A 444845-nucleotide genomic window follows, 5' to 3' on the forward strand; every position below is an offset into this window, starting at 1 on the left:
TACATGCAGGGAAGCCAGTTTTTGAGGGGGAATGGTCTATCTTCTTGCAAAATGTTGAGGTGGTTTAGGATTCAAGGGGTTGAGGGTGGTGCGGAGAAATCAGAAAGGGGTGGGTTAGGTTGGGGTGATAGCAGTGTTTCCTTCCTGTCTCTTAATCGTGGGTGTTGCTGGTACAATGTGATCAGCGATGGCATAAGAAAATCGTTCTTCAGGGCTATTGGAATATAGTATCAATGCGATAGTTCACGCCAATATGTATATTATAGGGTGTTCAACCACATCCAGGGTGGGGTCGGGGGTATGCAAAATGTTTTAATGTTGGGCACTTGTCAGTACTGGTTATGGATCATTTTGTCTTTATATGTTGAAAAATCAATAAAATAAAGTGCAGGTAAAATGTTGTCTCCGTGACAAAAAAACTTTCCTTTAAGTATGTTCGTTTACTGCCCAGTACAGAAAATGATTGACATCTGTAACAGTGATTCCTTCTAACCAACACAAACAATCCAAGTCTTGAAAGATTCTATTAGGCTAGCATAAATATTATGCTAGGATCCCATTATAATGAATATACTTCAAAAATGCAGACTTTACAGATTATATATTTTTTAAAATTGGATCAGATTACAGCTATCTAAAATGGGATGGGATGGGATGGGATGAATTCTGACCGGTGGCTAAGCAGTGTGGAATGCCTGTGCATGCCTCTTTGGCTTCTGGAACAGCATATATGGCATTCCACAGGGTCTTACAAAACAGAATGCACGAGCCATGTAGGAAATCCGATTGTTCCTGCATTACCACTAATCGGAACGGCCAAGGTGGGTGAACTTTCCATGCAACCAGCGCAAAGGTACATTCTGTGTTCTTCAATTAGCTGGAACATTTGGGCCATTCCGATAGAAACCAATGCACTGGGATTCCATCCAATGCTTGCTAGGTGACAGACGAGCCTTGCTGGTGCCATGTTCTGCCCCACAAGGTGGCATGGTAGGGGAACAGAATGTTCCTAATTCTGCATTTCTGGTGTGTATTGCAGAACGGGGGGCATTCTGATCTGCCTGCTCAAGTGACGAAGGCTACGTGATTGTGAAAGGATAAGCGTTACACTAATTTAACATAATATTTGTGAATCGCCCAAAAAGGGCATCAAGCTTGTCTATTGCTATTTTAAAACTATTTCGAAACCATCCAGAAATACAAAGCCCCTTTTAAGACCGCACAAACAGATTTCTGAGTTTATCAAGAGCACCCAACAAACAGGCATGTATAGAACTATAATCTGAGATCACAGCCCAGGAGGCAGGGCTGTAACCAGTGTTATCGGCCCACACCAGAGTTGTGAACCAGGGGCACATAACTAGTTTAAGGGATGAGAACGCCATTACAGCGTTCCCTCACATGGCTGTAATGGCATTTTAATGTACAAAAATCGCAGAAACAGGTTAAAGACAAAAGAAAACAGTTGCAGCAGGTGCTGGGTACCTTGAATCTGGCTAGGGGAGACAGAGAATTGATGCAGAATAGTGGGGGGAAACAGCAAGCATCGCAATAGTAGTTAAGGTCATCTTCTGACCCATTTCTTTAAAAGGATTTGGCACTAGCACTCCGGCAGGAGATAATGCCAGCCAATAGATGCCCCAAACACCGATTTAAAGGACTCGAGTGAAGTGGGATTAAAACCCTGAAATCATCCAAGTCGTGTGGGGGCTCCTGGGGGTACCAAGGTTGGATGCTTGTTCAGCACTGTGGAAGACTCACAGGCTCACCACAACAGACTAGTCATGGCGGTGGGAAGAATGCAAATAGTCGGACATGGTGGACAATTAGGGTGGCAAGGAAGTAAGGCAGATGATGGGTGGCAGAAAAGGGATATGCAAGTTGTTTGTACTTCTACATAACTTATAATATTACAAATTAGTTTTAGTAGGTTATCCAAAGGGGATTGCCCAGTTTCTGGTAAAAGGGTTACCAGACTCAACTTGGTAGCTAAGAGTGAGCTTTACCACAAGGTAAAGCCAACAGATGAACCAATCAGGTAAGACATTCGCAAAGCTGAAAGTTGATGGCTTGGAGTTTTTTTTTAATTAATCACAACCCATGGTATTGATCTGGACAACCGTACAGCAAATAGTGTTTCAGCTAGCCATGCCATTACAGAAGGGGAATGACCACATGCAATTCAAACTTAATGCCACCCCAAAAGACCTAGTACAGCCCACACTCCTAGGTCACACCCCTTCTGCACGAGACCACAAGGAACCACAAATCTTCCAGCATCAGTGGGCATCGTCAGTGAAGTGTGGCATGGTAGGTTGGGACGCACGACCACGGACACCAGTCCCAAGTTCCACTTGGGGTGATATTAGCAAAACTGAAGAGTGATGGCTGTGGCAGTACCCCGCTGAATTACATATGGCTGGTCCCAACCTGCTTTGTGCAGAAGGGCAAACTAAAAATGGTGGTGTGAAAGGGCACCGCCAGTGGTCAAGGATAATTCTATACCTTAAACCCATTACATTTTTGGTTATAGGTTGTCTCCCAATCAGAAAAGAGGAAGCAGTAGACGAGGGGACTAACACAACGTTTTTCATTTCCTGAGTTAAATAATGAAATAATGCATGTACATTTTTAAAAGTCTCCTTGAAAGTAGTAGATCTGAGAGATACCGAAGCAGTTTTTCGGTTCCCTACACATCCCTGCTCAGCATGCATGTGCAGAACCTCTTTTTCTTGAGCAATACTGCAAAGTGCAATTGACTTTTTATTTTTAAAAGTGTTTTTCTCTCACTTAGCTGCTAATCGCTCCCACCACAGATGTCCAGAGACAAACTATCTAGGCATGTTCACTGAAGCTCACTTATCTCCCAAATGGCTTAATAAGTCAGTGTTAGCATATGTGAGCCTTGGCCTGTAAATACCATTCTAACACTTTCATCTAGCAGGCTGAAAAAAGGCTAGGGCAATTACTGAGCATATATCCAGAATTATCAACATACTCACTCTGCAACAAATGCTTTCCTTAAAACAAATTCCCATAGACCCGACTATCTGATTGGACAGCCAGTAAGTTCTACCTGAAATGGTAAATAGCTTCGTAATCTCCAGTTTGCTGCTCAAAATGTGAAAATCCATCAGGAAAAACGCGAGTAAAGCTAAGGTGCCTGGACTATTTATTACTATGCAATCGTCGAAGGTCTTAACGAAGTAAACCAATGCGATTCAAGATTTCTAAATCCTGTGACTGTTGGCTAGAAGGATAACTCGGGGGCAACGCGTTTGTCTTGGAAGAAAGACAACGCAGCACAACACAGGCTCGACTCCGATCCCGCGCTTAGAAAACACTTAAGCAATAATTATAGAGGGTGAAGGGTGCGATAAATTATCACCGAGGGATGAAATAAAAGACAGCATTTTAAGAAGAGAAAAATGGATCAGCTTTATAAGAGACATCTTTCTCTCCAGGGACATAGTGCCCTCTATTGCCACGTTACCATTTCGGTTCTCTCTCTCAGAATAAGACCCCACTTTTTTGTACAGTGTTCTGCTGCTTTGTACCTGGATATTTAAATTCCAAAAATACATACGTGTCCCTCCACTTCTGTGGTCTCCAGGTCCTTCGCACTCCTCCGACTACCTTTTTCTTTATTGCTCCATTCCCTTCTAGCTATGTTTGCACTACATAAATCGGTATCTAGTCATAGCATCGAATACCAAAGCATTGAATGCCTTACCATCTAAAAAAAGCATCGAGAAAAAAAAACATCTAATGCAGTTTTTTTTAAGGTAAAGGGTTCATTTTAATTGTATTGGGTTTTTAAAGGTTAAAAAGGGGGGTTTGGGGGGCCCCCACCCCCCATTAGAAAAAAAAGAAAAAAATCCATTGAATGATTTTTTTTTTACGCTTTTTTTTTTAGATGGTAAGACATTCAATGCTTTGGCATTCAATGCTATGACTATAAACCCACAAATCCCATATACATATATATTTTTCTAACATATATATGTAAATGTACAATTCCCAATTGCAACATGTATATATATAAATATATAAACTATAAACATAGGAACGTCATGTTAATTCTCAAAACACTGACCCAGTTGCATCCAGTATTGAACACCTGAAAACTTTAAAACGTGTTAGGTCTGCTCTAGAAAGGATACACAAGTACCAGCGCACGGCAAAGGCGATTGTGTGCTTGTGTCAATGATGTAAGATGTACAAACACACCAGATTTCTATTAAAACAAATAGAATGATCGATCCTTAGAAATAAATTAAGACATGATGAAGGAGCTAAACCATTTTATTCTTTCATTTCATGTTAAGACTGCACATATAAATATACTACAAAAAGGATTAAAATTGCCACACTGACTCTTTGGTGTGAGGACAACAGTGCCAATATTTGCACCATAGGTGCTAATCTCATGACTTCCTCTGAAAAGGCCAGCAGCATCACAAATGGCAGTACCTGCCAAAGTGCAAAGGCGGCGGTGGGCAACATGTAATGTGTCAGAAAAGCATTGCGCAACTCCAAGTCCACAATCTAGACTACTGCTTGCAGCAAGGTTGCAGCAGAGAAACTGTTTGGTCAACTTGAGCCTTGAATGAAGGCGAGTCCTCAGATTTTTAGGAAAAAACTAATTGTACAGACTTTTCTCTAATGCAGTTTGTTGTAGAAATCACCGATATTAAATATGAACCACCTGAATAATCAAAACGAGACTCACATAAGGAGTTATTGGTCTTGTGCGTATATGTTCCACACACCAAAATCCAATTGTGAGCACATCAGCATGTCTAGATTAAAGGACTGGAGATGCTATTAATGACTAGATACAAGTGTCAATTTGCAATTAAATGTTGGCAAGACAATGAGACATAGTTTATGACTAAACCACAAATTCTCCTTGCTAATCTATAGCTGGAATTAGCAACAACCAGGAGAGGCCCCTGAACGAAAAAGGAATTTGTGATCCACCTGTAATGGTAAAACCCCTGTACCAAACCCCATTTGTGCCCAAGGTTGCATGCATTTCATATGCGTTTGTTGTGCAAATCAGGAGACTTAAAATGAATTGTGTTGACGGCGGGGATGTCCATTTTCATTGTCCTTAAACAAGACCTGGGTTAAAACATTGCCAAGGCAAAGATACTACTGCTATTACAATGCGTGTCAACGTATGAAGCAGTGAAGGGACCAGACTGCCTCTTCCTTGCCTCGTCTCAGTCATATTCTTCCGGGAATGTAGCCCCACACACAGTCTCCCGTTAGCCTCAAGATTGACATTACGACTATTCTTATTCTATTCCCCCTTTACTTCCCAATCTTTAAGAAAAGTAGAGAGCTAAACATGAAAGAGGGATATGTGGCTCTAAAAACGTGCTTGTGTTGTGGACCAACTTGGATGGTACCAACATCCACATAACAGGATTGTTTTCCAGCACATTATTATGGCATTGTGTGAGCCATGTAAAATGTAGAGGGGTGTGGGGTGAGGTATTAAATATACGTTGATTCAAATTCAAGCTGTACCAACAAGCCATTCAGTAACTACATTTTGGCAACAAAACACATTTCCAGTACATGAACCTGCCAAAAATTGCACAAATTGGCCAATCTGACATGCTAGGCTATCGAGAACCTCGTCAAACATAACAAAAACAGAAGATTTCATTTTGGACTTCGCAGCACACTGTGACTGAAACATACACCATCTAAGGAACCAGAACTCAATCAAGGTTAGTTCCAGAATTTCATTTTAATCCAAGACATGACTTCTAAACACAATAAATACATTACAAAACATACATAATCGTACTGCACCAAGGACCGACAAACTGAATTATTTAAAAAGTGGAATAAAAACAATTCTCCATGGTTAATGTACCTGGCCAGTTCCCTTCATACTTGAGTGTTAAGAAAGGGGAAAAGATAATGACAAAAAACAGGTTCCAATCGCCTTCCATTCACTGCCTCATCGAATGCACATCTGTGCATTTTGAACCAAGCGTGGAAAATAACTTCTTGCATGTCCTGTCTACTGATCTTGGGGTTGTTGGATCTCTCTGTTAAGTTAGATACGGATGCAAGTAATATGGCAAGATATTTGTATACCTAAATATTTAAATTAAATATGCTGGCCCTTTCTAACAGAATATTCTGTAAGGCATCCCATAGAACAGGACAAGCCAATAATGCTGTAATGTCTGGCAGAAGAGTGCTCGAAAGACGGTCCCTTAATGAGATTTGCGATGAAAAGAAAAGTCTAATGGAAACTAGGACACTGGAATAATGTTCATGAAAGTTCAGCTCCAGTCGAACAGACATTTTATTCCTAATTATTGCTCTTCCAGATTTAGATAAAAAGCTAATGATGGATTTGAGGAAAATGTAGTACAACTGTACACTCCAAGGCCAAAGAGTGGAATAAATGCCAGAGTCACTGAAACAGCCAACAAGCAACATGCTGCAGTCTGGTGCAATCAAAGGCTTTTCTGCAGGCGCCTAAGGCAGATACCATCTCATAGGTTGCACCTCATCACCAGGTGTTTCAAATAATGATCTCCTTACTAAACCTTTGGCAGCCTAATCATTACATCCACCATCAAAACTTGGACACGGATTCATGATTTCAATCTTCTCTAAGGCACATGGCTCTATGAGCAGCTGTTCCACTTTCTATGTATCCACAGGCATTGGAAGAGGCAAGATGCTCATGCGAGAAAAGAAATTGCCCCAAGAATAAACACTGCAAGATCACAGTTGTGGGGGTTCGCTATATTGCAAGCCATGTAACAAGCCACATGGTAATTGGTGGAAATTAATCACAGAATGGCCTATCGGTCTGGAGTAACACAATCAGTCTGGAGTGGTTATGATTCATTATGAAAGACTCACATACCCAAACTTCCTATTAAACATGGTGAAGAAAGTTCTTGTAAAGGGATAAAGCTAAACCTCGGAGTACAGAGGCTGCCACATAAACCCACTGCTGATTTATTTCCAGAAATATTGGGCACTTTTATTCTGCCTCTGTCGCTACACATTCAAAAGTTGGTTATTTACAAATCATCAGATGTCCTAATAACACAACAAAATCAATCAGAGGGCAAACATCCACATCAATTACAAAAAGTAACCTACAAATTTAGGAAACTAGATCTGAATTGGTAAGCCACAAACTTTGAGAAAAAAAACTCAACTGGGGACTAGTCAAGTCAGAAAGAAGTTCAGTACGGACGATGCAGATGGAATTCTGAAATTGTGTTTATGTTATGTGTACAGGACATTATGTGTAGCAGTTTAGCAGCATGTGGAATCCTGCTGGAGTAGTTCTCTGAAGCAACTTTGTTTTGACGTAGAGTTACTAAATACCACAATGCTGTTGCTGTGGTGTGTGACATGATAGACCACCACAAGAGTCAACAAAATCGTGTTTACGCTAACAGGGGATTCAATGATGGCAGAGTATTCCTTTAACAAGCAACATTCCTATGCTACCAAGCAACAACTGGCAGCTTCGGAACACCATTCATCGTAGTGCTACTGGAACATGGGCAGAGAAATGGAAACAAGTAAATAGAAAAGTAAAGGCATCAATACGTTAATAGCAGCTGCTAAGCAGTCATTCCATGATGTTAGGTAAGGTTAAAATCTGAAACTTAAACTTAAGAATGCGTATTGCAGTTCTAACTTGTCCATGTGGCTTTTCATCAGCAGTTATTTTTTCGTATTGTGCTACTGGTCACTCATTGGCCAGCCTCACCAAACCCAGACACCAATTGTGTTACCCTGCAAACCTTTCAAATCAGAAAATGCAAAGAAACCAAAAAAATCAGTAAACCCGAATTTTAAAGAACGGTCCCTTTTTCAATCTAAAAACATGATCACCCGACATACTACAAAGATCATGAAACTGTTCAACTTATTTGGGATGCAGTGTTTGGAGTTGGACAATGCCTATTCTTCGCAACGTTGGGAGACAAGACTCTGACAATGATGGTGAGAAATGGTCCAATTTTCCACGTTCCATTCTATGTTTTCACCAGTGTCAAGTCCTCTTGGAGCAGACCACCTACAACATTTATATTTGACACATCATCTAAATCAATGCGCATGACCCCCAAGGACTAGCATGGAGCAAAATTATTTGAGAGGTATTTTACCATTTCATGCTTACATAGCAGGGATCATTACTGTCTCCCCACCTCCTTTCCCTCATCGCCAAACAAGAGTACTTGGGTGCACGTCTGTCAGAATGAGGAGAGCCTGTTAAGAGTTCATAGCACAGCCTGAATACCGCAAAAAGTGTGCAGCAGGACAACTCTTGCTTACACTAAAAGAGGATTAGATCACCCTGTTTTGTGTGCATATATATATCTATATAATATATATAGATATACATACAAAGGTATATTAATATGCTTAAGGAAAAGGAAGAGGACATCACAGAAAGGAACCACATGTTCCTTGCACTCACCTGCCTCCACACACACACACACACACACACACACACACACACACACAGTGAGAAACAAACGACCAGTTAGGGGGTGGTGAATGAAGAAGACGACATGCTGTTGGTACTTGTAGCTGTGGCTGCCGTTACTGTGAAGCCTGTCGGAGGTGCTATCGAGCTGTGGCTGGGCTGAAGATCCTTGGGAATACCACTGTGAGAGCCAAGTTGGTGACCAAAGGCAGCACTGAACTGAGGAAGCTGCAGTTTGGGAGAAGTGGATGCAATCACATCCGAGGAAGAAGGACCCAGGCCACTAAAACTGGTCTGTGGTAACCCCGGGAGAACACTAGAGCTATTGGGGGTCATTGTCGAGAAGGCAGGATGGATAGCCTCGGAATGCGAGGTGGTAGGCGAGGTGGTAGGTGGTGTGGAGAGAAGATGTCCATCTGAACTGAGGATGTTACTAAAAGGAGACGTGTCACCAAGGTTGACCGGAAGGTTTCCCCAGTGAGTCCTGGAGTTGACAACTCCACTAAGTGAAACCTCAAGCTGGGTGCCAAGCAAGTGCTGTGCCATCATGGGCTCCTCTGTAGAGAAAGAAGTTGCCAAGTTATCACCAGTAAATGAGCTGGGATGTGGGGATCGGATATGGTCACTGTAGGGGGAGGGCACACGTTCACTGTCATAATGGCTTCCATGGGGAGAGGAGTGTGAGTGGTCACCACCAAAGTGCTGTCGGGAGGAAATAAGGTCTCCCACCTTGCTGAGTAACTGAGCAGGGAGAGACCTCTGGGAGGAATGACTGCCATCATTAAGTCCATGAAACGATCCTGGAAACGTTCTTTCCCCATGGCCACTCGGGTTTATTAGAGTGACAGAAGTAAGGCTGACATTGGCTGGAGCAGAGAACTGGCCATGAATAGGTCTGGCTAGGGGAGTGGATGAAGTGGACAAGCTTGCAGAGCGGAGCAAGGTCTCATCGAGGTCCAAGCTAGAGAAATTATCGTGCACAATCCGCCCATTTAGGAGTTCCCCAAGGTCTGTGTGGATATCTCGACTCAAGGTATGTAATCCTGAAGGTGCGATTCCTGTAGAAAAGACACTGATGCCTCGGTCAGACAGATCCCCTACTGTTACTCCATCTGAGTGGGAGAGCACTCCAATTGTACTCAGGCACTCCAGAGATGTCACAGCCTGTAAAGCCCGTTCCAGCTCCTCAGCTTCTTCTGTTGTAGGGAGCAGATCACCATTCTTACCTGAAAAAGGAAACCCCGCCAATAACAGACTAATTAATAACCAATGCATAAAATTCAAGAATCCTCTCATAAAACTGTCGAACATCTAAATATCATAATAAGACAATTATATTCAAATGTCATCAAAATTGGCTATGTTCAGATATTTTACTTTTTTCAAATAAATAAACAGAAGTCAGAACCAATGAGGCAATTTGCAGGGCTTTAATAACCCGAGGAACGATGAAAGACAGCAAGTAAAGCCATATCAGGTTAAGAATAGGGTAATGTATTTGTTAAATAGTTTGATAATGAACATGGAAATTACATTGATAAAAAAGTGATTGTTTTTATTTATTGTTATATAGTTGTACAAACCTTTAACATCAGCAACAATCCACAATAGATTTAAAACGCATAAAATCAATCAATATAATTAGAATTAATTAGTAATTCATCAAATTATTTACAAAAATTCCCAAGAGTAAAAAAGGAAAAAACATATCACCTCATATTCATAATAACTACATAAAAACATTAGTATCCCTAAGCAGTTGTAATAATATAAGTACCCAACTACCGCCAATACAATAAATGTTGCACGTCCCACTTAGCAATTATGCCAAAATATTACCCGATCACCCAGAGTCAGTACATTCTGAAACCTCTTAAAAAGGGTAAATCTCTTTCCTGCTAAAGCATTGCACACAGTCAATACATGCTTTAGAGTCTCCAGTTTATCCTGATCATTGCAAAATCTTAAATTGGCAGAGGCCAATGATAGCATACTATAGCTCAACAATATTTACTTTGTGTGAGCTGGATTCCATTAAAATCTTTAAAAAAAGGCACCTTGTCTATCTGGATCAACGGAAATATATGTAGCCAAAAAACTGGCTTGCTTGTGCTCCAGAGATAAGTGGATCACAGAATCATACCCAGGCATAACTTCGAGTGTGGCTATCCAGTCCAATTCAAACAAACATTTACATTTTCACAGGATTATCTATTAGTTCTTGACTAGATAAACCAGTATTCTTGAGCAGGTTGTTGGGGAGAATTCTCATTTGAGTGCTTAATTCCTCCCACCTTAGCGACCCCGAGCTCTTTTGCTGGATTTTAGGGCTTTTTGATTTTAACCCTGGAGTGAGTGAGCCATTTTTCTCACTCGCTCATGTGTTTTGACCCGATTTGGATTTTGTGTTTTCACTGTTTTTGGAGTCTGACAAACTCCATAGGCATCTACTTTTTTCAGTGCAGTGTCACAGAGAAATCCTTTACATTTCTCTGAAGGTTTAAATACATTTTCTTGTGTGAACTACTGTTCTCAAGAATAGTAAAATGAAAATTAACTTGACTTACCTTTTCTCTTTGTAGGTCCAGCAGACACGATCTTATGTGGAGTGCTGGGGGGGTTACTTAGTAGCCCCTTTTCCTACCTACTCCTGTAAAACATTTTATGTTACTCTCACCACTTTAAATGGCTGGTGGCAGTGGTTTTATTTTCCTACCATTGTGCTTTTCTACTGCAGGCTGAATCTTCAGCTGCAGTATAGCACCCATGGGTGACCATTTTGTCAAAATGGCCCTGGTCTCCTCCCCCTTCCCCCCTTTACAGTTTGTGAGGTCTTTCTTGGGTTTTACTCTTCGCGCCAAGCCCTTTGTTTTGAGTTTGCTGAGCTTCTGTGCTGAAACTTGCCTCTGGCTCCATTGTGTCTGGAAGGGCAGGAAGTGAGGGAGGTTCCCAAACTCCCCTGTCCTTTGTCTTTAGGAATGCCTGAATGTACCCAGTCCTGCTTGGCTGGCTGGCTGTCATTTCAGGACAGCCACCCTGCTGTTTGAGTGACTGCTAGGCTGTGCATGAATGGGAGAAACCTGCTTAGAAGGCGAGGGTTTTGGGAATGAAGACAAGAGTCAACCACTGGGAAGAACAACCCGACGGAGAAACCGTAAACGAAGCTTGCTGCATCCTCCTGGACCTTTGAATTGCCCGGTAAAGCCCTGCTGCTGTGCTGAAACTCCTTTTTTCGAACTGACAAGAGAAGCGCCGGGAGAGACAACTACTTCCCTTGGGTTAGTGGGACCAACTAACCCTGAGAACAACTCCACTTGACCACCTTCCCTGAATGGCTGTACTTCTTTGCTGCTGGAACCGAGTGCCAGGGGTCAAGAAATGTGTAGTCGAGTGCAACGTCTGCAAACCGGCCAGAAGCTCCAGGAGTCCCCCCACAAAACCCTCCAGAAGCAGGACGACCAGAGCTCGAGTCCCCTCACCAGAGTGCAGGACTCAAGGAGTGAAGAAGCCCAACTGGTGTCCAAGATCTGCGCTGGTGGTATTTACCGAGCGCTGACACCGTGAAGTGCTGCTGATCTGAAAAGAGCCCACAGCTGCTGCCGACCTCTGAATTACTGCCGCACAAGTCCTCCAGACGTCCTTTCTCTTGTCCCCACGGCTGAGGCCCAGGAACCCAGGATCTGCATCACTGCAACCAGACAGAAGCCAGCTGGACCACTCTTCTTCTAACCAAAAGGTACTGTTCTGACTTGGGGTACTTATCTCAGTGTCTTTAGCTTTGCTCTTCTCAGTTGAGGCTGCAGTAGCTGTGTTGCTAGAGTTGATTTCAGCTCTACCCTTCACAAGTGTAACAGTTTGTGACCCTACAAGACTTTGCTATCTAAGAAGTGCCTCAGCTCCATAGACTGTGCTCCAATTGACTTTGGCTGTCCTGGCTCCCTGCAGGCGCTTCTAGTCCATTTGATATTTACTGTCCATAAGAGGTGATAACTTGGTTTTTAACTATTATTGCTGGGAAAGGGTTTTGTCTAGACTTCATTGGAAGATGTAAGTGCTCACGTGCTCCAAGAACCTGTTTAAACTTTTTCCTTCCTGTAACCTTCCCTTTCTACCGATCTCAGAATCTGCAAAGTGTACTAGTGATACATAAATGCCAATACTGTACTAGTTAGTGAAGTCACCTCAGGGTGTAGGAGGTGTGTAAAGAAACATCTCTAAATTGTATCTAATAGCTTTGTGGTAATTCTGGAAAAATATGTTATAGTATATTTGATTGTTACATGCATTGCCCTGTTTAGAGAATGCTTATTTAATATTTTTTTTAAACTACACACCTTGAGTGTTAGTGTTACTTGGCTACTTGTATTTGTGGATTTCACTGCTACAGCTCTTCAGCTTATATTTACCCCCTCTTGAGATAAGCCTGGCTGCTCAGTCACACTACCAACATGTGTAGTACAGGCACATTTTGGAAAATTCTCATACAAATCTATCATCAATACTATCCAATATTCTTTTTAAATCACAAAACAAAGATTCACTCAAAGGATTTAAAATCTTTCTATAAAAAGACAGAGGTTTCCAAGCTCATCTTTTATCAGACAAGTATGGAACTCAGAAGTCTCAAGGCTCTCCTCCAAATCAAACCCTCCCAGTAAATTAAAACATCTAAAACCCATAGTGTCTGAACTTCTGTTCTATAGAAAATCTTCGAATCAATATTTGCTTGATAAAACTTTCAAACCAGAATGATATTGAATTTACCATACTTTGTATCCAGATAGGTCAACTGACTAGAAAAGGAAATTGCGCAACTTTTTCATCCACTCTTTAACTTGTTAATGTATATTGTTATGAAATAATTGGAAAACTAAGGTAGTTAAAACCATCTACCTTTTCTAACATGTCATTGCCAATCCACCATTGAAAAAACAATGTTTTTTTCCTCTTGGTACAATGCATTATTTTAGTTTTTACCAAACACATGTTTAGAGAATGGGAAAAGCCATAAATGGCAAAGGCATCAATTAAATACTACAGAGCGTTCAATCAAACATTTTAAAACCATCTGAATATGCCAACCATATGGTTTTTAAATAAGAGATTTTGGCTGATACAAATGAAACCAGATCCAGGTGGTCAACCTATGTCTGACCAATATGAATTAATAAGACAGAGTGATAAGATGCGACCCTGTCTAACTCTATTAAACATTACGAGAAAGGGCCTCATTGTACAACCCTGTGCCCCTAGTGTAGGTTTTCAGGTGTGTGGCCCACATGGCAGGGTAGGGGCTGGTGGCAGCTCCATGCTGAATTTGACAGGTACTCAGGTTCTCCTCTATTTTGGGGTGCCCAGGCCCTGCCAGAGGAATCAATGGATTCCTGATAGAAGGCAAGATGGCCCCTGTGGCCCCTTGGTTTCTATTGCGTGTTACCTTGTTTCCCAAAGTCCTGGGAAGTCCTGGGAAGTCCTGGGAAGCCCTGACTCTGTCCCTTCCCCTGACTGGGTGTTGGGTGGAAGAACCATATATGGCATTGTGGGGGGAAGTCGAGGCCAGGCATTCCATGTTATGGGTGTCTGGTTTCTGCATGTGTGTGACACAATGAATAGGAGAGCCCTGCCTGAAACGGACATGAATGCAGTGCGGTGTGCTGAAAGGCTGGATGCTTGCCCGAATCCACATTCCTTGTTAAGGGTGTCTGGTTGGAAGTGAATGGCCTGAATGCACCGTAAACCTGATTGGCTGCCTGCCTGCATGAATGCCCTTCTGTCTGATTGGCTGACTGAGCTTCGTTCACAGAGTGAATGAGAGACAGATGTGTATATCTGGGGACCTCTCACTTCACAATTTGTTCAGAAGCTGAAGTTGAAACTGCTTATCCATGAAGCGCAGCTGGAAGAACAACAATTGCTGCTGCTTTCCTTCAACAAAATCTAAAAGCTGTTGAGATTGTCGAGGACTGATCAAAGAGGACCTGGCTAGGAGACCTCTCCCTGAGCCAAAGGGGAAACATTGTGCAGAATCTAATCTTCCATCGAGGCACCCTGGAAGTCAGTCCCAGAAGGCGGTCGACTGGCTACGGGGTCCGCCGAGAAAATCTTGAAACAAAGCCCCAAGGCCGTCAAAGTCCATCAGTGTCGAGGATTTCAAAGTCTATTGCCAGTAGGAGGATTTCCGTAACCGCTGGAAGCCCATGAAGTCGTGTTGCCCAGAAGTGGGGACAGCTTGACGCTGTGCTGCTCGAACGACCGGAGCTGCACCGCTCCACCCTCCCAAGAACATTAAACAAAGGGCTCCCTTGCCATCACTGTCGACCGCGTTGTCCCGCCGAAGAAATCGAGGTTGTCAATGCCCGAGGAAAGTCTGCCAGTGGGTTTCCCGCCACCCGAAGTCCACAAAGACGCTGACAAGTGAAGCTCCGAAATCCAGCCGTGGTTGAGGCCCGTTCGTCGACGCCGACACCTGACGCCCGCTGCCAGACTACATTCTTCACTGAATCTTCTTTGCATCGAGGTGCACTGCATGCCTCATCGTCGCAGGAAATCGATGACGAGCACCGCCTAGGTCGAAGCTGCAGTCTTGAAGCAAGTGTTCACATTTCTTTGAGGAATCTCACCGCCCTGTGGCTCTTGCTTTAAAGGGAGTCCACTCTCGAGGGATCCCATCGACAAACTGTCAAAGAAACTTTTCTAACTCTGGTATATTGGGGTAGTTGAACATTTTTACCAAGAAACAAGACTATTTCAACATGAATGGACTGGGCCTGTTAATACTCTTTATAACAGGTTGGCTAGGTGGGGGGGGATCCTCACACAGAACTGCATCTAGGTACCTGGGGCCAGCATTCTGGCACTGTTTAACCCAACTCATCTTCCTTCCTATGGCTCTATGCTGATACACCTTGCTGTATGAATTGTATGTCATAACTGTTAGCTATACTCCTTTTAAAATGCATCAACTGCTAAGTGTGGTACCACAGACATTTGGGGTCATTACGAGTTTGGAGGTAGCCATGGTGCTATTAGCGCCATGGCTGCCTCCAAACTCGTGTCCGGGTTCCTTGAATGGGGACTTACCGGGTCATTCCAACCTTGGAGGACCCGGTAAGTCCCCATTCAAAATACTCATCCCCATTCCCATTCGAGCCCCCATAGGGCTCAATGGGAATGGAGAGGGAGCTAATAACACTCCCTGGTCCCTTAGCGGCTCCCGCTAAGGACCGCTGGTTTTACCAGCCGGCCTTAGTGGGACCCGCTAAGGGACCGCGTAATGCGGTGGTAAGGGGTTAACGACACCAGCATCCTTACCGGCGCCGTTAACCCCTTACCGCAGCCTCATAATGAGGCCCATTGTATATATCTGCCATATTAGAATTGCCAGAGTATAAAGTGTGTTATTAATTGATGTATATATCTTGAACCTTATTTATATAAAGTACTGTGTTAGCACAAAACAGTGTGTGGACATTCCTTTGTGGGGGGTCTTGGGGACTACACTGTACTTAAGAACCAGCCCGAATCACCTCCTGATAGTTTAAGCCTTGGTTGCTCGTCCATTCTACCATATAGAGAATCTTGGCTGGGGTGCTCTGAGCTTCTACTCTGCCATATAGAGGGCAGGAGTACACGTAACTCCCCCCCCTCCAATCTTTACATGGACAGGCAAGGGAGGTTCACCTGGGTAGGGTCTCCTCGGGAGTGGGGGAGAAGCACCTGATGGTGAGACCGGGTATCCCCATTTTCCACAACCCATCTAACCCCTATCATCCCTGCTTATTTCATGGGAAACTACAGCTCCCATAATTCCTCCCCACTTCTCATCTTTCTCGGCTCATTTGTGTTGTCAACGTGGAGTGGTGCCAGGAAGATTACCTCTACTGACTTGCAATAGTTCTGTCCCTTTAATGAGGCCAGGCAGAGTCAGGCATGTAATCCCAACTATGCACACCTGCCACTTTTTAACACCCATCAAGATAAAAAGTGGCGTGTACGGGAACACTGAGCGAGACTCGGTACGAGAAGAAGCAGCACTTTTGGGGTTGATGCGAACCAGACTATGGAAGATGGGAAGGCCAATGGGCTGATCGGCAGTTGCGAAGAACGAGAGAGAACCAGGCGAGAATTCCACACTTTTGGGAAGCTGTAAGCATTCCAAGACTGAAGCCAAGCGAGCGGAAAGGAGAAACCGTCAAGATGCTTCAAAGTGGCCCGCTCACCTCCCGGGTGAAAGGCGAAGTTGGGGAGGAGCAGAGGAGGCATTGGTAACGGCCTTGACTGCTGCATGAAAAGCGATGAAGAAAGAAGCCCAATTAACACGACAGGTGAGTTATCGAAGGCAACAAAAGCCTGGTTTGTGCTAAAAAGCAAAAACAACTGTAACCAAAAAAGTTAAAGGTTGCGTGTGTGCCGATAAAACGTGTAGTGGAAATGACAATTGCTGAATAGGGAAGAAAGCATACAAAGTAAAAGAGTGGTCCTGCAAGGCGGAATCGCACATTCAAAAGTCTCTGTGAAATGTTTGGTTCCCGTTTAATACACTTCAACTCAGAAGACAAGTAAGTAACCGCAATCCCGAACGAAAATTAGAGAAGTGAAAAGCAAAGTATGTAAACTCTGAATATGCCAAGAGGGCAAAGTATATGAACTTTGAAAGATGACTTATGAACTTTCAAAGATGCCAAGAGGGCAAAGTAAAGAGAATAAGGAACTACAAGTACCAAGAAGCATTGGTGTTGCGAGAGGAGGAAGAATGTTGAATTGTTTAAATAGAGGTCGAAGTGGTCATGCAGGTCATTGTAAAATCCTTGCAGTTTCTAAAGTCTGACAGTAAAAGATATAAAGACAAAACGTGGAGAAAGAAGACAACAGGCTCGAACCTAACAGAAGGAAGCCTGTGCTGAACTGTGGCAGAGTGAAAGTTGAAGTGGGGAAGGAAACCCCCACAAAGAGAATGACAGGCTGGAGTCTGGCAGACAGAAGCCTGTGCTGAATGGTGGCAAAGTAGGAATCAAGACCAGACCTGTGTATTTATGACAAGGCGGAAAAAGCCTAAGGAACTGATTGAACTGCCAAAAGCTTGAAGCACAAGCCTAAAATGTTGAAATGTGCCAGTAAGCCCAAGTGTAGAAGACTGATCGAACTGTGCCATCCACCTATCTTTTTAAAGAAACTCTCGAGAACCTGTGCTGCTGAACGTGGGGCAGGGAGTTGTTACCAAAGCTATTCTGACATTTCTTTTGAAACACTATATTTCCATTTAATTTTCAATTTGTATTCCTCAACACATTTGTCATTGCATCTGTTGTGTCTGTGTCCACTACTGATACCATGCCTTCCTTACAAGACCAACATGGGAGTACGAAGAACTCCTTGCTGAGAGTCCTTTCTCTAGACTGCTGCTGCAACATCCTCTCCAGAGTCCCCCCTTTCGTCACCATGACCAAGGAATAGGAGACTGGGTCCACCGCTGTTGCACCGTGAAAGAATCCAGCTGGATCTTCTTCATCACTCCTCAGGTACTGTGCGGCTCAGGGTAGCACTTACCTCAATCTATTTTGTCGCTCTTGGGTTACTAGAGTGCTGATTACAGTGTTTGGGTGTTCACCCATATCGTTCACCCAGGCAGAATGCTTGTGCACCTATGGGGAGCCCTTTCCAAGGTACCTGATAACTTTCTGACCAACAACTTTACCCTGTCTGCTTCTGTGTCTGACTTGCATGCCCTTCAAACTGACTCTGAAGAACTTGCAACTAGTTAGGGATGGACTTCTAAAGCACTGTGGCTATTGAAAAGTATTATAAGCCTATACCAGTATTGAACTGCTGTTGCTGGTGCTGGATAACCCTTTTTTATTCCAATAGAACATTTTCTGAGTGGCTATAAGGGATTTTACTTACCTTTGAACTGTGTCCATGGACTGTATATTTCATTACTATTGGTTTCCTCACCTGAAGTATGTTGAGGTTTTCTATTGTGTTGATTAGTTTAAATAGTACTTACTTAACTGAATATAACTTTGCATTGTGTATATAAAATACATGTCTATTTTACTATAACTACAAGTTTGTGAGCGTTTCTTTGGGCCAATTTTTTTACTAAGTTCATTGTACTCACCTGTACTGCCGGTTAGGACAGTTTTTCTGAAGTCTTACCAAGACTTCATAAAAACCATATTGGAGGCAGTACATAAACTCCACTCTTAGTAGAAGGCTGTACCGCCTGAGAATGTAGGTAGCATGGACAAAGCAGCCAGGCTTACCTTAGGAGGGAGAGAGGGCTGTAGCTTGGTACAAAGAAATTGCAGCATAAATGTGGCCCAAAGAAACACTGAAACACTATGTATTGTAAAAAGGGTTTATTTAAATACCAGTAGACTAGGGTCATTCTTGGGTAAGTATGTACTAAAACATCATAGAAACACAATCTTAAAAACCAACTCAATACCTATGGTATGCAAATCAAGGTATAACCTTATTCAGAGGAGCAAGGAGCAATTCAAGGTGAATCAAACCTAAGGTTATACATTCAAGATAGTAATATAATTTCTTGGGGAAGAAGACCAGGTTAGATATACATTTAGAATACAATCAGTATTTCAAGGGTAGCAGACCCTGTCAGTCATGCAGTGGCACTCAGTTATAGAAATCACATAATAAATCAACCCAGGTACAAGTATACACCTTACAACATTACTTTTTAGAACTCCATTTAGAGCTAGTAAAACAACTTTCTGGAGTGGCCTCAAGCTATTCCATGGTAAGTATGAACACTCAATTACTATTTTAGAATGCACTAGGCAAAGCAGGGAAAACAAACCCAATTGAACTTTAAGACACAATGGGCCTCATTACGAGTCCGGCGGTAACCGAGGTGGTAAAACCGCCTGGTTACCGCCGGACTCGCATTACCATTCCGCCTCCATGACTCCCGGAAATACCAGGGCATTATGACCCTGGTGTCCCGGGAATTCTGGAGGCGGAATTCGGTAAGTCCCCATTCCCATTGAGTCCCATGGGACTCAATGGGAATGGGGAAGTGGAAACACCGGCACCATCCCGTGATGGTGCTGGCGTTCCCACGTCCGCCTGCAGGCGGGAGGTGTTCAACCCGCCAGGTCAGACCTTGCAGGAAGATCACCTCCCGCCTGCAGGACTCGGGATCGGGCGGTCCAGAATTAACAGTGGCGGCAGGTTTACCGCCACTGTTAATTCCGGACCGCCCGACCTGTAATGAGGCCCAATGTGTTTCAAGGTAGGTAATTGACCCATTGGTAGACAACTATCCGCTATCCAATCGCTAGTTATACCCTGTATACTTTTAAGAAGAGTATAATACAGTTTGTACGATAAGTAAGAACTTTATGAAACTATTTTAGAATATCACCAAAGCAATTCAGGGAAGCACAACCCAGGGTTACAAGTGTAGATGAGCAGCAGCTAATCAAGGTAAGACTTTTCAAAGGAGCCTCCAGCTACTTAAAGGTGGGTATAAACCCTAAAACGGTGTGTTTAAGATCTGTATTAAGCAGACCAGGGGAAGCAAATACCAATGTTACACTTTAAGAATGACACAATGTTATTCAAGGCAGGTATACCCTATTGGTAAGCTTTTACACTCATTTACCAACACATTACTTTTTAGAAGGGGGAAAACACCATTCAGAGTTAGTAAATCAACTTGTTCAATTTTTAGAGGGACAGAATGCAACTCAAAGGTAAGCATAAACCAAATGACACTTTGTAACTTCTTTCACAGAGATAAAGTTACCACACTAACTTCTTTGGCAAGCAAGTACTTAGCACCATGGCTACCCCCTACCGCCGTCGGGAGTCCGGGTTCCCGGAATAGGGACTTACCGGTCTATTCAGACCCTTGCGGGACCGGTAAGTCCCCATTCCGGGAACCATTCCCCATTCCAGCCCCCATGGGGCTCAATGGGAATGAGGAAGTAGCAAATAACGGTACCGCTATTAGCAATACCGTTATTTGCTCTGAAGTCCCTCAGCGGGTCCTGTCCTTAACGTGTGGTCAGACCACACATTAAGGACGGGACCCGCTGAGGGACCTCGTAGTAATGCGGTAAGAGATTACCTGCACCAGTGCCCTTACCGGTGCCGGTAATCCCTTACCGCATTCCGTGTAATGAGGCCCAGAATCATGTTCTTATCCAGTCCTTCCCTAGTCTATTGCAGGAGTTCTCTCAGAGGCAGAAGAGGGACCATAGTGGTCTACGTGCCAGCTGTAGGCAGGTTCAGATGGGGTTCAGTTGCGGGAAAGTCAAAGTTCCATAGGAGATCTTCTTAAACAAGTAAATATTTGCTTTCAAAGTTAGTTAAAGTGTTTGGTGACTTCGCAGAAGGCTCCCTATATGTGTTACAGCATTAGGCCTGGGCAAGTGGTATTGGCAAACTCTCAACCACACTCAGGATGCACACCAGACTTAAGGTAAGTATTACCCAAGCCCACACGGTACCTTAGGAGAAAAGAAGAGCTTTGCCTTCAGGATGCAGCAGCACAGGACCTGGTCCCTGGTTTATTGGTCTGCAGACAAAATAACTGGATACTGTATGAGATCTTGCAGCAGCAGTCATCAGAGGAGGCTGCAGCAAAGGTTTCTTCACAGATTCACGCGGGTCTGTGGATTTGGTACCTTTTTACAGCAGACAGATGAATAACGAATATCATTGGTCAGATTCTCTTAACTATCTCGGTCCTGCACTCTGCTGAGGGGACTTCAGGGATTTAAAATCATGTCTCTGGAGCTCCAGCAGGAGTCCACCAAAGTTTCAGAGGGATTCGGACTTCAGAAGACCATGCACTGCACTCAGGCAGGAGGTCCTAGGGTATTGGCGATTTGCAGCCCAGCAAGGTCGCAGCACATCATGGAATGGCTCAAAATGCAGGTCTTCTTGAGACTAGTGGATCTCACCAGCAGTAGGATCCGCCGCATTCGGGACCCCCATGTCGATTGGAAGGAAGGGTTACATCAGGCTCCGCTTACACAGTAGGCTCTCTGGTCACTGGAAATCGCTACCAGCTCCAGTGGTCGACTTTTCAGCAGCTTCCAGGTTTGAAGAATGGATCAGGAACTCCAGCACAACGTCTGCAATCTCTCCCTGCAGTTTACAGAAAGAGGCAGTCTGGCTGGCCAATCAGGACAGCAAGCCACCAACTAGGAGATGGTTGCTTTCAGACAAGTTGAAAGTCAAAGGGCTGCAGAGTTTGGGCCTGCTCTCTCACTTCCTGTCTTCTCATACACTCTGGAGCCTGGGCCTGGAATCCAAAGGATTCCCGCCGAAGACAAAAAATCCACTGAGGTCGTTCCCACCCAGAATGGCAGCAGAAGATCTCAAACAACAAGCAAATGAGAAATGGCGAAAAAAGAAGGAGCCCACTGTTAGGCAAGACGGTATGCAGTACCATGTGGGAGACTGCACTAGCCTTGTCCTCTTGGCAATAGGTAACCCAACCTTTGGTACAAGTCTGTACTACACAAGTTGGTAGAGTGACTGAGCAGCCAGGCTTATCTCAAGAGGGGTCCATGTGAGCTGTAGGGTTGCAACATAGAGTTTCACAGTGACAAGTATCCAAATAACACTTACACTCAAGGTTTCGTGATTAAACAATTATTTATTAATTTAACAGTCAGTTTTAGAATAAGCCTTCTTTAGAAGGCAGCAAATATGAAACACTTAAATATACTTCAAAATACACACTCTCAGTTTCAATACATCAGTAGATACCCTTTTGGAATGGCACACAGACACTTCCTACACCCTGGTGTGGCTTCAATAACTAGGACACTGGACATTGATTTATTACTGGTACATTTGGTGCAATACGGAGTTTGGTGTCAAAAAGTAAAAGGTTAGGGAAGGAAACAATGTTTAACAAGGTTCTCAAACAGGTAAGCACTTTTGAACCTCTCCCCCCCACCCCCCATGCGATGTAGATGAACCCTTTCCCAGCTATACAAGTGAAGAATGTATGACTTTTGGAGGGACAGATCAAAACACAAAGTCAGAGGTTAGAGAGTATTCAGGGAGCCAGGCCAGCTATTTTCCATTGAGCAAAGTTAGGGGAGCGGAGGCACTTCTTGGGGGTAAGGAAAAAGTCTTGCACAATGTTAGAGTTTTGTAGAAAAAGAAATCACTCTTGGGCCACAAGCTGGGTGGCTTGTGATGTGCAAAGCTGAAAGCAACTCTGCAACAGGCAGCCAATGCAAGACTTAACTGACAGCTAGCAAGCTACGCAACAAGCGGTAAGTACCCCTTAGTTGACAGTACCTTAGTTCTGAAGAAATTGGTTCCAGCTGGCTTCTGTTCCTGTTGTAGTCTGGCAGATCCTGTTGTTCCTGGGTCTCAGTCGTGGGGACAAGAGGGAGGATGTCTGGGGACTCCTGCAATACGATTGGAAGGTCGGCAGCAGCAATGGGCAGAGTTCAGATCAGCGGCACTTTGCATTTTCAGCTTCTCCCGAACAGCACCACTGCGTTTCTTGGACACCTTGTGAACTTTCCTTGCTTCTGGTGTCCAGCACTCTGTTGAGGTGGCTCCGGCTTGGTCAGCCCTGCTTGGAGGCAGTCCAGAGGATCTTCCTGGAGCTCGGCTCCAGCTTAAAAACAATGCACTTGATTCTGGTGTTCCTGTCCCCTGGCACTCAGTTCCTGCATCAGCAATGGAAGTACAGCCAGCAGAGAGAGAATTTCCAGTCAAGTTTGTCTTGGGGGTCGATTGGTCCCACCAACCGAAGGGGAGAAGTCGTCCTTTGCAGGGTTTCTCTAGTAAAGGCGAATTCAGAGCTTCAGCACTGCAGCAGGGCTTCACCGTGCAAACCAATGGTCGACTCTGCCTTCCTTCCAAAAGACCTCGCCTTTTATGCAAGTGTCTCCCATTTATTTGCAGCCTAGCTGTCACTCACAGAGCAAGGTGGCTGTCCTCCAAGGACAGCTAGCCAATCACCTTTGGGTGCATTCTTGTAACCAAGGAGACTAAGCACAGGGAGTTTCGGAACCTCCCTCGCTTCCTGCCCCGCCTAACACGCTGGAGCCAGAGGCGGGCTTCGCCAGTGAACCCAGCCAAAGACAAAACGAGCAAAGGGACCGCGCAGAGTAAATCTCAAGAAGGATCTTAACACTAAGAAATGGCAAAAAAAGAAGACCCAGGCCATTTTGACAAAATGGGCACCCATGGGTGTTATACTGCAGCTGCAATTGCAGCCCGCGGTAAAAACACACAATGGTAGGAAAAAGTAAACCACTGCCACCAGCCAATAATTGTAGCAAGGGTAACATAAAAATGTTACATGAGAAGATAGACAAAGGGGATACTAAGTAACCCCTCCAGCACCCTAATGTAAGATAGTGTATGCTGGATCTATATAAGAGTAAAATGTAAGTAAAGTCAATTTCACTTTACTACTCTTGGAAACAGTAGTTTCTCTGTGATAGTGTACTGAGAGTGTGTGTCATAATGTAAAAAGATGATGGAGAGAGAGAGAACAAGAGAGAGATGGAGAGAGAGATAGAGATAGAGATGGAGAGAGAGATAGAGAGAGATGGAGAGAGAGAGAGATGGAGAGAGAGAGATAGAGATGGAGAGAGAGAGAGATGGAGAGAGAGAGAGATGGAGAGAGAGAGATGGAGAGAGAGAGATAGATGGAGAGAGAGAGAAAGAAAGAGAGAGAGAAAGAAAGAGAGAGAGAAAGAAAGAGAGAGAAAGAAAGAGAGAGAAAGAAAGAGAGAAAGAAAGAGAGAGAGAGAGAGAGAAAGAGAGAGAGAGAGAGAGAGAGAGAGAGAGAGAGAGAGAGAGAGAGAGAGAGAGAGAGAGAGAGAGAGAGAGAGAGAGAGAGAGAGAGAGAGAGAGATTTGATTGGCTAGTTGGAATTTCGGCTCTTACCTGCTTTTTCAATAAGAGGAGGACCTCTGCCCAGTTCCAGAAAGTATCCTGTCCAGCTGCAAGACATGTAAGGAGACCGTGGACCCATTGGAAGGAGGCCTGGCCACCAACTTCTGCTGCTGTCCAGGAAGAGTAGAGTGCTTACCCGAGCCCCTGTGTCCCCTTTAAAAGTTTGGTAACTTTTGAAACATGTTCTAACAATTTGGCTTTGCCATTCCTTGCTCGTGCAAGCATTCTGAAAGCGGGGGACACTTATTAGCTAGGTTAACTTGTCCTCTACCCTTTGGAACTCTTCATTTGACCCAAGAAGCCCTCCACTAACATTTGTCATCTCACAAAACTGTGTGGGACTTTGATGAACTTTTTGGCACAAGTCCCATACATCTCAGGGGTGGACTTTTAAAGTTAGTGTTGTATCTCTGTGGACCTGTAATGCTGTATACTAATACTTGCCTTCCTTTGCAAGGGTTTGTCATTTATTTTGCCCTACTCCAGTGATTGTATATATGCATCTTGTATTTAGTCTTGTGTTGTATGGCCATAAATAAATGTTTTCATAACGGTCAGTCCAAGTGTGTTCCTTGACTTTTCACTGTGTGCATTCATCGAGAACCCCTTACCACGCTCACCCCTCCTGAGACTTAGCCTTGACCAATCGCTTTGCTATCTTGAACTAGTATGGCTACAGCTCCCAGAGTTGTACCAGCCACTAAAGTAGGTTGGCCTTATATACATCTGTCCACCAGTCCAGAGTATAGAAATTCAGTCCTAAAAGCAGGTTTGTAACCATTGGCACTATAATCTTCCATGTAGCCGGCTTCAGTCTGATAGAACATATAGTTAACTGGTCACACAGAGAGAAACAGGGTTCTCTCCAACTAATTGTGATACACATTTGTTGTGGCAGAGACACAGTAACAGAGATATACAACTTTTTCTCACCAGACTAAAGCTGTTCTAGTAAGAGTCAACAAGCAGACTGACCCTTATGTGTTCAACGAGCACTCCCACCAATCTATCGTATTTAGCTAACACTCTTATCAGGGCTCTCCTGCATCACCCTGTGCAGTACTACCACACAACTGCCAACTAGCTGAACCCTTATTTTAAAAGGGTAGTATAATACCTTCAAAGAAGTCAAAGTCTTGTAGGTCATCAGGGATCCGCGGCAGCACATCAGAGAAGTCCTCATGGTTCAATTCCAGGTCATGTGGAATGTCAGCAATGTCATCATGCAGTTCATCTGTACTCAGCTCTGGTGTAGATGGGCTCCTGTAGATAGAAAGCAATGCTGGTTCTTAGATTATTTCTCTCTAGGAGATCAATGAAGTGCACCTAGCTAGCCAGAAAGGATAATACCAATAACATAATATGGGGCTTTGGTTACTTTTCCCCCCTTTTTCATTCAAATGACCTTTACTTTGTAAAACAATACAAAATAAATCACAATATTTCAAGACTCAAACAGAACAAGAAAATTAATTGTACAATTGTACCTTATTTTAGATTAATCACCTGTGAGACTTCCCTGCAGTTGGAGTGTCGGTATGGCCCAAGGTTTAGTTTTATAAAGTCCCTTTGGGTGGACATTAAAAAAACTGTCCTAACACTATCAACCAACTCAAACCATACACACAATAAAGTGATTCAATTCTTAGACAATGATAAAGTTCATATTCAATAAATTGGCAAGTTTGATTGAAATCATTCTAAACATGATCAAATTATATAAACCTACGATTATCCTTAGTTAAAATATAGCCTTTCCATTTATCTTAATAAACCCAGTGCTTAGAGGTATACGGGATTGAAGGACACACTTTATTTATCTTAGCAAAGCAGTCCATTAAAACAATGGTCTCCCTTATATTCCGAATGAAAGCCCATTTCTTGACCTAAGCAGGGATACCAGAAGGGTGCCCAGAAAAAGGTTAAAACTGCAGTTTAATACAAAGTAAAGTGGGGAACACTTGCAACTGGATCATGCCCAACCAGAAAACACACAGTTCACTTGATGTTTTTCCTCTTACAAGAATATGCCAAAAGCTGATAAAGGTACCATCACATCATGGACCCTGATCAACAGACAAGATCACGCCCGCTTATGGATCAAAGAAGGAACAAGTTACTTACCTGTAACTGTTGTTCTCCAGCATGGGTCTGGCATGGATTCACATGCTCATGAATATTCCCCGTCGTCAGGCTGGGAATCCTCGGTAAAGAAAAAACCAGTATCAGTTTCGTTTCTGATCTGTCTTTCGTAGTAGTAACCAATCACTGGTCTCTGCGTCATACTGATCACAGCCAATTACTGCCCTCTACCTAAGCACCGCCTCTGGCAGCCATCTTCAGATTTGGAAGCACATGAAGTGGCAGTATGACCAAGTGAAGAGCCGCAGAGGGGTAGGCGGGAGGGTTCGCATGTGAATCCATGCCAGACCGATGCTGGAGAACAACAGTTACAGGTAAGTAACTTGTTCCTTCTCCAGCATGGGGTCTGGCATGGATTCACATGCTCATGAATAAAGAATACATAGCAGTACACACATGCACAACCACGGGAGGTGGCAAAGGCTCAACATTAAGCATTACATCAAACTCAACATTAAGCATCTTACCTCCTCACCAGGCTCACCTCTGGCGAACAGGTTGCGCAGCACTGCTTGGCCGACCCTGGACTCCTCCCTGGAATCCCGATCGACGCAGTAGAATTTCGTGAAGGTGTGCGTCGACCTCCACGTAGCAGCCCTGCATATGTCCAGCAGGGGCACACCAGAAAGGAACGCCGTGGTAGCTGCGATCGCTCTGGTGGAATGGGCTCTCGGACGGCCAGGCAGCGGTCGGTTTGCCAACCGATGACAGTACATGATACAGCCGGAGAGCCATCTGGAAATGGAAGCCTTCGAAAGAGCCTTCCCCTGATTGACAGGTCCAAAGTTCACAAAGAGTTGTGAAGTCTTCCGAAAACACTTTGTGCGGTCCACGTAGAACTTCAGCGCTCTAGCCACATCCAGCGAGTGCAAAGTCCTCTCAGCCGGCGACGAAGGCGACGGGAAGAACACAGGCAACACCAAGGGTTCGTTGAGATGGAAGTCCGACGGTACCTTGGGCATGAAGGAGGGGTGCGTCCTGAGCACTACCCTCGTGTCGTGAAAAGTCAAGTACGGGGCCTTGCAGGAAAGGGCCTGGATCTCTCCCACCCGTCGTGCGGAGGTGATGGCCACAAGAAACGCTGTTTTCCACGACAGAAACTTCAACGGGGCCGAGTGCAGAGGCTCGAACGGAGGTCCCATGAGCTTAGTCAGCACCACGTTGAGCTCCCACGCCGGGGCCGGAGCCTTCACCGGCGGGAACGATCTGAACAGTCCCTTCATAAACTCTTTCACCAGACGATGAGACCACAAGGACGTCCGCCCCGTGGTTCTGGTGTATCGGGAGATCGCAGCAAGATGAATCTTGATGGACGCGTGTGCCAGTCCAGCTTTGGCCAGCGTCAGCAGGTACGGCAGTACCTGGGGAGCCGTAATCCGTAGAGGGTTAATCTTCTGTGCGTGGCACCAGACAGAGAACCTCTTCCATTTGTGTCCGTAGCATTTAAGAGTCGAGGACGCCCTGGCCTTTGCAAGAACCTCTCTGCAGTCGGCCGGTATGTCGTATCCTCCAAACTCTAGCGCTGCAGGAGCCAGGCCTGCAAGTTCAGCGATCTCGGATCGTGGTGGAGGATGGCGCCTCCTTCCCTGGAGAGTAGATCCGCGTCCACCGGCAGCTTGATTGGCGGAGACGTTGACAAGTCCAGAAGGTCCGGGAACCATATCTGCCTCGGCCACGCAGGTGCGACGAGGATCATCCTGCACCATGACCGCTTGAGCTGGTTGACGAGCCGGATTAGAAGTGGCAAAGGAGGGAACTCGTAAAGGAACAGGCCCTCCCAGGGGAACGAGAAAGCATCGCCCATGCTCCTCGCCTGGGGAAACCTGCTGGCGAACCTCCGGCACTTGGAGTTCGTCGCCGTCGCGAACAGGTCGATCTGGGGTGTGCCCCACCGTCGGAAGAGGCGATCCACTAGATCCTGCCGTAGTTCCCACTCATGGCACAAGCGCAGCTCCCTGCTGAGTGAGTCGGCGATGGTGTTTTTTATCCCTGCCAGATGAAACGGCACCAGAAACATCCTTTGGGCGACGGCCCAATGCCACAGGTCCTGCGCTTCCTTGGACAGTGCTGGGGACCTGGTTCGCCCTGTTTCCTGATGTAAAACATGGTGGTGGTGTTGTCGGTGAAGATCCTCACCACGTTGCCCTTGAGGGACGGAAGGAAGGACCTGAGGGCCCAGAACACTGCACGGAGCTCCAGGACGTTGATATGGAGGGACTTCTCCGTCGGGAGCCAGAGGCCTCTCGCGTGCAGATTTTCGGTGTGCGCTCTCCACCCTTCCAGGGAGGCAGCCGTGGTCACTGTCTCCTGGTGGTCTGGGGTCCGGAAGTCCATGCCCGCCGTCAGATGTGCGCGGGTGCCCCACCACCGGACCGCTCGGCGGAAACTCTCGTCAAGTGTGATCCTCTCCTCGAAGCCGCCCGTCGTTTGGATCCAGCGCGCGTCCAGGAACTCCTGCAACGGGCGCATCCGGAGCCTGCACATGGGAATGAGGTAGATGCAAGAAGACATCATTCCGAGAAGGGACTTGATGGACCTCACCTTGGCTGCGTCGGAAACCAACATCCGCTGTACCTTGCCCAGGATGGACCTGGTCCTTTCCTCCGACGGGGAGGCCAGAAGGGACACTGTGTCGAGCTTCGCTCCCAGAAACAGTGCGTTTTGCGCGGGTACCAGGTGGGACTTGGCGTAGTTCACGGAGAATCCCAGGTCCGTGAGAAGTTGGACGGTCCTTGCCCTGTGCTCCACAGCAAGCTCCCTCGTCTTGGCTCGGATGAGCCAGTCGTCCAGGTAGGGGTAGACGTGGATCCCCTCGCGGCGCAGCTGCGCCGCCACCGGTGCAAGGCACTTGGTAAATACCCTGGGTGCCGACCGTAGTCCGAAGGGGAGGGCCTTGAACTGGTAGTGACGCCCTTGGACCACAAACCTGAGGAATTTTCGGTGCCCCTTTAGGATGGGAATATGGAAGTAGGCATCCTCCAAATCCAACGACGACAGGAAGTCTCCTTCCTCCAGCTGACTCAGGACGTGCTGGAGGGTGACCATCCGGAACTTCTGCGCCTTGATGAACTTGTTCAGACGTCGCAGGTCTAGGATGGGGCGCCATCCTCCTGTCTTCTTCTTCACGAGGAAGTATCTCGAGTAAACTCCGGAGCCCCGAAGCCTCTTTGGGACGAGTTCGATGGTGCCCTTCCTGAGCAACGCCTTTACCTCCAGGAGAAGCTGAGGGACGTGAAGCTCTTTCCTGGCCACGGGGGGGGACGCGTGGGCTCCTTCTTTGAAACTCGAGCGCGTGGCCCCGGGCTAAGGCGTCCAGCACCCAACGGTCGGTGGAGATGGACTCCCACACGCTGACGAAGCTCGCCAGCCGGCCTCCCACCGGGGTGCTTCGGTGGGGGCCCGACCCCACGGCCAGTTCAATCCTGTTTCGACGAGGCTTTGCCGCCTTGACCTCCTTGGCGACGACGGCGGGGTCCGCCAGACTTGCCTCGTCCTCTGTAGGCCTCCTGAGACGACGAGCAGGCCGCTTGACGGTAGGTAGAGAAACTGACGCCGGAACCTTTGGAGGCGCCCTTGCCTCCGCTGCTCCGAAAGGGCGTCCGTCGTTGCTGTAGAACCCCAAGGGCCTGGGCCGTCTCAGTGTCCGCTTTAATGGCCTGAAGGGAATCGTCCACTGTTTTCCCAAACAGGTTGTTCCCATCGAACGGCATGTCCAGGACTCTGGTCTGTACGTCTTGACGGAAGTCCGTAGCCTTGAGCCATCCACGCCACCTAAGGCACACGCCGTTGCCCAACTGGCGAAACCCAGTGTCGGCGATGTCCGTCGCAATAGTGATGGCGTGGTCCGACGCCACCTCACCTTCCTGTAAGATCTCCAGGGCATCCGCCCTCTTGTCGTCCGGTAGGAAGTCCAGCAGGGGAGCCAGTTTGTACCATAGCTCCCTGTCGTAGCGGGCCACGATAGCCAAGGCGTTGGCCGCTTTAATCGTCGTCGCTGCAGACGAGATGACCCTGCATCCCATAGCGTCCAATTTCTTTCCCTCACCGTCCGGTGGAGAAGTCGATGTGGAGGCCGCACCCCCCCGCTTTCTTCCTGGCCGCCGCGGAGACGACGGAGTCCGGGGTAGGCTGCGCCCGGAGGCACAGGGGGGCCGCGTCCGGGACCCGGTACTTCTTCTCGTACCGGTCTCTTCTAGCTGGCGTCGGGGAAGGGTTCTTGAGGAGGGCGAGGCCCTCATCCCAGATGTCGTCCAGTAGAGGCACTGCGAGGACCGTCTTCCTCTTGGCCTCGCGCCGTTGATAAAGGAATCCTTCCTTTTTCTTCTCGTCAGGGCAGAGTTGGAAAAGCTCGGATGCCCTGGCGATCATGGAGTGGAACGATCCAATCTCGTCGGGCGGAGAAGCCCTGGTGGGAGGTGACGACGGGAGATCCTCGTCGTATATCTCGTCGTCCGTACCCGTCGCTGCCGTGTCAGTCCCCGTATCATCCCCTCGGGTGGACGGGGAGGAGGGCTGGACGGGTCGCGACGGCTGAAAAGGAGGTGGAGGGTGAATCCTTCTTTTCTTGGGCGGGGGAACACCAGAAGGTGCCGGTTCAGGATCCCCCGACGATTGCTCCGTCGGCAACGGTAGTCTCGTCCTTATCTCTGAGCATAAGGACTGTATAGCCAACAAAATGGCCACCGAGTTGTCTTGCGGCGCTGGCAGAGGGGAATCCGACGGGCGATCAGGGGCCCCGTCGGCACCCTCGACGCTGTCGTCCTCACCTGCGAAGGGATCCATCCCGACGGGCCGGTCTTCATCCACGCCAAGGCCGTGGCTTAAGACCTCGATCAGCTCTTCCTCTGAAGCCGAATCTACGAAGACGCCCTGCCCCCCCTTTTTCTTCCCCGCCGGGGATTTCACGGGGGTCCTATCGATGGGCACAAAAGAGGACTCCCTCCGAGGTGGCAGGGAGACTCTGAGCCCCGAGGTCGCCACCACTGGTGTAGCCTCCACAGGCTGAGCCAGGGCCGCCGCGACAGTATCGATAGAGGGCTTGGCCGGATGGATTAAGGCCTTCACCACCTCAGGTGCGCTCACCGCCTTATCCTTGAGGGGGGGGGGACACTGCCTCGCTCCCCCTCCGATGGGGCCTTCGAGCTCGACCGGGGCCTCTCCAGGATCTTCGCCGGGTGCTCGCTCTTCCTCTTACCCGACCCAGAGCGTTGGCTCGTGGCTGAAGGTGCCGGGGAGGGTGCGCCCTGCCTGGCGCCCGTAGAGCCCAACCGTTCGGCGCTCCCGGTGCCAGCGGAGTCGCGGTGCTTGGCCTTGTGTTGGACCCCCGTCGCCGGGGCGTCCTCAAAGGTCTTAGAAGACCGCTCGGATTTCTTCCTCTTCTTCTTGCCTGACGGGCTCTTACCTTCCAGCCAGTTGGCGAGGCGTTGGTGGCGGTCCTTCATGGTCTGCTCCGACATATTGCCGCAAAACGCACAGTCCTTCTCCACGTGCGTCTTGTCCTCATGTCCTCCTTAAAGACGTTCTGCAGCTGGCATCCAGGGCAGACCCTGAACAGCTTTCCGGGCGTCGAGCTTCCCTTCTCCTGGGCCATGTCCGGGCCTGAGAAGCTTCTGGAGTCCTCCAAAACGTAGCTCGACGAAATCTTCACCCTTGAGGGGCGCAGACGAATCCGACACGGGTCCCCGTTGATCGGATGGAGAGTCGGTGGAGCTTGAGGCTCTTTTGACCGGAAAAAACGAAGTTTTGAGAAAAAAAACGTGAAAAATTAGCACTAACGCTCGAGAGCAATAGCACGAGGATCCCAACACATGAACGTGCGGTAAAAATCTGAAGATGGCTGCCAGAGGCGGTGCTTAGGTAGAGGGCAGTCATTGGCTGTGGTCAGTATGACGCAGAGACCAGTGATTGGTTACTACTACGAAAGACAGATCAGAAACGAAACTGATACTGGTTTTTTCTTTACCGAGGATTCACAGCCTGACGACGGGGGATATTCATGAGCATGTGAATCCATGCCAGACACCATGCTGGAGAAGCCATATTCTCGCTCTTTATTGATCATTGCACATAATCAACCAAAAGGAAGATAAAAGTAGGAATCAGACTAAACTTCAACCTAACTCTTTTTCCTCGATTCATCTTAGCTGAACCCTTTCTTCCTTCCACCCTACTCTCTTTGGGTCAAAGCAAAAACATACATGTCAGGACAACATCCGGTCAACAGTTGGACAAGTTCAATGGTCTCCTTTCACAATTTACATGATTTTGTGATGTCCCTCCTCCAACCAAGAGCAAAAGAGCAGCTGGGACTTCTTGGAATAGCTATTGCATACTGGGTTTTCCGGTCACATTTTTTTACGGGGAACTTTAAGCAGACTTTAACACCTCCCTTTGTTAGGGTACAGATTTCTACGCTCTGTCCCTTCTTCCTACTCATCTTCTAGTCTTGGTCCTTCTCAACAGAAACAAACACTTGTTTCCCTACTTACCATGGGTTCAGCTCCTTCTGATCAGGGTCTAACCCTTATCCTCTGACCTGGGTGATACATGCCCTCTTGTTCCTTCTGGTTCTCGATAGCTATCACTTCTCTAGTGCTGGATGCTTCCTCCTGCTACCAACCCCTGGCGGTTTCCCCCCTGCCACCTGACACTTCTCTCCTATCACTGCCCGATTTCGGCTTCCTCCATCCACCTGGTCTCTCCCTCCAACCATCTTCTGAGGTGTCTTCTACCCCTCTTCCCCCCAGTCTCCTCTGCTTCTTTCTCTATCGCCTTCTTATTTCTCCCACTTTGTTAGGCAAGATTGTATGCAGTAGCCTTTGGGTGCACTACAACAACCCTGACCTCCTGGCAACAGGAACCCAGCCTTTGGTATAAGTCTGTACTACACAGGTTGGTAGCGTGTTGAGCAGCCAGGCTTATCAAGAGGGGTCAATGTGAGCAGTAGGGGAGTTGCATTGAGATTCACATTGACAAGTATTCAAATAAACTCTTACACACAAGGTTTCTTGATTAACCAATTATTAATTTATTTAACAATCAGTTTGAGTAAGCCTTCTTCAGAAGGGGCAATATAATAGCGACACACAAATACACTCCAAAATACACACTCTTAGTTTCTCTAAATCAGTAAGTGCCCATTTGGGATGGCACACAGACACTCCCTACACCCACAGGTGACTTAAATAGCTAGGACACTGGACATTAATATATCACTGTTGCATTTAGAGCAATACTTACGAGTTTGTCAAAGAGAAAGGTTATTAGAATAAAACAAGAGATCTCACAAATATTCTGAAGCAGGCAAGTACGTTTGGTAACCCCCAATGCAAAGTAAGTTAACCCCTTCCTGCAAGGAAGGCAAAACACTGTCAGAGGGAGGAATAGTCATTCAGGGAGCAAGGCTAAAGTCAATTGGGCAAAAGTCTAGGTGAGCGGAAGCAATTCTTGCAGGTAAGTAAAAGTCTTGCAATGTTTTAGAAGTCTTTGTAGAAAAGAAGAAATCAAAGCAGGGCAACAAGCTGATTAGGCTTGTGAGGTAAAGAAGCTGACAGAAACTCTACAGAAGCAACCAAGACAAGTCTCCAAGGCGGAAAAGTGAGGTTACCCAACAAGAGGTAAGTTCTCATAGACTTTACAGTACCTTTGGTTATAAGAAAAACGGTTCCAGCTGGCTTCTGTTCCTGTGCAGCTCTGCATATCCTGTGTTCCTGGAACTCAGTCGTGGGGACTAGAGGGAGGACATCTAGAGGACTCCTGCACTGCAACGGGACGTTTAGTGACAGAAAAGGACCAACTTCTATTCACTTGCACTTTGCAGTTTCAGCTCCTCGCGTCTCAGCAAATAGCACCGCTGCGGACTCTTGGCTGTTGAGATGGGCTTTCCTTGCATCTGGGGTCCAACACTCTGTTGAGGTGGCTCATGCTCGGTCAGTCCTGCTTCCTGGGAGTCCGGAGGATCATCCTGGAGCAATGCATACAAACTGGTGTTCCTCTCCCTGGATCTACGGTTTCCAGCAGCAACTGCACCAACTTCTAGAGGATGTCCAGGTGGCTTACTTTGGAGTTGATTGGTCCCACACACTAAAGGGGAGAAGTAGTCTTTGCAGGGCTTCTCTAGTCGAGGCTTATTCGGAGCTTCAGCACAGCAGCAGGGCTTCACCGTCCAGGAGTTACAGCAGGCGTCTCTTCCAAGTTCTTCTTCAGATTCCTTCGTCCAGTGGTCGACTCTGCTCTCCAAGTCAAAAAGCCTCCCCTTTTATGCAGGTTTCTCCCATACATTCCAGCCTAGTTGTCAGTCACCCAGCAGGGTGGCTGTCCTTGCACGACAGCCAGCCGGCCAATCACTTAAGAGTGCATTTCTGTCTCCTAGGAGACAAAGCACAGGGAGTTTCGGGCACCTCCCTCGCTTCCTGCCCCAGCCAGATACCCTGGAGCCAGAGGCGGGCTTCACTTGTGAATCCCGCCAAAGGCAAAACGAACAAAGGGACCAAACCTGGTTTGGCACACAGTAAATCTCAAGAAGGAACTTTCTACAAAGAAATAGCAAAAAAAAAAGAAGACCGGTGCCATTTTGACAAAAATGGCACCCTTGGGTGCTTTAGTGAAGCTGCGAACACAGCCCGCGGTAAATGCACACCATGGTAGTTAAAAGTAAACCACTGCCACCAGCCATTCATCGAGGAAAGGGTAACATGAAATTGTTAGATGAGAAACTAGATAAAGGGGATACTAAGTAACCCCTCCAGCACCCTAATGTAAGATAGTGTGGGATGGGTCTAGAAAGTTACAAATGTAAGTAAAGTCAATTTCACTTTACTGCTCTTGGAAACAGTAGTTTATCCAAAAGAAGGTATTTAAACCTTTGGGAAATCTAAAAGACTTCCCTGTGCCACTGCACTGAAGGTGCTGTGTGACACAATGTAAAAGATTATGCCTATGGAGTTTGTCAGATTCCACAACCAAAAGAAACAGAGTTAAAAAGCACATTAAAATACATGAGAGAGTGGAAAAAGGGGTCTCACTCTCTCCAGTCCTAAAATCCAGCAAAGTTGCTGGGCGCCTCCAAGGAAGAGAGAAATTAGCACATTTCTGAGAATTCTCCCTAACCCTCGTCCACCCCAGACTAAGGGACAGGAGGATTTAATCCCCCCCCCCTTGGATGAATCTCCTTACTCCAGCGGGTCATACTTTCTGGAGAGACCATCAGCATTTTGGGGATTACACCCTGACCTATGTTCTATGGTAAAATCAAACCCCTGTAGGCTGGTTGGCCATTTTAACAATTTAGGATGTCCCCCCTTCATCTACATTAACCATCTCAAAGGTTGGTTGTCTATTAGAATCACAAAAGTAGATCCATACAAGTATGGTCTAAACTTCTTCAAATACCACACAATGGCAAACATTCAGGTTCTATAGTTGCCCACCTTGTTTATGGGTCCTTCAGTTTTCTACTGATGAAGCAGATTGGGTGTTCTGTGCCTTTCTCATCCAGCTGACTCAGAACTGCACCTATACCTGTATTGGAAGCATCAGTTTGTACAATAAAGGATTGGTTGTAGTCAGGAGCTCTCAAGACTGGAGCTTGACAAATGACTTTCTTAATTCCTGCCTTAGTGCACTCCTCATTCCACCGGACCTTCTTGGGGAATTTGGGTGAAGAGATCACATTCAAGGGAGAAGATAGTCCCATAGTTCTTAATGAAGTTCCTATAGTAACCTATGAGACATACAAAGGCTCTCACTTGGGTTTGAGTAGTAGGGGTGGCCCAGTCTTGTACAGATTGTACCTTGCTAGGCAATGGTTTTATCTCACCTCTGCCTACCTCATGTCCAAGGTAGACTGTTAGGCAGAATTGCATGCAGTACCCTCTGGGACCACCACATACATGTAGGACTACAGGTTTAAGCAAAAACCAACCTTTGGTATATGTCTGTACTAGACAGTTTGTGGTAGTGAGCTGAGCAGACAGGCTTATCTCAAGAGGGAATGTGAGCAGTACAAGGAGGTTACACAGAGGTCTTACAATCACAGTGGTTCAAGTAGACACTTACACAAGGTTTCTGGGTAAAACACTTATTAACGTATTACACAATCATTTAGGAAACATTCACTAGAAGGAGGCAACTTATTATACACAAATATACTTCAATACCAAACCAATAGGTTTCTGAGTAAATTACGCTCCCCTGAAATAGGAGCAAAATGGCCTTTCAGTTACTTTAAATGGGAGTAAAAAGGCACAAGTTAATAAAATAGGACTGCGGGTTAGGGTGGGTTTCGTTTCTATAGATACTATTGTTTTTGATGTGTCTGTGAATTTGTATATAATTTTGTAAATATGTTATTGCTTTTTAAAAATGATGTCTTCTTTCTCTACATTGAAAATAAAGTTTCAAAAAAATATATATATGTAAAATAGACCACAAATACTTTCTTAGGCAGTGCAAATTGTTTCAGTTTACTAGTGGACTCCATTCAGTTCAATAGGCCTAGGCCAAAGTCAATGGAGTAGTGTCTTGGATAGGAAAGGGCATTTCTTGTAGTAAACGGTAAAGTCTTTACTAATGTTCTCAGAAGCAGTTTGTATGAAAAAGAATCATGTTGGGTCACAAGCTGATTAGGCCTGCAAGTTGGGAAAGTTTCACAAACTTGCGAGAGGTAAGTTCTCTCAATCTGGTTGGCACAGTACCTTAGTATGAAGAAAAAGATGCAGCTGAAGATGTTGGTTCCTGGCAGTTCCTGCAGATCTCACTGTTCCTGAGCCTCAGTTGTGGGGAGAAGAGTGAGGACGTCGGGGCACTGCACGGGGACGGGTCAAACAAGCTGGCAAGATGGAAGATCTTTGGTTCGAGTAGCTGTCATCAAGCACACAAGCTGGTGTCCTTCCCCTGGTTAATCCTAACCAGCTGCGAGAATGGTATCCAGGTGGCTTACGAGTTGATTGCTCCCACCAACTCAAAGGAAGAACTTAAAGGGGCTTCTCTGTCGAGATTAACTTGGCAATTCGGACCTGCAGCAGGGCTTCACTGGGCAAACCAACGGTCCAGGAGTTGCAGCAGCCGTCCTCTTCCAGCTCATCTTCGGTTCCTTCGTTCCAGTGGTCGACTGCTTTCCAGTGCAAGAGACTCGCCTTTTAAACAGTTTTCTCCCTTTCATTCCAGCCTAGCTGCCACTCACCCAGCAGGGTGGCTGTCCTTGCCGGACAGGTCAGCCAGCCAATCACACCAGAGTGCATTTGGGTATCCTAGGAGACTAAGCACAGGGAGTTTCAGGCACCTCCCGGACTTCCTGCCCTCCCAGACACTCGGACGGCAGAGCTGGTCTTCAGTCCTGAAGCCCGCCAAATGCATACGAACAAAGGGACCAAACCTGGTTTGGCACGTAGAGACAAACACTAGAAGGACCTTCCCAAAAAGAAACATTGAAAAAAGAAGACCGGGACCGGTTTAAACAAAGGGGCTTAAGGTGCCATCTTGAAAAACATGGCTGCTGCGATTTTTAGTTACCGTTTTTTCGCGGTCCGGAAAAAATCAAGGTAGTTCATTGTAAAACCACTGCCACTAGCCATTTCGATAGGAAAGGGTAGCATTTGACTGCTACATGAGTTTCTAGACATAGGGGGTAATAGGTAACCCCTGCAGCACTCTATAGGAAGATGGTGTATGCTGGGTCTAGGAATTTAAAAAGACTAGTAAAGTCAATTTAACTTTACATTCTCTGGGGAACAGTAGTTTATCCCAGAGAAGGTATTTAAACCTTTGGGAGGTCTAAAAAGACATCCCTGTGTCACTGCACTGAGGGTGCTGTGTAACAAACATGAAAGATGATGCCTGTGGAGTGATCTAAAACTCCATACTCAAAGAACACAAGAGTAGAACACACATCAAAATAAATGAAATGGTGGGAAAAAAGGCTCACACTCTTTCCAGGAAAGAAAATCAAGTCCTCAAAATCCTGCAAAGTTGCTGGGGGTCTCTAAGGTGAAGGCAATCAGCACATTTATGAGAATTCTCCATAACAGTGTGTAGTGGTCCCAAAGGGTACTGCATACAAACTCTGCCTAACACGTGAACAAGGAGGAGTTATATGCTTGGCAGGGTAGTACACCAAGCAGATACAATGCTAGATTGCGAGTCTGGGACCTGCTCCCATATGAGAGGCAAAAGCCTAACATAACGAATAGTAAGAGGGTCTGGGACCCTGTGAAAGAAAGGCAGTCAACGAGGGAACATTTGCTTGGCAGGAGAGTAAATCGAGCTGTACAGAATACTGCAAGTCTGGGACCTGCACCCACATGAGAGGTTAAGAATAAGAGGGTCAAGAACCCTGAAACTGAAAAGTACCAATTAAAATGAATCCTATGCTTGGTAGAGAAGTGTGTCAAGTTGGTGAGATAAAGTATTGTGAAACTGAAAAGTATATCCTTGTGAATTGACCAGTGACATTTACCTAACAGGATACGGGGCTCAAAGGTGCAAAAGGAAGGACATCAGAATACGTAGAAGTCTAGGGGAAAGTAGCACAGGCCAAGCCTGGAAATCCTGTATTTTTTAACATTGTTTATTTCATCACTTTTTACACAAGAGACTGGGAACTTTTCTGTTGGTTGGAAATAATATGAACATTTTACTTTGCAAATAGATCATCCTTGCAGTCATTTTCTTTTTTTTTGGAAAACCTTATTTATATTTTTAAATAAAATATGTCACAGAATCAACAATAGGTAACAATTCTCAAAGTCCAACCATCAATATTAAACATTTACAGAATTATCAATGAGTTAAATGAGCAATTCCTAAAAGATTATAAATGTCTAATGAGTACATTAACAAAAATATCAATACCCTACTGCTGTCAACCCTCTGTTCACAACTAGCAAATTTGTATAAGAACTAAAATCAATAAAATAAAGAGTTAAAATAACAATGAAAGAAGAAATAAAAGAGGAAAAATAAAAGGAAAAGGAGAAAAAATACACAAGACAAACCAAATACCCACACAAAACAAAAACACACACCCAGCATGTCTTATATTCATTTTACCCTGCATGAACATGCAAATATTAAACTTCATTCACCAAACTCGTTTCTATGAACCATACAAATCATTAAACGGCGACCAGATATCCAAATAAACCTCTTCCTGATTTCTTCTGTAATACATATATTTTTCAGAATCTGATAACAACTGCATATCATTAACCCAATCTTCCACCTGCAACTTTTTCCTAGTTTTCCACAATCTTAAGATTTGTTTCACTGCCACTATTAAAGCCTTATTAATCCAACATCTATACCTTTTAGCAGTCACACATCTTCCTCGATCTGTTAGAAGAATTGTAGACAAGGATGTTCTTGGAAAGCTTATAGACAATACTGTATCCAACCTATCAAACACATCTCCCCAAAAACTCAATCTCGAACAATTCCACAGCAAGTGAATTATAGTCCCTCTCTCCTTCCCACACCCCCAACATACCTCATTATCTAGGAGACCAAATCTATGCATATGCACAGGTGTCCAATACAGATCGCCTCGAATTTTCTGGTGTACGAGTCGCAAGTTTAAATCCAACTTGCTCCTATATGACCCACCTGTAGTATTTTCCCCCATTCATCTTCCGAAATCGTGCACTGTAACTCATTTTCCCACTTGTCCTTCAATCTATCCCATGACTTAATAGCAGTATCCTCTGCAGGCGTTAAATTGATACAAGTAGATACTCGCATGGAGATGATTTGAGCACTTTACATAAGGTTGGTTCAGTTTCCAGTGAACCCGACAACATTGTCATCCTTTGATGGAGAAGTATCTTAACCTCTTTATACTTAACTAGCTCCCTCTTTTCCAAACCAAACTTCCTCTGCAATTCCAAAAAGGAAACTACCCGCCCATCTTGTATAATGTCCTCTATCCTTAAAATTCCTTTAGCAATCCAGCTACTCCAATATAGAGTTTTGTTTTCCAGTTGAAGACCAGGATTTCCCCAAATTGAAGCCTTGGCATGTAAATAAATATTCTGGTCATCATCAGTCAACCATGAAATTAGAGTCATACATGTTGCTTTTATAGTTAGCAATCTAACTAGTTTTAAGGGGATTATTTCCATTGAGTAAATATTGTCCAGTTCTAATGGGCAAAATACCTTCCTCTCAATTGTAAGCAAAATTGGCTCATAACTAAAAATAAATCCGCTGTGGTACTTAACAAGATCTGGGAAGCCAAATCAATCCACCTTCCTGTATTTTACATAACATAATATAACCAGAAATTTGTGCTTTCTCCTTCTCACCAAATAGGAGCTTCTGAAAGGTATTATCAATCCTTTTTAATAGTTTCTTAGTGAAAGGCAAGGGAGGTTATTGGATTAAATATAACACTTTTGGCAATAAAGTCATTTTAATGGTGTTAACCTTAGCCCATATTCCCAGATTCAAGCTCTCCCATTTTCTGATATATCTAATTAGATCACTAATCAAAATGTCTACATTTAACCCAACAATTCCCTTCAAGTCCCTGGTGAGGTATAAGCCTAAATACTTAACTTTCAATTCCGAGCATTTACAGTTCACATCCTCCAAATCACCTCTCCTACATCTCTCTGAAAGTCGGAAAACCTAAGACTTTTCCCAATTTACCTTGTGACCGGAAAGTTTACCCACTCTTTCAAATGCTCTCTTCAGAGCACTACACCCCTCCCTTGAATTCGATAATACAAACATCATGTCATCAGCATATGACAATACTTTGATTTCTGTGTCCCCAAATGTAAGTCCCTTAATACCATTTTCCCTACGTATATACGCAATAAAGGCTTCTAATGCTAAGTTAAATAAAAACTGTGACAGCGGGCATCCCTGCCTTGTACCCTTCTCTAATTTAAATGAAGCAGATGCCTCATTGTTCACCCAAACTCTAGCTGTCGCATCATTATATAAACATCTTATAACTTGCAAAAACTGTAACCCAAATCATAACTTTTGCATTGTGAACTCCAAAAATGCCCAATTCACTCTGTCGAAAGCTTTCTCCCCGTCAATAAACACAAGCACCGTTTCCTGAATCACATCCTTTGGTAGTCCCAATGGTATTGGTAGAAATTACCCAAAAAAACAATTCGACCTATACAACAGGTCGGAAATGCATGACACCAAAGGTTCGAACACCAAAAGTTTGAAACTGGTGGCATGCATTTATTAGAAAAAAAAACACTGCAGCGGTGTCCCCCGGAGCACCCCGCTCACCATGCAATACAGTATGGTGAGTGGGTGTTGCGTGGAACACCCCTGAGGCACACCCGAAAAAAAACCAAAAAAACAAACAGGGGTTGTCTCCTGCAACACCCTGCTCCCTATACTAGAAAGTATAATGAGCAGGGATTGCAGCTGCCTGCTGCAAAAAAAAAAAGTGCCCAGCGACGCCCGTTCCCCAAAGTGAAAGGGAACTGGTGCAAGGTAAGTGGGGTGTGCGTGGGGGTGGAGGTGTGTTGGGGTGTTGGGGGGGTCTGTTGTGGGTGTGGGTTTTGTAGTGTTTTTAATAATATGTTTGCATGGGAAATGTACGAACATTTTGTGTTTGAGCATTTCTCATGCAAACTTTTCCGTCGCAGTAAAAGAAGCCGCGGTCGGATCACACAGATCCGCATCATGTCAACAAAACACCTGATATCGTCATCACAGGTCCCTCAAATTTAGCAAGGGTTCTGTCTCCAAATTGCATTGTATGATATTCAGACTGCATTGAAAGGCCTCTCTCCCACTATACAGGTCCCTCAAATCTAGTTGGGTTTTCGTGTCCAGATTGCATTGTATGATATTCAGATTGCATCGATAGGTCTCTCTCCCACTATACAGGTCTCTCCAGTTTTCCAGGGATTCTGTCCCCAAAATGCATTGTATGATGTTTAGATTGCATTGATAGACCTCTCTCCAAATATACAGGTCCTCAAATCTAGTTGGGTTTTCGTGTCCAGATTGCATTGTATGATATTCAAATTGCATTGATAGGCCTCTCCCCCAACATACAGGTCTCAAACTTAGTAGGGGTCCCTCCTCCAAACGGCATTTTATGATATTTAGATTGCATTGATAGGCCTCTCTCCCACTATACAGGTCTCTCAAATTGAGCAGGGGTTCTGTCCAAATTGCACTGTATGATATCGAGATTGCATTGATAGGCCTCTCTCCCATTATACAGGTCCCTCAAATTTAGCAGGGGTTCTGTCTCCAAATTGCATTGTAGGATACTTAGATTGCATTGATAGGCCTCTCTCCCAATATACAGGTATCTCCAGTTTACCTGGGGTTATGACCCCAAACTGCATTGTATGAGATTAGATTGCATTGATAGGCCTCTCTCCAAATATACAGGTCTCTCAAATCTAGTTGGGTTTGTGTCCAGATTACATTGTATGATATTTAGATTGCATGGATAGGCCTGTCCCCTCCAATCTGGCAGGGCTCTAAGTCCACATTGCATTAAGTGATAGCTAGTATGCTTCAATAGGCCTCTCTCCCACTATAGAGGTGTCTCACATTTAGCAGGGGTTCTATCTCCAAACTGCACTGTATGATATTTAGAATGCATAGCAAGTGCCACACTTGGAATCATGAAGATTAGCCTGCGCCACATCTAGATGGGTCTGTGGATGCTGGCATGTGTCACATATAGGTGGAATTGTTGAGATTAGCAAGTGCCACACTTAGAATCGTGAACATTACTACATGCATTGTATGAAGCTTAGATTGCATGGTTAAGCCTTTCAAATTTAGCAGGGGTTCTGTCTCCAAATTGCATTGTATGATGTTTAGATTGCACTGATAGGCCTCTCTCCGACTATACAGGTTGCTCAAATTTAGCAGGGGCTAAGTCTCCAAATTGCATTGTATGATGTTTAGATTGCACTGATGGGCCCGCAAATTTAGTCAGGATTCGGTCTCCAAATTGTACTGTATAATGTTTAGATTGCATGGTTAGGCCTCTCACATTTAGCAGGGGTTCTGTCCCCAAATTGCATTGTATGATGTTTAGATTGCACCGATAGGCCCCTCCCACTATATACAGGTCTCTCAAACCTAGCAGGGGTTCTGTCTCCAAACCGCGTTGTAGGATGTTTAGATTGCATGGTTAGGCCTCTCCCACAGTACAGATCTCTCAAATCTAGCAGGGGTTCTGTCTCTAAACTGCATTTTGTGATGTTTAGATTGCACTGATGGGACACTCTCCCACTATACAGGTCTCTCAAATAATCTAACTACGCTTAGTTCAATACTCTATCAATCCCGGAAACCCACCACAACCTAACTCAATTAAGGCCCATTCCAGCAGACCGTTAACACCCTAATCCCCCCCGACAGTGCACCCTTAGGAAACACCCACCGACAGAAATGCAACACTGAGCCAGAGAACACTGCAGCATATCCAGAGAAGGAAAAACCGAGGTCACTGTGACTGCACAACACAGTATAGAGGACCAACTACCCTACAACGCCTGCACTTTAAACTGGAAAATGGCATGACCCAGAAAAGGAAGCTGAGAAAGAGAACAAGATTGTGCAACAAGAGACGCGAACACACAACACCGACAGAACCCACAAGAAGCAGCCCCATTGGAAGGAAACACGCCTAACACAGCCATAAGCGGAACAAAATCTACAAGAGAAAAATCCTTATACCTCACACCTTACCTCGCAACAACCACGGTACACCGACACCCCAACACGGAAACCTCGAAACATGCAAAGAATTTCCCGAAACACGCGGGAAAAAGATGGCAGCACTCAACTAGAGAGTGGGAGGGCTCTGACCCCATTACCCCTTACATCACAAGAACAGAGGGGCAACATCGATTTCCACTACATCCCGCACAATACGGCAAATCACCGACAACCAGCAATGCTACCTCCCACCCAACAATCGGACTCCATGAAGAAACAACCGCTGATCTTCATCCGAGCAGCATCACAGCAGAAACACCAAGACTAGTCAGCCCGGTTATCAACTTATTGGACCGCTTCAATGAAGAAGCAGCCGTCACCGTTCTTCATCCTACCAACATAAATGCGGAAACACCACAAACAGACAAGTACAAACTTGAACAACAAATAACCTCAAAACAAATCACACCCAGAGAATCCACTGTAACCTAATAAACGCAAGGTCAATGTCCAAACACTCAACTGAAATATACGACCTCCTGTCAGGAGGCAGCATAGACATCCTATTTGCAACCGAAACATGGCTAGACGACAACTACAAGATCACCCTCAACAACTGCCTGCCTGAAGACTTCAAATGCATCCAAGCAAACAGGAACTCCAAAAGAGGGGGAGGGGCGAGGGTCTAGCGATCATCCACAAGGAACAACTGGCCATCAAAATTGAAGATTCACTAAACATCGATAAATGTGAATCCTTAATACTACGACTTTCAGTAAAGTCCAAAACTAACCTGAAATTCATACCGATATACAGACCACCAACCTACGATGCGACTTTCATAGACGCCTTCACGGAAGCAATCTCCATCCTAGCCATCAAGTACACTCATCTGATCATCCTCAGAGATTTCAATATCTGGTTCGACAAAGAAACTACAACCACACAAAAATCCCTAACTGCCCAACTAGCAGCCATGAACCTACAGCAACTGGTCAAAGGAGCAACCCACTCAGCAGGGCACACACTTGACGCAATCTTCGCCAACAAGGATCTCATCACCACGGCACCCCCAATTCAAATTCTCTGGAGCGACCACCTCATCATTCCATTCATAATCACAACGGCCACTCCAACAAAAAAGCAACAAGAAAAACTACCCATCATGATGAAAAGAAATTGGAGAACCATAAAAAACTCCAACCTAACCAAGCTCCTAGAACTCAGCAAACCACAAGCATCAACCATGGAAGAAGCAGACCTAGACAAAAGTTGCCCTACTTCATACCTGGATCACAACAACCCTAAACGACATCGCCAAAGAAAAGCCCTTCAGCCCATCACATAGGAAAACAACAGCAAAATGGTTCACCCCACTATTCAATGCCATGAAAAGAAAAAAACGAAAACTAGAATCTGAATGGAGGCCCAACAACACCACCGTAAACAAATTGAAATTCCTACAACAGATCCGCTCATATAAAAAGGAAATACAAAAGGCGAAGAGGAAACATTACGACAACCGAATCTTCAGAGCACCAAACGCTCAAAAAGAACTATTCGAAATCATAAACGAAATAAAAAACCCACCGGGCTGCAACAACACACCAACTCCATTGATTAAACTTTGCGAAGACCTCGGAGACCACTTCAAAAACAAAATAACCTCCATCCAACACACCATACAAAACAGACCAAGCGATCACAGCTCAAACCCCACAGACACAGACGAGGAACACGCAAACAAGCTACGAAACCTCCCAGAAATATCAGTTGAGGCTTTCTTCAAACTGGTAAACCAAAGCAACAAATCAGGCTCACCTGAAGACCCTTGCCCCCTGGACATATACAAAACAATTCTCAAACGAGGAACCCCCATGGAATACCATAAGAACCTCTTCAACCTCTCAATCTCAACAGGTATAGTACCAAATCAGCTTACATCAAGCCGCTACTCAAAGACAACAGGAAACGTAGAGGATTTATCCAACTACAGACCCATCTCCAACATACCCTACATAGCCAAACTGCTAGAAAGGTACGTCTACCAAATAACCCAAGAATTCTTAGAAGAGCATTGCCTACTAGACCAGGCACAAGTTGGTTTCAGACCTATGAGAGGAACAGAATCAGCTCTCCTCTCAATATGGGACGACCTAAAAACAAACGCAAACTCGGACAACAGTACCGCCCTGATTTTCCTTGATCTGTCTGCAGCTTTCGACACTGTCAACCACGCCATCCTCATAAAGAGACTTGAAGGACTAGGGATAACAGACACTGCCCTACTATGGATCAAATCCTTCCTAACAGAACAGAACAGAACAGAAACAGTATGGATGAAACCTTTTAAATCCCAACCTAGACACTCCACGTGTGGAGTACCACAAGGATCATGCTTCTCCCGGCTTCTATTCAACATCTACATGTACCTATTAATCAAACTCATCAAAAAACACGGCCTCACATGCTACAACTACGCCGACGATACTCAAATAATCTTCAACATACAAGACACCCGAGAAGAAAACACCACACTAGAGAAATGCCTTTGTGACATTCAACTGGATGAACCTCAACCATCTCAAAATCAACTCAGGCAAAACAGAGATAATGATTGTTTCAACAAAGGGAGGAGACATCAACTACATCCCCTGGCCAAGAGAGCTCGGCACCACACCAGAACCATCAACTGTAAAAAACCTAGAGGTCCTGATGGATAACAACCTCACTCTAGAGCCACAAGCAAACTAATCAAGAAATGTTTCTCTCTGCTGCGAGCAGCAAAAAGGACCCTACCGTTCCTTTCTTTGCCAACAAAACACTTACCATTATCGCTCTGATCATGTCCAGAGTAGACTATGCCAATAGCCTATACCTGGGCATGCCCGAACGACTTCTAAAAAAAAACTGCAAAGCATACAAAATGTAGCAGCCAGACTCCTCCTCACGCTACCCAGAAGAGAACACATCACACCCGCGCTAAAAATACTTCAGTGGCTACCACTAAAACAGCAAATAAAGTTCAAGTCCATGTGCATCAAGCACAGAGCAATACACAAACAAGGCGCAGAATTCCTAAACGACAAACTACGCCTACATCAACCGACTAGAACACTAAGATCAAGCACCGACATACGCCTGGAACCAAAACCCTACAACAGAAAAAAAACTCGGAGGATCCTCTTTCTCTCACCAGGCACCCAAAACCTGGCATGACCTACCTAAGAATATACAGAACACAACAAAACCACCTAAAAATCATGGCTCTTCACAGCGTAACCACAACAGAGAGGCACTAGAATGCCCAGACATTAAAACAACAATGAAAATAACTCCAACCTCGGCCACCCTCAAATTGGACAAACACTCAACCCAAAGAACCAACCACTCGACAGAGCATAAGATATCAAGGAAAATAGCCACTAAAGGAAGGCTCCAGAGACTGATCACATACTTAGACCCAGACAAAAGCCCTCAAGTCACTCAACCACTTCTACATACCGGACAAACCATATCCAGACCGGCAGACACACTTAGATAGAATTGTGAATATTAGCCTGCGTCGCATCTAGATAGGACTGTGAATGTTAGCATGCCCTCACTTGGGTGAAACCTGAATGTCAGCATGCCCACACTTAGATAGAGTTGTGAATATTGGCCTGCGTTGCGTCTGGATGGGACTTTGAGTGTTAGCATGGCCGTAACTATGCGAAACCTGAAGACTAGCATATGCCACACTTAGAATTGTGAACATTAGCCTGCGTCGCATCTAGATAGGATTGATTGAAGGATAACATGCCCGCGCCTAGATGAAACTTGAATATCAGCATGTGCCACACTTAGAATTGTGAACACCAGCCTGCGTAGCACCCGGATAAAATTGTGAATGTTAGCAGGCCCACATCTAGACAGATTTCTAAACATTAGCCTGCGCCGCATCTTGATGGTATTGTGAATGTTGGCATGCCCACAACTGGATGGAATTCTAAACATTGGCTGTGCCGCATCTAGATAGGATTGTGAAGTGCCAGACTTAGACAAAACTGTGAATGTCAGCATGCTAAAGGTCAGGTAACTTACTAACCAATATAAGCTCAAACTCTGCATACTTATCTCACTAAAAAAAAACTCACACAACCATCTCTCGCACAACAAGCCGCACGCACTTCACAATACTGCAACAACACAAACCAGAGCAACAGCACACGCGGACTGACACCGATCCAATTTCCGCACCAAAGCTCAGCACCTGGGGTATACAGAGTTGAAGCTGCCAACAGAACACCACTCCTCTCACTATCCTACTCCCTCTTCACCTTACTAACCCATCCCACCTTATCGTTTACAGATCCGCCTGGGGACCAATTCCGTTGGTGACGGTGCGCGGTACAAATACCTTTAACATTTAACATTCAACATTCCCGAATCTATGCCTCATAAATCCTAATTGTGCTTTGTGAATTAGGCCCTTCCAATACATTTATCCAGCCTATTAGCCAACACTTTAGAGAATATTTTAATATCCACGTTGAGTAAAGAGATGGGTCTATAATTACCACAGTTATTTTAAGTTATTAGTGCTAGAGACAGAGATTGGCTTTTGACACACGACAGAAATGGACCTTTTGGTCCCGACAATTTAACTAGTTTTCTTTGAGGCAAGGAAACCTTGCTTACTTCTGCAGTCTTACAATATATACAATTAGGGACATGGTACTGCTTTGGTCTGGTGCTCCCAGAGGAAGCTCCAGGCAGAAAAACCTACCTCTGCCATTGCTAACCAGAGACACTTTTTGTATTACAGAGCAGCTGAATGATACCAGGTTAATTCTAGATTAGTGGTCTGCAACCGATAGCTCGCCAGATGTTTTGGATGAAAACTCCCACCATCAGCTCTCGCCATGGTAATCAATGGTGAGGGATCATGGAAGTCTTAAACATCTGGAGACACGCAGTTGCAGACACCTAATGAGAGCTCTAGCAAAGAGCTTAAGCTCCAGCCTCGAAGACCAATAATGGATAAAGACAACCTTTGTTGTAACCTATTCTTTGAACAATTATGCAGTAAGTAAAACGCTAAAATGTGTGCAAATGCAGTCTTGGACAAAATATAAATGACCATGGGCTGGCACTATGCAAATGGGTGGTATACACCATTTAATTGCAGGCAGAGATACAAGCAGGCTATTTGTGCTACCCATTAATACATGGTCGCATTGTCATTGCAGCATGCCCTATACAAATGCAACCATTTTACGCTACCTTGGATCCCCATATTCATTATGAGATATGACGAAACTTGCAGAGCCAGAGGCAAAACTGCTGAGTTTTACACCACCATTAGCTGGCCTAACATCTTGCGTTTTATTTTTTAAATAGGAACTCACAGGTCCTGTGGCTTGCAGGGTGGGAAAATAGGCCACTGACTACTTGGTTGAAAGTTAGACAAATTCTCTACATTAAAAACCTTTCAATAAGAAGTCAATCGGTATGACAAAAGTTAGAGAGACATTTTTCAACACCATGTGCAGCTTTGGCAACAGGTAAAACTATTTTACATCAAAGTTTATACATTGCACACATCAACAATTAGCAGCAGCTTGTCCAATAACAGAACCAAACAGTAACACACAGAAGGGTATGATGGCTTTGGTGGGTACTTCAATGTTGCTATGAACACTAGCAAGGGCTATGGCAAGTATTGGTCCAATTGCCATTTTTGGTCCATGCAGGAATTTTTTTTTTTTTCTCTGAAACAAGACCAGCCATGGAGCCTTGCTCTGAATGCCTGGTAAATTTAACATTTAGTAGATGGATTGCACTAACCTTATGCGCGATAGGGCCACAGGCAGTGAGACACTGGATGGCATGCAGAGGTTACCCTGGGGCAGTGCTGGCGGGATAGGTTTCTGCGGACGGCAGGGCATTCTCCTCTTCTTCTTCTTATGTTTTTTTGTAAGTGCAGCAGGTTTTGTTTTCTTTCTGGGCTTCCGCTGTTTCTGGTGCTGCACTCTGCGGGAGCTGTCCCCCCTCAGAAAATTATCCTAGCAGAGAAAACAAAGACACTTGGAGCGAGGATTCTGATGGATGGGGTCAATGGCTTAGCACAATCTAGAATCAAATTATTGATTAACAATGAGTCATCCACAAAAGAAGATCTTGGAGAGACAGAACAAAATCCTGAACAGGCTACCTGCTATGCTTTGATATGGGATACATTACTCACCGTAATCATATTTCTGGTGCTTGCGTCTGCTTAGATTCACACGCTCTGCATAGTCTGACATCTAGTGGAAGTCGCAGAGTATTGCAAGATTTGTTTTCGAAACTTGATAACAGACGTCAACAGGGCAGGATTAGTAATACTATCCCCTAGTGTGACATGTACTGTACTCATGGTCCTTCACGCATCGAGGTCCCTCAGATTGTTTCTGACATGAGGTTGCATCAAGTATAGCGCGAGTACAGATAAGGTAAGCAGAAATAGAAAAACCTAGAAAACATTATGCGCCTTCTACTCCAGTAGGGGAGAAAGGGTGGGCGTATTTGAATCTAAGCAGATACAAGCACCAGCAATACAATTACAGTGAGTAATGTATCCCTTCTAAAGCTTGTGGATCTGCTTAGATCACATGCTCTGCATAGATTAGGGAGCAGTCTCTGGAAAAGGAAGTGGGAAGTTAGAAGGTACAGCGGCAAAGAGATGTTTAGAACCGCTTGTCCCAAGAGCGAATCTGCTTTAGAATGTGTGTCAATGCAGTAATGTTGTGTGAACGTACGGAAGGAACTCCATCTAGCAGCCTTGCAGATGGCATCTAGAGGGACGTTTGCAATGAAAGCTAAGGTAGCCCCTGTACCTCTGGTAGAGTGTGCCCTTGAGTAAAAAGGTAGAACCTTTTTGGATAAGGAATAGCAGAGTTGGACGCATTTGACTATCCATCTGGAGATGGCGCCCTTTCATATGTGATCGCCTTCTCTACCAGGCGCTATGGAAACAAAGAGTTGGTCTGTTTTCCTTAGGGGTTTTGTTTTGTTCACATAGTACAACACAGCCCTCCGTAGGTCAAGAGTATGGAGGCTTCTTTCTGTTTGATGGATTTTGAAAGAAGGTGGGAAGTGCTCCGCCCTCTGCAACTCATCCAGAACAAGACTGCAAAACTTGTCCTTGGGCTCAAGCCCAGGGATTGTATCTCTCCAGGACTGAAATCTCTGCACTGGCTCCCTGTGGCAGCAAGGATTAAGTTCAAAACCCTCTGCATTGTCCACAAGGCCTTCTGGGGCCTAGGGCCGCAATACATCAACTCTCTCTTCCTAAATATCTTCCTTCTCGAGCTCTTCGCTCATCTGCTTCCAACTCCCTCAGGGTCAGTCGCTTCTCCAAGCAACTAGTTGGTGGTAGATCTCTTTCTTCGGCTGGGGCCTCCCTCTGGCACGGCCTCCCTGCAACTTGAAGAGAACCATCTCTTGTTCAGGAAGCACCTCAAAATCTCTCTCTTCGCTTCAGCTTTTTCTCCTCCTCTCCCCTGCTGACTTCCTGGTTGAAACCTAACCTGCACTGGTTACCTGGCCACCCTCTAATCTCAGGCCCAGGTCCCCTCCCCAGCCAGTCGCACACCTGCACTGTCTTCCTGGCAACTTGAGGACTGTTTCTGTATCCCTTCAGTCCCACTTCCAGCACTTGATACATGTTGTCTGCACTTACCCTTTGCCACCTGCTGGCCGCACTTCTACTACTATTATGTATTTGTTATCCCATGTACTGCACTGTCCCTTCCACCCATTCCCCCCACACTCTCCCCCCTCCCTTTCCCATGCACGATCTGAATGAGACCTGGCCTAGTAGGATGATCGTTGTCTGTCTTCCTCCGTTCCCCCTACCTTGCCTCGTCGCGCCTTGAAACACTTGTGTATAGGCGCGTTATAAATGCCATATCATATCAATGGACTGGTTTATATGGAACTTTTAAATGAACTTAGGTGAAAACCTAGGATGTGTTCGGAGGACAAACTTGTTGTTGTGTATGATGAAAAGGGGGTCTTGTACAGATAAAGCCTGTAGCTCGCCGACTCATTTTATGGAGGTGATAGCTACCAGGAATGCAGTTTAATAGGTAAGATGCTTTAGGCTGGCCTTGTCCATAGGCTTGAAGGGTGGGTCCATGAGCTTGATTTGATAAGTTATTTATAAAGCGCGTAATACCCCGAGGACGAGGACCCGTCCTGTATTGCTCCATGTCGTCTTGCTTCCAAGGCGAGCAAGTTGCCGCTGAGCTATCCTCCCGAGACAACATCATCCTTGGAGAGCACAACATTGAGATCCCAACCAGGGTGAGGGTTGGAAATTGGGGGGTGGGGGTATAGCCTCTTTACCCCTTCCATGAATGCCTTGATGACAGGGACTTTCCACCAGGACACCTTGTTCTGTGAAGTGGTGTAAGCCAATAGGGCCGCCAGATGTACCTTTAAGGAATTGAATACCAGGCCGGAGTCTAGTAAGTTAAGCATGTAGTATAGAATGTTAGCTGGAGAACGGTTCACTGGGTTTAGTGACTGATGTGCACCAGATCACAAATCTTTTCCACTTATTAAAATAACAGTGCCTGGTTTTGGGTTTTCATGCCTCTTTGAGGATATCCATACACCTACGTGGAAGGTTTAAGTGGCCAAACTAGGACTTCAGGAGGCAAGCTGCCAAGTTAATCGATTGTGGGTGGAGGGATGCCCCCTTGTGTTGTGTCAACATGTTGTACAGGCACAGGAGCTTGATAGGGTTGCACATTGCCAGTTTGAGCGATGTGGAAACCAAGGCCGTCTCGCCCACATTGGAGCAAGCTGGATGAAGGTTACTTTTTTCCTGGTGCATCTTGTGCACTATTCAGCTCAGGAGTGGTGTCGGGGGGGAAAAGCGTAAGCACATTTCTGTGACCAGTTCATCCACACAGCACTCCCCTTGGATCCTGGCTGGTGAATCCTGGACGCAAAGTCTGGGCATTGTGCGTTTAGCTTTACGGCAAACAAGTCTAGTGGGGGGTAATCCCATAGTGAGAATATTTTGTCTAGGATATCTGTTGTGTTGCCACTCATGTTCTTCTGGTAGAGGGTGTCTGCCAGAGAACATGTTGAGATGTTAGGAACATGTTCCGCTTGAGTGCCCACTTCCATATTTATTGTGATAGCTTGGAAAGACTGGGAGTGTGCGTCTCCCTGCTTGTTCAGATAGAACATGACCGTGGTGCCGTCTGTGGGGACCTATCCCGTTTGACCCTTGAGATGTCGTTGAAAGGCTTGAAGAGCCTTGGGGACTGCCAAGAGTTCCAGGAAGTTGATATGTCTCTGGGCAATAGCGTGTGTCCACTTTCCGTGGGCTGTGTGGTGGAGGAAGTGTGCCCCCCCCCCCAATCCGGTAAGTGAGCTGTCTGTAGTAAGGATCGCTTGTGCTGGTGGAGCGTGAAAAGCTTTTCCTTTTAACAGGTTGTCCTTGGACCATCAGCAAAGAGCCTGAACCAGGGTTAGCTGAACAACCACTAGATCATCCCACTGTCTTCTTGCTTGAGGCCACTGTTTCGCGAACCATTCTTGCCATTGAACGCATGCACAGGCACGCATGAGGAACTATATGAATGCAAGAGGCCATCATCCCGAGCAAACGCATTGCTTTGCGTACAGTTATCTGCCGAGAGACCTTGTTTTGAGGTACCTGCAACAGAATATTTTGTACTCTCTCGTTTGAGGGGAATGCAATCTCCTCCTTTGTGTTTAGAATAGCCCCTAGAAATGGTTTCATTTGTCTGGGGTCTAGTTTGAATGTAGTACCCTCTGGGAACACTACAAACAACTATGACTACAGGTATAGGCAACCCAACCTTTGGTATAAGCTTGTACTACACAGTTATGGTAGCGTGTTGAGCAGCCAGGCTTATCTCAAGAGGGGAAATGTGAGCAGTAGTGGAGTTACAAAGATTCACAGTTACATGTATTCAAATAAAATCTTACACTCAAGGTTTCTTACATAAACAATTAATGTATACACCCACAGGTGACTTCAGTAACAAGGATGCTGGGGACATGAATACCTTACTGGTGGCATTCAGAACACACTTAAAAAGTTGTTAAAAGGCAAAGGTTATTAGAACACAAGAATTACAAATATTCATAAGCAGGACAAATACTTTCAGATCGCACTTAGAAGAGTCATTCAATTCAAACAGCCTAAGCCAAAGTCAATGGGCAAAAATCTTTGTATAGGATGCATCACTTCAGGTAAGCAAATGGAAAAGTCTTTGCACAAGTTCTTAGGAGTATTTGATAAAAAGAAGAATCAAATGTAGGGCCACAGGCTGATTAGACTTGTGAGTTGTAGAAGTTACAAGCACTTCCACAGTAAGAGGTCAGTTCTCTTAGACTTGTTTTACAGTTCCTTGGTAAACAACAAGCCCTCAACCAAATAGCTCCCCTCAAACTAAGAAAACGCAAACCTACTGCCCATATGAATAAATGGTTCTCAGCTGAACTAAAAGCTCTGCGCAATATTAAGAGAGCTGCAGAAACTAACTGGAGAGAAGCCCCTTCTCTCTCATCTAAAGATAAATTCTCCTCTGCAGCAATTACTTATAAAACCGCCATGAATAATGCTAAAAAAGAGATTTTCAACCTGAGAATACACAACGCCAAATCAGGCACAAAAGAGTTATTCTCCATTCTAAGAGAATTAGAATCCCCAACGCCACCTGCAGATGACTGCATCAAGGATAAAGCATGGTGCAATAATATCCAACTTGCACTATCAAATAAAATAGCCCTCTTACAAGCCAAACTACAGTCCAAACAAGCTAGCCTCATCTCCAAAGACGACTCTAGTAGCAAAAAGAGCTCTTCTATTCCTGACTGCCCCTCCTTCCACTTCTCCCCAGTCACAGTGGACGAAGTTGTAAACATAATTGCCAGTCTTAAACCTTCAAATTGCCAAGGTGACCTGTGCCCTGCCTCAGTCATTAAAGACGAAGCCAAAGATCTAGCCCCCTTCATCACCTCGTGATCAATTCCTCGTTCAAAAACTCTTCTGTACCAAACAACCTTAAAGAAGCATGGGTCCTTCCCCTCCTTAAAAAACCCAATTTAGACCCCAATATACCCACTAATTACAGACCCATCACAACTGTCCCCTCCTCCTTAAAATTCTAGACAGAGTGGCATATCTCCAAATACAACAACATTAGGAAGACAATCTCCTAGGCCTGCGACAATCGTCTTTAGACCCAGGCACGGGACAGACATTGCCCTCCTGGATCTAAAAATCCAAATGGAGGAAACCAAAGGCAAGGGCAATCTGGCCATCTTGCTCCTGTTGGATCTATCCGCAGCCTTTGACTTAGTTGACCACCAAATTCTCACTCATCTCCTCTTTGGCTGCTGCATTCTCACAGAATGCCACCAATTGGATTCAGTCCTTCCTGTCCGATAGGTCGACGAGGATCTTCACTCCTACACCAACATATTCACCAATCTCCTCTTTGACCGACTTCATTATCTGGGTGTCACATATACCAATTACGCTGATGACACACAGATCCTCATCACACACACTGGGTGCTATGAGAGAGATGCTGCAAAGCTTACTGAAATCTACCTTAAATTCAAGCATGGATGGCCACACATAGCCTCTGCTTGAACAACGACAAGACAGAACTACTCATCGTAGGTTGGCAAGCCCGCCTCAACAAAAATGGACACTAGGTATCAATCTTTTACGATGGACGGCAATAATATAAAAGTCTCAAAAGAAGTTAAAACACTGGGCGTGTATCTCGACTCTACACTATCGCTCAAAAAACAAATAAATGCAACTATCGCATCTACAGCTTATACGAACAAGCTTATTAATGCATGTAGACCATTTCTTTGGGTTGTAGGTGACTTGTTCGAAATACAAAGGATCGAATGCCTTTTTTTCGACACCAAAAGTGCCGGAAAAAAAAGTTTCTAATGCTTTTTTTTAATGCGGGAGTTCCCCCTCCCCCCCCAAAACCCCACCCCCCGTTTTCTTTTATAAAAAAAAAAACTTTATCCATACTAAACTAAAACATATATAAATAAATAAAAAAGCATTTGAAAAAAAAAATTCCGGTCCTTTTGGTTTAGAAAAAAAGGGCATTCGATCCTTTTTTTTTTTTCGAAACTATGACTGGACACCATTTCTCTCCACCACTAGTTGCCTCACATTGTCTAGAGCTCTGAAATTATCGAGGTTAGATTATTGCAATACTCTCTTCCTAGGCTCTACCAACATCAGAATAATGCACTTAGATGTGCCCTTAACCTCCCTCGCAAGGCCCACATTTCCACCATCAGCAAGGAAGTCCACTGGCTCCCCATCCGAGACAGAATTAAATTAAGATTGCTTGTCACCACCCACAATTGTCTCTCACTGACTGCCCCCAGATACTTAGACACATTTTCTAGACACAGCACCTCTAGACCTACCAGAACACCTTACATGCACCTACTGAACATTCCCAAATTCATTCGGACAACAGCAGGGGTATCTAGCTTCCCAGTGCTAGCAGAGAAGTGCTGGAACACACTGCCCATAACAATCAGATCTGAGGAATCATTCTGGTCATTCAGAGCCATGGTGAAAACTTGGCTCACTACTCAGTAAGAATAAGATAAGATACTGGCATGCTAATCTATACTAAAACCTGTATTTCCATTGTAACCTATCATCCTGTACCTGACATGGACCATACTGTAACCCGGTCCATATGATACCTATTATACTGAACTTTTATGTATCTTTTATGTGCAACCTTTCTGTAACCCATGTCTTGCTTCAAACACAATGCGCCCGGCTACCTGAGGGTTCGGCCGCGCTTTATAAATAAATAAACTAAAACTAACTAAACTAAAGCAGAAAAGAGGCAGCTGAAGACTTCTGTTCCTGCACAGCTCTGCAGATCTCAGTGTTCCTGGGCCTCAGTCATGGGGACAAGACGGAGGACGTCAGGGGACTCCTGCACTGCACTGACACGGTCAACATTGGTAACCGGCAAACCTTACTTTCAGTGGCTGTTTTGCTTTTCAGCTTCTTGCGATACAGCAAATAGCAATAAGCGTGGTTCCTGACTGTCAAGGTGGACTTTCCTCAATTCAGAGGTCCCACACTCGACTGAGGGGGGTCAGGCTTGGTCAGTCCTGCTTCGAGGGAGTCCAAAGGATCTTCCAAAAGCTTTAGGCCAGCTTACAAGCAATGCACACAATCTGGTGTCCCTCTCCCTGGCTCTACGGTTTCATGCAGCAACTCTGAGGAAATTCAACCAGCTCCGAGATGGGTGTCTAAGTGGCTTACTTGGGAGTTGATTGGTCCCACTAAATCAAAGAGAGAAGTCGTCCTTGCAGGGCTTCTCTGTCGATGCGAACTTGGCAAGTAGTCACTGCAGCAGGGCATCACCGGGCAAACCAACGGGCCAGGAGTTGCAGCAGGTGTCCTGTTAGGCAAAGTTTGCATGCAGTACCCTCTGGGACCACTACACACAACTAGGACTGCAGGTGTAATACCAAAGGTTGGTTTTGCTAATTCTGTACCACACAGTTTTTGGTAGCGAGCTGAGCCCCCAGGCCTATCTCAAGAGGGAATGTGAAGTTGTAAGGTTGTTACACAGAGGTCCACAATCACAAGTATTCAGATAGACACTTATACTTAAGGTTTCTTGGTAAAACACTTAATTTATTACACAGTCAGTTAGAAAGCATTCACAAAAAGGAGGCAATCAATATCACACTAAAATACTACAGTACCTCACACCATCAGGTTCTGAGGCATTTAAAATACTTTGAAGGAGGAGCAAAATGGCATTCAGAGCATTTGAAGTAGGAGCAAAAAGGCAGAAGTTAATAAAACGAATAGTAGTGTTACTTTTAAGCAGTGCAAATAGTTTGAGTTCAACAGAGGAGTTGATTCAATGTAATAGGTAGGCCAAAGTCAATGAGCTAGAGTCTTGTACAGGTAAAAACTTTTTTTCTGGTAGTTAAACGGAAAAGTCTTTGCCACGGTTCTCAGAAGTAGTTCATAGAAGAAAGTCATATGTCGGGTCACAAGCTGACTAGACCTGCAAGTTGCCAAAGTTTCACGCACTTTCGCAGTGAGAGATAAGTTCTCTCGGTCGGGTTTTCATAGTACCTTAGATTGAAGAAAAAGATGCAGCTGAAGACTTCTGTTCCTGGCATTCCTGCAGATCTCGCTGTTCCTGAGCCTCAGTAGTGGGGACAAGAGGGAGGACGTCAGGGGACTTCTGCACTGCACGGGGACTGGTCACAAAGCTGGCAAACTGGCAAATCTTCGATTCAGGTAGCTGTAGTCGAGCACACAAACTGGTGTCCTTCCCTCCCTGGTTATTCGGTTTCCTGCAGCACTCTGAGGAAAATACAACTAGCTGCGAGAATGGTGTCCAGGTGGCTTACGAGTTGATTGGTCCCACCAACTCAAAGGGAGAAGTCATCCTTGAAGGGCTTCGTCAAGATGAACTTGGCGATTCGGACCTGCAGCAGGGCTTCAGCAGGTAAACTAACAGTCCAGTAGTTGCAGCAGCCGTCCTCCTCCAGCTCGTCTTCGGTTCCTTCGTTCCAGTGGTCGACTCTGCCTTTCAAGCCAAGAGACTCGCCTTTTAAATAGTTTTCTCCCATTAATTCCATCCTACCTACCACTCGCCCAGCAGGGTGGTTGTCCTTGCTGGACAGTCAGCCAGCCAATCACGCCCGAGTTCATTTGGGTCTCCTAGGAGACTAAGCACAGGGAGTTTCGGCACCTCCCTCACTTCCTGCCCACCCCAGACACTCAGGCGCAAGAGGCAGTCTTCAGTCCTGAAGCCCGCCATTAGGTGTAGGAACAAAGGGACCAAACCTGGTTTGGCGTGCAAACTCTAGAAGGACCTTTCCAAAAAGAAACAACGAAAAAAGAAAAACATGGCTCCCGCGATTTAACGCTACCGGTGTTTGCGGTGAGGAAAAATCATGGTAGTTCTTTGAAAAACCACTGCCACCAGCTATTTCGATAGGAAAGGGTAGCATTTGACTGCTACATGAGTTTCTACACACAGGGCATACTACGTAACCCCTCCAGCACTCTAGCGGAAGATAGCGTGTGCTGTGTCTAGGAATTTAAAAAGACTAGTAAAGTCAATTTAACTTTACTTTCTCTGGGAAACAGTAGTTTATCCCAGAGAAGGTGTTTAAACATTGGGAGAGCCTAAAAGGCTTCCCTGTGTCACTGCACGGAGTGTGCTGTGTGACACACATGAAAAGATGTCTATGGAGTTGTCTAAAACACCATAATCAAAGAACACTAGAGTAAAAAGCACATCAAAATATATGAGGGAGTGGGGAAACAAGGATCACACTCTCTCCAGGTAAAAAAAATCAAGTCCTCAAAATGCAGCAAAGTTGCTGGGGGTCTCTAAGGTGAAGGGAATTAGCACATTTATGAGAATTCTCCCCAACACTCGTCCCCTGAGACTAAGGGACAGGAGGATTTAATCCACCCCTGGATGAATCTCCTTACTCCAGTCGTCATACATTCTGGAGAGACCATCAGCATTTTGGTGATTACACCCCGACTTGTGTTCAATGGTAAAATCAAACCCCTGTAGGCTGATTGACCATCTTAACTATTTAGGATTTTCCCCATTCATCTACATTAACCATCTCAAGGGTTGGTGGTCTGTCTGAATCACAAAAGTAGATCCATAAAAATATGGTCTAAACTTCTTCAGAGACCACACAATGGCAAAACCCTCCCGTTCTATGGTTGCCCACCTTGTCTCAGGTTCCTTCAGCTTCCTACTGATGAAGCAGATGGGGTGTTCCCTAACTTTTTCATCCCGCTGAGTCAAAACTGCAACCACACTTGTATTGGACGCATGTTTGCACAATTAAGGTTTGGCTGTTGTCAGGAGCTCTTAAGACTAGAGCTTGTCAAAGGGCTTTAAGTCCTTGGTGCACTCCTCATTCCACCTGACCTTCTTGGGGAATTTGGGTGAGGAGACCGCATTCAAGGGAGAAGCTATGGACCCATAGTTCTCTGAGGTTCCTATAATAACCAGTGAGACCTAAGAAGGCTCTCACTTGGGTTTGGGTAGTAGGGGTGGCCTATTCATGTACAGCTTGTACTTTGCTAGGCAATGGCCTTATTTTAACTCCTCCTACCTCATGTCCAAGGTAGACCACTTTGCTTTGACCAATTTGACCCATACTTGTCTTTATGGTCAGATGGGCCTGCTCAAGAGCCTGCAAAACATATCCTAAGTGGTCAACACGTTCTTTCCAAGTAGGGCTGAACACGGCAATGTCATCCATCCTTGGAACGTAGCAGGTGTATTATTTAATCCAAAAGGCATAACCTTAAACTGGTAGAGGCCTGCTGGGGTCGTAAATGCAGTTTTCTCCTTGACATGGTCCGTCAGGGCTATTTGCCAATAGCCAAACGTTAGGTGAAATGTACTGAGGTACTTGGCTGAACCAAGTTTGTCTACCAGCTCATCTGTCCTAGGTAAAGGGTGGGCATTAGTCTTTGTGACTGCATTTAGAGCTCTATAGTTCACACATAATCTCAACTCCTTGGATTACCCCGAGATCAAGCATCTTGTTGACCTAATCCTTTATGTGGTTTCTTACATGGTCTAACATCCTGTAACCTCTGCTTTTAACAGGTAAACAGTCACCAGTGAGACTATCATGCTGGCCTCAAGGGGTCAAGCCCGGTGACAGTGAAAACAGAGGGGCAAACTGAATAGATGATCCTCCTCCTCCTCCTCCTCCTCCTCTTCCTCTTCCTCTTCTTCTCGTCTTGAGACATAGGCTTTTAGACAGTTGGTGTGAAAGACCCTGTGGGCCTCCTTAAGATTGCCTAAGCCCACCAAATAATTGACCTCTCCAAGTTTTCCCACAACCTTGAAGGGTCCGATCCATTTGTCCTGTAAGGCCCTCTGCCTTGTAGGTACCATAACTAGAACTTGCTGGTCTTGAGTAAACTCAACCATGTTGGCCTTCTGGTCGGGCCAATACCAGAGCCTGACCTGCTTTCAAGTTATCAGATGCTTCTGTCATCATGTGCGTCATTCTCCTCCGGAGACCTAGCACATAGTCAGTGACTCACTAGCTTGGGGAAGGAGCACTCCTCAACCCCTCCTTAATTAGGACCAAGGGGCCTCTAACTGGATGACCATAAAGTAGCTCAAAGGGACTAAATCCAACTCCCTCCTGAGGGACTTCTCTATAAGCAAATAGAAGGTTGCCCTTTCTTCTAAGGGGTTCCTCTAAAGCACCCATCATGCTCTTCATAGTCCCGTTAAACCGCTCTACCAACCCATTCTTCTGGGGATGGTAGGCAATTGAGAACGTGTAAGTCACTCCAGTTTTTCCACATGGCCTGCATGTAATTGGACATAAAGTTTGATCCCCTGTCAGAGATGACTACATTAGGAAAACCTACCCAGGTAAAGATACCAAGTAGGGCCTTAGCAACAGCCTGAGCTGTACAGTCCTCATAGGTATAGCTTATGGGTACCTAGTGGCATGGTCTACTACAAACAATATACATTGATTGCCTGAAGAGGTTGGAGGGTCTAAGGGACCAACACTGTTGATTCCTACCCTCTCAAAAGGGACTCCCACCACTGGAAGAGGCACCAGAGGTGCCAAAGTCTTGGCTCCACTCTTGCCAGATGTCTGACAAGTGTGACGGCTCCTACAGAATTTATCTAAATCATACCCCAACTTAGGCCAGTAGAAATAAAGAGAAAGCCTTTCCTTGGTCTTCTTGAAACCTAAGTGACCAGCCAAAGAAATCTCATGGGCTAACTGTAGGAATTGTTGTCTTATCACTGGAGGCACTACAAGTCTTCTGTAGTCCCCTAGGATAGACTCAGTTGGTTCACTGTAGAAGAGGCCATCTTCCCAGTACAACCTGTGCTTCCCTGGCTCTTGCCCGTCCAGCTGGGAAGCTGCCTGTGGCGAAGTCCTTCAAGAGTTGGACACTCTCTTTGACCTCTGCTGACGTCTGCCCTACAGGGGCACCTTCTGGCAGTAAAGACTGCAGCTCAGGATGGTCTTTAGGGTCCAGATCTCCAACAGGGGAAAGGTCTTCTTCCAGCTCTGAATCTTCAGCAGCTTTTCAACCTTTCCTGGTTGTTCCTCACACTCAGCCTCAGCTGGTGGAGCAGTCACAGGTGTGAATTTGGACAGTCCTCTCGGGGATGTCTTTGTTGGAAGTACAGGAGTGCTATCTGGCTTTTTCTTTGAGACCTTGGGTTTCCCCTTTTTCTCCTTCTTCTTAGAAATAGCAGTTAGTAGTTCCTGTGGGCTGAGTGTTCTAGTTTCCTCTGTAACATCCTCTGGAGAGTCAGTTAAGGTACTCTCTCTGGCCTTCCTTGTCTGCTCTTGTTTCCTCTTACTGGGAGGCCTAGGGGTGCTGGATACAACTCCAAGAGTTTTTAAGTCATTCCCCAACAGGACTCTCCCAGACACCTCACTCTGCACACTAACCGGTGTCTTGACAGTCATGTTGTTGCACTGGACGAGAGCTGGTAATCTTGGAAGCATTTTTCCAGCAAGTTTAGTGAGGCCTTTGGGTGCTTTAGCAACATCCCAGGTTTGAAAAAAGATTCATCGACCACTGTAATGCCGGCCCCAGTGTCTCTAATGGCAAGGGTCTCCTGGCCATTTACAAGTACACCGTCCTTGAAATATTCTTTTGTATTATCTGGAATTTAATTATAGACATCTAAATTCTGCTGTTCCCACAGTCCCAGGGACACTAAAGAAACACTGGCAGAGACTCCAATGGGGTCTTCAGCCAGTAGTTTAAAGTTTCCACTTGCCATATGTATTTCTCCCTCTGGGGAAGAGGCTAAGGAGGCAGTGTGGACACCTGAAGGTTTACCCTTGCATCTGGGATCCCCTTTCACATGGGTCAGTAGACCCACAAGCATAACATTTTCCAAATGTTTTGAAAAATGGGGGTTTCTGCTGACCTCCCTGTGGTTTGGCACCAGAGGTTTCACTAGCCTGATTCGGTTTCCCTTGTGGCTTACCCTTTTTCTGTTTGGGGCCCTTTTTTGGATTGGAGGGATTAGAATTCTCTTTGCCATCTTTCTTTTGCTGCTTCCCATCATTCTTCCGAGTTGCCCCAGACTCCTCGTCAGTAGCCCTGTTGGCAACCCACAAGTCAGAAGCCTTTGCTAACTTCTTTGGATCAATTTCCTTAGCGTCTGCCAAGTGATGTCTCAGCCAAGGAAAGCAGACATCAAAAATAGATACTAACAAAAATAGATTTCTCATTCCTTCAAAAGTGTTAACTCTAACCCTTTACACAACCATGTAAGTTCTTCAAACATTCACACACCAAGGTAGCCCAAGTGGTACCATCATGCTTTTTGAGGGTCCTACGGTACTGGGAAGGAGTGTTCTCAAATCTAGCTATCAAAGCTAGCTTCACATTTTCATACTCCAATCTTTCAGGATCCCCCACCTCCATTACAGCATCAGTTGCAACCTGGGGGAGCCTAGACAAAAGCCAAGGAATCAGCAGATTCCCTGTGAAACCCTGAATCCCATAGTTATACTCAAAAGCAGCCAACCAGGGGGCGTGGCCAACTGCGCGATGCGGTAGACGTGCGCCTCTGGAGCTCCCGCAGCCGCAGCCTAACATCCTGTTACAAACGACTACTTAAAACCATCTGGTGACCCCCAAAATATGATCGCCGGTGCGTGATACCCCAGGGCACGTCTGGGGCGAATTCCAGCCTGAAACGCGCCGGGGCTGCAGAGGTAGGAGCCCGGGAAGGAGACGTCGGAGAGGCCCGACGACGAACCAAGATGGCCGCCGGAGAACTGGGTGCGCTTTGAGCGGGGACCGGGCCTTCCACGCACTCTGAGGTGGTTCCAAGTCAGAGTCGGGGACGGAGCTCCGGAGGGCCGACAGGGGTTGGGAGTTACGGTGTGTCCCCGTGGGACCCCAACTGGAGGAATCGGTTGACCGAACCGCTCTGCCCGGACGAGGAGAGACGGGCACCGCCACTTGGTTGCCGTGTCGAAGACCCGCATACACGGACATGGGGAAGAACAAAGCTAGACGGCCCACCATGCAAAACAGAATCGAACAGTATACAATCCCTCCAACGCAGTCCCCCGACTCCGAACCGCTGCCGTCGGTAGAGGAGGACTCGGCACCTGGACACTCCCTGAGGGACGTTATGGCGGCCATAGCAGACTCCCGCACATCGATGGAGCAGAAGATGGACAGAATCAGCCTGTACGTGTCCCTCCTCCGACACGACCTGCAGAAATTGTCAGCACGAACGGGCGAGGCGGAGCAGCGTATTTCCAACACGGAGGATGGACTGCATGCAGTGCAAGAGCAGCTTCAAGGGGTCACCGCCAAACTCAAAACTCTGGAGGCCAGAGTCGAAGAAGGAGAGGGCAGATCCAGGCACAACAACATTCGGATCGTAGGTATTTCCGTGAAAGCCGAAGGCCCCTGCATGGAGCGCTTTCTGGAACAGTGGCTGATGGACCTGTTCGACCAGCAATCCTTCTCTAAATTCTTTTCTATAGAGAGGGCCCACCGAATGCCCACGGGTAGGCCAGTGCCCGGTGCTCCCCCTGCGAACGTTGATAGCAAGGCTACTGAACTATCGGGATCGAGACCCGCTGCTGCACCTTGCACGAACCAAAGGCTCGGTCACCTTTAACGGATCCAAGATAGCCTTTTTTTCCCGGATTACACGCGGGAGGTCCAGAAAGCACGACAATCCTTTGATAAACTTAAAAGGCAGTTGCAAACGATGGGAGTCAAATACGGCCTCCTCTTCCCGGCGCAGCTGAAAATCTATCACAAGGGCACAACGGTCCACTTCAGCGACCCAAAGGAGGCCTGGCGCTGGGCAGAGCAGCATATCGAGGGAGACTGGTCGGCACCTCGAGCCAACAGAGACAGAAATCCCAGGCCACCGGCACGACACCCACCGGAGCCAGATCGACCACCCTCACCGAAACCAACCGGCGGAAGCCTGGGACTGATTCTGACGGGCCCCCCTGGGGGGGGGGGGGACAGGGGAGGGTGGAAAATCGACCCTACACGCGGGTCTGGGACCAAACTGATACCGGACTAGGCCGAGTGGTGCCACGAACAGTTGTAAGTCATTTATGTTGTTAATATTATGGCTAGCGGTGGCGTATCTCCATCGCACCTGAGATACTCCAACCTCACCATGAAATCCAACCTCACCATGAAGTCCCACATCAGTGCGCTCGCCTCCTCAACATCCTACACCGTCAAACTCATTATCCTAAGCAGGCCCCTCCTTACTACAGGCAACTGCCTCACCCTCGCTAGAGCCCTCATTCTAACTAAAATAGATTACTGCAACATCCTATTACTAGGTACCACAAAAAACAACCTTACCAAACTCCAACTCCTACAAAACAAAGCCCTCATAGCAGCACTGGGCATTAAAAGAAGAGAACATATCACACAATACAGAAGAGATGCACACTGGCTCCCAGTACACGCAAGAATTCTCCACAAAACACTCACCACTACCCACAAATGCCCATTTGATGCCGCCCCCAGCTATCTTAATGGCTGCATCACACGCAAAACCTCACCCAGATTACTCAGATCCAGTGCCAACACCCAGCTCCTCATCCCTCGCTGCACTTCCTCAAGAGCAGGCAACACTAGCTTCCACATTGCAGCCCTCCCGCATCTGGAATTCACGCCCCCCCCCCTACCTGTCCAACAAAGTTTCCTTACCCAAGTTCAAAAAGCTACTCAAAACTTGGCTATTTAACAAATTACAATAACTTACCAGTTCCTCTGCGGACTGGGTCACCCTCTCAGCAACCTAGACAACTCACTGCAAAGAACAATGACACCCAAGCCATACATACCACGCTGCCTACTAAATACTTGCAATTTTGAAAGTAGATTGTGGCCATCATATGTATGTAAATCTGGAAACATTTTGTATGTAACCATTTCTTGTTAACAAAGATATATGCAATTTACGCCGTGACACCCAAGGGTTTGGGCGTGTAACCAAATGTAATAAATAAAATAAAAATAAATAAGACTACCGGGGCCCCCCCTAACTTCTTTAGTATTAATTTAAACGGGCGTTCGCAAGGTTGACGCTCCACTCCTTTTGAGAGTCAACGATGTTGTGGCTACAGGTACTTCGTGTTGGGGTGGAGTATGGGGAGGGGGTGGGAAGGGAAAGTTATAGGGAGTTTTTTGTTACCCTGGGAGCAACGCGTTACCACAAACTCCAGGGTTTGTTGAGGTTCATGGGAAGACGAGGCCACAGATGGTCCAGACAGTACAATACCATTGATCCTGGGCAGACACCGCAATACACCACCACTGACGGGGACACCCTCCTCGTGAATCACCCGCCCAATCTCTTATCCCGATTATCGGATGGCATCCATACAACACCAGTCGAGCCCGACTGAACGCTCCAAATCTTTGAAGGTACTCACCTAGAACGTAAATGGGATGGGCTCTGCGATCAAAAGGCATCCGATTAAGCAAGTACTTAGCAGACACTCTCCCGACGTGGCCCTGCTATCCGAAACGCACCTTGCGGGATCAAACTGTGCCCATTTCCAACGCACGGATTACAGGGCGGCCTTCCATACGGGTTACACAATGGGATCCAGGGGCACCCTCATTCTTGTACACAACCGCATTCCTTTTGCTGTTCAGAGCCTGGAACAAGACCCTAGGGGCCGCTATGTGCTGATTCTGGGAACGCTTTGGGAGGAGAGGGTCACTTTCGCTTCAGTATACTCCCCACCTGGGTTGGGACAAGAGCTTCTGGAAGACTTGACGGCCCTCATTGGAAAATACCAGCCGGATAGGCTGTTTCTGGGGGGAGATTTTAATGATATCATGTGCAACACCACTGACCGTACTCACCTTAGACACCGCAACCCAGGTACCCCTACGAAACTGTGTAACTTTGCTTCTGCTTTGGGTTTGGGTGATGTATGGCGAGAGAGTTACACCCGGACACCAGGGGGTACTCCTTTCACTCTGGAGCCTACGACTCCCTCTCCAGGATCGACTATCTCTTTGTCCCACACACAGATCTTTACAGGGCACGAGCGGCCGACTTCCTTCCCCGGGGCATTTCAGACCACTCACCCCTACTTGTGGATTTTCGCACACAGGGTCCCCCCCCCCCTCCCTAGAACTTGGAGATTGAACAATTACTATCTGGGCTCCCCCGAGCTAGTTGAACACCTTTCGGAAGTCTCCACCGAATACTTCGAGCTTAATGGTAACGGAGAACAGGACCCAGTGGTAGTATGGGAGGCCTATAAGACAGTCTTGCCGGGCGCCATAATCTCCTGGGTGGGAAATAGGAGGCGGGTGAGACTCCAAGACATAACAGCGGAGGGCAAACTGGCCGACGCGAGAGCGAACCCATTCTTGACCCATTCCCACAGACCCAGCTCTCCCTTAAACGAGCCACTGAGCAGCTCCGAAACCCTTTATTGGATAATGCTAAACAAGCCCATTGGGACTCTCGAGCCATAATCTATGAACATGGGGACAAAGCCCGCAGAATGCTAGCTTGGCTGGAGAAAAGGGATGAGGGACAACGGTGTGTTCGTGAGATTGTCACCTTAAGGGGTGAAAGGTGCACATCGGATGTCGAGAGAGCCGAGGCCTTCGCCCAATTCTATGAAACACTCTACTGGGCCCCGACCCTGCAGCTGGACCCAACTCTCCTTAGTGACATACCACTCCCAACTCTCTCAGTACAGCAAAGGGCAGGCCTTGACTCTGCCCTCTCGGAGACCAAGGTGGACAAAGCACTAGCGCAATTGCAAACCGGGAAGACACCGGGCCGGAATGGGTTCCCAACTTGGCGGAAGCTGGGTGGGGGGGGGGACAATATTACATCTTCCCTCCATAAAATGTTTTTGAATGCCCGGGAACAGGGCACCCTCCCGCAAGACCTCTGTAAGGCCACCCTTGTGGTCACCCCTAAACTTGATAAGCCCCAGGACCAGTGCACCTCCTATAGGCCAATCTCGCTAATCAATGGCGAGGCTAAGATCCTTGCCAAACTCCTAGCCAACAGGTTGCAACCGGTGGCTGAGGCCCCAATACACCCGGATCAATGTGGCTTCATGCCATGACAAATCGACACGTATGAACCTGCGTCGACTCCACCTGGCGTTAGAGAGAGCTCCCACCATCAACGACCCGCTCGCTCTCCTAGCAATTGATTTTGAGAAGGCCTTTGATTCGGTCCGATGGGATGGCCTCTGGGTGATAATGGAACGCATGGGCTTCGGGGAGGGATTCCTGGGATGGGTGAAACTGCTGTATACAAATGTCCGGGCGGAGGTCAGGGTGAATGGGTGGACCTCTCGCTCTTTCCGACTGGGCAGGGGTACAAGACAGGGGTGCCCCGTTTCCCCCTTCTCTTCGCTCTCCCGATAGAGCCGTTGGCCATATTGCTTTGCCAGAGCACATCCTGGATAGGGTTCAAGTGGCCAGAGGGACACGAAGACCGGATATCCCTATACGCGGACGACCTCCTGATTTACCTGGGAGATCCTGTCCGGACCTGCCCCGTGGTGACGCGGATGCTTGTTCAATACGGGGACTTTAGCGGTCTAAGGATCAATAGCAAGAAATCGGTCTTCTTCCCGGTGAAAGGTAGGGGTCAGCCTGATCCACCTGACTGTCCATACCACATAGAGCAAACTGGCTTTCGATATCTTGGGATCTGGATAACAACAGATCTTACCAGTTACACCATGCACAATCTCAAACCGATCATTGATCGATTCTCCAATGATGCACAACACTGGAAGCTTCTCCCCCAGACCCTCATGGGTAGAGCTGCCCTTTTTAAAATGTTAGCCCTCCCGCGATTCCTTTACGTCCTTCAAAACGCCCCGCTGCAGATCTCGGGGGCGGAATTCGGCCGGGTGGAGAGCCTCAGGGAGCTCCTATGGGGCGGAGGACAAGCACGTATAGCTCTGACTACACTCCAGAGGTCGATCTGGGAGGGTGGAATTGGAGTGCCCCGCCTTCAAACCTATTACTGGGCCTCCCAATTGGTGGTGGTTAATGACCTTCTACATGGAGACCGGGAATTACCCTATATAAAAGCCGAGGTAGGAGCTATGCACGACACCAACCCATTGCAACTACTGTACCAAACTCCCCCCCCCCCCCCCAGATCTTCCCCACTAACAATGAAGGCACAGATCATTACCACCTGGAGGAGCGTCCATAAGTTTGTGGGGTGGGGGAACAGACTATCAGCGGCGCAACCCCTGTGGCGTAACGCCAACCTGAAAGAAATTGCAAAGCTCAAGCCCTGGATGTGCTGGGTGAGGGCTGGGATCCAGAGGGTGGGGGACGTCTTGAAAGATGGGAATCTTGCCCCGTTCGCGGACCTACAATGCAGGTTCCAGCTCCCAGACAATGAGAGAAACCATCATATGCAAATGTTCCATGACCTGAGAGTCCATATATTACCACAGAGGACAATATCCCGGAATGTTCACCTCTAGAATGCAACATTTTCCCCGAATATATTCCCTCCAAATGCATATCCATTCTTTACAACGCCATCAGTTCCTTCGCAACCCCTGGGTTGACCAGTCTAAAGGCCAAGTGGGAAATGGATGTAGGGGAGATCGACCCTGAGGAATGGATCTGGGTACTAATGCACCCACGAGAAGCCGCCATTTCCTCGAGACTTAGACTGGTGCAACTGAAAATACTGCATAGAGTGCATTATCCCAGAACTGCTATATTTGGGTGGGGGAAAGCAACGAACCCGAACTGCCTCAGGTGCGGGAGTGAGAAGGGGACCTTCTTTCACATCCTCTTGTCCTGTCACCGGATCTGTACTTTCTGGGAAGCCTGCTGTCGGGAACTGTCTCGGATACTCTCCAAAACTATAGACATGGACCCGAAGGAACTAATCCTGGGAGTACCGGGGGAGCACGAACTGAACAAATGGGAAGAATTGCTACTTCATACGGCAGCAGCCCTAATCAAGCGCAACATTGCACAGATGTGGGGAGACCCGGACTCTCCGACACTGGAGCAATGGGCATTGGACATGGACACATGTGCTATGATTGAAAGGAGGATCTATACCGCAAGAGGCTGTCCCAATAAGGCCTCCAAAATATGGGCGGCATGGGAGGAGGGAGGGTCTTGAGGTATACGGACTCTGGGGAAATCACCCTGAACTTATAAGGTGAATCGTGACCGTACTCCGTGAAGATGGCGATGCAAGACAGTTATTATTGTAAGGTGGGCTCAAGAGCTTGTTAAGGTGCAGAGGGGCTCACATCCTGAGACTCCTCCAACTCTTCATGCTCACCAATAACAGAGTTAGACTCTGAATCATTATCTTCATCAACATTTCCCACATTTGCTGAATGAGTAGGTGTTGTAACCGACCTAATTCTCAGACTTTGAAATTCCAAAAAACTTTCTATCAATTCATTTTTCTTTCCTTTAACATGGAGGTTCCTGACCTTACACATTTCCTTCAGTTGATCTACTGTTAAAATGATCAGGGCCTCCTGTATGTAGACATCCATATCAGACATGATAAAATTGCTTTTCTAGTGGTGCTTAGCTTTGTGAAGGTTACTATCTGAACAAAAGTAAAGCAGAACTCTCAATAGAACAACTATACCATTTATCCTCACCGCCTGCCACCAGCATTAGGCAAAGTTTGCATGCAGTATCCTTTGGGACCACGACACACAACCAGGACTACAGGTGTAAGCAAAACCAGCCTTTGGTATAAGTCTGTACCACACAGTTTATGGTAGCGAGCTGAGCAGCCAGGCTCATCTCAAGAGGGAATGTGAGCTTGTATGGGTGGTATACAGATGTCCTCAATCACAAATATTCAGATAGAAACTTATACTCAAGGTTTCTTGGTAAAACAATTTTTAATTTATTACACAGTCAGTTAGAAAACATTCACTAAAAGGAGGCAATCAAGATCACACTAAAATATACTACAGTACTTCGCACCATCAGGTTCTGATGCATTTAAACTACTTTGAATGAGGAGCAAAATGGCATTCAGAGCATTTGAAGTAGGAGCAAAAAGGCAGAAGTTAATAAAACGAATAGTAGTGTTACTATTTAACAGTGCAAAAAGTTTAAGTTCACCAGAGGAGTTTGATTCAATGCAATAGGTAGGCCAAAGTCAATGGGCTAGAGTCTTGTATAGGTAAAAACGGTTCTGGTAGTTAAACGGAAATGTCACGGTTCTCATAAGTAGTTCATAGAAGAAAGATTCATATGTCGGGTCATAAACTGACTAGGCCTTCAAGTTGCCAAAGTTTCACGCACTTTCGCAGTGAGTGGTAAATTCTCTCGGTCGGGTTTTCACAGTACCTTAGATGGAAGAAAAAGATGCAGCTGAAGACTTCTTATCCTGGCAGTTCCTGCAGATACCGCTGTTCCTGAGCCTCAGTCGTGGGGACAAGAGCGAAGACATCGGGGGACTCCTGCATTGCACGAGGACTGGTCACAAAAATGGCAAACTGGCAAATCTTCGATTCCGGTAGCTGTAGTCGAGCACACAAACTGGTGTCCTTCACCCCGTTTATTCGGTTTCCTGCAGCACTCTAGTGAAAATACAACAAGCTCCGAGAATGGTGTCCAGGTGGCTTAAGAGTTGATTGGTCCGACCAACGCAAAGGGAGAAGTCGTCCTTGAAGGGTTTCTCTGTCGAGATGAACTTGGCGTTTCGCACCTGCAGCAGGGCTTCAACAGGCAAACCAACGGTCCAGTAGTTGCAGCAGCCGTTCCAGCTCATCTTCAGTTCTTTCGTTCCACTTGTCGACTCTGCCTTCCAAGCCAAGAGACTCTCCTTTTAAAGTTTTTACCCATTCATTCGAGCCTAGCTGCCACTCTCCCAGCAGGGTGGCTGTCCTTGTCAGACAGTCATCCAGCCAATCACGCCAGAGTGCATTCGGGTCTCCTAGGAGACTAAGCACAGGGAGTTTTGGGCACCTCCCCCACATCCTGCCCACCCCAGACACTCGGGCGCCAGAGGCGGTCTTCAGTCCTGAAGCCCGCAAAAGGCTTAGGAACAAAGGGACCAAACCTGGTTTGGCGCACAGAGACAAACTCTAGAAGGACCTTTCCAAAAAGAAATGGCTATAAAAGAAGACCGGGACCCGTTTAAACAAAGGAGGCTCAGATGCCATCTTGAAAAACATGGCTCCCGCGATTTAACACTACCGGTGTTCGCCGTCGGGAAAAATCATGGGAGTTTCTTGTAAAACCACTGCCACCAGCTATTTCGATAGGAAAGGCTAGCATTTAACTGATACATGAGTTTCTAGACACAGGGGATACTAGGTAACCCCTCCAGCACTCTATAGAAAGAACCCAAGACGAGCTGGAAGAGGACGGCTGCTGCAACTACTGGACCGTTGGTTTGCCCGGTGGAGCCCTGCTGTAGGTCCGAATCGTCAAGTTCATCTCAACAGAGAAGCCGCTTCAAGGACGACTTCTTCCTATGATTTGGTGGGACCAAGCAACTCGTAAGCCACCTGGATACCATTCTCTGCGCTGGTAAGGATTAACCAGAGAGAAGGCCACCAGCTTGTGTGCTTGAAGAACAGCAACTGGAATCGAAGATTTTCCTATTTGCCAGCTTTGTGATTCGTCCCCGTGCAGTGCTGGAGTACCCCCCCACCCCCCGACGTCATCCCATTGTCGCCACGACTGAGGCTCAGGAACAGTGAGATCTGCAGGAACTGCCAGGGACAGAAATCTTCAGCTGCATCTCTTTCTTCAATGTAAGGTACTGTGAAAACCCGACCGAGAGAACTTACCTCTCACCACAAAGGTTTGTGGAACTTTGGCAACTTGCAGGCTTAGTCAGCTTGTGACCCGACATACGAACCTTTCTTCCGCGAACTACTTCTAAGAACCGCGGCAAAGACTTTTCCATTTTAAATACCAGAACCGTTTTTACCTATACAAGACACCAACCCATTGACTTTGGCCTACCTATTGCATTGAATCGACTCCCCTGGTGAACTCAAACTATTAACACTGTTTTAAAGTAACTGTAATATTTGTTTTATTTACTTATGCCTTTTTGCTCCTACTTCTATGCTATTTTGCTCCGACTTCAAGGGAGCTCAACTGCTTAGTAATCAGTATTGTAGTGTAATTTATGTGCGATATTGGTTGCCTCATTTAGTGAATGCTTTATAAATGATTGTGTAATAAATTAAGAAGTGTTTTACCAAAATACCTTGAGTACAAGTGTCTATCTGAATACTTGTCATTGTAGACCTTTGTGTAACACCCTTACAAGCTCACATTCCCTCTTGAGATAAGCCTGGCTGCTCAGCTCGTTACCAAAAACTGTGTGGTACAGACGTATACCAAAGGTTGGTTTTGCTTACACCTGTAGTCCTAGTTGTGTGTTGTGGTCCCAGAGGGCACTGCATACAAACTTTGCCTAACACAGATGAAGGTGTATGGTATAGGATATGCACACTACTTGTACAGCCTTCAAAATGAATTGAGATGGCCTGAAGACTTGCAGATCCTCATTTTAAGTCGTACTACAGGACCCAAAATCAGGCACGAAGACTTTATGCAAACACTGAGATAACTCATACATTCCTGCAGTGGTCACGTAGCAGAGCAGGATCAAACAAAGGCCAGGCACAAATTTGCCTTAATACTTCAATAGGGTATCTTATAAAGGCAATGCAAGTCAAATCACCTAGAGCCAGGAATGTGCATAAAAAACACACTGTATCAGGAGAGTCATTCCCTGGGATGCAGTCAGTTCTCAGAGTAACCTAAAATGTAGTGTCTCTCTGAGAGGTCCAAAATTATTAAAAGTAAAAAATCTTCAGTTCTTGTTCAACGCGGGTCCCCATCTCTCCCGACGGTTAATGCAAAATAACACATGTGGTGAATAGGTGTAGGTTGATCCAAACAAAACGAAGAACTTTGCCTTTTCCCCAGAGAACAAAGCCTGGCCTACTCTGCCTACCTACAACGTGGGGAGTTAGGAAGAACTTAAGGGAACACTTGCTCATCACCTGGCTTGCTGTGTATCGAACCTGGAACTGGGCCTCTCTGGAGAAAGGTTGATCTTCCAAAGCCCTGACAGGAGGACATTTGAAAAGTCTCCCTAAAATTAAGAAACATCGCCTGGCTCTGTGCTCAGTTTATATTATCTTCCGGCCACCAAACAGTTGGTACAACCTTACAACCTACCATTCATTCCGGAGAAGTACCAAAACATACCAAAAAACATATGACTGCCACTCCTGGGACCAACTAAAGTCAACTCCCACCAGGCATTAGGCATCCAGATCATAATACAAATGCAGAACGGCTGTTAGAGGGGTGCATGCTGCAAACCACAGTAATAACCATCTAACTCATTAAAATCCATGATGCCTTCTGCCTGAATGTCGATTAGTGCGATGTATAATATTCAGTCCTGCCATCTGAAGTAGTCTGATCCTTGGTCGATATAATATTTGGTTTTGTGTTATTTTGCCTTTTCTCTTGCTCCGTGATAGCTTTTCATTTGGTCATCTTTCCCTTCCAGGCTCTGCACCAATTGGCTCTCTCAGGAGTGAGCCTTCCAATAGCAGTCGCAGATCGAAATCCTCTATCCGGAGGAAGCAGTGGACAGAAGCCCAAATGTCATACTTTGCCACTAGGTTCCTGCTTGAAAGGTAAACCGAGTCATAAAAGCAGACTACACCCAACTACTTATTTGGTTAACAGAGGAGCGTGCACAAAAACTACATAGGACATCTTTCATCAATCAACAACTGATGTTCTATACCAGGGCAACAATATTACTTCCCAAGGAGGCAATGCAACATTCTGCAACTGGCTTTGTCTTCTGACTAAAAGTGCCTACACTAGAGGGGAGCAACAGAGGAGAACTGGATAGTTTCCATGCAATTATACTTAAACAAGAAAAAAAGACATGCTTGCTTACCATTTTCTTGGCATGTTCTTCACACAGAGGTGTCTGATGCGTGATGTCAAAAACTGGCACAGAACACTGCTGCCCATCTGCAAATTTGGCCGTGCAACTGGAAAACAGCTGTTGGGAGCGGTTGGAAAGGATATCTGTGCATTGATGAAGTTAAGAACAATTTCAAAAGGAACTGGCAGCTTTTTGTAGTCCGCCAAAAGGAAATAAAGACAGATGCCACACCTTGTAAAAACAGACACCTATTCTATGGGATCACCAGTTCAGATCTCAAGATTTAGTGCAAGTTTACATGTATAAGTAATTTGTTGGTTTAAATATATCACAGATGTTACTTAACCAAGTAATAGTCTTTCTGTGGCTTTAATGTGTTTTGACATACATGATTTATGTAGGCTGCCATCTAGTTGATGATGCAGAGTATTACAAGTTGTTTACTTCTAAAGTAAAAGGGTATCGACATGAGTGGTGCTGCCCCACTATCTCTAGTTTACATATGCATCCAGGGTGGTCTACACGTCGATGTCCACAGTTTGTTTCTTTTTTGGAAATACACTCATAAGGGGTAGCTACTGAAAATAGTAAGTAGCTGTAGCTCCCAATTGAGAATGAAGAGTGGGCGCAAGGACTATAAAACAGATACAAGCCACAAACAACTATTACTGGGTAGGTAACGTATGCCTTCGGAGGCTTGTGAATCTGTTTGAACTCCTACGTTTTTTATAGTCTAGCAAGCAATACCTGACAAAGATGGTGGGTGATCTGAAGGAACAGTGGCAAATAATGTCTTTAAACAGCTTAACCAACTTGTGAAAGTTGCCTTGTTTATGCATCTACACAATAGTGTTTAGTAAACATGTAATGAACTCCATGTTGCCGGTCAGCAAATGACATCTAGAGGAACGTTTGTAATGAATGCCAATGTTGCTCGGTTACCTATTATGAGTTACCTTGAAGAGTGAAGAGTAAAGGTTTGTACACCAGTTTATAACATTCTTGAATGTACACACAATTCAGCATTCAATGGTGGACTTGGTAACTGAATTCCCCACCTGTCCTGTAATGAAAGACACAAAGAACGGACTGCTCAAACACAGACTTTGTTGTGTTAAAGTTGAACATGATGGATCTGCACACATCAAGTGTATGCAATGCCCATGCTCTCCTCATGCAAGAGCTTTGGAAAAAAGTTGGGGGTTCAATGGATTATTGGCATGTGAAATGAAAATAAACTTTGTTGATAAGCAAGGATGTGTTTTAAACACCACCTAAGTTTTATGTATAGCCACAAATAGATAGCCTGGCATTCACTTACTCTTTTGGTTGCCATTAAAATCCATTCGGAAAGCCACTTTATATGTAAGCAATTTAAGATATAATTTGTGAGTAGGCTCAAAAAGCGGGCGCATAAATCAGTAGAACAATGTATTTAGATCCTCATCCTAGTGCTGGGTGTACAAGCACAATATAAGAAACTGATTCCATACATTTAAACCCTCCCATGAAAGCCTGAAGGGGAAACGTCCACCAAAATACTTTGTGCTGTGATATGGGGTATGTAGCCAATGCTAATAAATGATCCTTGGGGAGTAAAAGACAAACTCCAAGACCAACAAGTAGAGCACCTGTATTTGTTGCAAATAATGACATGTCTGGTGCACCCTATTTGGTGAAGACCTTTTTGAGTGTACATAGGTTTAGTTCCAACTCATGCTTGTGGAACACTAATCCACAAAGAATATCTGGTAGGCAGTTCTGTATCCTTGGCATATGCTCTGTGAACACCCCTTGCTGATTGCACCAGTTCCAGTTCCAGACCAGACCAGTGCCAGATCTCCGAGAAATCTGTGACGAGTTTAGAGAGTGGCGACACTACAGCCATATTCTCCATTACCAAGCAGGGTGGGACATAGTCTTAAGAAGCACACAATTGAGTTTTATTCGTGTGTTGAAGCTGTAAAGCACTTGTATTGCTGCTAATTGATCAGCTAAACTGGTTTGAAATCTTGTTTGCTGTGGAGTCCACTTGCACTGGACAGTTGAGATGGACAGTGAGCTACCCACCATAACATGGACACATCTGGTGTAACAGATACCTGCGCAAGGAGATTCACACATGTGGGGCCTCTTAATCTGTTAGCGTCCAACAATGCAGAGTTTGAATGATCCTTTTGTGATATAACCACTAGAGCTTCCCAGCCACCTTTGCTTGTGACCATTGAGTTGCGAGCCATTCTTGCAGTGGGCACATTTTATGGAGAAGCCCAACTAGTGCAATCGGGTAATAGTTGTTTCAGTGTTGAGTAGACACTTGTGCTGCCCCTATTAAGAACCAGTCGTCCAAGTGCAGGTACACTTGAATCCCATGTTTGCAAAGATGTGTGCAACACAGCTGCAACCTTTGTGAATTGACAGAGCCAATGCTATCACAAATGGAAGCCCTTGGAACTGAAAATGGGTGCTGCACGCTATAAAACTTGCGGCGCTAGCTATGGAAAAATGAAATATGAAAGGATGTTATTTTTATGGTCTAAGATAGCCAGTTTGTGACCCTGTTTTAGCAGAGGCATGAGCTCTTGAAGAGTGTTCAAGCAAATTATTTGTGTTTTGATTAACTTGGTTGTTGGCCATAGATCTCTACTGGCCTCATGATGAGATGCTTGTTGGGACTAGGAAGCATACTGTATTCCTCTTAAGAGGTGGTGCTTCTTCAATGGCCTCCTTTTGAAACAGACTTAGTACTCCTTTGTTGAGGAGCACAGCATTTTTTTGAGTGTGCAATTGTGGGTGGTATGTTGCGTGGTCTTGAGATGCGTTCCGTGCAGTAACCATGCGAACTGTCTCTAAAAACCACCTGCCTGTTTGAATTCCCTCGGAATTCGTTTACCTGCCTGTTATCAGTGTAATATGGGACAGAATAAGAATCAAGAGGTAATTGTTTAGGAGCACTTTTGCTGAGTCTTGCAGGTCTTTATATTAGTTCCGCTGGAAATGCCCTTGTGGGCATTGTGCCTCATGTAATCTGGACTGTTTCTTTTTGTTGCTTTGCTTCCATAGACATCATGGGACATCCTACTTTTTGCTATTGTGTTGAACCTTTCCTGACTTTTTGAGGTAAGTGAAGCCTTTTTGCTATACTTAATTTGCAAAGTTTATCTGTTTTGGGGGCACCGATCAGTCCCTATGGATATCCGAGCAGGAGAGCTTTGTTCTCCATACCAAAATCCTCCATTTACCTGCACACATCTTCTGTGAAGTGCGGTAGAAACACTGTTTCTCTGTAACTTTGTTTTTGGTAACTTTGTGGTTACTTGCATGATGTGTCCAGGATGAGCTGGCGGCAGCAGATGACAATAAATTACTAACCGTAAAAGCATTTCTGATGGTTGTATCTGCTTAGATTCACATGCTGTGCATAGTCCGACATCCAGTGGTCCCTGCGGAGTATTGCATTTTGTTTTTCGTAGTCGAAAAAGGGGACGTCGACAAGGCGCGTCTGTAACACTATCCCTATAGTGACATGCAGTGTACCCACAATCCCTCACACGTCGAGGTCCCTCCGTTTGTATTTTTTCTGCCCTGAGGGAGCCTACTAGATGCGACAGTACAGAAAAGAGATATAGAAGAAAGTCTATGTTCCTACCATCCGAGCGGGGAGGAAGGGTGGGCGCATGTGAATCTAAGCAGATACAACCATCAGAAATGCTTTTACGGTAAGTAATGCATCGTCTTCTGAGGTTTGTTAATCTGCTTAGAATCACATGCTGTGCATAGACTAGTGAGCAGTACCCGGAGTTGGAGGTGGGCTGTTAGAAGGAACAGTAGAGAAAAGATGTCTTAATACTGCTTGTCCCACCTGGGAATCAGATCTAGAGTGGGCATCTAGAGAGTAGTGTTTTGTAAAGGTGTGAACAGAACTCCAGGTTGCCGCTTCGCAAATGGACTCATGTGGGACATTTGCAATGAAAGCTATGGAAGCCCCTGTGCCTCGAGTGGAGTGTGCTCTTGGCTTGAAGGGCAGTTCTCTCTTAGCAAGAGAGAAACAGAGGATGATGCATTGTACAATCCATCTAGAAATAGATTTTGAAACTGCATCTCCTTCTCTTCCTGCTGCCACCGAGACAAAGAACTGGTTAGTCTTTCTCAATGGTCTAGTTCTTTCCATATAAAACATAACCGCTCTGCGAACATCCGGTGTATGCAGGCTTCTTTCCCCTACGTTAGAAGGGTTCTGGAAGAACGTTGGCAGTTATATAGACTGGTTGACGTGGAATTTGGAGATAAATTTAGGTGCAAACCTAGGATGTGTACGCAACACCACCTTATCTTTGTGAACTGTTACAAAGGGATCTAGTATAGAGAGCGCTTGTAGTTCACTTACTCTCCTAATGGAGGTGATCACTATTAGGAAAGCGGTTTTAAGAGTGAGGTCTTTAAGAGTTGCTTTGTGCATGGGTTCAAATGGTGACCCCATGAGTTTAGTTAGTACCAAATTTAGGTCCCATCCGGGAGCATGGTTAGCTATGGGAGGGTGGATCCTCTTCACCCCTTCCATGAAGGCTTTAATAACTGGGACTTTCCACCATGACACTAAGTTGAGAAGTGGTATATGTGGAAACTGCGGCTAAATGGACTTTAATAGAGTTAAACACCAAACCTGAGTCTAGAAGGTGAGTTAGTAAAGAATAATTTGTGTTGGAGAGCAGTCAACTGGGTTGATGCCCTTCCCTCTACACGAGATGACAAATCTTTTCCATTTGCTAGAATAGCAGTGGCGAGTGTTCGGCTTTCTAGCCTCCCTGAGAATGTCCATGCATCTCTGCAGGAGCTTAAGTGGCCAAATTCTATGACCTCAGGAGCCAGGCTGCTAAGTTCATGTTCTGAGGGCATGGATGCAGAGTCCTGCCCTTGTCTTGTGACAGCATGTTGTATGGGCAGGGAAGTTTTACTGGAGGGGATAGGGACATCTCCATCAGATGCGCGAACCATGGCTGTCGGGCCCACGTAGGGGCCACCAGTATCATGGTAACTTGTTCTTGGTGCAACTTGGGTTCTATCTTGTTGAGAAGGGGAGTCGGGGGGGGGGGGGAAGCGTAAACAAATTTCCCTGACCATGGTATCGATAGACCGTTCCCCTTGGATTGGTTCTGGGGGTACCTGGAGGCGTAATCTTGGCATTGGGAGTTCTCCAGAGTTGCGAACAGATCTATTTCTGGGAATCCCCATTGTGTAAAGACGAAGACAATGTCTTCGTGTAACCGCCATTCGTACTCCAATAGCAAAGGGAAGTCTCTGCTGAGTTTGTCTGCTAGCAGATTGAGTTCCCCTGGTACATGTGACAATAATAACAGGTTGTGTCTGAGAACCCACTTCCAGATGTTCTGGGCTAGCTTGGGACAGTCCTGGAGAGTGAGTTCCCCCCTGCTTGTTGATGTAGTACATGGCTGTGGTGCTGTCCGTGAGGACCATTACTGCCTTCCCTTGCAGGTGAGCCTGGAAGACTTTCAACGCTTTGAACACAGCTAGTTGCTTCAGTAGGTTTATGTGCTTGGATGCTACGCTCGGAGTCCTGTGAGGGATGCGTCTGTGGTTAGAGTGGCTTCCACTGCGGGGGTGGCGAATGGTTTCCCTATTAACAGGTTTTCCTTCGACCACCACCGTAGCGAGAGAACCAAGGCCTGCGAGACCACCACTAGATCGTCCCATTGTCCGCTGGCCTGACACCACTGGCTGTTGAGCCACTCTTACATTGGGCGCATACGCAGGCACGCGTGAGGTACCAAATAAATACATGACGCCATCATTCCCAGTAAGCGCATTGCTTTGCATATAGATATTGGAGATTGATTATTTATATAGCGCCTATACACAATGTGTTTCAAAGCACGTCAAGGAGGGAGGGAACAAAGGAAAAATACAGTAGCATTCAATAAAAGTCCTTGAAACAATACAGAATGTGAAAAATAACTATCGTAATAGGCCTGACAACATTTCTGATAGTGCAAGTGCACAGACAAATAAGGCAAGAGGGAAAGGAAAAGGAAGGAGAACAAAACAAGCAGTAACATTACTATGCCTGACGGCAATTGATGTAGTGCAGGAGGTGAACAAGAGGAGGGGTGGGAGGGGGGGTGCGGGGGGATAAGAGAGGGGAGAAAGGGAATAACAGACACGCTATGATGCAAATTTGTCAGCGACAAATTAATAGAGCAGGGGAGGGGGAGGAAGGAGAAGACAAGGAGGGGAGGAGGGGAGACAGACAAGCTGATATCAAAGTCAGGGGAACAATGATAAGTGTAAGTGCTAAGTGGGGGGGGAGTAAAAGAGGAGCGAGAAAGATAGTGGGCTGAGGTGTAAGAAGGTGGTGAAAAGAAAAAAAGATGGGTAAGGAGTAGAAAGGAGGTTGGGGGGATTAGGGGGCACACAGACACTCACGGGGGGTTAAGGGGGCACACGACACTCACGGGGGGTTAAGGGGGCACACAACACTCACGGGGGGTTAAGGGGGCACACGACACTCACGGCGGGTTAAGGGGGCACACAGACACTCACGGGGGGGGTTTAGGAGGCACACAGACACTCACGGGGGGTTTACCGTTACCTCTCGACCGGGCAGATATTGAGGAATTTGAATCAGTATGTTTTGGACCCTCTCGTTGGAGGGGAAGACAAGGCCGTCTTTTGTTCGAATTAGAGCCCCTAGGAATTGTTTGATCTGGCTGGGGTCTAAGCTGGACTTCTTCTCGTTGATGGAGAAGCCCAGTTGAAACAAAAGGTCTACAGTCTCTTGGGTATTTGAGAAGCATGTTTCGTAAGAATCCCCTGTTATGAGCCAATCGTCGAGGTAAGGGTATACTGGAATGGACCACCTGCGCAGGTGGGCCGCTGCCACTGCCAGTAGCTTCGTGAATACTCTCGGCGCTGATGCTATGCCAAAGGGTAGCACTCTGAACTGGTAGTGCTTGCCTTCTATCGTGAACCTGAGGTATTTTCTGTGCGCTGGCAGCATTAAAATATGAAAGTATGCATCTTTCATGTCCAATGTTGCCATGTAATCCCCTTGAGACAACTGGGGGATTACTTCCTGTAAAGTCACCATACAAAATTTTTGAGGTTTGACAAATGTGTTCGCTGGGCGCAGATCTAATACAGGGCGCATGGTTAAGTCCTTTTTGGGTACAAGGAAGTACACTGAATAAATACCTTCCGTTACCTTGGATAGAGGCACGACCTCTATAGCTCCTTTTTTTAGTAGTTGGTCCACTTCTTTTAGAAGGATGGCGAGGTGTTCTGGTGACATGCATCGTCCCCTTGGGGGTCTGTACGTAGGGGATTTGTTGAATTCTATACAATAGCCGCGGGTTAGTACCCAGCGGTCTGATATACCCTCCCATGCGGGAAGAAATGATGTTAACCGGCCCCCGACCGGCGAAGCATGGGAGGGGACCCGAATCTTTGAGTCATTTGGTGTTGGTGGCTTCCGAACCTCTAGGAGTGGAACCCCGGCCTCTACCCTTGCCACGACGTTGTTCTCTCTGGTTATGTTGTCCACTGGTGCCTTGGTTAGGGGGCCAGTTACCTGCAGTGTATTGCTGCTGCGGTTGCTGCTGCTGGCGTTGGTTGTTGCCATAACCACGTTTATTGTGAGGCCTTGAAATTTGATCTAGTGTCTTAATAGTATCAAACTCTTTCTTTGCGGTCTCTAAAGCCTCATCTACAGCTTTCACGAAGAGGTTTGCATCTTCTATAGGTTTATTAATAAGAGATGCTTGCGTTTCAGGTTTAAAGCCTGAATTTCGTAGCCATACATGGCGTTTTAGTAGGATCCCTTGGACTAGGGAGCGCCCAGCCGTTTCCGCCGCATCCAGGGTATTTTTGATGATGCTTTGGTTGACTAGGGTCCCTTCAGTCACCGTAGCTAGTAGACGAGTACATAGGGGTTCCGGTACCTCTTCAAATATCCTTACATAGTTTGCACCATTGTGCATCCGCGTAACTTGCCAGCAAAGAGTTGTTATTGGCAATTCTTGCGGAAAAGGCAGCTGAAGCTGTAATTCTCTTTCCCAGGGCATATCATTTTTTACCCTCCTTATCTGGAGGTGCCTCGCTAGTTGACAGCGGGAACCCAGCGCTCTTCCTAGTGTTAGTTACCACTAAGGAATCTGGTACAGAGTGACCCCTAATGTATAGAGGGTCCGATGGGGAAGGGCTGAATAATTTCTCTATCCTAGGGTTGACCCCTCTGCTGATCAGCGCAGGAGTGGATAAAGAAGGAGTAATCCGTCTTTTTACTGAGGCGAGCAGGGGAATGGTCTGGCTAACAGGGGGTTTCTCCTTAATGATCTTTTCCAAAAAAAAAAAACGATGTCAGGAGAAATCTTCCCGGTTTCGATCTCGAAATGTGCCGCTGCCTTGCGTAGAAGTGCATTAAAGGTGGGCTGATCGTCTATGGGCGAGGTATTCCTAACAGGCGAGTCCTTTGGAGGGGACAGGTTTATGGCTCCAGGGTCTGAGGACACTGATGGGGACTGCCAGGGCTGTGAAGCGCCTTCCTCAGGGTCTCCTTCGAAGCCCCATCCCCCCTATCGGGGTGGTCTTCAAAATAATCTTCTTGAAGGTTTTCTTCCCCCTCATTGCCCAGGAATTCATCCTCCTCCTGAAAGTGGGGGTCCTCTTCAGTCAGGTCATATAAATCTAGCACTTCTTGGGGTGGATCAAACAGCCTGGGATTCTTGGCCCTGGGATCTTCATGAGGTCCCTCTCTTGATCTCTTGGTTGTTGGAAGGTTTTGAGTTTCTATAAACCTCTCCATCCTGTTCATACAGAACTGGAGTCTCTCTAGAGTTTCCTGAGGTACTCGTGAGCGGCCAGGGGGAGGAAAGGGAGGGCCTTCCGTTAAACGCTTCGACCTGTCCCATAACGTCGAAGAGAGGTTCTCATTGCCTTCAGAAAAGCCTTCCGGTAGGCTAGGAGTCCCTCTCGACGAAGCGGGAGGTTCCTGTCTCCCTTCTGGTCTTTTCGGCATCTCCCGGGGCCTATGAGCGGTAACCGACGTGTCTTTCGACGTCAGTCTTTGGTTATCGGAGGAAATAATCCTTGCCAGGCTTTCGACAACTACGCTGTCTGTCGAGGGTAACTCTGTCGTCCCCGAGACAGGCGTCGCTTGCTCTTCGCCAGTGGGTGCTCTCTTTCGGTGCGCGTCGTCTGGCATTTTAGTGGTAGCGCCCTTATCTCGGGGTAGCCCGGTCGCAGGTCGCGTCTGCGGTTGCGAGGGGGGCTTCAGACTCTTACGGTCTGAGGAGGCCGCCGGTAGGACCTGCGTCTCCGCTGGCGCTGAGGCCCTCTTCGTCTTTGTCGAGGAAGAGCCATGGGATGTGTGTTTGTGGGAGTGTTTTTTGTGTGCGTCCTTGTCGCCGGGGTGTTCATCCCCATAAGCAGGGCGTGAGCCGAGCTTGTCGGGGCCGGGGACGGACGACAAGGAGTGTGAACGCTCCTTAGAGAGGTGTACGACTTTCGAAACGGACGTCGTGTTGTCACATTCCTCGTCACTTTCTGCGACGGCTGATTCGGACCTAGACATGGCGCAGGCCGCCCAACTTTTGACCCTACGGTCTTTTAAAGTCTTTGGCTTACGTAGCTGACAGGCCGCACAGCCTTCCTCTTTGTGGTCAAGGGGCAAGCAACGGTTACACCGTTTATGCTTGTCCTTCCAGGTAAATTTGCCTTTGCAACGCGGGCAAAACCTAAAGGGTGTCGTCTCCATAGCTGAAGGACAGATAGCATGTGACAACGACCCCGAAAGAAAGGGAGGGGAAAAGGAAAGGCATTCGAAGAGAAAACACAACAATGTCCCACGACCCCACTCTCCCTACTGTATTTGGCCGTCGAGGCCAGGCCACGTGTTCGGCGAACGCCGAGCAACCTCCTCCATCGAATACACCGCCGTCGGAGATCTTGATCAGCGGTGAACGGTATTGTCTGTACGACATTGAAGGAGGGAAGTTAATATTATAAGTTATGGGCGACCGGAGGTCGAATAAGGTTGGTTCGCAATGTCTATCGAGGAGCTCCGCGTTTAGGCGACCAATATCTGGTTGGAAAAAAAACAATCTGAGGGACCTCGACGCGTGAGGGATTGTGGGTACACTGCACGTCACTATAGGGATAGTGTTACAGACACGCCTTGTCGACGTCCCCTTTGTCGACTACGAAAAACAAAATGCAATACTCCGCAGGGACCACTGGATGTCGGACTATGCACAGCATGTGAATCTAAGCAGATACAACCATCAGAAATGCTTTTACGGTTAGTAATTTATTGTCATCTGCTGCCGCCAGCTCATCCTGGACACATCATGCAAGTAACCACAAAGTTACCAAAAACAAAGTTACAGAGAAACAGTGTTTCTACCGCACTTCACAGAAGATGTGTGCAGGTAAATGGAGGATTTTGGTATGGAGAACAAAGCTCTCCTGCTCGGATATCCATAGGGACTGATCGGTGCCCCCAAAACAGATAAACTTTGCAAATTAAGTATAGCAAAAAGGCTTCACTTACCTCAAAAAGTCAGGAAAGGTTCAACACAATAGCAAAAAGTAGGATGTCCCATGATGTGATTCTAAGCAGATTAACAAACATCAAACTTTTTTACAGTGGTTCTTTTTCAAGTCTGTTGCACTTTTGTATTTTTCTGCATAATGCAATTTAGAGTACCATGTGAGTCAACCCCAAGAGCAGCAGCAGACTTAAAATCCACAAACAATGAGTGTGGAGCAGATGGGATGGTGGAGCGCTTGTTGGGAGGAGAAGGGCGTTTGGGGTTGGGGGGACAGGGGGTGTGTGTGTGTGAGGGGGTGGAGGTGTGGGCGTGTGAACAAGCACCTTGAATATCTTTCAGCGGACACACTACCTTTGAGGTCCGTTTCTGCAGGGCTGCACCATTATTTATTTGGTATGCCAAGAGGTGGCATCTTTTGCCATTTGTGTTTTAAGGTTGCAGAAGTAAGGCTCAGACACAATAGTGGCATATTTTTTGATAGAGTTTTATAAATTAAGAAATGGTTGGAGAAAAGCCTCTCTATCCCTAAAGCTTAGAAGGGTTTCCCTGCCATTAAAGGAAGCTAGTGAAATTGTCAGGAAGCCCAAAACTAAAAAGCCTGTCACTGCTGTGTCTCAATACCTACCTCTGTCCCTAACACTAATAATCTAAAGCAACTGTGCAAGGATGATCTCTTCTCAAAGTAAAAAGTGATTTTTTTGAGTTTAACCAACAGAAAAGTTCCCAGTCTCCCTTGTAGTCAAATGTGATGCAAAATGATGTTCCAAAATGCAAGATTCCCATGCTACGGTTGTGCTCCCTTCACCTAGACTGCTTATCTTACGTCACTGGGTAACTCACAAGGAACTGTTTCTTGACTTCACAGTTCTTTATCCTACCAAGCGTAGGATCCCAATGCTAGGGTTGTGTTCCTTTCCCCTAGTCTTCTGATCGTATTCCCATCCCTTTAAGGCTTCTGTGCCCCTTTTATCCCTTTTGGTAAAGTGTAACTGGGAAATTCACACGGGAATGAGTCTTGTTTTCATGATTCTTTATGCTACCAACATGGCACAGTCTGCTAGGTTATGTTATGTGATTTGGCATTTATATAGCGCTCTATATATCACTGGTATGACCTCAAAGCGCTGGTAGGTTGAACGCCCTTGGGAACCGTAGTTCTGGTCAGCAGAGAGATAGTGTTGTCGGGTGCATGGGTGCAGCTGATGTAATTGCCGGATGGTAGCTGCATCCTAGTGTTAGGTGTGGTGCTGAAGATATCAGTTGGATGTGTGCAGTCTGGTGGCTGGACACCCAGACTTGGCTCTGGCTGCGTTAGGCCTGAAAGGACGCATATGTGAGCAACTAGGACGGAATGTGTTCCATCAAGAGTAGGATTCCACTTATTCCCAATCTCTCATATGGGTGCGGGTCCCAGCAAAATAGCTTTGCTGACTCTTCTGTCAAGCCAGTGTATTCTCATGGATGGTCTCCCTTTTCCTTCCAGTGTCCCAGACCCTCTTACTCTTCCTTCTATCACTGCCATGGTTCTTGACCCTCTTACTCTCAGACCTCTCATATGGATGATTCTGGCCCCAGAATCGCTTGGTTCACTCTCCTGCCAAGCATAAAACTCTTCCTGATGTGTTTCTTTCACCATCACTGTCCCAGACCCTCTTATTCTCGACCCCTTATTTGGGTGCGGGTCCCAGACTGTTGCATTGAATCCACTTGGTTTACTCTCCTACCAAGTATACAAGTCTTCCTGGTTTGTTTCGTTTGCAATCAAGGTCCCAGATGCCAGACTCTTCTTCCAGCTTCTGGGTTCACCCCGTTGCTTCTCCGGACCTCTAGCGTGGGTCTGGGTAACCTGGATGCCTATTGGTTTCTTTCTCTTAGGTACTAGTGGTTCCTAGGCAGCTCCGTCCCTTCTCAATACTCCAGTAGCGTTTGTGTATCCGGTGGGGTCTGCAGCGACTTTGCAGTCTTCCGACTCTTCCTGGCTGTGCATTCTATCTCACACGTGCTTTGCCGGGGACCGAAGCACTCACAGGATCCTCTTCAGAGGATCGCTCTCTGTCGTCTGCATCCCAGCTGGGTTTCTTTCAAACTCCCTCTTGGGGTTGCTATACTGCTTTAGGCCAATCACTTGCATTGAGAAGCTGGACCGCTCACTCTCCTTCTCCAGAGCGATCCCTGGACTCCCGGTCATCATCATCTTCACGGTACCAGTTTCAAAACTACATGCATGAAACTTTGTACTTTCTGGTCTTTCAGTCTTGTAGGTTAGGTTGACTGATTTGACAACAAAACACATTGGCTCCATCTAGAGAGGGGGGGATTTAGGGTTGGAGAAGGGGTTGAGTATTGGAGCAGGGTCATAATGCGTTCTCGGATGATGGTCTTCCCCTACCTGGCACCAAAGCTTTGGAACACACTGCCCACTAACCTCAGTGCAGAAGCATCCCTCCTCTCTTTCAGGAAACAACTCAAAACTGCTCTCTTCAACTAACATGCGCACCTGCCCACCCTCTTGCTCTCTATTTACATGTACCTTAACCATAACCATTGCCCAATGTAACCAAGGGCACAACTGTATGTAACTAAGTCTAAGAAACACTGTAACCAGCGCCACGATGCCTTCGGTCTGATGTGCGCTTAACAAATGGGAATAAATAAATAATAAATGGTCGTCCCCAATCCTATAGAGGGATGGCTTCCACATGTGATCTACCCTTGGCGCACCACCCCCAGGGGGACTAATGTATTATGGGAGCACCCGCCTGGCTCCATGGGAAAGGTCACCCCCTAGGGGTGAAGGGACGAGTGTTTGGTAAGATGTTCATAGCAATGATAAATCTTTCTGACCTGTGGCAACCCCAGAAAAGGTTGCTTTCCTGCTGGATTATTTTTCCCTATACCTCAGTGAGTGGGAACCTTGTTCCACACTCACAGAATCTTTTACACTTTTTATGGTTGTCATTTCTGAGACTCTCCATAGAGTCTTTTTAATGTTATCCTCTGGAAACTTTTAGTGTAAACTTTTTTATTATTGCAGGGTTGCCCTTAGGGCTCCCCTTTTAACTTTCTCTGGCTAACCTTGTGAGAACTACAGTTCCCATGGATCTTTGGATCTTTTTTACATTTTGTTAGGTAAAACAGCACACCACACCTTATGTGGAGTGCTGGAGAGATACAATGTTATCCCCCTTCTCCTTTTAACTGTAACATTTCTATGAAAGGGACATGCTTACCTTTAATGGCTGGTGGCAGTGAACTTTTTTACTAATTTGATGCACCTTTACCACGGGCTGTTTCTACAGCTCCGGTAAAGGCACCCATGGGTGAACATTTTACCAAAATTGCTGCAGTCTTCTTTATCCGCCATTTCAGTGTTCCTTGGCCTTTCTAGTTCCTTCCCCTGACCTCCAGTGAGGGAAAATCCTTTGTGTCCATTTTATCTTCGGCGGGAGACCTCAGTCAAGCCCGCCCAGGCTCCAGTGTGTCTGAAGGCAGGAAGCGAGGGAGGAGTCGAAAACTCTGCAGCCCTTTCTGTCTTGCAGCCTGACTGCGAGAATCCAGTTCAAACTGGGAGGTTGGCTGTCATGAAATGACTGCCAGCAACCCCAAGTTTGAATGTTGCATGGCAGTTTGATTGGCTGGGTTCCTGAAGAAAAAAGTCAGATCCTGGAAGCTGAAGAGGTAGTCGACAACTGGAACCAAATCCAAAGAGGAAGATGAAAAAAACGAAGCTGAGATGATTTCTAGTGACCGGAGAGCCTCCTGTGTAACCGGAGCCTGTCGTTACCCTTACTTCCATTCGACCTGTAGACTCCGAAAACGACACCGCCGACCCAGAGCCTGGAGAGATGCACTAGACTCAAGATGGCCTGCATGTTGAGCCATCCCATGTCATGCTGCAACATTGCAGGGCTGCAATACCCTTGGACCTCGAGCCATTGTGCGGTGCGCGGTCTTCCAAATTCTGAATCTTGCAGAAACTTTGTGGGCATCCTGCTAGAATTCCAGAGACATGAATAAAGTCCGAAAAGTCACCTCACCACAGTGCTGGACTTTGCAAATAACGAGAATCCGACCAGCGATATTCAGTCTTCTTCTGGCTGATGAAAAGGGGGCCAAAATCCACAGAGCCGCATCTAGCCACGAAGAAACTCTTGCATGGAACCTTTCCCATTGATCCCTACTGCAGAAGCCCTTCCAGTCTCCCGTCTTCAATTTTCATGACAAGAAATTCAGTGACTGGATTTTTGGCTGCAGATCATGAAGTCTTCTTGCTGGAACTCTTCTTCCGTGCTAACGTACTCTTTTTGCTGGGGTATTTACTTAGCCTTTGATTTCTGTAAAGCTTTGGGGTGTTCTTGTGATTTGGAGTCCTCTCATCCAGAGCACACAGGCCCCTGCTGGAATCCTCCTGGGGTGTCTTCTCTGAAGTCCATAGACCCTAACTAACTTTAAAGTTAACTATTTACTTGTTTAACAGTCTTCCACATTAACTCTGACTTTTGCCTGCAACAGAAGCCTATCTCGTCCTGCCTACAGCTGGCTCCTAGACCACTCGGGTCCCTCTTCTGCCCCAGAGTGAACTCCTGCAATAGAATAGGGAAGGACTGGATAAGTAAAGGCTTCTGTCTGAAAAGTATAACGCGTGTTTAAAAGTGTACTTACTTGCAAAATGAGTTAGTTGGTAACTGTAGCTATTAGAGTGAACAGTTACAAAAGTTATCACCTTGAAAGTGTTCCGCCATTTGTAAAATATCACTAGGGTGATATTACTTACCTTGGAAAGGTTCTGCCATTCTGAAAAGTATATGTAAAGTCTTACTTTCCTTAGAAACTGTCTCGCCATTCTCACAGAAAGTAGATGCAAGCGTACATTACTCACCTGCCATTTAGTTGTGTCTCTTTCCCAATCGTAATGCTGTTGGTTCCACTTTACTATTCCTGTTAGGATAAATGTAGGCGTGTCCCCAATTGGGTCTTGCTTCCCCTGACTCTGTTAGCCTTTCCAGAATAAGTGTGCCTAAGGTTATACTTACATTTAAGTTGCTGATAGCCCCTTTAAAAAGTATGTTATGTGGGTTTTACTTACCTTGGGTTAGCTGTGTGCCCTCCTAAAATAATCTTATTGTTTACCTCCGTCTGTGTCCCACTGACCTGAAAATTAATTGTAATTGTAGATTACGCCAAAACGGTCTTACTCACTTAGTATAACTGTGTGTTATCCTGAACAGTAGTTCTAGGTTTTTATTGTTCCTTGAATGAGCGTTCCACTATTCAGAAAAATATATTTGCAAGTTGTTTTACTATGTGCTTTCTTTGCGGAGGGTCCCTGCATAACTGACAGGGTCTACTACCCTTGTATTACAACTAATGGTTTCTACTCCCCAAGAATAGAGTTGGCATACACTGAATAAGGTTTTATGCTTTGGTCTGTGTACCTTCAAGCATAGTGGTGTGTTTTTAGAAATGTGCTTATGACTCGATGACCAGTACTTACCCCAAGACTTAACTTGGCCTACTTGTATTTAAAATAAAACTTTAATTTGTTTATAATACTTCTGGTTGTGTTTCTATGGAATCCTTGGTGTACTCTAGGTTCAGTGGACTTACCTACAGCCCTCTATTCCTCCTAAGATTAACCAGGCTGCTCTGTCTACGCTACCATGAACTAAGGTGGTACAGCATTATACTAGGAGTGGAGTCTTGTACTGCCTCAGTTGAATGGTTTTACTAAGCCCTTAGTTGGACTTCAGAAAAACTTTCCTCCAATTCGTCAGTGTGTAGTAAGCTATATGGTCTATGCTCTGCCCTGTTTTAAGTGCTGCACTCAGTTAGGTTTGGTATGCAACACTATGTTAAGCTACGCCATGTCATGTTTTAAAGCTGCAGAAACATGATGTGTAAGGTTTTGTTCTGTTGGGATCAATGTTTTCACAAACGTAAATGCAAGTTAACGAGAATCTACCAGACTGTTGCCGTTTTTTATACTTGCATTTGTATGTACTTATTCATGCTTTTTGGGGTTGGGGAGGGAGAATATAATGTGGGTTTCATGATATACTAGTTGGTTAGGTCACGTATATTAGGTTGAAGCTTCATTAGAATATTTTGCTTTCAATCTCTAACGTTCAAGTGCCTTGAAGCAGCCATAAGGCAGCAGGTAGCACCTGCCTAAAAACAAAAAGTAGGAACAGAGGTTATCCCGGGAAATCTAATCTGTTAACTGGACGCTACAGCCCTGTTTTGACCTAACTTTCGCATGATGCACTCTTAACAGGACACAGTAACTGCATCTCAGGTTAAGGCATCTAGTCAAAGGCTGGATCATGTAAATTTTAATCCCATAAGCGCTCAGTGGAAGTGGATTCCTGCCTCACACACCACTATGATAACCATTCCATAAAGGTGCTAGTAGGACTCAGAAACCTCCAGGAAGCCCAGACCGGGTTGTCTGCTACCAGAGAAGCTGTGGTTGAAATCCCACCCTCGGTTAAATGTGCCCATAGTTCCTTCCAGCTTTCTGTTAAGGAGAATTCTCTTATAAGGCTAATTTCCCAAACCTAGCGAGTCTCCCAGCAGCTTTGCTGGATTTTTGATTTTTTTTTTCTCCTGCTAAGAGTGAGACTCTTTTCCTCCCACTCTTAGGCCTGATTTGAGGTATGTCTTTGACTTTGTATGTGCTTATGGGCCATGTGGTAGCCTTTTTACTCCATAGGGCATCATCTGTTTTCCCTATGTGTATTGCACAGCACCCTCAGTGCAGTAACACAGGGGTGTCATGGTGACCCCCAAACAGACTCCCTACCCTGAGACTGACTACTGTCTCCCAGGGCATGTAAAGTCACCATTGGCTTTACTAGTCCAAAATTGTGAACAGAACCAGTACAAACCATCATATTGTGGAAGTACTGGGCAGGGGTAATTCGATTGCCCCTGGGTCTGTTTTCAAGGGGGCACTGTCCAGTCCCCCCCTTGTTGAGTTTCTGGCTGGTGGCAGTGGTTACCACGCAAAATATTCCTTCTGAATATTCTCTATGGGATTTTCCCATTGATTTTAAACGCACCACTTTTTGGTGCAATGTTAAAGATACCGCCAGTTTATTTATTTAATATTATTTCCCCGGTTGGGTCTTTTTGCCAGAACTCAGTTCCAAAATGGTGTTTGTGTCCGTCTCTGTAACTAAGCAAGGTCGAGCCCAAGTCGCACTCTACTCTGATTGGCCCAGTGGTGAGCCGCCCGGCTCACCACATAGCATGGGTGATTGACATCTAGGCTGATGAATGGGGGGTTTTCTGCTTAAAAGCAGGGCCTTTGGGACTGGAACTTCAGAAGTCGCCACAGGACCTAAGAATCTGACGAGGGAAGAAGCTGAGCCATCTACTACGACAACACCACCGGTGAAGCCCTGCTGCAAGAAACTCGCCACTTTCCCAACGACAAGGAGAGATCTTCTGCTGAAAGAATTTCCCCTTTGAGCTGGTAGGACCAACCAGTTCGCCCTTTTTGCTTCCAAAGACGTCTCTTGGTCGAATCGCCTGTGCCAAGCACCCCGGCGGCCGGATAGCCAAGCTTCACCACTTTGACCGCAAATAAAAGGACCACACTTTTAATCGGGAACTCTGAGACTGGTTTCATCCCTGTGCAGTGCAACGACTCCAAGTTTCCTCCTCGACGAGATCCTCTCATCCCATGGTCGGAAGAATCATCTGCAACCACTGCAAGGAACAACTGCCCCCGCTGGAGCTTCCTCTCCATTTAAGGTGCTGTGTCCTGCCTGGCCTCCCTTTCTACAGATTGCTAAAGGTGACCCTTAAATCCTTGGCTTCTATACTGGGTTGGCTCCAGGCCTCTAACTATATCTTTTGAATCACCCCAACCTCTTTTGAACATTCAACCAAGACTTTTTGTGCACTTTAAACCATGTGATCCTGTGCACATTTTGCTTTGCTCCATTTAAAGTGGGCCTGGCATATGAACTTTGGCTCTACAGTATAACCTGCCTTTTCTCCCCTGCTCTGAACTCTTAAAAAGTGTTGGGAACTGTTTTAATCTATGATCTGCATTTTCTCTCCCTTTTTAATTCTACTATTGGAGTGCCATCTTGGTTAAGTGTTCATTTCTGTCTTAACTAATAGTAGTGCTTTAACCCTGACTTGTCTGATAGTTATCAAGGGAGGTGTGTATACTTTACCTGACTGTGTTTTTAACTTACTTTTCATTGAGAGTGCTAGTGTATTGCTTAAAGTGTGTTTTAAATAAATAACTCTATACTTTTTATACCAAGCTCTGGTCAGTGTTTGTTTGCTCTACTGTGTTTTGGCCCTATTGGCTATACTCTATATACTGCCTTACTCTTCTTGAGAGAAGTCTGACTGCTCAGCCACAGCTACCAGGTAAATCTGGGTGGTGCAGACTGCTACCAATTGGGTTTACTGCTTACTCCTGTAGTCTTAATCATTTTGCAGTGGTCCCTAAGGGAACTGCACAGGATTCTGCCTAACACTTTCCCATTCATAAAACCTGGCTGTTTGTGGAGTAAGTCATAATAATAATTATATCTATTTCTTATATAGCGCTACACATCCATGGGTCTCAGAGCGCTAAAATAACAATATCCCACAGAGTGGTACTCAAATTATTGACCTCGGAAGGATGAAAGGCTGAGTTAACCTTGCCAGGATTCGAACCTGCCACAGCAGGCTGCGCGCAGATATCAGGGGCAAGCATTCAACTCGCTGTGCTATCTGACCGGCCCTACAGAATGGCTAAGTAGAAGGGCTTTGCCCGCTGTGTTTTCTTAGGCATTGTTTCAACATGCCTCGGCTCACCATGATACTATGGAAGGCTCACAAGCCTGTCCACTACTGAGCCAAAGGCAGTCTTTGTGTCCTTAAGCACTTTGGCCAGAAGCACAAGCATAGGGTAGCAACACAAATCCTTGTGGTAACCATGGCATAAATGAGGAAACCAAATAAAAAACTGTTTTGCTCACTTTTCAGGGAGCTTTTGCTAAATTGGCAAATTCAAATTTGTGACCTACAATCCTTTCCATATGTTGTTGGGGGCCTAGCGAAGTAAAGAAAAGGGCTTTGCTGTCTGTTTTCTAGGGCTTGGTTTCAACACTGGAAGGCTAAAATATCTGACCATTAATTAGCCGAAGACAGGCTTTGGGTCCTTAAGCACTTTGTACAGAAGCCCAAGCCTAGGGCCTGGTTAAGTATACATTCCATGTGGTATATGAGTCATAATCAGGATGCTGGTGGTGGGTAAGGTCATTGGCAGGGGAAACTTGGTTATGAGGGCAATTCTTTTTCTCCTCTTGCTGCTGAGGTTGATAAAGTAATCAGGTAGAATAGAAAGTAAACGTGCGCTGCCCTACAAGAATAGTTATTATTATTATTATTATTATTATTATTATTATTATTAGGGTATTTATTGCGTTCAGGCCTAGCTTCGGTAAGCAATGGTGCATTTTATTATTATAAGGGGAATAGCACTGTGAGGGAAGCAGAGAAAGAAGGGAGCATACAAGGCCGAGTGGGGGAGGAATTTGGGAGCAAGGGATCTACAATCAACCAGGGGAGGAAACAGTGAGGAGCAGATCACCCTGTCTCAGGTAGGGTGGGGAGTGAAGGATGTGTGGACCTAGTTATTAGGGAGGAGCCATTCCCTGAAGAGGAGGGCCTTGAGCTACTTCCTGAACTGTAGATGCAAGGGGAAAGAGTCTGATGCTGACGGGAGGAAGTTCCCGAGTCTTGGGATATAACCACAGAAGGCCCGTCTTCTAGTTCTTTCCTTCCTGCACTGTCGGATTTTAAGTCTGCACATGTCCTTAACTTCTGGTGGATCGTAGGCCTCCAGAGACGGCGATAAATGGTATTGTCATTTGGACACAGAGTAAGCATTAATGAGAAAACAACTCGCTAGTGGTTGCTTTCTGTCTGATCTGGAGGATGGTGCTGTTAGGTATCAAGTGTATGTTGGCAGTCAATCCTGCAAGAGGCTATAAAGAAGATTGCAATTGCCTTTGTAGCTTGATTAGCTGGACCTCGAGTTATTTTGATTAAGCTACAGTGAATTATACCTAGCCTAATATTACTGGACACAAGTCCATAATGCCTCCTCTCCCACTCTTACCACTTACCCCATGTTTTGCACATCCAACTCTTGGTGCTGACATGGTCAGCTGGCCTGGCAAACCCAGTGCTCTCCCTAAATACTCCACACTACTAGCACTTCTCAAGTCCATCACGGAACCACTACTAACTAGATCAATTACCATGGTTCATCGGCTCTAGATATTACCATCACAATAAAAGTCTGCTCTAAACCCAGATGTACTCTTCTCAGTCCTACACTTGTGCTTACCAAGAATTTACCACATTTGAGAAATATGCATCCTTACTTCGACAACCATATCCCCTCTGTAAGGAACTCATGGTGGCAACAGTAAAGACAGACAAGTGATCACAATTCAAGGGTGTTTATTAAACTGTATAGGTAGGTTGGAAAAATGCCTAAACTAAACCTTAATCTAAGATGGGAGCAAGGTTCGACCATCAAACAATAATAAGGCAGTCCTAGTGGCATCTTGACAAATAAAAAGGGCCTATACAAAGAAAAACCTATTGCCAATCCTTACGCTAAATACAAAAGAAGTGTGGGATAATGTTCATAAGAAACAAGGAAGTGTTCACAAATAATAAGTGAGGATGTGGTAGTCTGGTCTCCCTTCCTCGCGTTTTAAGCACGGGATAAGGTAGGATTCTGGAGCACAGCACACTCTCGAGCCTTCCCAGCTCGAGCCAACAGTTCCGCTCTTAGCAATCAGGGCCTCTCTGGTTAAGTCTCTTTTGTAAAAAAAAAAAAAAAAAAGTATTTTGCCTCCGAGGATCTTTTAGGTTTCAAAATAATAAACAAAAATTCCTTTCGGTACATACGTTGGATGATGCCTTTTTGTATGCACGGTGGTGTTGACTTTCACCCCTGGATGCCCTCTTCCTGACTCACTCAGATCAATAAAAAGTTCTTAATGGTAGCAGGATCTTCAGTAGTGAAGTTTTCTTTCTTCCGAAGGCCCGACAGGTTCAGGAGTACAAAACAAAAGTTCAACAAAATGTCTTTTCTGGTTGCACTTTCGGTGATGGTTCCTCACCCTTGGGTCCCCTCCTCCAGGCTCAGACCCCTCTCCAATATCAGCCTCTCTCTGTTAGGTTCACTCTGAAATATACTCCAAAGACTTTCTCTGTTGCACCGTTCTTTGTTGCATTCACGCGTCGGAGGGTGTTGGCTTTCTCACCCTTTGATGCCCCTCTTAGGGCTCAGATCCTACTAGACTGTTCAGCTCTTGCCAACTTTGTCATCAGTTTTACTAGGCAGGATTCACGTCCCTTAGTTTCACAATCTATCGGTCAAAGACTTTTGACTTTAAAGAGGATTTTACTGGACCCCTGTATGACCATTTTGACCTCTTTTCTCGCCTTACCCAAGGCCTTCTGGTAGTGGTAGTTTCCACAATCGGGTAATCCGGTAATCACCCAGTTTTTCCGGAGTGAGCACCCACGTGGTGCCGGACTCCTCCTTTGCTGGGTTTCCCCCTTTTTAGTATCAATAGTTCTTTATGCTTACACAGTACAATCAGCCGTTTGCTACTTTCCGTTCAACACAGTTCGGTTTCTTATCAGCTCTCCTCTCGACTCACTGACTGCAAGGAACTGCTCTGCTTTTCTTCTCCTTGGAGGCAATGTTGGTAGCACAGAAACAAGCATCTGTCCCCATCTTAGCTATCAGCGGAGGAGCGTCCCGTATACCGTTTGCATCTGCAACATACACTGACTATTGTTGGCGGTCTTATGATTCCTTCTGCTGAGTTTTAACAGGCATTTGTCGGAAAAGGGCAAGGTCACTTCTCTCCTTGTCACCCTTTCGGTTTGCGCCGTCTTTCTCCTCCTCTTGAACTGCTGTGCTGAGTTAGCACTCTCGATGTATCCCTGTGGGGAAAGGAAAGGGTCGTCCGGTGTGTGTGATTCTGCTCAACTGCCTGACCCTTGTGTTGGGACAAGTCAGGTAATTGGTTCGAGTGTTAGTCCGTCCTCCTTCGGCATATGCAAAAGTGTTCGCGTCGAAAAAGGGGGGGTTGTCACGGAAAATTATACTCTTTGTCCTAGGGATGTTAGTAAAGTGAAAACAGTGAGATTGGTGGGGTTTGCTAACCAAATGGAAATGACCGGGATTATCAGGGTGGACACCAGAAACAAGAGGATTTTCAAAGATGGGTCCGAGAAGTTTACTTAGAGAAAGGGAGGTAGATGTCATATAGCCTACAAGGCCTCATGGGTCTCAGCCTCTTCTCCCTCTTCCGCAGTATAATACAGCGCCTCACCTGGGGCCTTTCTCCAAGCACAACACCCGGATTCCCCCATCCAAATGATCGTTTCTCTTCCGTTCGCCCCTGCAGTTTGGACCGAGAGCATCAGCCCTTCCCAGGCCACCTGAATAAAGGATTCTCTGGTCTGGCTTGGGAGAATACCCTCAGGTTTCTCACACCACCCACTCATACCAATTGTTTTTCCTCTCCGATTTTGATCATTTTATTGCCCAATTTCACTTTCCTATCACATCCTCACCAAACCTCCCCTTCCTTTCCACAGATGAATGTCTGGTGACACCCTTGCAGTGTCACAATATTACTGTAAAACCACTATGGTAGTGATGGGCGCAGTATAAATATTGAATGACATAATATACAAACTCAACAGGATGAGTATATTCCAAACAAACCCCCGGGCACGGCGAACACTTCTGTCCAGCTAATTCTCATCAGCGCTACACCCAATTGAATACAGTTGAGTCACACAACAAATGTTGTCCAACACATAGCTCCTCCACCTATTCCTTCTCAGGCCTTCCTGAGCATCTTATCTATCCTCTGCCCTCATCCCAACAATCTACCGAACTTTGCTCCTCCCTACTACTACTGCACATCCTATAATATCATATCATACCCCTCCTTCGCCTCTCTGACAGGCAAAGCCCTTCGACGCCACAACACATGGCAGTAGACGCTATACAAAAAGCAAGATAACAAAACTTAACATGAACTCTAAAATGGCTGTGCCATTAGATTTTCGCCTGGCCTTTGGCCATCTTGTAGTTTGACCTTCGTCCTGCCCTGGAGTGGCAGGATTTTCCATAAATGATAAGCCCATTCCTGGGCAAAGCTCCAGCTTTCGTGGGCAAATGGACACTCTGTGTGGCCGGATGTGGGAGCTGGACCTGTCTGGACCCAGTCCACAGTCGTGCCAGAGTGCATCTGTTGCTGGGTATATGCAGTAGCCAGAGGCTGTTCAGGCTAGACAGCCCCTGCCAAGTTTGAATTGTGCATATCCTTGCCATTGGTGGCTCGGGGCAACTCCAGCTAAGATTCTGGATACTGGATAAAAGGGGGACTTCTGCAACCATTCTTCAGATCATCGTTGGAGCCAAACCCCTAGGAAGGAGACCAGCCCGCTGAAAATTCGTAACTCGTCGTTGGACGCTTGCCAGCAGCACTTTCTTCACTTGCTCAAACCATGTTTCACTCCTGATCTCAAGAAGCCCTTCATCAGTGCTTCTCCCCCTGTACCGTGGGAACAACCAGATCCAACCTCTGCTTGAAGATCCAGCCGTTGGAAGCACTTGGAAGAGTCCTAGAATTCTCCTATGGGCTAGGCAGAGTTCCTCCTGGACTACTTCACTGCACTGGTCGCTGTTCGGAGTAAAACTTTGGGACTTGCAGATCCTCATCTTATGGAACATGAAGCATTTCCCTGAAGTTGCATCTTTCCACCAGGAGGAGGGGCTGTGCAGTACCACTTTCTTTGTTTCCGCCCAGGGGCACCTTCTGCCATTTTTCTTCCACTGGCTATCGCTGTTCGCCACCTGCATCACATCCTGTGAGTTCTCCGAGGTCAGCGCCAGATTGGTGGTCCAGTAGTCAATGTGTCCTGGGTGTCCAGCTGTCCAGTTTCCAGAAATGTTCCACTGAAGCACAGAACCACATACCAGCCGGACCCACAAACGTGACGCCTGAAGTGACCTCTGCACCCGAGTCCCCTGTTCTTCCTCCAACTGAACCAAGGCACAAATACAGCAGGCGTTGCTAATTCAGGTACTCCTATGCTGGTCCCCGAGTGAATCGGAGTACAGGTAGGGGGTGAATAAAGATATCCTTTATGCCACCCGAATCTCCATAGGGTTGAATGAGTGTCAAGTCCTGACCCTACCTCTCCATTGTCTGGCCTTGAACTATGGTGTTCTAGTCCGATACCCTCCCCATGGTCTCCCCCAAGGTGGTTGAATTGGCAGAGGGTTGTTTAAGAACTTTACTCCTGTTCTTATTGTGCTTTGGAACATTTACAAACTACTTGTTGGCTCGAGCCAACACTTGTTCAACTTCCAAAAGAGACTCCTAACCTACTGAAAAGACTTGTAATGGGGCGTGTGACATTCGGGGCACTGGGCCCCTTCTTTTCTAGCTAGGGAACAACATTTTAAGGACAGTATATTATTTCTAAAGTCTTGTATTAGGTTTTCTAACTCTTATTTTCAGCTCATCAGTTCTCAAATTGTATATTACTTATCTGGTTTTATTTCTTTATTCACTTGCTTTACTACACTTACAGTATTCTGAAAACTATTTCAAACTATATTTTAAAAGTGAAGCGTTAGGGCTCTTAGCAGAGCACACCATGGTGTATGTGTATGTAATAGTACTAAAAGTTTTCGCGTGTTACTTAGCTCTGGTTGTTTCCTTGAGAAGAGTTTGTCTAAGGCCTAAATAAACGACTGTACTTTTATACATTCTGCTAACTTCTATTTGTGTTTGCTTAACTGAACTCTTCACCAGTCTCATGGCCAAGTCTAAGACTTGCTGTTCAGTCACACTACCCAGATAGAATTTGGCTAGAAGTTAGTGTTTGTCCATCTTCCATCAGAATAAGGTGGCTTGTCCACAGGGCTGATTCTGAAAATCCATTTTAACATGAGTTGAATGCCCTGGTCACCAGGGGAATAACCACGGTGGGTCTGGCCTCGGTAGATTCGATGAGGTGTAGTGGATCTGTGTTTGGAGTATGGACTACAAAACAGGTGGCCTAAGATTTTGGAGCCTTCTTTCCTGAACAACCTTTCCTCTATAAGAGGTTTACTGAGCAGGGTTATCTGCGTTTCCAGTTTAAATCAAGTGCAACACAACCAGGAGTGTCTCTGAATTAGTGCTGTGCTACTAATCTACCAAGCCGCATTCTCTGCAGCATGGGTACAGCTTTTAATAAAGCCATCAGTTGTCAAATGATCCTCTCTGATGATTCACTACACTTGGTGTTGGGTGGCTCTCTCGCCCTACCTTGCTAATTCCCCCATCTGCCGTTGCAACTGGCCCCTTTATGAGTCATACAGAGCACCGGTCTATCCCAGCACTGGCCCCCTCTGCCACCCAAACCAGCACTGGCCTTCCAGAGCCCCTTCCCTGATCCCTCCCATATCTGGTGCACCTCCCGTCCTCGCATACCCACCCCCCCCCCCAGCATACCATGGCACCTGCCCTCTGGGCTCCCCCCCAGCACTTGCCTAGCACCACGGCCCTTTCTTCCCCTCACCTGACCATCACTTCCCACCCTCTGCCCCCCCCTCCCCCCGCCCACTAGTCCCCTCCACCCCCACGGCATTTCTTGTTACTGCCCTTGCATGATCCGAATGTTACTCGGCCTAGTAGGAAGGTTACTGTTTAACCCTCCTGGTCTTGTGGCGCCTGGAAAAACCTTTTTTGCTGTATAGTGTGCCTTATAAATAATGACTAAATAAATGGCTTTGGACATAGCTTTAATTGGCACTTTAAACTCGTCCCACTGTGCCCGGTCATAACATTCCAGAAGCCTCGGAAATATGCAATTTTTTGGGGATCAAATTTATTGGAAATGTTCAATTTTTTGTTGAGTACTGTTGTTGGAGCCATCTTGCGACCCATGTGGTAGAGCATTTTGCGCTCAGGATGAGCTTCAGGATGTTGAAGCTGGTGTACCACCATGTTTTCTCGCTGTGTTAACCACCAAAGAATCTGGGGTGGATTGTGCCTTAATATAATTGTGATTTTCATGGCAGGCTCTGCATTTCTCGTCTATACGTTCACAGAACGGATGGTGCTTTATCGACCTAAATAACGGAATACAATGTCATATAGGCTGAGGTTCCGCCAAGGTATCTCTCAAAGTCGTTTTCTCCCTCTTGAGCCTCAGTCACATTCCCAAACCTGGAATCATCCCTTCAGTGGCTGCAGAGTGTTAGTCGGAGCGAACGTGGACTAACATTCTATATGTTTGGAAGCTGAGAACTGTATCGCTTCCTTCCTGTTGGTTTCGAAGCGGTCTTAATCGTTACCGTTTGGGTCAGGTGGTCTTGGCACCATTTTTAAGAGGGGGGGGGTGGGGTGTGTGTGTGTGTGTGTGTGTGTGTGTGTGTGTGTGTGTGTGTGTGTGTGTGTGTGTGTGTGTGTGTGTGTGTGTGTGTGTGTGTGTGTGTGTGTGTGTGTGTGTGTGTGTGTGTGTGTGTGTGTGTGTGTGTGTGTGTGTGTGTGTGTGTGTGTGTGTGTGTGTGTGTGTGTGTGTGTGTGTGTGTGTGTGTGTGTGTGTGTGTGTGTGTGTGTGTGTGTGTGTGTGTGTGTGTGTGTGTGTCATACTTACAGCTTCTTTGGCACAATTTTCCCTGGGGCCTCTGTGCGATTCCTTAGAAGGGCTCTGCTCCTGTTTTGACTTGTGTGTGGTGTGGTTGATCAGTGCCATTATTTCATGAGGCCTTGGCACAAACAGCGCTATCTTTAGGTATCAATCTCGAGGACCCAGTGCCATGTTTGTGGGCCAACCCTTCCATGCTGCAAGCTTCGGCCTCTGCTGTAGGCTCCGAGGGCTTGCCATGCTCTGCACGCTTGTACAGGGGTTTCATGTGTTTGCAGGGAGAAGTTTCATGGTCTCCAGTGCACGTTGTTTGGATCCTACAGAGCTAAGGACCGAATTTGAGGGAGCCGTAGATGGGCCCCTCCTGCAGTAGTTCTTTGGGGTCCATGAAGTTCCCCCTCAAACAAAGCTGTCGATACAGACTACCTCCTCACTACCAAGAACCGTGGTTGGTCTGAGGTGTGTGCCTCCGTAGCTTATGACGCCCACCGTTTTTCATTCTGTGCCTCGAGTGTTTAGGTATAAACGTCTGGCACGTTCATCTTTGGCGTGGTTCCTGAGCAAGCATTTATTAGACTATCCATCTATGTCCCGTGCTGAGAACTTTGTATTTTCATCAGTGCAACATTTAAAAAGGAGTGTTTCTCCATGTCTGCAAGAGAGCACGGGAAGGTCGGGGATATAGTAAGACCATGGGACTGCTTTAAAAGTCGGCTTTGATCGGAGCCAGTAGTTTTGGTGTCGTGTTCGAATCTAGGCACAGTTTATCGAAGTACTCAGACATTTGCTTCAAATCGGGAGCCTTCACCAGTCACTCTCGTGATCTCACAAGTGGCAGGAAAAAAAAAAAAACAAAAAAAAAACCTGAAGACATCGATGTGCGGAGCATCGTTACAAACGTTGGGTAAGGATAGGATAGTGGGAGAGACTGCCCAATGTCGACTTCCTTTAAGTTTTTAAATAAACAACTTGTAATACTCTGCATCAACCACTAGATGGCAGCCTTTGCAGAGAATGCATGTCTATAAACATTCTAAAACCTCAGAAAAAAGGAATATATTCATACATACATATAAATATATATAAAAAAACTTTATTGAATCCCTCCCTTCCTGTGTGTGTTAAATCTATTTCTTGCTGTCTCATCCTCTTATTTTCTTTCATGCAGCAAACTGGGGTCTGAATAACCCCGACAGGTTCACAGTACGCCACTCCAAAGACAAGCCTAGTTGCTCTGCAACTTCTATGGTGGTGATGTGGAAAAACATAGCAAATAGAGAACCACACCGAGCATGAAAAGATGTGTCAAGTCAACCATTACACAGTAATATTTACAAATGCATAAACAAACATTTCCAAATTATTTACTATCTCGTCTAAAAAAAATCAAGAATATTTAAAATACTTGCGTTAGCTTACTTACATATAAGAGAGGGGAGAAATGCAACAACGGCTTGGGTATCCTCAATGTTAAAAAATAGATGCTTAGAAGTCTTTCTTGTTCCAATACTTTGTTCAGTACCTACTGGCATTAAGTACTTTGCACAAAGCACGTGAGGTTTCAAACTTAAAAACCACTTGATCAGCAATTTCGAATGCATCATTAATAAAAATGCATCCCAGACTTTCTCCTGGAAGTCAATTCGAGATCCCAGTTAACAATTTTACTAATTGTTAGGTAGAATTTCCATTCTGTGTGTAATTCTCCCCACTTGTGAGTCGTCCAGCACTTTTTGCTGGACTCTTGGATTTTTTTAAACAATTCTCCCGAGTGAGTGGGAACCTTTTTCCCCCACTCAGTCTTTTATTCTACCATTGGAATCCTTTTTCAACCCTTTTTGGAGTCATGCTTTCCTCCAACTTTTAAGGCATCTGCAATGTATTATTGCAGCACACAGCACTTTCTGTGAAGTGTTGCTGGGAGCTCTTTGAGCTGCACTTTTGTATTTTCCTTGGGATAACAAACGTTACCAAGGACATGGGGACACTTTCTATCCTTCTTCACTTTCATATTGCGGAATCAGAACACCCCACCTTATCTGAAGTGCTGAGGGCACACAATGCATCTTTTTCCACTTCTCCTTTAACTTTCTAGTTGCAGTGACAAGTTCATCTAAGTGGATGGTGCCAGTGGATGATTTCTACTGACTTTTTGGGAACTTTACAAGCAGGCTGCTATCGCAGCTGCGTTAAGGGACGCATGGTCACCATTGACCTAAAATGGTGGATGTACTTTTTTTTCTTTGCCATCTCTTGATGACTTGTCCTTTCTTGAGCCTTCTTCTACCTACTTGGGTGGAGGAGGTACTGCTAGGTCTTTTGTCTTTGGCTGGCTTCCTTGGAAAGCCTGCCAAGGCTCTCTGCGTACTTGAAAGGACAGGAAGTGGGGGAGGTGACCAAAACACCCCTGGTCTTTGTCCTGCAGTGTGTCTGCCTGGATCCAGTTCTAACTGGACAAGCCAGCCCCCCTGATTTGCACGAAGGCTTGAATGTTGATTGGTGAATCCCAACGGTTTTCCTGCATATAAGGCGAGGGTCCTGGAGCAGAAAGGGAGAATAGACCAATGTAACAAAGAATCAGAAGAATAGTAAGGACGCACGGAGCCACCGCCAGCAACCGCCAGAGAATGAGTAACCGCTGCTGGTGCAACCTCCTTTCCTGGTCGACAGGGAAGATCCAGACCGGACGACTTCCTCCCTTGGACTGGTGGGCCTAAGCAGTCTCAAGACAAACTGCATTTCGACCCGTTCCTCGAAGAGCTGTGACCGTAATGGCCTGAAATCTCTCAATACCCTGGGACCTGGACCATTTTGCTGTGCATCGTCTCCTGAAGCACAGTTTCGGCTGAAACCTTGTGGGCATCCTTCTGGGCCTACAGTGACACTTTTCCGCTCCGAGACGTCTCCTCTTCCAAGTCGGCGACTGAGAAACGGAGGGAAGTCTGCAGTGTGACAACCGTCGCTGCTCCGAAGCCTGCGCCGAGCCGCAACAAGCCAGCATCGTGAAGATCATCTGCTGGGCGTTTCATACGAAGAAACTGACCGTCTGGTCATGCCAAAATTTCTTTCTTCAGCCTCCAGGCCAAGGATCCGAACAGGAGCTGCTGTTGCCTCACCTTGGGGACCCGCCAGTGACATTGTTTCTTCATCTGAAAAGGTACTGTCCCCACTCTTAAGTGCTCACCTGGGTGCTTGCCGTTTAGATCTGTACTCCTCCTTAGCTTCTTGAGACACTTGGACAACCCAATAGTGTTCTCCCAGGCCTAAGCACATCGGTCCTTTGAGCAACAATCCTCCAGGGGGTCTAACCGACGTCCCTGAACTCTCTTTATAAGAAACATCTTACCAACCTGTAACATTGAAGAATACGGCTAAACGTTTAACTAGGACTGTGTCTGCCTTCCTTTGTTCTTCTGCCCACTGGTCCTGGTCACCCAGTGTCCGAACTGACAGACTCATCCCCAGATAGGACTGGACTTTTTAAAGAGTAGGCTGCCTAGAAGTCACTTATCTGTATATCATCTAGGGTCTACCAGTGAATCGAGTAATGCTCAGCAAATATTGTACTGTATCCATATGAATAAGATTACTTACCTGAAATTCTAGTATTGTGTTGGTCTGCCTTAGTGTTTATAATAAATAACTATATTGTTATAAAACTACATGTGTAAGTGTATTCTTGACTATAAGTGTGCTCTGAAGTTTTTGTACTTCCATACAGCCCTTCCCCCTCCTAGACTAAGCCTGGCTGCTCGACCATAGCTACCAAACCTTTTGGGTAGTTCAGGCCAAACCTAACAGTTGGAGTCCTGTACACCCAAGAGTGAGTTTTGTAAAGTTATTCCACATGTGGACTTTAGTAAATATCCCTAAAACCAATCCAGTCTGACTTTAATAAAATATCTGCATAATCCATGATTGGATAAATTATTGAAATGTGCCCGATAACCTGGAACTGAAGATGTTACAATAAGTAGTCAAATTTGGAGCCACAATGGCCCTTCAATATTATCTGGTGTTCAACTAGCCTTGGACAACCGAAGACAGCAAGCCATTAAGCACTTGAGTTAAGCCTACCCAGCACCACTGTTTTTCATAAAAGATTATGGTAGACATGGTCTAATCCAAATGCTGTTTTTCTGAATTCTGAAAGGAAAGTAATAGCGAGAGGTACACATTTGTCTTGCCCATTGGGATAAAGAGGATACGTTGGAAGCAGTGCCTGGTGAATGGAATAGACTTGCTGGTGCAGCTTTCACCCCTCAATATTCCACTGCACAGCACCGGTTCAGCACCTCTCAGCTCAGGCTGGTTGGGCCTAAAACACAAAATTTGAAGATTATTCTAGAGAAGATAAAATAACCAACACCCTTTCACCTCATCAAACGCAAGATACGGCCTATTCCAAACCCATTGGCCTTCTTTGTTGTCGTCATCTCTGGACAAGTCCACTGTGAAACTAGTTTCATTGGCCAACAAAGTCATGCCAGATTGATGAATGAATTATTTAAAAAGACAGATTTCACAACACTGAGTGCAAATCGGCAAGGCACACAAAACACAAAGAAGACTGCCACAGTCTGTCAGAGATACTAAAACGATTATTTCATGAATTTGTATTTAAACACCTCCCTGGGCACTCAACTGCTACAGCAGAATTCAATTTTTGCAATTCATTGACCCACTTTGTGGGATCCGTAACGTTTTGCTTTATTTCAGCTGGCTTCCCATTTTATTTTTACTTTACTTTTATTGTATTTATCATTTGTATAGCGCCTATTGTGATTGTTTATTTGTAAAGCGCTTATACACAAGTGAAGTGCTTCAAAGTGCTTCAAGGCAGGATGGGAATACAGGAAACAGTCATTCCTAGGCCTTGAAGATTCCGAATGATCGAACAACAATAACTAGCATACTAGGCCAGAGGCATTTCTACGAGTTTAAGTGCATGACAGACAGTGGATAGAAAAGGGGGGCTAGGGGTGGAGGGAAAGGGACATACAGAACAATAAACTACGTAACGTTTTGCTTTATTTCAGCTGGCTTCCCATTTTATTTTTGTTTTTATTGTATTTATCATTTGTATAGCGCCTATTGTGATTGTTTATTTGTAAAGCGCTTATACACAAGTGAAGTGCTTCAAAGTGCTTCAAGGCAGGATGGGAATACGGGAAACAGTCATTCCTAGGCCTTGAAGATTCCGAATGATCGAACAACAATAACTAGCATACTAGGCCAGAGGCATTTCTACGAGTTTAAGTGCATGACAGACAGTGGATAGAGAAGGGGGGCTAGGGGTGGAGGGAAAGGGACATACAGAACAATAAACTACCTTACTAGGCCTGGCAACATTTCAGATTGATTGGTAGTTGGTCATCTAATGCGCCTATGCATGAGTATTTCAGGTACAACCAAGTTGGGGGAGAATATGACAGAAAACCTACTAGGCCTAGTACATTCTGTTAGGACAGTTTTTCTGAAGTCCAACTTAGGGAATAGCAAAACCATTCAACTGAGGTAGTACAAGACTCCACTCTTAGTACAAGGCTGTACCACCTGAGTTATGGTAGCATAGTCAGAGCAGCCAGGCTTATATTAGGAGGGAGAGAGGGCTGTAGAATCAGTACAAATGAAATTGTAATACAAATGGTCCAAAGAAACACTGAAACACTATGTATTGTAAAAATAAAGGATTTATTTAAATACTACAGGTAGGCCCAGATAAATCTTGGGGTAAATAAGTAACAATACACATCATATGCAACCACAATTATAAAAACACAACACTATGCTTGAAGGTTCACAGACCAAAGAATAAACCTTATTTGGAACACCCAGCAATAGTTCTAGGGAAGTCAAAACCTTTTCATACACATTCAGAATAGGTCACACCAATTCTTGGGGAGTTAAAACCGATGGTTACTTTCAGATTACATTCAATAATGCAAGGGCAGTAGACCCTACCAGTTGTACTGTAACGCTCAGCAACAAATCACATAATCAGTTAACTGGACAGTATACATTTTGTGAATAGTGGAACACTTATTCTAGGTACAGTAAAAACCTCTAACTACTTTTGGATTAGCACACAGTTATAGTAGGTGAGAAAAACCTAAGGACGTAATATTCCATTACAGGTGCTTTTGAGATCAGTGAAACACAAACTGAGATAAGCAGTAACTCTTGTAACGTATTTGTAAATGGCACAAAGCTAACTCAAATTAAGTAAAACCCATGTACTTTTGCAATCTCCCAATGAAGTCCAGGTTAAATATTTCCCAGCAATATGAGTTAAACTTATGTACCACCTGTGAGGGACAGTTAGAACCAAAGACTCTTTTTGTGTCGGTCTACAACAGCACAGGGAAAGCAAAACCCAAAGTTACACATGAATGACTCAAAGTTATTCTAGGTAGGTGAGACTTATGCAGACTTATGCTGGGCAGGCTAACAGCAAGTCAAGGGAAGCACGACCCAGTTGGAGAACACTCACACATTTATCCCAACAGGAATAATCAGGTGAAACATTACTTTAGGAAGAGGCACAACCAAATCACAAGTGTATAACTTTACATCTACTTTCTATTAGAATGGCAAAACGGTTTCTAAGGAAAGAAAGAGGTTAACCATACTTTTGAGAATAGTGCATCACACATCCAAGGTAAGTAACATTTGCAACAGTTCACCCTTAGAATTACAGTTACCAACCAACTCTTTTACAAGTAAGTAACTTTTAAACACATATTCTCTTTTCTAGGCAAAAGGCCCAATCCCTAAATAGTGTTTCCCTTATTCTTGGAGCACGAGTGTTCTCAGTGGCAGAACAGGGGTCACTAGGATCTAGTGTCCAACAGACAGTGTCAGGATAGGTTCTTAAGTAGCAAAAGTCAGAGTTCCTCAGGAAGACTGGGCAAACAGGTGAGTATTTTACTTAAAAGTTAGAAGAGGGTCCAGGGGCTTCACAGAAGACACCCTAGCAGGATTCTAGCAGTGGGACTGGGTGCACTGGATGAGAGGCCTCCCCATCACAGACAACACCCCAAAACTACACAGGAATCCCAAGAGGCTTAAGGTAAGTACATACCAAAGCCAACACAGTACCTCAGCATTGAAGAAGATTTAGCAGCAGGAGGAATTCAGGATCTGCAGCCAAAAAACCCGGTCAGTGGATTCCTTGTTGTGGTGACTGAAAGAAAGACCTCAGAAGGAACTTTGCAGCAGGGATCAACTGAGAAGGCTCTAGGCAAGGCTTTCCTCGCGGCTGAATGCGGCTCTGTGGATTTGGTGCTATTTACAGGAGCACAGAAGACAGAATATTGCGGTTGAATTCTCGTTGTTACAAAGGTCCAGCACGCTGGTGAGGGGACTTTTCGGACTCGATTAGTATCTCTGGAGATACAACAGGATGCCCATGAAGTTTCAGCAAGATTCAGAATTCGAAGACGGTGCACCGCACAACGGCTCGAGGTCCCAGGGTATTGGGGTATGGCAGCCCCGCAAGGTTGCAGCAACGCATGATGGCTCAAAATGCAGGTCTTCTTGAGTCTAGTGGGTCTCACCAGGCTCTGGTTGGGGATCATCGTTTTCTGAGTCCCCCAGGCGATTGGAAGGAAGGGCTACAGCAGGCCCTGGTTACACAGCAGGCTCTCCGATTGCTGGAAATCGTCTCGGCTGCTTTTCCTTCATCATCCTCTTCGGTTTCGGTTCCAGTGGTCGACTTGTCTTCAGCTTCAAGGTTCGCAGTATTTATCAGGAACTACAGCACAACTTCTGCATTCTCACCCTGCATTTTACAAGAAGGGGCAGTCTGGTTTCCCAATCAGGACAGCCAGCCCCCCCCCCCATTTGGGATTTGTCCCCATTCAAGCAAGGAGGAAGACAAAGGGCTGTGGATTTTTGGACTCCTCCCTCGCTTCCTGCCTTCACAGACAGACTGGAGCCTGGGAGGCGAGTCCAGGGGACTAATTTCCCACCCTGGACATCAGGGGAAGGATCAAGAAAGGACAAGAAACACTAAAATGGCGAAAAAGGAAGGCAGGGGCCATTTTGGTAAAATTAGCACCCTTGGGTGCCTTTACTGCAGTTGTGAACACAGCCTGCGGTAAAGGTGCACCAAATTAATACGAGGGATCACTGCCACCAGCCATTGAAGGTAAGCTTGTCCCTGTAACACAATTGTCATAATTTTAGTGTGAACGGGATACATTGTACCTCCACAGCACTCCACATAAGGTGGGGTGTGCTGGTGTCACCAAATAAAATGTAAAAGGGATCCAAAGATCCTTTCTACCCTTGGGAAGGAACAAGTTACTTACCTGTAATTGTTGTTCGCCAGCATGGATCTGGCACGGATTCACATGCTCATGAATATTCCCCGTCGTCATGCTGGGAATCCTCGGTAAAAGATAAAATCAGTTTCATTTCTGAACGGTCTTTCTCCTAACAACCAATCACTGAGTTCTGGGTCATACTGCCCCCAGCCAATGACTGCCCTCTACCTAAGCCCCTCCTCAGGCAGCCATCTTCAGATTTGGTAGCAACTAAAGTGGCAGTAGGACCAAGAGAAGAGCAGCAGAGGGGTAGGCGGTAGGGTTCGCATGTGAACCCATGCCAGACCCATGCTGGAGAGCAACAGTTACAGGCAAGTAACTGGTTCCTTCTCCAGCATGGGGTCTGGCATGGATTCACATACAAGAATACATAGCAGTACACACATGCACAACCATGGGGGGTGGCAAAGCTCAACATAAGCTTCTCTTACCTCTTCACCAGACTCACCTTCAAGTGAACAGGTTGCGGAGCAGTGCTTGGCCGACTCTGGACCACTCCCCTGAATCCCTGTCGAAGCAGTAGAACTTTGTGAAGGTATGCGTCGACCTCCACGTAGCAGCCCTGCAGATGGCCAGCAGAGGCACACCAGACAGGAACGCTGTTGTAGCAGCGATCACCCTGGTAGAATGGGCTCTCGGACGACCAGGCAGCGGTCGTTTTGCCAATCAGTGACAGTGGGTGATACAGCCGGAGTGCCACCTGGAAATGGAAGCCCTGGAGAGGGCCTTGCCATGGTTCACAGGACCAAAGTTCACAAAGTTCCGGAAACTCTGCAGGCCACATAAAACTTCTGCGCTCTAGCCACATCCAGCGAGTGTAAAGTCCTTTCAGCCGGTGACAAAGGCGGTGGAAAAAACACAGGCAACACCAAGGGCTCATTTAGATGAAAGTCCGACGGCACCTTGGGCATGAAGGAGGGGTGCGTCCGCAGCACCACCCTCGCCTGGTGAAAATTCAAGTAAAGTGCTTTACAGGAGAGGGCCTGGATCTCACCCACTCGTTGTGCAGAGGTGATGGCCATGAGAAAAGCTGTTTTTCACAACAGAAACTTGAAAGGAACAGAATGCATAGGCTCGAACAGGGGTCAGCCTATTAAGTAACACATTGAGCTCCCACACCAGGGCCGGAGCCTTCACCAGTGGGAAAGAGCGTAATACTCCCTTGATGAATTACTTGACCAACCGGTACAACCACAAGGAGGGTCGTCCTGAGAGATCTGATGTAGTGGGAGATAGCTACCAGATGAACCTTGATGGAGGCGTGAGCCAGCCTCGATTTGGCCAACGACAGCAAATATGGAAGTATCTGAGGAGCCGTGACCTTCAGAGGGTCGATCTTCTAGGACGGCACCAAATAGCAAATCTCTTCCACTTGAGTCCGTAGCATTACAAAGTAGACGATGCTCTAGCCTTGGCAAGAACTTCCTTGCACTCTACAGGGAGATCATAGCCACCGAATTCTAGCGCTGCAGGAGCCAGGCCTTCAGGTTCAGAGACCCTGTATTGTGGTGAACAATGGCGCCTCCTTCCCTGGCGAGACGATCCGCAACCACTGGCAGCTTGACTGGTGGGGACGCTGACATGCTGAGAAGGTCCGGGTACCAGATCTGCCTCACCCATGCCGGTGTGATGAGGATCCAACTTCTCCCCCTCGCTGCCCGGAGGGGTGGACGCTGCCGAAGACAAAGAGCCTGAACTTCTTGGTCGCTGCAGAAACCGAGTCTGGCGACGGCTGGGCTCGCAAGCAGTTAGGCGCAAAATCAGGCATCCGGTACTTCTTCTCTAAACGGTCCCTCTTAGCTATGGCCATAGAAGGGTTCTTCATGAGCGCCAGTTCTTCATCCAAAATGTCATCCAAGAGTGGGACTGAAAGGATGGTCTTCCTCTTCGCCTCACGGAGCAGGTATAAGAAGCCTTCCTTCTTCTCCTGTGGCGCAAGCTGAAAGAGCTCTGAAGATCATCGCGTGGAAGGAGCCTATCTCGTCCGGCGGAGGGGATCTGGGTGTAGGCGACAGGAGGTCCCCAATCCCAACGTCGTCATCCGTGCCCGTCGTCATCGCTGTGTCTGATTCGGTCTCACCTGCCAGGCATGGCGGAGAAGGAGGCGACAGGTGGCAAGGAGGCAGCGGGTGCCTCTTCCTCTTCTTGGATGGCGGTTCCCCTGTCAGCGGGGCGGACGGTACCCGCGCCACTGGGAGAGCAGGCGGTGACGTTGCCGGCATCCTCTTCTGTATCTCAGATACAAGTGTATGAAGGGTGGAGAGAATGTCCATTGAAAGATCTCTAGGTGGCAGTTGTGGCATCAAGACTGGCAGCTGGGGCGTAGGAGCAGCGTCAGGGCCCTCGTTGTCCTGAAGCCCTCGTCTCCTTCCTCAACGGTATCCCCGTCATCGTCCTCATCGGCGCCCTCGCCCTAGGGAGCGACTCAGACGTTTCTCTCGTCGCCACCCTCCTCCTGGATGGTCTGGAGGTAGACGAGTTCCGCCTCCTGAGCAGAGGAGATATCCCGTGCCCTGGAGGACTTCAGCACCTCCCCCCCCACCCCTTTCTTCATGTCCAGAGGGGACAGTCTCGGGGGAGATTAACATAATCTTCTTCTCTGGGGTCTTCTCAATGGGCTGGTATGAAGTCTCTCTCCTGTCGGGGAGGGAGGCACTTGCCTTCGGAAGGGCACCCTGCGGGTCCGCCCCTACAGTCTTTCGAAAGGGGCACTACCACCACCTTGATGGAAGAAGCCGCCTTCGTCTGGTGCACCTGGGCTTTCACGGTCAGGCCAGTCCCCTTGTCCTGCTTGGCCTTCGTGGTCATTCCAGGCACCTTGTCCTGCTTGGCCTCCTCCTTAGGGGCCGACTCAGAGGTATGGTCCCCTTTGGCCTTCTCCGTCGAGGGAAGGCCGGACGCCGTATATGGTTTTGTCTTCTCCTTAGTCGTCTCCGGGGCCACCTTCAGCTTGCCTGGGTGATCGGACTTCCTCTTGGACGAAGATTCGGAGCATTGACTGGAGACCGATTTAGCTGGCAATGTCGAACGTGCCCTGGCCGCTGAGGAGCCAACCACAATAGCGCTCCAGACAGTAGCGGACTTGCAGTGCTTAGCCTTTTGTTGGACCCCCATGGGAGGGGCACCCTCAAAGGATTTAGAAGCCCGCTCAGCTTTCCCGGATCCGGCAGAGGCATGCTCCTTGGAACCACCCGGTGCAGAGGCCTTGGCTCACGCCGATCCTTCAACATGCGTTTTGAGAGTTCACGGCAAAATGCACACTCTTCCCCCTTATGCGTTGGATACAGGCAGTACAGGCACTGGGAAGGTTTGTCGTCCATGTAAACATTCTGCACACCGCAGTCGGAGCAAAGCTTGAAAAGGGAAGGGGAATCCTTCTCGTCCAACATGATCCACGTGGTGCAGGCCTTGAAGAATCTACTGGAAGCTTCTCTGAAGAAACTCAACGAAAATCTCCCTTGAGGGGCGCTGAAGAAATCTGAAAACAGGTCCCCGTTAATCGGAAGGATGATCAATGGAGCTTGAGGCTCGATTGAACGAAAAAGAGAGTTAACTCTTCCAAAAAGAGAAAAACGCAGCAAAAAAGCTCAAGAGCTAAGCACAAGGACTCCCAACATTTGAACGTGTGGTAAACATCTGAAGATGGCTTCCTGAGGAGGGGCTTCGGTAGAGGGCATTCATTGGCTGGGGGCAGTATGACCCAGAGCTCAGTGATTGCTTGTTATCAGAAATGAAACCTGAAACTGTTTTTTTCTTTTACGGAGGGTTCCCAGCCTGACTACGGGGAATCCATGCCAGACCCCATGCTGGAGAACTGTAGTTCTCTCAAGGTTAGACAGAGAAAGTTAAAAGGATAGCCCCTAGGGCAGAGGTCTTCAAACTGTGGGGCACAGCCAGAGCCCAGCATGAAATGTGTAAAAAAAATTAAAAATTAAAAATAAAAATGTATATATTTTTTTTTAGTTTGCAGGATATGGGCATGGGCAGGGGCGGCTCATATGGTCAGACTGGACCATAAAACAGCTCAGGCACCAATGAAAAAGTGTCCAGCAGTTGAAAATGGATATTCATTCCTTTAGGCACAGACTGTTTGAATAGTACCCAAGGGGGTGTTTTTTGTTAAAATGTAAGCAAATTGTGATATTAAAGAATATTTATTCAGCAACAATGGTCATAATTACTAGCTGCATAGTGAAGTAACTCATGAAACTGGCCCACATTGGCCAAAAAGAGTGACCCATTTTGACTGGCCTACACTAGAATTTTGCGTTTTTGGTATGGGCGTTGCCCTAATACCCTATAGGCCAGTCAGAGCCTGGCAGCTCATCCATAATGGGCTTGTCAACCCAGTGGCCCACTCACCCATTATGGAGGAGCCGAGGAGCCAGCCCAGTGAAACACAGAGTACTCCCTCGGCTGCTTTTTCCAGCTGAGGGAGTGCTCCTGGGTTGGCTGAACTGTCAAAGGGAAACAATGTTTCCCTTTGACAGCACAGTACCCCAGCCACACACGCTCACTGAGCTATGCAAGCCTGGGGCATTTTGCTTTGCCAGCCTTACATAGCTCATTGGAAATGCTGGCTGGGGCACTGCATGTCTGTATGTGTGAGGGGGAGCTCCTGCACCTCCTCGCACATACAGACAGAGCAACCTGGAGTGGGGCATTTCAGCACCCACGCGCAGGTCCCTGCAGAAAGTATGTTTATGCTCATTTATTTTATTTAAATAGTGTATGGATGCATGTATGCTTGTGTTATGAGTGGGTGTATGGTGATGGGTGCTTGTATGAATGATAGTGATTGCTGTGTGAAGGTGTGTATGTTTGTTTTGGTCCGTTGAGCTGATTTTCTTTATCATAGATGTCCAGTCAAAAATACCATGCTTTCCCCCTTCGCCCCCCAGCGCCAATTGTAAACTGTTTGACTTTTTACCAATTTTATTTTAAACGTATGCTTAAAAAAAAGCAACATTTGAACCCATTATTTAAAAAAAAAAAAAATATTCACGGTGGAAAACCCCCCCGAACCTCATTTGATTGGTTCAGGCCCCCTCGCTACGCTCAGTCGCTATGGCATTTTTGTGGGAAATATTAATTCCCCTCCACTTAAAAAATTCACCAGCTCCCGCTGGCACTCGGACTGTGTTGGGAACAGGGTGGGGGGGGGCCCAGGGTCTGTGATGGGTTGGAGAGAGCCCAGGGACTGGGTAGGAATGGGATGAGGGAGCCCAGAGACTGTGATGGGAGCAGGTGGGGGAGCCCAGGGACTATACTGGGAGTAGGGTGCGGTGACGGCGCAAAATAGTTCATAGCCGATTGTACATACTATACATTTGGCATTTTTTGGGGGAGCCCGGCCTGCCAAAATTTTGCTCAGGGGGGGGCCCAGGCCAAACAAGTTTGAAGACCACTGCCCTAGGGCAACCCAGCAACAACATGCACTTATTGCCAAAAAGTTGTTAAAGAGGATAACTTTCAAAAGACACTATGGAGAGTCTAAAAAACTGACACCCATAAAAAGAGTAAAAGATTCAGCGAGTGTGGAAAAAGGTTCCCACTCAGAGGTATAAAAGCAAAATGTTCTGGGGTTGACCCAGGTCAGGAAGATTTACCATTTCTATGAAAATCTTACCGAACACACTCAAGGTTCAAGGTTGTGCAAGTGCGCAGACAAGAAGTGCAGGTGGGTGGGGACAAGTGCGCCGAGTCCAGCAGGAGCCTGGGTTAAGTGCAGAGTGGTTGCCCCACTCATGGAAAGTATTCCTAGTGCAAAGCAGAGTGCAGAGGCACGTAGGCAAGTGCAGGACTGGCAGGGAAGCCTGGGACCTGTGAGGTTCTGGAGGTGCACCAGGCAATCAGACAGAAAACTGACCAAGTTAGGGAAGAGAAGGAAGGAGGGAAGCAGAGGGAAGAGAAAGCAGGCTAGCAGGAGAGAGGGAGAGAAGGAGAGAGGAAGAAATGAGAAACGTCTTGAGGGGTTTCCAGAACTTCCGGCTCAAGACAGAGAGAGGAAGGGAGGCCGTTCCATAGAGAGGCACCTGCAAAGAATAAGGATCTACCACCCAATCTGTGTTTGGGAAAACAGCCATTCCAATTGGTATGGTCTCAAAACGCTGTAGATGAAGATATGGTCTCAAATTGCTGTAGATGAATGCCCTCGGTGGACCCGTATGGGACCATCGTCTGAGGAGTTTAGAATGTTTGTGTGCATTTGGCCGATATGAAGGTGGATATGGGTGGACATGTCCCTATTAGCTACACATATCGAACTGGAATGTGGATGGGTGCTGAGTAGTTGTCCGGAGAGTATGGCAGTACAGGAGACTCATGTGTCCAGCTAGATCACATTTCATAGAGTATAGCTGCATTCTAACGGCAGGGGTGTTGTGTGATGTGTTTTAACATGGTGTATGATCGTAGATGAGTGCGGTTGGGCGGCCTTGCCTCAGATGACTTCCATAAGCATGGTGCTGCGTTGACAGCGTATCACAGTTCGATAAGATTTAATAAACCATGGGGGACCCCAATAAAATGTAAATTACGACACAAGATGTTTCTATCAAATCAAATGTTTTCATCAAACTGAAAAAGTCACAAATATTCTCCCTCCCTTAACCTTACCGTATTTCTCCATGATGGTAATCCGAATGAAGGAGTGTTCCACTGTACCACTTGGGAGGGCTTCAAGATATTACTTTGAGCCCACTCCTCCAGTCTGAGCAATAAACATTTGAAGAATATCTTACTGGTAATGTCCAATAAGGAAATTGGGGGCTGGTGGTCCAAGGACTCGTTGTCCAAGGAGATGACATATGTCTGTCTCGACGATTGCATCAAACAATTTGGTCTCATTTGAAAACGCTGCCCTCTCTAAAAGCGCCCATTGTTTCTCAATAAATTCTTTTTTTGGGTGTCTTTTAATAATTCTTATATGCTCTTTTGAAAGCATAAATCTGGCCAGCCATGTAAACACCACTCATTAAATCATGGTTCAATTTCTTTTTCAAGACTGAACATTCTGCATTGAACCATGTGACATCCCTTTCTATAACCTAGACCTCCTGAAATTGGTGGTGTGATGAATCCCTCAGTCTTATCACTTCTCCCCCACAGGGGGAGCCTTGCCAAGGGCTCAGGGGGGGGGTGAGGCTGCTACCCAATAGTCCCCCTGTGGTGGTACACAGCGGGAGGATCCATGGGAGGGGACCCCCTCTGTGAGAGGGATGAAGACTATCAAGGGAGAATGCGGTATGACAATTACCCCTCTACCCCCAGAACCAGATCCATACACACTGGTAAAGCCACAAGATTAACATCCTGTGTACCCCTTCTTTCTGCTCATAGTTACTTTATGCAGTGTAGTCCTGTTTAGGAGTATGAGGAAAGACCTACTGTGACGAGGAAGAGTAAGGCAAAATATGGCTTTGTAAACACGGACACGAGGAGGAATGAAGAGCCCTTGGTGGAACCAAAGCAAGCATGCCAGCTCTCACATGAATCGGCCAAGGATAAAAAGAGAGGAAAGACTTTTATAGACGTATGATCACCCCTGGAGGACCGGCACACTAGAGGGAGCTGCCGTGCAGAGAACGGAACGAATCGGGAGAAGCAGGTATCCAGTGGCGAGTGTTGGGAAGGAGGGGCGATCATCCCAGACCCTCAAGCGGTTTCAGATGAGGCAGAGGTTTGGAAGTGTGCAGTAGGGGTTTGGGGAGGTTATGGGGTGAAGGTGTGTCGGCAGGTGCTATAGTGCGGGAGGGAGGTGCATGCTTCGGCTTTAGAGTACACTGGGAATCAAACGCCATCCTAGATAGTAGCAGTCATATTGAAATCTAGACCTAGCTTTGAACTGCATCCAGGGCCACAGGCCCGAGCCCCACGCATGACAATAAGCGTATGCATTCGGGAATAGGTTGCACCTTGGGCACCAGTGACAAAGGGCAGAGTTGCAGAGATTCATAGACCCTTCATTGTCTCAGGTTGCCAGCATTCGCATCCCAGAAGGACTGCACCCTGTAAGGCCACAAGGGGTTTGAGAGCTATCTGCGAAAAGTGAACTTGTATGTTCAAAACTGTGCCTCCCAGGTTAGTGAACCAGGCCTAATTGAGAAGCATTATAAACCTGAGAAAGGGGTCCATTCCCAAATGTTAAAAGAATTACATTGGCAAAAGAGTGCCTGGCAAGATAATTAACTGGTGAAAGATATAATCAATCAGAGGAAGGGGTGGGTGGATATGGAGCATTGTTGTTAGGAGACCTTTGAATGATGAATTCCCAGAGAAAAAGACTGGCCTGCCTAGGGCACCCATGCAGGACAACAAGGTGGGGTCTCTCTCTACTTGTGGGATAGGATTAGGGAGTAGATTTCTGAGTTGTTACTCCTTAAGGAACTCACTGATTGAATGTTGGTTTATCTTTGCAGCATCATCAGGCATTCTTAGCCCGGAAAATGCAATGATTTTCTCACTGTCAGGATGACTCTAATGCGGCTTGGATTCAAGCCCCTAGCTCACCGCCCCAATCTAAGCAACCTCGCTATTAGTACTAGGTATCCTGTGCACACCTAGAGTAGTTGTAAAGCCAAGGCAGACTTCTCCAGTGGAGTTGTAGGTTGACAAGCTCGAGGTTCAAGTAAAGGAATGTGTTGGAAGATCATGTATAGTTAACAGTGTATTGCTCTTAGAGTCCCGAACGAGATGAAGGGACAGTATTATGGTTCCCAGAGATTAAAGGTCCAAAGCAGCTGTTGGTTCTTGCCAGGATCTGCTTTCCTTCAACCACAACTGTTTGTTACTTCTAAGGCAAAATAAAGATTGAAGTAGCCGATTGGTTGCGTGGGACACTGGCCCTAAAGCTAGAGATATTCCAATGTTAAGCACAAGCCAATGTTAGTTTATTGGAATCTCACTATCGACACGTTTTGGCTCTATAAGTCTGGTGCTTTCAGTTTTCCTCTTCTCTGGTGATGTCCAGTTATTGGGGGGTAACTGCACTGGGTTCTTGAAATCCAATGGTGGCTCCAGCTATGCCAATGCAGCAGAGGTTGGAGGGCCACCAAGTAAGTTAAGAAAAGGAAGAAAATGATCTGCTGCTGGAAAACATTGGGGCAGGCCCGGTCCAAAGGAACAATGATTCTGATGGCAGCATAGTGGTCCACTATGGTCCACAGACAGCAGCAGATAAGTATTTGACAGTTTCCAAAGTACCCATGTTTTTTGTAAAACCAAATGTCTCAGTTCTGCTCCTTAATCATAGTAAACCCAGACATGTTTAGTCTGTCCAGTTTACAGTGATTTGCTTTCTCTGTGTCCTCATCTCATTTTCTGCCTGAGGTCAGACCTAGCATGTTCTCAGAGGCCAGGTAGGTAGTCAGCAGAGGAGACAACTGTTGGTCCTGTCAAGGAAACTAGGAATGGATGTAGGGTTCTTGTCGGGTTCTAGATTCTCTGGTGTCTACAGGCACCAGCAGAACTTCATTATGAAGTTTATTTGGGAGGACCGAAAATCCACCCTTCCACAGAGTCCTTGAGTCAATGCCTGCTCTTTGTGTTTCAAGGACTCATCCCACTAGTGAACAAATAATAGTGAAAACAAATAGTGAAAACAAATAACAGTGAAAACAAATAACAGCGAAAACCCTCGCTCTTTATGGCTCTTTAGCGAATTAAGGAAGAAAATAAATCTGCACTCTCAAGGGTGTATCCAATCTAACACTGTGGTTGCTACCCTATCACTGTAGCCAGCCACATTGTTCCCAGTGTTTGGATAGGCATGTGTATTCCCAGTCAAAGTCTCCAGATACACTTTCAAACTAGTCTCATAGGAACAGCAACACGGCTAAGGAAATTCCCTTAGAAGGATATATTTGTGTTATCCATTTTGGCCACAGAGGTCTGGTTTCCCTGCCGACCTGACAATATTCTGGTCATGTGAGGAATGTCCCCTGCATGTTGCCATTGATATCACATTCACCCACAAGTGGACAAGCAGACCTGGGAGCAGTACACTGTATTGGGGATTTAAAATTGTGCTCTGTAGAACCACTCCTAAAGTCCTGCCTGTACCCCATCTGTTGACAACATGACAGAGCATTCAAAAAGGCAGACATATAAGAATAGAGTATTAACATGCCAAAAGTGTACTTGGTGTAACCTGTCCCTTGGATACTTAGGGGTTCCAAGAGACAGATTAGTCACATGTGCATCCCCAAGGAGGTCCTTCTCACTTTAGGGCTCATCATGAAGAATTTGCATAGCCATTCGGGGGAAAAGGTAAAACGCACACTGGACTCTTGTTAGAATCACAGTTTAGGACTTTAAGCAACACACTAGCCATCTGGACAACCATTATAAATGCCATGTATTATTACATGCTATTGTTACAACTATTTTCTAATCATATCCAAATGCCTGGTGATATTCGCAAATTCCAAATTGTGTGTAATTTACATGAGGTGAGACATCTTCTAAAGTCTCCATCGTCTGTAGCAAACTCCATACCTGGTCGATGCACTGCTCTCCCCCCGGAGTTCTTGCATCAGCTGCCCTGCACAGTCTGGGTCCTTGTTGGCAGCCTGAACCAATGCTTTCCGTAGAGTATTCCGGCACTTCTTGGGACCAAATTCTGCCCTCTCGAGGCGGCAGAGATGCTTGTATTTCTGCTGGAAGTAAGTACAAAGTTGGGCCACCCTGGAACTCCTACTGCAGGAAGAGTCATTTTGTGGTCTGCAAGAAATGACACAGTTTGTATGTAAATATAAAACACAGGAACAGTTAAACAACCAGCTAGATTGTTTATAGAATCTGAACAGCAATTAAATGGTGAGAGGCAGATCTTTATACACAATAAACTACCACAAAGTGGTCAAAACCATGCTGTGCATAGACACACCCAATGTAACCCACTGATGCCACTCAATGGAGGATGAAACCAGCCTGTGGTTGCTTGTGGCCTCGTGCAAAAGGGATGCGATTTATGGTCTGCCTTTTTGGGGTGTGGCCCAGTCTGATTTGCATATGGCCTTCTCCCTTCTGCAAAGGCATGACATGCAAAACAAAAGAGGTGATGGCTGGATGGTTTAGAATTAATCTTAACCTCTGGCATTGCTCTAGGCAACCCCCCAGACCATCGTTCTCCGCCTGCCAAGTCATTACAAAAGGGAAAAGACCACATGCAAATCAGGATTGGTCCCACCCCAAAAGGGGCAGTCCAGCCCACAAGCATCCCCAAACATGTTTCGCCCTTGTTGGGCCTCATCAGTGAGGAGTAGCTTGGGTCTCTATGGCAGGCATAAAGAAAATAGTTTTAAGAGAGTATACAGGATCAATGCCCAAGGTTAAGATTCATTCAAATCGGTCCATCCATCACTCTTCAGTTTCAAGGGAAAGATGCAATAAATGGAATAGGGATTTAGCAGATAAATGCCTATTCTGTGATGAAAGATAGAGAATATTGTTCAAGTTATGCTTATCTGCCCTCTATGCTAGGATTTGCAGACAGGATACCTGAAATCCCTGTTATTAGAAAGATCAAAAAGAAACACTGCACAAGCCATTGCATTATGCTGTGCATCAAATGACACCTTGGCAGTGCATTTGGTGGCAAATTATAATTTTAGGGCATGGAGGAGGTGAATGGACAAAATAAACAGCATTTAGGATGTTACCCAACAGTGGCGTTACTAGAAATCAGTATTAGAGGGGGCAAACGAGGGGGCAAAAATAAAACATTGTAGAGGAGCAGGTGGACACCTTCTCCCTAATCTCCACCCCCATAGTACCGTCCTATTGGAATGACAGAAGAGCCACAACTGGGAACCCATGCATGAATCCTTACAATATTCCTGTACCACATTGAGTATATAAGAGACGATATACACTCAGGCAACCATTTAGACTGTACACACAAGATGACATAATGGAGGAGCGTTACCAAGAAGGATGGCCATTGCCGAGCTGTCGAAATTCAGCCATGAACAAAACGGATGAACGTTAAAACAAAGTCTGACGACAACAAAAGAATGTTATAAAGAAGATAAGAACCCTTTGCTGAAATGATATGAAAATGTAACTGAAGAACTAAGAGAAAAATGTATTCAACAATACAGTAATCCCAAACACAAAGAAGAATGATTCGACTCACTGTTCAATAACTGTAAATACACTGAAACACAAGGTAAAAAGAACATTGCTTATATGGGGTATATATTCAACATTTAGGATGACCATTAGAACAAGATGGACGATGGCTCGCGTCAATCAACCCAGCTACCTCAAAATACGAGCCTGTGATTTTAAAGTGAAAAGATGATGAAGAAATAGTTTTTCCCTTGCAAAATAGAGGAGTACATTGGCCTACCACCAAGGATGCTATTTCGAGAGATGAAGGGAAAGTACGAAGGGTGTCCAATGAGCAGACCATGTGTGACATATTTCTCAACATTAGGAGGAACAAGAACATATACAGATGACAAGTGTTAGATAATTAAAAGAGTAGAACGTTTATATGGGATAGAGTTAGCAAGTCTCTTAAAGCCAAGAGGAGCAACCGCACCCAGTATCATTGAATCAAATAGATACACTGTTGACATGAACAAATTTGTGATCTTATAACACGTGACGAAGAGCTCGCAAACAAGGGCTTTTCATTAGAATTGAAGCTAAGATAATGGTGTGCCTACACTCCCTTGAATGTTCAGAGACTGGCAAGGTCAATCTTCAAAACAGAGGACACTGGCATGAGGCCTACCGATGAGAGAGGGTGGACTAATTGGGAAAACAAGGGGAGAGCAGACGTATCGCCAAGCACCTCGTTTTCGGGTCTATGTACATGCTGCTAGTGAGCAGAATGTCCAAGGTTGGATTTGGTTGCCAACCAATTAGAAAAGCCTGCCATACACTTTTACATACAATATTCCAAGTATTATTCTGCTGTCATATTCATTCGGTGTGCAACGTAGATAAAAGTAGCTCAGGGCGTGTCATACAGACAACGGGCAGCCATTAATATAAAGATGCAACTCGTGCAAGCAAACCCATAGCTTTGAGGAGGACCCATAGTGGTGCAATAATACGATGAGGAAATGAAGGGAAAATAGAGGGGGGGGGATAAGTGGGTGGATGGATAGTTGGGTAAGTTAGTGGGTACATGAACAAGTGTGGAAGTGTGAGCGCTCTGAAGGCATCATGAAGTAAGACACAAACATATTCAGCTTTCTAATCGCAAGTTTTATTTTTACTTCAAAGTGGGTTGGAGTAAGGCCCAACTTGCCGCATACGAAGGTGGGATTTACCTACTTAAAGAATACTAAGGATAGTCTATGTCAGTATGTCCAAATCAAGACTCGGTGTCCAAAACCTGTACTTGCCCTCACAACTAACTTCATCCACTGCTCTTGGCTTGACATCAGCTTTCCCTTACCCAAATTCAGAACAGTATATGCAGGAAGCCCAGCCAGGACAGCTGTCCCGTGTGACAGACCAATAACAGACTTGATTGTAATACTGGTTTTGTTATAAGTAACCAAAAGAGGGAAGCTTTTTGATTACACAAATGTTCGTTTACATTGGTAGAGTTCATCATGGATAAAAAAGGCAATGACGACGGGAAAAGAAAACAAGCTAAAGGAGGAGCTGAGAAAAAGCGTGACAAGAAAAAATTAGAAAAAGAGGCAGGTCAATATCAAAAAGTGACGTATTTATGTCCACAAAATGTGTCCGTCCAACAGATGCTTCAACTTTTGAAGTTGTCCAAGAAGTACAAGATGAGGAAGTAGAGCGTCATAATGTGGATGAAGTGGCTGAAGCGGAGTCATCTGAAAATGTTGAGGGAAAAACAGTGGTTTGTCAGGCCATCATCAGAAACTCTACTTACCTTTTTAAAATTCCATTCAGGTCAACCAGAAGACCTACCAATTAATTTCAATACAAAAAATGATATCTTGAACAATTGAACTGAATGTCTCTTCTCTTGTTATCTGAAAGTATTTGCCCTGCTTAAGAATATTTGTAATTTCTTGTGTTCTAATAACGTTTGCCTTTTACAAACTATTGAGAGTATTCTGTACGCCACCAGTAAGGTATTAATGTCCCCAGCACCCTTGTCACTGAAGTCACCTGTGGGTGTAGGTTGTGTCTGTGGGCCATCCCAAAAGGGCCTTGTCTGATCCAGAAACTCAGAGTGTACAGTATTGAAGTATATTTGTGGGTTACTATTCTATTGCTCCCTTCTAAAGAAGGCTTTATAACGAACTGATCAATTATTAATTGTTTATGCAAGAAACCTTGAGTGTAAGAGTTTCTTTGAATACCTGTAACTGTGAATCTTTGTGCAACTTCACTACAGCTCACATTTCCCCTCTTAAGATAAGCCTGGCTGCTCAACACTACCAAAACTGTGTGGTACAAGCTTATACCAAAGGTAGGGTTGCCTATACCTGTAGTCATAGTTGTTTGTAGTGTTCCCAGAGGGTACTGCATTCAAACTCTGCCTAACAGCTGCCCCGACCTATCTGGGATATGAACTTGTAAATTTTGTATCTCGAGAGGGAGGGATAAAACATCTAACCAGCAAAACTGGTCTGCTACTCGCAAAAATGAGGCTGTTCTACACACACCTATGTGCATCCGCACGGACTCCCCTGATTAGGTCTTACCGAATGTAAGTGGGGCCGACGATTTTGTACAGGCTGGACATCAAACTAAATGACTTAGGGAAGCAGTTAAATAACATCCAAGGTAAACTCTGGAAAGAGACATTGAGGCTGGCAAACTCAGTACCCAACGCCGTAATATGGCACGAGTTTGGGTTTGTCTCACTTGCCACTAGGGCAACATGGAGGAAACTTACGAGTTAAGGAAAATTGCTAAACTCTCCTCTAGATTCCTTGTACCAAAAATGGGGTGAAGTGAAAACTCACACTTCTGGAACTTCAATTATACTAAGGTTGGAGATGAGAGAGCTTTTAAGTGAAATTGGCTCTTCAAAAGACGAGTTGATAATTAAATCAAGCTAAAGTAAAGAAAAAGCTATTTCGATATGACTGGGGAAAACATCAGAAGAAATAGCAAAGTATAGCTCGTATAGGGAATACTTAAAATTGGTGTACAAAAGGGAACAGATTTCAAAATACCTTCCCATGCCCTAGGAGATTACTATAGCTTTGATTACGATTAATGTTAATGTTAAAGGACATTTGTACCATGCACTATCACCACCGGAGTGGTCCCTTGGCGCTCCGGTGGCTCTGAAAAAGGAGGAGAGGTTGAGTTAGTAGGAGGCAGGCAGGAAAAGTGCAAGAGAGCAGTGATGTGCTGTTGGCGGCCTCAGCCCGGTGGGTCCGTTGGCTCGGCGTGGGGTGTTTGCGGCCGGTAGTCGTCGTGTACTATTGTGCAAGACTATGTGTGTTTTTGTTTTGTTGTTGCAATGTAGTGAAGTTTGTGCGGTTTGTTGTGCTGTAGGTTTGGTTTGGAGTTTGAGAGGTGTATGCAGAAAGGGAAGTTGTTAGTAGGGTTGGTTAATTTTCGTCTCCATCTTGAATTGAAGCGCTCGGCTTGCGTAGTCTCCCCTGTTGCGGCTATGTCCTGATATGGGTCTGACTGGCATACAGGTTCCTTACTCCTCTAGCTCCCGCCTCTAACATGCTCTCTCATATCTCCCCTTATCCTCCTAATGACATCCTCTCAGGTAGTGGGATGATTGCCAATATCTCTAAAATTCCAAACCAATGAGGTACCTGGTGGTATTAGATTGAGGGGCGGCCAAAGTGTTGGTGGGATTGTCTGGATAAGTTGACTCAGTCTCCGTGCGTGCCGCCTGTGTTCCTGTCTATCTGGTGTCACCCGTCCATTTGCCGTGGGCTTTACTCTCCCGGGTCAGGGATGTCCGTGTCTTTCCAGTTTTAGTTATCCTTTTTTCCAGTTTCGGTTTCCAGGTTTAGTCTGTGGTGTTGTAGAGCCAGGTTTTTAGTGAGTTCCTGAATTTTAGGTGATCTTCAGTGTTTTATTTCCTTTGGGATGTCGTTCCAGGTTTTTGCGACTAAGTGGCGACTAAGTGGCGGAAGGAGGTGCCTCCAAGTTTTTTCTTAAGGTATGGTTTGAGTTCCAGGCGGATTTCGTTGCTTGATCGGAGGGGTCTCGTTGGTTTGTATACTGTTATTTTCTTTTGTAGGAATTCCGCTCCTCGTCCGCCGATTGCCCTGTGCGTTATGCACATTGTTTTGAAGGTGATGTGATGTTTTACTGGGAGCCAGTGTGGATAGTTTGAGGAGTAGTCTTGCTGCTGCATTTTGGATCCGTTGCAGTTTCTTCAGGCGGTATTCTGGTATTCCGAGGTAGAGGCTGTTTGCATAGTCTATTTTAGACATGATTAGGGCGACGATAATGAGTGTTTTGTGCGCGAAGGAGAGGAAAGGTAGAATTCTTCTTGTCGCCCGCAGGAGGAAAAAGCCTTTCTTCACTGTTGCATTTATTTGTGGCTCCAGGGTTAGGTTGTTGTCCATTAGGACTCCCAGATTTTTTTACTAGCTTCGACGGTGTTGGTGCGTTTCCCCATTTCCATAGGCCATGTGATGGTGGTTTCGTTCTCTTGGTCTTTGGATACGATCACGATTTCTGTCTTCCCTGGGTTGATTTTCAGGTTGTTGGCATCCATCCAGTCGAAGACTTCTTTTAGACAGTCTGTTAGGGTTGAATGGTCGGCATCGGTGCCTTTGATTTTGTAGATGATCCGAGTGTCATCTGCATAGTTGTAACATGTATTGTTGTATTTTTTGAAGATTCTGTTGACCGGAGTCTGGTAGATGTTGAAATATAGCGGAGAAAGTGAGGATCCTTGTGGTACTCCACAGTCGTTGACTCGTGGAGTGGATTTGAAAGGTTTTATCCATACGGTTTCTTTTCTGTCTGCTAGGAATGATTTGGTCCAGCGTAGTGCTGTGTCTGTTATGCCTATGTTTTCTAGTCATTTGGTCAGGGTATCGTGGCTAACTGTGTCAAAGGCTGCGGAGAGGTCGAGCAGAATAAGGGCTGAAGTAGTGTTTGAGTCTGCGTTAGTTTTGAGGTCATCCCAGATGGATAGTAGTGCCGTTTCCATTCCTCTCGCTGGTCTGAAACCAATTTGAGCTTGGTCCAGCAGGTGGCGTTTTTCTACGTGTTCTTGGGTTAGTTTATATACGTAGGTTTCTAGAAGTTTCGCTGGGTAGGGGATGTTAGAGATCTGCCTGTAGTTGGAGGTCATCTACGTCACCTCTTGTGTTTTTTAAGAGTAGCTTGATGTATGCTGATTTGAAGATCTTCGGTACAGTCCCTGTTGATAGTGATAGATTTAGAAGGTCTCTGTAGTGTTCTGCTGGCGTTCCTTGCGCGACAATTGATTTGTAGATGTCTGGGGGACATGGGTCCATGGGTGATCCCACTTTCTTGCTTCGTTTAACCAGCATTGCGAATGCCTCTGCTGATATTTCAGGGAAGCTTCGGAGTTTGTGTTTTGGTTAACCAAATGCCTACCCTTGAGAGAGTGGGAAATTGGAAAGGGGACACAGAAAATAGAAGCTGTAGGGTATGTGGCATCACTGAGCTCAAGGAAACCACAACACACCTGGTTATTGGTTGTGATGCAGTAAGGGAAGAAAGGCTAAGATACCTAGATACAACCCATGGGTGTGAGGCCCTGTGGGTTAGATTGATGGGTGACGAGCACAGAGTCTCATACTAGCACTGTGCGATTTCCTGTATAAAATCCTGGGGAAGTTAAGAAAGGTAACATTGGAAGAAAAAAATTCTCTAAGTGGTTTAGCTTGTAATGGTGTAAAGTGAGCAGCATGCTCTCCTTTTTGGTTTTCATTCTGGTGTACCTTCTCTGCTTTCATACTTTTTCATTTTTAGTACGTATATATAAGTGTATAACAAATGTTTGAAAGTAGTTACAAATGTTTTCTCTTAAAACTGTATTTAAACTTTTTAACATTTTATGTTTTGTGCGAACACTTGTGAAAGGATCCTTTCAGTATTATACTTTTTTGTATGAAAAAGTTGGGATTCAAAACACAAATAAAAGTAAAAATAAAAAAGTAAAAATAAAAAAAAACTAACAAATACCACATAACTGAAGTAAGGTAAAAAGGCTCTTAATGGCAGGGACACTTGAGGGGAAGTCCCTCTAGCCAGCAAAAAGAAGGCAATGTTCCAAAAAAACATAAGGGAAAATAGCAAAACGTTGAAGGCCCACAAAAGTGATCCTAGATTCACCAAAAATTGGATTTCTGATTAACAACAAGGTATCCTATATATGTGTCTGGGTCTCCCACAATGCATTAGCCTATATCTTCCATTTTTGCAAGCCGTCATGCTGCAATGCGTAAATATATATTAAAAAAAAATGGCATGACCGATTCTTACTCTCTCCTCTGTCGGAGGGTGTCACGAATTGACAAGGCCACACAATAAGGTGATGCAAGTTCAGATCCATCCGACTCCTCTCCACTGTCTTCAGACCAGTCCACTCCTAAGGGAGGAAGGGAATGCGCAGGGAGATATAAACATTTACCAAGCACATGTTTATTTACATAACAAAGCATTGATTTCGAAGGCATTTCAAAATGTTATCTCAAAAGGGTTGCACAACGGATCTTTAATAAGGTCAAGTGGTCTCATGCTAGTGTACAGATGAAACGGTATTCAGGCAGCAGCAAATGCCTAACCTTGGACATACAATAGCTTTCACAAATGTATTAAATTTGACAAAATTTAAACATTTGGTTTAGGACAAACCATGGAATGAGATTTAGGAAGATCTAAAGGTGTACTGTGCAATTCACTATAGTATGGTGTTGTGGAAACAATCCCATAACATCTGTCCAGTGTTGAATGTATTCAATAGGCAATGGGAAAACTATTTCTGCATCAGGATTTATTGACAGCTCCAGGACATGAATATTATGGAGAGGCATTGCTGTTTGTGAAGTGCAGCACCAGTTACCTGTCCACGTCAAATGAAGCATCTTAAAACACCATTTAGACCACTGTACACTTTAACAGCAGGATACACCTGCTGTTCAGGGCCCAAAGTATCCCTTTGACAGCAATTATCAGCTTAATAATAAAGTAGTTTGAGGTACAAATTGTGTTATGGAATGCTCCATATGACCAAGGGAATATTCACATAAGGGCGATCTACAAAAGATGCTGGAAAAAGATAAGTGTAGCGCAGATTCAAATTGACAGAGGATATGGTTTCTGGAGGCTTAAACTCAAGAAGTGAGAAGTCTTGGGAGGTGTGACCAGTGCTCCAGATACGATTTTGAAGAGGATCACTCCCGATTTTTTAAAGTTGGGGGTACAATGATTTTTGGGGGAGAAAAAATGTAAGTTCATTAACCAATGGGAGTATTTTATAAACGAGGACAAATATTTTAACTGGAAAATGGAAATGTTTTTCTAATAATTATTTCATTGCACTCATTCATGAACATTAACTGACGTCTTCAGAGCACGCAGTAATAATAGCAGTTTCTTCCTGTGGTACTACATGCAGTACTGGTCCAAACCTATTCATGTAGCGGATTGGGTGAAAGCAGCGGCACAAGTTCCTGCGTGTCTATTTTTTGTTGCAAGTATTTTTACTCCCTATTCTTATTTTTAGGGAGTATTTGGCTATTTTTAGGGAGTAAAAGTGCCCGATACACCCCTTATCGGTAGGGCTCGGTGTGACGACTTCAAAATCACTATTGTGCCATTGCAAAGGGAAGAAGACATTTTAGCAAGCCGCAGCGTTGAGCTGTAGAGGATCAAGTGCAAAAGGCCACTTTGTTGGTGCCTTTTGCTCCCGTCTTGTCGCAATGAATATCAGGGTGGTATAGCTAGTGCAGGCTGTTGATTGCCTTTGGTGGTTCCTGCTGCTGCTTCCAGGGCCGCAGCTCTTAAACCTGTACATTTGGGCACACAATGTCCTTTTTTGTGGGCAATGGCCCAGCGAGGTGCTGCTGCAGAATACCGCACTGAGTGTCAGCTGGGCTTGGTGGGGTGAATGCTGGCTGCCACATCTACGGTGGTCAGAACTGCAGGTTTCTTTCAGCTATGTCCCTGCACTGAAAAAGAGAGGAAACTCTCTGGACTGGATCCAATGTTTGCAGCTATTGTGCCCCAATCATTGGCTGTTAGTGCTACTGCACACCAATGGGAGGCGTTTTTTCGTCATGTACAGGGATCTTGACGAACCAGCATTAACCTTTCACAATAGCTGCTACAGACTAGGTCTCCTGCCATGGCTCCCAAAGCCCCATGACTATTGACACCACACTGGCTTTTCCATCAGCTAAGCAGTGACTCACCACTGCATTTCTTTACCAACCAGAGAAGTGAGGTTCACTGAGGAATTCTCAATATTTTGGCAAGAACATGGACAGTTTATTGGTTCACCATTTCATTTCCGTTTTCTGACCCATGAGTTAAGAATGCATCCTTTCCCCAATACAACTGTGCAGTTAAATGATTCTCAATATATCTTCATGAACACTACTGATTCATATACATTTTTAAGCATTTTGCAGTAAAGGGCTAAAGAGGTACTAACCTATGAATATAAAAGTGCTGCATTAATAGCATGTTAATGACAGCACCACAACCACAGTGCTCTACAGAGGAAAGTGGACTAGTGAATAAAAGAACCACAATCTAATGCATCCCAACCCAAATGTAAGCATTCCATGGGAGACACTGCGAGTCCCTCTACACACAACCAACTGCTCCTTCTTCAAACCTGACAATAGTAAACCAAACTTTGCCTGCTCTTAACCATTGCCCTCCTTAACTTATGCTTTCCTTCTCCATATTCTCAGCCATTATCTAACTGAATCTGTTTCCACCACTTCCCTCAGTCTTAGAGTATCGAGCCTGTGGCCCTAAGTAGTTCCTGTGCAGACGCCCAGTGCTAAAACATTGTGCTATTTTTGTGTAGAGCTGCAATGGGTGCACAATACTAAAACTGTTTGCCTAACGCAGATATTAAATTTGAAAGATCTAAATAAAAATGGTATTGTTAATATAATTTCAGAATCAGCCTTGTTGTAGGAGGCCACCTGGTTTATAGTGAACAGTGAAAATACAATTGCATCTAGCCAAATTCTATCAAGGTAGTTCACTGAGCTGTAAGCTTAGACCTCAGGAATAGTGGGGGTGGTGAAGTGGTATAATGACATGCATAGAGAGCACACCAATTAAACACAATTGGAGGGAAGAGTACAACAATGCACTATTTGTGAGGCCTGAATATACCCTATGCAATACAACCAACCAGGAAGTATTATTACCACACTAATACACTGCAAGGGCATATTGGAGTAAGACACAGACAACAGATTCAAAGTTCAAAGCAAACACTTTTATAAACTTAAACGTCAGGATGAAAAAAAGCCCATCTTGCTCTATACTAAGGTGGTATTTCCCTACCAAACCAAAACTAAGCAAAATCAAAGGCCACAAGTTAAACTTAGGAATCTATCTGTGTCCAAAACCTATACTTGCCCTCACAACTAATCTTATACAACGTGTAGGGATGTCAGCAACCAATAGTGTTCAGCATAAAGTTCAGAGCTCTGCTCTGAGCTTTCCTTCAGCTTCCTTCCCCAAGTGTAAAGTAGTTCTATCAAATGTTTCAGGATTGCCTTGAGTGCCAAAATAATCTAGGATTAACCAGTACTCTGGGTTCCCTTCTCCCAAGTTCTAAAACACAGTTCAAAGACACAAAATATCCTGAGACTCCAACCTCAAGTCAATAAGTAGTTCCAACCTCGGTTCCCTTCCCCAAGATGTATTCTCAATGTGGTGTTAATATAGTTTCCCAATGTTCTACGCCACACTTCCACCCTCTGCATATGGCTAGTCTTTGCGTAACAAAATGGCTTGGTTCAAAATGGAAGTTCGTTTTATTTCACTTTTTAAAGTTCATTTCCAAAGTTGCATTCACTTATACATTTGGTTCGCTGACGTTTTCAAAGTTTTATTCACTGTAATGTTCCTTATGTATTGGTTTCTTGGATTCAACATTTGTTTTGCAGATTCAATGTATATAAACAATACCATGTAATGCTTGTCTAAGATGCCTGGCTTGAAAGACTAAAACAAAAACAAATCTAGATGTTCACACTATGCAGCCTTCTTGTTTTGTGCCTTAAGATTGCCCTGCTTGTAAATCAAATCTAGATGTTTTTACCTCTATGCAGCCATGCTCGCTCTGCTCCAAGACTACCCTTCACGTGAGTGAGACCTCCCTTCTAAGCTTGCTATATTCTTGTTTGCCACCCACTCAGCTCTCATTGTAAGACAGCCTTACTAATGTTGACCCTCACTCCTTGAGGTTAGGCCCGGCCACTCTGTACACTCCTATTGCAGCCATCTGCAACATGGGAGGCGGTCTTACTAGTTTGCGTAATCATACCCATTTGTCCCATATGCTGCCTAATGTAACCCCCATAACATGAGGCGAGGCTTTGCCAATTTGCGTAATCTTACAAATTTGACGCATATGCTGCCTGATGTAGCCCCCGTAGCAGGAGGTGAGGCTTTGCCAGTTTGCGTAATTTCACCTATTTGACCCATATGCTGCCTGATGTAGCCCCCATATCATGAAGCGAGGCTTTTCGAGCCTGTATACACACACAACTTTTTTCATGTCTGTAACCGTATGCGTTTTCATGCACTAATGTACCACTTTTTGTAACTAGTGCCTAGACACCTCTGGGCTTTGTGCACTGAAATAAACGCAAAAATAAATAAATAAATAAATACTGGGCACACCCAATTTGCATCATTGTAAAAGCCTGGTACTACTCGACTTGACATTGAAGTAGGTGTCTGTAATACAGTACAGATAGTCCTTACCACAGATTAAGCATTGTTTCACCATCAAGTTGCATTTTGAGCAATGGCATTTGGAGCGCAGTAGTAGTGTGCCTTCATGGTATTCTGGAAATATAGAGGTTTATGACCTTGCTTCTGCATTAATCTCCCTGAACATAACAAAAGTAAGAAAGACGAAAATCATGTGCTCCACCTCCACCACCTGAGGCTAGTGAAGTCACTTTGGGCTTACACGCATAAAATAAAATAAAAATATCCCCTATGCTCCCGCCACACAGTTTACATAAAACACATGCTATGCCTTCATTGCATGAACATATTTCTGGCAAGACCACCCCACTTCAGAGTGGTTACTTTGACCATGGGGTAAAGGATGCTTCCACCTACCTAAATGAGGAAACAAATCAGTGTCCAACTGCTGCGCTCGAGTACAAAGTTTCACCAATCTTTGCAGTCTACTCATGCAGTAAGAGTGTGATGTGGAGGCTGTGGCTTTGAGGATGACCCGGTCAGTCCTGGGAGAGTCTGGGATGGGGGCTCGAGCAGGCGAGAGGGCAGGCAGGGGTCTTTTGTTAGGTATCTGTCTAGTTTGTGCTATTGCATTTGAGATGGGTGTTGATGCTAGCACCTGTGCATTGATGTTCTGAGAAGGAGGGGACTTGCAAACTGAGCCCGGTGGTACCGTGGTAGCCTTCTGCGGACTTGTTAATTGTGGTTGGTGGGAGAGCTGATCCAGAGAAAGATGCTGCAGGGACTGCTGCTGCAAAGGTGTGGGTGGGGGGCTAAAGTGCTCTTGACAAACTTTTAAAATCTCTGTGTCTCTCTGACGCTGCCGGTTCTGGGCCAGTTTGCTTTGCAGTTTCTTCCTCACTGATGCAACCTTCAACGCATTCTCTTCTTCATTAAAGTTAAAGGAATCTTCCAAGTCGGCTTCCAGATAGTGAAGAGGCAGCCTCGCTCCCGGAGGCGACAGGGAAAGTCCATCAAGTCCATTCGGCATCTTCAAAGGCAGCGCAGGCACCGTCAGGCTAAACGCCAACGCGTCCAACTGATGCCGGACCTTCGCTTCCTCCACAACATCATTCTTTTTCTTCCTCTCCTTCTTGGGTATGAAGCCAAGTACCTGAAGGTGACTGTTGCAGTACCTATAAAAAAAATAAACCAATACAAAAATAAATGAAAGATATTTCACATTTGCAAAGCTAGAAATATTATTGCAGCAAAAGAACTCTAGACAAAGGGTTCTCAAACAGTTCAGTGAGCATCTTTGTTTTAGCAATCCAGAGTTGACATTTTTGATACAACTCCATCTTCTTTTAAAATTAAACTTCATTAGGTCTTGATATTGTTCCCACTGGGAAAAAAAAAACATAACGGCCTTCTGCCGACCAAACTGCGTGCAAAATCTACAGGTTTGTGAAATCATGTTCTGGACAAAGTATTTAAAACTTTGGATTATTTGCTCAATTACACAAACTCAAAATGTCCACCTTCATCTGGAGTATCAATCAAACTTAGAATAGTGCAAATCAACTAAATATGACAAGTAACGCTGTAAAAAAGCCTGTCTACCTCTATGGTGAAGTGTTAGATCCAGTATTTGAAATGTTGGATAGCTTTCCCTTTGACAGTTCAGCAGTACCCCAGCGCGCATGCACGATGAGCCATGCATTGCCAGCTGCATTTTGCTTCCCAAGCCTTGCCTGGCTCATTGGGGATGGTGGGTGGGGTACTGCAGGGCTAAATATACGGGGAGGCGCAAGGTCCGAGCAGCATGATGGAGGTGCTCAACTCCACTTCGCATATGCAGGAACCAGGAGGTACGCTCGGCTTCCTGGTTGCTGTTGTATGAAGAGCAGGAGACAGAGGGCCTTCATTGTGGCATACAGCATGAGCAAGTCGACTGGAGTATATGTTAGAAACGTATGTGTATGTGTGTGCGTGTATGTGTGTGAATGAGAGAGTATGTTGTTTGGGTGCACATGCACGTGCAAGGGTACGACTGCTGTTTGGGAGTATGCATAAATGTGAGAGTGAATGAAGAATGGCTGTTCATTGGTGCGTTTGTGAGAGTAAAGGAAGAATTAATGCTGTATGAATGCTGATGCAGTTGTGCTGGGCCAGGGAGCAGGCCTCTGATTGGGGGATGTGATTGAGGGGGGACGGAAGCTTTTTACTGTGGCATGGCATTTTGTACTGGGCATCTAGGGTGAAGGAAGGCAGCATGAGGAGTGTCACTGTGTGGTACTGGTCCATATTGGTGGGGAAAGTCTGAAAATATTTATTTGCTGTGCCATGGCATTTTATTTACTTGGCACCAGGGGTTAAGCAAACATGAGGAGTAGTATTACGTGGCTAGACTGGCCTACATTTGTGCAGCCGTCTGAATCTATTTTCTTACTGTGGCATGGCATTGATTACAAACATCAAGGGAAAAACAAATATACATGTTATAACCTAGCTAGAGTTGCCTACATTGGTGCAGCCAACCTGCACACTGTTCCATTGCATTTTGTATGGTATAGCCAAGAGGAGTACCTTGCACCTTCCCACGGCCCAATGAAACCGACAACTTGCTATCAAGCAGTTTAAAACACAAGGGCTTATCCGTGAATGGGATATTAGGACACAGGTACATCAACCTAGGAAGTACCACCACTGTGCAATTTTCCATTTCATCCTTTAGAAATAGGGGTAGCTTCTTGCAAAATTCAAGATTTTCTCTAGAGCCATTATTGCTGTACCCACATTATACTGAAAGGTGTCCGCCGTTGTGTGGTCGACCTGTATGCCTAGGTAGGTTAAGGAGTCTGTTTCCCATTGTATGTCCACCTCCGGTAGGTCCCTACATGGCTGACCCTTAAGGGTCCCCAATGGGAAGATTACTGACTTTTCTTTATTGATCATATAGCCTGATAGGGTTCCGAATCGTTCTAAATGAGCTTTACCCTGGCATGGTACAATAGAATGCCGCTTTTTCACAAGGTACGCATTTCCTCAAAATCCTGCAGTAGTTGTTGCACGGTTTCGTGTAATCTGGGAAAAATCAAGACTGAACCATTGTCTACTCGTATCGGGCCAGGTCGTCTGGCCATTTGTAGGAGTGAGCGATGGTCCCAGTGATTGAATATCCTGGCCACCAGCAGTATGGGTCGGCCACCCGTTGGGGGTTAACGTGCAGAGACTATGGGCCTGTTCCACTGCAAACCACTGTGAAAGTCCTCTCGAGCCCAGTTTGTCTTGCAAACATGATTCCAAAAATAACTGAACCTACTCTCCCTCTGGGAGGCAAATCGTGTGCAGGTTATTTCTCCTTGAACGTCCTTCTGCATCTTCCACCCGTGCTTCTAAAGTTTTGGTTTTTTGTAGTAGTGTTGCTACTTGGTTTTTTTTAGCACTTGTACCCGACCTTCCACGTAGGTGACCCTGCTATCAATCACTTTGTTTCCGTGCTGTTTTGTGCATGTCTGCACGAATAAGGCTCTTCCCCGATCGTGCCTATTTTCAGTTCCAGGGCCGATCTGGAATTTTGCACCACCATCAGAACTTCCCTGATTTTATTCTCCAGACTTAAAGTGGGGTCCGTTTTTGACACAGGTGATTCAGAGTTCGTCAGAGGTTGAGAGCAGCTCTTAGATGTTGTGAATTTATAAATTCTTGGTTGCCGTCCCTTACCCCACCCCCATCGTGGTGGGCAACCTCTTGCGTAAACGGGGCTATCAGGGGAGATGGGGCAGGTGATTGTTATTCTGGGTCTCCTTGTGTAGTTGTCCGTTTGTCGCTCCTCCTAAGAGATAACAGTCCAGAGAGCCGCTTATCCAGAGAGCCATGGCGCTGTGCTTTTAGGTGCTTGACGAGGTGTCTTGTTCACCCTGCTTCGTGTTGTTCCCTCTTGCAGTTCGGCACTGGTAACTCTTGGCTGCTTCAGGGATGATGTGGTCAGGACACGTTCCTCAGGACCACCCCGCCATGCAGCCTGGGGCTGCTGTCTGACGGGAATAAATGGCAGTCCTGCCAATGTCATATTACGTGCTCTGTGTGCATCAAAGAAATGAGCATGGTGGAGCTATCGGGTGTCGAGCTGGTGTACGACGCCTTCCTGATCTTACCATCGGGGTGCTGTACCAGGGGGGCTCTGGGTTATCTTGAGGCCTACCGTCTCTTTCCATTCATTATGTTGTGCTCTATGCGTGGGCCCACCTGCAGTCTGTTAAGTGCCCCTTGTGTGGTCTCAGGAACCAATGACGTGAACTTGCGTGTGATGCGCGCCCCTCATACTCCTAAATGCTTCTTTTCTTGCAACCGCTCTCAGACTACACGATGGGCTGGTTCCCAAATCTCTGTGCTGTCCCTGCCGAACGCACTCCCTGGGCCAATACACCTGTCTGGATGCTGGGGGCCTACTTTTGGCAGCTGTTGCATAGTGTCTAGGTCATAGGTGGGTGCCCCCACTCCTGGGATCTTACTTTCCTGTTGTCTTGTGATAGGCGATCCTCAGCAGTCTGGAGACCGGGGATCCTCTCCCTCGCTGCAGCAGTGTGGCTTCTATCGGGCACCTGGGTGAGCGGTGGCCATCTTGCGAGTGCCGCCCTGCAACACCCGTCCAGGAGCCATCCCAGTTGGGGGATTAATGCATTCCCCGGTGGTTTCAGTTACCGTGTTCAGCGCCTGAGATATTCCAATCCCCATTTCAGCACTTGTGTCGGTGGTGGGGATCCAGCGGCAGGATCAGTTTGGGCAGCAACACTAGCTCCGGAGGATCATGTCCTCATCCGATGCCTTCTTGCCACGCTCCCCTCCCGATGCACTCTTGATTTTTGGTTCACTGATTCTCATCATTGTGATGAGGGAGTTTACTCCCGATCCTCTCTTGATTCTCTGGGTATCACTACTGTGACAATGGAGATTACTCCCGAGGCTTTCTTAAATCCTGAGGCGCCCCAAACCTCTACCGGGTCTCACGCAGTTCTCATTACCTGCAACTTGTCGGCACGGCAATGCCGGCTCTTCTTGGGATGCTGCGCTTACTCGTGTTGCCTCTGCACCTTCAGATTCCTTCACTCTGCTCCCCGCTTTGCCCTTGCAGCTCCTCAGAGGCTCAGAGCTGACGGTCTCGGCGTTGTTGTTGGACTGAGCGGTCCACCTCCCAGAGGTCACGCCACCACCTCCACCTGCCCAGCACTGAAGTGAGTCGACTCCCTGTCGACTCATGGGATTCTTCTGCTGCTTCCACTCTTCCCTGTCTCCTCGTCCATGGAACAGTTTCTCTTCACAGCCGACAGGTTCCCTGGTTCCAACTTCCTGTACTTGGCTGGCTTCATGCCAGCTGCTGTCCCCATTTATCAGTCCTTTCTGGCTCTTTATTTCCTGTGGCTGGATCCTCCCCAGTGTAAGGTCAAAGTCCTTCTTGACTATTAATGAACTCATCTCTGTGCCTCCTTGAGGCCACCTCTTTTCAGTACCATGACAAGGCCACATGTCATTAATTTGCAGGTGTCTTTGGCTCTTCTTCGTCTGTGTTATATTACTTTGTGTATCAAAGACTGAAAAGACATTACCATAACAGACAGTAGTATTATCAGGGATTTCCGACAGGGAATTTTTCATAGGAAAAAGGGTTTAGGGAGTTCCTTCACAAAACGGTAGTACTTATCCCCAGTAGGGGAGTCTCTCCCTGTGAGGTCCCGCTTTCCGTCACCCCTATAGGGACTATTGGGTAGTGCGGTTTCACCTTCCTAGCCTCACAGGGAAGGGCTTCGCCCTTGGGGAGAAGGGACGAGAACCCGTGAATCGTCACAGGGTCTCTGGAAGTAACAAAGAAGAAGGGCTTTGCCATCTGTGTTATCTTGGTCATGGTTTCTACATGCGTTGGGCTCACCATAACACTGCAGAGGTCTCAAAGTCTGACCAATGCTGAGCCATTTGTAGCACTTGCAGAGTCACAATCCTGGCATTGGGACTAAAAGCCTTACATATTCCACTTCCCAAAGGTCCAACTCCACAAAGCCTGTTTTAACTCAGCCACCAACAGCTTATGTTTCAGGAATCTACTAGACGCAGCCTTACTAACAGATATTGCAGACTTCTCAGTTCAAATAAAATAGGTCTTCATCACCTGCAGGCAATAGCTCCACTGCTCCACCTCACATAACTGACCCACAATTCTCAATAGTAATGCTCTCAATGGGAAGCCATGCATTCTTGAAGCCTCTGGCACAACCTCTCTTCCGTACTACTCTTATGCTTTGTGCTTCCCGCATTCAATTTTACACAGCCAGCTCTTGGCTCTGTCACTTTTGGCAGTTGGCTTGCCAACCCCAGGTTAATTCCCTGGGGACTGTCAGGGGTACTGAAAAACCTTAACCGTCAATGAAGCCTCCACACTTAAAGGGCACACCTAAGCACATCTCTGGAACATCACATAACCATTATAGTCCTGTAACTCCTTCCCAGTTCTTAAAACTGTCAGGACTGAAAAATACTTTTTAATCACGAGATGCTTGATTTTCAATCAGAAGTCCATCCAATCCACTGCCAAGGACTACACATGTACCCCCAAGTCTACAATCAAATACCTTTAAATACCGTTAGCCCTGTTTTTCCCTTCCCTCTTTTCTCTTTTCCTCCTCAGACCTTGTTACCCCGAGCAAGTGCCCTATATGCCATATTCCAGTCAAGTTCCCTCCTGTAAGAGCACAATAGTGTTAATATGCATAGTTTAAAATCTTCTTGAAAGAACTAACATTTCCACAAAGAGAATTGTTGTGCAGTGATGTGAACAAGTGTGCCTCATCACAAATTACAGAGCCCTCATTTATTTTCAGGCCACGTGCAAACTCGAAACAAGTGAGGATGTGTCCACAAGGTATCACGTAACATTATCCCCACCAACGACATCACCATATAAAAAGTCGTCTGGAAATGGCATAGGTCATATTATTGATGGGGTTAATATTAGGTTTAAATAGGAGCGGGGGTTGTAGGGTTGTCCCCCGCAGATTCCATGTCTTGATATCACTGTAGAACACCAGCGCCATTCTTGTATGGCGATATTTTTGCGGGGATATTAACACATGGAACCGTCCACAAAATGTGGAGTTGAAAAGAGTCCATGACTGGAAAAACAGTAGCTGAGATGAGGAAGGAGATCAGTGGAAGATTTAGAAGCTGCCAATTTATAGATGTGGCCCAAATATCTACTTACTACTTTTAGTACCATGCATATCCCCAAAACTGTAGTACGCTTTGCTAAACAAATTCCCTTTAACCCTTATTTGCCATAGCGTATTTTCTAGATATTTGTTCTGCAAAGAAACATGAATATAATAAAAGCTAGGCCAACATCGAGACACTTTGGGATGCATGCTAAAGCTTTCTCAGACTGAAGATTACAGGCAATGGGAACGGCAAAGCTAAAGCTCAGACATTTGAGGTGTAAATACTATTGCACTATTAAAGCTACACTACTACCACTTAAAGACACTGGTGGGGTGCAGTGCAGTTTATAGACACTGGAGGGCCTGACTGGAGACCACCAGTTTATAGAACTTTTTGGCATGGAACAAAAAATGCAAAATTAGCTTTTTTCAAAATGTGCTCCTAAATTTAAAAAGAAATAAGGCAAACAAAGGTGCTTTTGCCATTTGTTTCCTCATTTTAACTAGTCTGAACGACAAAAGAGGTTGGATGCTCACAGCATCTGAGTCCTTAAGAGGCATACAACATTAAAATGAAGAAACACCTCCTTTGGAGTTTGTATTAAATTCTGAGAGAATTATAAGAACGTCATCACTTGAATGCAGTAGGTTTAGTAACTATCACTACATTATTTAATTGAATATATATGCCACAAAACTTACAGATGAACTGAAATGTTTAATTTTTCTTGGGGCAAAATTCTAAAAATCAACCATATCCTACGGGTGGCGCTATTTGTCCAATTCTATAATGCTACTGTATCCTGCAGTGAAACCGCTTGCAAACATTGGTGTGCGCAAATGTAACATTTTGAGGATGGTGGACTACAACGATGCAGCTTCCAGACCTTGGTGGGCTTCAGTGGTAAATTTGACAGCACTGTTAAGGTAAAATACCAAAGATTATAGGGACAGGCACACCAAATCATATTCTAATATACTACAGAGCATTACAGCTTTACGGAAATGTTAATGACTTCCTAAAAACAAACAACACATAATTCCTAATTACACAGCAACGAAAACAATTACAAAACAGCTTTCAAACATTTCAATTTTGTAAGAATAATGATTACCAGAAACCGAATCATTAAAATGCTAAATCGATTTCCCCATCCCGCTCACTTCCAATTTCCTCTAATGAGGCCAAGCTATCCAAATAAAAAAGAACAACTGAAAACGAAGTGAAGTGTAACTTCCCATTTAAAGTCCGGGCTGTGCATTCGGCACCCTGCTATTGAGAATTTGTTTGTGAAATTAAAAGTGTTTCACCGATTATATTACTTATATTCGGTCCAATAGCTAATATGAGTTTGTTGAAGTCTTATTAGAGAAGTTAGATAGTCCCTGTTCGAATTTGCCAATTCCCTCCACCTTAGAGACCCCCAGCAACTTTGCTGGATTTTGAGGACTTGATTTTTTTTAACCTGGAGAGTGAGACCCTTTTTCCCCACTCTCTCATGTATTTTAAAGTGAAGCACTTTGTCAGATTCCATAACCAAAAGAAACATAAACTCCATAGGCATCATCTTTTACATTGTGTCACACAGCACCATTGGACTCAATGGGAATGGGGAGGATGGATGCACCGGCACCATTCATGAATGGTGCCGGTGCATCCGTCAAGGTCTGCGAGCGGGTGGCGTTCAGCCCGCCAGGTCAGACCTGGCAGAGCTGAAAGGCACCCGCTCGCAGAACTCGTAGTTTGCTGGTCCGGAAACAACGGTACCGGCAAGCTTACTGGTAACGTCATTGCTGGACTGGCAAACTTGTAATGAGGCACTCAATTAAAAAAATCTGAATGGGACATTTGATCGAATTTTGGCCGAACAAAAACAGCCGAAAAATGCAATCAAATGACCCACTCGGTGGCAATATGGTGAACAAGGGAAGCAGGGCTTGCTTGGCTGCCCCCCGCAGCCGTTCGCATAAAATAAAAAAAGAAAAAAGGACCATGCGACGCCTGTTCCCAATCACATAAGTGATTGGGGTGACTGGGAACTGGCGTTGCAGGGACACTGCGAGTCGGCGGCACACAGCAGAGTGTGCCGTCGGACGGGTAAGTAAGGGGGTGAGTGGGATAGGGATTCCGAAAAGACCACAGGAAAAAAAATATATGTTATTTACGAACAAATAACATTCGGTCCTTTCTTCCTCAGTCATTTCGCATATGGGAAATTCACCCACATTCTGCACCAGCTAGTCCAACCACTTTAATAATGGAGTCTTGCATATGGACGGTCCAGGAGTGGACGAGATCCCTTGCCTTAAAAGTTCAGACAAAGCCTTGCCTGTTTTGCCATATTCCAATTCCCCCATGACTATCAGTTTTGGGGATCCTTAAACAATGCAAGGAGATTTAGAAACCAGTTTTCTACTATTCCAACAGATCTGGGTTGGCACCTCTATGCACAACACTTCCTTAAAGGGCTACCGTGACTTCATTGGCACTATATAGCAGGGGTGGGGTAAACGTACACAAGAGATCGGTCCCTGCATTCATTACCGAATAGTTGAATAGCCCAAGCCTCCTGCTTTAACAAGGAAGTACTTCACCCCTTGGTTGGTCCAATAGCCTGTGGCCGAAAATCAAATGAAAGGGATGCTTTGATTTACAATATGCCCCAAGGGGCATCAAAGGACACAACTTTAAAAATAAAAAAATAAAAAAAATCACAATATCACAGGAAAAGAGGAGCAGGCCACCCCCCAGATCCTTCCATTATAGGGGCATTAATCTTCACCCTCAACAGCAAGCCACCTGCATCATTTGCAAAGATATCGAAGAGGGAATGGGTCAAAGCACAACCCTGCCTTACATATACACATATTGGAAAAGTCCCATTTCAGACACTATTGTCACTGTACTCAAAATGGATATGCATGTGGTAGGCACCTGGGACTGCAAGACAAAATCATTGAAAAGCTAAGTGTGAGGGGCTAAGCATTACCAGAATAAAAGGCCTTTTGTGCTGCATTTACTTTATAACTGCTCTAGTTTGTGAACATTGGGATGTGGTCAGAGAGGATCAGGGCACAAGAAGGATACAAAGTAGCAAAACTGTCCACAAAGGACCCTCTGCACTCACCTGCGGTTCTCGGACGTAGGGATGGGATTGGTGCAACGCTGGCTGTTGTATTTCGCCACATATTCACATTGCTTGAAAGGAGCAGTCTTGTCTTCCAGAACGTGGCGAATGCAGAAGGCAAAGCCATTGAGACGTCGCTGTTTGCACAGCTTGGGGCTGTAGGAGCACAGGGGCTTGTTGTCAACTTCAGAGAAGTGTATGTGTTTGCCTTCAAACATCACGTGATGCGGGTCCTTATGAACATTAGCTGTAGGGGAGCAAGATACAGCCACTGTTACACAAATACACATCATGTCATGTACACAAATACACATCATGTCATGTCATGTACGAAAACAAATTCAAAATTGGTGCTTCTGTGGTACCTGGTTTTAATTGTTCAGTACCATGTCAATGTGAAGAGATGGTCACCCAAGGACGCAGATTTTCTTGAAACACAAAGCTAAGCTGGAGAACAGGCTGAGGAAAAAGAACAATTCTGTTATCCATTGTTGCATAGAGCTTAGTTGTAAGTGAACTACAGCCAATACATTTTGGGTAGATATGAAGCAGAAACCAAAAGCCCACTATCTTTCAAAAGAGTCCTTAAAAGAACAGGGCTGGTGACAAATATACGTAACTTTATATCAAACATTTCCCTACTGTTAACAGAAGTGACAAGTACAATGTTACACTGCAAAAGAAAATCAAAGTAAACCATTATTTTAGATATGAAGGCAATAAAACTGCTCTTGGGAATAGGACATGGTCGTCGTAATTTTCCTAACACCGCCCAGAGGTTCAGGGTCTGATATGGTAATCCTACATTGAACTGATTTTGCAAAATCTGCCAGAATAATTTCCTACATGTATAAATTGGAATATGGAGAAAAACAACCTCCCTTTGTCAACTCCACTGTTTGATCAGCATTTCCATTCAGAAAAAAGGGTGGGACTAGGTGTTTGACTTTGTTCCATTTTTTAACCCCTACTTTCATTCAGCTCCAATGTGTTCTGTTCATGGTTTCAGTTTTAGATTCCAAAGCGGTGCTGTGTTGCTCCCTCCTAGTGGCTATTCCGGAATATTTCCTTTGTTATTCAAAATGTATAATCTACACATGAACATGTACGTAAAGGTCTACGATATATCAACGTATCCCATAATGCTTTTACCTTGTGGACGAATTACCCATTTAAAACAATAAATCTATAGAAATGAACACCAGTATTAAACAGTTACATTTACACTCCAATACTACATCCAATCTAGGAGTAGGATAGGCTGAGTGTATGTGAATCCAAAACAGGCTGCAAGAATACTGTTAAAAGGTAAGTTTTATCTTCTTTTGCAGTGTGAATCTGGTTTAGATTCACATGCTGTGTATATATTACCAAGCAGTATTTGCACTCCTTGGGGAGGTGGAAGAAAAACTGGGAGAGAGTTTTATACGTTTAAACTTCTAGTTCCACCCATGAGATAAGCAATTGATGGTGCCAGTTGCTTTAGTTGAAAGTGCATTATGCTTGTGTTTGAGCTTTTGATTAGCTACTTTGTAGAACTTCTGTACACAGATCACCATAATCTCACCGACACTGCCTTGCTGAAAGGATTCCCTTGAAGTTGTGTGCTGAACGCCACATGAACCCAACTAGTTTATCTAAAATCCTTTGTTTAATGTAGGTTATACAGACCAAAATCTTAAGTGTGCAAAGTTATCTGATACATTACTCACCGTAATCGTATTTCTGATGCTTGCATCTGCTTAGATTCACATGCTATGCACAAGCCGAAATCTAGGGGAAGCTGCAGAGTATTACAGTTGTTGTTTTCGAAACTCGAAAAGGGACACAGACAGGGCGTGCCAGTAATACTATCCCTATTGTAACATCCACTGTACCCATGGTCCTTCACCCATCGAGGTCCCTCAGATTGTTTTGTTTCTCCCATGAGGTAGCATGAAGTGTAGCGTGAGTACAGGTTTGCTAAAGCAGATATGATCAGATAAAGCTCTTATAAACATATATGCACCTTCTGTCCAAGGGAAGGAAGGGTGGGCGCATGTGAATCTAAGTAGATACAAGAATCAGAAATATGATTACAGTGAGTAATGTATCCCTTCTGAGGCTTGTGGAATCTGCTTAGATCACATGCTATGCATTGATTAGCGAGCAGTGTTAGGAGAAGCCGGTGGGTTGCGAGACGGTACAGCGGCAAATAGAGGTTATAGAACCGCTTGTCCCACCTGTGTATCTGCTTTAGAATGAGTGTTAATGCAGTAGTGCCGAGTGAAAGTGTGTACTGAGCTCCATGTAGCTGGTGTCCAGGGGGACATTTGCGATAAAAGCCAAAGTAGCTCCTGTCCCCCTTGTGGGTTGGGCTCTTGGTGTGAAAGACAGTGTTTTACTCGATAATGAGTAACAGAGCTGTTTGCATCGGGAGATGGCATTCTTGGAAATGTGGTCTCCTTCTCTGCCTGGTGCTACGGAGACAAACAGTTGGTCTGTTTTCCTAAGTGGTCTGGTCTTATTTACATAGTAAAGGACCACCCTCCTTACACCTAGTGTATGGAGTTTTTTCTCAGCTGAGCTGGTTGGATTCTGGAAGAAGGCCAGTAGCTCAATGGATTGGTTGACGTGAAATTTGGAAATTAATTTAGGTGAAAACCTGGGGTGTGTACGTAAAACCAATTCATCCTTGTGTATGACAAAGAAAGGGTCCTGCACGGACAATGCTTGCAGTTTACCAACTCTTCTTATGGAAGTAATAGCCACTAAGAAGGCAGTTTTATATGTCAGATGTTTAAGACTTGACTTATGCATAGGCTCAAAGGGAGGTCCCATGAGCTTTGTGAGTATTGCATGGAGATCTCAGCCTGGCAGTCGGTTTGAAATTGGAGGGTGGAGTCTCTTTACTCCCTCCATAAATGCCTTAATGACTAGAACTTTCCACCGTGATGATTTACGCTGAGAAGTGGTGTAAGCTGATAAAGCCGCCAGGTGGACCTTTATAGAATTGAATACTAATTCAGAGTCCACCAAGTGGAGCATATAGTTAAGAATGTGGGATGGAATATATTCTATGGGGTTTATTCTTTTAGACTGGCACCAAATTACGAATCTCCTCTACTTGTCGAAATAACAGTGTCTGGTTTAGGTGCCTCCTTGAGGATAGCCATACACCTTTGTGGTAGATTTAGAGGTCCAAACTCAATGATCTCAGGAGCCATGCTGCCAAGTTCATTGAGTGAGGTTGAGGGTGTACCGTTATCCCCCTGTGTTGGGTCAGTAAGTTGGTCTGGCACAGGAGTTTGATGGGATCGCACATCATCAGTTTGCGCAGATGTGAGTACCACAATTGTCTTGCCTACATAGGAGCAACTAGAATTAGCGTCATTTGTTCTCTGTGAATCTTGTTCACCACTCTGTTCATTAGAGGGGTTGGGGGAAAGCGTAAGCAAATTTCCCTGACCAGCTCATCCATAGGGCGTTCCCCCTTGAAGTCTTGTTGGGGAAACCTGAACGCGAAGTCTGGGCATTGCTTGTTTTCTTTTGTAGCAAACAAGTCTAGCGTGGAGTAACCCCACTGTGAGAAGATGTGGGCTACGACATTTCATGTTCCTCTGGTAGGGGATCTCTGCTTAGCGAATCTGCCAGGGTATTGAGTTCCCATGGAACGAGTTGGGAAGATAGGAACATCCCCCGTCTGAGTGCCCATTTCCATATTTTCTGTGCTGGCTTTCACAGATTTGGAGAATGTGTGCCCCCCTGCTTCCTGATGTAGAACATTGCAGTGGTGCAATGTTCTACATTAGGATCTGTACCGACTGATTTGTCAGCTCTGCTTCGAATTATTGAAGCGCTTTGAATACTGCCAGAAGTTCCAGCAGGTTGATGTGGTTCTGTGCCGTGATGCGAGTCCACAGACCATGTGCTGTGAGATGAAGGTGATGTGCCCCCCACCGGAGAGTGACACGTCTGTTGTAACTATCGCTTGCACCGCCAGATTGTGGAAGGGTTTTCCCCTTCAACAGATTCTCCTTTGTCAACCAGCGAAGGTCTTGTTCTAGTGTTGGCGAAACGACCACTAGATTGTCCCACCGACCGCTTGCCTGAGACCATTGTTTCGCCAACCACTCCTGCATGGGGTGCATTCTCAAACATGCATGCGGGACCAGGTAAATGCAAGATGCCACCATGCTGAGCAAACGCATTGCTTTGCGTACGCTTATCTGGTGACCTGCCCGATACGGAGGTATTTACAGTAGCATGCTTTGGACCCTTTCCTTTTAAGGAAAGACTAACCCCCATCTTCTGTGTTTATGACAGCTCCTAGGAACTGTTTGGTTGTGCTTGGTACAAGGCTTGATTTTTTTCTCGTTTATTGAGAAGCCCAATTGGAAGAGGTGGTTTATGACTGAGTGTTTTGCCTGCACATTTGGGGAGACTCCCCTATGATCAGCCAGTCGTCCAGGTGGGGTACACTGGGATAGCCTCCCTGCACAGGTGTGCTGTCACCACCACCACCAGTACATTGGAGAACACCCTTGGAGCGGATGCTACGAGCAAGGGTAGTACTTTGAATTGGTAGTGCTGGTTTGCTAACTTGAAACGCAAGAATCTTCTGTGTGCTGGAAACATTGTAATATGAAAATGGACATCTTTCATATCTAATGTTGCCATGTAGTCCCCCCGTTTTAGCATTCGGAATACTTCTTGAAGCATTGTCATGCAGAATCTTTGAGGCTTGACATAGGTGTTGGCAGGGCGTAGGTCTAATATCGGGCACATTTTTATATCTTTCTTTGGCACAAGGAAGTAGGTTGAATAGATACCCTTGTTTACCTGGTTCGCTGGGACGATCTCGATGGCGTCCTTGAGCAGCAGCGTAGTGACCTCCTTTAGAACGATTCGTTGTTCTTCCTTCGTGGTTGGTTTTTGGCAAGGGGGTGGTTTGGGGGGGCGTCGCTGAAGTAGTTCCACGCAATAACCACCCACTACGGTTGATAGCACCCCCTTGTCCGAGGCGAGCCCCTCCCATGCTTGGGTGAAGTGTGTTATTCACCCTCCTACTGGAGAGGCATGGGAGGGGACCTGAGGCGGGTGGGTGTTGCTCCACCTCTGGAAGTGGAGGACCTCGCCCGGCCTCGAGATCTGCACTGGCCACTTTGGAAACTTTACGAAGCCTGTCCCTGATCGTTTCCCCAGGATGAGCCCTGGCTTTGGCCATAACTGGAACCCCTTTGCGAGTTTTGTCCTCTAAAGCGATAAAAATTGCTTCTGCCTCTTTGGCCTGGTGGCTTATTATTTAGCTGGCCTAGTGATTTTAAAGTGTCATACTAGTCTTTAGCCGATTTTAAAGCATCCTCAACGGCTTTCCCAAACAGGACGTTAGGTTCTATAGGCATGTTTAGGAGAGTTACCTGCGTCTCCAGTTTGAATCCTGACTGGCGAAGCCATGTATGGCGTTTCAATAATCGTCCCCTCAGCGATGATTCTGTCCGCGTTATCTGCAACATCAAAGTTGTTTTTGAGGAAGTAATTTGATAACCCTTTTCCCTCCGCTACTGCGAGGGATAGTTGTGATTGGAGGGGTTCAGGTGCTGATGCCATTAGAGTTGCAACCTCATCCCACTTATGGCAGTTGTAACGAGCCAATAATTTAGTATTTTTGCAATCCTTGTTTGAAAGGCCGCCGAGGCGGCCACCTTTCTCCCTAGAGTGAAAAGCGTTTTGCTTTCCTTATCTCGGGGTGCTTCAGAAGACGCAAGCATTGTTCCTCCCCTCTTTCGTGTAGCTGTCACTACTTACGAGTCTGGTTTAAGTTGACCGCTTATATAAAGGGGATCTGTAGGAGCAGGGCGGAATACAATTCAATATGTGTGTTCACAGTCTGCGTTTGGCTTGGCATCTCTAGTAATGGCTATATTCTCCTTTGTATAGATTGAAGGAGGGGTATAAACTGATCAACTAATAGGTCCTCCACAAAATCTTTATCCAATTCTGTCTCTTGGGTCTGGATTTGAAAATGCTCTGCTGCTTTTATGAGCATATCATTAAACTGGGGTTGATTGTCCACAGGTGAATCTTCCACCGGTGCATCAAGATGATCTGGAGAGGCCATGACGTAAACAACGTCCTCATTATCCTCATCGTAATAGTGATCTTCCCTCCTTGGGTATTCTGCTGTTCGGTGTCTGAATTGGTTTCATACTGTTCAGATTGGACTGCGTCTAGCTGAGGGCTGAGTAAGAGGGTGTCTGGGTGTTGCCTCTTTGCTGGGGGTTGAGAGGTGGATGCAGCATTAGTGACCGGCGTATTCTATAGCCAGTGTATTGCCTGTGGATTCTTTTCAAAGAAATTTGCCATGAAAGTCATTCTGCGCATTACCCTATCAATGTCCTCACAGGACCATGGGGGGGGGGGAGCTAGGTATAGTAATAGTAGTTGGTACATGGGGCAGGGCCAGCGTGCATGCCGTAAAGACGTGCATCTGCGAAGCTCCTGTCCGCGATCCTTTAGCTGACTGCAACAGGCAACTACGGCCAAGAAATTTCATACAAAAATATATGCCTGGAAAGAGAAACATCTCCCCGCTGCAGCGATCCGACCTCCGAACAAAATCGGAGTCGGCATCACCCTGAACGAGGTGAGCAAAGGGACGCCCCTGAGGAACCAAGATGGCGGCGACCGTTGCGATCCCGAGTGCCGCCGAGTGAAGTGGCGAGGCTGCAGTGGGACCCGTGGAAACAGTCCTCTCCTTCCCGACGAGCTAACTCCCAGCCCCTGGGCTCCACCTCGGCCCCCCCCTCCCGAGGACTGGAGGAGACACTGCGGAACTGTGCAGCGCCGCGACTTGCAGACCGCGGACCGCCAACCGCTTGGAGTACGCAGCAGGAGCCAGAGGCGAGGGCCTCCTCTCGCTGCCCGACAACACAGGCGCTGGGCCCCACTGGCGACCGAACGCGAGGAGGAGGGAACCGACTCTCCCCAGAAGCACGGGGAGCACGGGGAGCGGCCCCGGGGCCAGACCTCAACGGACCGAACCGCAGGGACAGGCATGCGACACGGGAATGATCGACAACGCCGATAACAGTGAGTGGCTGCCTTGCACCCCCCCGCCCCCCATGCTGCTATGGAAATATAAAGAGGGCGCCAGCCCAACCGTCAGGGCCTGTGGGCAGGGGGACCAGGACTAGCTGCCTTGCCCAGCATAAGACATCCCTGAATACGGCTCACAAATACCCCCAATACATGCACGCCTGACAGGCGATTACACTGAACTGCTTGAACCCGGGTGGTACCACTTCACCGTGATCACACGGGAGCACGACTCCCCTCCCCCCCCCCCAACAACATCGATGGCTGAACCTAACTAGACGCGGCAATAACGCGCGAAGGGGGGGGGGCCTCAGCTCCGTTTCTTCACCGAAACTTGGTACTTAGATAGGCACCCAACGAATAGAAGAGGCTGGCACGGCGGCCCAGAGGGAAAGGATGTCTCCGCCCAGAGCCAAACCGAAATCCATGACAATGGACACCTACACAACGGTCAGGCCTAAACAATTGCCACTGTCAGAACCCATACCCACTGATGAACCATCACATACGGCAGCAGTAACTGGTGATACGCAAGTCCTTCAAGCCATTGCAGCGCTCCGCGCCTCCATTGAAGGCAAGATTGACGAAATGAAAGTGGATATGCAGCTCATGCGGCAAGACGCACGCAATCTGGCCGAAAGAGTCAACGCCAACGAAGCCACTCTACAGGTCTGTGGTGTTTTCAACATTGATCTGAAGAAGCGAGTCCTAGACCTGGAACAGAAAGTGGCAAGACTGGAAACAAGATCCGAAGACGCAGAAGGCCGAGCATGGCGCAATAACATCAGGATCCTAGGTGTTCCCGAAGATATGGAAGGCCCGGATCCCACAGAATCTATAGAGGCAATGCTGCAACAAGAAATTGGTGCAGGAAAACTCTTGCAAGGGTTCTCAGTAGAAAGCGCCCATAGATCCCTTCAAAAGCGCCCTCCACCGGGCTCACACCCACGCCCGATTATTGCAAAAATTTTAAACTTTCGAGACAGACAATATTGCGCTATTCCAGAGAAGGAGGAGAAATTAAAAGACAAGACTCGTCAATTGTCATATATCCAGATTACACCCCCGCAGTACAGCGTGCCAGGAACTCATTCATACCAGTAAAAGCGAGACTCCCTAAACTTAATCTAAAAGACATGCTGCTCTACCCCTCTCGCCTCAAAGTCCTCTATAAAGGGAAAGCACTCTTCTTGGAGACCCCAGCCGCAGCGAACATGTGGCTTGAGCACAATAACTTAACGGACGACGGAGAGGAACCACCAAGGACCAACAACGGATAAAGCAGGAAGCCACAACCATCAACACCGGTCGTCAACTCCACACAGAGGTACAACTCAGCCAACCCAGACCGTAATAGGACGATAGCAATATCGGGCAGAAGCACGAGGCACCACACCCGACCACGCCAATGGTCGCCCCCCAAAAGAGATGTGTGAGTCAAATGCTTGCACACAGCCCGCACCAGAAGGCCTGGAGAGGCCTAGAAGGCTCGGAGCCCCTGTGCGTTGCAAGTTCAACGCAACTGCTGGGGGCAGTTCACAGTTAAATGGTTTAGTTAATTCATTGGAATGACAGTTGAAAAAGTTGGTAAGTCTCCATACCACATTATGCCAGCTGCAGAGAGGGAATCGGGAGAGGGGAATACACTCCAGGAACCCGGGCGCATAGACAAAGCTCCTTACCAAAAACACCCCGACCACGGGAGCCCACCTGGAAAACTGCGACCACCACAACACCCCCCATGACATGGCGATGAAAATAAAAATCATGACATGAAACGTAAGGGGCCTCTGCACTTACCTTCGAAGGAACAGAATTAAGTCCTATCTACACAGAAAGGGGATAATGATAGCGTTCTTAGAGGAAACACACTGCACTGCAGAATCCACCACCAAACTCCAGGAACACTGGGGTGGGCAAGGGTACGGAATTGCCTACTCCAACTACGCTAGAGGGGTCTATAGATGGATCCATCCCCAACTCCCATTTCAATTAAAGAAAGCAGTAAAAGACCCAGAGGGCAGGTTTGTGATACTGCTCGGATGCATAGAACAGCAAGAAGTTTGCATAGTGAACTCTTACCTCCTCAATAGTAATGTCCCAGCCCACCTCGATTCAATGTACGCTAGAGTCACACCACACAGAGATGGCCTTTTTATTTGGGGAGGGGACTTTAACTGCACCCACAACCCAGAACTAGATAGATCCCTACCCTTGCCTAGGGCCCCATCAATGGCTACGACCTCAGTAAACGCAGTGACGGATAGACTAGATCTGGCCGACATATGGAGGGAGTTACACCCACAGACACGCACCTACTCTTACTATTCGTCCCCTCATGGCCTCCATACGAGACTAGATTATGTCTTTGTAGGAAAGGAACACCTACCCAGATGGAGGAGGCACAGTACCTGGGTAGGACGATTTCTGACCACTCTCCATTGGTGATAGAGTGGAACCATGCTGGCCCACGACCACCCATTCCCATGTGGCGAATGCCAGTGGAAGCCCTGAAGGACCAAGTTTTTAAAGATGAACTCCAGGACTACATAGACAAATATATAGAGCTAAATACAGGGAGTGTAGAAGACGCAAGCACCATATGGGAAGCCCTAAAAGTAGTAATACAAGGTGAAATTATAGCAAAGGCTGGAGGTGTGAGAAAAAAGTTGAGAGACGAACTAACACAAAGAGAAAGGGAGATAGAGAGGCTTGATAACAGTCCCTTAAGCCCACAGCAACGGGAAGACAAGCTTAAAGTCCTTAGAGTCGAATGCACGAAGGCCTGGGATAGACTGGCCAAGTTTGATTATACTACCAGAACGAACAGAGCACACACGGAAGCTGACAGGCCTGGTAGGCTGCTGGCTTGGCTCTGCAGGAAAGTACACCTCAGGCACACAATTCCTTCTCTACAGGACAAGGACGGCAACGTACACCAAGCCCAACATAACATAAATGACACCTTTAAAAATTATTATGCGCACCTGTACTCACACAAAGCTGAAATCCCCCTAGACCAGATAATGGACACCCTAGACGAAATAGGACTACCCAGGCTCTCCCCTACACAAGCCGAAGCCTTAGATGCTGAAATCACTGCGGAAGACATAACTGAGGCAATTAAATCACAGGCTACATGCAAGGCCCCGGGCACTGACGGGTTACCCTCAGAATTTTATAAGTCATACGACTCTTCTCTGGTCCCACTGTTACACAAAGTCTTCCTAGAAACATACGAGCGAGGTATCCTACCTGACAGCATGAGGGAAACCCTTGTGATCCGAGTCCTCAAGCCAAACAAACCGGCTGAACACTGCGAATCATATCGACCCCTAGCCATGCTTAATTTTGACGTCAAATTATTAACTACAATCCTAGCTAAAAGACTTTCTAGACTCATAGGCGATATTATTCACACAGACCAATGCGGATTTATACCAGGACGCAACACAACCATGAATTTACGCAGACTACAACACATAGTTGAACAAACAGACACGAATCCCGAACCCTACGCCTTACTGTCGCTGGATGCCATCAAGGCATTTGATTCTATATTTTGGGAATGGTTGCTAACGGTCCTAAAGGAATTTGGTTTTGGTCCGGGGTTTGCTCGATGGGTCAAAATATTATACACCAGACCAAGGGCTCGGGTGAAAACTGGGAGACATGTGTCAGAAATATGGGACATATGTAGTGGCACAAGACAGGGATGCCAGCTGTCTCCCATGCTATATATTCTCGCATTAGAACCCATTGCAATTTATTTCAGGAAACAGTTCTTCAATGCAGGGATAAGACTTGGCGGGACGGACCACATCATTTCGCTCTATGCGGACGATGTCCTGTTGTACGTCCGAGACCCGCACCTTAACATTCCAACCATGTTGGAGGTCCTCGACAACTTCTCCAAGGTCTCGGGCATACAATTCAGCAGAGCCAAGTCCTGACTGTTCCCACTGGCAGGACAGAGGCAGAGACAGGGAGGAGCTCCCTGCACTAGGTATACAATGGCAGACCACGGCATTCCGTTACCTCGGAATCCAAATAATACACACCCCAGAGCTTATGCATGAGCACAACACGATGGCGGCGATACCTGCCCTATGCAAATCAATGAGCTTCTGGGCAAAACTTCCCCCATCAGTGATGGGCAGGGCCTCTGTAGTTAAAATGTGATTATCCTCCCCCCGGTTCCTATACAAATTCCAGAACGTACAATACTACATCAAAACTACGTTCTTTCGCCTGCTTGATTCAATTGTTCGTGGCTTTCTTTGGGGGCAGGCCAGACACAAAATAGCACACTCTACCCTGGTACTAACATACGCACAAGGCGATATCCAACTCCCGAACCTTGAAAAATACTATGTAGCTGCTCAACTCAGCTTTGTGTCCAAATGGTTGGCAGACGACACCACGTCAGAGACACCCCTACTACAATCCATGATTTCCCCTATACATCTGAGAGAACTCATATGGGCACCACAACACCTACTGAGTGACATACCCTTCATTGCCACTCTGTGGAGGCAAATATAGAAAAGGGTGAAGGCCATAACCCAGTTGAAATACCCGTACTCTTCGGAAATCCCACTGTTCCAAGACATGTGTAAATCAGGTGTGGACCTACTTCACCTTAGACACTGGGAGAGGACAGGTGTCTATACTTGGGGGAACCTGTACGACAAAGGCTCCTTCAGGGTGTTTGAGTCGTTACAAAAAGGAGGACATACATGCTGGCCAATTCCTCTGGTACCGCAGGATACGGGAAACGGCTAAGAAAAAATGGGACGTTTGGCCAGAGGAACCAGAGTCAGACCCTCTTATAACGCTGTTATATAATCTGGGAGAGGGACAGAGAGCGGTCTCTCAGATATACAGCCACCTCAGCGACACACCCAACCCAAAAAAATCAGACAATGAAAAAGAGATGGGAGACAGATCTGGGACGGGAACTGTCAGAAGGGGAATGGAACAGAGCGCTAGCATACCCCAAAGCTGTGTCCAGAAACCACAGATTCCGATTTATACAACTGAACATGCTACATCGAACATATCTGACCCCCTGCAGGCTAGCAAAAATTATCAAACAAAAAGGTAGCTCACTGCCCATGGTGCAAAGCAGACGGGGCAGACCTACTTCACATGTTCTGGGAATGCAACATATCGCAATCCTTATGGATGAAAATAAAACAGACCTTTGAAAAGCGGGCTCCCCCAACTACAAGTGGTCCCCCGAGGAGTGCCTCCTAGGAACACACCCCAGGCCAGCCAAACTCAAACACTGGGTGAAACTTAAGGACTTGACCTGTATACTGGCTAAAAGACAAATTGCCATGGTCTGGAAAAAACCCACAGGCCCGAATTAATAAGGCATGGCGCAATGAACTAGAAAGGTGGATTAACGAGGAAACAAGAGCATGGAAGGACAGCGTCATCAGGTCAACCGACGAATCGAGCTCTACCTTGGAGGCATGGAAGGAAATAACCATTAGCATGCTTTCCTCCTCAGATGATAAATCCCCATGAATGAAAAAGGACCCGACCACACCGCGCTGCAGGAACACAACACCCATTGCAGAGACAGACGCAGGTCGCGCCGAGCCCCTGAAACTTTGGAACCCCCCCCTTTCCCCTGCTCCCAATACCCCACCATAATGTTTGCCAAGACTTTTGAGCAAAGAAGTTGAAACTAGGAGACAGTTAAATGTTGTTAAGTTACCCTAATAAAAATAAAATGTTACTGTTTATTAAGCAAGCATTGCTATTCCTGCTATTAAAAGCAGGCCAATGTGTTTTACTGTAAGATAACAAATAATTTGAAAATAAATAGTAGTTGGTACATAGATGGCAGTCTGTGGTATTTCTCGAGTCGGTTGCTTGTGTTTCAAAGCACCTGCTAAGGTACCCCCTCCCTTGGGAATCAATACCCTTTTCCATGTGAGGTGCACTACCCTTTTCGCGTGGGAATGGTAAGTTTCAGAGGATTGATGGCTTTTAGAGGAATGTTTTTTCGACATTCTCCCTTTGATGAGCATCTCTAGGACAGGTTTTTGGACCAGTTGAGCCATTTCCGATGAACTGGACGATTTCGACATTGGAGTATGATGTTGAATCTCCGCGGAAAGGAGGCCCGAAGCTGCGTCCTCTGACGCTCGGCTGTCAGCCATTATATTGGGCATTGCATCTGCGTCATGTGACTTGTGGGCCCAGAGGACAGGGAGTTTGTGGACCTCCCCCTTGGAGCCATGTCTGGCCGTGTCGAAGATGGCGTCGTCGACTTTCGACCATGGGGTATGTGCTTGGTGTGAGTTGCACTATGGGTGCTACTGCCGCCGGGTGTCGTCCCCATAACAGCGCCGCCGGCCTGTCTATTGGGGTCGGGAGGTAGCACATGAGAATCGATCGGTTCCCTGTCGCCTTTGCCGTCCGAAAAGACGCTGATGCACCCTCCATATCCAAGGTGGCCTCGGGCCTGCATGGCGTGGTGGGCCCAACATTTGGTCTTTAGGTCCTTCAGTGTTTTCGGTTTAAAGAGCTAACAAGCTCGACAATGGCCCTCGTTGTGGTCCCGTGCAAGGCAAAGATTGCACACCAGTTGCTCGTCTTTCCAGGGGAACCTTTTATTGCAACTTGGGCAGAATTTAAATGGTGCGTTTTCCATAATTTAAAGGAACGGCAGCAAGGCGAAAATAGAGTGGGTAACTGGTAATATGCATTCTCTTAGAGCCCCAAGAAATGTCCACCCCCCACTCTCCTTACTGTTAGGGCCGAGGCCTGGTGCAGCCTTACAAGGCCGAAGGGGTACGTAGAATCAGACGTTCGTCCTTTGCACCACCAAAGAGGTGGTGGAAAGTCAGTGATTAAAGAGGATAGTAAGAGTAACTATCGCTAATTATTTTTCAATCAATGGCGTTAGCCGATATAGGAACTCCACGATTAAGCATCCGTCGATGATGGCGGAAAAAACTATCTGTGGGACCTTGATGCATGAAGGACCATGGATACAGTGTACGTCACACTAGGGATAGTATTACTGGCACGCTCGCTCAACGTCCCTTTTTGAGTTTCGAAAACAACAACTGTAATACTCTGCAGCTTCCACTAGATGTCGGCCTAAGCATAGCATGTGATCTAAGCAGAATCCACAAGCCTCAGAAATAAAATATATAATACATTACTCACCGTAATCATATTTCTGATGCTTGTATCTGCTTAGATTCACATGCTGTGTATAGGCCGACATCTAGTGGAAGCTGCGAAGTATTACAGTTTGCTTTTCGAAACTCAAAAATGGGCGTCGACTTAGGGCGCGCCAGTAATACTATCCCTAGTGTGACGTCCACTGTACCCATGATCCCTCATGCGTGTAGGACCCTCAGATTGTATTTTTTCTGACATGAGGTAGCATGAGGAGTAGCGCGAGTATAGATTATCCAAGCAGATATAAAGATAAGACTACAAGCATCCATGCGCCTTCTCTCAGAGAGGAGGAAGGGCGGGCGCATATGAATCTAAGCAGATACGTTGTGTAATGTATCCCTTCTGAGGCTTGTGGAATCTGCTTCGATCACATGCTGTGCATAGATTAGCACGCAGTGCTAGAAGGAGGAGGAGGTGGGATGTGAGAAGGGTCATGAGCAAATAAATGTCTTAGAACCGCTTGTCCCACTTGAGTATCTGCTTGGAACGAGTGTCAATGCAGTAGTGCTGAGTAAAGGTGTGAATAGAGCTCCATGTAGCTGCTTTGCAAATGGTGTCAAGTGGTACATTTGCAATGAAAGCCAGAGTGGCCCCCGTGCCTCTTGGAGAGTGGGCCCTTGGCGTAAAAGGCAGAGTTTTATCTGAAAGGGAGTAACACAGTTGGATACATCTGACTCTCCATTTGGAGATGGCACCTTTAGAGACGCGATCTCCTTCTCTGCCTGTGGCTACGGAGACGAACAGTTGATCTGTCTTTCTTAGCAGTCTGGTTTTGTCTACATAGTAGAGGACCGCTCTTCGCACTTCTAGTGTGTGTAGTTTCACCTCAGCAGAGCTTTTGGGTTCTTGGAAGGCCGGAAGCTCAATGGACTGGTTAACATGGAATTTTGAAATGAACTTAAGTGAAAACCTAGGGTGAGTTCGTAGAAGCAGTTTATCCTTACGAACAGTAAAGAAAGGATCCTGCACTGACAGAGCCTGAATCTCACTGACCTTCCTTATGGATGTAATGGCTACTAAGAAGGCAGTCTTATAAGTCAGGTGTTTGAGACTAGCTTTATGCATGGGTTCGAAGGGGGACCCCATGAGTTTAGCAAGCACCACATTAAGGTCCCATCCTGGTGGTGGGTTGGAAATTGGAGGGTGGAGGGTGGAGTCTCTTTACCCCTTCCATAAAGGCTTTAACCACTGGTACTTTTCACCACAACATTTTGTTATGGGAGGTGGTGTAGGCTGACAGCGCCGCCAGGTGTACCTTGAGTGAATTAAATACCAACCCTGCGTCCAGCAGGTGGAGCATGTAGGCGACATTATTGGAAGGGGTGCAATCAACTGGGTTATTGGTTTATTCTGGCACCAAGTAACGAATCTCTTCCATTTATCAAAGTAACAGTGTCTTGTGTTTGGTTTCCTTGATTCTTTTAGGATATCCATGCATCTCTGTAGTAGATTGAGATGGCCAAACTATGACTTCAGGAGCCATGCTGCCAAGCTCATCGAGCTGTGTTGAGGATGCACTGTCCTTCGTGCTGGGATAGTAGGTTGTGCCAGCACGGGAGTCTGATGGGTTCGCACACTGCCAGTTGCGTAGGTGCGGGAACCACGGTTGTCTTGCCCACATGGGAGCAACTAGGATGAGCGTCGTCGATTCCCTGTGCATCTTGTTGACCACCTTCCTCAACAGGGGGGTTGGTGGAAAAGGGTAGGCAAACATCCCTGACCAGTTCATCCATAGAGCGTTCCCCATGGAGCCTGGCTGGGGGAACCTGGATGCGAATCCTGGGCATTTTCTGTTTTCGCTTGTGGCGAATAGGTCTATGGTGGGGAAACCCCACTGTGAGAAGAGATCTCCTACGACTTCTTTGTGTAGACACCATTTGTGTTCTTCCGGGAGGGGATCTCTGCTTAAAGCGTCTGCTAGTGAATTGAGACCCCCTGGAACATGTTGGGATGACAGGTAAATGTTCCGTCTGACTGCCCATGTCCAAATTCTCTGGGCAAGTCTGGACAGATTTGGCGAACGAGTGCCCCCTTGTTTGTTTATGTAAAACATCACCGTCGCGCTGTCTGTTAAGATCTCCACTGACAGGTTCAACATGTGGGGTTCGAACGTTCGAAGCGCTCTGAAGACCGCCAGAAGTTCTAGCAGATTGATGTGATTCTTGGCCACTGTGTGAGACCAGAGACCCCGAGCTGTGTGGTGGTGGAGGAGGTGTGCTCCCCACCCCAACAGGGACGCGTCTGTAGCGACTACCGTCTGCATCTCTGGATCGTAAAAGGGTTTCCCCTTTTACAGGTTCTCTCTTGTCCACCTGCGAAGACTTTGTACCAGTGTTGGGGAAATGACCACTAGATCGTCCCACTGACCACTTGCCTGAGACCACTGTTTCGCCAACCATTCCTGCATGGGTCGCAGGCGCGCGTAAAGAACCAGTTAAATACATGACACCATCATGCCTAGCAAACACATCGCTTTGCGCACCCTTATCGGGCGACCGGGCTAATATTGAGGAATTTGCAGTAGTAGATTCCGAATTCTTTTCTCTGACGGAAAGGCCAACCCCTCTCGAGTGTTTAGGACAGCTCCTAGGAACTGTTGGAGGTGCTTGGCACCAGGCTTGATTTTTTCTTGGTGATTGAGAAACCCAATTCGAAGAGGAAGTTGATTGTTCTTTGGATGTTGGATCTGCAAATTACTGGGGTTTCCCCCGTGATGAGCCAGTCGTCCAGGTAAGGGTACACTGGGATTGCCTCCCTGCGTAGGTGCACCGCCACCACCGCCAGTACCTTGGTGAATACTCTTGGAGCCGGGGCTATACCGAAGGGCAGCACCTTGAACTGGTAATGCTGACCGTCCACCTTGAAGCTCAAGAATCGTCTGAGCGCTGGGAACATGGAAATATGAAAATAGGCATCTTTCATGTCCAATGTTGCCATGTAATCTCCTCTTTTTAAGAGGGGGATTACCTCTTGGAGTGTAGTCATGCGAAATTTTTGGGGCTTGACATACTTGTTTGCAGGGCGTCAGTCTAATACTGGGCGCATTGTTAGATCTTTTTTTGGCACAAGGAAGTAAGTTGAATAAATACCCTGGTTTACCTGGTTGCCCGGGACGAGTTCTATTGCATTCTTTGCAAGAAGATTGACTATTTCCTCGAGGAGGATCTTTTGGTGGTCCAGGGAGTGTATTTTTTGTCTCGGAGGGTGGTTGCGGGGACGCTTTAACAGTTCGATGCAGTATCCCACGGACAGTGTGGGCAGCACCCATCTGTCCGAGGTGATCCCTTCCCATGCCTGGGTGAAGGTGGAAATGCGCCCCCCTACTGGGGATGCATGGGAAGGGACCCTGATAGGAGCCTCACTGTTTGCTGGGAGGCATACCGCCTCTACCTGGGCTGACTCTCCCTCTACCACAGCCCCTCTCATTACCTCTGGCGTAACCTTGGGTAGTTTGTTGGTTGCCACCCAACGATGTACTTTGGCCCTGTGAGTAATTAGAACCCCTCTGGGAATTTTGGCCATGTGGGCGACGAAAATTATTATTCCCTCTTTGGTTCGTGGGTTTGTTAGTTCATTGTCCCAGGGACCGTAGGCTATCGTATTCTTCTTTGGCAGTTTTGAGTGCCTCCTCTACTGCTTTCCCAAACAAGACATTTGGTTCCACCGGCATGTCCATAAGGAGTAGCCTGGGTCTCAGGTTTGAACCCTGTCTCAGTCAAGCGTGTCTCTTGATGACAGTGTCCTCTGCAATGAGCCAGCCTGCATTGTCTGCTGCGTCAAAAGTCGCTTTCAGAATGCACCCGGACACCGATCTACCCTCCGACGCAATCTGGGCTAACTGGCCCTTTAGTGGTTCTGGTGCAGAGACAATGAGGGCAGCTACCTGCTCCCACTGGTGACAATTATAACTTGCCAGCAGAGTGGTGGTATTCGCAATTCTTGCCTGGTAAGCGGAAGTGGAAACCACTTTCCTTCCTAGACCATACCTTTTCTTGCTCTCCTCGTCTGGGGGAGCTTCAGATGATGCTAGAGGTGTCCCCGCTCTTTTCCTTAAGATGACCTCTTATGTAAAGTGGGTCGGAAGGGGCAGCCCTAAATAATATTTCAATTCTGGGGTTGACTGCCCGGGTGAGATTAGGGGTGAGGAGGGAGGGGTCAATTCTGTGTTGGATAGACTTCAGAATTGGTATGGCTTGTGCAACGGACTTCTTGTCCCCCATGATCTCTTCTGCAAAGTCCCTTTCTTCTTGAGCGTCTATGTGAAAGTGCTCTGCTGCTCTAGCTAAGACCTCATTCGGAAGTGGCTGATTATCCACAGGTGAGTCATTGACAGATTGATCTTTGGGAATAGGTGAGTCTAGACTATAGGCCTCTGCCTCATCTTCTTCCTCCTCCTCATCCTGGTCCTCGTCGTCGTAGTCTCTGTAATAAATCGGCCCCTGCTTGGTCGTCCAGTGCGTGTATGTCTGGATCTTCAGCATGCTGATGGTAAGGTTGCACAGAGAGTGGGTCTGAAATCAGACCTTGAGCTGGAGTCTCATTCCGAGGTCTTTTACTAGGAGGCCAAGGGTCTTTGGATCCTGAAGGAGTAGAGGTGACAGGGGTATTCTGATAACTCAGAAAATAGTCTGGGTTTTTCTCATAGAAATTAGCCATAAATTACATTCTTCAGAACTCCATTCCCTGGAACTGGGAATGAGGACCTCCTGCTGAGGCTCCTCTTCTATTCCCATATCCTGTGTAGTGGGAGGGACAATCTTGGGCCTAGTGACAGGGTCAGGGGTCTTAGTTTTGTACTTATCTGAGGATTTATGCTCGTCTTCCTGGGCCTGGGATACAGAAGTTTTTTCTAATGACTTCTTCTGCTGTTTTCCCCCCTCCCCCTGAGTAGAGGCATGTTTCCGTGATTTTTTGGCCTTCTCTGAACCTTTCGACGCCTGGGGCCGAGATTTAGGGGTGGTCTGGCTAGGTTCTGTAGCCTTAGAGTGTGTGCGTCAAGACTCGGAGGCAGACGTGGAAAGGGCTGCCGGAGTCGACTTTAAGCATGCTGCTTGGGGGTAGAGGTCGGATTCGTCTTCTGACGAGCCTACGTCCGTAACATTGGGGAGTGAGGCACCCTTGGCAATCGTGGACGGTTGCCTTGTGTCGTGTGGCGACCTCGAACGCGTGTCGAGTCCTGGCTGGGTTTAGTGTGCTTAGAGTAGTGTGGGTAGCGCTCGTGTCGCCGGGTGTAGTCCCCATAACTGCAGTGCCGGACGGTCCTCCGAGGCCGGGGACTTGCGATTGGGTGTCTTTTGACGCCCCTGTGCCCTTGCCGTCAGAAACGTTGGCGTTGCTGCCATCACTGAAGGAACCCACCGCCTCCATGGCCTCGAGCTGCCTGGCGTAATGGGCCCAACGTTTAGTGGAGCGGTCCTTTAGTGTATTAGCTTTAAAGAGTTTACACGCTCTGCAATTAGCTTCGGGGTGATCCCTAGGAAGACAGAGATTACAAGTGATATGCTTATCTACCCAAGGAAACTTACGGTTGCACTTGGGGCAGAATTTAAATGGAGTACTCTCCATATGTTACTTTATGGCAGCGGGCGAGTATATGTAGGAAATAAACGAGTGTGAGTGTGTGTGTGTGTCCACCCCCCACTCTCCCTACTTGCAGGGCCGAGGCCAGAGGCCTTCCGAGGCCCAAATCCGTCGTGCAGTCTCGATGGCTGTTCGTTCTTCGGACCGGCGTCGAACTTCGGATCTTGAGGTGGGACTTAAAGAACAGGGAATTTTAGATGAATTATGACAAAATGGCTGAAAGCCAGGGAACTCCGCAACTATGCTTCCGACCAGTATGACAGAAAAAAAACTATCTGAGGGTCCTACATGCGTATATATATATATATATATATATATATATATATATATATATATATATATATACACACATACACATGCACACACACACATTACTACAGTTTTCCATTTACATTTTGATATTTAGACAGCTGTGTATATTCTCAAACAAGAAGAGGAACCTATATTTGCACTTTATTTTGATCAACATCTTACTATTTAAGGTGTTTGTGACATCTCACATGTAGTTGGTGGCTTACAAATAAGCATTTAGCCCACATACACAATAAATTGTATCATTTAACCCAAAAATGTCACGATATTACTTTTGATCCATATCGGCCAGCCCTATGTGGCACTACTGACATCTGCAGAAAATGTGAGTAGAATATAACATTCTGCTCCAGCAATGAGAATCAGTGTTTTGGTTGAGGTCATCATCTTGTAACTTACTCCTTGTATCAGTGGTGTAAGTGAAAAAGCTTAAGCATAAAAACTCTAGCAACTGAGTGGCAGAACTGCCCTTTTATTTCCGTATATTGCAAACAGATCTATGTCTGGTATACCCGACTATTAGGAATAAGGTCTTTAAGGCATCAGTGTTTGTTTCCGATTCACGTGTCTTTCAGCATTTAATTCACCTCTTCTGCAATGTCGTTTTGCAATATAGTTCACTATACAATCAAATGCTACATTATCCAGCCAACCATTATGGTCATGGAGTGCTCAACAATTCATATACTGCACATCTTGTTTGAGGACATCAACACTTCATCACATGAGCTATGGTGAAATATGTGCATCATAGTGAAGTGACAATATGGGCATAATTTGAAAAGAAAATTCAAAGGGAAAATAAAATGAAGTCATTTTAGAAAAATTCTCCAAAAATCCCTCCCACAAGTGACGCACTGTCAGGGAGTAGAACATCGTTCAGAGATTTCTTGTTTTACCTCACAGCTATACTAGAACTTGGTTACAAACCTCTGCCAAAGGCTTGCGCTCTAATAGCAAATTAATGACGATAATGTTCCTTCCATCAGGGGAATTAAGTGACCACATCCAACTAGTTTCCTTGAGCCAAATCTGCTATATATGGTGGAATGAATAGTAAATCTCTTAATCTGGCAGGAATCTGAAAAATCCTTCACAAGCCTAATAATCCCATTTCGGCCCTGGCTAGGAGGAGTGCATCATCATCAGACAAGAGAAGGAGTACCCTTTCCAGTTGGGGGGGGGGGGAGAGATTGTTTGCCCCGATCTAATGCAGCATTTCATCATCATCATCATCATCGATAAGAAGTTTGAAGAGGTCAACATACAAGCCTGTCCGACCACTTTAACAATTGGGAGGTTCGCACTACACTTTAACCCGCGGGCCATACCACTTTCTGGTTTGAAAGCCCTTATATGTAGACCCTTCAGTAAAACTACTATTCTTTGGTCTACCCCTACTTTGTATAACGAGTTGTAAAGTCACAGCTTGAAGTTAATGCTTTAATGCCATTTTATTTCAGTATCACAACAGCTGAAACTTTTCAGGCTAATTGCCCCAAAACAGCAGACAGACCCCAAAACAACAGACACATCCTCACCTTTCAGTGCTTAATGCTACAAAGTATTTGTTTCTGTATGGTGTATTCTCACTGCTGAGGCATGTAGTGGTTTAGTTAATGTCACTGAAAGGTCTGCTCGCTTAAGATTGACAGAGAGCCCCAAGAACTGGAGTCTGACCTAGTGTGTCAATACTTTTCAACTAGTTCCTAGGCATCGTTAAAGTTACCCAAATAAAACGTTGCTGAGGCTTTTCTTACTTCCATGGCATAATCGGTTCAATGCTTTTCCATGAAAGCTGGAATGGGTTTAGGCTTTGCATCTAAAAATAGCTGCATGCTTTGTGTTGCTATACTCCTGCAAAGTCAGCGCTCGTCTATCCATGGGAACCAGCGACTTGCACCCCTGGTAAAATCCAATAAGCCCAGATTCTAAGAAAGGAAATTATATTCATTTTCATTTGATACGCTTGGTGTTGGGTCTCGAAAAAGAATCTAAATGGTGCTCTGTCATTCAATGCTGGACTCGACTCCTGGCTGAAGTCGGTCAGTGCTGGGTCCAAAAAATCACTTCCTGGTTCTTACAAAGTCATCCACAAAATTCATTTTCTACAATTACCATCAGTGATCGAACCAATCTGAAGATTTCACCTGCACACAACAGCAATGTGGGGTCAGCCTAGGCAACATAGGAGCAGGGTTACTCATGTGCTCCAACCCCCTCAGAAGTTTGGACTACAATTCCCATGATTCTTCAGCATGGACTATGCGGACGAGGCATCAGGGGAGTTTAAGCCACACAAAATCTGGATTGCCAGATAATGAACAACGTGCAATCCGTTTGCTGATAAACCAATTACAACATTACAACTTCTATATTTCAATTTTGACATATTCTGGTCAACCCACTAGATGGCAATATATGCACATCATGCGAACCAAGCAGAATTGTACTGAACAATTCAAGAAACGCAGATAGTCGCAGCAAGCAGGGTTTTACTTGATCAGTCCTAGGTAAACACTGAACATAGCCTTTACTCAATTATCTTACTATCACAAGCACACCCTCTTGAATGCCATCTCAAATTGCTTTACCAGACCGGAGGAAAAGGAACCAGATCCAATGAAAAATTACATCCTAGCTGGCAAATGACCATGCATAGCTAGGAAAAAATGAACTTGGAGACTTTCCTCCCCGTGTCCTTAAAGGCATCTTCCCAAGTTTAGAGGTAGTGGTTCGGGGATATTTAGACTGCATCAAATAGGTTTGCTACTCTGGATATTATCAGTAAAATTCCAACCGGAGAGTCCTTCGCAGAGAGATAACTAGCTTGCCAGTTTGTCTACACAGAACTATTCTTTGAGAAGGAGGTGCAATGAGTGGGCACAGTGTTGTTAGAAGGAAGAAACAATCTACATGAAACCGACGGCTGAAGCCTGCTTGGAGCCTGGGGTGACCTTGTGGATGCAATTTAATCCAAGAACACCACATATTTAGGGGTTTTGATCATGCAAACAAAACAGCTTGGATTTAGAGGTCTCTCTCGGGAACATATCAGCAATGCAGCTGCAGGTTAAAATAATGAAACATTTGTGGAAGGCTATTGCCATCCCTTCCGCCTGCCCCCTCCCCACATTTGCCATCTAAGAGGTGCTATGGGCTCTGGAGGAATTCAGGAAAGGGCTGAAGCGTAGTCTAAATACTGGTACACAAGTGCTCCATCTTTTAAGAAGGTGCCCTGGGCAATACAACAAATCACTCCCATATCTCCCAATTGGATTCTGCCAGCAAGATCTTCGGAAAGGTCTTGCTAATGATACACAGTGCGTTAGGCTGCAGCAGTGGACAAAAGACAAGATCAAGTTGTACAGCTCTTTTATTGAGCTCTTACTTTCTCTGGGGATAGGGTTAGATAAACGCATACCTTTATTATGGATAATGATAAAAACAGAAAGCCATACTCAAAACTACGCAAGTCGAGATAACTTGTTGGAGCTCAGGTTAGGATCCCCCCTGTAACAAATCCCTAAGCTTATCAAGGAACTGCCTTTTCTTGGGGCGCCCTATTCTGATCCAATGGAATCAGAAAGGTGGCCAGCGGACAATACAACTTCCTCTTAACAAATGTTTTGCCTGTCGGCTATCATATTCTAAAACGGAAAGTGCTCTAATGTTTCCCCAAACAATCCAAAACCTTTTCTTAGGAAGTCCATCCGTATTATACGGATTTAAATCAAACTGAGTTCTTTAACACAGTTCTAGCATTGGATTCTCACAGTCTGGTCTTCCCCCTTGGACCGCTCGGTGTTCCCACTTCAGACCCATCATTCCAATCTCTCTCTTTCAGGCTTCTTCCAGTCCTTTTGTTTCCTGAAGTTTCGTGGGCTCTCATAAAAGGCCGTTTCAGTTTTTCAGGTCGCTTCTGGAACGTGGGCACAAAAAAAAAAACAAAACACAGAGCATTATCCAGGCAGTGATCGTTAAGTGGGGTCGCCGGTATTTTTTCCCGACCATAGGTTTTGGTTTTGTAGAATCCTTCCTGGACCGTGAATTTCTGCCTGCAATACAGGTTTTCCTATGGCCCTCAGGATTTGCAAGTCTCAGCTTGGTCTACAGGGTTTATAGGTCTCTAACTAGACCTTAGGTTTACAGTTGTTCTTAAAGGTCTCTTCCCAGTTAGTATGTTTCAAAGTTATCACACTTGTCGCTCCATTGACCTCTAGCGTCAGGCTTTCCTGTACGTCTATTCGCAGAGCTTGGCTTCCAGGCTTTCACACAGGTTTCTTTCCAGACCTTAGGCTTCCAAAGGTTTCCACAAAGGTCTCGTCCCAGACATCAAGCTTGCAAGCATGAAGCTTTCAAACAGGCATCATCTCAGACCTCCAGTTCAAACCTTTCAAACAAGAGGTTTGAATGTTTTCACAAAAGTCCCCATTTCCCGGAATCCAGTCCCTCCCCTGCCCCCCCCCCACTCTTGGAGTTGTTGGTGTAATGTTCATGTAGTGGCCCTCCAATTCCGGATTTTCACTCCCTTCTTGCATCTTGGGTAATCCCATACCAGGCTGATGGGCAGCACTTTATGCACTGCCACACTCTCTTCAGACACTGCTAAGGAGACTTCTAACTGGTCCGCACTTCAGCCTCCTCTTTCGGCACACCCTTGTCCCAATGCTTCCAAGTGGCACTCAAGGCTCATCTGGGAAGATGTCCGCGGATCCAGTGAGCCTGCAGTTAATCCCTGGTTTCCCCTCTGCTCTGGCTGTATAACGGATTACAACCACAAGGTCTCGGTTTGGAGGGTATAAAAGGAACAAGTTACTTACCTGTAACTGTTGTTCTCCAGCATGGGTCTGGCATGGATTCACATGCTCATGAATATTCCCCGTCGTCAGGCTGGGAATCCTCGGTAAAGAAAAAACCAGTATCAGTTTCGTTTCTGATCTCTTTCGTAGTAATAACCAATCACTGGTCTCTGCGTCATACTGACCACAGCCAATGACTGCCCTCTACCTAAGCACCGCCTCTGGCAGCCATATTCAGATTTGGAAGCACGTGAAGTGGAAGTATGACCAAGTGAAGAGCCGCAGAGGGGTAGGCGGGAGGGTTCGCATGTGAATCCATGCCAGACCCATGCTGGAGAACAACAGTTACAGGTAAGTAACTTGTTCCTTCTCCAGCATGCGGTCTGGCATGGATTCACATGCTCATGAATAAAGAATACATAGCAGTACACACATGCACAACCACGGGAGGTGGCAAAGGCTCAACATTAAGCATTGCATCAAACTCAACATTAAGCATCTTACCTCCCCACCAGGCTCACCTCAGGCGAACAGGTTGCGCAGCACTGCTTGGCCGACCCTGGACTCCTCCCTGGAATCCCGATCGACGCAGTAGAACTTCGTGAAGGTGTGCGTCGACCTGCACGTAGCAGCCCTGCATATGTCCAGCAGGGGCACACCAGAAAGGAACGCCGTGGTAGCTGCGATCGCTCTGGTGGAATGGGCTCTCGGACGGCCAGGCAGCGGTCGGTTTGCCAACCGATGACAGTACATGATACAGCCGGAGAGCCATCTGGAAATGGAAGCCTTCGAGAGAGCCTTCCCCTGATTGACAGGTCCAAAGTTCACAAAGAGTTGTGACGTCTTCCGAAAACACTTTGTGCGGTCCACGTAGAACTTCAGCGCTCTAGCCACATCCAGCGAGTGCAAAGTTCTCTCAGCCGGCGACGAAGGCGACGGGAAGAATACAGGCAACACCAAGGGTTCGTTGAGGTGGAAGTCCGACGGTACCTTGGGCATGAAGGAGGGGTGCGTCCTGAGCACTACCCTCGTGTCGTGAAAAGTCAAGTACGGGGCCTTGCAGGAAAGGGCCTGTATCTCTCCCACCCGTCGTGCGGAGGTGATGGCCACAAGAAACGCTGTTTTCCACGGCAGAAACTTCAACGGGGCCGAGTGCAGAGGCTCGAACGGAGGTCCCATGAGCTTGGTCAGCACCACGTTGAGCTCCCACGCCGGGGCCGGAGCCTTCACCGGCGGGAACGATCTGAACAGTCCCTTCATGAACTCTTTCACCAGACGATGAGACCACAAGGACGTCCGCCCCGTGGTTCTGGTGTATCGGGAGATCGCAGCAAGATGAATCTTGATGGACGCGTGTGCCAGTCCAGCTTTGGCCAGCGTCGGCAGGTACGGCAGTACTTGTGGAGCCGTAATCCGTAGAGGGTTAATCTTCTGTGCGTGGCACCAGACAGAGGACCTCTTCCATTTGTGTCCGTAGCATTTAAGAGTCGAGGACGCCCTGGCCTTTGCAAGAACCTCTCTGCAGTCGGCCGGTATGTCGTATCCTCCAAACTCTAGCGCTGCAGGAGCCAGGCCTGCAAGTTCAGCGATTTCAGGTCGTGGTGGAGGATGGCGCCTCCTTCCCTGGAGAGCAGACCCGCGTCCACCGGCAGCTTGATTGGCGGGGACGCTGACAAGTCCAGAAGGTCCGGGAACCATATCTGCCTCGGCCACGCAGGTGCGACGAGGATCATCCTGCACCGTGACCTCTTGAGCTGGTTGACGAGCCGGATTAGCAGTGGCAAAGGAGGGAACGCGTAGAGGAACAGGCCCTCCCAGGGGAACGAGAAAGCATCGCCCATGCTCCTCGCCTGGGGAAACCTGCTGGCGAACCTCCGGCACTTGGAGTTCGTCGCCATCGCGAACAGGTCGATCTGGGGTGTGCCCCACCGTCGGAAGAGGCGATCCACTAGATCCTGTCGTAGTTCCCACTCGTGGCACGAGCGCAGCTCCCTGCTGAGTGAGTCGGCGATGGTGTTTTTTATCCCTGCCAGATGAAACGGCACCAGAAACATCCCTTGGGCGACTGCCCAATGCCACAGGTCCTGCGCCTCCTTGGACAGTGCTGGGGACCTGGTTCCGCCCTGTTTCCTGATGTAAAACATGGTGGTGGTGTTGTCGGTGAAGATCCTCACCACCTTGCCCTTGAGGGACAGAAGGAAGGACCTGAGGGCCCAAAACACTGCACGGAGCTCCAGGACGTTGATATGTAAGGATTTCTCCGTCGGGAGCCAAAGGCCTCTTGCGTGCAGATTTTCGGTGTGCGCTCCCCACCCTTCCAGGGAGGCATCCGTGGTCACTGTCTCCTGGTGGGCTGGGGTCTGGAAGTCCATGCCCGCCGTCAGATGCGCGCGGGTGCCCCACCACCGGATCGCTCGTCGGAAACTCTCGTCGAGTGTGATCCTTTCCTCGAAGCTGCCCGTCATTTGGATCCAGCGCGCGTCCAGGAACTCCTGCAATGGGCGCATCCGGAGCCTGCACATGGGAATGAGGTAGATGCAGGAAGACATCATTCCGAGGAGGGACTTGATGGACCTCACCTTGGCCGCGTCGGCCACCAACATCCGCTGCACCTTGCCCAGGATGGTCCTGGTCCTCTCCTCCGACGGGGAGGCCAGAAGGGACACTGTGTTGAGCCTCGCTCCCAGAAACAGAGCGTCTTGCGCGGGTACCAGGTGGGATTTGGCGTAGTTCACGGAGAATCCCAGGTCCGTGAGAAGTTGGACGGTCCTTGCCGTGTGAACCACGGCGAGCTCCCTTGTCTTGGCTCGGATGAGCCAGTCGTCCAGGTAGGGGTAGACGTGGATCCCTTCGCGGCGCAGCTGCGCCGCCACCGGTGCGAGGCACTTGGTGAACACCCTGGGTGCCGACCGTAGTCCGAAGGGGAGGGCTTTGAACTGGTAATGACGCCCTTGGACCACAAACCTGAGGAATTTTCGGTGCCCCTTCAGGATGGGAATATGGAAGTAGGCATCCTCCAAATCCAACGACGACAGGAAGTCTCCTTCCTCCAGCTGACCCAGGACGTGCTGGAGGGTGACCATCCGGAACTTTTGCGCCTTGATGAACTTGTTCAGACGTCGCAGGTCCAGGATGGGGCGTCATCCCCCCGTCTTCTTCTTCACGAGGAAGTATCTCGAGTAAACTCCGGAGCCCCGAAGCCTCTTTGGGACCAGTTCGATGGCGCCCTTCCTGAGCATCGCCTTTACCTCCAGGAGAAGTTGAGGGACGTGAAGTTCTTTCCTGGCCACGGGGGGGACGAGCGGACACTTTCTTTGAAACTCGAGCGCATGGCCCCGGGCCAAGGCGTCCAGCACCCAACGGTCGGTGGAGATGGACTCCCACACGCTGACGAAGCTCGCCAGCCGGCCTCCCACAGGGGTGCTTCGGTGGGGGCCCGACCCCACGGCCGGTTCAATCCTGCTTCGACGAGGCTTTGCCGCCTTGTCCTTGGCGACGACGGCGGGGTCCGCCAGACTTGCCTCATCCTCTGTAGGCCTCCTGAGACGACGAGCGGGCCGCTTGACGGTAGGAGGAGAAACCGCCGCCGGAACCTTTGGAGGCGCCCTTGCCTCCGCTGCTCCGAAAGGGCGTCCGTCGTTGTTGCAGAACTCCAAGGGCCCGGGCCGTCTCGGTGTCCGCTTTAATGGCCTGAAGGGAATCGGCCACTGTTTTCCCAAACAGGTTGTTCCCATCGAAGGGCATGTCCAGGACTCTGGTCTGAACGTCTTGACGGAAGTCCGTAGCCTTGAGCCATCCACGCCGCCTAAGGCAAACGCCGTTGCCCAACTGGCGGAACCCAGTGTCGGCGATGTCCGTCGCAACGGTAATGGCGTGGTCCGAAGCCACCTCACCTTCCTGCAGGATCTCCAGGGCCTCTGCCCTCTTGTCGTCCGGCAAGAAGTCCAGCAGGGGAGCCAGTTTGTACCAGAGCTCCCTGTCGTATCGGGCCACGATAGCCAAGGCGTTGGCAGCTTTAATCGTCGTCGCTGCAGACGAGATGACTCTGCGTCCCATAGCGTCCAATTTCTTTCCCTCGCCATCCGGTGGGGAAGTCGATGTGGAGGCCGCACCCCCCCCCCGCTTTTTTCCTGGCCGCCGCGGAGACGACAGAGTCCGGGGTAGGCTGCGCACGGAGGCACAGGGGGGCCGTGTCCGGGACCCGGTACTTTTTCTCGTACCGGTCTCTTCTAGCTGGCGTCGTGGAAGGGTTCTTGAGGAGGGTGAGGCCCTCATCCCAAATGTCGTCCAATAGAGGCACTGCGAGGACCGTCTTCCTCTTGGCCTCGCGCCGCTGATAAAGGAAACCTTCCTTCTTCTTCTCCTCAGGGCAGAGTTGGAAAAGCTCGGAAGCCCTGGCGATCATGGAGTGGAACGATCCAATCTCGTCGGGCGGAGAAGCCCTGGTGGGAGGCAACGACGGTACATCCTCGTCGTATACCTCGTCGTCCGTACCCGTCACTGCCGTGTCAGTCCCTGTATCATCCCCTCGGGTGGACGGGGAGGAGGGCTGGAAGGGGCGCGACGGCTGAAAAGGAGGAGGAGGGTGGATCCTTCTTTTCTTGGTAGGGGGAACCCCAGAAGGTCCCGGTTCTGGGTCCCCCGACGGGAGAGGTTCCGTCGGCAACGGTAGTCTCGTCCTCATCTCTGAGCATAAGGACTGTATAGCCAACAAAATGGCCGCCGAGCTGTCTCGCGGCGCTGGCAGTCGGTACCCTCGACGTCACCTGCGTCGGGATCCATCCCGACGGGCCGGTCTTCTTCCACGCCGAGGCTGTGGCTTAAGACTTCGACCAGCTCCTCCTCCGAGGTTGAGGCCGAATCTACGACGACGCCCTGCCCCCCCCTTTTTCTTCCCCACGGGGGATTTCACGGGGGTCCTATCGATGGGCACAAAAGAGGACTCCCTCTGAGGTGGCAGGGAGACTGAGCCCCGAAGTCGCCACCGCTGGCGTAGCCTCCACAGGCTGAGCCAGGGCCGCAGCGACAGACTCGATAGAGGGCTTGGCCGGATGGATTAAGGCCTTCACCACCTTAGGTGCGCTCACCACCTTATCCTTGAGGGGGGGGGGACAGTGCCTCGCTCCCCCTCCGCCTTCGAGCTTGACCGGGGCCTCTCTAGGAGCCTCACCGGGTGCTCGGCCTTCCTCTTACCCGACCCAGAGCGTTGGCTCGTGGTTGATGGTGCCGGGGAGGGTGCGCCCAGCCTGGCGCCCGTAGAGCCCGACCGTTCGGCGCTCCCGGTGCCAGCGGACTCGCGGTGCTTGGCCTTATGTTGGACCCCCGTCGCCGGGGCGTCCTCAAAGGTCTTAGAAGACCGCTCGGATTTCTTCCTCTTCTTCTCGCCAGACAGGCTCTTCCCTTCCAGCCAGTTGGCAAGACGTTGATGGCGGTCCTTCATGGTCCGCTCCGACATGTTGCCGCAAAACGCACAGTCCTTCTCCACGTGCGTCTTGTCCTCATGTAGGCAGTAAAGACAAAAAGAGTGTTCGTCCTCCTTGAAGACGTTCTGCAGCTGGCATCCAGGGCAGACCCTGAACAGCTTTCCGGGCGTCGAGCTTCCCTTCTCCTGGGCCATGACCGGGCCTGAGAAACTTCTGGAGTCCTCCAAAAGCTTAGCTCGACGAAATCTTCACCCTTGAGGGGCGCAGACGAATCCGACACGGGTCCCCGTTGATCGGATGGAGAGTCGGTGGAGCTTGAGGCTCTTTTGACTGAAAAAATGAAGTTTTTGAGAAAAAACGTGAAAAAAATAGCACTAACGCTCGAGAGCAATAGCACGAGGATCCCAACACATGAACGTGCAGTAAAAATCTGAAGATGGCTGCCAGAGGCGGTGCTTAGGTAGAGGGCAGTCATTGGCTGTGGTCAGTATGACGCAGAGACCAGTGATTGGTTATTACTACGAAAGACAGATCAGAAACGAAACTGATACTGGTTTTTTCTTTACCGAGGATTCCCAGCCTGACGACGGGGAATATTCAGGAGCATGTGAATCCATGCCAGACCCCATGCTGGAGAATAGTAATTTGTTCTTCCTTTTTTTCCTCCTTTTGAACTATATGATATGTAGGGGTTTACCCAAATCTTGGTTTCAAGCGTTCGACAGGTGACAAACGTATTCTGGGGCTTTCAGTTTATCCAGCCCTCTTCTTCTCTGGAGGACTGGGGTCTACCGAATCTCGTGGAATATAGCAGGAAAATCGGATAGCAGCCGGACCAACCCTATCCCTAGCGTTCCTCTACCCTGCACATGCTGGATGCGGGATAGGGAGTTCTGGGAACTCACAACATTCCTTTTCCCTTTCTTTATGGCTCCCCTTGGGTCATCCATAGGAAACTTGCTAAGGTAATCTAGGTTGTCCTGCTGTTTCACTTTCCAATGTTGGACGGTTAAAGCGTAGGGCTGAAGAGCCAGGAACCATTGCATGATGCACAGATCCAAATCCTTCTGGTGGGCTAATCAGACTAGTGGGGTGTGGTCTGTTAGTTTAAATCGGTATCCATCCAAATTGTATTTTGGAAAGTCAATTGCCCACTTTATTGCTAGGGCCTCCAACCCAATTGTTGTATATTTAAGTCAATTTCACATTGCTTAAAATGGGGATTGGGCCTGCTTTACATTCAGCGATTAATGGAGAACTTTCGCTCCCCTTCCCCTTATCTAGGGGTAACAGGCAGGGGTGTACCCTTTCTCTTCAATCTGGCTTCGGACCCTTTAGCTTACATTAGGCAAGAGCTGGGTATTCATGTTCTACGGATAGGAGAGAAAGAAATGTACTTCTATCCTAGGTGGATGACATCACTGCGATACTGGCCAATCGAATGAGGGCGTGTATTATTGAAAAGCATGTTTGAGGAAGTGGGACATAAAATCAACTGGCAGAAATCAGTAGTTTTACCACTTAAAACGTCTTTCACATGTGATGGCCTGGCTTCATGGAATTGTCAGTGGGCGGATATGAGTGTAAAGTACTTGAGGGTCCATCTAGTTTGTGATTTGAAGAAGATTGTCGAATTTAATGTGAATAATTGCTAGAGGTAACTCCAGTGGGATGTAAATAAATGGGATAGATTGACTTTGAATATTTGGGCAAGAGTGAATGCCATCAAGATAGTTCTTCTGCCTAAAGTTCTTAGTACCATTCAATCTCTTCCACTTAATTTCCCGAAGAAATTGCTTAGACGTACTGACATGGTCTTCCAGAAGTTTCTATGGGATGAGCGGAAGAGACCAAGAATACCACAATAGATTATGTTATGCAGTGTACAGGAAGGCAGCTTTGGTTACCCCATTCTTGAGAATTGTCAAGGAAATCTGCTTTTTATTTTGCAGAAAGGGAAGCATCTGAGCCACTATGGATGTCAACTGAGAGAGATAGGCTTTCATCGTATTGTTTGAATGGTCTATATTGCACAGGGAAGATGCCCAAATTAGCTACCAAGCAACCATCTATGGAGGCTACCAGGACTGCAAGTACATAATGGATAACTGGTAATGGCCAAAATCTATGGATACACTATGGGGCTTCAATGTGGCATAACCCTGGTTTGCAAAATGGGAATACGATTTTGTATTGGCGCAGTTGGATGGCAAGGGGGATTTTGAAGGTTGTGATGTTTGGCAGAATGGTAAAATGGTATCCTTTGCTTCTCTAAGGCACAACTTCAGCCCAGGCAATAGGATATTTAGGGGATATTCTGATTCGGAGGCTCTATTATCAGAAAGACAGGGCATGCTGAATGCTCCAATAAGAACTAAACAAGTGGTATGTGATTTGAGACTCCACCACGTATGGTTTCAACCTTTCTTAAAATATCTTTGGAAGATCTGTATGCAGGTTCATGTGGATAAATTGAGGGAGGCATGGATAAAGGAGCTGGGAAGGGATATTTCTGCAAAGGAATGGGAGGGAATATTGAGGGTGGGTGTAAGGTCAACGATGGATTTGAATTTGCGCTACACAAATTAGAGAATTCTGGGTCGTTTGTACTGGACTCTGGTTCGGATGCATGGGTTAGTTATGCAAGATGGGGAGACATGTTGGGGTTGTGGTCAGGGGAGAGGCACTCTGTTGCACATGTTGTGGGACTGCCCAAGGGTTATCGGAAGGAAGTATTGGACAGGTTAGACACAGTTCTAGGTGAAACGTTCCTGAGATCGCCATCCTCATTGGTTTTACTCTCGACACTGTGAGAAACCTGAAGATGTCTCACTGATTGGTCCCTGGAGATCTGTCATCCAGGTGGTCAGGACACGCCCATCGCTATTGGATCCAGTTTCTGGGGGTGAACCAGTGAGAGAGGATCACCTGAGTGGGGGGTCCTCGGGAGTGGAAGTGACACACCAAAGGGTGAGACGTGGTATCCCCCTTCTTTCGACACCTTTTCCCCAACCTACGCAGAATCATCTACCCCCCTTTTTCCGACACAAACCCTTTTACCTACGTCGAAGGACGCCGGACTAACACTCTAACCAATTACCTGACATGTCCCAACACAAGGGTCATGCAAAGCCAGGCAATTGACCAGAATCACACAAGACGGCTCTTTCCCTTCCCCACAGCGATAAAAGGTGGAGCACGAGAGCACAATATGAGCAAGGAAGACCGCACGTCGAGAGAGCCAAGTCAGCACAGCAGTTCAAGAGGAGGAGAAAGACGGCACAAACCGAAAGGGTGACAAGGAGAGAAGCGACCTTGCCCTTTCCAACCAAGGCCTGTGAAACCTCTGCGGAAGGAAGCGTAAGACTGCAAACCGTAGCCAGCGTATGTTGCAGCAGGTGTCAACGGTACATGGGTTGCTCCTCCGCTTATAACCAAGCTGTGGAGAACCGTTTGTCTCTGTGGTACCAACTTTCACTCCAAGGAGAAGAAAAGCTGAGCAGTCCATCACAGCCGGTGAGGGTCGATAAACTGAACTGTGTTGAACGAAAAGTAGCAACAATTGAGCCGTGAAAGCATAAATAACTGTTCATACTAAAAAGTGGGAAAACCAGCAACAGAGGAGTCCGGCACCACGTGGGTGCTCACTCAGGAAACCCTGGACAATTACCCAACTGTGGGAACTACCATTACCAAAAGGTCTTGGGAAAGGCGGGAACAGTGGTTGGTCATACCGGGGTGCACTAAAATCCTCTGTACAGTCAAATGTTTTTGACCGACAGATAATTGTGAAACTAAGGGATGTGAATCCTGCCTCGTAAAACAGTTTGCAAGAGTGATCCCGAAGGAGGGATGCCAATAAACAAGGGGCGAAGTCTAAAGTCCCCATTTACAGCATGTTGACAAGAGTGAACCCGGCCAAGGGATGTCCACAGTAAACGGTTTAAAAAGACACTATGATTCATGAAACACAGACCAAATTGCATTGAAAGTCATAGTGAACCCGAAGGAGGGAGGTGAACAGTCGAGTAGGATCTGAGGCCGGAATATGGGTATACTAAGGTGAGATGCCAACACCCACCGACCCGTAAATGCAACAAAAGAACAGTGCAACAGAGAATATATGCCAGAGTGAACCCGGCAGAGGGAGGCTGATATTCAAGAGGGGTCTGAGCCTGGACAGGGGAGACCCGTGGTCCGAGCCCAAAAGAATTAGACCAATCGTGAACTTTTGTTTTGTACTCTGAGCTTTCAGGCCCTCAGAAGCAAGAACTACCGATGGTCTCAATACCTTTAAGAGCTTTTTATGGATCTGAGCCCAGAAGAAGGGATCAAGGGGCAAACGCTCAACCCCCATTGTGCATACAAAAATGCATCATCCAACGTATGTACCGAAAGCAACCTTTGTTTATTTTGAAACAATCAAATCCTCTGAGGCAAAAGACTCTTTGTACAAAAGAGTTAACTACCGAAGACCCCGATTGCTGAGAGCAGAACTGTTGGCTCATGCTGGGAAAGATCGAGCATGTGCTGTGCTCCAGGATCCTACATTATCCTGTGCTTAACACGTGGGGAAGGGAGACCCCTGACTTATTGTTTGATGGTCGCAGCTTGCTCCCATCTTAGATTTAGTTTAGGTGTTTTTCCAACCTACCTATACAGTTTAATAAACACCCTTGAACTGTGGTCACTTGTGTCTGTCTTTACCGTTGCCACCACAAGTTCCTTACAACACAGGGGAGATGTAATGTGGGCCATAGCTTTGGTTAATGGATGAATAAAGCACGAATGGTGGCAACTAAGCACATCTTGAGAGAGTGTGGAAAACAAGGGTGAAAAACAATGGTAGAGAGTCGGCTGTCAGATTTACAGATCTTAGCCAGCTAAGAGAAGTGCATGATGCAGAAACAGGATCGAGAGGTATCTTATTTGGAAAGGTGGGGACCATTTAATGAACTATATGGCTCTGTGCGGGCTTTTGAACGATTTGTGGTAAGGGTACGAATGTGCGTTTGGATGAGTTACTAGTGTGGAGAGGTGTGTTGTGCGTGTCAAGGAAAAATAGATGCAAGAAGTTTCAGTTATGAACAGTAATTATTGTCAAAATTGTTGCTAGGTTAGTTTGTGCATTTCTAAACATATGTAACCCTGTGTTTGTAAATGGATTGTTTTTACTGGAAAATACAAATAAAGAGTTTAAAAAAGAATTTAAAAAAGGAACACAGCATGCACCCTTTGTTGCCGACAAAGGAATCCTCACCTACATGGGTGCCATCGAAATGGGGGCATGGCCCCATTTTAAGGACCGTCAGGGCAGGAGCTGAGGCATAGCGCAGCACTGCAGAGAACAAGAGGGTAGCGTCTTGGGCCGGGGAGGGTAAGTGCACAGACCAGGGCAGATAGGGGATGTAGAGGTGGCAAACAATGGACGAAGGAAGGAGGGCTGCAGGCTTGGATCATGAGATTCAGCCACATTCTGAACAATCCGATTGGCTGCGCAGGCCAACCCAGGAGGGAATAAGAATTTAAAACACAGGTAGCCATTCAAACCTCCTCTGAAAGTATTAAAATGGTGGGTGGTCTTACAAAATACTGATGAATCTAGCAATGTCAACACTGTCTCCCTGGGAACGTCTCTGCCCCCATGTGGCCAGGGCAGGATAGCCGCTACACGATCCCAACCCTGGGGGTGGCTGTCCGAGGCAGGACCATGTGGGGGGGAGACAACACTCAGTGTAGTAAAGTGGGCTCGCTAGATGGTACGCGGTACTGGGACGAGGAAGAATAGGAGTATCCTGAATGAAGATCACTTTCCCAGTACTGTGACTAGGAAGATCCCCAATGACCTACAAGGGAGTTAGAAGTTCAGTACTAGGACAAAGGCGAAGAATGGAGAAATGAGGATTACCAAGAAAAACATACAGCGGTCTAGTCTTTCCCAAAACCCTATTGGACATAGCCAGTATTAAAGCAAGGAAAGACTCAGGAAGTGAGAGAGGCTCTCCCTGGATAACCCGGCTGCAGGATTCGTGTGGCAGAAGATAATGAACTGTGGACTGCAGTTTGGGCCAAAGGAAAGGGGAATTTCTGCACCCAAACTACTTAAAGGAAGCTGAGAAGTGCTGAAACAGCCAAGGGGACCAGTCTGCCCCTCCAGAAAGAAGGGGAACCCCTGGGCATCAAGAGGGTACCACAGCCCAAAGGTGACTGAAAACCTCCTCACTGAGGGGGAAATCATGGAGAGTTTCCCGTGCAAGTTAACGCTGGCTGGGGAAGCTGGTGAACAGTTGTTGGAAGGAGAAGGCGGTCTCTCTCGGTTGGAAACAGGAGACAGGCTGCAGGAGCTGCCATGGGGTTGTTTACAAGAGAAGAGAAGCTGCGGGAACACTAGCAGCCAACCCAGGGCTCCTGTGCGTGCGCAGCTGTTAAGCGACACAGCGTACCTGAGGGAAGTCTGATGCAGAGAAGAGAAGCCCAGCACAGACTGCAGCAGGCAGAGAAACAGAAGAGCGAGAGCAGCGAGAGGAAAAGAGATGCTGATCACTGGTTACCGGTTTGCCGCAGATGGGAGAAAATATGCCAAAAAGAACTGGTGAGTCCCCAAAAGAGAAACAGGGACACTGGGGCATATAATAAACTGTAAAGCAAACACAGTACCGTGAAGTAACAGCTGCATGTGTATAAACATTAAGCAAACCAAAAAAGTATTGGAAAGTGTTAAAGTTAGTGAGCATTTTATTCAAAGAGAATTCCAAAGATAAATTGAAGACTTACCAATCTGCAAGTGTATGCGATACACACATGACAAAAGGTCCTGGCAGGATACTATGGATAGTATACCAGGCAGATCCAGAAGACATCACAGTTGGAAGTGTGTGCAAGGCCCACACAAGAACAACCCTAGCAGAATGGTAAATCAAGCAAAGTAAAGTTGGGCAGTGTGCCTATAAGAAAGTCCTGGCGGAAGAGTATACAAGGCAGTTGCAAGAAAGTCTTGGCAAGAGAATATATGAGGCAATTAAAAGTGTGGATAAGAAAGCCCTGGTATGGGACCATACCAGGCAAGGACAAAGTGAAGAGTGCATAAGAAATAGATCGCTACAAAAGGCTCCTGAGAAGGATATATCAGGACAAGCCAAAGGCTGTGTAAAATCAGAGACAAGGAGAGTGAAAACGTGGCAGGGGAGTACAGCAGGTACCCTAGCAAGATCAAAGAAAAATAACCAAGTTCTTTAAATATCAGATGTGTTGTGAAGGAAGAGAAACTCAAGGAACGGATAGGGAAGAGAAATCCAGGGGAAGGGAACCACCCCATGGAATAAGGAACTCTATCCTTCTGGAACTTTTGTGAAGGAGTTGTAAATTTATCACTCAAGCCCAAAGACATTTCCCTTGTCACCTTAAAAGTTTATTTTTCTAGAGTGTGAGGGTCAGACATTAACAGACCCTTAGATTTGGTTTTAGGTAGGGAAACCCCTCTAGTGCAGGGACAGAGAGGCATTTCCCCAAATCCTTTTATTTTAATAAAAGTCTTTGACCAAAACCATGTATCCCTTGTGTCAGAGTCTTATTCCCGATCACAATATGTAGGAGGAATATTTAAGCTCCTCCTGGAAGTTCAACAATCAGGTTTTTTGGTCTAGCAGATTCACAGTATCCCCTAGAAGTCACAAGATATGAAATCCTCACCCCATCTGACGATGTTCTGGCAGTTCTGGTACTCCTGGGCGCATTAGTCACATTAGATGCAAGACCAGGAGAGCAAACCACATATTAGAAAAAGAGGAAAACATATGAGGAAAGCTCAAGATCAGATAAGATCGATCAGCCACATTCAGCATCAAACAAGAAGGTTTTTAGGTGCTTCTTAAAGAGGACCGTAGTGTCACTGTTGGCTAAATTCTTGGGGAGGGCATTCCCCAGCGAAGGTGCCCAGAAGTGTTCTTAAGGGTGGGACATGGTTATGTTAGACGAATGGAGCCATTGGAGCACAGGCATTGTTCAGCGGTTTTCTTCACAATCCTGGTAATCAAGAAAGAGGGAGCTTTGTTGTGAAGACACTGTGACTAAGCCCTTATGCTGTAGTCTGTGTTTGATGTGCAACCAATATAAGCTCCTTCTGGCTTCCGGTATGTGTGCCTTAGTTTGAGACCGTAGACAGCACGTACAGCCCCATTCTGAATTATTTGCAATTTTTTTATGTTTGTCTGAGAATTGCCTATTAAAAGGCTATTGCAATAATCTAATTTACAATTGATGATAGCAGCTGCTATCATAGCAAGGTTTATTTTAGACAGAAAAGGGTGGATGTGCCAAAGAAGTTGTGTATAGTAGCAACAGGATGATTTAAGATAACTGACCTGCCGATTGAAAGTTAATTGGGGGTCAAAGAAAACACCCAAAGTCTTTCTGAGATAGAGATAGAGTGTTGGGCAATAATAAATTTGTCGTAACTAGCATCAAGATTTTTCTCATTTTGTGATGTGTACAGAATAAGAAGCTCGGTTTTTGCACTGTTAAGAGCTAATGAGTTCAAGGCCATCCACTTTTGAATCTCAGTAAAAATGTGATTAATGTACTTATATACACACCAGGGAGTTTGAAGACAATTGTGTGTCGTCGGCATAATTAGCCAAATAAACGCCCATTTTTAGCTAAGAGAACAAATGGAAGTCTTGAGTAAACATTAAATAACAGAGAAAGACAAGACCCCTGGGGGACACCAAAGGTGATAGAAGAAGTGTTGGATTTGGCGTTCTCTTTAGTAACATTCATAATTCTAGGAACCAAGAATGAACTGAACCACACTGTAGCTGAGTGGGAGCATTTGCCTACCGTAGATAGTCTATTCACCAAAGGTTGGTGATCAACAAGCTCAAAAGTATCAGATAGATCTAATAATAGAAGTAGTGCTGTATTACCCCATCAATAAGGACAGCAATCTGTGATTTCAGGTCGAGTAAGGTCGACTCGGTCCCATAATTCGGCTAAAAGCCGGATTGCTGGGCAGCTAAGATCTTGTGTTTTTCTCCAAATGCCTGATACTGCATATAAGCTATTTTATCCAGTATTTTTAACATGAAAGGGAAAGGTCCAGGTTGTCTTTTTTAATAAGTGTGTGACCCATGCCTCTTTGATATATCCCGGTACATTAAACTCTTGGCAAGAACGATTTATAAATCTGGTTGCCCAAGGAGCCAAGGTGGAGACATACTCTTTGACGAGCGAAGAAGAAGAATATCACCTTTGCACCAGGTGGGTTTGAGATTAAGAACCACATTGGTAACCTCCTCTATTGAGACGGTTTAAAAAGAGAAAAGTGAGGAATCAGGGACAGATGTGTCAACCCTATTACTGGAAGAGGCAGCAGGTAGTGAGTTTACTTGAGCACTTATGTTCTCCTGATGTTTGAGTCTTTTCGACAAAACTGTCACGGATGCTTTGACACCAGGTCTCATCTGCAGGTGCAAGGGAGGTGGTGGGGCATCCTTTAAGTTCATTAATAATGGAAATAGCTCCTTTGGCCGTGATTTGGCTTCTAAGATATAGAGGTGTTAGGCAAGATTGTATGCAGTACCCTTTGGGCGCACTACAATAACTTGACCTCCTCGAACGCAGCTCACAGTAAAAACACACAATGGTAGTAAAAAGTAAACCACTGCCACCAATAGGGACCCAACCTTTGGTGTAAGTCTGAACTACACAGGTTGGTAGTGTGGTCGAGCAGCAGGCTTATCTCAAGAGGGGTCAATGTGAGCAGTAATGTTGTGACACAGAGTTTCACAATACAGTTATCCAAATAAATCACTTATACTCAAGGTTTCTTGATAAAACAATTATTAATTTATTTCAGTCAGTTATATAAGCCTTCTTCAGAAAGGGAGCAAACACATGTAACACTTAAATATACTTCAAAACACACTCTTAGTTTCTCTAAATAAGATGACACCCATTAGGGATGGCACACAGACACTTCCTACACCTTCATAGCTAGGACACTGTGGACATTGATTTGTCACTGGTACATTTAGAGCAATACTGAGTTAGGTGAAAAAGATAGAATAGATGAATAAAACAAAAGGTTAACAAATAACTCAAACAGGCAAGTACTTTTAAACACCTTCCAAAGCACAAAGTCCGAGGTAAAGAGGAGTCTCTCAGGGAGCCAGGACAGGCAATGTTAATTGTACAATGTCAAGGGGAGCTGGAGATCTTCTTTTGCAGGTAGGTAAAAAGTCTTGCAATGTTTGTAGAAAGGTTTGTTGAAAATAGAACACTTGAAGGGCCACAAGCTGAGAGGCTTTGAGGGGCAAAGCTTTAGCAACTCTGCAAGGTAAACAAGCAGGTCTCAACTGAGAGCAAGTAAGGCTACACAACAAGAGGCAAGTTCTTAGACTTTACAGTACCTCTGGTTAGAATAAATGGTTCCAGCGGGCATCTGTTCTTGTACAGCTCTGCAGATCCTGTTGTTCCTGAGCCTCAGTCATGGGTACAAGAGGGAGGACGTCTGGGGAATCCTGCTCTGCCATGGGACAGTCAGCGGCAGCAATGGGCAAACTTCAATTCAGCGGTTGTTCTGTGTTTCAGCTCCTCGCGTCTGACAGCAAATAGCAACACTGCGGTTCTCGGATTCCACTTGAGACTTTCCTTGCTTCTGTGGTCCAGCACTCTGTTGAGGTGGCTCAGGCTTGGGCAGTCCTGCAACAGGGAAGTCCGGAGGATCTTGCTAGCGTTCGGGTTTGACTTAAAAGCAACGCACACAATCTGGTGTTTCTCTCCCTGGCTCTTCGGTTCCAGCAACAACTGCAGTGGAAATACAACTAGCTTCGAGAGGATGTCCAGACGGGCTTACTTTGCAGTTGATTGGTTCCACCAACTCAAAGGGAGAAGTCGTCCTAGCAGGACTTGTCTAGTCGAGGTGAATTCGGAGCTTCAGCACAGCAGCAGGGCTTCACCGGACAAACCAACGGTCCAGGAGTTGCAGCAGGCGTCTCTTCCAAGTTCTTCTTTAGATTCCTTCGTCCTGTGGTCGACTTTGCCTTCCAAGTCAAAAAAGCCTTGCCCTTTATGCAAGTTTCTCCCATTCATTCCAGCCTAGCTGTCAATCACACAGCAGGGTGGCGGCCCTTGCCGGACAGCCAGCCGGCCAATACCTTTGGGTGCATTCCTGTAACCAAGGGTATTAAGCACAGGGAGTTTCGGGCACATCCCTCACTTCCTGCCCCTGCAAGACGTACTGTAGCCAGAGGCGGGCTTCACTCGTGAATCCAGCCAAAGACAAAACGCACAAACAGACCAAACTTGGTTTGGCGCGCAAAGTAAATCTCAAGAAGGACTTTTCCAACAGAAAATGGCCAAAAAAAAAAAAAAAAGACCACCAGGGCCATTTTGACAAAATGGGCACCCATGGGTGCCTTACTGTGGCTGTGAACGCAGCCCGCGGTAAAGACACACAATGGTAGTAAAAAGTAAACCACTTCCACCAGCCATTAATTATAGAAAGGGCAACATAACAATGTTACATGAGAAACTAAACAAAGGGGATACTAAGTAACCCCTCCAGCACCCTATTGTAAGTTAGCGTGTGCTAGGTCTAGAAAGTTACACATTGTAAGTAAAGTCAATTTCACTTCACTGCTCAGTAGTTTCACCAAGAGAAGGTAGCTAAACCTTTGGGAAATCTAAGAGACTTCCATGTGCCAATGCACTGAAAGTGCTGTGTGACACCATGTAAAGATGATGCCTATGGAGTTTATCAGACTCCAAAGTCAAAAAGAACACAAATTAAATCACATTAATGATAAAAAGTCCTAAAGTCCAGCAAAAGAGCTGGGGGTCTCTAAGGTAGAAGGGAATTAGCACATTTCCGAGAATTCTCCCTACCAAGAGGTTTACATGAGTTTCTTTAGCTGTAAAAATAAGGAGTTTTAAAATTCTTGGCTGCAAGTCTATAAGCCCCAAGAGTTACTTCCGTCAGAGATTTTCACCAGGCACGTTCTACCTTGCGCTTCTGTGCTCTGGCTTCGATAACTTCAGGTGTGAAAGAGGCATTGAGATTGTTGCACTTTTTTGTATAAGAGAGTTTTAAAGGAGCAAGTGTCTCGAAAGCTTGATCTATAGCTGATCTAATACCAGAGGTAAAATCTTCAAGTGGAATATTTTCTTCAAGCGAAGGTAACAAAAGGAAGAACTGTAGCATGAAAGGCTTCATGGCTAATCTTCTGAAGATTGCGGGATTGGCGCGGTATAGAAGATTGGTAGAGTAAACAATTGTAGTCTGGGGAACAATCATGAAAGAAATCGGAGAATGGTCTGCCCAGATGCACTTCTCAATCTTTGTGTGTGCAATCATAAGATTTTTTGACAAGACCCAGTCCAGGATGTAACCCCTCCGTATGGGTAGGAGCCTTGACATGTTGCATAAGGAACAAGTTACAGAGGGGTAGGCGGGAGGGTTCGCATGTGAATCCATGCCAGACCCATGCTGGAGAACAATAGTTACAGGTAAGTAACTTGTTCCTTCTCCAGCATGGGGTCTGGCATGGATTCACATGCTCATGAATAAAATAATACATAGCAGTACACACATGCACAACCACGGGAGGTGGCAAAGGCTCAACATTAAGCATTACATCAAACTCAACATTAAGCAATTCTTACCTCCTCACCAGGCTCACCTTAGGCGAACAGGTTGCGCAGCACTGCTTGGCCGACCCTGGACTCCTCCCTGGAATCCCAATCGACGCAGTAGAATTTCGTGAAGGTGTGCGTCGACCTCCACGTAGCAGCCCTGCAGATGTCCAGCAAGGGCACACCAGATAGGAACGCCCTGGTAGCTGCGATCGCTCTGGTGGAATGGGCTCTCGGACAGCCAGGCAGCGGTCGGTTTGCCAACCGATGACAGTACATGATATAGCCGGAGAGCCATCTGGAAATGGAAGCCTTCGAGAGAGCCTTCCCCTGATTGACAGGTCCAAAGTTCACAAAAAGTTGTGACGTCTTCCGAAAACTCTTCGGGCGGTCCACGTAGAACTTCAGCGCTCTAGCCACATCCAGCGAGTGCAAAGTCCTTTCAGCCGGCGACAAAGGCGACAGGAAGAAAACAGATAACACCAAGGGTTTGTTGAGGTGGAAGTCCGACGGCACCTTGGGCATGAAGGAGGGCTGCGTCCTGAGCACTACCCTCGTGTCGTGAAAAGTCAAGCACGGGGGCCTGCAGGAAAGGGCCTGGATCTCTCCCACCCCTCGTGCGGAGGTGATGGCCACAAGAAATGCTGTTTTCCACGACAAGAACTTCAACGGAGCTGAGTGCAGAGGCTCGAACGGAGGTCCCATGACCTTGGTCAGCACCACGTTGAGCTCCCACGCCGGGGCCGGAGCCTTCACCGGCGGGAACGATCTCAACAGTCCCTTCATGAATTCTTTCACCAGACGATGAGACCACAATGACGTCCGTCCCGTGGTTCTGGTGTATCTTGAGATCTCAGCAAGATGAATCTTGATGGAAGCGTGCGCCAGTCCAGCCTTGGCCAGCGTCAGCAGGTACGGCAGTACTTGAGGAGCCGTAATCCGTAGAGGGTTAATCTTCTGTGCGTGGCACCAGACAGAGAACCTCTTCCATTTGTGTCCGTAGCATTTAAGAGTTGAGGACGCCCTGGCCTTTGCAAGAACCTCTCTGCAGTCGGCCGGTATGTCGTAACCTCCAAACTCTAACGCTGCAGGAGCCAGGCCTGCAAATTCAGCGACTTCGGGTCGTGATGGAGGATTGCGCCTCCTTCCCTGGAGAGAAGATCCACGTCCACTGGCAGCTTGATTGACGGGGACGCTGACAAGTCCAGAAGGTCCGGGAACCATATCTGCCTCGGCCACGCAGGTGCGACGAGGATCATCCTGCACCGTGACCTCTTGAGCTGGTTGATGAGCCGGATCAGCAGCGGCAATGGAGGGAACGCATATAGGAACAGGCCCTCCCAGGGGAACGAGAAAGCATCGCCCATGCTCCTCGGCTGGGGAAACCTGCTGGCAAACCTCAGGCACTTGGAGTTTGTCGCGAACAGATCGATCTGGGGTGTGCCCCACCGTCAGAAGAGGTGGTTCACTAGATCCTGTCGTAGTTCCCACTCATGGCACGAGCGCAGCTCCCTGCTGAGCGAGTCGGCGATGATGTTTTTTATCCCTGCCAGATGAAACGGCACCAGAAACATCCCTTGGGCGACGGGCAATGCCACAGATGCTGAGCCTCCTTGGACAGGGCTGGGGATCTGGTACCGCCCTGCTTCCTGATGTAGAACATGGTGGTGGTGTTGTCGGTGAAGCTCCTCACCACCTTGCCCTTGAGGGACGGAAGAAAGGACCCGAGGACCCAACACACTGCACGGAGTTCCAGGACATTGATATGGAGGGACTTCTCCGTCGGCAGCCAAAGGCCCCTCGTCTGTAGATTTTCGGTGTGCGCTCCCCACCCTTCCAGGGAGGCATCCGTGGTCACTGTCTTCTGGTGGCCCGGGGTCTGGAAGTCCATGCCCGCCGTCAGATGCGCGCGGGTGCCCCACCACCGGATCGCTCGTCGGAAACTGTCGTCGAGTGTGATCCTGTCCTCGAAGCTGCCCATCGTCTGGATCCAGCGAGCGTCCAGGAACTCCTGTAACAGGCGCATCCGAAGCCTGCACAGGCGGATGAGATAAATGCAAGACGACATCATTCCGAGGAGGGACTTGATGGACCTCACCCTGGCCGCGTCCGCAACCAGCATCCGCTGCACCTTGCCCAAGATGGCCCTCGTCCTTTCCTCCGACGGAGTGGCCAGAAGTGCCACTGTGTCGAGCTTCGCTCCCAGAAACAGTGCGTCTTGAGCGGGTACCAGGTGGGACTTGGCGTAGTTTATGGAGAATCCCAGGTCCGTGAGAGTTGGACGGTCCTCGCCGCGTGTTCCGCGGCGAGCTCCTTTGTCTTTGCTCGGATGAGCCAGTCGTCCACGTAGGGGTAGACGTGGATCTCCTCCAGGCGCAGCCGCGCCGCCACCGGTGTGAGGCACTTGGTGAACACCCTGGGTGCTGACCTCAATCCGAAGGGAAGGGCTCTGAACTGGTAGTGACGCCCTTGGACCACGAATCTGAGAAACTTTCGGTGTCCCTTTAGGATGGGGATATGGAAGTAGGCATCCTCCAAATCCAAAGACGACAGGAAATCGTCCTCCTCCAGTTGACCCAGGACGTGCTGGAGGTTGACCATCCGGAACTTCTGTGCCTTGATGAATTTGTTCAGTCGTCGTAGGTCCAGGATGGGACGCCATCCTCCCGTCTTCTTCTTCACGAGGAAGTATCTTGAGTAAACTCCGGAGCCCCGAAACCTCTCTGGGACGAGCTCGATGGTGCCTTTCTTGAGCATCACCTTTACCTCCAAGAGAAGTTGAGGGATGTGATGTTCCTTCCTGGCCACGGGGGTGGGGGGATGCGCGGGCACTTCTTTAGAAACTCGAGCACGTGACCCTGGGCCAGGGCGTCCAGCACCCAACGGTCGGTGGAGATGGACTCCCACACGCTGACCAAGTTCGCCAGCCGGCCTCCCACCGGGGTGCTTCGGTGGGGGCCCAACCCCACGGCCAGTTCAGTCCTGCTTCGACGAGGCTTTGCCGCCTTGTCCTCCTTGGCGACGATGGCGGGGTCCGCCCGACTTGCCTCGTCCCCTGTAGGCTTCCTGTGGCGACGAACGGGCCGCTTGACGATAGCATACGTACCCTGCTCCGAAAGGGCGGCCGTCGTTGCTGGAGAACACCAAGAGCCTGGGCCGTCTCCGTGTCCGTCTTGATGGCTTGTAGGGAATCGTCCACTGTTTTCCCAAACAGGTTGCTCCCGTCGAACGGCATGTCCAAGACTCTGGTCTGCACGTCCTGACTGAAGTCAGTTGCCTTGAGCCATCCACGCCGTCTAAGGCACACGCCGTTGCCCAACTGGCGAAATCCAGTGTCAGCGATGTCCGTCGCTATCGTAAAGGCGTGGTCCGACGCCACTTCTCCTTCCTGCAAGATCTCTAGGGCCTCCGCCCTCTTGTCTTATGGTAAGAAGTCCAACAGGGGGGCGATTTTGTACCACAACTCCCTGTCGTAGCGGGCTACGATAGCCAAGGCGTTGGCAGCCTTAATCGTAGCTGCCGATGAGATGACTCTGCGTCCCATCGTGTCCAATTTCTTTCCCTCGCCGTCCGGCGGGGAGGTTGACGTAGAGGCCGAGGCTCCCCCGCTTTATTCCTGGCCGCCGCGGAGACGACCGAGTCCGGGGGTCGGCTGTGCCCGAAGGCACAAGGGGGCCGCGTCCGGGACCCGGTACTTCTTCTCGTACCGATCCCTTCTCGCACGCGTTGTGGATGGGTTCTTGAGGAGGGCGAGACCCTCATCCCAGATATCATCCAGTAGAGGTACAGCGAGGACCGTCTTCCTCTTGGTCTCGCGCCGTTGATAAAGGAAACCTTCCTTCTTCTCTTCCGGGCAGAGCTGGAAAAGCTCAGATGCCCTGGCGATCATGGCATGAAACGATCCAATCTCGTCGGGCAGGGAAGCCCGGGGAGGAGGTGACAACGGGAGATCCTCGTCGTAAACCTCGTCGTCTGTGCCCGTCGCGGCCGCGTCAGTCCCCGTATCATCCCCACGGGTCGTGGACAGGGAGGAGGGCTGAGCAGGGCGCAATGGTTGAAAATTAGGAGGAGGGCTCCCAGAAGGGCCTGGCTCCGGGTCCCCCGTCGGGAGAGGTTCCTCCGTGGTGGTAACGGCAATCTCGTCCTTATCTCCGAACATAAGGACTGTATAGCCAACAAAATGGCCGCCGAGTTGCCTTGTGGCACTGGTTGAGAGGAATCCGACGGGCGGTCAGGAGCCCCGTCGGCACCCTCGACATTCTCGTCGTCTCCTACGTCAGGGTCCCTCCCGACAGGCTGGTCTTCTTCCAAGCCAACGCAGTGGCTTAAGACTTCGATCAGCTCCTCCTCAGGAGGTTGAGGCCGAATCCACGATGACCTCCTGCCCCCTCTTTTTCTTCTCTGTCGGAGGTTTCACGGGGGGCCTGTTGATAGGCATGAAAGAGGACTCGCTCTGCGGTGGCAGGGAGACCCTGGGCCCCGAGGTCACCACCACTGGTGTAGCCTCCACAGGCTGAGCCAGGGCTGCCGCGACTGTCTCGATAGAGGCCTTGGCGGGGTGGATTAATGCTTTCACCACCTTAGGTGCGCTCACCGCCTTCTCCTTGGGGGGAGGGTCACCGCCTCGCTCCCCCTCCGATGGGGCCTTCGAGCTCGTCCGGGGTCTCTCCAGGAGTTTCGCCGGGTGCTCGGCCTTCCTCTTACCCGAGCCAGAGCGTTGGCTCGTGGTTGATGGCGCCGGGGAGGATGCGCCCTGCCTGGCGCCCGTAGAGACCGACCGTTCGGCGCTACCTGTGCCAGCGGACTCGCAGTGCTTGGCCTTCTGTTGGACCCCCGTCGCCGGGGCACCCTCAAAGGTCTTAGAAGACCACTCAGACTTCTTCTTCTAGCCTGACGGGCTCTTCCCTTCCAGCCTGTTGGCGAGACGCAGATGGCGGTCCTTCATGGTCCGCTCCGACATTTTGCCGCAAAACGCACAGTCCTTCTCCACGTGCGTCTTGTCCTCATGCAGGCAGTAGAGGCAAAGGGAGTGTTCGTCCTCCTTAAAGACATTCTGAAGCTGGCATCCAGGGCAGACCCTGAACAGCTTTCCGGGCATCGAGCTTCCTTTCTCCTGGGCCATGATCGAGATGGGCCTGAGAAGCTTCTGGAGTCCTCCAAAAGCGTGGCTCGACGAAATCTTCACCCTTGAGGGGCGTAGAAGAATCAGACACGGGTCCCCGTTGATCGGATAAAGAAACGGTGGAGCTTGAGGCTCTTTTGACTGAAAAAGAGAAAATGTTCCTAAGAAAAAGCTCGAAAAAAGCACTAAAGCTCGAGAGCAATAGCACGAGGATCCCAACACTTGAACGTGCGGTAAAAATCTGAAGATGGCTGCCAGAGGCGGGGCTTAGGGAGATGGCAGTCATTGGCTGTAGTCAGTATGACGCAGAGATCAGTGATTGGTTACTACTACGAAAGACAGATCAGAAACGAAACTGATACTGATTTTTCTTTACCGAGGATTCCCAGCCTGACGACGGGGAATATTCATGAGCATGTGAATCCATGCCAGTCCCCATGCTGGAGAAAGTCAGAAATAAGAAGAGCCTCAGTAAGTGAGGTAGCCTTGTGCTCCATGGCGTCGTTTGCCCAAAGATTAAAATCACCCAAGATGATGGCAGGGGAGTGTAGCTTACAAAAATTTCCCAGGAACGCTAATAGTTGTTCCTCAAACAAAGATGTTGAAGTGGGTGGCCTATATAACAGTAAAATGTTAAGGGTTGAAATAGAATCAAGACTAAGTTTTAAAAATAGCGCCTCGCAGTGATCCAAATTGGGTGTGTTGGAAACATGTAATTTGAGAGTGGATTTAAAAAAATGTATTTTTCACCCATTGCAGCTTTTCACTATTAATGTGGCTCGCCACTACTGATCAGTAGATGTTCTGTTGCTATATCTACTGCACTCTATGGTAGACACTAGTAGAGGTAAGCCTTATAATAAATTATTTTAGAATATATCATTACATATTATGCTCCATCTCGGGAGACTATGAATTTCTCTATCTTTTCCCATTAGTGAGGTGTGATACCCATTCATTTGGGACATACAAGTGTGATCAAATATCCAAAGGGGCACATTTTATGACAATCCACAATTAAGTGCCCAGTAAATAGTCACATATATTACCTTAGTATGTTCCCCTGTTCTTACAGTGTGACAGCAACATTCAGAGGTGATACGACCAATTTAGAATGTCCCATTAAGATTGTGTCACTCCGAATAGGAACACAATTGAAAGAGAGCATTGGATGAATCTCTCCTTAATCCAGGTGAATAAATACTCATGACAAGGGGAGATTATAAAAGAATTTGTACTTTGATATAATTTGGTTGATACCCATTAGATTACTTTTCTTCTAAATACGTTTCATTACCTTGTAGAACAGAAAGATTGAAATTTCTGAAAAATGATGGGAAATGTAATTTTGCTCCTGATGAATGGTAATCCTGAAACACGTTGAGATTCAACATACTAGTGTTATTAAAATAATTGTTTCTTCGTAAAAATTATCTTTGAATCGCTATTTTAAATATACTGATCAAACATTCTAATCACCTTTGTGTATATGATTTCTGAATGTATTTCAGTAGAGAGGTGTGCAGACGACGGAAGGGTCCTTATGTTTAAATCAAGCCCACAGTACACTCAGGCATAGGAGAAGATTCAAGGATGCCCGCATAAATTACCTCCTTAGCCATGGCCTAGGGAACTTCAATAAGTAAGGTTGCAGGCTACCTATTAGATATGTATGCTCCACACATTCCTGTGTAGACCAGTAGCACTTAAAAAAGTTATTTGCTGTGACAGAAAATCCCACTCCCTAGCTTAAGTAATAGGTGATTTATTCGGTTGGTTTAGTTCCAATGTCCAATCTATTCCCCAATTAATTTCTTCTAGGAATGCAAGGCAAAGGTCTCTAACTCTAACAGGTTGATGCTGTGCTCGCCAGCTTCTTTACCAAATAGAGCATATATATCGCGACAGAGGTTAGTTTAATAATCTTAAACCAAAGCGCCACTCTTTTTATGTTTAACATGGTGTACAGTGATGTTAAACCCATCTCCAATCGTAGTACACAAACAGGCACGCAGTTTAGCACTTCTAAGATCCGCCTCAGTATGATTCCTTCGAGAGGGCTTAACCACGTTTCCCTAATGGCGGTATGGGTTTCAAGCCTGTATAAGATAGCAGGGACAATGCTTTGCTTGTAAATTAAAACAAGGACCTTGATACTACAGCCACTATGTGCTCTGGTGAATTTCTTAATGGCCTCTACCTTCCTCTGAGCATTCGGATCAATGCTAGTCATAAGATCCGTTTCAGATTGTCCGTTTGAGAATCCCCAAACAAGAATAAGGTGAGGCTAATTCTGTTATAATCATCCACCTCCAGCTCTCTCTATGTACTCACCTCTTTGCTCCAGAGTACATTATACGTTTTTTCAAGTGATCGTTCCCACATTTAGGTGGGCAGTTCTGGGTCATATGCAGAAATGCAGAGCCACCACCAGATTGGCTGTGTAAAGGTTAAAAAGCAGGGGTGCTAAAATACACCCCTGCTTTAATCCCTTCTTGATTGTTATCAGGTCAGTGAATTCACTCGCCCCATCCAAGCGAACCCAAACTGCAGTGTCTGTATGGAGGTCATAGCAGGTTAACAGGCCCTTGTCAATGCCCCAGCTCATAGGTTTCAGACATAATTTTGCCCTATTAACACAGTCAAATGCACGACTATAAGCCGCTGAATAGCAGGGGGCCCCAGTCCCTGCTTTGCCCGATTCACCAATGTCCTCACAACTAGTATGTTACGTGAAGTCGAACAATGCCTACGAAGCCCGTTTGCGCAACATTTAACATTTCCTTATTCAACACCTAGTGATTGAACGCCCCTTGTAATATTGTGGCGAATACCTTGCTCGATGCATCAAGCAAGGCAAGAAGCCTATAATTTGCTGGATTTCCTCTATCACCAAACTTAATACAGGAATCAGTAATTATGTTAGATTAGAGCCCAGGCTTGGGGATCTTCTTTCATATTTAAATTGGCTAGGCCGTTGGGCCCGGGGCTCCTGTATTTTTAAGGTCAACAATTAGATCTTCTATATCCCCTACACCACAATCAGATAGCCAACTGATCCTCATGGTTTCTATATTGCACCTGTGTATGTGAATAATTTGTTTGGGGAACATAGTCTATTCATTTATCTGCTGATATTAGGTTTATCAGGCAGTTGTCTGGTTTAAAACAACTGTCATTAGCCAACCCCCAGAATTTTCCTGAATCCTTAGAGGCCAGAGTCCTTAGCATAAGTTGCCACTTTTTATTCCTGGGTGATATCCAATGATTATTTAGCCAGTGTTTATAATTTTTCTTTAGTTGTTTAACCCGCCACCCCTATTTACCACTCAGATCCCCCCCGCACCTCTGAGTCTACGCTTCCTACGCACAATTAAATTATCGTAGAAGAGCAGTTGTGGCTCCCTTTCGGGGCGTTGTCCTGCTCCAGGCGCTGTACTCATGTGGAGTTTTCAGATCCATTATTATGCCAATGCACAGGTGCCCGTTTAGGCTCTGGTTCATGGTCCTGATCTTATGCCACATCCAACACACACGGTATCCCTGGACATTCACTCAAACTGTACCCACCATATGTACGCCAGCTGTGTCTATTCTAGTATTGACCTATATGTCTAACAAAGCATGCAATCAAACATCGCACCACCTTCAAAACAATGTGCATAACACACAGGGCAATCAGCAGACAGGGAGCAGAATTTCAACAAAGGAAAGTAACAATCTACAAACCAACAAGACCTCTCAGATCAAGCAATGAAATCCGCCTGGAACAAAAACCATACCTTAAGAAAAAACTAGGGGGCTCCGCCCACCTGGCTGCAAAAGCCTGGAACACCATCCCTAAAGATATAAAACACTGAAGACCACTTACAATTCAGGAAACTACTAATAACTTGGCTCTTCAACACCGCAGACACAAACTGAAAAACTAAGACAATCTAATAGGAAACACAATGAATTTAGGATGACACTGGCTACACCCAGAACCGACCAAGGGAAACCCCCACAATAACGAGAGACCACGCTAGATCGAATAGGACACAAGCAACGCCCCATGAGGACAGAAATAGAAACCTTGGCCAATTCCACCTACTAGATTGGGATGGAGTCATAAATAATTGCTTATCCCGCATACAGACAGGCCTGACAGAGATGGGCAGGGCCAAACCTAAACGCAGTCTACGAATGTGGGTGGGCCTCTTGTGGGGAAGGGACTGTGGGGTGTTGGCCGGTCCCAGAACTGGATGAAGATGTGGAGATGCTTGCGCACCCCACCAGGAGAAACGTATGCAAGTTTAGCGGTCTCCGAAACAGCTATGCCAATTAACCAACCCACTAACAATTTTCACCCCTCTGCATACAGCTCTCAAACACACACAACCAAAAGCCTATAAGCACAGCAATCCGCACAAACTTCACTACACTGCAACAACAAAACAAACCACACAGACTCACACAACAGTACATGACAGTTGCCGACCAGGAAACGCCCCAAACCCAGCCAACGATTTTAACCGGGCTGAGGCTGCCAACAGCACATCACTGCTCTCTTGCAACTCACCCCCTCCTCACCTTCTTTTTCAGAGGAGCCGCCAGAGCGCCAGGGGACCACTCCAGTGGTGATAGTGCACAGTACAAATATCCTTTAACATTAACATGGTTGCTGTGCTCCATATTCTGTATGGACATATGGTCCGCACTTCTCAAACTGCCCATCTCTATGAATATGTAGTCCAGTGTCGCCTCAAACAGTACTCCAGATAAGATTTTCAAGTGGGAGTATTTTACTTTTATAAGGGGGAAAAATGGAAGTCTACTTCCCAATTGGAGTATTTTATAAACAAATAAAAATGTTTTAACTGGAAAACGGAATTTGTTTTGCAATAATTGATTTGCTCATAGTAATTCATACACATTAAAAGATCCACGTTTACTTCTTCTAATCAATCAGGCAGCAATAGTAGTTTCTTCCTGTAGTACTATGTCCAAACATATCCATGGAGCAGTGTGAGTGAAAGCAGGGGCAAGGTCCTAAGAGTCTGTTACTTATTTTAGTTGTGAGTATTTTTACTCCCTTTTTTTTATTTTTGGGGAATATTTACCTTTTTCTTTATTTTTTTGTTTGGGAGAAAAAGTGTCCTATACACCCCTTATCTGTAGGGCTGGCCTCGTATACCCAGCTATGCCATGTGGGCTAACGAGATGTTGCGCCCTGTGCCCGACCATTCAACAGAACCATGTCCTATCCTGACATAAATCTCAGTAAAGCCGCTCCCATACGATATCCCTTCCAGATGACACTGCCCAATCCCCTCTAAGCTATGTTTAAAGAATTAATTGTTGTACGGTTTACAGCAGTGTACAATAAAATCACCACCCATCACAGTCCCCATTTTTGGATTTCCATGATTGTTCAGCACCAGAATTTAGGGCAATCGTGTCCAAAATGCTTATCACAATTCATCAGAGGCAATTGTAGAAGCATTTACTGAACTGCTTAATTATATATCAGAATGTTTTTTTTTTCTTTCAAATATGTGCCATATTGCACCTAAATCAAGGGATGGCTCAACCAAAAGTGCACTTTGGCAAGAAAACATTGGTTATCTACTCTAAAAGAAAAGAAAAAAAACATCTTCATCCAAACTGGCGATAACGGCGGCACATGCTCAATACAAAAATTCTATCCCAACTAGAAAAAAGGATTTAGCTAAGGAAGCCTGGATTTAGCTTCCGGCCGTCTACACAAAGTGCTGCCGAAGGTTTTGGGACATCGCCAATAGGAGTTCCTTTTGCATGCAAAAGAACAATGGTGCTTTTGCCTCGGTTGGGTATTCACTACACATTAAAGAAGTCTGCATTTGTTGATCACTTAACATCACTAGGAACGAGCCACTCACTGCCCCGACAGAATCCAACACTAACAACTTGGTATTTTCAGCGGAGGACATTTTTTGCGGCTAAACAAGTTTCTGATTGTTGCCCGATTCCATCATATCTTTATAAAAATCTGCCAGAACTATGGGCTCCGATACCGCTTTTGATAGATAGCAGGTCCAAGTTATGGGATAAATTAAGCCAACTTAATTGCCCTAAAGACCTAGTATCGGTTTAGAGAATATACATAAGTGCACAAAGGTTTGTGTTAGAAGTGGCAGAGCGGGACACTGTACTCATTCCTTCCCAATTGGTACTGGGGTAAGACAGGAGTGCAAAATTGGCTTGCATGCTTTTCTCCCTTTATATCCATGACTTTGAGGGTTTTAAACCAATTGGGAACTAATGTCCCTAAAATTGGAAGCAAGATATTTCCCGATCTTGTCTATGCTGATGACGGCACTGTTCCAATTGCACGCCTTTTCCTGACTCTTCAGAAATATTTTGATGTATAAACTAATTTTAAGAGGAAACTTGATTTGGAGGTCAATGCCTCTAAATTAGCTGTTCTGGTGTGTCGCAGACCAGGGAAATGAATCAAAATCCCGTCGATTAGGTGTAAAACTTCTAGTATACCAGTGGTTGAGGAATTCTGTCTACTTGGGTATCTGTTTCAATAAAACATTATCAGGTGTTAGCCATCTTAGGAAACTAACCCTTAAAATGAAATGGGCCATTGGCAGGACCTTTCATTTTTCTAAAATGTTCAGGTCTCACAACCCTTGAATAAGATGTTAGAAGTATTCAAAACAAAAAAGGACTCTCGTTGTGAACTATGGGGTTTCTCTTTGGGGTTTTCAGAACGTAACCTCACAGCAGTCTACTAAAAATTTTTTACAACATTTGAGCACTCCCAGACTTTGCATCCAACTACGCAGTGTATTAAGATCTTGGGATCCATTTTTATTGGGGAGGACCACGAGAGCCAAGGTTGCTGAGGACCAGAACCCTCACAGATCAAGTACAAAAAACACAGGGAGGGGAGACGAGACCGGCACAGGGATAACCCAGAGGCCGTGGTTGGGAGGAAGTGCATAGCCATCTTCTTCGTCCAAGTGGAACCTGTGGTCAAGAGTAAAACTCAGACACAGTGGCATTTTAAATGTTGGTTATAAACGTTTGTCAACATAATAAGAGGGGTTGGGAAAATCTGGTCTATCCCCAACTCTAAAACTAAGAAACGTCTCTGTCAGGATGTTAAACAAAAAAGACTCTCAGTCCTCTATCCAAAACCCAGACTGAACTAAATAAAAGGTGAAAATAGGGATTTCTCTGAGCTATAGACTTATAGCTTACTCTTAAAGTTCCAAACAAAGTTCTACGGTGCAGAAATAAAAAGAATAATGTTCCACCAGGAAAAAGGTGGTTTCCCTTCCCCTAGATTTCTTCTAGTGGCTTTAAATATTGCTTCATCGCCGTTCCAGTTATCCAAGGGGAAGGCTCTTCCCTTGAATATTCTCCAAAACAAACAGAACTACAATTATCCTTAAAGGGATCTGGTTTTCCCTTTTCCATTTGATGACTGTTCCACGATTCCAAACAATGGTTCTAACCCCTGAGCTTTCCCTAGTCCTTCTCCTCTACCTGGTATACTCTCCTGACACGGTATTGTGCCTTCTTCTTAGAAAAAGGTATGGATCTTCCATTTGATTACGGACTGTTGCACACTTCCAAGGTGGGGGGTTACTAACCCCTTTGTCTCCTCTCCTTTCAACACTGGTTTACTCTCCTCCCGGATGTCACAACTTTCTTATTTGGGTGCAAGTCCCAGACTCACTGTTTGCTTGGTTCATTATCCTGCCAAGGCTTCTTCGCTTTCTTTCCACTCTCTTTTATATCCAAGAAACAACACTTCTCCAGTATTGGGTCACTTCACATCAATTGCACTGTCTTTACTCAGATTTTCAACAATTTAACGATTCTGTATTATTTCTACTGCCTTCACTTAAGCTTTCCCCAATTTTCACATCTGTATCAATTGTATTGCATTCACTTTGGCTTACCGCAATATTTGTGTCATTTATATTGCCTTCACTTATTCCTTTCACAATGTCTATCTTTATCGATTATACTGCCTTCTTTGTTGGGCTCTCTTGCGTTGGGTGCCGTATGCAGTATTTGCCATGTAGCGCCCCAGTAACCCACGTACTCTCCCTGGGTTTACCAGTGTTTCTTGGGGTCTCTGGCATGCGTCACATTTCTCTGTCCTCTTCACTTCCAGCCCGCTTGGGCTCCCTCTGTGTTTGGCAGCTCCAGCTGCCCGTGACAGGGAAGCAGCGAACTTCTCCCAGCTTGACTTTGCTGCATGCTGTAACCTGTCGGCCTCTGTGCCGGGTTCTGCATGCTGCTCGCCTCACCAAACGGCGTCAGAACAAGTCGTATGCAGTTGCAGGCACCATCTCACTCTCGCTGCTTGCTCAACTGTGGCCATTTTAAATGTCTTTGTCTTACTTAGTTTCCAACTACTAGAACACAGCGTTGGTTTGCAGCGTTTGGTCATCCATATTACTCCATCCCTCTTCCTAGTCTCAGTACTAGAAAAAAGGAGTAGGGCAGAGGTGCATACTGTTGGCTAGAAAAGCCTGGGAATTCCGTATCTTCATTACATTACAGAATGCAGCCCGCATTCTGAGCACCCGAGTGTTGGTGCTGGGCCCTTATTGGCTGGACTCGCACTCTAAACAGCCAATGTGCTTGCCAGCAGGCTTGGCCAGCCCTCCTCCAAAGGCCCGATCCCAAGAGCCCCGTCTACTCCCTGTCCACTACCGGCCCGCGACAGGGCGAGACGCCACACATCTATGATGTAAGCATGATTCTACCTGACTAATTTGACTTTTGTATCTGTGTGATGCTGCCGCCCTGCAACATGGGGTAGGCTCCACATATTTGCTCACTCCATCTCTCCTCTGCACTTTAGATATGATGTATTACTACTGCATGTTTCTCAATGTTGTAGTTACATAATGTGCTTCCCCTCTGTAACCCTTAGCACTGAAACAAATTTCTTAAGTACAAGCGCCTAGATACTAGTAACAACTACCAACTAGGGTTTTGGACGCTATAGAAATAAACAAAATAAATAAAATAAACAATAAGCCATACAGGAGTGTGGTATCAAGTCCTTGGGTGGTAATAGGAGTTACCACTGAGGGCTGTTAAGTCTAGTATTCTCTTGCCTCCATGGAGTTAGTCTTCCCTTATGTGGTCCTCCCGCAGCCGTCGGGTAGCTTATGGCCACGTCCGAGAAGCTTCCTTACAGAAAATCAGTGACGATGGTGCTAGATTCATCACAGACCAGAGAGAGACAAGTTGAGAACGTAGGGGGTGAATGAGTGCCCCGAAGAGACTAACAGAGGCCTGGCAGGGTAGTGTACCGGGCCTAGTTAAAAGAGATTAAAGAGCTGAAAGAGGGGTCAATGACCCAAACATTAAGAGAGAACACTTGCGAACTGAGGGGCTGGAAGAGAACCCTGCAGAGACTGAAAGAGAAGCTTGGCAGGTTAGTGAACCGGCCTAAATGAGAGACATTACAGAGTTGAACAAGGGGGTCTGGGACCATGTAAGGAAGGCATGGTATCAAACAGTGAAGCAGACACAAGTAATCACAGTACAATGGGTTTATTGAACTTCAAATGGGTTGGTTGAACGCCTATCTAAACCTAAATCTAAGGATGGGAGCAAGCTACGACCATCAAATAATAATAATAAAGGCAGTCCTAGTGGAGTCTGTAGAAATAAAAGGGCCTATACTAATAAACCTATTTCCAATCCTTACTTCAAAATACAAATGGTGTGGGATAACAATTTATGCAAAAGAAAAGAAAAGTGCTCAGGAAAGACTGTCAGGACAGTTGAGAAGTTGGCCCCCCCTGTCCCCACGTTTTCAGCACGGGGCAAGGTGGAACGTGCAGGCTTTGCACACACTCTGGCTTCTTAGCCACAAAGTAACAGTTGAACACAAAGGCATCAGGGCCTTCCGCCAAAGTCTCTCTCGCAATGACAGTCTCTTATTGCAAAGGGCCACAAACAAAACACAGAAGTTCCTTTCCTTTGTCAGGGTTTTGACATTCACAACTTCACAACTGGTCTCCTTTGGGCTTGGACCACGGATCCCCCTCGTCCAGGCTCAGACGCCTTTTCCACAAGGTTTAAAACTTGGTCTCCGTCGTCTGTGCTCAACTCCTATGGATACCAGAATCGAAGACTTTCAAATGTGCGATGGGTTTTGCGTAAACCGTCGCAGGACCACTTCGATTCACTTCACACAATCACACTTCACATCAATCTTCTACTTTCGTTCCTCTCATCAGGGTACCGTACAGAGACCTTCGATTGAGCACATTCACGGTGCTGGGCCACTCTGTCAACGGTATTATATCTTCCCTTAAGATCAAACATTCAACAGCAGTTCAGCTTTACTCACGCCTTTCATCACACGCGTTTAACAGTGTTCATTTCAGCGCTCGTTATACAATGTTGCTGCTTGCAACCTTGATCTCAACACATATCGGGCTTGCATCGGTCTCCCCAACTCACCGGCTGTTATGATCTCTTTGGCGCGCCTTTGTTCTTGGACCCAAGGACAATACCACAGCGTCTCACCACCCAGGTTCCTGCTCCCACTGCCCGAAGACCCCTCACCCAGGTGATCCTCCCACACTGGTCCACCCCCAGGGTCTGTATGCAAAGGTGATGGCCATGCCCTGGCCGCCTCAGAGAGAGATCCGCGGGGACTAGCGGGTGAGACACCTGTTGGTTTCTCACAACCCACAGAACGAAACAAGAAGTCCTGGGGAAGAGAACCTTTGGCATAAATTATGAGAAGACATGGGGTACAAACCTTTGGCACAAGTTGCTTGAAGTCCGAGGGAAGAGACCCTTTGGCACAAGCCACGGAAAGCCCAAGGGGGGAATGAAAGAGCCTTTTGGCACACATCAGGCAAAGACCAGAGGACGGCAGTCATATCCTTTGGCAGAAGATGAAAATGTGATAAAGAGACTATTGATAAAAGAGAACTTGAGGAAGGGAGGCGCCTTCCCAATATTGTTTTGGAACTTTGAACTGCCTAAAGCATCCTGAAGAAGGATGTTATGCTGTTCTAAGCAGGGTGTAGTTTAGTTGTATATTTTCTGTTGACGTATAAAGGATGGAAATAGGTTTAGGACATAGGGCAGCGGACTTTATACATTTGACGGACATCATCATTAGTTTTGGTTGAGGCTGGAAAATCCCTCTTAGTCATATGGCATAGGGACAGGTACGGTTCTTCCTTATTTTCAGTTCAATAAAAATCTATACCAAAACGCATGGCACCTTTGTGTCCTGAATCTACTTCTGCACCCTTACAAGTTTGATATTTGTTGTACGTAATATTTTGTATCATTTGTTATATTCTTAACGGTGTGAAAAAATTATAGCTAAAGCACGCCAAATAAACAAATTAAAAAAAGAATTGTGATCGTCTGACAAAAGATAATTAATAATATCCCTGTTGGTGTTTAAAATCTGTTGTATTAAAAGACCATCAGTAGCTGACCAGCTTATCCAAACCCATAGACTGTCCAATTCTGCGTGGGCTATATGTGGTATTATATTCAAGTTTCCTGGGGTTTGTTGCCACCTGATTTTAAGCACAATAAAGTGGTGGTCACTGCAAGGAGCTTCTAGGACAAAAATAAATACTGCAACTTGGACCACAAATTTATTGAAATACAAAAGTAATTAATTGTGGAAAAGCCCTCGTGGCCCTTAAATGTGTATGTACCCGGGATGTCATTAGGGGAGCACCTATTAATTGATTGCAAACACCATCCTACAAGCCAAGTCTAAAACATCAAGCCTGTGGATGTCATATGGGAATCAGTCATATCAGCTTCCGACAAGCCTATTAAAAGATAGGAGGACACCATTACCATGTTTTTAATTTAGGTCACAATACAATAATACTTAAATTCATCTTGGAGAAACAGATTGTCCAAAATGTGTTTAGGAATTAGCAATGACGAACAACCCTTATGTTTTTGGGGGCTGTTGTAAAAGTTAATTAGCAAAAGTAAATAGTCCCCTTGAGCATACAGCTCAATTGCTTGTACGCAATTATGATCAGAACATTCCTCAATCCTATTGAGTGAATAGAAGATGTTACAAAAATGTAAGGCCCTCACGGGATCTATCTCTGTGCATTTTAGTGGCATTGATTTGATACGCACAGCAACCATAGAAAGGATTCTTGTAGAACAAGAATATCAAAACCCGGAGGTACTCGGAAGTGCCTCTTTGCCGGTGATTCTGCTCCCTACTGCTGTGGATCCCGGACTCCTGAAATATTCAAGGAAAACGGACGAGCATTCCTGAAGTGTATTTCGTGTTTGGCAACCAAGCAACGCCCACCTGGAAGGCAAGGCTACAAAATAGCCTCTTGTGCGCACCACGGAAGTACCCGGAAGTGCCTCTTTGCTGGTGATTCTGCTCCCTACTGCTGTCCTTCTGCTGTGGATCCTGGACTTGTGAATTATTCAAGGAACATGGACGGTATAATGGACTTGACCACAGTACTTGATTAAGTTATTCCTCTAGTGGAAGTCCGGTATTGATTGCATTTATCTTTACCTTATTTAGAGCATTACTGAAGTGTATTTCGTGTTTGTCAACCAAGCCACGCCCACCTGGGAGGCAAGGCTACAAAATAGCCTCTCGCCCGCACCACGGGAAGTACCCGAAGTGCCTCTTTGCCTCTTCGACTCGTTGGCAAGGCGTCAAGGTCTTCCGGGTAACTTCAGTTCAGCCAAGTGGTGGAATCTCAGCCCAAAATGATTGTCCAAACCTTCAAAACTGTCATGCCTTCTAGACTCGCTGCCTTGTCACTGCGCGAGAGCCCCGCTTGCCTTTCACGGGCCTCGAATCATGAATATTCCACGCCGGTTGGAGGGAAGGGCAACAGGCATAGGCTGCCGAATGCGGACATGTTTTGCAAGGGCACCCTGTCAGCTCATAGAGCCAAAAAAGCATTGGAGGAGGCTCCTGCACACAGCGTATTAGTGGTTGAGAGCGGCAAGCACTCCGCTCCCAATCCTACTTCTGTTTCCCCACAATGTTTGTTACTGGTGTCCATCACGATGGACAGTTCTGTGCCGATGCGGTCTGCGGAATTACACCCAAATAATCTGTTTATAACAGACACAGCCATCTTAAATAGTTTGGCAACCGCAGCAAAAAAGTCAGTGTATGTCCTATGTCCTAGTCAGCCTGTAAGCGATGTTGCCATCATCGATTTGGATCCTAACGACTCTATTTTCAGACAAGTGTTTATCTGATAATCTGTCATGTTCGCCGGTCATGTTCTCCGAGGTTTCACATAATATTACTAAGTCTGTTACTGTTTCTTTGAATTCGCAGTCATACAGCCCTCGTACCCACACACACAGTACCAACACGTCCTTACATGCTCGCAATATTGATGTACAGGTTGATGTCACATTATAGGCGATGAACTTGGCTCTTCAAGCTCTGGGTAATTTATATCATCTACTTGACCGTAGGTTGCTGGCTCAGGAGGAAACATTAAATAAAATCCTGTCTTTGCAAATAGAGGGGGTTAATGAGGAAAGACAACCCCTCATGCCGTTTGTGCAACCCACCCCCCCCCCAAAAGCCATTGTGACCGCCGTAGCTTGTCAAACAAATTTGGGTTGTGCTCTGCAGTCACCTCCTTATCCCCTTCGTGTAAGTGAAAATGATGCAATGGTGGGAGCCCTCCCTTGCATTAATTCAATCATTTATGATTGATCAGCTGAGTCCCCCGCCCCATCATCATCTACAGATCAGACTCCGAGCCCCCATCGTGCTCTGCCAGACACACTGTTGAATAGGGCCAAAGGAATCGATACAATTTTTGCCCCATCCAAGAAGGCTGCGCATAAGCTTACGGAGGGTCTGTTGACTTCTAAAAATCAACAAATCAGTATGATTGGTGGAAATAATAATGAACCAAAACTCATCAGCCAGCACCTAAGCATGTGGGGAAGGTGGTGGCAAAACAGTTCTTCAAAGCTATTTCCATGCCTAATAAAAGTAATGCCGTAGCCTCTCAAGCCATTAGGAAAATATATTTGCTTCAGAACCAAGCAAAGTAAAAAAATGGTCTTACAGAGTTTTGCCCAGCACAGGCCTGAACATATCCCCCCCTTAGATGACCTAGTGATGGAATCTGTCTCTTTGAACGGCATTCAGGCATGTCATAAAAAGGCAACTGTTCCAGACAAGGGTCTAGGAGGGGAGCCCTTGCTTGATGAGATGAGGCACAGAGCTGAAATTCGGAAGGCGGTCGAAGCATACATGGCTGGTCATGTACCGCCCCATTTAGAAATATGTGCAAATCCAGCTGCTCTGACCTCAGATCTAAGTCATACGACGGACGTCTCCATGTAGACAAGGAGTCAGTCATCTTCACCTCTCCCTCAGATGCAACTTCTGCACAAAAACTGACCCCTGGTATTCAGGTTAATCACGTTGGTAGTAAGGAAGGTGCTGTTGCTGCTTCTTCGCTTTCACCTGATGTGCAATCTGCCTCGCGTCCCAAGCTAAAGCCCCTTAATTCTAATATTGATTCATCACAGCTCTCTGGAGCCATCCGATCTTTAATTGAAAATGCTCTGGGGAATCTAAAGCCCGCAGGCTCACAGAAGGAAATGACAGCCAAGATTGAAGGCTCTAAAAAACAACTCAGGTGAAAGGGGAAAATTTGATTGCAAGTAAACGACCCGCTTCGCGCTCTTTAATTTTGAAATTTAGACCTTCTGCTTGTACTCCATTTGATCAGAACCGCAGGGCGGTGATGGCAATATTCTCTGACATTCAGATGCTAGAGGACATTGTTTCCTGATTTAACATTGGTAGAATTCATTGATAAGCGTAATCTAAATGCTGTAGGATTATGGATGCAATAGAGGGTGGTTAAAAATTTGATCTGGCAAGCAAAGGGTTCATTACATAATTTGGGTTTTATATTAAGCACTGAAGATAGAGGAACTGTTGCTCACCCTGGTTTGATGGTTCAAGCTCTAACCTCAAATACCCAAACGCAAGATATCAGAGATGTGAAGAAGTCTTGCCCATTGGTTAAACCAGGTTCTTGTGAGTGTACTTCAAAGCAGAATTAACTAGTCTCTTTTATTTCCCAGCACACAATCTCCCTCATGAGTTGGAACTCAAGAGGATTCAAACACCTCTTAAACAATGATCAAAACAACTTGAGTTCATTTGACATAGTCCTTTTGCAAGAGACTTGGTTAACACTCCCCCTTTCTGGGATGGCCATGAGGTCCACTTGAATCCTGCTTCGAAAGCTGTAATGTGCAGACCTACTTCGGGCCTTCTAATTGCCGTAAAACTTGGGTCGGGGTTGTCTTCTAGGTTTTGGGCAGCTCCGAACAAGTTCATGTTGTTGGTTAAAGTAAGGTTCCTGAGGGTTACCTATGCAATTCTTAACATATATTGGAACACAGCTGGCATCACTGATGAGTGTTTTTTCAGGGATTTCAATAGTTTACTAGATATGGTATTTGAAGATCAGAGCATCACGTATTTCATCTTGGCCGGCAACTTGAACCTAAACTGTTTTGAGAAAAGGGATAAGCGATTCAGTGAGAGGCTTAAATCGCTGGAATTGTTTAGTGAAACATAGAAATGTATATGTTTTGAATGGTGCCTTCTTGTCTGATATACCACCTGCCCCGACCTGCCACAAAGGCAACACGTCCTCAATAATTGATTATGTGTATGTAAATATAGCATTGTGGTCAGTAATGCAAACATTCCATGTCAATGCCAACGATGTGAGTGATCACAACATACTATGTGCCGAATGGTGAGTTCAAGGGGAAAACAATCCCGCGCAGAGTCCATTTGTGCAGGATTGCTTGGTGGTAAATTCTGGTGGAAACCGGCTTTGATGGACAGAGGACGCCTTGATTCATTTCAATCAGCTAATAACTCAATCGAATGGGACAGATGACCAACACAGTGACAACTTGGGGTTGATCTATAGTGATACAATTCTGGGATTTAGTCAGCATAAGACATCTGCTGGCAATTACAAGAGTCATCTGCATACATTTGATAAATTAGTACACACAAGAAAAACACTATATCGCACAGAGCTAAGAAGGCTTTCAAGGCTTCCTCCTCCCCTCAGAGCGGTTCTCACTCGAAAAATGTGCACGGATCATAAAAATTGGATGAAAGGACACAGGTCAATGCTCTATCAGAGAGATGGAGCCAACATGCTGAAGATATTGGCGGAGGAAAACATTTGTAAAATGTGGAATCAAGCACTTAGTGTGCATCAAATAGACCTACAAATTTCCACAGTTGATACATCAGGGGGTCTCATATTTTGAACATCTGTATTCGCCTCCTTTGGGTTGTAGGATTTTAAATCTGCTATTGTTACCAGCTGAGTTCCACCTTAACTTGGATCGAAGTGCAATCATGCAATTAATTAAATCAGCTAGCAATTTGCGAGCAGTAGGCCCGGATGGCATTTCGAATCATGTTATGAAAGTACATTAAGATGAATGTTATTAATGTTATGAAAGTACATTGGATTAAGGCGCTATATAAATAACACATCATTGTCATCATTATCATTACATCCAGAGATTTGGGCGTCCATATTGTATAACATATTCTCTGCCATAAACCGGGGCCAGAAATTGCCGAAAACATGGACTCAATCAATCACGGTCCCAATTTATAAAAAGAGTGACCGTCAATCACCTGCAAGTTATCGGCCAATTTCTTTATTAGATGCCCCGGGTAAGATTTTCTGCAGAATAATTCTGAGTGAACTCAACGCATGGGCTGATAAAAAAACATCTGAAAGATCCTCTCCAATCGGCTTTTGTAAAAGGACTGGGCACAATACCAAACATACTAGCTCTTACCATGATACAATCGCAGCAAGCAGCTTGTGGTCAATCATATCTGGGCTTTATTGATGTCAAAGCTATTTTGATAATAGATAGGACGCTATCTATTATCCCTGATAATGTTACTCCACACAGATACATCAATGCGTGTGAGAACCAACTTTAATGGCAAATGGTCTCCAAAAATTGCGACCCAAAGAGGATTGAAGCAAGGCTGTGCCTTAGCCTTCTTTTTTAAAAAAATGTTTATATTGGACATAGGAAAGTCGATAATAAATTGTCTTGGTGATCCCCCGCGATTAGGTGTCCAAAAAATCCCATATTTATTATATGCGGATGACTTGATTTTGTTATCCCAAACTCCCAAGGGTCTTCAAAACATGATCAATTAGGCTCTTATGCATTGGACAACAATTTAGTCATCAACACCCAAAAAACGCAAATTGTGGTCTGCAATAACAGTAATATGTCGAGAAAATAAAAACATAAATGGCAATTACAACAGTGTGAACTTTCAAGTGTGTATACAAGTACTTGAGTATAAAAATCCAGCACAAGAAAATGGCGAAGCAGCTTACTTGTGAGATCAAAAACAAACTACAATCCCTAACATCTCAATCAAAGATACTCTAAGCAAAGTTTGGAAAGTTCTTTAAAGCACACTGTGGCCTTTTACAAAATGAAAGTTACACCAATCATTTTGTATGGCGTTGAAGCCATGCTCTCTCAAGATCGCATGTTTTGTGACATTGAGTCCAAATATTGGAAAACAATTTTTCAATTGCCTCGTAGTACTCCAATAGCGCTTCTGCGAGATGAATTAGGTTTATTGTCCCTGTATTCACAAGTGGCATGGAAGCAGTGCCCTCTTCTTCATAAAATACTGGATGGGTTAGAAAAACCGACCATCTTGAAAATCATAGCGCACAACTTAATTACGTCTTAATTAACCTTCCCGATCAGGTGGCGAAATCATGTCTTGAATGCTGCAGCAGATGCTGCTGTGACAATAGACCTTCTCATATCGAAACCTGATCGAGCAAAGGTCAAAATCTTTCAACATGAGTGGGCAGGTAATTTGGAAAAGTGTTCTAAACATAGGGACTTTAACATACGCTTGTTTGGTATTAAAAAATATGGAGTTATGGTTGACCATAACACAAAATACCCGTCACAGAATTTCCGGAGAAAATTCTTGAGGTTCCGATGGAGCACTAGGGACATATTGTGTAGAAGGAAGCAGATCACTTCAAATCAGAACTATTGTCGTTATTGTTTGAATATCAATCAAAGTGAAACATTGCAACATCTTATAATTGAGTGTTCGGCTCTAAGTGATGTAAGAAGAAAATGCTTTGGGAGGAAATTGGTTGTGCAGGATTATTTGGACAAAGAGCAACTATGGCATCTCCTATTCTCAAATCCGAGAGTAGTGATACAAATAGCAATAGTACAATATCTTGATATGGTGTTACCAGCTATATAAAATCAGAAAGATTGGGAAATGGTCAACTCATGTTAAAAGGGATATATATGATTTAAGAGTAACTAGATTGAAATGGAATGTAAATAACATGATGGCACCAATGAATTATTTGATGGTTTGTAATGTAGAATTTTATCCCTTTTATGCCCTAATGGAAAATTAATTTTACTATATGTAGAAATTAATCAATGGAATGATAGAAAATCTACAATATTTGCCAAGACGTTTTTTCATTTGGCAAAGAAATAATTCCATTCTTCCCTCTATGCCCGACTACACAAAGGTTATATTAAAAGGTGAGAGCCAATTCTGAAACCCACATATATAACTTCTTTAATTAAGGAGGAGGAGGGCGGGCGACAGAATTACCTTTTCATCCTGCTTAGATCACACAGAACCCAATGCAATCGAAAATACTCAGCTGCATTCTTTCCTCCATCCAGCACAGATTTGTATAACAATTTGAGAGCAGCCTTACCTTCAGCCCAGCACTGATGCAACAAAGATTTGACTGCAATCTCTGCCAATCCGTGCACCCCAATGCACCATCCTGGTTCGAGTCCAAAAGACGATGGGCTTGCAATGGTCCCTGATGCTTGGCTCCTCGGTCCCTTTATGGTGGTGCTTTGAACGTGCACCGTCTGGGCTGGATCAGTGTACTCTCTGTACTGTATTTTGTGCTTTTTGGTTTGTCATATTGCCAAGTGCACAGGGTGAAGAGCGGGGGGGGGGGGGTTCAGTCAGTACCAGCACAGAGCAGATGACAGGTGCACAGGTGGACATCAGCAGTGAGACACGGAAGGCAAAAGTACCCAAGTACACCACTGATGTATATAACAATGGGCTAATCCTGGTTCAAGCAAAGACAAAAGCTCTTATTAGCTTTGAGGATTCTATACATTATCTTCACAAGGTTAACTACAACCTGCTACCACGCATAGAAACTGAATGTATCAACATATTGCCTATTCTTGGAACAGTATGCAGCTCACAGGCAAATCAAAATAAAACTCACACACACTATACGATCCCTAGCAGATCAACCAACACTTCTCCAACCAATAGCAAATCACTAGACAGAAGATTAAGACCATAAATGAAGATTCAACACACCCACTCTCTCCTTTGTGTTAGCCTTTACAAATAAAAACTCAAACTCTGATCTCATGCTGCAGCCATATGCCTTCTAGAACCAGACCTGCGCCCCACTAGAAGACCCATAAAAGGATAAACTGCCAGAGAAAGGCACTCTTTCTAACACTAATGTAATGATGCTAAATCAGCAGTCCTCAACACTAAATATGACAGAAAAGCTGGTACTCAGACAATCGCATAACATCATTATTTGCCTTAGAGACAACAGAGTCTAACATTTTCTACAAAAGGCAAAACAACAGGAGGCTGTAGTCGCTCTTATCTTCCTAGAACGATTTGAATGTAAAACCATTGACAGCTAGATCTATCTATCCTTTGAACATCTACTAACTAAATGATTCAAAAGTGGCAATTCCATTATCACCATTCTTGTGGTATACATACCTTCTGTTTATTCAACTAGACTACCATATGAATGGAGGTCTACAATTGTCAAATAAGAAAACAGAGTGATCATAATGGGCGACCAAAACATTTTATTTGATTACCCAACCAACATGTGAGACCAGTCCTTTCTTTTTTGTAACCTTTAAAAGTGTTTGCATTCATTTTTTTGTGTGCATTTGGTTAAACATTGAAAACCATCAGCAAATAATATGCACACATTAATTATAAAATGAGAAAGAAAACACAGCTTGGCTAAATACAAAAGATACAGAAGTAGATTCAGCCGGATTATGAATTGATTAAAATCAGTCCAAGAAAATGTGTGCAGTAGCAAAGTAAATACACTATAAAATCATACAATTCATATCAACTCAATGCTAATGCACGAAGAGACTCCTTGCAAATACAGAACGCTGAAGCCGCTGCTACAATTGAGTTGGCATAATAAATACTATTCCAAAATTGGTTAGATTCAATTAATTCAATGTGGGATGAATAGTGAGAATATCCCTTCAAGTGTGCGCTCATTAGCTTCGGGCAACTTGTGAGAACATGGCGAGATGTTTTGATGGTGGCGTTACATAATCAGCAAGTTCTATCCTCATACAAGGTCCCTGCCAAACTGCCAACGTGTTCCCTACTGGGTAGTATATTAAATCTCAAGTAAGCAATTCATCTTTTCAATTGGGTAATACAAGATTTAACCAGATATGAACAAGGTGCGTTAGGGCAAAAGCTTTGCACAGAATATGTTTGATAATTATTATTTTTTTAAGTGTAAACTGCACAGACTTGTGTCAACATCCGAACACTGGTTCTATTCTTTAAGAAGTTGATCGCATTGATAGAGTCAACTAACTCTACCATAGTTAATCCTATATTTACTAAATGATGTTTAGCAATTAAGCACAGACGACAATCGGGCTGTGACAGTGCAATATGCAGAACTAAGATGAATCTACAACGCAGGAGAAGCCCAATGGACCTCAGAGACTGTAGTCTAAACTCCAGCTTCAAGGCTTCTATCGGAAGTGAAGAGGGCACACCAATTATAGATCTCAAAATCTTTCCCTCCAAGACCTCTAGCCACTTCATACTAGACTCAGGTACGAGAGTGAGGCCATATAAAATACCAGCTATTATACTAGTTCAATAACTAGAAATTAAGCCTTCAGTATTGCCCCGTTAATACTGACAAATATTTTCATTACAAGCCATTTTTTAATAACCTTGGGCATAAGAAAAATCACATCCAGGGCATTAGGTGAAAGGCAACCCTAAGTATAGCTCTCTAAGACTTCTAGTGGTGTACTTTCAATTTTCAAGACAAAGGGGATTTTACAATTAGATTTAGAACCTGCCCAAACTACTTTTGAGTTTTACTGATGTTAATGCTTAGATTATTCTGCTTTACATATAATACCAAAGTATCAATTGAGCGCTGAAGCACAACCGGGGTGTGGTCCAATAGTACGGTATCATCTGTATAACATAACCAAGGGACTGGTTCACCCCCAATCATGGGGGGGAAATTATGTGCTGAACCAATCGACCACGCCATATCCAAGATGTACAAATTAAATAGCAGCGGAGTAAGAACGCATCCCTGCTTCAGACCACTATTAATAGGGATAACTTGGGTTAATTGGCCATCTTGATTAACACGTAATATGACAGAGGTGTCAGTGTATAAGGCCATGATGTAATATAACAAATGGGAATCGATGCCCCAAGAATATAGTTTTCCCCATAAGCGAGGTTGAGGGACTGAATCGAATTCTTAGTCCCCTTATAATGAGCTGAATATCAAGGATATCATTGGTCAATTCACCAATGAGCTCAGAAGACCAAATGGTAATGGAAAAAAGGGCACAAGAGGAGTCAAAATAAGGGCACTAATCGCTTTCGCCCACACACCTTCAGAAATAACATTGTCTTCCCGCTGAAGTCGGTCCGTCGTGAATTTACCAATTAATGACCAACATTGTTTATTATCATTACTACCTAGTAGCTTGAATACAAATATCCAATAAGCATTTAACGTTGATGATTTATGTGTTCTGAGCTAATTTTTATAGGTGGTAGAACGATTGCTCAACTTTCTTTCTTTTTCAATACTGGACAAGAAGGAGTTTTTTGCTGACCAATGCTTTAGCTCGGCAGTAGTCCTTTTTCTTGTTTTGTATTACTGCGTCATAGGAGCCTGCCTGGGCATGAATGTCCATATCCAATTTGGGGGAACAGACTTATTTCTCTAGCAGGTTCATTAATAAACAAAAATTCCAATTATACTTCTCCAGCCAAAGAGACAGACCGTCCATGGGAAGAAATAAAACTGTTCAATCTTCTGATGTTTTTCTCAGTCCATATAATATGACTGCCCCAAGTATTAATCGAGAGCTTACGTTCCAAGAAAGTCAGATTACTAGGGTGCTCCATGTTTTGTGCCCAAATGAGGTTGTCATGATCACGGATACCCGTATGTCTTATGACTAATGGACTACAGATAGACCATAACTTGTAGTCAATGAATACAAAGTCCATACAGGAGGATACAGATCCATTTGTCCAGGTTGTATGAGGGACAGGAAGGGAGGCATTTTTGTTATTCAAGCAAACTAAATCATGAGAATGAACAATCATACCACATATCGAACCACGTAGAGTGTGCCCACCCTATATCTCATTGCATATTGTGTTGAATTATAGAGTGGAAGAAATCAATGGAGGAGTATAGAGAGCGAGGGTGTTAAAATCCCCTGCTACAGTAACCTTACCCCCTAGGACAGTCTACCGCCCAAGCATATAATAGCCTATCAATTATACCAATGATAATTGTAAAGTTTCCGCAGCAGTCACAACATATACATTTACTATCAAGAGCTGATGACGCCTGCTTATAGGATCACAAATAACAGCAGGTAAGCCACACCAAGACTTCGGGTCTGATGACGGTGGGAGGGTATTAGTTCAAATTGAGTAGCTAACCCTCCCATTGGAGGTCCTCAAGGTCGGCATGTGGCCTCTCGGCACAACACTTGAAATCTGTCAATATTAAGTTGTTTGATGAGCCAAATTTCTTGTAAAAGAAAAACCTCACCGTTAATAATACTAGCATGACCTGTAGGATGCTCCAAAAAGGAACAATGCCCAAGTGTGTTCCAGCAAAGGCAGTTTATGTGGCCAGCTTGATTAGTATGTCAATTATTATTTGCCCTCAGTGTGTTAGTATGTCCGGAATCCACTGTACGACCCCCTCCGGATTGGAAGCAACCTCCCTAGTGTGTTGTAAAGAAGCACAAGGCTAGATCTTTCCATAGCTGTAGTTTGAGGGGGGCTAATTAAGTTAACCTTAGGAGTCGAAATGCTGCGATTGATAAAACTCCTGGTATTAACTGCATGCTTTCTGCAAAAAGTGAGTTCAAAACCTAACCTAAACAATTCTGTGATACAAGAGCACAATAAAGAAACAACAGGAGGAGAAATAAATTCAATCAAGGCCCAATTTGTAGGCCCATCAACAGTGGGAAACTCGATATGTATCATATCCTACACAGGCCTAACATAGCCAGAATCCAGTCTCTGAGACCAACCTCCAGACTGCACACATTCCACTGATCTCAATACCACCACACCTAATGCAAGGATTTACCATCAGACAATTGCATCAGCTGTGCACATAATGAATGTACCCAAGCACCCTATGATGCCCTACTCTTCGACTGACCTGGACTACGGACCCTGAGGGCGTTCAACCCACAAGTGCTTTGAGGTCATACCAATGATATATAGAGCGCTATATAAATGCCAAATAGCATGACATGTCTAAAGTGCTAATATTGACTAAGCGTGGAATATTTTTCCACAATTCTAATAAGAAGGTATGATTTAAAAAGGGGCTGTCTGAGCGTGGATTAAGCTCTGTCAATTTAACCCATTTACTCATAGGAAAGATCCCACTATAAGCCTTAATGGTGAACGTGCCCAAGTTAGTTGGCATGGAAGAAAGGTGCGATAGCATTATTAATAATTGTTGAGGAAGGGGACAGAGTAGTTTCAGGCATATGCAATCGCTCATTATATCAAATGGTTTGGTCATGTTATCAATATCTTGATTGTACGAAGAAGAATAGTTGTTGGGTACCCTCAAAGGTTCCACATCAATGTTAAATAGCAATGGAGGCCCTGAGGCAACATGTCCAGATAACTGTACGCCAGATTGGGTGACACCCGGAAGGAGCCATTTATCCAAAGGGCCCTGTAAAAGAACTTGCTGCACCGTACCATCACCTTGAACCCTAGTAATCGCGGTTTTCTTTACAGGTACGGGATTACATTCTTGTGGTCAAGTGGGCAGGAGAGAATCGGCCGTAGCTACAGCTAAGGACATACCAGTCTAGTCATCGGTAGTGCACGGCTTGTGCTAAAAGCACTTCCTTCTACAGGATTAGCGAGAGCGAAACCAGGAATCAGTAGCCTTCCTGGCTTCAATGTTAACAGTAGAGTCAGCTAAGATCCCTGGGGTCTCACTGAGAGAAGTTTGCAGAAAAGTAAATGGATCTTGATTTCGCACAAAACAAAGGGTTTGATGAAGCCTTGGTGGAAGCGTTGGTCATAGCATCCACCCCGATGATGCTAGCAGTGACAGCCAAAGGGGAATCAAGGTGTGTATCTGAATGACATCCAATTAGAACGTCGTCAACTTTGGCTAAGATGTACTCTAGCTAACATTGCTCTTGAGCTATTGCTGAGCATAATGTTAATAGTGCTTCTATCTTAGCTGACAAAGAAGTGATAGAAAAGGGAGACAGCCTCCGATAAACGAGAACTTCATCCTCACTGAGAGTCCGATGAGTCTGATGATGAAATCAGTGTTTGAAGGTCTGGGCTTGCAGAGAAATGCTTACCTGTGATGTTGTCAAGGCCATTGGTTGTATTCGGTTGCTAAACACTTGCGTACAGGCGAGTTATAAATGCCATATCTTATATCATAGCATTTGTACCACCCAGTAAGTTCCTCTATAGACCCAGACACATATTCAGAAGAGAAGTATAGTTGTCAATACTGAATTATCTCAGAAATGATTTTTCCATAACGGCTTCTTGACTGGGAGGAATTGGGGGTAAGTCAATCAATTTAGTGCTCTCACCAGACCCTATTTTGGTTAAAGAGAAAAAGTCAGAGATTTTAGGCTGTTTCTCAAAAACATCTAGTTTGTCTTTTTTTTTTGGTCGAGGAAGATCGGGTGCGTTACTGGCCGTAATGATCGGGCTCCGATTATACTTTCCAGCATGTTGGATAGACCTACACAGAGCGTATTTACGTTGTTTCAATGGTTTCATGTTTATGCAGGGAATAGAAGTGCATAAGGCTGAGCAAAGAAACAACTCACCCTGCACCGCAACACTGAAGGCAAAGGATAATTCCCAAGAGGACCACAGTGAAGGGGGGGCTACCGCACACAGGCCCTAGCAAGCAAGCTCTGCATGACGGATATGGCCTCCCCACCCTGCCCAACTGAACACACTTTGCCACAAATCGCAGTATGTTGTAGGTTTTAAAAGTAGTTCCTTAAAGGAGCAGGAGCCAATTCCCAGTGCGATACAACAGGGAGTCCAAAGCACGTCTTCTCACACCAAGAGTCAGTGACACACTGAACACACTTTGCTACACTTCGCATTAAAACTAAATACAATTAACAAATACAACCCTCGCCACCAATCTCAATATAACAGTTGTGTTCCAAAATCATCACAGAAACGTACATGTTCCAAAGTTTCCAACCCCCACAGGTTTTTAAATTGCTGGGAGCTTCGCTCCAGTTTATTGCCTAGGAGAGCCTGGTTGACTTGACACCAATTACTAGCAGAAACTACTTTTCCCGCCCCATGCTAACTGGTGCCATGCAAACATTCCGCCGATACATTAACTCTTTGTTTGTGGAAATGTGTATCAATAAGCATTAGGAAACAGCTAAAAGATATCTGAAACAGAATGGGTCATATAGAATGGGCAAAAAGGTATAGTTGGCATCTCACAGAGCAGTTAAATTGGCATTACACTGTATAACAGCCTCTGGTTTCCCAGAGATAGCTCCTGCTTACTAGGTGATGAAAGATACCCGGGGACGGCTTTTATCTCCTGCTAATCAAACCCGTATTTCAATCCCCGCTCCTTAACCCATTAAAGGATCAAAGGCACATGCCTGTTGTACATACATGTTTTTTGTAGAACCATACAACATAAAAGTGGTACGACCACATCTATAAATTGAGTCTTGGCATTTGCCTTCGAAGATTAGCCTAGAAAATCGACCAATAATCTCTTGGCTTGCGGAGGGACCCATTCTCTGCAATGGTCTTCTGGTGTGTTTATCACTTAATGCAGACAGCTGTGCCCTGGCACTTTTCCAAATATTTTTACTAAGAATGGGATAGTCTATATAGGACAGGCCGAGCCATTAACGAGTAAGGAGGGATTTTTTTTTATACAAGTGAAATTACTGTCACTTTAAGAGGGCTTGAGATCACACCTGTTCTGCTGGATGAGATGCATACAAAGGAGACGGCCAATGCCAAGGTTTTGATATGGTCTTTGATAAAGGTTGTAGGTAGAACTGGCACTAGGGCTTCAGGTTCTTAACGAGAGTACAGATGTTGGGTGGGTGATTTGAAAGCTGTGAAAACCGCAGAGTTATCCGCAGGAATGCACGGGGAACTGAGGAGTCTTCCTGATGATGCTTTCTGATGACGCGGTCCCGAAAACTCTGAATTTTAGCATTGAAAGCTGAGCCAACTTATATTGAAACTCCTGTGTGGGGTTTAAGATCAGTGGATATTTGTGATGGTGTTCTCAATTCTTTGAAGATGTTAGACTAACTCTGTTCTGGAGGTATGCTTTTGTTCTTTTTGATTATTGCACGATACCATGTGGACTGGATTTTCTAGGCAAGTTTATCTGCAGGAGTTTGAGTTGGCCTCCATCTGTGTTCTAGGTTTCGCATGGTTCTACTTTTAGTGTTAACCATGTTTATTTTTTTATGGATGGCTGGTGCTAGGCTATGTTCTGATTCAGTTAGATCTTGGTTAAGAGCATCTAGCAAGGCACAAGGATCGGGACCAGAATCTGAAATAGATGAGGACTTAAAGGTTTGTTGGAAGTCAAGTGCTGAAGTCTTCCTAAGGAGTCTGACTCAAGTACTGCAGATGGGCTCGATGTTGGGTCTTAGATGGGCAGTGCTACTTGTTCATGAACACTTGATGGCATGACAATTGAACCATAACATGGAATTCCATCTCAAGGATAGTAGCAGTCATGATAACATCAAGGGTATGCAGTGGAGTCTCTACGGTAGGGACAGGGGAGGCACCTGCCTCCCCTACACAATTTAGTGCTGCCACCCCACCCAACCCCCCCCTGTGCCTCCACCACTGGTGGACGATATGGGTCTGGGTTGCTGTGCTGGCTGCCTGCGTGTAGAAAGTCAACACAGAACAGAAGGGGAACGTGACGTCTCAGGACCAACATCATGAGAACGATCAATCAGCACTGTCCACCACGCTGGAAGTGGCTTGTTTGGGAGGGGCTGTTGCCATGGCCTAGAAGGTGTGGGGATTGGGAGGCAGGGGCCAGGTATGGGGCGTCTGCTCTGACTGTTGGGGGCAGGATGCCTGGCATAGGGCTTGTGCTCTGAGGGTTGGGGCAAGGATGCCAAGTATGGGACTTGTGCTCTGTGTGGTAGGGGGCAGAATGCCAGGTATGGAGCTTGTGCTCTGGGCAGCGAGGGGCAGGATGCCAAGTTTGGAGTTTGTGCTTTGGGTAGGCAGGATGTTAGCTATGGGGCTTGCGCTCATGGTAGTGGGGCCAGAATGCCACAAATAGAGCCTGTGCTTTGTGTGGTGGGGCAGGATGCCAGGTATAGGGCTTGTGCTCTGGATTTGGGGGGGGGGGCGGCAGGATGCCAGGTATGGGGCTTGCCAACTTAACAGTGGCAGAAGGGATGCCAGGTAAGGGGCCTGTGCTCTGGGTGATGGGGGCTGCTTCACATGTATAGGGCTTGTGCTTTAGGGTGTGGGGCAGGCATGAGGCCTGTGCTCTGGGTGGTAAGGGGCTGCTTCCCAGGTACAGGGCTGCTTCCCAGGTATAGGGCGTGTGTTTTAGGGTGTGGGGGCAGGATGCTGGGCATCTGACTTGCGCTCTGGGTGTTGGGTCATTTAGGTTTGGACTTCTGGGGCTCTAACCTACATATGGCGACTACCAACCATAAAATGGAATTATTGCGGCATTTGAAGCTGCACTTACATCAAAACATGTCATACTGGGGCAGGCTTAGGCAAGGCGGGCATGGCACTGCTGGAACTGGCATTGTGCCAACTGTGGTTAGGTACGGTTATTTGAAACTGACATGACTATGTTTAACTGGCAGCTGGCACATTGCGCTGAATATCGCTGTGCTTAAGAGAACCATGACGTAATATACATGATCCCAGGCAGGTTGGCACTTTTATTAGCAACTCCATGTAATTGAGAACACGTGTCACCCTGAACTGATAGCACCCTGGCCCACTTGAGAAACACTAAGGTATACTTTGAAGTAACCTGGCATTTTGTTGGTAACACCTTGCAACTAATTCAGTTCCTAGTTCTGTTATATTCTTGCACTATACAGACTTATGATGCATAGTTGGAATTGTACTTATAGTTGACACCCTGACATCAGAAGTATTAGAAAATTAAATTTTTCTTATAGAATTGCTTGTAAATGCTTATTTTTTTATCCAGCTTTCCCCAAACACTGTGCTGTTGGAATACATAAGGTTTAACTCTGCTGGGTCAATTTGTGCTACTTCGCCCACATCAACTTGGGAAAAGCATTCACATCGCCCATTTATAGGTGCCCCCCCCTACTTTTGCCTGTGGTCCCTTCTGTGCACCCTCTTAATTTGATTCCTGAAACACCAAAGAGGGTATGTCCATCTCTTGTGTGGCCCTCTCCTCTATACCTAGATACTCTCTAAATCCTTGAGGGGATTTATTTTAGGTTTTATTGTGCCCAACGAAAGCAAAAAGGGGTTTCATCTGCACCACTTACATACCTGTGAGGTGCGTTTTTGAGTGCCCATCCCCAGCAGGAGGTTTCTATACTATTATACCTTCACTGGCTCCCGGGTTGCATCACGGATTAAATTCAAATCCCTCTGTAGCACCCACAAGACTGTCTGGGGCCAGGGAGCCCCACAAGACTGTCTGGGGCTAGGGAGAACACTATCTGCAACTCTCTCTTACTAAATATTCACCCTCTAGACCCCTGCACTCCTCTGGCACCAACTCTTTGTGTATAAAGCGTTTTGCTAAACAGAGGGCAGGAGAATGATCGCTTTCCTCAGTTGGCTTCCTTCTTTGGAACAGCCTCCTCCTCCCTCTTCGCCTTGAGTATGACTTTCTAACATTCCGAAAACTCCTCAAGACTTTCCTCTTTACCTCCCACCCCACTCTCTCCTCTGCGTACCTCATAGTTGCTTGTTTGGTGTCCAGAGCCCTTATGCATCCTCTGGGCCCTGACCCACCCACACCTAATCGCCTCAGCTTCTGTCTATCCTCAGCACTTGCCCCGACACACCCTCCACTCTAGAGGCTCGCATTTACCACACATTGCACTTCACCTTTTTGCTCACCCATGGGCACGCCAGTACCTATACCATTTCCCCTCCCTTCTACACTTGCACATTCTGAACACTCACAAGGCATAGTAGGTTTGTCCCCCCCACCCACTGTATTTAATATTTATGTATGTTAAAGTTTGCCATCCCCTTGTCCCCTCCCCGTTGCCCTGTGGGCGCTTTGAAACAGAATGTACTTACTATAAGTGGCTAATAAGCGAACAATAAATAAATATTACTTGTAACAGTACAATAGAAAAGCAAGGAAGACGCTGTTTAGCGAGGGATGACAGTACTGAAAATTGCAATATATAATACAGGGGACTGCTTGCAGACAGTAGGACCACAAGGCATCACTACTTATCACTCAATTGGTAATGGCTTTGGGCGAAACTTTTGTACGAAGGTATTGGTTTTTGACTTGTGGTTAAGAATGCACAAGGCCCTTTTCAGGAAATGCCCACACAGGGTTCAGAATTGATGGAAGCTATTTATCTCCTACTTCTTGCCTAGGAGAGCATGGTTAGCTTGAAACTAGCAGCAACCAGGAGCTACTTTATGGCTCCTCAGTCCAACTTGTGCCTTACAAAACATACACATGTAATATTAACTTTGAGCATTTGAGAATATTAATAAAGAAGAATTGAGACACATTTAGTATGCATTTAAACAAATGGATTATAAATAATGGTCAAAAGGTTGTGGTTTGCCTCGCCTGTAGAAGTTAGATTTGTGGTGCACCCAGTACAAGCTTGTGGTTCCCCACTGGTAACTCCTGCATACTAGATGATGCCTGACATCCAGGAGATGGTATGGTAGATGTGGGGGGGGGGGCAAAGCTAACCCTCATGCCCCCCCACACCAATCTCAACATAAAGTCAGAGAAATGACAGATGTGCCTCACTTTTAGGCCCATCAGTGCAATCCTCGAAGTATTGCAGTTGTGAGAAGCGTTATTCTCTCAGGCAGCCGTTCAGACCATACCCAATCGATTTGGACAACATGGAAATTACATCGATCAAGCAAGTTGACTAGCTGCAAAACTAGAAACCAATGACATCCTCACTGACATGACGTAGCTACATTGTACATGTAGTACATATTCATCCATTAGTTGCAAGAACATACACTAGTTTATTGCATATAGGCACGAAGCACATGCTTATGACTCACGTAGGTAGAGGACAGATACACGTACATATCTTCATACTCCGATCTTTCGCCAAAGCTAAAACCACAAGATGCAAAGAGTTCATATATTTAGCTTGCACAACCTTGAGTGCTATTAACATAGAGAAGTCATAGGGAATGATAAGGATGCTATAGGTCTCTGAAACGAGTGGCAAAGGAGAGACAGGTTTCGATTACATGGAGAAGCTGACATGATTGCTGCAGCCAGAGGCGTGCAGAAATGAGGCACCCAGCTAAGGACAAGTGGAGATGGGAAAGTTCCAGTTACCAAGACAATGAGCCACCTGCAGAAAATCAGGCTAAAATCCTCATAATTACAAGCAGGACAGCTTAATTTCATGGGGGCTCATTACGGGTCCGGTAAAACCGACGGGTTGCCACCAGACCAGAAAAAGATTACTGGCGCCTGACTTCCCGGTGCCACCAGGCTATTCCGAGTAGGGTGGCCGGAAAGTCAGGTGCCGGTAATTTTGTAAGTCCCCATAGGACTCCATGGGAATGGGGACACGGGAACACCGGCACAGTTAACACTGGTGCATGTGCTTCCTTGAGAACTCTGCGAGCGGGTGCCGTCCCGCCCGGCAGGTCCGACACTACAGGCAGGACAGCAACCGCCCGCAGAGTTGTACTGCGCTGGTCTGGAAACAACGGTGCTGGTAAGCTGTTGTTGTTTGCCGGGACAGCTGTAATGAGGCCCATGGTCTACACACACGTGGCCCAGCCGAACAGAACAATGCCTATTCAACCATGGTAGATGAAGAGAACTGTTCCCATCGAACCAGAGGGGGGAAAAAGCTAAGGTGCTGCCCACAAACTGCTAATCAAATGCACTCTCCCAGGCTTAGGTGATCAGAGATGGACACATTAGGGAACACTTTGCACCTCCATGTTCATTCCTATTGCCTTGAAACGGTACACTCAATCTGGTAACCATCCAGTGTGCCAGGGATGAGAGGACACATTCTGCCCAATCCAGATTCACCTTTCACGTGGGGATATAATCTGTTGCAAAGGCCAATTGTCTCTCTGTGTCCCTACAACATTGTAGATTGATACTAGGTGGAGTCACTAGATATGGCTATCCAATAGTAGAACTAATCTGTATAACTCCCATATGTATCCAACCCAAACTGACCAATGTAAATGTGCTACAGGTTTCTGGGATAAAACCTGGATTTGTGACATCACAACGGGATAAAGCCGGGTGATACATGCCTAGAAGACGAGAGCTCTGGAGAATACTTGTTTTTCTGATATGATCCCTGTCACTTTGTTTGTTAATAAAAGACAGTAATTTTGCCCCATGGCTGAGTATTCCGTACTTGTGACGGGAATCTTTGATGGGACCAAGTGTTCTCTGCTGATAATTGTGGGAACTACTAGAGAGCCCCAGACATACCTATACAGTTTTGCTCTTGCTCAGTGAATCTTAATTTCGAAACCTGCCCACAGTACAAAGTGGTGGAATCTTCACAGAATGTTAGAATTATCCCTCCCATGTAACCCACGTTATTTAACAAAAGCATGACAACACTCAGCAGAAAATATGAATAACTACATTGGCATAAATGGTGCCGTCCACAGTATACCAAGTAGATAGGACACCACCTACTGAATGTAATTTTAGACATTACGTTTTGCATGGGAGGTTGGCAGAGACAGCAGTAGATATATTTACTCCATGTATTTTTCAGGGTTTTCATAACAGCTTTACATTTTGTCATGGATTCTTGGAAGGGATGGATTTTGTATATTTTACAACTTATAAATCATAGAATTTTGGACCATTCGAACCACCTTCGCCACATACTTCCGATGCGTTATTGTCGGCTTTTACTAACCTCCCTATACTGCATTATCAAGCAAGGCCTTATAAGTTGCCTGTCAGTGTTCAGTGGTAAACACAAAGAGACATCATCCTAGTGGACACAAGAGGCTGAAGCAGCAGCTAAGGCTGTCATTACACTGATATAAAGGATGCTGCCAGGTTCAGCGAGCATGGACTTCAGAGAAGAGTTGCCAAAGGTGAAGGCGAGGACAAAGAAAAGCACGAGACTTTTTTTATGTCAGGTACGGTCTGCATTCGACTATGAGCAAGTGGTGAGCCTTCAAACAGATTGAAAGCAAACTAGCTGCAATACCCTCTCCCAGTAAAACACTAAGGATAGTTCAGTTCAAAAGGTTTTGCTAACCTCATATACAGTGTTGTGTTAGGTATTATAGGATAATACCATTTTATGGAAAAATATGAATTTCTTTAAATTGCATTTGCAAGTCCTGACATTTATAAATAAATACACAGCAGTTTCCTCAATTCAATATATGAATGTGGGCGAATGATGCATGGAATTCCTCCGTTTCAAACAGAAATGAAACATAATACAACCGGGTGAATAGCTTTTAATAAATTGATCATTTAAGCTAACTTTTTACAAGTGATCGTCGGGAGGTCATTACCCTGGTCTAAAAGGATGACTTTAGAGACCATCCTGGGGTCACCCGATGATCATCGAACTACACTAGAAGTCATTCCCACATCATCAGATGTTATCAGGTTGTTAAAGTCATCAGCAAATATCTCAGAATGGTGGATGATGATTTGGGGATGAGCTGAGGATGACTTAATGAATATGCTAACATTATCCCCATTTTAGAAATGCTTTTAGGATGACCTACTGATCACTTCTGGAGATTGCACATTTGTCCTTGATGATTTGGGGAGGATTCTGGGATGACCTGCTGATTACTTCAAGAGCATTGCCATGAAACATGTTTGTTCTTGATGATTTGGGGATGACTTACTGATTACTTCAGAACATCAGAGTTTGTAGGATGATATGCGGACCACTACAAATAGTCATTCTGCTTTTGCTTAGTTGCACTTATGCTGAATGATCCCCCACTGTGGCAAGTGTAAAGCTTGAGACTATGTTGGGCCAAAGTAGAAGCCAGAGGCCTAAACATAGCATGCACCCCTAAGAATCCTTTGCCATCCCAGTCAAAAGCAGGCATCCATCACCCTCACAATCCACAATGTGGCATGGATAAAGCCTGAGACTATGTTGGGCCAAAGTGGAAGAAAGAGGCCTAAACATAGCATGCACCCCCTGGGTGAGAATCCTTTGCCATCCCAGTCAAAAGCAGGAACCCAGCACCCTCACAATCAATACATTTCCATGCTGACTTGGTAAGAATTGGTGTTGTCCCACTGTGTGAGACTACACAACACTTATCTGCTTGGTATAAGGTAAGCCCACCTTTTGGTATAGGTCTGAACTACACAGGTTGGCAGTGTGACTGAGCAGCCAGGCCTATCTCAAGAGGGATAACTGTGAGCTGTACAAATGAAATCTGTAAATACAAGTAGCCAAGTAACACTTACACTCAAGGTTTCAGTTATAAATAGATGGGGTGACTTCTATCACAAGGACAGTAATGGCATTTATATTTCACACTTGCAGATTCTGAGGTTGCGGAAAGGTTTAAGGAAGGAAAAAGGTTAAACAGGTTCTCAGTATATGTGAGGACAAATAAATCTTCCAATGAAATCTAGACAAGCCTTTCCCAGCAGTAACAGTCTAAAACACGTTACCACCTATGAGGGACAAACCATATCAGTCTGTGGGCTAGAAGAGTATGCAGGGACCCAGGAGAGCTAAAGTCAATTTGAAACAGTCTATGGAGCTGAGGCACTTCTTAGAATCAAATGTCTTGCACAGAGTTTGTTAGAAAATCACTGGTAAGGTCGCAATCTATGAAAACAGAGTTGAAATCAACTCTAAAAGTAAGCCACTGCAATTCCCAACTGTCAAAAGCAAGGCTACAAGACAGTGAGGTAAGTACCCTAAGTCTAAACAGTACCTCTGGTTTGAAGAAGAGTGGTCCAGCTGGCTTCTGTCCAGCTACAGCGTTGCAGACCCTGTATTCCTGAGCATTAGTCGTGGGGACAAGAGGGAGGACATCTGTAGGGCTCCTGCGGCGGTACTTCGGAGGTCGTTGGCGGCTTCGGGCTCTTTTCGGTTCAGCTGCACTTTGCAGGTTTCAGCACTTATTAAACAGCACTGCTGCGGATCTCTGGTACCGGTTGGGCTTCCTTCACTCCTTGGGTCTGGTGAGAGGACTCTAGCTCTGGTCGTCCTGCTTCTGGAGGGTCCTTAGGAGACTCCGGGAGCTTCTAGCCGGATTTCAGACGTTTCACTCGACTGCGGATTACTTTACCCCTGGCACTTGGTTCTTGCAGCAATGAAGAAGTAAAGCCAGACAGGGAAGATGGTACAGTGGAGTTCGTCTCTAGGTTAGTTGGTCCCACTAACCCAAGGGGAGAAGTCCATTCCAGAGCTTCTCTGTCTGAAAAGGGAGTTTCAGCACAGCAGCAGGGCTTCACCAGGCAATTCAAAGGTCCAGGAGGATGCAGCAAGCTTCGTTCACGGTTTCTTCGTCAGGTGTTTCTCCCAGTGGTCGACTCTGCCTCTAGTCCCAAAACCCTCGACTTTGAAGCAGGTTTCTCCCATTCATGCACAGCCTAAGCAATCACACATCAGGGTCGCTGTCCTGAAAGGACAGCCAGCCAGCCATTCAGGACTGGTTGCATTTAGGCATTCCTAGAGACAAAGGACAGGGGAGTTTCGGGACCCTCCCTCACATCCTGTCCTTCCAGACACAATGGAGCCAGAGGCGGGACTCAGGGCTGAAGTGCACAAACAGCAAGACAAACAAAGGGCTACAATCTGTTTGACGCACAAAGTAAAACCCAAGAAAGACCTCACAAACAGAAAATGGCAAAAAAAGAAGTCAGGGGCCGTTTTGATAAAATGGTCACCCCTGGGTCCTATACTGCAGCTGCGGGTTCAGCCTGCGGTAGAAAAACACAATGGTAGGAAAAATTAAACCACTGCCACTAGTCATTTAAAAGTAGGGAGGGCAACATACAAATGTTACATGAAAATGTAGGATAAGGGGCTACTAGGTAACCCCCCAGCACTCCACATAAAATGGTGTGTGCTGGACCCACAAAGAGAAAAGGTAAGTAAAGTCATTTTCACTCACTATTCTTGGGAACAGTAGTTCACACAAGAAAAGGTATTTTAAACCTTATGAGAAATCTAAAGGATTTCTCAGTGACACTGCACTGAAGTTGATGTGCGTCACCATACAAAAAGTAGATGCATATGGAGTTTGTCAGACTCCCAAAACAGTGAAAACACATAATCCAAAGGTCAAAACACATGGTGCAGTGGGAAAAGGGTCTCACTCACTCCAGGGTTAAAATTAAAAAGTCCTACAGTCCAGCAAAAGAGCTGGGGGTCTCTAAGGTTGAAGGGAATTAGCACAGAAATGAGAATTCTCCCTAAGATGACTGCACCAATATATGCCAGTATTCACATGCACTCCTTCACACAATATTCATGTTTGCTTTGCGCAAAATCCAATAATCAACAACCATAACGAAAAGTACCTCCAGGATAAAAAAAAAATCAAAGGAAAAGGATCCAAAAAAGAAAGAAGCAATAAACAAACGGAACCACAAAATCCCATCAACTACCCACAACCTACCAAATACAAGCAACAACAAACCACAAACAGCAAAGACTAAACCAAAAGACCATGAAAAACACCAATCGAAAGAGGACGCCCACTAAGGAACACAACCCACGCATCGTGCCTCACCACAAGAAAGACAAAGAAGCCAGAAAAGACAATAGAAATGATAGAAAATCCAAAACCACTCGCAAAGGCACGGACCAGGATGATCTCACAACCCCAAAAAACTCGACAAACATCTGAGATGGCCCAAGGAGACATACAAATAACAGAGCAAAGACAGACTACAATGCTCGCTATCTGTCCACATACGACAACGTGGTAAACAAAACACCACAGCAACAATGAACCGACAGCCAACAAGCTTCACGAATACAGACCCAACCAGAACACCAAACGGATGACAACTAATAAACCATCCCAACCCAGTCTCCACCATGGACAATACCCCAACCAGAACAAGGAAAAAATTGGAAACCATCACACTCACTCTACACCCCCTATATCACCAAGACTGGAAGAACAAAGGGGTAGCAACCCTATATCCCTATATACCCCCCGGAAACGAACCAACCTCGCCATAAACCTTATCGGTCTACTCGACAAAGAGACTGACCAACAAAGAACCACCCCACCCAAAAGACGCAACCGGGAAAAACCCACTTGGAATGGAAACCCAACCAACAACACACTGGTAAGAACAAGCAATACTAACAACAACACAAAAGGGAAATCCAGCAAACTACACTGCAGCCTCCTCAACATTAGATCCATGGCAAAACACTCAACAGAAACCAATGACCTAAGCGAAGGAGGCACAGACGTGCTCTTCCTTACAGAAACCTGGCTAACAGACAACTATAAAGCAATTGCGAACAAAGCAATATTCGACAATTATAAATTAATACATGCAAACAGAGAAAAGCGAAGAGGAGGCAGAATCGCAATTATACACAAAAAACACACCTGAGCATCTCGAAGCATCACAACCAACGCGGAAGACTATGAATCCCTCCTAATCAAGATGGAACTCAACGACAAATCCAACATAGTATTCCTACTGATCTACAGACCATCTTCTTACAATCCCAACTTTTCAAAAAAACTAGCAGACGAGGCCACCATGCTATCAACGAACCACGACAAACTAGGTGAAAGATCCCACCGATACAAACATAGATACAACAGAAGACACACTCAACAATTGGATCACCAAGGCCATTGACCAATTAGCACCAGCTAAAACATTCAAAGCAACACCACCAAAAAAACTGGCATCAAAATGCTGAACTGAAAAAACAACCGCAAAATGGAGAGAACAATACACCAGACAAGACTAAATAAAATACCAAAGACAACTCAAACTGTACAAAGCAACAGTCCTCAAAGCAAAAAAATAAAAAACACACACATTACTACGCCACAAGAATCGACAAACAATTAATAGAAACAACTCCATCAGCCCTACACAAACACTTTGTGAAAGTCACTTACACCAGAGTAGGGTCTGTGTATTAGCTGCACAGCAGTTACTGCCTTTTATCGGGCATTAGTCTGCACAGGTATTATTATATATGTAGTCACTTACATCAGAGCAGGCTGTGTGTAGTAGTTGCACAGCAGTTACTGCCTCTGTGGGCATTATCCTGCGCAGGTATAATTATATATGTAGTCATTTGCACCAGAGCAGGGTCTGTGTAGCAGCTGCACAGCAGTTACTGGCTATGCGGGCATTAGCCTGCGCAGGTATTATTATATATGTAGTCACTTACATCAGAGCAGGGTGTGTGTAGTAGCTGCACAGCAGTTACTGCCTCTGCAAGCATTATCCTGTGCAGGTATAATTATATATGTAGTCATTTACACCAGAGCAGGGTCTGTGTAGCAGCTGCACAGCAGTTACTGCGTCTGCGAGCCTTAACCTGTGCAGGTATTATATATGTAGTCACTTACACCAGAGCAGGGTCTGTGTAGCAGCTGCACAGCAGTTACTTCGTCTGCGAGCCTTAGCAGGTATTCTATATGTAGTCACTGACACCAGAGCAGTGTCTGTGCCGTAGCTGCACAGCAGTTACTACGTCTGCGAGCATTAGCCTGCACAGGTATTATTAAATATGAAGTCACTTACACCAGAGCACAGTCTGTGTAGTAGCTGCACAGCAGTTACTGCGTCTGCGAGCATTAACCTGCGCTGGTATTAGATATGTAGTCACTTACACCAGAGCACGGTCTGTGTAGCAACTGCACAGCAGTCACTGCGTTTGCGAGCATTAGCCTGTGCAGGTATTATTAGATATGTAGTCACTTAGACCAGAGCACGGCCTGTGTAGTAGCTGCACAGCAGTCACTGCCTCTGCGAGCATTAGCCTGTGCAGGTATTATATATATATATAGTAACTTACACCAGAGCACGGCCTGTGTAGTAGCTGCACAGCAGTTACTGGTCTGCAAGCATTAAATGGCACAGGCATTATATATATATATATATATATATATATATATATTTATATAGTGACTTACACCAGAGAAGAGTCTGTGTAGTAGCTGCACAGCAGTCTCTGCCTCTGCGAGCATTAGCTTGTGCAGGTATTATATATATATAGTAACTTACACCAGAGCACGGCCTGTGTAGTAGCTGCACAGCAGTTACTGGTCTGCAAGCATTATCTGGCACAGGTATTATATATATATATTTATATAGTCACTTACACCAGAGAAGAGTCTGTGTAGTAGCTGCACAGCAGTCACTACCTCTGTGAGCATTAGCCTGTGCAGGTACTATTAACAATATAACAACAAAGGGATAAGAACGTCTAAGTTGATGTATGCTAAAAGAAATGCATATAAAATTTACTACAAGAGCTGGAACGCATGCACTCACTTGATGATGGCTGGAAATGGGGACATGAGCGTTTCGTAAAGGGTGTCTGCCCCACAAAATCCAGCAGCACACTGCTCCTCTCCCTGCCTCTCACTCCGACACCTCCCAGCGTAGTTCCAATTCGAGAACGGACAATAGCAACACTCCGCCTCCACTTCACACGTGGGCTATTCTGCATCACGTGAGTTTCAACGTCCGCTTCATCACGTGGGTGTCTCTGCATCACGTGGGTTTCAACGTTCAACAACAAGTCATCATCATTTTTGCACGAGCTGGAACTGGAAGGCACGGCGTTACCAGAGCGATTCCTCCGTTGCAAAGCACAGATTGTTATTTGGTTTCTGGTAAGTCTTAAAATTATCTCATGTTGATTGTTAATATTGGGCAAGAACTATTTCTGTGTGTTGTGGTAGTTTATAATGTGTATCGGGTGAGAGTTAAAGTATAGGCGGATTCAGTTTTTTTTCCCGTTATTTCGGTGTATTTCTGGGATATGTAACGTGCATCTCCGACGTGGGGCAATATTGGGGAGGGGGTATTGTGTATTTATGGGGTAACTGTACAGTTATTTCTCCTGCAAGGGGGCAGGGGGTGATTTGGCATTGCCCAGGGAGGGGATTGTTCATTTTCCCCTTTGCAATGTGTGGAAGAGAAGACTAAACGGAGGCCTTGTATTGCTTTCATTATCAATCACACATGTAAAGTCCCTATGAGACCCGCTAGCATTGTGTGTATGTTTTAAAGTTTGCCGATACTTTCTGAAATGCCTTTACGGCTTAATGACGTGTATCTGTTACGTCGTCGTGACGTTTTCACGTGGGATGTCTACGTGCTTAGGAAGAGGATCGTGGAGACAGGAGAGCTCCACGCCGTGCACGGGCAGGTGTTTATTTTTTATTGTGCATTTATAATGCGCTTATTCATCTCGGAAAAGTGCCATATTTAATGATAATTATATTTTTATTTACATTCAGTGCATGCACAGGTGTTTCACAGCGCGGCAAGGTAAGGAAACGGGGAGAACAAAACACCGATGGGTTTCTTTTTCCTATTTTGATTTTAGTTGCACCAACAGTGGATCTGTGTGTGTCTTCTTGGCTGGTATCCTCGGCTCCACCCACACCCAAACAGAAGTGGTTTGGTAGCGACTAGTTCCCATCCGAGAAAAGGACCATAGCAACGGCCCGCCCACTCTTCATCACGTGGTCTGTGATGTCATCCCTGTGATTTCCGTCGGAGCAATGAAGCGGTTCCGGGGCACTTTCTTGCTGGGATGCAGCGGAATTCGGGAAGCGGGAAGGCTGCGGCTGCCGATGCAAGTGCACTGAATGCCTTTGGCTTGTAGTGGTCATTTTATTTTGAATACTGTGAACGTTTCTATGGGATCCTTGAGTGTAGGACTTCGTCTTGTTTGGGCAAGGCTCGGGCTGCAGGAGCAGCTGCAATCCGTGTGCACTTGGCTGGCTGCAAATACAATTAGCATTTTCTTCCGAGATACCTGAACGTTACTGCAAACCACCAGATTTCCATAGGGAAGAGGGAAATTACATGTTTTTTTTAAATCACGTTCAGCTATTCATCATGAAAGGTATGGAGGGCTAAGAAAAGGAACAGGGGGACAGTGGGTGGTGGTGTTTAACTGATCAAATGGGGACTAATGGAGTAATTTAATCTTTCATGAGGGTGTGTTTAGGATGGGTGGTTTTAGAGGGGTCGACCGGCTGAGCATCTGTTGCAAGGGGAAGGAAGGGGCATCTTGCTATGGAGGGAGGATGGGGCATTATGGTATTGGTCTAGATTAGAGGGAGGGATGGGGCATCTTGGTGGGGCCTGAATGGTTGGATAGGGCACGCTGGTGGGATGGGGCACATTGGTGTGGTTTTGGAGGAAGGGGGCACACTGGTGTGTGTCTGGAGTGAAGGATAGAAACATAGTGGTGTGGATCTGGGGGGAGGGCTAGGGACAGTGGTATGGGTTTGCAGGGAGGGATGGGGGACATGGGTGTGGGTCTGGAGGGTGGCATGGGTCATCTAGGTGTGGGTTGGGAGGGTGACATGGGGCATCTTGATGTGGCCCTAGAGGACGGGGTGGGGCACATTGGTATGGGTTCAGGGGGAGGGATGTGGCACATAGGTGTTTTTCCGGAGGGAGAGATGAGGCTCAGTAGGTCTGGAGGGTGGCATGGGACATCTAGGTGTGGGTTGGGAGGGTGGCATGGGGCATCTTGGTGTGGCTCTGGAGGCAGGGGGTGGGGGCACATTGGTATGGGTTTGATGGGAGGGATGGAGCACATTGGTGTGAGTCTAGGGGTAGGGATGGGGCACATGTGTTTGCCGGAGGGAGGGATGGGGCACAGTGGGTCTGGAGGGAGAGATAGGGACACAGTGGTGCAGGTCTGGAGCGAGGGATAGGGATACAGTGGTGCGTGTCTGCAGGGATGCATGGGGATACAGTGGTGTGGGTCTGGAGAGAGCAATAGGGAAACAGTGGTGTGGGTCTGGAGGGAGGGATGGGGACACAGTGGTGTAAGGAGGGATGGGGACACAGTGGTGTAAGGAGGGATGGGGACACAGTGGTGTAAGGAGGGATGAGGAGACAGTGGTGCGTGTCTGGAGGGAGGGATAGGGACGTAGTGGTGCAGGTCTGGAGGGAGGGATAAGGACATGGTGTGTATCTGGAGGGAGGGGATGGGGCATATGGGTGTGGGTCGTGAGGGATCAGGACATTGTTGCGGGTGTGACGGGCGGCATAGGACACATTGGTGTGGGTCTAGAGGGAGGGATGGGTGCTCATTGGTCAGGGGAGGGATGGGGCATCTTGCTGTGAGGAGGGAGGTTGAGGCATCATTGTATGGGTCTTGAAGGGATTGGTTATCTTGGAGTCTGGATCGGAAGGGGGCATTGTTGATCTGGAATGGCAGGACAGGGCATATGATGGGGCGTGTCGGAATGATGGAGCATTTGGGAATGAGTGAGGGCTGGAGCACTCTGTTGGGAAGGAAGGGGGGTATCTGGGTTTGAATAGAGGGATAGGGTATGTATGTCTAGATTGAAGGATGTTGGTTTATGGCAGAGCATGTGTATGTTGAAGGGATGGAGTATTCAGGCGTGGGTATAGAGAGAGGGTGGATGGTGCCATCTGAGTGTGAGTTTGGAGGTAGAGGGTGAAGCATATGGGTGTGGCTCTGAGAGGTGGAGCTTCTTGGTATAGGTATGGAGGGGCGGTTGTTGGTGTCTGTGGGTTCGTAGGGAGGGATGGTGGCATGTGGGTAAGGAGGGGGGTGGCATTTGAATCTTGAAAATGTGTTTGGAAGGAGAAATGGGGCATTTGAGTGTGAATTGGGACATGTAGGGCTGGGGTATCTGCTTGTGAGTGGGGGCATGAAGGAACATGAACAGCGGAGCAGCCGGAGGGAGAGCCGTGGCCCGACCTCGGTTGCATCTCAGGCGTGCACTCACACAGCCCAGGGCATCTCTCGCAGAGAGGTCCGGGGTGCGTGGGCAACCAGGCGCTGTCGAGCGGGGATTCCCTTCCACCATTGGGGGGACCGCAACCCAGCAGATGGATGAGGACACCTGGCAGGGTTGGGTTAAACTGCTGGGGATGTCCCCAACCATGCACCAGAAAGCCCTGTGTGGCCCCCTCTCGTCACCAATCAGGCCGCTGCGGGTGGGCATTGGTGCGCGCACCCTGGTCAGCAGCGAAGCCCCGAATGAGGGCAACCGGGAGCCAAGGGAAACCTGACTTCTCTCGAAGGGCGCTTCCCCATGCAGACAGGGGCCCAGCACGCCAGGCGCAAGCCCTGAGCCATGGCGCAGCAGGCTTACACAACGGGCATCGAAGTAAAAACCACAATGGTCTCGGTTGAGCTGGACAGGGCGCTGGGCTGTCTCACCACAGACTGCCTCTTGTGCACCTGGCCATGGTGTGTGGGGCTGTCTTTGGTGTCCAGCGACTACCAGCGCAGGATGGCCATGGAGCACATGCCTTGTGACCACGTGGGCTTCGGCCGCAGGTCGGGACAGTGCACACTGCTGCGCCAGAGGCACAGGGCTGGGGATTAACTCCCCCCCCCCCCTTCCCCCTTGTACAGGCCTGAGGCCAGCTGCCCTGAGCTTTGTGCTTCCCCCCGACTACGGCCTCGGATCAGATGTGGTGACCTGCTGAATTTATTACTAAGCGGAGGAAAAGAAACTAACCAGGATTCCCTCAGTAACGGCCAGTGAAAAGGGAAGAGCCCAGCGCCAAATCCCCGTTCAACGGCAGGTGTGGGAAATGTGGCGTACAGAAGATCGACTCCCCGGCATCGCTCAGGGACTCGAGTCCTTTTGATCGAGTCTCACCCCGCGGACGGTGTTAGGCCTGTAGTTGACTTTGGCACGCCGGGATCAGGTCTTTTTGGGGTCAGGTTGCTTGGGAATGCATCCCAAAGCCTGTGGTAAACTCCATCTAAGGCTAAACACGTGCATGAGATAGATGGTTAACAAGTACCGTAAGGGAAAGTTGATAAGAACTTTGAAGAGAGAGTTCGAGAGGTCGTGGAACCGTAGAGGTGTAAACTGGTGTGGTCTGTGCAGTCCACCCACATGATTCAACATGGCAGGCAGGTCGGTCACCTGGAACGGTGGATGCCATTGCAGGACTGTGGCCCGGGCAGACCCGGCCCCTGCGGAGCGCATTTCCTCTGTGGCGGTGCACCGCGATGGGCGGGGAAGGCCCCAGTGGGCAGGTGGCTCTCTGCTCCGGCAGAGAGTGTTACAGCCCACTGACGGCAGTTTTGCTGGGCTGAGGGAGATTGACCGCTGCTGTGCCCTTCTCCGGCAACCGTCCTGGCCCCTTTGGATGTTGCTGGTGCGGCGACGGGAGACGGGGCTCCCGATGCAACTGTGGCGGACTGTCCTCAGTGCGCCCCGACCACGTTGTGCCGCTGGATGGGGAGCCCCTCAAAGAGTGCCAGGGGTCTGAGGAGTCTTAACATGTGCACAAGTTGGAGGGCCGAATGAAACCCTGTAGTGCAAAGAAGGTGATGGCCAGCGCGTGTCGATAGCAGTGGGATCCTGTCTTGGTGGGCGCACCACTGACCCGTCTTGCCCGCTCTCGGGGAGATGGAGCATGAGCGTCTGTGATAGGACCCGAAAGCTGGTGATCTAGGCCTGGTGGAGGTCCCTAGCGGTCCTGATGTGTAAATCGGTCGTCTGACCTGGGAATAGAGGCAAAAGACTAATTGAACCATCTAGAAGCTGGTTCCCTCTGGAGTTCCCCTCAGGATAGCTGGCACACGGAAACCACAGTTTTATCTGGTAAAGGGAATGATTAGAGCTCTTGGGGGGGGGGGGGGGGGAGGGGGGAGAATGATTTCAACCTAATGTGTACGAAGTCCGTCTCGCTGGCGTTGAGCCAGGCATTGAATGCAAGTGCCCATTGGGCAACTTTGTTAAGCAGAACTGGCGCTGCACGATGAACCGAATGCAGAGTTAAGGCGCCCGATGCTGATGCTCATCAGACCCCAGTAAAGGTGGTGTTTGTTATATGGAAGTCAGAATCCGCTAAGGAGGGTTCTCTTTTCTTTGTGAAGGGCAGGGCACCCTGGAATGGGTTCGCCCTGAAGGGGGTGGGGGGAGGTTGAGCCTTGGAAAGCATAGTGGTTCCGGCGGCGTGCTGTGGGCACACTCTGGTCTTTGAAAATCCGGGGGAGATGGTGTAAATCTCGTGCTGGGCCGTACCCATATCCGCAGCAGATCTCCATGGTGAACAGCCTCTGGCATGTTGGAACAATGTAGGTAAGGGAATTTGGCAAGTCAGATCTGTAACTTTGGGATAAGGATTGGCTCAGAGGGCTGGGTAGCTGGGCAGGCCGTGCGCCGCGGCTGGAGGAGGCGTCTCATTCCCCTCTCCCCTCCGGGGCGGCGCCGACTCTGGTTGCGAGCCAGGCCCTGCCTGTGGATCGCCACAGCTGCAGTGGTCGCCTCTCTCCGTTCCCTCCCAGGGTTCGGGCCTGACGTTCTGCCTAGGCTGATGTCTAGCAGCTGACTTAGAAATGGTGTGGACTAGGAGAATCCGACTGTTTATTTAAAATGAAGCATTGAGAAGGCCTGAGGTGGGTGTTGACGCAATGTGATGTCTGCCCAGTGCTCTGAATGTCAAAGTGAAGAAATTTAATGAAGCGCAGGTAAAGGCAAGAGCAACTATGACTCTCTTAAGGTAGCCAAATGCCTTGTCATCTAATAAGTGACGGGCATGAATGGATGAACTAGATTCCCACTGTCCTTACCTAGGAACCACAGCCAAGGGTCAAGTCCAAGACTGGGTGCCTTTAGCAGATCCCTTTCCTCCATGTTGGGGTAAATGAACTCACAATTGATGGCCTTGAGTTCCAAAGTGTTTGTGGGTTAGTCCCGGAGGGAAAGGCTCTAATGTGGTGGGAGAAGCTCAAAGGGGGGGCCTGGCCAGAGCTCCTGTAGTGCTGCCCCCCTACTCCCCCGGCCTTGGGGGGCCTGTCTCACGTGTGGGTCGACAGCTCCAAGGCGGGCAAGAAACCTCGTATGTGGAGGGGGGAAAAGCTCCAGGGTGTTCTGGCCAGACATCGAGGATGACATTGGTGCTGGCCCATGCCCTTGGGGACCTGTCGATCCTTTGTGAGGCGGGGGGCCAAAGGCCCTTCTCATCCAGGTCCATTGGAATGCATTGCCCTACCAGATGGCCGCTCTCCTAGCCTGGCCATCTGGTCATTGGCAATAGAAATGACTGCAAGGACAAGATGGCCGGGCTGCTCTGGAAGTGTGGATGGAATTCAATTTTAAAATGGTCGCCAGTTGGGTCTATAAGCAGCCCGGATGCTTTTGCCGAGAGGTCCCACTCTGTGACTCTGGGTACACAAATTACAAGAAAGCTTAGTCACCTTCCTCCGGATTACTAATGGACTGGGTGAGGGGGACCTGTCTGTGCTCCTCTTCGTTCTCGCTGCCCGACCCGGGGTCTGTGGCGAAACTACCGCACCTCCAGCAGAGACTGTCCTGCTGGGGGCACTCTTCTGAGCACTCCATGGGATTGATTTTGTGCACTTGGTCCGTCTAGGGTTGGACTGCTTGGCCAGCCTCTGCTGTTTCAAGCAATTCGCTTCCACCTGCGTTTCTTCTTCTTCTTAATTATCGAAAGCGTGGGCGGACCCACGCAGGCGCTTCCCCATCCTATAGGATGATGTGCACCGTACCCACTAATTATTATTTGGCTCCATTTAAGCTCACAACTCCTCCCACCTCCCCGTCTGCCTCACAAAATCCAACATCACACTATTCCTTCTCCTGCCTCCCTCCCCATCACCTCCCAGTATAATCCTCTCATTCAGCTCAGCCACACCCAACGCAGTCAACCGAACCCTCATCAATTCTCTCTCCGTAACATGTCTTTCACACCTAATCAAAAAATGTCCCACCGTTTCAGGCACCCCACACACCATACAGTCCCTTGATTCACGCTTCCCTATTCGAAATAGACAGTCATTCAGCCCCACATGACCTATCCTCAACCGATTCAGCATCACCTCCTCCCCCCCTCCTCCATTCTGAACTCCCTGCATCCACCTTCACCGACACTTTCCCACGAACACCGAACATCCACCTGCCCTTCACCCCATTCACCCACCTCTCCTGCCACTCATCCAGGACCCGTCTCGCCATCACAGCCTTCACCTCATCCACACTCAAAGGCAACCTCACATCAATCGCTCCCCTCCTCATACCCTCACCCGCCGGATCCACCAACTCATTTCCCAAAATGCCACTGTGACTGGGAACCCACGCCAACTCCAGATCCATACCCTCACGCACACACCGATCAATCTTCAACCTAATGTCCAAAATCACATACTTCCTATCACCATCCCCTGCCACAATCGCCTGTAACCCCCTCAATGAATCTGATAACACCACCACTTTCTCATATCCCAACTCATACACCCTGTCAATCACCATAGCAATCGCCACCAACTCAGCCATACAAATAGACACATCATTCGTCAGTCGTCCTATTTTATACTCCCCAATGCTTTCTAGATAATACGCTATTCCCACTCTCCCAGATTTAGGATCCTTTGAACCATCCGTAAACACCTTGTATCCTTTCTTTCCTGCCACATACTCCTGACCCAAAGCTTTGATCTCACCCCGCATACCTCTCTTCTTTGATACCACATTCGCCAACTCCAAACACACCTTTGGAGATCTCATCATCCACCTCGGCCTTCTATCCAAATCCGTATCTACCACAATCATCAAATCACCCACACCCCACTGCACTCCCTTCTCCCACATGTGAAACCCAAAAGTGCCCCCCTTCCTCCTCCACCCATCCCTGTAATAGTCAAACCTCCAATTATACTTCAAACATTCACGCACCGGATGAGCCACACTCTTCGGACTACACTTCACCCACCATCTCATATTTAACGCATCCCTCCTCAACCCCAATGGCATCTCTCCCACAAGCACCTGAACCGCATTCACTGGGGAGGACCTCATCACACCCGAACACTCTCAATGCCCTCGCCTGTACTCTATCTAACCGCAACTTCTGACTCGACGTATAACCCACTGACACCTGACGCCCAAAATCCATCACACTCAAAATCAACCCTTTGTACAACATTCGTAAACACTTCTGTTGCGCACCCCATTCTTTCCCAGTCACCGCCCTCAACAAATTCATCCTACGTTTACACTTACCCACCACACCATCCACTTGCATATTCCAATTCAACTTTCTATCCAGAATCACCCCCAAGTACCGAAACTCTTCCACGCTCTTCTCCCTCACACCTTTCAAAACCAAATTCAACTCCTGCTGCACTCTTTTCCTTGAGAACACCATACTCACACTCTTATCCACAGACACCGAGAAACCCCATTTCCCACACCACTCCTCCATGCGTACAATCGCAGCTTGCAACCGTCTCTGTACCATCAACAAACACCGCCCTCTTACCCAAACCACACCATCATCCGCGAAGAAATCCACCTGACACCCAATTCCCGCCAAAGCTCGAATCAATCCATCCACCATCGCATTAAACAGCATCGCACTAATCGCACTCCTCTGTGGTGTCCCATTCTCCATCTTCCAAACTTCAGACAGTACCCCCTCACTCTCACCTGAAATGTCCTATCTGCCAAGAATGCCTTGATCCACGAAAACATTCTTCCCTTCACACCCATCTCCAACAGTCTCACTAACAACCCTCCCTTCCACACCATATCATACGCCTTCTCTAAATCCAAAAAGAACGCTCCTACCAACTCTCCATCACATAATGCCTCCTCCACCCCAGTCACTAATCTCACTAATGGATCAGCCACCGACCGATTACTCCTGAACCCACTCTGAAAGTCACTCAAACATCCATTCGACTCCAAATAAAACCCCAATCGCTCAACCACCATCCGTTCCATAACCTTACACAACAGTCAACACAATCGGTCTATATGACTTACACTCTGTAGGAACCTTGCCACCCTTCAAAATCGCCACTACAATCGCTCTTTTCCACATTTTCGGCAAAACTCCATTCTCCCAGATCTCATTGAACAACGCTAATACCTCCATCTTACATTCCTCAGGCAACTTCTCCAAAAATACATACATAATTCCATCCACCCCAGGGCTAGACCACTTCCCCTTCCGAATCGCTCCATTCAACTCTACCATCGAAAATGAAACCTCATATTGCTCCTCCCAAGGCCCAACATTCGCCACCACCTCTCGCATTTCCTCCTCTACCACACCCATTCGTGTCCTCACCTCTTCTGGGAAATTCCTTGAACAGTGAACCCCCGCAAAATATTTCCCCAATAAATTCGCCTTATCCCCATCCTCACTAATCACCGCTTCTCCTTTCAACAACACAGACATACCACCCTGCGACCTCATTAATCCGGACATCCGCTTGAACTGTTTCCAAACCTCACTCACACCAGAATCATTCCACAGGGACCCACAATAGCCCCTCCAATATCCTCTTTCTTTCCCTAATCACCCTCTGCACCACCGCCTTAGCCTTCTTATACGCCACCAAATCCACCAACATTCTCGTTCTTACCGCTCTTGCTCTAGCCTTCTTTCTCGTGCCGCCACTGCTCTTGAACATTCCACCGACCACCAAGGAACCTCGATCTTCCCACCCTTCCCCTTCTCAACCTCCGGAATTGCTGCCACAGACGCTGCTTTCATTCCCTGCACCAAATGCTCATTCCATTCATCCAACCCCCCCTCTCTTCCCCTTGGAACAATCAAATCCCGACACACTCCTTTGTACACCTCCCAATCAGCCTTCCTGAAATTCAACCGACTCCCCGTCATACGTGACCTGAACTCTACCTCACCCCTCACAGTTACCAAAATAGCAGAATGATCACTCCCCGTGTCTCCATCCTCACGCACCTTCCAATCACATTCACCTGCAATTGCAGCAGTCACCCAGGTCAAATCCAAGCACAACAGCTTCCCAGTCCTCACATCCAATCTCGTACCCGTCCCATCATTCAGCAATACCAGACTCAATTCATCCGCCATGTCTTCCAATAATTCTCCATTCATGTCTGTCCTATCACTACCCCACAACGTGTTGGCACTGTTAAAATCACCACACAAAACACACGGTCCCACATGTCCTCTTATCACTCCAGTCAACACACCCACTTCCAGCACCTCACACGGATTATAATAATTCAGCACCAATACTTCCGATCCTCCTACCCGAATCCCTGCCCCAATCGCCTCTACTGCTCCATCCACCACAATCTCCCTTACAATCAACCCCTTTCGAACTGCTAAAGCCACACCCCCCCCTTCTCCCCTCCAACCTATCCTTACGAAACAACTCATAACCTGGTATCACAAATCTCAAATCGCCCCTCAACCACGTCTCCTGAATACAAACCACGTCAACATTTAACTCCTCACACAACACGGCTTTTAACTCCTGTCCATTCCTCAACAAACTCCTCGCATTCCACTGCAAAATCCTCATGCCGGCACCCCACTCAGCTTCCGCACTTTAGCAACCTTCTTAAACACATCTTCTTCTGATACATCTACAACATTCAAAAACCTCCTCCCAGCTTCCACTACTCCTTTCGTAAGATCTGATGAACTGATAGACGTATTCCTCTGAACCAGATCCAGCACATTCACTATAAAACACAAAAATTCAGTTTTCGGAACACCCACCATTTCCACACCTTTCACTTCACCCAGCACTTTCTTTCTTCCCACAACCTCATCCACCACCAACTTTTTCTCACTCCCCTCATTCACTACCCGTACTGGTTTCACCTTCGCAACAGCCTGCGCATAAGACAGACCTTCCGCCGCCCTCACCTGTACCACTTCTCTCGCTACCCTGTAACTCTCACATCCCCTAAACGCGGAAGAATGCTCCCCTCCACAATTCACACATTTCTCCGGAGTCCCCACCTTACATTCCTTTATATCATGCTCTCCACCACACCTCCCGCAATGTCTCTCATTCCTGCATGCTCTTGCCATATGTCCAAATTGTTGACATTTATAACACCTTAATGGCATTGCCACATATGCTTTCACACGATATCTCTGATAAGCCATCTCCACCACCTCCGGACACCCCGTTCTCTCAAATCTCACTGCCACAGTTGTAGACACCACATCCCCATGTGCATCCCTCCTCCCCAACCTCCACGCCTCCACCACCCCCACTCCCGCTAGTTGCTCCTCCACCTCAGACATACTCATAACCACTGGCACTCCATACAGCACCCCCTTACAAAACACTCCACTTTGATCAAACACTCTTACCGCATGTCTACCCAGACAATGCACCTCCAGAATCTTTGCTTTGCTATCAGCATCCGTCCCCTCCACCAACAACCGACCCCCAGCCACCACTTGTACCCGGGAAACATCTCCCGCTGCTGCCTTCAACCATCTAGCAATCTGTCGGATTCACCCCCAGAAACGTCTTGTCACGATTTTCGGGTTTCAACACTACCTTCCACACACTATCAGATTGCATCTTCACTTCAGACATACTGCTCACTGAGGCTTCCAGCCCCTCCAAAACGCATTTTTCTGGAGACCTCGACCCTGGGATGTCCCGGACCAGCCCCCCTTCATCATCCCTCTGAGGGGGATCTGCTGCGATGCCGCCTCTCATTTCCCCCCTTGCCCCCCTCCACAGGTGTACATTTCACAGAAGATGCCTTCCTCCTCTTTGCTTCCTCCTCCTCCACCCCCCCTTTCTTTCCAACCTTTCCTTTCCCCTTACCCATTCTTACCGCCTCCTCTGAGTACTCTCACTCCTTGCATCCGACTCCAGAGACCGCTCCTCCTCCTCGAACCCAGCACCCTCCACCCAGTCACTGCTCCGCCCTGCCTGGGTCCGCCTTCTCTGAGAGTCTCCTCTCCCCTGCTATAGAGCCAGCCCCACCGAGGGAGGGGCTCGCACGACGCTCCGACGAAAAGGATCAGCTGGCGACTAGTTCAAAGCAGAGGAAACTACCTCCAGCTAGGGAGCCGCGAGGATAAGAGTGGCTGACACAGAGCCCAGGCACGGCCTGGAACTACTTCCAACGCTCTGTGCAGAGAACCCAACCCCCTTTCTTCCTCGGCTACAGCATTCAAGTCGTCGCGCCAGAGCCTAGTTCCCATTCGAGAAACGGACCATAGCAACGTTCAGCCTCCACTACGTTCCACCTGCGTTGGGACCCTGGCAATGGTATGCTCCCCTCGGGGAGGGCCCCACTTGTGTGGGCGGCTCTCCCCACTGAGCAGAGCAAAGGCCGAGCAGCCTGGCAGCTCCCCAGTGGTCAGAGCAGCCTGGCATCTCCCAACTGGTCAGATCAGTGGATGGGGCCCCCCTGCAAGCCACAACGTGGCCCCTCCTCCACCAAGCATGTTTCTCCAGCAGTTCGGAACGCACCTTCCGTGGGGTGCTGTCCCCCTCTGTCACCAAACCCCATACCGTTTCAAGTTGTGCCTGGCCTTGTCCCTCCCACCCACCACGTGGCAGAGCAGGCCGTGCCGCCGGTGCCCGTGTGACTGGCCTGTTGGGGGACGCTCTTTGACGGTCTGGTCCTGCATATAGACCCAGAGGGTGCGAAAGTAGGCTCTGAGGAGGGCGTGCGCCCCCCAGCCCCCATTGCCACTCTCCAGCAGGTGCGGCTACCTGGTTGATCCTGCCAGTAGCATATGCTTGTCTCAAAAATTAAGCCATGCACGTGTAAGTACGCACGGCTGGTACAGTGAAACTGCGAATGGCTCATTTAAACAGTTATGGTTCCTTTGATCGCCCCAACTGTTACTTGGATAACTGTGGTAATTCTAAAGCTAATACATGCCGACGAGCGCAGACCTTCCAGGATGCATGCATTTATCAGACCGGCTCGCCAGCCCCTTTGGTGACGCTAGATAACCTTGGGCTGGTTGCATGTCCCCATGACGATGGCGATGCATTCGGATGTGTGCCCTGTCAACTTTCAATGGTAATTCTGTGCCTACCATGGTGACCACGGGTAATGGGGAATCTGTGTTCGATTCTGGAGAGGGAGCCTTAGAAATGGAAGGCAGCAGGCGTGCAAATTACCCACTCTCGACTCCGGGAGGTAGTGATGAAAAATAACAATACAGGGCTCTTTCAAGGCACTGTACTTGGAATGAGTGCACTTTAACGAGTACCCATTGGAGGGCCAGCAGCCACGGTAATTCCAGCTCCAATAGCATATATTAAAGTTGCTGCAGTTAAAAAACTCATAGTTGGATCTTGGGATCCAGCTGGTGGTCCGCCGCAAGGTGAGCTAACCCCTGTCCCAGCCCCTGCCCCATGGCGCCTCCATGAAGCTCTTGCCTGAGTGTCTTGGGGATTCCGAAGCGTTTAATTTGAAATAATGTGAGTGTTCAAAGCAGGCTGGTCGCCTGAATACATCAGCTAGGAATAATGGAATACGACTCTGTTTCTATTTTGTTGGTTTTCAGAACTGGGGCCGTGAGACTGCCGTGGGCACTCGTTTTGTGCCACTACAGGTGAAATTCTTGGACCAGCGCAAGGCGAACCAAAGCTCAAAGGTGACAAGGTTGCGGTGTCGCACTGGGCAAGAAGCCCAGCAGCTTCTTGAATTTCTTTCTTCCTGGGGTGCCCCTATGCTCCCACCGCTCCTGAGCCTCTAAGTACGCTCTTGCCCCCCTGGAGGTTCCTTCTTGGTTAATCTTGCATGGCAGGGCTAGTTTTCATAAGGCTGGGCGGTGGAGCGAAGCAGCGCTCTCCTGCAGAGTCAAATGCTGGGGGTTGGGAGCATGTGCCGCACGACTTGGGCAGCGTCGGTGCTTATTACTTGACTTATCTGCCACCTTTGATACTGTTGGCCATGGTCATCTGGGCCGGCCTTTCTGGTGCTGTTCTTTCCTGATTTTCTTTGTTTCTCTCTAACCAAACAGTCGATTGTCATCCCCCCCCTTTCACTCTGTGCCGTCTGCCTTGAGATGTGAAACCTCTTACCAAGCTTATCTGCTCTCAAGGCTTCCAATGTTGTTCTTAACAGATGACACAGATCCTGGTCCATTTAGATCTCTCTTGTCGAGACAGCAACCAGGTTTAGGGCCTGTCTCGAAGCTGTGGGTGCATGGATATGTAATAGCTGTTTCAGGGGAAACAATTGATGTGTTGGTGTTGGGCCCTCCTTCCTATGCCTTTTGGGCCTCCTCTTTTTGGCCATCTTTAGGGGTAAATATATTGTCTTTTCTGTCTGCGGAATCTCTGATAAATCCAGTATGTCAAAGGGGCTATCTTCAACTGAAAACCCCATAGTAAGGTTCTTTGTTTACTCCTTTCTCAGTTATGTGCCCCCTGTGGTGTCCTTACTTCTGTCCTCCATGGGGCAATGCAATGCCCTATTTCTGGCACAAACCGTCCACAGAACTCTGCAGCCAGAGTAGCCACTTACACACCTAGTTGTGCTCACATTACTCCATTTGTGCACCATCTTCATTGGCTACCCGTGGCCAAGCCCATTCAGGTCAAGGCCTAATGTCTAGTTCATCATGCCTTTTATGGAACGGGGGCAGAATATCTACAGGCCAAATTCTGTTTGTACATTCCTGCTCGGCCACTCCGCTTGTTAAATGCCTGATTTTAAATACTGACAAAACTGCCTTGTACATATAAATCCATTGTACATCCATATAAAAGTGTTGTGTGCAAAATGCATCATAAAGTCAAAGCAGAACCATATTACTTCAAGGCAAATCGTAATTATTGGAAATGCCAGACTAAAGTGCAAAGAGTATAACGGATTTAAAAAGTGCCAGGTGTACTTGAGAAAGTGTCGCGTTTCTGAGTTCATTCCAGTCTAATCGCATTTTTAATTTTAGGCAGTGCAAGTTGCTTTTCATGTTATTTTAACTCGCTGTCCTATAAATCCCATATTTTTTGTGACATTGTTAGCTTGGAAATGTTCTTTCTGAGATCTTTATTTATCTATAGTTTACCTGTACTTGTTCACACTACAGCACCATTATGAAAAGCAAATAATGTATAGATTTATAATTGCGTCGCAAACCTCTGGCACTGTGTATCAGCATGCCCGTGCTGAAGGTGTGAAGTTGTGATATCTGTTGAGCCCTTACAGGAAATATTGTGACAAAAGATTGAACATTTGCAATAATGAAGTTTACTTTTTCTGATATCCAATTCTTGCAGGTGCAGTTATGAGAACTGTTTTTCCATAAATGTTTCACTGTTCGGCTTGTTTTTCTTCCAATTTCCCCCAGGTAAAGCAGGTTCACTCCATATGGCTCCACCAATTTGATCTTTGGTTTACACATGTATATGTATTGTTTGTTGCTTTACAGTGTAAGCACTTGGCATAATAAAAACACTTCAATTACCCAATTGTCTATTTCTTTAACCTAATGCGTTTTGTTTTTAACCCCTTAACTGCCAATGGCCCCCATGCCAAGCCCTTCTTTGGTGTTTCAGTATGTCGCCATTCAATTCCTTGTAACTTTTTATTTTACATGTGATATCTCACCCACATTTGGCCCCCTTTCTTCCCACATGTAGGTGGTCATAACGCCACCTAGGAATACTAGTTCAGAGAAAATAACCAAAAAGGGAGCACATTTTGTGGGTTTTTTTTCAGAAAATTCCAATAAAATGATGTACAAAGAAGCCTGTGGTTGTTTCCTTGTAAGAGCTAGGAAGAAATTGTTTGCTGTACTGAATTTGCCATTGTCCAGGCTTTCAAGAACAGGTTGAGTGGAAACCAAAAAAAATACATTTTTATAAAGTTACCATCTGAGATCTATGCAAGTTTACCCCTTTTTTTTCCCCCTCGATGAATGGAAGAGGAGGGTAGGAAAGCTCAAAGGGAAGACCAAGGCATACATTTCTGAAAAGTAGACCAAATTCCAAGTTTAGGAAAGGGTGATTTGTGCAGGTCAGGTTACATCTATGTAGGGAAAATGCCCATAGTTTGGGGAAAGGTTTAAAAACTAACAGTTAAAAAAAGGTATGTGCTGGACATGGTTGGACCTGTAAGGTAATGGCTTCTGTGAATATTGAGGAAAGCAATGCCCAGTTAGGAAATTGCATATTTTTTTGTATTGTTTCACAAAAAAAGCAATACTACAAGCCACAAACTGAGCCATGGTACACAGGAATTGTATGCTGGCGGCCTAAACATACATACTTGGCATGTGTAAATAAGGAAAATAAATGTGAGGAAAGTCAAACATACAATTTTTGATAGGGCAAAGGCAGACCTTATGAAGGTTAGGTGACTTGAGCCGGTTACAAAAGCATACAGTGCCTAAATCAGCAAATGCATGTTAACATTTGGGAAATGAAAGGGTTGTGTAACAAAGTGCAGTAGCAAATGTATGAACGTGTTATGAAAACTAAGAGAAGAAAACAAATGTCCTACATTCCCACATGTGTTCTGATGAAAGCTGTACCTAATGTGTGAGTGCACCTACCTGGGTGCAAATGGAAAAGGCTAAATCACTGGTAACCCAAGTGTTTCAGGAGAGCAAACTCCTGTAGGAACCCACAGAGGTCTCAAATTGCCCTAGAGTTTACTGCCCAAAAGTCTGAAATTTAGGGGGGGAAAAGCACAATTTTCAGATCTTGCCAACCTGGAAACTACTGAAACATACCACCAACAACACATGTCCTATCTTCCCACAGGTGTCTGGATGAAAACAGTACCTCATGTGTGGGTGTACTTGCCTGGGTAAAAAAAAGTGTTGACCGTCCCCAAGTCCAACTGCAGTCTCAAGGAGCACCAGCAGGGTCTCCATCTGTTCCCTGAGGGGGAATTCTATAATGCTGCCTAGCCAGAGCTCCAGGATGGTCAGGTGTGATTGGCCTTGGACGACTCTACCATGTGGGTCCACCATCCCCAAGCACAGCTGCACTCCCAGGGAGCCCCGACAGGGTCCCTGACCTTTCCCAAAGGGGGAAGCTGTAACGGGCCAGCCAGAGCTCTAGGATAGTTGGGGGTAATGTTCCTGGTCTGGGCAGCTGTCTCCCATATGGAGTGGACTATCTGCAGCGGCTGTTCCAGGGATCTCTGACAGGGTACCCTTCCCTAAGGGAGTGGGACTCTTCCTGGAAACGCTGCTGAACTTGGGACTTTCAACCCACATGGGAGACAGCCGCCCGAGGCCGGGAACATCACCTCCAACCATCTTGGAGCTCTGGCTGACCTCTGTTACAGCTTTCCCCCACCAGGTAGCCCTGGAAGTGTGCCAATACCTCCATGAAGGGAAGAGCTGCAATGCAGCCCAGCCAAAACTCCAGGACGGCTGGAGGTGATGTCCCCGGCCTTCGGCATCTGTCTCCCATGTGAGTCCACCATCCCCAAGTGCAGTGGCAGCCCCCTTCACAGAGAGAAATTGTATAATGCAGGTCAACCCATAGCTCCAGGATGGTCAGGGGTGCTGTCCCTGGCTTTGGGTGTCTGTCCCTCGTGTGGTTTGACTGTCCGCAAACCCAGCAGGGGTTCCAGGGAGCCTCGGCAGGGTCCACGTCCTTCCCAGAGGGTGAAGCTGTAACCAAACCCAGCCAGAGCTCCAGCACGGTTGGGGGGTGCTGTCCCTGGCCTTAGGCATTTGTTTCCCATGTGGGTCTACCGTCGTCGAGCACAGCGGCTGTCGCAGGGAGCCATGGCAGGGTCCCTTTCCTTTCTCGGAGGGAGAAGCTGTAATGCAGGCCAGCCAGAGCTCCAGGAAGGTGGGGGGTGATGCCCCTGGCCTTGGGTGGCTGTCTCCCATGTGGGTTGACTGTCCCCATGTCCAGCTGTAGTTCTGGAGGGGCCCTAGCAGGGTCTTCATTCCTCCCCGGAGGCGAAATCTGTAACGCAGCACAGCCAGAGGTGCAGCCTGGGCTTGCAGACAGTCAACCCACATGTGAGGCAGCCGCTCCCAGGGAAACACCAATGTTTTGCTGGCATGGGGGGAATTTGTGGCCTGACCGTGCATTTGTGTCCTGCATAACGTTGGAGCTCCTTGCATAAAGAAACCTGCAAACAAAACAAAACAAACCTTCATTACTATGTTCAGACCAGCAAAAACGAATCGTAACTATCACGCTCTGATCACCGCCCCCTTTCTAGTGACCCTCATACCCCAGTAAAAACACATTTGACCCTTCCTAGGGGCCGATTTTTATTCAGACTATTAGTGACCATAACACAATTTAAGCGTATAATTATAGGTTTATGGATTTTGGTCGGCTGTCCCCCCACGCCACCTCCCAACTGGTTGAAAATCCCCTGCCCCTTCCCCTAATTTTCTTTACATTTTTTAAGCCACCAAAGGTAGATGGTGGGTTGGGGTCAGGCCATATTGGATTGTGGAAGATGGTGGCGGGACGACCTACCCCAAAATCTGACATTAAAAAAACTTTGGTCCAAAACTTTTGGAAAAAAATTCAACTAGTTCAAGTTCAATTTGAACTCCTAGATCCATAATTATGCCAATGACTATGATCACTTTGGTCCAATTAAATGGATATAATAAATCTTAAACCATGAACTGATAACTCTAGTAATATAATAAATGAAAATAAGGCCTACTTTAACAATATAAATACTTTCATGGAATATACATGACTGAAAATATGAAACTGTCAATGAAAAGAATTACATATTGAGTACAACAATGAGCTGAGTGACTGCATAAAAAAAAGGAGAGAACTTTGACCAGGTTTCTAGGTGGTCACATAGGAATGTAGCTACGAGACAAAGTGGGGGAGGGGGGTGCTGTACCTTCAGAAAGATAATAGCCAGCATACAAGACGTCTACCCATATCCACTTTATCCTTTGCCAGGTACCAGTCTGTAATTCAAGACCTGGTAGAGTTTTGAAGAATAAACAACTCTGCATTAGAAGGCCAAAAGATCTGAGGGTATTCTTTGATCCCACTAAAAGTACATTTGAATACACAGTCTGCAGGATGGATTGTGGAAAAGACCTACTTGAGCTTGGGTATGCAATGAAGTTGGCAGATCAGGTTCAAGGTTGGCAGAGTTATTGTGCAGCTGCCTGCAGGAGGCACCATGGTGGGGGTCAGGCAGCTACCATGACAGTGCTGCTTGACTTCAAGTTGGCAGCTGACAATTTATAACTGATACAAATCGATAGATCTGAAGATGGTGAGTTACTCAGAAAGCTAATCACTTTGTCACGTACACACAAGGACTTGGGCACATTCATTAACATGCTTCCCTTTCCAGTATCAAAAGGGGCAGGACTATACAGGGAGGCTTTGGTAGAAGGCCTAGTATGGGAGTTTGCAAACAAGTGTTGCAGTAAAGAGCGGAGTAAAAGAGGAAGAAGGAAGGCAAAGTGGGTGGAAGGAGAGGATGTGAAGATGCGTCAAATGAGGGGAAAGGGGAGAGTAGTGTAAAGAGGGGGGAAACTAGCAAGGGGGAAAGGGAGTGATGCAAGGTGAGACACAAGAGAAAGGAGGAAATTACTTGGAGAACAGTTTAAAAGGTACAGACAAAATCGGTGTAGGACGATGAGGGCCACCAATAGAGGAATATTTTGGGAGAGGTACTGAGGAAGAAAAAGAAGGTTGGGGAAGGAAGAAGTGCAGAAGGTGGACCCTGAAAATAAGGTAAATGCTGTGGAAGAAGGCCTGTGTCCATTAAGAAGTATGCTGGCTGGCGCCCGGTTGTACATCTTAACCTAATAACTAGCCCATCAAAAGTAGAGGGGGGGGGGTAGTGGAAAGACTAGGACGAGTGCAGTACCCTGGGTAAACCAACTTAACTCTCAACACCAAGCTGAGTGGGCTTCTCTTCGGTTTCTGGCCATGCCAATGCATCACATCAGTTCCTGGCCCCTGGAAGGGCCTATCTTTGTCTTCAAGCCCAGGACAGACAAATGGTCTTTCTGGCAAGGGGAGCAAACAAATCTTCATGCCTAATAGGGCCAATGCGTCATCAATCTTAGGAGGGTCAACCCATGCTCATATAGAGCACTAGAGGGGGACTAACTGAACTATTCACACTGGCAATACAACACTAGTTGAGTAATATTAGAATATTCCCATGGCCACTTTCCATAAAGTCCTCTAGAAGAAAGGGGGACTCCTTACGGTGTTAGGAATGTCGGCAGGGGGAATGTTATGGGTGTAGAATGCTAACAGAGAAGACTAGTAGAGAATACAAGGTAAGTTGTACGGTGGTTGGTGTAAAGGTGAGGACAGAGACTCGTTACAGCATAAAGATGAACTTAAAAGAAATTGACACATACTGGCTGTGTTCTGGTTCACTTCCTTAACTGGTGATGAGTTGCAGCAATGACAAAGAGCCTGCACTTGCCATAGATTGTGGTTGCCCTGGCTGATCAGGTACAGGGTTAGCTGCACAGTCGAATAGTGGCTCACTCTTCAGGCATGTATTGGGGTGTATCTGGGCTGTGCATGAGCCTCTGAGGACACAGGAAGCACCCTAGCAGTATAGCCGTGCATGCACACGACAGAACACGTGATCCAAGGACGCATTGTCCGGTGTTGCAAGTTGTTACCTGGTAATTTTAGACATAAGGGGTTGACATGTCTGTTGCTTAGCTATGTGACAAGCTGAAGGTCTTCACTGCGGGCCCTGTGCTCCGTGCTGTGCCCATCCCACGTGCAGTGTAGTGACTGAAAGAATTACTTGCACACATAAAGAATGGAGAATGCAGTAGCACAATTTGCTGTTACTCTGAAAGGTTTTTTTCATTGCACCTTAAAAGGGAGATTAGACATTTGTCCCTGTGAGCAAGGTGACAAATGTTTCCCCATTTTCGTGCTCTTGGCAACAGACTAATTTAAAGAATATGGCAAATATACCAGGCACTGGGTTATTCCTGGGTTATTAAATGGAAAGAAAGATTCCAGAAGTACATGTTGGCAGTATATGGTCCTAATTATTTGAGTAAAAAGAAAGAGGCACTGTTTCATTGTCGAGGTCGGGCTGGACAACAATTTCTTAAAACTAGCTGAATGCATCAAGATGGGCAACCAGTTCTATATATGCATAGCCAAGATGGACAAGCATTACGAGGTGAAGGGGAATAACATTTTTGCTTGTTATCAATTTGCCAACAGACCACAGAAATATTGTGAGACCACTGAGGAGTTTGTTACAGCACTGTGAGGGTTGGCTATAAAGTGTTGTTTTGAACATTATCAGAAAGGGTACATTCTGCACAAGTTGATGATCAACAGGAGATCAAGAGGTCCCCTCGTCTAATGGGACCTAGCCCACTCACACTGAAGTAGCTATTTCCCATTAGAGAAACGGCCCTCTGACCTGGAGAGGCAGAAAAGTCAGAGGGCCGTTTCTCTAATGGGAAATGGATGCTTCTCCAGCATGGGGTCTGGCATGGATTCACATGCTCATGAATATTCCCCGTCGTCAGGCCGGGAATCCTCGGTAAAGAAAAAACCAGTATCAGTTTCGTTTCTGATCTGTCTTTCGTAGTAATAACCAATCACTGGTCTCTGCGTCATACTGACCACAGCCAATGACTGCCCTCTACCTAAGCACCGCCTCTGGCAGCCATCTTCAGATTTTTACCGCACGTTCATGTGTTGGGATCCTCGTGCTATTGCTCTCGAGCGTTAGTGCTATTTTTCGCGCTTTTTCACAAAAAACTTTGATTCTTTCGATCAAAAGAGCCTCAAGCTCCACCGATCCTACATCCGATCAACGGGGACCCGTGTCGGATTAGTCTGTGCCCCTCAAGGGTGAAGATTTCGTCGAGCTACACTTCGGAGGACTCCAGAAGCTTCTCAGGCCCGGTCTCAGAGATGGCCCAGGAGAAGGGAAGCTCGACGCCCGGAAAGCTGTTCAGGGTCTGCCCTGGATGCCAGCTGCAGAACGTCTTTAAGGAGGACGAACACTCTTTCTGCCTTTACTGCCTTCATGAGGACAAAACGCACGTGGAGAAGGACTGCGCGTTTTGCGGCAACATGTCGGAACGGACCATGAAGGACCGTCATCAACGTCTCGCCAACTGGCTGGAGGGTAAGAGCCCGTCTGGCGAGAAGAAGAAGAAACCCGAGCGGTCTTCTAAGACCTTTGAGGGCGCCCCGGCGACGGGGGCCCAACATAAGGCCAAGCACCGCGAGTCCGCTGGCACCGGGAGCGCCGAACGGTCGGGCTCTACGGGCGCCAGGCAGGGCGCACCCTCCCCGGCACCATCAACCACGAGCCAACGCTCTGGGTCGGGTAAGAGGAAGGCCGAGCACCCGGCGAAGCTCCTGGAGAGGCCCCGGTCGAGCTCTAAGGCAGAGGAGGAGCGTGGCAGTGCCCCCTCCCTCAAGGATAAGGCGGTGAGCGCACCTAAGGTGGTGAAGGCCTTGATCCATCCGACCAAGCCCTCTATCGAAACGGTCGCGGCGGCCCTGGCTCAGCCTGTGGAGGCTGCACCAGTGGTGGCGACCTCAGGGCCCAGAATCTCCCTGCCTCCTCGGAGGGAGTCTTCTTTTGTGCCCATCGATAGGACCCCCATGAAACCCTCCGTGGGGAAGAAGAAGGGGGGGCAGGGCGTCGTCGTAGATTCGGCCTCAACCTCAGAAGAGGAGCTGATCGAGGTCTTAAGCCACGGCCTAGGCGTGGAACAAGGCCAGCCCGTCGGAATGGACCCCGACGCAGGTGACGACGACGACATCGTCGAGGATACCGACGGGGCCCCTGCTCGCCCGTCGGATTCCCCTCTGCCAGCGCCGCAAGACAACTCGGCGGCCATTTTGTTGGCCATACAGTCCTTATGCACCGAGATAAGGACGAGGCTACCGTTACCGACGGAGGAACCTCTCCCGTCGGGGGATCCAGAACCGGGACCTTCTGGTGTTCCCCCCCCCCCCCTACCAAGAAAAGAAGGATCCATCCACCACCTCCCTTTCAACCGTCGCGCCCCGTCCAGCCCTCCTCCCCGTCCACCCGAGGGGATGATACGGGGACTGACACGGCAGCGACGGGTACGGACGACGAGGCATACAACGAGGATTTTCCGTCGTCGCCTCCCACCAGGGCTTCTCCGCCCGACGAGATCGGATCTTTCCACTCCATGATCTCCAGGGCTTCCGAGCTTTTCCAACTCTGCCCTGAGGAGAAGAAAAAGGAAGGCTTCCTTTATCAGCGGCGCGAGGCCAAGAGGAAGACGGTCCTCGCAGTGCCTCTGTTGGACGACATTTGGGATGAGGGCCTTTCCCTCCTCAAGAACCCTTCCACGACGCCAGCTAGAAGAGACCGGTACGAGAAAAAGTACCGGGTCCCGGACACGGCCCCCCTATGTCTCCGGGCGCAGCCTACCCCGGACTCCGTCGTCTCCGCGGCAGCCAGGAAGAAAGCGGGGGGGGGTGCGGCCTCCACATCGACTTCCCCGCCAGACGGCGAGGGAAAGAAATTGGATGCTATGGGACGTAGAGTCATCTCGTCGGCAGCGACGACGATTAAAGCGGCCAACGCCTTGGCTATCGTGGCTCGCTACGACAGGGAGCTCTGGTACAAGATAGCTCCCCTGCTGGATTTTCTGCCGGACGACAAGAGGGCGGAGGCCCTTGAGATCCTGCAGGAAGGTGAAGTGGCTTCGGACCACGCCATCACCGCGGCGACGGACATCGCCGACACTGGGTTCCGCCAGCTGGGCAACGGCGTTTGCCTTCGACGTCGTGGATGGCTCAAAGCTACGGACTTTCGGCAGGACGTCCAGACCAGAGTCCTGGACATGCCCTTCGACGGGAACAACCTGTTTGGGAAGACAGTGGACGATTCCCTTCAGGCCATCAAGGCGGATACTGAGACGGCCCGGGCCCTTGGAGTCCTGCAGCAACGACGGACGCCCTTTCGGAGCGGCGGAGGCAAGGGCGCCTCCAAAGGTTCCGGCGGCGGTTTCGCTTCCTACCGTCAAGCGGCCCGCTCGTCGTCGCAAGAGGCCTACAGAGGACGAGGCAAGTCTAGCGGACCCCGCCGTCGTCGCCAAGGAGGTCAAGGCGGCAAGGCCGCGTCCAAGCAGGATTGAACCGGCCGTGGGGTCGGGCCCCCACCGAAGCACCCCGGTGGGAGGCCGGCTGGCGGGCTTCGTCAGCGTGTGGGAGTCCATCTCCACCGACCGTTGGGTGCTGGACGCCCTGGCCCGGGGCCACGCGCTCGAGTTTCAAAGAAGGTGCCCGCGCGTCCCCCCCGTGGCCAGGAAAGAACTTCACGTCCCTCAACTTCTCCTGGAGGTAAAGGCGATGCTCAGAAAGGGCGCCATCGAACTCGTCCCAAAGAGGCTTCGGGGCTCCGGAGTCTACTCGCGATACTTCCTCGTGAAGAAGAAGACGGGAGGATGGCGCCCCATCCTAGACCTGCGACGGCTGAACAAGTTCATCAAGGCGCAGAAGTTCCGGATGGTCACCCTCCAGCACGTCCTGGGTCAACTGGAGGAAGGAGACTTCCTATCGTCGTTGGATTTGGAGGATGCCTACTTCCACATTCCCATCCTAAAGGGGCACCGAAAATTCCTCAGGTTCGTGGTCCAAGGGCGTCATTACCAGTTCAAAGCCCTTCCCTTCGGACTACGGTCGGCACCCAGGGTATTCACCAAGTGCCTCGCACCGGTGGCGGCGCAGCTGCGCCGCGAGGGGATTCACGTCTACCCCTACCTGGACGACTGGCTCATCCGCGCCAAGACGAGGGAGCTCGCCGTGGTCCACACGGCAAGGACCGTCCAACTCCTCACGGACCTGGGATTCTCCGTGAACTACGCCAAATCCCACCTGGTGCCCGCGCAAGTCGCACTGTTTCTGGGAGCGAGGCTCGACACAGTGTCCCTTCTGGCCTCCCCGTCGGAGGAGAGGACCAGGACCATCTTGGGCAAGGTGCAACGGATGTTGGTGGCCGACGCGGCCAAAGTGAGGTCCATCAAGTCCCTCCTCGGGATGATGTCTTCCTGCATCTACCTCATTCCCATGTGCAGGCTCCGGATGCGCCCGTTGCAAGAATTCCTGGATGCGCGCTGGATCCAGACGACGGGCAGCTTCGAGGAAAGGATCAAGCTCGACGAGAGTTTCCGACGAGCGATACGGTGGTGGGGCACCCGCGCGCATCTGACGGCGGGCATGGACTTCCAGACCCCAGCCCACCAGGAGACTGTGACCACGGATGCCTCCCTGGAAGGGTGGGGAGCGCACACCGAAAATCTGCACGCGAGGGGACTCTGGCTCCCGACGGAGAAGTCCCTGCATATCAACGTCCTGGAGCTCCGTGCAGTGTTTTGGGCCCTCAGGTCCTTCCTTCCGTCCCTCAAGGGCAAGGTGGTGAGGATCTTCACCGACAACACCACCACCATGTTTTACATCAGGAAACAGGGCGGAACCAGGTCCCCAGCGCTGTCCAAGGAGGCGCAGGACCTGTGGCATTGGGCCGTCGCCCAAGGGATTTTTCTGGTGCCGTTTCATCTGGCAGGGATAAAAAACACCATCGCCGACTCACTCAGCAGGGAGCTGCGCTCGTGCCACGAGTGGGAACTACGGCAGGATCTGGTGGATCGCCTCTTCCGACGGTGGGGCACAGCCCAGATCGACCTGTTCGCGACGGCGACGAACACCAAGTGCCGGAGGTTCGCCAGCAGGTTTCCCCAGACGAGGAGCATGGGCGATGCTTTCTCGTTCCCCTGGGAGGGCCTGTTCCTCTACGCGTTCCCTCCCTTGCCTCTGCTAATCCGGCTCGTCAACCAGCTCAAGAGGTCACGGTGCAGGATGATCCTCGTCGCACCTGCGTGGCCGAGGCAGATATGGTTCCCGGACCTTCTGGACTTGTCAGCGTCCCCGCCGATCAAGCTGCCGGCGGACGCGGATCTACTCTCCAGGGAAGGAGGCGCCATCCTCCACCACGACCCGGAGTCGCTGAACTTGCAGGCCTGGCTCCTGCAGCGCTAGAGTTTGGAGGATACGACATACCGGCCGATTGCAGAGAGGTTCTTGCAAAGGCCAGGGCGTCCTCGACTCTTAAATGCTACGGACACAAATGGAAGAGGTTCTCTGTCTGGTGCCACGCACAGAAGATTAACCCTCTACGGATTACGGCTCCCCAAGTACTGCCGTACCTGCTGACGCTGGCCAAAGCTGGTCTGGCACACGCGTCCATCAAGATTCATCTTGCTGCGATCTCCCGTTACACCAGAACCACGGGCGGACGTCCTTGTGGTCTCATCGTCTGGTGAAAGAGTTCATGAAGGGACTGTTCAGATCGTTCCCGCCGGTGAAGGCTCCGGCCCCGGCGTGGGAGCTCAACGTGGTGCTGACCAAGCTCATGGGACCTCCGTTCGAGCCTCTGCACTCGGCCCCGTTGAAGTTTCTATCGTGGAAAACAGCTTTTCTTGTGGCCATCACCTCCGCACGACGAGTGGGAGAGATCCAGGCCCTTTCCTGCAAGGCCCCGTACTTGACTTTCCACGACACGAGGGTAGTGCTCAGGACGCACCCCTCCTTCATGCCCAAGGTACCGTCGGACTTCCATCTCAACGAACCCTTGGTGTTACCTGTGTTCTTCCCGTCGCCTTCGTCGCCGGCTGAGAGGACTTTGCACTCGCTGGATGTAGCTAGAGCGCTGAAGTTCTACGTGGACCGCACAAAGGGTTTTCGGAAGACGTCACAACTCTTTGTGAACTTTGGACCTGTCAATCAGGGGAAGGCTCTCTCGAAGGCTTCCATCTCCAGATGGCTCTCCGGCTGTATCATGTGCTGTCACCGGTTGGCAAACCGACCGCTGCCTGGCCGTCCGAGAGCCCATTCCACCAGAGCGATCGCAGCTACCACGGCGTTCCTATCTGGTGTTCCCCTGCTGGACATATGCAGGGCTGCTACGTGGAGGTCGACGCACACCTTCACAAAATTCTACTGCGTCGACCGGGATTCCAGGGAGGAGTCCAGGGTCGGCCAAGCAGTGCTGCGCAACCTGTTCGCCTGAGGTGAGCCTGGTGAGGAGGTAAGATGCTTAATGTTGAGTTGATGTGATGCTTAATGTTGAGCCTTTGCCACCTCCCGTGGTTGTGCATGTGTGTACTGCTATGTATTCTTTATTCATGAGCATGTGAATCCATGCCAGACCCCATGCTGGAGAAGGAACAAGTTACTTACCTGTAACTGTTGTTCTCCAGCATGGGTCTGGCATGGATTCACATGCGAACCCTCCCGCCTACCCCTCTGCGGCTCTTCACTTGGTCATACTGCCACTTCACGTGCTTCCAAATCTGAAGATGGCTGCCAGAGGCGGTGCTTAGGTAGAGGGCAGTCATTGGCTGTGGTCAGTATGACGCAGAGACCAGTGATTGGTTATTACTACGAAAGACAGATCAGAAACGAAACTGATACTGGTTTTTTCTTTACCGAGGATTCCCGGCCTGACGACGGGGAATATTCATGAGCATGTGAATCCATGCCAGACCCATGCTGGAGAACAACAGTTACAGGTAAGTAACTTGTTCCTTCAGTGTGAATGGGCTGGTTCCCAGTAGACGAGAGGACCTTTTTGCCTTTCCAGGTCAGAGGGCTGTTTCTCTAATGGGAAATAGCCTTCTCAGTATGAGTGGGCTAGTTACCATCATTATGCAGGACTTGGCCACTAGGGGGCAAAAAAGGGCCATTTCTCTAATGGGAACTAGCCCACTCACACTGAAGCAGCTATTTCCCATCTGAGAAATGGTCCGTTTCTCGGATGGGAACTAGTATCAACCGAAGTGGTTTATGGCCGTGCCGCACACGCTGAGGGGATTTCAGGGCAGATTCGGCTGCCGGCATCTTCACCCTTATCCAATGGTGGAAATTGAAAACATTTGGTGGGGGGGTCCCACAAGGGCCGGGGTGGGGCAGAGTTGAAAGGGCGGTGCCCAAAGAGGCGGGGTTTGGGGAGTGGAGCTGGCAGTTGACCTCCGATCAAAGGAAATGTCCAAAATAATGGTTTCAATTTCAATAATAGTACAATTTCTTTCATGCTGCTTCTTTAACAAACTATATATCAATTCCACTTTAAACCACTTCCATGGCACTGGCGATGAGTTACTTCACTATGCGAATAATAGTTTTGACCAGTGTTGCTGAGTAAATATTCTTTAAAATGCACAATTTGCATCCCATTGTATTAAAAAACTCCCCCCTTGGGTACTATACAAACATGGTCAGAAAAGAAATGAATTTCCGTTTACAACTATGGGCCACTTTTTCATTGGTGCCCGAAACAATTTTATGGCCCACTCTGACCCGCACTTGTACGAGGGAGCAAACCGTACCAACCATCTGTGCACCTAAACTGCCAACAGCAATGGTAGTCTACACTGTGATCTGAGCTCATACAGAGGATTATTTTAAGCAGACTGTTAAAGAATCACTAAAAGGAGCAATTACTCTAGCTAATGGTGAAAGAGCAGATAATCTGTGGGGAAATCCTTGTTTAAACTGAGGGATTGTCCTGCAACCTCATTCGTAAAACCTGCTGATTTCTGTTCGCCATAAGCAATGTTTTCTTTTACTTGAACCACCCCCAGCACAGCTCCTGCAGCTCACCTCTGAAAGCAGTTGGGTGGCTGCATCGTGTGGGATAGTTTCAATGATAATAGGGGTATTTATTTATTCATGCAATGTTTGACGGCTGCCTGTATGTATATTTTTTTATGCATAAATGAATACTGTGGGTCCATGTATCTGACAAACACTGCATAAATAAACTGGGTCGTGGCTGAGGACTGTAACTTCCTCTGGTGACCCTGTGCACCCTGCACGGTGTCACCAGAGGAAGTTAGTTTGCTTTTCCTGCAGCTGTGACTTGTATCAAAGTCCTGCTGTGTACACCTAGGGGGGCGGAGCCATCAGCACGCTCATGGCAGCAATAAGCTGCCCCGCCCCCCCTACTCTGCCGCTGCGGGCGCTTTCTTTTCTTTCTTTTTTTTTCCAAGTAACCCAGCGCAGAGCATGGGTTTGGGGTTTGTGGCGGCTGACTGGCCGGATCCCGCGATCCGGCTACACATCTGGTGGCCAGATCTCGTATCTGACGAGAGCAGGCCCAATGACCAGTGCTGCCGTTATCTGCGCAACACAGCTTTCACTGTTATAACAGCAGTGAGCTCACTACGACAGCATGCTGTTCCCTTGGTATGATTTCTGTAACTTTACTGCCTTTACGAGGTGAGGGGTTATGAACATTGCAGGGAGATGTGCCTGACTTTACCGCTCAGTGCTGCAAGGCAGTGCATTGAGCTGTACCGGCTAGAGTCTGTACCACAAGATGTCTCTTGACCCTCCCCCCTGCACCATATTTCATTATAGGACCAACTTCCTTCATTTCCCTGCGACTTCCTTGATTTACCTGCGTTGTCTCGCTGACTAGGTTCCTGCATGTTGCTTTGCTAGTATACAGTGAAAATGCAAACTCCTATGTGGTCTTGCCAACAAGATAACCATGATTATTTAGCCCTAAAAAATAGCCATACTGTAGGCAGAGGTCATCAATCTGTGGAGCGTGTGATCCAGGACAGCGAGAAAAGAGAAAATACATGCTCAGTCAGTGCAACGTGATGAGGGCGTGGGAAATAAATGCAGCCTGGACGTGCTCTTTCCTGAATTTGGATGGCGTGTCCACGCTGCGTTGTTGCTTCCTGCTGGTGACGCCAGCGTCTTATTGCCTGGTAAGGGATGCCGCTTCTCGGCTCAGACCGCCACACCACAGTTGGACGGAGTGCCGGGGAGCAAGCGTTTCATGCCTTTGTCGGTCCCTCTGCTTCCCTCTCCCCCTTTGGACCCACGAAGACTAACGCGTGGGGAAAGGTGAACAGGGGGGCTGGATCACTGCAATGCTGGTTGCCCCTGGACCCCTCTCCCTCTGTGCCCCCACCTTGCTTGGCCATAGGGGAAGAAGAGGCGAGCGGCGACGGAAGCGCGCATTGCCAGTGTTGTATGATGTCCAGCTCCCCTACAGCAGATTGCTGGGCTCTCCAGCAATCTGCCGTGGGGTAGCCAGATCTTGTACAACACCGGTCCCCCCTGCTTTGGCTGTCCCTCTGCCTAGTCACCCCTCTGGTCCATGGGACATCGCTGGCCGGGTCTCGGGACCTGGCTGCCTCAGCCATGACCAGGCTTTATCAAGCCCCCCAGCTTTGCAGAGCGAAGCTGGGGACTCGGTGACCTAATCTAAGCAGGGCTCCTTTCCCCAGCCGTCACTCACGCATTTCCTGGCTCTGTTTGCTCATCCCGTTTGATTTCCGTGGTGTCCCTTTCAGGACAGAAAAAACAATGGGCCATGAACATCACTGTGGCGGGGAGGGGTGTGGTCACTGTGAAAGCAGGCATTCTAGATGCTGGACACATTATTGTTCAAATGTGCGTTTTACACATTCAAAGGAAAAAAGTAATTTCCAAACTCAAAAACGCTGCTGAAACTTGCGTTCACTAGTTTTCTTTGAGATGTATTTTTTTTTTTTTCCCTCTCTGTGCACCACACCACTACAATTTGTGTGCCCTTTGCTTTGTGTTTTATCACAGGTTATATTCATAAAGATGTTATGTTTACAAATAAATGCTTCCAATGTGCTGACAGCAGTTATTAGGAAATTAACCTGGGTTCATGAGTGCCAAACAGAGGCAGAAATACCCCCAACCCATCCCTTGGCCAAACACATTTTATAGCACTTCTTTTTTTTATAAGTAATTGCAAAAAGCCCTATCGATTAACAAGTATTGCATGTTTTTTGTTTTTATTGTTTTGGTTAAATTCAACCTTAAACACAGTCTCAGCAATGGTCTGTCAACCTGCTGAGCTACCCTCGGAGCCATCTACTATAGAGCAAGTTTATGCATCCCATGATATACTAAAATCACTGCATTACCAACAGTACATTGGTGCACCGCTGCCATAGAAGTGATTTAAAGTGGAATTAATGTATATCATCCTGCTGTGGGTGCCAGGCCTTCGCCTGCATGTGGCATTATATGTTGCAGAGAAGCCAGGGGCCCTCGTGTCTGGCATGGCAGCCGCGGCAGTCTGCTGCTATGTCAGCGCTGTCGCCTAACTGCAGTATAAGCTACATGGCTATTACTCGATGTTTCCGAAAGTTGGCTCGGTGAGTTAAGAAATACTGTGTTGTATTCTATGTAAGATATGTAGATGAATGATTTTAATCCCAGCAGGCTGGACTTCACAACTGTTACGGGTAACCTATAACAAGCTGATGCTCTTTCGCTCGCTATATTATTTTGTTTTGTCTCGGAGTATGAGTCACGTTTTCAGGTATGTGCTCTTGACTGCTCTCTACTAGCTGGGGTGGACTGGCCTATAGGGAACTTCTGGAGATTTCCCGGTTGGACCCTGCACCCTATGTCCCTTTTGTGTGCGGGGGAGGATGTGTGCCGACTGGCAGGGTGTAGTGCGCACATATTGGTACGGTCAATCTGGTACGTTTATAATTTTTTTATTGTACTTTTTCAATTGCAGGAACACAAATTGGCTTAATCATCCCATCTTGGACAGCAAAGTCCCCAGCAGCAATGGCACCATAAAAACATCTGCATTAGGACTTTCCGACGGAAAGAATGTTTTTTTAAAAAACTGTATTTTGCTGTGGGTGATGGTGGGGTAATTTTAAAGGTATCGTAGGAGTCGCAATCAGGGATTTCAATCAGGGATTTCAAACCTATTTCTCATGTCCAGTTTGGGGCGGTACTGAAAGTTCACGTCTCATGTGGGAGTTGCATTTACAGTGCACTCTCCTGGTTTCCCAGCGTTATGTCCTGCTTACTAGCTGATGCTTAACACCCAAGAGCTGGTTTTAACCCCTGCTCATTTGTGGAGTCTCAGGTAGACCCATGTATCCTTGACTAACTGATTTCATTGCAGCAGCATCGCTCCAAGCGTCGGTGTTAACCTAACCACCTGTGTCCCAGCAAGAAAAATCCAGTGAAGCACTTGACCCAGTCACGCAGGCAAGTAAGGATTTCTTCTCCTTATGTAATATTGGTTGAATAGAAGTGCTGAAGGTTTATATCGGCCCTGTGCAATGTGCATCCAGGTGTGGTTTTCTCCGCCCTGTGGCCTAGTCCAGGACCACACTTTAACAAAAAATTTGAGCTAGAACTTCACGATCTGAACAGGGAATCTTCTCTGAGACTTGTATCAATGTGGTGTTGCATTTCTGACCCATTACTGCTGAGTTTGTTTTTCCCCCAAGCTGTTAACATGGTTTTGATTCCCTCCCCACCCCCCCCCAGCCTTTTCACGTGGTTAGTTTTAAATCTTACGTGGTGTTTATTTAAATCTTTTAAAGCATTTTTCATTTTTGAAAACTTTAAATGATCTTTAAAAAATAACGTGACATAAATTAACGTGGGGGGTTTGCAATGTTTTCAGAGTCGGGCTCCTTTTTTAGATGGATCATTGGTACGAAGTGAAGAAAATATCTTTTTCACTGTACCGATTGGGGGGGGGGGGTCGGTTTAGGAAGACTGCTCTGAGCGGACAAGTATGAACGATCATACTTGTCAAACCCCTGTCACACATGAGTGCATGCAGGGGCTGACGGGCGCTGTGAGACCCAGCAGAGTCGTCACAGGAGGTAGAGGTGTGTTTTGGACTGTGTGCGCGCATGTGGGTAAGATGCGTGTGTTGGGGGAGGGAAATTAGGGGTTCGTGGGTCCCCCCTGATTGACGAGTTGATGAGCGGGTGGGGAAGGAGGGGGGGCAGTATGTGAATTCCACACTTTAAAGTCAATACAAAAACGGCAAGGAAAAAAGTCTTTTTTTTTGTGTTTGGGCTTTAAAATGCAGAAATAACATAGAACTGGTTAGTTTCCTAGTGGCCAAAGGTGGTAGGAACCTCAAACGAAAAGCGGAAGCAGAGGTGGAAACGGACACGAGCAATGCAAAAACACAGAAATATGTCTTATTTGCGTTTTGGGTTCACATGGATCACAGTTGCTGACAAGTTAAGCTGCAACGTGTGGTTTGTGGCGCTACGTTAGCAAGCCTGAAGCCAACACTTAAGGCGCATTTGGAAACAATACCTTAGCAAAAAAGACCATGGATTTGTTTGTACGGCAGCTACAAGTCATACACAAGCAAAAGACACTGTTAAAACGTGGCCTCAGTACCTGCAAATGCTTTGGAATCGTCTTACCACATTATCTGGGGGGGCCCCTTTACAGATGCTGAGAGTAATTCTGCCAAAATTCTCACTGTCAACCGGGTAATGCTTAGTGATGGTGCAGCAGAGAAATGCAAAAGTATCTTTGTCTGACACCACAATTTTCCGCCGCATCACTGACCTGTCCTCTTATCAGTACAGAATTGATATCGTACTTGAAATATTGGAGAAATATTTTGTAAACCAATTCAGGGCAGAGCAACTGCAACTATAGTCATTGACATTGTTAACTACTTCCTGTTCCCACTCCCTAATGTGGGAGGCGTGTGTTGGTATTTGCTTGAATGGTGCTCCTTCAATGTCTGGTGGTAGAACTGGGTTAAAAGCAATAGTGTTGCTAGTAGCTCCACATATATTGTGGACACACACACTGTGTGATCCCGGGGAAGCTTTGCCTTTGTGCAATATGGGGAATGGACTCTCGGAGGTTCTGACTTTTTTTTTTGTAAAGCTTGTGCATTTTATTAAGGTGCACCGCACAAGCGCCCATCTGTTTGCTACATTATGTGCAGAAATGGGAGCTGAACATGACGCGGAGGCCAGGTTGCTCTCCAGGGGGAAAGGTTTTAAATTGTGTTTAGGAACTCTGGAACCAAGTGAGACGCTTTCTCCTGGGTTTAGACCAGACGAAAGAAGAGCCTCTTTGTGATTCACACTGGCTTGCATGGGCGTAATTTTAGGGGGGGGAGGGGTGTTAGCCCCCCCCAACTTTAGTGGCACACCATTTTGTGCCCATTCATTTGGTTGGGCACCTTTTTTTTCAGACGTCATGTTTCCCCACCCCAACATTTTCAGCAAAGTTACTCCACTGCTGGCTTGTACTGTTAGCTTACTACGGTGACCTCTTTGAAAAGCTACATTTTCTAAACCTCTCCCTGCAAGGCACAGTAAAGAAAGCACATCATTGGCTATGAACGCAAAAATGTCAGCATTTAAGAAGAAGTTGGAGCTTTGGAGGAGGGTTAATGTCTGCATTCTGACGCGTTTCATTATTAGCAGATGCTCTTGAGGAGGTGGAGTATGATCTTTTCATGTGTTGCTGAACTAATGGGAAACCCTCTCAGAACCGCTCTCAAAAGTACTTTCCAGAGGACAATTGTAGCATAAATGACTGAGTGGTTAATGGAACTTCAAAGTGAACGCCTACTGGAGAGTCAATTAAAAAAATTGTCCTTGGGTGGATTTTGGCAAAATGCTGTTTACTCCTTTTATCCAAATGCAGTCAATGTACTGTTACCTTTCAGCACCTTGTACCTTTGCAAGATTGAATTTTCAACTTTTGCAGCCCTAAATACTAAATAAAGCCAACCACAGGTTATTGCAAAAATTGAACCCAATAGTGATGGATGGCTGGCTGTTGAAAGGCAGGCCCACCCTTCACACTAGCTCTCCAGTATGCCACTGTCCAAGTTGCAAGTGACTGCTTTTATAGTAATCAAGTTTTTGTACTTAAGTGTGTCCTACGTTACTCTTTGAAATAAATATCCAACGCTACTTTTAGTTGCATACCCTGTAGCAAAAAATTCTGAACGCTGCATTTACAAATATTTGCCTTCTAATTAATTTGAGTTATTGCAAGCAATGATTTTGAAAGAATGTTGTTTGGCACCCACACCTCCATTCTACACCAGAGAAACATTTTGGAGTCCATGTGGATAGAGGGGCCCAAGCCAGGTACCTTTTTGTTAGGGAGGGCTTGGAGGTCAAACAAGTTTGAAGACCACTGCCTGTAGAGTGACTATCTTGTTATCAAGAAAATGTTATAAAAAAGGCAAAAAACCTAATTGCTGTCTTGCTGGCACAGCTATATGTTAACATATATTTTGATTGCTAGTTTGGATGAGCACTTCTCCTCCCTGGTCCCTAGGGGACAGTGCACATGTGGGCTTAAACGGCAGAAGCTTAATGTACTAAACAAACCTTTGCAAAATCCCTAGTTGCTTTAAAGTGGGCCATTATCCACGTGCTTGCTGTGCCCGGCGTTGCTACGTGTCCGGTGCATATACAACTCGTACACATGACCGCACCTTCAGTGGGCAGGAGCAAAATCATTATGGTGCTTTACTGGGAAGGAAAGAGCTGCACGGACCCAGCGATACTCAAGATTTGACTCTTGTCGTCTGCTTAAGAACATTGCGGTGTCGCATATCCCCTGTGAGAATGTGTCTCTTGTATATAGAGGGGACAATGCTTGTAATTTTCAGTAAGTTGCCCAGACAGCTGCATGCCAGTGCACAGACACCCGCTGGCATAGATTTCCCTTGTGTGGGGATTGTTGATGTGTGGCTTGTGCGAAGCGTGTGTGACTTTCGCAGCATCTTTAATATTGCAAATGTGTCCAGTGGCAACGTTTTGTTTGGCTAGCATGAAGGCTGGCTATGTTTTGAAGTGTGTGGCAGGCTGAGCAGTAGTCTCAGGCTGGGGATGGTTGAAACGCCCTGATGAATGAGTTCTTTGATTCCTGCGTTCCTCCTTCTGGTGGCACATGATGCTTTGGGCTTAGATTTGCTTTTGTGATTCGGGGCACAGAGAATGGTTGAAGATATTGGCCATCCAAACTCTCATGAAGAAGGGAGAGAAAGACTCCTCTAACCAACAGTGGCCAGATCCCCCCCCCCCCCCTCATCGATTTATTTCTCTTAGCAATGCTTGCAACCTGATCATTGCTTTCACTTAAGCATTGAACACCAGCCAACAAAAAGAAAGTGGCATCCGTTAATTGTCCAGCAACTGAATTTGCATTAATGGAGAGTTTCAACGCTCCCCACGCCCCCCTACACCCCCCATTCCGTTTCAAGCTGGGGAACATTGTTGAGATTTGTGTAATGTAAAAAGTGTACAGGGCAGGTACTCTTGTGAAGTTCAAGGTCAAAGCACCCCTAAAGAGGTTCTGTAAAGCTGCCCCCCCCCCCTAAAAAGTGAACTGTCTAGCATTCAAAGTCTCATTTTATATTGTAATGCTTTTGAATATTATTTTTTCACTGCTGGAAGTTACGGATGCTATACCCGTGATGCAGAGCTTTTTATGCCATTTATTTTAAAGGACACATAGATGGCTTGTTCACCCCCGTTTTCCGTTGCCTTTTCGGTTCACAGTAGGGCTAGTTGTGCCAGCCTTTATGCGCAGGGAACCGCGTTCTAATTCCCCTCATGACTCATGCTCTACTCGTCTACGTTTTAATTTGTTCAACACTTTGGGGAAATTGCTACATGATTTAATATATACAAATGTAAGTTTCAGGGACTCTGGATTACTGCATGTTCTAGTTATGTCACATTCTCTATACGGTTGATAGGTACCCGGAGGGATTTTATTGCCCCTTCAATGCGTGCGTTTGTTTTTTTTCCAACCACTTGACCTCAGCAGTTAATTGAAGATAGTTTGCCTGTAAACATTATTGAATGCTTGCTAGGGATAGTGATCCCTGTCATTAATTTAGAACCTTTCTTTTTTGATCATTGTTTATGATGATCTGGGGTGAATGATTTTTATCTAATGATGGGACCAGTTCATTCTCGTTAGATGATGTTGAGCTATTTTCTTGCTTGTCTGGATTTTTCACCAGCCTTGTATATCGGGACTGGTGCGGTAGCGGGAATTTTCTGACCTGGGTGTGAAAGGAGTGCTGTGAATTGCTTTGCTATTTGAAAGTGGGAGGTCACTTTATTCCCTTAACCCCTTAAGGGAGAGGTATCTTGTCCTTGGGATTACCTCCCTGTTGCCAAGGACGAGATACCGCATCCTTGGCACACAAGGGGTTAATGAAACGGAAAACATTAGAAGGCATTGAATGGCGAAATACCAAAATCACCAAAAAAGGCCTTGGCACTGGGGGGGAAAAACCATGGCAGTTAAAAGGTTCAGGCAGTGGTCGTCGAGCCTTTTTATGCGGAGCCCCCATACCCCCATGAGTAAAATAATTTCTGCCCCTGCCACAAATTCTTATATTTTCTATTAAAAAGTCACCATAATCCTTCAAGCCCCCCCACCAACTGGCATCCTTTGGGCCCCCCAGTTTGAAGGCCTCTGCCATAAGTAGCCCTAGCTGTGTCAGCATACGGACACCCCCTTTTCATAGGTGGCGCGACTCCTTCCCAGTTCCACACAATGACTGTTATACGGATCAGGCTGATTGCTTTCAAACCATTGCCAAATAGGGGATAAATGCTCCTACTGGCTGCCCCTCTGGCTTTAATGCTGTTGCTGCTCCAATGCCCCCACAATGTTCCACACATAGTCCATGCCTTCTTCAGATAGGTGCACCCGACCCTCTACGTAATAGGTTATCTACATGTATCCAGCTGTGGTGCTGGATACATGTGTGAGAAACCATGCCTCTGCAAAGTTTACCCATGGCTTGGTTTACTTTTTTGCAGGATTTTTCCACTGCTATGAGCGCTGCACTAGTTCAGCTGTAGTGCATGATTTATTGCACATTAGCGATGCTTATGGGGGTCGGGGGACTTGTGACCCTTCTGGAGGATAGTGCCTGGCTCATATTAGCAAAGGCCTTTTTGCTAACGTGTAATATTTACTTTTTGTTCCCCCCAGTAAAGATCACTTTGGTCATGGGTTCTGTTGCTGCATACCCTCCTATTTCCTGTACATGTTGCTGTCTGCAAGGTGGGGCTCTCTATGGTTGATATTTACATTTAAGAAACTGAAGCATGTTTGTCTTTTAAAGGACACACACAAAATGACTGCAGCATTTTACGTACAAGAGCTCTGCAGTTAAGAACGTATTGCCTCTCCAGAACACACACCTCTAAATTTACAAACCGATGCAACTAGTTAAAGCCACAATGGGTGGAAGTCTTGGAGGAAGTTAACCAAGCACCAAGAGACGCTTCACTCATAAATCGGGACACATCAGGCAGGAACATCCATAGCAAGCCCACTATAAATTAATGGTTTTGGGTACAGACCTGGTTCACAAATACTTGGCACATACTAAATTTACATACATATTTTATTTCTTCTTTTAGACAATAACTCAAATCATCATGGCACTCTGATTCAGACAATTCTCTGTGTATTTGAAAGGATGAGGAATTTGAGCCTTTGCAATTCCTGGTGAAGTTAATTGGAAATTGCTGATAGAGGGTATCGATGAAAGTAGAAGAGAAATACGTGAAGGAAAGGATTTCAAGGAGTCATGTTTTTCTAGTTAGGTAAGCAATGTATTTTTATTTTTGTTTTTGTTCATCTATTTGATGTTTGGGGGAGGAGGGTACATCTGACGTCCCTATGTGGAGTCGTTCCCCTTTTTCACACATACAGATGAATGCTACACAATGCCTCCATCATTTACAGCATCTCTTTCCTCTAGAGTAACTATAGATGGTCTACTGATTTCTCTTATGTTATTGGCGAAGCGCTATGGGTTGAACGCCCTCGGGGACCGTAGTCCAGGTCAGAGTAAGTGTGCAGCTAAGACAGAGAATGGATTGCTATTGGCGAATCGCACTCTACCTCCTTAAAGTTAGGTATATAGTCTTTTAGAATGAAAGTAAAATAATATCATCAGGGTATTCATCTGTAGGTGAATTTATTCCCATAAAGTCAGCCGACACATGTTTCGACCATAGCCGTCTTCAAGTCCTTGAAATTGAACACTTTGCTATGGTGAGCAGGTTTGGAAGTTGATTGTGAAAATACCTTGAAACAATTTTCTGATAGTACTTGATGATTAAAGGGTTGAGTCCCGAGAGACCTGTCAATGGCTGGCGCGTTGTGCTAAGTCTTTAGTGGTGCTTGGACATCCTGGATTGGTTCCCCCAAATCAAAATTCCTAAACTATCTTTTTTAATATATATATGTTTTTATATATACACCTTAGATGCAATCCTGAAAATGTAGTCCACGGGTTGGGGGAGCTAATCTAGGATGTCCAAGGTAGAGCGCGATTCGCAAATACCAATCCGTTTTCTGTCCTATTCATTCAAGGTCTTTGTGTAGGCCTTGTGGAATTGGTGATGCAGCTCGCCACTATTTATAAATTATAGTGGTCACGGCGCACTCTCAGTGGTATGTACCCATACGCATTGTTATGTGTGCAGCTACACTGAGTTGTGGGTAGCTGCATGGGGAGGGAGGGAAAGCGCCAAGGAAAGCAAGAATAAGCAAAACTCCAAGGGGGGGGGGGGGCGGATAGGGTCACGCTTAAGGGGAGTCACCCCAGTGTACAGCTCCGGCAAAATGTTTGTTGTATTGGTAGTCACATTATGAAGTTTCAACTTGCCTTTTTCATACCCGCAGCCAAGAAACAGTATTACGACACAGGAAACATTTGATGAAATAACAAAGCTATAATTGAGGCATTAAAAAGAAAGGTAGAGGCGAAAAAGCAGCTACTGGTGGAATCTGGAAAAAGAAGATGCAGTGAAATTATATTGTAAAAGCTGATGGGTGAAAATGGACTATTCCAAAATGTATTAATGGCTGTTCACAAACGCTGGAAAACTTTTTTGGCAGGGATGGCTAGTGTTCTTCATTCCTTCCTCAGAACCTGCCTATTACTTCACCTGGACAATTGATAGACACAGCATTAAATCGGCAGATGTCTGTGTAATGTTTCAGTTCCCAGAGATGTAGCTGTGCAACAACTGCAAAATATTGGACTATAAAGTAACCCGTCAATTGTCTGCTACAAATGTTTTGTCGGACAGATCTAATTTGACAAGCTCAACTCTATCACCACATCATTTTAACAGTGTGTTCTTGTTACAGTATGACAGTATGACGGTCATGCCTGTTTGGACCATGAAGTGACACCTACACGTTACCACACACCTGTACAATCTTTCAGATTACGGTTTTATAAAAAAACAATAGAATTGGAACATCCCCACAACCAAGTTTGGTTGCTGCGTCAGCCACTGCTACTATTCTACAATGTAATTGTAGCTCACATGCTGCTCTGTGAAACTGAAGATGCAAGTGATCTTGTGTGTAGAACTATTATAGTTGATGTGGTGAATTTGTAGGTTGGTGCCAACTTGAAAATGGTACATGTTTCTGTGCTATTGGATTTCTGTTGGGGGTCAGCTAATGTTTTCTTGGGTGTGGTGAATGGTCGAACTAATTGCTAGCTGCTCATAGTGATATTGGGTGAAGTGATCGACAGTCTTGTCATGCAGGTAGACCTTCTGTTTAGGTCATTGAAAATGTTTATTTTAGTACAGTGATTTGTAATTGTGGGAGTTTATGGGTGTGATGCCATGTTAGCTAGAGGTGAGATATGAAATGAGGGAGTTTAGAGGTTGGTTTGTGACGTGGGGTGGATTTGTAGTTTTGTATACTAAATCAGCAAACCTTAGTTAATGACATTTGAGTGCTCTAGCAAAGATGGCAAGTAACGGCTGCAAATTCCATGTTTTCCAGTACACTATCCATAAGCCTAACCCTATAGTAATACCACCCATCTTACACACAAGGAATCAAAACCCTTTTCCTAAATCGTTTGAAAGCAACATCCTCCTGAAGTTGTCTGCAATAATCGTTCACAATTTCAAACCCATCCTAAAGTTATCACAGGGTCATCCTGGACTAATCCCCCACCTATCCTGAAGTTGTCATGGGGGTCATCCTGGAGTAATACAAGATCATCACTGGAAGTAATCAGAACTCTTGAAGTAGTTTCTGTGATGACTCTAGAGTCATCTCATTTGAATATTTGAGCCTATACACATACTTAAGGATGGTTTTGGATGATCTCCCTGAACTAGCCATGGATGACTCTAGGATGGAGTCGGCTGATGACTGAAGAATGATTCCAGGAAGATCTTCCTTTTTGACATGGGTAAGCTCGTCAAAAATTATTATTCCGTTTGTAAATCATAACATTGCTTGTTTACTCTTGGCTGCGTTTTAAGAACGCTGCAGCTGCACTTCTCATTTGACGCAGGCGATCGCGGAGGCTGGGCTAAAAAAAATAGCTGTTCGACTTTTGTATTAAACGGACAAGTAAAGACGCCACCACATATTTAAAATGCACTTCTACAATCACAAAGGCTCTGTTAATGCGCCGGTCACACCAGGCTTTTCGGTCGATATGGAGAAAAACACGAATTTTAGTTAAGCGACAACATTATTTTTCCCCTTAAAAAAAATATTGCGCCAGCCAATACATACGTAACTGCAAGAATTTTGTAAAAGTTCCGGTCAAAAAACACGCAAAAGATCTCAGGCCCAACGTATCGTTTGTATCCCCGGCCTAAAGTGGAGTAAGAGGCCGGTGGCCATGAGCCCGCCATCGGCCTGGCTTCCGCAAGCGAGCGCGGTGAGGCAGCCGGGGCCTAGCTCTCCTTACCTTCAAGCTGGGTGGATTTTTTTTCTTTTTCTTTTCCCCCCCCTAATTCCCTCTCCCCCCATCCCCCCTTTTCCTTTCCTTTAAGCTGACGGATACGAGGTGGACGGCTGCACACGGAACGGGGCTCTCCTGGCCTCTTGCCCCGGGATGGTGTTTATTTAGGGGTAAATGGACCCTTGCGGAGAAAATAAAAAGTGCAGAAGGTGGGTGAATATAAGGGGAATCCCTGAATACATTCTCCGGCGAGGGAGGTTGGGCTTTACTAAAGAGGAACCAGCAGCCTCCTACTACACCACTACAGGCACTGAGAGGACATAACACCAGAGAGCACTCCTCTGCCTTCCGAAACAACAACTTTCCTACCATCTTGGAGCTGCTGAAAAGTATTAAAATCCCAATATTTGATAAACTCAAAAAACAAATGTGTTCATGTGACTCAACTGAGCAGAAAGCCCCTTCAGTATGTATTCCATTTCTGTGGTTTGGGACCAAATATTCTTATTTTTTCCTTCCGCACAAAACTGTGCAGAGGGATGGTGTGGAAGACAAAAAAAAAAATCTCAATGGGTTCTTTCTGTCTTGTTTGTGATAGGTCACACAAAAAATACGTTTTACCAGTGCGATTTCAAGGAGACGTTAATTTCACTCGTAAGATTTACCTGTTGGAAGTACCATTAAAAAAAAATAAAATGTTTATTCAAAGTGTTCTGTGAGTATTTATTGGTATGGAGCATCATGCAGTGTTGTCTCCCGCTGCACTGGAAAGATGTCTTGCAGCAGTAGACTGAGGTTGCAAACTTTTAAATATGTGTCCATGTAACAAATCGAGATATTGAATCTATATAAACAACATGTTATTACATTGTGTCCCTTTTATTTGCCCCTTGCATGTAAAGGATTGGTAATTCTATCAAGTTTACAAACACATACATTACTAGGCATGTTAGATGTACTTTCACTACATGAATGTAGCTATGTATGTATTAAACGTGGTGGCAAAGAGCAAATATAAATGTTTATTTGTTAGCAGAACATATTCGATTTTTATTTTATTTCAATTTGCCCATGGTCTAAATGCTTATCGTAGGTTTTCTTTCCTGATGTATGTGCGCGAGGTGCTCACTACTATTTGCATTAAAAAGCTCGGAGTTTAAACATGATGACAGAACATCGAAATTTCAGATGTCTAAACTGATTATTACTTTCTGGAGGGCACGTTTTGTGAGACCTGTGGGCAGACACAGACAGGAGGCGGGGCTTGATGTCACTGTGTGCTTATGAAATGTGACATCGCGCTAACTCGAGCAGTCCACAGTTCAGTTGTAATAAACATACCTACGATTGATTGGCTAGTTTATGTATGCAGGCAAATTGGGGGAAAATGGAAGCTGCGCTCCTCCGACGAAGGAGGACAGTGGACCTTTGAGGGCAATTAAAACAAAACGCTGCTTGAAAAGAATAGTACTTGCTAGTATTCGAGACGCAGGTTTCCATAAAGGGATGTGTAAACCATCTCTTCAAGTTTATGATTTCTGTGTATTTGACTGAAACAATTACGTTAAGTTTTATGAGAAAGAGAAGATCCTCGCTCCCCATCTCATTCTCATGTGGTTTCTATGGAAGGTCATGCACAGCAATGAGTCTGCAAGACCAGTGTTGATTTGATTTTTGGGTGTCCGGCTTCCAAAACTTGAGTATCCCCACGTGTTGCTCGGGTGGTCCAAATTGTTATTCGTCATGTTACAAAGGGTCCACTAGTTGCCACGTGACCCCCTAAATCCATGAATGTACATTTAATTTACCTGGTTGTAGCCGGTGCCCCATTTTCAGGTGTTTTCCTTTTTTTTCGCATAACTGCTCTTGTGTGATCCTGACTTCTGTTGATAGAAGATGGGTTTGAAATAGCTTTTATCTGATGTCAAATGAAAGAATACCGTTTGTAAGATAGCCCGAAGGCTGGCTATGTTTTGAAGTGTGTGGCAGGCTGAGCAGTAGTCTCAGGCTGGGGATGGTTGAAACGCCCTGATGAATGAGTTCTTTGATTCCTGCCTTCCTCCTTCTGGTGGCACATGATGCTTTGGGCTTGATTTGCTTTTGTGATTCGGGGCACAGAGAATGGTTGAAGATATTGGCCATCCAAACTCTCATGAAGAAGGGAGAGAAAGACTCCTCTAACCAACAGTGGCCAGATGCCCCCCCCCCCATCGATTTATTTCTCTTAGCAATGCTTGCAACCTGATCATTGCTTTCACTTAAGCATTGAACACCAGCCAACAAAAAGAAAGTGGCATCCGTTAATTGTCCAGCAACTGAATTTGCATTAAGGGAGAGTTTCAACGCTCCCTACACCCCCCATTCCGTTTCAAGCTGGGGAACATTGTTGAGATTTGTGTAATGTAAAAAGTGTACAGGGCAGGTACTCTTGTGAAGTTCAAGGTCAAAGCACCCCTAAAGAGGTTCTGTAAAGCTGCCCCCCCCCTAAAAAGTGAACTGTCTAGCATTCAAAGTCTCATTTTATATTGTAATGCTTTTGAATATTATTTTTTCACTGCTGGAAGTTACGGATGCTATACCCGTGATGCAGAGCTTTTTATGCCATTTATTTTAAAGGACACAAATAATGCAGAATTATTTGTGTAGCCCTCAGGTCAGAGATTCGAATGATGGCACTTACGGAGGCTTTTATTCTTCCAAAATGCATGAATGTGGAATGATCTAGTCTGGTACAATGGTGTTTCTTTTAAGTTGCAAGATGGTCCCGCAAGCACTATATAACGCTTTGTAAAGTTGATTCCGAAAATTCGTTTTTACAATGGAGTAAGAACAATTCACACATGAATATTTGTAATTGGGACTCCCAGAAACTGTAATTTCGTTTTTTTCCTCCACATTTAATGTAAAAAGCTTAGATAGTTCATACATCTGCGATTGAATTCTATGGCAACCTGCATGTCGATTCACTCGCCTTGTTTGCAGAGGCGTAGGACGGGTAGGGTCTGAGCGGACAAGGTCCACCCAAAATATGTAAATGCCCACTGAGGAGCGTTGTGTGGGCATTTACAGCTGTAAATGCACTTCAGTGGGCCCAACTATGTGGGCCCTTGACTATGGTGTCCCCCAAGGCTCTGTGCTTGTACCATTCCTCTTCTCACTCTACACCTCCCTCCTTGCCCCTATTATCACTTCCTTTGGTATCTCTCACCATTTCTATGCTGATGACACCCAGCTGTGCTCTTTCTCCTCCTTCACCCCTGATATCCAGCTCAAACTTTTCTCCTGTCTCACTGCTGTTAAAAACTGTATGTCTTCCCACTTTCTCTCCGTTAACGCTGACAAGACGGAAGTCTTATTCTTTCAAGCCAACACACTTCCTCACCCCTTTCCCCCTCCTCTTATCCTCTTTCCCCCACCAGTCTTCCCCTCTCAGCCTCTGCCCGCAATCTTGGCCTCCACCTCAACTGTAACCTCTCATTCTCTCACCACATCTCTCTTCTCTTGAGCGTGTCGCTATCACCTCTTCCTCAATGTTCGCTAAATCTGTTCCTCTCACCTTCCATGCTACAAAACTCTTAATCTCATCCCTTATCTTCTTCTTCCTATTCTACTGTTCTGCTCTCCTCTTTAGCCTTCCTGCCTCTCATCTTGCCCCCCTCAAATCCATCTATCACTCTGCCATCCGTACTCTTTGCGTTCTCTCTCCTCACAACTCCATCTCCTCTTCGCTTTCTTCTCTTGGTTCGCTCCCCTTTCAATCGCAACTTAAATTCATCTTCCTCTGCCTCGTTTTTAAATCACTTCACGACCTTGCCCCTCCCCACCTATCTTCCCTCCTCTCTTTCTACACCCCTTCTCGCCCCCTCCGTTCTGCTGACTTCCTACTTACTGTTCCTCCTTCACCTTGCGCCCCTTCCAGCTTCCGATCTTTTCAGCTCCTTGCTCCTCTACACTGGAACTCTCTACCTCTCCTTATCCGTTCCGTTTCCTCTTACTCCTCCTTAAAATCTCACCACCTTCATCCTCTCTCTTGACAGCCTACTCTTCCTCTATTTTTATCTTGTTCCTAGTTCTCAGTAAATTGGTCTTTATACTGTTTTCGATTGTTTGACTCATGTTAAAGTACTCGTGCTTCTATTGTATTCCTATTGTAATGGAAAGCGCTTTGGTGTAAAGTGCTATATAAAGTTAATAAATACAAATACAAAACTAGATTAGCTTCTACCCCACTTGTTACACAATCCTGGCTATGCCTCTGCTTGTTTGCAGTGCCTTGTCTAAGCACAGACATGCTGGTGGAAGGTCTGTTCAGTTCTTTGCCCCAACTCTATGGAATGTATTGCCTCAGAGTTGGCGGATTGACCCTAGCAGTGCATCATTCAGGAAAAATGTGAAAAGACTATTCTTTAGAAAATTCTTAACTTCAGTTCCTATGCGCCTTGGTAGGCTTCTTCTGGCTCTGGATGAGTTTTTTTTTGTTCTGTGTCTGTTGTGGTTGCTTTGCTACAGCATTTTGACGCCTTCGGACTTAAGTGCTCTATAAATAAATAAATACAATTTTAAAAACTTGTGCAGTTGTGTCTTTCAGCCGGCCCATTCGGGCCCCTCTTGGGGTAACTAGTTGTGCTTTACACATCAAATAAAAGAACCGAATAGGTCATGGGTTTTAATCCCAGCAGAACCACATCTAGTCAACCTTTTATCCTTCGTAGGTTGATCGTATCACTGATTCCCCCATAGCACTAATTTTAACACCTGTTCTTTAGAGCACGCTGTACTTGGACAGTTGTGAAAGCAGCAACTATGTTCTTTTCATAATCTGTTTTGAAAGTGCACACAGTTGTGCATATTTAAAATACCAAGTATGTTTTTCATATTCCAAAGTGTACAGGCTGGCATGCCAACCAGTTAAATTGTTGCTTTGGAACAAGGAGGCCTGATTTTTATTTTTTATCTAAGCTTGCCACGTCATTTCCCCGTGCTCTAAGTAAAATATTAGTATTTTTATTGCAGTGCCAAAGTTAAATCTCGGTGGTTTTAACTGCTTCGAACCAGCTGAATCTGAATGCCTTTCCATGCAGTGCCAAATTTAAATCGTTGTTTAAGTTCAATCAAAATGTTTTCACATTGCTCTACCATAAATTGAATTTAGGTGGCGTTCACCTGCTTCGACCTAGTTGAATCTGAATGGTTTCCCTCACTGTGGCAAAGTTACATCTATATGCATTCCACTGCTGTGCTAAAGTTGATTCTAGAAGTTTTCCATTGCTGTGCCAAAGTTGAACCTCTTTGTCTCTCCAGTGCAGTGCCTAAATTGATTCTAGGTGACACTCCTCACCCTGCCATGCCAGCCCCTGATGTACCACACGCAGCCCCACTCATTCCCCTTTCTCCACCCCAAATTTCTCCCCTCTCTCTCTCAGCAGCCCCCACCCCATAACAGGCCCAGCAGAGCCGGGGGGGGGGGCTGAAGGGGGTCTAGCCATCGTCCCCAAACATCTTTCAGTAATATCCACCCAGAGTCTACCATGCAACACTAAATGCAAATCTATTCTTGCTAAGTTCCACCTCTGCCCTTGTCACCCACAGCTTCCTTCTCCTGTATAGTCCAGCTGGCTATGACTGCAATGTCTCTGACTCTCTCTCAACCACGCTGATCCAGCATCCGTGCTCACTTTTATTAGAAGACTTCAACATCTTGCTTGATGTTCCTGCCAACCTCATGACTTGTTCCCTCACCAACAATCTGGAAGCTCTCGGCCTAACACAACTGATGTCCCACCCGACCCACATTGCAGGACACACCCTAGATGCACTTTTCTGCACATCTGGTCAAGTCTCGCCACTCCTGCCTCACCCACTCATCTGGACTGATCACCATGCTATACCTTTCTCATTTCAACACCTCTGCCTCCCCCCCACCACTTCCAGCAAAAATCCCCCTCAACCACCCCAGCCACACTCACTATCTGGAATAAAATCATCAACCCAGACCTGGCCAATTCCCTACTTCATACACTACTGGATCTCTCTCGCAAGGAAGGACACCCCTCCATTGACCTCTCTTACCAATGGCTCTGTGAAGCTATGACTCCCCCCCCCCCCCCCCCCCCACCATCCTGTCGCCCCTCCCGACGATGAACCCCACACCAAAAGTGGTACACCCCTTCCCTTAAAGCTTTCAAATCCCTCAAGTATCGCCAAGAGTGAACCTGAAGAACCAACCCCACCCCACTAAACAAAACAGCCTTCACAAGACTGAATAGGGCATTTTTGTACGAAAGCAAAACAAAAAATGACTATAGAAACAGAATCTCCAACTCCAAAAATCCATGAAGGGAACTCCACAAAATCCTGCCTAAATCCCCCCTCGTACCCGAACTCAAAAGCTCTCTGCGATCTAACTTTCCAACCACTTTCATAACGTTGTGCTTGAAAGACACCATACCATCACCACAAAACTAGTTCAGATCCTGCCATCGACACCCAGCCCTCTCTCCAAACTGAACTTTTCCCCGCCCTCCCGATCAACTTTCACACCTCTTTCCCATGCCGATTTCTGCAGCCTACTAGCACTTTGCCGACTCTCGGGCTTGCGTAGAGGTCCTTGCCCACCACCCCTTCTAAAAAAAAATCCTTCCCTCCAGCTGTGCTAGCAGCGCAGCCTGTTCCATCATAAATCAAGCCCTCTCATCTGTCGCCTTCTCAGAGGCTTTAAAAACTTCTCATGTCAAACCGCTTCTCAAAAAACCCAGCCTCGACCCACTTTCCCCATCAAGCTACCGCTCAATCTCCAACACCTGCTTTATTGCTAAACTAATTGACCTTGCAGCATATAAGCAACTTGGTCTCTTCACAGAAGTCAATCGGGGTTCCGACCCAACAGAATCCTCTCTGGTATCCTTCTGGCATGACCTAACTGCCGATTCAGAAGGATGTGCTGCACTCATCCTCCTGGGTCTTCAGGCTCTTCACCCTAGCCATCAAAGAGACTGCCCTTAATTGGATCTTCTCTTCTTTCCAAATGCTTGCAAATCGCTCTCCTCCTCCTCCCTCCTCCTCCCTCCTCCTCCCTCCTCCTCCCTCCTCCTCCTCCTCCTCCTCCTCCTCCACCGCCACCCCATCACAGAAGGGGTGCCACAAGGAACCTTCCTTTGTCCCCTCCTCTTCAACCTCTACCTAAGCCCACTGCCAGCTCATCCGCTCACAAAGCCTTACCTGCTACCACTACGCAGACGACACCCAGATAATCTTCAAAATCCCCAAGACTCCAGCCTCCTACTCTGAACCTCGTCTCTTGCCTCTCGGATGAACAACCACCTAATCCTGAACACAGGCAAATCAGAAATTCTAATATGTGGCAAAACTGTTCTGATTCCCCCAACCTTTACCATGGCCAATTGCCCTTGGAGCCCCACCTGCCACCTCCACCGCCATTAAAAATCTTGGCTGCACCATGGACGCGGACCAATCAGTCTCCAAACATATCAACTGTGAATCCAGAACCTGTGCTTCGCTTACGCATCCTAAAACAAATCTTTCCCTACCTCTCCTACCCACAAAATGTCTCTGCAATACTGCCCATCATCATCTTCCACCTAGACTACGCCAACTCCTATCTTGGCATCCTGGCAGGCCAGCTCAGGAAACTACAACAAATCCAAAACACAGCCGCAGGCTACTCCTTGCCCTCTCGCATAGAGAACACATAACTCCGCACTCAGAATATTACACTGGCTCCCTGCTAGCTTACGAGCAACCTACAAAGCCATGTGCCTCACACACCGAGCCCTCTATAATACAGGACTTGAGTTCCTTCAGAACAAAATCATCCACTGCCAACCTTCCAGAAATCTCTGATCGTGCGCAGCACTCCTCACCATTCCCCTTTACCACTCCATGAGATTTGGCGGCTCGGCTTTCTTTATCCTAGCTCCCACCATCAGGAACACTCTTCCTCTGCACATCCACTGCATCAAAAATGACCTTTCCTACAAAAATGTCCTTAAAACCTGGCTATTTGCCGCATTATCCTGAAACCCCTCCTTAAAACATCCAATCCGAACATAGAAACACTGAACACCAGGTGGCGCCAGCTGCATTTGCAGTGACTGTCATGATGCCTACCCCCGGAGCACAAGGCAAGGCACAGCACCCCCGGGAGCAGGCATCATGCCCCTAGGTAAAAGCCCAGCGGCCCCTTATAGGGGCTCTTTGGACTCTGTCCTGGCGCTGTTGGCGCCACGCTCATGTTGGACATCAGTCCTGGCGCCATAGGCGCCAGGCTCATAAAGGAAGGTGCTTCCACAGCAGAAGCCACATAAGCATCCTGACACCCCTGCAAGTCCTCCTCTTCACCAACCCTGCCTGATTGGGACTGTCACCCTCCATCACAGGCAAACGGGACAACCAATCCGCCACAACATTAAACTTCCCTGGAAAATATTGCAAAGAGAAATTGTAACCCTGTAGCTCCACCGACCACCTCGCAATCCTCGGGGATACTGCCATCACACCTTTGGTAGAAAACGCCTGCACCAACGGTTTGTGGTCCGTCCTAACTATATACGGTATACCCCAAAGAAATGTCCTGAAATGTTTTGAAGCCCACAGCACAGCCAAGGTCTTCCTCTCAATTACCGAGTACCTGGTTTCCACATCTCTCAGCGTCTTCGAGGCAAAGGCCACCGGCATCCATTCACCATCCACACATTGTTCTAGCACCGCATCCAAACCCACCTCGCTCGCATCCACCTTAAGTACAGTCTTGTTCTTGGGATCAAATGACCTCAGGCACGGCGCATTTTCCACATCTCTCTTAACCCGCTCAAATTCTGCTGCACACTCCTCAGACCACACAAATCTGACTGACTTCCTCATCAGGGCCCTCATGGCCACTGTCTTCTCAGCATAGTTGGATATAAATTTAACATAATACTCTGCAAGGACCAGGAAAGCCCTCAGCTGTTCTTTATTGGTTGGGAATGCCATGTCTCTCATAACCTGTACCAACTCCCCCTTAGGGCTAACACCCTGCGAACTCTGGGTATGACCCAAATAGGTAACCACCTCCACACCCACCTGACATTTGGTTAACTTTATAGTCCGACCCCTCTCTTTAAGAATCTGCATGATCTTCCTGACCCTAACATCATGTTCCTCCCTGCTACTACCCCACACCAAGATGTCGTCCTGAAAATAACTTACTCCAGAGACCCCTCCAAACATCTGTTGCATTAACCGTTGGAACACAGCAGAAGCTGAAGTAAGGCTAAATGGCATGCGACAAAAACGGTATGCGCCAAAAGGAGTCACAAATGATGTGAGAGGCCTAGAGTCAATGTGCAGGTCAATTTGATGGTACGCCGTTGACAAATCAAAGGTGGAAAAATACTTCACATCCCCCAATGTCAACAACTCGTTAATGTTCAGCAAGGGATGCCGATCTACCCAAATGCTAGAATTGAGCTCCCGAAGGTCTACACACATTCTGATACTCCCATCACCCTTCTTGACCAAGACCACGGGAAACAACCACTCTGACGACTCAATAGGTTCAATTATGCCTGCCGTCTGTAATTTGGTCAACTCCGCTTTCAATGCCTCCCTTGCTGCAACCGGCACTCTCCTCACTTTTGTGTACTTTAGGGACTGTGCCCCTCTTCAGCATGATGCGATGGGCAAAACCTCTGAGCTTACCAAGTATCTGAAAATACCTCTGAGAACTCATTCATGAGCACCATTGGCGTAACTATGTTGCTATCCATCACTCCCTCTACAATACTGAGAACTGGCACCTCCTTACCCGGATGAATCTGCATCTGTAAAGCTGCCTGCTCATCCCAACCCAACACACTGGTGCCCTTGGAGGCTACATACAGTTTACCCAAAGATTTCCTCCCATTGAAGGAAAAATTGGACCAATTGTATCCCAGTACATCAATAGGGTTCTGCCCATATGCGCATGGCTTGATGTCCGAAGCCAATAAAGTTGAAATCTGTTTACCCAATACTTCATGATACACTTCTGGAGCTACTAATGTGTAAGGTGACCCTGAATCCACCAACCTATCCACAGGATGCTCATCCACCAAAACTGAAAGCCAGGGACCCTTTCAGACACTTCCATCCACATGCAGAATCGCACCCTGTTCAGGTGTACCGCCTGAGGCACCTTCTTGTAATAGTCTGGAATCCTCTGGAGCCAAATTAGCCACCACTTGCACTTTACACATGGGTGCATAATGGCCCACGCATCTACATCTCCTACACTCAACATTGCTAGCAGGACAGGATTTGGAATCAGCCGCATGGCTGGACCAACCATCATTTTTACACCCATCCTTACCCTTAGACCACCTGCCCCCTTGACCATTCACCTTATCCACATTTTTCTTATTCTTTGGAATTACAGCATGAACCACCTCCCAGTGGAGCTTCAGTTAGTTTGCCAATGGAAACAGTCAGGACAGGGTAATTAGGCGTCATTTGCTCTCAGCCAATTGATCAAGTTCTGCCTGAATTTCGCAAAGGGCTGGGGTTCTCTGATGCCAAGGGGTAGTGAGGTCCACAACTGCGCTGCCTTGACTGGGAAGCTCTGTCCTCCTATAGTCGCGAGTTTAAATCGCAGGACTTGTAGGCAGTTAGCATTCGCTGTTCTTGTGGGTCTGGTCGAGGTTCTAGGGTGTAGCCTATCCTTGAGGTATGGTGGTGCTTTGTTGTTGAGGCACTTGTGGGTGAGGGAGGCAATTTTGAGTTGAATTTTATCCTGCGTGGATAGCCATTTATGTTCTCTTCTTACCGAGGATATATGCTCCTTTCTGCTAATCTTGAGAGCTGCTCTCAGGGCATTGTTCTGGAGGACCTGGATTTTATGAATAGTCTGTTTATTGGCCCCAATGTATAGTCCATTGCAATAATCCAGTTTGGATAGTATGAGGGCTCTGGCAAGCGTGATGCAGCTGTCTGTAGAAAGGAATTGTTTGCTCGCTCTGAGTTTGCATGTGTCTGCGGTAGCTGAGGCTAGGGAGATAACTTGTTTAGCAAAGTTCAAGGTGGCATCTAGGTAAAAGCCTAGGGTCTGCACTTCCTTCACTACTTTTATGTTGTTCCCATCGATAATGAAATTGGCATAATCCGGGCTAAGTTTGGTTATGTATGTCGGGGTGCCTAGGATAATTCAGTTTTGTCATCATTCAGGCATAGGCTGTGTGTGGCCATCCATGCCTGAACGATGCTGTAGATTTTATTCACTAAAGCCAGATCCCTGACGTAGTCTCCTGAAAGCGGGAGGAGGATCTGGGTATCGTCTGCGTAATTGGTGTAGGCAATACCCAGATGATCCATTTCGTCAAAAAGTGGCTTTGTGAATACATTGTAGAGGGTGGGTGACACACAGGATCCCTGAGGTACACCACATGTTATGGGGATCGGGTTTGCTGAGGCTGAAGGAGAGAAGACTCTCATAGTTCTTTTACTCAGGAAAGACTTGATCCATATTATGGCCTCTTTGGAGAAGTGGGCTGCAGAGTCTACGTGGCTACATAAGACTGTATGGTCGACTAACTCAAAGGCCGCTGAGAGGTCTAGCAGTAGGAGTAGGGCTGCTTGGCCATTGGCTCTACATTGATCTATTTGGGCCTTGAGATCGATTAGGGCTGTCTCAGTCCCATGCTGTGGGCGGAATCCGGATTGTCGTGTTCCAAGTAAAAGGTTGGATTCAAGGAAGTTTTGTATTTGCATGTATGCCACTTTGTCTAAGATTTTTAGAAGAAAGGGCACGGTCGTGATAGGCCTGAAGTTGGTAGGAATGGCCGGGTCAAGGGTTTGCTTCTTTAGGAGTGGCAGTACCCAGGACTCTTTTAGGTTATTCAGTACAGTGCCTGTGGTAAAGGATGAGTTTGGTTATGAATGGCGATAATTCTCTCGCAGCATCCTTGATTAATTGGGCAGGGCATTGATCGCCTTTGCAGTTGGATGGTTTAAGTCCCAGGATAACTTTTTCTACCTCAATGGTCGATACCTTAGAGAAGCAGAAACGTGATTCTTGTTTGGGTTTTAGAGGTGGAACTATAGTCTGTGGGATATGAGGTGTAAGAGATGCTTTTTTGAGGGCAATTTTAGTTTGTAGATTGGCTACTTTGTTGGTTAGGGCCGACTGTATGCTGGAGCACAATTTTTATCCTTGGTACAGTTTTCTTGGGGAGCAATAGGAGTTTCCAGTTCTTTAAGGATGCTGAACAGTTCTCTGACACTAGATTTAGATTGTGATATTCTGGTGTTGTACGTTTCCTGTTTGGCTAGTAAGATGTCTTTCTTATATTGGGAAGATGCCTTGGCTAGGTTGAGTTTGTTTTCGGCTGAAGGAGAGTCTCTCCAGGTGGTTTCAAGATTTCTTTTGATTAGCCTGAGCTTTTTTAGGTGAGGAGTGAACCATGAGTTGAGATGTTTCTTCGGTTTACTGTTGCTTAGCTTGAGCGGAGCTATGTGGTCAAGGGCTGTGTTGAGTTTCATTAAATTGTTCAACTAGCACATTTGGATCTGTATTCGCTGGGAGCGAGTTCAGATGTGGTAGTATGAGGGGCAGCAATTTTTCTGTAGTCATAAGTTTTTGTTTTTTTGTTCCTCGTGGGCATGGGAGCGGCAAGTGGGGACTGAGCCGTGGCCGAGTTCGTAGCTACTGTGAATAGTAGTAGATGGTGGTCAGTCCAGATCTGGGGTACAGTATCTGTGATGGTTACTCCAGTTATGTTCCGCTATCCAGTCAAGGATGCGGCCTTTGTCATGAGTGGGAAGGCTAACTTTCTGGGAGAAACCCAGTTCTTCTAGGATCAGAGCTGTAGCTGTGGACTGGATATCCTTAGCGTCATTATAGCCTAGGTTGAAGTCCCCTAGCACTATTGTTTGGGAGGTGCTTTTTAGGTTGTTGGATATGGTTGTAGATAGATCCACAGCGAAGGTTCCAGTAGGACCTGGAGGTCTATAGATAAGGATAAGGATAAGGATGAGGTTTAGTGTTTGGGAGAGAGCGGTGGCAATTTTGACCGCAAGGCATTCACAAGATTTCGTAAAAGGGGTTGTGGTAATTCTCATGTCAAGACTGAGCTTGGCTATGATGGCTAGACCCCCACCTTGAGAGGTGTGTCTGTCTGCTCGTAAGATGGTATAATTGTCTAAAACTGCTAATGATAGGGCAGGGCCTGCTGCATCATGAAGCCACGATTCTGAGATGGCCAGGAAATCGAGGTTGTCTGCGAGAATGATGTCTGAAATCTGTTGCATGTGCTTCTAGCGTTTATGAGCGCAACTTTGAGATGATGTTTGTGACTTTCAGGTTTGGGGTTCGTGGTACTGAGACTAGCAGTGGTGATGGATTTGGAACAGTTTTGTGTGAGTTTTTTGGGATTGCTATCTTTCCTAGTATATTCTACAATTGGCTTCGACAGTAGGTGGTTTTTTTTTCGGAGATTGAGTTGTTCAAATTTCTTAGCTGGTAGTTTGTGCAATTTAGGTAGGCGTGCGCGAAGTTTAAGGTTTCTGTCTGCGGTACTACAGGGCCTTTGTAAGATAGTATCTTCCTGATATTGATATGTCCTATGATTTGTTATGATACCGGCATGGTGTGGTAGGGGTGGTGGGCAGGGAGTGGCCTGGTGCTGTGGGACAATATGCTAACTTTAGTAGCTAGGCTAAGTGATAATGCTACTAATATGATGATGGAGGAGGTGATGAGGCGAGGTAGCTTAGCTATCCTATGGTTGGCAGCAATAGTTTGTTTCACTAGATTTAGGGAGTACATGCTAACTGGTTAAAAGCGAGCAGCCTGGATGCGACAAACAAGCCAGGTGCGGTTTGGATAGCAGGTGCACTTAAGATTGCTTAGTGCCGTCGGGAGAACAATTCTGTGCAAGTGGTTGAAGACTCTTTTAAAGACTGAGTTGCCTTGAAAGTTACGTGTGCATCAAATACCACCTCTGTTTAGCGCTCACTGGATGGCTTGTGACAGATGTCCAGAAGGGGCACACTATCTATACAGTGAATTGTACAGTGCACATCTTGTCATGCTTTTTATTGTTCTCAGCAGGCTAGTTTCCCTCTCACCCACGCCACCACACTACTATAAGAAGCCATGGTGCTCCTACAGGCACCCTAGCCCCAGGAATCACAAAAACCCATCACCTCTTGAAAGCTAGACTGGAAGGTGCTGGGTAGGGCTTTTAGATTTATAACACTCTCCCAGTACTGCTCCCGCCTAAAAATCCGCGCTACGAGGAGGGCCTTTTAGTGCCTTTAGGGCCTTTCCATGAGGCTTGCACTCGTGGATATGCCGAACGGCCATTCTACCTATAGCGCTTAGACTATACCATATGGCAGGAGATGCTACACAACTGTAAGATAACATGCATTCATGACTGGCCATCACAATCTAGAAATTCAGCGATCACAATCTAGAAATTCAGCGATCACACGAGATCACCAACAGAAGCACCACGCTATACATATCCTATGTGATATGCAGCCTGTATTCATTTTTCCTGTATTTGTAGGTGAGTGGCAATACGAACCTAGGGTATCCCAGTGCTCGACCTATAAACAGTCTAAGCGATGGGGAAATTAGAGTAAAGATCTGATGATCTTTCTAAAAGGGAGTTCCTCCTCCATATGGCACCTGCTGTCTGTTGGCGAATCCCAGAGTTGTGCTTTGAGGTATGTACTCGCACGACCTAGTCCTCGTTTAAATCTAGAAATGGAAAGTAGTTTCGAATAAGTGGCCGTACATCTCCAGATGATTTTTAATATTGATGAATCCTTTTGGGAAGGGTTCACAAGTTAGTGAAAATTGGATCATGTTTCCGATTCATGTGTGTTGCCTTTGTTTTAAATAAGATTTTAGTTCAAATCGTTTTATTGAGTTTTTAACGGAGACATTAGACATTACAAAATAAAACCTATTTGACAGTAGTTCGCAATGCAGGCACTGTAGAGTGAGCCCCCGGAATGAAATCGTCCCACCATCAAGCATGTCCACTACCTGTCATTTCTACCTTAAAACGTATTCCACGGATCTTGCGGCTGGAACATGGGGGAGATCACGAGGTTCCGCTAATAGAATCAAGGGTCTACACACATTTGCCAAATTGCCCACTAACATGCAACTAACGGAGTTGGGCCATTCTGCAGGTAAAACAGTTTAGAGCCACCTTCCGCCAGGAATGCCATCGTGAAACCCTTTGCACGGTGTCACTGGTCTAACCTTCGGATTTTCTGTATATTCTGGTACTCGCATCTTCATTTACCCCCTTAAAGGCAGGGCTAGATTTCGAAATGTCCCCAATGTGAAGCGAAAAAAAAAGCAGGCGAGCTGCGCAAATAGATTCAATGAGAGCAAAGGAGCACAAGCTGTTAACAGAATGATCTATTTCCGTGTTGTTTGTTTTCAATGGGAATGTGCTCCACACTGTGCATGTCCAGGTTGGGGGCTCGCCTTCAATCTGCGCTTTGGATTTGCCAACTGCGAAAGTAAAAAAAAAAAAAAAAAAAAAGAGAGAGAGAGAGATCGTGGTTTGTAAGTGGGCGGATGCACTAGTTCGCGTAGTTTGGCGGGTTTTGTAGTTTTTATAGGTACCTTTCCTTGGCTTCGCGGAACGAAGAAGAGGGGTGTAATAATAAGTACAAGATGTTACACGGGGCGAATCCCATTGCTGATTAAACAAACGGAAAGGTTTACCTTGATCTGTTATTACAATAACATAATATCCTAAAAATGCGTGTGCGTGGCCATGGTTGTTTGTTACTGGAAAGCAACCAGCAACGCGGTGGGTCTCCAGGCGAGCTCGTTCAAGAGCTTTTTTACTGCACTGCCGCAAAAAAAAAAATCGAAACCAATAGCTAACATGCCTGTGACAGTGTGTCCCCACGTAAATGCACTGCTGTGAAAATGAAGTGATCGTTTGTTTTCCTACCATGCTTCACAGCACTGGTGTTAATATACGTTATCAAGCCCTGAAAGGAAAATAAAACCGCTTTGGTTCTCCTGGGTTGCCTTGAACATGTTTATCTAGAGGGTGGGTAGTGACCGCAGTAGAAAGCCCCCAACACGGGAAGCTATCTGTCCTACAGGTGAACAACATGAGCTGTGTAGGCCTGGCTGACTGACCCGCCCCATGTTTTACGCCAATGACTGTAGGAGGCAGGTGCTGCAGAAAGTCTCAAACTCTTTGATTAAGCTAATGTGGGTTTTAATTCCATGTCCAGAACAGACTCGGATTATACTTGACTAAACTTTACTTCCTTGAGCAGCAAAAAAATAGAAACAAGAGAATACAATAACAGAGAACAAACTACATATTGAGTCTTTGGTAGTCCATACAATGATTGGTGTGCATATACACATGACTTCCTTTAACCAGTTTCATGCTCTTACAAATCCCTAAACTGCAATCTCGATGACCTCTTCCTTTTTCTTTGCAGCTCCAGCAGCAGATAAGTGCACCTTTGTTTATTCATTGCCGTTTTCTGCTCCAATTTCCAGTGCTACGCTGATGACGCTCAACTCATTTTCAGGCTGCCCTCCGCCACCTCCTCTTCTTCTCTCATCTCTGAGTGTCTAACTGCCATTCAAGATTGGTGTGCCGCAAATTACCTCTGTCTGAATGCCAGCAAGACGGAGATCCTCCTCATCGGCACACCTCCACCATCCTTTCCCCTCACTCACTGGCCGGCCTCTCTTGGCCCTCCTCCTACCCCCGCCTGCAAGGCTAAGAACCTTGGGGTCATCTTTGACTCCACACTTTCCTTCTCCCAAATCTCTGAGGTCACTAAAAAGTCAAACTTCCTACTGCACCTCCTCAGAGGTACTCAGCCTTTCCTCCTCTTCCCCCAGAAGCTTACCGTCTCCCAAGCTCTGTTTCTCTCTAGGTTGGACTATTGTAACAGCCTCTTCCTAAATCTACCTGCCTCTACTCTCTGCAACTAATCCAGAACAGGACTGCAAGATTTGTCCTTGGCCTCAAGCCCTGGGATCGTATCTTTCCAGCTCTGAAATCTCTCCATTGGCTCCCAGTGGATGCAAGTATTAAATTCAAAACCCTCTGCGTTGTCCACAAGGCTTTCTGGGGCCTGGGTCCAAAATACCTCCCCTCTCGAACTCTTTGTTCCTCTACCTCTAACTCCCTCGGGGTGGGTCGTTTTTCAAAGAAACAAGCTGGGTGTAGATCTGTCTTCGGCAGGGGCCTCCCTCTGGAAAAAAAGAGATCACGTGGTTTGTAAGTGGGCAATAAAAAGAGATCACATGGTTTGTAAATGGGCAATAAAAAGATCACGTGGTTTGTAAGTGGGCGGATGCACTACTTGTTTGGCGGGTTTTGTAGTTTTGAGGCTCGCGCATGCACGTCGTGAATAAAGACGGTCCCGGCCGGCAGTTCGCCCCGGAGACCATAGCAGCAACACGTCTCCGGCGTGTCTCTCTGTGTGAGTGCTGGATGCGTGTGTGTGTGCGCGCGCCAGCGTGTGGGGCCTGACATCGCCCCACAATACAACACTGGCGACGAGGATGGCGCGGGAGCAGTCCTCTGCTCCGGTAGCGTCCAGGGAGGAGAACGCTGCTCCGTGTAAGCACGGGCCCACACGTGTGGCTGGCGGCCATCTTGGATTGTGCGCGGAACGTAGTGTTTGCGGCCCGTGAGGGTGCTCGTGCGCCACCTGCAATTTGCACAGAAGATAAACCTCAATTTTTGGACCCTCCACAGCCTGTGCAGCTGCAAGGTTGTGGCATTCTGACGGAAGGAAGGAAGAGTGGCACTGGGGAAAATATTGCGCCAAGGGTGATACGGAGCCCTATCTTCAAGTCAGTTCAACGCATATCTGCGAGTACCACGCAGGAAAATGGGGGAGGAAGAGGAACAGGATGGCGCTCCTGCCCCCATCCCTCGCAGGGTGAACAGCACACTAGCCCCCATGCCCGAATTTGATACCACGGGCCCACCTTCCAAGTTGGGGCCTAAATGGCTCCTATGGGTGAAGAGGTTGGAAATGTTCTTCACGGCCTCGGGGATCACGGAGGACGAAGAAAGGATCGCAATCATGGTGTACTCGCCAGGGGCCGAGGTTCACAAGATATGACTCTGAACATTCCGGTTGCGACATATACTGCGGTGAAGCAGGGGCTACGAGATCACTTTCTGCCAATGGCGAATGTAGACTTTGACAGGTTTGTCATGAGTGCGGAAAGACAACGAGAGGAAGAGTCATTGGATCAATTTTGTGCACGACTGAGTTCTGGCAAGCTCCTGTAGATGGGGAAATGAAGAGGAGATGGTTCGGAACCAGTTGAGGCAGGTGTTGAGGGAGCCTGTTTGACTCTACAACAGATGCTGGACACAGGGAGGGCCTATGAGCTGGCTGACGTGAGGGTTGCGAAAATGGATGCAGTCACGCATGGGAGAAAGGAAGGTGAGGCTTTTGCAATTGGCCGCGCTACCCCAGGAAAGTCAAGGTGGACATCAAGAGGAGGTGATAGCCCCGGGGGGCATAGCAACGCTCCCTCGTGCCAATATTGTGGGTACGACCTGCCACACATGGGCGACTGTCCAGCCAAATCGAGAATGTTCGGCTGGTGTAACGCACCAGGACATTATGCTAGGGTGTGCAGAGCAACAGCACCTGTCGCAGTGTCGAGAGGGACCGAAAGGGTTGCCAGAGGCAGCACTCGGAGAGTTAGGGGTGTATCATCCATTGAACAAGGTATACAGGACCTAAACATCGCAGAGGAGGAAGATGAAATCTTCATCTCAATTATAGCTGAAGGCCCCGGCAGAAGACGGCAACCCAAGTGCACAGTTAACATTGGGGAAACACCCACACCAGTCTTGATAGATACTGGAGCGTCCGTCTGTGTGTTGGCGACGGAACACTACAACGCACTCCCTGGTCCACCAAGACTAGACGAGTCACCAGTCACTCACGGACAAAATCGAATAAGGGCGAGGTTCTTTGTCACAGATGTGAGCCCGCATTCCCTTCTGAGTTGTGCTGCGGCTGAGGCATTGGACATTGTACACTTCTCATTTGCGGTCTACCACACTGACTTGGAAAATTTGTTGAGTCGTTTTGAGACGATATTCAGAGGTATAGGGAAACTAAAGGCTGACCCAATACGCCTCCACATTGATGGGTCGGTGAGACCAACGGCTCTCAAACACTGCCGCGTCCCTTTCCATCTGAGGACCCAGGTGGAACGCGAGCTGCAATCCCTGATAGACAAGGACATCATTGAGAAGGTAGAGGGCTGGGCCCCACCCCGTGGGTCGCCCCGATCGTGGTACCCCCAAAGTCCAAGCAGCCGGGTGCGGTACGCAACTGCGTGGACATGAGGCTTCCCAACCTAGCGATCAAAAGAGAGCGCCACATAACACCCACCTTGGACGACGACATTGGGGAGCTTCAAGGGGCGAAAGTGTTCTCAAAACTGGATTTGAGATCCGGGTACCATCAGTTAGAGCTCCACCCCGAGTCAAGATACATTACAACGTTTACGACTCACAAGGGGTTATACCAATATAAAAGACTCGGTATTCTGGAAGACCTCTGCCGCGGAAGAGATACCAAAACTATCAGGGGAGCCCTGTCTGGACTCAATGGTGTGATAAATATGTTGGATGACATTCTGGTCTTTGCCCGTTCCGAGGCTGAACACCTAAAGCGCCTGGAAAGCACACTGGTGAGGCTGCGCGACCTAGGGTTGACACTGCACAAAGAGAAGTGTGAATTCCTGAGAGGCAGGCTGGAATTTTTCGGGTTCGTCTTCCACGCGGGGGGCATATCACCTGATCCCCAAAAAAGTGAAAGACATCCGGGAAGCGACCCCACCAACCTCACCATCTGAAATCAGAAGCTTCCTGGGTATGGTGGCGTATTGTGGTCGTTTCATCCACGATCTAGCCTCCCTGTCGGAACCCCTGAGAGCGCTCACCAGAAACGACATTGCCTGGAACTGGGGGGATAAAGAACAGAGGGCTTTCGACAACATCAAAAATGCCCTATCGGAGCAAGAAACGATGGCATACTTTAATCCGGATCGGGAGTCTGAAATTGTAGTCGATGCCAGCCCCGTTGGACTGGGGGCTGTCCTCATGCAGGCCGGCAATCGAGGAACCATGAGGCCCATCGCATATGCCAGCAAAGCGCTAACAGAGACGGAGAGACAGTACTCTCAGATTGAACGGGAAGCTCTGGCCATCCTATGGGGGTGCAGGCATTTCCGGATATACATTTTGGGAAAACCGGTCGTTGTGGTAACAGACCACAAGCCTCTCATCCCGATCTTGTCCGGAACATCATCCAAACCACCGCCTAGAATAGAGAGATGGATGCTGTTGTTAATGGAGTACGGGGTCAAACTGCTATATCGACCAGGCCCTGACAAACCGGCAGACTACCTGTCCCGCCATCCAGGTGCGGGGAGGCCAAAGGACACAGTGGAAGTGGCAGAGGGTATTGAAGCAATACATCTCCCGGTCGAATCGGCGCTGCCCGTTGCCTTATCCCGCCAGGAGATCACTGAAGACTCCAACATGGACGAGATGTTCACAAGGATCAAGCTTGCAATGGCAAATGGAGAATGGCGAGAGGTCCTCCAGGGGCTCAGAAAGACCTGCAGGCCCTCTGTAAGGCGCGCCATGAGCTCCCGGTAGCCGAGGGTGCCCTCCTGCTAAGGGGTCACCAGATTGTCATCCCGAGAACACTGGTTGACAAGGTTTTGCAGCTCGCACACAATGGGCACCAAGGGATGGCCAAGATGAAAGCAAGACTGAGACTCAAGGTCTGGTTCCCGACCTGCAAAGTAGAGTGGAGGAGTTTGTGAGAAGGTGCATCCCCTGCCAAGCAGCACACCCGGTGGAGAGGGCCCCGCCAATCCAAACTATGGAGAGAAGTGACCAGCCATGGGGGACGGTCCATGCCGATTTTGGATCCACCGGCCGAGGGCTCTATTTTCTAGCGATGACAGACCAGTGGTCCCGCTATCCGGAGGTTGAACTGGTGGAATCGACGGCGAGTGACCATGCCATCATGGCGCTGGAGAAAATGTTCGCCACGCATTGATTTCCGGTGGCGATATGCTCAGACAATGGGGCACCATTTCGGGGGCAACGTTTTGCTCAATATTGTGAGGAGAGGGGAATACGCCATAGGAAAATCACACCTCTCTGGCCGAGGGCAAATGGGGAGGTAGAGCGCTTCATGCGAACGCTCAACAAAGTGTTACGCATATCAGCAGATGGAGGCGCAGACCTCCGACGCAACTTAGTTGACTTCCTTCGAGAGCATCGCTCGACCCCACATCAATCAACCGGGGTCGCCCCAGCCGAAGCACTCTTCAAGCGTGTACCAAGAGGGCTCCTGCCGGAAATGGAACGCCGCCAGCCGGGGGAGATTAAAAATGATCATGTGCGAACGGAGAGGGCGGCGCAGAACGAAAATGAGATGATCCGGAGGAAGCTCTCGGAGAGGCAGATTGCGGTGGGGGATACTGTGTTGGTGCGAAACAGGAGAGCAGAAGAGAAGTTATTGTTAACTTACGAAACACAGCCCCTGGGGGTGACGCATGTAAAAGGCTCGATGGTCACAGCTGCCAACGCACGTGGAACTGTCACCAGGAACATCTTGTTTTTCAAGCATGTGGGATCTGCCAAAACGGATGAAGTCGACCCTCCGGCACCTGAGCCAAGCGATGGAACGCCACCGAGACACGATGGACTGGCCGAGACTCAAGGGACATAAGAGGTGCCTCAGGCCGAGGCACGCAGGTACCTGGGCGAGGGGCAAGCCGCCGCAGAGGTTCCAAGACTTTATTATGGACCCTGCTTCGTAATCGAGGTCGTGCTGGAACGTTTATGTTTGAAGAATACGTTGTTAAGTTACACTGTTAATTAATGTTCATTGTTTGGGGAAAAAGGAGGGATGTTGCGTAGTTAATACGCGGTATTGTGCATGCGCGGGCCACAACGAGGCTCGCGCGTCGTGAATAAAGACGGTCCCGGCCGTCAGTTCGCGCCGGAGACCATAGCAGCAACACGTCTCCGGCGTGTCTCTCTGTGTGAGTGCTGGATGCGTGTGCGAGCCAGCGTGTGGGGCCTGACATCGCCCCACAATACAACCTTTGCTTGGCTTCGCGAAACGAAGTAGAGGGGTGTAATAATAAGTACAAGATGTTACACGGTGCGAATCCCATTGCTGATTAAACAAAAAACAAACGGAAAGGTTTATCTTTATCTGTTATTACAATAACATAATATCCTAAACATTTGTGTGCGTGGCCATGATTGTTTGTGACTGGAAAGCAACCAGTAACGCGGTCAGTGTGGGTCTCCAGTCCAGGCGAGTTCTTTCAAGAGCTTTTTACTGCACTGCCGCAAAATAAAATCGAAACCATTAGCTAACATGCCTGTAACAGTGTGTCCCCAGGTAAATGCACTGCTCCGAAACAGTGTCAAAAACAAGTGATCATTTGTTTTCCTACCATACTTCACAGCACTGGTGTTAATATACGTTATCAAGCTCTGAAAGGAAAATAAAACCGCTTTGGTTCTCCTGGGTTGCCTTGAACATGTTGTCTACAGGGTGCGGAGCGACCTCAGCAACACAGGGAGCTAGCTATCTGGCCTACAGGTGAACAACAGTGTTGCCCAGTGTTACCAGGTCGGAAGGAAAAAATAAGCTGAATGCCTTTCCAAAACAAGCTGACTCCCATCCAAATAAGCTGAAAAAACAAGCGTGCACCTAAAAAGTTGTGGAAAGGTCTCAAAAGTAAGAAACATAATACAACAAGAAAAACATACATAGACAGAACACTGACATAGTGTGTTAGAACAATATTTTATTGCATGGTGACTAGAAGTTCCAGATTGGAAAATAATACGGGCCTGAAATATATTTTCTTTTTACATTACTGTGCAGTACTGTATTTTATTCACTTTGCGATTGGTTAATAAACGTTGTGTAGCAGCATAACTTGGCAAGGTTGGGTATCATAAACAAATAATACAAATGTTGTATATAGATTCCAATAATCCTCTAACCCAGTCTTGCAAAAAAAGTTAAATATATAAATAAAGGATTTTAGTGGATAATGTGTCAACACTAGGGATATCACCAAGATGATATTGCTATAGAGTGACGTGACGCTTGCTAAACTAAAACCGTTCCCTTCTTTACATGCTGGTGTGTCTGTCTGCATGAGGAAACCTTTAAAGTGCGCTTTCTTTTTGCATATGTTTAGGCATTTGGCATTGATGGGCTGCCTGGTGGGCAAGTAACGATCCCATCAGTGCCAAACACTTAAGCATATGCAAAATACAGGGCGCACCCGGGAGCAAGACAAAGGAGCAATTGCCATCAAGTGCTACCAGCAGCCTAGTGCAGGACACTCTGTGCGACGTGTAATGGGCTTAACTGCAATATAAACGAGCCCAATTACACGCGCACAGACGGTCCAACAAGCGCACAAAAACCATAACACGCTACCTCCAAATATTATAAGCAACTTTGGGTAAAAACAAGCCCAAAGTCACTTATAATAAGCGGATCTGGCAACACTGGTGTTGCCAACTCCTCAATAAGAAAAGTAACTATTGGCCGTCATAAAAGTAGCTAAATGACGTCATTGCATAATTAGCCAGGTGCATGATGGGTGATTGCAGAGGGCATGGTTGTTATAGCCTCTCATTGAGCCCACCCCTTTTTTGTAATAAAACTTGCGAATGCACAGATGCAAACTCATTACAATCATATGCATACATGGACATGCAAATGTAGTAGTATTTAATTAAACCCCACAATGATTAGGTTGGCTGTTATTAATATAATGTATTGCATTATGTTGTAGCTTCTTAAACGTGTACTGCCATTTTTAATATGCTAGTTGTTTATAATCCAGATTTTCTATATATGTAAACACATGGGGCCTCATTACGAGTCGGCCGGTCCGGAAAGAACGGTGATGGTAAATCAGCCACCACCATTCTTTCCGGAACGGCTGATTAAGAGTCCTGCAGGCGGGAGGTGTAACTCCCGCCAGGTCTAACCTGGCGGGTTTAACACCACCCGCCTGCAGGCGGACATGGAAACACCGGCACCATTACAGAATTTCGCCTCCGGAATTACCGGGTCACCAGGGTTGTAGTGCCCCGGTGATTCCGGCAATCACAGAGGCGGAATGGTAATACGAGTCCGCCGGTAACCTGCCGGAATTTCCGCCACGCTTACCGCCGGACTCGGAATGAGGCCCATTGTCACAATATTGCATTAGTTTGACAAGTCTAGAGAAAATATATTTATTATTAGACAAAGAAAAACTTGGCAGACAAATCTATCAATGCAGAGTAAGGTGCGCAGGGCAAGGACGTTCTCCTATTGGTCAAAGCGGGAAAGCCTTCAAGACAAGCCGAAGCAATAACTAGCAGCCATTGCACACATGCACGGTCATATAACCAGTGTTCTGATGTTTGTTAATTTGCTTAGAATCACATGCTGTGCATAGGTCCGACATCCAGTGGTCACTGCAGAGTATTGCATTTTGTTTTTCGTAGTCGAAAAGGGATGTCGACAAGGCGTGTCTGAAATACTATCCCTATAGTGACGTGCGTTGTACCCACAATCCCTCACGCGTCGAGGTCCCTCAGATTGTTTTTTTCCGCCCAGCTACTAGTCGCCTTTACGCGGAGCTCCTCGAGAGACATTGCAGATTCCATCTCCTCGACCTTTGGTCGTTTTCCTTTAAATATATAACATATCGATCCCTCCCTCGATGCAGTTGTGAAGCTGTCTCCGCCGAGCAAGATCTTCGACGGAGGGGACGAGCGGAGGAGATCCTTCGGCGTTGCCGAACATGTGGCCTGGCCTCGCAGGCCAAATACAGTAGGGAGAGTGGGGTCGTGGGACATCTCTGGTTCTTTTCTAGAATGCCTTTCCTTTTCCCCTTCCTTTCCCTTGGGGTCGTTATCACGATTTATTGCCTCGGCTATGGAGAGGACACCCTTTAGGTTTTGCCCACTTTGCAAGGGCAAGTTTACTTGGAAAGACAGGCATTCACGGTGTAACCGCTGCTTGCCCCTCGATCACAAAGAGGAGGGTTGCACGGCTTGTCGGCTTCTGAAGCCAAAGACTCTAAAAGACCGTAGGGTCAAGAGGTGGGCGGCCTACGCTATGTCGAACGCCGATTCTTCACCAGCCGCTGCTACCACCGACAGTGACGAGGAACGTGATAACACGACCTCCGCTACGGAAGTCGTACACCCCTCTAAAGAGCGCTCGCGCTCTTCGTCGTCTGTCCCTGGCCCCGACGGGCTCGGCTCACGCTCTGCTTATGGGGATGAACACCCCGGCGACACTGACGCACACGATACCACACATAAGCACACAACCCTTAGCTCTTCTTTGTCGAAGACGAAAGCATCAGCGCCCAAGGAGACGCAGGTTCCACCGGCGGCCTCCTCGGACCGTTCAGGTTCAAAGCCCCTCTCGCAACCGCGACCAGCGACTGGGCTTTCGGCAAATAAGGGTGCCGCCCCCAAACCATCGGCCGGTGCGCACCAGCAGAGAGCGCACGCCGCTGTAGAACGATCGACACCCGTAACGTCGAAACCACAGCCCTCTGCTGACAAACGAGTCGCAGAGAGCTTGTCGAGGATCGTTGTAGCCGACGCCCAGAAGCGTACGCCGAAGGACACGTCGAGCGCTACGCAGAGGTCGAAAGACACGCCGAAAAAGCCCAAAGAAAGACAGGGACTACCCCCTTCAGTCGGGGGACCCCCAGCACACCGGAAGGCTTTTCGGAAGGCGACTGGACACTTTCCTCAATGTTATGGGAGAGGTCGAGCCGTTTTCAGCCCCAGAACCCTCCCACTCCCAAGAGAACAAGAGAAGGGCCTCAGGAGGACCCCAGGGCCAAATATCCGAGACTAGTCAACCCCCAGCAGGACACAGCCTCAGACTTCCATAATGTGTATGACCTCACTGGTGAGGAACAATACTTGGAGGAGGAGGACGAATTTGTGGACGATGAAGAGGGACAGAACCAGGAGGAAGGTCTGGAAGACAGCCCAGACATGGTAGGAGAAGGCTTCGGAGAAAATCCAGAAGAAGGACCTTCTCATCCCTGGCAATCCCCATCAGTATATTCGGACACTGATGTCCTGAACCTAAATCCTCCTCACAATTCACCTGTTAGAAACACGTCTCCCATTGACGATCAGCCCACATTCAATGCCCTGTTGCGCAGAGCAGCGGCACATTTCGAACTGGAAACTGGGGAGATCTCTCCTGAAATAGACTTTGTGGAAAGAGTAATTAAGGAGAAACCCCCAGTCAGCCAGACCATTCCCCTCCTCGCTTCAGTGAAGAGAAGAATCATCCCTTTGCTATCCACACCCGCACTAATCAGAGGAGTTAATCCAAGAATTGAAAAACTTTTCACTCCTTCACCCTCAGACCCGCTGTACATCAGGGGACATTCCATTCCGGATTCCCTTGTAGTAACTAATACAAGGAAGAGGGCAAGGGTGCCGCTATCCACCAGCGAGGCACCACCTGACAAGGAGGGCAAGAGGTTATATGCCCTTGCAAAGAGAGTCACATCCTCGGCTGCCTTTTCGGCAAGAATTGCGAACAACAATTCTTTGCTAGCTAGCTACGCGGACGCGCAGTGGGTCAAACTGCGCAAAGACGCCGAAGAAGCGCCGGAACCACTACGTACACACCTGCTATCAACTATTGGCGAAGGAACCCAGGTCAACCAGAGTATTGTAAAGAACTCTCTGGATGCTGTAGAGACAGCGGGACGTTCCCTGGTTCAGGGAATACTCCTAAAACGCCATGTATGGCTGCGCAACTCAGGGTTCAAACCGGAGACACAGGCGTCTTTAATAAATAAACCTGTTGAAGACTCAAACCTCTTCGGGAAAGCGGTGGATGAGGCTCTGGAGATGGCTACAAAAGAGTTTGATACTATCAAAACTCTTGACCAGATCTCTAAGCCCACTACCAGACGCGGCTATGGCAACAAACGCTTTTTTCGTGGCCACCGCCAACAGCAGAATCAGCAGCAACAGTGCCCTGCCACCAATTACCAGACCAATAGTGGGCAGTACAGCCAAAGAGGCCAGCGCCGGGGCAAAGGGAGAGGTCGGGGGTCCACCCCCAGAGGCTCCCAAGCCCCCAACAACACCAAGTGACGCGAAGATTCGCGTCCCCTCCCATGCAACACCGGTCGGGGGCCGGATAACATCCTTTCTTCCAGCATGGGAGGGAATAACGTCAGACCGCTGGGTACTTTCCACCGTAGCCAACGGATACTGCATCAAATTCAACAGTTCCCCAACATACAGACCCCCGAGGGGACGACGCATGACACCGGAACACCTTGCCATCCTTCTCCAAGAAGTACAACAACTGCTGGAAAAAGGAGCCATAGAGGTCGTGCCTCTATCTCAGGTAACGGAACGTATTTATTCAGTGTACTTCCTTGTACCCAAAAAGGATCTAACCATGCGCCCTGTATTAGATCTGCGCCCAGCAAACAAGTTTATCAAACCCCAGAAGTTTCGTATGGTGACCTTACAGGAAGTGATCCCACTGCTATCACAGGGAGATTACATGACAACATTGGACATGAAAGATGCATACTTTCATATTTTAATGTTGCCAGCGCACAGAAGAGACCTCCGGTTCATGATAGAGGGCAAACACTACCAGTTCAAAGTGCTACCCTTCGGCATAGCATCAGCACCAAGGGTATTCACGAAGGTACTGGCAGTGGCAGCGGCCCACCTGCGCAGGTTGTCCATCCCAGTTTACCCTTACCTCGACGACTGGCTCATAACAGGTGATTCTTACGAAACATGCTTCTCCAATACCCAAAAGACTGTAGACCTTTTGTTCCAGTGTGGCTTCTCCATCAACGAAAAGAAGTCCAGCCTAGACCCCAGCCAAGTCAAACAATTCCTAGGGGATCTAATTCAAACAAAGGACGGCCTCGTCTTCCCCTCCAACGAGAGGGTCCAAAACATGCTGTTTCAGATCCCTCAATATGTGACCGGTCGAGAGGTGACGGTACGCAAAGCAATGCGCTTGCTAGGCATGATGGCGTTGTGTATTTATTTGGTACCTCACGCGCGCCTGCGCCCTATGCAAGAGTGGCTCAACAGCCAGTGGTGTCAGGCCAGCGGACTATGGGACGATCTAGTGGTGGTCTCGGAGGCCTTGGTTCTCTCGCTAGGGTGGTGGACAAAGGAAAACCTGGAAAGAGGGAAACCCTTTGCCACACCCGCGGCGGAAGCCACTCTAACCACAGACGCATCCCTCACAGGATGGGGGGGCTCACCTATCCCATCAGACTGCTCACGGAGTGTGGACTCCGAACGTAGCATCCAAGCACTTAAATCTACAGGAGCTACTAGCTGTGTTCAAGGCGCTAAAAGCCTTCCAGGAACACCTACAGGGCAAGACTGTGTTGGTCCTTACAGACAGCACCACAGCCATGTACTACATCAACAAGCAGGGGGGCACCCACTCTCCAGGACTGTCCAAACTGGCCCAAAATATATGGAAGTGGGCTCTCAAACAAAACATGTTCCTACTGTCACAACATGTACCAGGGGAACTCCATCTGCTGGCAGACAAACTCAGCAGAGATTTCCCCCTGCCCGAAGAGTAAGAATGGCGACTGCACGAAGACATCATCTTTGTCATGATCTCTGCTTCCAAAAGATCAGGACTTGCCCGACTCCCTTGGAAGCAGACCCATAACCCCGGTTCTGAGTGCCAGCCAGTCCCAATTGGGACCTTTTGGACCCTGTCCTGGCGCCAATGGCACCAGGCTCATAAAGATGCCCAGTCCCAGCGCTGGAAGCGCCGGGCTCATAATGCTTGGGTGGACTTACCTGCAGCAGACCATGCTGCTTACTTACCTGCCAGTTGAACCCCTGATCCTCTTCGGTTTGGGACTACTTTTCCTGTTGGGTGGGGCAGGAGCCACTCCCTAGGTTCAGAACACTGGAACTCTTCTGGAAAGCAGGAACTCTTTTCTTACCTAGGCGTGGCTGTGGAAGGAGACACCTAAGCACTACAGGAGGCTATTTAAACCACACCCGATGGATGAATCTTGCTTTGTGTTATTCTGCATTCTCTGCAGCAGAACGCTCATCGTGTCTTCTGCTTCTGATCCTGGGCCTAAGGGAACAAAGGCTTACCATCCTGGAATCCAGTCTTCAGCAGCACCTGTAAAGACAAAGAAAGAACAGGTTAGGACTACGGTCTTCAGTGGCAGCGCATCTCTTACCTGGTCCATCGGCTGTCACCAACGCCTCGCGCTGCATTCCGGCATCTGAAAGACAAAGGCTTACCTACTCTTCGCACGCTCCGGAGGCCTTCGGCGCTGCATCCCGCATCTGAAAGACAAAAGAAGGTGCGTTTAAAGACATTGGGCAACTTTATTACTCACGTGCCATTACTCCTTCCCACGCCGAATCCAGTGGGTATTCCAGCACCCTTCAGCTTCTCTAAAGCTCCGAACTTGTACCTGCAAGATAAAAGGGACAGTTAGTGCGCAACGTGAAGCAGGCTACAAGCGCTTACTTACGTGCTTTCAGGCGCTTCTATTCCTCACGCGGGTTCGATCCTCAACTCTCATCAGCCCGCCATCCGCCATCGACGGAACCCTGCAAAACAAGAGATATCATTACAAAAGACTTTTAAGACATTTGAAGTGCCCAGAACTTACCGTTCACGCAGTTAACGACGGACAGCAGTCCTCTGAGGTCAAGAGGCCTGCACCCTTATCCAGTGAAGAAACTGGTTACGGCACCCTGCCCCGAGGCAGATGGAGAGCTCGGCGTTCACTTACCTAAGGTGAGGGCGTTAACCTTTGGGGTTCTACAGGAGAAGAGAAAGGGAAGAGGAGAGAGGCACCCAATAACCCCAGTTCATTAATCCCATATTTTCTATCTGCAGACATCTTACTCTTCGAGTCAGACATACAGTGCACAGAGGTCCAGCCCAAAGAGCCAACCGTGTGTTACACATCACCTTTGAAGATACGGCATTCACCCAGTCAAGACCGGCGCCTCTGCAGGAATCAGGTGAGCGTTAGTCTTCGACGTCTTCACACAATGGGGATTCCCAGAAATAGACCTATTTGCAACCCTGGAGAACTCACAATGCCTAAGTTACGCCTCCAGGTACCCCCAGAACCAATCCAAGGGGAACGGTCTGTCGATGCAATGGTCAGGGAAATTTGTTTATGCTTTTCCCCCCGACTCCCCTTCTCAACAAGGTGGTGCACAAGATGCACCAGGAACAAGTGACCATGATACTGGTGGCCCCAATGTGGGCCCGACAGCCATGGTTCGCTCACTTGATGGAGATGTCTCTATCTCCCCCAATGAAACTCCCCTGCCCGTACAACATGCTGTCACAAGACAAGGGCAGGACTCTGCACCCATGCCCCCAGAACATGAACTTGGCAGCTTGGCTCCTGAGATCATAGAATTCGGACATCTACAGCTCCTGCAGAGATGCATGGACATCCTCAGGGAAGCCAGAAAACCTAACACTCGCCATTGCTATTCTAGCAAGTGGAAGAGATTTGTCATCTGGTGCAGAGGAAAAAGCATCAACCCGATTGACTGCTCTCCCACACATATTGTTCTATACCTGACCCACTTATTGGATTCAGGTCTAGTGTTCAATTCCATTAAAGTCCACCTAGCGGCACTTTCTGCATACACCACTTCCCAACTCAAGGTGTCGTGGTGGAAGATCCCTGTTATAAAGGCCTTCATGGAGGGAGTAAAGAGAACACACCCCCCGATAGCTGACCCAGCTCCCTGTTAGGAAAGATTTCGTTATTGTAGGGAACTTTCCTTCCATGTGGCAACCCCTAAACTTTTTGCTATTGTTTTCAACCTGTTTCTTGACTTTGCCAGAGAAGTGCAGCCTTCTGCCGTACTCCTCTGGGCTTTCGCTCCTTTCTTACGGGGAAACTGACATGCCCTTAAGACAGTCAGTACCGGGGAACGCTGTTTCCCGTAGTTTCTTTTATCGTGTCGCCATTTTAGTGCAACACGACACAAGAGGGCACTGTAAGCTAAGTTACAGCTCTCTTGGGTCTCTAGCCTTCTACAGACCCTAGACACTCTTGTAGGATGGTTTTTGGATCGGTGCAAGTCATTCAGGGACTGGGCTGGTGGCAGCGATCATTTGGTTTATTTTGAGCTCCTTTTGCCGTTCTGAGCACCTTTTTGCCGCGAACACAAAAGGGTGGCCCGGCTACCCAAAATGGCCGGACCACGAGGCTCCTTTGTCTCGTCCACTGTCCGTCTTGCTCCCTTTACCTTCCCCCGGGTCAGGCGACCCGGGGCCTTCCTTATTTGGGCATGTAGTTTCCCGCGAAACACGGTTGCTTTCGCGGGCTTCTACATGTCGTTTGAGTGCCCCCAGGATGTGGGCTGGGCTGTCTGGTCCCAATACACATCCTGGGTGCCAGAGAGTCTAGGGTGGTGTGAATGCCTGGGACCACTGTGGTCCGTGATTGGTCCACGTATGGTATGTGTGTTGATGAGCGGATCTCCCATTGGCTCCCCTCCGTTTTGGCGCGAAGGGAACCGTGGATAAGAGGGAGCTGGAAACACCACTACCATGTCGATCTCCTGAGTTCTTACGAACCCAGGGATACAGGAGCCAAGTATCCTGCGAACACGAGGCTGGACCGAGGAATCGCTGGTGACCCCCTGAAGAACTTCTGCTCCTCATTGCTGTCGTCCGGTGAAGCCCTTTCCACCTAAGATCGAACAAGAAGGCCTGTACTGGCGCTTCGACCTATTGGAATAGCAGGACCAGCTATTCCCGGCACCTTCATCAACTCCTGCTGTAAGCCTTCGGAAGTGTCTCTGGGCCATCCAGTTGACTGACCAGCTTACTAAGGAGGCCTGCTCTGTAATCGCCGACAGGTTGGGTGGTATTCTGAGTCCGGGGCATGCTCACACGCTTCGTTTGCTTAGCAGTCCTAAGCTAGAGGTGAGCAGTGCTCGTTTGGCTTGAATACACCCGGCCGTTCCGTTGCCCTGCTGTGGCGACAAAACTGTGCTTGTTTCTTCGATCGGGACGTCTTTTTACTCTGCACGACGACGAGACGTTCCCTGCTCTTCAGAACCTGCCAGAAGCTGTATCTATCGAGGAGAAGCTCGGGCCTGCTTGCTTCGGGGACCGGTGAGTAGATTAGCTAGGATCTGGTCGCCCTCCTGCAGTGCCCCTTGCTTTTCCCCGCTGTAAATACAGCACCCCTTGTCCGTACTCGCGCCCGGCTTCTGCCTCACAGTGGAGGCTGCGCTAGAGTCGCGGACCGTGTCCTCCTTCATTAGAGCTCCCTACAGAGCTGTTCAACGTCCTCCGAAGAGCTTCACCTTCTGCCCATTGGCACCGGCGTGTGCAGGTACTTTTGAGCGCTAGGCTCCACTCTTCGTAGGGATTGGACTACCATCCAGTTAGGGGCCTCAGAAGGCGGACATATCACTCGCATTGGTTCGCACTGCCTGTTTTCCTTCCCCTGAAGGTGGATAACATATTTCGTGCTGCTAATGCTGTGAAACTGTGTATTCTGTATATATATTGGGTGGATAGTGTATGTGTTGGTTTAATATCGTTGTATATTGCTGCTTTTACTGTGGTTATTAGTTTCAAGGCCTTATAATAAATGTGTATCTATTTTTGATATAAACAACTGTTTGGAGTAGTTTGTAAGCGCTCTTGCTTTGTGTGCTCATTGCGGGCTTTCAGTCACCCTCACCCCTCTTGAGACCTAGTCTTGACCGCCGCGATCGCTACCTTGATTGGTCTGGCTTGTCCAGAGGTTACCCTGTTCCAAGTAATTAGGTTGGCCTTCTGAACCTCTGCGCCACCAGGACAGAGTTCAGAAATCCGTCTTAACAAATTGGTGGCAGCGGTGGGATACGACTGAAGGTATCCAGTGTTGCGCACGAGCTAAGGCGTTTTCAGGTTATTCCAACCAGGACACGCAGTAAAGTATTGAATATAACGTTAAAAAGGCCATAGTCCTATCAACAGTATGGAAACGAATACTTTGTTAACCTTAAATGCTTCGAAATCTGAAACATTGAAGAAGATGTGTGCGGAGAGAGGGGTTTCCTCTCAAGGCACTAAATTGGAAATGATCCAGAGAATCGTGGCGTGGCAAGAAGCGCAGCTTGACGCTATAACTTCCGAGGACAGTGCAGAAGGTGGTGGGGCTGCTCTCACTGGCAGAACCGACGGTTCTGCCGCTGCACTGATCCATCACGACCACGAGGACAGGGAGGATGTAATGTCTAATGTTTCCTCTGCCAGTGTTGATGGGGAGGCTATGCTTGAATTCAAGAAGCAAGAGCTGCGGTTTAGGCAGCAGGAGCTTGAATTCAGCATAGCCAAACTGAAAATCGACCAGGCAGAAAAACAAAAAGACAGGGATCACCAGTTGGAACTGGCCAAGCTTCAGTTCGCAAATGGGTCCAAGGGTCCTGGACATGGTTCTGGGGCTTCCTCTCATCCACGGTTTCCAAAAGATCTGCTCAGTGTGTATGAGGAACGAAATGACATTATGGACTGGTTGAATGCGTTTGAATATGCATGCGAGGTTCAAGAGGTTGATAATGCGGATAAGATTGCATGGTTACTCAGCAGACTGCCCCATTCTGGTTGCAGTGCCATTATGGAAATGTCGAAGGCTGAGCGCGCTGATTTTGCAATGTTGAAGCAGACTCTCATTTTAAAGTTTGGGAAGACTCCGACCCAATATTTGAAAAGGTTTAGAGAGTATAAGAAAAAGGAAGGTGGTACTTGGGTGTCGTATGTAGCTGAGTCCCTGAAAAACTTGACTGGCTGGGTTGAAGGTTATAAGGTTTCTACCTTCGAAGGCATGATCAATCTGGTCATGCTGGAACACATTTTTGCTTCTTCTTCCCCGGAGCTTAAGCAGCATTTGGCCGATTCGAAGGAGATAGATCCTAAGAAGCTGGCCATTGCAGCAGATTTATGGGTGTCACATCGAGTGTCCCATAAGGACAAAACTCATCCTGGTAAGCAGGAGGAAGGGAAAAAGTCCAAAGATGTGGAGGGTGGGGAATCTGCTAAATCTTCTTCCCATAAGGGCCACAAAAAGAAAAATAAGGGTAAGCCATCCGAGAACTCACAGGGTAGTGGAGGTTCGCCTCCGAAACAGAACTCTGGTTATAATAAGCCTCCCTACGTAAACAGACCCAATGGGGCTTGTTTTTCTTGTGGAGCAACTGACCATGTGAAGGGGGATCCCCGTTGTAAGGTTAGACCTTTGGGGGTCCACTCCGCTAATCTGGCCTTCTCCTCCTACGAGGAAGAAGAGATTACAGGAGCATCCTTCTCCTCAGACTCATTTCCCAGCGGAATAGAGGCTGAGGTAGTTTTAGTGTCCCTGGGTTCCTGGGAGCCTAAAGTCGCAGAGGCGTATGCTAGAATTCCGGATAATACCAAGCACTACTTTAAAGACAGTGTGCTGATCAATGGAGTGGATACTCCAGCTCTTAGGGATAGTGGGTGCAGTCGAACTGTAGTGGATTCTACCTTGGTAGACTCAGAGGAAGTTGCCAGAGCTACTCTGATGCCCACTAAGTTGGCTGACGGCCCCCTCCGTATGTTTCCCGTGATCCCTGTTAATCTAACTTTAAATGGTACAGCAGTTAGGATTCCAGTGAGCATTCAGAGAAACGTCCCGGGAAAGGTCTTGTTGGGCAATGATCTCAGAGCTCTAGGGCTCGTAGGAGACACTGCCGAAAGACCCTACACACGGTCTCAAGCACGGGCAGCATTGGCCAAGTCCAATACGCCGCCCCAGCCGAAGGGGAAACCCAAGGCGAAAGGAGTCAACAAGTCCCGACGGGGGAAAGAGAATATTCCCCCGAACTCGCCTACCACTGCGGTGGAGGGAGTTGGTCAATCGCCCGAGCCTGACGAGGAGGTGGCGATGCCTGAAGTGTTCGACCCCAACGACCATCCTGAACTAAAAGACTTGTTAGTTGAAGGAGGTCCTGATAGGGACGACTTCAGTAAGGGCCAACGTGAGTGCCCATCTCTGGAAGGCCTAAGGAGACAGGCCTGCTCCCAGCTTGAGGGTGAACCTCCTGGGAAGCATCGGATTTATTGGGAAGGTGGACTCCTGTACAGTGAGCCCACAGAGTCTACAGAAGGAGACCATAGGAGGTTGGTGGTTCCCCTTTCTGTTAGACCCTTCCTCCTGCAGTTGGCGCATGAAGTTCCCCTTGCTGGTCACCTTGGAATGAAGAGGACCAAGCAAAGGTTATCTATGCACTTCTACTGGCCCAAGATGGGGGTGCAAGTAGAAAGTCACTGCAGGAGTTGTGCCTCCTGCCAGTTGTCTGGTAAGGTTGGCGCGACAATCCAAGCTCCGTTGGTACCGCTCCCAGTTGTGGGGGTACCATTTGAAAGGGTAGGGATCGACATCGTTGGTCCCCTTGACCCGCAAACATCCTCAGGCAATAGGTTTATCCTGGTGCTGGTCGACCATGCAACCAGGTATCCTGAGGCCGTCCCATTTACAACTGTAACTGCCAAGCCAGTTGCAGAAGCTTTACTCGGCATGTTTACTAGGGTTGGCTTCCCTAAAGAAGTTGTGTCGGATCATGGCAGCAACTTTATGTCGAAGTATAGGCAGGCTATGTGGAAAGAATGTGGGGTCACCTACAGGTTCTCTTCTGCATACCGCCCCCAGACCGATGGTCTGGGGGGGCGTCTTAACAGGACGTTAAAAAGCATGATTGGGGCTCTGGAGGAGCCTCAGAGAAGAAAATGGGATCTTCTTGTTTCATGCTTACCGTTTGCCTACCGAGAGGTACCACAGGAGGGTGTTGGCTTCAGCCCCTTCGAACTTCTGTTCGGTCATCCCGTACGGGGACCCTTAGCCATTGTCAAGGAGGGATGGGAGATGCCCACTCCCCCGGTTACTACCAATGTAGTTGATTATGTGCTAGGGCTCAGAAAACGGATGGTACTTCTGATGGGCTTGGCCAGTGATAAATTGAAGGCAGGGCAAGCGCTGGTGAAACATTGGTACGACCAGAAAGCTTCCCTCATCAACTTTACACTTGGTCAGCAAGTCCTGATCATGAATCTCATAAGGCCTCGAGCTTTACAGGACAAATGGTCAGGCCCTTGCCCAGTGGTGGAGCCCCTGGGTGAGGTTAGCTATTCAGTGGACCTTGGAAGGCCTGGACAGGCTCTAAAAGTGTTTCACGTGAATAGGCTGAAGGCTTTCGGCCCAAGCGTCGAAATCGCAGCACTGCTACTGGCTTCAGACGTTGTGGGAGAGGAGTCTGAACCTCTCCCCGACCTGTTCCCAAGCAGTCCTTCAGTTAGCTCTTCTGAGGGTGTCCCAGTGGCCCCTCACCAAAATGGACAAGGCTCAGTGGTTTACCTTGGACATGAAGTAGGTGGAGGGAGGAGACAGCCTCTATCCAGTAAGGTACCAGCGGTACAAGACTGGCCTACCCCCACTACGCAAACCCAAGTGAGAGCCTTCTTAGGACTCACGGGTTATTTCCGCAATTTTGTGGCAGACTATGGCACCATAGCTGCTCCTCTGACTGCCCTCACAACTCCGAAGAAACCCAAGAAGGTAACTTGGACTGACGAGTGTGAGAAGGCCTTCAATGGCTTGAAAGACTCCTTGTGCCAGGCCCCTGTGCTCAGGGCCCCTGATTATCAAAGACCTTTTATCGTGCAGACGGATGCCTCTGACACTGGGATAGGAGCTGTACTATCACAAGTAGATGAGAAGGGTAAGGAACACCCTATCGGTTTTATTAGTCGCCAGCTTAAGGACAGAGAGCTCAGATGGTCCACGGTAGAGAAAGAATGTTTCTCTGTTGTGTGGGCCCTAAGGAAGCTACGGCCCTACCTCTATGGGACCCACTTCACTGTGCAGACTGACCATAAGCCGTTAAAGTGGCTAATGAACATGAAGGGGGAGAATCCAAAGTTGCTTAGGTGGTCCATAAGTCTACAAGGCTTCGACTTCACTATTGAGCATAGGCCAGGTGTCCAACATAGCAATGCTGATGGGTTGTCCAGAATGTTTTACCGACCTGAACAAGAGACTCATCCAGGGGTGGATTAGTTCCCCCTGTCCATAGTCTGGGAGGGGCGAGTGTTAGGAAAGATTTCGTTATTGTAGGGAACTTTCCTTCCATGTGGCAACCCCTAAACTTTTTGCTATTGTTTTCAACCTGTTTCTTGACTTTGCCAGAGAAGTGCAGCCTTCTGCCGTACTCCTCTGGGCTTTCGCTCCTTTCTTACGGGGAAACTGACATGCCCTTAAGACAGTCAGTACCGGGGAACGCTGTTTCCCGTAGTTTCTTTTATCGTGTCGCCATTTTAGTGCAACACGACACAAGAGGGCACTGTAAGCTAAGTTACAGCTCTCTTGGGTCTCTAGCCTTCTACAGACCCTAGACACTCTTGTAGGATGGTTTTTGGATCGGTGCAAGTCATTCAGGGACTGGGCTGGTGGCAGCGATCATTTGGTTTATTTTGAGCTCCTTTTGCCGTTCTGAGCACCTTTTTGCCGCGAACACAAAAGGGTGGCCCGGCTACCCAAAATGGCCGGACCACGAGGCTCCTTTGTCTCGTCCACTGTCCGTCTTGCTCCCTTTACCTTCCCCCGGGTCAGGCGACCCGGGGCCTTCCTTATTTGGGCATGTAGTTTCCCGCGAAACACGGTTGCTTTCGCGGGCTTCTACATGTCGTTTGAGTGCCCCCAGGATGTGGGCTGGGCTGTCTGGTCCCAATACACATCCTGGGTGCCAGAGAGTCTAGGGTGGTGTGAATGCCTGGGACCACTGTGGTCCGTGATTGGTCCACGTATGGTATGTGTGTTGATGAGCGGATCTCCCATTGGCTCCCCTCCGTTTTGGCGCGAAGGGAACCGTGGATAAGAGGGAGCTGGAAACACCACTACCATGTCGATCTCCTGAGTTCTTACGAACCCAGGGATACAGGAGCCAAGTATCCTGCGAACACGAGGCTGGACCGAGGAATCGCTGGTGACCCCCTGAAGAACTTCTGCTCCTCATTGCTGTCGTCCGGTGAAGCCCTTTCCACCTAAGATCGAACAAGAAGGCCTGTACTGGCGCTTCGACCTATTGGAATAGCAGGACCAGCTATTCCCGGCACCTTCATCAACTCCTGCTGTAAGCCTTCGGAAGTGTCTCTGGGCCATCCAGTTGACTGACCAGCTTACTAAGGAGGCCTGCTCTGTAATCGCCGACAGGTTGGGTGGTATTCTGAGTCCGGGGCATGCTCACACGCTTCGTTTGCTTAGCAGTCCTAAGCTAGAGGTGAGCAGTGCTCGTTTGGCTTGAATACACCCGGCCGTTCCGTTGCCCTGCTGTGGCGACAAAACTGTGCTTGTTTCTTCGATCGGGACGTCTTTTTACTCTGCACGACGACGAGACGTTCCCTGCTCTTCAGAACCTGCCAGAAGCTGTATCTATCGAGGAGAAGCTCGGGCCTGCTTGCTTCGGGGACCGGTGAGTAGATTAGCTAGGATCTGGTCGCCCTCCTGCAGTGCCCCTTGCTTTTCCCCGCTGTAAATACAGCACCCCTTGTCCGTACTCGCGCCCGGCTTCTGCCTCACAGTGGAGGCTGCGCTAGAGTCGCGGACCGTGTTCTCCTTCATTAGAGCTCCCTACAGAGCTGTTCAACGTCCTCCGAAGAGCTTCACCTTCTGCCCATTGGCACCGGCGTGTGCAGGTACTTTTGAGCGCTAGGCTCCACTCTTCGTAGGGATTGGACTACCATCCAGTTAGGGGCCTCAGAAGGCGGACATATCACTCGCATTGGTTCGCACTGCCTGTTTTCCTTCCCCTGCAGGTGGATAACATATTTCGTGCTGCTAATGCTGTGAAACTGTGTATTCTGTATATATATTGGGTGGATAGTGTATGTGTTGGTTTAATATCGTTGTATATTGCTGCTTTTACTGTGGTTATTAGTTTCAAGGCCTTATAATAAATGTGTATCTATTTTTGATATAAACAACTGTTTGGAGTAGTTTGTAAGCGCTCTTGCTTTGTGTGCTCATTGCGGGCTTTCAGTCACCCTCACCCCTCTTGAGACCTAGTCTTGACCGCCGCGATCGCTACCTTGATTGGTCTGGCTTGTCCAGAGGTTACCCTGTTCCAAGTAATTAGGTTGGCCTTCTGAACCTCTGCGCCACCAGGACAGAGTTCAGAAATCCGTCTTAACACTCCCGGATGGGACCTTAACGTGGTACTTACCAGACTCATGGGCTCACCATTCGAACCCATGCACAAAGCATCTCTTAAAGACCTCACTCTGAAGACTGCTTTTTTAATAGCTATCACCTCCATCAGGAGAGTAAGTGAAATACAGGCTCTTTCTGTTCTAGACCCCTTCGTTGCAGTTCACAGAGATAAGGTGGTTCTACGCACGCACCCAAGGTTTGCTCCGAAATTCATCTCGAAATTCCACGTAAACCAGTCTATAGAACTGCCAACGTTCTTTCAAAATCCTTCCAACTTGGGAGAAAAAACTCTGCACACACTAGATGTGCGCAGAGCGGTCATGTTCTACATGGAAAGAACCAGACCACTGAGGAAGACTAATCAGTTCTTCGTCTCGGTGGCAGCAGGAAGAGAAGGGGATGCAGTTTCAAAGTCCACTATTTCTAGATGGATTGTTCAATGCATCACTCTCTGCTATACTCTTGCTAAGAGAGAACTGCCCTTTAAGCCAAGAGCACACTCTACTCGAGGCACGGGGGCGTCCATAGCATTCATTGCAAATGTTCCCCTTGAGTCCACCTGCAAAGCGGCTACCTGGAGTTCTGTGCACACCTTTACAAAACACTACTGTCTATATGCACACTCGAGATCTGACTCCCAGGTGGGACAGGCAGTATTAAGACATCTTTTCTCTACTGTTCCTTCTCATAACCCACCGCCAACTCCGGGTACTGCTCGCTAGTCTATCCACAGCATGTGATTCTAAGCAGATTAACAAACATCAGAAGACAATGCATTACTTACTGTAAAAGCATTTCTGATGGTTGTATCTGCTTAGATTCACATGCGCCCACCCTTCCTCCCCGCTCAGATGGAAGGAACATAGACTTCCTTTTATATCTCTCTTTTCTGTACTCGCTCACGTCTAGAAGGCTCCCTCAGGGCAGAAAAATACAAACAGAGGGACCTCGACGCGTGAGGGATTGTGGGTACAACGCACGTCACTATAGGGATAGTATTTCAGACACGCCTTGTCGACGTCCCTTTTCGACTACGAAAAACAAAATACAATACTCTGCAGTGACCACTGGATGTCGGACCTATGCACAGCATGTGAATCTAAGCAGATACAACCATCAGAAATGCTTTTACGGTAAGTAATGCATTGTCTTGCCAGCAAGACGACTTTCTCTGTATTTAGCGAGAAAGCACGGCCCCACTTTTTTCTATTGGTTTGAAAACTTGTGTAAATGACACAAGTCTCCAAACCAATAAAAAAAAGTAGCTAGATTTCTCGCTAGCCACTTTTTCCAAAAGAAGTCGCCAGCGGGCCGTGCTGGAACAACATGAGCTGTGTAGGCGTGGCTAACTGACCCGCCCTATGTTTTACACCAATGACTGTAGGAGGAAGGTGCTGCAGAAAGTCTCAGGATCTCTTTGATTAAGCTAATGGGGGTTTTAATTCTATGTGAAGGCCGGACTCGGATTATACTTAACTAAACTTTTACTTCCTCGAGCAGCATAAAAATAGAAACAAGATAATACAATAACAAAGCAAACAAACTACATATTGGGCCTCAGAACGGGTCCGGCGGTAACCGCGCCAGTGCTACCGGCAGATTGCCGACGGACCCGTAATGATTTACCCTGGTGGACCGGAAATTCTGGCGCCGATAAATTGTAAGTCCCCATTCCATAGAGTCCTGCAGGACTCTATGGGAGTGAGGACCACGGAAGCACTGTCACCGTTAATAACGGTGCTGGTGCTTCCGTGAAAGCTGCGGACGGGTGCCGGTCCGCCTGGCACACCCGCCTGCAGAGTTGTAATGTGCCTGTCTGGAAACAACAGTGCCGGTAAGCTTACCAGCACCGTTGTTTCCAGACCGACACACTTGGAATGAGGTCCATTGAGTCTTTGGTAGTTCATACAATGATTGGTGTGCATATACACATGACTTCCTTTAACCAATTTCATGCTTTTACTAATCCTTAATCTGTGCAATTTCTATGAACTCTTGCTCTTTCTTTGATGCTCGAGCAGCAGATAAGTGCACCTTTGTTAATTCGTTATTACTGGAGTGAGACTGTTTTATTGTTGTGGCACTGAGCTCGCGTGGAGTGATTAATTTAGTCAGCAGCGTGAGCGCAGCAAACCGAACGGTGGAACAGTTCTGCGTTAAGGGCGGTGTACGAAGGGATTGCTGCTCCGGCGCCCGCAAGTAGTTAGGCCTCCCGGCAAGGGGCAGGTTACCACAAAAGCCTGCATCGCAGCGCGAGGGGACCTTGCGTTTCCGGGGCTTGAGATACACTCTTCTCTGGCAGTTGGTATCCTCGGGGAGATCGGCGCACAATTGTAGGACTGTGTATTATAGAAGGCACATTTGTGCATACCATAAGTTCCTCTGACAGGAATCGATACAGTGAGCAAAAGACGTGCAGAGCTTGCACGCCGAGAAGGCTAAGAACAGTACAGCAAGCATACATCGACCTCTGCAGGTATAAAGAAAAATACATCTGACGGGCTCAGTCCCAAGCAAAACTGTGAAGCTGCCCAGACAGCTATACCCTGACCATCAGTTAAATAATGCATTCATATATTATATCTGTGAGGGAGGCAGGCCCAAGAATCCTGTGATTAACCTCCATTAATTCAGAAAAAGGTGTGGAAACTTGAGCAGCTCAAGCAACAAGGGTAGGCCACACTCCCGCCAGAAAAAGGCTTCAGCCCAGTATGGGGCAAGTTGTCCAAAAAGCACTGGGTGCTTTCTTGGGGCATGGTTTTCAACACCTGTCCCTAATGGAGGATTGGTTGAAGTTCTCCTGAGGCATAGATGAGCTCCAAGGTTCAGGAGAGCCTGGGAGAGAGAAAGGGAGAGAGAAGGGGGGGAAGAAAGAAAGCCAGCAGGGTACGCAGTTTCCAAACTCCCAGATAGCCTGCCCCCCCCCTACACCTCCTGGACTCGTCACAGAAAGAGAAGGGTAGCAGTAAGGGCATGGTTGGAGAGCAGGTGGCGTGAGACTCATCCATCCCAGGTCCTCGAAATGGGAACCACCGGCCTAAGATAGTGGAGTATCTTGAGAAAAGGCGGAGGACACCACTGGCCAAGGAAGCCAGAAACAAGTTAAGAGCGGGGTGTCCCAGGCTGCATCTACATGTAGGAATTGCCGAAACACCACAAATAGACAAGAGAGGATGCTTACGGTCATCAATGTTCCCTGTAAGGTGCTGCGCATGAAGTTTCAATCACTGTGCATAGCATGTGCCGTCCCAGCCTATCTTTCCCAATGTTTTTTTTTCTATCCAATCCGAAGCTGTACAAATCATGTGTTCAAACTGATTGGCTGTGGCAGTGCTTGACGGCACGTATTATGTGTAGTCACCCAATGAAATATAGCGCACTCCATTCCTCGTGCAGCAGGCCTGGCATCGACCTCTTTGCTTGGGTGTGCTGAGCTTGAGACTATCTCTGCTGCTTTTCTCCCTGGGATCTTCAATGATTTCGGCAGAACAGGCCATTGGATATTCCGGCAGAGGGGACCGTCTCTTTACACTGAGTTGTTACCTTCTGTTCAGTAAGTATGCGATGCATACCGTGAAGTGAGCAATGGATGATCGCCCGTTTCCAGACGTCACTGCAAATGCAGCGCAGGTTTCTTCAGCATAACACACGGTGAATTACAAAAGCGAAAACACTGTCTGCAAGGTGTTAACTGCATTTCAGCATAAGCAGCAGAGTAGGGGTTGCTTGTGTACAACAGTGGCAGTTATTCTGCTTAATGAACGTACCACTCTACTGTTAACAGTTTCTCTTTTATTTTAGATGGTAAAAGGCACTTCAAGCATTTTATGATGGCTGCTGAGACTTTTCCATCCATCAACATTGCAATCTGGATTTTGAGATCACATGTGGCGCATTGGGTCTTTTCTGTGACTTGGCAACAATGCTTGATGCAAGCCATTTGTTGCTTTTAGTGTATTCAAGGAAATTCTTGCTCAAACACGAGTGCATTGTCCTCCTTGCTTTAAACAAGGATATGCAGTAGGTAGCTGTGTGTGATTGTGCACGCTGCTCTACTACAACCCATTAAACACACTCATGGGATTTGGCAGGCCTAGCATCAGACCCCTCTCTCGTTTTTTAGGACAAGGCAGGCACTTGGAAGTCGCCATCTGACCGCTCCATCCTTGTCAGGTTTTCGCACTGCTGGTGCCACGCAGCCATTTTCATGACCTTTTACCAGGTACAACTGCATATTGCTGTATGCTTGCCTTTCTTGTTTGACCAGGTAACACTTTGAATGAAGATTACCCCTGCTAGCTGCGCAGGGAGTATTAATTCTATTAAAGACTAGGAGGCGAGCATTATGCTTCAACTTCTTTTATTACTACTCCTCAGCAGTTTCAACAAATATAACAACTTTGAAAAGTGTCCAACTGTAACTTTTCCTTTTTGAACTCCAACTCCCACAGTCTCTGTAGTCCATGTCCATACAACCCAGCCATGACACACATCCTGTCCCTGTACTCCTCCTCCCTTTTACGTGCTCTGAACTGTCACTTGAACTTCAGACCTCTGCCTCACCAACGGTGGGAAAAACCCTTCCAACTGGGCAACTGAAGCGCCGAAGCTTCCGCGACTGCTTGTTCGAATCTCAATGACTCTGGCCTCTCAATTATTCTTCTGCTCTTCCCCTAAGGAAACACAATGCAGAATATCAGGGTGGCGTCCATGTACTGTTATATTCATACATATCATCAAACAATATGTGCTCGGGTGGGAATTTAATGCTCGCCTCCTAGTCTTTAATAGAATCAATACTCCCTGCGCTTCTAGCAGGGGTTATCTTAATTCTATGACCAGACTGGAGGGAAGCATTATGCTTGTTCAAAGCTTACCCAACACAGCCCTACCCAGACTTTCCGTTGGCTTAAAGTAAAACTCCTTAAAAGTACGATCACTAGCCCAATCTGCGGCTAACATAATCTCTCATAATGATACTCTTGCCGTAAAGGCCTTGGAAGCCATAGCACCCCTCACAGAGTGCGCTCCGTACTTTCTCAGATCAATCCCTGCTACCTGCATCACTTCCTTTACCCATCTTGCAATGGTAGCCATTGACACTGCGTGAAAATGTTTTCTACGTGCTATCAGTAACTGGGTAGTACTCGCTGCTCCGTTCTCTGCTGTCCTATTCTCATATTCCTTAATGCACCTTGCAACACACCACTTGGAATTGCTTGGAAAATAAGAGTAATGAACTGTCGAAGTCCCAGTCTTAGTCCTTTTGACAATTGTAAAGGTTACCCCTTCTGGTCCAAAGGATCTCCTATTAATCTCTAACGCTTTGACATCAGATACGCGCTTACAGGATACTAGACATAATAGCATTGCTACCTTGCCTGATAATTGCTTGAGGGACAAGTATCTGTCTACTGGCCAGATTTCCAGCAGGCGCAGTACCACTGTCACGTCCCATAACTCGTCATACCTAGGTTCCGGGGGGCACTTTAAACTTGGCTCCTCTGATGAGCCTCACTACTGCCGGGTATTCACCTGCTGGAACCCCTTCAATTGGCTGATCTATATACACCTATGGTGGGAAACGCTCTTCCGTCCTGCAATAACTGAGCTAAGGAATTCAATATCGCCACTACAGGGGCTAAAATGGGATGAAGACTTCTCCCTTTGCAGAACTAGGCCACTTGGCCGAAAGCCGCGTCGTAGCCCCTCCTAGTGGATGGATCCCAGGATTCTGCAATAAGCTCTGCAGCTTGCACCAAAATGCCTGGCAGCGCCCAGCGTCTCCTGATATCCTGCACGTGTTGAGCGGGTGTGTCCCTCTCACTCTCAGAGGATGATACAACCCAATTTGGGGAGCGCTCTCGGCAGGTCTACTGCTAGCTCCATCAGGGTCGGGAACCACACCTGTGACTTCCATAGCGGCGCTGCTAAAATTAATTCTGCTTTCTCTCTCCGACACTTCGCTAGAACTCTGCTGAGCATCAAGAAGGGGGAAAAGCGTAGTGCGGGCCACCCAACCATTCCTGCAGAAATGCGTCCGTCCCTGGAGCCTCCGGATCTCGACTGTCTGCGCATTGAGGCAGGACGCAAAGAGGTCCATGTGCACTGGACCCCATCTTTGATCCAGGATCTGAAACACTGCGGGGTCCAACCTCCAGTTGCTGGAGTCCGTCAGGTACCGAGAGTTCTAGTCGGCCACTACGTTCAGTGCTCCGGGCAGATACTCTGCCGTCACTGACGTCCCCGTCAGGGACGTCATTTCACCAAAATGCCAGGGGTAGCGGAAGTGACATCACACGACACTTGACCCCGGGTGACATCACAGGAAGTGATGTCATTTGACCCCACCACAAAGTGATATCGCGGGATGCGACCTTTCACCCATTGACAAAACAGGAAGTGCTATCACATAGCATTGTACACTACAAAAAATATGGTTACAATATCACTATAATGTGATGTACATTTCATACCTGAATGGATCGCCATATGCATCGTTAAGATCAGTGTATAAGCCCATATTACCAAATTACTGTGAATGCAAGCAGACGTCCATGACCAAATGATAATGATGTGTTATTATATAGCACTTGCGCGTAAGCGCTTTATATAGAAAAAATATACCCAATATCACCCAACATGTGTTGGTACTCATTTATCGACCTCAGAAGGATGAAAGGCTGAGGTGAGGCGTTTAAGAACAGACTAAATCAGTGACTCACCCCCTGAAGTGTGCCTGAAATAAACCTTTAATGAGTCTAGCAACTATTGTATAGAATTCCAGAAAGACACATTATTTGATATTCCTAATCTTTTTTATTTAGGGTCAGTGCTGAAAGTGTAAGACTTGTGTCACTCCTTTTCTTCTTTTTTTTAAGGGGCTTTAAAAAGAAAGCCAGCCAATCCACAACTAAAGAGCCACATGCTGCTGGCCACAGCCCATGAGCTTGCATTAAAAAAAAAAAAAAAAACAATTTTTTTTTTCTAGTGGTCACAAGGGTGACCACAGAGGTCGCAGTTGCGACCTCTGGTGACCCCCTAAATGACGTCCCTGGTCCGCGTCTGGAGGCAGGAATGCCAAAAATCCTTCACCAGCTCAGCTAGCATTCTGGACTTCGTTCCTCCTAGGTAGTTTATGTAGTGGAATGCTGAGATGTTGTCCATCTTCAACAGGATGCACAACTTCACCTTCCGTCTTGTAAATGCTTTGATTGCAAATGATCCTGCCAGAAGCTCTAGACAGTTTATATGCAGCCGAAGCTCCTTTTCGCTCCACTTGCCGCCAGTCTGCAGCTCTCCGCATCTTGCTCCCCAGCCTAGTCCGACTGGCATCTGATTCTATGATCAGGTCTGGCCGGTCTCCGAAGATGGCACGCCCATTCCAGGCATCCATATTCTTCAACCACCATTCCAGTTCTGTTATGGACTCTGCATCCAAAGGCACTTGTTGATGATACCTCAAACCTTGCTGCAAGTGTCTGATTTTCAATCTCTGTAGTGCTCGATAGAGCAAAGGACCTGGAAAAATGGCCTGAATGGAGGCTACTAATAGCTCTGCGATCCTCGCTAGAACTCTGAGGGTGATCACCTACTTTCTCAGACATCCTCTGATCTCCCTTTTTATATCTCGTATCTTCCGGGCTGGAAGCTCCAGGGTAGCTTTCTTGGTGTCTAGGACGAATCCTAGCAAATACAACCTCTGCGCTGGGGTGGTATCCGATTTTTTTTTAATTTTTTTTTTTTTTTTTTTCTTTCCACATTCACTAGAAAGCCCAGAGACAACAGCAGGTCTTGCACCCATCTTGTCTGGTACACTAAGGCGTCTCGGTCCTCCACTAAGAGTAACAGGTCTTTGAGATATATGATCAACCTTATTCCCTTTTCTCGGATCGCCGTCGCCACTGGCTTCTTCAACTTTGTCAACACCCAGGGCGCTGACACAAGACCGAAGGGCATCGTCTTGAATCGCCAAAGCTGCTTGATCTAGCGAAAAGCTACAATCTGTAGCTGACCTGCACTGGCACTGCCAGGTAGGCATCCTTGAAGTCCAGCCTTGTCAGCCAGTCTCCCTCTCTCAGGGAGTCTCTGAGATGATGAATGCCCTCCATTTTGAAATGCCGGTATACAATCCATCCCTTCAAATTTATGACCATTCTTACTTTTCCTTTCTGTGCACTAGGAACATGTTGCTTACGAAATCAGGATGCATTGTGCACCTATCTATGGTGTCCTTCTGCGCTAGCTGAGCTAGCTCGCAATCTAGTCACTTCTGCTCTGCACACGCTAGCCGTTGCTGATGAGGCCAGCCCTCCTGCACTGGCTGTTCTACAAACTCCAGCTGCAGACCTCTTACCGTTTGGAATATCCAAGCATTGCCTGAAAGCGTGTGCCAATTTTTCCAAAACATACCAGCCCTCCCTCCCACTGGAGGGTAAAATACTGCGCTCACGTGGTGTAAAGCCTTGACCTCGCCCAGATCCTCTTCCTCTGCGCCCTCTGGGACCACGTATCCTGTTGTCTGTTTTCCCAGTACTGGGCTCAGGGATTGGGGGGGGGGGGTCTTCTCCCTCCTTGATTTCGACTGTGCTGCACGACCCTGAAGCGGCCGGTCCCGGCAAAAACTCTATTCGGGAAGATCTTCCCGATGGAGGCTTGCTCCTTCTCCAATCAGGTGTTTCCTTCCCAAAAGTTTCTTCGAACAGGAGGCCTTGCGCTGCTTCTCCTGCTTCATATGATGCGAGGTCACTGAGCTTCGGATCTATTTTGAGCAGCAAACCTCTCCTTCTTTACGAGGCAATGGCGCAGTTGGCATTGCCTAGAACGCAGGCTGCGCTTTACGCCGAACCTGCTAAGTCATCAGCATCTACTTCTCCGGTATCCTTCGCTCTCTCCGCCAGATCCATAATCTTCGCAAGAGGCCCGGCCAGATCTAATACTTTCTCCTGGTAGCTCCTCCATGATCCGTCAATGCCCTTGCGTGGGTCCTTACTGGTTTTGGACACAAACGTTAGTATCTTAGGATCCAGTTCGGGTGTCTCTGCTACCTTTCCTGGGAGGTATGGTCGCAGACATTCCGCCCACAGGCGTTGTCTATCCTCTTTGTCGATCGCCTTTCTCAGTCTCATAGTCGTGTACTGCGCAACTCTGGGAGATGGTTGCCAGTCCGATGATCTTGTGGTCGGGATACTGTCCGGATCGAACATGTTTTCCTGCCCCTCTTGTAGGTGCTTCTCTTTGCAGGCTCTCTTCCCCACACTTGGCTTCGCCCAATCCTCCTCTACTACTTCATCTTCCTCTTGTGAGGAAAAATCTCCTCCTATCGGCTCTTCTTCCGAGCCTGGGTCATCCTCTCCACCATATTCTTCCCCTGGAGTGGGGGTTGTGAGGTCTGGCACTGCCTGGCACTGCAAATATGCCTCTCTGAGCTTTGCAAAGGTGTCGGCAACCTCCGGGGTCTTTTCTTTTACCCCATCTGATGGGCCCTGGGGGTTGCAAGAGAATTTCCTCTTCCGGGCCTTGCTTCTCCCCCTAGACCCTGTTTCTGAGGGTTCTGGGGGCGTGTGCTCAGTCTCTCTGGTGCTTTCTTTGTGCTGGTTCAATATAGCTTCTAGTGTCTCCAGCCTCTCTTGCAGGGGTTTAACTCCCTGGGCTACAGCATCGACTAGCGAGTTTCCTAGCACCTCCTTGAAGCTGGCAGCGAGGTCTAGAGGCTGCTCTTCCTCGCTCCATTCAAATTCAGACATCTTCAGGAGTGTGCTGTGTGCCTGGTACCTGATGGTGTCTTGGCACGTCCACAGCGCTTTTTGGGCAGATGCCTGTGTAACCCTTTAATTCCTTTTCTTCTTATTCTTCTTTTTTCTTAGTGCACCAGACTGATCCAGCTCTTAAAGCCTGTAGTGGATTCAATGAGTACAGGCTGCCTCCTTGATGAGGCTTCGTGTGCCTGTGAAGGCTCAACTCGTGTGGAAGGCTCTTTGCTCCTTCTGCGGACCGTGATCTGCTTCCCAGCTGCTCTAGCTGAGTCAAGTTGCAGTGCTAGCGGCGTCTCGTGGGGATATAATCCCTTATTTTTTGCTCGATTGATGCGTGCCTGTGTGTTCACTCTCGAATATTTTATATCCTCGGAGTTCACCGCCGGGCATGGCTTATGCTTCTGTGTCGCAGTCACGAATGCGACCTAGGACGCTGAACGGGGCTCCGGCTCTGCTGACCTGAGGGTGGGGGCCAGAGCGCACCAAGCGTCTCTCGCCTTTGCCTGAGCGAGGGGTTTCTCTCAGCTGTACGCTGAGCTCCACGGGCTAAGCTGAACTCCAAGCGTGCCGGACATACGGCACTGGGCTGCTCGGCCCGCGGAGCAGAAATGCAGTACTCACCTGGCCAGCTGCAGCTGTTGGAGAGAGTCTCCCTGCGCGCTGCGGTCGCTGTTGTAAATAACGACGGCGCGCACAGATAATGCTCACAGCGTAACTGCTTTTATATACCCCATACTACAGGCGTCCTGCTCCTACATAACATTGCTATCCTCAAGAATTCCTAACTATGCTCCTAAACAGCAATTTACATCAATATGTATGCAAAAGTGAGAAATTAGTACTTATCTGCTTGAAGAGCAGTAAAAGAAGAGTGGGAGCCCAGGGTCAGGATGTGTGTCATGGCTGGGCTGTATGGACATAGACTCTGGGAGTTGTAGTACAAAAAGGAAAAATTACAGTTGGACACTTTTCAAAGATGTCATATTTGTTGAAACTGCTGAGGAGTAGTAATATAAGAAGTTGTAGCATAATGCTCGCCTCCAGTCTTGTCATAGAATTTGTTTTGTTATGCACATTTTTTGAAAGCCCAGGACTACCAGCACTCTGGGTGTTAACAAATTACTCCAGGAAAGTAACACTGCACATGTTTATGGAACACACCATACGGTATCGAGGAGTAGACCAGAAACGACTTCAGTATATGTAGGCACTTCGGTAAAGTATGATGATGAAAAGGAAATGTCTTTATTCCCATCCAAAAGGGAATAATTAACACTAGGGCCTGTGATGCAAAAAGCACCCTGGGCATGATATAGCCATATGCCACATACACCAGAAATTATATCACCCTTCATATATACTCAAGTGCCCAATAAGCTCATTTAATTCTAATGTGTATTTTTCAATCAGTGGTTGTAATTGGCACTGTCTTCGGATTTGTAAAACAAATACATGCTAATTCTGACCATTGCAGTGTTCCTTCTCTGGTCTCTGCCTGGTGAAGGAAAGGAAATTCCTAGCAAGTGCTAATGGGGCCCTACTCTGATACGTAAGGTATTTATATTTTGTATTTTATTAAATGTATAAGGCGCCTTTTATTCATGCAAGACGACTGCCTTCTTTTTACTGCAGACAGCAGCACTAACACTCAGCAGAATAGCTCATCAAGACCTGGCAGTTCCCAGAGAGCAGTACCCTCCCTGTTAACCGTCAATGCTTGTGAGGGGCAGCTTTTATGGAAGACACATTACTTACAACCTCAACAGCTTAGTGTAAAGCAATCAGTAAAGTATTTGCAAATAAGGGATGTCCTTGGCTCTGCACTCGTTACTGTCAAAGTTACAGCAAGGGCCTTACTTGTTCTGGATAGGCACTGTAAATTGCATTTCTGAGAAAATATGATTTACGTTTGGTCTTAGTATTCCAAGAATATTATGAAAAGTGTGTCATTTCCGATCTGTATAACTCTTCTTTCTATGACAAGCAAGATAATGCAGTTGTAACAGGTGTGCCAGTAGGTCTACCTTTTGAGAGTGCATTGTAGAACTGAAAGAACTGTAAAGAAAGTAGAGTATATTTATGGTGATAACCGGTTTGGGTGCTCTTGCGCCACTTTGTGCAGTAATTATCAGAACACAATCTAAACGCAATGAGGGCTGCTTTGGAAGGACAAATGGTGAAATACTGAAGTGAAAATGTTGCCCGTAAAGTTTCAATGAATGTTTCTTTGCAACACTTTCTCTACCTTTACAGTTCTGCTATCTTTACCACCACCACTGCTTCCCCACTCTCTGTGATTTCTTTAGCAAGCCCATCTGGCCAGCCTTTGTTTCTGCATCATGTTTATAATTACTGTACATTTAGTGTGCCGTCTCTGGATTCAGGGAATCTGGTCTCCATCCTGTTTGGAAATGACATATTTTAAACATTAACAGTACAGTGAAAAATCTGTCACTGTCTTTAGGCTGTTTGAGAATAGGGATCTTCATTGGTGCCTTTGTTAGCGGGATGTTGCTTAATACAGACAAAGCTGTCGCTATGGTTATAGCTCGCAATCTTAGTGTGATATTTTGCACACTCTACTCCGTGTGGCGAACTGGTCACAAATGCAGACACTGGCAGGAATATGTTAGTCTTCCACACCGTTGTGACTGATAACTCTGTAGAAGCAAGTTTGATAAAAGCATCATTTTTTTATTGGAAATCTCTGAAAGTTTTTATGGATATATATATATATATATATATATATATATATATATATATTCTAATTACATTTCTAGAGCTTTGGGAAGTTGTTTGAAACAGACATGGTGAGAAAGATTGAGCTTCTATTGTAATTGATACTCACCAATGAACTCTACTAACAACATTTCTCTATACTAGCTGTTCCCGGAGTAACATACGGCGCTCTAGCATATCTTAAAGGTCAATATCGGCCAGTTAGTGATAGGGTCAATTCTGTCCCACTTCTTAAATATCAGAATTACCACTGATCGCTTCCAGGAAGGGGGCGTAGATCCCTGTGACTTATTAATGGTCATTGAAAAGGCTAAACGTATAGGAAACTGTCTATTCAATTTGAAAGGCATATTTGTATCAGATGGCATGAGAGGTATGTGCAGTATGAGAACAGTATCTAAGTTTAATCCATTGATTACACAGGCCTCTATGATGTGTCTTTCTAGATGCGTAATTGTGAACCTTGTTCCATTGCAGAGTTCCCCCGTAATGGTATAAGATTGCGTAGTAGCATAATAACAGAGTCCACGTAAACATATTTAACAAGTCAAACTAAAGACACCTTCCTGAGATTTAAAAGTACAATTTCAGACCAGTTAAAATCTTGAAGTAGAGCTTGAACGCTACGCTAACACAGTGGGTCATAGTCTTCTGACACAGCGTGACTTAGTTGTGCACATGCATGACAACATCCTGCACACAACCATTTTACTGCCGCACATAACCAAAAATAATTAGAGGGAACATTGCTGTCGGCATTGTGCATTTTAAAGTACCCTTATCTGTCTGGAGCCATAGTATATATTGTGGTCGACCCCCTCCTTTCTCTAATAGTGGAAACTGTGAAAACCCTGATCCTTTATCGTACCTACCCACATTCCTTGTCTTCCAGACATCATTTTTATCACCGGCTTGTTTTCTCCCTGGCAATGCCCTTAGTCTGCTCACATAGGGCGCGGACGTACCCCCTGTACTGTACGATCATAGTCGTGGTTGTTCAGTAAATGTGTCATACGCTGTCTTCAGAGTTGGCGCCTGTGGCCCAGTGCTTGTTTACACTCTTCCCGATTCCCATCACGCTCAGGACTTGCGTGCATCCAGTGGTCTAGTCTTTCACTGCGTGGATGCACGTAGCGCTATTTAAGCCACGCCCCCATTACTCTTTGCGTTGCAACCGCTACATTCGCCGCCTTTCTCGCTCTGTCTTATTCTCCCTCTTCTTTCTGCCTTCATCGTTCATACTTCGGTCCGTTCGGTGCCCTTCTCTTCTGCCTCCCTTCCTCTCTCTTTCTAGTCTCCTCCCCGTTTCGCTTACCTCCAAGCTAGTTCCCTGGCGCTTTCCCTTCATCACTTACCGGTTCCAGTTACTCTTTACTTGCTCAATTTCTTGCCACCTTGCCTTTCCGGAGTGTGTTGTTACCTACACATTGGTCTGGATCCACCTCAAGCCCAAGTTCCACTGGAGGTCCGGCCGGGTCCTTCTATCCACAGTGTCTTTTCTGCTGCGACTGGCTTTTTCCCCGTTTTTGGTCCCTCCCGGGAAAGGGGTCACAAGGTAGTGCTTTATAACAGCCTTCACTGTGGCTTCTTCCCGTGCAAGACCGAAGCTGCAAACAAAAAAAGAGAAGGATTACAGAGCCCGCCGTTCCCTCAGCCCGCGGGAGGAAGAAGACACCAATACCTCAGGTGAGGAGGAGACACAAGAGGAGGAGGGGAAAAGGGACGTTCCGAATATGCAGGTCAAGGAAGTTGACAGTTTGCAACGCCACCCCCCAACAATGGCTACTCCGGAACAAGTACAGGAGTTAGTAGCTGCAGTTCAGAACCTCTCACTGGAAATGAAAACCATGAAAGCTGAGAACAACCTACTGAAACAAATGGTATCAGCTCGTGAACCACCCTCTACTGATCTACCCCCAATGACACTGTCCTCAGGCAAATATGACGAGTCACCCAAGAAGCTTAAAGAATTCTTAGATGCCTGCATGGTATACTTTACGTTCAGAGCCCACACATATGCCTCGGATCACGTAAAGGTGGGGTTTCTTATCTCAAACATGTCTGGCAATGCCCTCGCTTGGGCCACCCCTTTGGTTACACAGCCAGATCCTGTACTCCAAAATTATGGCGCATTTGTGGATCTCTTGAAGTGCACTTTTGAGAGACCCGAACTAACTATGGCAGCAGGAGAGGATTTGCTGGATGTCAGACAAGGGCAGTCTGACGTATATCTCATAGTTCAAAAGATTAGCTACAGGGACCAGATGGTCCGACCAATCTCAATACATCTTGTTCTGCCGGGGACTCCGAGAAGAACTAAAAGATTAGTTAGCACACTTTCCACGACTTGCTTCATTACCAGAACTGATGACTGCTGCACTCCAATGGAGTTTAGAATGCAAGAGAGATGACCCATTCCCCTTTTTCACGGACCCCTTCTCCTCCCTCACCAATGGTCAAGAGATTCGAGGAACCCATGCAGATCAGAGCCACTCGTCGTTCCTTGACTCCTGAAGAAAGGAAGAGAAGAAGAGCGCAAGGACTATGTGCCTATTGCGGGTCCGATAAACACTCTGTACGTACCAGCACTGAGTTGCTCAACAAACCGTCGGAAAAACGACAACCCTCGATCCTAGAAGGGACGGGATATCGTGGGCCATCTGGTAGTCCCTGTGTGTCAATGTCCATTGATTCCTCCAACACTTCAGAGGATTCACACCTCATGGTTCTGACAGTCAATGTCACGGTGAACGGCAATCAAGTGGAGACTCTGGCTTTGCTTGACTGCAGAGCCGCAGGTAATTTCGCTGACACCCTCTGGGTGGACAAGGTTGGAGCAACGCGCATTGACCATACTCATGGCCAAAAGGTAGAGGTCGTGGACGGAAAGCCTTTGAGTTCCGGGCCAATTCTTCAAACCATTACCACTCACCATGCACCAACATTCAGAGGTCATCACCATTGACATCATCCATGCTGCACACTTTCCTCTGATATTAGGAATCACTTGGTTACGTCAACACAATCCTAGTGTTGATTGGAAGACCAACTGTTTGAGTTTCAGTTCGAACTATTGTCATACCAACTGTTTCCAGGGATTGTCCTACCAAATTGCAAGAACCATCCCCAGTGCTCTTGTCATAACTATTGGTGTCCATTCCATTACCCAGGCGTTAGAAGAATACAGTGCAGTTTTTGCTGAAGATTCTCCTTTGGAACTACCTTCTCATAGACCAGAAGATTGCGGCATAGATCTGGTACCAGACGCTGTAGTACCCTTTGGCAGAATGTTTGCATTGTCTAAGATGGAAAAGGAGACGCTACGTAAATACCTCGATGAGAACCTACACAACGGTCTCATTAGGCCTTCAAGATCCCCGGCAGGGGCTCCTCTGTTCTTTGTACCCAAACGAGACCTTGGACCATGCATCGACTACAGAGGGCTAAACAAGGTAACTAAGAAGGACCGGTATCCCATGCCACTTATCCTCGTCATCCTAGAAGCCGTCCAGAATGCCTCTGTATTTACCAAGCTGGATTTACGCAGTGCCTATCACCTCCTCAGAATAGGCTCCGGAGACGAATGGAAAAAAGCATTCCGGACCCCCTTTGGTCTCTACGAATATCACGTAATGCTATTTGGACTTGTGAACTCACCTGCAATATTCCAGAGATTTATGGATCGGATCTTCTCAGACTTTCTGTTTGTGTCAGTCGTCATATATCTCGATGACATTTTGATCTGTTCTCGGAACTTACGAGAACATCTGGGCCATTTTACAGAAGTGTTAAAATGACTCAAAGCACATCACCTACTAGTAAAGAGAGAGAAGTGCATCTTTGGAGCTACTTCAGTACCTTATTTGGGTTTTATCCTTTCAGCCCAAGGCATTCAGATGGACCAAAGAAAGGTAGATGCCATTCTCCAGTGGCAGGCTCCTACCTCTGTTAAAGAGGTCCAAAGGTTTCTGGGCATGGCCATCTTCTACAGGCGTTTTATATCTGGCTTCTCAGATATGGTCCTGCCTATTACTAACCTTCTTAAGAAATCCTTGAAGCCATTTGCTTGGAACCCTCAAGATGAAGACAGTTTTCAACGTTTGAAGACGCAATTTTGTAGTGCTCCCATACCCTGTCTGCCAGATCAGAGCAAACGATTCATATTGGAGACCGACGCCTCAGCAGCAGCTATAGGGGCTGTCTTGTTACAGGAACATGACCATGAAGACCACCCTGTAGCCTACCTATCTAAAACCCTCACTTCGAGCCAACAAAACTACTCGGTCATCGAAAGAGAGTTGTTAGCCATTTAGAAGGCATGTGAGGTATGGAGACACCTATTGCAGGGAACTAGTCTTCCTTTCATCATCAGAACGGATCACAAAAAATGTGCAAGTTTTACAGTCCATGGACTGTATTAATTCCCGTCAAGCCCGATGGGCGATTTTTTTTTTCTCTCCCAATATGACTTCCATATCACATACATCCCAGGAAGTCAGAACGCTTTGGCTGACGCCCTATCCAGGAAAACAGGTACCTTAAGGGTCACATCCGGTACATCAGAGAGGTTGTTTCCCAGAAACCGAATCATTGCAACCCTCAACCCATTTCTGCAGTGGATCAGAGAGGAAGCTGCAAACCACCGGGAGCCAAAAGGTTTAAGGAAGTCTGATGGCTTATTCTTTAAGAAGAGGAAACTGTGGGTGCCATCCAAAGCTCTCCGGAAGGACGTTCTTTCCTGGTGTCACGATCATAAAACGGCTGGTCATAGAGGACAAGCCAGTACCCTGGATTTGGTTCGGTAGAATTTCAATTGGTCAGGTTTTTCCAATTACATTAAACAATACTTCAAGACCTGTGATGTGTGCAATCGGAGTAAATATGGAACTCCAAGACCTATAGGTCTACTGCAACAAGATGCCATACCGGACCGTCCCTGGAGCCATATCACTACGGATTTCATTGTCGATCTACCTTTGTCCAACTGGTGTTCCTGTGTTATGGTATCCATGGACTGCCTTACTAAAATGGCTCATTTTTCCCCGCTTCCAGGTTTGCCCACTGCAGATGGAATGGCAGTAGTGTTCATCAAGGACGTCTTCAGGCTACATTGGCTCCCAGACAAGATTGTCTCGGATCGTGGTAGCCAATACGTTTCCAAGTTCTGGAAGTCTCTCTGCACAGCTCTGGGAATCGAACAGGCTTTGTCATCTGGCTACCACCCCCAAACCAATGGGCAGACTGAATGCCACCCTGGAACAGTACCTACGGAGCTACACCAATTTGGAACAGGACAATTGTGTAGACTTGTTACCCACAGCAGAGTTTTTTGCATATAATAATGCTAGCCATTCGGCCAGCGGTATGTCCCCGTTCTACTGCACCTACGGGTATCGTCCCAGGTCCATCACTCCTCTTGTTCCCATGCCGCCTTCCATTCCCAAGGTGGAAGAGGGGTTATCTCATCTCAAAGACACCCAAGAAAAGGCAAAAACCAACTTAATGGAAAGCCTCCGATCTTATAAGAGACAGGCTGATAGGCACCGGCAGGATTTCCGGATTGGAAAGTGGGCTCAAAGGTGTGGCTGTCTACTCAATATCTGCCACGGTGGTCTCACCCATCTTAGCTCTCACCGTGGTTCATTGGGCCTTATCCTATCACTGACAAGGTTAATCCGGTAGCATTCCGTCTAAAACTACCGTCTGCTCTTAAACGAGTGCATCCTGTTTTTCATGCCTCTCTTTTAAGAAGTGGTGATCAGTCTCGCAATACTCATACTTTTTCCCTACCTACCCATCAACACCTCAAGCCTGAATGAGGTTTCGCAATTAAGGGATTCCCGATACCGCAAGGGTCAATTGGAGTACCTGGTTCATTGGAAGGGGTTTTCCCATGCAGAGGATTCGTGGGAGCCGATTACGCACTTAGATGCCCCTGTCGTTCTTAGGAAGTTCCATAGAGCACATCCAGGCAAGCCGGAGGGTTTGCGGCTAGGAAGGGGGCATACTGTCATGCGCCGTCTTCAGAGTTGGTGCCTGTGGCCGTGTGCTTGTTTACACACTTCCTGAATCCCATCACGTTTAGGATTTACGTGCATCCACCGCAGGACACTCCGCACTCGTCTGGCTTATGGCAGGAGTTGTCGATTTTTCGGGAACCTGGGTCTGGGTTATAGATCTGAGGTCTAGGTCGATTAGACCAGAAACATCCACACTACTACCAAATGTGCTGTAGCACCCTCAAGCATGTGTTGCGCTAGATGGAACTACCATGAAAAATATTTGGGCCCAATAACCGGACAGACTCAAAGGAGATGGTAAAATACTGCTTTAATCTCAACTAGTAAAGCAGGGCGAATATACACTCATCAACTCTGCTCACGCAGGATCACACTGTTTTTTCAATCATGTGTAGTTTATATAATGCTAGATGAGTCCTCTATGAGGTCATCCTACGTGGCAAATATTGAAAATCTATCGAGAGGTGGGATTGGATTAAGGGAACAAGTCTACCTTTAGAATTCATGAGTGTTAGTCTCTCATTGGCGGTCTGTTGTCTGTAGGACACGCCCGGAGCTACATCTAGTTACATGGTATAAAGCAATCTTTACAGCAGAGAATATGCCAGCAGACTAATTGACATTGTGTGAAAAAGTGCTTGGCAGGCTAATTTAATGTGTTGCAAACCCAAATCCAACCTTGCACATTCGGCTTGTTAGCAGCGCATAAATGGAAACGAAACCCAGGTGGTTGGATATATCAGCTCTTCCTTTGTTTCCCAATTAGACCATCCTCTTTCATCGGTAGCACTTAGGCCAGTGTCTTATGTTAGAAGGTTGACCTTGCCAGTCTGCACAGTCTCAGGACATCCGATGGAGTGTAGGTATACCGGTATCTTAGCTCCAGGCTTAATGATTAGCGCTTGTTTTCGAGCTCTTCATCACGTGTTGTAAGAACATGAATTTATACATATCGACGGTGCTTTTGACCTTATTTGATTCAACTTTTGCTGGGTGCAGTTTTTCTTTTATCCTTTAGACTTGCTCGCTCTATCCCATATTGACTTTGTGCCTTATCACCCAATATTTGGCATCAGTAAATGTTAGTGTTCCTCCTAATCATTTGAAAATATGTCCTGGCGCATGGCCTGCTCGTACACTCCCTTCGTGCTTTATCTTCATCTCCCGAAATAGCATCCTTGGTTCAAAGCCAATATACTCCTCTATTTTGCAAGGAAAACAGCTTCTGCATCGTTTCTGCACATTTAAGATCCTGGGCTTGTGTTTTTATAAGTAACTGGGATGATTGGCATGAGCCGTCGTCGTCCATCTTCTTCTGATGGTAGTCCTAAATGTTGAATATATACTTCTGTATAGAAGGAGCCAAGTAACCCGACTCAACCCCTTTACCCATATTGCCTATATGGTGGGAACCAGAGTTTGAGACACGTGCAGTGCCAGTGAAAATACCAATACCAAGGAGAGTCCTGGAGGCAAGGTTCCATTGAGAAAGCCATACTTGCATACCAGACAGTATGATTGCCATTTGAATTGAATCCCAGAAGAAACAGTACAGCAGAGTGGAAGAGAAGAATGGTGACATCACCACCACCACCACCACCACCACCACATGAAGCAAGCTGGCGTAGATGGAAGAGATGCGGAGACAAGAGAATGAAGATATTCTGTAAGGCATCAAGAAAGTATCAAAGATAAGTGACATCTTGGGAACAAGATGAAAAAACGTATGCTACAGAAATGAAGAAGAGATCAAGTTATTTGACACGCGTACAGATGCAAAGAAACGCAAACGGGCAAAGTATTTTTGAGGCTAGCTTTACAGTGAATAGATTGCGGCATTCGCCAACATATATATATATATTGAAGTGAGTAAAGCATTGATGTTTCCACTACGTATTATAGCAGACCTGGACCAGAGAGGGAAGGCCTCTTTTCCGGTGTGTCGCAGTTAAAAAAACAATTGAACAAATTAACAGGAGTGAAACTCAGAAAGGCAAGGCTGGACGAGCCCCAAGAAGCCAAGGTTTTATCAAGCTGGGGTGAGCAGACATTGCATACAAATAGTGTGAAAGAACGAAACTCCTGTTCAGAAGACATGGACAAAAACAAGGAAGATGTCAGAGGTCTATTAGAAAATAGTATTTTAAATGCACTAGAGCTCGATTTTTGTGATCTTCAGTCACGTGGAATGATGAAGTTGAACGAACATGACGATCACACCTACACATGAGGGCGGAGCGTGCCTTCACTCCCCTGAATTCTCCAGAGTAAAAGAACACTCCCAAGGACAAGTTCAAAGCCTTAATTGACAGCAGACCACTGAGGTGATGATAGATGAATATGCTAATTGGTGGGAAGCTATGGTTAGGTCTAGCTAACCAGCACCTGGAAGACCAGCCTGCGTGCTGCTAACGCAGGTGGAAACGTACTGACGGAGGTTAGAGTGGCAACCAAATGTAAGGGGCCGCATGATTAAGGGTCCTATAGTTTGTGTAACCAATGGGACGTTGTGTATTTAGTGAGGTTCACAGTGATCTGTTTAAGGGGAGGACTTAGGTTTCTTAACATCAGGTGGGGCAACTATCACTTTTCTTCACTCTTAGACTAGTATGGATCATATACCTAGGTTCTAAGGGAACATCTATCACAATAGCAACTAGGTTTTTGTAATTTGCCATGTAAAATGATGTTAGTTAATACGTAGGTTGATGTCATCAATGATGATTTTTTGCTATAAAGAATTATTTTTTTTAAAAAATGCATTGAGAGACCTTATGCTGGGACATCAGTTGATGTCCGTGTACACCCTGATTTAGATAATTGATATTAAAACAGTTCTCTTTTTATAATATCCCTTTATGCTTATGACACTTTGTTATATGTTCGGGAACCCAAGGTTAATCTTCAGCTGATCATGGCCGATATTCACAATTTTGCGAGTTGCTCCGGATATAAGATCAACATTGCTAAGTCCGAACTGTTCCCACTTCACTGCCACAGGAAAAGTATCCAATGTTAATGGATTTAGATGGTCCCCGGTGTGGGTCCGTTTCCTGGGTATAGTTGTGTCCAGAGACAAACGCACACGATTGTGAATGTTAGCACTTGGTTGGTATTGTGAACATTGGCCTGCCCAGACCGATACTAAATTGTGAATGTCAGCAATGCTGCACTATTCAATTTGTGAAAATTAGCCTGCGCCAGACCCGGACAGGATTGCGAATGTTAGCAGTGCCACACGTCCGCACTTGGTTAGAATTGTGAACATTGGCCTGGCCAGACCCATACTAGATTGTGAATGTTGGCAGCACTGTACATGGTTGGAATGGTGGACACTGGCCTGTGCTGGACCTGGACAGGATTGTGAGTGTTGGCAGTGCCGCACTCGGATGGAACTGTGGACATTGACCTGCGGCGGAACCTGACAGGATTGTGAACATTGGCCCGAGTTGCTTCTGGATAGAAATGCAAATGTTGTTTTGCCCCACACTTGGGTGGAGCTGTGAACATTAGCCTGAATCACATCGAGATAGAAATACGAATGTAATTGTTAACATGCCCCACACACCCGGACGTGTATTACTGTGTACCCTGCTTTCCTGTTCCCCCATGCTGTTGCTATATATCCGTATCTCCCCCTCCTGTCGTTTAAGCCCAGCCCCCTGTCTCTATGTGTCCATGTGTCGCTCTGTTCCTTGCCATCCTGTTCACGTGCCTGGTCTCGGGTGCTTTAAAGATGACCATCATTTCACACCACTACACTTACTCTCTACTATACACCATCATTCAACCTGAACACAGCTATACACCTGATTAATTCGGCCTAGCTGTTCACATATGAACACGATCCCATGAACACCTCATCACCCTAAAAAACACAGTTAACCGAGCACATTCCGGCATGGGGGGTGTGGCTTAGAAGCCATGTGAAAAGACGTGCCTGTACGGGAGCTCCCACTGATCCGTACATAATCCGACTGATACCGCGCAAGGACCACTGTGATTTGGCGAAGATTGGGAAGACTGTGTACAAGAAGTCCGGCTGCACGCGAGGACACATTTTTACACGGGTTCGTAGTGCGCACGTGTACTTAAGAGCCGAATGAAGCACTGGTGGCGAGACCTCGACGGACGACAAAATGGCCGCCGCTTGACGAGGGGACAAAGGAGCGGTAGGGACCACAGCATACGTGCGCCTTCTCAGCGGTACGACGGGGGCAGCACGAACCTGCCCATCTGGGGGGAGCGCCGGACAACAGCGGTGCCTGAGAATGTTGGGCGAGCTGGGACTCTCAACTGAGTCGTGGTGTATGGGCACAGTGCCTCCCTGGTCTGGACCGGAGCGCGGCCAGAAGGACGCTCCTGACTGGAGATATGTCGAACAAGCCTCTGAGAGCGAAGAATAAACAGCCCACGCTCGACGAATACGCCAAGACGTCGCCCGGCCTGGAAGGTGCCAGGAGCAAGGATAAGGCTCAGACCAAGGAGATGGCCGCTGGTGGTGCGAACCAGGAGGTCCTCGCTGCGATCGCGGACCTGAAGGTGACGTGGGAGACCAAGCTCCAACTTGCTGTGGCCGAATTGAAAACTGCGTTGGAACTACAGGTTGGGGCGGTGCAGGAGGACGTGAACCTCCTGAGGCAGGATGTACGAGCCCTGGCTGAGCGCACGGAAACTCTGGAAAAGGAGATGGGCCCTACTGTGGCGGACTGCACTGCACATAAGCGCGATATCCATGCCCTGGTGCAGCGGGTGGGCAACTTGGAAAGTAGGGCTGAAGAGGCGGAAGGACGTGCCCGGAGAAATAACGTTCGCATCGTGGGCCTGCCGGAGGGGGCTGAAGGCCAGAATCCCACGGAGTTTATTGAGAACTTGCTGCTGCAGGAGATCACAGGGGGAGCCCTGTCGCAGGGGTTTGCGGTGGAGAGGGCGCACAGGGCCTTGATCAGAAGACCACCGCCGGGGAACCCACCTAGGCCTGTGATCGCCAAGATCCTCAATTATCGGGATCGGGAAAGGATCCTTGAGCACTTTCGTAAGGGGGGCACCATACAGCGAGGAGAGGCGACCATTACTGGTTACCCCGATTACACCTTGCAAGTGCAGCGCAGTCGCATGAACTTTGGGGCGGTCAAGAGGCGACTGCGGGCAGCAGGGTACAAGTATATGTTGCTTTACCCGGCCAGATTGAAGGTATTCTGCAAGACTAAGATGCTGTTCTTTGACACTCCGGAGGAGGCCATGGAATGGCTCGATGCACAAAACTGTCCTCAGGAGCCAGATGAGCGGACGGCGGATGGAACGGGAAGAGATAAGTGACGCTGCGGGCCCGGTTGGGCTATGAATATTGGGACTGGAATATAGTCGATGTGACTTTGTTATGGTAGTGTATGCGTTAGGACTTTGAAACATGGTCCGTGTGCGCGGATACGGAAGTGCGGGAGGGGAGCCTCCGGGGGCTGTTCTTTGCACCCCAGTTTGAGTTTAGTCACTGTGTGTGGGGTGTCACCCTGTCGGGTTCTCTACTTGGGTTCCAGAGAGAACCGAACCCAGGGATGCCTGAGATCCAGGGATGCAGCTGGGCAGTTGGATGGGTTAGGAGGGTGGGGTGGGCTAGTTTTTATATGAGCCGGGGAGAGAAACTGGAAATGGGGGCCTTTGAGGTAGGGGGGAGGCGAGTGGACCTGGGAGAGAGATGGGAGTCACTGATACATCATGGGGGACCTTAGGATACTAACGTGGAACGTTAGTGGGCTTAACAGCTACCTTAAGCGTAACAAGGTCATGTTGTAACTAAAAAGGCAAAAGATAGATATCGCCTTGTTACAGGAGACACATCTGACACGGGATAAACTGGAACTGGTGGGGAGAAAGTGGAGAGGGACAGTAGTTGGATCTACATATTCTGCCTATGCTAGAGGTGCGCTGATTTGGGTTGCACCACATGTCCCGTTTAAGCTACTTGGGGAGGTTGTGGAGTCTGATGGGAGGCTGGTCATGGTAAGGGGGCTTGTGGAAAATAAAGTAGTGTGTATTATAAATACTTATGCTCCCAACCGTGACACGGCGACATACTTTAGGACACTGATCACTAGACTGGGTGAGGGGATGGGGGGTCCGGTGATTTGGGGAGGGGACTTTAATTGTGTACTAAACCCCAAGGAGGACAGGTCGGATGACAGGGTGGACAGGCCCAGCCCGGCGGCTAGGGTACTGCAGGCGCTGCTGGTAGACCTTGGCCTGGCAGACGTGTGGAGGACGAGACACCCTGGCGTGAGGCAATATTCGCACTACTCGGCCCCGCACAGGTTACACACAAGGCTGGATTACTTTTTCGCCACTCCGGACGTTGTCGTGGAGTGTGACCAGATAGACTACAGGGCGAGAGTCCTTTCGGACCACTCGCCCCTGGTCATGCGTTGGCAGCTTTGTCCCCCACATGCGCGAATTCCAACATGGCGCCTTAGGGCGGAAGCGCTCAGGGATCCAGTCTTCAGAGAGGAAGTGAGGGAGGAGATAGTTGCTTACTTTGAGGCGAACACAGGCAGCGTCAAGTCGGCTGGTACTTTGTGGGAGGCCTTTAAGGTTGTAATGAGGGGGGTTGCCATTGCGAAATCCAAGGGATTAATGGGAGGAGTCCTGGCAGATCTGCGTAGAGCCGAGATTGAGTTGGAGAAAGAGCTGGGGGAGGGGGGACGGACACGGAGGAGGTCATTAATCTGCAGCAGAGGTGCGCAGAACATTGGGACAGGCTCTGTAATCTGAATTACAGGAAGTACATTGAGAGGTTGCATGCCGGGGGAGACAAGACGGGCAGGCTTCTTGCTTGGCTGTATAAGAGCGAGACCCCAAGATCCCCGATCCGATCAGTTATCACTGAAAAGGGAGTGGAGGAGGACACCCAGGAAGGGGTGAATGGAGCATTCGCGGAATATTATCAAGCAATATACGAGGATCGAGAGGGGGGAAGCCAGGAGGAGATAGAGGTAGTACTTGAAGACATAGGCCTGCCCAAGATAAGTGACGAAGAGCGAGAGGAGATGGATGCTCCGATCACTCTGGAGGAGCTGCAGGAGATTGTGCGGCAGCTACCCACTTGCAAGGCCCCAGGAGCGGATGGGTTCCCCAGTGAATTTTATAAAGCGTATGGAGAGGAGGTGCTCCCGCCCATGCTGGAGATGTTTAATGAAGCGTTCGAGGTGGGGCGGCTGCTGGAATCACTCAGGGAGGCGATTATAGTACCGCTCCCCAAACCCAATAAACCGGGACATGATTGTGGCTCCTACCGGCCCCTGTCGATGCTGAACCAGGACAGCAAGATCCTAACAGCTGTCCTGGCGGCCAGACTGCAGAGGGTAATAGGCAAGCTGAGCCATCCTGACCAGACGGGCTATGTCCCGAACAGGAATATTACTCACAATCACAGACGCCTTCACAGGGTGGTGGAATGGGGGGCAGCGAGGACAGCGAAATGGCGATAGTGGCGTTGGACGCGGTTAAAGCGTTCGACTCTGTTCGATGGCCGTGGCTGCTGGCGGCTTTGGGGCGGTTTGGACTGGGTCCAGGCTACATGAGGTGGGCCGAGCTATTATACAGTGCGCCTCTGGCTAGGGTCCGTACGGGCGCAGTGGTGTCAGATAGATGGCAGTTAGGCAGAGGCACCAGGCAAGGGTGTCCTTGGTCCCCAATGTTGTACATACTGGCCCTCGAACCCTTAGCGATCTACCTCCGGCAGCAGTATGACCCGGTGGGTATAGAGGTGGGAGGGGAGTGCCATCTTATATCCCTGTATGCAGACGATATGCTGTTATACCTGAAACATCCGGAAGAGAATTTGCAGTATATCTTGGAGGTACGCCTGGTTGTCCGGCATAGCGGTCAACCCTCAGAAATCCGTACTATTCCCGCTAGGCAGTTATGTGGGGATACCGGTGGAGAGGTTGCCAGTGCTGCGTATCCCGTGGGCGACGAGCTCCTTCCGGTACCTGGGCATTGACGTGTATCACACGACCGAGGAAGAACACAGGCATAATACTGAGCTAGCTGTGGTAAAGATTGAGAAGTGCATGAGGTTCTGGGAAAGATTGCCTTTAGCGATGATGGGTCGTGGAGCTATGCTTAAAATGGTGGTGCTGCCCAGGCTCCTGCATTACTTTAATAACATCCCGTATATGATACCTAGGAAGTTTTTCGCTAAGTTACATAGCGTGTGTAGGAATTTCCTGTGGCACGGCACGCGCAACAGGGTCCCATTATGGAAATTGCAGAACTTTTACGAGAAAGGTGGCGTGAAGCTGCCTAACTTTGAGGCTTATTATATTGCGGCGCAACTGCAATACGTGGCCAGGTGGCTCTCAGATGAAGAGACCTCCGAACATAGGCTGCTAGGGAGAGACTGTTCCCCCTTCTATCTGCGGGAGGTGATCTGGGTGACTGGTTCATGGATGAGGGAGCGTCCTAAGATGCTAGCCCTTGGCGGGAACATATGGCGGCGTGCCTGTCGGATGATGGGTGACCCCTTGCCGTGTATGCCGCAGTTACCTCTGGTCGCCCTGGCAAAGGAAGACGGGCAGCTGAGAGCTATTATCCGGACATATTGGGAGTCAGTGGGGTTGGTCACTATGGGCGACATCTGGCAGGATGGGACCCTGATGGAGTTCGATGAACTGGAGGCAGGGTCGGGGCTACACAGGGGTCAATATGTAACATATCATAGGGTGGTCCGGGAGGTCCGGAGCATGTGGCCCGAAACTACTTTGGCTGATGAACCGGATGCCACGCTGGAAACAATGTATGACGCATCAGAGGGTGGGCACGAGGTCTCTAGGTTGTACGAGATGTTGATGACAAAGGTTGGGAAGGATTTGGGGCACCTGAGACTGGAGTGGGGAGCGGAGATGGGGGCCCGATGTCGGATGGGATGTGGGAGCGCGCCCTGGGGTACCACAAAAAGGTATCGAGGAACGCCAGGTTCAAACAGATACAGCTCTATATTACGCACAGGGCATATATGACCCCCCCTTAGAATTTCCAAATTTCTGGATAGTGGGCGCCAGGCGTGCCCCAGGTGTAACAAAGAGAATGCGGACATGATACATATGTTCTGGGCGAAGTGGCGCGGAGGCTGATAGGGAGGGGTATCACACTTAAGGTGGATTCGGCTTGGGCTTGTCTGCTGGGAGGGTATCCCAGGGCGCTTAAGCTTCGACATGTTGAGAAACTTAAAGATCTGGCCTATGTGCTTGCCAAACGTAGGATAGCCATGGGGTGGAAGAAATGTCATAAGCCGCGAGTGGAGGTCTGGTGGCGAGATCTCCAAAAATGGGCGGATGCCGAAACGACAGTGTGGCAAGATGGCAGTATGGCAGGGGAAGAGGAAGAAATAGGCTCTCTCACGGCATGGAAGTTATTGTTAGCTGAGCTGTTTGGTGCGGGATCGGCCTCGGCTGGACTTGAGAGCGATGAGGCCCCACCGCACGGAACGGACACTGATGGCGGACACTCTACAGGCTCATAGGGGGGAGGGATGGGGATTGCAGTGCCTTATTTTTTGTTTGTTTGGTTTTGTTGTTTGATGTGTTTTATTTATGTTTCGTTGTAATGTTGTTTGGTTGAGATAAAATAAAAATATATTTTTTTAAAAAAAACGAGCACATTCCGGCATAGTTGCTCACATATGCGTCCTTCAGGCCTAACACAGCCAGGGCCCAGTCTGGATGTCCACCCACCAAACTGCACACATTCAACTGATAGTTTCAAATTAGTATCACATTCCGGCATAGTTGCTCACATATGCGTCCTTCAGGCCTAACACAGCCAGGGCCCAGTCTGGATGTCCACCCACCAAACTGCACACATTCAACTGATAGTTTCAAATTAGTATCATATATCTTCTTTTGGACACTTTTGCTGTCCTAAATCTTTGTTTAACGTTCATCCATATCACGCATCATTTTATTCATGGCAGCTTTTCGACAAATCTGCAAGGAGCATTCTTCTTGGTAGGTTTCCTCCACTGTTTCAATGTGAGGATATTGTCTGAATGGCTGACTAAGTGCATATCATTTTCATATAGTCGACGTGATATGGACATGTCGCATAAACTTGTGCAGTGGGTTCACAATTGTAGCTCCTCGTCTTTACTCCAATAGGGTGGGGGCGAGGGGGCGTTGACTAGGGAGAATGTGTCCACTTGCTCGTTTAGACAGGGTTTACGTTCACTGCTCAGAGTTAGCCTTGAAAGGCAGTGTGCCTGTGCACTCTGCCATCCCGGAATATATTTGATTGTGTAATTAAACTTTTGCATCTTCTAGGCCTGTATACCCAACAGTGGTATCAGGTGCCGTGAGTCTCTGAAATGTTAGGCAACGGAAAGTTGTCACAGATGACCCTTCCGATGAGACTGGTACACACAAAACCTGCATATCAGCTCTTCCTTTGATTACAGTTGGGCTGAGTTATTCAGTCATTTCCAGCAATTCTAAGAGGCCTTCACTTAGAAAGTCCTGAAGCACTCCTTCAAAACCAACCCTTGTGGTTACTGGCTCCACTCTTACTATGCTTTTCACTGATTGCATTCTTCTTCAAGCATATATTGTGCAGATGTTCTTGAGTGTTCAGATCTCCTGACTGAACACAGAAATATGTTTTTCTAAGACATCATTGAGTTCTGATATAAGAATGGCGAGTTGGATGCAGCTTAATGTTCAGTCTCAGTTGGCGACGCCAGCCTCACAATGAGCTGCCCCGTTTCGATATTGTTGTATAGTGACTTTAGCAGAACATGGAACTACAGTGTGGAATCCGAATCCTCACCAGGTCATGTAGAATGTTTTCCTTTAGTTAAGAAGTCAGTTGACTATTAAGTGTGTTATGGAGGATGTGCGGGGGGGTGGGGGTCTTAAGGATTGTACTTGCAAGAATAAACATGTTATTCTTTCCCAACTGAACTCCGTGGAGAGCCTCATTACATTGGCGAAGAGGATTGACCCCTCCCCCCAGCCCAGCCACCCCACCATCCAGAATCCAAAAGAGAAAAGTGGAAATAGCACTGACTGGAGTCGTGCATTTACTGGGTAGTAGTGTCACTGGAGCCCGTTTGCCCCACAAAACAGCATGAAGAAACAGCTTGAAGGGAGCTTGAAAGGCGCTGCCGAACAAGGGAGAAAGCTGCGGCACCCGTGAAAAGTGACATACATTGTTAAACTGGATGCAGTGAACCGAGCGACTCAGAATGCCCCATCTCGACTTTGGATATGTGAGATAAGGTCGGCGACATTTATACCCTTTTGCTTCAAGCCGTTGCTGATAAGGAACGGCAACGGACGTACACACACAGTGTTTATCTGTAAAACAAAGTGTCACGGCTCATACATTGTGGGTGCATTGAGTGTTACCTGTCAACACACACAACGGCAGAAGCGAGATACGCTTGGAGATTGCTGAAGGGCGTTGCAAATATTGTTGTTGTTTCTCTCCTTCTTAATTATCGGATGTGTGGGCGGACCCACGCAGGCGATTCCCCCTCCTAAAGGATGATGTGCACCAAACCCTCCAATCAATACTTAGCTCACATAAACTCACAACTCCTCTCACCGCCCCATCTACCTCACAAAATCCAATATCGCAATGCTCCTCCTCCTGCCTCTCACCCCGTCACCTCCCAGCAAAGCCTTCCCATTCAGCTCAGCCACACCCAGCGCAGACAACTGTACCCTCATCAATTCTCTCTCCTCAACATGTCTCTCACACCTAAGCAGAAAATGTCCCACAGTCTCAGGCACCCCACACACTGCACAGTCCCTCGACTCACGCTTCCCCACTCGAAACAATCATTCAGCCCCACATGCCCTATCTTCAACCGATTCAGCATCACCTCCTTCCCCCGCCTCCATTCCAGACTCCCCGCATCCACCTTCACCGATACTTTCCCACGAACACCAAACATCCACCTGCCCTTCACCCCACTCACCCACCTCTCCTGCCACTCATCCATGACCCGTTTCACCACCACAGCCTTCATGGCTAGTGAACGTTTTCGTAGGAAAACATAAGGCGGAGCCCGGGAGGAGAAGAGAAACAATGGTTCCCATGTGACCGCACAACGCCGAAGCGGCTGCAACGTAGGAAGAAAAGCTACCCAGCACGCAACTAGCCTATTGCACTGCTAGGCAACGGGCGTGTAAGACAGAGAGAAATGAAGCTGCTATGTTGCAATTATCCATAGGGAGAGACTAAGTGTTAGACATCACGGCACACATTTTTGGTGTACGAGGGAAGTCGCACTCAGGAGTAAAGAGGAGAAAATCAGAAGCTGGATTAAGGTTCTAAATTGCAAGTCTATTCACCCAGGTTCAACGCTCAAGTAAGAGGTTTAGAGGAGACAACACAGGTGCCTAGGGCCTACAGGAAGGGCACACGTGTTGTATCAGCTACAGTACAATAAGATTTCTTTTTTTTGTTTTCCTTCTTCTACACTTCCAACCAGCATGTTGTGAATAAAGTGGGACAAGCTGGACGAAATCTTAAAGTGATAAAATAGTGGTAAAAGCATTTAATAAAGTGCACATTTTTAGCAGATGGCTGTAGCATGAGTCTTGAGGCCACCAGTATTTCTAACAAGCCCAGGGCCTACAGAGATTAAGTGGGCAGCATGGAAGAAGGGGTTTCTTCATTAGATAACGGCTGCCTGCGGTAACTCCAGATTTGAGACACTACCTGACATTCCCGATATTGATTTGGAGAGCGGAGCAAATTAATTTGAGATGGCACTTCTGAAGCTAGACCGCCACTTCAAAGTCAAAACTAGTACTGTTAGAAAGATACAATTTTGGGACAAGGCAGCAAAGGGAGGGTGAGTCAGTTGAAGAATATATAACTGCATTACACCAACTGGCCATTAACTAAGTTCGGGGAGAAATTGGACGAACATATAAGAGACCAATATATGATCTATGGATGCAATGATAAAATTAGAGAAGAAATATGGTTAAAGGATGACCCAGATCTTGATCAGGTGATATTAATAGCGTAGAGAGTAGAGCACACAATGGCATGTGTTGCCAAGCTTGGTAGGAAAGATAATGAGGCAATGTCTACAGAAATATTGAGAGTGAGTGATGGAAATAGAGACTCTAAGAAAATAAAGAAGAAAGTTGGGAGAGTGCACAACCAGAGTGGGTTTGATAACATGGAAAGGGAAATGATCTATGAAATCATTTAAGAGTGAAGAGAGACTGTGTTTTAGATGTTGGTGTGCATCACATTTCACAGGTTCTCCGGCATGCCCAGGGAGGAAGGTAATATGCAACAAATGTAAACCGTAGGGGCATTTTGCCAATTGTTGCAAAAACTACACCATGCCTTGGGAGAAGGTCTTATACATGTCAGATGAGACGCACCAGTCGTCATGGAAGGAGGTAAAGAACAGGTGGAAATTGTTACAGTGAACATGGTGGTGTGTGGGGAGGAAGACACTTGTGACAGTCCATTTGCGGATACATGTGTAAATGGTTAGAAAGTGAAGATGAAGGCAGATTCTGAGGCAAAATTAACTTTAATATCACGTGAAGTTTATGAGAAGGTTGTTGGTGGGGATGTCTTAATTTGTTGCCATCTGATAGAAGGCCGGGTGGATATAATTTAGGCAAAATAGATGTTTATTGGATATTTCGTGGCCACGTTGAAGAGAGAAACGCAAGGGGAGGTGTATATTACCAAAAGTGGGGTAACGTTACTTGGATGGAGAGAACAGAAAGGTTTGCACATAAGATTGGATCCAAATACAGTGGAGCATGTACTACATGTGAGCGAAGATATGCAAATAGTCCAGGAAAATCGTAAGGTGTTTTAAAAAATTGGGTGTGTGAGAGGCATGCTTCACAAGATAGTTTTGAAGAAAGGGAGCAAGCCAATTATTGAAAAGTTGTGCCCTGTACCCATGGTACTGAGAAATGGAGTAAGAGTGGAACTTCAGAAACTGAAAGGAGCAGGAATAATTGAGCAAGCGAGAAGCACTGAATGGGTGTCCCCCATTGTGATAGTGAAAAAGGAAGTGGGGAGTTGAGATTATGTGTCGATTAAGAGAATTGAACCGTTGTGTGTGGCGATGATCAGGAAAGTCATGACATGAATCTCAGGAGAGTGGTGAACATTTTGGGTGAGAGGGGAGTGACGCTAAAAGCCGAGAAGTGTATGTTCGGGAAGGATGTTATAGAATACCTGGGTCATGAAATTTCAGGAGAAGGTTTAAAGCCAAGGAAAATATGGTCGACGGGATTAAGAGAGTCAAATCTCAGAAGGGAAAAGCAGAGTTAAGATCGTTCCTCGGTATGGTGGAATTCTACCAGAAATTTGTTGGTGGGTTTGCTAATAAAGTGGTAAAGATGAGAAGTTTGTTGAGCAAAGGAGTAGAATTCATCTGGGATGGCGAATGCGAGAAACAATTCCAAATGATAAAGAGAGAGATAGACATGGCCAAAGCTCTTGCAATGTTTGACTAAGAGAAGGAGTACAATATCGGTGGATGCCAGTGATTGCGGTATTGGGGCAGTGTTGTCACAGGTAGGAGGAGAGAACAAAGAGTTAATTGTCACGTATGCATCAAGAATGTTGAGAGGGTCTGAAAAAAAATGATTGAGTATTGGAGATGGAGGCCCTGGCCTGCCATTGGGCAGTAGAGAAATTTAAGAATTTTGTCTGGGGAGCTAAATTTCTGATTAGAACTGACCATAAACCCTTGAAAGACGTATTTGAGAGAAAAGGATTGGAAAAAGTTTCAAGAAGAGTAGAATGTTGGGTTGTGAGGATGCAGAGGCATACATTCAGTATGGAGGTGGTATCTCGGAAAGGGAATGTTTTTGCGGACCATGTTTCCAGATTAATTGTGAGTGAGAAGGAGAGAGATGGCGAAAGGAAAGGTGAGCTCATTACCAATACTGCATTTGTAAATCATGAAGGTATAATTACCGGGGAATAGTGGTTTAGAGTTTTGAGGGAAGATGAGACACTCATGAGGACGATGCAGTTTGTGGAAGGGGGCTGGCCTGAGAAGAGATTGTTGAATGGGGAGGAAAGAGCTTTGTGGGAGATGAGAATGGAATTACGTGTTGAAGGAGACCTCTTATATAAATATGATAGGGCAGTTGTAGCAAGGATCCTGAGGATGAGGCTGGTGGAGGTGGCCCATGAAGGGCACGTAGGTATATCAAAGGCCAAAGGAGTTCTAAGAAATGATTATTGGTGCCAGAATTTGATAGAGATGTAGAGGATGATTGGAGGGTGCGTTGAGTGTGAGGCATCCAGTAAGAATGTGATGGCGAAAGAACAGCCTATGATGAAAGTGAATGATCCTGTCAGAGTGTGGAGTGAGTTGGGATTGGATATTTTGGGCACGGTGGACATGGGGTGAGGACGTCGAAACTTTATTTTGGTATTAGTGGATTTGTTCTCGAGATGGAGAGAATTTCAATTAGTGACAGATATATCATCTCAGAGTGTAATTAAATTCCTGCATGGAGTGTTTGAGAGAGAGGGGTTGCCAAATTCGATTTTGACAGATAACGGAAATCAATTTGTGGGTGGAAGTTTTCAGGAATATTTGAGGTCGAGTGTGGTGAAGCACAGGAGAACAGTGTTGTGCTACCCTCAAACAAATGGTATGGCTGACAGAGTAAACAGATCTATCATGGATGCAGTGCAGATGGCAAAGGCGTGTGGGAGAGACCGAAAAATCACTGTTAGGGACAGCTTATATGCATTGCGCCTGGCTCCCCATACCAGTACTGGGGTAAGTCCATTTGAGCTCATGCGAGGAAGGAAGCCAAGTACCAGGGTGGTACCTTCATGGCTGGGAAGGGCTTGTGAATATGATTGTGTGGTGGGAGATGTGAGGGCCAGAATGGATGCCAAAAAATAGGAATTTGTGAAAAGAATGAATGAGAAATCTGGGAGGGGAGAGGTGAAGGTGAAGGTAGGTGATTGGGTCAGAATAAAGAAAGGAGTTGTGGGAAGGAAAGGAGAGTTGTTGTATAGTAGTCCCCTCCAGGTGAGGCAGGTGTTGAGGAGCTGTGAGAGTGGAAGGTGGTCAAGTATGGAATTTCAGTATGTTGGCTGTACTAAACCCAATGTGGAGGCAGGATGGTAATAAAATGTCAACTAATATTAGAACTTCAGAACCAAATGTTTGAGGATCATTTGATGTGCAAGACATTAAAGATGATCCACCAAAAGTATTTAAGACATGAATTTCACTTGTGTTTCCAAACATGCATATAGTTGTTTCCTTCTTAAATAAATTAGTAGATTACCCTTTATCGTTATTGGACATGTACATAGTTATTCAAGGTTTGCTTTGAGTTGTTTATGGATAGTTCTCGATGTGAAATGCATGTATATTATTGTTTGAGTACCATCAACAGATGGAGATGTGTTGTTATAGTGACTTTAGCAGAACATGGAACTACAGTGTGGAATCTGAATCCTCACCATGTCATGTAGAATGTTTTGTAGTGGTAGAATGTTTTCCTTTAGTTAAGAAGTCAGTTGGCTGTTAAGTGTGTTATGGAGGATGTGCTAGGGGTCTTAAGGATTGTGCTTGCAAGAATAAACGTGTTATTCTTTCCCAACTGAAGGAATGAAGGAAAACTATGTGGAAAGCCGCATTACAGATATGTAGTCTCTGCCTCCTATTGACATGTCTTTAAACGTAAGTTTGCATTTCTGATAGTACCCCGATAGTCGCTGCCTCATAGTTTATGGGACATTTTCTTGTTTTATGTAATTCATAGGTGCCTCCCAAACACTATTCTTTGGAAGTATCCTTCTATGAGATTGTGACGTCGCCACCTGAATCACTGAACATGTGCACTTGGCTTATCTTGCCTGGGGGTTTTGACCTTTTCCACTTTTTCTTTGTGTTCTTCTGGATGCATTAATCTGCTGCTGCATCTGCAACTACTCTGCCAAGGTCTGCAAGACCAGTAACGTGAAAGTATCACATTTTTGAACATTTGTTGCCCTTGACATCGTTTGCAATGCAACATGAGTCTCTCATGATGTAATGATTATGTCCACAAATTAAACATTTGGTCCCTTTTTAGTAGTCTGCAATGTATGTCTTCTCCATTGCTTCTGCGATCCTCCACCTTGTGTTCTACAAGGCTGAGTTTTGGATTGATCATTCTTATTTTGGTCTGTCCACTATGTTTTATCTTGCTCTCTTTTCCACACTGTTCACCATTGCCAGGTCTTCCACCAGAATGGGCCATTTGCTTTGTACCAGTGCTTTCTAGATGCAAATGTTCTTGAACCCTACCAACACTCTTACGTGCTCATCCACACTTGTGCCAAAAAGAGAGGTACTCAATGGATTCATTTAAACTTTGTCTCCTGTTATAAAATTTGCTTCTGTGCTTCACAACATTTTCTTTGACTTGGAACATCTTTGTAAGGCATTTTAAGACCTGTCGGTCACTGAAGAGCTGTTTGCTTTCTTTTTGGGAGGAAGTGTGCTGGATACAGGTTGGCCTTCTTTTCCTAATACTTTAATCAGAATGTCTGCTTTCCTACCTTCTGAGGCTTGTTCAGCCCCTAGTGCTTCTATGTAATCTGTGAAATTATTTACCCATTGGGCTGGGATTGCTGGTGTCTGCATGAAAAGCAGCGGTAGGGTGAATCATTTGGGCCTTGAGATATGTACTGTGAATGTTCGCACCTTTTGGTTTGTCTTCTCCCCTTCTCGTTATTTCTGCAGCCTATGCTCATTGCCAGCTGTACTGCTTTCCCACACCAGTTTAGGCAGCTCTTAGTTCCCACTTTAACTTTAATTATAAAAGGGGTACTTCGGTCAGAAATGTTATTGGCCCAATCGATCTGGCATATAATTTAGAGCATATATCGATAGTTCTTAAATTATTTTCTAATGCAACTTACACACGTTTTTCTCACTTTAACATGCAACAATGAGGGGTCGTGTACCGCCATCTTGCGGTAATCTTATCCGTAAATCCATCGCCCCTAAGTTCAAGTGTCCTCGCAGCACTAATTCAGATCACCCTCCCCTAACATCACTAGATGTTCACGGTGCGCTCCACCTATTTTAATGTTAGGGGCAGCATAGCCAAACGTATCCTGTCATCACCAATGTCATAACGATATCTAACACAGAACTAGGAACATAAACACACATCCACAATAGGCGTAAAACGATAAAAACAGTTTATTTTGATGTAAACAGCAATAGTCAGGAGCGTAACAAGTACTTTAAATTTTGACATAAAGCTGAAAATAGATAATTAAGTCCACGAAAACATGGGTAACTTTTTACAGTAGAGGTTATAGCTAGCGAACATCGCATGGTTCTCATTTTTTGTTTAACTGTGAACGGTGATCTTATAATGCTGATTCCGTTCCTCGAGCGATTTATCCCAGTCTGTGTATTCTTCACAGAAAGTTATTATCTTCCATTACCGATTTCTGATTGAGGCACATGGGAGTTCCATTACTGAGAAGAAAAGAGTGGTTTAAATTTCAAATGCAACACTTTCACATCCGCACGTTTTCAGAACCTATAGGATGCCATGTTGCTCCTTATTACTACAACTGGAAAAGGACAGATTGGTGTCTGGCGATCATCCCATATAATGGTTATTACAGATGTGTTGCTGATGATTATTGTCCAATTAAGGTTGAAGAAGCCATCGACTGGTAAACTGCACCCATGACGGGCGCAGATCAGTATTATATAACTATGTAAAATCGAGAATGCAAAAATATATTTCAGTACCCAATGTTATAATTGTATACACACAGTACATAATTATGTTAACTATCAATTTAAATTACAATTAACACATGCAATGTCTATTATTTGTGTCAAATTGAATATTCATCCGTCACAACGTAAATCATGTAGCATGCTGCACACTTGCAGTCCTCACTTGCATAAATATTATTGAAACCTTTCCTTACATTGGGGCTCATTACGGGTCCGGCGGTAACGGTGCTACCAGCAGGTTGCTGCCGGACCCGTAAATATTTACTGGCGCCTGGTTTACCGGTGCCACTGGTGGATTACAACCTCCCCCCTCCCCTGCCGCAGCCCGGAAAGTCATGCGCCGGTAAAAGTTGTTCCCCATTCCCATGGGAATCGGGACATGAAAGCACCAGCATCATTTTCAACGGTGCCGGTGCTTCCGTGATGGGTCTGCCTACTGGAGCTGCTGTGCCCAGCAGAGTCAGACCTGTCAGGCACAGTGGCTCCGGTAGGCAGACCTGTAATATGCCAGTCCGGAAACAGTGCTGGTAAGCTTACCGGCACCCTTGTTTCCGGACCGGCAGGGTCTGAATGAGGCCCATTGTCTTGTTTCCATTATCCCTATGTGACAGATGACCAACCGCTTCGAAAGACAGATCTCAGTAATGGAAACTTAACTTTCCTACATAAGCTTTCAATATAGTGAATCTTATCACTTCTTTGTGGATATTCTACACATTTTGGCATTCAAATTGTTAGTGCGGTAGATTCAAGGACACATAATGCAACCCTTCATCCAACATTCACAGCATGTCAGAGGGAGTTTCGTTTTGGGAACATATGCGACAAAATTGAACAATATTAATGGCAAGCTATGCAGTGAAAAACAACAAAATAATTCAAGTATCCCACATATGGAAATATCTACTTCCATTTGAACAGGATCAATGCGCCTGACCCATCAACATTTACACATTCTTTCAAAGATGCCCGTAGGCGAGGTGCAGATGGGCTCGGAGTTCCCTATACTTAAAAAATAAAAATAAAAGTGGGCCCTTCTTTTCTGAATTAAACTGAATTCGAATACAAAAGCGGTGGGTTAATATATAGAGATGGCACGGACGGACCGGGAATGGGCGGTAAAGGGGTGATTTCGCACCAGACTGAGTGGACTGTTGCAGCCAGGACAACACGTGCAATGAGCAACAATCAACAATAAAAAGAAAAAGTTTACATCACTAAAATTCCAGCATGCCTCGAATGAGTGCAGTTTTCAAAGGCTTACTGGCTTCTGTGTATATCTATTCCAGCAATCGTATTGATTTCTGCATTGATGCATGCACACCTGATTGGCCTCCACAGTAGGATGTTAATGTGCAAAGGCCACTAGTGCATGTTCATAGTCCTGCACCCTACTATAGATGTTCTGTCCTCATCCTACTTGATCTCTCCTCTGCCTTTGACATTGATCTCTCCTCTGCCTTTGACACAGTCAACCATACCATCCTGCTCAACCGTCTCCGTGATACCCTGGGTATCACTGACCAGGCTCTGTCCTGACTGACCTCTTTCCTCTCTGATCGACCCTCCGAGGTCATACTCGAGTCCTTCCTAATATCTATCTCCCTCTCTTCCTGTGGCGTTCCCCAGGCGCCTGATCTCTCACCCTGGCTTTTCAACCAGTACCTGGCAACTCTCACCCACTGCATTGCCATTTTCTGCTCAAATTTCCAGTGCTACGCTGATGACACGCAACTCCTTTTCAGGCTGCCCTCGACCACCTCCTCCCCCTCTCTCTCATTTCTGATGGCCTTACTGCCATTCCAAGACTGGTGTTCCGCCAATGATCTTTGTCTGAATGCCAGCAAGACTGAGATCCTCCTCATTGGCACACCTTCTCCATCCTTTCCTCTCACTCTCTGGCCGGTCTCCCTTGGCCCTCCTCCTACCCCCACCTGTGAGGCTAAGAACCTTGGGGTCATCTTTGATTCCACACTTTCCTTCGTCACCCACATCTCTGATGTCTGTAAAAAATCTAACTTCCTACTGCAACTCCTCAGAGGTACTCTGCCCTTCCTCTCCTTCCCACAGAAGCTCACTGTCTCCCAAGCTGTGGTGCTCTCTAGGTTGGACTATTGTAACAGCCTCTTTCTTAACCTATCTGCCTCTACTCTCCGCCCTCTGCAACTAATTCAGAACAGGACTGCCAGACTTGTCCTTGGCCTCAAGCCCAGGGATCGTATCTCGCCAGCTCTGAAATCTCTACATTGGCTCCCAGTGGATGCAAGGATTAAATTCGAAACCCTCTGCATTGTCCACGAGGCTTTCTGGGGCCTGGGTCCAAAATACCTTCAGCTATTCCTCCGCAAATACCTCCCCTCTTGAGAGCTCTTCACTCCTCTACCTCTAACTCCCTCAGGGTCAGTCGTTTTTCAAAGAAACGAGCTGGGGGTAGATCTGTCTTCAGCTGGGGCCTCCCTCTGGATCAGCCTCCCTGCCACTCTAAAACTTGAGGAGAACCATCTCCAGTTCCGGAAGCACCTCAAGACCTTCCTCTTTGCTTCTGCCTTTGCCCCCCCCACCCCTTCTCCTCTGCTGATCTGTACTCTCATGGCACTGTGCACCTGGCCACCCTCTGTCCTTCGCGCCCAGGTTCCTGCTCACCCTGCCACCCTCCCGCACTGCCTCTCTGCCACCCCTTGAACTGGGGTCTGTATCTGTACCCCATACATCCCCCCCTTTATTTTCTCTTCCTGCACATATCTAACCTACCCCATCTACTGTCTTAAACTCAGCACTTGCCACTTTCTGGCAGCACCACCACTTTTGTTGATTTTTTTTATTATTATTTATTTTATTTATTATGAATTATTCTGGTCTCCTTTTTCTCCGCACTTGCCATCTCCTCCCCTCCCCCATGCACTTGCACATTCTCAATGTCACTGGGCCTAGTAAGATCGCCGTTTTGTTCTCCCCTGTTCCCCTCCCTTGCCTTGTTGCGCTCTGAAACACTTGTGTATGAGCGCGATATAAATTATCAATTCAATTCACATTGGCATATTCCTTTGCTCGTTATTTCAATGTTGGCTAACACTGTGGCACATAAACCTTTGTTTATTGCTATCTGCAGCCACTTATTATGAAGGGTAAATGTCATGTTAATCTTTCCACCTCCACTCTCCTTCAACACAATCACTCTTGTCCCAGGAAAGAGGGGAAATAGCACATCTTGTGACATTAGAAGACGGGGGAACACTTCGCCCCCTCCTAAGGATGAGGAATTGTTGGTGAGAGCTCCCTTAGAGACCTACCTAGGATCTCCTGGGCCTTTGGTAGAGGTGGGAGGTCTAAGCTCTTTAATAAGGGGCACCAAATCAACTGCTGTGCCCCCCTATCAGCCAGTATTTCAAATATTTGCTAAGAAAAGACCTTCTATTAACCCTGGTAAACTACTTAAAAAACTGAAAAATCACGGGGGATCTCGCAAGTGACAAGTATGAAAAGTCTTTTTACAGCCATGGCGAGGGTCCAATCGTTGAACCCTGTAAGGCAGAAAAGGTCAAGAGGTGGAAAGAAAAAATGAGAAAGGGCCCTGACGAGGCCCTCGAATTAAAACTTGGTTGTAATGGAGGAAGCATACTTGGCCCAGAGGTTAAGAATCTCGAGTATTCTTTTGGTTGGTAACTGCTAGACTTAACACCACACTTGAGTGGTGATCAGATAGAGGTCCAGATAATCTACCCGTCAGCTGTCATGATGCCTGCTCACGAGGAGCCAGGTCAGGCCCAGCGTCCCCAGAAGCAGACTTCATTCTCACCAAGCAGGACCCAGCAAACCCCTATAGGGGCTCTTTGGACCTTGTCCTGGCGCCAGGCTCATAAAAGGCATCTGTCCTGGCGCCATAGGCGCCAGGCTCATCGTGGCAGAACATATGGTAATGCTTGGGTGAACTCACCTGAAGCAGACCATGTTGTCTGAAGCTCCAAGCCAACTAAGGCTGGGGAGGAACTATTTTCTTTCAGGAACTCTTTTCTTACTCGGGTGGGGCCAGTGGAAGAACACTCACCTGAAGCTCTTCCAAGGCTATTTAAACCACGCCCGGATGGCCACACGTGCTTCGCGTTATTCTGCATCTGCAGCAGGACGCTCACCGAGTCGGCTCCTGCATCCTGGCTCCTGCCACGCCCACCAGCACCTGGAACACCTGCAAGGAGAGAAAGGCAAGCATTAGGACATTACCTACCTTCATCCAGCATCCAGATTTTTCACTCCGTCGATCCTGCAAAAGAAAGTCAAGGGTTAGAAACGCATCTCATCGCTCGCTGCAGCGCCGCTTCCACTTACCTTCACGTGGCGCTGTCTAGCTCTTCAGCGGTCATAGGCGACATCGGCCGCATTCCAGCACCTACGGAAAAGAAAGACAATAGTTAGAAGCGCTCCGCTTCTCATGCTGCCGCGCTGCTTCCACTTACCTTCACGTGGCGCCGGCAACCTTTTCAGCGCCCATAGGCGACATCGGTCGCATTCAAGACCTACGGAGAAAAAGGACAAAACAAGGTGAGCAACGAACTAATTGCAAAAGGACTGTCATGATCTCTGCTTCCAAAAGGTCAGGGTTTTCCCAACTCCCTTGGAAGCAGATCCATAACCCAGGTTCCGAGTGCCAACCAGTCCCAATTGGGACCTTTTGGACCCAGTCCTGGCGCCAGTGGCACCAGGCTCATAAATATGCCCAGTCCCAGCACTGGAAGCGCCGGGCTCATAATGCTTGGGTGGACTTACCTGCAGCAGATCATGCTGCTTACTTGCCTGCCAGTTGAGCCTCTGATCCTCTTCTGTTTGGAACTACTTTTCCTGTTGGGTGGGGCAGGAGCCACTCCCTATATTCAGAACACTGGAACTCTTCTGGAAAGCAGGAACTCTTTTCTTACCTAGGCGTGGCTGTGGAAGGAGTAACCTAAGCACTACAGGAGGCTATTTAAACCACACCCGATGGATGAATCTTGCTTTGCGTTATTCTGCATCCTCTGCAGCAGAACGCTCATCGTGTCTTCTGCATCTGATCCTGGGCCTAAGGAAAAAGGCTTACCATCCTGAATTCAGTCTTCAGCAACACCTATAAAGACAAGAAAGAACAGGTTAGCATTACGGTCTTCAGTGACAGCTCTTCACTTACCTGGTCCATCGGCTGTCACCAACGCCTCGCGCTGCATTCCGGCATCTGGAAGACAAAGGCTTACCTACTCTTCGTGCGCTCCGGAGGTCTTCACACTGCATTCCGGCATCTGAAAGACAAAAGCTTACCAACTCTTCGCACGCTCCGGAGGCCTTCGGCGCTGCATCCCGCATCTGAAAGACAAAACAAGGTGCGTTTAAAGACATTGGGGAACTTTAATACTCACGTGCCATTACTCCTTTCCACATCTAACCCGGTGGGTATTCCGGCACCCTGCAGCCGCTCCGAACTTGTACCTGCAAAATAAAAAGACAGTTAGAGCGCATCGTGAAGCAGGCAACAAGCGCTTACTTACGTGCTTCCAGGCGCTTCTATTCATCACACGGGCTCCATCTTCAACTCACTTCAGCCCGTCATCCGCCATCGCCGGAACCCTGCAAAACAAGAAACATCATTACTAAAGACTTTAAAGACATTAGAATTACTCGAAACTTACCGTTCGTGCAGTAAACGACGGACAGCAGTCCTCTGAAGTCAAGAGGCCTGCTCCCCTTATCCAGTGAAGAAACTGGTTACAGCACCCTGCCCCGAGGCAGATGGAGAGCACGGCATTCACTTACCTAAGGTGAGAGCGTTAACCTTTGGGGTTTTACAGGAGAAGAGAAAGGGAAGAAGAGAGAGACATTCAATAACCCAGTTCCTTAATCCCATATTTTCTATCTGCAGACATTTTACCCTTCAAGTCAGACATACAGTGCACAGAGGTCCAGCCCAAAGAGCCAGCCGTGTGTTACACATCACCTTTGCAGATACGTTATACGCCCAGTCAAGACCGGCGCCTCTACGGGAATCAGGTGAGCGTTACAAGGACAGATTACACACCTTAAGTCTTACCTGAATTTTATTGGGACCTCAGTTCCCTTTTCGGAGCAGCTTTTCTGGCTTTTCCGTACCCCAGCCCCTATGGGGAAATAAGACACACTCATTAAGGTGTTGGAGCAAACCACTACGTCACATTAACATTAAAAGTACTCACCCGAGCTTACCTCGGCGAATCCATTCCTCCACACGGATTCCTCACCTAGTCCCTGAAAATTAAACAAAGGCCAAGGGACAAAAAGACTTGATCTTTTGAACTATATACTTACGGCAGCATTTTGGAAAAGGCAATCAGACATCGAACCCTCGCCAAATCCGAGATCCAGTGAAGTAACTGGAAATCTACGCGCCCCTGCGTCAGAAGCAGGATGGAGAGCTTGTCCATACAGAAATTAAGGTGAGAGTCTGCAGAAGGCACAGCTAGGGTTCGGGGAGGGTGAGAAGGGGAAAAAGGGGGGGAATCTCACACACAATCTAGCAGACAGTTAACTCCCTTTCCCCATCTACAGAAGGATTATTCTGCGGGCCAGACAGACAAGGTTTGTGGGTCCAGTCCATCTTCCAAGCACTACGCTTTACTGTGGAAGAAGTTGTAGCAGTCCAGAACGGGTCGGCGCCTCCGTGGGAATCAGGTGAGCGTTACATCAGCTTAGTCGGCTTTACATCCTCGGGATCCCACCACAACCCCTCAGAGTCCATCTTTTGAGGAGCAGCTGGTAGAATCGGTAGTAGCCGCAGATGGTGTCCCCATTGTAAAGGGGTAGCCCACAGTCTTTCTAACCCTTGAACAGAGCAGGGTAATGGCAGTTAACTTGCAGCTTGGGTCCAACGCACCAATGATTATATGTTGCAGTTCAACCGGGAACAACAAGATGAAGGAAACACTAATTCAGCTGTCTAATTGGCAATCACTCCAGGGGGGCGTGGCACAGTGGTCACAGGATGCCCTTCCCCCAAGGTCGACAGGAATTTGGGGATCAATCTTAAGTGGCATTCTGAAATTATAGTGCTGAAACCCCCAAGGTTACGGAGAATTGTCTCCTTATTTTATAATATTTGGTAGATCTCCCTGGCCCCAGGGAATTGACTAGAGCTAATGTTTTGAAAATATTTCATATGATCCCTCGTTTATGAGCTATTCACTCCGGCGATATTGATCAGGTGGAGTTTGTGCATGAGTTAGACTTATACAGGGTAATTTTGCACATCCCATCGAGGTAGATAAGGGATGTAATCATGGAGGTAGGTCTTCTGTTTCGCCCCCTGGGATGTGTAATTAGATTACTGAGTGGGGAAAAACAACAAAGTGAGGTATTTTTCAGCACCCTCATTACCGAAGCACATCCATCAGCCCCATCGTTTACCATTGAGGGTGACTGGTACACTGGGTGTCTTTGTTGCCTCCCGTCGTATTGAATACGATCATAACCAGGAGGAGACTCAAGGGGCTAGTGATTGATCTTGGTTACCAGGGGTTTTAGTTGGCAACGGGGGTGGTAATTAGCTACAAAAAGGGAGGCTGAGACTACGAATCCAGATGGGATCCTAGAACACAAGGGGTGACTCACACTTGTTACAAAATAAAGATAACCGAAGATATGGCTCAGAGAGGAGATAGACGTGGACGGCTACTCTCGCACTGATGTAGTAGCTAGTAAAGGCCTACACAGAAGACCGACATCTGGACTTCTGACAGCTTGTGTAAATACCCTGGGTCTGCAGATGACACCTTGGTTGTACCCTAATGGTTTCTTGCAGTTATCGAGACTGGGTTGGTTGCCGGTTCCAGGATGTCCATGGGGTTGACTGGGTATCATTTACTGGAACCCATTAGGGATAACCGTTGAAGCCTTTATGGAGGGGAGTTCTCCTTTTACTGGACTTGTGTGTGCAGGACCCCTCAGTAGAGGGGGTGTTTATAATGGGGTATTTGAACATCTCCTGTTTATTATTTCACCTGGGTCAAAGCAATCAAGAAGGAATGCCTGGCTGGCTCTTATGAAATCTAGAGACCTTCCTATGGTTAATGGCACACAGAAGGAGGATATTCCCCCACGTGCCACTTGGTCTAGAGATCAATATTCTGCAACACTTGATTATATCTTCGTGTCCAGGAATGTATGGGATTGGATAGATGGCTTGGTGGTAATCCCACATGAAAAACGGTGATCACGACCTGCTCACCACAACCTGGGTTTTGCCGGGTAGTTCATATGTACACTCGTACAAGGGAAATCTGAAGGTGGGGGTGGGGAAAAATCATTTTTCTGGTCCAGTAAATCATTGGAGGTCTTGAATATTCAGTTTGAACTAAAGGGCAACCATATTCAGGGCCATCCAATTATATTGGGCCAGTTTGCAATCAAAAGAACAGGAGTAATTGGGCGAAAATCTTCACATACCCATGTTTTTGACCTACAGGTGGTATTAAAAAAAAAAGGGAAACAAGACAGGAAATTAGGAGAATTAGACTACAGGATACTGAAGAGGGGTGAAACTAAATTAAAGCCGTTAAACAAAAATAAAAAACTTGCTTTGAGGTCATAAACATCTGATGTTGCAAAATTATGTGGAGCAAATGCTTAGAGGCTTAGCCTCAAAAAATATTGCTCCAATATGGTCATTGTTAAATTATGAGAACAATACTAAACAGTTGAAAATCCATGTTAATTTGATATCGGAGGACGACATCAAAATGATTATAGCACACGCTGGTAACCCAAGAGCGTCCGGACCGATGGTCTTTCTAACATGATGTTGAAAGCCAACCCCGAGGCCTCTGCCTGTAACGCTCGCCTGATTCCCGCAGAGGCGCCGGTCTTGACTGGGTGAATGCCGTATCTTCAAAGGTGATGTGTAACACACGGTTGGCTCTTTGGGCTGGACCTCTGTGCACTGTATGTCTGACTCGAAGAGTAAGATGTCTGCAGATAGAAAATATGGGATTAATGAACTGGGGTTATTGGGTGCCTCTCTCCTCTTCCCTTTCTCTTCTCCTGTAGAACCCCAAAGGTTAACGCCCTCACCTTAGGTAAGTGAACGCCGAGCTCTCCGTCTGCCTCGGGGCAGGGTGCCGTAACCAGTTTCTTCACTGGATAAGGATGCAGGCCTCTTGACCTCAGAGGACTGCTGTCCGTCGTTAACTGCACAAACGGTAAGTTCTGGGCACTTCAAATGTCTTAAAAGTCTTTTGTAATGATATCTCTTGTTTTGCAGGGTTCCGGAGATGGCGGGCTGAAGAGATTTGAGGATCGAATCCGCGTGAGGAATAGAAGCGCCTGGAAGCACGTAAGCAAGCGCTTGTAGCCTGCTTCACGATGAGCACTAACTGTCCCTTTTATCTTGCAGGTACAAGTTCGGAGCTTTAGAGAAGCTGAAGGGTGCTGGAATACCCACTGGATTCGGCGTGGGAAGGAGTAATGGTACGTGAGTAATAAAGTTGCCCAATGTCTTTAAACGCACCTTCTTTTGTCTTTCAGATGCGGGATGCAGCGCCGAAGACCTCCGGAGCGTGCGAAGAGCTGGTAAGCTTTTGTCTTTCAGATGCCGGAATGCAGTGCGAAGACCTCCGGAGCATGCGAAGAGTAGGTAAGCCTTTGTCTTTCAGATGCCGGAATGCAGCGCGAGGCGTTGGTGACAGCCGATGGACCAGGTAAGAGATGCGCTGCCACTGAAGACCGTAGTGCTAACCTGTTCTTTCTTTGTCTTTACAGGTGCTGCTGAAGACTGGATTCCAGGATGGTAAGCCTTTGTTCTCTTAGGCCCAGGATCAGAAGCTGGAGACACGATGAGCGTTCTGCTGCAGAGAATGCAGAATAACGCAAAGCAAGATTCATCCATCGGGTGTGGTTTAAATAGCCTCCTCTAGTGCTTAGGTGTCTCCTTCCACAGCCTCGCCTAGGTCAGAAAAGAGTTCCTGCTTTCCAGAAGAGTTCCAGTTTTCTGAACCTAGGGAGTGGCTCCTGCCCCACCCAACAGGAAAAGTAGTCCCAAACAGAAGAGGATCAGGGGCTCAACTGGCAGGTAAGTAAGCAGCATGGTCTGCTGCAGGTAAGTCCACCCAAGCATTATGAGCCCGGCGCTTCCAGCGCTGGGACTGGGCATCTTTATGAGCCTGGTGCCACTGGCACCAGGACAGGGTCCAAAAGGTCCCAATTGGGACTGGCTGGCAATCGGAACCGGGGTTATGGGTCTGCTTCCAAGGGAGTTGGGCAAGTCCTGATCTTTTGGAAGCAGAGATCATGACACTGCCAAAGTCTTTGTTACAATGTTTAAGCTCATTTTGAAGGAAGGTCGGGTACTGAATTTGTGGAAAAAGACGGTTATAATCCCATCTTTAAGAAGGGGGCCTGAGATGATCCTCAAAATTATCGATTTATAGCACTCCTCAATGTTTTAGGCAAGATCTTTGCCCGGCTGATTCAGAAGCAATTGGTATCATGGGTAAAGAAAATTGATGCATTTGATATCCATCAATCTTGGTTCGTCGCGGGCCGGGGGACCTCGATTAATTTGGCCACACTAAAATTATTCAATGAGCAAGTAAAACATACAGGATAGCAAGTTTTCATGGCAGTCATAGATTTAAAACAAGCGTTTGACTCCATCCACCGCTTTAAACTGTGGGCAAAAAATTGAAAAATGGGGATGCTCAACCCATTTACTAATGTTAATTTGGGATTTATATTCTAAACCCTTGATCCAGGTCAGCTTATATCTTCAACAGCAATTGTCTGAGTCGAATCGGATGGCTAGAGGACTAAAGCAGGGGTGTATATTGGCCCCTGCTTTGTTCAACCTTTACACAGCGGATATCGGGTTCTACCTGAGAAAGTCAAAGGTATTCCCTCCCAAGTTAGGGGGGCAACGGGTTCAATGGCTTTTGCTTGCGGAGAACTTGGTCCTAGTGTACCAGACAGACACCGGTGGGCCTGCAAAGGAAGCTATATCTGTTAGAAATATATTGCAGAGAAAATGGGTTTAAAAATCAACACAAAAAAATCAAATGTCACATCTTTTTCTGCAAAAGCCACAAAGAAATTTAAAAAATAATGACTATGAAGGTAGATACAGGGTTCATGAGTATCAATACATAGGTAGGCATCTTGGTAAATGACACCAGGGCAGAACAACCCCCCCCCTGCCCCTCACCCACATGAGTGACCTAAGTTTAAAAATTACCACAGCGGCTAACCAGGGACTTATATTACACACAAAGTTTGGAAGGTACTCTTATGTCCCGCTGTGGACTTTTTACAAACAGAAGGTGGTCCCACCTGTGATGTATAGAGTGGAAGGGAAGTTGTTTTTGTTGAATTTGGATTGGAACAAACTGGAGGGTCAGATTTGGAAGAAGGTCTTGGGCCTGCTGGGGGTGGGGGGGGGGGGGGAGAATCCCAGTCCAGATCCTACACCACAAGTTGTCTGCTTGCCTTGTCGGTAGTGGTGAAATGGAACTACCCGAGTCTCTTTAGGAGAATTGTAATGGCGGAATCTGACTCTATTTTGCCCTGTTTGAGACGGTTAACAAAGGATCATCATGATGGGTTGATGTCTGATTGGAAGGCGCAATGCCTCTCCTGGTTGAATGCTGCAAGTATTTAATTGGAAACGCTAATTGGATGACCGGATAGTGGCAAGCAGAAACTCTGGAGAATGGACTGATGCATGACAATTGATGAATGGCGGAGCTATAAGATTTTTCAGAACTATGTCTATGAAATAAGACCTCTGAACTCCTTACCACATTATGTAAAGTGTCTCCCATGTCCAGGAATGGATTTTTTAAAGATTTTGTGTGAACTTGTGGTTAATAAGGGAAGTGAGACCAGAGGCCACTGAACAATTGAATCAAAGTTATGCCGCTTCTGCAAAAAAGAGACAGAAACATTAAGACACCTGATAACTATTTGTCCAAATTTGTGTTGCATAGGCAATTATATGAGAATTTTAAATATCTAAGTGAGGGAAAGACCTGGGCAATGATTTTTTGTGGGGAAAACACCTCACTTGTTTTTGTAACAATCACATTTCTGGAAGCGATAGAAATAGAATGTATTTGAATTAAATTGAATGTATTCTAAAGCATACATTTTGCTGTCAAGTTTGAAGGGGTGAATGTATTCATTAAGGTGTTGGAATTTGTGTTATTGATTTTGTTGACTTTTAGTGGGGAAAATACCAACTTGTTTTAGCTTTGTTCACATTTTTTAGAAGTGTTATAAATATGAATTTAAATTGAATGAATTTTAAATTCTGATTTTGCTTGTGAATCTGAAGTTGTGAATGTATTCAATCAAGGTGTTAAATTGTGTTATTGCATTGTGTATATTAAATCTGTTGAAAGGAGGTTCAGAGAAATAAATCATGATTCCTACTTTCCAGCGAGGTTAGACTTTGTGTATTTAATTTATTTAATGGTTATTTGTAAAACCACTATACAAACAAGGGTATTTCAAGGTGCCAAAAGACAAAAGGAGGTGGGGGGTGGCAGTGAAAGAAAAAAACAATAACGGTCCTACTAGGCCATGTGTCATTCGGATCATGCAAGAGCAGTAACAAGAAGTGCGAGGGGGAGTGAGTGGGAAGAGGAGGAGGTGTAGGTCGGGAATAAGGGAAAATTCTAGGGTGGGAGGAATGGAGGTGCTGAGCAAGAGGAGGTAAACAAGTGCAGGGGCAGGAGTAGGAGGGGAAGAAATGGGCTAAGGGCTAGGCAAGTGCTAAGGGGAGGCCAGGTGGGCAAGTGCCAGAGGAAGCCTGGAGTGAGGACCACATGCGAAGCGCGAGGATGGGGGTGCACCAGGCTCAGTAGGGATGCACACCCTGCCAGGGGAAAGGGGCCTGGAAGGGCAAGTGCAGGTTGGGGGGGCAGGAAGGCAGGGTGCTGTGGTACCCTGTGCAAGTAGGACCTGGTGCCCTGTGGAGCTCAGAAGGGACCAGCCAGTCAGTCAATGCGACAGAGGGGGGCATTAGCAGGTGAAGGGGGGGGACTGAAGAGAAAAGTTGGGTCTTGAGAATGTTCAGCCTGAGAGGGGCAGAGAGGCCATTACAGAGAGGTGCTCCCGCTGAGGAAAGAGATATACCCGACACTCTCTGCTTGGAATAGCGTGTGCTCTGCAGAGAATTGCAGCTAGATGATCGAATGTCTGTAAGAGGGAGGTATTTAGAGAAAGAGTCAGATGTAGGGGGTCCCTGGCCCCAGAAAGCCTTGTGGATGATGCAGAGGGTCTTGAACTTGATCCTCTCAGCCACTGGGAGCCAGTGGAGATATTTATGGGCTTGAGAGATGCCGTCTCTGGGTTTGAGGCCGAGGATAGGTCTTGCAGTCCTATTCTGGACTAGTTTCAGTGGGTGAAGGGAGGATTTAGGCACACTGAGGAAGAGGTTGTTGCCATAGTCCAGTCTGGCGAGGACCAGAGCTCGAGACATTGAGTTTCTGTATGTCTGCTGCTCCAATTTTCTTCTTAGATTCTTCAACTATTGTGAGTTCATTACAAGCAGGGCTCGAAATAAGAATTGGATAAGCAGGAATTACAAGCAGTGCCTCGGTATCCAGCAGTAACCGGTCACCAGGAGCTACCAATATGGAACAAAGAGCTAGTTTATTGCGTTACATTAGTTGGCCTGGGGGAGCCAAAAGTAGCTCCTAGTGACTGCTGGTTTTAAGCTCACCAGTCTCATTTGATTTGAGTCACATACTTGAAATAATCAGACTGACATTTATTGTTGTAATACAAGTCAATTATATTGATGGTAATAAATACATAAAATGAAAGAAAAAAAGAAATATTAAGGTCCATCTAGTGACATTAGTTCACAAACAGTAATTCATTAAAAATACATTATTTAACAATGACATCTCAAGTGACATACTATTCCATTTATTGTTCAATGAATCTTAAAGTCAACCTTTCAATAAGTTGAGGTTTGGGAAGCAAACCTCTTTTGCAATGTTCTGTGGCATAGACTGGGCCCTTGAAACATAATCTGGCTCAATTCCATGCTTTTGCATGACTAGCACATTCAATGTCAGATCTTTCACAAATTCAAAATCCATCTGCTGGAAGATTGGCTTTGCCACCCACTGTGTGCTTCTTTTGATAAACTTCTAACGAGAGGCATCCTGAAAATTCCTGCAGTCTTTGTTTGTTCCGTTCCAACGTTCTCATTATGTGCAGGTACAGCCAGTCTTGTTCTAGCCTCCATACTGTCTATGCCAAAATGCAACCTTTTAGGCCTGTACTTAGGCACATATTATGGAACGCCTCCAAATCTCCAGTGTTGCAGAACTCAGAGATTCCCCTCATGTCTCTTGAAAGCATTTTGTCGTACACTATCTTCTCGAGTGCTGTGTGAGGGGGGAGCCTGGAACCAACCCCCTTTTCTTAAGCTCCTGTCCCTTGCTCATTGATCCATGTGCACATTTGGTGAAATGTTTGTTTTCTTTCCAACTGTGTATGTTCGAAAAAATGGTGCCTCAATGAACGCCGTTTTTTAAACAGAATGTCTACAGATCCATCACAAGTTTTTGAGCTCCACCAAAGATGGTTGCTGATAGACTGTGATCAATGTAAAATGTTTTCTGTAGCTTTTTGTTCCAGCAGCTGTAATTGTGCCATACATCATATTGATGCTTTATGTCTGGGAACTGCTCTTGCATGGCCTTGTCTATTGAAACCTGCCTGTCAGTGGCTATCAGGTCTATTTGTATTTCTCTGGATTGCAGAAGTTGAATGGATTTAATGAAAACATATTTTTCCATAGCAACAGAAGATGTACATTCAAATACTTGCACAATGACTGAACTCACAATTTTTGATTTCCATATCTTGGACTTGGTAAGTGCAGTATTTAGCAGAAAAACCTGGACTGTAACACTGTCCATCACCAGCAAGCCAGAGCCTTTTGCCAGCGAGAGCATTGTCTATTGACATCTGTTCAAGTGGCCATGCCTGGCTAATAGCGGGGAACAAGAAATCCTGATATTCGTAGTACTGTTTTTTTAAAGGAACTCAAGTCCTGCAAAGTAAAAAAAAAAAAAAAAAAAAAAAACTGAAATTGTACTTTGTTCATCTCCTTTGTTGTTTAGCTGATCAACGTGTAATACATTTCCAGCAGGCACTTTTCCAGTTATAGGTTGAGCGGACCATGAAAATGAGTTATGGTGTACACAGCTACCCATGATCTTGAGGTTGTGCCTTTGACTACAGGAGTAAACTTCACCAATGGCTCCCAATAAATTCGCCTATGCAATTTATGATCACATTTAATCATTTTCATAATCTCGATCAGGCAGCAGTCTAATAGCCCTCATTACAAGTATGGCGGTAAGGCAACAACGGCACCGATATCGCTACCGGCACTGTTGCTACCATACTAGGAGTACTGCTCGCGGGTGCCCTTGCAGCCACCAGGTCTGACCTGGTGGCCGTACCGGCATCCACGAGCAGTACATGATGGTAGCACCGGTACGTACCAATGCTACCACCCTCCCCATTACCATTGAGCCCTACGGGGCTCAAATGAGAATGTTGATGTACTGGGCCTGGCACCCGGGAAAGGGCAATTACCGGGTCTGGCTGGGCCAGAATAGCCCGGTAATTGCCCATTCGCGGGTGCCGGACCCGGATGCGAGTTTGGAGGTAGCTTTGCCAGTAAAACCGGCAAAGCTACCTCCAACCTCGTAATGAGGCCCAATGTATTTTGGTTCCTTTTAATAGGCAATCGTCTAGAAGTATACTGGTTTGTGATTCCATGGTGGTGGTGAAGTCCTCAACACTAAGAAGAGTGAAGTCCACATCATGAGCACAATCGTCAATCAGTAGCGAAGATGCTTTGGTTAAGTCTGTGTGTGATATGGTAAGCTTACCAGCACTGTTGTTCCTGGACCGGCAAACTACGAGATTGCCTGCCGGAACCGCTGTGCCCGACAGGTCTGACCCTACCGGGCACAGCAGTCATGGCAGGCAAAGGTGTCACGGAAGCACTGGCACTGTAAACAAAGGTGCCGGTGTTTCAGTGTTCCCATTCCCATAGAGTCCTACCGGACTCAATGGGGATTAACGAAATTGCTGGGGCCCGACTTCCCAGCTGCCAGACTTGGAATAGCCCAGTGACACCAGGAAGTCAGGTGGCGGTAATTTTTTGCGGGTCTGGCAGCAACCTACGGGTAGCATCGGCACGGTTACTGCCGGACCCGTAATGAGGCCCATTGTCTGTTTCTTAGATAACATTTTCTTAGAGGGTGTGGATTGTCCGAGCGGTTCTGCAAGCAATTCTGAAACATCTTCTGTGTTGTCTGTTTCTTCTAGGTGACATCGTGTGCCGTAACAATGATCCAGGGTTGCTTTCCATGGGTCAATGCTGACATTCAATTCAAATTGCGGCCACTAGACATCTGCATCATGGCACTGACTCTTACAAGGACCATGCTGAGCCTCAAAATATAGCTGCTTCCAAGTGACAAATGTTTGTCAAGAGACAACATTAGTTTGTGTAGTTGTCGGAGTGCTTATGCTCCTTCTTCCTAGACCTCTAATCGAAGAGAAAAAATAACATGCTTAATCTATAGCACAAATACAGAATATATGAATTAAATAATGAAAATGTAATATCAATGAAATAACTGCTAAACAACTTATTTTTTAAAAAAACACTTTCTGTTATGGACCCTCTTTTCTGAATTTTCCTTGAAATAGTCAATTTGGATTTGCCGACCACCAGACCCAGATGAAAAACAGGATTTTGAAACTGTATGAACCTTGAAATTTGGTCTTCCACTTAAAGAACCATATATAGATATGTAACAGTGTCACTATGGAAATCATTAGAACATATTAAATATTACAGCACAGTTAAAATGGAGGATAACTGATACTTTACAATATCTTATGTATGCCTCTTGTCCATGTGTCTCTTCAATTTCGACCACTTCAGTAGTGCATTCCTTGTACAGAACAAATTCAAAGAACAGTGATTACGTTGTTAAACAATTTAATGTTAAAATCTTTGACCTTACAAAGTACATCTTGAGAAAGTTCATTTAATTGTCGACCTTACAATTTAAGTTAAACTATGTAAAAAGATACGGTTAATCATCTGATAAAAATGTTTAAATTATTTTTGACAAAGTCGAACACTAGTCCTCATTCTAATTTTGCCGGTCCGGAATCCATGCGGCTGGTAAACTTAGCAGGACTGTTGTTTCCAGACCAGCAAAGTACAAGTCTGGTGGGTGGGTGCCCTCCCGCCCGTCAGGTCTGACTTGCCAGGCGGACGGGCACCCGCCCACAGACTTTCACGAACACACTGGCACCGTTAGTACCGGTGCCAGTGTTTCCGTGGTCCCCATTCCCATAGAGTCCTATGTGACTCTATAAAAATGGGGAACAACGTATTACCGGCGACTAGCTCCCGGACTTGTAATATCCTGGTGTTACCGGGAAGCTAGGTGCCGGTAACTGTATGTGTCCGGCGGCTACCTGCCAGTTTTACCGGCACAGTTACCACTGGACCCGTAATGAGGCCCACTGTGTACATGTAACATTTCAAAAAGACATTTTAAAACTACCTGATAACCTTCAGGGATATCGCAGGAAGTTGGTGTGAGATCATCTTGCAAAGCATATTGATTAAATTGGGGCCCCTTTAATGCTTTGTAATACTATTCTGTTTGAACAATTCCTTTTTTCGCTAAGCAGCTAAAGTTTATAAAGAAAAACATGCACCATTCAAATAGTGAACGGGTCTATGTTATTCAGTAACAAAGTACATTTTGCTGAAGGTTTACTTTCATTGTTGCATGTGTTTCTGCGATGAATACATCAAGGTTGTTGATCGAATGCTTTGCAATTTGCTGACAGCATTGTGAATTATCAAAAAAATAAGTCATCTTAAATGTAAAAAAGATATTGTTAATCAATAACTATTAGTATAAATTAGGGGTGTACCAAATAGTACATTTGAGTATTCGGCCGAATAACGTATAGTTGAACAAGTATTCGGCCGAAGCTGAATACGGAGCCGAATACTTACCTTTTTAATAAATAAATTTATATAGACAAGAAAAACACTTTGTAAATTAAAGAAAACATTTAACAATTTGTATATCCATTCTTTATTGCATTTAGATGGAGTTTTATTATTGCTTGCATTGCATAATAAAATATTCCATCACAACTACAATTATAGATGCTTCTCCTCTTTGATAGACGCTTCCTGCGCCTCATCAATTTCCTTTCTTCTCCTGCTGTCCCCTCTCTCCCCTCCACGGCTTCCTTGCCTTCCGCTGCCGTCTCCTCCTTGGCTATCTTGCCCTCTCCTCCTTCCTCTTCTGCCCCCCTCGGGCTTCTTCTATACCTCCGCAGGGCATACCTCCGATTTATACCCTTCCCTGGAAGTCTTTCAAGGACGGAAACCTCCATATTGCCACTCTAACCTCACGCTCAGCTGTCAAACACTCCTCTGACTTCTGCCACCTCCTGGAGAAACTTGACCTCAATGTCCTTGGTCTGACCGAGACATGGTTCACGGCCAGCTCTGTCATGAGCTTTGGACCCTCCTCCCTGATGGCTACAAGATCGTCTCTGCGACCAGATACAACCATTGCGGAGGGGGTCTAGCCCTGATATTCCCTGAGTGGATTCCTGCCTCTGTCATTCCTACGCAGGCCTACTCATCTTCCGAATGCCTCGTCTGCAGTCTCTCTCTTTCCCCTCTCCTCGTGATTTCCTTACTGTAGCTACCATCTGTCGGCCACCTGGTCAGATTACCTCCTTCCTCTCGGAGTGAGTGGTCTCGACCACTCAACTCCTCCTTTTTGGAGACTTTACCATCCACCTGGATGCTTCATGTCCTTCCTCTGGACTCTTTCGTGACCTCTGCGACTCTCTCACTCTCTGTTCTCCCCTCTGGCCCGACTCACTCTGCAGGGCAAACTCTGGATGTTCTGATCTTTTCAGACGTTCCCCTTTCGATCCCTCTCACCACCCCTCTCTCTTGGAGTGATAACTTTCGTCTTTCCTCTCAGCTCCTCCTCTCCACACCTCAGGCCAGGCCAACTCCAGCACTGCCACCTATCTTCTCGGTTGTCCGACACATGAAGCGTGTGTCAGTTGAGGCTTTCGCCGGCACTTTCTCACCCCCCCCCCCTACCGCCTTGGCTGACTCGCATCCTGACACACCCTTTCCATTCTCCACCCTGCTATATCTGATACTCTCGATGTTCTTGCCCCTGTCATAAGGATCCGCTTGAAGCCCAAAGCCAAGTGCAACTCTTGGTACGACTCAGATTTTGTCACCCTTAAACGCAATTGTAGGGTGGCTGAGAGGAATTGGCGTGCTTCTGAGACACCCTCTGACAAACTGGCCTGCTGCAAGCTCCAAAGGCAATACCGGCTCTCTGTCCACACCAAGAAGAGAGCCCACAACCAGGCCCGTGTCTCTGCAGCATCTAACAACTCAGCCAAACTCTTTAAAATCTGCAAGGAGCTGGCCAATCCTGCTGCAGTCTCTACCTCTCCTGTCTCCTCCCAGTCCCTCTGCATGGCCCTGGCTTTTAATTTCATCTTTAAAACTCAGGACATCCTGTCCTCTTCTCTTTCTCTCCCCTCTACTCCCTGCTCTTCCTCCAGCCCTTCTTTGGCCATCTCTCCTTCCTCCTTCTCTGCCTTTCCCCTGTTCTCCCAGACGAGGTTTCTAGACAAGACCAGTCTATGAAAGTCTCGTCAAAACAGGTTCACCCCTGTTCCTCCAAAACCATCAAGGACTACATTGACACCCTGGCTCCTGCTCTGGCTGGCTTCTGCAACCACTCTTTCACCACTGGAGTCTTCCCTCCCTGCCCCGCCCCCCTGAAGCACTCGCTTGTGCACCCTCTTCTTAAGAAACCCTCTGCCGACCCTTCCTGCCCGGCTAACTATCGCCATCACTCCTTTCCTGGGCAAACTCCTGGAAAAACTGGCCATCTCCCTGCTTAATCTTCACACGGAATCTGTTGGTTGTCTCCATGACCATAAATCAGCCTTTAGAGCTGTCAGAAGTACAGCAACTGCTCTCCTGAACATCCGTGAAGACCTGCTCTCCACCTTGATTCCAACACCCCCCTGTGTCCTCGTCTTACTTGATCTCTCTTCTGCTTTTGACACAATCATCCATGCCATCCTGCTCAACCGTCTCTATAATAACCTGGGTATCACCGATCAGGCCCTGGACTGGCTGACTTCATTCCTCTCCGATCGACCCTCCCAGGTCCAACTTGGGTCCTTCCTCTCCTCTATCTCCATCTGTGGTGTTCCCCATGCGTCTAACCTCTCACCCTGGCTGTTCAACCAATACCTGGCACTTCTTGCCTACTGCATTGCCACTCTATGCCCCAACTCAGTGCTATGCGGGTGACGCTCAACTCATTTTCAGGCACCCTTGCTCCACCTCTTCTTCTCTCATCTCTGACTGTCGGCTATCCAGGAGTGGTGTGCAGCCAATGATCTCTGCCTTAATGCCAGTAAGACCGAGATTCTCCTCATCGGCACACCTGCTCCCTCCTTTCCTGTCAATCTCTGGCCGGCCTCTCTTGGCCCTCTTCCTGCTCCCACCTGTGAAGCTAAAAACCTTGGGGTCATCTTAGACTCCACACTCTCCTTCTCTCCTCACATCTCTGATGTCTCTGAAGTCATACTACCAGCTGCACCTCCTCAGAGGTAGTCTTCCTTTCCACTCCTTCCCCCAGAAGCTCACTGTCTCCACAGCTCTGGTTCGCTCTAGGCTGGACTACTGCAACAGCCTCTTTCTAAATCTGCCTGCCTCTACTCTCCGCAACTCATCCAAAACAGGACAGCAAGGCTTGTCCTTGGCCTCAAGCCCAGGGATCGTATCTCTCCAGAACTGACATCCCTGCACTGGCTCCCAGTGGTAGCAAGGATTAAGTTCAAAACCCTCTGCATTGTCCACAAGGCCTTCTGGGGCCTGGGGCCTCAATACCTTCAACTCTCTCTACCTAAATATCTTCCCTCGAGCCCTTCGCTCATCTGTCTCCAACACCCTCAGGGTCAGTCGCTTGTCCAAGCAACGACTTGGTGGTAGATCTTTCTTCTGCTGGGGCCTTCCTCTGGAACAGCCTCCCTGCCTCTTTGAAACTTGAGAACCATCCCCGGTTCCGGAAGCACCTCATGACTTTCCTCTTTGCTTCTGCTTTCTCTCCTCCTCTCCCATGCTGATCTCCTGATTGAAATTGGACTGGTTACCTGGCTACTCTCTGATCTCCGGCCCAGGACCCCTCCTTGCCAGTTGCACACCTGCACTGCCCCCCTGGCAACTCCTGCACATCGGGGGTTGTTTCTGTATCCCTACAGCCCCCCCCCCTACCAGCACACACCCTTGCCACCAGCTGGCTGCACTTTATATTTATTGTCTCTTATTTTACTGTTTATTCAATGCACTTCACTGCCCCCTCCTCCTTTCCCCCCGCACTCCCCCCTGCACTTGCGCGATCTCAATGTCACCTGGCCTTGTTCTCCAGCATGGGTCTGGCATGGATTGAAATGCTCATGAATATTCCCTGTCGTCAGGCCGGGAATCCTCGGTATAGAAAGAAATCAGTATCAGTTTCGTTTCTGATCGGTCTTTCTTAGTAGTAACCAATCACTGGTCTCTGGGTCATACTGCCCCCAGCCAATGACTGCCCTCTCCCTAAGCCCCGCCTCTGGCAGCCATCCTCAGATTTGGTAGCACGTAAAGTGGCAGTACGACCAAGTGAAGAGCCGCAGAGGGGTAGGCGGGAGGGTTCGCATGTGAATCCATGCCAGACCCATGCTGGAGAACAACAGTTACAGGTAAGTAACTTGTTCCTTCTCCAGCATGGGGTCTGGAATGAATTCACATGCTCATGAATATTAGAATACAAAGCAGTATACACATGCACAACCACAGGAGGTGGCAACAGGCTCAACATTAAGCAATACCAAAACACTCAACATTAAGCATCTCTTACCTCCTCACCAGGCTCACCTTAAGCGAACAGGTTGCGCAGCACTGCTTGGCTGACCCTGGACTCCTCCCTGGAGTCCCGATTGACGCAGTAGAATCTCGTGAAGGTGTGTGTCGACCTCCACGTCGCAGCCCTGCAGATGTCGAGCAGGGGCACACCAGAAAGGAACGCCGTAGTAGCAGCGATTGCTCTGGTCGAGTGGGCTCTCGGGCAGCGGTCGGTTTGCCAACCGGTGACAGTTCATGATGCAGCCGGAGAGCCATCTGGAAATGGAAGCCTTCAAGAGAGCCTTCCCTTGATTCACAGGTCCAAAGTTTACAAACAGCTGTGATGTCTTCCGAAAACTCTTTTTGCGGTCCACGTAGAACTTCAGCGCTCTAGCTACGTCCAGCAAGTGCAGAGTCCTCTCAGCCGGCGACGGGAAGAAAACTGGCAACACCAAGGGTTTGTTGAGGTCGAAGTCCGACGGTACCTTGGGCATGAAGGAGGGGTGCGTCTTCAGCACCACCCTAGTGTCATGAAAAGTCAAGTATGAGAAAAGCTATCTTCCACGACAGAAACTTGAACGGTGCCGAATGCATAGGCTCAAATGGGGCCCCCATGAGCCTGGTCAGCACCACGTTGAGCTCCCACGCCGAGGCAGGGGCCTTCACCGGCAGGAATGATTGGAACAATCCTTTCATAAATTCCTTCACCAGCTGATGAGACCACAAGGACGCCCGTCCCGTAGTCCTGGTGTATCGTGAGATGGCAGCCAGATGTATCTTGATGGAAGCGTGAGCTAGTCCAGCCTTGGCCAATGACAGTAGGTACGGCAATACTTGAGGGGCAGTAATTCGCAGAGGGTTAATCTCCTGTGCACGGCACCAGACAGAGAACCTTTTCCATTTATGTCCGTAGCACTTGAGAGTTGACGCCCTGACCTTTGCAAGAACCTCTCTGCAGTCAGCTGGGATGTCGTACCCTCCAAACTCTAGTGCTGCAGGAGCCAAGCCTGCAAGTTCAGCGACTCTGGGTTGTGATGAAGAATGGCACCTCCTCTTTTGGAGAGAAGATCCGCCTCCATCGGCAGCTTGACTGGCATGGACGCTGACAAGTCCAGAAGGTGCAGGAACCAGATCTGTCTCGGCCACGCCGGTGCGACGAGGATCATCCTGAACCGGGACCTCATGAGCTGGTTGATGAGCCGGAGCAGCAACGGCAATGGAGGGAACACAAAGAAATAGGCCGTCCCAGGGGAACGAGAAAGCATCGCCCATGCTCCTCGGCTGGGGGAACCTGCTGGCGAACCTCCGGCATTTGTAGTTCGTCGCCGCAAAGAGATCCATCTGGGGTTCGCCCCATCGTCGGAAGAGTCGATCCACTTGATCCTGGCATAGTTCCCACTCGTGGCACGAGCGCAGCGCTCTGCTGAGTGAGTCGGCAATGGTGTTTTTTATTCCTGCCAGATGAAAAGGCACCAGAAACATCCCTTGGGCGACGGCCCAATGCCACAGATCCTGGACTTCCTTGGATAGGGCATGGGATCTGGTTCCGCCCTGCTTCCGGATGTAGAACATCGTGGTGGTGTTGTCGGTGAAGATCCTCACCACCTTGCCCTTGAGGGACGGAAGAAAGACCTGAGGGCCCAGAACACTGCGCGGAGCTCCAAGATGTTGATGTGGAGTGACTTCTCCTCCGGGAGCCAAAGGCCTCTTGCGTGAAGATCTCCGGAGTGTGCTCCCCAACCTTCCAGGGAGGCATCCGTCGTCACCGTCACCTGGTGAGCTGGGGTCTGAAAGTCCATGCCCGCCGACAGATGAGAGCGGGTACCCCACCACCGGATCGCCTGACGGAACGTCTCGTTGAGTGGGATCCTGTCCTCAAAGCTGCCCGTCGACTGGACCCAGCGGGCTTCGAGGAACTATTGTAAGGGGCGCATCCGAAGCCTGCAAAGGCACACCAGATAAATGCAGGAGGACATCATCCCGAGGAGGGACTTGATAGATCTCACCCTGGCCATGTCCGTGGCCAGCAGACGCTGCACCTTGCCCAGGATAGTCCTTGTCCTTTCCTCCGACGGCGATGCCAGCCGCGCCACTGTGTCGAGTTTGGCTCCCAGAAACAGGGCGAATTGCGACGGGACCAGATGGGATTTTGGAAAGTTGATGGAGAACCCCAGGTCCGTGAGCAGCTGGACGGTCTTCGCAGTGTGCTCCATGGCGCGCTCCCTTGTCCTTGCCCGGATGAGCCAGTCGTCCAGGTAGGGGTAGACGTGGATCCCCTGTAGGCGCAGCCGCGCCACCACCGGTGCTAGGCACTTTGTGAACACCCTTTCGGTGTCTTTTTAGAATAGGGATGCGGAAGTAAGCATCCTTCAAGTCCAACGACGACAGGAAATCGCCCTCCTCCAGCTGTCCCGTGCTGGAGGGTGACCATCCGGAACTTCTGTGCCTTGATGTATCTATTCAGTCGTCGCAGGTCCAGGATGGGACGCCATCCTCCTGTCTTCTTCTTTACGAGGAAGTACCTTGAGTAAACTCCGGAGCCCCAAAGCCTCTTTGGGACGAGCTCGATGGCACCTTTCTTGAGCATCGCCCTTACTTGCAACAGTAGTTGAGGGACGTGATTTTCCTTCCTGGCCACGGGTGGAACGCGAGGGCACTTCTTCTGGAACTCAAGAGCGTGCCCTTGGGCCAGGGCGTCCAGCACCCAACGGTCGGTGGAGATGTACTCCCACACGCTGACGAACCTCATCAGCGGCCTCCCACCGGGGTGCTTCGGCAGGGGCCCGACCCCACGGTCGGTTAAATCTTGTTTGGAGGCCGCCTTGCCTCCTTGACCACCCTGTCGACGACGGCAGGCACCACCTGACTTGTCGCATCCCCTCTAGGCCTCCTGAGATGAAGATCTTGCCGCTTGGCAGTACGTCGAGGAGCCACTGCCGGATCCCTTGGAGGCACCTTGCCTGCCTCCAGAGCTCCGAAAGGACGGCTGTGGTTGTTGGAGCACTCCCAGTGCCCGGGCAGTCTCCGTGTCTGTCTTAATAGCCTGGAGGGAATCATCAACCGCCTTCCCAAACAGGTTGTTCCCGTCAAAGGGCATGTCCAAAACTTTGGTTTGTACGTCCTGGCGTAAATCCGTCAACTTGAGCCATCCTCGTCGTCTCAGGCAAACGCCGTTGCCCAACTGACGGAAACCGGTGTCGGCGATGTCCGTTGCCACCGTGATGGCGTGGTCCGAAGCAATCCTTCCTGTAAGATTTCAAGGGCCTCAGCCCTTTTGGCTTCCGGAAGGAAGTCCAAAAGAGGGGCGATTTTGAACCACAACTCCCTGTCGTAGCGGGCTACGATAGCCAGAGCGTTGGCCGCCTTGATAGTCGTTGCTGCGGATGAGATGACCCATCGTCCCATCGTGTCCAGCTTCCTGCCCTCGCCGTCGGGTGGGGATCTTGATGTCGAGACCGATGCCCCCAGCTTTCTTCTTTGCCGCTGCCGAGATGACCGAATCCGGGGTAGGTTGCGCACAAAGGGGCAGCATCGGGGACCGGTACTTCTTCTCGTACCGGTCCCTCTTTGCAGGCGCCGTGGCAGGGTTCTTGAGGAGGGCGAGCCCCTCATCCCAGATATCAAGAAATGGTACGGCGAGGACCGTCTTCCTTTTAGCCTCGCGCCGTTGGTAAAGGAACCCTTCCTTCTTCTTCTCGTCGGGGCAGAGCTGGAAGACCTCGGATGCCCTGGAAATCATGGCATGGAAGGATCCAATTTCGTTCCACGTCCCGTCGTCGCCTCTGTCGTCATCTGTACCCGTCGTAGCCGTGTCAGTGCCTGCATCATCCCCGTGGGTAGTAGACCGCGGGAAGGCAGTACAGGCCGCAGAGGTGGGAGAGGTGGCGGAGGATGCGTCGTCCTCTTCTTATGCGGTGGACTTTCTGAAGGTCCCGGCTCCGGTTCCCATGTCGGGTCTGGCTCAGGTACCTCCGTCGGGGGGAGGGGCAACATTGTCTTTCTCTCCGAGCATAAGGACCAAATCGCTGACAAAATGGCCGCCGAAATGTCCTGCGGCACCGGAAACGACGGGCGCGAGGGCTCTTGAGGAACCTCGTCGGCAGCACCGTCGCTCCAGATGAGCTGGGCTGCCTCCACGAATTCGATGAGCTCTTCTGAGGTCGTGTCCGTATCCACGATGGCCATCTGCCCCTACCCATCCTTTTCCAATGGGGACTTTGTGGGGGTCTTCTCGATGGGCCTGAAAGACGACTCCCTCCGCGGTGGCAGGGAGACTCTGGATCCTCAGGTCATCTACACTGGCGTAGCCTCCACAGGCTGAGCCAGGGCCGCTGCGACATCCTCGATCGAGGTCTTAGCAGGGTGAATTAAGGCCATCATCACCTTACGTACACCTGGGGCCTTCACTTGGGGGAGGGTCAGAGCCTCGCTCCCCCTCTGCCGGAATCGAGATTGACCGGGGCCTCTCCAGAAGCTTCACCGGGTTCTCAGACTTCCTCTTACCTGAGCCAGAGCGTTGGCTCGTGGTTGGCGCCGGGGAGGATGCGCCCTGCCTGGCAGCCAAGGAGCCCGACCGGTCGGTGCTCCCGGTGCCCGCGGACTCGCAGTGCTTGGCCTTTTGTTGGGCCCCCGTTGCCGGGGCGCCCTCACAGGACTTAGAAGACCGCTCAGACTTCTTTTTCTTCTTCTCGCCTGACGGGCTCTTCCCTTCCAGCCAGTTGGCGAGACGGCGGTGGCGATCCTTCATGGTCCGCTCCGACATGTTCCCACAAAACGCACAGTCCTTCTCCACGTGCGTCTTGTCCTCATGGAGACAGTAGAGGCATAACGAATGCTCATCATCGAACACATTCTGAAGCTGGCATCCAGGGCAGGTCCTGAACAGCTTCCCGGGTGTCGAGCTTCCTTTCTCCTGGGCAATGTCCGGGGTAGGCCTCGGAACTTCTGGAATCCTCCAAAAGCGTAACTCGATGAAATCTTCACCCTTGAGGGGCGTAGAAACTCAGAAATGGGTCCCCGTTGATCAGATGTAGAAACGGTGTAGCTTGAGGCTCAATTTAACCGAAAAATGAGAAAAATCTCCTGAAAAAGCGTGAAAACACAGCAAAAGCTCGAGAGCTACAGCACAAGGACTCCCAACACTTGAACGTGCGGTAAAAATCTGAGGATGGCTGCCAGAGGCAGGGTTTAGGGAGAGGGCAGTCATTGGCTGGGGGCAGTACGACCCAGAGACCAGTGATTGGTTACTACTAAGAAAGACCGATCAGAAATGAAACTGATAATGATTTTTTTTCTATACCGAGGATTCCCGGCTCTACGACGGGGAATATTCATGAGCATGTGAATCCATGCCAGACCCCATGCTGGAGAAAGATCGTTGTGTGTGTCTGCCCTCTGTTCCCCCTCCCTGGCCTCGTCGCGCCTTGAAACACTTGTGTATAGGCGCATTATAAATGCCATATCATATCATAATTTAAACATTTACATATTACAATAGGCCCTGCTAATAACAAAGAAAGAACTTTAAAAAAAGTAATTTCCCAGTCTTTCCAAATCAATCCATGCTCCATCAAGTAAAAAGTGAATCCCTCTTAGCGAAATTTAGTTTTGCTCATGCTGTGCTGAGTTGAGAGGCTGCATGTCTCTGCCTCTTTTTGTTGTGCAGGGTGCGCCCTAAAGGAGACATTATGGGCACTGCGTTTTTCCTGTCTGCCTTGGCAAAAGGTAACACTGTATGGGAAAGAAGGGAGACTCCTCATGGGGGCCCCCCCTTGCCTAATCCATTGGCTGTGGCATAGCAGTGCCAGGGTTAATGATGGGACTCTGGTCGGTGGAAACCCTGTTATGCAAAGTAATTTGCTGCAGCAGCTGCCTCTGAGTTCAGCTGGGAGGGGGCCACTTAGCCTCCCCTCGGCACAATGGAGCGAACAATGCCCTGGCATTAATTCTACTACAGCACAACATGCTTCTCACAAATGCAGTCTTCCCACTATGGGCTGGCAGGATGTTCACGGGTATATGTAAATAATGTTGAGACTTCTAATAAAGGTTTGCCCGTTGTTAATGCTGAACCCGCACTTCAGAGGGTTGCTGCAATATCATTAACGTGTAAATCCCAGGCCAGTTCCTGCAGGGCTGCAAGCGTTTAATCGGGATGTCGACAGCACTTGTCAGCTGGACTCGATTACCTTTAATCGGGCTGGGGTAAGGGGTTAATGCTGTCACAGGGGAGCAACGGCATTTCACAGCGAGGCCATGTGTCCTTTGAATGGCTGGGACCATGTCTTCACTGCTTGACACACACACGAGAGAAGTAAACAAAACGCTTTGCGTATCTCACACTCAAGCATCACTAAATGGTGGGAAGAGTCACAGGGGCAGAGTGCTCTTCAGAGGTGCAAAAGGTGGCAGTGCCTGACAGAGGGATCAGTATTCGTGTATTTATCAAATAAAATACATTAAATCACCCTTAGGAAATATCTCGGCCAAGCGGCTGGTTTTTTACAAGCAACTAAGTGCTGGCAACGTTCGCAGTCTGCCTTATCAGTTACCTCTAGGTGTCGCTGAAGACCCATTTTATGCATTTTTTGCTCACTCCTGCATGGTGAGCATGATCAGCAGAAGCAATGTTTCCGGGAGCCCTAACCTACTAGATTCTTTATCTAGTCTAGTAGACTAGATAAAGTCTATCTAGTCTACTAGCCGAATAGCTGATTTTCAGCCAGAATTCAGACGAATACCTACTCCAACCCGAACTTTGTTACACCTCTAGTATAAATCAATAAATTATCCCAAAGTTCATCGACCTTCAGTATCAAGGCAGACACAACTTCTGGTCTACCCTACTAACATTAGGTGAACAGTGTCTTCCGGTACATATCTCCAGCATCCACTTGGTGGGGGTAGTGTCAACAGAGGATCTTATCCTTCAGGCCTTCTAATCTATATGTTCAGAGAAGCTGATTCGTTAGAGTGGGGTCCCCCAATCAGGAATGGTTCCTCTCTTCATCAGACTCGTTGATTCCTAACTAGTCGCCCCGAGTCGTATATTTCATTTCAAACATCTCAGTAGGTTTTCTCTTCTCTTACTCGTACCAAAAATGGTGTCCAAATTAGTAGCCAAGTGATTTCATGTTGTGCGACTAAAAACCATGGTAGACATGTATTGTCTTCCTTTCCAGTCAAATCTGGCTGCTCTCCGTGATTGTATTACACGTAATCCTCCTCCCTAGGCACGCCTTGGAAAGGAAGACAATACATGTCTATCGTGGTTTTTAGCAAAAGATGAAAGGTTCAATGAACTGTTGTTTTTGTAAATATTGACCATTGGATGTATGGAATGACAGAGTGTATAGATGGTGAAATGAATGAGAAGATGTCAAACATTTATGAACTTATGTGCTCTATGAGCAAACAATATTAAATTTGTGATTTGAAAATAAAAACAAAATTATTTTTTGGTATCAAAACTGTTTATGGATTTATATAGTAGATTTCTCTAGCCCCAATTACAAACGTCCATTTTCTGTTTCTTCAAATGCCAAGTGGTCACAGATAACCAGATGGGAGCTTCTACAGATGATTAACACTACCATAAAAGGATTCAATGCTATCAAGGAAGAGCTGAGAGCCATACGCCTGATGACTCTCCAGAACAGATATGTCTTGGATATGATCATAGCAATGGATGGAGGTGTTTGTGCAAAAATAGGAGAATCATGCTGCACATTCATAACTACTCACAATGATGAAAATGGCACCTTAACATAGGCCATAACGATGCTAAAAAACTTGCACTTCAAGATGGAAGATGACGTAGAAGACGTTGCAGATGACAGCTGGTTTGCATCAATCTCCTCAAGGGTTCCACAATGGATGGTGAATATTTTCAAGTTCCTTGGAGCCTGTTGGTAATGATCATGTTTGGTTTCTGTGTGATCGGGATAATAATCACACAATGCAAGAAGACTGCAAACAAAGTGACAGGAATGAAGTTCATAATTGATGTTGAGTCTGGGTTCAGACCCAAAGAGCTGACAGATGAAGAAATCAGAGACTATGTGAAGGCCAGTCGTCATGCACCTGAAGGATCAAAGTTCCTACACACGAGGAACCACAAGTAGTATATGGGAAGATGGATCTACTGCAGTCCAAATTGACAATGTAGTCACATGACATGGAGAATTGACAAACATGTGAAATCAGCAGGATGCTTGAAGGGAGTCAAAGATATGAACTCCAATGAAACACTTTTTTAATTTTATTATTTATTTAAAGTGCAAATTGGTTAATTAAAACCGTATGCACTATATGACTTATTATTACAATAATAATGAAAAGATACATAGCAGACATAAAATACATGGCATAAATAACAATAAAACTCGATAAGTTTACACAATACATTTCATAAGACATTTAAGCATGTTTCATCGTCACGCAGTGCCTCAAATCCAATTTTATTCTTCAACTCAATAAAAGGCCTCATATTGTTCAAGACCTGGCATCACATATCCATAAATTGTATTATTTGGGTTTGCTCTCTTCCATATATAAAAGCATGCACCAATATAGGTCATACTCTCTGCCATGTAAATAGCTGACCAAAATTGGTCCGATAAAATCATTGTTAGGTCACACACAAAGTTACCATAGCCCCTAAAGTACCATTCTTGCAGTTTCTCCCATCCTGTGAGTATGTGTCTGATAGACTATCTCCCTATTACAATGTCTAGATAGTCTTTTTTTCCCTAGCTAAACCAGTCCAAGCCCCTATATATTCCCTATAGGGCAATATGTTAAATCTAAGTAGTGCAATGAATCGCACCAACTTTCTGTTTCTGGTCTTAAACAGATATTAGGTTTTATCCCTTGGAGTGCATAGGTCCCATATCGTTTCTTTTTGGCAAGGTAAGGCAAATTAGAACACACATCCCACTCAAAAGTTTCTTTTTAAGATGTTTATAAGTCTCGTTCATTATTCCCAATTTTGTGGGCATCTTCATATTTATTTCCATGAGAAAAGAAAGTGTTACGCCTTTCAAATTTGCCATGTATGTGTTCAATTTATCTTGCATATACATGCTTTTACCGATAAGGCCCATAAGGCTAATTCCTTCCCTTTCCCCCAGCACAATCTTCATATAGAACTTGCAGCACCATATTTTCCAAAGCGTTTTAAGTGATATCAACCCTAGTTCACATCGTATTACTTCGATTTGTGTCGACCTAGGGAGTCCCAGTAGGGGATTCCATAATTTCACCTCTAATTTCCCAAGATTTTTCATTTCTACAACCCCCACGGATTCGAGTGCACATAAGGCTCCACGAATAATACATCTCTTATAAACGTCCAGGTAGCTTTCCATGGGATATCCACCTTTGTCATATATTTTTTCATGACATTCCATTTTTTCAGAACTTTAGTCTCAAACATCTCATAATAGAAGCCACTGGGGGTTGGTTCATAATAGGTATCCCTAAGTAGGGGTATATAGCTACTACCTCAAGAATGTCTGCGTTGATCTTCCATCTATATGACAGTCGTTCTTTTTTCGTTTTAGATCCCCCCATACACCATTACCTTGATGTTATTAATATTTATACTTAAGTTGTTTTCTTTAGCGTAATGGTGCAAAATTTCAAGCACCTTCTGCAACCCCCCCCTTCCACCCGGTGTTTTGTCTAATAGTATACTGTTGTCTGCATACATGAGACCATTAATTCCAAACCCTCCCACTTTTGGAGGGAAATTATTTATTACAATGCATCTATCCCAAATATCCGACACAGAGATTGTATAACACCGGTGAGGTAACGCAGCCCTACTTGAGACCTATATTTGTTTTAATTTCTGGGGAAGTCCTTTTACCTTTACCCAAACAAATTACCACAGTGGTTTCTCTATGCATTTCTCTTGGGAAACTGTGCCCTATGATTCTATATTTCCTATCAGCCAATTTCTTCCAGAGTATATCCCAATCGATGCAGTCAAATGCCTTTGAGTAGTCAATGTAACAGGCATATCATTTTGTGTCTTTTTTATCCAGTGTATCTGAAATTATATATTTTAGCATCACCAGATTGTCAAGTGTGCTATGGTCCTTTCGGATTCCAGTTTGTTGAATTGGGAGAAGACCATTTTCATTACTCCATAAATGTATATAAGAAGCAGAATATTTTGCAGCTTCTATCGGTCATAGCTAGTAAGCGATAGTTGTCCAGGTTTTTCCTATCCCCTTTTTGTGAATCAGGACAACCATCGCCTTTCGCTAACTATCTGGAATAGTCCCACTTTCCCAGATATTAGAGAATATAAAATGTAGAAATACTGCCAATTTTTTTGGGTTGCATTTCAATATGAGGTTTGCCAACCCATCGGGTCCGGGGGCTCTGGATGATTTCATTTTATTTATAATTTTTAATATATCCAAGACCTGATAGGGAAATATCTGATGCATATTTACTATGCGCTCTCCATATATAGAGACAGATCTATTCTCCAGATAGAGGAGTTGAGAGATACATTTTCCCCATACATTCTGCCCTACATTGTTATTATCTTCTAATGAATATTGTCGATAGAGATACCAGAAATTCTTGGAGTCGTGCATTTTGCAAAGCACATATATGATCTTCCAATTAGCATTATTAACACTGTGTTTGTGTGCCTTAAGCCAATTTGTAAACCTGAATTTAATACTTTTAATTTTCGATATTTTTTCTTCTGTTAATACAGGGTTTCCTTTAGTATTCTTGATTTTAACCTTCTTCTGTTTTTTCTTCTCTTCAATTTGGCTATCGTGCTTATTCAAGTGTGGTTTCCCATATTTATGGTTGATCCTCAGTGTACAATTTTCCATTTGCATCATACCCAGCAGATCACATACTATCTCTTGGCCTTCCAGGGGAAGTATATCAAACCTGTTGTCAAATTTTACCAGATTTTTCTCGGCTTATATAATTCTATTTCCCCCCCAAAGAGTTCTGGATATTCCTATCATCACCACTCTCCCACTGATGTGGGATTATTTTTAGAAGTTTGCATCTGAGTGCTTTATGATCGCTCAGCAGGGTAGGTATATGATCAAAGGATCCTATGATTTTCTTTATCCCCTTCCTAGCAAACACAATCCAATCGTGAGCTAAATTTACCATTAGACCAAGTGTCTTTATTGCAGATCCCTTCATCAGGTTCTAAATATTTGAGCCCCCAACTTAAAAACAGTTTTAACCAAGTGATTCCATTAATTACTTGAGTTTGGAATTTGCGATTTGTTCCATATTTCCCCATTACAGAGAGTACAGTATTTAAAGGCTCATCCTCTAACTCATTCCACTTATCCATCAACTTTTTGGAGACATCAAAGTAGGCATTGAAATCACCCATAATTAACACTTTGGATCCTGGGCATTCCAATAACCAGCCTTCAATTGTAGCTGTTATTATCTCTCCTATACTTACCAGGATTACCCCTCCTGGGTGGGAGTATACATTAATAATTAGTGAGGCAGTCTGCAGCAGTCACCGAGTCTTTTCACGCTGCCATTTGTGGGAGTTGCCTACAATAACGCCAACACACCGCAGAGCGGTGAGCGGAGTTGGGAGCCGAGTTGTGAGGCAGTCTGCAGCAGTCACCGAGTCTTTTCACGCTGCCATTTGTGGGAGTTGCCTACAATAACGCCAACACACCGCAGAGCGGTGAGCGGAGTTGGGCGCCGAGTTGTGAGGCAGTCTGCAGCAGTCACTGAGTCTTTTCATGCTGCCATTTGTGGGAGTTGCCTACAATAACGCCAACACACCGCGGATCGGTGAACGGAGTTGGGAGCCGAGTTGTGAGGCAGTCTGCTGCAGACGCGGAGCCGGAGCAAAATGGAATCCCACATAAGACCTGTGAAATCAGTGCGACTGATGTCCCAATGAGCGGGGAAGACTGGTCGAAAGGAGCTGAATGAGGAAGCAGCAGCAGCAAAGACTACATGTCTAGAGGCGGACCGGGACCAGGACCGGGGTCGGGCCGGCATTGCTTGAGAAGCAGTAAAAACTCCCAAGATCAAGAGCGGGACCTGGACCTGGACCAATACCTAGAGCAAGAAAATAGGCTAGGTAAAGAAGACGTACCACCCAACTTACCTGTCACGGAGGACCAGCCACCAGCGTTAGCTCCAGTGCTCCAGGAAACGCGAGCAGTTGCGGCGAGTGAAGACCCGGAAGACCGCAATCGTATCCAGGAAGGTAAACAACTGCCTTCCTTCGCCGCAAACAGAAACCCGCCTTTGAGGCGAGTGGGGTCCGAGCGGGTGCGATCAGGGGGCAGCCCCCACGGGATCCTAGGCAGGGGTCAAGCTGCAAAGAGGAGGGCAGGGACGGAACGTTCCGACCCGAGCCAAATGGAGCAAACAGTAACCCTGATGAGACGGAAGGGGGCACGACATCAGAACAGCCGAGTGCGGCGCAGCCAGGCATAGGCACGGCTGGTACCGCCATAGCAGACACAGAGGAGTGCGCGTACGACCACGATCATAAGGAAGATGTGAATCAGGAAAAGTACCCACAGCCGAGAGGTGGAGGCTCAATCAAAAAACATGGACAAAGCACCAGATAAAGCACCAGACAATGCACCAGTACAAGCAGAGCACCCCCAGAGCAAAATAAACGTTAAAGCAATGGTGCATACAGACAGTAGAGTGCTGCAGTACAACTAAAAAGGTTGATTCAAAATGAGTGAAAGGTTGACAAGTATGGACAAAGAGGAAGACCACATTATAGCTATTCAAGACAGCGACGGGGACACAAAGTGAAAAGGAAGAGGTCACAGATGAGGCAAACTCAGAAGCGGACTCCGAGTTAACCCAGACCTTATTTAAAGCAAAAAAAAAAGGAGTTTAAATCGAGAAAACAAGGAACTAAAAACTACATGAAAGTGAGGTCAACCAAGAAACAAGCTACCACTGACCAGAAACACAATAAGGGACAAGTAACAGTGCGTAAGGGCCCAAAGGTGAATAAAAGATGCAGAGTTGCATCAAAAGGGTTACCTAACGTGCTGCTGTAATGCCATTTAAAGGCATTTTTAACTCGACAACAAAAGAAGAAACTGGTTACGGACACGGATTTGTCGGATGCAGAGATGCTAGAAGCAGTACAAGACACCCCTCCAGCAACAAAACAGAGGAAAACGGAGGTGGTGTTGTCACCAGAATCAAAGGTGTCCGAGGAAGAGGCTCGTCCTCAAGCCACACACACTATTAGTACAGTGAACACAAGTAAAGAGCAAGGTGAGAACAATTTGCCAATGGAGCAGAACAATAAACAGGACAAGAGTAGTGTTTTCGGCTAAGGAATCCCGCAAGAACGCAAAACAAGACAGTGGGGCAGGGCATAACGCAGGCGAGGCATAATGCAGGCGAGAGAGAAGGACTTGTGGGGAGTAACATGCTGGACCATATAGACGGCCGCCCGCCACGCACCGTAGGGGTTCAGGCCAAGGTACAATTAGAGAGTGAACACCGCCTCGCCTGGACGAAGCCACACCTGAATATGGGCCAGTAATTAGCAACACCATTAAAAAAGACTGAGGGGGCAAGAGCAAACCAGGACCAGCAAGGAAACAAGAGAAGGCCATCAGGATCCCACTTAGTAATAGAACGAGAACAAAGAACATTCATGGAGATTTCGTCATCGGAATCACCACGGGTGCCCAGGAGACCGGAAAAAATCTAATTATCACAGAAGAACAGACGTCTAAGTGATTACTCCTCAACAACCCAAAAAGACTTGCCAAATAAAAAACCGGGCATGTTAACGATCATGTCCGCAATGACTATTGCTCTAGTCCCTTTTTGCAAACTTTATGAAGCAATTAAAGAGGAGGTTCAAGATAACACCGCGGTCTTGACGAATATGCTCATGAAAATGACCCACGTTGAAGGTTACATAACTGCGGTAGAAGACAGAATTAGTAACCATCAGAAAAATTGGGATAGAAAAATAGAATCCCTAGTAAGAAAGATTGAAATCATGCAAGCGGCTAATAGAAAATTAACTGAAACAGTGGATAACACACAAAGCCAAGAACAAGTCCGAGAAGGGGGGGACTCTTCCGGCCAAATGTGTATCCCTACAAAGAAGGCTTATAGAGAATAAAATAGAAACAGTGATGCCTTCAGAAGCTATTAGAGAGACTGATCAACCAGCGAAACAAAAACAGGTAGTGCTAAAGTTGGCACCTCTGGAAGCAGAAGGCATAAAGACCCAAAAAATCAGTAACTATCTCCAAACCAATGACAGCAGAAAGAATTATCCCGCATCAAGTAAAAGAACAGTTGGAAAGTAAGAGACAAAACCAGAAGGCGAGAGAACCATCTAGATCGCCTAGATCTGTGGAGAAATTCATGACAAATTCAGACCTGATGAACCTATCGCTACATCTGGAAAATAACTCGATTGAGGTGAAACAGGGGGGAAATTCCATGGAAGAGATCTATACGAGAGGTGGATACAATCCAAAAGGAATGCACAACCCCCAAACGAACATTTGGAGAACAAGTCACACAGAATCAAAGGAACCGATTCAGGTCCCCAGAAAGAAACAAAATTGACCTCCAACACAAAAGCAAACGACGCCCAAGTGAGGAGCGTGCTAATGAGGAAACGAAAAGAAACAGAATTAGGTTGAGCCCACACAACCACAGGTCACCAAGAAAGGAGGAGGACATACAAAGGTTAAAGACCAGATCGGAGGAAGAGATACGTGTATTTAAGCTAGAACAAGTGGAAAAAATGGAAGGTCATCTGATATTGAATAGATCCACAGTGCTGAAAATAAAGAAAACGAAAGCGTTAAGGAAAATTAGAACAGAACACATTAAACTTGTGGAACCTTATCGTAGAGGGAAGACAGCTAAAGTATACCTCCAAGTTAGATCGGCTGGCATTAAACAAATAGGCCCGTCAGTATTTGAGGAAATGGAACTAATGGGCTTTTGTTTGACGGAAATAAAAAGCTGGAGGGGAAGTAAAGAACACGAGAGAGAAAAGAAAGACGCAAAAAAATACACACAGCGTTATCTATCACAAACCGAGGAACTATACCATTCGTACCAGTGGGGGAAGCCTCGGGTAGAACACGAAACCCGTTTGGCAAACCGTCATACGTTCAGAGATGGAAAAGGACAAAGCAACAGAAAGTGTAGTAACTAAGAGGAAATAATAAGGTCACAGACTTACACGAATAGATCAAACAGCAGACAAGATCCAGGGACACCAAGGAGCAGAAGAGTGGAACATAAATGGCTGACTCCACCGAGAAACGTATACGTAAAGGCAAAGGGCTTAAAGAACAAAGCTCATGAGAGAAGTACCAGAACCAACAGAGACAACACCAGTAAAGGGCCCTTGGAGTTGGTTAAAAACAGCGTGGAACAAGAAAAGTGAAAAATAGCAACGATCACTGTATGTAGTCGCCCAACCCAACGACATGACATAAAAGTGGCGGAACAGACCGAAAAAGAAAAGTATACCTTGGGATCTTGGAGTACAGTAGGGGACGTGGACTTGGGCCTCTATGATATATTATGTCTACAAGAGATATGGCTGTGTAACGCTCACCAGACTCCCACGGAGGCGCTGGCCTGGTTCGCGCTGTTGTGAGCTCTTCTAAGGTGATGCGCAGGGTTCGGAAGACGGACTGGACCGGGCCCCCAAATCTGGCTTGTCTGGCTCGCAGAAGTATCCTTCTGTAGATGAAAATAGGGGATTAACTGTCTGCGGGGTAATGCAATCAGCCTCCCACTTTCCCCTCTCACCCTCCTCGAAACCCTTCTGTGATTACTCGTAGCGTCTCACCTTAGGGTCTGGAAGGACAAGCTCTCCATCCTGCTTCTGATGCAGGGGCGCGTTGGTATCCAGTTACTTCACTGGATTTTTTCGGATTGGTGAGAACCAAACCTGCTTGGCTTCCATGTAAGTTTTTTGATAAGAGGTTCCCCCTGTGTCCATGCATTAATGTACTAATGCTAGTGTCTTTTTCCCCATAGGGGCCGGGGTACGAAATGCCGGGGAACAGGCACCGACCCGAGATGAGAGGTGAAATCCTTGTAGAAATCAGGTAAGTCTTTAATGAGCGTTTTTTGGTAATGTCTTTTCATTCGCTCATTAACGCTGATGTCTCTTTTTCCCCTTAGGGGTCAGGGTCCGGAAATGCCTGGATGCGGCGCGGACCCGAAATGAAGAGGGAATGAATCAACAGGTCAGTCTTAACATGGAGATTTAGCTTTCCTTATTCCCTTCTCTCTCTCACCTTTTGTTCTGGTCTTTTTCTCCCTAGGCGCTGGGGCGTGACTGCGAATCCGGATGATCGCTGCTGAACATGGAGGCGCCCTGTAAAGGTGAGTGGAATGCGGCGCTGTAGCGATCGATGCGATGAGCTTTTAAATAAAAGTCTTCCTTTTCAGGATTGTCGGCGAGATGTCTCCGGGATGTGGATTTAGCAGGTAAGGACTTTTCCTTCTTCTGTTCTCTTCTTCTCTTCCTTTGCAGGTGATCCAGGATGCTGGCAGGAGTGGCAGAAGTCAGGATGCAGGAGCAGACACGTTGAGCGTCCAGCTGCTAGATGCAGAACAACGCGAAGCACGTGTGGCTGTTCGGGTGGGGTTTAAATAGCCTTGGAAGAAGTTCCAGGTATGTATCCTTCCTCCAATCAGGTATGTATCCTTCCCCGACCACGCCCGGATGGTAAATTAGTCCCACAGGTAAAGTAGTTCCTTTCAGGCCTCAAGGAGGCCGGGATCCTGCAGCATGGTCTGCATCAGGTAAGTGCACCCAAGCACTTCCATAATGAGCCTGGCGCCTATGGCGACAGGACTGATGTCTTTTATGAGCCTGGCGCCAGAGGCGCCAGGACACTGTCCAAAGGGCCCCTATATGGGGTGGCTGGGTCCTTCCTTGGGGACTGGATGTCCGCTTTCGGGGACGCAGGGCTTGAACCGGCTCCCCGGGAGCGGGCATCATGACAGGCTGGCCGAGAAACCCATGCTCGATAGTTTTATGGTCGAAATATCGCCAGCGGTTAAGGGCTTATTAGGCCGACCGTCGTCGGGTCTGCTAACGGCAATCAGAACAGGCATGGGTTTAACGGCACCAAGAAAACTGAAAGAATCCTATGAAATGCTAGTTACCATGACAACATGGACTCATCACACGTCAGCTAACGCACGTAAGCAAGTCAACCATCTAGCGATAAGTATTTTCTGGAATCCTCAACGCATGACAACAAAAGTCTTTTGTTCAAAAATGGGAGAAACAATAGATCAGCTATACGAAGAATTTGACAAGATGGAAATTATCATATGCGGCGACTTTAATGCAAATTGCAATGCAGAGTTCGGGGATGTCCCAGAGAACAGAGCGAAAGAAGCGACACTGGAGCGAGGAAAAGCATGAACCAAGGTCATCAAAACGAGATATTGGATAATTGGATAACCTACTTAACGACACAATTTGACGGTCCAAGGTCATCTGCACCTGTGACGGAGTGGGCTCCAAGCACAACTTGGGTCGATGTATAAAATCCAGAGGACATAGAAACAGTAATCAGGAAGCTCAAAACATCAAGAGGACCAGGTCCAGATGGACTGACTAACTTCGACCTGAAACAGTCCCCTAAAGAGTGGTCAGAAGTAATCAGCAAGATCTTTGCGGAATGTGGTAAAAGAAAACCGATTCCAGAAACCTTGTTGAAAGTAACAATCGTTCCAGTATACAAAAAAGGGAGCAGGGAAGACCCGGAGAGCTACAGGCCGATAGCGCTTCTATACATCATAGGTACAATCTATGCAACACGCCTGCTAGAACACTTCAGGTCCTGGACCAAAAATGCTCCATTGAAAGACAAGTTTCAAACAGGATTTCAGAAAAACGGCAGTACGGCAGTCAACATCATGTTGATAAATATCCTGAAAGCTAAGGTGAAGGAAGGAGCGCCGAAGGTGTACCTGGCATTTGTGGACCTCTCGAAAGCATTTGACAAGATTGATCGAGAAAAACTGTGGTCGAAATTAATCGACTAGAAATGTCCAACATCGGTTCTTGAACCAATAATAGTACTTCACTCTGAAACTAAGATTAGGGTCAAGCTGAATAACCAAGGTACCTTGTCTGAGGAGATTCCAGTAAACAGAGGTGTTAAACAGGGCTGCCCATTAGCCCCGGCACTCTTTATATCCTTCCTAGGCGATTACCAGCTTCCGGAATCGAAAATCAGGGCTTTCCCTCCAAGAATAGGAAAAACCACAATTCTAAGACTTCTGTACGCAGACGATGTTATCATAGATCAAACTCAAATTGGTCTGCAACGTAAATTAGTCAATTTAGCAAGTTACATTGACGATAACAACCTTGAAATAAACAAAATGAAAAAATTTCTGATTCTAGAGAAAGTAACCAGAAAAACAACTAAACAGCAGAAGTGGTTTCTTGAAAAAACAAAAATTGAAACGTTAAATCACTTCAAATATCTAGGAGTCAATATCGACAGTTCAGCAATCGACAAGACAATGCAAGATTTGCTGTGGGACAAAGTGAAACGGCTAACATCGCAAACAAGATCAGTCGACAACAAATTTGGAACATTTTCATTAATACCATCTATAAATTTCTACAAGACAAAGGTTGTCCCGTCACTCATCCACGGAATGGAAGCATCATTGAACATACCTCGTTCTCTCTGCAACAAACTGTAGAGCCACGTATGGAAAATCAGTGTTAGGCTTACCCAAGTCTACTTCGATGCATGCCATCAGACGGGAATTGGGTTTGGTATCACTAGCATCCTTAGTTGACCAAAGTGGCATGAGATTGTACAGAAAAATCATTATGGCAGATGCACTACCTATATACAACATCATCTTGGAAGAAATTGAAATTGGATCATGTGAGGCTCTAAAAAAAATGGGGAGGAAGACAAAAAGAGATGGAGTATAATAGCCTGCACAGAAAACGACCTGAAGGAAAATTCAGATAGAGTGAAATAAAAAATGGAGGAGATGGATTGGATCGCCACTATTGAGAAAGCAACCGTGAATAAATTATTGGCACATCTTCCCCCGACCTTCAACAAGCTCAAAAGCCCCCAAAAATATTGCGTAAAATTTCCAAACAAAGGGAAGAGAAGCCTGTTCCTGAAAGCTAGACTAAGGAACACGTTACTTACCTGTAACTGTTGTTCTCCAGCATCGGCCTGGCATGGATTCACATGCTCATGAATATTCCCCGTCGTCAGGCTGGGAATCCTTGGTAAAGAAAAAATCAGTATCAGTTTGGTTTCTGATCTGTCTTTCTTAGTAGTAATCAATCACTGGTCTCTGGGTCATACTGCCCCCCAGCCAATGACTGCCCTCTCACTAATCCCCGCCCCTGGCAGCCATCCCCAGATTTGGTAGCACGTAAAGTGGCAGTATGACCAAGTGAAGAGCCGCAGAGGGGTAGGAGGGAGGGTTCGCATGTGAAGCCATGCCAGACCATGCTGGAGAACAACAGTTACAGGTAAGTAACTTGTTCCTTCTCCAGCATGGGATCTGGCATGGATTCACATGCTCATGAATATAAGAATACAAGGCAGTACACACATGCACAACCACGGGAGGTGGAAAGGCTCAACATTAAGCAATACAACAACTCAACATTAAGCATCTCTTACCTCCTCACTAGGCTTACCTTAAGAGAACAGGTTGCGCAGCACTGCCTGGCCGACTCTGGACTCCTCCCTGGAATCCCGGTCGATGCAGTAGAATCTCGTGAACGTGTGCGTCGACCTCCACATAGCATCCCTGCAGATGTCCAGCAGGGGTACACCAGACAAGAACGCCATGGTAGCAGCGATCGCTCTGGTTGAATGGGCTCTCGGACAGCCGGGCAACGGTCGGTTTGCCAACCGGTGACAGTGCATGATGCAGCCGGAGAGCCATCTGGAAATGGAAGCCTTCGAGAGAGCCTTCCCTTGGTTCACAGCTCCAAAGTTCACAAACAGCTGTGATGTCTTCCGAAAACTCTTCGTTCGGCTGACATAGAACTTCAGCGTTCTAGCTACATCCAGCGAGTGCAAAGTCCTCTCGGCCGGCGACGAAGGCGACGGGAAGAAAACTGGTAACACCAAGGGCTTGTTGAGATGGAAGTCCGACAGCACCTTGGGCATGAAGGAGGGGTGCGTCCTCAGCACCACCCTCGTCTCGCGAAAAGTCAAGTATGGAGCCTTGCAGGATAGGGCCTGAATCTCTCCCACGCGTTGTGTGCAGGTGATGGCCACAAGGAACGCTGTCTTCCACGACAGGAACTTCAAGGGGGCCGAATGCAAAGGGTCGAATGGCGGGCCCATGAGCCTGGTCAGCACCACGTTGAGCTCCCACGCCGGGGCTGGAGCCTTCACCGGCGGGAACGATCGAACAGTCCTTTCATACACTCCTTCACCAGGCGATGAGACCACAGGGATTACCGTCCTGCAGTTCTGGTGTATCGGGAAATCGCTGCCAGATGAATCTTGATGGAAGCATGAGCTAGTCCAGCCTTAGCCAGCGACAGCAAGTACGGTAGCACTTGAGGGGCCATAATCCGTAGAGGGTTAATCTTCTGTGCACGGCACCAGACAGAGAACCTCTTCCACTTGTGTCCGTAGCACATGAGAGTTGAGGACGCCCTGGCCTTTGCAAGAACCTCTCTGCAGTCCGCCGGGATATCGTACCCTCCAAACTCTAGTGCTGCAGGAGGAAGGCCTGCAAGTTCAGCGACTCTGGATCGTGATGAAGGATGGCCCCTCCTTCTCTGGAGAGAAGATCTGCGTCCGTCGACAGTTTGACTGGTGGGGAAACTGACAAGTCCAGAAGGTGCGGGAACCAGATCCACCTCGGCCACTCCAGTGCGACGAGGATCATCCTGCACCGGGACCTCTTGAGCTGGTTGACGAGTCGCTGTAGCAACGGAGGGAACGCATACAGGAACAGGCCGTTCCAGGGGAACGAGAAAGCATCGCCCATGCTCCTCGGCTGGGGGAACCTGCTGGCGAACCTCTGGCACTTGGAGTTCGTCACCGTCACAAACAGGTCAATTTGGGGTTTGCCCCATCGCCGGAAGAGTTCATCCGCTTGATCCTGGCGTAATTCCCACTCGTGGCACGAGCGCAGCTCCCTGCTGTGTGAGTCGGCGATGGTGTTTTTTTTATCCCTGCTAGATGAAAAGGTACCAGAAACATCCCCTGGGCAACGGCCCAGTGCCACAGATCCTGGGCGTCCTTGGTCAGGGCTGGGGATCTGGTTCCTCCTTGCTTCCGGATGTAGAACATTGTGGTGGTGTCAGTGAAGATCCTCACCACCTTGCCCTTGAGGGACGGGAGGAATGACTTGAGGGCCCAGAACACTGCTCGGAGCTCCAGTATGTTGATGTGGAGCGACCTCTCCTCCGGGAGCCACAGGTCTCTCTCGTGAAGATCTCCGGTGTGCGCTCCCCACCCCTCCAGGGAGGCATCCATCGTCACCGTCACCTGGTATGCTGGGGTCTGAAAGTCCGTGCCCACCGCGAGATGCACGCGGGTGCCCCACCATCGAATTGCTTGGCCGAATACTTCGTTGAGCGAGATCTTGTCCTCGAAGCTGCCCGTCACTTCCATCCAACGGGCGTCGAGGAACTCCTGCAGAGGGCGCATCCGGAGCCTGCACAAGCGCATTAGATAGATGCAAGAGGACATCATCCTGAGAAGGGACTCGATGGCCCTCACTCTGGCCACGTCTGTGACCAGCAGACGCTGTACCTTGCCCAGGATAGCCTGCGTTCTTTCCTCCGGCGGCGAGGCCAATAGCGCCACTGTATCGAGCTTGGCTCCCAGAAACCTGCGACGGAACCAGGTGGAATTTGGGGAAGTTGATGGAGAATCCCAGATCCGTGAGCAGCCGGACGGTCTTTGCTGTGTGTTCCATGGCAAGTTCCCTTGTCCCTGCTCAGATGAGCCAGTCGTCCAGGTAGGGGTAGACGTGGATCCCCTGCAGGCGCAGCCGTGCCGCCACTGGTGCTAGGCACTTGGTGAACACCCTGGGCGCCGACTTTAATCCTAACGTGAGGGCCTTGAACTGGTAGTGCCGCCCTTGGACTACGAACCTGAGAAACCTTCGGTGCCCTTTTAGGATGGGGATGGGAAAGTATGCATCCTCCAAATCCAACGATGATAGGAAGTCTCCTTCCTCCAGCTGGCCCAGCAAGTGCTGGAGGGTGACTATCCGGAACTTCTGTGCCTTGATGGATTTGTTTAGCCGACGCAAGTCCAGGATGGGACGCCAACCTCCTGTCTTCTTCCTGACGAGGAAGCATCTTGAGTATACTCCGGAGCCCCGCAGCCTCTTCGGGACGAGCTCGATGGCTCCTTTCTTGAGCATCGCCCTTACCTCTAACAGCAGTTGAGGGACGTGATTTTCCTTCCTGGCCACTGGAGGAATTCAGGGGCACTTCTTTAGAAATTCCACAGTGTGCCCGTGGGCCAGGGCATCCAGCACCCAACGGTCAGTGGAGATGGACTCCCGCACGCTGACGAACTTCGCAAGCCGGCCTCCCACCGGGGTGCTTCGGTTAGGGCCCGACGCAATGGCTGGTTGTCTTGTTTGGAAGCAGCCTTGCTTCCTTGGCCTCACTGGCGACGACGGCGAGATCCACCTGACTTGCCTCGTCCCCTGTAGGTTTCTTGCGATGAGGGGCTGGCCGCCTGATGGTAGGTCGAGGAGCCGCCGCCGAATCCTTTGGAGGCACCATGCTTGCCTGCGGAGTTCTGAAAGGGCGGCCGCCGTTTCTGCAGCACTCCCAAGGCCCGAGCCGTGTCTGTGTCGGTCTTGATGGCCTGCAGCGACTCATCCACTGTCTTTGCAAGCAGATTGTTCCCGTCAAAGGGTATGTCCAAAACCTGCACGTCCTGGCGGAAATCCGTCGCCTTGGGCCAACCCTGCCGTCGAAGGCAAACGCTGTTGCCCAAATGGCAGAAACCAGTGTCGGCAATGTCCGTGGCCACAGTTATGGCGTGGTCCGACGCCACCTCACCCTCCTGTAGGATCGCCAGGGCCTCTGCCCTCTTGTCGTCTGGGAGGAAGTCCAACAGTGGGGCGATCTTGTACCACAATTCCCTGTCGTAGCGGGCCACAATCGCTAGGGCGTTGGCCGCCTTAATCATCGTCGCCGCCGACGAGATGACTCGTCGTTCCATGGCATCCAGCTTCTTTCTCTTGCCGTCCGGTGGGGAAGTTTAAGATGAAGCCGATGCCCCCCTGCTTTCTTCTTGGCCGCTGCGGAGACGACCGAATCCGGGGTCGGCTGTGCCCTGCCTCGTACCGGTCCCTCTTGACAGGCATCATGGACGGGTTCTTGAGGAGGGCAAGTCCCTCATCCCAGATGTCATCCAGCACGGCACCGCGAGGACCGTCTTCCTCTTGGCCATGCACCGTTGGTATAGGATGCCTTCCTTCTTCTCTTCGGGGCAGAGCTGAAAAAGCTCAGATTCCCTGACGATCATGGTGTGGAAGGAGCCAATCTCATCGGGCGGGGACGCCCGAGGAATCGGCGACGGGAGGTCAGTCCCGTCGTCATCCGTCCCTGTCGTGGCTGTGTCTGTTCCCATGTCGTCCCTCGGGGTCGGGGAAGGCAGCAAAGGCTGAGAAGGCTGTGAGGGCTCAAGGGGCACTGAATGAATTCTCCTCCACTTGTTTGGAGGGCTTCCCGACGGACCCGGTTCAGCCAGGTCGTCCATCGGGGGTAGGGGCAGTCTCGTCCTTATCTCAGTGCATAAGGGTTGGATTGGCGTCAAAATGACCGCCGAGTTGTCCTGCGGCACGGGCTGCAACGGGCGTGACGGACGCGATGGTTGCTCCTCATCCACAGGAACCTCGTCGTCGTTGCCACCCTCGCTCTCATCGTCCCCCTCGTCGGGATTCCTCCCGTGGGTCCGGGCCTCTTCCAAATTCTCGGTCAGTTCCTCCTCGGAGGTTGTGTCTGTGTCCGTAATGGCCACCGCCCCCCCCTCTTTTTACACCGGGGTCTTCACGGGGAACTTCTCCATGGGCTTAGAAAAGGATTCCCTCCGCGGAGACAGGGAAACTCTGGGCCCCGAGGTCACCTCCACTGCCTCCACAGGCTTCGCCAGGGCCGCAGCGACTCCCTCGATAGAGGCCTTAGCTGCGTGAATCAAGGCCTTCACCACCTTGGGCGCGCTCGAAGGCCTTCACCTTAGGGGGAGGGTCACCACCTCGCTCCCCCTCGGCCAGTTCCTTCGAGATCGACCGGGGCCTCTCTAGAAGCTTAGCCGGGTTCTTGTATTTTCTCTTCCCCAAGCCAGAACGTTGGCTCGTGGTTGATGGCGTCAGTGAAGGTGCGCCCTGCCTGGCAGCCGAGGAGCCCGACCGTTTGGCGCTCCCGGTGCCCGCGGACTCGCAGTCCTTTGTCTTCTGTTGGGCCCCCATCGCTGGGGTGCCCTCACAGGACTTAGAAGACCGCTGGGACTTCTTCTCACCTGCTGGGCTCTTGCCTTCCAGCCAGTTGGAGAGACGGGTCTGACGATCCCTCATAGTCCGATCCAGCATGTTCATGCAAAACGCACAGTCCTTCTCCACGTGCGTTTTGTCCTTGTTGAGGCAATAAAGGCCTTTCGAATGCTCGTCCTTCTTGAACACATTTTGTAGGTTGCCTCCAGGGCAGATCCTAAACAGTTTGCCGGGAGTCAAGCTTTCCTTCTCCTGGGCCATGTTCTTCTCGTCCGCGGGGTAGGCCTCAGAAACTTCTGGAATCCTCCAAGAAGCATAACTCGACGAAAACTTCACCCTTGAGGGGCATAGATAAATCCAAAACGGGTCCCTGTTGATCGGAAGTAGAAACGGTGGAGCTTGAGGCTCGATTAAACCGAAAAATGAGAAATCTCTTTGAAAAAGCGCAAAACGCAGTAAAAGCTCGAGAGCTATAGCACGAGGACTTCAAACACTTGAACGTGCAGTAAAAATCTGAGCATGGCTACCAGGGGCGGGGCTTAGGGAGAGGGCAGTCATTGGCTTGGGGCAGTATGACCCAGAGACCAGTGATTGGTTACTAAGAAAGACAGACCAGAAACAAAACTGATACTGATTTTTTCTTTACCGAGGATTCCCAGCCTGACAACAGGGAATATTCATGAGCATGTGAATCCATGCCAGACCCCCCATGCTGGAGAAACGTGTTAACACACGAAATTATGGATATTCGGGCACCGACGATTACAAATGGTTGCCGACTCTGTAAAAACCAAGGTCAGGTAGAAACTTTGAAACATCTGGTGATAAACTGCCCCAAAACTAAACAAAACAGAAGTGTATATCTCCAACCACTGATAGCTAACCCTTGGATGGTCGAGGAAGAACAACTCTGGAACAGATTAATTTCAGGAGAAACTACCAGATGGACCGTCGCAATGGACAAGCTAATAGAATTAGCATTTCTGCAGATCAGACAGACCGCGACTGAAGACCCTGTTAGCTGAACTCAGACCCATAATCTTGACACGGGTGAAGGGTTGCCCCGTGGAATGGAACAAAAAAAGTGGAGGCTAAATGATAAGTAAAAATTTCAAACCTTAAAGAAGTGGATAAAATAAGTAACAGCGTACTCTTGAAAAAAATCATGTTTGTTCCTGATGGAATTCAAGTAAATAAAAAAAAAAATAATAATAAAAAAAAAATAGTACTTCCCCCCCCAAGGAGACCCATGTTACCGACTATGGCACACATAACAAAAGGAGAGTAATCAGAGCATTCATATGTTCGGAGGGGGAAATAATCTTTGGCCCCAATACATAGGCCTCCCGCCGAACGTCCCTTATTTCCTCCAATAGCCGTTTTACATAGAATATTATACCCATCCAGTAAAAAGTCTCCCCTCACCCAAGTTTCTTGTAGGGCAAACACATCACATTCCTTTAATAGTTTAATTTCATCTATATGCATGAGAGAATTAAAACCTCTGCTATCCCAAGAAAGGAAAATGAGTCCCATTCCATGTTCCTCATCTCAATTTTCAGGGAAATATTCTCTTTCATCGATCCATGTATCCAGATAATTACCCCCCTCTCATCTCCCTTCCTTTTTGTATTTTCTGGGGTATGTTTGGGGGAATACTTACTTCTGGTTTAGGGTTTACTACATTGTTACAAATTATAATTTCAAATTTTGTGTCCCGTATTATTTTAGAGTGTTCCCTAATCAGGTCTACAATCACAGCCGTACCAAATTGAACTATTACCCGGTTTTCCCAACTTCCTTATTCTGGGAATATTACCAGATCAATATCTGATGATTTAACAGTATGAAGTTGGGGAATCTTGTGCAATTGCTCCAATAACCAAGATCTATTCATAAATGTGCTCTCCTCAGAAGTAGTTTTCTCGATGATGTTGATGCTCTTACCCAGAATATAGTTATCATGCTTATGTTCGGTGACATTACTCTTTGTATAGTTTTTATACATAGCCAACCTTTCTATTTCCCAAATATATATACATATATATATATATATACACACACACATCATTTTCATGTGTTTTAAGGGATAGTGAAGCTCTACTTATTGGTATATTTAGACATCTTACAACATTTCCCTCTGTTTATTTCTTCACCTTCCATTTCAGTATTCAAGCATCTCATCATTTCTTTCTTCATCTACGTCTTCACATTCCATTTCTACAGATATGTGTTAATTGCCCTTCAACCATTTTTCTAGGGTTCCCCCTTTTTTTTCGGTCCTATTATTTTCACTAGTTTTTTTTTGTGGTTATTGGAGAGCTCAAATTTTAGAGAGCTCAAATTTATCTCCTACCTCCATGAATTCAATATCGGTAGGGGACGTTTCTGCCAGAGCTATGGTATTTCTTTTTATACACTTTCTTATTTTTCCTACATTAGCCCTACTTTTAGTGTTTATAATTTTTTTGTTTGCGTCTTGTGCGCTCTTAGATCCATGGGGAGGGTTCAGGTTTTCTTCCATAATACTATCATTGTTGTCAATTCCTATATTCTCGGATTTACTTCCCTCCATCCTGTCCTTTCCTGTCTCAAGTGTATTCAGAATCTCAACTTCATTATCAATTATCAAGCAAAGCTCACTCCAAGCCACCGAATTTTCCTTTGCCTCCCTTCGTTCAATCCTCAATTCTTTCTCTGGGATTCCTTTTATATCCTCTAGCATTACCCCGAGAGCTCTTGTATTTTCTACCGTTTCAATCACCAGATTTTTTATCACATCTTGATCTGTCATGATGCCTACCCCCGGGGACCCAGACCAGGTCCAGCAACCCCGGAAGCAGGCATCAAGTTATTTAGAGCAAGCCCGAAAGCCCCTGTTAGGGGCTGTTTGGGTGCGGTCCTGGCGCCTATGGCCCCAGGCTCATACGGAGAGTCAGTCCTGGCGCCATAGGCGGCAGGCTCATAGAGTAGAACTTACCTGATGCAGACCATGCTGCAAACTTACCTGATGCAGACCATGCTGCAAGAGCTCCAAGCCAAATGAGGCTTGGAAGGGACTATTTTACCTTGGGACTATTTTTTACTGGGACTATTTTTTACTCGGGTGGGGCTTGGGAGGAATACTTACCTGGGGCTTCTTTGGAGGCACACCCGAATAGCAGCACATGCTTCGCGTTATTCTGCATCCAGCAGCGTAACGCTCACCGTGTCTGCAAGCCTGCATCCAGTCTTCTGCCACGCCCGCCTCAAGTCTGCAGCTCCTAGAAAAAAGGGAAACAGAAGGAGAAAAGGTTAGAGCAAGAGCAATACCTTCGATCCTTACCTGAATTCCGGATCCACCGCGCCTTCGAGCTGGAAGAAAGAAGTATTTCATGCGCGCCGCCTCGCCTGCTGCAGCGCCGCGCTGAACTCACAGGCCTTCGCAGCATTCTCACGATCCACCGCTTCCTTCGGCACGTTCCCGCTGCACTCCGGCACCTAAGGGGAACACAAGAACAGCAAAGGTGAGCCAAGGGAATAAACAGAGGCAATAGTAACTACCCCCATAGGCTTACCTGATTTACTGCCGGGGGTACTATTCCTCTTCACGGGTCGGCGCAGCCTCCATAGCATCCTCGCCGTACCCCGGCCCCTGAGGGGAACAAAAGGACAACAAGGTGAGACAAAGGGACAAACAAGGGGAATCCTTCTCACCACAATAGACTTACCTAATTTTACCACCAGAGGCATTATTCCCCGAAATTCATATTTTCCTCTCCGCTCCCTGAATAAGGGAGAAAGCAACAGGTTACATTCTGGCCTTATTTTATTGAACTGTGTTGGATAAGACAAATCCTTACCTGAACTTCGTCAGCTACCACGAGGAACTCTTCGCTGGGGTCAAGCTGCAAACTGCAAGGAATCAAACAAGAGTGAAAGTCAGACATTTTAACTCTTACGAACTACAATGTTCTGAAACTCACCAATTCCTTCTAACCAGTGAAGCAACTGGTTATCTACGCGCCCCTGCGCTCGATGCAGGATGGAGAGCTCACCCTTCCAAACCATCAGGTGAGACTGTAAGGAGGGACATTAGAGGCGATCAGTGGGGAGAACAGCAGGGGGAGGTGGGGGTTAACTCTCAACTCCACGGGTGGTTAATTCTCTTTCTCCATTTACAGAAGAATACTCCTACGAGCCAAGCAAACCAAACTGGGTGGGCCAGTCCAGTCTGTCATCTCGGCACTACACGTCACATTGGTGGAGACCGCAGCCGTCCAGTTCGGATCGACGCCCCTGTGGGAGCCAGGGGAGCGTAACATGATCCTTCATTAACCTAGTACATATTCCATTCGACTTGGGTATATTCCTCCAAAACAGGAGTGGCCGATAGATCTAGACCAATAACATTACCCATACATGCAATATTTTCAACATTAATCTCTTCATGTGGTGCAATGACCCCCAAGTTCATTCTCATAGATTGTCTAAAATCATGCACCAAATTTAATAGAGAATTATCGATCATAGAGCTATTCTCGGGTCACGTTGGTATATCATCCTTTCATAGTTCTTTAGGTTTGCCCCTTTTGTAAAAAAAAAAACTCAGGATCTTTGGTTTTTCCAGTGTGGATTTTCCATTTGCTGAATGGTATTATTATGATTATCATCCCTTTGTCTTTTTCCTTGTTTCCCTATTCCCTTTACTGATTTAGTTTTATTTACAGTCATTTCTTTACTTTTTTCACTTTTTGACTGTGTGAGCGCAATTTTGGCGCCCATCGTTAACAAAATCAGCGAGGCGGGTTATCTTAAATAAAATGGAGTAGGTGTAAAATACATTTCTCACAGTAATTTAGTTTAAACCAGAATCAATGCAAATCCGTGAATGCCTCTTTACATATAATTGCCAATATATCACACTTTCATATGTAACACAGCGAGAGAGGTTTACGTAGTAATTCTTATACTGTTGATGTCTCTAATATCCTAGTAGAGCAACTTATAACTTCAATAGATAGATTGGACATCCAAAATAGGATTTAAATACCCAAAAAAGTATCAGTCTTCAATAACTCTCCCATAGAGAGGTGAACTTCACAATGCAATTATATACACAAAGGACACAGGAGCAGGTAGGATGCTCAGTGCAAAATGACTAATTCCTATATCTGGAAGATTTCTACTTCAGTTCCGAACTCACGAGTTAAAGTACATATGTTATGTAAACAATGGACCAAAAATTCAATAAAGCTTTCATAAACCACATCCGTCATATATACCAAAGGATTATATAAAATTATTCATGCCATATAAAAACAGTTATTAACTACAATTTTATCCTAAAAAGTATCGAACAAATGGGCATAAAAAACAAGCTGCATTTAGGCTCTCAGGTTATTTAAACATCAGTTTCGCTGAATAATATCCTAGGACCAATGCATCCAATATAAAGGGCGGTATCCGTACCTCGTGCCTTCTTATGCAAAAATGGGGGAAGAGATCATTGCAGCCCCCAACCATACATAAACGCCCCTTTTAAGTAATCACGTAGAATATATTTTGAGTGGTCGGAAGATCTTCACACTGTTACGATCAGAGACGGGGCACACAATGCCTTAAGGAGCTGCCCTAGGCCGACTCCCCCCACCCCCTGCTCTGTAGGAAATTAGAAATCAATAGGACAGTAATATAAGGTTTCAGTGTGGCTACTGGGTCAGTTCGGATTGTTAATAGTATCTCTCACAGTGAGAGTGAAAAAGTTCACTTTACTATGAAAGCTAATAATGTACACTTCCCGTTGTTAATACTCTGATGGAAGACTTAACATGTTTGTAGAGCTGTACCTTCACAACGCCTTCACAGCGCGGCCAGTGTCCAGCCAAACAGCCAACACAACACCCTTAACGCTGCAAGGGTGATAATGCGCTGTTTTTAAACCTTGCCTTCCTTCCGTGGGCGGGGCCGACGTCCTTAAGGCCACAGTAACAATGAAGTGAAGCAAAGAGCGCGGCTCACTCTAATTTCTCCCAAACAGCAAACACAATGCCCTTATTGCAGCAACGGGTTTAACCACTATTTCGGAAGAGGATGTCTGGATTTGAAGATTGATGAGTGGTCGATGAATCACCCAGAAGGGGGAGTGTAGAGGAGGCGCCAACAACCTCTACCAAAAGTCTCATCCCCATGTTGCCTATATGTTGGGAACCAGAAATTGCAACATGCGCAGTACCAGTGAGGGTGTCTATACCGCAAAGAATCCTTCAGACAAGATATCCATTGAGAAAACCCTATATGAATCCACAAAGACATAACGGTCTTCTGGAAGATGTCCAGGAAGAAGTGTGAAATGAATAAGAAAGAAGACTGGTGACGTCATGCAAAGTAGAACTGCACACCCATAACAGATGCTAAATGAAGAACGAATATAGACATTATGGAGAATCTGAGGATGAAGTATCAAAGTAAAGCAACATTTCGGGTTCAAAATGAATATTGCTTGTACAAAGAAGCATTGAAGAAAATGAAAGTCATTTTACAATTGTACACTTGCAGTAACGCAAGTAGACGAAGTAACCATGAGGCTGGCTACATAGTAAATAGACTTCAGGCGATGCGCCAATGTACATTTATAGGAATGCATAGAATCTGGATGTTCTACAATGCACTTTAGTAAACTTGAATCCCATGAATGGAATGGGCTTGAAGTGTGGCGCAGTTGAATAAACCAGCTGATGGCAAAGGAGCAATCAAGAAAGGCTGGCTGGGCCAGTGTCAAGAGTCGGGGCCACCGTGAGCCTGGTTATCTGTTCAAGAAGATAGATAGATGTGAGAAAGAAGCGAGCCCCTGCTTGAGGTGTAATGGAAAAACACTAGAAATGCCAAGAGTTCTTCATTTAATAGTATTTCATGCAACAAAAGAGCTTAAAACGTGGTCTACAGTCACAACGTCAGATGAAAATAGACTTTGGGTCGAGCTACACTGAAACCAGAAGATAAGGCCATGCCTTTACTCCCCTTTTATTCTAAGGCACAGTGAGCTTCTACAAGGCCAAGTTGAAAGCCTTAATTGAATGGCAGACTACAGGAGTGATGATGGAGGTGGCCTAATTAGGGGGGGGGAGGCAAGACCAGGCCGAAATTTTTTTAAAAAAAATCAATTTGGATGTACTAGGTCTGACTGAGACTTGGCTTACGGCCAGCTCTGTCACAAGCTTTGACACTCTCCTTCCGGATGGCTACAAGATCCTCCCTGAACCCAGAACCAACCGTCTGTTGGTGGTGTAGCCTTGATCTTCCCGGAGTGGATCCCTGCTTCTATCATTCCTATGCAGGACTCCTCCTCCTTTGAATGCCTGGTCTGCAGGATGTCTTATCTCTCCTGGCCTTTCTCTGACTGTGGCCACCATCTACAGGCTGCCTGGCCAGGTCACCCCCTTCCTACCTGCCCTTCTTCAGGATTCTTTCACAACCTCTGAGACTCTCTCTATTCTTCCCTCTGGCCTGACTCACTCTGTAGGTCACACCCTGTAAATTCTGATCTCCTCAGACCTCCCCCTCTCCAACCCTCTCACCACCACCTATCTCTCTCTTTCTCCCTCTCTCCCTCTCAGGCCAAGCCGACTCCAGCACTGCCACCTACCTTCTCAGTCATCCAACCCATGAAGCGTGTGTCAGCTGAGGCCATCGCTGCTACTTTCTCTCCTCCTTCTGCACCTTTGGCTGACTCCAGCCCTATCTAACCTTCATCTTTCTATCTCTAACACTCTTGATATACTTGCCCCGGTCATGAGGATCCGCTTGATGCCCAAATCCAAGTGCAACTCTTGGTACGACTCCAACCTCATCACCCTCAAATGTAAATGCAGGGTGGCTGAGAGGAAGTGGAGGGCATCAGGTGCACCCTCTGACAAACTGGCCTGCCGCCAGCTCCAAAGGCAATACAGACTCCCTGTCCTCGCCAAGAAGAGAGCCCTCATCCAAGCGTGCATCTCTGCGGCATCTAACAACTCGGCCAAACTCTTCAAAATCTTTAAGGAGCTGCCCAATCCTGCTTCAGTCTCTACCGCTCATGTTCCCTCCCAGACCCTGTACAGCCTTGGCTTTTCATTTCATCACTAAAACTCAGGACATCCTGTCCACCCACTCTTCCTCCTCTACTAATCCTGGCCCGCCTTTGGCTGTCCCTCCTCCTCCCATCTCTTCCTTTCCCTTGTTCACCCCAGACAATGTTTTTGGACAAGTCCGATCTATGAAAGTCTCGTCAAAACAGGTTCTTACCTGTTCATCCAGAACCATCAAGGACCACATCGACACCCTTGCTCCAGCCTTGGCCGATTTCTGCAATCACTGCTTTGCCACTGGAACCTTCCCCTCCACCTTAAGCACTCCCTTGTGCACCCCCTCCTAAAGAAGCCCTCTGCCGATCCTTCCTCTCTGGCTAACTATCGCCCGATCGCCATCACTCCTTTCCTGGACAAACTCTTGGAAAAGCTGGCCATCTACCAGCTTAATCTGCACACTGAATCTGTTGGTTGTCTCCATGACCAACAGTTGCAATTAGCTGCCTCCTCCTCCTCCTCATCAGCCAATCGGAGGTGACAGCAGGCAGAAGCCCGGCTTCCAACAAAGGCCCACATCTAAGGCCTCTGTCTGTGCCTGTCCGGGCCTTTCTGGGATTGGGGCCCCCATGTCTCACTACTAGGTAAGAAGAACAAGTTACTTTCTTACCTTGTAACATTCTTTCGATGGGATGTTCCTCCGACGTATTCCTTATCTATGATGTTATCCATTCCAGCTTGCTGGCCTCGGAAAACAATTTCAGTAGAGGGCGGTGCGCGTAGACGTCCCTCGACAGCCTCCGTATTGGTGCCGACGTCATCGTGCAGATAAATAGACTCGCGCAGCGTCTGTTGCTCAGTTCCGTTTTGAAGCTTAAAATTGCTTTGCATGAATTGGTTATTGACCTTGAAGAAGCCTAAGCTGAAACTGCAAGGGAAGTTTTACTGTGAGGATGGATGGGAGGGGCGATAAGGAATACGTCAGAGGAACATCCCATCGAAAGAACGTTACAAGGTAAGAAAGTAACTTGTTCTTCGAAGGGATTGTGTCCTCCGACGTATTCCTTATCTTTGATAGATTCCCATAGCAGTAGTGTAAAGAGGAGGTGGGAGTAAAACTGAAATATTTCCCTTTAAGAGTGTACAGAATGCAACACAGCTTTCCTAAATCTTGTCTCCTGGCTAGAGGAGGAATCCAGGCTGTAAAATTTAGAGGTATGTGCGGACGACCATGTGGCAGCCGCACATATGTCTCTAATTGGAACCCCTCTTTGGAGAGCCGAAGAGGCTGCAATACCCCTGGTTGAATGAGCGCTAAGATGTTGAGGGGGTTCTTTTCCTGCCCATTTGTAGCATTCTAGAATGGTTAAAATGATCCACCTTGAAATGGTTTGTTTCGTGATTGGCAATCCTAATTTGTGCCCTGCGTATCCTACAAACAATTGGTCTGCTTGCCTTATCCTAGCAAGTCTGCTAATATAAAAACTCAAGGCATCCTTTGGATCCAGCCTGTGTAACCTCTCTTCCTCTTTCCCTGGATGGGGAGGAGGATAGAATGAAGGTAAAGTTATTTTATGAGTAATGTGGAATTCAGAGACCACCTTTGGGAGAAAATTAGGCTTCACTTGTAAAACAACTTTGTCTTTATGAAAGATTGTATGAGGAGGTTTGCAAGATAGAGCTTGTAATTCACTCACTCTTCTGGCAGATGTTGGAGCCACTAGAAAAACTGTTTTAAGAGTGAGAAATCTTAATGAACAGGAATGGAGTGGTTCAAAAGGAGTACCCATCAGAAATTTTAAGACTAGATTTAGGTCCCACAATGGAACTTGAAAAGGCTTTGGGGGATAAACATTAGTTAACCCTTTCAGAAATTGGATTACCAAGGGTAATTTGAAATATGAAGGCTCCTCAGCAGTATGCCTAAAGATTGACAGCGCTGCGAGGTAGCCCTTGATTGTACCAATTTGAAGACCTGAATTTGCTAAGTAAAGCAAGAACGATAACACAGTCGGTGTATTGCATGAAAAAGGTTCAATATCCTTTTCTCTACACCAGCTGCAAAATGTGTTCCAACGGCAGCGGTATAAAGTTTTTGTTGCTGGCCTTCTGGCCGAAAGCAACACCTCCATGACATCATCCAGGAGATCCCAATCCTTGTATTTCAACCTTTCAGAAACCAAGCGTGAAGGTTGAGGGTTCAGATGTCTGGATGGAGAACCTGACCTCCCTTCTGCGAGAGAAGGTCCTCCTCTTTGCGGAATACGAATTGGAGGGCAGATGGACATGTCCAGAAGGTCCGGGTACCACGTTCTCCTGGCCCAATCCAGGGCAATTAGGATCATGGCTTTCCGGAAACTTCTCAACCTCCTGATCATTTGAGGAATGACAGGGACTGGAGGAAACACATACAGGAGTGGAAACTCCCAGTCCACTACAAACGCGTCTCCTAGAGCTCCTCCAGGGGGAAATTCCCTTGAACAAAACTGATTGCACTTCTTGTTGATGCTGGTGGCGAACAGATCCACCTGAGGGGTACCCCAAAGGGTGAAGATCTCTTGAAGGACTTCCTGAGCTAGCTCCCACTCGTGGGAAACTGTGCTCTGCCTGCTCAGAGCACCCACTGTCAAGTTCTCTCCGGCTAGGTGAACTGCCGATAGAGAGATTCCTTCTTGAATTGCCCAAAACCAGAGCTGCATTGCCTCTCTGCACAGTGGCAGTGATTCTACGCCTCCTCTTTTGTTGAGGTAGTGCATGGCCACTGTCCGTCATTATCAGGACATTCTTTCCCTGTACTGATGGCAGAAAAGCTTTCAGCGCTAATCTGATTGCTCTCAGCTCCAATAGGTTGATGTGTAGTCTGGATTCTGATGGAGACCAACGACCACTGATGGTCAAGTCGTTGGCATCGGCTACCCACCCCATGATTGAGGCATCTGTGACTACTGTTATCTCCGGCCATGGTTGCCAAAACTGTTCTCCTTTCAAGATATTCTCCCGATGGGCCCACCACTGAAGGTCTCGAGCTACTCTGTGCTGGACGTGAAGGAGATCTGACATTCTCCCTGAGAATTGCGACCATTGGGTTCTTAGTGCCCACTGGAGAGATCTCATTCTCAGGCGAGGGTTTTCCCAGGGAAGCGTCCAGAACTGCTCCAATGAACTGGAGTCTCTGATGGTATCAACTGTGACTTCTTTAAGTTGAGGGAGAAGCCCAGCTTGTGAAGGAAGTGGCAGACATAATCTAGCTGGATCTGACCTTGTTCTGAAGATGCTGCTCTGATCAACCAATCGTCCAGGTAGGGGTAGACGTGGATCCCTTCCCTCCTTAGACTTGCAGCCACTACCGACATTAGCTTGGTAAAGACCCTCGGGGCGGAGGTCACCCCAAATGGCAGAACTCGAAATTGATAGTGAGAGTTGCCAATTGCGAACCTCAGGTATTTCCTGTGTTTGAGATGGATTGGCACATGGAAATAAGCATCCTGAAGGTCTAGCGATACCAACCAGTCCTGAAGCTGGAGGGCCTGAAGGATCTGAGAAAGGGTTACCATCTTGAACTTTGGTACTAGGAAGTAGGGGGGAATACCAACCCTTGTTCCTCTCCGCTACGGGTACCAGTTCTATGGCACCCTTTAGCAGGTCTAAAATCTCCTGCATAAGAAGCGGGTCTGGAAGCCTCAAAGAGTTGTTCCCCGGTGAATGACTCTGAGGAGTGTGTAGGAAGGGCAGGCAGTAACCTTGGGCAACTGTCTCCAATGCCCAAGCATCTGACGTAATTGCCTGCCATTCTGCCAGATGTTGAGCTAGCCTGCCCCCTAACTGGTGTCTTGTGAGGGGAGACCTCAGAGGGGTTTTGAAGCGGCTGAGGCAGATGCCGCGGGTAAAGTAGCACCTGCTGCTGCGGCTTTTGTACCTTTGACCCGTCCACCACAGGTGAATCGTTTCTGGCCCCTTTGCATTCAGAAGTGGCAGATGACAACCAGCTCAGAGTAAAAGCGAAAGGACCTACCCCTCCAGGAAGCTCCTGGGGGCGATTTGGCGTCTGCCGGATTGCAGCTCCCAGGGATTTCGCTGCTGTGTTGGATGTCTGTAATCTCTCCAGGCTGTCATCAGCCTTCTTTCCAAATAAAGAAGTGCCATCAAAGGGCATCTTCAGAAGTCTGGAGCAAAACCAGACTTCCACAACCACGCAAATCTGCGGATTGTGGTACTTGCCGCCATGGCCCTGCTGATACTGTCAGCAGAATCAATGCCTATTTGGAGGGACTCGCACATTGCATCCTTTCCATCCCTGATGATGTTTAAGAATGCGTCCCTTTCTTCTCCTTCTGGGAGACAGTCAGCCGCAGATGAAACACACTCCCAAAGTGTGTGGCTGAATCTTGCTAGCGTGCAAGTGGCGTTAATGGACTTAAGCGCCATGCTACAAGCCGAAAAGACTTTTTGACATGGCATCAAATCTCTTATCATCCCTGTCCTGTGGCATAGTAGGATATGCCGACCTACTGTAAAATGAATTTGCTGCTTGTACAACTAAACTCTCTGGAGTTGGATGTTTGCTCAGATATTCAGGATCTGAAGCTGATACCCTGTATTTAGCAGAAAGTTTTTTATTTACTGCAGGGATTACTTCAGGAGTTTCCCAATTTGCAGACATTTTTCTTTGTAAAGCAGAATGAAAAGGAACAACAAAATCCTCCTTTGGACCTTTATCTAAAATATCAGTAAGGTCATCCTGCTGAAAAGAAGGTGTAGGTGTAGACCACCCCATGAATTCAATTATTCTGGCCATTAGAATCCTATAAGGAGTCTCAGCATGCTCTCCAGGGTCTGGTTTAGCAAACTCTACTTCTGGAGAAGAATCTAAACCACTTGCCTCATGGAGAGAGTCATGAAGGTCTTTTAACCTGTTTTCCTCAGAGATTAATTCCTCTGGCATAGGTATTGTAGTCCTTTTTTAAACCAAAGGGTCTCTCATGGTCAGAATCCTCCCCTTCCTCATATATAGAGGATAAGGCTCTAAAGTAGTCATTTCGAAGGGATTGTGTCCTCCAACGTATTCCTTATCTTTGATAATACGTTTCCAGCTTGCTGGCCTTGGAAAATGTTTCTGTAGAGGGCGCTGCGCGTCGACGTCCGCCAAGTCGATGTCCCTCGACGGCCACCGTACCGGCGCCGACATCACCATGCCCATAAATAGCCACGCGCTGCGTCCGTTGCTCAGTTCCGTTTTTCCACGCTTTGTGGGGCCTCGGAACGTCATTGCTCAGTTCAGTCAGGAGAACTAACTATATCTACTCGAATATACCTTATCGTTCTCGATGGCTTCTTCATCGGAACCGACGACGCCGCGATCCGGCTTCAAGAAATGTCGAGACTAAGGTAAAAAAAATGTCGATAACGGATCCACACAGGATCTGCTTGTGGTGCTTGGGATCCGAGCACCATTGTTCGGAGTGTGAGGACTGCATGTCCATGACGGCGAAAACCTTGAAGGAGCGCAAGGGGAAGCTCGAGAGAGGTAAGTCAGTCAAAACCTCCTCGAAAGTTTCGTCGTCTGAGTCGAGGCATTCGTCTCCTCGCCGTCAACAACATTCCCATTCTAGATCTCGAAGTAGCTCCCACCATTCGTCGAGATCAAGACACTCAAAAAAGAGACGTCGAAGGTCCCCCTCCTCGTCGTCTTCTGTGTCCCCAGAAAGGGTCTCCTGTCCCACTAAACACAGTTCTCAAGCGGAGTGGGAGGAATTCAGAAAGTAAATGTTAAGCGTCTTCGAGAACGCGGCCTCGACCCCCTCGAAGACAGCTGAAGGTGGTACCCCGGGTGAAAAAACCCCAAAAATCAAAACATCGCCAGTCGCAGCACCCGGCGAAACACTCCACCCGAGAGGGCCATGAGCCATCGGGTAAGAAGGCACCATCTTCGACGCACGGATCGGCGCTGTCGACGGCGTTGTCGAAGGGTTCCTCGGCGCATCGGTCGATCGACTCGACTTCATCACCGACGTCAATGAAAGAGAGGACCAAGGCCACTCCACAGCCAACGGTGATTCCAAGGGCTTCCGGCACGATGCCGAGACCGTCGTCGATGCCCTCGAGTAGGATCCCGATCCTCTCGAGTTCTTCGAGACCCCTTTCAGTTTTTTCGACGCCGTTCTCAGCGCCTTCGAAGCCTGTTACATCGGCGTCGACATCGACGTTTTCTCGCCCAATAGCGACGAGTTTGGCTCCTTCTGCCTTAGAGATGGGTTTTACACCATTTCAGAGGTCAGAGTACCCTGGACTATCTTCAATAGAGGGGGAAGATTCTGACCAGGAAACATTCGGGATACAGAGGACCACACTGCCTATTTCAGAGGATTTCACCTCTGAGGAAAGAAGGCTGAAGGACCTACAGGAGTCACTACATGAGGCAAGTGGGCTGGACACTTCCCCAGAAGTGGAATTTGTTAAGCCAGACCCATGGGTTGGTCTGTGCCTTCACCTGTTTTTCAAAAGGATGACCTAACAGATATATTAGACAAAGGCCCACAGGAGGACCCGGTGGTCCCCTTCCATGCAGCCTTACAAAGGAAAATTGCATCTAATTGGGAAACTCCTGAAGTTATCCCTGCGGTCAATAAAAGATTGTCAGCCAAGTATAGGGTAGCGGCTGCTGACCCTGAATACTCGCTTACCCTACTGTCCCAGAGGATAGAGATGACAAGAGGTACGACTCTATGGCGAAGAAAGTCTTCTCTGCCTGTAGTATGGCGTTGAAGTCCATCAACGCCACCTGTACGCTCGCCAGGTTCAGTCACACACTATGGGAGTGTGCTTCATCAGCGGCTGACTGCATACCCGAAGGAGAGGAAAAGGAAGCCTTCCTTAACATTATTAAAGATGGCAAAGATGCCATGTTCGAATCACTTCAAACTGGCATCGATTCCGCTGACAGTATCAGCAGAGCCATGCAGGCATGCGTGGTTGCGAAAGTCGGGCTTTGCTCCAGATGTACAGGCCAGACTTTTGAATATGCCCTTTGACGGCTCTTCATTATTCGGGAAAAAGGATGATGACAGTCTAGAAAAGTTACAGACTTCTAAAGCAGCAGCAAAATCTTTAGGAGCTGCTATCCGCCAAACTCCTTTTCGCCCCTCAGGAACCTCTGGGAGAGGAAAGTCGTTTCGCTATTATTCCGCATTCGGGAAAGGCAGAGGACAGCCGGCTCAAAGAGGCCAAAGGAGATCCACCCGAGGTGAACGGGTCAAAAGTACTAAGACCGCAGCAGCAGCAGGTGCCTCTTTACCCTCGGCATCTGCATCAGCCGCCCCCAAACCCCTCTGAGGCCTTCCCACACAATACACCTGTAGGGGGCAGGTTAACTCACCATCTGACGGAATGGCAGGCTATAACGTCAGATGCTTGGGCTTTGGAGACAGTTGCCCAAGGTTACTGCCTACCCTTTCTACACATTCCTCGGAGTCATCCACCGGGGAACAGCTCTCTAAAAGTTCCAGATCCGCTCCTCTTGCAGGAAATTATAGACCTGCTAGAGAAAGGTGCCATAGAGCCGGTACCTGTAGCGGACAGGAACAAGGGCTGGTACTCCCCCTACTTTCTCATACCAAAGAAGGACAGAGGACTGAGACCCATCCTGGACTTACGAGAATTGAACAAGTTCCTCAGGAAGGACAAGTTCAAGATGGTAACTCTCTCTCAGATCCTTCAGGCCCTCCAGCTCCAGGATTGGCTGGTATCTCTGGACCTTCAGGATGCTTATTTCCATGTGCCAATCCATCTCAAACACAGGAAATACCTGAGGTTCGCAATTGGCGACTCTCATTATCAATTTCGAGTTCTGCCATTTGGGCTGACCTCCGCCCTGAGGGTCTTCACCAAGCTGATGTCTGTAGTGGCGGCGAGTCTAAGGAGGGAAGGGATCCACGTCTACCCCTACCTGGATGATTGGCTGATCAGGGCTGTATCTTCGGAACAGGCCCAGGCCCAGCTAGATTATGTCTGCCACTTCCTTCACAGACTGGGCTTCTCCCTCAATTTAAAGAAGTCACAGATGATACCATCACAGAGACTCTAGTTCATTGGAGCGGTCCTGGACACTTCCCTGGGAAAAGCCTCGCCACCAGAGGTGAGGGCTCAAGATATTCTACAGATGGTCACCAAGTTTCAAAATGCCCAACGTCTCCCAGCCTTTGACTTTTTGAGGTTGCTAGGCCTCATGGCATCCTGCATCTTCCTTGTGCCAGAGGCTCGCCTGAGAATGAGATCTCTTCAGTGGGCACTGAGAAGTCAGTGGTCGCAATTCTCAGGGAGAATGACAGATCTCCTCCGGATTCCGGACAAGGTAGCCCGCGACCTGCAATGGTGGGCCTATCCAGAGAACATCTTGAAAGGAGAACTGTTTTGGCAACCATGGCCGGAGATAACAGTAGTCACAGACGCCTCACTCACGGGGTGGGGAGCCCATGCCAACGACTTGACCATCAGCGGTCGTTGGTCTCCATCGGAGTCCAGACTACACATCAACCTATTAGAGCTGAGAGCGATCAGACATGCGCTGAAAGCTTTCCTGCCATCAGTACAGGGGAGAAATGTCCTGATAATGACGGACAACACAGTGGCCATGCACTACCTCAACAAAAGAGGAGGCGTAGGATCACTGCCTCAACAAAAGGAGGCGTAGGATCACTGCCACTGTGCAGAGAGGCGATGCAGCTCTGGTTTTGGGCAATGCAAGAAGGAATCTCTCCATCGGCAGTCCACCTAGCCGGAGAGAAGAACTTGACAGCGGACGCTCTGAGCAGGCAGAGCACAGTCTCCCACGAGTGGGAGCTAGCTCAGCAAATCCTTCAAGAGATCTTCGCCCTTTGGGGAAACCCTCAGGTGGATCTGTTCGCCACAAGCACCAACAGGAAGTGCGATCTGTTCTGTCCAAGGGAATTTCCCCTGAGAGGAGCTCTAGGAGATGCGTTCGTAGTGGACTGGGAGTTTCCACTCCTTTACGTGTTCCCACCAGTCCCTGTTATTCCTCAAATGATCAGGAGGTTGAGAAGATTCCGGAAAACCATGATCCTATTTGCCCCGGATTGGGCCAGGAGAACGTGGTACCCGGACCTTCTAGATATGTCCATCTGTCCTCCAATCCGTCTTCCACTCGAAGAGAATCTTCTCTCGCAGAAGGGAGGTCAGGTTCTCCATCCAGACACCAGAACCCTCAACTTTCACGCTTGGCTTCTGAAAGGGTGAGGTACAAGGATTGGGATCTCCCTGATGACGTCATGGAGGTGTTGCTTTCGGCCAGAAGACCGGCAACAAAGTCTTTATACCGCTGCCGTTGGAACAAATTTTGCAGCTGGTGTAGGGAAGAGAATATCAACCCTTTTTCATGTGGTACACTAACAGTGTTATCGTTTCTACTCTACTTGGCAAACTCAGGCCTTCAAGTTGGCACTGTAAAAGGCTATCCCGCAGCGCTTTCTATCTTCAAGCGCACTGCGGAGGAACCATCGTATTTCAAACTTCCTCTAGTGGTACAATTTCTCAAGGGACTAACTAATGTTAACCCTCCAAAACCATTCCAGGTTCCCTTATGGGACTTAAATTTAGTCTTAAACTTCCTAATGGGCACTCCATTCGAACCACTTCACTCTTGCGCGCTGAGATTTCTCACGCTTAAAACTGTCCTATTAATAGCATTAACATCTGCTAGGAGGGTGAGCGAGCTACAAGCTCTCTCCTGTAAACTCCCACATACAATCTTCCACAAGGACAAAGTTGTCCTACAGGTGAAGCCTAATTTCCTCCCAAAGGTGGTTTCTGAATTTCATATTACTCAGAAAATTACCTTACCTTCGTTCTACCCTCCTCCCCATCCGGGGAAAGAGGAGGAAAGGCTACATAGGCTGGATCCAAGGCGAGCTCTCAGCTTTTACATCAGCAGAATGGCTAGGATCAGGCAAGCAGACCAACTGTTTGTAGGATACTCAGGTCACAAGTTGGGACTACCCATAACAAAACAAACCATCTCCAGGTGGATTATTTTGGCCATCCTGGAATGTTACAGACTGGCAGGTCAAGAGCCACCCCAAAATCTCAGGGCTCATTCAACCAGGGGTATCGCAGCCTCTTCGGCTCTCCAAAGAGGGGTACCGGTCCGGGACATATGTGCGGCTGCCACATGGTCATCCGCACATACATTCACAAAATTTTACAATCTGGATTCCTCCACTGCTCAAGAGACCAGATTTGGCAAGGCTGTATTACATTCGGTCCATCCCTAAAGGGATACATAACATTCTCACTCCCACCTCCAATTACATGCCACTGCTATGGGAGTCTATCAAAGATAAGGAATACGTCGGAGGACACAATCCCTTCGAAGAACAAGTTACTTCTTACCTGGTAACGTTCTTTCGACGGGATGTTCCTCCGACGTATTCCTTATCGCCCCTCCCAACCATCCCCGCAGTGATACTTCCCTTGTGGTTGCATCTTACGCTCCTTCAAGGTCAATAACCAATTCAGGCATGACTTTTCTTATGCTACAAAACGGAACTGTGCAACACACGCAGCGCGTGGCTATTTATGGGCATGATGACGTCGGCGCCGATACGGTGGCCGTCGAGGGACATCAACTCGGCGGACGTCGACGCGCAGCGCCCTCTACAGAAAAAATTTCCGAGGCCAGCAAGCTGGAAACGTATTATCAAAGATAAGGAATACGTCGGAGGAACATCCCGTCGAAAGAAAGTTACCAGGTAAGAATTAACTTGTTCATCTAGTGTATGGTTTAAAACCCATTTCTAGAGGAGAAGGGGCCAATTTGGTTGTCACTGGCTGAGAAAACGTCGAGGTTGTCGACATAGAAAAAGGTTTAGAAAAACCTGAAAAAGGGGTCGAGAAAGTTTGAAGGGACCTCGATGCACTCGAGAGGATCGGAATCCTACTCGGCGTCGTCGAGATTGTCGATGGCATCCTCGACGTCATGGTCGAAGCTCTCGACACCACTGTCTGAGACGTAGTGACAGTTGTAGGTTTGTCTTTTATCGGAGTCGACAATGGCGTCAAAGACGGCATCGATGCAACCGATTTATGCGTCGAAGGGCCCTTCGATAAAGGCGTCAATGATGCAGATCTGTGAGTCGAAGATACCTTCGACAACGGCGTCGATGATGCAGTGTTAGCTGTTTTTACTCGAGGGTTCAAGACGCTCTCGAGTAGATTCTCTCGCCGGGTTCAACGACTCGCGGCGTTTTGATCTTTCAGGTTTTTCACCCAGGGTATCACCTTTCTCAAACGCTAAGAATTTTTTTACGGAATTCCTCCCACTTAGCTGGAGAGCTGTGTTTCGTGGGGCAGGTGACCCTTTCTGGGGAGGAAGAGGGAGCTCTACGACGCCTCTTCTTGGAATGTTTTGATCTCGAAGACTGATGAGAACCGCTTCGAGATCTTGAAAGGGAATGTTTTAGTCGACGAGGAGACGAATGTCTCGACTCAGCCGAAGAAACTTTCGAGGGAGTAGAAGTTTTAAAGCTCTTACCTCTTTCTAACTTCCCCCTACGCTCCCTCAAGGCTTTTGCCGTCATGGACATACAGTCCTCGCATTCCGAACAGTGATGCTCCTACCTCAGGAACCACAAACAGATTCTGTGAGGATCCGTTAACGACATTTTCTTCTCACAGTCACAACATTTTTTTAAACCGGACCGTGGAGTCGATGGTTTGGATGAAGAAGCCATCGTAAAAAGGTAATAAACTTTGAAGAATAATAAGGTTTTTCTTGAAGAAAGGCACTGAGCGTCACGATTCCGAGGCCCATGAAGCGCGGAAAAACTGAACTGAACAACAGACGCTGCGTGAGTCTATTTATACGCACAATGACATCGGCACCAATACGGAGGCTGTCAAGGGACACCGACTCGAGGGACGTCGACGCGCAGCGCCCTCTACTGAAAAAAATTTCCGAGGCCAGCAAGCTGGAATGGATAACATCAAAGATAAGGAATACGTCGGAGGACACAATCCCTTCGAAATGCACTTTGCTATTGGGCACTGCCTACACGTGGACCTGGACCTTGGTATCCCCTCTTCCAACATCATGTAAGTGCTGACTGTCTTCTCCGTTACCTGGCCCATCTCTTCTCTGACCCTCTGCCGCCCTTAATTTTTTATCACTGCACCATCCAACTGGCAGTTCTCACCTACACTTCTTGCTCAAAACTTAATTTCTTTCTCACCCGCCTGAGTTCTCATTTCCATTGCCTCCACCTCTGTACTGCTGTGCTGTAAGACCTTTTTAAAAAAGACTGAAAACTCGAATTTAGTTTGTGCTCACACCTTGCATTGTAATTTTAGTTTGGGCTCACACCCTGCATTGTAATTTCAGGTTGTGCTCACACCCTGCATTGTTTGTTGCCTGTAGCTTAAAATCAGATCTGGTTGTGCTCAAACCCTGCATAGTTTGGTGCCTGTTGCTTAAAATCGAATTTAGGTTGTGCTCAGAGCCTGCATTGTCTGCATGCCTGTAGCTTAAAATCAATTTAAGGTTGTGCTCACCACCTTGCATTGTAATTTAGGTTGTGCTCACATTCTGCCTTTTCTTGTGACTGCACTGACTGGTCACTCCCTTTGCCATCGTATGGTCTGTTTTCTGCTCCCTGAGTGTTTCCAGTTCCCATTGTTTTTTTCTTATTTCCCCAGTTCTGTTTGTATTTCCTTTGTGCGCCTGCTGCCTACCACCCCCCCCACCACGTACCTCAGCTGCTCTGCCTGGTTAAGTGTACCACACTCTGTGCCCTTCCCTGTGGCGCTTTCGATCTCTCCTATCTTCTCTAACTGCTTCTCTATCTCCTATCCTTCACCTCTCACTAAGTCTGGCAGGACGAAACTCAAGGAGGACACACTGTGCTCCAACCCAGGCCTGCCCGTCACTGACACCTACATCAATGCTTCTGCCAGACAGACTCACCGACATCCTTTGTCATTCCCTCACCGACCTATGACTCGTCATATGGTTGCTCTGCTCTCTCCCTACCCTTCCTCACACATTAACGGTGGCACCCGCTGGGAGAGCCTTCTTGCCGTCTTCTCCACCTCCAGGGCCATCATAAATGTCTATCGGAACGGTACCATACTGGTACAGGGGCCTCAACCCAACCTACTTTTTGATGGGCTCCTCCCTCGCCTTATCAACCTTCCACCTTCCTCCTCACTGGCTCCCTTGCCATCTGCACCTACGACCTCCCTGGCTCCCTTCCTTGCTAGGGCCACAATGACTCCCTCACCAACACACTCTGCACATACAATCTCGCCAGCCCCTCCCTCGCCATCTAAAACTCTCCCGGCTCCCTTGCCTGCACTTGCATCACTGACTTCTTTGCCATCTTTGGCCCCTCTGCCTTCATCTTGCAGGCACTCGTGGGGCTTACGGGGGGGCCCTCTGTCCCCTGCAAATCCCCTTGTAAGTCTTTCAAAAATGGCCATCAGCTCCACGTTGCCACGCTTAACTCTCGCTCTGCAGTCAAGCACTCCTCTGATATCTGCCACCTCCTTGGACACATGGACCTTGATGTTCCTGCTCTCACCAAGACATGGTTTAAGGACAGCTCTGTCACAGGTTTTGACACACTTCTCCCTGAAGGCTACAACATCCTCTCTGAGTCCAGGCCCAACATGCCAAGAGGGAGAGTAGCCCTGATCATTCCCAGAATGGATCCTGGTTTCCATCATTCCCGCTCAGGCCTATTCTTCTTTCGATTGCCTGGTCTGCAGGCTGTCTCTATCTCGCCTGTCTACTCTCTTTTTGTGGCCACCTTCTATCGGCAGCTGGGCTAGTCCACCCTCTTCATCTTGGAATGGGCTGACCTGGCATCGTTTCTCCTTTCCTCCAACTCCTCCTGCTGTGGGATCTTAACATCCATCTTGCCTCTCCTGACTCCTCAGGACCTTTCCGATATATATATCTCCCTCTCCCCTTCTTGTCTGATGCACACTGCTGGCCACACCTTGGATGCTCTCATCTCCACAGACATCTCTCTCTCTATCCCTTTCACTACCTCACTCTCCGGGTCTGATCACTCTTCTCACTTGAAGCTTTCTTCTCCTTTAGCACTGGCACACTCTGCATTGCCTCCCACCTTCAAGGTCACCCAACCCATGAAGAGTGTCAGTGACTGCCTTTGCCGCTACCTACTCTCCTGCGGCTGACTCCCACCCTGACACAACCCTCTAACTTCCACCTTTCCATCTCCAACACTCTCCACATCCTAGCCCGTGTCATGAGGGTCCGACTGAAGCCTGCCAAAAAGCGCAACTCTTGGTACGACTCCGATTTGGCTGAACTTAAACGCAAGTGCAGGGCAGGGGAATGGAAATGGGGATCTTCAGGCGCACCCTCTGACAAGCTGGACTGCCGCTTACTGCAAAGGCAATATAGACTCTGCATCCGATCCAAGAAAAGAGTCCATGTTCAAGCCTGCATCTGTGTGGCGTCCAACACCACGGCCAAACTTTTCAAAGTCTGCAAGGAACTGGCCAACCTTACTGCAGCCTCATCCTTTACTGCACCCACCCAGGCCCTTTGCACAGCCCTGGCTGCACACTTCACTGCCAAAACACAGGACATCCTGTCCTCTCTCTCTCCTCTGCATCCACTCCTGCACCATTATCACTTGGGCTCCCCTCGGCCGCATAACCCTTCCCCCTCTTCTCTCCTTCCTCTCAACTGTCGCACCAGAGGAGGTTTCCAGACAAGTCCGGTCTATGAAATCCTCTTCCAAACAGGTGGACCCCTGCCCCTCCAAAACCATCAAGGACAACATCAACTTGCTCGCTCCGGCCTTGGAAGACCCCTGCAACCTCTCCTTCACAACTGTAGTTTTCCCCACTTCTCTCAAGTGCACTTGTGCACCCACTGCTCAAAATACCCTCTGCTGACCCTTCCATTCTGGCAAACTATCATCGATCGCTATCGCTCCTTTCATGGGCAAACTCTTGGAAAGGTTGGCTCAACACACCCTCCCATACCGAAACTGCTGGCTGTCTCCATGACCACCAGCCTGGCTTTAGAGCATCCAGAGGCACGGAATCCGCTCTTCTGAACACCCGTGAAGACCTGCTCTCAAATTTTGACCAACTCTCCCTCTGTCCTCATCCTTCTTGACCTCTCTTCTGCTTTCGATATGGTCAACCACAACATCCTGATCTCCCATCTGCGTGATACCCTGGGCATCACAGAGCAGGCCCTTGCGTGGATAGCGTCCTTTCTCCCAGATCGTCCCTCCCAGGTGGAACTTGGGTCCTTTCTCTCTGCTATCACTCGCTCTACTTGTGGTGCTGCCCAGGGATCTAATCTATCCCCCTGGTTCTTCAATGTCTACATGGCCCCTTTGGTCCACAGGATCTCTGCCTCCACCTCCAACTTTGTGTTATGCGGATGACACGCGGCTCTCTTTCAGGCTACCCTCAGCCTCTTCCTTCTCCTCACTCATCCCTGACTGTCCGCAATTCAGTAGTGGTGTGCTGCAAATGATCTCTACCTTAATGGCATTAAGACAGAGCGTCCTCATTGGGACCCCTGCTCCCGCTTTCCCATTTTCACCCGGACTCCTTGGGTCCTGCGCACTCAACCACCAGTGAGGCAAAAAATCTGGGGGTCATCTTCGACTCCACGCTCTCCTCTTCTCACATCTCGGACATCTCTAAAAAAGTCCCACAACCAGCTGCACCTCCTCAGAGGTATTCTACCTTTTCTGACTTTCCCCCAGAGGCTCACCGTCTCCAGAGCCCTGGTTCTCTCTAGACTGGACTACTGCAACAGTCTCTTTCTCAATCTTCCTACTTCAACTCTCCGACCTCTTCAACTTATCCAGAACAGAACCGCAAGACTTATCCCTGACCTCAGGCCCAGGGACTGCATCTCTTCGGCACTGAAATCCCTTCACTGGCTCCCCGTGGCTGCAAGGATCAAGCTAAAGTCCCTCTGCATGGTCCACAAGGCCTTCTGGGGCCAGGGCCCACACCATCTACAACGCTCTCTTCCTAAATACTCTCCTTTTAGAGCCCTCCACTCGGCCTCCCCCAACTCTCTGCGGGTAAGCCGTTTCTCCAAACAGAGATTTGGTGGTAGATCTTTATCTTCTGCAGGTGCCTCCCTCTGGAACAGCCTCCCTGTCTCTCCGTCTTGAACTGGACCTCCTCAATTTCCGGAAACTCCTCAAGACCTTCCTCTTTCTCTCTCCCCTGCTAACCTCCTTTCTCTTCTCTCCTGCTTCCCTCCTCCTTTATCCTCTCCAACTCTGCTCAGTTTCACGGACTGGTCGCCTGGTGCACCTCAGAGCCTCACAGGTCCCAGGCTCCCCCGCCAGTCATAAACTTGTCTCCGGGCCTCTGCACTCTGCCTGGCACTAATGCACACTGAATACGTTCCATGAGAGGGGCAACCTCTCTGCACTTAACCCAGGCCCCTGATGGACTGGGTGCACTTGTTCGCCCTCCCTTGCACTTCCTGTCTGCGCATTTGTATGACCTTGAATGCACTAGGCCTAGCAAGATCGTTTGTCCTGTCCTCCATTTGTCTCCCCCCACCCCTCCAGCTTGGTTGCACCTGAAACACTTGTGCATAGGCGCATTAGAGATGACCAATCATCAATCAATCTGATTGTCGCCAGGCCTAGTACTGTAGTTTATTGTTCGGTATGTCCTTCCCCTCCACCCCCCAAGTCTCTCCCCTCTCTTGTCATGCACTTCGACTATCTGACGAGTCGTTGGCCTAGTATGGCATTTTCTTGATCGTATGCCCATTCCTTCTCCCCCTCCCCCTTCTCTCCTTCCCTCCTGTCATGCACTTGCACTAGTAGAAATGCTGCAGGCCTAGTATGCTAGTTATTTTTGTTAGATCATTCAGAAACTTCAAGGCCTCAGAATGGCCACTGTATTACCTTGTTCCATTCCCGCTTTGAAGCACTTAACCTGTGTATAAGTGCTTTACAAAAACAATTACAGTTTGGCTGGCTTCAGAGCTGCAGGAAGCACAGAAACTGCCCTCCTGAACAACTGTGAAGACCTGCTATCTAATCTTGATTCTAACCTTCCTTCTGTCCTCATTCTTCTGCATTTGATACAGTCAATCATGCCATCCTGCTCAATCGCCTCCGCGATAACCTGGGTATCACTGATCAGATCCTGGCCTGGCTGACCTCCTTTCTCACTGACCGACCCTGTCAGGTCCAACTGGGGTTTTTCCTCTCTTCTAGATCTCTCTACGTGTGGTGTTCCCCAGGGGTCTAACCTTTCTCCCTGGCTTTTCAACCACTACATGGCACCTCTTGCCCACTGCATCACTGCTTTCTGCTCCAACTTTCAGTGTTATGCAGATGATACCCAGTTCTCTTTCAGGCCCCCCTCGGCCGCCTCTTCTCATTCCAGATTGTCTGGCCGCAATTCAGGAATGGTGTGCCGCCAATGATCTCTGCCTTAATGCCAGTAAGACTAAGATCCTCCTCATCAGAACACCAGCTCCCTCCTTTTCTCTCTCTGGCCACCCACTCTGGGCTCTCTTTGTGCTCCTACCTGTGAGGATAAGAACCTTGGGGTCATCTTCGACTCCACCCTCTCCTTCTCTCCTCACATCTCTTGACATCTCTAAGAAGTCAAACTATCAGCTGCACCTCCTCAGAGGTATTCTTCCTTTCCTCACTTTCCCCCAGAAGCTCACTGTCTCCCGAGCTTGGGTCCTCTCTAGGTTGGACTACTGCAACAGCCTCTTTATATCTTCCTGCCTCTACTCTCCCGACCTCTACAACGTATCCAGAACAGGACTGCAAGACTTGTCCTTGGCCTCAAGCCTAGGGATCGTATCTCTCAGCTCTGAAATCTCTTCATTGGCTCCCAGTGGCGGCAAGTATCAAGTGCAAGACCCTCTGCATCGTCCACAAGGCTCGCTGGTGCCTGGGACGGCACTACCTCCAACACTCTCTTCCTAAACATCTCCCTTCTCGAGCTCTCCACTCATCCACCTCCAACTCTGAGGGTCAGTAGTTTTTCCCAAGCAGAGTGTTGGTGGCAGATTTCTTTCTTTGGCTGGGGCTTCCCTCTGGAACAGCCTCCCTGCCTCTCCCAAACTTGAGCAGAACCACCTCCGGTTCCGGAAGCAACTCCAGACCTCTCTCCCCTGCCAATGTCCCGACTGCTCCACGCACTGGTCACCTGGCTACCCTCTGAACTTGGGCCCAGGCTCCTGCATGTCCAGTTGCACTTCGCACTGCCTCATGGCTCCCCCAGCACTTGTAGTCTGCATCTGCAACCCTACAGTCCCTTCTCTCTGCACTTATGAGTCACCCGCTGGCCACACTGAGTTACCTGCCCTTCTCCCCCGCCACCTCTGCACTTCTCCCTTTCCACTTCCCTGCACTTGCTCTGGATGACACAAGACCTAGTAAGATTGTTTTGTCCTTCCTCTGTTTCCCCCCTCCTTGTCTTGGCGCGCCTATAAACACTAGTGTACAGGCACATTATAAATGCCAGATCATAGTGCAGTGGTCTGCTCTTCTTCATACTCTTCCATAGAGCTTTGGTCATAAAACAAATCTAACCCTCTGTCACCCTTATTATAAAGGGTGCTCGAACGCGATTGTGGTGTAGTAGTTTTATTACTGTTTTTTATGTGGCCTTGCAAACTGTCATAAAATGTTTCTTTAGATTTCGGCGTCAAAGTATTTAAACGTTGGGCTTCATGCAGGTACTCAGTCGATTTAGACTAGTTGACATGTTTCTTATGGGCGTGTACAGGTTCACCTTAAAATTGTGGCTTTGACCCCATCAGTGACCGGAGCTTCAGTGATGGCACAGATGGTCTTGTGTGCCATCTTTTCATGGGTCTTTTCAGTGACCACTCTGTGAGGCACCATGGGAGGCTCTAAAGCTGATCCTCCAGGATGCTTTTTGGAGATGGAGCAGCAGGCTGGAAACATTTTTTGGATTCTGTTGATTTAGATGCCATGGGCCGTCTTTGTGATTTTGCACTTGGAACAGACATTTATCCGCCTATGACTACCTCTACAACATTACAAGGGCCCTCCTGGGAGGAGTTTGACTGCGATACCTCCATCGTGTCCATCGCCTAACAGCAGTTTTCAACTCCAGAGAGTTTTAGGTGTAAACATTTTGCATGCAGAACAGGCAAATATATTGTGCTCCCTGTAAAGCAATGGCTCAACACCTTGTGTGTCCACCCAAAAGAACTTTGCATTACACTTGGAACAGATTTTAAATGGTGTCTTCCGCATCAAGGTTTGTATTAACAGGGGAGTCCATGCAAATAAATACAAGATTGTGTATGTGAGGCATTCACAAAAACCTGTCCCTAAACATCGAAAGTGGGGTTAGAAAGATTCTAGGCGTTCAGTAGAAGCAGAGTCGAAGCCACTATCTTAGTATGGTCATTCTGTTTGCGGTGCATATGAAAAAGTCTGAAAGAACCACTAGATTGGGACTATGCATAGCATGTTAATCTGAACAGATTCATAAACCCCAGATTTTTAGATATACAGGATTGAGAACTAAATGTGCACCAAAACCTTATTAGAATAAAACATTTACTTAAGACAAATGATTTTTAAGTTCATCTCTTCAACATAATTAGAAAGATTTGTTTTTGTATGCACCGTAATGTTGACGTATGTTCTGGGGAAGGGGAGGCGGGAGGTTGGGAAAAGGAAGTGAAGTGGGAGGGCTTGGCTTGGGGCAGTTCCTGTTGGAAGTTAATAAAGAATAGAAGTGTTTGTAGCAGCTCTGTGTGCCGTGTCTTCATTACGGCGTCACAGCCGGACAAAGAGGCCTACGTGAGGCCACAACACTGGCGATAAGGCGGCAGTGGAGCCGATGAGACCCACAGAGGACGCTGCAGTGAGTTGGGCGGCTGCCCGGAGGAGCCACGCACGGTGACGCACACAAGGCGAGGCACAGCGAGGCCATGTCTCCCGGCATAGGAGTGCAGGCACCATTCACCCATCTCCCAAGGCTTGTGTGGGCGGGGACACGTCCCGGACGGCGACGGTATACTGGAACGTTCACTCAATGTTCCACGGATCACTCATGAACCCGGAGCGCGACGGTGACTAAAGAACATACGCCCAGGGCCTGAAGGCCACCCCCACAAAGGTGAGAGGGGCTACATGGGCAGTGATGGTGCTTGTGCCTAAATTGGCGGCCATCTCTACAACGTGCTGAGGGCACGTGGCGCAAACCCTACACTACACAGTGCTCATGCCTCCCAGGCGGCTCTGCGGGTCACACAAGGGCTACAGGGACCAGTGGTGGGCACAGGTCCATAGGATGTCTGATCAAGATGGAGGCCAAGCCACGCAGGCACAAATTCAAGGGCCACCAGGTCAAGGGCCACGACCATGTCCCTTACAGACTGCTGGACACCCTGGTGGCTCAGATGCCGGGTGCTTTTGACGTGACGGACATGGGTCCCAGGTGGGCCCGATGGATAAGGGACTTTGAACTATACATGGGGGCCACAGGGCCCATAGCAGATGAAAGACAAAAATGCCTTCTCAAGCTGGCGGTAGGACCGGCCACACCCGACATCATTGACAAGATGCCCACCGGCTCAATTCAAGACTTAAAGGACACGTTGGCAGCATATTTCACCCCGCACACAAATGTGAACTAAGAGCGCCACCTGTTCCATAGCACCAAGCAGACCAAAGGGGAGACGATGGACTCATATGTTATGAGGCTACGAACGAAATTGAAGCACTGTGACTTCGCCAATTACTCTAACACGGAAGCCCTGAGATCGCAAATCATCGCGGGGTTCAAATCACAAACCTTAAGACAAAAATTACTACAAAAATCTTGCACCCTAGATGAGATTCCTGCACTGGCTCGGGCTGAAAGGGCCGCTGACTCACAGGTAGAAAGCTTCAACATCTCCACGCTAACTGAAACCGTATATCGACTCCAGCAGGAGAGAAGAATGGAGGAACCATTCTGCTACAAATGTGGGTTTGAGTACCCTCACGATGGCACATGCCATTGGCCAGCGATGTGCCGCATGTGCAGAGGAAGGTCACTTAAAATCAGCATGCAGGCTTTACCGTGAGAAAGGAAGAGATAGAGCCAGAGAAACTCTGGTGAGAAACGAGGGGAGGTCCACACCACCAGCCCCAACACACCCCAGCTCCACATCACAGCACCCGCAGGGCCATGCAAATCCGGATCAAAGAGAAAGGGATTTGGGGGAAGTAAGGCAGAGACGGGACAGAAGAGAGCGCAGAAGATATGTAAAACGCATGAGACCAGAACGCAGATCCAGGCGTCATGTTAAGTATTTAGTGGAGCAATCTCCATCGGATTCAGACCTTAGCTCATCAGGAAGCGATCAAAGGAAGACAGCATATGTATATGCACTGGGCAATCCCACAGCCACGGAACATAGCCCAACCCTCATAATCAAATTGAATGAACAGCCAAGGGAGTTTCTCATCGACACCGGAGCCACAGTGAACGTGGTGAGTGAAAGTCTTCACCAAGCTCCCTCAAAGGTCAAAATTAAGGCCAGCAACAGTTGACATTTATGCATACGGAGCTAAGGCACCCCTTAGATGCCTAGGACAATTTGAAGGTTTGTGCCGCGACAAAGGTCACGAAAAACAGATACCCATAAACGTCCTAGCCACAGAAACAAAGTGGCTGCGTACTCAGCTTCAAGGCGGCAGTCAAGATGAACAACAATCTATATCCCAGCGTATTCAAGGGGATTGGAAGACTAAAAAAAACCAGACCGGTGAAACTACACAGAAGCATCCCAATCAACATTTTAAAAAAAAGTGGAAGATGAGCTACATAAACTGCTGCAGCAGGACATAATAGAGCCTGCCACGGGCCCCACAACCTGGGTATCGCTGATGGTACCTGTCCCCAAAAAGGGGTCCGATGCCATCCGGCTATGCGTTGACCCATCCAGGCCATACTAAGAGAGAGGGACATGGCCCCACGCATAACAGATTCTAATATGACATGTTTTCAACCCGCTCCTGGATGATTTCAAATGCCTTTTGACATCTATCAGTCCAGATGAAAGTGGCATCCTGCTTGGTCAGTGCTCTCAGAGGTTCACTCACTGGAGAAGTCTTTAATGTAACGTGTACAGTAGCTGGCGAGGCCCAGAAAGACCTCAGTTCCGACACATTGGCGGGAGGCGTCGTTTCATTTAACGCTGCAACTATTTCTGGGTCTGGTGTCATGCCGCACTCTGAGAAAATGTGTCCAAAGAACCGCAATGTGCTTTGACATGTAGTAATCTGCTAAAGACAGACAACGGACCCCCGTTCAATGGACACCACTTCACGCAGTTTGCAGAATACATGGGGTTCCACCATCGGAAGATCACGCCGTGAGCCACTCTGTCCGGGAGAGTTGCTCCTGACTCTGTCGTCCACCTGGTCCTCCGGGTCTGAGCCACCAGTGGCTTCTTTGAGGCCCACGTCCTAGAAAGTAGAGCACGGTTATGGAGAAGGGAGCCATTGATAAGAAGAACTGAGGTGAGCACAAGTTAATAGATACAAAGAGGGACAATATATCGATTGCACTGGCTCAACCCTGTGCCTCCCACAGTAGGACACAATATCAGAGATGTGATAAGATGGGAGATGAGCTGGGGGGAGATGGTGGTCAGAGTGACTGTAATAACAAGCCTGACAATAGTAATTTAAAACTTGCCGAAAGGTCAGCAACATCGAACAGGAAATATTGTCAGGAAAGAATGTGTGCTTTGTTGCTCCCGCTGATGACCTCAACGGGAGTATTTACTGAAGCTGACCTCGGAGACTAAACAAACAATGCACAAATAAATGACGAGGGGCTGCGCTCCTGTACTGACCAATCAAATAGTACAATGTACAAATGATACATTTAGCAACAGACTGTCAGATTAATAATTCCTCTTTTTGCATACACAAGTCTAGTACCTCCCTACCCTCGACAATGAAGCTACAAGCTTTCGACTTCCTGCTCTCCTCTTTAGTAAAACACGGTGAAAACATATATAAGGAGGTCAAGTCTTGCACAGTGATCCTTAACAACATTGTTGGACACGGTGGTGTGGGACCCTCCCCAGTGTGTTTCCCCTTTAAGGGAATGTGTCCCTCCCCTGTGTGTTGCCCTTTTAACATGGGCTACGACTATCATGACCCAAGCTATTAAAAGGAGCCTCTGCAGATACACCCACCAGAACGTCTGCAGACTTCCAAGAGGAATGACTGAGTCTGTGTCTCATTTATGTAGGCCTGCAGGCCTATATGTGGAGGCACAGGCCAGCATGCCCTGATGCCGTGGGACCCTCGTGCCAGGACAGTGGCAGAGGTCCGCATGGGCTTGGCTGGCTGTGCCCCCACCCCGATGGTGCTGTTGTCATAGCACCATGGCGCATGCCGGATGTCTAGAGCAGGCCCCAAGACCCACAGGCACTGGGCCTATAGAGTGCCAGTGACCATAGGACTCGGGTGGCCTGCTGGATGTCCATGGCAGGCCCCCCACCACTTTAGTGATGAGGTTGGTCGGGCTCCCTATCCCTGTTTCTTTCGTGTGTTCTTCTTTCGTGTGGGTCTTCCCTCTTCGTTCGAAGGAAGAGAGGGAGGAACGATCAGCTGTCCCCTGTTGCGGGGAGGTAAGCTGCATGTGGCTCCATCGCTGTGAGGGAGGAGCTGCTGTCCCTGTTGCAGGGAGGCGGGATGCATGCAGCATCCATCCCTGTATGAGGAGGAGTGGCGACAAAGGACAATGCGGGGAGCCTTGCCGGTGAGTTTCCCCAGCCGCGGCCCTCTGTGGAGGGTGCTCGTGCGGCTGGGGTGAGAGTTCGCCCGCAGGCTCCCCCGCATGCTGAACATCAAGTGCTCCAGTGGAACCGGAGAAGTGAGCACCCGCTCCACCAGAGGCTGAAGTGGGTGTGCGGGTGTCCGCGCAAGGCGCGGCATCCGCCAAAAGAGAAAGTTGTGGAGGGGAGTGCTCCAGGCATCTTGCCTGCTCCCCAGAGATGAAGAGTGGCCAGCTGGCGGGCCTCCCCGGTCGCAGCCCTCAGCGGAGAGGGTGCTTGTGCGACTGGCGAGAGGGGCAACCTGCATTACCCACAAGAACGGGAGGTGTATGCTCCCGCAAGCGGAAGCACCATACCGCGTGGCACAGCCGCTGGAGCACCCACTGTGATTCTGTGCCCTGCGGCGGTGAAGTACAGCACCGGGGTCGGGGTTGGGAGAAAAAAAAAACAGAGCAAGCGGCCATAGCCCAGCGAGGCCCGTAGTGGCACGCATCAGCGATACTTGGATATGGACGGTGGTTCGGCGCTGCTCTAGCCCGGAGCTTTGCAGAAGGGAGTCCGCTTCACTGCTCTGCAGAGAAGCAACATGTAGCTCTGGGTCGGGCTGAGGGAGAAGTGCGGTACTGACGTTGCACTGGTGCCAGAGAGAATTCCGCCTCGCTTGCGGACTTGGCCAATCCAAAAGAAATGGTCCTCGAACAGACAGTCCTTGGCCCCTCTAGGCCAGTTGTCTCACTTCAACTGGCTTGTCATCCTGGCAAATTACCTCTCTGCCTAACCTGTTACAATATAGAGACATTTCAACAGTGGAACCTGATCAGACCATGGTTAACCACTTACCTATTCCAGTTGCATACTGTCGGAACCTCTGCAGTATTAAGATGTCCGGCCAGACCATATTGACTACCAGCTGCAGGCCCTGACCTCCAGGCAACGCGGTCATATTGCCAGTATTCCAATGGGCAACGGTTCCCTGTACGGCTATCTGGACCCTCCCAATCACAGTAGAATGCTTACCCATGGTACAGCAACTGATGGTTTATGAGCATTTGTGAGCTAAGTACACAAACTACCATGGTGGTCCACAATGGAAAAGAAGCCTACCCTGGAATAAGGGGGGGCGAGACTGAGCCGTTCCTCGGTTCGGATGAAGGGGCAGGAGGAGTGATAAATTAATGGTCGTAGCTTAAGTGGTTGAACCACGATTTATTCAGGAGAGAGCAAAACAGGCATCCAGCTTAGCTCATCTCCAACCACCATAGTGTTCCAGAGCTCGCCACAGTTCTGGAACCACATTAGAACATACACAATAAACAAATGCAAAGATAAACACAACATATCTCCCCCACCCTTATAATGAACAACATAATACGCTCAATCACAAATAAAATGTTTAAATCTGACAAGAACTTACTTGATCCTACCCCTGACTTGTCCATCTACATTTAACTCCCTACTTCTACCACAACTCTCTTCACCAACACTCTTCACCAACACTCTTGACCCCCACAGATATCTTACCATCACTCTACTCAACATCCTTTCCCTGCTCTTGCTCATCACTCATAAGATTGCTGCTCAACACAAGCCTTCCTTTTGACCAAACCTCGCCACCCTCAACAATCACCACACTCCCTCTTACAGCCGGAATCCTTTTTGGACACAAAAACTTGCTTTCTAGACACTTGAGTCCATACCGGGGATTTTTAAATCAGTACCACATCTCCATCTGGTCATTCTTGTTCTTTAACTTTAGCCATTTCATTAAAGACACTTTTGTACTGGCATTGAACTTCTTCCATCAGCCTCATTATCTCCCTGCGATTCACATTTACACTTCCAGACAACCCCACCCAACCTGGACACAATTTGGTGCCCTGTTGGTGCCCTTTCAGTGATACAAACGGGCAAACTTTGATGACCGAATGAGGTGTGGTACAATAACTCCACACCATTTTCTTGAGCACTTCAGCCCACGACAATCCTGATCTCATGGCCAATTGAATGCCACCTTTCAAGAACCGAAACAGGTTCCCGAAAGCCGCGTCCGATCTAGAGCAGGCATCCAAAACAGTAATGCTTGCAGAAAGCCGAGAGAGTGGCCCAAGTGGCTGCTCTGCTTATGACTTGCCAAGGGCCATGGTGCTGGAATGAGATGGCCGTTGTCTTGGCCCTGACTGCGTGGACATGCATGTTGGCCGGAAGTGGCTTGTGCGGCCCTCGTAAGCTTCTTTGATGGCGGAGACCATCCAGCCGGATAAGGAGGCCTTGGAAGCCTGATTTTGAGCCTCCAAAAGGTGACTAACAAGGCATCTGATTTGTGGAAGCCCTTGGTCCTATCCAAGTATAACTTCAGTGCATGCCTGACATCCAGGTAGTGCAGCACTCTGTGCTTCGTCCTTAGGATCGGCAAAGAACATAGGAAGGACGGCGCTAGAGGACCACCCTAAGTGGCGGCTCTTCTGTGAGCTCCCCAAGGGCTCCAAATTAATCCTGTTACATCGCTGCGATCCCGACTTTCTGGTGTGATTTTCTGGCACCTAAAAATCGCTGGAACTCTGTGGGCGGTGTATCCCCAAAAACGGCACTAAAATTCGCACGGGGACCCTTGTTTTGTCTGGTGGCGCGACCCACGCTGAAGCAAGCCTGCTGAGTCGGGGCCGGTGCCCTCCCCCACCACCTGGGAGGTGTGGAGGTGAGCTGTGCTGAATCATGGCGAGCGGGTGCTGGCAGCCCCGCGGCCCCAAGAGAAGAACACCTACATCTGAGATCCAGGGCGGAACGCAGATCGGGCCCCGCGGACCGGAGGCAGGCCCAGAGCAGGAGCTCTGTTGAGGTGCAGCCTCAGCGGAGAAGGGGCCAGCTGGCGTGGTCGCTGGCTGGTGTTGGCGAGGGCCGCTCGCTACAGGTGAGGAGCGCGGCGAAGGCCCCGAAGACTCCCTGGGCAGGGGGGGAGGTGTGCAGAGGTGGCCATATGTGCGCAGCGGTCGCGTGGGTGGAAGGCAGGAGTAGACGCCTCCCCCCGGTGCGCCGCCGCGTGCGCCGGCACACAGACTCCTGGTTCCAGCCCTTGGGGAGGGTTGGGGCGCGGGGTTCTCCCCTCCCCGGCCAGGACCAGGCTACACACAGAGCAGCTGCACCAAGGCCCGCCAGATGATTTAGACGCCCGCTCCCACATTGCGTTGGCTTACTGGTACAAACACAGTGGCTGAACAGCGCACTGGGAGTCCCCCGGAGCATGTCTGAACGGCCGGCGGGGGCCCTGCATCCTTGCCCAAAAGAACTGTCATAACCCTAAAATCAGCGTTCTCCTCCATACTCCCAAGGGGCGAGACTGTGGAACTGTGCTCATCCACTATTGAGAGCCCCGATGCCGGATCAAGCAACACATAGTACCACGAGTTCGCACCACAGCACCCGAACCAGAGTCCACCCCCAGCAGTGCGCCTCCCAGTAAATAAACACACTGGGCACCCCTGCCCCACTTGCTCTCTTGTCCTGCAGTTGTGAGACACACCTGACATCCGGAGTGATAGACGCCAAGATGGGCAAGCAAGACAAATCTCCGAGGAAACCCAATTTTAACGCTGGGCCTGCACCCAAAACTCCTAGACATGAAAACTGCCCAGAGTCCCCACTTAATCATGACGAACTGGAGGAAGAACAGCAGCGGCAGGTCGATATCCGCGAGATCCTCCTAGAGCTCAAATCAGGGATAGAGAATCTCGATAGCAAAATGGACACGTTATTGTCCAAGGTAGATCTTCTACAACACCGTCTGGATAAACACAAAGACTGACTGGACAACGCCGAGCAGAGGATCTCGAACCTTGACGATGGTGCTGCCTCGCTAACCACGAGAGTGACCTCCCTTGAAAACCAAATGAAAACTGTCCTGGCCAAGAATGAGGACTTAGAGGGGCGCTCACGTCGTAGCAACATTAGAGTGCTAGGAATTCGGGAACAAACATCTCCCGACAAGATGGAAGACCTCGTGGAGAAAATGTGCAGAGAACTATTCGGCGATGCGGCACTCTCGCAACTATTTGTAGTTGAAAGGGCTCACAGGATCCCAAACTCCAAACCGGTCCCCAGGGCGCCCCCGCGCCTGATTATAGCCAAACTGTTGAATTATAAGGATCGGGACACCATCCTGATGCTGGCAAGAGAGAAAGGGAAGCTTCAATATGATGGAGACACAATACAACTCTTCCCCGACTTCTCCCCAGCAGTTCAAGCCCAAAGAAGATCCTTCACTGCTGTTAAACAAAGGTTGCAGGAGAACCAAATCACATATTCGATGCTGTTCCCGGCAAAACTTTGCATCCAGTTTGAAGGTAAAGCTCACTTCTTCAACTCGCCCGAAGAGACCACCACGTTCCTAGATGAGCGTGGATGCAACATCTTGAACAGTGGCAGGGTAATTCCCCGAAGGGAGCGCCTAGAAAGAAACCCACCATAACCCACAGAAGCGTTGCAATAAAGTAGGATGATCACCATCAGAAGTCGACATTTATCATACCATATGAAAGGAAAACCTAAATCCCATAATGCATGAGATAATCAAATTCAGCCTCGTCTCAAGCCTGAAAATTAATCATTCCAAGTCGATAATCTTTCCCCTGACGCATTGCACCAGCAAATTCGCAGACGAATTTAATTTCAAATGGGAATGGGCTCCGGTACGATATCTTGGGATCCTCCTGTCGCTGAATCACAGAGAAATTTTTCAGGACAATTACGAAACCACATTTAAATCTCTCCAAGAGAAGGTGGCCAGATGGAAATCACTCCCACTGACGCTCTGGGGTAGGGTTTCTCTGGTGAAGATGGTGATTCTGCCCAAACTCCTTTACCTTTTCACCAACATTCCGATCTTGCTCCCTCAGCACTTTCTGGGGAAACTAAAGAGCCTCATTCTTGAGCTGATCTGGGCTGGCAAACCAGCAAGGGTGGCTTACTTGACTCTCATATTGCCGACAACTAGAGGCGGACTCACGCTCCCCGACCTAGAACGGTACTACTGGGCCGCACAGGCACACTTTCTCAGCTATTGGTATTCCACTCATCTTATTAGACCCCATGTGCAAATAGAGCAGGCTCTGGCGTCGCGCAATTTATTGAGAGCAGTGATAATTAGCCAACTGCCGGTACCATACTCCACACTAAATGGGGTCCTCACAACGTACGCAATCTGGAAGAAAATTGCTCAAAAATACGGTGTAATGGTCAGATACTCTCCGGCATTACCCATAAAGTTCATTCCAGGGATACCACTGACAAATGAGAAGGTGTTCCTTCAATGGACAGATAAAACGCAAATTCAATCACTGGGTGACCTTTTTGTGGAGAAAACAGTCTTATCCCCCCAACAGGCTAGGGAGAGAGGCGGCACCTCCTCTCTGGATGTTTTTATATACTTCAGGCTGTGACACGCCATCCAGAGCATCTTCCCATCATTTACACAGCAACCTCCAACGTGGTCATTACTCCACAACACTATACAGGCATAAGGGGAAGGTAGATTGGTATCCACCATATATAGATCCCTCCTATCTGGAATCAGCACCGTAAAACACGTACACGAAAACGAGGTGGGAAAAAGCACTGCAGACCCCCATCCCTGACAAAGAGTGGGCATACATACTCAGACTCAGAAGGTAGCGCTAAACTCGAGGTTCAAACTTATACACTTTCACTACCTACATCAAACTTACTACACCCCAGCTAAGAGGTGCAAACACAACCCAGGCTATGAGGCGCAAACACAACCCAGGCTATGAGGCAAAATGCGAAAGGTGCGGACAACCTGTAGCAGACTTCTTTCACCTGGCCTGGAGCTGTCCGGCACTGTCCAAATTCTGGGCACAAATCTTCCAAGAGATTGAGGCAATAATAGGTGTGGAACTAACACCCAGTGTTGTCATCCCCAGCAGCGCAATGGCAGAACGGCTGACACCTGCAGTAAGGAAACTAGCTAACATTCTGCTGATCCTGGCGCGTAGATAGGTAGCCATGGCCTGGGTCAAGGCCCCTCTCCCTCCATTGCAAAATGGCAAAAAAGACGTGCTTTACTGCCAAGACGTGGAGACTGAGTTGATTAAAATGCTGCCCCTAAATGCACGCCCCCCCGGACATCTGGCGTCCTTATGTAACTTATCTGATGAACTCTAAGCGGGATTCCTCATCCGCCTCATCCCCAGGATGAACCGCTGGTTAGACACCACTGGGGCAAACGGTTCAAGTAAAGCGTTGAGAGCGAACATTATCAGGCGCTCAGGCATACTGTTGGGTCACGGAGCGGGGTGGGGAGAGGTGGCGGGAATGGTAAGGCAAGGTTGTTACGGTGCACGTTACATGTCCCACTGTTGGGCTGAATGAGTCTTCAACTCACAATATAGTAATTTCTTTTTCTCTTTTATTATCGGTTTTGTTCTTGTATGAGAAATTATAAATAAAGTTTTTTTTAAAAAACGTAGGAAGGACTATTTCCTCATTCAGTGGAAAGCAGACGGCACCTTGGGCAGAAATGCTGGGTGTGTCTGCAGGACTACTTTGTCCCTGTGAAAGGTAGTATATGCCTGGATTTCGCTGACTCTGCGAGCCGAGGTGAGGCCCACTAATAAGGCCGTCTTAATGGTGACCAGCCTGATGTCCGCGGACGCCATTGGCTCAAACGGTTTGTGCGCCAGGGCACCCAAGACTATGTTCAGGTCCCACACGGGGTGTGGCCTCTTGATGGGCAAGTAGAGCCTTGCATGCCCCGTCAAATGTTTGACGATAGGATTGGAGAAGATCCCTGCCTCCGAGTTCCTGTAAGCCGCGACGACTGCGAAGTATGCACGACAGGTGTCCACCTGGACCCCCGAGTGGGCGAGGTGCGCCAAGAAGGAGATCATGTCATCCAAAGTACATGCCAGGGGGTCGATTCCCTTGGAGTCTGCCCAGTGGCAGAACCTGGGCCATTTGCTTTTATACTGGGCCCTGGTAGCCTTGCTCCTTGCGCCCTGTATGATCTCCAGATTAGCCTGGGAGAGGCTGAGGTGCCGCAGCGTTACCTGCTCAGGTACCACGCTGTGAGGGCTAGTTTCTGAGGCACTGGGTAGATGACTCTGCCCCCCCCAGCTGCGCCAGAAGATGAGCTGGGCCCATCGGGAGGTGAATCGGAGCAATCTCTAAGAGGCTGAGCAGCTCCGAAAATCATGGCCTGGCCGGCCACCATGGAGCTATTAGAATGACGTTGAGTTGGCGAGACTCCTTGATCTTGCAAATCACTCTGTGAATCAGCGGTGTGGGCGAGAAGGCGTAAGCGCTTATGCCGTTCCACTGGAGCCGAAATGCATTGCCCAGGGAGCCAGGGCCCTGCCCCTGCTAGGAGGGGAACTGAGGGCACTTCTTGTTGTGCTAGGTGGCAAAGAGATCTACCTGGGGATGTCCCCACCTGTTCAAGATCTCCTGAATCACAAGGTTATTTAGCTGCCACTCGTAATTGTCTGCTCCCAGCCTGCTGAGCATGTCCGCCTCTGGGTTGGATTCCCCCAGGAGGTGGACTGCCATGAGGTGGATGTCGTTTTCCAGGGCCCACTCCCACATGTTGATCGCCAGTCTGCACAGAGGAGGGGATCTGGCGCCTCCCTGATTGTTGACATAGTACGTGCTGGTCAAGTTGTCTGTCTGGATGAGGACAACCTTGCCCCTGAGAAGTGGTAGGAATGCTCTGAGCGCTAGCCAGATGGCGTTCAGCTTCAACCAATTGATGTGGTATTCCTGCTCCTGTCGAGTCCAGGTGCCGTGGTCCGAGAGATCGTCCAGGGTGGCTCCCCAGCCGTCGAGTGAGGAGTCTGTGGTGATGGTGGCCTGCCGGGAGGGTGGCCAAAAGAGCTTGCCCGTCCGTAGGTTGCAGTCCCTGGACCACCATGTTAGCTCTGGGTGGAGAGATGGAGGAATGTTGATCATCTTGGATTGATTCCATGAGGCTGCGAAGTGCAGCTGAATCCTCCTCATCCTCTATCTCGTGTGTGGAACGGCTAATAGGACCGCTGCCAAGAGACCCAGGAGATGCTGGTACCACCATGCCGAGGTCACCTCTCTGCTGAGGAAGTGGGCTGAGTCCCTCTTGATGGCCAAGATCTTGTCCTCCGACGGAAATACCTTCTCGGAGCACGTGTCCCAGATGCGGCCCAAGAATGTCAGTCTGCGTGGGCTGCAGCTGTGACTTCTTGAGATTGAGCGAGAAGCCCAGATTGTGCAGTGTGTTCATAAGGGCATGGGAAGAGTGGTGAACTGCTTCCAGAGATGTAACACTGACAAGCCGGTCGTCGAAGTATGGGTAGATGGAGGCCTTGCGCTCTGAGGAGGGCAGCCACCGTATTCATGACCCTGGTAAAGACCCTGGGGGACGAATTGAGGCCAAAAGGAAGGACCTTGTACTGAAAATGGTAGCCCATGATCCTGAACCGTAGGAAAGAATGATGGGGCTGCCAAATTGGGATTTGTAGGTACGCGTCCTTCAGATCCAGGGAGCACATCCTGTCTCCCTTGCACAATGTCCCCGCTATAAAAGCTACCGTAACCCTCTTGAATTTCTGAAGGGGTAAGGAGAGGTTGAGGGTGGAAAGGTCCAGCACAACTCTCCGGTCCGCCTGGTTCTTCTGAATGGCGAAAATCCTGGAGTAAAAGCCCAAGCCTCGCTGGGAGGCTGGGACTTCCACTGCCTGGCTCTCTACGAGCGACCGGATCTCTGCCAGAAGAGTTGCTGTCCCAATTGGAGGGAGGGGAGGAGAAGATCGGATGGGTAGACGGTACCCCGTGGATATTACAGAGAGGATCCAGGGGTCTGTGAAATTATGGCACCAGAAATGTGCGTGGAGAGCGAGCCTGCCCCCCACTGGAGACATGTGGACCCGAAAGGGCGTGTCATGCCTTCTTTCCCTCTGAGGCTGTCATGGAGAAGGGGGACTGGAAAAAGCCCTTAACCCCCTTTTGTTGCTTGTGCTGATTTTGAGACGGCGGGCGGTCCAGCTGCCTGGACCTCCGTTCTTGGAAGCCGCAGAACCCTCCATACTTCCGCCCCCTGTCAGATTACTGCTGTGACTGGGTGTACGACTTGGCCGTGGTCTTTGTCAAGATGGATAAAGATTTGGCCGTTTGTGAGCCGTTTTTCTTCTTGTCCAGCTCCTCGTCCATGGTGGAGTGGAAGAGGTTCCCCCTCTCCTCCTCGAACGGTAGATCTAATATACGTTCCTGGACGTCAGGGTTGAATTTCGTGGCCCAGAGCCAGGCTGTCCTTCTCATGTCCGTGGCGATACAGATGGCATGGGCAGAGGTGTCAATATGGGCCATGGTGGATTACATGAGGTCCTGCTCCACCAGCTTGGCCTCAGCGAGCTCCACCTTAAAACATGATTGGCTCAGAGTAGGAAGTTCCGAGAGGCAGTCTGCAATTTCCCAACATAACCTTTCCTTAGCGGCCGCCAGCATGGCATCTGCGTTGGCCTGACTAAGATGCAGGGACAAGTTGGAATAGAGTTGCTTGCTGTACTTCTCCAAGATCTTCTCCTTGCCTAGCAGCGCCGCAGAGGAGGCGGCCGAGGTCGACTGAGGCAAGGAGTATAGTGATGCCGGAGCGATCACTGAGGAGTGGGGCTGACGATGGGCCGAGAGCAAGAGTGTATCCCCCTAAATCTGCCTGTATTTGGCGTCCAGACATCGATTGACCTGCTGGGCAGAGTGGGGTTTGAGCCAGCCCTTCTTGGCCAGGGGGACTACATCGGTCTGCAGAAATCCCTGTTTTGGTAGAGGGGCGTTCAGCCAGAACCCCTCTGCCGGCTGCTCGACCTCGGGCTGGGGTAGGTCCAGGTATTCCGCCAGCCCAGCAAGATGTTTGTGGAAGGCTGAGGATGGTGTATCCGGATCCTCCTCCTCATCATCATCATCCGTATCCTGTGAATCAGGGGGATCCTGTCGAGGAGGAGTAGTTGGCGTTGGAGGCTGGGGTACAGGGACTGCGGCCGGAGGCTGGGGTACAGGGACCGTGGTCAGAGGCTGGGGAGGCAGCGGAGGCTCGTACAGAACCGCCTGAGGCGTCGGCTGCGGAGCCAGAGGAGGCGGCTGCGCCAGGGCCTGGGGCGCCGGCGTCTGGTGCCGCTAGCATTGCGGTGAGGACTTCCCTGATGGCATCTTTGAGGATAAACCCCATCCGAGGTGACTTCATGAGGCCGAGGAACCTCTCGAAGAAAGCCTCTTCACTGGCCGAGGAGGTGGCAGGGGGTGCCGACGGGGTAGTGAGGAGCTGCTGCGTACCCTGCCCATATGGACGCAAAGGAAATCTGCCCTGCGCAAAAGAGGGATAGGCTGTAGGCCACATACCTGGTTGAGGCCAGTCCCACCTTGACACTCGTTCTTCGCCGAATTCCTGGAATGGCGTCGAACGGGTGCCTCGGTCTGGTGCGGCGGCCATTTTGTCAAGCTGCCTGCCACGTGCCTGCGACGTGTTACTCGGCCCGCTGGGCCCGGCCTCCTCCAAGACTCTTGCGTGTGGATCACGAGGCCTACCCTGCTCCTGGGGCCTAGGCCCAGTAGGTGCGTCACCCTTAACCCGAGGGCCGGTAGAGCTGTGTTTAGGCACACCCTCGGATGTATTGCCGGTACTAGGGCGTAGCCCCTCGGCCATGATGCCGGAACAAGGGCAGAGCCCCTCGGGTGAAGACCCGGTAAAAGAACCTTCCGGTCCCTCAACACTGTCACCGGGAGGATCAAAGGATCCCTTGGCCCAGAGGCCGGTAGCTGTAGCAGCCTCGGTGCACATGCTGGTAGAAGGACCAGACTGGTCCCTCCCACGTGGGAGAGTCCCTGGGAAGGAGTCTCCCCTTGCGGGGTGCTATGGAGAATATCGGCCCTACCTTGGGCTTGGTTTGATTAAGTTCTTGAGGTCCTCTGGAGGCGACTTCAACAGCTCCCTCCACCTGACTAGTCCGTTTTTCAGCGCTTTCGAGGACAGCAAGCCACGCGCTGAACAAGCTTGCCAACCATGGTCTGCGCTAAGGCAACGCAGGCAGAGAGCGTGGGAGTCTGAAGTTGGGAAGAGCCCGTTGCAGGTTGGACACCTGCTGAACCCTGTGGAAGTCGACATGCGCTTGGGAGGAGCGTGACGCCTGAGGACCGAGTGCCTGAATGATAAAGAGACAAAAAAAGACAAAGCGAAGTATCCATGCATGGAATTACATGGCCGAAGCCAAACCCAGGAGCGTTGGTGAATTTGGCCCGTTCCCATCGACGTGAAAAAGGGGACTGGGGTGTGACGCCGAAGAGTCAGGGCAGCGCATGCTCCCTGGGCCGCACTGCCGTGCGCATCTAAATTTAAAGGGAAAGAAGGATTTTTCTAGTGAAAAAGGTTCAGTCTCTCCTTGGAAGGGACGCCGCTGCAGTATGGAGGAAAGGGGATGGGATGTAAAAGTATGGAGAGGGAGAGCAGAGGAAATGGAAGAGAGTGATGCAGTCAGGAGTCCAGATGGATGTTGAAGTCTACAAGGAAAAGGAGTTTAGTAGTGATTGAAAGGAGCAGAAATCGGCCCATTCAGAGAGGAACAGGGTGGTAGAGTCAGGAGGCCTGTAGATGGTGGCAATGGTCAGAGAGGAGGAGGCAGAGATGACCAATTTGCAAACCAGGCTCTCAAAGGAGGAGTAACGGTGGGTGGGAATGAGGGATGAAGGGACCCACTCAGGGAAAATCAAGGCAACCCCACCGCCAGCAGTTAGGGCGTGGCTTGGAAATGATCTTGTACCAATCGGGGAGAAGGGAGTCAAAAGCAGTGACTGAGCTGGCATTGAACCACGTCTCGGTAAGAGTGAGGATGTCGAGGTCCAGGTCTTCAAGAAGGAGGCAGATGTTGGCAGAGTGTTTGTTGGCTGAGCGAGCATGGTGTGGCTAGATGAAGGTCGTCTCCATCTTTGAAGGTTTTCAGAGGAGTGGTACAGCGGTGTGGTACACTAGTCGGAGAGGGCAGGACAGAGAGAGTGGAAGGGGAGAAGCAGATGTGGGAAGGAAATGAATAAGGGATGGCAGGTGCCGGTCAAAGAGAAGGAGGTTGGGTTGAGGACCCTGAAGCAAGATAGTGCCAGTGTGGTAGACATTAATGATACACCTGGATGATGAGAAGCCTGCCAAGCGGGACTTGGGCAGTGAGCCCCCTCACATGTGATGGAAGGAACTAAGTATGGCAGCACAGTGGGAGTTGGGCCGACCGAAGGATGGGCTATTGATTAGCATCAAGAATCATCTTACTTTGGTGCCCTTGAGAAAAAGCCTATCCTCTTGGTAATGAGGAACTGCATAGGTGATCATGCAGAAGTGATTGTGATCAAGATTTATGACCCACCGGGCAACACAAACGAAATCATGCATACAGATTACTGCTATTGTGGAGAGACCAACGTACTATAAAATTCCGATACTAATAAGAGGAGACTTCAATGCAAAATTACATCCACACCGAGAAACGGAGCTGCAAAGAGCCTTGGGTATTCCACCTACCGTATTGAAACAGGCAAAATGTAATAAACAAGGGATAACTTGGCATGAATTCTAAACAGATCGTGTTTTTGTTATGATTAACGGACAATGTCAAGACGATATACCAGTGGAATACATAAGAGTGCCACTCATAGTGCTACCATGATTGATTACTTTTTTTGTGCAAGCGCGATATTTTCACTTTATCTCACCTCTAGAAGACTTAGCCAGTGAAGTGAGGGATCCCTCATATTGACCTGCTCTCGAAAAGCGTGTCCTCCAAGTAGCATGGATCAAATTGGAGAGATTGCCATCAATGCTGGAGCAAATAGAGGGGCCTGGAATCCATAGAATCTAGAGAAAGTAGCCCTGCGCTTTAACATAGTAGGTAACTATTGGATCAGCGCAGGTGGACAATTCCAGATGCACACCATCCAGACAATAAGCGCCATTGCAAGGGGTGCCGAACTTAATGATACATTCTTGTAGGAATACAAATGTATGATTCAGAAGGTAGTGAGTGAAACCAACGTGCCTCGGCATAAAAAGCATGGTCGCAATCAGACGAGTCTCAAGTTAGGCAAAAACAAAACATGAATTAGTGCCACATTTAGAGCTAAGAAATGGGAACTGAGAAGCGCACTGCGTTAAGATTATAAAAACAGGTGATGATTCCATACTAATTGTCAACAATTGTAAGGCCTTGCAGAGTAAATATTGTTCTTGGCTACAGCTACATAGAAGAGAACAAGTAAAATATAACTGGAGACGCCTCTTAATGACGACGAAGATGGAAAACATCAGAATGTTTTGCAGAATTTTCAACTCCAAGTTTAAAAAAGAATGGGTAAGTACCCTCTTTTTTTTGTTGACAGGGGGCCTGACCCTTGAGGGTTGCATCAATTAAGTAAGAAAGAGAAATGAATCAAGGCTACCCCTCCCTTAGACACAGAGGTAGTGTTAGTAGCCCACAGGGGGCTAGGGTATATTTACCTCAGCCATTTGTGATCAAGTTGACAAGTTTGAGTACTGTTAAAACAAAGTTTATTCTAAATTAATAATGTATCCACATTAAAAGCAATACAAGACCATTACCAAAACCTATAACTGAAATTATCATTCACAACACAATTACATGTAACAATTTTGACTCTACAAGAGTGAGGTGATTATATCTGCTGCAGACATCTGTCGACACTTTTGTGGGTTTCCAGTTCGGGGATGACTCAAAGATTCTTGTTTGCAAAGTTTGTAACATCCTCCGAACTTTCTTCAGGATACTGGTGCTACAAGCAGTGTGATGTTGCTATTGAACACGTTTGGGGATAGATGGATCCTCAAATCTAAAATGAAAAAGAGAAAATTGTGTAGGGAAGGTGTGAGTAGCAAGAAATAGATAAACGAAAGAGCCGTAGTATTGCGCTCTAGTGGCTGTGAGTTGCTACCTACCTAATATTTCTTCTGTGTCTTGGGCTGAATTTAGGAAGGCGTTAGAAGATTTGAGCACCGCGTTTGACACAGTGTGCAGACTAACTTTATGGGAAAAGTTAAGACACCTGGGGGCTGCCCAAGAATATTATCAGTAGCTTGCATTTACATCACGGATTAACACTACTACTTGCTTGAAGTAGGGGTGCGTCTTGGCGCTACACCTGGATTGCAACAACTACTGAATCAACTGTTTACCATTGCTACGGAGCATGAGCTAGCTCTGAATCTGAATCTGAATAAAACAAAAATGGTGTCCTTCACAGTACCCAAGTTTAGGAACAGAAAAAAACTCTAGAGATGTTGAAGAGGTCACCAAGTACAAATACTTGGGGGTAATCTGTGACTCCAAACTAAATTGTGGTGCACACATCCGACAACTCATTGTTTTGCGCTAGCCGGCTACACTCTTGCTGCTCTCCGGACCGTTTTATGAAGATCCTGCCCAAACTGACGTTTGGTATGGGCCTGGAAAAATGAAAAGGCAATACGGAAACTGGAGAGCGGATGTCTGAGAACTCTACTTCACTTGCCTCAAGCGACCCCGTCCGAATTAATTTGCTGGGAGCTAAACATCATTGCTGCCAGTATGGTCAGAATTAAATAACAAGCATGCTACTATCTTAGTAGAGCAAAACAGGATTTTGAAAAATGCCTTGATGAGCACAAGTAAGTTGCAGGCAGCCAAACACCTACCTAATGCCTGTACTGAAATGTGAGACATGGGAGTCAGCATGGAAGAAACTTGGGTAGTTGATAATACGACACAAACACTACCGAGTTTCAAAAACTTGTTGAAAGAACACAAATGCCCTCGACAGAGAACTAACTTGGGTGGCTCTAGCAACCAAAAACAGTAGTAAGGACTTTATTAATGCACAATCTATTGGCCCCAGCACGGGGGCTTACAAAAGAAAAGAGAAGAATATATTCAGCTACAATTCAACCTGGTAAAGACTTCGGATAGAATGGGGGTACGCTTGGGCATCCCAAAACATGAACGGCGATGCCGCTTTTGCTGCACAGTTACCACTGAAACAGCAAAACATTTACTTTACAGAGAATGCACTAAATTCGCAGACAGGCGGAGGCCACTGATCGCAGTTGGCAGACATCTGCAGGATAGCGAAGAACTGTGGCAGCACTTTATGGATGGGAATGATATTCCCTTGATCCATCACCACACCGGATTATGTAGGACAATCAAAACTAACAATCCATGCACGGATGCCAGCCGGAGAATAAACACAGCATGAAGGATCCTGCTGTGGAACAACAACCTAGAGGCATGAATATGTATTGGAAATTGGGGGATGGTATTTCTCTTTTTTCTGTTAAATCGTTTTATAAAAAGCCAATACATTGGCTGCATTATAATAAATACAAAAATATTGCATCACATAGGATACGTTTGTGAATTTAAAACTTTTTCCTGTCACTTAATAGTATAAAACACAAATTACATTTTGTTTTTGTCTGTTCTTTTTGGCAACCATTGGAAAGATATGATAAATTAAACCTTATGTTCCTTCAGACCTCCGACGATCATGGTACTTTACACATTGCTGAAAAAATACAAACATCAAAAGGTCTTAATGTCTACACAAAATTATTCAACTCTCCCAAACTGCCATCATGAAATCTCAAATTAAAAGGAGGTATGACAAAGCTCGCCTCTTTTGCTCTATCAAACCCCAAATCAGTCACTGTCCGAGGCCCAGAGTGCTGTAATTCATCAGATAGTAGGCTCTCCCCTTCGGATAAACGCATAAGTGTAACTGAGGCATTCATAGAACCAGAGGGGCACTTAGGATTGACCTACTTTCGGCCTGCACTCAGTACCACAGGTTTCACATCCGTCTGTCCCACTAGCATACTTACCTCCCTCTTTTCTTACAGGGCCACCAACCGCAAAGCCACCAAAATGGTAGAAGGGCACTAAACAAAACAACTCCACATTACATTATAGCATAGGCATGCTCCTGCACCGTTAAGAATTCCAAAAAGGGATACAATTTGTATTCTTTGTTTGGGGTGTAAGGAGGGCAATATGGACAAGGAAGTACTCCGGCAGGTGGGTAATAAATGCATGGAATTTGTTGAAATCATTGTGTGCAGAATCTTTCTTTATATACTAGTCTGAAGCAAATAACAGATTTCACAAGCAGCATGCAATCCAATGGTAGGACTACTGTCCGAGATGCCAAGCGTTCTATTTAGGATTCGTAAACATGTTCAACAGCTGAGCAAAGTACTCAGTTGCAAGCTGGTCTTCTGGCCCTCATCCCAGACTGCCCACAACACATGGGGAAGATGGCACACTGAGCAGTGTTGAAGAGCTAACCCATTCGTTTTTTTTGTTTTTTTAAGGTTTAGGGTCATGCAGACAGGTACATGATCTGAAAACTAAAATTATTTTTGTGAAAAACATGGATTATATGAAATTAACTACAAATGTAAACAACATTCTACTTGAATCTAGAGAGCATTGCAAGTCTGTGAGGAAGAT

General features: G+C 47.3%; 1 protein-coding gene and 1 long non-coding RNA gene across 3 annotated transcripts; one reads left to right on the forward strand and one right to left on the reverse strand.

The window, feature by feature from the left end:
- Nucleotides 1-4287: 4287 nt before the first annotated feature.
- On the reverse strand, nt 4288-231477 carry INO80D (INO80 complex subunit D). 2 transcript variants are annotated; one of them, XM_069615563.1, is made up of 11 exons: nt 231322-231477; nt 144386-144458; nt 144000-144246; nt 134102-134859; nt 129257-129362; nt 121361-121585; nt 106742-106851; nt 75271-75404; nt 50036-50253; nt 25521-25666; nt 4288-9720 (listed from the first exon to the last, which is right to left on the reverse strand). In XM_069615563.1, exons 3-11 carry the CDS (start codon nt 144215-144217, stop codon nt 8552-8554), a joined length of 3084 nt encoding a protein of 1027 aa, XP_069471664.1. In that variant the 5' UTR covers nt 144218-144246; nt 144386-144458; nt 231322-231477; the 3' UTR covers nt 4288-8551. The 2 variants fall into 2 exon arrangements, with proteins under 2 accessions (XP_069471664.1, XP_069471663.1); XM_069615562.1 differs by having other exon boundaries at nt 144365-144458.
- Nucleotides 231478-231530: 53 nt separating this feature from the next.
- On the forward strand, nt 231531-274032 carry LOC138488522 (uncharacterized). The gene is made up of 4 exons (XR_011274677.1): nt 231531-231665; nt 232385-232636; nt 270001-270186; nt 271274-274032. It is a non-coding gene; the product is annotated as an uncharacterized lncRNA (long non-coding RNA).
- The last annotated feature ends 170813 nt before the right edge of the window (nt 274033-444845 follow it).

Source organism: Ambystoma mexicanum, chromosome 9 (genome assembly GCF_040938575.1).
Source record: "Ambystoma mexicanum isolate Mex_15411 chromosome 9, UKY_AmexF1_1, whole genome shotgun sequence".
Taxonomy (NCBI): Eukaryota; Metazoa; Chordata; class Amphibia; order Caudata; family Ambystomatidae; genus Ambystoma; species Ambystoma mexicanum.

Excerpts from the sequence above, each read along its gene's own strand:
- INO80D (XM_069615563.1), bottom strand. The coding sequence starts at position 144,217 with ATGTTTGAAGGCAAACACATACACTTCTCTGAAGTTGACAACAAGCCC. Across the intron at positions 121,586-129,256 it reads ACCCTCCGACAGAGGAGAGA|ACCACAAAATGACTCTTCCT; the intron begins GTAAGAATCGGT and ends CATTTCTTGCAG. Across the intron at positions 106,852-121,360 it reads GAGAGCAGTGCATCGACCAG|GCCCAACCAGCCTGAGCTGA; the intron begins GTATGGAGTTTG and ends TTTGTGTTTTAG.